The sequence below is a fragment of the Sus scrofa genome, chromosome 4, assembly GCF_000003025.6.
Source record: "Sus scrofa isolate TJ Tabasco breed Duroc chromosome 4, Sscrofa11.1, whole genome shotgun sequence".
Lineage (NCBI taxonomy): Eukaryota > Metazoa > Chordata > Mammalia > Artiodactyla > Suidae > Sus > Sus scrofa.
Window position 1 is genome coordinate 40838082 of NC_010446.5, and position 568645 is coordinate 41406726.

The 568645-nt window shown below is 40.5% G+C and overlaps 1 protein-coding gene, 1 long non-coding RNA gene, 1 other non-coding gene and 1 pseudogene across 5 annotated transcripts; 3 read left to right on the plus strand and 1 right to left on the minus strand.

Moving 5' to 3' along the window:
* Positions 83275-255945, plus strand: LOC100623346 (annotated as a pseudogene).
* On the minus strand, positions 256139-451100 carry LOC102164357. Of its 3 annotated transcripts, none has more exons than XR_002343200.1 (5): positions 450929-451100; positions 449880-450040; positions 375666-375783; positions 373226-373326; positions 256139-256444 (listed from the first exon to the last, which is right to left on the minus strand). It is a non-coding gene; the product is annotated as an uncharacterized LOC102164357 (long non-coding RNA). The 3 variants fall into 3 exon arrangements; XR_002343198.1 differs by lacking the exon at positions 256139-256444 and adding an exon at positions 368524-371359; XR_002343199.1 differs by lacking the exon at positions 256139-256444 and having other exon boundaries at positions 371857-373326.
* On the plus strand, positions 535125-535206 carry TRNAS-AGA. The gene has a single exon. It is a non-coding gene; the product is annotated as a tRNA-Ser (tRNA).
* C4H8orf37 (chromosome 4 C8orf37 homolog) lies at positions 535644-556607 on the plus strand. The gene is made up of 6 exons (XM_001924281.4): positions 535644-535841; positions 540393-540480; positions 542095-542159; positions 542690-542755; positions 551558-551653; positions 554213-556607. The coding sequence occupies exons 1-6, from the start codon at positions 535687-535689 to the stop codon at positions 554364-554366; spliced, it is 624 nt and encodes a 207-aa protein (XP_001924316.1). The 5' UTR covers positions 535644-535686; the 3' UTR covers positions 554367-556607.

Genomic DNA, 568645 nt, shown 5'->3' on the forward strand with positions numbered 1-568645 from the left:
TGTAGCACCCAGTCTTAGACCAACGTGGCAGCAACTACTCTGTGTATATGTCATTAACCTTATCTAGCCTTGTTCCTCTCCACTCTGCAAGTCTATATCTAACTTGGTTCCTCCTCAGTACAGTTTTTGGCATTTCCCTCCTACTGAATATCATGTTTAGGGGATAATTTTCATCACTGATATATTATTTCACTTTTCCCAAGATATGCCCTTATTGGGTATGTCTATCCCACATTTTCTAGCTCTGTGAGTGTGTCAACTTACAGTGACACTGCGTTGAATTTGAATTCCCTCACAGCTGAGCTACTTTATTTTATTTTATTTATTTTTATTTTCTTTTTAAAAAAATTTTTTATTGTTATTTCCCCAATACAATTTTTTTTTCTACTGTACAGCATGGTGACCCAGTTACACATCATGTATACATTGTTTTTTCTCCCATTATCATGCTCCATCATAAATTACTAGATAGTTCTCAGTGCTACACAGCCGGATCTCATTGCTAATCCATTCCAAAAGCAACAGTTTGCATCTATTAACTCCAAGCTCCCAATCCATCCCACTCCCTCCCCCTCCCCCTTGGCAACCACAAGTCTATTCTCCAAGTCCATGATTTTCTTTTCTGTGGGAAGGTTAATTTATGACGTATATTAGATTCCAGAGAGATGACTGGATCAGGAAGATGTGGTGTGTATACACACACACACACACACACACACACACACACACACACAATGGAATACTACTCAGCCATAAAAAGAACAAAATAATGCCATTTGCAGAAACATGGATGGAACATCTGAGCCATTTTAAATGAATGTGCCAAATAAAAATCCACGAAGCCCTACCATTACTGATAGTGCAGTAACACTGCATATCTGCTCCTTCCTTGCTCTCAGTTTCTTGCTGTGAGCTCATTTCTGGTTTCAGCAGCATCCCCTATTTTTGCTGTCTCTGTCCTATTCAGTTTTAGACATGCATTTCTAAGCAACCCAATTGTTTAAAAGGGGCTTAAGGAACACACTATGAAATGCAAACTTTGTCTTCTATTTCCTGGCAAAGGTTATAAAGAATCATGGTGGTTAAATGGGAATGAAAAAGTTAGCACTCTTACACATTGGTGGGGAATAATTAATACAGTGTTTCCAGAAGGCAATGTGGAAAAATATAGCAAAAACCTTAAAAAAAAAGTTTCTGTATGCCATTCTATCTCTATGAATTTATCCAGGGAAAATAATGCAATAAGTACTCAAAGATTAATGTAAGAGTATGTTTAGTGCAAAATTATTTATAAGCAAAAATGGAAACAAATAGAATGTTTGGTAATAGGATACCGTTGAAATAAAATATGGATATGCATATGGGTATTCATATGCATATGGAAATATATGCAGCTATTAAAAAGAAAGACCAATGATCCCATCTCAGTAATAAAGACACTGGCATATATTTGCCTAACCAGAGTTGAAAAGCTGAATCCCAATTTCATTGGTATGCTGTTAAGCATAGCAGAAAAGAACACGTAGAAGTGTTAAGAACACTTGTGCTCAGGGAATAAAGAGAGAAAACAGGAGAAGGCCTTGGTCAGCCTATGTATACGTTTGATCCCTAAAGAGATGGGGGCATTCTCTTCAGTTTCAACCAAGAGTAACATACAGCTCTGAATCCGTGAGTGTGGTGGGAGTGGAGGTCCTAGTTCATACATACCTAACGACATTTCTGGGAGCAGTAGGAGACAGCAACTTAGGCAGAACAGCTCGGCCACAAAGAACAGTGAAAATAGGCAGTGGCTTGCAGAAATATAAAGGTCTCTTAAGAACTAGTGGAGTTCCTTCCCATTGTGGCTCAGTGGTTAACGAACCAGACTAGTATCCCTGAAGACACGGGTTTGATCCCTGGCCTTGCTCGGTGGGTTAAGGATCCGGCCTTGCTATGAGCTGTGGTGTAGGTTGCAGACAAGGCTTGGACCCCGAGTTGCTGTGGCTGTGATGTAGGCCAGTAGCTACAGCTCTGATTCAACCCCTAGCCTGGGAACCTCCATATGCTGTGGGTGCAGCCCTAGAAAGACAAAAAGAAAAGAAAAAAGAAACTGGCAAAATGGCCTTTCTTCCTTCTGTTGGCTTAAGCAAGTTACCTGACCATAACAAAGGAGGAAGAGGAAAACACTCTTCCTGTTTGGGAGGGTGGTGTCAAGTCATATGGCAGGAGCCATGGACTTGGGGAAGGACAAAGAGTTGATATCATTATTGCAATCTACCACACCTGTATTTTCCTCAGATTTTGGACAACAGTCACAAAATACTTGTGTAATTATGTTCATAAAAGTAGATAGTATGCTAGATTGCTACAATAGAGGACCCCAAAGAACCATGTCTTCTGGTGTTCATGCCTGCATTAATTTCCTAGGGCTGCTGTCTCACTATCTGCCTGGCTTAAAATAAAAATTTATCCTCTCACAGTTCTTAAGGCCAGAAGTCTGAAATCAAGACCGTTGCCTCCGTAGCTCTAGGAGAAAATCCCTCTGTGCCTCTCCAGCCTCTGGTCGTCTCAGGTATTCCTTGGCTTGTGGCAGCACTGCTGCAAGCTCTCTCTCTTCACATGTCCATCTGGCCTCTGTGTCTTTGGGGACCCTCTTTATTCTTGTAAGGACACCAATCATATTGGTTTAGCGGTCCAAACTACTCCAGGAGAACTCATCTTAACTTGACTGTATCTGCAAAGACTCTATTTCCAAATAAGGCCACGTACTGTGGTCTGTGGGGTTAGGACTTCAAGTCATCCTTTGGGGGGCCATTATTTGGCTGGTAACAATGTCCTTGGGTTGTCTCTTCTTCATTGATTCTGGGCCATGTGACTTTCTTTGAGCCACAGTATAGTATTGACCCCGGCATGGAACAGGTATGATGAGCAGCTAAGCCCTCTTGAAGGGCTGGCACCCCTGGGTGAGAAGCCTCGTGGAGCCTCTATGGGGATGAAAGGACTGCAAGGCAAGGGAGGCCCAGAGATTACAGATGTCCCAGCTGAGTCCAGCCAACCTCAAGCTGAATTTGGTCACATAAATGAACCATGAGAAGCCACAGAAAAGCCCAGGCAAGTCACAGAATGGTGAACAATCACAAATTACAGTATTATAGGAGCAACTGTTTCAGGGTGGCAGTCATAGAAAACTGATGTGGATAGTTATTGGTTTTCCTGAAGTCTAAGCCCTGGTTAGAGCTGATGTTTCTCATCCACCAGCTCCAGAATCACTGATTTTATTGAAATCTAAAAGAACTTTAGGAGTTCCCCTCGTGGCTCAGCAGAAAATCCGACTAGTATCCATGAGGATGCTGGTTGGATCCCTGGTCCCCAATCAGTGGGTTAAGGATCCAGCATTGCTGGGGGTCTGGCATGGCTGTGACTGTGCCATAGGCTGGTAGCTGTAGCTCTGATTCGACCCCTAGACTAGGAACATCCATATGCTACACCTGCAGGCCTTAGAAAGAAAAGAACTTTAGCGATAATCGAGTCTGATTTCTTTATTTCACAGATATGAGAAGTGAGCCTTGGGAGCTGAAATAATATACCTAGAATCATGCTGCTGGAAGGGCAGGCATCAGTCTCCTGCCTCTTGGCTCCGTGTCCTTCCAACATTATCACACAGTCACGTGCTCAAATATGAAACTACTGCTCCAAGGGTGGGGTTGGCTCATGGTCACACAGCTATTTAGTGTCAATATCAGGGCTAGAAATCAGATTTCCTAACTCCTCACCTAGCATTCTCTACCTTTGGGACAATGGTAAACATAGAGTGTGAATCTATAACTCAGACATTTAAGCGAGTATTGTCCTGTGAAATGTTATATTTGTGCCAGAGTGGGATTCAGGGGGGAAAACACCATGCCTTATCCTTCCTAGCTCTGAAATGTCTTTCTCTTCCTTTTCCACTCTCCCCTCCTCAATCCCCCAGCCCTGGAAATATGAGTAAGATTTCCTACCCCTCCCCATCAAGCCTCCACTTCGTGCAGGATGGATTAATGAGGTTATGTCTCCAAAGAACTTTGAGTTCCTTGGAAGAAAGGCATCAACATGCAAAGTGGTGGTTGTTATTGCGATTACTTCACTGAGTAGGGTTTCACAGCTGTCCTGATGGAAAAGGGGCCAACAAAACAGAATGCCAGTTTCCCCCAGCAGAGGAGCAGCTGGAATGGATTATAAATGAGACCTGTGTGCCCAGTTCTCTTTTTCATCAAAGCCCATCAGCCTTTCTCAATGCCCAGCTCTCCCCTTGACAGCCCAACAAGCTCCCTGAGCCAGACAGGTGCGGGCAAAGGCACTGTCTAAGCTTCACGTGGATAAGCCTGCTTGGCAGGGGCAGCAAAACCCTATATTCTGAAATGGGGCCAACCCATTACAAGTGCTCAGTAATGCAATGGATTTCTCCAGTGGTGATTTGGGGTAAGTAAAACATTCTCATTGCTCAGACTTCCCTTCACTTTATAGGACTGGAGGGACGGGAGAGGGAGGGGGAAGGGGGTGTGCGGACTCAGGCAAATGTCACATTGCCAGGACCAGAGCACCTCTACCCACTCTTCTTCTTTCTTTCCTTTCCCCTGAGCCTCCCTGGGCCTCCCTCCCTCCTTCCCTTCCTTCCTTCCTTCCTCTCTTATTTCTTCTCCCCCCCCCCTTAACGTATATATTCAATATTATGTCAGGCACCATGTTAGGTCCTGGAGGTACAATGGAAAACAAGATGCAGTGCTTTCCTTCAAGGAACTGCCCCTCCTGGTGCAGGAGTGAGTGAAGCAGAGACAGGCAAATGAACAGAAAATCACATCCCGTAACACATCCCCCAAACCACATTGCTATGGCAAGACTAAGTCAATGGGGCCATGGGGATACACAAAATAGCCACTTGCCCTGGTTTTGCAAGGATCTTGGAAAACTCTGAAAGGACCAAGCAGAGATTGTCAGGCTATGTGGAGGGTAAGCGGAGGCAGTATTCTAAGAAGCTACAGTTCTGTGGGTTCTGCGATAGTAAAAAAATATATATATTAATTTTTGTGTGTGTGTATAAAAGACAAAGGATAAGCATTCTAAGACCATTGTATTGCAATCATAATATTATTCATACATTTATTGAACCATTGCTATACACTAGGCACTACTAAAAGCCTTAAATGCTTTATTTAATCCTCAAAACAATTTTATAAAGCAGCTTCTCTTACTGTGCTTATTTTACTGAAGACAAAACTGAGGCCCAGAGAAGTTAAGTGACTGGTTCAAGGTCACAGATTTAGTGAGTAGGAGCATCAGGTTTACACATAGACAGCCACCTCCCAGTGCTGATGCTTACAGCCAACACACAGTGGTTTCCTTTTGCGTCGAGACGGTCTGCCTCTACATGTAGGTTAGCTCTGTCCTAATCTGACATTTTTATTAATAGTAGGTCTACAATAGCACTTATAGTGGGTATTCAGTAAATATTGCTAACCAAAAAACATTTTCCCAAGTCCAGAACATACAGGTTCTCTGTGCTTTTGATCTTTTTATTTTTTACTTACTTATTTTTTTTTTAGGGCCACACTCATGGCATATGGAGGTTCCCAGGCTAGGGATCTAATCAGAGCTACAGCTGTCAGCCTACACCACAGCCACAGCCACACGAGATCCGAGCCGCCTCTGTGACCTACACCACAGATCAAGGAAACACTGGTCCTTAACCCACTGAGCAAGGCCAGGGATTAGAACCCACAACCCTCACGGCTCCTCGTTGGATTCATTCATGCCACACCAGGAACTCCTGGATCTTTTCAGCTTTAACGTGCCTTTAAGTTGTTGAACTTTTTCTAACCCTTTTGCCTTGTCTGTCTAGCCAGACTGTAAGCCCCTAGAGAACTACAGTCTTGTCTGCTATTTTTTCTGTCCTTGTCAGGACTCAACCCCACTCTCTGAATTGTGTTCCAGCGCTATCTGGCTATGTCTTTATCAAAGGATTTATCACAGCATCCCTTAGGATTGAATTAGTTGTATGCAAATTTTATGTGAACTCTCAGGGGGATGTTTCAGAGGCACAAGTGATAGATTTCCCGTCGTTGCTCTTTGACCTGAAAATAGAAGATACTTGGTACAAGTTCAGGACTGGCTGGTAAACCCAAGCCAAGTCAAAGGCTTTCAACCAGCTCACGTACATTCTCCTACACCCTGCGCACTTCAGGTCATTCAGTTCTTGACATCTCTTCCTTCACTCCCTGTCCCTGTGCAGCATTCTTCAGCCACATATCAAAACCATGGCCTGTTCTGCTCGCTTATAGATTTCCTATGAAGGATCACCCCATTTGGGGATTTTTTTTTTTCTTAAAATGATGGCCATTTTGAAAGCCAATAAAAATACTTTGTTTTCAAGTTTGTGTGTGTGTTTTACTAATGCCAAGTGTTCTGTTTAATGTATTCTGATAATCTGACCTGTAAATTTTCCTTATTGCTTCCTACTATAGAAAGAATAAAGAATAAAAGTTCTTTGCAGATAAGTAGAATAAAGATGACTTATTCGCTGTAAAAAGAGAATAGTACAACCCTTTAATCTAGCACAGAATTGTGCTCAGGCTTTTTTTTTTTTAATACATTAGCTTAGTATACATCTTTTGTACATTTGAACTTGACTACACCCCTGTGAGTGGATGCTTTAATCACGTCCACATTACAGATGAGAAATCAGAGACTTAAGGGTTATAAGCAATCTGTGGGTTTTGTTGTTGTTTTTGTTTAGGCTGTGCCTGTGGCATGTGGAAGTTCCCAGACCAGGTATCGAACCTGAGCCACCACAGTGACAGCCCCAGATCCTTAACCTCTAAGCCACCAGGGAACTCTTATAAACCATTTGTAAATGGAATGCTGAGATTCAAAAAGTCTGATTTCCTTTTGTTCTTAAACATTTAACTCTTATCGAGCTAGCATCTTCAAGGTTGATCTCATTACTTTCCATGTACAGAAGGAGAAACTTCTGGGCGTGTAGGCGATATGCCTAAGATCTGAGACCCATTTGGGAACTGACTCTGTTGGCGATACCCTACAATTCGTGTCTGGGATTTTTTGTTTGTTTTTTTAGGGCCACACACATGGCACATGGAGGTTCCCAGACTAGGGGTTGAATCAGAGCTACTGCTGCCGGCCTAAGCCACAGCTACAGCAACTCCAGATTTGGGCCACACCACAGCTCACAGCAACGCCAGATCCTTAACCCACTGAGTGAAGCCAAGGATTGAACTTGTGTCCTCGTGGATGCTAGTCAGATTTGTTTCCACTGAGCCACAACAGGAACTCTTATTCGTATCTGTTTTGAATAATGAGGTCAAAGAGGGTAAGGACCAAGTCATTCCCACTGGCTTTGCACAGAACTGGGACACAAGCAAATAGGCATTTAAGTATGCCTGGGAGTTCCCATTGTGGCTCAGCCGAAACGAATCTAACTAGCATCCATGAGGACACAGGTTCGATCCCTGGCCTCACTCAGTGGGTTAAGCATCCAGTGTTGCCGTGAGCTGTGAGTGGTATAGGTCACAGACACAGCTCGGATCCCAGGTTGCTGTGGCTGTGGCCAACAACTACAGCTTCAATTTGACCCCTAGCCTGGGAGCATCCATATGCTGAGAGTGCAGCCTAAGAAGACCAAAAAAAAAAAAAGAAAGAATAAGAAAAATTATGCTTGAGCTCTATAACAATTAGTTCCAAAACAGCTTCTGCCTTTCTCAGCTCAGTAGGATGGTCATAATTGGAGTGAGGCAGGTGAGAAGTTGGCCAACCCAAGGCCCAGAGTTCCACATCTTTCCATGGTTACTTTATGCTGTTCCTCAGGCCTATGTAACCAAATTGCCATTTCCCTGCCCTCCTCAAATCTTTCCTCTAAGTGTGGCATTTCCTCTGTGCCAAGTTGAGCTTGAAAGAGAACAGGGACCTCACAAAAATAAAAACATGCAGTTAGGGCTTGGTGTCTGGTTGGACCTCATCCATTATAAACAAAAACTATTTCAGAGGGAATCTGCCTTTTTTTCATTCTTGCTTCCCCTATTCACCTAAAATCTGATAGGGACTCTGCAGAACCACTGGCCTCTCTCTGAATCTCACACATAGTGAGCAGGTAGAAGGCAGGGGTGGGAGTGGGGTTTGCTGTGGAGTGAGGACACCTGATGTAGACCCTGCATCACCACTCCCAGCACATGGCCTTGGCCAGTGGCCTCACCTCTTCGTGCAGATTCAGGCTGTTGAGAGCATCCCGTGTGACAGCTTCTTAAACCATCCAGCACAGGGGTCCGTTCATGGAAGGTGCTTAACCAAGGTTCATTGCAATTCCCTATTCACTATATTGTTGATGATTCTCAGAAATCATTTTGTCCCAGATCTAATAAATGCGTTAACTTTGTGTTTTCCTGCCCTGTCACTGCCTCTTTGCTCATGGACATTTCACTTGCCTAAGAGGAAGTCATCAGTAAGAGTTTAGACCCTGGAGCAGGCTGCCAACATCTGAATGCCTACTCTGTCACTACCTGGGTATGTGGCTTTGGAAGAGTCATTTAAACTTGCTGTGATTCAGTCCTCATCTTTATAATAAGTGTAGTAATAACAATTTCAAAATTGTCATAAGGTTTTGAAGCACTAATCTACATAGCTTCTGAGAATATTGTCTGTATATACAATGGCTCAATAACTAGCTTATTTTTTCTTTATTTTTATTTATTTATTTTTTTTAGGGCCTCACCCGCAGCATATGTACCCAGGCTAGGGGTCAAATTGGAGCAAAACCTTCTGGTCTACACCACAGCTACAGCAATGCAGGACCCAAGCCACGCCTTCCAACTACACCACAGCTCTCGGCAACTCCAGATACTTAGCCCACTGAGCAAGGCCAGGGATCAAACCCTCATCCTCATGGATACTAGTCAAGTTCGTTACCACTGAGCCATGATGGGAACTCCAGTTTCTTCATCTATATAATAGGTATAATAATACTGGTACCTGCCTTACAAAATTGTTATAAGGTTTTGAAGCACTAATCTACATACCTGCTGATCATACTATCTGTGTATACAAGGGCTCGATAACTAGCTATTACTCTTTCTTAACTAGACTTTGTCTCTGCTTTCTCATGTTCTATCTGTAAAAACATGAAAATTGGCATTTGCTACATCTTTCTTGTTCAACTATCCTGAAAGAAGTAGGTAGTTAGGAAGGACCTACTATGTGTAGACACTAGCAGCTTATGAGAATCAAATATAAACAGACTTAAAGTGAAGAGCAAAATTAAGTGAATAGTATAAAAGTCACTCTGATTCAAATGGATATTAGAAATGATTGGGAGTTCCTTTTGTGATGCAGCGGAAACGAATCCAGCTAGGAACCATAGGTTGTAGGTTCGATCCCTGGCCTTGCTCAGTGGGTTGGGGATCCGGCATTGCTATGAGCTGTGGTGTAGGTCACAGATGCAGCTCAGATCTGGCATTGCTGTGGCTGTGGTATAGGCCAGCAGCTGTGGCTCCGATTCGACCCCTAGCCTGGGAACCTCCATATGCCCTGGGTGCGGCCTAAAAAGACACACACACACACAAAAAAGATTGAAGGAATTTTCATAGTACTGAAAATTTCTTCCTCTCTAGGGAGATGGTTTTGTTGGGGTTTCTAGGGGCTGAGAATACAGAATAAATGTCATGGCAAAAGCAGCAGATGTCACACTCAGATTTTTTGAAATTGCCTGAGGCTTGATTGTTCACTATGGAACTACCAGTTCTTGCTTCTCTCTGGCCCTTGCCCATGGCCTCTTTTTGAAGCCTTGGTTATGACTGGCTTTATGAGCTGATGGGGTGCGATGTGAAAAGACCCAGGAAATGGCCTCCCCTCCCACTGGCTGGCATCTGCCCAAGGAGCCAGCCTCAGCCTCCTTCTGCTCCACAGGCTCCTTCCACTCTCAGTCCATCTGGAACCTTCGTACCGCTCCTGGAACCTTCGTACTGCTGATCCCCTTCAGGTCTTGCGCTTGCAAAAACTTCTGCTTAGCAACCTGTCCTCGCTTACAAGAAAACAAGCAGACCAACAAATAAACTGAATAACGGAGGTCTCAATTAGGCCATGACCTTCTTCACTTCTCCTTCCTGATTACCTTCTCCCTCAATTGAAGATCAACTTGACCATGCCTCTCCTGGCACTTACTGCAGATGGTGTAATAGATGCTGTATAAAGTTCATAAACAAGGGGTGGTAGGAAGAGCTATAACACTGCATTACTCTTGCCATTGAAATGTCTATATTCATAATGATCTAGAAAGCTTTGCAGAAGATAATACATCTTCATCACCTCAGTGTCCCCAGAACTTAGCACTGTGTCTAGCGTGTAATGGATAATTGATAAATGTTTGTTGAAGGGATGAATGAATGAATAAGGTTTAAACACCTCTTGGTCCTCAGAAGGCAGGTAGAGGAAACTAAAAGAAATTCATTTCACTGATTTGAGCTTCTTTGGATAAAAGATATTGGGAGAGAGGCGCAAATTCTTAGCGACAATGTTTTCTTGCAGATTTATTTTATTCTATCTTTTCCTTCTTGCTTGCTTGCTTGCTTGCCTGCTTTTTAGGGCCGCACCTGCAGCATATGGAAGTTCCCAAGCCAAGGGTCAAATTGGAGCTACAGCTACCAGCCTATACCACAGCCACAGCAACGCGAGATCAGAGCTGCATCTACAACCTACACCACAGCTCACGGCAAGGCAGGATCCTCAACATACCAAGTGACGACAGGGATACAACCTGTTCTCATCAATACCAGTCAGATTCATTTCCGCTGCACCACAGTGGGAACTCCTATCTTATTTCTGTGTCTTACAGCATTTTGACCAGTATATGTCCCATCGTAGACACTTTATAAATGTCTGATGAATGAATGGAAGAACCCAAAGATTTCATTTTCAGCCCCAAGATTTGGTGGCATCCCAGGGGAAGGTGGCTGGTCGGGACAGATCATTTCTAGGGGATGGAATGGGAGATGCTACCCTGCTAACCCAATACCAGTCAGAAGCATTAGCCATTCTGAGGCCCAAGCAGTGGAGGAGGGAGCCCCGGAAGGACATCGCTTCTCCCTCAAGCTAACCTGCTCCCAGCAATTCAGTCTCTTCCTCAGAACACACAGAGTGAGCATGATATTTTGAATGATATTAATACTCTTTCTGTTTTATTTTTCAGTATTTGTGATCAGCTTCTTTGTCAATAGAGGAAGGTTATTGGAAAGTAAAAATAAAGGGAAATTGGTTATTGGACTTTTGATGTTCAACATAGGATTCGAAGCAAGGTAACAGCCTTTAAAGCAGGCATTAGGAAGCTAGAATTTTCTAAATTTCTCTAGTAATTAGTCCTGGTGCAACACATTCATAATTGGTAAAAACACATTCTACAATGTAATGGAGAGAAGAAGGGGACCTCAAAGAAAAGTGTGCCCATCCTGGCCTAAGGATCATGGAGAGAAGATCCTGGGGCCATGAGTTCAGAGAAGTAAGGAAGAATATCGCTATCTGCATCTCTCCTGTCTAGGTCATCAGAGCTCCATGGAGTGAGGAGGGGTGGTGGATAGGCTGGGAGCACAGTGAGAGCTCAAGGATTTTTGACCCACCCTTTGTTGGGAATGGAGACAACTAACCCTAAAACTATAGAGAGGGCCCTACATATTCAGAGCGTGGAGTGGGATATTCAGGTTGAAAAAAGGACCTGCTTGTAGGGTTCAGCTTTTCCTGTTTTCATCTGGAGTGGATGCTCGTTTGGGAATCCACAGATCTGCAGGAGGCTGCTGGGCTGACTGAGATGACCCCCCCTTCCCCCCAGCATCAGTGCTAGAGCTGATGGCTAGGGCCAGACATTGCAGCTATGGCAAAGACCCAGTAGGGTCTTTACCCGCAAGAGTGGAGTGGGCAGTGGGGGTAAGTCTTCAGGGAGGGCACCTAGACTCTGAACAAGCCAAGCAGAAATAGACCACAAGTACTTCAGCCACAGATGCCAGCTGTGGACACCAGCCATCGGGGTGGGGCTGAGCATTCCTCAGCAGACACCAGGCACCTCACACCCAGGCACAAGTGCAAAGCCAGGAGTTCCCTTCCCCCAGTGCCATGGGTCCCAGGATCTGGAGAGAGGAGCAGGAGAGGGAGACAAGAGCTATGAAGAACTTAGTAGAAAAACAAGTGAATCTAAAGATTCTGTGTAGGAATTCCCATCGATTGTGGCTCAGCGGAAATGAATCTGACTAGTATCCATGAGGACGCAGGTTCGATCCCTGGCCTCACTCAGTGGGTTAAGGATCTGGCATTGCCGTGAGCTGTGGTGTAGGTCACAGACGCAGCTCAGATCCCGCGTTGCTGTGGCTGTGGTGTAGGCCAGTGGCTACAGCTCTGATTGGACCCCTAGCCTGGGAACCTCCATATGCTTTGTGTGCAGCCCTAAAAATACAAAAAAATGAAAAAATAAAAATAAAGATTCTGTGCAGATGATTGGGCAGAACTAACCTTAAGACTAAATTGGGGACCTATTCTATAGCACAGGGAACTATATTGAATAACTATATTCAATATTCTATAACAACCTATATGGAAAAATCATCTTAAAAAGTATATACATATACTTCTCCATCATATATACATATACTTCTCGTATAACTGAATCACTATGCTATATACCTGAAACTGACATGATATTATAAATCAATTATACTTCAATTTAAAAAAAAGACTAAATTGCACTAAATGTAGTTATTTTCCTGCTACTTAAATAGGTAAAGGGCTCATGAAGAAAGCCATGAGCATTCATATATGGGAAGGAAATCTCTTTATTCCTGATCTGACTTTCTTTATGAGCTCTTTCCCTGCTGGCTAGGGACTCCGCTATTCACAGGCAACTCTGCTCCTTAGCAACTGACTCATGGGCTCAGGAAGAAACTGGTTTTCCAGGTAAAGTGAGAACAGATTCATTCAGCATCACACCGGCAGGGTTTCCAGGGGCTTGGGATCCCATCACTGTTGGGCTGTCAGGTCTCTATGGCCTCCTTTCTTGTCTCTGAGCCTGTTCTGCCCTCTCTCAACTCCCTCCGCCATCCTCCATTTGCTCATCTCTTCACCATTTCCTCTCTGAAGAGAGAAAATGCACAGAGACTGGCCAAATAAGAATGATGCTTTTCGAGCTTTTCAGACCTTGAGGAGCAGAAGTGAAGCTGAATGACACGAGCCCTTGAGAAACATTATAGATGCTTCAAAGAACCTTACGATGTATTATTACTCGTGCATATATTTCCATTTCAGAGCTCAGGGAGAAATAAGATAGGGAACGAGAAAACCTCTTTGGAGGACTTCATGTTTAGCTGAATATGTTACTGAAGGAAGAAGCCCTCAAAAAGTTTAGCAAGTGGAACATTCCTGACGCAGTACGTTAAGAAACCTAATATCATCACGGCCATAAGGAAAAAACAAATCATGCCCCCCGGAGCCTATCTGTAGTCACAGAAAGAAGTGGTGGGACTTCAAATAAATAACTAATTGGAATGATCCCAAGTGTTGTTTTGAGTAATAGTGGGTTCTCTATATGGAAAGGTGAACTATCTTTGCTTTGAGGGTTTTCACACGAAAAAAGCCTCCTGCTCCAGCACAACCTCTGAGTGTTGAGGAAGCGACAAAGTCTTGGAAAATAGGAAAGGGGATTGAAACCAAGCAATTTCAGAGCCCATCTGCACAACAGAGGCAAGGAGATCCTGTTCGCTTACCTCTCTGGCCTCTTTTTATCTGTGCCAACTTTTAACTCACAAATATTAAGTTGAAAATCAAATTCAGTTTGGCACAATTTTGAGACATGCAAGCATAAGTTAAACAGATCTCTCCCCTTAGAGATGACTTCTTCTTCTTCTTTTTTTTTTCTTTTTCTTTCTGTGGCATATGGAAGTTCCCAGGCTAGGGGGTCAAATCTGAGCTGCAGTTGCAGGCCTATGCCACAGCCATTGCAACACTGGATCTGAGGTGCATCCTACACTGCAGCTCATGGATCCTTAACCCACTGAGCAAGGACAGGGATTGGATCTGCATCCTCACAGAGACAGTGTCAGATCCATAACCTGCTGAGCCACAACAGGAACTCCATTTTTGTTCTCGTTTGTTCATTTTTATGACCACACCTGTGGCAAATGGAAGTTCTGGGGCCAGGGATTGAATTTGAGCTGCAGCTGCTGGATCCTTTAGCCCACTACACCAACCAGGGATTGAACCTGTGCCTCTGCAGTGACCCAAGCTGCTGTAGTCAGATTTTTAACCCACTGAGCCACAGTGGGAACTCCTGGCTTCTTGTACTTCATAAACCATTGGTCAACAATAGGACAGAGGTAGCATTAATTGGGCTCATCCTACATGCCAGGCACTACAGTAATTATTCTTTACATCTTATTTTATTTAATCCTCACCACAATTCTAGAGCTGGGATGTTGTTTCCATTTTACAGGTAAAGGATCATTTGGTCCAGTGCTCATGTGAATTCCTGAGTTACCAGCAGAGATGCTTCTCCTTTCTTCTAAAGCCTCCAGGTAGAGAAGCCCTATGACCTCTTGGTGTGGTCTGATTCAGCAATAGTTCTCTGAAGATTTAGAACACAAATTCCCATTTGCAATGTCAGTCTTCTTTAGGCCCCTAGGCTCCTTCATACATAAACCGTCCGTCCTGTGCACAGCAGCGTGTGGCCCTTCCTGAACCCAGGTCAGACAGGGGGCAGTCAGAATTCCTATTGTGACTCAGCAGGCTGAAAACCAGACAGCATCCATGGGCATGTGGGTTTGATCCCTGGCCTCACTCAGTGGGGTAAGGATCCGCCATTGCCACAAGCTGTGGTGTATGTCACAGATGAGGCTTGAATCCTGGGTTGCCATGGCTGTGGTGTAGTCCTCAGTTGCAGCTCCAATTCAGCCCCTAGCCAGGAACTTCCATATGCCACAGGTGCCATAAAAAGAATAAAAAAGAAAGGAAGGAAAGAAGGAAGGAAGAAAGAAAGGAAGGAAGGAAGGAAGGAAGGAAGGAAGGAAGAGAGAGAGAAAGAAGGAAAGAAAGAAAAAGAAAGAAAGAAAGAAAAAGAGAAAGAAAGAAAGAAAGAAAGAAAAGAAAGAAAGAAAGAAAGAAAGAAAGAAAGAAAGAAAGAAAAAGAGAAAGAGAGAAAGAAAGAAAGAAAAAGAGAAAGAGAGAAAGAAAGAAAGAAAGAGAGAAGGAAAGAAAGAAAGAAAGAAAAGAAAGAAAGAAAGAAAGAAAGAAAGGAAGGAAGGAAGGAAGGAAGGAAGGAAGGAAGGAAGGAAGGAAGGAAGGAAGAAAGAAAGAAAGAAAGAAAGAAAGAAAGAAAGAAAGAAAGAAAGAAAGAAAGAAAGAAAAAGGGGGCAATCAACAGGGAAGAGAGACACTGAATACATTTCAGGGTATTGTGCTTTGTTGTAGAACTCTGAAGTGCAAGTTACCTTCTTCTTCTTATAAAAGTATTATATGGCCCTTATTTTAAAAAGAAAAATAATGCATAGTGTATGATGTCAAAAATGAGATTGCCCTGGAATTCCGCCTTCAAGGGATTGCCAATAGCCCTTGGCCTTCAATGAAGAGCTGGCTAGAGAGGGAGGTATGGCTTGGTTCTTGGTCTCTGCCATGGCGAGATAGAAATAGGACTTTGGTCAGTTTGAAATAGTGAAAAGAACACATCAGTTGGGAGCCAGACAAACCTGGGCTGGAATCTCAGGTTTGATCTTAGGCAAGTTATTTAACTTCTCTGATTCTCAGCTTCCTAGATGTCAAATGGGTGATGATAGCACTGAGTCATAAAGCTTGGAGAGGCTTAAATAGTATGTAGGTAAAGCTCTCAGCAAGGCGCATGGGATACAGCAGGCATTGAATAATTGCATCCAATAGAATATCACAGGTATGGCAGATACTAGAGTTTTTCTAGCTGCAAAAAATTACCAGCTGCTGAGACAATTCCCCAACATCTACTTTTTTTTTTTCTCTCACTGAGTTAATGGTTAGACTTCAGGCATATAATTTATAGAATAAGCTCTTCGTTAGAGTGTGTTATTTGTTTGTTTGTTTTTGTCTTTTTAGGGCCTCACCCTCAGCATATGGAAGTTCCCCAGGCTAAGGCTGAATCAGAGCTGCAGCTGCTGGCCTGTGCCACAGCCACAGCAACGCCAGATCCGAGCCGCATCTGCAACCTACCCTGCAGCTTGTGGCAATGCCTGATCCTTAACCCACTGGGTGAGGCCAGGGATAAAACCTGAATCCCCGTGGATTGAGCCACAACCAGAACTCCCAAGAGTTTGTTTGTTTGTTTTGCCCTTTTAGGGCCACATCCAGGGCATATGGAGGTTCCCAGGCTAGGGGCTGAATTGGAGCTGTACCCACTGGCCTATGCCACAGCCGCAGTAATGCCAGATCTGAGCCACATCTGCTCCTGCACCACAGCTCACAGCAACGCCAGATCCTTAACCCACTGAGCAAGGCCAGGGATCTAACCCGCACCTCATGGATGCTAGTCAGATTTACTTCCACTGAGCTACATTGGGAACCTCAAGAGTTTGCTGATTTTTAACACAAGGTGTCTATGGGAATTTTCTTCTGCATATATGTTCCTTATGGTACAACTGAAACTACTTGTAATAAAGTGAACACTCTAGAATTATTAATACTTGATATCATTTTAAGACTCTTTAAATAAATTCTGCTCCTGCAGGGACAGCCGCCCAATCCCACGTTTGATACATTGATAAACTGGAACCTTGAAGCTGCACTCTTCAGTCCCTGGGGGGAGGGGTGACGCAATGTGAGCGCCACGGTGTGAGGAAGGCGTTCCTTCCTAATGAATGCCCAGCCACCCCACTTGGTTTGGTTGAAAAGCGAGACTCCAAGTCTCAGCTTCTGTGACTGCCAAGATCCTGTCACTCTTAATGTGCTCGTTTCCAGCTGTGGCCCCATGATGCCTCTTCAAACAAATTATTCTGCAAGCGATTGATCATGTCCCACTCCCATAACTACATCGGAGAGTTGGACAGAAATACCGTCTGACAGATGCTCCACACTGGGGCCAGAAGGCTGAAAGTGCAACATCCCCCACAACCCACTTGCCAGCGTGGGATGTGCACGGGCCCAACCTAACAACTGTGTCGGTGGTAACGAGGCCGGGAAGTGCTGAAAGACTCACTGCTTCCTGCCTGTGAATGACCTCAGGACTTCAGAGCAGTTGTGAGTCTGGACTGGACTATTCTTCCTATGATCCCTCATGCCCCCATCAAACAAGCAAACAAGTTTGTTAATCATCTGTCTTCATCTGGCTGGGACGGAAACTGCAAAAGGGCCAGGCATTTGGTCTATTTTGTTTATAGCTCTAGGTCTGACTCATAGACGTGTGCCTGGTATAGAACAGGGACTCAGCTCATATTTGTTAAATGGATGAATGAAAGAAGAAGCCAACAGTGATGTCTTTCCTTAATTTTTCTCAAGGGAAGAGAATTCCTGATAGAAATAAGCAGATAATAACTATGCTGAATACAGGTATTTGAATTAAAACTTGAGATGCTTCAGGGTACCTGCTCAACACTGTAACAGGTGTTCCTCCTGAGGCGTAGATGCAATGTGCTAAATGTGATGTCCCTTTTCAGCTTATGATATAGGAAGAAAAATGTGCTCGTATTTTATTGACGTCTACTCTTCCTATGCGCTTAAGGTTTTAGAATGACCACATGGATCGTTTTTACAAGAATTAAATTCTAGCCGTGAACCTGTCAAAAGAAACATGGTTTTTATGTCATAGAATTCAATGTGAGTTTATTGTTTGCATTGTGAAACAGAGGAATGATTTGGAGAGGTTCTAGAAATATTTTACCCTCTGATGAAGTCTGAGGATCAAAACTGAAAATATAATCTTTCTTCATGTCTTAAAAAAGGCTTACTTCCTGTTCAGTCTAGCTGTGGTTGACCCTGACCGTGCCAAACACCTGTTGCTTTTCCCCTCGGCCCTTGTGCCTCACCTGGTGTATGTTCCAATTGTTGCTATTTGACCTGAGTTTACGTGTTTAATTGTTTAACATCATCTCTCCTGGTTATGTTGTAGACAGGGATTGTCATCAGTTTTGTTCATGCTGCTTCCCTAGTGTCTAGGATAATGCCTGGAATATAGTAAGTGCTTAATAAATACTGCCAAATAAACACATTAATTAAAATGTACATGACAGATCCCAATATCTGCGCAAACATATCTTGGAAAGGAAGCGATGGCAATAACAGGGCTGGGTACCCAGGACATTCATTGTAGAAGGAGACCTTGACTTAGGAGTGGGATCAAATGCAGATTCACTCTTTTCTAGGTGTTTTGCTACCAGGCAACACATCTCCCTCAGCTGAGTTTTGAGATGTGCAAAATGGGAATAACAATAGTCACTTAATGAAAGAGTTGTACAGATTACATGAGAAGAAGATATAAACGTGCTTTGCAAAAGCTGCTAAGCTTTAGAGAAGCATCAGATTTCAGTAAGTGTTGGGTCCACGTATCTGTTGAGGGAATGAATGATTGGGTGGCACTAATCTGTTACTTAGTTCAACCACTCTGTCGAAGAGGCTACTAATGGATGCTCAGTTGTCATGGCAGGTGCATAAAGGGAGGTGCCTTTCCCATGAAATACCAGGGATCGGAGGCTCATCAGAACTGCCTGAGAAGGAGCTTTTAAAAACTGTATATTCTTAGATGTGGGAAGCTGTATTGCTTGTTCACATTTATTTGTCCCCCTCGCCACCCTCAGCTGCTTTCCTGTAGGTGATGTTTAGTTTTCATCCCACAGATTCTGGGCACGGCCATAGATTTGCCTTAGTCAATGAGTTATAAGTAAGCATGATGCATGCCACACCAAAGTAGAAACCTGAGAGGCGTTGGCATGGTCTGGTTTGGCACCCCCTTGAGCTTCTGCCCTCAGTTATGAGAACGGCACGCCCTAGTTAGCGGATACTCCTTCTGCCTGGTTTCTGGAATGAGAATACACAAGCTGCTTGATCAAGCCCAGGCATGCCCAGCAGAGCTGCCCCTACTCACAGCCCTCATGAAACAAGAACACAGATGCTGTGGGAGCCACTGAGATGTCGAAGGGGGTTGTTACCTTTGTGAAAGCTGCCTGGTAAACCAGGATCCACACCAAGCCCCCCGAAGTCCACCCTCTGAGGTTCAGGAATCTGTGTTTTTAAAAACCTGATAATCAATCAGGTTTGGAAACAACTCTCTTCAATTATCTACACCGCATCCTTCCTTCCTCGCACCTGCCCATAGGAACAGGGTTTGACTAATGCTTCTACCCTTCCTATAACTCACCTAACAGCATTCTTGGTTGTCAGGCCAATAGGAAAAGAAAAGAATGCCCCTCTACTTTGGGGATTGGGATAGACTATGAAGCTGCAGAGACTGAATCTCAAATTAAATCAGAGATTTCAGGGTCACCTGGCCTCCTCCTCTCCAGCTCTTTGCTGGGAATGTGATAGAATAATTTATTACTGCCAAAGCAAGATATAACCTATGGAAGGACATACTCTATTATGGGTCAGATGGTTTGGATTTTTGTGTGGTCATCACTCTAGTTTCTGACAATTCCTAATAAGTGTGCCTATGTTAGCTACTAAATTATTATGAGCTAATCAATGTCTAACATTGCTGACTGTCACCAAGTCTTGAAGCACCTATAAGAGGCCAGAGGATGCTGTCACTGATAGAGACCAAGCCTGTGGTTCCAAGGAAGACTTTTCATTTTATTTACTAACATCTCAGCCTTAGAACTACAGCCTGCATGTCTGGATTAGGAAAAATAATGACTCTTTATTTTCTGACCATTGTAATTGGGCCATATGAAAAGTCATGGGAGAGATTAAAATCACTTTGTTCTACCTGAGTAAAATAACATTCCTTAAAAATAGTTGAACAATCTCATAATCAAGGTTATCTCTTCATAAATTTAGACAAGATTCCATGGAGAACCAAGTCTTTAACCAATAGTCCTCTTTTCAATGTCAAGGATAGTCCAGGAAGGATGCCACCCTTGGGTTTTCTGTTGTTTTTTTCCCTTGGGAATAAGGGGGCAGGGAGATGTTTGAATGATCACATTTATGACATTGAAATTGAACTTGACTTTTGTTCTTTCTTTGGCCTTGTATAAGCTGTAACTGTTCTCTTCATGTTGTAAAACTCAAATTCCCACAGCCTCCAGATTAGCGTCAATAGGATAGAAAAGGCTATTTTATGTACTCAGCTATGCTCAAGAGGACTTTTTGAAATGCATATTATTACAGAGCTTGGGACTAATCACTTGGAATCCCCTGGGTCTTTCTTTCACTACACAGGTATCTAGTAGATCCAAAGATGCAATCACTCATGACAAGCAATGAATATACAACAGGATTCTAGTACATTTATTTCATCAGGACCAGAAACTTGGGAATATTCCATATTCAAATGAATTGAAACAGAGATGTGTAGAGCCAAAAGCTATGTAAATCCCATTTTCCCTTGAAAATGAAGGTCTGCATTCCTTTGAGTGTAGCTTTCCTCAGCTCCTGTCCCTAGCGGCTCCCAGAAGTATGAAATTGATAAATATCCAGTTACTCCTTGCAGAGGAGTAACAACAGCATTCATAGTGGCTTTACATATTCTTTTGAAAAAGGAGTGTGATTATCTCAAATATTACTTAGATAGTAAGACATCGATTACCTGAAACCCTCCAGGAGGAAGTTTAGGAGGGTCCAGCCGAACGATGGAGTATGTTTTGTTATGGTCCCTGTTGTTGATGTTGGCACACAAGGTGCAGGGGGCAGAGTTGACTGTGTCACTTTTTGGAATAAAACCCCGGTATGAGTTTATTTGACTGGTATTTGCCATTTCTTCTAAAATCGAGTACCAAAAATTCTTGGTAATTAAAATTTCTGAATATTTGATTCTGAATACTCTCTTTTACAAAGGCATGTGTTTTGTTTTGTTTTTTTTGTTAGAGAGACATTTGAAAATCTGTTGAAAGCTGTAGACCTCTTCCTCCCCAGAAATCCAAATTTCAGGGAGTTCACCTGGGGTTAATGGGGTCCTGGGTAGGACCTCATAGGATAATGAAAACAGCATGGATCTCGAGGTCTAATATCTTCCTCATTTCTAGCTGTGTGGTCCTAGGCAAATCACCTAACTTCTCTGAGGGTTAGTTTCTATTTAGATATGTAAACCATAAAGCGATTTTTCTTATAATTGTAGGAAATGTAAATTTTACTGAGCCCTCCCCGCCTCCAAATCTGTTCTCTTTTTCTTTTAATTCATTAAGACCTCTTAAATGAGCCCAAAGAAAATCTCTTTCTTTCTATCAATTGTGTATCACCATAATGTCCGTAACTGGTGCCCTTCCTAGGCCTTTGCTTTGTAACATCAGAATTTAAATTAGTTGTAAAACATTAAAATAGCGCAAAAGATTGAGACAAAGCAACATGTGTATATTTACCAATAAATATCTGAAAACCTTTTTGCCTGGATAATTGCACTGCAATCCAGGGAGATGTGCTCAGCCTAATATTAACAGCCAACAGTTTTTGAACACTTTATGTATTGCTAAGGCCTTTGCATATATATTTTCCATAATTTCGAACAACCCTAAAGTAGGTTCTTTTTTGGGTGTTTCCTTTTACCACCTCCGTGTGTTTTGTGTGTGTGTGTGTGTGTGTGTGTGTGTTTTGAGATATTACATACACTAAAATGCATAGATCTTAAGTGTACAGTTTATTGGATAAATGAATATCCGTGAAATTAGTACAATCAAAATAGAGAGCATTTCCATCTCCTTTCTGTCCCTGCCAGCCTATTCCCCGCCTCCTGCCAGAGACAGCCTTTTTTTTTTTTTTTTTTTTTTTTCTTCTCCTTAGTTTGGCCTATTTTTGAACTTCATAAAAGTGGAACTATACAGTATGTGCTCTTTTGTGTCTGGCTTCTTTCACTCAGTCTTTGAGATCCATGTTGTTGCTTGTATAAGTAATTCATCCCTTTTTATTGCTGAATAATATGCCTTTGTGTGGATATAACACAATTTGTTAGCACGTTGATAAACATTTGGGTTGGTTCCAGTGTGGGACTATCATGTATCAAGTTGGTATGAATTTTCTTATACAAATTTTTTTGTAGACATATTTTATTTTCATTCCCTCTTTGAGCAAATACCTAGGAAGGGAAATGTAGCTTTAACTGTTTCCTGTTCTCTAAATCTTCCCCAGTGTCTCAGATGGGCATTTGCCAAAGGACTTTCTTTTTATCCTTTTTATCCAAATTCAAGATCATTAAGATTTACTCCTATTATTTTCTCCTAAGAGTTCCGTGGTTTTAGCTATTTATGTTGTTAATCCATTTTGAATTAATTTTTGCATATGATATGAGGTAGGAGGTCCAGCTTTATTCTTTTGCGTGTGGCAATCTAGAGGAAATTCAACCCTTTGTTGACAAGGCTATTCTTTACTCACTGAATGGGCTTGGCACTCTTGTCAAAAATCAAGTGGCCATAGATATATGCCTTTAATTCTGGACTCTGAATTCTGTGCAATTGGTCTATTTATCTGTCCTTGTATCAGTACCACAGTTTTTTTTTTTTAAAAAAACTCTAAATTTGTCATAAGTTTTGACATTGAAAAGTATATATATCTTCTACCATTGTTCTTTTTAAAAAAGACTGTTTTGGCTATTCAGAGCCTTTTACAATTCCACATGAATTTGGATTGTGTTGACTCTATAGAGTACTTTGGATAATATTGCCATCTTAATAATATTAAATCTTTTTATCCATGAAAATAGGATGTCTTTGCATCTACCTAAGTCTTATTTACTTTCTTTTGTCAATATTTTATACTTTTGAATGTACAAATCTTTGACTCCTTTGGTTAAATTTATTCCCAGATATTTTATTTTTTTCAGTGCTACTGTAAATGGAGCTGTTTTCTTTATGCTCCTTTCACATTGTTTATTATTGCTGTATAGAAACACTTTTGATTTTTTAAGGGTTAATTTTGTACCCTGAAATTGTGCTAAACGATTTATTAGCTCTAGAAGCTTTCTTATGCTTTCTTTGGGCTTTTAATATATAGGGTCATGTCATCTGCAAATAAAGATAATTTTACTTCTTTCCAATTTAGATGCTTCTTATTTCTTTTTCTTATCTAATTGCTCTGGCTAGAACTTCCTGTACCATGTTGAATAATAGTAATGAAAGCAGGCATCCTGATTTTAAAATAAAAGCTTTCAGTCTGTTACTATTGAGTATGATGTTAGCTGTGGCTTTTTCATAAATGCCCTGTCTAATGCTTAGGAAGTTCCCATCTATTCCCAGGTTTCTGATAATTTTTATCATGGAAGAGTGTTGAATTTTTGTCAAACGCTTTTCAGCATTAATTGAGATAATCATAAGAGGGGTTTTTTTTTTTGTCCCTTTGTTCTACCAATGTGATGTATTTCACTGATTTTTTTTTTTTTTTTATGTTGAAACACCCTTGCTTTCCTCGAATAAATCCTACTTGGTCGTGCTGCATAATCTTTTTCTTGTGCTCTTAGATTTGGTTTGCTAGTGTTTTGCAGAGGAGAGAGTTTCAAATTCAATTTATTTTTTGGTTTGTTTTCTTTAGAATTGAGAATAAGGAATTATGGACTTTAGTTTAGTAAGGCAACTAAACAGTTAACACTAAGGAAGCTGATCAATGGAGCTATGTCAATACGAAGGAGATCCCCAACAGTGAGGGATCCCCAACCTGTGTCCCAAAGTTCAGATTGATTCTCTTCAACAACCTTTCAGTGGCATGAAGATACAGAAGACTTTTGGCAAATGAGAGAGCTGAGAGGGAGAGCTAGTATTTGAGAGGGTAAGATAAAGATTCCAAAAAAGTCTGACAGCCTGGAATATTCAGGCCAAACTAACAGATGCATTTAAAATATGGGATCAATATTTGGGCTCAATAAAATGGTTGGGGACCATAAGATGGGAGGTTGCTGGATTAACAGCCCTTCCCATAAAGAGAGCTGGGATTTAGCTGACTGCAAACCTGACGTGAACTGAGCATCTTGAGGCTCAAGAAGAGGAGTGCAAGCTGGGGCTATGATGAAAGTGTTCTGTCCACAGTGTACATGTGCACGTGTGTGTGTGGTGTGTGGGGCTTGCCTAGTCCTGCTCTTGGCTCTGCAGGCCTGTCCACATCTGGAACATTTATTACTTTCAGTTCTGGGTGCCAATTTTTAAGTGACAAACTGGAGCCCATCCAGAGGAGAGTGACCAGGACAAAGAAAGGACTCAAAATCATGTCAAGCCAGAGAGAGTTGAAGGAACCAGGGCTTTTTAGCCTGGAGGAGAGATGATTAAGTGGAGGATTTGAGAGCTGTTTTCAAATCATATCATTTGGAAGGAAAAATAGACTTGGTCTGCATATTTCCAAAGAGGAGGAAAAGACCTAGTGATGGAATCAGAAGAAGAGAGAAGTCAGCCTTCTACAGGGACACATTTCCAATAGTCAATAAATTCTGAAAACTCTGTGAGTTGGACACAGTATGGGTGGTAGAAAGAGTGTTTTAGCATCTTAGCTCCCCTACCCTGACCTCTGGGGAATTGCTTTCCATTCCCTCAAGGTTATCACTGAAACACACTGAAAGTTGCCTCTGACCTAATTCAGATGAATGAGTCCTTTCCCTGGGATTTTGGCACTTAGGAGTGTGGAGGATTCAGGCTAGCTCTGACAGAGGTAAAACTAGGAAGGCGTTTCCCACCAAGAGGAGGAGATATATGGCAAGTGTAAGAAAGAAGAGGAAAGAAGAGGAAAGGATGTGAGACAGAGGGAAAACCAAAAGAAGTGTCTGAGTCTTGAATTCCAGGTATTGCTGAGTTTCACTATGCTTTCATCCTCCCACAACTTGGTCACTCAACTCTTTCTTGGATTTTGTGAAATACTCTACTGTCTTTCCAAAGGGATGATTTCTTAACCTAAATTAGAATTGGGTTTTTGTCACTTTCAGTTCAAAGGATTCTAATTACCACTAGCAGTTTGAGGAGGTAGTGACACCTCTATCTGTGGAGGGGCTTAAAGGGAAGAATGCTGTGAAGTGCATGGGAATACAACTGAAATAGGATTGGAACAGAGTGGATAATTTTGGAAGCCGGGTGATGGGTTTATTATCTTATTCTCTCTGCTTATTTCTCACTTAACATTTTTCATAATAAAGAGAAGAAAAAGTGATAGGGAGAGAACTCCAGCCCTGAGGGAAAATGAACTAAACCAGTGGTTCTCAGGACATAGCAGGCTTCTTTGGGGTTGATTTATTTTTTTTTTTTTTTTTTTTTTTTTTTTTTGTGGCTTAACTTTCATTTTTTTTTTTTTTTTTTTTTTTTTTTTTTTTTTTTTTTTTATTAAATTTTATTTTATTTTCCCACTGTACAGCAAGGGGGTCAGGTTATCCTTACATGTATACATTACAATTACAGTTTTTCCCCCCACCATTTCTTCTGTTGCAACATGAGTATCTAGACATAGTTCTCAATGCTATTCAGCGGGATCTCCTTGTAAATCTATTCTACGTTGTGACTGATAAGCCCAAGCTCCCGATCCCTCCCACTCCCTCCCCCTCCCATCAGGCAACCACAAGTCTCTTCTCCAAGTCCATGATTGATTTTCTTTTCTGAGGAGATGTTCATTTGTGCTGGATATTAGATTCCAGTTATAAGTGATGTCATATGGTATTTGTCTTTGTCTTTCTGGCTCATTTCACTCAGTATGAGATTCTCTAGTTCCATCCATGTTGCTGCAAATGGCATGATGTCATCTTTTTTAATGGCTGAGTAGTATTCCATCGTGTATATATACCACATCTTCCGAATCCAATCCTCTGTCGATGGACATTTGGATTGTTTCCATGTCCTGGCTATTGTGAATAGTGCTGCAATGAACATGCGGGTGCATGTGTCTCTTTTAAGTAGAGCTTTGTCCGGATAGATGCCCAAGAGTGGGATTGCAGGGTCATATGGAAGTTCTATGTATAGATTTCTAAGGTATCTCCAAACTGTTCTCCATAGTGGCTGTACCAGTTTACATTCCCACCAACAGTGCAGGAGGGTTCCCTTTTCTCCACAGCCCCTCCAGCACTTGTTATTTGTGGATTTATTAATGATGGCCATTCTGACTGGTGTGAGGTGGTATCTCATGGTAGTTTTGATTTGCATTTCTCTTATAATCAGCGATGTTGAGCATTTTTTCATGTGTTTGTTGGCCATCTGTATATCTTCTTTGGAGAAATGTCTATTCAGGTCTTTTGCCCATTTTTCCATTGATTGATTGGTTTTTTTGCTGTTGAGTTGTATAAGTTGCTTGTATATTCTAGAGATTAAGCCCTTGTCAGTTGCATCATTTGAAACTATTTTCTCCCATTCTGTAAGTTGTCTTTTTGTTTTCTTTTGGGTTTCCTTTGCTGTGCAAAAGCTTTTCAGTTTGATGAGGTCCCATGGGTTTATTTTTGCTCTAGTTTCTATTGCTTTGGGAGACTGACCTGAGAAAATATTCATGATGTTGATGTCAGAGAGTGTTTTGCCTATGTTTTCTTCTAGGAGTTTGATGGTGTCCTGTCGTATATTTAAGTCTTTCAGCCATTTGGAGTTTATTTTTGTGCATGGTGTGAGGGTGTGTTCTAGTTTCATTGCTTTGCATACAGCTGTCCAGGTTTCCCAGCAATGCTTGCTGAATAGACTTTCCTTTTCCCATTTGATGTTCTTGCCTCCCTTGTCAAAGATTAATTGACCATAGGTGTCAGGGTTAATTTCCAGATTCTCTATTCTGTTCCATTGGTCTGTCTGTCTGTTTTGATACCAGTACCACACTGTTTTGATGACTGTGGCTTTGTAGTATTTCTTGAAGTCTGGGAGAGTTATGCCTCCTGCTTGGTTTTTGTTTCTCAGGATTGCTTTGGCGATTCTGGGTCTTTTGTTGTTCCATATAAATGTTTGGATTGTTTGTTCTAGTTCTGTGAAAAATGTCATGGGTAATTTGATAGGGATTGCATTGAATCTGTAGATTGCTTTGGGTAGGATGGCCATTTTCACAATATTGATTTTTCCAATCCAGGAACATGGAATATCTTTCCATTTTTTTACATCTTCTTTGATTTCTTTGATTAAGGTTTTATAGTTCTCGGCATATAGGTCCTTTACCTCTTTGGTTAGGTGTATTCCGAGGTATTTGATTTTGTGAGGTACAATTTTAAAAGGTATCGTATTTTTGTATTCCTTTTCTAATGCTTCATTGCTGGTATACAGAAATGCAACTGACTTCTGAATGTTAATCTTATATCCTGCCACTTTGCTGAATTTATTAATCAGTTCAAGGAGTTTTGGGGTTGAGTCCTTAGGGTTTTCTAGGTATAGAATCATGTCATCTGCATACAGTGACAGTTTGATCTCTTCTCTTCCTATATGGATGCCTTTGATTTCTTTTGTTTGTCTAATTGCTGTGGCTAAGACTTCCAAAACTATGTTGAAGAGCAGTGGTGAGAGTGGGCATCCCTGTCTTGTTCCAGATTTGAGTGAGAAGGCTTTCAGTTTTTCCCCATTGAGGATTATATTTGCTGTGGGTTTATCATAAATGGCTTTGATTATATTCAGGAATGTTCCCTCTATACCCACTTTGGCGAGGGTCTTGATCATGAATGGATGTTGAACTTTGTCAAATGCTTTTTCTGCATCTATTGAGATGATCATATGATTTTTGACTTTTTTTTTGTTAATGTGGTGTATGATGTTGATTGATTTGCGTATGTTGAACCATCCTTGTGAACCTGGGATGAACCCAACCTGGTCATGGTGTATAATTTTTTTGATATGTTGTTGGATTCGGTTGGCTAAGATTTTGTTGAGAAGTTTTGCATCTATATTCATCAATGATATTGGGCGATAGTTTTCTTTTTTGGTGGTATCTCTGCCTGGTTTTGGAATGAGGGTGATGGTGGCCTCATAGAATGTCTTTGGGAGTATTCCTTCTTCTTCAACCTTTTGAAAGAGTTTAAGGAGGATGGGCACCAATTCCTCTTTATATGTTTGATAGAATTCACCTGTGAAGCCATCTGGTCCTGGGCTTTTATTTGTAGGGAGTGATTTTATGACCTCTTCAATTTCATTTCTAGTGATTGGTCTGTTCAGTTGGTCTGTTTCTGCTTGATTCAGTTTTGGCAGGCTGTAAGATTCTAGAAAATTGTCCATTTCTTCCAGATTGTCAAACTTATTGCCATATAGTTGTTCATAGTATTCTCTTATGGTTTTTTGTATTTCTGCTGTATCCGTTGTGATTTCTCCTTTTTCATTTATAATTTTGGTGATTTGGGTTCTTTCTCTCCTCTTTTTAGTGAGTCTGGCCAGGGGTTTATCAATTTTGTTCACCTTTTCAAAGAACCAGCTCTTGGTTTTATTAATTTTCTCTATTGTTTTTTGAGTCTCTATTTTATTGATTTCTTCTTTGATCTTTACAATTTCCTTCCTTCTGCTGACTTTAGGACTTCTTTGTTCTTCTTTTTCTAATTCATTTAGGTGGAGGGTTAAGTTGTCAATTTGGGATCTTTCTTCTTTTTTGAGAAAGGCCTGGATTGCTATAAATTTCCCTCTGAGCACTGCTTTCGCAGCATCCCATAGATTTTGAGAGGTTATGTCTTCATTATCATTTGTTTCAAGATAGTTTTTAATTTCCTTCTTGATTTCCTCATTGACCCATTGGTTTTTTAGTAGCATGTTGTTTAGTCTCCATGGAGTAGGTTTTTTCTCTTTCCTTTTCCCATGGTTGATTTCTAATTTCATGGCATTGTGGTCAGAGAAGATACTTGAGATAATTTCTATGCTCCTAAATTTATTGAGATTCGCTTTATGTCCCAATATGTGGTCGATTCTTGAGAATGTTCCATGAGCATTTGAGAAGAATGTGTATTCTGATTTTTTTGGATGTAGTGTCCTGAAGATATCAATTAAGTCTAACTTTTCTATTGTTTCCTTTAGGATCTCTGTTGCTTTATTGGTTTTCTGTCTAGAGGATCTGTCCATTGATGTGAGGGGGGTATTTAGGTCTCCTACTATGATTGTATTCTCATCAATATCTCCCTTTATGTCTGTTAATATTTGTTGTATGTATCTGGGTGCTCCTATGTTTGGGGCATATATGTTGATGATAGTAACATCCTCTCCTTGGATGGATCCCTTAATCATTAAATAGTGTCCTTCTTTGTCTTTCTTTATGTCTTTTGTTTTAAAGTCTATTTTGTCTGATATGAGCGTTGCAACTCCTGCTTTTCTGTCATGTCTATTGGCATGAAATACTTTTCCCCAGCCTTTCACTTTCAATCTATATGTATCTTTTGTCCTAAGGTGAGTTTCTTGTAGGCAGCATATTGAAGGTTTTTGCCGTTTTATCCACTCAGCCATTCTGTGTCTTTTGATTGGGGCATTCAGTCCATTGACATTTAAGGTGATAATTGATAGATGATTATTTATTGCCATTTGATCCTCGTGTTCCAGTTGATTCTATGGTTCTCCATTCTTCTTTTTTTTTTTTTTTTTGGTTGGATGGTCTCCTGTTATTATCTGCTTGAGTGTATTTTTTTTTTTCATTTTTTGCAAATGCAATATTTGGTTTTGGCTTGTGGTTGCCCTGTTTTTTAAGTATGCTAACCCCTTCCCATAATTGTGTGTTTTAGCCTGATGGTCCTGTAAGTTCAAACACTTCATTATTATATTAAAATTAAGAAGAGAGACATACATACAAACAAAAAGGATTATTTACCTCCTAACATCCCTTGCCCACATTTTATGGTTTTGATGACTCTTTTATTTTTTTCTTTTTAATTTTATTTTGTTTGAAGCATGTTCATGATTAAATCTGTATGCTGGCTTATTTGAGTGACTGCTCTCTGATTGTATCTTCCTCAGTCCTAGTTCTTCCTCTTCTTCTTCTTCTTCTTTTTTTTTTTTTTCTTTTCTTTTTTCTTCCCTTTCCTTCCTTTCTTTTTGGTTTAGAGAAGCCCTTTCAATATTTCCTTTAACCTGGGTTTTGTGTTGCTGTATTCTTTAAGTTTTTGTTTGTTGGGAAAAATTTTTATTTCCCCTTCTATTTTAAATGATATTCTTGCTGGATAAAGTATTCTAGGTTGCATATTTTTTCCTTTGAGCACTTTAAATATCTCTTGCCATTCCCTCCTGGCCTGTAGTGTTTCTGTAGAGAAATCAGCTGATATTCTTATGGGGGTTCCCTTGTAGGTAACATTCTGTTTTTCTCTTGCTGCCTTTAGGATCCTCTCTTTATCACTAACTTTTGCCATTTTTATTATGATGTGTCTTGGTGTGGGTCTGTTTGGGTTCAGTTTGTTTGGGGCCCTCTGTGCTTCTTGTATCTTGAATCCAGTATCCTTTAGATTTGGGAAGTTTCCAGCGATAATTTCTTCAAATATATTTTCCATTCCTTTATCTTTTTCTACTCCTTCTGGAATTCCTATTATGCGTAGATTGGCCCGTTTTATATTATCCCATAGGTCTCTTATATTGCTTTCCAGTTTTTTGATTCGGTTTTCTGTCTGTTGACCAGATTGAGTGATTTCCATTATTCTATCTTCCATATCACTGATTCGTTCTTCTGCATTATTCATTCTGGTTTTTACTGCCCCTAGTTCAGTTTGCATCTCTGCAAATGAATGTTCTAGTTTTTCTTGGCTCCTCCTTATATTTTCTAGCTCCTTTCTGAGGGTATCTGCATTGCTGTTCATATCTTCTCTTAATTCCTTCAGTATTTTCACTATTTCTCTTTTGAACTCCAGGTCTGTCAGACTGCAGAGATCAGTTTCATTGTTGACTGTTTTAGGTGAGTTCTCCTGTTGGTTTGACTGGGGGTGGTTTCTCAGCTTCTTCATCTTGCTTGTTGTCTTCTTTCTCCTGAGGGAGTTGTACTCTCTGTTATCGGGTAGTGTTTGCCTTGTCACTGCCCTGGAATATTTCCTGAGGGCTGTCGTTGTTGGTCAATCTTTTTTTGAGGCAGTGTGGCTTTTCTGGAGTGTTGATGGGACTAACAGTGTTTCTTTGAAGCAAAGGAGGACTTCCTGAGGGCAGACAGGACTGGGAGGTCCACCCCACGATGGTAGCAGATTTCACTTGGTTCTCAGCACCCCCTGGGGTCTTGGGCGGGTAGCAGGGCCCTTGGAGACTCAAGAGGTTCCTCCCCAGGGCAGCCCGACTCAGAAAGACCGTCTGAGATCTTTTCCCGATTCCGCCAGGCTTGTTGCAGCTTTTCTGGGCTGCAGGGGGTCCTGCCTGGAGCTGGCAGTCCTATGCAGCTGGTCCACTAGGTCTCAGCACCCCTTGGGGTCTTGGGCGGGTAGCAGGGCCTTTGGAGACTCAAGAGGCTCCTCCCCAGAACAGCCCGACTCAGAAAGACCGTCTGAGATCTTTTCCCAAGTCGGCCAGGCTTGTTGCAGCTTTTCTGGGCTGCAGGGGGTCCTGCCTGGAGCTGGCAGTCCTATGCAGCTGGTCCACTAGGTCTCAGCACCCCTTGGGGTCTTGGGCGGGTAGCAGGGCCTTTGGAGACTCAAGAGGCTCCTCCCCAGAACAGCCCGACTCAGAAAGACCGTCTGAGATCTTTTCCCAAGTCGGCCAGGCTTGTTGCAGCTTTTCTGGGCTGCAGGGGGTCCTGCCTGGAGCTGGCAGTCCTATGCAGCTGGTCCACTAGGTCTCAGCACCCCCTGGGGTCTTGGGCGGGTAGCAGGGCCCTTGGAGGCTCAAGAGGCTCCTCCCCAGGACAGCCCGACTCAGAAAGACCGTCTGAGATCTTTTCCCGATTCGGCCAGGCTTGTTGCAGCTTTTCTGGGCTGCAGGGGGTCCTGCCTGGAGCTGGCAGTCCTATGCAGCTGGTCCACTAGGTCTCAGCACCCCCTGGGGTCTTGGGCGGGTAGCAGGGCCCTTGGAGACTCAAGAGGCTCCTCCCCAGGACAGCCCGACTCAGAAAGACCGTCTGGGATCTTTTCCCAAGTCGGCCAGGCTTGTTGCAGCTTTTCTGGGCTGCAGGGGGTCCTGCCTGGAGCTGGCAGTCCTATGCAGCTGGTCCACTAGGTCTCAGCACCCCCTGGGGTCTTGGGCGGGTAGCAGGGCCCTTGGAGGCTCAAGAGGCTCCTCCCCAGGACAGCCCGACTCAGAAAGACCGTCTGAGATCTTTTCCCGATTCGGCCAGGCTTGTTGCAGCTTTTCTGGGCTGCAGGGGGTCCTGCCTGGAGCTGGCAGTCCTATGCAGCTGGTCCACTAGGTCTCAGCACCCCCTGGGGTCTTGGGCGGGTAGCAGGGCCCTTGGAGGCTCAAGAGGCTCCTCCCCAGGACAGCCCGACTCAGAAAGACCGTCTGAGATCTTTTCCCGATTCGGCCAGGCTTGTTGCAGCTTTTCTGGGCTGCAGGGGGTCCTGCCTGGAGCTGGCAGTCCTATGCAGCTGGTCCACTAGGTCTCAGCACCCCTTGGGGTCTTGGGCGGGTAGCAGGGCCCTTGGAGACTCAAGAGGCTCCTCCCCAGGACAGCCCGACTCCGAAAGACCGTCTGAGATCTTTTCCCGATTCGGCCAGGCTTGTTGCAGCTTTTCTGGGCTGCAGGGGGTCCTGCCTGGAGCTGGCAGTCCTATGCAGCTGGTCCACTAGGTCTTAGCACCCCCTAGGGTCTTGGGCGTGTAGCAAGGCCCTTGGAGACTCAAGAGGCTCCTCCCCGGGGGAGCCCGTCTCAGAAAAACCGTCAGAGAATTAGGTCGATCTATTCACGGCCTGGCTAGGCTTGTTCTAGCTTTTCTGGGCTGCAGGCCTTTTTTAGGGGGCTGGTGGTGTTTGGTGCTGCTCTGTGGAAGTGTAGCCCCTCCAAAGGGCAAGCAGGCCTGTGCAGGGAGAGCCCCTGCGGTGGTAGGCTTCAGGCAATTGTTGAGGCCAGCCCTCCTGGATGGCAGGCAGCCCCAGGTTCGGCGAGAGCGTAGGGGGTGGTGGGGGTGGGGGGAGGGAATGCACTGGGAAGCACAGCTTTCTGCTAGCTAGCGGGCCTGTAAGCTTGTTGTGGCGTGGGGGTATTCTATGGGGACCCACCCCTTCTTCTCTCCCCTCCCCAGCACTGGCGCAGACCAGGCTCTTCTCCCAGGTTCCCTCTGAGGCGGCTTTCCACTTCCCCGCCCCTAGAGTATTGCTCCCTTCCTCTGCGACAGCTTTGTTTTCTAGTCTCCCAGGCAGTCTCTGCCCCGTCAAATGGTTTAGAGACCTCCCAAGCAGTTTCCGCTCTTCCCCGCCCCCCTAGCCCGGGGACTAATCTCTGGAGCCGAGGTCTCGGTGCCCAGCCCCCCCCCCAGGCGTCCCCCGGCCCTTTCTTGGGGACTAACCTTCGGAGGCGAGGTCTCGGTGCCCAGCCCCAACCCAGGCGTCCCCGGCCCCCTCTCGGGGACCAACCTTCAGAGCTGAGGTCTCGGTGCCCAGCCCCCACCCAGGCGTCCCCCGGCCCTTTCCCGGGGACTAACCTCTGGAGCCGAGGATTCGGTGCCCAGCCCCCACCCAGGCGTCTCAATTTTTGGTGACTGTGCCCGTAGTTCAGATGGTCCGTTGGGTTCTTGATCGTTTTTCCGTACTCCAACTTACTGCTACACTCTTCTCTGCATCTGGAGATTCCTCCGGTTCGTTTGATCTTTCGCCCGGTAGGTGACTTTCCAGGGTGCGGGATCCCTTTCCCCTCCGCAGTTCCCTTTCGGGAGCGCCCGTCCCGCTCGGATTCACCTTCTCTCACTCTCCTCTTTTCTCCCGTTCTGCCCAATAATGTCACGAATTTCTTGCCGTTATTGGAGATTAGGTTCCTCTGCCAGCGATTGGTTGTTGTTCTGTGCGAGTCATTTCTTCTGTAGATGTGCTTTTTTTGTTGTGTTTGTGGGAGAGGGCGAGCGTGTCCCCCTACTCCTCCGCCATCTTGTCCTCACTTTCCTGGGGTTGATTTAAACAAGAAGAATTCGAAACCACACTCCTGAAAATTTTGGTTGACTTGATCTGGAGTAAGGCTCAGGATTCTAGAAGTTTTAAAATTCTCCCAAATGGTTTCAACCATCATCCAGGTAAAATTGTTGTTGGATTAGATGACATTTAAGGCATCTTCCAAACCTAAGATCCACAGGCTCAGGGAGAAGAGCTGCAAGGAAGTGACCAATACCTTCTATTTTGATATGTGGAAACTGAAGTCCAAAGAGGTCAAGGGATTTAAGGTTACAGAGTTGTTAAGCAGCCGTGGGAAAAAAGCCGGCCCCCGGGCAATCGCTGTCCTCTGTCTTGCTCTCACCAATTCGATAACATTATGAAAACCTTCTTGATAAAAAAGGAAACACAAAGAAAGCTAACTCTGGATCCAGACAGCTTAGTTTGAATCCTGGCTTTGCCCTCTACTCAGCTGTCTGCATCTCCGTTTCCTCATCTGTATCCACCTCGCAGGGTGGTTGTTGTAAGTTAAAAGAGTCACTATATATCTAGTGCTTAAAATAAGGCTTAGCATATGGTAAACAAGTGTTTGCTACCGTTCCGGTAATTACTTGCATTACCCGAGTGAGGAAATCCTCACTGAAGACCTTCATGAAGACTTTAGATGGTTATTCGCTGTTGACAATTCAGAGCAGGGGTGGAGTATTTCCAGCCCACACCCAGGATCTGGCTTATTGCTTCATGTCATCCTGTTCAGAGAAAGAGCTCAGGCCCCAGAACTTGAGTCATAACTCCAGCCCTGGTGGGCCACCCCGGCCACTCAGCGGGAAGGAGGAAGAGCCAGAGTACTCCACAGGGCAGTTTAACAGCCTCAAAAATATGATTAACTCCTCTCTTCTAAAAGGGCTCTTGCTTTGTCTGTTTGTGTTTTTACTTCCTACATATCCAGTCATCGAAGAAATAAATGCCGATACCTGGCTTTAATGAGAAGCAATCAACAACAACAACAAAACAGCTAAGAGAGACCGGGTGGCTTCTAAGGCAACTGCTAGATATTGTAAAATTAAACACTCCTAAATTCCTAAGAAGTAAAGATGGAAAGCAATTGCCAGCCTCAGAGGGGTGGGCAATGATTTTGCCTGCTTTGTTCCTTCCCACCCAGGCTCCGTCTGGCACGTGGTTGGGGAGGGTCAGTGAATATGTGTTAAAGGGACGGTCTTTCCAGGGAATGGCTCCTACATTTTACAGATGCCTGAGACAATCTCCAGTTCAAAGTGTCAATCAGCTTTCATTATTCCTTCACATTGCAAAACTGGAGAATTTCATGAATATTTAAAAAAGAAAGTTTCACATTAAACATAAAAGAAGACTAGATAGCTCCCGTGTACTCAAGGGCTTTTTTTTTTTTTTTTTTTTTTTTTTTCTTTTCGGTCTTTTTGCCTTTTCTAGGGCCGCTTCCCACAGCATATGGAGGTTCCCAGGTAGGGGTTGAATCGGAGCTATAGCCGCCGGCCTAGGCCAGAGCCACAGCAACACGGGATCTGAGCCGAGTCTGAGACCTATACCACAGCTCATGGCAACGCCAGATCCTTAACCCACTGAGCAAGGCCAGGGATCGAAGCTGCATCCTCATGTTTCCTAGTTGGATTCGTTAACCACTGCGCCATGACGGGAACTCCACAAGGACTATTTTTTAAAGGGCAGCCACAGAGAAAAGGAAAAATGTGAAAAGCTCCCCATTCTTGTTGCTCTTTCCTTCTTTCTTTTTTTTAAGGTTTGCACTCATAGCACATGGAGGTTCCCAGGCTAGGGGTCCAATCAGAGCTACTGCTGCTGGCCACAGCCACAGCCACAGCAACACAGGATCCAAGCCGCATCTGCGACCCACACCACAGCTCATGGCAATGCCAGATCCTTAATCCACTGAGCAAGCCCAGGGATCGAACCTGCAACCTCAGGATTCCTAGTGGGATTCGCTTCTGCTGCGTCACGGGAACTCCTTCCTCTTTCTCTTTAACTTGCTCCATCTTCTCTCTCCTTGTTGCATCCTCTCTGTTTACCCTCTCCCCACCACTTGCCTCCACTCTCTGTTTTAACAAGACTGTTCTCTTTCCTGATTTTTTCTTCTCTTTCTCTTCTTCTTATTCCTCCTCTAACCCAATCCTTTACTTTTGGTGATAAAATGGAACAGAGATATTAATTAATCAAATCCTCAGTGAATGTTTAGGAAGCTCATACTATGTGCTAAACACATCTGGATTACAATTTCTTTGCTGGTGTCAAAGTGTCATTTGTACACATCAAGGTGCACAAATCTTACATGGACAGCTTGAAGAACCTTCACATGTCCACACCCCTGTAATTACCACCAAGTCAAGACAAAGGACCTTTCCAGTCTCTCTGCAGGCTCTTTCCTGCCCCTTCCTGGTCAATACACTTAGCTCTGAACTGAACTTCATGTGATTAGAATCCAGTGTGCTTTCCTTTGTATCTAACCCTAATGTTACAAGAAGGGTTGGTTACAAAAGAAGGGATTAAGGGATTTATTTATGCTGTTGCCTGTAGCAAGTAGCATTTTTTTTTAAAATGAAGTTTTATGGGAGTTCCCGTTGTGGCGCAGTGGTTAACGAATCCGACTAGGAACCATGGGGTTGCGGGTTCGGTCCCTGCCCTTGCTCAGTGGGTTAACGATCCGGCGTTGCCATGAGCTGTGGTGTAGGTTGCAGACGCGGCTCGGATCCCGCGTTGCTGTGGCTGTGGTGTAGGCCAGTGGCTACAGCTCCGATTCAACCCCTAGCCTGGGAACCTCCATATGCCGCAGGAGCGGCCCAAAGAAATAGCAATAAGACAAAAAAAAAAAAAAAAAAAGTTTTATGTCCCCAAGAAAAAGTTTTCTCTTTCTAAAATTGCCAACCAAATTGAGGTCCCTTGTACATAAGGATGGTCCATGATGGATTTTCTCTCCCCATTCACCCCCAACTCCTTCCCCTAGTCTCTTATGGATTAGTGCTACGTGATAAGGGAAAAAAAAAAAAATCCCATCCTTGGGTTATAGCTTCACCTTCTCAGTGGGGCTAGGGATTGTAACATCTTCGATCCCTTTTGGACTGAGGTTTTCACAGGTTATCCACCTGTGTGTTACTAGCTTCCCAAATTAGCTGCCTTGGCAACTGGGCCACTGCAGGCCCTAGGGACAACAGGAACCTCCATGGGTCAGGATTTCACTGACACCACCCCATTCTCCCTCTTGCTAATTCTTTCCTGCCACTAGAGGTCAGGGTTCAGTTAGTACAACAGAGGGTTGAAGGCCTGTGAAGGACCAATTAGCACTCAGGAGGACCTGGTGGGGGTGGGGTGGTGTCTGGGAAGCAATGGGTTGTGTGCTTAGGTCAAGACTAGGCTTGGAAAGGCCAAGCTACGCAGGCAAACAAGCTGTGGCATTACCATGTGGAAAACTGACCTCAAACATCACAAATTCTATTTTTATTTATTTGCATATTTAGTTATTTACGTATTTGTTGGTCACACTGGCATATGGAAGTTCCCAACCCCAGGGACTGAATCTGAGCCACAGCTTCGGGCTGCACCACAGCTGCAGCAACACAAGATCCTTAATCTACCGTGCCAGGCCAGGGATCCAACTCGAGCCTCAGCAGTGACCTGAGCTGCTGCAGAGACAATGCCAGATCCTTAACCTACCACACCACAGTGGGAACTCCTATTTATTTTTAATCGGCAGGGGCATTTTGTCTAACACATGACTGACATTTCCCTTTCTTTCTTTTGGGCAGAAGAAAACTTCAAACTCCAGATCACATTTCAATGTCCCCACTGGAAGTCCCTGAAATGCTTGGTTTCCAGATTCAACAACAATAACAGTACAAGAGTTCACTCAGAAGGTTCTGGGGGACTACTTGAGCAGCTGCAAGATATTTTTTTCTGTCGACTATAAATATTTAGTAGGTAAGCATGACTATTTCATGGCCTAAATTTACTTTACGATTCTAAAGCCCAGTTCTTGAATGCTGCTCGAATCTTCACTCCTTCGCCCCCAGTTCACTGAGATCTCACAGTGCCTACGTCAAAGAGGACTAGGATTTTAATCAAGCTCTTAAAAATTTAGAGTCAGAGGGCAAAATTTAGAGATAAGGTGGGCCAGTGGTTCTCAAAGGAATGGTAAAGCTATGAAGCACTTGGTTTTAGTAAATCTTATCCAGAAGTTCCAGATATGTATAAAACAGATAAAAAGTAGATTTCCTCTGGATGATGGAGGGGGGTGGGGCTGTGACTACTACCTACTCAGCTCCTCAAGTCCACCTACCCCACTCCATGGCCACTGAGGATACTCCCCTGATATCCTGTGACTCTGGAAATACCATTTGAAAACTACTGATGTGGTCCATATCTCTTATGAATGAGAGGAAAGAGATCCACTACTTGCCTAGCTGGTGTCATACATGAACAATGATATCTGGCATTAAATACAACTGGAGATGAACGATCTTTATTAAAATTTCAGTTATTTTTTTTTTCTTTTTCAAAAACATACTATGTACCTCCTATCCCAGTGCATAATATGCTGGTACAAAGAATGCATATTTAAGGCTAAATAACACAAATTTTGCCAGACTCTTGGATTGGTGAAACAGCAACCCTGTCATGTTCCAATTTAATGGGTTAAAATTAGGCTCTGATACATCTGAAATTGCATGAGGGGAGGGGGTCTGATCCCCTCACGAGAAGAGTTTTGTATCTCAAGAGTGCACTAGAATTTGCTGTTATGGAGACCAACTGCTTACACCAGATGTTTTGAGCAAGAGGGAATTTTCCACAGCAAGTGCAGAGGGCGAGAAGGTAACTGGGCCATTGATGCTGCTGCTGGGAGAAGGCACTGAGCATGTGGCATGAAAGGGGGAGCAAGAAAAAAGCTAGGAATGGAGGATCCAGGGAGAACTGTGACATTTTTAATTGCCTCTATTAGTGCTGTGGTGACTTATCCATAAGCCAGTGAAGGAAAGAAAGCAACAGACATCTGAGGGCAGCTTCCAGCAAAGGCTTTTAACAGCAAATTCTTCTCTAGCCTCCCTTGTCTACCTCCATGGCCCAGTGACTATTTATTCCAACTTTCCAGGGTCTAATTGAGATGAACAACATTACGCTTAAGTTTAGGAAAAAATAGGAAAATTAAAATAGTTAAGGATCAACGAGTAAGGAATGTGCTTATACCCGCATGTTTGAATTTCTCTAGTTCTTCTCCTAAATGGTGCTTTAACTAAAAACGAAAGAAATATGTTCAATGCATCTGTAATGATGAGACATTTGTTTTCATCGCTTTAATAGTTGAGCATCTAGACCAAACCCCTTGTCTTACTTCTGACTCTTTGTTTATTGACATTCCAAGCCAAGCCCCTAGTTTAATGTCTCCCATGTGGGAAAGAGGAAGGTCTAACCCACAATGAACTGTGCCTATCTTCTCAATTCCTTAGAGAGGACCCTGCCACCAACCTCTCTTTTTCTGATGAAGAGAAACAGAGAGGGAGATGTGGGATTGAGACCAGAATCAAATAGATGTGGACCAGAGTCTAGGTTGATGAGCTGATTAAGGGTAGGAGCTGTTGACAAGGGATGGGACTAAATGCCTCTTCAAGATGCTTCAGGGAAGCCAAGAATGATTTTGCTTTGGGACTCTCAGGGGGCTCAACTGGTGAACCTTGAGCCCCAGCTGACAGAGCTGGGCCAGCACACCAAAGCTACACGTGATGGAAATGGCAGCTTATGTAGCTAAGGGCAAAGGAGAGGAGACTTCCTGCCCCATCTCTAGGAGTGAAGAATAAGAATGGCTTGGAAAGAGCTTTCACTCCAGTGTGGGTCAGAATCAGATCCTCCTCCATGAGGACAGAGGGGAGGTGAGAGCTCTGTGGAGCCCAGGCTAGGCGAGTGGACTTTGTGGTGGTCAGTACCACTCACTGCCTGTGCATGATGTGACAAAGCTTGAATTGCCGAGTTAGCACCACATTCATGTCTACAGCCAGAGGGAAGTTTATTCTAGAGACCAGATGTGCAGCATGTGTTCAGGGAATATTCTGTCATTCCACAAATTTTATTGAGCTCCTACTCTGGGCTGTGTACTATTCTAGGCATGAGCTGTATAATGATGAACAAAGATTCTTTGCCCCATGGATTTTATAATTTAGTGGAATAACCCAATAGTCATCAAGTAAATACATCAGCATAACTCAACATAACCTTAAAAAACTATATGAAGTGAGTTTTTGTTGTTTGTTGTTTTTTAATGGCTGCACCCGCAGCATATAGACATTCCTGGGACAGGGATTGAATCTGAGCTGCAGTTGCAACCTACCTATGGGCACAGGTGCAGCAATGCCAGATCATTTAACCCACTATGCCAGGGTGGGGATTGAACCCACACCTCCATGGCAAGCCAAGCCAGTGCAGTCAGATTCTTAACCCACTTGTGCCATGTGCAGACTCCTATGTGAGGGTCTCAGTGAGCAGAAGCCTTTCAATTTGTACCCAGAGGGCCTTTTCCAATCAGATCTCCAGCACTTCTCTCTTTCCTGCCCACAGCAACCCCTTGGAACAGCCTTCTGCTATTCTTTCTCTTCTCTTGAGTTATTTTTTTCCCCCTCAGATGCTTACTTAGAGGAGGTTTCTCATCCAACAATGGCTAGGACCCCTTTATCCCCCAAGTCTTTTTCCTCAGAGCATCACGAGCTGGGGGCTTTCCATTTCCCTTTTAACAACAACGCCTTTATCCAAAGGCGCTGAAAAATTACCCTGCTGTCATGGCAGGCACGAATGGGAGAACAACACAGACAGACTTCTAAGACATGGTATGAAGGCTTCAGGGTTAGTCGCTGGTACCAGAAATTCCAGAAAAATTGGACTGGAGCGTTAACCCAGCTGGACCACATGAAGAGTTGGCAAGAGATTTCAAGCTTCTCCAGGGGAGCAAAGATACGTGAACCCGTTTTAGAGACTGGGTTGTCTCCCAAACAGTAATCAGATTCCTGTCCTGCATCCCGTGATCCCACAGGTGTAAACCACATGAACAAATATGTGCTTGGGGGTGAGGGTACGAGTGGTGGGGGAGGTGATGACAGTTCTGAATTCATAATGCATCATCTCGGGTGGCAGCTGTGCATCTGTTCCATATTTTGAAACCCCCTCCCATACCAGTAGAACTATTTCAGCAGATAATATCTAGGATTGACTGAAAGAAAAGTCATATGTTACCCCATGTCCCGAAGTGGCTCAAGAAGATGGATAAGGGGTAGGTGTCGGGGTTGAAACTTGTATTTTTACCTCCTGACTTTTCAAAATCACTTGGCTGGCAGCTTTGATGCTGTCTTGGAAACTGGACTTAATTAGCAGGAACGAGCCCTCTCAGTGGGAGCTCTCGGACAGGCACTTTGGGTCTCTGCTTCCCCAAGCTCCCTCCCAGGGATGGGATTTGAACAGTTGTGGCCCGTGGGGCTCCTACAAAGTACTTCCAGCCCATATGTGGCTACAAGCGATAATCCCAACACGTTTTGCAGGAAGAAAAATTGTGCTGGGAACAGCAAGTCAAGCATTTGCTGAGTTTTAGTAGGAGGTGTGAAAAATATGTAACTCCACTCAGGGTCATTCGCGTTGGCCTCACTGCTAGCCACAGCGTGTGTGAAGGGAGGCAGAGGCAGCGCCAAGCTCACATCCATCTTTCCATGGCTCCATTAATCTCCCCTCTTCCTGAAAACCAACTTATCTTGCAATTGGCTTAAAAACCTCCCAGGGCTGTTCATAGGACTGCTCGCTGGCCCTGAACGGCCTCTGTGCTAATTAGAAAAAGACGTCCCTCCTGGGTGGGAGAATTGCAGAAAGATGCCCCCTCCAGGCAGACCAACAGGGTGAAGGGTGCCTTCTTCCAGGCTGAACCAGGCATGTGCTGGCAGCTGGAGCACAGTCTGGATTGCAGGCCCCTCTGTGTGCTCCCCTCGCCACGGACCCCACGATGCCTGCTGGCCATGGCTGCAAAACCTCTTCTGTGGCTCACAAAACTGGCACTGACTAGTCTCCTTCCTTGGAACACAATTCCTCTAACCCAGTCCTCTTCCTGATATCCACCTTCTTGATCCTCTGCACTTAACCAACACTGAGCATCCAAAATCCCCTCGGAGATACTGATGAACATCAAATAGAACCAATGAACGAACACACTAACACTGATTTTAGTTATACCGTCCTGTTCTGTGATGTAATGACTGGCTCTTTGGTTACACAGTTTCAATACAAATTCTCCTCTGAGCACTCTTTCCCCCAAGGTATTCTTACCAACATTTTCTTGCTACATGAGGAATGGGCTGCAGGTTTAAATTCATGGTTTTCTTGATACTGGGAACAAGTTTCCACCTTGTTTTTCTTCTCCATGAGTTTGGGATTGCTTTTGATTTTCATAAACCATTTCATCAAATCATTTTTTCTTGGCTTTTAAATCTGCCTGCTGTCTTAGGACCTCATCCATCAATAATAATAGTATAATAATAATGATAGCAAAAAATGATTGAGCAGTTGCCGTGTGCCAGATGCAGGTGCTGTGCTGTGTGCTTTCCATGGATTAACTTATTTTAATTATCACAGAAGCCTTATGAGGCTGCTATTATGATTATTCCTGCTTTAAGATGTGCTAACTGAGCCAAGAAAAGTGAAGTAATTTGCCAACGGCACACAGCTAGTGAGCATCGGAGCCAAGATTCAAGCCTGAGCAGTCTGGCTATAGAGTTCACACCCTCCACCACTATGCTACATTGTCTCCATCTATCCACTAATCAGTACTTTCTGCTTCTCTATCCGTCACTCTATCCATTCGCTTGGGACGCACTTAATAAATACCTGGAATATACCAGGTTCATGCTAGGAACTGGGGATGCAACAACAAGCAAGATACAAACTCTAAAAAAAGGACTGTTTTAGAATAGCAAGGGTGGACAAACAAGTATAAAGGCAATAGGCTTTATACAGCTACATAGTTGGATGTCTACCTTGCTAATAATGTCAGGAAATTCCCTTTTCCATTACACTTGTGAAGGAACAAGCCTAGGTGTCCAAATTACAGCACAGGACTACTTGCTGGCCACAGATGACTGGTCCAGCATGAATATAAGACCTTCATCCTACCAGTGCAATGGACATAAACTATCAATTAACTCTTTTATTTATGTATTTATTTTTAGGGCTGTGCCTGCAGCACATGGAGGTTCCTGGGCTAGGGGTGGAATGGGAACTGCAGCTGCCAGTCTACACCACAGCCACAACACCACCAGATCCGAGCTATGTCTGAGACACCACAGCTCACGGCAATGCCGGATCCTTTAGCCCACTGATCAAGGCCAGGGATTGAACCCGTGTCCTCACAGATACTAGTCAGGTTCATTAACACTGAGCCACGATGGGAATTCCACCATTAATTAACTCTTAAAGGGAATTTGAACCAAAGGACACAATAGAGATTGGTCCTTATGAGAAAGGCTGCAGTGGGCACTCTGGCAAACACACAAGTAGCGGAATTGGATAAGCAAAGGCTCTGACATGGGACTGATTATGAGAGCCTGTGAACAGTTAATGACCTGCTCGGCTGTCGGGTGTGATGGCTTTGGGTCTCAGGTCGTGGGAGGCAAGGTGATTAGTTATAGCCCCAAATATAAAAACCAATTCCCATGAACCACAATGGGACATCAGCCTTATTACTGTGTCTAACTGATGACTATGGGAAGAGGTCCTGAGAAGGGAGGGCCTTGGGGGGTCAAAGGCAAATGTCTGGACATGATGCAGGTGATGCGTGGCTTTCAAACTTTTCTTCTTGCTAACTAAATGTCACAGGGAGCCCCAACCCAAAAAGCTGGCAAAAGAATGGTTGCTCTGGTTTAAGTTAGGGTCAAGGCCATGGATCCCTCCTTCCCCTTCCCTTCCAGGTGGTGGTGCCCCTGGAGTTGTATTACTTAGAGCTTCTGCTTTGGGAGGTCATGATCTGAAGAGTTTAGGTTAAGAGGAAGGTTTTCACCAGAGACTCACAAGGTCAGAGCTCCTGGGGGCCCAGACTGGGGGCAGAGAAGTCTCTCAGGCCCCTGCAGTGGCCCAGAGGTGAGGGGTTGAGAGCTTGATCTGGAAGAGAAAAGGGCATAGAGAGGACAAAGTGCCGGCCACTTTGAAGGACAGGCTGGCAGCCAAATTTGTTATCTGCATCCAGTGGCTCTCAGAGGTTTGTAGGAACTTCTGGTCTTTATCACTCAGTTGGATGGCCTTCTTAGCATCTGGATGGTGTAGTTTGGCCTTAATCTTTATTTAGCATGATTTGAGCTATGCAGTCTGAAAGAATAGACTCTCTGGCCATTCTTAGCCTCAGTTTGAGTCACAGAGTTTCCACATTGGAAAGAGATGTCTAATGCTTACTGAAATACCGAACTGAATTAAAGTAATTAGGAAGAATAATTGGTTACCTCAGAAGCATTATAGAATAAGATCAGAACATTGCTAGATAGGGGAAGAGAAACCCATTCTACTACCAAAGAAGGTTTGGGGCATAATATTTATTTAAATAACAGAATGGGAAAAATAATCCAAGTATATTTCTTCTACCTCATATCTGGCAACATAAATAGACCATGCCTTTGGAGTTAGACAGACATGAATTCCATGAATTCTAGAATTCTAGCTTACTATGCTTGAGAGTTGGAAACACCATATAAATATCCTCACGGTCAGTTCCTAAAATAAAGAGTATAAAACCTACCTCATAGGATGGCTCTGAAGATCAAAGGAGACATTGTGGGGTAGACAATGACTTCAGGGCCTGACATAAAATAGGCACAAGATATGGGTCCAATGAAATAAATGAATACACCTCTTATCTCAGTTTCCTCACTGAATAATGTATAATAATTCTATGTGTTTGACAGGTGTTTGAGAGACCACATGCAAGAGCCCTTAGCTCTCATAATATTGATGATATTAAATAGAATGAATGCTTTGGAACAAACAGCCTAAAGGGTAAGAAAAGGTGCAAAACCAAAATCTGAGAAGTAATTCAGAGGAGTGTTTTCTACCTCTTTGCAAGAAATTTGGGGTTAGTAGATGCAAACTATAACATTTGGAATGGATAAGAAATGAGGTCCTGGAATTCCTGTGTAGCTCAGTGGTTAACGAATCAGACAAGGAACCATGAGGTTGCAGGTTCGATCCCTGGCCTTGCTGAGTGGGTTAAGGATATGGTGTTTGCTGTGAGCTGTGGTATAGGTCTCAGACGCAGCTTGGATCTGGGGTTGCTGTGGCTGTGGCTGTGGCTGTGGCTGGCGGCTACAGCTCCGATTAGACCCCTAGCCTTGGAACATCCATATACTGCGAGTGCGGCCCTAGAAAAGACAAAAAAAAAAAAGAAAGAAAGAAAGAAAGAAAGAAGGTCCTACTGTATAGCACAGGAAACTATATATAACCTCTTGTGATAAAACACAATGGAAGAGGAAGTTCCCCTTGTGGCCCAGTAGCAATGGGTCCAACCAGTATCCATGAGGATGCAGGTTTGAGCCCTGGCCTCACTCAGTGGGTTAAAGGATCCAGCACTGCTGCAAGCTGTGGTGTTGCAGATGTGGCTCTGAGCTGACAGCTGTAGGTCCCACTAGTCTGGGAACCTCCATATGCCTCAGTTGTGGTCCTGAAAAGCAAAAAAACAATTAACAACATGATATAAGATAAGATGAGAAAAAGAACGTGTATGTATATGTATGACTGGGTCACTTTGCTGTACAGCAGAAATTGACAAAACATTGTAAATCAACTATACTTTTAATAAAAAAATTTTTTTAAAGGAAACAACAGCACAATCAATGCCCAGGGGACCCCAGCAATTAACGGCAAATAAGCAGTGACCTTTGGGTTTGGGGTCACAGTTTTGTTCTCCTGGCAGACAAGCTTCTGGGGAAACTAGGGTTCTGGCGCTGATCCAGCCAGGTGCTGGGCAGCTGAATCACCCCTCGTGGGTGTGGCTGACTCAGAAATCTCTCTCTGGCTATGTTAGTTCATCTATTGGGATAATTCAGACTTTGTCTGAATAATTTGTTCTCTACTGTAAATATTATTTTAGGACTGCCTACCAAAGCCAGGTCAAGAGGGATCCAGTCCAATATCCCGTCTTAACGTTTCTCCTTTTCTTTAATGAACCTGTTGATCGTTTACTTCTTTTGGTTGGTGTGGTGTGGTTGAGTTTGACTTTTTCCTTAAATATAAGAAGTGATCTATAATAAAAGACACATAAAAGAGGTGTCTCAGCTCAGGCTACTATGACAAAGTACCGTAGACTGGATGCCTTATGAATAACAGAAATTCATTTCTCACAGTTCTGGAGGCTGGGAATTCCAAGACAAAGGCGGGGGCAGTTTCAGTGTCTGGAGAGAGCACACTTCCTAGTTCACAAATGACCATCTTCTCACTTTGTCCTCACGTGGGGGAAGGGGCGCGAGAGCGCTCTGGGGGTCTCTTTATAAGGGCGCTAATGCCATTCAGGAGAGCTCTACCCTCATGACTTAATCACCTCCCAAAGGCCTCACCTCCAAATACCATCACAACTGGGTGTTAGAATTTAACATATGAATTGAGGGTACACAAGCATTCAGTCTCTAGCAAGAAGAGATCATTGAAATAAAAGGCAAAAAAGTACTGGTGGACATGGAAATGGGTAGAGAACGCAATCAATGGTACCAAAAGATTTCAAGTGTCTGCAAGTAACACAGATGTTATGCCAATACTGCTTTTTCTAAAAACCTCCAACTTTCCATTTTGAGTTAGTGTGCCATCCTATCATTTTTCATACCTTGCCTAATGCCATTTTTTTGTAATTTCAGGGACTACTTTTGGCTCTAACACCACAGAGTTTACAGCTGCCTCAAGCAGTTAGCTGTCCTAGGTTACAAATTCAAATAAGACAGGACAGATAAGACGGGATGAGGGAGAGAAAGAGCACAGAGCAGGAGCACCTTATTATTAATGATCTGGTGTGATTGAGTTATTAAAATAACAGATTGGCTGGAGTGAAACTGTCCACAAGTGTATTCAGCAAATTCTAGAAATCAGAACCCAGTGAAGATTCAGCAGTTTGGGTCTAGTCGAGCACTGACCAGGTGCCAGACATGATAATAGGGACATTATCTTGTTTGATCCCTAGGGAAGGTAACCACTGTCCACATGTGGCCATTTAAATTTAACTTTTAATTAATTAACTTTAAATAACATTAAAAATTCTTCACTTACATCAACCATATCAGGTACATACTGAAGAGCAGGCTGGGTGCTAGAGATCATAGCACATCTGGGAGGTATTAGGCTTTGTCACTTATTAGCTATGTGACCTTGACTTGCTCAAGTTATACCCTCTGAGCCTCAGTTTCTTCATCTGTAAAATGGGACTAACAATACCTGTGTTGTCCACTCGCTACGAGGACCACAGTTTGTAAGTCACCTAGCAGACTGTCTGCTGCACAGTGGATGATGATGGTGATGGTGAGGACGAGGAGGGACAGATGGATGAGGAGATTCAAAAACAATGTGGTGTGACTATAAAGCATTTTGGTCACTCCTATGAGGTCCCTGGGTACAGCGACGGTAGGAAACCTTCTCTCTCAACAGGTACGTTTCCACCGTCTCATGACACTCAGCACCCCTCCAGGACACAAGCCTCTTCCATGATTCCATGCTCTCAGGCTATTGCCTTACTTGCCTCTATAAGTTAAAAAATAACTCAATGGATCTGAAGGTACCACAGCCCCAAAGTTAAATTTTGTAATTGCAACCAAATCTAAAAGCAGCTTACCTTTGAGAGGACATCTTTCAGTGAAAGAAGCCAGTCTCTCGCTGCAATTTCAAGAATCAGTGAGCAAATACTGGCAATAATTTGGAGGGGGAAAGAGCAAAGCTGCTCACCCCAAGACTATCTCTGATTGTATCCTTTCTCTTTTTCGGACCTTTTACCCCCAGGACATCGCTCCAAACCCCCTTGCTGTTAGAAGGCAGAAACAGCCACCCCTTTAGAGACTAACACACCTGCAGTTGTTCTGTTTTCTTCTGTCATGTCAGGCATTTTGCAACATCTGGATAAGTAGCTACACCACAGCATCTTTTCCTGTCTCGAGTCTCAGCCTCCCACTGACCACAGGGTCAAGTGTTGTGCTTAATTCCAGGGCCTACCCTGCTGTCTCTTCAATCAGCGCTGTCATTTCCCCAGTTGGAGGGTCGATGACTAGTCTGGACAATAGGTCTGCTATAAGCGAGTCTTTGCCTGGGGTATAGATTACTCATAAATCATATCTTTATAACAGCAATAACATTCCCTGTCGTCTAGCAGGTGTGTTGCCTAGTGGTTTGCGATCTGTCTGGACCATCAGGCTTCTGCCAAATGCATATTTGTGGAATTCTCGTGGTGGGGTTATCACTGCCAATGTTTTTTTCCTTGCTTGCTCAAGTGGACTTTTTTTTTTTTCCCAGCCAAAGCCAGCACATTAAAGATGTGCAAGTGACCACGGAGCGACCCAACTGCTTGCTGAGCATCTCACTATGGTTTCTCAATGTCCTTCTACATCCCTGGACTGGTACCGTGGTAATGCCAAGTTAGAATTTGAAATGAAAGAGGGAAAGGAGCTCACATTTGCTAAGTACCTACCCTGAACCAAGCACTGTGCTTGTTGCCTCACCCATGATATTTTATTTAATCCTCTCAACAAACTCCTGAACTGTGTCCTATCTTTAACCCCATATCATGAAGAAATTGAGGCTATAAGAAGTTTATTTTTATTCACCTATTTATTTTTGTTTTTTTAGGGCTGCACCCACGGCATATGGAAGTTCCCAGGTTAAGTGTCAAATTGGAGCTATAGCCGAGTCTGTGACCTACATCACAGCTTACAGCAATGCCAGATCCTTAACCCATTGAGCGAGGCCAGGGATCGAACCGGTGTCCTCATGAATACTAGTTGGGTTCATTACCACTGAGCCACGACGGGAACTCCAGGAAGTTTAATAGCCATACTAGCTACCAGTTATTCCCTTCATGGTTATACAAGGCATTATCTCATTTAATCCCTAGAGGAGCTGCACTGTCCAATAAGGTAACAGCCAGTCACATGCAGCAGCTGAAATTCAAATGAATTCAAATAAAATTTCAAAATCAATACTTCAAGTCACACTAGCCACATTTCAAGTGCTCAATAGCTGCATGTGACTAGTGGCTACTCTCTTGACAAGGCAGGTGTAGGTCATTACCATGAGTGCTCAAAGTTCTCCTGATCAGCACTGCCCCAGAGCAATGCCATAGGTGGGGCCAAGCACTATGATATACAAAGTATGGATGGGGAAAGGGAGGCTCTGATTGATTAGGTGACTTGCCAAATAAAAGTAACATAGCTTATGCAGTAGGTCCAGGAGCCTCGCTCTTAACTACAGCTCTGAGCTGTACACTCAGTGACTTATCTAAGGATATGCTACTGCTGTGTGAAGGTGAGGGGCTCCTGGTCAGAGACCACCTTGAGAATTCAGGGAAAGCTGTTGTAGCCTCACAGCAGACCCTTCCCTTCAAGCCTTATCTCTGATGCTAGGCATTCGAGCCCCATCGCTGGCACTTTCTTGATCTGGTTTCAATCCTGAGGTTACCAGATACCACCAAAGATGTTCGCCTTCATTTGTTACATGCATGTGTGTCTTTAAAAGTCTCTTGCTTGCCTCTGCAGGCACCCATCTCCCAGTTTCACAGTGTCACTTCTGTCCTTGTGGGGTTTTGCTTGACTTCCCCATCTGCCCCTGTCATCCATCCTGGCTGGAGATTCCCATAAAGTCTTTATCATTCCCTGAAGGACCTTGGAGGCTGACTCAATCCCAAAAAGAAGTCTGGCTTTCTCTGGGAAGCATGAAAAATATGGGGCACAGTGGGTTTTATCTGCTGTCCTGAAAAGCTCTTGCTGGCTCAGGACTCAAAACTTGCTCCATGGCTGGAAGAGGGGAATGGCTGGTGGCCAGGTTGCCACCCTCACTCCAGCCTCGAGCCCCTGCTCTTTTTCTCAGGAACCACTGCACTGAGCCAGAACCTCCACTTACTCCAAGAGCTCAGTACTCACCAGGATACAAGTCTTTTTCTGAGGTTTCTAACATGGCCAAGGATGCACAGCAGGAAAAATACAGTTTGAGGGGCCCTGACCTGTCAAGGGTCTATCCTAGGTAGTTTGGGAAAACTAACTTACCACTTCCTGAGCCCTTACTATGTATTTGGGACTCTGATTCATGCACATGACTTCATTTACTCTTGAAAAAATCCTTAAGTGACTTCTGCTTTATCATTCTCATTTTACAGATTAGAGAATCGAGGCACAGAGAAGTAATTTGCTCAAGGTCACACGGCTATTTGGGAATTCATTGAGATTAATACTTTCAATCACTATGCTGTATTACCTTTTCATTTATCCTGGTTCTTTAAATAAGAAATTATTCATTCCTGATTGACCAATGAAAAAAATGAGCCTTAGAGATTACAGCTCTTTGTCTAGAACGCAGGTCATAAGTAACTAAACTGGAGCTCACCATAACAACACTAGTATATACTTTATTATTAAAAGTCCAATTTTAAACAACTCATCTTGAATGTAAGGCGTTATTTAAAGCAAGAAGAGTGCTTTATGAAATGTAAATCACTCTACAAATTTAAGGTACTCTTTTTCTGTTGCAAACACATCATTAGTTGTGTTAAAAATTACTTCTTGGTCACATTCTTTAAGCTAAAAAATGGCTTTTACTCTAAGTGCCTAAAACCCATTAAAAGAAAACAAGTTCATAAGATCGGATTCAGCTAGGTTGCATTAGTAGGACAAACAATATGGCTTAAACTCAGTAGCAGTTTCTTCCTTTCTTGCATAAGGGAGTTCAGAAGTGAGAAGCACAGGGCTGGGATGGGAACTTCCTCTGTGTTTCTCAGTTTCATGAACCAAGACGGCTACTATCATCAAGGCCGTCATGCCCACAATGAAGACAGCTGGTGGATGGAGAAAGCAAAAAAAAAAAAAAAAAAAAGCATGGATATCTTTTCCATTAAGAAGACTTTCTTTCTATTTATATACCCATCAGATTATCAGGATCCTGGAAAATGGAGTCTTTCGGTTATAAAAGAATATGTCCAACAAAAAAAACAAGCTTCTGTTTTCTAAGGAGGAAGAGGGGAGTAGACTTGGGGTAGGCAACTAACTATCTCTGCCATAAAGACGAAGGTCTAGACTAGTCTACAAATCTTCTAATCCATGAGATAATTTAGGCCATCGTCCCTTTCCTGCCTCATCTCCCAAAAGGAAGGCTTTGGATGATACAGAGCACAATCTCTAACTCTGTGGATCTCAGAAGCAGCATCAGTTACATGTTGTTTTCCCTTTTCGTTGTTCAACATCCCTTCCAGAGGCTTTGCAGGATCATCTTCCACTAAGAATGATCCCGGAAAGGAAATCACAATTCTCCTTGCACTTCCTATTTTATAAGCTATGCTTAATGTTTAGTTTAATAGCGCATTTTTTGGGGCGGGGGGAGGCAAGCCTCATCGCTCCCATTTCTTTCCTGATTTTGGCCTCTTGTGTCCAGAAGACCACCTTTAGATTTGGACTTGGCAAGACTGTAGTCTGACTTAGATCGTAACATTCCAGGACTTTCATTTAAGCCATTATCACCAAATAAATGGAAGCAGTGGCATGGCTGAGTAGAGGTCCTTGAGAAAATACCTTCATTATGTTCAGTTAAAATATCAGTTGATGGAACATCTTGCCTTCTCTGAGGCTCAGTGTCCTCAACGTTCATAGAAGGGAGTTAGCAGTTCAGGTAAAAGATCTACAAAGTCACTGACGGTTCTGAGACAATCCCTTGGCCGTGTACGCATGGGACCTGGGAGAGCAAGCATTTGGGATGCAAAGGACAGAAGGGGAGTGGGACTAAAAGGGAAGCTGGAAGGGGCCTCTTTACAGTTTTTGCCAGAGTGCAGCTCTTCCCAGTCTGACCTTGAATCCATCACACTTAAAGGAAGGAAGAGGGAGCAGATATCTCTTGCTCTGAGAAGGGGCAAGTGCCTGGAGGGCCAGCATGTGTGAGCATCTCATTGCTGTGACTGGGATGAGGAACACCCCTCAGGGCTGCTTTCTGAGCTTTTCCTCTACCTCTCTCCTGCCTCTCTGGATCTCTATCCTGACATTTCTTGTTCCATTTCCCACATTTCAGTGTTCCCCAGGGCTCTATAATCCACATGTTTTACTTCTCATTCAATACAGTCTTCTCGTCCATCTTACCCACACAGATCTGCATCTCCAGCCCAGTTCTTTCTGTTGAGCTTCAGACCCACAAAGAAGCCTTCGCCGGCCTCTTAAAGGAATATATCTACAAATAAACTCATCCCGTCCCCACAAAATGTGCTCTCTTTTTTTTCTTTTTATAGCTGCACCTGCAGCATATGGAAGTTCCCAGGCTAGAGATCTAATCAGAGCTGCAGCTGCCGGCCTACACCATAGCCACAGCGACATGGGATCTGAGCTGTGTCTGTGACCTATGCCACAGCTCATGGCAACGCCAGATCCTTAACCCACTGAGTGAGGACAGGGATTGAACCCATATTCTCATGGAGACTATGTCAGGTCCTTAACCTGATGAGCCATAACAGGAACTCCAGATCATTTTTAACATCCCCAGTTTCAAGAGCTACACCACCACCCTAGATAACTGCCTACTTCAAAAACTAAGAGTAATTTTCGAGTCCTCCCTTCCCAACCCTCCTCTCCTTCCTTGGCCACCAGTTAGCAAATCCTCTCACTTCTGTCGCCACCTCCCCACCACCAAGTGCTCATCATTTTTATCCACATTAATATCATCATTTCTGGCATCCTCTAATTCTTCCACAATAAAATTTTAAAAATTATATGCCTACTAATAACAGCGATAGTAACAACAAAAATAATCACAACCATTTATTTTCCTCCATTGAGTGCAAGTTCATTATACTTATTATCTTCAGTTCTCCTAACATCACTTATTGTTTTACCCACTTAACAGATGTGGAAATTAAGGCTTAGAGAGGTTACCCCATAGCTCCAATGTCACCAAGCTAGTAAGTAGAGAAAGTAGGGCTTGAACTCTGGTTCTCCCTAGATTCAGATCCTATTCTGGTTTAAAACCTTTCTTGCCTTAACATGTGTCCCTCTCCCACTGCCTCGAAGATAGAGATCAATATTCTCAGCAGGGTGTCCATGGGCCGTGATGATCCAGCTACTGCTACTTTCCAGCTTCACCTTCCACCACATTCACTCTCTGCACCCATTCATTCGGAGCTGCTTTCAGCTTCAGGAACATCCCCGGCCCTTTGGTGTCTCTTGCTTTGGTAAATGCTGGTCTTTACCTGGAAAGCTCTTTCTCCATGAATCACACAACTTTGGATCCCAACATTCACACAACTTTGGATCCAAACATTCGATTTGAATATTTTTTTTTAATTTTTAAATTTTAAATTTTTATTTTTAATTTTTTTTTAAATTTTTTTTTTCTTTTTAGGGTCACATCTGCAGCATATGGAAATTCCCAGGCTAGGGGTCAAATCAGAGCTACAGCTGCCGGCCACAGCCACAGCCACAGCCACAACAACTCAGGATCCAAGTCACCTCTACGACCTACACCACAGCTCACGGCAACATTGGATCCTTAACCCACTGGGCGAGGCCAGGGATCAAACCCACATCCTCATGGATACAAGTCAGATTTGTTTCTGCTGTACCACAATGGGAACTCCAATTTTATTTGAATATTTATTTATTTATTTAGTTAGTTATTTTTCGCTTTTTAGGGACACTCCCGTGGCACATGGAGGTTCCCGGGCTGGGGGTTGAGTTGCAGCTGTAGCCGCTGGCCTACACCACAGCTCATGGCAACACTGGATCTTTAACACTCTGAGCAAAACCAGGGATCGAACCCAAAACCTCATAGTTCCTAGTTGGGTTTGTTGGCTGCTGAGCCACGGGAACTCCTGATTTGAAGATATAGATGTCATCTCTTCTTCAAAGACTGTCTGGCCTTCTGAGTCTGTGACTTCCACTGCCCCCTGAGCGAACCAGATCCTTTATTATTCTATTCTCCTCTTTCCTTCTGAAAGTAGAAATTCCTCTTTCTCTTTCCTCTTTTTGCGCCCAGCACAACTGTACCTAAAACATTTTGTGCTCAGTAACTGATGATGGTGATTTTGATGATTTCCATGATGATGGGGGTGAAGACAAAAGCCAATGATGACATAGCCAATAGAGAGCAGTTAGTCCCAGGACTCAATCTGGTCTTCCTTTAAGCTCTTCCTAAGTCATCCTATCCAAGCCCATGGCTCTCAGACTTACTTTTATATTGATGACTCCAAAATTTTTGTCTCACTTGACTTCTCCCTTGAGCTCCAGATGAATATATTCAACTGTTTCCTTAAGGCCTCCAAGTGTAAATCTAATAGGCATCTGGGCTTTAGCAGAGCCAAAACAGAACTCAGGGGTATTTTCTTCCCAAACTGTTACTCTTCCAGTCTTGTCCATTGTATTTAATAGTCCCATCTTTCACTCACTTGCATTGGCCAACAACTGAAACAATAACTACTTTGTCTCTCCTGCCTTGCATCCAATTCATTAGCTAATCCTCGTGGCTCTACTGTCTCCCCAAATAATAATAAACCATGCCGTAGCCTACCATGTCTTCCTTTATCACTGCTACTATCCCAGTGTAAGTCAAAGCCAACTTCCAACAGGCTCCCACCTGGTCTCCCTATTTCCATTCTGGTCTCCCTCTACCTTCTTTTCTCCACACAGCAGCCAGAGTGAACTTTTGTAATGGAATCATAACACATCATTACCCTTATTTAAAACCCCCCAAGGGCATCTCATCACACTTGAAACTAAAATGTGCTATGTCCCCTGCTAAGATCTGCAGGATCCTGCTTCCTCCTTCCCTGATCTGACCGCCACCACCGCCTCTTTCCTTCATCAGGATCTGGCCACACTGACTTCCTTCCTGTCCTTGAACCAGACCAGTCTGTTTCTGTATTGGCCCTGTGAACTTGCTATGCCTGGGCCAAGAACACATTTGCCCCCAGATTTCTGCATAAGCAGCTCCTCCTCCCTATCCTCTGCTCAGATAGCCCCTCCTCAGAGGCAGTCTCCTCTGAGCACCTACCTAAAACAGTCCCAATTCCACCACTCTATGTGCTTAGCACCAATCACTATATGAAATGAATTTTTTTCCCTAATTTACTTACTTGTTTACTTTTGCTTTTTTATTGTCTCCTCCCTTCAGCTAGAAGGTAAGCTCCACGAGAAAGGGACTCTCTCGTTCCTTCTCTCTCTCTCTATTTATATGTATAAAGAGATTTAGATTTGGATTATAGATCTATGCATGCCTCTATGTAAAAGCCTCTCTGAACCTCTTTATGATATTTCCAAAGTAAGACCAATGACTTCAGTAGACCAGAACATCAGAAGAAAAATCTCCTTCATTCTTTAATTGCCTTAAAAACCCCTCTTCCGAAAATCGATGGCATTTCAACTATTATTCTCCAAAATAATAAGATATCTGAAAAGCATTATAATACATGCAACAACATGGATGAAAAAAAAAATCCTAATAAAAAAGCCAGTCAGAAAAAAGCATGTATTATATGATTTCATTGACATAAAATTTAAAAAGGAACAAAAATGATCCATGGTGATAGAAATTAGAATAGTGGTTACCCTTGAGTGCATTGGCTAAGAGAGGACTAAGAAATCCTTTGAGACACTGGAAACGTTCTGATCTCGACAGTGGTTATATGGGGTTATACATATATAAAAAAGCTGTCAACCGATACCTTAAGATTTTTGAAATTTACTCTTTGCAAATTACACCTAATCAATCAATCAGGCCAGTAGTAGTAGCCATTTAGCCACAGAGTAATCACAAGCCTAAAGGGATCTGGTTTAAAGCTTTAGATAAAAAGGTTTTGTTTTTGTTTTTAGCATTCAGTACAGGCTTTGCTTTAGGGGGAAAAAAAAATCTATTGAACATATAAGGAGATGATGGTTCCAGCACATCAAGCTGTGCTCTTCCTGTTAAAAGGAAAAATCTCCTTAAGCCTTTTCATTTATTTGCTCCGTCCCGTTCGCCGTGGCTCCCAAGTACAATAGTGAATGTAAGCTACAATCAAAAGGTCATTTTCTTCTTTCAGCCGCAGTCACACAAGTGGCTACATTTCCTGATTCTGGATTAAGTTCAAGATTTCAAATACAACTGGACTCGTTTCTGATTAGAAAGTTTGATATTTATCATCGACTTCCCTGTCTTCCATAACCAGTATGAGAGAGATTGCGAAAAGGTAAACTGAAAGGGACCATTCTTTTATTCAACAATTAACCCCATCTGGGTAAATAATACGGGGCAGGGCACTTGAGCCATTGCTGTTAGGCTCTGAGTTCAGAACTCAACACGGCTTCAAAGCGGTGTCGATGAAACGATGACAAGATGCTACAGAAATGGCTTTTTATGTGGAATATAATGTGCGTCTCGTGTTACATAGTACAGTAACGAGGAGAAGAGGCTTGTAAAGACAGAGGATAGAGTGTCTGGAAGTGCTTACCTGAGGGAAACACAATCTTGGTTTAGTTCGGGCCCCAAGGCCTAGAAACACAGTATATGGTCTAGAAACTTGAATATTCGAAAACAGTTTCACCCCGGGTTGTAAGGTTTCCCTCCCAGGCAAATAAAAACAAAATTCCCTGGCTGGCAGTCACCAAGGCAGCCAAGAGCTGAGATGCTTCTGAGAACCTGAGCTTCATTCCCTCCTTTATCAGATAATTTCGTTATACAAAGGGGCATATGTCTCTTAAAAGTATCAAACAGCCCATTAGAACCGTGAAAGCCCATCAGTCAACAAATCCTTTTGATAAAGATCGATCAGTCCCTGAATAAGGGGAAAACATAGTCCGGGTCAATCTGTCAGCAAACGCATTCAAAAATCTATACTCCGAATTGAGACAAGGAACACTAATAAACCGAGATTACTTTCCAAGAAAATATTTGGGTATCCTGACAAGCCCAGGCCTCACAGCTGACTGCATTTGGCTTCCCCAGGAAGAATAGGCCGAGTGATCCACGGAGGTGTGCGGGCATCTTTGGTTACTTCCGAGGCAGGCCTCACCCAATTTCCACCCGCCTGTTTCACTTTTAGTAAATGGCACAGGGATGGAAATTAGTGTGGGGGGGCACCTGCTCGAGACTCGGGCGGCTCCGATTTCTCAAGTGGATTTTCTATTGTAACACAGGTAGTCTGAGGCTCGCATGAGAAACCCAGGGCCTGGGATCTGCTTCAACAGTAAACCGTTTGCACAGACCCCCTGGAACAAAAAGGGCTTGTGCATCTAATCTCTGTCCGTAACACACATCTCCGGAGAGACCCGAGAGGAAGACAAAACATGGAGGAAATAGATTTGGATCATCTTTATGACCTAAGAAAAGCAACTATCCTTGTCAGTTAATTGAGCTACGGACTCTGCCTCCCAGGAGCGCAAGAGGGAAAGGAGCCGTCACGGACCCAGTCCCTACTGTGTGCGCTTTGCACTTTGCAACCCTTTGGGTAGCACAGAGTCTCTACCTCCTACCCTTCTCTTCACCCCTGGCTTTTGACCATCCATCCAAATTGTGACCCTGTGATTCATTTAATTTAATTCATTTACTTCCAGGATAGCACTGAGAGGCAGCTATCCTTATGCCCATGTCACAGAGCTCATAGGTGATAGGGAGCCAGTGTTTTACCCAAGACCTTTAGCTGGTGTCAACAATGACATTTGGACCCACAGTGTCCTGGGTATGAGACATATCCACCAAAGTGATGTTGACCTCCAGCTTCCCTCTCAAATTGGTCCAGGGCCACCTCCCCACCATCCCCACTGCCTCCTTCTCAGTGGCTACTAGGCTGACATCTGGGCAGCAGAAGACCCTCTTGATTTTTCACCATTTAGTAAGAGAGATTGGTTCAAGGTGTCAGCTAGGTAAGAAGGACTGAAGGAAGTGGAAGACAATCTGAGCTGTGCAGCTGGGAAAAAAAAAATATGCTAAAGGCCAGACACACAGTTCAGAAAGAGATGAGCATAAATCCTCTGTCTGGGTTATCACAGGGTCCACGACTTGGATAGATGGAAGAAAGTCAGGGGTGAGAAGAAGGGTAGGAGGCTGAGACTCTGTGCTACCCAAACTCTATTTGTCTTTAGCATAAGGGAAAAAGATGACTTAGATTCTGGAGGACTGGCTTCCAATAGAGCACTGCATCAAATGTAACTATGAGACTTGGGACAAAGTAACTTACCCCACTCAGAACCAGTTTCCTCATCTGCATATTCAGGCTAATGGCACCACCTGATGGAAGAAAAGTGAAGATTAGAAGGAATATTGCACAAGAAACACCTAGCCCAGTGCCTGGAATACAGTAAGCTCTTAGAAATCTAAAGACTTTTCATTTCTTTTTCCACTCTCTTTGGGAAGATCCAATTTGACAGTGATCCTGGCCCTATGACATAAAATAAGAAAAGAAGCAATGATTGGTGGGGCTGATGAACAGACCCAAGGTGTGCTGCAACCTACAATTTCCATCACTGCTTGGGAGTATACTTTGGGGCATCCAGGATTGGTCATTCTGCCTCCATGCTACATGTTGTGTAAAAGCAGAGACAAGTACTCTGACCTTTATCTTGGGGAAGAGTCTGATGGTACCTGCATGGGCCCCAACCTTATAAAACAGAGCACTCATACTTCATCAACTGTTGCCATCCTATCCTGAATGACGACCATGGTCCCCACTCTATGTCCCACCAATCCTCATCCTAGAGTTTCAAGCCATCATCCCTTGGTTTCAGGCTAAATTCCCATTTGAACCCAGGGGTGTGGCCTGAGCTCATGAGCCTAAGAGTCATGACTGAAGGGGCAGGGTAGGGAGTATACACATGAAAGTGGAGGAAGACCTTCATCTTTAAATGAGAAAGGAGAGCATTATTTTCCCTTAATAGCTTTTCTGGAAAGTGACTGAACTTGGAGTTCTGGTCTACCCACCTCCTTAAATCTTCTTGGAAGCCACACAGACCTTAGTTTCCTATAAGTAAACTATGGATATATCAGATACTATCTCTGAGCTTCCTGCTAGTCAAGCCTTCCATGGGCATGTTATTCTGTTTCACAGGTTTATCAGCCATCCTTAAAGAGGATAAAGGAGGCAAAATCAAAGGTCAGGAGGCTAGGTAAGTGCTGGCACTTAACTTGGAGTCCTGGGTTCAAGATCAAGGTCTGTCACTAACTTGACACGTACTTAAGTGAAATACTTCCCGTTTTTGAGCCCCTTTCCCTCCCAATGATAGAGGGAGACTTGTTATTAAAAGTTCTAAGTATTTTTAAAGTATTCTCTAATATTCCACGATGGACTTAATAAGCAAATAAATTCTCAGGCATAACTCATATTTCAGACCTTTTGCCAGGTGTGGAAAAACCTTTGTGGGCAAAGAACCAAAAACTCCAATAGGCATGGGTTTCCGGAAGCTCCCTAGTACTCCTGGTAGACAATAGAGGGCGCTCTTGGCATATGTGCATCTAAAGGGTCCCCAGAGACCCTGGCGTGAGCTACCAAGCATATTGTTTTTCTGAAGCTGAAGTTTTTCTAGCATGCTACTGTAAAAGTTCTATCGGCCCCACCTGCCTGCCTTTTATGTCCTGACCCATATTTAATCTCCATTTGGCCCTGGGTTCTCCTTCCATAAATTGACTAAATTTTGATGCTTATCAGGAATTAATCTGGGTCTAGTTCTTCTACATGCAAATTCTTATATAAATATCTACCATAGATCTGATGTCCGTCTCTCCTCCCCTCCCCCCACTCTAAGCACATTTTCACCCACTCTCTTACTTTTACCTGCTTCCCCATTATTATATCAAATTAAAAGGAGAAATTTTAAATCCGCAAAAATAGTATGAAATGCCAAAATTTGTTTTGTTGCAGTTTTTTTTTTAATCATGGATTCTTTGGGGGAATAAAATCAGACAATATGTGTGAAAGTTTTAGGAAGAGACAAGTACATGAGCGTAAAAATGCCACCTCCAGCATCATCATCATGCCCATATTTTAAAGGCAATGCATTCTGCCTTTGCAAAAGCTCAGTTCTTAACTATGAAGTTGCAGAAATTCTCATTGATTCTAAGCTATCAAGTGCATTCATCAAGGACAAATAAATCTCTCTATATATAAAGATTTATATATAAGGCGGTTTAGAAGTTGGGTCGGCAATAATATTCAGAAAAGTATGGTAAGTGAGCACATGTGGGGTTAGCAGGACCAGCTTTTCTTAAAACCAGCTTTGCCCTTAAATGGTACTACCTGCTTAGTCACCATGGCAAGGTCAACTACATCCTGTCTTCCTAAATCGGCTAGCTTAGATGAGTCACTCAAGCCTCAGATTCCTCGGATCTAAAGCCCTAGGCTCTGCTAGATGTTATCAAGGCCTCTTCCTTTGTGGATGTCTTTGGATGCCATGAATGGGGTGGCTGCTGGGTTAGGGGAAGGGATAGAGCTGAATGTAATCCCAGCTCTGCCACCAACAAATGGCCTAGAGAAAGTGGCTTTCTTCCTCTAATCGGGTTTTCACATCTTCCAAAAAAACACCTGTCTTTTGAGGTTTTCCTGATAGTGTAATGAGATAGCCCACAAAAGACCAAACACACATAGAAAATGTGTAATAAAGGTCTATTTTCTTCCTTTCCTCCTCTAGGCTTGGATGTTCTAGCAGGGCTTACCAGTTACCCCGTGCAGGATTTACCTGTGTGTAGTCAGGATGAGGATAAAAATAAGTAGAGAAAAGTAGGTACAGATTTTAATCTGAGTGTCCAAAACAATGTCCTGGGTTTCTCTAGAGCAGAAGCAGGTGGAGAGTTAAAGTTTTAATTCAGAATCGTGAACCTTTGGTGAAACAGCCCAGAGACAGCTGTGGAAGTTAATTGCTCTACAAGCAGTCTTTGGTGTTCTGCTACCCTTTCAGCCACAGCAACTCAGCGCTACCAGCCTGATCCATTTTGCTTGATTAATCCCTTTGGGCTTGAAGGGGAACAGAGATTCTCAGGAGTACAATCTGAGGGTAGATTCTACCAGCATTTTAGAGCATCCTAACTTGATGGCAAACTGCCTTAAAGATCAGTTAACTTGGTCTTTCAAATAATAGTGTGGGCATAAATCCACAAAAGAAAAACCTAAGACAGTAATTTTTGATTTGAGCAGGGGTAAGTGCCTAACCGTTGGGGCCATTTCCTTTGGTCTAGCAAAGAATATAAGGATGTACAGTGGAAAATAACCTACTCTATTTTGAAATATTTGTCTCTGAAACACCAGGCATGCCCCTTAGAAGTACATATAAGGTACATAGATAAGGTACATATCTATGACCATACTTTTGATGGCACCCGTAATTGCTTTCAGGGATTCTATTTTCTACTGAATCTTGACTTTTCCCTAGAACTTAAATCTATGGTCTCTTATGGGTTAGAATATACCTGACAAACCAAATGTAACATTGCCTTTTAGACAAATAATTTCAGCTATGTTTCGGCTAGAGAGTGTTTCACTTTAAGAAAAAAAAAGTCTTGACAAATTCAGCATTACTTTTAGCAAAACAGTGTGGCAGATTCAATCAGGGTTACAATGATGTTAAAACACAGCAGCGTTCAAAGGAAGTGTGGCCATAGCCCCCACCAGGTGCCTTCATATACCAAACAGAAATCCAATGATACTTTTTTTTTCCTGAGGTTGATATGTTCCTTGTATTTTTTTCTCTGTGATTCTAAGAGGAAATGCTTATAATTATTGGCTCTCCATGTAATGATTATCACATTTTTTTTTTTTTATTTCAGAGCAAACCCCCCCTGGAAACACATTCCTTGTGGTAACCTGAAACCCCACCCCCACTCCATGTGGGCAAGATTCTGATTGATTTTAGCAGAACAAAGGGACAATTGCATCTCATTTGAAACCCAGATGAGGCACTCTTTATTTCATTCTAAATTGGGAGCGATAACAGTTGGGTGGCCATTACTTGAAGGGGGAGAAATCAAACAACACCAATATTGAACAGGGCTGGTGTACAGTGGCTATTTTCTGGGATGGAACTGGTTAACCAAGAATTGAAAAGTCATCCTCCGGTAGCCTGAACAGGAATCTGCAGTCTGCAAACACTTATTCCCATCAACACTGCTCTAAGGAGGTGCCGAAATGCAGGGTCCCTCATTCTGATCTTGTGTCTGTCCTGGTATGAATTAACCGAGGGGAACAGGAAATGGATCGACACTGTTCATAAGTGAGGAGGGCAGGCAGGAGGGGAGGTCCTTCTGCTTTCAATCAAGAGAGAGAGTACAATCGGAGGCGTCATCAGCACATCTCGACCATCGGTAAACCCAGGCTTCTTCAGGGAGCTGGACTTCTTTATGGATGAAATTACATACTTTGTAAGTAAGAATTATTTCTGGTAGAGAATACCTGTTAGCTTACAGCAAAAATGTAGGTGGAAGGAAATACACGGACGGGTGAAGCAAGCAAAGCAAAGGCTTAGAGTGTTTCTCCCGTTGACACTGCACCAGACAAAGAAATCAACATCATCATTATCGATATTCTTATCAATATTATTGAATAGCAATACTTTTTCCAGTTCCCAAACTGGAATATTCAGAGAGAGAAAGATCAAAAATCATTTCCTTTCTTGGAGACCTTTAGAAGCCGGGAGCGTAGAGGCAATTTTCTCTATGCCACTGGATTATATGTGTTAGAGTGAGCACTGCTAGCCTTGCTTTAATATTACTGACACTGACCCCTGCTTTGTTGACATCTTGGGTAGCTGCTATTAAGACTTGGGAACTAATTTGCTTAATTTCAACCTTACTAATCCAATCAACTTCCCCGTTTGCTTTGCTTGCTCAGCAAGCCTTTGAAAAACGAGACTTTTAAGTGACTTCCTACTCTGCGAAACATTTGTATATGGGCTCTTGGTCTCAATCAGAGAGAGGGTGGACTTGTCTGGGGTGGATGGCATTGGAGGTATTGCTGGGCAGAGGCAGGAGTTGGAAACTGGAAAGTGGCCAGCCTCTCCCGAGTCATCTTCACAGCATGACTAGAGAATTCCATTTGGAATGAGTTGCCCAAACTAAAAAACACTCATATATAAATGCAAGCACAAAGGCAGAAAATATGATCTTTTTTGTTGTTTTTATTTGACATACTGGCACATCTCAGTTTTTCACCTCTTCTGCAAATCAGTATATTTTGAAGTTCCCTACATTTTGAAGAACATGTGGGAGATGAGATGTCTTGAAAGCTTTTTATTCAGCCATTTGGTATCTGAGCATCAGAGCCCACCAAGCTACTAGCCACCTCTTTGCTGTAAATCAGATGTATTAAATTACTATGGCCATTCATGTAAAAGACCCAATTTTTTCTTTTTCTACAAAGCATAACACAGGAAGTTATTTAAAAGTACCACATAAGTGCCTATCATAGTATAGAGTAGGTTCCTACTCATCAAGAGATTCCACAGAGCTAGCATAATAGCCTTCCATGCATGAGGGTTCAGTAAATATTTGTCGAAGGAACAATGTGTATAGCCTGCTGACAGTATACTCAATTGGCTGTGAGTAAATGCTTCAAGCACTCAGAAAATATCACCAGAACTGTGTCTATAAAAAGCCAAAACCACATTAAAAACGTATTCCAACCAATTCTTTGGCAATATCTTAAGCAAAACTGATGGACTCTTTGTTCCCCAACCAGCTCTCAGACCCAATTTTCAGTCCTTGTCTGTGGGTCCTACAAACACAGGCTGGGGCAGGAGTCACTGTTATTTCCCTACATTTTGTTTTCATTCCCTTTTTTTTTTTTAAAGAGAATGTTTCTCTTGCAGTCCAAATGAAGTGTGGTCCTTTCCATTTCAAACTAATCATAACAGTATGATTGGAGAAGAATAGCCAGGCAAATTTTACTTTACTGGCCAAGATATCAGTTCAACGTAAAGAAGAATTTTCTTGACTCTGGGACCACAAAGCTGTGGGGGGAACTCTTGGATGAAAGTCATAATCCAGCGGAGAAGGATGAAAGGAATTTAAAGGTGAATTTGGGGACTTTGGAAATTTAATACCATGATTTGGTATCAGATTTAAATTCTTTCCAAAGCCACTGTGAAATCAAGGTGGGGAGGGGTGACTTACACAAAGTTGAATGTTATTGAAACTATATATGAAAGTGTTTACCAGTCCCCTTTCCTCCCCCAGTCAACACAATTTTAAAAAAATCTCTTTATAAGAAGCTATTGTATTTTATTGAGCTACATGTTCTGACACATTAAAGGATTGTAGTGTCTGGTGCTATAAATGTGTAAATCACAGGGTTACACAGAGCTATACTGCAATTTTGTTAATCTGCTGATCTAGTACAATTTGAGAAGATAAAACACCAAAACTGGCTAAGAGTTGACTTGATTCTTCCATGGCACAGAAAAGGTAGATTTAGCATGAAATAAATTCCTAAATGAGTGGCTAAGTGGATGGCTTCAGTGTGAGCCTTCTTCCATAGCCTGGAGAGTTCTTTGCTCATGGGAGTTTTAGAGACATTCTCTTGTACCTTCAATGAGTGAACACAGAGACAGAGAAAATGAAGCAGCAGGGCTGCCTTGGATAGCAATACCTTCAACAAAGTTGCAGGTAAAGAGTTTATTTGTCCAAGCATTAAACAATAAGGTAGTGTGTCCCCCTTTCCCCAATTAGCCAGGATAATTTGTTAGTTCATAGCTGGCAGAAGTGGTTGGTTTCAATGAGAAGGGCCCTCAGGATATAACACAGGTCCTGAAGAATGATCACCTTAGTTTGATTATGGTTCATGCCACCGGGGGTCTTCTTAGCTGTAGGGACTCTCCAGTTGGACAGACAGCCTACTGTTACTGGGGTTAAAACTATACACCAGTCAGAATGGCCATCATTAATAAATCTGCAGATAACAAATGCTGGAGAGGATGTGGAGAAAAGGGAACCCTCCTATATTGTTGGTGGGAATGTAAATTGATACAACCTCTATGGAAAACAGTATGGAGATTCCTCAGAGAACTAAATATAGAACTACCACATCCAGACAAAAAATATAATTACAAATGATACCCACACCCCTATGTTTATTGCAGCATTATTTACAATAGCCAAGACATGGAAACAACCCAAATGTCCATCGACAGATGAATGGATTAAGAATATGAGGTACATACACACAATGGAATACTATTCAGCCATAAAAAGAACAAAATAATGCCATTTGCAGCAACATGGATGCAACTAGAGATTCTCATACTAAATGAAGTCAGAAAGAGAAAGATAAACACCATATGGATCACTTATGCATCTAAACTATGGTACAAATGAACCTATCTACAGAACAGAAACAGACTCACAGACCTAGAAAACAGACTTGTGGATGCCAAGGGGGAGTGGGGAGGGAGTGGGATGGACTCGAAGTGTCAGATTAGCAGATGCAAACTGTTACATTTAGAATGCATAAGCAACAAGGTCTTATTGCATAGCACAGGGAACTATATCCAATCTCTTGGGATAGAACATGATGGAAGATAATATGAGAAAAACAAGTACCTAGCCAGCATTAGAATTAACTAGACTTCAACAAAAAAGGTAATCCTTTGTAATTAAAAAAAAAAAAATTTACAGGTTTTGGAATAAAATTGAAGTTTGATTCTTATTCTAACTCTTTCAAAGCCCTCATGTCTTTATCTTAAAATGGAGTTTATAACACTAATTTGACTGGCTAACTGGAAAGGACAATGAGATAAATGTGGGGAGTTGTTAGCTTGCTTAGTATAAGTAAGTATACTTATGGCAGCCCAGTATAATCATTTTATTTTTATATCTTATCATCACTTATATTTATATAAATTCTTAGGAGTGATAGAGATTTTGACCTTAAGAGTTCACTTGATAATACCCCAATCAAGTGGGTATCCAGCTTATGGTAAATTGTCAATGGGAAAGTTAAAAATAAAAAAAGCAAACAAAAAGTTTTCTAAATTACCTTTTTTTTTTTTTTTTTTTTTGTCTTTTTAGGGCCACACCTGTGGCATATGGAGGTTCCCAGGCTAGGGGTCTAATTGGAGCTGTAGCTGCCTGCCTATGTTGCCACAGCTACAGCAACACCAGAACTGAGCCGTGTCTGTGACCTACACCACAGCTCATGGCAACACCAGATCCTTACCCACTGAGCGAGGCCAGGGATTGAACCCAAAAATCTCATGGTTCCTAGTCGAATTCGTTTCTGCTGCACCACGACGACAGGAACTTCTAAATTACTTTTTATTTGACATTTGCAATGAATGCTTTCCTTCTGTAAAGACTGACTGATTAGTCAAGTGCTTTAATAATTCTGCCTTGACTGATTTATTTAATGGGATATTTGCTCTCAGTTCACTGCTCACTCATATGAAAATGTAAAGAAGATCATGATTTTGTACATAGCCAACATTAAAATTAGTATTTTTTCCCAAGGCAATATATTTTGACCTAGAGATTCAAATTTTTTTTTCTTTTCCTTTTCAACTTAAGATGTTTCTCTGTTGTGAAATTTTTGTCTTCTCTCCAATTGTTCCAGTTTCTTCTCTGAAAATACCTGTTAACTCTAAGCTGGGCTCTGTTTCCCTCCACGTCAAGAATGTTCTTTTGAATCGTTTTTGATCTTTTCTTCTTTTCCATTTCAAGATTCTCCCCATTGGATGACCAGTTCACCTTCATCTTTAGATATTTTATTTCAGCTTTGCCACTTCTGTACACGTATCGAACATACTTATAAATGTACTTATATGCCTCTCTGAGTTGAATTAATTTTAGGTTCTATCAGAACACAGATTCCAAAGTATTTTCTATTAAAGGGATAAATCTATGCCCAAACCAAACCAAAATAAAACAAAAACAACAACAAAAAAATCAAGATAATAAGACCTAACCATAGTTTCGGATTAGCAGAGACCTTTGTTTCATCTTAAGCATCACCAAAACTGAAACTGTTCCCAGGTTAGCAAAGTGTACACTAGGAAAGACAACCACAGAACACTCACAACAGCAATCCTTGTGCCTCCGCCCATCCAAGATTTTGCCAGTGGATCACAGCATTCTTTATCATGGATTCTTTATCATGCGCAACCTCAGAGGCTTTCATCACAGCTCTCCCAGCAGCTCCTACCATCAGCTGGAATTGGTACATGTTAAGAAATTCCTTTGCCTTTGCAAATCTGTTAAAGCATTTTTAGCTCAACAGTAACTAAAATGTGGGATGCAAAACTTGTTTTAAGCTTCCGGTGAAAATTTTGAGGACCTTTGTTCTTAAGTGACTTTATTTGCCAAAACATAGGTTTAATGTATGTTGGGCAGTTTTCCTCCCACAGTTAGGCAACGATTGTAGTCTTCCCCAAACTGTTGTTCCTGATCGGGCCCCTGTAATTGAGATTTAATTTGTACTTGGCTGCTAATTCCATATTTAGAGTGGTTCCCCTGGTTTCATCTCATATTTTTCCCTTTAGTTATTATTGTATGAGGCAAGATACAAGATGCTTTGGGCACACAAAATGAGTTTATTGAGCAACTGATATTAAATAAACATGTGGAGAGGTAGAAGATGCAGGAGCACAGGAAAACCCTGCCTTTGTGGATTTGGAGTTTATTAACTCAGATGAGCCATTGATTGAGTGTTACTTATGTACCACACACTTATCTATACCATTCTATTGAATATCTCTGACAACACCATGAGTTAGGTGTAATTATATTTCCATTTCACAGATGAGGATATTGAAGCTAAGAAAAATGTTAAAAGTCCAAAGCCTAGATTCAACCCAGATCTGTCTGGTTTCAGAATCTACTCTCTTCACCACTATGCTTTCCTGCCTAGGACATCAATAAAAATGTCTTCTTCAACAAAAACAAGCTGAAGACTTTCTTCTAAGGCATCAAACAAATAATAATGTCCTTTCATATCATAAGTCTATTTATTCTGCTCTGAAAATGGAGCCTCAGAATAGTATGCATGAGAAGACTTTGAATAAACCTGCAGAGAAGGAAGGCCTATCATTCACTGAACAGAAACATAAAAGAGAACAAAGGAGTTCCCGTCATGGCTCGGTGGTTAGAGCATCCAACTGGGAACCATGAGGTTGTGGGTTCAATCCCCGGCCTTGCTCAGTGGGTTAAGGATCTGGCATTGCCATGAGCTGTGGTGTAGGTTGCAGACATGGCTTGGATCCCGCATTGCTGTGGCTCTGGAGTAGGCTGGCGGCTACCAGCTCCGATTAGACCCCTAGCCTGGGAACCTCCATGTGCCATGGGAGTGGCCCTAGAAAAAGGCAAAAAGACAAAAAAAAAAAGAGAGAGAGAGAGAGAACAAAGAGAGCTTAAAGCAGGGTGGTTACCCATTTTACATTGAAACAGATTCCAAATGTGTGTGTGGTCAGGTAACCTGTGTAGTCCCTGCTGACCACTCTTGCCTGCTCCACTAACCCAGGAGAGAACTGGGGGCATTCCCAATTCTAGAAATGTCAAGCCTATGCTTTTTCTAGGTGTCCTTGGGACCCAGCACCGTGACTGGCACCCAGCAGGATTGAACAAATATTTCCTGAAAGCAGGAGTACTTAATGCAAGGGATGGAAGTTGGGGGGGGTGGGAGGGGGGAGAAGGAAGAGAAGAGTGGGGAAAGAAAGGCAAGAAAGGGAGAGGAGGGAGAAGTGAAGGAGCAAATGAATGTCCTTTAACCTCATGCTCCAGTCCCAACCCCGGATGGAACACTTCCATCTGCAAATTACCTATGTGGGCCTCTACTGTTATGGGCAGCCAAATTCCTGAGTGTTGCCTACTCTGGGCTTTTCTGCCACCCTTTTCCCCACCTACTTTGCTCATTGCCACTCTTCTGAAGGGGGCAATCAGGCATTGTGGGGATAGGGCAGATGGTAGGAGGCAGAGCTTCCAGATCCTGGGGTCAGCCCGGCCTGTCTCACCTCTGATCAAGATGCTGTTAGAACAGCAACTGGAACCCCAGGCACTAAGGACCCTAACCAGAGGTCCACCTCTATCTAGACTCCATAGCCTTTGGGGTCCTGTGTTCACATATGGCTTCCTCCCTATGAAGCCATTTCATCTCTGGCCCACATGAGACCATCCTTAACCCTTTATCCACTATAAATAGGCTTCACCTTAAAAATCAGGCACCCTACTTTTCAGATTAATTCCTGTGAGTCACACCTGAAATACACTTCTGGATTTTCCCATCAGCTCCCAAGATCCCTGATCCTTCCTGTCCTTTTCCCCATGATGCTCTTTCTCTCTAATGGCATCACCGCTCACCTACCACTCAGCTATCATTCCTGGCTTCTCTCTTTTGGGTCCTACACCCAAATCATCATCAGTCCCTTGACCTTCATTTTTGAAATGCATGCCAAATCAGACTGCTTTTCACCACTTTCCATCTTTATCATTCTAATCTACGTCACTGTTCTCATTCACCTGTCCCACTGAATTAGACCCCTAACTAGTCGGTGGCTTCCATTCTTGACCTCTTTAGTGCATTCCCTGGAGAGCACCAGGTGGTTCTTTTTAAGATGAAATCAGATCATAACACTTCACTGATCAAAAAAGTCCCATGGTTTCCCTCATCTCACTCAAAATAAAATCCAAAGGTGTTTTTTATGGCTGAGTAATATTCCACTGTGTATGTGTGTGGACATGCACGTGTGTGTGTGTGTGTGTGTGTAGCACATATCTTTATCCATTCATCTGTCAGTGGACATTTAGGTTGCTTCCATGTCTTGGCTATTGTAAATAGTGATGCTATGAACACTGGAGTGCATGTATTTCTTTCAAATTATGTTTTTCTCCAGATTACATGACTAGGTGTGGGATTACAGGATCATATGATAGTTCCATTTTTAGTTTTTCTGAGGAATCTCCATACTGTTCTCCACAGTGGCTATACAATTTATATCCCCACCAATAGTTTAGGAGGGTTCCTTTTCTCCATACCTTCTTAAACATTAATTATTTGTAGACTTTGATGATGGCCAATGAAATATTTCCATTTGCAGTAACATGAATGGACCTAGAGATTATCATACTGAGTAAGAGAGACAGACAAAAACAAATACTATATGGTATCATTTGTATGTGAAGTCTAAAAATTGGTACAAATGGGAGTTCACTTCACGGATCAGCAGAAACTAATCTGTCTTTTATCCTTTTTTTAATTTATTTTTTTATTTTTTTAGGGCCGCACCCATGTCATATGGAGGTTCCCAGGCTAGGGGTCAAATCAGAGCTACAGCTGCTGGGCTAAGCCACAGCCACAGCAATGCCAGATCCAAGCCACATCTGCGATCTACACCACAACTCACGGCAACGCCAGATCCTTAGCCCACTAAGCGAAGCCAGGGATGGAACCTGAGTCCTCATGGATGCCAGTCAGATTCATTTCTAGATCAGCAGAAATGAATCCGACTAGAAACCATGAGGTCTCAGGTTCCATCCCTTGACTTGCTCAGTGGGTTAAGGATCCTGCATTGCCCTGAGCTGTGGTGTAGGTTGCAGACGCAGCTGGGATCCCAAGTTGCCACAGCTGTGGTGTAGGCCGGCAGCTGTAGCTCTGATTTGATCCCTGGCCTGGGTACCTCCATATGCCGCAGGTGCAGCCCTAAAAAGACAAAAGATAAATAAATAAAAAATAGTACAAATGAACTCATTTACAAAACAGAAACAGACTCATAGGTACAGAAAACAAAGTTATATTTACCAAAGGGGGGAGGGGGAAGACAGATACATTAGGAAATTGGGATTAAAATATACACACTACAGTATATAAAATAGACAGCCAACAAGGACTTACTGGATAGCACAGGGAACTACACTCAAACCTTGCAATAATCTATAATGGAAGAGAATGTATAAAATAATATATATATTATAATATATATAATATTATATATATATCAATAATATTATAATATATATCAATATAAATTATATTAATATTTACATGTATATATTAATATAAAATAATATATATCAATATAAATTATATTAATATTTACATGTATATATTAATATATATAGCTGAATCATATGTATGCATATGAATTATATATAAAAGAATATTAAATATAAAATATTATATATTATATATATAACTAAATTACTTTATGTACACCTGAAATCAACTATATTTCAATAACTTTTTTTTTTTTTTTTTTGGTTTTTAGGGCTGCACCTGAGGCACATGGAGGTTCCCAGGCTAGGGATCCTATTGGAGCTGTAGCTGCCAGCCTACGCCAGAGCCACAACAACACTGGATCCGAACCACGTCTGCAACCTACACCACAGCTGACGGCAACGCCGGATCGTTAACCCACTGAGCAAGGGCAGGGACCAAACCCGCAACCTCATGGTTCCTAGTCGGATTCACTAACCACTGAGCCACGACGGGAACTCCCTCAATAACATTTTTTTAAGAGTCCAAAGTACTTAACTTATCCCATACAATCCTTACCAGCTGGCCCCTGGTTACTTCCCTAAACTCACCCCCACCACTGTCCTTGCTTACTCTGGATTCCACACAGTGACACATTCCACACAATGCACATTGAGAATGAAGGCAGACCCCTCAATGTCTGTGGATGTTCCAAACTTTTCCCACCTCAGGGTCTTTGTGCCTGTTCCTCTCCTAGCCTGGAATGCTTCTCCCAGAGATCTGCATGACTCAACTGTTCACGTATTCCAAGTCTGCTTATTGTCCCCTCATCAAAGTTGATGTACCTTCCCATTTTCTTATCCTGCTAAGCTCTCCTTCACATCATATGTATCCACTTATTGAACATGGATTATCTTCATTGGGGGGAAGGTCCATGAAATACGGTATGGGCCATGAGAGCACCTCAGGGCGATGCCTGGAGCAGAGTTGGTGTCCCACCAGTAACTGTTGAGTAATTAGAGGAACAAGCATCCAGAGAGCTCTGCAGAGGGGTTAGAGGGAAGGCTGGAGTGGTTTCAGAGCATCAAGGCCCAGATTCAACCTAGAAAGAAGCCAGACCAGTGGCTCGTCTTCCTAAATGTGCACCTTGACCTTCAGTTTTGCACCAGCCCTGAGCCCCTGATGGTTACGGTGAAGACTTTTTCTGGGCAAAGCCAAGGTTGAAAGAGTAGAAATCCATGGACCATCTATACTGATGCCCCCTTGCCTCATTATTGGCCCATGATTCCTGCCTAAGAATCGAACAGCTCTCAATAATAGTGAACACAGGAGTTCAATCTCCTAAACAGTGAGGCAAGTAGGCTCTTTTCAAGGTAAAACTGAGTCACTGAGACATAAAGATGAGCCCAAGGCCAGGCAGGCAACTGGACCAGAAATTAGGATTCAAATCTAGACTACTTCCCTTCTTCTTTGGGGTGTTGGCTATCCTAAACATTGTGCTTGGAGCTGGTCCAAGTCTCACGGATGTTTCTTTCAAACAGAAATGAAAGAGAGCCCCTAGAAAATGAACCGGTTTGTTAATTTTCCAAAGCTGTGGTCATCGCGTGCGATACAACAGATGAGTTGAGGTGCTTGGAGCATTAGCAAGCCTCCCTTTGGGTTTCTCCGACTGCTTCCCTCTGTTTGCAGACATAATATTCAGTTTCTCCAAAACATCTCTGGTTACCGAAAGTCAATTTTGTGGGAAAATGGTGACGATGGTCAAACAAAGAGTTAACACAACCCAAACAAAAAATCCAGTTTGAAATATTTTTACAGCGTTCTTTACACTCGAGCACGGTGGAGAAAAAACAGCATTTTAAGTGCTGCTCTTTTTCCCATTAGGTTGTCTGCTTTTACAGGTGGCAAGTTTCAGCGAGATCTAAAGGCAAAAAGCTCATGCAGAGATGGTCTGGAGCAGAAAGCCTTGACCTGCCTGACCTCCTGCCCATGCCTACACCATAATCACTCACAAAATAGATACTAAAATAATGTTAGCAGCCGCCTGGCCTAAACTAATAAAACCTAGCACACTGAGAGACAAGGCAGAAAGCCTGTCCTTAACTCACCCCCTTGGGTCTCCTCGGCATTACTGCTTCCCTGGCCTGAGTTAACGGTGCTCAAACCAAATGGCTTTTTGCACCTCCTTTCTTTTCCTTGTGTCATTCTGACACTCTCTTTTTTTTTCTAACAGGACCTGACTCAGTGAGTTGATATGCCCTTCTTTTTCTCACTCACCACATACAAATTTTAATTAAAGCTGTCTCTACGTAACACAAACATAACTTGCTGAAAAGTGAAACATTTAGTTAAATCACTGAGTTTGAGGCCAGAAGAGGATCGAGAGAGTAGGTCAGAGAGGTCATGAATGACAGCAAAAAATAGCCCAAGCATTTAAACAGGCTCCTTTTTTAAAAAAAATCTGAAGTAAAATTGATTTACAATATCGTGTTAGCTTCAGGTGTACCGCAAAGACATTGTTATATACATATAACTACATGTATGTATATATATATTCTTTTTTGATTCTTTTTCATTATGCCTTATGGCAAAATATGGAATATAGTTCCCTATGCGATATAGTAAATCCTTGTTGTTTATCTGTTTTATACGTGGTAATGTGCCTCTGTTAATCCCATGCTCCAAATTTATCCTCCGCCCCCACCCCCCCAGCTTTCCTTTTTGGTAACCTTAACTTTCTTTGCTCTGTCTGTGAGTCTGTTTCTGTTTTGTAAATAGTTCACATGTACTATTTTTTAGATTCCACATATGTGATATCATGATACTTGTCTTTGACTTATTTCACTTGGTATGATAATATCTAGGTCCATCTATGTTGCTGCAAATGACATTATTTCATTTTTTATGGCTGAATAGTATTCCATTGTATATATGTATCATAACTTGTTTTTCCGTTCATCTGTTGATATTTAGGTTGTTTCCATGTCTTGGCTATTGTAAATAGTGCTGCTGTGAGTAGAAAGCCTCCTTTCACAATACTCTCTCCTTTTGGCTGTAAGCACCCCGCCGTTCCCTTTCATTGTAGGGGACAAGCATTTCCTCACTAAGGTAGATCCATCTTGCTCCAAAACGATTCTCTTCACTTTGTTGCCTGTCAGCTTTCTACACTTTATTACTTCTGTGCTATGCATATTAACAGGAGAAGTGTTGATCTCTCATAAAATGTTCTTTTTCATGAAAGAGAAATCTGAAGCTCAGCAAGTTAATACTAAGTCCACATCCCCCATAAAAGATAAATTTTAAAAAACTAAATTGATTATACATTTTGAAAAATTCTGAAAGATTCATTTTAAAAATTCAAGACCGAAGTTCCCGTCGTGGCGCAGTGGTTAACGAATCCGACTAGGAACCATGAGGTTGCGGGTTCGGTCCCTGCCCTTACTCAGTGGGTTAACGATCCGGCGTTGCCATGAGCTGTGGTGTAGGTTGCAGATGTGGCTCAGATCCTGCGTTGCTGTGGCCCTGGCGTAGGCTAGTGGCTACAGCTCCGATTAGACCCCTAGCCTGGGAACCTCCATATGCTGCAGGAGCGGCCCAAGAAATCACAAAAAAAAAGAAAGAAAGAAAAATTCAAGACCAAGCAGGGAACTTAACTTGCCCTTCTCAAAAGTGTTAAAGGGATGAATATGGATTGAGATGCCTTCCAGGTGTTAATAGTAACTGAGATTATAAGCGTGTTGTAAAAGAACTTCCAGACCCCATTTCTCCTTCTCATGGTTTATGTGGCTTATACAATAGCGATCATGGAATGAATAAACAGGTGGTGGTTCCTTGAGTTTGCAGAATTAAGGGAGGTTTATTAGCTTCATATGGGAAGTTTCACTATTGCTGTCCAACAATTCATTGCAAGTTGGAGTTACAAGTTTCCCTTCAGGTTGCAATAAGAAAAGGACAGAACCCAGAGGCTGTCCATCAGGGAGAATACAAAGAGAGCCAAAAGCATCACATCTTTGGGAAGAGCAAGATAAGCTGCACCCACTTTGATCCACATGTGACCCAACTGTTCTGCTGAATCTATTGGAGCAAGCAACCCTTCTTAGGAATACAATTCATGAATCCTTCTGTTTAAACTGAACTTGTGAAATATTTCAAATAGGAAGATTGACCATGGACAATGGACTGACTCTAACAGTTATAATCCAAACTTACTGAGTTTGGGCTGCAACATGTCCAGTCCCTGGAGTATCATGAATATAATGAGAACAACAGCTCTTGATTTGTTGTGATGATGATGATAGGTAATGTTTATTAAGTGCTTTTGTGCATTAGAGATTTATCTTCTCATTAATCCTGTGAGCAATATGTAGTGCTTAAAATTTAATTAGAAATTTTCAAAAATGGTTATTTGAAAGGGTGTTTTGTCTGTTTGAACTCTTGGGGCTGTTGCTTTGAGAAGGAGGATTTGACAATAGGTATAAAAATTATATATGCTTCTTTAAACTAAAAATTCTAATTCAATTCAAACATTTCAATTCCAGTTCAAGTGAAAAATTCCAGGGTTCCCGCTGTGGCACAAGGGGCTCAGCAGCGTTGTGGGAGCCCTGGGAAGTAGGTTCGGTGCCTGGCTCAGTGGGCTAAAGATCCAGCATTGCTGCAGCTGCGGCTCAGGCTGGTACTGTGGCTTGGATCTGATCCCTGGCCTGGGAACTCCATATGCCACAGGGCAGCCAAAAAAAGGGAAAAAAAAATTCCAATGCAAGTTTACATGACAATTTCTTATACATTCTTATATCTAAATGATGGGAAGTGAGCAGAGAAGTCAGAGGATAGGCTCTGAAGTCAGAAGAGAAGTTTGGATTTTAGTCCCCCCTAATTGTGAGGATTTGATCAAGAGACTTCATTTGCATAAACCTTTTTTTTCACCTGTAAAATAGGGAAAATGCATAACCTGCTTATCAGTGGCTATGAGCAAGGCTTTAGTAAGATAAGCCAAATAAATCACCTAGCACAGTGTCCAGGATTCAGTGAGCACTCAATAAGTGCTATGATTCTTTTTATTATGATTATTATAACCATCCTATGGACGACCATGCAGCTATTAAAAATGATGAACTAACTCAACTTAAGTTGGCACAGAAAGATACCCATTGCGACAAAAACATATCAGCCACCAATGTTAACTTTCTCACTCAAAGGTCTCCATCGCACCTGACTTGACTAGATGGCAAAACTGTAAGGGTATGAACCATGCCTGCTTTGTTCTCACAGCATCCTTGGAACCCAGCAATGCCCAGGCCACAGTAGCCATCCCATAATAATTTACTAAGTAAATAGGTGAACTTAAGGAAAAGCAAAACATTAAGTGTTTACTTGTCTATTAAGAAGTTAGAATCAACACAATAAACTGCTGACAGTGCTTTTCTCTGAGGAGAAGAATGGGAGGAAACTAAATTTTCATCTATTTAAGTATTTCTTTACTTTTTTGGAATTATTTAATAAGGTAATGACAAGTTATGCCCATGTTAGGACTGTAAAAATGTCACTTCTGCTATTATGTATATGCTTACAGACAGGAGCTAGAGAAGAATGTAGGGGACACAGACAATGTTTTAAATTAGTTGGATCATTTTTCCTTTTCTACTTCTTTGTTTTTACTCTTATGCCATTGTTTGAGAATATTTTACATAAATTATATTTCAGTATTCTAAGAAAGAAATTCTCAAAGAGAAATAAAATGCATTTTCTATTATTTCACCATAAGAAAGCTCACTATTGGTTTTTATAATCAGAAAATAACTTTCTTGATAAAGTTTCAGAACTTTCTTGTATGAATTTTGGAACGTACGGAAAAGTAAAATTTTAAAAAAGGAGAAAATGTATTAAATTTAGAAAAAAAATCTTGTCATTTGCAGATAATCTACCTCTTGGTCACAATTCTTTTTCTTTTTCTTTTTTTTTAGGTCTTTTTGCCTTTTCTAGGGCCACTTCCAGCGGCATATGGAGGTTCCCAGGCTAGGGGTCTAATTGGAGCTGTAGCCGCCAGCCTACGCCAGAGCCACAGCAATGTGGGATCCGAGCCGCATCTGCGACCTACACCACAGCTCACGGCAATGCCGGATCCTTAACCCACAGAGCAAGGCCAGGGATCGAACCCGCAACCTCATGGTTCCTAGTCAGGTTCATTAACCACTGCACCATGACGGGAACTCCTGCAATTCTAATTTAATATTATTTAGACAAAATTCAAATTGAAATGCAGAGTATGGAATCATAGAATTTATAGTTAGAAAACTGCAGAAAGCTTTTATAACTAAAATCATTTCAAATAAGCCACAGAGGAGTAAAGAGAATCAAACACCTTTCAAATTGACATTTTTATTAATAATTGGATTGTGACTACCCTGGGCTAAACTGGAAGCTCCCTGAGGGTGAGAACTCTCTCTATTTTGCTCCTTTTGTTCCTTGTTTGTGTTTTGGTTTGTTTGTTTTGTTCTGTTTTGTTTTAACACAATTCTAATGATAGCATTTGGCACATTGCAAGGACTCAACTTATTTTTAAATGAATAAATCATATTTTGAAACATAAGAAAGAAATTTAAAAGGGGGAGTAGAAGAGATTGGAACAAAGGATAAGAAAAGAAAGAGGGAGAAAGGAAGAGAATAAGGAAATAGGGGATATGAGAGGAAGGAAGGAATGAGGGAAGGAGACGTTAATTAGAAATAAAGAGATAGGATGAGTCAGAAATTGTCCTTTCTGTCCTCACTTTATTTATCTTCTCTATGATTACAGTGGTCAAATGAGAAGTCAAGCATACCAGGTCTTTTTTCAGAGACTGACTTCAGCAGCAACTATGGCAATACTTTCAGAATTTATTAGCTTCTGGAAAAAAAGGATGAGACTTGAAGAGGAAGCCTACAACAACATTTATTCTGGACCTCAGTCTAATCTGAAGCTACACATCTGGGAAGGTAGAGAAGTCAAAAGGCCCGGTTTAGCCTTTCAGTTGCGGCAAAGGGCAGATGGCTTTATAAATAGCATGAAGAAAAAATCAATAACTGGTTGAAACTGACACCCTTTTCTTTTCTTTTTTTTTTTTGCTTTTTTTTTTTTTTTTTTTTTTTTGCTTTTTAGCTTCCAGGCTAGGGGTTGAATCAGAACTGCAGCGGCTGGCCTCTGCCACAGCCGCCACAGCAACACCAGATCCAAGCCATGTCTTTGACCTACAGCTCATGGCAACGCCAGATCCTTAACCCATGGAGTGAGGCCAGGGATTGAACCCATCTTCTCATGGTTTCTAGTTGGGTTTGTTACCACTGAGCCACAATGGGAACTCCCTAACACCTTATTTCTTAACAGAAATAAACATTAAATAAAACACAGAGAAAAAATTATGCCTAGCTTAAATAAGCATAAGCCACAGGTTATTTGGCATAAACCTAATCATGCATTCTAAAAGCTTCTTCTCTTTTTCTTTCTGTTTTGAAGATGAGGCAGGAAGGTAAAAGAGAAGGAGAAAGGAAAATAATGAATGATATTTCTCTAAGACTTTCAGTTTTTTAGTTTTTGTCCATTTTGATCTTTCCCTGAGAGCCTTGGAAAATCCATTTGGATGGGCAACAGTAAATTATGAAATATTTTTGATGTAAGCTTCATTCTTAAGTCTAATAGGGCTAAAGGAATACTCTCTTATCAAGTTGTACATTCATCCTAGAGGGAAGGAGGGGATGGTGTGTGTTTGTGTGTGTGTGTGTGTGTGTACGCATTTGAGATAAGAAGTGTAGGTAGGGTTTGGTCAAGGGATTGGGATAAAATAAAGCTGTAGATTATAGATAATTGTAGCACTGTTTCCTTTATGATAAAACTCAAACTCCTTCACTATATGTCTTCTGCTCACAAACATTGCCCCATCCTCTACTTTCTTTTACTTATGCTGTTTTCTCACTGACCTCTTGGAAATCATGCCCATTTCTGCCTTATACCTTTAAACATGCTGTTCCCTCTGTGAAATGCTCTTCCCAACCTTACCTACCTACCTTATTTCTTTTTTTTTTTTTTTTTTGTCTTTTTTGCTATTTCTTGGGCCACTCCCATGGCATATGGAGGGTCCCATACTAGGGGTCGAATCGGAGCTGTAGCCTCCGGCCTATGCCAGAGCCACAGCAACGCAGGATCTGAGCCGCGTCTGCAACCTATTCCACAGCTGACGGCAACGCCGGATCGTTAACCCACTGAACAAGGGCAGGGACCGAACCCGCAACCTCATGGTTCCTAGTCGGATTCGTTAACCACTGCGCCACAACGGGAACTCCCCTACCTTATTTCTATGCGCACCCCAAGACTCAGCTTATAAAACACTTTTGTTGTGGACCCCTCCCCCACCTCCCCAAACAGGATGAGTTTCAGATCTAGTTGCTTCCTTTTCTGTGACAACATGACTCTTTGCTCATGTGTCCACCACAGAATTTTATCATCTGTTCATGTATATTTATATATATTTCTTTCCCTCTAGACCCTAAAATTCTCAGGGGCAACAGCAACCTTATTCTAACCAATATCTAGGTAATGCCTGGCATGGAGGAGATACTTACTAGAGATATATTAGATGAACTTCACTAAGAAGAGGTCAGGTTCTACCCATTCCAAGGAAGAAGATGGATTCATACCACCTCAGCTCTCAAGATGAATGGAATGATCCTGAAGGAAACACTTAGGCATGTCTGAGGTTTGGCAGAATGACCACACAAATACGGAGGAAGAAAGTGTAAAATCAAAGAGGTGTTAGGAATTGGCATAGCCATTTGTACCCTCCACAGATTACACATGGCATACAGGCATTAACAGGATCTGAGTATTAACAGAATGCAGTTGATAAGAAGGAAAACAGAATATGGGTTCAAATCACAGCATGGTCCCTGGATCCTCAATGAAATAACACACTTGGGTGTAATCTTTGAGAAATAAGTGAATCCCTGTGCCCACTTTCCCAACTGTAAAATGCATTTGTTGTGAGAATGAAATACATTAACAGGTGTAAATACTTAAAATAGCTCCTAGCTTGGAGATACACAAATTCATAACTGACTGCACTAATGAAGTTCTAAAAATCTAAACTGACCAAGATGGGAAGCAGAATGAGTCCAGGTGAGGCACAAAGTTCAACAATCTCAGTCCCAAGCTGGATATTCTCTATTTATCCTCTTTGGATGGCATGAACTTAAGCTGTGGGACAACTAAATTTCAAAAGGTAAATTCATTTTTTGGCTTCAAAAAAAGAGCTATGCAGAAAAATGGGATTTTCTGGAAAAGAACAATTAACATAACCTGTTGGTGTTTTGTGGAAAATTTAATGAGTGCTGCAAGTGTACAATAAACTCTGGGCATGTGTGGGTTCCAAAAATGTTTCCATGATCTACATGATATTGCTGAGGAACTTGGTGGTAGAGGCTTCCTAGTCAATGGGAAAACTGCTGTTGTTTCTCTTGATACATAAACTAAACTCTGGGCAGCCAGGACTGACATATTGAATGAGGTTCTGTACTACTTCAAAACAGGTTTGTCTTTACACTTCATTGTGAGATTTTTTTTTTTTATGGTTTGAAATGACTCAGAGGAAGTTATGTAATGTTTATGGAGACATGTGCTAGAAAATAAACCAGGAACCGCAATTGTAGTGTTAGATGTAGCTCCTGAATATGCCTTCTCATTTATTTATTTAGAAAGTGTGACTTAAATAACACTCAGGTAACTAGAGCAATTCTAGTTCTGATAATGGCAGAGTAATTTGCCTTGAACTAGCCTTCTTACCAATGCAAACTATAAATTCTAGACCAAAAAAAAGTCTCTTGGAAAGCACTAGAGATTAAAAAGAAAAAAAAGCAAGCTGACAATGATGGAGATACAATCTTTGAAAGATGGGTTGCAAATCAGGTGAGATTCACATTTATCCAACTTTTCCCCTAAGGGCACTCCCTAGTTTGCGTAGAATAAGGGACAGAAAGAATGGACCTTACCGGGCTGAGGAGTTGGAGGTTGAATTTGAGGCTGCCAGTACAGCTGGAAATTAAGGGGGGGGGGAGGATATCCTGGAAAGGAGGTAGTTATGGAGAAAGGAGCACATTTCTGCATAAATATTCATCTCAAATTCTTGGCTGACACTAAAATTATGAATGAGCTGAGTGTGACTTCAAGCAGAAGTCAGTAGAATGCACAGCTGGAAGCAAAAGGGCTGAGCAGAGGTGTCAACAAGTGAAATGTTGGGGAGAGAGACTTGGAGTTCAAGTCTCACCAAATAAGAGGGTAATAGTAAACACTTTGGGCTTTCCACTAGAGCCCCAGAAGGACCATGCCTTAGAAGTAAGGACCATACCCCAGGACTAAGAGATGTATTTTTGTGACTAAAGATGGAATCAAAATAAGCCCTTCCATACTAAGGCTTGAAAGCTGAGCCTCTATGGACATGAGATCATCTGTCAATAGTTTAGTACTTGCTAAAACTAAATTCAACAGTTTTTTAAAATGACAAAATCCAGAACTCTATGGTGCATCTTCAGCAATAAAACATATTGTCAAATTTAAAATAAGAAATTATTGCATCCAGTTACAAGATAAATAAGTACTAGGGATGTGATATACAACATGATAAATATAATTAATACTGCTGTATATTTTATATGAAAATTTTTAAAAGAGTAAATCTTCAGAGTTCTCATCCAAAGGAAAAATTTTTTTTCTAGTTCCTTAATTTTGTATCTGTATGAGACAGCGGATGTTCACTAAACTTGTGATTGTTATTTCATGATGTATGTAAGTCAAATCATTACACTGTATACCTTAACTTATACAGTGCTGTGCATCATTATATTTCGATAAAACAAAGGAAAAATACAGACATTATTAGACAGGCAAAGAAGATATAAAAAGTGGCCCATAAGTCTAGGGAAAATATAGTCTACAGAAGGATACCTTTAGATGAGACAGCTTCTGAAATTAACAGATAAAAACTTTAAAATAATTATGATAAATATGTTAAGGAATTTACAGGAAAAGATGGCTATAGTGAAGATGAGATAGGCAATTTCAGAAGAGATGTGAAATTTCAGAAAGAAAATAATTAGAAATTTTAGAACTGACAGACAAATTGAATATAAGAAAACAAATCTTTATTAATGGGCTTAGTAACATCATAAACTGCTCTAAAAAAGAGTAGTGAACTTGAAGTCAGGAAAATAAATATTCAAACCAAAGCACAGAGAGGAAAAGTGATGGAAAAATAAAGGAAAAGAGCTTCAATGACTGGTGAGACAAAGCCAAACAAACTGTTGTGTAATTTGAATCTCAGGAGGGCAAAGAGAAAACTGGGCAAAGATATATTTGAAATTCCTCAAATTTGATGAAAAAGAAAAATCCACTGACACAAGTTAAATGAATGCCAGACAAGATAAACACAGAGAAGAACAAAACTAGGCATATTATGATAAACTGGCTAAAAATCCAAGACATAAAGAAAAATCTTAAAAGCAAGCAAAAAGGATTATACAAATAAACAGTGATAGGAATAATAGCCAATTTCTCATCAGAGGTCGCAGAAGTCAGAAGACAAAAGGCAATTTATGAATAATCATTATTAGTCATCAGTAAAATTCAAATTAAACTACAATGAAATTTTATTTTACTAGAACTGATAAAATTTTAAGATAAATAATGCCAAATGTTGGTGAGGCTATGGAACACCTAGGATGCTCATACACTGCTGATGGAAATATAAAGTGGTACAACCATCCTGGAAAACTGTTTGATAAACCTCAAACACATCTACTTATTACACAGAAATTGCACTCCTAGGTAACTTTCCCTGCAATCTCCAATGAAGACATATGTCCACAAAAATATTTCTAGAAGAATGCTCCTTGTAGCTTTAGTCAAGATTGCTTCAAATTTGAAATAACCCAAATATTCACAAATAGGAAAATGGACAAACAAACTGTGGTAGGATACTACTCAATAATATAAAGGAATGAACTGGGATTGAGGTCAGCATCATGGTGGCATAAGTCATTCCTTTTTTTCTATCTCCTTTGATTTATAACCAATGAGACATCCATAACCAAAAACAGTATCTCTGCACAGAGTACCAGGATGCCTGAGAGATTTACTCATTTATGCACATGAAAGTGAGTGGATTGGATAGAAGAGGAGGCTCCAGAGAGAAGGAAGTGGTGGTAGAGCTGGCAGAGGCAAAGCTGGCAGAGGCAGGTCCAACTGTTACTCAGTATGCTCTTTTTGGCAGAGGAGGTAAGGGTGAGGGTAGTGAGTGGGGGTCTTCCCAGCCACACATTCTATAGCTAGAAGGATCCATTGCCCTCTCAGAGGAGAGACCATAGTGGCTGAAAGGAAGGAAAGGAAAGGGAAGTAGGTGGACAAAGAGAACTGAAGGAAAATGTCTCTTGCTGTCTACCTTAGGGTTCTGGTGAAAAGGTCTACCCACTGACCTCTGGGACCCCTTACTCAAGGATTCCCCCTACTGGGCCACAGGAACAACCAGAGCCGAAGTCCTAAGTATGTACTTCCCCCCACTCTGCCATCCCTCCCTTTTCCCCCCTTCATCAAAAATTTTTTTTTTTAAATACACATGCTCCCAATCTTAACTGGCAAATCAACCAAAAACTTGTGCTATAGCTCCACCTTCTGGAAAATAAAAGAAGGGCCCCTAATTACCAACCTATTGAATTGTCAGAATCAACGTAAACAAAACCTTGTCTAAATAAGAAATGTGTTCACTATTTCAAATTCTCTTTTCATCAAAGACCATAAAAATCATACCAATATGTTACTACAAAAAGAAAATGACAATTTTCTAGCAATTGAACCCAAGGACAAGTAATATTGCCATCTGAGACATGATTCAAAATAGAGCTATTATGAAGAAATTCAACAAAGTACAAGAAAAATAAGTCATACAATGATCTCATAAGTAAAATTGAGACATGGGAAGGAGTACTTTTCCAAAGAGATTTAAGTTTTTAAAAAGAGCCAAACAGAAATTCTGGAGCTAAAGAACTCAATAAATGAGTTGAAAACTGCATTAGAATGCATTGGAAATAGAACAGATCAGATGGAAGAGAGAATTAGTGAGTTGGAGGATAGAAATCTAGAAATGATTTAAGTTGATACTGAAAGAGAACTAAGATTTTGAAAAAAATGAAGAAACCTTATGGGAGTTATCAGTCTTCATTAGAAAAACCAACTTGAGAATCATAGGTATTCCAGAAGGTGAAGAGAGGGAGAAGAAAGCAGAAAGTTTATTTATTTATTTAGCCACACTTGTAGAATATGAAGTTCTTAGGCCAGGGATCAAAACCAAGCCACAGCTACAACTTATGTCAGAGGTACAGTAACACTGGATCTTTAACCCAGGGATTGAACCCACACATCAGCAGTGACCCAGACCATGCAGAGACAATGCTGGATCCCTTACCTGCTCACTACACCACAGCAGATACTCCCAAAGAATTTATTTAAAGAAATATTAGTTGATAACTTCCCAAATCTAAGAAAGGAACTAGATATACAAATACACAAAGCTATCAGAACACCTCATTATCTCAGCACAAAAAGACCTTCTCCAAGATACATTATATTAAAACTTTCAAAAGTCAATGATAAAGAATTTTAAAAGCAGTCAGGGAAAAAAAATATACTAACCTACAAAGTAACCCCTATTAGACCAGAGAATTTCTCAGCAGAAACTTTGCAGGCTGGGAGAGAGTGGAATGACATATTCAAAATATTGAAAGACTAAAAAGTACCAGTCAAGAATAGCCTATCTTGCAAAGTTCTCCTTCCAAGATGAAGAATAAATAAAGGTTTTCCCAGACAAACAAAAGCTGAGGGAGTTCATCACTGCTAGATCCATCTCACAAGAAATTTAAAAGGAGTTCTTCAAGCTGAAACAAAAAGACAAAACAACAAAAATCTCTGATTAAGGATATAAATAGTCAAAATTTGAAAACCACAACTCTTCTTTAGAATAGTATGTTAAGCTCTTGATTATAACATAAAGATTATAGGAAAAAAGTTTTTAAAACAACTCTAGCTACAATAATTTAGTAATGAAATCATAGCATAAAAAGATAATTTCTAACATCAAAAATATAAAAGGAGAAGAATAAAAAATGTAACTGTTGCAGGCAAATGAAGATAAATTGCTACCAGCAGAAAATGAACTATTTTTAGCTATGAAAATTTTAATGTAAACCTCATGGTAACCACAAAGCAAAAATCTAGAGATTTTTACATGAAATGTAAAAGAAAAGAAAAGGAGACTGAGAAAACCACTATGAAAAACCTCTAACTTAAAAGGTAGCCAGAAACAGAAGGAAAAAGACACAATGGAGAAACAAAATAACAAGGAGACTAAAGACAAAATGTCAATAAAAAATCTTTGCATATCAATAATCACACTAAATGTAACTGGATTGAACTCAACAATGAAAAGGCACAAAAAGAGTGGGTAGATGAATTTAAAAAAAAGACAAAAACCATAAACAACAACAAAAAACCCAACCAGGACCCAAGAGTATGCTGCCTACAGAAGACTCATTACAGCCTTAAAGATACACATAAACTCAGAGTGAAAGGTCAGAGGACATTACAAGCAAATGGAAACCAAAAGAAGGTGGATGTATCTATACTTTCTATCAGAGAAAAGAGCTGTCAAGCCAAAAAAGAGAACAAGAGATAATGATGGTTATATATAATGATAAAGGGATGGTACACAAGAAAATATATTTTATCACACATATTCTCAACACCTGAGCACCAAATCATATTAAGTAAATAATAACATATCTTAAGAGAGATATAAAGAACAATACAATAATTGTAGGGAAATTTAATACCTCACTATCAGAAATACGTGGATCATACAAGACAGAAATTCAAGAAGGAAATATTGAACCACACTTTAGAACAAATGGACTTAATAGACATATATAGAGCATTCCATCCAACAGCAGCAGAATATACATACTTCTTATATGTACATGGAATATTCACCAGGATAGGTCATATGATAGGCAAAAAGCCAAAAAAACAAACAAAAAGAAAAAACCAAACAAACCAAAAGACCTTGCAAACTTAAGAAGACTGAAATAATACCAACTGCCTCCTCTGATCACTATGGCATGAACCAAGAAATCAAAAAGAGGAAAATGAGATTTACGACTATGTGGAAACAGAACAATACTCTTCTAAGCATTCACTGGGTCAAAGAAGAAATCCAAAAGGAAATAAAAAGTTATATCAAAATGAATACAAATGAATCAAAATAGTTTCAAATGATGCAACTGACAAGGGCTTAATCTCTAGAATATATAAACAACTTATACAACCCAACAGCAAAAAAGCCAATCGATCAATGGAAAAATGGGCAAAAGACCTGAACAGACATTTCTCCAAAGAAGATATACAGATGGCCAGCAAACACATGAAAAAATGCTCAACATCGCTGATTATAAGAGAAATGCACATCAAAACTACCATGAGATACCACCTCACACCAGTCAGAATGGCCATCATTAATAAATCCACAAATAACAAGTGCTGGAGGGGCTGTGGAGAAAAGGGAACCCTCTGGCACTGTTGGTGGGAATGGAAACTGGTACAGCCACTATGGAGAACAGTTTGGAGATACCTTAGAAATCTATACATAGAACTACCATATGACCCCACAATCCCACTCTTGGGCATATATACGGACAAAACTCTACTTAAAAGAGACACGTGCACCCGCATGTTCATTGCAGCACTATTCACAATAGCCAGGACATGGAAACAACCCAAATGTCCATCGACAGATGATTGGATTCGGAAGAGGTGGTATCTATACACAATGGAATACTATTCAGCCATAAAAAAGAATGACATAATGCCATTTGCAGCAACATGGATGGAACTAGAGACTCTCATCCTGAGTGAAATGAGCCAGAAAGACAAAGACAAATACCATATGATATCACTTATAACTGGAATCTAATATCCAGCACAAATGAACATCTCCTTAGAAAAGAAAATCATGGACTTGGAGAAAAGACTTGTGGTTGCCTGATGGGAGGGGGAAGGAGTGGGAGGGATCGGGAGCTTGGGCTTATCAGACACAACTTAGAATAGATGAACAAGGAGATCCTGCTGAATAGCATTGAGAACTTTATCTAGATACTCATGTTGCAACAGAACAAAGGGTGGGGGAAAAAATGTAATTGTAATGTATACATGTAAGGATAACTTGATCCCCTTGCTGTACAGTGGGGAAAAAAAATTGATACAATATATCCAAGTCTGTATTAGCTATCTGTTATGAGCTGAATGTTTGTGTCCCCCCACCCCCGACACTAATCATACATTAAAACTCTAATACCCGATGTGATAGTATTAGGAGGTGGACCTTTGGAGGTAATTATATCATAAAGGTGGATCCCTCATAATGGGGTCAGTGCCCTTAAAAGACGAGACCAGAGTACTCTTTTCTCCTCTCTCTATAATATGAGGAAATAGCAAGAAAATGGCAAATGAGAAAATTTAGCTCTCTCCAGAATCCAACAGCTCATTAGAATTATAACGACTAAATTTCTAAGACATGCTCTACACACTCTATTGCTACATAACAATTTAATACAAACTTAGTGGCTTAAAACAATAAAACATTTTCCACACAGTTTCTGCTCATTTTCTCTCTTGAAATTGCAGGCAAGAGCTCAGGTGGAATTGTTTGTCTGGGGCTGAAGGATCTGCTTCAACCTGGTTCATCCACATGCCTGGTAGTGGGTGAGGAATCCTGTCAAGAGACTTCATTTCCTCATCATGCAGACCTCTCTACGGGGCTGAGTGTTCTCACGACATGGAAGATGGCTCTCTCCAGAAAGAGTGATCTAAGAGTGATCTACAGAGTAAAAGCTGTAATTTTCTCATGCCCTAGCCCTAGGAGCTACTCTTTATCATTCCCACAGTATTTTACTGGTTACCCAAGTCAGTGCTCATCAATGTAAAAGAATGCCAGAAGGCATGAATCATGGGGGGCCGTCTTAGAAGCTGGTCACTGCAGTGTATCACAGCACTTAAGATTACTCCATAAAGTGCAACTGCAGTACTCTAACAGTTTTCTAAAGCAGAATTTCCCCTTTACCTCCATACAGATCATTTGAGATAGAACACTGGCACTTCTGGGATTTTATATTATATTGTCACTAGAAATTTTATTCCACACCACAAGACTCTCAAACCATGGATGTAGTGCTGTAACAGATATACATCCTATTCATTCTTCTCTCTGGAACATAACTACTTAATGTGTTGGTTTTCAAAGTATTATTTTAAAAATTGTTTAAAGTATCATTTAGTTTTTGCAATTGTGAGATCATACACTGCAATGTAATTGTGAAATAATTCATTTCCTTTTGTCATGATTTTTTTAACCAATTTTGTTAGGTGACCTTCATAAAACATCCCAAATTAGCACTTATTATAGATATTTCAAGTTAATATTTTTTCCCCAGTCTATACCTCATATTAAATACATGACAGAGTGCCCTGTAATAGTCTCAGGTCTTCACTATAAGGCCAGTTCTCTGTTTCTGAGTACTAGCTTTGAGAGAAAATTTGCCTCATATCTGGGCATTGTATTATCTTTCTGGGGCTGCCATAGCAAATTCTTCAGACTGGGTGACTCAAACAACAGAAATTTATTTTCTCACACTTTTGGAAGATGGATGCCCAAGCCCAAAGAGTCAATAGGTTTCACTTCTCCTGAGGCCTTTCTCCTCTGCTTGTGGATGACCACTTTCTCACTGTGTCCTCTCACAAGCTGTCCTTCTGCATGTCCTTCTGTGTCCTGATCCATACTTGTTATGAAGGCACCAGTCACACTAGATTAGGGCCCCCCCCCCAACAATCCCATTTAACTTAATTATCTCTTTAAAAGCCTTCTCTCCAAATACAGTTACCTTTTGAGGTCCTGAGGATTAGGACTTCAAAATATGAATTCTGGGGGGACACAATTCATCCCATAATGGCATATATGATATTTATACTCTGTCTTTTCCCAGGAAGGTATTAAGGTGGCTCCCAAGAATCCATCAATGATCACATAAATTAAAAACATAGGAAAGAGAAGATAAAAACGAGGTCACAAGATGAAAATAAAAGTGAGGTCAATAAAGGCATTCTATCACACCTTCTATAGCAATATCAGGTAGCCCTATGAATTATCTAAAAGCTTCTAGATGGTCAACATAAAAAGGGAAATCAGGCCAATGACACAGCTTTGTTTTACTTGGGACATCATCTAGAATATAATGCTGAGAGAGTGGTAAAATGGGTTTACTACAAAATTGTTTGGTATAGTGTGTTGAATTGTGAACTAACAGAAGGTATGTCACTTAGAATCTCCGAATGCAATGATATTTGGGTTAAAAGGTCTTTGTGGGTGTGATTAAGGATCTTGGGATGAGATTATTGTGGATTTGGACACAACCTAAATTCAATGACAATTGCCCCTATAAGAGAAGAGAAAAGAAGAAAACACACAGAGGAAAACTTTATGTGAGGATAGAGGCAGACACTGGAGTGATGCAATTACAGGACACGGAGCACTGAGGATTGCCAGCAGCCACCACAAGCTAGGAGCCAGGAGGCATGGGACAGGTTCTCCCTCAAGGCTTCTAATGTTGACTGATTTTGAGCTTCTGGTCTCCAGATAGATAAGAAAACACATTTCTGTTGTTTTAAGCCTCCTCATTGATGGTAAATCATTACAGCAACCACAAAAACAGATACACGAGGCCACGATATTCTGGGATTTCCCTCATTTTTTCCCTTTCTTTTCTGCTTTCCATATGAATGTGGATGCACAAGATATTAACAGCACATCCCAACATAATCCTAGATCATCGCAAAGAGCTGTCACTAAATTTTGTTTATTGAGGCAGAAAATTGGGCCAAGGTATTTTATCACTCTACATTATTTTAACTGTAAAAGTGACACAGTAATAATGTAGTAAAGTAAGGATATGGGCAATTGAATCTTCTATAATGGCCACTACTTATTATAACCAGGTTACTTTGCATATTTACTTCCAGTTATGCATAAACGTGCACATGAACAGATGATGCATATAAGACTCATAGCTGAATCATGTGGTGATGGATTGCTTGAAAAGAACACTCTGAGGTAAAGGCTTATCTGGGTTTGCTGTATACTTTTTGCATCTTCTGGATTATGACTAGGTAAAGATATCTAATCTTGCATATTTAGTACAAAGAACAAAACCTGGTTTTTGGTCTAGTCTTTTGAAAACTTCAGATCTTCAATGCTCTATCAGTGTAGTATATATTTATGGGATGGTAAAGGCATATAATACACATTAATAAACAGCCCATCTCCAAGCTGTCACTTTTTTCTTTGTTAAATTGCCAATTCAAAATAAAATTAGCAGGCGGAATTGAATTAGGAATTAAATTAGGACTATATGAAAGATTTGAGATCTTCTCAACCTAGAGAGTACCTAGTTAATATTTTACTTCCATTGTTGTCAGCTAATTGTGATATATGTGAAGAAAGTATTTGGCCAAGAAAGTATTTGGCCCATGAATGAATGTAAACATATTTGACCCATGAAATTGGTATTTTGTGATTCTTCTAGTACTACCAAACCCAGATTCATGGACTGCCAATCACCTGTAAGCCTTGCCATTCATTGATTGTGTTTTCTTTGCTACATAGAAAAAGATAAATAAATCCTAAGGGATAGTCTTGCAGTGGGTACAATGAGAGAAGTCAGTTGTCTGGCAGGGATATGCAGTCCCCTCTGGTCTGCTGTGATTATTCTGTGACTCACCCTAGAACTCTCATTTGTGCTGCCCTCGCCACAATCCTGTCCTTCTTGTAGTAGTCATCACCCATAGCAATGAATCAAAGAATCAATATAAACTATTTGGTAAGTCAGTCTCACAGCCTTCACTGTTGGCAGTTCTTGACCTCATAAGCCTTTTCTCCTACTTTCTAGCTGGGAAGTCTGGTGTCTAGATCCTTCTGGCTCTCCTATTAGGCTTGAAGGCATGGATACCAGTTCCTGAGATGACTTGTCAACATTATTAGCAAAGTCAGGTTTCTCTTAATGAACTTAACGAAATGGAAGGTGACCTCTTCCTCTAGTCATTGATTCCATAGTGTAACAATGAAATACTTTGGAATAATGTTTGAATGCCAGAAAACATGCCAAAGATTTAATCGTCATGATCTCATTGAATCCTCACAATGACCCTATGGATTGTCCCATTTTACAGAAGAGGGTAAGGGAAACTAGAGAAGTTAAGAAACCCAAGTAAGGAGTTCCCGTCGTGGCGCAGTGGTTAACGAATCCAACTAGGAACCATGAGGTTGCGGGTTCGGTCCCTGCCCTTGCTCAGTGGGTTAACGATCCGGCATTGCCGTGAGCTGTGGCGTGGTTTGCAGACGTGGCTCAGATCCCGCGTTGCTGTGGCTCTGGCGTAGGCCGGCGGCTACAGCTCTGATTCGACCCCTAGCCTGGGAACCTCCATATGCCGTGGGAGCGGCCCAAGAAATAGCAAAAAAAAAAAAAAAGAAGAAGAAGAAGAAGAAGAAACCCAAGCAAGGCAGAGCTAAGAGAGCAGAAAAAGGCTTGACTCTTTCCTGGTTTAAAGTCTGCCTTAACCATGATTCCATGCTGCTTCCCCAATGAACCCATCAAAGGACCACCTGAAACCAAAATCTGCTTTTTTCTTTCCATTTTTTGTCAGCTACCTATGCTTATGATCATATAGATCTTGCTCTGTGAATGAAAAGCTAATGAAAAGGCTTGCCCTAATATACTGTGCCCTGGAAAAAAACAAAAATGTTTCTCTCTTGAGTCTGACATTGGCAACCATCTTGAAATTATCAATGAATAAATGTTTTCATACAGCTTATCATTAATGTTTACACATTCTAAAGGGCTTCTTTGTGTTCTACTTGGGTAGATGATACATTCTTTCTTCAAATTTCTTGGCCTGGCTTTGTGTATTTATCTGGGATATTTTCCCTTTCATTGTGAAAATCCTTTAGGCAGCTCACACTTTATCATTATAGGCTGGCATTTGACATCATGTAAGACTCTGCCAACAGAACTATTGGTTTCTGGGTTTTTCTCATGTACAGGGGTATCTTAATCCTGAGCATGAGTCTTTGTACATTTGTGAAAGCAGTCTGATAGTGAAAGCAAAAATGAAGCTTTCACTTCCTCTATAAATATTTGTGCAGTGACCTATGACTGTTGGCCAGCCTGCCTGCCAACACTCCATTAGAGGTCATCTCTTTTATAATCATCTACTATCATTTGATAACCTCTTGGGGTTACGAGTACAGATGTAAGATCTTGAAGATTTCTGATGGGAATACTTCATATCCCAAGTATGTTTTCCCTTCAAAATGACATCACCACAAGGAAACATTTTTCAAATAATTTGGCCATCATGTTATGAAAGCTTCCTCAGAAATATAAAGAAAGAAGCACTCTGCATCTCAAACAGAAAATTTCAGAATCTGGGGTTGAAAAATAAAATTGTACCCATTAGTCTTAGAAGATCTTGGTGTAGTGAGGTAATAAAAGCCAGCAAGGAATAGTGCCACCATTAATTACTAAGACCACTATAGGACCCTTCTGTCAAATGCCAGTGTTATGAATGCTCAGGGTTACTTGGTTTTGTTTGAAAGACAGTATTAACACTTCAGATTGGAGCACAGAAATAATTCAGTGCACGTTATATGAAAACTTACTGGTAAGGGGAGCAGTCAAATGGCTGCCCGTGGGTTAAGATTTTCATCTCTAGGAGTTCCTGTTGTGATGCAGCAGAAATGAATCCGACTAGTATCCAGGAGGATACAGGTTCGATCCCTGGCCTTGCTTAGTGGGTTGGGGATCGGCATTGCCGTGAACTGTGGTATAGTTTGCAGATGAGACTCAGATCCCAAGTTGCTATATGTAGCTGTGGTGTAGACTGGCAGCTGTAGCTGCAATTTGACCCCTAGCCTGGAACTTCCATATGCCACTGAGGTGGCCCTAAAAATAGATTTTCATCTCTAAGTTTTCTCCTACCTGCTATTATTTTATGGATAAATGTCAGGAGGGACCTCTGTAACCACCTCTTTAGCTTAAAACACTGCATTTTTCCAGAAATGCTCAGGCAGGGCAATAAGAAAATTGTATTACTCAGATATTAGACTGTGAGGAAAAATTTCCTTTTTGAGGGCCAGGAATGGACCACTGTGATAGAAGGAATACCTGTGATGTGTAAGTTTCTCAGACTCTAATTCTTAGGGGTGTGTGTGTCTGTTTTCCAATGTCGAGTTTTCTTGCAATGTGTAGACCTGGGAAAAATACATTAAATATTTATGAAGGATCTATTATATACTATCTTCTGAGTTACATACCTCCCACACAGAGAAAGTAGTAGTAGTAGTAATAATAATAATAATAATAATAGAGCACATTTACTTAGGAACTATAATGTGCCAGGCTCTGTTCTAAGCACTTTACTGTGAAAATCTCATTTGATTTTTACAACACCCCTATGAGGTAGGTACCCTTATCTCAATTGTGCAGATGAAGAAACTGAAAACTCAAAGGCGAAGACACCAAAAATATGCAGCTAATAAGAAATGGAGCCAGAATTCAAACCCAGGAAGCCTGACTCCCAAGTCCACCACGTTATACAACTTTATTGATGCTCCTCAGGATCTCATAGCCTGACAAGAAGAGAGGCAAATCAAGATTAGCTTAGAGACCTGGAAGAAAAAAACAGATGCACAAAGGAGGAAGATATTCATCTTCCAGTTCTGGGGGTCGGGGAGGTCTGCATGGCATTGATGCTAAAACTGACACATGGAGAGTGTGTAGCATTTCCAGATGGATGAGCTGAGGAAAGGCGTTTTGGATAAAAGGAACGTGGTCAACACAGATGTGGATGTGTGCAAGAGCGTGGAGTGACGGGGTCACTCCAGTGAGTCAGGGACTACTGGAATGTAGGGCACATACAGACGTGAGACTGGTCTGAGATAAGCTGGCTGGAGGCGGGGGCAGCAGCCCCAGAAGAAAGGGGCTCACATCGTCCTGTACCACAGGGTGATGCCTTTTCTACATGACTAGAGTCTATGAAGGCCTTCACACAGGACATCTGCATGACCCAACTTTTATTTCGGAGAATAATCTTAAGGTCTGTGTGATATCAGATTGAAAGAGGCTATGTTGGAGTCAGGAAAACGGTAGGATGTTACAGACAAGGGGTGAGAGAGCCTAAAGTCAGCTGTGTTTAGCTGTTGGAGAGATCTGTTGGAGAAATGTTTAGTACTAGGATTGACAGAATTGAGAGGTTGACTGGGTTGGGGGTGAGGGTGAGGGTTGGGGGTAAGTGGATGTTGGTCCTGTTCACTTTCCTCAAGAATATGGAATGGAGAGCCGGGGGTAAGAAGACTGAATTCTGCTTTGCAACTCACCTCCTTACTTCCGTCTTCTCACCCATCTCTCTCTCCCTCTCTCCTCTGAGCCCCAACATCATCATGAGATACTATGGTTTGGATCTTTTTTCTTAGCTTTCATTATTTTTTTATTGAGATATACTTGCTGAACAATATTATTTAAGTGAAAAGTGTACAATCTAGTGATTCATAATTTTTAAAGGTTATATACTTCACTTATAATTATTACAAAATTTGGCTATACTCCTTATGGCTTTTTTTTTTTTTTTGTCTTTTTAGGGCTGCACCCATGGCATATGGAGGTTCCCAGACTAGGGGTCAAATTGGAGCCACCAGCCTACGACACAGCCACAGCAACACCAGATCCAAACCGCATCTGCGACCTACACTGCAGTTGTAGCAACACCATATACTTTAACCCACTGAGTGAGGCCAGGGATCAAACCTGCATCCTCATGGTCACTAGTCAGGTTCTTAATCCACTGAACCACAGTGGGAACACTTCCTTGCAGCTTATTTTATAGCTAATAGCTTTTACTTCTTAATCACCTGCTTATTTTTGTAACTATTTATTGTTTTTTATTTGAAGCATAGTTGATTTATAATTTCAAATAAAATAGTTAATTTCAAATGTACAGCAAAGTGATTCAGATATAAAAGGTCTTTTCTGATTCTTTTCTTACGTAGATTAGATATATAAGACTACATGAGATATTCAGTATAGTTCCCTATGTTTTGCAGTAGGTCCTAGTTGTTTATCTATTTTATACATGGTCGTTTGTATCTGCTAATCCCAGACCATGGTTTGGATCTTTACTTTGTTTCATAGTTGTATACGCCTGTCTTCAGCTTGTTAGCAGCGGACCTTGTTGGTCCCAGAGCCTGTAATATATTTATTATTCCATAAATGTTTGTTAAATGAGTTAATGAAGAATACAACCATTTTTATACGAATGGATAATTGAGCAGTCAAAGGAAACTTGCTCCCCATAAGAGTCCATGCTTTTATCCCCTTTTGCCTTCAAAATAGAATAAAAATGGGAAGTTCCTCCCTGGGGCAGTGGGTTAAGGATCTGGCATTCCCACAGCTGTGGCACAGGTTCGATTCCCGGCCAAGGAATTTTCACATGCTTGGGTGCAGCCTAAATAAATAAATAAAAATAAAATGGATCCTTTCTCCTCAAAATATGTTATGGGTTTTAATGCAGGGATGGCACTACTCCTTTGACTCAAGTCCATTATTTTTTCAGCTTGAAAATCCCCAATCCCTTCAAATGTTTCACATACAGCATCGTTTCCATACACTTCATCATCCTACTTGCACATGTTCTAGTCTCTCCATGTTCTTCTTTAAATGTGACACTCTGGTAATCTGATCCATGCAGAATGCAATGTGGCCATAACTTCTGAAGAGGGGTGAAATCAAGTCCTTTCATAGCTAATGTCAGAATTTTTTTTAAGGAAGAAACTGCATCTAGGAAATTAAATCAGTAAGCAGCTTGAGGGAGATGGCGAGACCTTGAAGGCATAAGTTAGTGATGGTCAAGTAAGCCGCAGACTAAACTATTCTTTCTTGGAAACTAATAGAAATTGTAGCTTGGGGAAGAGCCGAAAATAGTGAGTTTAAGGACTTAATTTTGGGGCAAGTTTAAGTGAAATAAAACATGTGTAACACTGACGTAATGAATCCCAAGTATACAATTCAAAGACTTTTTAGAAAATGAATACACCAGACTATGAAAGAAAAACATTATCGATAACTAACCCCATTTAGTCCCCTTCTGGTCCTTTACTGTATCAAAGGAGATGCTGACTATGGGCAGTCTTGTTTCTCTGTCCCAAGCAATGACCTATCCAAGTCTGGCTTCTTCCTTCAGGGTGTCCCTGCTGAGCTAGTTCCCTGAGCCTCAGGAGAAAGGGCTGTGCATCATCAATGTCAACAGCCTGAAAATCTAGGGCTTCAGAACCTCCCATTTGCCAGCAGGTTCCTCCCTCAGTGGGACCTTGTCTCCCATGCAATGGCAAACTGCTTGGTCAAGGTTTTGGCTTAGTCTTCAGACTTCTTCCCCATATGGTTTTGAAACTCAGGAAAAAAAAGGCCCCCCAAATCTCCAATTGTGTTTCTTCTGTGCCAAGTGAGCACCAAAATCTCTGCGGCTTTCTTGGCCCTCATCATGGTCCTCTGCCCAGACCGAACCTCTCTGTCTTCCGCCTTCATCAAGAAGCTGCATAGAGGAGTTCCCATTGTGGTGCAGAGGAAACAAATCTGACTAGCATCCATGAGGACACAGGTTCGATCCCTAGCCTTGCTCAGCGGGTTAAGTATCAGCATTGCTTGAGCTGTGGTGTAGGTCACAGATGTGGCTCAGATCCTGAGTTGCTGTGGCTGTGATGTAGGCCATCAGCTATAGCTCTAATTCAACCCCTAGCCTGGGAACCTACATATGATGGGGATGTGGCCCTAAAAAGACCAAAAAAAAAAAAAAAAAAAAAGAAAGAAAAGAAAAGAATCTGAATATATCTCTAGTGACAGCTGAGGTTCCTCAACTTTTCTCTGAATATTTCTCCTCTGTCTGAAATTTTACTCCCTTCTTGTGCTTTTTAAATATATCAGGAGTCAGCAAACTTTCCTGTCAAGACCAGATAGTAAATATTTTTGGCTTTGCAGGCCATATGGCTTTTGTCACAGCTACTTAATTATGCTGTTACAGCATAAATTAATACCCCCCCAAAATAGGCATAGCTGATTTGGCCTATGGCCTATAGTTTTACCAACCCCTTAAACACATAATTATTGTAATTTACTTAATATTCCTAGTTCTTCAATGAGATAAGTGGTCCATACAACATAGCTCATCCTAGCTTGGAGCAGAACCCTACCAGAGGGCTTTTAAGAACAAGCATGGCTGATCTGTAATTTGAAATTCTTAGAGTGCTAACCTTCTCTTTCCCAAACTTTCAACAAACTCTTACTGTACACGCAGAGGCTTCTGTGAGTAGGATTTGTGTGTGTTTGTGTGTGTGTGTGTGTGTGTGCGCGCATGTGTGTGAGTGTGAAAAGAGGATAGAGTTCAGTTTAGGAGGTTGATAACTTTTTAGGAATTTAATAAACAATGCTTCTTGTTTCTCTATCAAGTGTCAGAAATAATTGAGAGAGAAACATGACAGACATGAAACCAGAGCTCAAAATATCACTTTCATTAGTGATGTTTGTTGCATTTTATAATATTTTGTTTTGTTTGGGGTCATATGGTTTTTCTTCTTTTTCTGCCTTCTTTTAGATGAACTGAGGATTCTTTCTATCTCTAATATTGGCTTTCGCATTTTTGTGCATTTTTTCTTTTTTTATTTGGGTTAAGTGGTTGCCTTTGGAGAAAGGAAAAACAGTAAACTATAGCCTGCAGCCCAAATCCTTCCCACTGTCTGTTTTAAACAAAGTTTTATTGGAATACAGACATATTCATTTACTTATGTCAATGGCTAATTTTACACAACAACAGCAGAATTGAATAGTTGTGACAGAAAACAAATAGCCTGCAAAAACAAAAATATTTTTTTTTGCGTCCTTGACAGAAAATTTTTGCCAAACTCTGCTCTAGGGTTGACAATATATACCTGCATTCATCACACCCCCCCCATGATTGCAGATTTGTCTTTGGATCCTTTTATTTCTATCATGGTTATGTATTTGTTTATGTATGTTGAATTTGTATAGTAAGGTGCATGCATTTTTAAAATTGTGATTATTTCATTTTATATTGATTTCCTTATCATTATGAAGTGTCTAAATTTATCTTTAATAAAGACTCTTTCTTTAAGGTCCGTATCTTCTGATAAAAGTGTAGCTTACAATTTCATTTGGTTTTTCTTGCATGATATATCTACTTCCATCTTTTTACTCTTAAGTGTTCTGTTCTTCATATTTAAAATTCATCTCGTGTTAACAACACATTGTGAAGTTCTGTTTTTTATCCAGTCTGACAATCTTATTATTTTGCTTAGAGTATTTTGTCTATTTATATTTAATGTAATTACAGATATAGTAGGGCTTGTATCTACCATCTTACCAACTTTTTTTTTTTCCTATTTAAGCCATCTGTTTTACATTACTTCACTTTTTTCTTATCTCCTTGTTGGTTAATCACATATGTTTTTATTATTCCAGTTTACCTCCTATAATTTGTTAGATATAAACATTTTTGCTTTCCTTCAGTGGTTATCCTAGAGGTTATGGCATAACTTATTAGATTCTAATGCAAATTTATGTTTACCCTTTCCCGGATATACTTAGACATTTTAAATTGCATTTGCTTCTTTCCCACCTTTTTTATTAATCTTGTCATATATTTTAATTGAGTACATATTTGAAACTTCAAAAGACATCATAATAACCATTTCTTATAGACAATATTTATTCATATAGCCACATACATATTTACACATATTATTTACCCATATATATACATCCTTCTGGTACTCTTTTTTTTTTTTTTAACCCCTTCTCTTCTTTTTATCCAACCAGAGTCATTTCATTTTGCTTAAAGAAGTCCCTTGAGTATTTCTTGTAAAGAAGGCCTTATTGGTGATTAACTTCCTTTGTAGTTGTTTTTCTGAAAATATTTTTATTTTACCTTCATCTTTGAAGAATTCACTTTTTTATCCTTTGTGTGGCTCTTTAAATAAATTGTTCCATTTTCATCTTGCTTTATCCATTTCCTCTGAGAAATCAGATGTAAGTCATTTGTTTCTTTGAATTTGTTTTTCTTTATTTTGTAATGCTTCTAGAATTTTCTTTGTGTTTAATTTTAGAAGTTTCACACTCATGTGCCTATAAGTGGTTTATATTTCTTGAGGTTTGATGAGCTGCTTAAGACTGTGGATTGATACCTTGTGTTACTTTTAGGAAATGCTTTAGTTTTAGAAAATGCTTTTTCTGTCTCCTCTCATTCTGGAATACCATTTATACATGCCACTTGAGCATTTCCTGCATGTCTTTTATGCAATATTTTTTTCATTCTTCTTTCTTCCTGTGTTTCAGTTTAGGTATATTTTATTGGGTATATTTTATTTACATATTTTATATTCTAGACCATTTACCTTTTTTATCTGCTATGATCAATCTGTTACTAAACCCATTAATTTCAGATGCTGTAGTTTCCCAGTTCTATAGTGTTCATTTATTTTTTATAGTATAAATTCAATTCTTGATTACATTTTAATTCTTTCATCTTTTTTGTCATTTGAAAATTTTTAGTAAACATATTTACCATAATTATTTTAAAGTCATTGCATGCTAGCTGTAAAATCTGCTTGCTTTGTTCCTCTTATCAGTACATATTTTCTTGTCTCTTCCTCTGACTTGTAATATTTATTTCATTCTAGACACTGAACAATTCTGAAGGATACAGATAATATTGTATCTTACCAGAGATGAGTGGTCCTTTCCTTTTAGACAGATAGGGTAAAGAAAGGGGTGAGCTAATTGCAACCAAGATTGTATTTTGGTAAGATTCTATCTTCCTCTGACTTGCTCCTGTTTTTATGTAGTGACCTTCCAGACTTTCGATTGAGAGCCTAGTATATTTCAATTTCTTCAAATTTCAGTGATTACAGGAGACTCGGCTTTGGCTTTCAGAGGCTCTGTCCTAATTCTTCAACCTCTTACTCTAAACAGACTCAAAATTTTGCAAGTATCTTAAAGTGAAAACCGAAAGTGTATTTAAAGTAGGTGTTATCCTGATGGAAAGTCTTCATTTCCTAAACTCTGAAAGACTGTAAGAAATTTTATTCTGTGTTTTAGAAGTTTTGGTCTAGTTTATAGCCTTTTGCTCAGTCCCAGAGCTCAAGAATGGCGCATGGGAAAAAACCTCCAAAATTCCAACCTGTTAATGACTGACCAAAAAACTTTGTGAGCTTTTATTTCAAGAAGAGGTTCTGATCCTCAGTCTGTGCCCAATATCAACAAATTCCCTCAAGGAAAAAAAAAATGGCTTGTGATTGTCAATTCATCTCTAAGCAGTTCTCCACTCTTCAGAATTTTATTTCATTTAATCTTCATAGTTTTCACAGCTCTGTGATGACTTTAAAATGTAATGTTTGTAATTTATCTGACTTTTTCGGTTGTTACAATGGACCTTTCACAACCTACTTTATCTTACTTGAAAGTAGAAATCTCTTGAAAGGCTATTCTTTATTGGTGAGCAAAGTTGATGCATTGTGTTTAATCCAGTGCTCACTAAATATTTACTGAATACCTTCATATCAATAAAGAATACATTTGGCTGCGAGTAACAGAAAGTCTGACTATGGTAGTTTAAAGAAACAAGTGTTTCTCCTGCTCATTTAATAAGAACTCAAGAGTTAGGCAGTAACTAATATTGTTTCAGCAGCTCAATGATGTCAGTGTTGATGATGTCTCTGAAATTCTCTTGGCATTTCCCAAATGCATCTCATCTCAAAGTCACCAGATGGTTACAGCTTCAAATAATATTTCCACATTCAAGGCAAAAAGAACACAGAAGGAAGGGCCATGACAGTCAACTGTGCTTTTTACTTGGAAAACCATTGCTCTCCAAAACCTCTCAACTCATTCCAGATTTATTTGATTGACCAGATTTTGTCATATAGCCACCACCAGCAGTGAGGGAGGGTAGGAAATTCGATACTTATCTAAGTAGGAGTTGATCAGGTAAGGAATAAATGTGACAGGTAAAGAATGATCTAGGCAAAGAAAAAATAAATGCAAAGGACAATCAATAGATAAGACAAAGTCATATCAAACTTTCGGGAGAAACAGAAAACCAACTACTCTTTGAACAATAAGGTCACATTTATTCTCTCACATAATAAGATATGTGGAGGAAGGATGGAGTAGGTTAAAGAGACCACAAAATCACTAAGGATCTATATAATTTTATCTTTCTGTTCTGCCATTCTCAAAGGCTAGCAGCTCCACTCATGACCATATATTTGCTATAGCACCTCTACGCACCATATCTTTACATATCAAATTTCAGAGGTAAGAATAGGAATTGTTCCTGTCTTGGATCCCAAGAGCCCCCAAAAGACTTTCTTTCAGAATAGTGATTAATGCCAATGAGTGGCCTAAATGAACTATTTTGAAAAGGTAATGAGCCGACCACTATTTCTTAGAACAATTAAGATTTATTCCTAAGAACTCCACCTTCTCAAAAGATATCTCCTCTGTAGGACCATTAAATACATTAAGGGTATTTTTACCAAGGAAGAATGGGAGAATGGCTCCTGTAATCAGTAGTGTTTGCTACTGAAATCATGAGACACTCAGGGAATTCAAATAATTCAGTGTGTTTAGAATACAAAGGACAGGGTCAGGAGTGAGGTGAGTGAAAAAGCAGATGGAGCAGAAATGGACAGAACACTGTAAATCAACTATAATAGAAAAAATAAAATTCTTAAAAAACAAAACAAAAATGGGACAGGCCAGATCATGATAGACTTTTTAAGTCACGTTCTGAATTTAGATTTCCTCTGGAAGGCAATAGGGAGCCACTCAACCATGGAACCACTTTAAGCAGGGAAAAGATACAATTTAAGATTTTTATCTTGGAAATAACAATATGGCTTTGTTATGAAGAATGAACAGATGAGACAAGATTGATGACAGAATCATATAAAGAAACATACAGCATGGCTGTAAAGTAATGCGATATTTTCCAAGTGATTTTAAAATGATAATAGCTAATATTTCCCTGAACTAACACACTAGCCTGGTAAGATCTTTAACACTTGAAGGAATTCAGACTTACCAAATTTAAGTAACCTGCCCAGAGTTATGTAGTTAGTACCACAGCTGGGATTTGAACTCAGATAGTCTGTGCTCAGAGACTAGAGGCTTAACCACAACACTGTATTGCTTATTATGTTAGCCTGGAAGTACATCTCTAATAAGTCTTGCATAGCACCTGACTTTAGGTGCTAAAAAGAATTTGCCCAAGGTGATGAGATACCTGTGAGGGGGAAATGTGACTTGGGAGAGCTCTGGGTTCAAATCCTGATTCTGATGCTCACCAGCAGCATCCTTGGCTGGGCTGCTCTCTAAGGTTCAGTTTCCTCATCTCTATAACCAGGGCAGCCATCTGCCTCTCAGGAAAAGTGAAGATTGAATTCAGAGAGACAGTGTCAGCAAAACTTGCTGCACGCAGAAGATCCTTAAAATTGTTTGACCTTGGAAGTTCCCTTGCAGCCCAGTGGGTTAAGGATCCGGCTTGCTACAGCTATGGCACAGGTTTGATCTTTGGCTCGGGAACTTCCACATGCTGAGAGCATGGCCAGAAAAAGAAAACTGTTTGATCTCTTTCCTGTCTTTTGTCAAATATCAGTGCCTATTTGTGAAGCAGACATTCCAGGCCCTGAGATTGCAGAATTCAGAAAGTGAGTGATCGCTGATTACTAATAGCAACGAGGAGAACCAGCACTAGAGCAGAGATTCCAAACAGGGGCTTCTATGAGCTTGAGGGGAAAAATCGCATTTTGGTCTTTGATGACCTCTAAGTAAGAATTAGCAGGTGGTTTTGTTTGTTTTCCGGCCATCAGCAGCAAACCTACATGACAGAATACTTGTGCCTCTGGCCACCTGTACAAATCAGATATTGTCAGCTCATATTTTAGTTATTACCAATATCTTGAATTTTTTTTTTAACCTTCATCACTACTTTGAAAGGACCCATTATTTAGATACTGGTCATAGAATCGTATTGATTAATGAGTTGATAGAAAATTGTGCACATACATTTCTCATCTCTTAAGTTTTCTCTATGTTTTCCTCTCTCATAAATTTAAAAATATTTTGATGACTCAATTTTCACAAAATTGGTCATCCTATGCATTATATTTGTTGTGTCTAAAAACATGATTATGAGAAGACCCTGGACCTTCTTGACTGCAACAGGGGTGATGGCACAGAGTGAAGCACGGCACTAAAGAACTCGGGCAAAGGCGGGAGTTGGGGGGCGCTGGGCAGCATGAAGCCTATCGGTCCAGTACACAAGGCGTGTGGGGGAAAGAAGCCCAGTGTTCTCTCCTGCCTGTGACCCTCAGCCCAGCCCAGGCAGGAAGCAGATGACCCGAGCCTGGCAGCTTCGAAGACTTTTTCCTGAGCATTCTTGTAAAAAAGCAACCACATTGCCACATGTGCCTGGAATTTGATTTCCAAGCCAAGTGTCAGCTTTTCCAGGCTAAGCCTCCCTCAGGTTTTGGCCCAGGTTCTCCGGCTGTCAAGGCCCAGCCCTTTCAGTACCTCAACCACCTGCCAGAGAGAACAGATTCATGGAATTTTGGCCACCACTTCTGAGTCACGTCGTCAGCCGCAGGCTTCCACCTGCAGCCTCGGGTGGCCACAAGGTGCCTGCGGAGACAACCGTGCTGACCCAGCCCAGCAGGGCAGCGTGTCCTTCCCTGTGGGCCAGGAGCCTTTCCACATCGGGCCAGTTTCCTCCTCTCTGTTCTAAAGAGGCATTTTCGTCTCAGAGAGTGAGTCTGAATTTTTCCAATCTTATCTAGAAATCTTAATTTCTCTCCAGTTATTCTTTCTGGAATCCAGTAACACATTTACCACAGGAAATGGTAGAGTGAAAGGCTTATGAAATGGGAGGATATTGTTATAATAGGAGCCCTTGCTGTGACTTTCTTAAATAAACAGGTTGCTAATGTTTCCAGGCCATGGTGCAGCTACTGTTCAGAGGCTGGTGAGACAGTTTTCCTGCTAAAAAAAAAAAAGAGGTTATCTCCTTCCAAGCTCCAGAAGCTAACCCCATTACAACCTTGGTTTGGGAAAGAGTCCCACTCTCCCCTGCAAGATGAGGAAAGAGGGTTAGGCTTCTAGAGATGATGGCCTAGGTGGCATGTGCTGCAGGGATGGGGAAAGCTTCCTGCTGCAGAAAATTCTCTTCCCTTAGCTACACAGCCAGGACCTGAAATTACATCACTATATATATATATATATGAGCAATATGAGAGTGTATATATACATTATATTTATATAGATATATATACACACATACCTAGTACATGTAATAAGTACATGTAATATTATACACATATACATATTATTTATATACATATATATATACATACACATATATACCTATTACATTGTACTTATCTATTATTAAAACTTCTAATGCTTCCATGAGAAAAATACATAAAATTGTTTCAGGTAGTTACCTCTTAATAACTATCTACCTAAACATTTTCAACTCTGAACTAACAGATTATAGATGGTGAAAGAAGACAGAATCATTAGCTTCAGTACTGAGGCTTAGAGAGTCCATATGTAATGAGCAAAAGAGGAATCAAAGCAGACTCTGGAGGAAATGTGCCATTTTTAAAGGGCTGGATTGAGGAGAAAAAGCTGGAGAAGATGACTTCATGGGTCCTAGAATGGTCTTGGGCACACCCTAGACAGTCAAATAGTTATTAAATGAACTACTGGAAAGCAGAATAACAAAACTATTGCTTTGCTTTGCCACTTTTAATGGCCCTAATCTCATCCAACTCCCAACTAAGGGGTGCTGGGTCTTGGGTAAAACTTGATAGGCTCCCTAGAACTGGTCATTTCAAAGCTTTTCAGATCTTTGGGGAACTAAGGGATTATCTATTAATAGGTAACTGACTTGCAAGGGGTCTATTTTTATAACTGTCAGACCCAGAAGTGTCTAAATGGAAAGTAGGAATGAATAAGAATGACATTTAAAACTGGGGGATGGAATAAAGGGGATGAAATAGCATCGTTGCTCATAAGAACAGGAAGGGTACACACAGACCCGTCCACTGCAGGCAGACAGATCCATACATTGTAAGACAGGAAACTACTTCTCTTCCCATTTGCTTAGACTCTTTTGCCTCTATGAATTAAAATCTGTCCATCAGAAGTGAACTTGAACAAGTTTTCAATATCGCAAATACAAATCTTTCAAATACTATGTGAAATAGATGGATGCATGGAGGAAAAACTAAAGAAGAACATAGATTTAATTGAATTTCTACTGAGAACATGGTACAGTATTAGAGTTGACTGGTTTTTATTCATCCCAGATTAATGCAGAATATAAGTATGAAGAATGATCTTTGTATTTTAATATTGGTCGACATTAATGAAGTTTCATCTCTTCCCCTCTAGACCATTTTTTTCCCCTGGCTGCACTCATGGCACATGGAAGTTCCCGGGCCAGGGATCAAAGTGGAGAAGCAGCCATGACCTATGCCATGGCTATGGCAACGCAGGATCTTTAGCTTGCTGCGTCACAGTGGGAACTCCTCCAGTCCAGGCTTATCTTTAGCTTTTATTATTCCAAAATGCTTTGGTGGAATATATGATTTGTTACCATATCAAGTGGATTCAATAAAACCTGACTTTAGATATGTGTACCAAATGCAAACACTCCCCTGTAAGCAAATAGAGACAAAGTTTTCACATGCTCTCTGTGTTTTAGTCCATAAAGAATGCAAAAAAGAAAAAACATTTAAGTGAACTTCATCACATTTTCTTGAGTCCCACATTCACCCATTTATCAACATCATGTCCCTAAAGCAAAAAAGGAAGTGTAATTTTAGTTCCTATGTGTCAATAAATATACACAATCAAACCAGATAATTTCTGAGAACTGAATGAATTATCCAGTTGATGAGCTAAACTCTGTAATTGATAACTCCAGATTTTTTTGGCACATTAGAATAATTACTAATGCAAATTTAAATAAACAATGCAAAGGTCAAAAGGTCCAAAATGTGTGGTAGAAATGTTCCTTCATTCACAGCTCTTGGACACCTTTACTTGAGCCCTAGCCAGAAGTAGTTTCTGTCAAATTTTGGAGGGTTGCTTAGAGTTAGGAACTTAGGGGTTTCCTTTTCCATGTCCTGATAGTTCTGCAAATTGAAAATACTTTGTAATTTCTCTTTCCATGGGTAAATTCAAATGTCTGCTCTTGAAAAGAAAAAAGCAATACAAAATGGAGAATAAGGGCCTTCTGACTGTGGTGTTCAGTACCCTGCCAATTTTATTGCACATCTTTCTTCGAAATGCATTTCACAGTGATTAATGCTGACTTAAAAGTGATTTCATATGGTGTGTTTCTTGATCTTATGATTTTCCAAGATTTATGGATAATTTAATGCATTATTACTAGATAAAGGGGGAGCTGTTTTTTATAAACTCCTGTAGACCAATAATACTGTTTACAATATTTTATCTCCTCTTTGGGACTTTGGGAACATGGGAGTGTGTACAGGGATATGAACAAGTTTACCTTCTAATACTCTTATCAATTGTACAAAAGTGGCAGCACGCAATTCAATTTAGGGGAATTCAATTTATATGTCCTTAATGGAATTAGAGTTTACTGAACTAAAGAGTGGCTCTCACCTCAATTTATTATAATATTTAGCACGTTACTTTAACGTGGACAGAGGTGTTCAGAACAGTGACTCTGTCATTCATCGTTTCAACATCCAAGTGAGATAAAGTCAAGTCATATCCACCTTACTGATGAGGAAACTTAGTCACATAGTCCTGAATTTTTTTTTTGGCTGCACCCATGGCATGTGGAAGTTTCCAGGCCAGGGATCCAACCCAAGCCACAGCAGTGACCTAAGCCACAGCAATGACAACACCATATTTTTAACCCACTGAGCCACCACCAGGGACCTCCCTGAAATGTTTTGCTCTGAGTCCTATCAGTATCAAATTTAAAAATATATTTCTCAGCTAACTGGAAGTGGTCTCACTGAAAAAAGATGTATTTGATTATGTGTTCTGAGTGTTCCAATAAGAGAATGTTTGCAATTTGATCAAAAAGTATTTGGCTGCAGTATATGTATGAGGCCAGGTTGACCTGTGAGTTTCAGCTATTTAACAGTCACTCCTCATTTCTCCTGCTGGTGGGCTAGATGTAAATTATTATTACCAATCCGGAGAAGAGGGGAAAGAGAAATCAGTGGTTTTATTATAATGACACACTCATTTTCCTCAACCAATTCTTCAGAATTTGAGAGGCCTCAATGAAAATAAAAATTCTACTTTTTGGTTTTGGCATGGGAAGGAAAGAAGGGAAATTCCAGTTATTACTAGCCATTTATAAGAGAACATGTATCCAAATGTTATTAATATCTTTAATACAGAGGTTTCAGGAAAAGCAAGTACAATTTTGTCCTCTACTAGGCCCCCATCTCAGTTATTCAGAGGACTTTTTTTTTTCCTTTTTATGGCTGCACGTGTGGCATATGGAAGTTCCCAGGCTAGGGGTCCAACTGGAGCTGCAGCTGCCAGGCTACACCACAGCCACAGCAACACCAGACCCAAGCTGTGTCTGTGACTTACACCACAGCTCACAGAAAAGCCAGATCCTTAACCCACGGAGTGAGGCCAGGGATCAAACTCACATCCTCATGGATACCAGTTGGGTTCTTAACCTGCTGAGCCACGGTGGGAACTCTCCCCAGGGGACTTTTTTTTGAGTAGAATGTGGAATGTAGTGGAAAACTATGGAGGTACCTATGTACCATAGTTTTATTACATTTTTAGAGGCAGAAAGATAGAAATGGAGTTCCACGATACCATTGACCTTTATGAGCCTTGAATAAGTCATTTCAATTGTTTGGGATCTGATATTTTCATTCATAAAGTGAATGTATTGTGCTAGAATCACGTTAAGGACCACTCTCTCTAAAACACTATTATTATTTGCTTTTTTTAGTGTCTTTGATGTGTTTGGGAGACTTTAAGGACAAAAGACATTTATATAACAGCCCAAACACTAACTCCCATGTATTATTCACAGAGTTTGAAGCAGTCTGTAAGGTAGACTAAAGTAAAAATTGCAGGCCAGGATGAGGAATTTATGATGGTTCAAATCAGGCCCCCAAAGTACTTCTTTGAGAAGAGGCAAATATAAAAAAAATAATAGTATTGCTGTCATTAAAACAAGAGTAACAAAAACCACATGTAGTTATAAAAGTCTTTAACAACATACATTCTGAAAAGCCAAATCTTGGGGCAATTACTCCATGAAAGTGTCTCTTTGGACTTTCATTAATGGGTCTTTTTTGGTGATTTAAAAAAAAATTCTTTAACTTTTCTTCCTTGTATTATTTATTATCTCTCTCTTCCTATCACCTTTTTTCTCCTCAAAAACTAGACCATTTAGGGAGTTCCCTGGTGGTCTAGTGGTTAGGACTCAGTGTTTTCGCCACTGTGGCCTGGGTTTGATCCCTGGTCTGGGAACTAAGATCCTGCATCAAGCTGCTTACTATACCATTTGTTATTATAGTACTTTTAGATTTGCATGTTTCCTCATCTTTTTTTTTTTTTTTTTTTTTTTTTTTGGTCTTTTTGTCTTTACTAGAGCCACTCCCATGGCATATGGAGGTTCCCAGGCCAGGGGTCTAATCGGAGCTGTAGCTGCCGGCCTACGCCAGAGCCACAGCAACGTGGGATCCGAGCCTCATCTGTAACCTACACCACAGCTCACGGCAACACCAGATCCTTAACCCACTGAGCCAGGCCAGGGACCGAACCTGCAACCTCATGGTTCCTAGTCGGATTCATCAACCACTGCGCCGTGACAGGAACTCTGCATGTTTCCTCATCTTGATTAAAACATAGAATAGTCTAAGTTTTCTCTTTTTAAAAATTGAAACTAAGAGTTCTCTTGTGATGCAGTAGGTTAAGGATCCAGCATTGTCACTGCAGCCACTTGGGTCACTGCTGTGGTGTGGGTTCAATCCCTGGCTGGAGGAACTTCCACATGGTGCAGCATGGAAAAAAAACAAACTGAAACCACATTTCTCTTTACATTTGTGGCCCTTGATAGCTCATGGGAGTGTTCTCTGCCCTGGTGTTGGGCTGCTCCAGTTGAGTTCCTTTGCACTGCCACATCTCCTGAAACACATCAGACTTCACTATGGACACAAATGGGTAATAAAGAAGGTTCTTTTTCAGCTCCCAGAGTGCTCCAAACAATCAGACTGTGGCATCTTGTTTCTCTTAGAATTTAAGAAAAATGAATAAAACTACATTACTGTTACACTCAGCGTTTCAGAGCTTTATACATGTTGTGTTTCTGCTATGCCCAACAAAAGGCTAATACCTAACTGATTTCACTGGAAAATTCAGTTTTTTAGCAAAACGGATTCATCTAAATGTGGCCTGAAACTACAAAGGAACTGAAACACCAAGAAACAGCCCCTTTTAGTTGAGAAGTACAGATGCCTTTGCTTTTTCATTGGCAAGGGCAATCGTTTTTGCCGTTAGACATTTTATTTTCAAGAAACAGCTGTCCAGTTTGGACCTGTCATTTCTGTGATTGTGATTAGTAAGAGATGTTAGAAACAGTGAAGTGACTCAAAGGAGTAGAGCCTACCAAGGCAGGAAGCCCATAACCCAACTGTAAGAATGTGGGAGGCAGGGGGGATTACTTAATGGAAACTAAGATAATAATTTTCCTTCTGTGAGTGACTGTCTTTACATTTTTCTTTTCTGAATAAAAGTCTATTATAATTAGTAACTACTTTAAGACATAATTCAATTGCTGTGTGGCCAGGGAGTGCATGTTAACTCTTTGCAGGTTCTGGAATTCTGAACAAGTCTGAAGTAAGCAATGGCCTTCATGGCTTTTCAATAATAATGACAATTCCTTCATATTTGTGTTTTACCTTGTATTTTATAAAACTATTATATACCTGGTATAATCTTTTTTTTTTTTTTACCCTGTCTGGTAGAGAATGAGAGTATCTTTATTCCCACAGCACAGATCATTTCCAGCCCAGGAGTGACCCCAACTATCCTGCCTCCACTGATTGCCCCATTTTTATGACTACTATAATACTTATCCTCTGTAAACACAGATAAATGCAATTAACTAGATCAAATTGTTTTATCTGTTAGTCTTTGTTCCTTGAGGAAAAGAATCATGTATTTTATTTCTTATTTATATCCAGTTCTTAACTGAAAACACCATAAATCCTCAATTAACTTTGCTCTTGTCATTTGATTCAACCGAGTCTAAGAAAAGTTGATGTAGAAGCAATCAGCAGGCTGAGTTCTCCATGAAATAATAACCTGGTTCATAGCATTATCCTTCCTTTCCATGAGCCATTTGCCTTTCTCCACTTCTTGCCTGCATTTGTATCAGAACTCTTATTTTTGGTTTAATTGATAAAGTGCTGCACACTATTTATCAGGAACTCTGTTTCTCAGATAAGAAAACCCAGTCTTCCAAAAAGCAGAAGTATATAGACAGACTTGGTCAAATGCTGGGGTAAAGAAAGAAAATGGGGAATTGGTTATTAGAAATATGCCCAAGATGGTGTTTGTTCCAAAGGTAGCATACCATTAATACACACGCAAGGAGTTTCCATCGTGGCACAGCGGAAATGAATCTGACTAGGAACCATGAGTCTGCAGGTTCAATCCCTGGCCTTGCTCGGTGGGTTAAGGATCTGGCATTGCCATGACCTATGGTGTAGGTTGCAGACGTGGCTCAGATCTGGCATTGCTGTGGCTGTGGCGTAGGCTGGCAGCTACAGCTCCAATTAGCCCTCTAGCCTGGGAACCTCCATATGCCACAGGTGTGGCCCTCAAAAGACCGAAAAAAAAAAAAAAAAAAAACACCCACACACACTCACCCACATACACTTTCACTCAAACTGCTGCTAATTGTCTTTCAATATCCATTCTCCTTTTCTCCCCTTGATAAGAAAATGCCAAGTTTTTAGCTTGGTGTAGAAGCCACTGAGAATAAAAACTACACTTCCAAGTTTTCTTTGCAGCTAGGTGTGGCAATGGAAATAAATTTTAGCCAGTGGGATGTAAGTTATCATGTCACATGCTTCTTGGAAGTATATTCTTAAATGGAACACCTTCTTTTACCTGTTTTTGCTCTATGCTGAGCTGAACACAGGTATGATGGCAGGAGGTTAGCACTGGTTTTGAACCACTGTGTGGATTTCACTTGCAAAAAGTGGAGCAAAAAGTAGCAGGAGTCTGAATCCATGACTCAAGGACACTAGTGCTTCCATGGATGACCTTTTGTTGAAATAGAAATAAACTTCTATCTTGTGTAAGCCACTGTTATTTTGACTTTTGTGTCGCCTGCAGCTGGACCTAAATTCAATGCAATCGCTAAAATCAGATCAAAAAGGAAATTAAAAACCAAAGTGTGTGGAGACTTCTAGTTTAAGCTCAGCTATAGAAAAAGTTTAGAGGTCATGATTCCTATCCTTATAATAAGAAAAGTCTGGACAAATAAAAACCAGCGACTTTTCTTAGACCTTTCAGAGAACTGAGATCACAGAGAAAACCACCTCCACAAATCTGGAGAAGCAGGGAGACAGAGGACCTAAGCATTTGCTTACCTGAAGCAGTGCCTCTGGAATGTTAACTAGAAAATTTGATGAATTGCTGGAAGCCAACGGTGGGATAGCATTAGAGTGAGAAGCTCCTGGGGGCTCCAGACATAAGCGACCTTTCTAGGAAGGCCACCAGGCTCTCATAGGGTGAATAAAGTGAGAATGGAGGAAGTTCCCCTGGGCAATGGCAGGGGGAATGGAAGAATAATCATGGTGAACTCCACCAAGACCCTTCTTCTTCAGGCTTAAGCTCCAGGGAGGACACTTCCAGAGCATAACAGTGAAATCCCTTCTCAGTGGGGATTGGGAACTCTATTCCACACCAGTTCACCTAAAAAAAAAAAAAAAAAAAAAAAAAAAAATCCACAATCCATATGGGAGAAGGCTTCAAGGACATAGACTGGGAAGACTAGCATGACCCACTATAGTCAGAGAAGGGATTAGAGGCTAAAGGAAGAGATTTCTATTCTTTGAGGAGGGACAGAAACACTTGCAAAGGCCATGCCCCTGAGACACAGGTCCACTGTGCAATTCAATGACTGAGACTTAATCAGAAGATTAGAACATGTGTACCTGGCCCCCACCATCTGTACACACTTCCTAATACTACACAGATAAACCTCCAGTTAAAGCACTAGAATACAACCAAGAGAACTGCTAGAGACAGATTCTCTCTAAAGAACGGCATGAAGCAAAGCCCAAAGCCAAGAAAGGAGACTGAATAAGGCTGTTATAGGAATTTGAACCCTCTGGCATCCATAGATTCAATAAACATCAAACATAGCCCAAATCCTGGTCAGCTTGACATAAATCCTCCTTATCTATTGCCATATAAAATAATACATCCAGCTATCAACAAAAACTTAAAAGACATGCCAAAAACAGAGTCTGAAGAGACAAAGCAATCATCAGAACCAGACTCAGATATGACACAGATGTTAGAGTTGTCAGATGGAATTTAAAATAGCTATGTTTAACATGTTAAAAGCTCTAATGGAAGAGATAGACAATATGCAAGACCAGATAGGCAAGTCCGCAGAGATAGGAAAACTGTAACAAAAAAACCAAAGGAAATGCTAGAAATCTAAAAGAAAGTAACAGATATAAGGAGTGCCTTTGATGGCTTCATCAGTATATTCCATACAGCTGGGGAAAAAAAATTCAGGTCTGCAGAAGATAGGTCTATAGAAATCACCTAAAGTGAAATTCCAAGAGAATAAGGAATTAAAATTTAAAAAAATAAAAACACATAATAGAACTTCCAAGAGCTGTGAAGCAATATCAAATGGTGTAACATGTGCATAACAGATATCAGAAGGAGAAGCAAAGGAGAACAGAACTACTTGAAGAAATAATAACCCAAATCTTTCCAAAATTTGTGAGAGATACCAAAAGACAGATCCAAGAAACTCTGAGAAAACCTAGCGAGAGATAAATACCAAACACATATGCACACATATATGCAAACTTCTGAAAACACAGAAAAAAATCATAAAATCTTAAAAGCAAGCCGAAGGGTGGGGCAGGGTGGCAGGGGGACTCCTTAGTTAAAAAGGAAATGCCTAAGTGGAGGGTAGGTTTGTCCGTAAATATCTGAGGTGGCAAATAAAACTATACTTTGGCAATTTTTAAAAGCAAGACATGAAAACACCTCAGTCTTTAGTCATGACTGGTATATTAAATTGAATGGGAGTCCTCAGGTACTGGATTGCTGTTGTAAGATCCTGTATCCATCACTCTTCAAGTTTAAAACGCTCATTTATTCTTTAGAACTTCAACTGACTCTCACCTGTTGATGGCATGATCCATCTGCTTTATTTTCCAACTAAAATATTGTTTTTAAACCATGGGAGTCATCATATAGTTCCTATGTGAAGGTCTAAAGGGAACTCATGGAATGGAGTTATTCGTATGACAATTAAGGAACTTCAAGAGGTCTTCGGAAATTCAATAACAATAGAATGTATACTTCCTTCTAGTATTCAACATAGGATAGAGCTGGGTCTGGCTGTGTTTGTCAGAAAACTGGAATAGTTTCTATTTCTTTAAATTATCTGCATCATCTCAGTTAAATAGGCTAGCTCAGAATACAGCAGTAGCTTAGGACCTGTTTATGTAATTATATTTACAGGTTTTCTTGACCTTGAACTTCACACACAGTTCATTGCATCTCCACTTTGTGATCTGAACATCTCCCCTTTTTTGAAAGTGTTTCTGTAAGTTTTCTGCAGACTGAGTGGGAGCAACATCTGACCCATGAAAAAGGTGCCATCCACAAACACTTCATCTGTCATTTAAGGTACCAATGAGCAAAAAAAGTTAGGGTTTGCAGTCTTACACTTGAAAAGCCTTTTTCATTAATTTAAGAATTGGAAAACAACTTCTTGGAAGAGATAATGGAAAGAGCGATTTGTGAACAATGATTTATGCACTGGTGTTCACATATTTAGACTCATAAGGCATATTAAGCAGTAAAGAAATTCTTCTGGCAGATTGATTTTCATCCTAGAAGTGAAAGCTGTACTTTGTCCCAAACTGAATTTATTCACAGAGAACATTTACCAACCGAGAATGTACAAGTTAGCTCACTTGATGGGCTCCAGAGAGACTTGGAGCAGAATAGAGGAATCTCAATGGAATGGCACAGAAAGCAAGAAATGCCTAAGTACGTACCAGAGACTTTTACCTTTATATATAGAAGAACACTCCTCTTTCAAAGAAATCAGAGGGAAAAGGAGTTAACAAACATGATCCTACAAAATGCAGGTTTACATAACTGAAAGGTCATAAAGATGCGAGTTTTTAAAAAGGTAAGCCAGCATTTAATTACCTACTATGCGGCAGATAGTGTGTTTATGTCTGCTCACTCTTCCAACTCTGTCACCAGCCTTTTTTCCCCTTCTATTGAGCAAAGCCTCATCTGAAAGATATGGGGTTTTAACTAGATCTGTGTGCACACTTGGAGCAAAGGGGCAGAAAGAAGAGCAGCATAAGGGCAAGCTGATTTCTGAGTGAAAAAGAGCATATATCCTGTGAAGTGGAGCAGTGGTCAGGAGGCAGGCCTGATAAAGGACAAGCAAGATAGGGCAATGAACCTTGGAAGGAAGACTCTGGAAAAAACTGGGCTTCCTGTCATCGAATCTGAGAAATTACACTCTCAATAAGGCATTAAGAGATAGTGTGATTCCCTATAGACTGAAAATGCAAAGAAGTTATTTGTCTTAACATCCTCAAGGTGGTCTGTGCACAAGGTCTGGAATATAGTGTGCATATTCATAGTTGTCTTACTAGCAAGCAGAGCATAGATGGAGAAGAGGTGTACCAAGGCCTAGAGCTAGATGTCTGGGTTCAGGTCTAACCTACCTCCTGACTCACTCTGGGATCCCAGACAGCTTCCCCAAGTCTTGATACCTATTTCTTTGACTGTTCAGTGAGGAGACTATTATCTACCCTCAAGGTGTTTTAGTGGGCTTCAACAGAGAGCCTCGGGTGTTCCCGTTGTGGTGCAGTGGAAATGAATCCAACTAGTAACCATGAGGTTGAGAGTTTGATCCTTGGCCTCATTCAGTGGGTTAAGGATCCGGCATTGCTGTGAGCTGTGGTTTAGGTTGTAGACATGGCTTGGATCCCATGTTGCTATGGCTGTGGTGTAGGACAGCAGCTACAGCTCCGATTTGACCCTTAGCTTGGAAAGCTCCATATGCCTCAGGTGTGGCCCAAAAATGCAAAAAAAAAAAAAAAAACCCAAAGAGGCTCAAATGAAGTATGTAACCCAATTTCTGGAAATTAGTAAATGTACAATAAAAATTAACTGCAAGCACACATATACACTGAGTTCTCCTAACAAAAAAAATGTGTGTGTATATAAATATACATACATATATGTGTATGTGTATATACATACATATATATATAATTGTATGTTTGTGTAGAGATAATGATATGCATATATGTCTGAACACTGAGTTCTCCTAACAAAAATTCTCACTTTAAATTACCATATATAATCATAACTATAATCAAAATAATCATACCATTTCACAATTGATTTTACTTACTTATTTTTTGGTCACCTTGCTGTACATTAATTTCCAGGATTAATTTATCTTATTACTGGAAGATTATACCTTTTGATCACCTTCATCCATTTCCCCCACCTCTACCTCTCACCTCTGGCAACCACCAATCTTTTCTCTGTATCACTGAGTTTTTTTTTTTTTTTTTTGATTCCATGTATAAGTGAGATCATACAGTATTTATCTTTATCTAACCGATTTCACTCAGCATAATGCCCTGAAGATCCATCCATGTTGTTGAAAATGGCAGGATTTCCTTCTTTTTAGGGCTGAATAACATTCTATTGTGTATATATACCACATTTTTTATTCAGTCATCTGTCAGTGGACACTTAGGTTGTTTCCATGTCTTGACTATTGTAAATAATTCTGTAATGAAGATAAGGGTATACATATCTTTTTCAAGTTAGTGTTTTTGTTTCCTTCAGATTGATGCTGAAACTTGGCCTCTGTGTACTGGCACTGAATTTAATCTCACACCAACTGAATCTCTGAGACAGAGTTTTGGGTGAAGTAGAAAAGAATAGCTTTATTGCTTTGCCAGGCAAAGGCGGTCACGTGGGAGTTTGTGACAGAGTGCAGGGGGTGGGATTGCCAATAAGATCAGGCCTGTGCAGGACCCTCAATCTAAAGATCATCTGGCCTCAGGTGGTCTTGGGATGGGCTTCTGTGCTTTTCAGGGATATCAAACTGTGACCTCTCTGGAATGAAGAATGCTTCATCAAGTAGTTAATATCTTCCAGTTATGGGGGTTTTAGTTCTACAGAAGAACTCGAAGATATTGTTCTATATATTCCTTGAGGAGGAACTAGGGCCCTGCCCCAAAATTGTTTCTTTACTACTCCTCCCCTTGCCTCTGCCTCCCATCCCTCCCCTGATTAGCAAGTATTTGAACCTGAACCTGCCCTTCAGCATTCAGGAACCTGAAAGATGCCTATTTCCTAAAAACAAGAAGCAGGAGATACAGAAAGGCTTTTGTGCCCAGGGTCCTGCTTGGTTTCAAGGTGAATAATCCAGAAGTGGAACTGCTGAATCAGGTGATAGTTCTATTTTCAATTCTTTGAAGAACCTTCATACTAGTTCCATAGCGGCTGCGCCCAATTTATGTTTCCACACGAGATGCATAAGCGTTCCCTTTTCCCACATTCTCATAGACACTTATCTCTTGTACTTTTTTTTTTTTTTTTTTTTTGTCTTCTTGCCATTTCTTGGGCCACTCCTGCGGCATATGGAGGTTCCCAGACTAGAGGTCTAATCGGAGCTGTAGCTGCCAGCCTACGCCAGAGCCACAGCAACGCTGGATCTGAGCCGTGTCTGCAACCTACAACACAGCTCACGACAACGCCAGATCCTTAACCCACTGAGCAAGAGCAGGGATCGAACCCGCAACCTCGTGGTTCCTAGTCGGATTCGTTAACCACTGCGCCACGATGGGAACTCCGTATCTCTTGTACTTTTTGATCATAATGATTCTCATAGGTGTGAGGTGGCATCTGCTTGTGTTTGTGGGTTTTTTTTTTTTTTTTGCATTTCTCTAATGATTAGTGATGTTGCACACTATTTAATTTATTTCATGCCACACCTGCAGCATGTGGAATTTCCCCAGGTCCAGGGATCACACCAGAGCCACAACAGTGACAATCCTGGATCCTTAACCTGCTAAGCCATGAAGGGACTCCTTAAACACCTTTTAATGGACCTGTTGGCTATTTGTATGTCTTCTTTGGAAACTGTCTTTTCAACTCTTCTGCCTGTTTTTAATCAGACTTTTTGTTTGTTTGTTTGCTATTGAGTTGAGTTGTATATAATATTTCGGATATTAATCTCATCATATATATAATTTGCAAATATTTTCTCTCATTTAGTAGATTGCCTTCTCATTCTGTTGATGGTCTCCTTTGCTTTGCAGAAGCTTTTTAATTTGATGTAGCCCCACTTGTTTGTTTCTGCTTTTGCTTTTGGTGTCAAATCCAAAAAATTGTTGCCAAGAACTTTGTCAAGGAGCTTACCACCATTGTTTTCTTCTAGAAGTTTTAGGGTTTCAGGTCTTAAAATTATGTCTTTAATCCGTTTTCAATTGTATATGGTGTAAGATAGGAGTCCAGTTTTTTTCTTTTTTTTCCAATACCATTTATTGAAGAGACTTTCTTTTCCTTATTTATATACTTGGATTTTCTAATTAATTGACCATATACATGTGGGTTTAATTCTGGGTGCTCTATTCTGTTCTATTAGTCTATGTTTCTGTTCTTATGCCAATATCACACTATTTTTTTTTTTTTGGTCTTTTTTTGCTATTTCTTGGGCCACTCCCACGGCATATGGAGGTTCCCAGACTAGGGGTCCAATCGGAGCTGTAGCCGCTGGCCTACGCCAGAGCCACAGCAACGTGGGATCCGAGCCTCGTCCGCAACCCACACCACAGCTCACGGGAACACCAGATTGTCAACCCACTGAGCAAGGCCAGGGATGGAACCCGCAACCTCATGGTTCCTAGTCGGATTTGTTAACCACTGCGCCACAACGGGAACTCTACACTATTTTGATTACTATAGCTTTGTAATGCAGTTTGAAATCCGGAAGTGTGATGTCTCTAGCTTTGGTCTATTTCCTCAGTATTGCTTTAGCTATTTGAGATATTTTGTGATTCCATATAAATTCTAGAATTGTTTGTTCTACTTCTGTGAAAAATGCCATTGGAATTTTGATAAGGATTGCATTAAATCTGTAGCTTCCTTTGGGTAGTATGGACATTTTAATAATATTACTTCTTCCACCCCATGAGCACAGAGTGTCTTTTCTATTTGTGTCTTGTGTCTTTAATTACTTTCATCAATGCCTTGTAGTTTTTAGTGTACAAGTTTTTTACCTCTTTGGTTAAATTTATTCATGGGTATTTTATTCTTTTTGATGCAATTGTAAATGGGATTATTTTCACAATTTCATTTAGAATTGTATAAATAGGAGTTCCCATCGTGGCTCAGTGGTTAACGAATTTAACTAGGAACCATGAGGTTTCGGGTTTGATCCCTGGCCTTACTCAGTGGGTTAAGGATACAGCGTTGCTGTGAGCTGTGGTGTAGGTTGCAGATGCGGCTCAGATCTGGCTTTGCTGTGGCTGTGGCATAAGCCAGCGGCTACAGCTCTGATTAGACCCCTTGCCTGGGAACCTCCATATGCTGCAGGTGTGGCCCTAGAAAAGGCAAAAAGACAAAAAAAAAAAAAAAAAAAAAAAAAAGAATTGTATAAATAAAAAAATATAACTAACTATACTCTTTCATTTTAAAATTTATTAACAAATCACCTATAGCATGTACCACCCTTGAACTAGGGACATAACAATGTAAAAGACAGATAAGGTCATTGCTCTCATAGAATGTACATTCTTATTCTCATATTGAAGTGTCCATGTTAAAAATAGCAAGGACCAGAGTTCCCATTGTGACACAGCAGAAATGAATCTGACTGGGAACCATGAGGTTGCGAGTTTGATCCCTGGACTTTCTCAGTGGGTTAAGGATCCAGCATTGCTGTGAGCTGTGGTGCAGGTTGCAGATGCAGCTTGGATCCCAAGTTGCTATGGCTGTGGCATAGGCCAACAGCTGTAGCATGGGAACCTCCATATGCCATGGGTACAGCCCTAAAAATCAAAAAAAAAAAAAAGCAAGGTCTGGTCTTGCTTAACATTCCTCAAAATAAAAATTTATTTAAAAATAACATTTTAAAACATGTAAAAGGAAAGAACAGAAAGGAAAATTACACTGTGACCTTTTTTTTCCAGTGGCTTAGTTTTGGTTGTAGAGAGTTAGGCTCCTTGGTTGGTGATTTCCTTTTTTTTTTTTTTTTTTTTTTACAACATCATCTATAACTCTGTGCTTCATAAAGGTTCTTAAAAGTAACAACAGTGATAAAAATCAGCAGTGGTCAGAGAGCATTTTATTCCATGAGACCAATAGAAAGATTTATGCTGACTTCACACAGCGTTTAGCTCAGATTGCCTGGCTGCCCTGCATATGAGGAAGCCAGGACAGGTTAGAAGAAAGCTAAGGAAGGGATGACCCTTGGCACCTTTTCCTTCCAGTGCACAGTCCCGCCACTACTAGCTCATAACAAGCTCAAGGCCAAATTTGGGAACAATGATGACAACAGCTCTCATTATTGAGAAAATACACATATTAATTTATTTAATTCTTAGAATAATCCTAGGAGGTGCTGCTGTCATTATCCTCATTTCACAGCTAAGGAAGCTGAGGCAGAGAACACAACAAATAAGATGCGGAGTTATCCCTAAGAAGTAGGCTGGCCCCAAAGTTTGTGTGATTAACAGCACTGCCTCTCTTACCTCCCTGTCAACTGGTATCTTCCCAGTGAAGTAATTTCTCTCAGCTTCCTACCACTGGGATTTTGACCAGGTACAGAAAATCTCCATATTCTATCTAATATCCCCCTGTCCTGCCAAACCAAGTGGTCTGTGTTGACTATGACCTAGGAGCCCACTTTCTGTTTAGATCACAGAGGATATAACACTTTTTTCTTTTTAATGTAAGATTTCTATGATTACAAAATAATGTTTCTTCATAAAAAAGTCAAAGGAGGGAAGAGATTTTATAGTTCTATACTCTAGGTATTATATACACACACACACATAATACATACATATTTTGAGCCATTTAGTATTATAAAAATGTTACAGCAGCAGCTTGCTTATTAGTGTAGAAAATTAATCTACACGTATAGTTAACTTGTAAACTGGTTACCCCTTCCATGCACTTAAGCATTTAAGTCAATAAGGATATACATAGTTCATTAGGAAAATCCTTGTAAGTTCCATAGGATAGGGATTAGGAAAGAAGTAGAACTGTCAGATAATCTAAAGCTATGACACATAAGTGAGTTCCTTGTCAGTTTAGGGTGGAATTTGAACTTAGTCTCAGCTCTATCTTTGACCCAGTTGAGTTAACCAGTCCCCAAGTTCCTGTGGCTTGTCTGGGAGTATGGTTAGGTATTAATCAAAGTTCAATGAAAGAAGGAAAGCCACTAGAAGAAATATATATATATATGAATTTGTTACAGGTCATTGACCTAATATAATGGGAGCAGTTTTCTTCACATCTAATGCCAGAGCAGGGATGGATACCAGTTCATGATGTTCATTATGGGCATCTCAGGTCACATAATAACATAGTGGCCTATGGTCAGTTTCAGTTTTTACTAATGCCCAATAATAAGCAAAAAACATTTCTTACAAAGAGACTGGTTATCTTCAGAGGATGGCCTGGCTTTGCTCCCAAATCCCAAGAGTATGAATTATGATTCCCCTATAGAGAGGACCCCCCGGAGGCCCTATGCAGCATTCCTATCTGCCACTGACACCTCAAGCATCACTGTATTTATTGGGTCATACAGTTCAGGTGGCAGAGAAGCCTGCATAACAACCTGGATTTTTTCCAAAGCCTTCTCTTATTCTGAGCCCTATTTAAAACAGGCAGCTTTTCAAATCATGCGGAAAATGGGTTGGAATAGTATGCCTAAATAGGTTACGTGTTGCATCCAAAATCAAAAAAAAGAAAAAAGAAAAAAATTTGCTAAACACTGTGTCTCTTTCTTAGTGGCAGGAGGGACTGGGTGCACCAACCGGTCTTTCACCAAGGAAAGGATAACAACATGCTCCAGACTACTGAAGTCCTAGAAATTTCACCAACATGGTAGACCCTTGAATTTCTGCGGCATTTATTTTCTACTTGATGGCATGCAAGTATCTTCACAACATGCCTAGAGTACTTTCTACTTCCTGCTCATCAAATTCAAGCAACTCAATAGCATCAGTGAAATGGACCAGCATCATGTCTCATGGCACAGAAAGGCAATCAAGGTCCCTGTGGACTGTAACATGACATAGAGCTGGAGAGCTGATATACCTCTGAGGTAAGAGAGTAAAGGCCCTGCTAGCTGAAACAAAGTGCTTCCAATGGTCTTTACTAACAGGTATAGAGAAAAAAAGCATTAAACAGATTTAATAACTGCAAATGAATTACCAGGGGATGTTTTAATTTGCAGAAATAAAACCATATCTGGAACACCAGCTATAATTACAGTCACTCTCTGGTTATATTTAGAGCAGTCCACCGTAATTCTCCAAAACCCATTCTTCTTCTGCACAGGCCAAATACGTGACTTGCATGTGGTGGATATAATAACCACTGCATCTCTCAAGTCCTTGATAGTGGCACTAGTTTCTGAAATTGTTCAAAGAATGCACTACTGTTCTTAGTGTGCTATGTTTGCAGGTAGGAAAGTTCTAGTGGCTTCCATTTGGCAGTTCCTTCCACAATAATTCTCACTCCACAGGTCAGATATGGGGATATGCCAATTGCCGAATGTGTCTATTCCAAATATGCATCAGAAACTAAGGAAACAACCACAGGCTAGATTTAGGGAACCAATGGTCCCATTTTGTGATGTGCCTTACCAAAATTCCATTGATTACCTGATCTCCATAAGCCCCTGCTCTGACTGGTAGGTATTAACAGACCATAGTAGTATTTGGGGTAGAAATCAGAGTTAGTTTAAAGCAAGTATTCAATCATCCCTCCAAAATCTAATTATTTCCCCTCTCCCAATGAACAGACACCTTGGTAACTGGAGAAAGAGAGGTTCCTTTTGGGAAAGTTAGAAGAACAAATAATGGGGTACATTTTTGGCAATGTAGCAGGGTCCTTCCTCAAGAAGACACAGATTCCTCTTTACTCATGGAGCTCTGGGGTTACAAACTGGCTCAAATATGAGAATTCATTGAGGAGCTGAGGATTTAAAAAATCCAAACTTCCTTGGTACATTATAGAGGAAGTACCCAAGGGCTTCGAGAGATTGGAAAGTCAGAGTGCACTTGTCATGGAAGATCTCCTCACTACAGCCTTTGAAGGTCCAGAGGGCACTCTTTTTACCAAGGCCTGAATTGTGCCCAGTGATGGAGGCTTCAGTACATATTCTATGGTGAGTGAATCACACGAAGAGCCATGAACTCACATTGATACAGCATCAGACAGCAAAGCAGGAGAGCAAACTAAAGAGCCAGAGATGTGAACATTCTCACTCAACATGGCCATAATAGTGTCTGGAGACTAACTTTTCAGATGTTTTTAGGGGCAAGGCCATCACTTTTGCAGATATTTTTAATGGACAAGCCTAAGAAAAATGAGACCTGTGATACTGAAGCTTCTCTACTGTGTTCAGGGATTCATTTCAGTGCAATGACGATCAGGATCAAAGAAGAAAATATGGTTTTTAACCGGTAATAATGTCTTAATAAGACGCTTCTTTGTGCAGAGTGGATGTCTACTATCTTTGCTTAGTCACAGATATAACTTTTCTATCAGCAAATCTAGCAGACTGAGAAGTGACATTTTGATACAGTGATGAGGAGAGAGATAAACATAACGACATCCGTTAAAGTCCTGTTGACTAAGAGCTGGAGACATGAAAAATTACATAGTCAGAATGGACACTACAAAAGGTTGTGCATGTCTTGCATAGTCTGTATCTTCCCCCCTGCAGGATCTCTGGATTTCTTCCATGAGGCCCACATCCCCCCACATCTCTACTCCCTCTCTCTCTTCTCATTCCACACCTTAGCCCTCTTCTACCATAATCTTCCTCACATACTTGTGATTTCTCGGTTTAATCCCCACTTCCTGATATCTGCTTTGAATTTTCTACTTTGTTTCTGAGTACCTATTTGTCTTATTATCTATATCAGATAAAAATATTACTTGGGGTTCACATTTTTCCCATGAAAAGAATTCATCAGCTGAGGTTCAGTTTTCTCATTATTTCCCCTCAACCCCCTGCCTAATTCAAAATAAAATACGATGCATCCCCTAAAAAATGTTGTGGCCTTAGGGCATCTGAAAGAGTTTGGACTCCAGTGGACTTCAGTGGATCTTGCATGATATTATTTTTAAGGCAAAAACTTGCTCCTCATTATTCAGATATAAATATTCTCTACAGCATGGTTTTTCCTTTTGGGATTAACCTTGGTGTCATTCATTGAATGTTTTCCAATTCAACATTTTTCTCTTGGAGTCTGTGAAATATCACGAGATCTTCTGCAACATTCCAGGCAGGGAGCTGCATGAACTTGAGTCTTATGTCTTATGCAACCATTTAAAAGCATAAAAATCATTCTGTTGTGATTATCACTTCTTTCATGAGTCATTGAACTTTTAACTTCAAATTGCCAATACAGCTAATGTTGGTTTTGCTTGAATTAAAAATATCCCCACTCTTGTTGCTTATCTAGTGATACAAGATTATAATAATGATCAATTAAGCTCATATATATGGGGAACTTTTGAGTTAAATATAAGTTCTTTGCCACATACTGCTTCAGTGTTAAGTTTGGAACTCTCAAGAATAAACCTGAAGTACCTTAAGCACACATCATGATTTGATTAACTCTGAAATAACACTTTTAGTTACTTGTCTGCATAGCCACTGCATTTTTCAAAAGCAATTGAACAGTGCTCTCATTTCTAAAGCTGGTGACTTGACCTCAATACTCTGTGGGAAATATATTCTCGAACGGCCAACTTTTCCATCTTTGTATTCAGATAAGGCATTCTTCTTTCCTGGAGTATCTCTTTAAGATATCATTAATTTTTTCAATTGAGAGCACATGATATTTATCATAATGTTCTTATCAGAGATCCAAGTTTTATGTATCTATAAAGATACTGGAGAACATCCATGAATTGGGTCTTCAGATGTTCACATTTCATTTTCTGTAACTGGATTTAAAATGTGGTTATAATACTATGACAAGTGTAAAAATGTATACTTTCTTAAAGAATTGAAATCCGTTAAGTTATCCTTTCATGCTAGACACAACACATTGTTAGCTGAGAACACACACACACACACACACACACACACACACTAATCTGAAAGCATTTCTGCATGATTGTTATCAACTCAAGGGTCAATATCCCCTTGTCAAGTAACTATATATGCAAAGTGCTGTATATTCTTGAGCTGGGAGATATAAATTGCTTTCCAGGAATGGACTTAAACATGAGCCACAGTAGTTTCTATTATCTACCCCTTTCAATTTCTCCCCACAAGCTCCTCCAAAAATAAAATTTGTTTTCACCTATTTGCCTTAGGACAGAACATCTACTGTCTCCTCCAGCCTTTGCTGCATACTGTAATCATCTGGGGTAACTTTTATTTATTTATTTGTCTTTTTGCCTTTTCTAGGGCCGCTTTCCGTGGCATATGGAGGTTCCCAGGCTAGGGGTGGAATCGGAGCTGTAGTCACCGGCCTACGCCAGAGCCACAGCAACGTGGGATCCGAGGCATATCTGCGACCTACACCACAGCTCACTGCAACGCTGGATCCTCAACCCACTGAGCAAGGCCAGGGATCGAACCACAACCCCATGGCTCCTAGTCAGATTCATTAACCACTGCGCCATGACGGGAACTCCACTTTATTTTTAAGTCCTGTCTTCATTATATTTTTATTTTTCTTTAATTCCATGAGCATATTTATAATAGCTGTCCTAAAGTTCTTATCCATCATTTCTGAGGATGTTTCTATTGACTAATTTTTCTCTTTGTTTTGGGTCACATGTTCATGCTACTTACAGGTCTAGAAATTTTTTATTGGATGTAGCCACTATATATTTTAAATCATTGAGTAAAACATCAGGCTTTGTTTGGAGAGGCAGTTATTTGTGGATAGGCTTGATCCTTTTGAGGCTGCCTATGGAGGTTCTCAGGCTAGGAGTTGAATCAGACCTGTAGCTGCCAGCCTATGCCACAGCACAGTAACACCAGATTCAAGCCACATCTGCAAACTACACCACAGCTTATGGCAACACAGATCCTTAACCCACTGAGCAAGGCCCAGGATCAAACCAGAGTCCTCATGGATGCTAGTCAGATTCGTTTCTGCTGAGCCATTTTGGGAACTCCCTTGAGGCTTGTTTTTCAGACTTGTTAAGATAGACATAGACTATCTCTTACTCTGGGGCTAGTTTGGCACTATTTCTAAAGCATACTCCATCTGGAGTCTCTGCTGAATGTCCGGGGTATTCAATAAGGACTCTTAAATTCTTGCTGGGCAGAAGCGAATGTCTCCCAATCATGCAGGCGCTCTAGGAATTGTCCAGTTTTATTGTTGTTTGACAGGTCATGCTTGGACATACAGAGTTTCTCCCTGCATGTGCATGGCTTCATATCCAGCAGCACTCAAGAGAAACCTTATGCAGATTTCCCTGGATAGCTCCCTCCTCTCTGATACTTTGCCTTACAAATTCTTGTTGCTCCAGATTTCCTGAACTCTGATTTTTATCTCCTTAAATAAGTGTGTGATGCTTCAGATTCCTCCTTCCTGCCAGATTCAAAGGTGTCTTTGGGAAGAAAACTGGGGATAGAGGGCTCATCCCTTCAGTTTCCCTTCTCTCTGGAATCATAGCTCTGTGTTTCATGTTGTCCAATGTCTAAGCACTATTACTTCATATATTTTGTCAGGTTTTCTAATTGTTTACTGCAGAAGGCAAAGTCAAGTTCCAGTTACTACATCAAAGACAGAAACTTGGGATGCTTTTGAAATATATCTATGACCAGGCTACAGCCACAGAAATTCTAACTTACTTGCTGGAGATGGAGCCTGAGCTTTGGTGTTGTATTTAATAGTTCCCCAGATTATCCTAATGTTTATTCTGGACCAAAATCTGGAGGAAGTTCCTGCATCAGTCTTGTAAGAAAGATCAGTTTCATGTGGTGAGAAAAAGTAGAAGAGGCTGAGACCAGAGAGTGCTTAACTTCAGGAGCATATCATCTCTTGGGGATGATGAAATGGGAGAGGCATGAGGACAAGCAGTACTTCTACCTCTTCAAGGATAATCATACATAAGATTTTCTGGACAGCTCCCTCGATTTTCCCTTCTCTTCTCTTCTTTTCCCCTCTCCTTCCTGCTGCTTCTCAGAGTGGCTGGGTGGTAGGAGGCCCAAGTCAGATTTAGATTAGAGACACGCATTGGCTGTGCAGTGGAAAACCTGTGACTAATTCAAATTGTATCTCTGAAAAAGATGCTGAAGTCCTAAACTCCAGTACCTATGAATGTGACCTTATTTGGAAATACAGTCTTTGCAGATGATCAAGTTAGGATGAGATCTTAGACCAAGCCTCAATCCAATATGGCTGGAATTCTCATAAAAAGAAATCTGGACACTGAGACAGACCTGTGCAGAGAAAAAGATGATATAAAGACACAGGAAGGAAGCCACCTACACACCAAGGAACTCTTGAAGCTACCAGAAACAAGGAGAGATGCATGGAATGGAATCTCTTTTATACTTCTCAGGAAGAACCGACCATGTTGACACCTTGATCTTGGACTTCTAGCCTCCAGGGCTGAGACAATAAATTTATGTTGTTTGAACCATTCAGTCTGTGGCACTTTTTAAAGCAGCCCTAATAAACTAATACATATAGCAAGTTTTAATGTACATAAGTCACCAGCCCCAGACATTCTGATTTAATTTGTCTTAGAAGCAGCCTAAGAATAGGCATTTTTCAAGTTTTTGAAGATGATGTGCAGCAGAGTTTGAGCACTGCCATTCAGGAGATCTAGGTTGATGTTGGTAGAGAAAATTCATTAAAGCACATTGTATTCACCTTTCATTCTTCCCCAGTAGTCACTCCTGGATACCTCCTTTGTCTTTAGGATCACCCAAGTTGGAAAATCAAAGTTAATCACTTCCACCTAGAATCCACTATTTCTAGAATTAGATCTGAAGGTAGTCACATTACAGCTGCAAAAACCTCTCTATTAGCTTTATAGAGACTTTTTCTCATAGTTTTATATGGTCAGGAGACAACTGCCAAATCATTTACCTCTGCTTTCACTTGAGTGCTGTATGTACTATTGATGTCCACTGGCTCACACCCAGAGAGGCCCTGGCTCTTGAACAGTTGTTATTTTTGGGAAGCCCTCCTTGACCCTGAGGTCCTGTTTGTGTCTAGGATTCCCAGCCCTTTTTCATTATCTCCCCTGACCCCATGCACCTGTGTGGGAACTGAGACCAACATTAACCTTCTCTAGGCTAGGCAATTGAGATTCTACACCTCATTATGTTCGGATATTACTTCTAGGAAACAGCCTTGCCAAGGATAAAAGGCTAACATGAGTCATTATCATTTTTCTTTGATTAATAACTAACCATGGAGACTGGTCATCCTAAGACAGTTGGAGTAGCATTTCCTGTAGTAAAGACGTCCCAAAAGATTTTGAACTGTAAAGGGGCAACAGGCCAAATGGCTAACAAAGTGTTGTGCTTGTCAGGAAATAATCTGGAACATTTAGCTGCTTGTTTTTATATCTGTGGGATACTCCAAAATGCAATCAAATACATGCCTCTACAGAGACAAATCTTTGGTAGGGTGCAAAAGGAATAATTACAATGAAAACATTTCTACCCTACATCCTCCCTACTTCTGTTCATGGCATTACTATTCCTCCTGAATAGTAATTCCTCCTAGCTTGAATTTCAGTTATCTTTTTCTGCCATCTCCCTCTATTTCTACATCTCAACAAATATTCAATTCAACACACATTTGCTGAGCACCCACTGTGTGCCAGGTATTTCTCAGCACTAAGGAGATGATTTCGTGTACTATAGCTCTTGGGAAGGAAGTAAATAATAAATAAATTTACCATATTCTGGGTGGTTATCTGTGCTATGAAAAAAATACATCAAGAACATAAAATAAGAGAAGGGTACTACTCTATTTAGGGTGAACAAGGAAAAATTCTGATATGGGAACACATGAACAGAGAAGTAAAGGAAGTTAGGAGTGAGCCATGTGGATATTTGGGGAAAGAACATTCTAGGCAGAGGACATATTAATTGCAAAGGCCATACAGAATCTGCTTATTCATTTTTGTTTTCTCAGTGCCAACCCTAGGAACTTGAGTGTAGTCCATGATCAACATTTTTTTCATTTACTTGAAAGGAGAAGGAAAAATACACAAGTAGGCAGGTACTCAACTGTTACACTTACTATGACCAGTAAGACTGTATCAGTGGTTTAAGATCAGGTTCTGATCTGATTGGTCAGAATCCATGATGATCAGTCAGTGCCTGAGCCAAAGCAGTGGGCAAATATCTTAAACACTAGTCTATTAATAAATGAGCAGTTGTTATACTACAGCTGCAGGAACTATCCTCTTAGCTCCAGGTCAAGAATTGCAGATTTTTAAAAACTACTTGTTCTATGAGAATAAAAGATAGAAGTGGCAAAATCCCTTTGAATATTTAAGGGTGAGGATATCATGAAAGTGGACTTCAATTAATTCAGATATGAATTTAAGAGTCACTAGACTGCCTAACACAGTGGTGACATAGAGTCAGCTGTGGATATCGGCTGGTTGAATGAGTGAGAGGAACTAAAGAGATGTTCTTTCAATCGCAGTGTTAATGCCATGTAAGTTAGTCATGTGACTCAACAGCTTTTCATTTACTAAGAGACAGTAGACACTGGACAGACTTAGCTGGCTATTGCGGCAGATATTTTCCAAAGATATCTTCAACAATATTGCCTGCCCACAGGCTCTTCTAGACCCTTACTATCCCCCTCCCCCAACCAAGCTTCCGGATCTCTTTTCCTTGAACCTGGATGAGTTTTGTTGATGGCTTTGACCAATAGAATACAGTAGAAGAGATGCTGTGTAATTCCCAAGGCTAGGTAAAAAATGCCATGCACTTTGTACTTTTTGGAACATGGTCAAAACCAGGACACTATATTGTGAGGAAAACTAAGCAACTTGCTTAAAGGCATATAAGGAGAGGACCTGAGGACATTTAGCATAAGACTTAGCTGGGCTACTAGCAGAGAGTCAGGATCAGTTTGCCAGTCATATGACCGAACTATCTTGAAACAGATCTTCCAGCCCCCAGGTGAGCCCCCATGGAGCAGCGATTAATTTGAAGGAATTGATCCTTGAAATGGAATTTCGGTCCCGTGAAATGGTGTCGAAGCCATTCCAGGGGGTCAGGCTGTTCTCCAAACCATAATTCTGACTCGGCAACTGCAAATGCCTCTGATGAGGAAGAAATGATGAAGCAGCCTAAAAATTAATGGCTACACAGAGAACTTTTCAAGAAGCTTAAAGTTGAAAAGGAATGCTCAAAAAATAGCAATAAAGGCACATAACCAAGGATCAACAAAAGAATGCAGCAGGAATGGTGTCCAGAATATTAATGCTGAGAATGAGCGGAAACTTACAAACCTGGAGAACATGGAAAGGACTTTTTAGTGTTGGGGTAAGAATAATAAGAAAGGGTAGAACTGTGATTTTTATTGATGACAGAAAGAGAGCAAAATTTGTGAGACATCCATCTCCTCTGCCAAGACAACTGATCTTTCAGTTGGAAAGAATGAAAAGATACTGGAAAAGGAGAATGTAACTGAAGCTCAGTGCAGGCCTGGTATTTGTAAGGACAAGCCTAAGTGCATTAATGAGTTCAAGGATCCTAATTAGAAACAACTGCATCCCAGAGACTAAGAGGGATCAGCTAACTTCTGTCAGTCATCACTGAGAGTGGGAGACTACTTAGAGGAATTAAAATCTTTTCAGAATATTGATTCTGCTAAACATAGGTCAGTGAGTTTGATGTTGGCATAAGGCAAGATAATAGAAGATATCATTGAATGAAGTTGGTAAGAGTTTTCTGAGGGAAGACCCTGTTTAAAAAGTCTTATATCAGGAGTTCCCTGGTGGCTTGGTGGTTAAGAATCTGGGGTTGTTGGAGTTCCCGTCATGGCGCAGCGGTTAATGAATCCGACTAGGAACCGTGAGGTTGCAGGTTCGATTCCTGCCCTTGCTCAGTGGGTTGACGATATGGCGTTGCCATCAGCTGTGGTGTAGGTTGCAGACACGGCTCGGATCCTGCATTGCTGTGGCTCTGGCGTAGGCTGGCAGCTACAGCTCCGGTTGGACCCCTAGCCTGGGAACCTCCACATGCCATGGGAGGGGCCTAAAAAATGGCAAAAAGACCAAAAAAAAAAAAAAAAAGAATCAGGGGTTGTCCCTGCTGTGGCTCAGGTCACTGCTGTGGCATAGGTTTGATCCCTGGCCTGGGAACTTTCACGTACTGTGGGTGTGGCCAAAAAATAAAAAGAAAAAGCCTCACATTATTTTTGTCATAGGGTTTCTAGAGTAATAAATCAAAGGAACACATAACAAACACAGTGCATCTGAATTTGAGCAAGCTCCGCAACAGAATCTCAAGGCATCCTTAAAGACAAAATAAGAAATGGTTTAATGATAGTTTTTTCTCTCTTCCTATAGGGAGACTTCTGACAACACACAGTAGGGTTCTTTCTTCAACCACATCCCACTAAGCTTTTTAATCAATGGCATACTGATCATAAGTTTAAATAGTTGGAAGCTAAGATGTATAACACTGCATGGATTTTGTAAGGAACACATAAAACATAATGCAATAAAGGTGGCACAGTTTAAGAATACACATGGGTATGATTCTGCATTCCCAAAAAAGCCCACTGAATGAGAGATGAGATCAGTGCTGATTATAACTCAGCATTTAACACTGAGATTACAATATCAATTATCCTGAGAACCTACAGAAATTATAGCCCAAATTTGAAAGTCAAGAGTTGAGCCTTCTGTCATTTAGACATCATCTACTTTCTGAATTTTTTTTCAGATAGTCGGATGGCGTTCTTAGAGCTTTTTGCTCTTAATAGTTTATTTTAACAACAACAACAAAAAAGATACGTGAATGACAATAAAGCTTCAGACATCAGGATTTGGATTATTTTTTTATTAGTGATTATCTTTTTCATTCCTTTTTAATAAGTGGGTGAATGTTTCAAAACATTAATTAATGGGCTGAAGAGTAGCAATAAATGAAGACCCGGGTCCCAGAAGAACTATCTGCTCCTGATGCTTAAGAATCACAATAATTAAGTTAATTGAATTATCATATTTATTAAAATTCTCACAACTCTTTGATGGCTCATCCAAAGCAGTGCAAGTCATCCTGTCTTTACTAACGAGATGTCTTCCTCTCCGAATTAATCAATTGATTAAAATAATTATTGCAAGGGAATATCCTGTAGGAATTTGAAAATTAAGATCAATAAGAATAATAAAACCACAACACATTTACAATAACACTAAGCACTGTATAGGGCTAAAGACCTTTTTATGCATATTACGTGTAAATGCATAATATGTATGTATGTTAAAATACTTGCATATTTTCAGTTCAAAATCAGAGCACATCACACATGCTATATTGTAATCTACTTTTTCATTTACCAATCTCTATCTTTTCATACCAGTGAATGTTTACATTATCTAATCTCTAATGTAGTTTTGAGTTTGCCCAATTATGCCTTTAGAGGTGAGTGGTTCAGACCAAGGCTAATAATCCAGGACCACTTGTTGCATCTGGCTGTTGTGTCTGTTACCTCTCTCGTTATCTAGCACATCGCCTCATCCAACTATGTTTTATGACACTGACTCACAGAACTGTTTTTCTGCAGCTCAAGGCTTAAAGGATTCAAGTAAAACATTTTTGGCTTGAACAACCATAGGTGATGTATTGCATCATAACAGAGACACACACTATCGGGTCACCTCATAAGAATGTTGGATTTTTATTTTAAATGGAGAAGGTATGTGGATAATAAAATGGTTTTACCATGAAAAAAAAAGATAACACTAATCCAAAAGGAAAAATGTAAAGATGCGAGAACTAAATTTAGTGCCTAAGACAGAAAAGAGAGTAGTTGGAGGATTAGTAACTGTTAAGGGGGGCACGAGAAGAGCTCTTCAGTTGTTCCTATGTCTGTGTTAGCAGTGATATTCCAGACATCAAACAGAAGAAGTTTCTCAGATTTATCACTGGAAGCAGTGCTCCTGGAGATAAAATAAGAACTCTGAGAAGGATTAGTGAGACAATGGCTGTCCAAGCCTGACTACACAATTTATAAAGAGAGATCGCTGATTTTTTAAATATAAATTTTCTTTCATAGTAAGAGTCTAGGATCGGATGTGAATGTGACTGCCTTGCCATGTTAACCTAGGACAGAATGACCTCAGTAACAGAGAACCCAAAGTGAGATCTACCGTTTCACATTCATGCCTTTGTTCTATCAGTCAAAAGCTATGTTCTCCAAAACACCAAGTAAGTTCATAATATATAAAAGATGGTCTCCTAATCCTTTTTCCAACCTGCAAGCTGCAGCAAGCTGCAGAGTTTCAGCAGTTTCCCCTGTGGTCTAGGACAGAAAAATGTGGAAGAAAATGAGCCACACATGGCCTGATGGAGCTGAAGCCATCTCCGCTGAGACTTTTTGCCTTCGTGGACCTCAGCTGCTGATAGGGGTTAATAGGAATAGATCCAGGAAGCGAAAAAGAAAGATAGACTGTTGTTTGATCTAAAAGGAAAAGTAAGGTAACAGCTACAGGGAAGAGGAAGCAACAAATGATAAGGGAGCCGGAGGCTCTGTTGCACTGAGAAGAGCACTGAAAGCCTTGCACAGCTGCATTGCCAGGCAGCCATTTATAATGGGTCCATAATCCACGCACCAGAGTCACCCCACCTCCCATCTGGGAGGACAGAAGGAAAGCAACACCCTGGAGACTCAGAGATGGATGTCTCATGACAGAATCAGAATAAGAAGCTGACTGTACATCAAGTTGGGATAAGCAGACGAAATTGTCATAGCAAAGGAGACTTTTCCCTTCTTATAAGTTGTGAGCTGGGTATCACTCATCTTTATTTCCTGCTGACTTTCCCCATCTGCTTCAATGCTACGGCTGGTCCCAAACTGTTAGATGTCTTTCATGAAAAGAGGAAACAGATCTCCATCCCAGGCAAGGTTCATAGGGCTGTGGACTGAGGCCTAGAGGATCCAGAGACGCTGAAACTGAAAGCACTTGTGACTTGAACCTAGCCAGAACCCACGTGCCAGGACTCAAACCCAGCCTAAACCCAGATTGGGACTTGAGTCCACAGTTTTTAAGTTAGAATCACTCCACTGGTGTCTGGACTCACTGAAGTTCAGGTTCTTTGTGCTTCTGCACAGAAGGAATTCAGCGACAGACAAAGTGATAGGAAAGAAATAGATTTATTAAGATAGGACGCTTGTGAGAGATGCAAGCAGACAGGCAAGAAGGCTCTGCCTTGAGGATTAAGTGGGCTACAGTTTTATAATCCAAGGGGAGTAAGTGTGGCAAAAGACCTCCTCTTCCTCTTTCTTTGAATAGTAGCTCCTCCTTGGTACCCAGTAATAGAATATTTGACCCTATAAGGTCAAACTAGGACTGTCATGGTGCTTATTCAAATCAGAAGAAGGGTGGTCCTTAAACTCCTGCCCTTGGTCTGAAACCGAATGCAGGTATCACCCATCCCCCACACAATGACCTGAGGCATATTTCGCACCTCCACTAGTCAAGCAAGCCTGCCTCTTTCTGACGGCTTTCTTCTCTCTGGTCTCTTCTCTATGGTCTTCTCTATGGTCTCTTACTGGGACTTCTACAAACTACCTGTGTAACTACCCTACTCCATCCCTATCAATACAAGGAAACATTTTTGAGAATTCACATGTGCCAGGTGTTGTCCCAAATTAATGACACAGATGTCACTCCTGCCTTGCAAAGGTCACATCTAGAACCTCACTAGTGTGTACAGGATTTTAGTCAATATAGTCCATCCACATTTAATATATCTGTCGGGAAGGTAATTCATGGGTCTGGGGAACAAGATTCGAAAATCGTTGGCTAATTCTAAAAGAGTTTTTAGAATTGTTTCAAAGTGATAGAATACTGTTTTTTGAAAATTGAATGGATATTTTCCCCCAGCAATATTTATTTTATGTTTTCTGTGCACAAGCAGCTAGGCCATTCTGGGCTCAAGGAGTCAGGAAAAACATGCAATAAGAAAGAAAGCAAACAGATTATTCCTGACACTCTTCACAAAAGCCTCAGCACTTGGAGAAGTATTTCTGGAAATAGATAAATGAGAGAAATATCAGGAGAGAGAGAGAGAGCAGGATAATTTCTGCACATCAGATAGAGTTTCCCCAAGTTAAACAAAGAAGCAGAGGATGAAACAGACAAGGAGATAAGGAGAGCAGAAAGATGGTTGGGTCATTTGACAGGATCAAGAGTTGTTTTAGCAAAGGGCTGTTGTGGAGTGCTGGGTAGAGCCCCCAGGAGCCGTGGGAGCTAAGTTAGCCTCCAGACCAGCCCAGCCTTTATTCCCTCAATTCTGGGGTCAAGACCAGCTAACCTAGACTCATGAGTGCTTGCAGAAGACTGTACTTTGAATATATCTAAAACTTTTCTGGGAATTCCTATTGTGGCTCAACAGGTTAAGACTCTGACTAGTATCCATGAGGATGTGGGCTTGATGCCTGGCCTCACTCAGTGGGTTAAAGGATCTGGTGTTGCCGTGAGCTGTGGTGTAGGTTGGAGGCATGGCTCAGATCTGGTGTTCTTTTGGCTGTGGTGTAAGCTGGCAGCTGTAGCTCTGATTGGAACCCCAGGCTGGGAACTTACACATGCCACAGGTGTGGCCCTAAATAGCAAAATAAAGCAAAACAAAACAAACAAAAACAACAACAAAAAAAAAACCCAACCAAACAAACGAAAACCTCTTCTGGTAATCATCAAATGGAAGCAATGCTAATCCACAACTAAAGAAACTCTTCCCTTGTAACTTCTTAGGACACCTACAAGTCTTTTAAAATTACTGACTTAATGGTATTGGGTAAAACAGTCCTCAGGACCCAAGGAGGAGCTGAGCAGAGCCATCTCAATATCCTCTCTGAGCCAGGAGAGTATGGAACTCAGCTCCATCACAGTTGATGCTCAGGAGGTTAGGACTTGGGCCATTTGGTGCCATGTATGTTACACTATGTCCTTGGTAGTGCCCAGAGCCCAGCACCATGCATTTTTCTCTCATCCTTTTAGCATCACTTAAGATGGGCATTAGATTGCTATAAGAGCAAAACAACAGGACAAAATCCACCCTTTTCTTGAAATGGTAATGGGAATTCCTACTGGCTATGATAAAACTGGAAGAAGGTAGAAGAATTCATTAAAACAAATTAGAAATGTGTAGTTCTGGCCTAGATGTAGCTACAAAGTAGTGAATCAAAGGAAATTTGTTGTGAAGTCTGCCAGTCTACTGATCCTAATGATAAATTGGCCTGTGAATAAAAACATAGGCTTCTTGAAATATTGCCTAGAATATACAACAAGGGTTGAAATTCATAATATTTCATAACTGATATGGCACAGGCATTAATCTGTTATAGCAATGTCCCTTCCACACACCCACCCCACCACTAATGCCTACCACATTGTTTTGAACAGAGGAGGTACTTAATGGACTTACTGTATTTAATTGAAGAAGCTTCCTTTATTCTTGTCAGAGCTATTCCAGAAAATTCTTAAGATACATTTGGTTCATAAAGAATACATTTTACATGCTATATGTGCACACAGGAAACTTGTAAAGATGGCTGAAGAAAATTGTCATTCCTCCTAGTCAAAGAACATTTCTACAGTAAACTCTCTATATATGGTTGAATTAGTGTGATGGAAAATGGCTACATGATTCATTTGCACATTTAATGAATTCAAAAGCTTTCAGATTCCTCTGCCCACATGTAATGGGTATTGTCACTTACCTCCCTAGCAATGATTCCCTTTTCTTCCAACTATGGTTCTGACTTTTGTATAATGGTTAAGCTGAGTTTCCAATGCTCTTCCAGATCCACTCTCCTACCATCCCACTCTGCTATGTATCCTACACTAACCTATAGGAACTCCACCACAGGCTCTCCCTAACTTTGAGAACATAGCTGGGAGAGCTAAGGGAGACATTTGTATTCACATTTCTCCAGCTTCCTTCCTGCAGGGTCATCATAGGCTGGCTATATCTCTCCTCTAAAGGTCTCGGCTGCTGTCAGGTGGCCTCTCTGCCTCCAGGTATTGGTAATCACCACCTCCCATCACACTTTCATGCTCATGGTTCTTAACAATCCCTGTTTCTACTAGCCACAAGACATCTTGCTATTCCTTTTGGTTTTCCTACACTTGTATGCACATCTGTAAATAATTCTGTTTTAAAATTCTCACCAAATTCTTCAATGCTCTCAGATCCAATCAAAAGCCTGGGCCAACCAGTACATCTTTCACTAGCTGCAATGATGGCATGGGCACATTGGTGGACCTAGTCAAAGTAAATGTTAATGTCTTTCCTGAGAATAGTAGATTCGTAAAGATGTTTGTTACATTCTTCTGGACTTGAACCTGGAGAGATGTATTCCTAGAATTGCTGGAAAACATCTTGCCACCATAAGGCTGGTTCTAAAAATAGAACCAACACCTAAAAAGTTAAACCAAAGGTTATGTATAAATGTGATGGGCAGAATAATGACACACGAAGATGTCCATGTCCTAAAACTACAAAACCTGTGAATATGTTAGGTTATGTGGCAACGGGGAATAAAGCTGACCTTGAGATGGGGAGAATAATCTTATCTGGGTGGGCCCAATGTGATCACAAGTGTCCTCTATAAGTGAAAAGGGAGACTTAAGAGAGGAAACCAGAAGATGGCAACATGAGAATGACTCAAACTGCTATTGCTGGCTTTGAAGATAAAAGAATGCAGGGCCATGAGCCAAGATATAGAGACAGCATTTAGAAGCTGGAAAAGGCAAGAAAATCAAATTCTGTCCTAGAACCTACAGAAGGAACACACCCTTGCTGACAGCTTGATTTTAGCCCAGTGAGACTCATTTCAAACTTCTGACCTCCAGAACCATAAGAGAATATATTTGGACTGTTTTAAGCTACTAAAATTTGTTGTCAATTTGTTATAGAAGAAATAGTAAACTATTACCATAAAGAAATTTAAGCAAGTGAAGTCCAGTTTGCTGTCACTACATTAAAAGAATATTAATTGATACGCTGGTAAAATCACATAATTTACAGGTAACAAACTGGTAGGTATACATATTGTCTTTTTACCATTTCTTGGGCTGCTCCTGCGGCATATGGAGGTTCCCAGGCTAGGGGTCCAATCGGAGCTGTAGACACCAGCCTATGCCAGAGCCACAGCAATGCCAGATCTGAGCCGTGTCTGCAACCTACACCACAGCTCATGGCAATGCTGGATCTTTAACCCACTGAGCAAGGCCAGGGATCAAACCCTCAACCTCATGTTGTATTTGTTAACCACTGAGCCATGAAAGGAACTCCCTTTTTTTTTTTTTTTTTAACTTTCATATGGAAGTTCCCAGGTTAGGGGTCAAGCCACAGCCACTGTAGAAGCAACGCCAAGTAGTTATGTTGTGAGCCACACGGGAAGTCCTGATAGGTATATTTTCCCACTGACTTACCTTACTGTGCTTTCAAAGATTCTGGTTAAACAAGGCTTCACTGAATGATGAAGGAGGTGAGAAAGACAACAGTGCCATACTGGGGGAACGGAGGAGGTATTAAGAGAAAGAGAGAGTGGTATATTCAAAGGCAAAGAGGAGAAAGGTAGCTAGAAGGTGGGAGAGAAAGGATATGTGAGGGTGATAACACATCATCCTGAATGACAGGAGTGCTATGTAAGCACTGAGGAATAATTTTTTTTTTTTTTTTTTTTTTTTTGTCTTTTTGCCATTTCTTTGGCTGCTCCCACGGCATATGGAGGTTCCCAGGCTAGGGGTCCAATAGGAGCTGTAGCCACCAGCTGTAGCCACAGGCCTACGCTAGAGCCACAGCAACGCGGGATCTGAGCCGTGTCTGCAACCTATATCACAGCTTATGGCAACACCGGATCCTTAACCCACTCAGCAAGGCCAGGGATCGAACCCACAACCTCATGGTTATTAGTCAGATTCGTTAACCACTGCGCCACAACGGGAACTCCAATGAGGAATAATTTTAATGATCATTATTATTTTCAGCAACTCTTGTTCCTTAGGAATGTCATCATAACACTTTTAAAGAAAGCCATGACTCCACCTCACTAATGAGCACTTTGAGGATCAGAGAGTTTAAGCATCTTGTCCAATAATGTAGAAAGCTTTCTGACCCTAAAGTCTATAGACTTAATCACTTGGTAATACTGCTGGCATAAATACAAACTCCAAAGCCTCAAACTTCCATCAGTTCCTCACATATGCACACAGAGCTCAATAATAATTATATATTATTATATTTCTATATTCTGCTCATAAGGTTATGATTTTGCGGGGGGGGGGGGGGGCTGCACCTGCAGCATATAGAATTTCCCTGGCCAGGGAATGAATCCAAGCTGCAGCTGGGACCTACACCACAGTAGCAGCAATGTGGGATCCTTAACCCAATGTACTGGGCTGGGAATCAAACCCACACTGCCACAGAGATGACACTATATCCTTAACCTGATGCACCACAGCTGAAATTCCTCATTAGGTTGTGATTAAGGAGGCACATGTGCTTTAAGGAAAAGATCCTTTGGCTGGAAATCTGAACTCTTCTCTCCATTACCAAAAATGCTTTTCATTGACAACTGTTTGGTCCTGAGTAACTCTTTTCACCCCTCTGGGTTTCAATCTGTTACCTTTTCAGGGGAATAGACTTGCTGACTGTGAATTTCTTTCAAGTTATTATATCCTTTGTGTTTTCGATATAGCAAAGCTGAGGAATATAATCACTGAGCTGACATTTTAGCATTTCACAAAGTAGGCAGTAAGGGAGCCAGCCTTTGAACAGGGCTATGATAAACTCTCTGAAAAGAATTATGCAACAGTTGAGTATAAACATGAAGAGGCGGTGGCAAGAAGTGGGAAGATAAGAAAGGAAGCTATAGAATTCCATTCATATCTCCTTGATAGGCTAGAATTCTTGGAGGTTATAACTAGGAGTAAAGAAAGCTTTCCATTGTAGTACCTTCTGTATTCCTGGAGGCTCTGCCCCATCCCAGCAACTCAGACTACAAAAGCCTTGACAGGTGCTGAAGTGCTCTGTGTTTCTGGGAAAAGTTTCATGTGGAAACTGGTCTCTAAGCCACTGGGTGAGAAAGAGTGAGCTGGCATTGGTACTACTCATTGGCAGCCAGGACAAGCTCTCAGGTTGAGGCTGTGGGCCACAGGCAGTGTGGAAAAGGAAGGGAAAGCGATGGATACAGAGATAGATTCCTGGGAGCTGTGAACAAAGACGCCCAGGCAGGGAGCCAGGTCTACAACTCCTACCTGTCAGGGAATGGCAGGGACACAGCGACACAGTATGGCAGGCATTTTCCCAACTGCAGTTGCTGAGCCAAGCTCTTCTTCTGTTTCCCTGAGACAACCCTGAAAAGAGTCCAGGGAAATAAAAAGCATGGACAAATAGGATGGTTTGTGGCTGTCTGGATTATGCTGCCTTTGTCTTCATTATAATTAGTTCTTCATGGCCTCTTCATGCCTCTAACTAAATGGATTCACATACAAACACACAAAACCAAGAATATGGGCCAATAAATTTGAAGGGCTTGATACCCCCAACACAACCACCTCCTGTTAACTTAAATACACAATTGTGACAAAACTATTTGAAAGATTTATAGATGTTCTGGGCAGGAAAAATAAAGAGCAAAAAGATGAGAGGAAAATCTGAAATTATGTTCAAATAAGCATAACAGTATCTCAAGGACAAGGGGATAAAAAGCGATTTCAGTCATTAAGGAGTTAGAAGTAGTGAGCATTTGGGGTAAAATGTCACAAAAGGTCAGTTATTGGCTGTTTGTTTTTCAAGGCTTTTGTTAGTCAAGAACTTCCAAGGTGACCAACTGATGGTATCTTGGATGAACTGTTCTTTATAAGTTCACAAAGGTCAGGTAGCAAACCAGCCATTTCCCAGGTCAATGAAATCTCTGAGGAAAATATTCAACAAATATTTATTGGAACCTTATCCAGAGCATAGCACTGTGATGGAAGATGTGGGTCAATACAAAATAGAAAAAAAAAAAAAAAAAAAGACTTGTTCCTAGCACTCAAGAGACTAACAACTATTAGATAGTATTTGCTTTCCCTAAGGAATTTACATGCTTTTTCTTTATGGGCGTCTATGGGAATCAGGCAATTATTTATTTTTGACAGCAGAAACATTTGAATTAACCTTGGATAAATATAACAGATCCTGTGGCATGCAAATTTCCTTTTTAATTCTTCCACTTCACCCCTAGATCTTGATTTCCTATTCTATCCATGATTTTCCTGAACCAATGTTCATCTGCAGTCATGAGAATAGAAAAATAGTTATGAATAAAGACGGCTGAGATGCCGTCTTCTTCTTCTTCTTCTTTTTTTTTTTTTTTTCTTTTTTAGGGCCACACCTTGGCATATGGAAATTCCAGGGCTAGGGGTCGAACTGGAGCTGCAGCTGCCGGCCACCACAGCCATAGGAGTACCAGATCCTTAACCCACTGAGTGAGACCAGGGATTAAACCCATCCTCATGGATACTAGTTGGGTTCTTAACCCGTTAAGCCACAACAGGAACTTCAAGATGTATTCTTAAAGGTAGAAAGTTTTAAGTGCCATAATAGAAGTTCATGTCAGGGGAGGAGTAGGATTTAGATGAAGAAGATACCAATTTCATGTGGATAAATTTGAGATGTCTTATAGAGGAGACCACCTTTAGAATAAGGGTCAAAAACCCATAGAGGCCTAGAAAGCAATGTAAATAAAGTAAGTGGATCAAGCAGAGACAGATGAATGGGGTTCTAAAAGTGATGGTCACTCTATAGCTCCAGCCTTTAAGGTAAGAATTGCCTGTAGATAGAATTATGCTTGAAAATCCCTTAAATCATCCATAAATTAGCAAAACAGTTCTTGAACTCCAAAACAATAATACTTACTTATCAGTACATATGTGTTATGACACCAAGTTAATTGGTATTTACTATGTCTTATCCTTTCTCTAGGTGTGTGCCAGAAGACAGATAGGAGAATCAGAGAAAAAATTACATAGACATTTCTCTTGAGAAAGAAGTTGGATCCATAAGAGTGAAAGTGCATATTATGCTATTCTCCTATATATTCAATGACCAAAGACAACTATGGGAGAGCATCTCAAACAAAAAGACAGCATAGATCACACTGAATTCGTGCCTGTCATTTGCCATTGGTAATTGACCTGGAAGACTTTAGAATTTTTAAAAATCTTTTTGCCTTTCAGGGCTGCACTTGCGGCATATGAGGTTCCCAGGCTAGGGATTGAATGGGAGCTACAGCTGCCAGCCTGCACCACAGCCACAGCAATGCAGGATCCGAGCTGCATCTGTGACCTATACCACAGCTCACCTCGACACTGTATCCTTAACCACTAAGGAAGGCCAGGGACCGAACCCATAACCTCATGGTTCCTAGTCAGATTTGTTTCTGCTGCACCACAACAGGAACTCCAGACTTTAGAATTTTAATCAAGATTGATATGGTAGCGAGCCAGAAAGGTCTCAAGTCATCATCAGGCAACTTCAAAACCAGTACTAACTATAAAAACTGTCCAAAATAGACAGAAAAATGAAGAAAGAACAGAAAGCAAGGGGAGCCTCAAAAGGATATTGTTCGTTTGCAACAATACCCAAGGTTCAACTGAACCAACAACTGTGATATAGAAAATAAATTTCATCTTGGCAGCATGGTCAGGGCCTGAAATCTTGCTTCTAAATATCAAATTAACAGTCAACCTTGGCCTCCATTTTCTTCTGGACTTCACTCTCCAAAGTTTCAGATCTGACTGTTTCACTACACCAAGGCATTTGGGAAAGAGAATCTTCTCGATGGTATTTCAAGTCTAACATTTTACTCCAAGGTGCACTGTGCAATTCAGGCAATTGTTTCATAGAAACCAGGTATAAGGGTCACTAAACCTGGCTCAGCTATGAGGCTACTGAAAGAGCCTGAATTTATAGCTTAAAAAAAAAGTTGAAAATAAACTGTGATTGGATTTCAAGGGTTTAAATGAACACTACAGGGAAGCAATCTGATAAAACCACCTTAAGAAAGAAAAGCAACAGAGGAGTCAGGATTCTCTAGTGATAACAGAAGTCATTTGTGCCATAAAGAATGAGCAGGTGAGGAGTTCCCTTTGCGGCTCAGTGGTTAACAAACCTTACTAGTATCCATTAGGATAAGAGTTCGATCCCTGGCTTTGCTCAGTGGGTTAAGGATCGGGCATTGCCATGAACGGTGGTGTAGGTCACAGATGCAGCTCTGATCCTGCATTGCTGTGGCTGTGGTGTAGGCTAGCAGCTAAAGCTCTGATTGGACCCCTAGTTTGGGAACTTCCATATGCTGCGGGTGTGGCCCTAGAAAGATAAAAGAAAAAAAAAAATCTAGTCAGCACCAACATTTGCATGCTAAAGGGCTCAAATCTACATTTTCTGTTTTTTAAATGGAGCACTGGGTCTCAAGTAGAATAATAATAAAAGAATTGCTTTCTCTTCCCTGCCTTACCCTCAAGGCTCAGCGTCCACATTATTTTCATGAACAGAGTTCTATGCATGACAAGCAAGTGGAAAGGTTGTGAAAAAACATTCCATGGAGAGGAAATTTGCCTAGACCTGGTCACTCAATTTTTGGATTCTCTTCAGCCACTACAAGTGTGTGGTCTGTTTTCAGAAAACGGAGAAGCAAAATACTCTCTAAAGTTAGACTTGTGGTGTTTGAGAGCCTGAGTCAGATTTCTGTGGAATGAGAAGGCAATTTGTTGTCACATGTGTTATTATCAAGTATTATTAACAAGTGAATAAAGATCCTACTGGACCATAAAGTATATTGTCCCAAATCCAGGAAAACAAATCTGTGGGGCTGGTGGGGGGCGGTGGGGATGCTGCTTTATACTACCAAGGAAAATCTGTGGCTTCTCCAAATTGGTTCAGAAGATTAGACTGGCAATGGTATCCTGTAGGAACAGACTGATCTCACAAGAAATCTATTCATTTTAAGAAGAAGATGTTTATTAGTTTCCAACTTCTGCCACTTTACAAGTCACAGCTCTAAGGAAGAGGGAACGACCTACATAACTTCAAACAGGAGGTCAGGCAAAGACTCCCGAAGAACAAGGTGTAGTTGTGGTTTGGCTGCTTTTCTTAAATGATTATTCCCACTTTCCTACTTCCTCTCTGGGCTAAACCAATTAAGAGGGAAATGCACCTCCTAAGTGAAAAAGGGAGGAGGGAGAAATATAAATATCTCATGAAAGTTGAAATATCTCATGAAATTTATGACAGACTAAATGTGGTCAACACAGAGTGGGTTTTGACCATGCAGCCCTTGATCTGGCTTCCTCTTCACCTGCCTGCCCTTGAGCCTGGTCACTGCTTCTTGTGCCACCACTAGAGAGAAGGCTGGAAAGCCTCAGAGTGAAACACAGAACTGAAAGTGTGGTCCTGTGGAGCAAACCTGAAGCCTTGAGCCTTGCATAGCTTTGAAGTGTCTCATAAAATCTTCTCTGATAAAATAGGAAAGGAGAAGAATGCTATTACACATTAGATACAATAGTCAAAAGCAATATTGTACTTTGGACATTGTAAATCAAAGTACAATTTAGGAGTCTTTACCAAAATAAAAATAGGGATAATCCACTAGGGATAAAACACATAGTTGAACATTAATCAAAATCTAGGAAAAAATTTTCAGTTTTTTTAAAAGAAATCAATTACATTGCCATATTTTGGCTCCTGCCCCCTTTTTTAAATCAGAAACAAATGAGAATTATTAATATATATTAAAGTATTTTGTAAAGTCTGAACTACTTCTCATATGAAATCTTTTTTTAAGCCATTTTTGGTCAGGTTGACCGCTCTAAATTTAGTTTCTTGTTTTCAGCTTCATAAAACACGTCTGGAAGTGTTTGTTCTAACCTTCTATGATTCTATGATATTTATTGAGCAGTGACAATATTCCAGCTATTGTTCTGGATATGGTAGGTTCCTACTATGGAGGATAGGAAGAAAAGAAAAATAAGATTATATAGGAGTTTGGGGTGTAGACTGATATCAGTACTGTTGAAGAAAGAGTATTTCTCCCGTAGTTCTGTTGACCACGATCTGGACTGTGTTTCGTAAGAAATTGATTGAGACATAATAGACAAGGGCCAAGGAGTAATATTAAGAGAAGAACTATAAAGGGAGGTATGAGGGGAAGAAGTATAACTTACCATGTCCAGCCCTCAGTACTCGTTGCCCCTAGCCACCTCGAAGTAGCTACAGAAGAGAGAACCATTGCCCCATCCCATACAACAAAAGGCTGGAATGGTAAGTTCCCAGGAGGATGGTGACAGACCCCCCGACCCCCACCCCCCAATGTGGCTGTTCACCTTGGACACTTGCTGTGGACATGGATATGGCCTGGCATCAGATTTACACACTTTGTCGTAATGTGGATGCTCAACTTGGGCAGTAAGAAACAATGGCCTGAGGAGAACAACTGCCTGCATTGATTAACCACCTACAAGCATTAACTGCCCTCTGCCAGGGGATCAACCCCCCACCCCTCCCTTGACCTTCCCCTCCTCCTTCTTCATTGTTCCTGCCACAAGTTCCTGCCATAAACTCCTACCACAGATTCCTGCCACAGATCCTTTATAAATCTAATATCTCCTATCAGCCAGGGTTGCCGCCATTGTCAGTTCAGCCCATCCACCTCAGATGCCTTAATAAATCTCTGTTTTATCAACTTGGCCTTGCGCTACAGCTGCCAGCCTACACCACAGCCACAACAATGCAGGAACAAAGCCACATCTTCGACCTATACCACAGCTCCCGGCAACACTGGATCCTTAGCCCACTGAGAAAGGCCAGGGGTTGAACCCACATCCTCATGGATCCCATTCGGGCTCATTACTGCTAAGCCACAATGGGAACTCCCTGATATGTGCTTTTAAAAGATCACTTTGGCTCTCCATTCAGCCATGACTGACTAGGTTGTTTAGGATCAATCTTCCCACTCAGAACTAGAAAAGAAATAATAAGACAAATAACTGACTTCTCAACAGACACATGAAATCTAGAACATAGTTGAATAAAACCTTTAAAATACCAGTAAAAAAATAACTGCTATCGGAGTTCCCATTGTGGCGCAGCAGAAACAAATCCGACTGGAACCATGAGATTGCGGCTTCAATCCCCGGCCTTGCTCAGTGGGTTAAGGATCTGGCATTGCCATGAGCTGTGGGATAGGTTGCAGATGCGGCTCAGATCCTGTGTTGCTGTGGCTGTGGCATAGGTGGGTAGCTGTAGCTCCGATTTGACCCCTAGCCTGGGAACCTCCATATGCGGTGAGTGTGGCCCTAAAAAGACAAAAAAATAAAATAAAATAACTGCCATCTCAGATGTAGTTACAGATCATCCAGGTACATATACCAATCCAAATGCATATACATGCATGTGAGTGTACATATACACATGCACACTCACACACAGATATCACAGATATTTATAGCAGTATCATTCATAATAAGGTGGACAACCCAATAAAAAACTGGACAAGAGACTCAAACAAGTACTCTACCAAAGAGGATGTCCAAATAGCCAATAAACACTTGAAGAAGTTACTGACCTCTGTAGTAATAAGAGTAAAGCAAATAAAAATTTCACTGTACCAATACGCATCTGCCAGCACAAAGAAAATGAAAATGACAGATAATATAAAGGTTTTTTGTTTTTTCCATTTATTTATTTATTTATTTATTTATTTATTATCACATCTGTAGTTGTATAATGATCATCACAATCCAATTTCACAGAATTTCCATCCCACAACCCAAGCACATCCCCTCACCCCCCAAACAGTCTCCTCTGGAGACCTAAGTTTTCCAATGTCTGTCAGTCAGCATCGGTTCTGCAAAGAAGTTCAGTCTGTTGACAAATATGTGAAGCATATGGGACACTCATACCTTGCTGGTAGAAATATAAGCTGTTATGCACAACCTATGATCAGACATTCCACAATGAGGCCTATATCCAACCAAAATGTGTACATATACACACATCGAAGAATGTACGTATTCATGCACACGTACACACACACACACACACACACAGATATTTATAGAAGCATCTTTCATAAGACCACCAAACTGGAAACAAACCAAAAGTCCCCTATCCATAAATTAGATCAATGAATTGATGTATATTCCTATATCAAAATAATATAGAAAAATAGAACTGGTAAAGCTTCTGCTACGTACAGCAACATGGCTGAATTTTATAAACATAATGTTGAACAAAGGAACTCGGGTACAATGGCATATACATATGAATATATGTACCCTTCCATCCATGTAAATATCAAAGAAAGGAAAAACTGATTTGTGGCACTAGCAGTCAGAATAATATTTTCCTTTGGGGAAGAAGAAAAGGGTAATGATAGGCAGGTATCAAGGTTGAATGGTATCTAGGGGTCTGGTAATGTTTTATCTCTTGACTTAAGTGTTGGTTAGGATTGTGATTTTGTAATTTATATGTTATAATTTAATTAAATGATGTATCAATTAATAAATCATTAATTTATTTAAATGAATCTATAATTTATTCACTTCTGTACCATGTTCTTTCTAATTTTTTAAAAATGTTCATTTTGGAGTTCCCATTGTGGCTCATGGGAAATGGATCTGACTAGTATCCCTGAGGAGGCAGATTCAATCCCTGGCCTCAGTCAGTGGGTTAAGGATCTGGCATTGCCGTGAGCTGTGGTGTAGGTCGCAGATGCTGCTTGGATCCCGAGTTGCTGAGGATGTGGGGGAGGCTGGCAACTGAAGCTCTGATTCAACCCCTAGTCTGGGAACTTCCATATGCCCTAATAAGACCCAGAAAAAAAAAAAAGTTTATTTTGCTTTGAAGAGAATCTTTGGTAGAGGAAATGGAAATACATGAAAAGATCTGTTACAAAGCAACTCCAGAGGTCCAGGTGAAGAATGATGACTGTTTGGACTCAGATATTAATAGTAAAAATGGAGAGATGTGAGCACATAAACTTTTCAGATATTTACTGATAGATCCAATCAGCTCCCTGGTGGATTCAATGCCAAATGAAGGTGCAGAAATGAGAGGAATCGTGGATAATAACTCCTACTAGTGGATGGATGGTAGAACTACTTACGTAACAAGACTGCTGAAGTAAAGCGTTAGGTCTATCTTTGCAGTGAGATGAGGAATTAATAATTCTTCCTTGAACTTTAAAGCTGGAATACTGTGAGACATTTCCATAAGGCAAATAGGTCAGTGGATATGTGTATCTGGAGTGCAGTAGCATGGCCAATGCTGGAAATTTCTACTCGGGAATCAACAAGTTGGCACCTTCGTTAATGACCTTATCGGAAAGAGCTGTGGTATAGGTCACAGACATGGCTCGGATCCCTCATTGCTGTGGCTGTGGTGTAGGCTGACAGCTTCATCTCCCATTCAACTCCTAGCCAGGGAACTTCCACATGCTGTGAGTGTGGCCCTAAAAAGCAAAAAAAAAAAAACAAAAAAATAAAAAAAACAAAAAACCCCCCAAAAAACAATCTTATCTATGTGCCCCTCATCATCCTATCTTGAAAGAATTGGGAAGGGTGGATTAAATGGTATGATAATAATACCCAGTCATAAGGCTATTGTCAACCACTATTGTAGATGCTCCATAGCATAAACTTGTTTGTTACTTTTAATGCTTCCCTTCTGAGATGAAAAATACTGTCTTCATCAGTTCTATTTTACAGATAAGGAAATGGAGATGCTCAGAGGTTAAGCAACTTCCACAGGGTTCCATAGTCAGAAAGCGTAAAAACTGAGACTGAAGTAAAGAAGACTGAATCTGAAATCATCGTATTTAACTGCTATGGATTCTGTCTCCCCAGGAAGAGAAGAGAGAAAAGGAGGAAAGATGTGATCCAGCTATGCACTGTGGCAAAAAACTTAGTGGGTCAAGACAGCAATTATCCTCTCATATCTCATAGCTTCAGGGGGATCAGGAATTTAGGAAAAGTTTGCCTGGGATCCTGGGTCAGCCATTGCAGTCAGATAGTGCCTAAATAACTGGTATTGGGGGTGGGAAATTAATGTAGCTGGGGGCTGGCCAAGCATTCTATTTGCCCACGTAGCCTTGGGTCCTCTCCCTGGGAATCACTGCATGTGAGCCAGATTGGTCTTCCTCATAACATGGAAGCTTCAGGAATGTCAGACTCTGTATGGTAGCTCAAGGTCCCAAGAGAACCAGGTGAAAGCTGTATGGCCTTTTAGGACCTAGCCTCAGAACTTACATCACTGCTGTTGTAGTCATAAGCCCATATGTATTTCAAGGGGAGGGAACACAAGCTCCCAATTCTTGATGAAAAGAGTATAAACATTACATTGTAAGAAAAGCATGTAGGACCAGAGATATTGTTGCAGCCATTTCTGCAAGATAAAATTGCCTGATGAGGAAGAGTTTGAACAGGGAAGAAGGAAGAATAGATGCAGAAGAGGAGGGCAACCTTTGTACAATTAATATAGAAACCCTTCATTCAACAAATAATTGTGAAATACCCTGTGTGTGCTAGACCCCACTAAGAATTATGGTGAGCCAAACATAATCCTTTAATAAAACAAATGTGATCTTTGAACTAAAAGGGCCAAAATTGGCCAGGTGGGAAAGATATATATAAAACACAGGATTTCCTATGCAAGGATACAACAAGATTCAAGGGATATTACAGTATAGAACTGGGGTCAGCTCACAGTCCAAATCCAGCCTACCACCTGTTTTTGCAAATAAATAAGAACACAGCCACATCCATTCATTTATGTATTGTCTAGGGCTTTGCTAGGCTACAAAGGCAAAGAAGAGTCATTAGAGAGCATTATGACCCACAAAGCTTAAAGTGTTTACTCTCTGGCTCTTTGCAGAAAAAAAAATGTTTAACTCTGGTGTAGAATATTGTGCATTCATTCAGATGAGAAAGAACTGAAGCCAAGAAGGAAAGTCCCAGATTTCCAGCATGGCACGGAGGAATGCATAAAGGGCTTCTAATTCAGGAAAATGAACTTATCAGCCAAGCACTTGCTAGCCTCATGACCTTGAGGAATTTACTTCATTTTTCCAAATCTTAGTTTCTTGTCCTGAAGAAAAACCTTAGTTGTCCTTTTACCACCCAAGATTATGCTTTGAATCATGTAAGATGGTTTAGGAGCAAATGCTTCATTCATTCCCTTGTGAAATGCTAAACATGTGTGCTGTCTTCTTGTTTACTCCATTTCCTCTCAAACAAAGCTTTGTTGATAGTCTCTGATCTCGTCTTTATTGTTACACTAAGGACATTGTTTTTTACTTTAAATGGGCACATCTTTTCCTATTTTGATCCCATTTATCATGCTCTGATCTTTGGCCCTTTCTTGCTTTAAGGCATTAGAAATGATTCTTTAAAAAAAATCATGACTTCCCCAGTTACTCTTACTTTTTTGTTACCTCCTTAGATCTCTCTAATAAAGTCCTCAATCTCCTCTCATTTAACTTGAAGTTCCTTTAAAAAAAAAAAAAATCTCATTCCAAACCATATATCCACTTCTGGAAGACTGTGCTGTTGAAAGGAGATACAGAAATTTTCTGATTCTTTTTGACGAAGTTCCTTAATTCTATTCCACAATTACTCAAAAGTATTGGGACACTTTAAGTATTGGTGCATTCTAAGAAGTCCTGAGAAGATACTTCTGGAGAGATGTTTGGGAGTCCCTTTCTTTCTTTTTTTTTTTTTTTTTATGTCTTTTGTCTTTTTAGGGCCACACCTGTGGCATATGGAAGTTCCCAGACTAGCGGTCTGATCAGAGCTACAGGTGCTGGCCTACACCAGAGCCACAGCAACGCCAGATCCGAGCTGTGTCTGCAACCTATACCACAGCTCACGGCAACACCAGATCCTTAACCCACTGAGCAAGGCCACGGATCAAACCCACAACCTCATGGTTCCTAGTCGGATTCATTTCCGCTGCGCCAAGACAAGAACTCCTGGGAGTCCCTTTTAAGCCAATGAGCCCATGACTATAATGACCAGAATAATTTAATTCAACTTCACTATATTCCTATGAGTTTGGACCACATTATCATTTATTGTTGGGCCTTGATCTTCTGCATTCTTCATCATATCATATTAGCTACCAATCCATCTGAGTCTAGGACACATTCTCACCAGCCATCTCCTTTTACCTTCCTCTCACTGAGCATCTTCTACACAATTTAAAATTGCCAAAGGATTGGACTGGTCAGGAAAATCTGACCACATGGAATTTGAGTAGTTACAAACTGTCCATAGTGAAATCTCCCATTCAAAAGGGTAATAATTTCACTACTTGGTTCAGATGAGACTTTGAGCTCTTGCACTTCCGAGCCAGCTGGTCATTTAATACACATTCCATACACAGGAAATGTCCATTACCAGAAACCTCACTAAATAACTATGACAATAAGCTTAAGAATGTTATGGCCAAGGACACAAACAGAGCAAGAGGATTTCAAGAGTTCTTCCAGGGAGAACCACAATATGATTCCTGGTATTTCATGGTGAAGTCTAATTAGGAAAAGTGACTGTGGATGATAGATAATACAACAGAATTCCTGACCAAAATTTAGTTGGCATTAACAACCTAGTTGAGAAAATGAATGACAATAATGAAACTCGTGCAGATGGCATGTAAATGTCGCACTGGTGTACACTGGGAGAAATACTAACGTATTCGTGTTATTAGGGTAAAGAAAAAGCATCTAGAAAGACTTTGAAGGGGAGCTAGATCAGACGTAGTGAGTTTTTAAATATCTCATGTGGGAAAAATTCTGCCTCTATGATAAACACACCGTGTTGCAAATTCCTTATGAAATTTCTTTAGATGAAATTTACTCTGGCTCTGGCCACCCTATGGTCTTGAGCAAAGCTTTTTACTTGAAGCAATTGGTATGAACCAGCACATCTACTGGAACTTGAAAAAGGTCAATTACATGCTTTGTTGAATGAATGAATTTGTGTCCTGGCAAAAAAAATTCCAAAAACCATAGGTTAAGAGCCATGTAGTCTCTTTACATTTTCCATTTTTTTACTTCTTTGTGTCATGTTTAGTCATGTTTTAGTTGGGTATAACTCTCCTGCCTGAGGTAGTCATGACCAGTACTAGAAGGACGGTAGCATTAGGATAACCCAATGGATTGTAGAATCTTAGTTCTCAAGCATCCTTTGAAAAAGCATATGCCTAGGGTTTCAGAACAGCCATGCACTGACTAGAGCTGTCCAAGACTGAATTCTAACAGGCTTGTGGCAAAATGAGAAAAATAAGGATGCTGTTCATGTGTGCATCCATATGTGTGTGCACCTGTGTGGCATGTTTGCCAACTTTTGTTTCTTAGAAATAATTGTCTATTTTATTACATTATAATGCCCTTTATCTTACGAAGTGCTAATTATAGCAGATGTTAGCTCTGTGTGTGTGTGTGTGTGTTCATGCCTTGGCAAACTGAAATTATGGCAATACTCTATTTGCCCTACCCCCAACCACACCAAGTTTGAAATTGTACTGGTACGGTACATATAATCTGAAAATCCTACTTCCCTAGCTCCCAAAATTATCCTGTCTAACTAAAAGCTTTTTGTGCTAATAAATAAATACATCTAGAGAGATGGTTTGGGAAAAACCCTCCTTTAAAAGTTAGCAGGGAAAGAATATGGAAATTCCCCCATTCTTGTTCCTTTCTCTCACAAAGAATGAGAGTCCCTTCCTAAACCTTGAGTCTTCTTCTTTGGAAAAGATTTGGGCACAACCACCCATCCCCACCCCCTTCACATTCCTGGGATCAGCTGCAGTATTTGTGGGTGGGATGGAGTCTCTCGCCTTTCCTGTTGAATCAGCAAAGGGGCAGTTGTTAAATGGTGTCCAGTCTTCTACGAGGAAGGAAAACATGGCATATCCAGAGCTACTCAGATAATCAGGCTCAGCCAGTTTCAAAATTCAATCCTGGCTGCTCCTGTGGCCTAGGACATTGATGTTAGGAACCAGCTCTCCTTTCCCGTCTCTTTCATTACGTATACCAAGCATGTTTTCCAGAAGATAGTATTCAAGAGCCCTCGCTCTATGCACATAAACTACTATGTCATTGCATCAGGAATGATTTGGGGCCAGAGAGCCTGACAAGAAAATTAGAAGATGGTTTGCTTTAGTGCAATGTATACCAAAAACCAGCCTACCAATATGCATATTTTTATTTTCACACATTGAAAACATCTTCAAGAGGACAGAATGCCAAGGACCAAAAGGAACACACTGCAGATAAATGAGTAAAAGTAAATGGGAGTGATCCACTCTCTGGCAGTAGATCATTAATAACTGCCCTTCTTATTCAAAGATGACCTTGTAGACTGGGTGTTTGACATGAGGTATGACTAACCAAGAGTCCTTTCCACACTGTGCTTCCTAAAGGTGGCCCTTGGTTTTATAGGTACTCGCACTGAGCACCCACACTACACAATGTATTATCTTTGTTTCTGAGATACTGGTCTTCAAGACTAGGGTACCATTTGTTTATTTATCAAACATTTATTATTATTATTATTATTATGGTTATCTTAATTTTTTTTTTTTGCTGAGCCTTCAGCATGTGAAAGTTCCTGGGCCAGGGATCGAACCCATGCCACAGCAGCCACCTAAGCCACTGCAGTAACAGTGACGGATTCTTAACTCATTGAGCTGCATGGGAACTCCCTCAAATATTTATTAAATACCTACCATGTGCGTGCCACTGTGTGGTTATGCAAACATGCATGAGAGACAGTCCTCACTCTTGAAGATATTAATCCACTTAAAATATATTGAATATCTACTATAGGTTCAGTGTTCGGGACTGAATTGTGCCCCTCTCCCCCATTTATGTGCCTTATCCCCCAATGTAACTGTATTTGGACACAAGACCAGCAAAGAGAGAATTAAGGTTAAATGAGGTCATCAGGGTGGGGTCCTAATCCGATAGAACTGTCATCCTTATGAGAAAAGGAACACCAGAGGAGATCTCTCCATGCACACACACACACAGTGAAGTCATATGAGCAAAAATAAAGCAAGATCATAACTCCCTTCAAGCAAGGTAAGACTTTTCAACATGAAACCTATCCTGCTAGCAATCATCTAGATCTCCAACTCCCCCACCCCTAGAACTGTGAAAAATCACTTTCTACTGTTTAAGCCACCTAGTCTGTGGCATTTTTTAAGGGTAGCTTGAAGTAGACTAAGACACCAGGCATACTATACACATATTCACATGCCACACGGTGCTATCTTATTAAGAGCTGTGTTTTAACGTGTGTCCTTTGTTATAACCTAGACTGTGAGGAGGAGTGTTGTTTGTTTTGTTTTGTTTTCTCAGGACTTTCCATGTAGCTCTTCTGGCCCCTGGCTTCCCATTATAAAGCCATCCTCAAAAAAATTTAGTGCTCTCAAGGGACTCTCAAGTTCCCTCTGCATTCTCTCTGTATCCTCTCTGAATTCTCTCTGTATCCTCTCTGTATTCTCTCTCTGTTACTTCCATCAAGACCTCATTCTGAGATGGGGAGAGAGATATATATATATGCATGCCCATTTACATAAAGATGTTCATACCTGATAACCCTTATTTTTCATCTGAAAATTGAGTCAACCACATGCTAATTACCTTGCTAATTAAGGTGTGCTCTGCAGACCACCAGCAGCAGCCTCACTTGGTAAACCATTAGACATGCAGAATCTCAGGACCTTCTAGACTGATTTGGATGTGCAGTAGAGTTTGAGAAACTCTGCTTTACCAATAGTTAAAATAATGAATCAGCCATGTGTCAACAACCCAGGCAGCATCTCAATGAGATTCAGCTCTGGCCTCCTTAAAATGGAAAAAAAAATATTCAAATAACCTTCCACTCCATTCTGCCCTTTCCAGTCATCCTGCTCCTGTGAATTTCATTCTCCTTGCCAGATGTTGTTGTGCTTCCATGTAGCACCTTCTGCCTCCTTTCAGGAACATCGAGATACAAATGCAATATCCTAACTCATTTGCTTGAGTCCTACTCTATCTGTTCTGAGACATGGTCTCCTCCCTCTATTTAAAGAAGCTCCTGATTCCTTCCTTACCTGGGTCCTAGACCTGTTGCTATGATGTCCCTTAGATCCTAAGCAACCTTCTGATCACCAGTCTCTCCCCCTTTCCACTTTACTAAGCAACTTTTCTCCAATCAAGCCCAGCAGAAACTCTTCCCAAGGCAAGAGGAACTAAAGCTTGCATGTGTGACTTCAAATCTTTTCACAATTAGTGTTAAAACTTAAACATATTCATGTGTGCACACTTACAACAAACGAAACAAGCAAAATATCAAAACCAAAAAGGAAGATTAAAAAGCAAAGAGATAAACTGTATCAAGAGAGTAATAAGTGTTCTGCATAGCATTAAGCACCTATGTCCTGAGGCAGTATGATCTAATTGTTACTGAGTGTGGACCACTCTGGAGTCAGACTACCAGAGTTCTATTCCTGATACACTTCAGAATAATTATTAAAACATAACTAACTCCTAAGAACTCCTACCTTAAGAGCAGGAGTATCCTGTGAAATAGCTGGTCATTAGAACACTCAAAGAAGCAACACTTTTCTTTCTTTCTTTTCTTTTTTTTTTTTTTTTTTGGTCTTTTTAGGACTATAACTGTGGCATATCAAGGTTCCCAGGCTAGAGGTCGAATCAGAGCTGTAGCCACTGGCCTACGCCTCAGCCACAACAACACGAGATCCAAGCCATGTCTGTGACCTACACCGCAGCTCATGGCAACACCAGATCCTTAACCCACTGAGCAAGGCCAGGGACTGAACCTGCATCCTCATGGATACTAGTCAGATTCGTTTCCCTTGAGCCACAACGGGAACTCCAAAGACGTGACTCTCTTTCTTAACTAATATCGTAGCACCATAAAAACAGATTCTGCTCCAAGAATATGAGAATATGGTTCCGAGACTCTGAGCATATTACAGACACAAATGTTAGAGCAAGTGGCTTACAGTAAGGACCCTAACCTCAGGGTTTGGATCCTAGCTCTGCTGTTTACCAGCTGTGTTGCTTCGAACAAATTTCTTAACCTTCGTGTTAATTTTCCTCACAGGCAAAAAAGAGACAGTACTAACATTTCTGTTATCAGACTGTTTAAATGATGAAATGAGTTGTTCTTTGTAAAAGTACTTAAAATATTGCTAAATACAATAAGGTCCAAAATGTCGGTTTTTCTTTTCACAATATAGGCTATTGGGTATAAGGGCTTTTTCTAGAGTGTCATCTTCCACAGCAATCCCCAAGCCCAATGAAATAAACATGACCTTATATGCAGCCCTTACCTGGAGTAGTTTAGCCTGCCTGTATTGTTCTAGAGGTCCCAGTATGTTAGAGAAATGAAGAAATTGGGGGGTGAGGGGCTCAAACTTTGGGTAAAATTAATAAAATTGATAGATAAACGAATCTATTATTTCAGTTATCCGTTCAGCAAATTCAGACTCTTCACTGGGTGCCTAGTAAGTGCCAGGTTCTGTCTCCATGGAACTAACAGTATAGCAGCAGAGATGGGCCCAAATGAGTAAACCCCAAAACAAATACACAACTTCACAAGGCAGTATGTTATTTAAAGGAAATAAAAAAAAAAAAACCATAAAACCAAAGCCAAACAAACCAAAAAGCATGTTCTTTCTCTGTTATAGAGAATAATAGAGGGAACTACTTGGGGAATTAGGTTATTGCAGCAGTGGAAGAATCCAGAAAAAGAAACTTTTTTTCACACTTAATAATAGTGCATTTCCCAAGGTGTTCTTAAAGAACAAGTCCCATGTGGTCAAATCCTTCCTAGAGGAATTCTTTTAAATTCACCATTCACATTGTCTTATTCATTGTAGGTCCTGGGAGGCCTGTAATAAGGAATGCCTTTTTTTTTTTTTTTTATGGTCTTTTTAGGGCATACCTGCAGCACATGGAGGTTCCCAGGCTAGGTGGCCAATGGGAGCTGTAGCTGCCGGACTACACCACAGCCATAGCAACATGGGATCTGAGCTGCATCTGCGACATACACCACAGCTCATGGCAATGCCAGATCCTTAACCCACTGAGCAAAGCCAGGGATCGAACCTGCATTCTCATGGATACCAGTGGGGTGGGTTAATGGCTGAGCCATGATAAGAACTCCAGGAATGCTGTTTTAATGAAGAAACTCAGTTTGTCTGTGCTGTTCACTCCTTTGTCCTCAGAACCTGGAACAGTGCTAAGTTTATCAGAGGAATTCAGGAAGCATTTGTTGAATGGATGAATGAGAAAATGAATGAAATGAACAAATCATGAAACTATTTTTACATAATACCTATTAAAATCCCTAGAGCTAATGCCCTGGGAAATACTTGGGGGTTTCCAGGGAGGGAAAGCCAAGACTCAGCCTCCACCCTGATTCATGCACTTCCAGCACTCGCTGAGTAAGAGGGAAGCACAAGTGTCATGACGGAGGCTAGGGGAGAGAAGTGAAGCTAACAGCATCTTTCTCCTTCTAGTTTATTCTTGTATGGAGACATTACAGAATTACTGTCCTTGGCATTTCTAAACTTTTTGCATGCACTCCACCTCCACACTATCCGTCCCAATTTTACGTTTCCCGGAACCTATTCTGACGTCTCGATGCTTGGTGTCATTCAAACCATCCTCGATGGCTATTTTTAGGTCTTCAGTCATTGTTGAAGAGGTTCAGAAATTTTTTTTTTACAACATACACATTGTCATATATTAAATATGGGTTACAAGGAGGTTAGTCCTTATCAAATCCAGATCCAATCCATCATGCATTGAATTAGTCACCAAGATATTTTCTTATTGTAAGAGCTTAAAGTGCTAGTGCCATCCTATTGTCAGATAGTTGTGGTTTTGAGAACTTCATCATTCAGCTGTGGAACAAACCATGCTCAGAAGTTTGTTCAAATAAATAGTATGGTTGACATTTCTATCCCCAAATGATGGCCCTTCCATAGAGACAGAAAACAGATTAGTGGTTGCCAGGGGCTGAGGGGAGGGGGAATTGGGAATTGATTGCTTAATGAGTATGAGGATCTACTCTGAGGGTGATGAAAATATTTTGGAACTAGATAGAGGTGATGGTTACACAACACTGTGAATGTACAAAATAAAATTGTGTTATACTCTTTCAAATGCTTAATTTTATGTTATGTGAATTTTGCCTCAATTGAAAAATAGCCCTAGGGAGTTCCCTGGTGGTCTAGTGATTAAAATCTGGCACTTTCACCACTGCAGCACAGGCTCAATCCCTGGTCTAGGAACTGAGATCCTACAGCAAGCTGCTGTATGCTGCAGCCAAAACAGAAAATGACCCTAGGTGACATGAAGAGGAGAATGTCCCCTTAACAGAAAATATGATTTCATGCACCCCAAATTCTCAGGATGCCTGAACTGTGGCACTCATTCTGCTGATATACTTCGGTGACAAAAAGGAAGTTGGAAAGTTGGCATTGCCAAGGCAAAGAAGAGCTGTGATCACTAGGCATTTGTCATCAGGACTTTGTTACTCCCTTGCTATTTAAGCACTTAACTTTTTAAAGCAGCTTCTGGGTCTCAGGGTGGAATCACATTGGGAGGGCACTAGTGGAGCAGGAAGAGAGCTCAGTTACAAGATCCACTTAAAACATGTTTCTGTGGGTCTGGAACTGAAATATGTATGGCTAATAAGTATAGGAAAGGAATTGCTAGGGTGGGAAAAATACAGCTGTGAGGAAGAAAAAAAGAGGGGAGGAATGACTGTTTCTTTAAACACATGTATTAATCACACTTCAGATGCAATTCAAGGTAAGGAAGCCACAGCTGTGAAGGGGAGGGCAGAAAGAGGACATGATTATTATTTTAAATGTATTTACATTAAATCATTTCTGAAAATAGGAAACCAGATCAGGAATTTGCAGCTGGGAGTAGGGCAAAGGGAACTTAGTCCCTATCCCTTGCAATGGATGTGTTAAATGGGTCTCCAAGTAGGTCAAAGAGGGCATCCTCTGCAGCTGGAAGTGGGAGGGCTGCTGGGGAAGGCTAGTTTGTCTACCTGTCACCTTAAAATATGTTCCTTCCCTTTTGGTGTAGGAGTCTCTTGCAAAGTGGAGAACGTATGAAAATGGGAGAAAAGAACAACTAGCTTCCTAGCTGGGTTACTTTGACTCCTCAGCTTTAAAAAACTCCATGGATTTCACAACACGATGTCATTTTTTAATTCCTCTGGAGGAAAAAAAAATATCAACATTCTTGACATTCTCTGGATATTAGGTAGGGAAATTCTTTAGGACAGAAACTTTTAACCTCCCAGATTAATTTCTGTCTTCCGGAACCTAGCATGAGATCTGGCACATTTATGGATGGATGGATGGATGGATGGATGCATAGATGCTCTTATGAAACTAGGACCAAATATGCATTGCAAAAGAGACATGGACAGTACTTAGGAGGAAATTAGATTTTAGTTTAAAACTACAGAGTAACCTTGAAAAGCTTCATAGACAGAATAAGGGTGAGACAATGTGTACATTAACTTGGGCACCCTTTCTTAAAAAAGGGTAATAGAACCAAGGGAAAGGGAAAATGAGTCAGAAGATGAGAGGAAGTACCTTTTGGAACCACTTGGAAAGAAAATCTCCATCATGCCCCCAATTATTCTACCATACAAGGAGATATTAAGTCCACTACATCACTCAGAGAATAAGGCTGGTTTATCAGGAATAGCACTGGCTTTTATAATCTCACAGATTTGGTTTCAAATATGGGTTCTGCCACTTGCTGGCCATGTGACTTTGAGTGAGTATCTTTTCATTTGTTTGTTGTTGTTGTTTTCATTATTTGTTTTTAGTAGCTTTGTATGTCTTTTTTTTTTTTTTTTTTTTTTTTTGTCTTTTTGCCATTTCTTGGGCTGCTCCCGCAGCATATGGAGGTTCCCAGGCTAGGGGTCTAATCAGAGCTGTAGCCACTGGCCTACGCCAGAGCCACAGCAACTCGGGATCCGAGCCGCGTCTGCGACCTACACCACAGCTCATGGCAATGCCCGATCGTTAATCCACTGAGCAAGGGCAGGGACCGAACCCGCAACCTCATGGTTCCTAGTCGGATTCGTTAATCACTGCGCCATGATGGGAACTCCCAGTAGCTTTATCTTTCTAAATCTCAAGTTTCTTATCTTATAAAAACATGATTATGTTATTAACAGCTTTGTAAAGTTGCTGTGAAAATTAAATCAGATGCTATAAGTAGAGTGCATGACATGTAGGAATATTTTTTAAAGTGTTAATTCTCTCTCAAGTAGATACAGTAGTGTGCTGGAGCCAGGTTGTACCGGTACATGAGAACCAATTACGTGTACCTCTTATCAACTCTGTATTCAGTAACATCAAGTTGGTAGCTTGAAATTCATTATAGTAGGAATATTTACACCACAGAGATTGGCAAAGACAATGATGGGGATTTTTTTTTTTTTTTTCTGGAAATTCAATTGTTAAACATTTGCCAGTATACCACTGACTAAGATCCTAAAGGAAAATATAAATGTGGATGGTTGGAAAGATTTCTTGTTTAGGGGTCAAGAGAACTGAATGCTAATCCAAGCTTTGCAAAGTGTAATTTGCATGGTCTTGAATAATTCACATTCTGGGCCTAAGGTTTCCTCATCTATAGAAGAAGAGGATTGAAATAGATCAGGTTCCAATTTCTGATAACGATGGGTTGTTATTTGGATAACCCTCCCACTAGAACCTAAAAACGCTGAATAAAAATATATTTTAAAATATATAGTCTTAAAAACATCGAAGACCTAACAGGAGAATGAGTAATTATTAGGACAAAACTGAAAGAAAACAAGAAACCCATGCAAGCAGGAAAAAGTTGCTTGTACCTTGACGGTATTTGCAATTCCAACAAATTTTGATTTTGCTGGCCTCAATGGGAGATAGAAACTTAAAATCCTAGTCCCACATAATGTAAAGTATTTAATAAACTGAAACTTTAAGAGAAACCCACTCTCCCATGCTCTTGCAATCCACTTTCCACAGTTCAGAAAATCTGAAGTCTTAAACTTGAGTGAAGGTAGCCCTGGACTTTAGTTCATTCATGTGCCTGAGAGAAGTAAGTAAAATCCTTTCAGGAAAAAGTGTCTTTAACCTACACCTGAGTATTCCTAGGAATATATCAAGATCCATGATAACCAACCATTTAAGGAAAAAAGGCACCGTAAGTGACAAATAGCAGAAATAACTGGCATTAGAAACCATATCCACAAAAACTTCAAACACTAAAATTATCAGTTGCATACTATAAAACAACCAAACTTGAAAAATAAGCTTGAATATACATGCAAGGAGGAAAGAAACTATAAGAAAGTTAGCATAGCAGACTTTTAAAAACTCAATATAACTTCTAGATAGGAAAAAAAAAAAAATAGAATAGCCAAACTTAAGAAATAAGTCATAAAGTGGCAGTCTGAGGGCCAAATCTAGCCTGAATACTAATGGGCGATTCTGAAGGTTTGGCCCACAGTGTTTAAATAAAATCTTGAACCAATCTTTTCAAATAGGAAGATTTCACATAAAATTCAAATTTTGAGCTTCTCTTATAAATTGAGACCTGGCAACACTGAGCTAATTTATACACGATAACAGCCTGCTCAGATGGAACCCACACTCTAGTCTGCCACAGTCCCCACCACTTTCTAGCTTTCCATTACCGAAGAAACTGGTTGAGCTGTCATTTATCAGGGGTCGGCAAACTCTTTCAATAGAGACAAGCAGTAAAATATTTCAGGTTTTGCAGGCATTCAATCTGTCATCATAACATGAAAGCAACCACAGACAATACATAAATAAATGTCATGTTCCTATCAAACTTCATTTACAAAAATAGGAAGGAGGCTGAATTTGGCCATCGGGCTATAGTTTACTGACCCCCACCATATATTTTTATCTCTTTTCACCTGGACTACTATTCTTCTCAGAGTAATATTTCTCTCTCCTCATGTCACTATTAACAGTGGGGGAAAAATACATGTACACATACTGAGAGGATCACGTGTTTCAAGAAAAATGGGCAAGATTATAAAATTGGCCTTCTCCTCTTATTTGCATCATCTCTCTGGCCTCTGGAGGCCTTTGCATTTGTGTCACCAAGTCTAAATGATCTCTACAATTCCTTCCCACTCCATAAATTTACAGTCTGATGATGGTTATCAGTGTGGCCAGAAGTCAGGCCCCTGTGCAATGTGCCCTCCTCATTTCTCTTATCAATTACCAAGTTCTCCTTACAGTCTTCTGTTTTGACGTTAGAACTGATATATAAGACAAGCCATTTGGGAGTGGGGCAAAGACAATACTTTCCTATGTGCAGAAGCAACTGATAAGGAGAAACATGCTTGTTTCTTCTATTTTTGTTTTCTGTGCTATAATCTAAACTTTATAAGAGTTTTTGATTACCAAGTACAAAATAAAGGAAAAGATGAATATGAACCCTTCTCAAGTTCTTCGAATGTCAGATAATTTTAAAAACAAAAAGTATTAATACTCAAAGACAAAAATAGATTCATTCCACAGTTTAAAGACAACTTGCAATTTGAAAGTTCACCAACAGGCAGGATTTTGATTCAGTTCAAGTTGTTCTAATGACTTTGCCCTTTTCCTTGATTCAAATCACAGCAAAATTTTTTTTATTGTGTTTTTAACAAAATCATAGTCTCAATAAAAATGAACATGAAGAAACAATAAACAAGATTATCTTTATGACTGTTTTCTGAGCTCATTCTGAAAAATAATCCCATGTATAAAAAGCTTTATAGGTAAAGACCTCTTGTTTTCTTCAGGCTATTTAGCTAGAATAAGATGCAATAAAAATTATCTAATTTTAGATTCTTCTCTAGAGTAAACTGGATTACAATATTAATGTTTATCATCAACTCCAAGAGGTACATTTTTCACATTTTAATATATCCGTAATTGAGGTGACTCTCTAATTATTGTCTTCTGAGAGTTGTGATGTGGTTGTCATTTTAGACATATGAAAAAGCTTAGTTAATCCTGATGGAACAACTGAACAATGGCAACTTCACAGTTTAATTAACAAATTACTTAACTATTTGAAGAAAGAATATGAGCACTGGTTGTTGTCTGACCATCTTTTGTTAAAACCTAATGGTCAGATCAAGCAAGTTCCAGTATCAAATTTATAGAGTAAGCATTAAAGGCTGGAAGATACCATAGCAAGACATTAAAAAATAATGCATCATTAATGCTTCCAGAGTACAAAGGAATATTTTATGGAAGAAAACATAGGCATCAATAACTATTAATCTAAACTTGATTCAGGATGGGGCTTCCAGCTATGGAAGAGTTAAGAGGTTGGCAAATCTTCTCCCCAGAAAACAAATTTAAACAAAATTGTCAAAAATAGTCATTCAAGGGTTCTGGAAAGTCATAATAAATAAACAATATATTAAAATGCATTAACTCATGACAAGCTACTCAAAGTTTGGAAAAGAACATTGGACATCTGTAGGTTCATGCTCTTTTTTTGGAGGTGGTGTCATAAAACTATTCTGTGTAACACTATAATAGTGGATACATGTCATTATATACTAGACTAGTCAAAACCCATAGGCTATACAACAATACCAAGAACAAGCCCTAATGTAAACTATGGACTTTGCATGATAATAATGGGTCAATATAGGTTCATCAGTTAAAACAATGGTACTACTATGGTGTGGAATGTGAATAGTGGAGGAGTTTGTACACATATGGGGACAGGAAATATACTGAATCTCTGTGTTTTCCACTCAATTTTGCTGTGAACCTAAACCTGCTCTAAAAAAGAAATCTTATTAATTAAAAAGACATTTAGAATCTGTAAAGAATTCTTACAGCTTAGTGATAAGAAGACAAACCACAATTAAAAATAGACAAAATATTTGAACATATATTTCATGAAAAAAGATACAAAAGTAGCTATTAAATGTGCAAAAATACTCAACATCATTAGTCATTAGGGAAATACAAATTTCTTGCATGCCAAAGTAATTCCATTCCTAGGCATATACCCAAGAGAAGTAAAAATACGTATTCACAAAAAGCTTTGCATATCACGATAGTAGCCCAAACTGGAAACAATTCAAATACTTTTAAACTGAATGTGACATATCCATACAAAGGAATATTACTCAGTAATACAGAGGAGAAAAGCACTGAAATGTACTGCATTATAGATGAACCTCAAAAACACTGTGCTGAGTGAAAGAAGCCACTCACAGCAAAATACATACTGGATGATTCTATTAATATGACATTTCCAGAAAGGGCAATTCATAGAGACACTGAGTAGATTACTGATTTCCTTATGCTAGGAGTGGGAACACAGATGGAATGAAAACAGGCAGGAGGCAATTTTATGGACTGAAGAAAATGTTCTAAAGCAGGATTGTGATGATGGTTGCACCACTCTATCTTTCCTAAAAATAATTGCACTTTACACTCACAGTGGGTGAATTTTAGGATACATAATCTCTCGATAAATCTGTTGAGACAATAAGGAGGGAAAGCATTTACTTCAGATTTTGGAACTAGCTCCATGAGAGTCAGAACCGGAAATAAGAGGTCCCAGCCAATGGACTTTCACCATGAAGGTTCTAAGGTTCATAGGCCAACTGAAAAAAAAGGAAAAAATAGCTTTAAATAATTTTTGGAGAAAATGTGAGGTATAACTTGGTGATAAATGAATGGAAACGTGACCAGATAAACAGACATGTATTTTAGAATAAATAAAATAAATTCGAGTTGATAATATTCAAACATAAATTTTATTACAGGATCTTTATGTTCTGAAATGTCTACTCTCTTATTCAGTATGGTTCATTCTTATTGCATGTGCAGAAATCCAATCTCTCAGCTCACACTGGAAGATCTCTATGATCTAGGTCTTCATTTCCTACATGGGCTGCCCTCCTCAGCTTATTACTGCTGCTTCAGTGAGCACTTTGGTCCCCAACAGCTTCCCAGAGATAAAGAAACTCCACTACATTCTCCATTCAGCTGTTCCCAGTTTCCTGGAATTCCTAATATGTCACCCAACTTAACAAAAAGCACCTTCTTCATTCTCCTCACTTTTTTGGACTCAATCTTGAGGGGGACCTCAACATTTGTCCAGAAAATCAGAATCTCAACTTCTTATACACTAAAAGGAGCCTGCTTTGATTTTTCTTTTTTAATCTCCGTAAAGGAAATAAAACTGCCCTAGAAACCTGGAAGCAAAATTGTCCCCATATATTTTTAAAACTTGGGGTAGATGAATGGAAACTCACAGATTTGCTTTTAAGTTGCAATATATGGCTTGGGCATGTAAAATAAGAAACTTCCTTAAACATCAAGACTCAATCTCTTTTTCTTGTTTGCTTTCAAGAAAAAATATGGAGCCCTCTGGTGGTAGAAGTACCACACTCACAATTAAGCTCCCTAACGTAAACCTCTCAGTAATCTAATGGCAAAAACTTGCATTTCATAATCAGAGACTTGACAATTCTTAATCTTCAAAAGAGCCTCTTATTAAAAGTGAATGCAGCCTTTTGCTTTATATAGCTCTTTGTGGCATGTGTATGTTTTCCTGGGAAAAGGTTTGAAGCTATTAAATATTTAAATCCATGACTAGCACTTCCTAAATTATGTCAAAGTGAAATTAGAGGTTAGAAATGAGCTCTAGAGTCACTCTGATGATTAGAATGTCACTCCGATAGTCCTGAACACCCTTAAATATAAAATAGTTTCAAATATTAAAACCTCTTGCAACATTGTGGTTTATTTACAAATTTTACTGCATCTTACAGCCAACAATTAAATCTCTTCATTGGTAGATGAAACTGGTCTTTTGTGTAACACCATGTAAAATGTAGCTTCTAGGATTCAATGGGCTTCTTGGGATAAATTATGCCATCATTTTCTTCTTGTGGGAGGAAGAGATTAATTATAAGGAATTTTCACACACAATTCTGGAGATGGACAGGTCCCAAGATTTGTAGGGTGAACTGGCAAGCTGCAGATCCAGGAAAGTCAAGGGGTTAGTTCCAGTCTGAGTGTGAAGGCTTGAACTAGGTAAGTAAATTGAGAAATTCCTGTCTAAAGGCTGGCAGATTTAAGACCCAGGAAAAGCAGACCATTCAGTTTGAGTTGGAAGTTTGGGGGCAAAAAGCCAACGTTCCAGTTCAAAGGCCATCAAGCAGGAAGAATTCTCTCTTATTCAAGGGATGCTCAGCCTTTTTGTGTTCTCTTCAGGCCTTCAGCTAACTGGATGAGACCCACCTGCATTAAAGAGGGCAATCTGCTTTACTTGTTCTACCAATTTATATGTTAATTTCATCCAAAAACATGTTCACAGACACACTCAAATAATGTTTGACCAAATATCTGGGCCAATCAAGTTGACACATAACATTTTTCATCACATATCCAGAGGAGGAAAAAGTATATAATTACACACAGAGGAAAAAGACAAAAATTATAGTAGACTTAACAGAAACCATGCCAACAGAAGACAACAAACTAACATCTCCAAAATGATGAAGAAAATGTCAACCCAGAATTCTATATGCAGCAAAAATATCCCTCAAAAATGAATCCATATATGGCATAAAATTGCATAGAAACACACACACACACACACACACAGATCCTACCAGTTTTATAAGATTCCCTCTAATTCCTAGGAATTGACCTATATCTTTTGGACCATAAATCCAACTGGCTTTGTTAATTGACAGGAAGCCAAAAAAAAACACCCTTTGGTTCCCATATTTCCCTCCCCTCACTACAGAAAAACAAGAAAACACAGATGACAGGAACATAGTCATTAGCACTGAAGCTCCAACTGCCTGGTAGAAACAAGGAATAAAAAAGTCAACAATTGCATAATTTGACCCTTAAAGTTTTTGTTTTATTTTTTGTAATCATCCAGGGCTCAGTTTGAAATATGTTGACTGATCCAGTACCCATTAAAGGGGTATCACTTCCTGACAGAACAGATTTGTTTCAAAGGCTTTACTAGGGTAAAAGGTCAGAAGTAGGTTAGACATGTGCATTTTATATAGCTCACCACATAAGCAAACTTTATCTAATTATTACTTGTGCTATTTCCTTAGAGCAGGCACTGGCTAGTTCTTAGACTCATGCATGATTTTCAGAAAGTCGAATCTCCTCTCCTCTTCAGATTCCGTCACACAAATTGCATCAGTTCTTAAAGAAAGCCATACCTCAAGACCTCACAAAGAGGTATCTATTACCAGGAGCTCTAAGCAAATGTTCTTTTAATTAGCTACATTTATCTTTAATCCCTGTTTTGACAGAAACTCTAACATAAACATACATTACCAATACATGAAACCCAGCTCAAAGTATGGTTAATTTTTATATTTGACAGAGCCAGTTGGAAAAAATAACTTTGACCTTTCTCCGTTTTTGTGTGATGTCACTAAGACCTAGTCTCAGAACCTAAAACAGAGACAGTGGCATCTGCAGCTAAAGTACAATAATGATTCTTAAACTGCTTCTTAAAAGTGGCAATAAAAACTCTAATAAGACCTCTGGGCCTTATGTCGCAGCAGCTGCAAAATCAAGTTAAATAATTTCTGCAAGGACTACAGTAATTATAAAACTGATTAAAGTTTACCTACACTTCATTCCTAGAGGGTTTTCACCAAGGACTTAGAAACCAGATGGTTCAAGACTATGCATGATGGATATATTCCATGAAGCATGTCCGTTGTCATGGAAACAACAGAAATAACATTGTCTTTACTGTCTGTTCCTTCACAAAACCATGCATTTTGAGTTGCCGCCAACTTCAGCACAATTCAAAGGAATACTTAGGTACCAGGTCAAAAAAGGGTGTCTCTACCCACTTTTAATACTAAATCCTGATGATTAAATTAATTAAAATGTCTTTAGTAAATCAGTTTACATTCTGCAGGGGTCTTTAAATAGAGCCTGCATAATTTTTGGAATGTTAATACCCTGTAGGGAATCAATCAGAAGGACTGAATATCTTGGGGAAGAGAAGCTGGGGCTCAGAAAGTACCCCTCTTCTAGAAAAAAACAGTGGTCTGGGGGAGAAGCATCCTATCCTGTGGAATAGTCAGTCTTGCTTCTCCCTAGAGACAACTCCTCTAGCTACAGCCTCAGCTTATCCCTATCCTTCTGCTAAGGAAGAGTCTTGCTCAATTTATTCTCTCTTCAGTGGCTTCAGTCTTAATCATAACAACAGTAATAATAATCAAGCATTACTCAAGCTCTTACTATGTGCCTAACATGCACATGCATCATGCCACTTCCCTCCTCACTGCTGCTCTACAACACCCTTATCCCTCTCTTATAGAAGAGGGAACTATGGCTTAGAGCAGTACTTCTCAAACCATGATATGTGTATGAATCATTCAGAGATCTTTTCAAAATATGAGCCCTGGGCAGGGATGAAGTTTTGCATTTCTAATAACCTCCAAGTGATGCAGATGGATGCTAGTCCATAGACCACATTTTGCGCATCAAAGACTTTGATGGTTAAGAAACATGCCCAACTATTAAGCCTGTATTTCCAGCCCATAATTTCCTAACTCTAGAACTCCAGCTCTTAACCACCATGCTCTCCTATCTCCCAATCCCATCACACACGCATGCGCACGTGCCCACACACACACACACATCACAGCAGTCTCTACTCAAAAGTAAACAAGAGCAACCATAACAAAAGGACAGATTCTTAAGGGCTCTGCCAACTACTACTCCATTCTTTCCCTCAGCCAACTTTTTCTGACAAATAGTTTATACCTGGTTTTGGAGTTTCCATGCTACCCATTCACTGTCACTCTGAAATCTCATTTCCAAATCTATGACTTCTTTCAATATACTCTTTCTTTCTTTTTTAAATTTTATGCCTGTACCTGTGGCATATGCAAGTTCCCGGGCTAGGAATTGAATCTGAGCCTCAGGTGTGACCTATGCCAGCCATAGGAGTGCCAGATCTTTTAAATCACTGTGCCAAGCTGGGATCGAACCCACACTTCTGCAGCAACCACAGCCACTGCAGTTGGATTCTTAACCCACTGTGCCACAGTGGGAACTCCTATGCTGTCTCTTTCTATCATTGATTGATCTTTGAAATACACCCTTGGTCTTATTTGTGTCCAAATTGCATATATGCCTTTTACAGAATACAGTGCGTATTTCTGGAATACAATGAACTGTACTCAGCTGAACAGTTAATGAACTGTATTCTTAAGTAAATGTAAAATAGGTATAAACTGAAGATAAGCTACTTTTTAAGTAGGGGTATGAATTTAAAGGAAGTTTGGAAAATAGAAGAATCCAGAGAAAAATTGGCACAAGAGGACTTCTGTTGGTAAGGGGATTTTGGTAGAACCAGGAACTTCAGGCAGATGGGACACGACTCTATGGACAATACAGGAGGAGGGAGATGAAATGTTCCAGGTCTGTCCTGGAGATCCAAAAGACAAACCAGACTGATTTGGAAAGGTCTGGTTCAGTAAATAAAAATTTCGGGGAATTAGGCCAAGAGGATCAACCACCAAGGCCACCTTCTTCCAATGAGGCTAAGCAGCCCTTTAATTCCAGTGTGTACCTGAGATTTGCACATCTGTATTTAGAGTATGTACATTGAGAATTTTCAGCCAGTGGTAAAATATTCCAGACTAGGTCAGACATACAAGCCATGTAAGGATCTGTCCACAGAATTTAATTTTAGGGAGTTCCAGAAACATTTCCTAAACTAAGCCATTGCCCCACCCCCACCCCAGTCAGAGATCTCTCCCACATATGCCCGTACTCTAAAGATTTCCTACTATTGAAAAAGGCTTTGGAGTCAGGCAAATGAGTCAACTCCCAGCTCTACAACTCATAAAATGCATAACCTTAGGAAAGGCATTTAATCTCTGTAGCCCCAGTTTCACCAACTGTCAAATGGCAGAATTATCTTACACTGCGAGGATACTGTGAGAATAAGCTGGGCTGATCTGTGTTTTAAAATGTCTAACACCACACCTAGGGTTGGGCTCAGAATGCATTAGTTTCTTTCAAGTCCCTCTTTGCTGCATCTGTGTCCCTTTTCCTTTGCTTCTGTAATATTGAACCTCTCTGTTTTGTCACACATTTGATCACTCATTTTCAGTCTCTTTTACTGATCATTTTTTCCTTTTCACTTAAAACTTCTGAGCCTCACTTCCTTATCTATAGGTAGAGTAAACTGAGTCAAATGATCTCAAAGTTCTGATTCTTGTGTGTGTGTGTGTGTGTGTGTGTGTGTGTGTTTTGTCTTTCGTCTTTTTTTAGGGCTGTACCCGCGGCACATTGAGGTTCCCAGGCTGGGGTTGAATCAGAGCTGTTGCTGCCAGCCTACACCAGAGCCACAGTAATGCCAGATCTGAGCCACATCTGCAAACTACGTCACAGCTCACGGCAATGGCAGATCCTTAACCCACTGAGTGAGGCCAGGGATTGAACCCGCAACCTCATGGTTCCTAGTTGGATTCGCTTCTGCTGCGCCACGACGGGAACTCTGAAGTTCTGATTCTTATACTAAGATTGCCATGCATCTACTTTCTTTACTTGTCACTCCCCTGGTTCACACACGCTTTGAGCTTAAGTGAGTCTATTCATCCTGGTGGCACCCAAAGCTAATCTGTAAGCCTTTAACTGAGTGTAGTCCAGTTTCAAATGTCCTAAGGGAAATCTAAAACAAATAAAAAATTTGTCCCTAATAGCAACTTTTTCAAAGTTTCCACTTTAGCACCATCATTCTTTAAGTGGCCCCTAGCCTTCAAATCCAACAGGCATCATGGCTCTCTCCCAAAGTCATTCCCTATGGCAGTCAGTCACCAACCCTGAGACCCCTTCCTTCACAGAGTCCCTCCTATATGACCCTTCTTCTCCGTGTACACTGTCACTATGGGGACCCAGACCCTCACTGCCTCAAGAGTACTTCCATAGCTATCACTCTTGATCCCTGGCTCCATTCTTTCCCCACATGAAGAACTGGACATCACTACCATGCTACTCTGCATCTTTCCTTCTTCCTTCTTTATTCTCTGCTGAAGCTCCTTTGCCTCAATTTTCCCATGGTTTGCACCAGTATATTTTTTTTTCTTACACAAGAAGACTAATAGAATGGTAGTCATCAAACATGTTGGTTTTTAGCTGAGCACAGCTACCAAGAAGCAATCACAAAAAGATCTCCATTTTCTGAGAGAGTACTCTGCCATAGGCTTTATCATCTTTCTTTCTTTCTTTTTCTTTCTTTCTTTCTTTCTTTCTTTCTTTCTTTCTTTCTTTCTTTCTTTCTTTCTTTCTTTCTTTCTTTCTTTCTTTCTTTTTCTTTCTTTCTTTCTTTCTTTCTTTTTCTTTCTTTCTTTCTTTCTTTTTCTTTCTTTCTTTCTTTCTTTCTTTCTTTTTCTTTCTTTCTTTCCTTCTTTCTTCCTTCCTTCCTTCCTTCCTTTCCCTTCCCTTCCCTTCCCTTCCCTTCCCTTCCCTTCCCTTCCCTTCCCTTCCCTTCCCTTCCCTTCCCTTCCCTTCCCTTCCCTTCCCTTCCCTTCCCTTCCCTTCCCTTCCCTTCCCTTCCCTTCCCTTCCCTTCCCTTCCCTTCCCTTTCTTTCTTTCTTTCTTTCTCTCTCTCGCTCTTCCTTTTTAGGGCTGCACCCATGGCATATGGAAGTTCCCAGGCTAGGGTTCAAATCAGAGCTTCAGCTGCCAGCCACAGCAATGACAGATCTGAGTCATGTCTGCAACCTACACCATAGCTCATGACAACACTGGATCTATTAAGTGGGGCCAGGCATCAATGCCCCCATCCTCATGGATACTAATTGGGTTCGTTACCCTTGAACCACAACAAGAATTCCTATCATCATTCTTTCTCATCTAACCTTGATGATGTTATGGAAATGATCCAAGAAAAAGTAGAAAATAGAGGCTCTGCTATCTAATACTTTTGGGGAAATACTAATAGTCTTATAGATTCTTTGCCTTTGGATGGATGGGGTAAGCTACCTGCATCAGAACCCATTTCTCATGTTCTTATGCATCTTAGTGACAACAGAGAACACTTCCCACTAGATAAAGAAAGAAAGAACACTTCCCACTCCTCATACAAATTTTCCTTATCTTCCCATTTGGGGCTTGGACACAGAGCCTAGACTATGCCAATCAATTTAAGGATTCTGTATTAGTTTTCCATAGCTACTGTAATAAATTACCACAAATTTAGTGTCTTCAAACAGTTTGAATGTATTTTCTTGCTGTTCTGTAGATCAGGGGTCCAATGTGGGTTTCACTGGGCTAAAGTCAAGGTGTTAGCAGTGCTGGTTCCTTCTGTAGGCTCTGAGGGGAGAATCTGTTTCCTTGCCTTATGTGGCTCCTACAGGCTGCCTACAATCCTTGGGGCATGGCCCCTACCTCACAGCATTTCACACTCTTGCTTCTGTCATCACATCTCTTACTTAAAAAAAAATGAAGTACAGTTGTTTTACAGAGTTGTGTTAATTTCAGGTGCATAGCAAAATGATTCAGTTATATATGTATGTGTGTGTGATATATCTGTCTGTACACATATACACACTTTTTCAGATTCTTTTCCATTATAGGTTATTATAAGATATTGAATATAGTTCCCTGTGCTATACAGTAGGTCCTCATTGTTTATTTACACACTTCTTACTGTTCAGTGATCTTCATACCTTCCTTTTATGAGAACCTTGATGACTATATTAGGCCCACCCAGAAAATTCAGAATAATTTCCCCATCTCCAAATTCCTAACTTAATCATATCTGAAAAATCTCTTTCAACAGACAAGATAATGTATTCATTCACAGGTTCCAGGGAGCAGGACATGGATATGGGGGGGTCATTTTTCAGTTTACTATAGACCCCAAGACTTAAAATTGGAAGATAATAAACAAAGAACAAGAGCTGTGGAGAATCCATAATAGGAGCAGATGGTGATTCCAGAGGCACCATCTAGTTCATAAGGGTGGCAGCAAGACCCAGTGTCAGCATTCACAGTAGAGCCAGCTGAGCAGGTCCACTAAGCAGAGTGACAAGGGCAATGCGTGTTCCACAGACTGCCTTACTCTGCTGAGGTGGTCTTGATGTCCCTCAACCTTCATTGTTTCTGCTCTTTCTCTAAACCTGGCTCTATGGTATTCATGCCATTTCTATGAGCCACCCAATAGCCTTCTAATAAATTCCTCTTCTACTTATATCAGAATGAGCTTGTATTGCTTGCAACTAAGAACTGCTATCTAGTGTTTCCCTTCCTGTATAATAAAACAGCAAACTAGCATTAACACAGAATTTTGGAGGTAGCAGAATGAAGATATTTATTTAACTGTGCTTTTTCTCTGTGCTTCCCATTTTATTTGCCTATAACACCTCTCTTTTTTGCAATCTTCTCTCCCTAAGCAGTGTGCCATAGAACATTATTGAAAAGATGTTACCCCCAGTTTTACAGATAAGGAAGTAAAGGCTCAGAGGGTTTAAATAAGTTACTCAAAGTTACACAGTTAATATGTGCCAGATCCAGGATTTAAAAACTAATCTAACTCCAAAGCTACTATTGCATTACATTATGTCCATTAAAAAACTTGTGGGAGTTCCCATCGTGGCAAAGTGGAAATGAATCTGACTAGGAACATGAGGTTGTGAGTTCGATCCCTGGACTCGCCCAGTGGGTTAAGGATCTGGCGTTGCCGTGAGCTGTGGTGTAGGTCGCAAATGTGGCTGGGATCCTGCGTTGCTGTGGCTGTGGTATAGGCCAGCAGCTACAGCTCCAATTCAATCCCTAGCCTGGGAACTTCCATATGCCATGGGTGTGGCCCCGAAAAGCAAAACAAAACAAAAAAATAAAAAACTTGTGAAGTGGAGTTCCTGGCGTGGCTCATGGGAGATGAATCCGACTAGGAACCATGAGGTTGCGGGTTCGATGCCCGGCCTCGCTCAGTGGGTTAAGGATCCGGCATTTCCGTGAGCTGTGATGTAGTTTGCAGATGTGGCTCAGATCTGGCATTGCTGTGGCTGTGGTGTAGGCTGGCAGCTGTAGCTCTGATTGGATCCCTGGCCTGGGAACCTCCATGTGCCGTGAGTGTGGCCCTAAAAAGCAAAAACTAAATAAAATAAAATACTTGTGGAGCAATATTGTAATTACAAATGAAATGATATATTGCTAAATATTTGAATGTCATGATTTTTCAGGTTCATTACAATTACTTAGTCTTTTCACATACCTACAAGTCACAGGTTTTCCCAGTATGATAGCACTACCAGAGAAAATGATGGAGGAAAAGAGCTTTATGCAGTGATTATCACATGCTTTATATGAAGAAAGACAAATTTACAAGGGTGCTATTTTAATATTAAACAATTTGGAGGTGTCTCTTCTCCATACCACTCCCCTTAATGCAAGTGTCAGTAAGATCTCTCACTATGCACTTCCCTTAGGGAAGATACTAAAGAGAGAGAATTAAATAGTACACAATTGGCTTTTTAGTTCTGAAATCAATTTATGTAAATCCATGGCAGAAACAACAGTCTTAGAAGCCATGGATTTCAACTATAAGAGTCAGGAAATTGAAACAGAAATTTTTTTTTTCAAATTCAAATTCACAAGGTTGACTTCAGAACCAAGGGCCAAATCCTAGAGGACCCAGAACGTGTAATTTATACCATAAAGTGGGGACAAATGCAGAGTGATTTAATGCCATCCACCCACCTAAAAGGAAGAGAGATTCATCACCTTGTAAGAGAGAAAAGAGAGCAGCTGCATCACCATCCCAGGCTGAACCACAGAAGTAGTGGGATCACAGAAACTTCAGAGAAGTTTGAGGGGTCCCCAACAGAAAATACCATTTCCTAAAGGCTTCCCAGTGAATAAGCTGGAGGACTGAAAAAGACATAAGTAAACTCTGCCTCTCCTATGGTCCCTAAGCAGTAGCTGAGCAATGACCAAAGTAAGTTTCTAGGAAGAAAGACCTCCAAGAAGACTTACAGAATCCTGACCATTCCAAAGTGCTGTGGGGAAAACCTTCAGCCCTCCCCTCTTACCTCCTCCCTCCCTTTATTCAAGCATGCACACAAGTGTGGCTGGAGGGACTTATTTTTCAGAAATAGACCAGAAAAGGCCTTATGGTTGTTATGAGGACAGCACAGAGTCAAGAAAGGACAGAGTGAGAGAAGTCAACACCTGGACCACAGAGGAACTTCTGACATCAGCAGTGAGTGATGCCAACTTAGACAGCAATGCCCAAGGTCTGATAGGATGGTTACATCTGGAAGAGGCCAATAAGAACAGGAGTGATCAGAGATGCACACCAACCTCCTCACACATCCACTGCACACCATCTGTGATATATGCCCCCCTTCAACTCAGGAAGAAGAGAAAAATCTAGATAGAGGGAAGAATCTTGATTTGGATGATTAATTACCACTCCCTCCCCACTATGGGATTAAGTGTTAGACAAGAAATTAGTAAATTTTCTAGAACTGGCAAGATTAAATTCTCGACCAACAATCCAGCATGGATTTTTAAATCTAGTATGAGTTTTTTTATTGACAGAAAAAATCCATTATCTTTTTTTGGTATACTTGAGTTTGTGACTATAAAACTTACAATAAGTTTCCAAGTCTTAAGGAAATGTGAACTTCCTGTTGGTATGGTGTGACTTGTTAGGGAATTCTTTATTATTCCAAGTACTCGGATATGACCCATTTATAGCATTATGAGTCATAAACTTGAAAGAACGTTTATTTCCGTGGTGGAGGGAGAAACTATGGAACAGGTGAGCATGAGCTCTGACAGTGGCTGGGAAGCATAGGCCTTGTTGGTGACAACTTTGCTTGTGAAGGCAGGAGCGAAGAGCTGCCAGGCAGCTTATGGGCCACCTGAAACAGCTTTGTGAGCCACTCATGGCTCGTGAGGGAACAGGTGCTGAACCACTGGTATGGGGGAGGAAGCAATAAAAATGCATGAGTGTAGAAGAGAGTTGGAATGGCAAAAAGACAAAATAAGATATAGTTTCACTGAAAAAGAAAAAGGAAAAAAAAGTAAGGACCAAGAAATAGATTCTGTGCATTCATAGGGGACTCTTCAAAGATGCAAAAGCAAAAAGAATCATTTAAAAAAATTAAATAGAAAAAGGAAGGGGAACTAACTGAGAAAACAGTGGAATGGAGCTTTTAGCAAAGAAGGTTGAAGATTATTCTAAATAAATGAATACTATTCAAATTCTTAAGAGAAATTAAGACTTCCATAAATCCACTTGGAAAAAATAAAAATCATCATAAAATTTAAAAAAATAAAAATAAAGACTTTCAGAAATCAAACAAGGGTGAGAAAAGAAAGACATAAATGACTAGGAATACAAACAACTCAAAAGTTCTTACAAGAGGGAGTGCTTCATGTTAAATAATTTTTCCAAGAAAATACATTCATTAGTTTGTGCAGCAGAAAGAGGTGATGATCTATCATAAGTCAAACACACTAAATTGTTCATTTAAATTGTTTTAATATTTAGAAGAAATAATTTAAATAGAAAAATAAACTATAAGTACCTGTGGATCTGAATAATGTGAAGTCTATTTAATATAAACAGTACCTTCTATAAATTAAAGCTAACTCATCGACCATTTTATCTGCCTATTTATTCCCTCCATTGTAGAGATATGAAACAGACAATAGTTAAACACATTGATCAAGATCCAAGTGAAGCATTTACATACAGGGGTTTATTTCTCAGTTTCTCATTTTAGAAAAGAAATTGTAGTCATTGTGAGTTAGGATATCAAGATGGTAGAGTAGGAGGGCACTGGGTTCATCTCCCCTCGTGAACATATCAGAACCACAAAGACATGTAGAACAAGTCTCACTGGATAGCTCTTTTACAATCCAGGCTGGAAAGAAAGATCCACACAGACTCTGATAGGAAAGGAGACACAATCTAGTCTGGACCTGCACCCCTAGTGGGGGACACAGAAGAGGAGGGGATTTAACAGGCTCAGGAATGCTCCCTAAAGAGCAAGGGATTTAAACTACATGTTAAGCACCCTAGTCCTGGAGTCCAACGCCAGGAAGACAAGCCCCTTTAGCTGATTCGAAAATCACTGGAGCTTACTTACCAGAGGGCTGTAAGAAGGTGACACTCTGTTAAAAAGCATGCACACAGAATAGATAGACACAGTGAGAAATTTAACAAAGAACTAGAAAATATTTAAAAAGAACCAGTCTTAGCTGAATAATACATTAACTTAAATGAAAAAAAAAAAAAAACTACAGGGAATTAGGAGCAGATTAGGTGATACAGAAGAATGTATAAGCAATGTGAAAGATAGAATAATCGAAATCATCCAATCAGAACATCAAAAAGAAAAACAAATTTTAAAAAGTGGGAATAGCTTAAAGGGACTTCTGGGACAAGATCAAGCATATTAGCCCACACCAAGACATATTATAACAAAGTTATAGGTCAACATATATGAATTCCATGATAACCACAACTCAAAAACCTGCAATAGATATACACAAACTAGAGAAAAAAGAACACAAATGTAGCACTAAAGAAAATCATAAAACCTCAAGAGATGAGACTAAAAGAAGAAAAGAACTAAATAAACAACTTGAAAACAAATGGCAATAAGTACATTCCTATCAATAATAATTTTAAATGTCAAGGGACTAAATATTCCAGTCCAAAGACGTAAGGTAGCTGACTGGATTAAAAATAAGGAGGTCCCATCGTGGTGCAGTGGTTAACGAATCCGACTAGGAACCATGAGGTTGCGGGTTCGATCCCTGCCCTTGCTAAGTGGGTTAACGATCCGGCGTTGCCGTGAGCTGTGGTGTAGGTTGCAGACGTGGCTCGGATCCCATGTTGCTGTGGCTCTGGCGTAGGCTGGTGGCTACAGCTCTGATTCGACCCCTAGCCTGGGAACCTCCATATGCCACGGGAGCGGCCCAAGAAATAGCAAAAAGACAAAATAAATAAATAAATAAATAAATAAATAAAAAGCCCATCTATATACAACCTAGAAGAGACTCAATTCAGAGCCAATGACACACATAGACTGAAAGTGAGGGGATAGAAAAAGATATTCCACACAAATAGAAATGAAAAGAAACTTGGAGTAATAGCCATTTTTAAAAAATTTTTGTCAATTTTTTGCTTTTATTTATTTATTTTAATAGTTATTTTCCCAATACATTTTTTTCTACTGTACAGCATGGTGACCCAGTTACACATACATGTACACATTCTACTTTCGCACGTTATCATTTTCTTATAATAATATTTAATGGAGTAAAATCTCTAAAAATACTGAGATACCATGCTGAATACCTGAAATTAATATAATATTGCAAATCAATTATATTTCAAGATTTTTTTAATTAAAAAAGGAAAGCTTGGGTAGCAAAACTCATATCAGACAAAGTACATGTTAAAAAAAAGGTCTATAATAAAACACAAAGAAGGCCATTTTATAATGATAAAGGTATTAATACAAGAAGAGGTTATAACATTTGTAAACATATATGCATTTAATATAGTAGCACCTAAATATTTAAATCAAATGTTAGCACACATAAAAGGAGAAACTGACAATAATGCAATAATAGTAGGGGACTTTAATAGTCTACTTATATCAATGGACAGATCATCTAGATAGAAAATCAATAAGGAAACAGTGATCCACATTAGGTCAGCTGAACTTAATAGATATCTATAGGACATTTCATCTAAAAACAGCAGAACACATATTCTTTTTGAGTGCACATGGAATGTTCTCCAGGATAGAGCACATGCTAGGCCACAAAATAAGTCTCAATGAATTTAAGAGAACAGAAATTATATTAAACACTTCTCTGACCACAATGTTAATGAAACTAGAAATCACAAGAAATAAAATCGGACAAACACAAACAAGTGGAGACTAAACAACATGCTACTAACAAACCAATGAGTCAACAAAGAAACCAAAAAAGAAATCAGAAAATATCTTGACCAACAAAAAATAAAATCACAACTTTCTAAAATCTATGAGACACTGCAAAAGCAACTCTAGGGAAGTTGATAGTCAAACAAGCCTATGTCAAAAAACAAAAAACCAAAAAAAAAAAAAAAACAAGAAAAATGTCAAATAACTTAACCTACTATTTTAAAAATTAGCAAAAGAAGAGCAAGTAAAGCCCAAAGTCAGCAGAAGGAATGAAATGATAAAGATTAAAGTGGAAATAAATAAAATATAGAGGAAAAAAAGATGTAAAACATCAATAAAACCAAGAGCTGATCTTTTGAAAAGATTAAAAAATTGATACACCTTTAGCCAGGCTCATTAAGAAAAAAAGAGAGAGAACTCCAGTAAACAGAGTAAGACATGAAAGAAATTAAAATCAAAATCACAGAAATAAATACAATTACAAGGGAGTACTATGACTAGTTATAGATGAACAAATTGGAAAACACAGAAGAAATGGATAAATTACTTGAAATGCACAACCTTCCAAGAGTGAATAAGGAAGAAATAGATAATCTGAACGTATCAATTACTAGTATTAAAAGTGAGTCAGTAAGTAGAAAACTCTGAATAAATAAAAATCCAGGACCAGAGAGTTTCACAGCAGAATTCCATCAAACATTTAAAGAAGAGTTAATTCCTATCCTTCTCAAACTATTCCCCCCCCGCACTCCCAAAAAAATGAAGAGGAGGGAACATTCCCAAATTCATTCAACAAGATTATCATTACTCAAATATCAAAACCAAAGGTGCTACAAAACAAGCAAAAATTACAAGCCAATATGCTTGATGAGAATAGATGCAAAAATCCTCAACAAAAATACTGGCAAACCCAATTTGACAATACACAAAAAGGATCACATATCATTATCAAGTGGAATTTATTTCAGAGATGCAAAAATGGTTCAATATCTGCAAACTGGTCAACATGGTACACCACATTAACAAAACAAAGGATAAAAAAACACATGATCATCTCAATAGGTGCAGAAGAAGCATTTGACAAAATTCAATAATGTTTATAATAAAAATGCTCAACAAAGTTGATATTCCAACATGATGAAGGTCATTTATGACAAACTTGCAGATAGCATCATAGTTAGTGCTGAAAAACTGAAAGCTTTTCCTCTAAAATCAAGAATAACTCAAGGATGCCTGCTCTCACCATTTCTGTTTACATAGAATTAGAAACCCTAAGCCATACTAATTGGAAAAAAAAAAAAAAGGTATCTAACTGGGATGGAAGTAAAACTGTCACTATTTGCAGATATGATACATATATGGATACAGAAAACCCTAAAGTCTCCACTAAAAACTACTAGAGGTAATAAATGAATGCAGTAAAGTCACAGGATACAAGATTAATATATAGAAGCTTGTTACATTTCCATACACTAATAATGAACTAGTAGAAATAGAAAGCAAGAAAATGATCTACTTACAATTATATCCAAAAGAACAAAATACCTAGGAAAAAACTTAACCAAGGAGGTGAAAGACTAATACTCTGAAAACTATAAGACACTAATGAAGTAACTGAAGATGATACAATAAATGGAAAGATATCCCCTGGTCATGGAAGAATTGATATTATTTAAATGTCCTTGCTACCCAAAACACTCTACAGATTTAATTCAGTCTCAATCAAAATAGCCATGACATTTTTCACAGAACTTAAACAAATAATTTTAAAATTTGTATGAAATGACAAAAGACCACAAATAGCCACAACAATCTTGAGAAAAAGAACAGAACCAAATATATCACACACTCTGATTTTAAACTATAGTACAAAGCTAGAGTAATCAAACAGTATAGTACTGGCACAAAAACAATGCAGGTCAATGGAACAGAATAGAGAACCCAGAAATAAACTGATGCACATTTGGTCAATTAATCTATGACAAAGGAGGCAAAAATTTAAAATGGAGAAAAGAGTCTCATTAATAAGTGGTAAAAAAAAAACTAGACAGCTACATATAAAAGAATAAAATTAGAACATTTTCTCACACCATATATAAAAATAAACCTAAAGGGGATTAAAAACCTAAAGGTAAGACAGGAAACCATAAAACTCCTAGAAGAAAACATAGGCTGTACACTCTGCCATATAAATCTTAGCAATATTTTTTTTGGATATATCTCCTCAGGCAATGGAAACAAAAGGAAAAATAAGCAAATATGGCCTAATTAAACTTAACAGCTTCTGCAAATGGTTAACAGCTTTAACCATCAACATAACGAAAATACAATCTATTGAATGGGAGAAGATATTTGCAAATGACACATCTGATTATAGGTTAATATCCAAAATATATAAAGAGCTCATATAACTCAATATTAAGAAAACAAATGACCCATTTTAAAAATGGGCAAAAGACCTAAATAGACATTTTTCCCGAGAAGACGTACACATGGCGAATAGGCACACGAAAAGATGCTCAACATCACTAATCATTAAGGAAGAGGAAATCAAAACTACAATGAGATATCATCTCACAATTGTCAGAATGGCTATCATCAAAAAGACAACAAATAATAAATGTTGGAAAGGATATAAAGAAAAGAAAACCCTAGTTCACTGTTGGTGGGAATGTAAACAGGTACAGGAAAACAGTACAAAAACAGTACAAAAGTTCCTCAAAAAATTAAAAATAGAACCAACAGATGATCCAGCAATTCCACTCCTTGGTATATATCCAAAGAAAACAAAAACACTAATTTTAAAAGATACATGCACCCTAATGTTTACAGCAGCATTATTTATAATAGCCGAGATATGGAAGCAATATTAGTGTCAACAGATGAATGGATAAAGAAGCTGTGAGGTATGTACATCTCAACCACAATAAAGAATAGAAATTTTGCCATTTGCAGCAACATGGATGGACACAGAGGGTAATATACTTAGTGAAGTCAGAGGTGGAAAGACAAATATTGTATCTTTCATGTGTAATTAAAAAAAATAAAACAATCGAGTATAATCAAATAGAAACAGACTACTGTTTACAGAAAGCAAAGTAATGTTAACCTGTGAGAAGAGGGTAAGGGGAAAGATAAGATAAGCAAAGAGGATTAAGAGGTATAACTAGGTATAAAATAAATAAGATACAAGGATGTAATATATAACACAGGGAATACAACCAATATTTTATAATAAATTTAAATGGAATATAATCTATAAAAATATTGACTGTTGTATAGCTAAAACTAACTTAATAATGTACATCAACTATACATCATTTAAAAAACTATATACAAATTATATATGACTACAATGTGAAGGATGTGGTATTAACACTGTGAGAGACGAACAGTAATAAAACATCTGAATACAGAGCTCCGAAATAGACCCACCCATATATTGACTCTTGACCTAAGTAAATTTCAAAGAGAAGCAAAACTAAATTATATTGTTTGGGTATGCATAAATAGTTTTTAAAAAGCAAGGAAATCATAAAAATAAAAACTCAGGATGGAGTTCCCGTTGTGGTCCAGTGGTAACGAACCCAACTAGTATCCATGAGGACCTGGGTTCAATCCTGGCCTCACTCAGTGTGTTAAGGATCTGGTGTTGAGCTGTGGTGTAGGTCAGATGCAGCTTGGATCTGGCTTCGCTGGCTCAGATTTGACCCCTAACCTATGAACTTTAGTATATCGTGGGTATAGCTCTGAAAAGACCAAAAAAAAAAAAAAAAAAAAAAGAAAGAAAAAAAGATTGCTTCAAGAAGTGGCTGCTATTTTTATTCTATGAGTTGTTATAAAATAACAATTATAAAAATGCTTTTTATTCTATGAGTTGTTAAACAGTATCTGCATATTTCATGTGTTTTCAGCATATTAATTACATTTACATATAATGGAAATTTTAATATATATTATAATCATATATAACTTATTATATATACAACAGAAATATGAAAAAGCCAAAAATGATAGCTGTAAGTGATAATTTATCTAGCAACCAAGTTACATTATGAAAACCCTGGGGAAGAAAGAGTAAAAATCACCACAAAGTGAAGAGAAGAAATTCAATACCAGAGATAAAGAAGACCCACCCTTGAAAATGAAAATATTATAATGTCTTAAATATCATTCAGCAGCAGAGCGATGAGTTTTTAAAATGAGCAATAAATTAACAGCTAACTTTCGGGTTTAGTCATAAGAGACAGTTTTTCTTCAGTTGAACTTCAAAAGTCTAACTCTGACAAATATGTTTTAGAAGCAAAATACACACTACACAAATCAAGTCAAAGGACAAGCAATTCCTAGGAGGAGGAGATATTTAAACTGTGATCTGAAGATAACCAGAATAAGCCTCCGGAAGAGTGTTCCAGGCTGAGGCAGCCAATGGGAAGGTCCAGAGGTACAAAAGGTCCAAACTCATCCCCAAAACTAAAAGGAGGCCATTTTGGCAGAAATGCAATGGCATTTACTGAAACAAGACTGTCTGAAGAGCAAAGGTTGGAGAAAAGAGATTTAAGAAGCTTGGATTTTGCTAAAATGTTATTGGGTGAATCTCTACTGTGTTCCATTAACTGCCCTCCACCCTCCTCCCTACACACACACAGTTTTGAGATGAACAAGAGATTTGCATTCATAGCGGAAAAGTACTGTAATCCCACAGAGATTTTTCATCTCTAATTTTCTCTGTTTCTTTAAACCTCAGAAGTAGTAAGCTAGTACTGAAAATAAGGAAGAGATTGGAACTAGCCAGAGGAAATAACAAATCCTTTGCCTTCACTCTGTGTAATGCTGAACACCTAGATAAACTCTGTGGGCTTGGGTGTTCCCAGAGATACAAATCCTAGGACTACTGAGAGGGTAAGTGGTTTCCATAAGAACCTAAGCTTTCCCTTTCCCACTGCAATGTTTATAGACTTTCAAATAAAATGTTTAGGAATCAAGGCAGTGCTTTTCCAAATGGGAGCAGACAGGTTTTCAAGGTGTGATCTACTTACCCTCTTTATTGCAAGGAAATGCCTGACTCTTTATACTTACCTGAGTGAATAAATTGTATTCCTGTTGACAGGAAGAATAATAACTTTGAAGTAAATAAGCACACTGTGCTTAAAAAGTCCACTTTGTTTCCCTGCTTCGTTTTCATATACAATACGCACATTATTTCAGATGGACATTTAGAAGGACAGATATATACCTGGAGCTTTAAAATAAATTATACATTTTTCTGGTGCCAGAGCACACAGATGGTCCATTTACCACTTCAGGGGTCTTGCCACTGTTTTTGAAGCAGTAAAATTTTCTTTTTCCCACTTTAAAAAAATTTTCCCATTCTCTTTCATGATATTCACTAATACTATGAAATTCTCCAGACATTTGGGAAGTCATTAAAAAGTAGAGAAAATTTCTGTTCTCTATAGACTGTAGATCTAATATTTGTTTTTAAACCAAACAGGTGTGTTGAAAAAGGAGGCCCAGGGATTTACACTTGTATAGTAACATGGCCTTCGGTTCAAAGGCAGGCACTCCAATGTCAACTCACTTCAAATAATCACTTGCACATATGAGAAACTCAAGGCCTGTTGGTGAGCTGATCAATTAATGTACCAAGTTCAGCTTGCTTCCTTTGTCTGGAACCCAAGCATTCTATGGGAACTAGAAATGGATAAAGAATACCAACAACTCTTGGATAGTATGGGACACAATCACCTCAGACACAATTTTGAAAGTCATATTTTGTGAAACTCTTTGCAAAGACGTAGTTTAAGATGTCCTCTGGATATTCTTTCAACTTGACTATATAAAAAATTCTAAATAATGCTTCATTAGAAATTTATATAAAATATAAGGTCCTCAGTATAGCTGAGTATTTCTGAGTAGACAGTCATTCTACTAAACAACAAAATTCTAAAAGATTACAGAAAAATCAGAAAACAATACTTAATAAATATCTATTTAGCAACAACTGTTTAAGGAAACAATACTTAGTAAATATCTAGTTAGCAACAATTGTTTTCCAGTCATAATCTGGTTACTGGGGATATTACACTGTAGAGGCATACATAATACATGTTTTTCATAGAGTAAGAAGATGATAATAAAAAAAAGTATGAAGAGAGTTCCAAATGGGGATTAGGGGGGATAGAACTATACCAGGAACAAGGTGGTGAAGCCAGAGCAACTTGTTTTCAATAACATTCTGTTTCATATATTAACAATAAGGATTATGGTCATAAATTGAAAATTCATTCTTACAGGAATTAAGATTGCATAAGTCATCAGAGCTAAAGAAAATGGGGTGAAATGATTAATTAAACATGCTATCACAATGGAAACCATGACTTTCCTCACTGATTCTCTGCCATAATCCTTCAACCACTCATGCACATTCTTGCTGAAACAAACAAACCAAAAAAACAAAGGAAAAGACACTGAAAAGATGGAGACATGGATGGTTAATTGCTTGAATTGTTAGGTTGGTTGATTTTGTCAAGGTAAAGTGAGTTATACTGATGGTATGGAAAACCTTTCAAGTATCAAGGTATCCACTAAAAATAATTCTCAGTACATAATTGGCTGACTATAGCCACGCGGATGGCAATCTAAGTATTCTCCAAGTCTCATCATGCAAGTTTTTGCCTACAATGCTTAGAGATAATTAACCTTTAGATGTTATTCAATATTTGTACAAACACTTGAGCCCACACATTTCCCTCTTATTCCTCTGATGTCTCTTTCTCTCTATACGTTGTCCCTTTATCATAATGTTGCTTTACCTAGGTATATCAACTTGTAAAGATATTTATTCATGTAGAAACACCATATTTCATTGATTGTCCAGGAACAAAAGAGAAGGCATTCTAAGAACAGCACTAACAAAAATCCATGACTGAAATTCAACCGAAATAACACACTATAATAAATTTTTAATAATCTTGTGCCAAAAAACCCCTATATTTTTTATATTCAACAAATTCTACTCTTTGTGGAATCTGGGTAATTCAGCAGTCATTCAAAGTCCAAAATAGATGGAAACTCTGAGATTCCATCTAATTCAGTTCAAAAAAGCATGCCCTTTAATTCTCTGCTGGAGCACTTCCCTCCCTCTTCCTTTGGCCTGTGCAGACATTCCAGGCAGGTGTGGGGTTTGTCCACCACCAATCCTGAGTATACAATTGGGATGAACAGGGAGGGAACATCTGCCTTAGTACAAATTGAGGGGCTTGGTAGAGTCACAGCTTTAGACAAGAAGCTGTCCTTCCTCAGTTTTGCACACAAAGTTTCTCAAAACTATCTTTTCTGATCTATGACAAAGCCCATCACTAGGTCATGATAAAGAGAAGTCTGAACAGGTGAAGCCTAGCTGTACTGCCTAATACGATAGCCACTAACCATAGATTGCTATTAAAATTAAAATCAATTAGACATAAATAGAATGCATACATGTATGTGTAACTGGGTCACCATGCTGTACAGTAGAAAAAAATTGTATTGGGGAAATAACAATTAAAAAAAATAAATAAAATGAAAATTAATTAAAATTAAATAAAATATTAAAAATTCAAAAAAATAAATAAAATCTAGAATTCAGTTAGTCCCATTAGCCATATTTCAAGTGTGCAGCAGCCACAGTTTTAAGCAGCACAGAAGATCATTTTCCATCATCTCAGAATGTTCTACTGGTCAGTACTATACAACCTTCTTAGGAGGTTCTGCCCCTTACTTGGAGGAGAGAAAACAAGAATTCAGCAGGTGCTACTGGATTAAAAACCAAGTGTATTTATTTCTCAGTAATTCCTGGAAGCTTTCAGCACTCATCCCCAACTTGGAAACATGTCAACTTTCTCCTTCTTCTCCTTTCTCTTTGGTTAGGCTTTGGCTCCCTGTCCTGCTCGATCCCACTTCCTTAAGCTTTGCATCTCAATTCACCACGTCCCCTGGGCCAGGCTCAGTCCTGCCACACAGCATTTCCTACACTTTCTGCCAGATCAGTCCAAATCTTGTTATATTTTCTCACCATAATAATATACATATTTTTTCCCCTTAGGAAGGTTCTTCCCATGAAATCTAGCACATTGCTATCCAGAAGAAAAGGAAGTGGGTACTTAAATAATAGAATTCATTAAACCATTCCAGAGCAAACATTTTGCAGTCTTTTTTTTTTCTCTCTGCCAACCACATCTACCCCTAAATAATAAGTACTTAATTGTACTATCTCAGCCTAATAAGAGATAAATTTATGATTACACAGAAGTCAAACTTTTGACATGAAAATGTTATAATTTAAATTTCAGATTGTGTTCTTATGCACAAGGGTTTCTCTTATCCAAATATACCTTTTGAAGCTGGTAGAAAGGACTTGCTGATAAATGTTTCAACACCACGCTTTATTAAAACAAGTTATTTCTGTTGTTTACTGTGTGGTTAGGCTATGATGAAAAGCAGATCTTCACCAGGGCATTTTTGTGCAAATTCCTTACCTTCGTGTTTACAAAAGCAAGTGAAGACTTTTCAGGACTATTTGTCACCATGCCCTAGTAGCCAACAATGCACCCTGCCCACTGGAGAGGTTTCGCTTCCTAATTCACTTTCCTAGAAAAATAAGGACTGTCTGAAAATGAAACAGCTCTTCCATTCAACCTTCCCTCATTCCACTCAGCCCAGTCCCATTTGGATTATGGGCACAGTGTTGAAGAGTAAAGTCCTTAAGTGTTCAGAACCATTCCGTGCACACAGAAAGTCATCTGCGAAAGCTTTCTGCAAGACAAATTAGTTATCCACTTCACTTAGACCCTTTTTAAAAGGATTACAACATCAAAGCAGTCCTGCTCCAAACGCATGCACAAATGTTGAAGGTATTCTCAAACATACTTATTTCCTTTATTCCCAAAGAGAGATTCATTTTCACTTAATCACTAATGATATTTCCCAGTCCTTGGCTGAGGGATTGCAGATCATACATGCACACAATATCGCAACATATTAGTAACAATGAACTTAAAATTGAGTCATTATTGTTAGAGAAAATAGAATTTTCTTTTAAATTCTTGTTTGATGTAGGGGTTTGAAACAAAATCCACCCCACCCAAGAATTAAATAACTACTCAAATATCCTACAATGATTACACTACTGTCTGTTTTAATTGAGGGAAATCTTTTGGGCAAAGTTTTGGGATGTGTTTGTAAAATGTGCAATACCACAATCATTTTACATACTTTCTTATAGATGCAAGGATTATTTTGTCCATTTTATAAGAAAAGGAAATAAAGAATAGGAAAGTTAAACCACTAAACCTCAAGTTGTACAATCTGTCAACCATGAAACTAAGATCTCTCCTAACTTGTAATGAGGCACATGTGTTTTAAAGGAAATCTCTTATCCCACCAACTTCCAGATACTCTACCCACCCTAGAGAGGAAACGAGGATAGTTTCTCAGGCAGCTAGTTCTTACTCATTTGAGAATAACCCAAAATTTTTGCTATACTTTTATAATAGCAAGAAGTGGTGGGAAAAGAGTAACTATAATACACCTGGCATTCCCTTTTTTTTTTTTTTTAGGGCCGCACCTGGAGCATATGGAAGTTCTCGGGCTAGCTGTCAAATCAGAGCTGCAGCTGCCAGCCTAAGCCACAGCCGCAGCAACGTGGGATCTGAGCCATGTCTGTGACCTACAACACAGCTCATGGCAACACTGGATCCTTAACCCACTGAGTAAGGCCAGAGATCAAACCTGCATCCTCATGGATACTAGTCGAGTTCTTAACTCCCATCTTGAGCCACAATGGGAACGCCGTACCTGGCATTCCTTCAGGACGATGCATGATTCTGACTTTCTGGTAAGACCCGTGATTTCCACAAGTCTCACCTTTCCAGAAAATAGAACCTCAGTCATGAGGAGCTCTGCCCTTTTTTATACATGATATTCAGGAATAATTATTGAGCAGATATGCCAAGATACATTTCTAAGTCTATGATAGTCCCAACTCAATTGGACTACACAGATCATCTGCTTTTCACCACTAAAAATCACTTGCCTAGAACATAAAAACTTCAGTTAGCCTCCCTGGTTCTTTCCTATATACCTGTGCCTATAATACCTGTGAGAGAAAAGTCAAGTGGCTGAGAACAAAGAATTTGGTAGAAGAAGGCCGCTGGAGGAAGAAGGCAATGCAAGTGCAGATCCAAGTAGGAAGTTATATTTACTGGACCTTAGTATCACTTGGTCACAAAGAAAAGTCCAATTGAAACCCAGCAGAAGTTCCATCCCTCCTGCCGCTCACATGTAGGGCAAAAATGCCCATCTTGGTACAGCTCCTGGGGAACAGCAGCTGAATTTGCACACAGAGCCTTTTCTGTGCTAGGTGTTCTTTGGCACTTACTTTTCTATTGACTTGGAAATTTAAGGACAAAAGTAAAGTTAGTCATTCAGAAAACACAGGAGAGGATTCAGATCTTGATGTCAAATGGACATGGTCCTCTACCTTAAAGGATAGTTAGTTGCGTCTAAGTGCTGTCTGGTTGCTGTTTGAAATACAGCAAACTTTTGTACAGTGCAAGAGGCAGTGACATCAACAACTCGTAATCCTTGTAGAAGCAATCTGGTCATTTGCCAGGTCAGCCTAAATTGAATGTGACCAGGGGAATAAAAAGGACTTTCTGAAGAAAGTCCTGAAGAACAAACCCGCCTTGCCACAAGTGAGAATCTGAGCAATTATATATCTAAACATTCTCAGCAGTACAGTGGCATTGCTTTCTCACTTGAAGCCTTGCCTAGCTAAATATATAAGAAAACATCAAATCCCACCTGGGTCAAATTTTATTCTAGCCTGTACATATTGCCAAGATGTAAAGAGATAACTATGTGTGAAATTGTTCTGCAGTACATTTAACCAGGGGGCAAAGGAAAAGGAAGATGAAAGAATTTAGAATCATGTAGCTGATTAAACAACAGCCAAAATAAAGTTTACTTTCCAATGTCAACTAAGTGCAAACTCTACCTTCCTGTATGAAAGGGCACTTTGGACCATAAGTTCCACACTTGGATGTTATTTTCAGCAGATCTCAAGCAGGTGAGGGAAATAAGAGGGAGTGATGTTCACTTATATAAGTCTTGAACACAGTGGGGGAAGCAAGGCAGCAAAAAGGAGGTGCCTCTTTTGGGTTATGGGAGCTGTGATGAAACCAGGTATAACAGAAACCAAAGACAGAATAGGCTGATATGGGGAGCAGATGCCAGGGTGAGGTGAGGTGAGGTGAGGGATGGTGGGCTGACTATTAGTCCCACAACGGACATGCATATGAGGGGATCTTGAGAACCTTCAGAAGAAAGCATGAATCTTAAGTGCAAAGATAAGGTTGAATTTGAAGCCAGTGACTGATATAAAACATAGAAGGAAGCACATACTAGATAACTGTATCTGAATGTTTTGTTCCTGTGTCAGTGAGATCCCATGAACCCAACACAGGATCCACAGCTCTTGCCATAGGGAGCAAACTAATAATTGATTATCTGTTTACCTAATTAAAAAACAACTATTTTAGCTACCATGTGGGAGAAGAAAAAGAATAAAATTACTGTTTTCTGAGGTCAATCAAAAATTTAATAAGCTAATACATAGCTTTTTAAAAGTCTTATTGAAGTATAGTTGATTTACAATGTGATAATTTCTGCTGTACAATAAAGTGACTCAGGGATATGTATACACACAATCATTTTCATATTATTTTCCCATATAGATTATCACAGAATATTGGGTAGAGTTCCCTGTGCTATACAGCAGTTCTGCATTGGCCAATCATTTCATATACCACAGTGTGTATATGCCAATCCCAAACCCTCAATTCATTCCTCCACCCATCCATGCTCTTTGGTAACCATATTTGTTTTCAAAGTCTGTGAGTCTGTTTCTGTTCTGAAAATAAGTTCATTTTTACCTTTTTAAAATAGATTCCACATATAAGTTATATCATATGATGTTTGCCTTTCACTCTCTAACTTCACTCAATATGATAATGTCCGTGTCCATTCACGTTGCTGCCAATGATATTCTTTCATTCTTTTTTATGGCTGAATAATATTCCATTGTATGTATGTACCATATCTTCTTTATCCGTTCCTCTGCCAATGGACATTTAGGTTGCTTCCAGGACTTGACTATTGTAAATACTACTGCAATGAACATGCATATTTTCAAATTATGGTTTTTCTAAGATAGATGCCCAGGAGTGGTATTGTTGGATCATATGATAGTTCTATTTTTAGTTTTTTGAGGAGCCTCCATACTGTTTTCCATAGTGGTTGCACCAGCTTACATTCTTATCAACAGTGCAGGAGGGTTTCCTTTTTGCTGCACCCTCTCCAGCATTTATTGTGTATAGCCATTCTGACTGCCGAAGGTGATAACTCATCATAGTTTTGATTTGCATTTCTCTAATAATTAGACATGTTGAGCATCTTTTCATGTGTTTTTTGGCCATGAGTATGTCTTTGGAGAAATGTCTATTTAAATATTTTGTCCATTTTTTTGATTGGGTTTTTATATTGAGCTGCAGGAGATGTTTGCATATTTTGAAATTAATCCCTTGTCAATCACTTCATTTTCAAATATTTTCTCCCATTCTGTGGGTTGTCTTCTTGGTTTTTTTAATTGACTCCTTCTTTGTGCAAAAACTTTTTTTTTAGATCTTTTATTTATTTTTTTAATTTTTATTTTTTATTACTCAAATGAATTTATTACATCTGTAGTTTGTATAATGATCATAACAATCTGATTTCACAGGATTTCCATCCCACAGCCCAAGTGTGCAAAAACTTTTATGTTTAATTAGGTCTCATGTGGTTTGTTTTTATTTCCATCACTCTAGGAGATGGATCTGAAAGATATTGCTGTGGTTTATGTCAGAGAGTGTTCTGCCTATGTTTTCTTCTAAGAGTTTTATGGTATCTGGACTTATATTTTTGTCTTTAATCCACTTTTTGGTTTATTTTTGTGTATGGTGTTAGTACTCTAATTTCATTCTTTTACATGGAGCTGCCCAAAATTCCCAGCATCACTTATTGAAGACACTGTCCTTTCTTCATTGTATACTCTTGCCTCCTTTGTCAAAGATTAGTTGATCATAGGTGTCTGGGTTTATTTCTAGGCCTTCCTGTCCCACTGATCTATATTTCTGTTTTCATGCCAGTACCATACTGTTTTGATGACTATAACTTTGTAGTATAGTCTGAAATTAGGGAGTATGATCCATTCCTCCAGCTCCATTATTTTCCCCTCATGATTGCTTTGGCTATTCAGGGATTTTTTGTGTTTCCATACAAATTTAAAAATTTGTTTTGGGAGTTCCCATTGTGGTGCAGTGGAAACAAATCTGACTAGGAACCATGAGGTTGTGGGTTCAATCCCTGGCCTTACTCAGTGGCTTAAGGATCTGGCATTGCTGTGGCTGTGCTGTAGGCTGGTGGCAACAGCTCCAATTAGACCCCCTAGCTTGGGAACCTCCATATGACATGGGTACAGCCCTAAAAAGAAAAAAAGACAAAAAAAATTGTTTTGTGCTAGTTCTATGAAAAGTGCCATTGGTCATTTCTTTTTTCCTATTCTTTTATTTTAGTTTTGATTTCCCATATACATTATTATTTTTTTCTACTGTACAGCATGGTGACCCAGTTACACATACATGTATACATTCTTTATTTTTATTTATTTTTTTTTCCCACTGTACAGCAAGGGGGTCAGGTTATCCTTACATGTATACACTACAATTACAGTTTTTCCCCCACCCTTTGTTCTGTTGCAACATGAGTATCTAGACATAGTTCTCAATGCTATTCAGCAGGATCTCCTTGTAAGTCTATTCTAAGTTGTGTCTGATAAGCCCAAGCTCCCGATCCCTCCCAATCCCTCCCCCTCCCATCAGGCAGCCACAAGTCTCTTCTCCAAGTCCATGATTTTCTTTTCTGAGGAGATGTTCATTTGTGCTGGATATTAGATTCCAGTTATAAGTGATATCATATGGTATTTGTCTTTGTCTTTCTGGCTCATTTCACTCAGGATGAGATTCTCTAGTTCCATCCATGTTGCTGCAAATGGCATGATGTCATTCTTTTTTTATGGCTGAGTAGTATTCCATTGTGTATATATACCACTTCTTCCCAATCCAATCATCTGTCGATGGACATTTGGGTTGTTTCCATGTCTTGGCTATTGTGAATAGTGCTGCAATGAACATGCGGGTGCATGTGTCTCTTTTAAGTAGAGTTTTGTCCGGATAGATGCCCAAGAGTGGGATTGCAGGGTCATATGGAAGTTCTATGTATAGATTTCTAAGGTATCTCCAAACTGTTCTCCATAGTGGCTGTACCAGTTTACATTCCCACCAACAGTGCAGGAGGGTTCCCTTTTCTCCCCAGCCCCTCCAGCACTTGTTATTTGTCGATTTATTAATGATGGCCATTCTGACTGGTGTGAGGTGGTATCTCATGGTAGTTTTGATGTGCATTTCTCTTATAATCAGCGATGTTGAGCATTTTTTCATGTGTTTGCTGGCCATCTGTATATCTTCTTTGGAGAAATGTCTATTCAGGTCTTTTGCCCATTTTTCCATTGATTGATTGGTTTTTTTGCTGTTGGGTTGTATAAGTTGTTTATATATTCTAGAGATTAAGCCCTTGTCGGTTGCATCATTTGAAACTATTTTCTCCCATTCTGTAAGTTGTCTTTTTGTTTTCTTTTTGGTTTCCTTTGCTGTGCAAAAGCCTTTCAGTTTGATGAGGTCCCATGGGTTTATTTTTGCTCTAGTTTCTATTGCTTTGGGAGACTGACCTGAGAAAATATTCATGATGTTTATGTCAGAGAGTGTTTTGCCTATGTTTTCTTCTAGGAGTTTGATGGTGTCCTGTCGTATATTTAAGTCTTTCAGCCATTTGGAGTTTATTTTTGTGCATGGTGTGAGGGTGTGTTCTAGTTTCATTGCTTTGCATGTTGCTGTCCAGGTTTCCCAGCAATGCTTGCTGAATAGACTTCCTTTTTCCCATTTTATGTTCTTGCCTCCCTTGTCAAAGATTAATTGACCATAGGTGTCAGGGTTTATTTCCGGGTTCTCTATTCTGTTCCATTGGTCTGTCTGTCTGTTTTGGTACCAGTACCACACTGTTTTGATGACTGTGGCTTTGTAGTATTTCTTGAAGTCTGGGAGAGTTATGCCTCCTGCTTGGTTTTTGTTTCTCAGGATTGCTTTGGCGATTCTGGGTCTTTTGTGGTTCCATATAAATGTTTGGATTTTTTGTTCTAGTTCTGTGAAAAATGTCCTGGGTAATTTGATAGGGATTGCATTGAATCTGTAGATTGCTTTGGGTAGTATGGCCATTTTTACAATATTGATTTTCCCAATCCAGGAACATGGAATATCTTTCCATTTCTTTACATCAAGTCAGTTGCATTTCTGTATACCAGCAATGAAACATTAGAAAAGGAATACAAAAATACGATACCTTTTAAAATTGTACCTCACGAAATCAAATACCTCGGAATACACCTGACCAAGGAGGTAAAGGACCTATATGCCGAGAACTATAAAACTTTAATCATGTATACATTCTTTTTTCTCACATTATCATGCTCCATCAAAAGTGACTGGACATAGTTCCCAGTGCTGTACCACAGGACTTGGAGAATAGACTTGTTGTTGCCAAGGGGGAGAGGGAAGGAGTGGTATTGATTGGGAGCTTGGGGTTAATAGATGCAGGCCACTGGTATTTTGATAGGGATAGCACTGAATCTGTACATTTCCTTGGGTTGTATAGTAATTTTGACAATATCGATTTTTCCAAACCAAGAGCATGGTATACCTTTCCATCTGTTTTTATTCTTTTTGATTTCTTTAATCAGTGTCTTATAGTTTTGGGAGTATAGGTCCTTTACCTCTTCATGTAGGTGTATTCCTAGACATTTTATTTTGTTTTTGTTGAGACAGTGAATGGGATTGTTTCTTTAATTTTTCTTTCTGATCTTACATTGTTAATGTATAGAAATGTAAGAGATTTTCGTGTATTAATTTTGTATCCTGAAATTTAACCCAATTCATTGATGAGCTCTGGTAGTTTTCTGGTAGCATCTTTAGGGTTTTCTATGTACAGTATCCTATCATCTGCAAACAGTGATAGTTTTACTTCTTTTTTTTCCAATTTGGATTCCTTTTATTTCTTTTTCTTTTATGATTGCCATGGCTAGGATTTCTAAAACCATGTCAACTAAGAGAGTGACTCCTTGTTTTGTGAGGATGTCTCACTCTTGTGAGAGTGTACATCCTTGTTTTGTTCCCGATCTTAAGAGTACATTCTTTCAGCTTTTCACCATTGAGAATGATGTCACCTGTGGTTTGTCATATATGGCTATTATTATTTTGAGGTAGGTTCCCTCTATGCCCACTTTCTGGAGGTTTTTATTTTTATTGTAAATAGGTGTTGAATTTTGTAAAACGCTTTTTCTGCATCTATTGAAATGACCATATGGTTCCTATTCTTCAGTGTGTTAATGAGGTGTATCACACTGATTGATTTGAGGATAATGAAAAATGCTTGCATCCCTGGGATAAATCCCACTTGATCATGGTGTATGATCCTATTAATGTATTGTTAGGTTCAGTCCTAATATTTTGTTAAGGATTTTTGCATCTATGTTCATCAGGGATATGGGGCCTGCAACTTTCTTCTTCTCTGGTATTATTACTTTTGGTACCAGGGTGATGGTGGCCCCACAGAATGAGTTTGGGATTTTTCCCTCCTCTGCAATTTTTTGGAAGATTTTCAGAAGAATAAGAGTTAAGTCATCTCTAAATGTCTGACAGAATTTGGTGGTGGGAGTTCCTGTCATGGCGCAGCAGAAACGAATCTGACTAGGAACCATGAGGTTGAGGGTTTGCCCCCTGGACTTACGCAGTGGGTTTGGGATCTGGTGTTGCCATTAGCTGTGGTGTAGGTCACAGACTTGGCTCAGATCTGGCATTGCTGTGGCTGTGGCATAGGCCAGCAGCTACAGCTCCAACTAGACCCCTAGCCTGGAAACCTCCATATTCTGTGGGTGCAGCCCTAAAAAGAAAAACAGAACAAAACAAAACAAACACCAGAATTTGGCGGTGAAGCCATCTTGTCCTGGACATTTGTTTTTTGGAAGTTTTTTAAATCACATTTTCAATTTCAGTACTTGTGACTGGTCCATTCATATTTTTGATTCCTTCCTAATTCAGTCTTAGAAGGTTGTATCTTTGTAAGAATTTGTCCATTCTTCTAGGTTGTCTTTTTTTTTTTTTTTTTTTTTTTTTGGCAGAGTTACTTGTAGTATCTCTTATGGTCCTTTGTATTTCTGTGATGTCCATTGTAACTGCTCCTTTTTCATTTTTAATTTTATTGATTTGAGCCCTCCCCTCTCCCTTTCTTTCTTATTGAGTCTGGCTAAGGGTTTATCAATTCTGCTAATTTTTTTTTCAAAGAATAAGCTTTTAGTTTCATTGACCTATTGTTTTCTTTGTTTCTATTTCATTTATTTCTGCTCTGATATTTACATTTTCTTTTCTTCTTCTAACTTTGGGTTTTGTTTTTTCTTCTTTCTCTAGTTGCTTTAGGTGTAAGCTTAGGTTGTTTGAGACCTTGTTTCCTGAGGTAAGCATGTGTTGTTATAAACTTCCCTCTTAGAACTGCTTTTGCTGCATCCCATAGATATTGGATCATTGTGTGTTCACTGTCATTTGTCTCTAGGTATTGTATGATTTCCTCTTTGATTTCTTCAGTGATCCATTGGTTGTTTAGTAGTATACTGTTTACACTCCATATGTTCATGTTTTTTGTAGTTTTTTTTTTTTTGCAGTTTATTTCTAGTCTTATTTCTAGTTAAGTTGGAAATGATGCTTGATATGATTTCAATTTTCTTAAATTTACTGAGGCTTGATTTGTGGCCCAAAATGTGATCTATGCTAGAGAATGTTCTGTATGTGCTTGAAAAGAATGTGCATTCTGCTGCTTTCTGATGGAATGTTCTATAAGTATCAATTAAGTCAGATGCATAATTTAAAGCCCGTATGTTTCCTTGTTGATTTTCTGTCTGGATGATTTGTCCATTACTGTAATTTGGTGTTAAAGTCCCCCACAATTATTGTGTTATTGTCCATTTCTCTTTTTCTGGCTGTTAGTAGTTGCCTTATATATTGAGGTGCTCCTATGTTGGGTGGATATATATTTACAGTTGTTACATCATTTGATCATTATGTAATGTCCTTCTTTGTGTCTTGTAATTGTCTTTATTTTAAACTCTATTCTGTCTGCTATAAGTATTGCTACTCCAGCTTTCTTTTGATTTCCATTTGCATGGAATATGTTTTTCCGTTCTCTCACTTTTATATGTCTCCCTAGAACTGAAGTGGGTCTCTTGTCAACAGCATATATATGTCTTATTTTTGTCTCCATTCAGCCAGTCTGTGTCTCTTGGTTGGAGCATTTAATCCATTTACATTTAGGATAATTATTGATACTTATGTCTTTATTGCCATTTTGTTAATTGTTTTGTATTTGTTTTGTTGATCTTTTTTCTTCATTTCCTCTTTTGTCCTCGTCTCTTGTGGTTTGATGACTAACTTTAGTGTTGTTTTCTGATTGTATTTTTTATTTGTTTGTGTATCTGTTGTAGATTTTTTATTAATATGTGTCTCAGGGTGTTTCTCCTTGGATTTATTCTATATGGTACTTATTGTGCTTCCTGTATTTGAGTGAGCGATTGTTACTTTCCCATATTAGGAAAGTTTTCAGCTATTATCACTTCAAATATTTTCTCTGGCCTTTTTCTCTCTTTTCCCTCTTGCACCCCCAGAATAGGAATGTTGGTGTGTTTAAAGTTGTCCCAGAAAACTATTCTATTAAACACAGTTTTCTTAAACTGTCCCATTTCTTTTCATTCTTTTTTCTCTATTCTGTTCCTCATCAGTGATTTCCACCAGTCTGCCTTCTACCTTGCTTATTAGTTCTTCTGCTTCCTGTATTCTGCTATGGGTTCCTTTTAGTAATTTTTCATTTCACTTATTCCACTGTTTAATCTTTAAATCTTCTATTTCTTTTTTATTAAAAAAAAATTTTTGCCCTTTTTTTTGGAGGGGGGGGCACCTGCACCATATGGAAGTTCCCACGCTAGGGGTCAAATTGGAGCCACAGATTCTGGCTTAAACCACAGCCACAGCAATGCCAGATCCAACCTACACCACAGCTCACAGAAATGCTGGATCCTTAACCCGCTGATCAAGGCCAGGGATCAAACCCACATCCTCATGGACGCTAGTCAGGTTTGTTACCACTGAGCCATAGCAGGAACTCCCTATTTCTTTTTTAAACATTTCTTGTAATTTTCTTGACCTTTGCCTCCAGTTTCTTCTGAGATCTTGGATCATCATTACTATCATTACCCTAGTCTTTTTCATGTAGGTTTCTTATCTCCACTTCACTTAGCTCTTTATGGAATTTTGCTTGGTTCCTCCACCTGGAGCATATTTCTATGCATTTTCATGAATTTGTGGCTTCCTTTTTGTGGGCTGCAGGGCTGTATCCTCTCTTGCTTCTGGTGTCTAACCCCTTGTGGGTGAAGTTGATACAGGCACTCATGACAGGCTTCCTGATGGGTGGGACTGGTGTCTGCCCACTGGTTGTGGAGCTAAGTCTTTTCCTTCTGGTGGGTGGGGCCATATCACTGGGAGGCAGCTGTGTGGCTGGCAGAACTTTAGGCAGCCTGTCTGCTGATGGGTGGGACTCGTTCCCACCCTGTTTGTTATTTAACCTGGAGCTTCTCATCACTAATGGGTGGGGACAGAATTTTCCAAAATGGTAGGCTCCAAGGGAGCTCACACCAATGATTATTTTCTCGGATCTCCACTTCCATTGTCCTTCTCCCATAGTGAGCCACAGTTAACCCCTGCTTTCCCAGGAGACCCTTGAAGACCCACAGGTTAGACTGGCCCAGATTCTCATGGGTTCCCTGCTTGCCCTGAGACCTAGTGCATGTGAAAGCTTGTGTATACTCTCCAAAAGTTTGGAATTTAAAACAAAAAAAAATGATTAAACAAAGGCTTTAGCCATTTTTAGCTCTTAGTTTCATATAAATGGCATTGCTTTGATTTTTTTCTTTATGAAGTTTGCATTTGTCTGCTTAAAAAAAACAATTGAAAGAGAAGTAGGCTTGGATGATAGAATTACGTTACATGATGTGTGGCCTGAGAAATTAAAATTCCTCAGGCAAGATGGTCCTATGGATATGTGTGTGGGGGGGTCCTCCATGATTACCGTAGATAGAGGGGATATCCAGCAAAGTGAAAACGTAGAATCATGGATTATCTTATTTGATTCTCACAATCCTTTAGAATAGAAATTCTTATTCTCCTTTTAAAAATAAGAAAAAAGAGATTTAGAGAGCACCATGAGATATATTAAAATAGAAAGTGTGAGAAGTAGCCAGTGAGGGTCTAGAAAGGAAACATTAGATCCAGAACCTGAAGGTCCCAGTTTTCCTAGCTTGAGAATTGTCCTCATACTTCTGGGAAGGGAAATAATTGGTACTTTTAACCAGAGGAGTCTTTAGAGCTGTTGGTGGTGGTATGAAGGAAAAGTTGGAATAAGAAGAAAATAAAATGGGAACAACTGCCTTTGGAAGCTTCTGCATGAATCTAGTATATAGTTAGTGAAAACCTTAACTATAGATGCTAACTTGAAGCTTGGACATATGTTATTCACCAAATCTATAGCAACAGCAACGACTGTTTAGAATTTAGCCTAACAAAAGATTTTTTTTCAGAGGGAAGCATTTCATCACGAACATTGTTAGGATTGTCAGTGCATGGGATAATAAAAATGAGATTAACTTTTAGTCAGTTTTATTATTTTTTCAGATTCTTTCCAGGCTACACAGGCCCTTATTGCCTGTACTTTCCAGTGGACCACTCCCACCACTCCTGGGATGCCTCTGGTGGGCAACCAGACTGCTGTTCAAGGGGCTTTGCCAAATACATACATCCATGAAACCACCACCATAATAAAAATATCAAACATTTTCATCAGCAAATGGTTCTCTGAATCCCTTCCCAAGTCTCCAACCCTGGTCACAGATCTGCTTTCCATCACAGATTTGATTTTTCTTGCCTAGAGTTTCATATAAATTGAACCACATACTATATATTCTTTTGTGTCTGGCTTCTTTTGCTCAGCATACTGTGTTCTTGAGATTCATCCACTATGTTACGCAAATCAGTAGTTTGTCAATTTTAAACCCTGAGCAGTATTTCATTGTATAGATATACCACAATTGTTTATCTCTTCACCTGTTGATAAATATTTGGGTTGATTCTATTTTTAGGCTATCATAAATAAAGCTAATTTGAACAAATTTTTGTATAGACATGATTTTTTACTTTTGGGGGGTAAAAATCCAGGGTTGCTAAAATTTATGTGTCATATGGTAAGTGTATATTGAACTTTACAAAAACTGCTAAACTGTTTTCCAAAGTGGTACCATTCTAAATTCCCACTAACAATGTATAAGGGTTCTAGCTGCTTCACATTTTAATAGATACTTGTTACTGTTAGATTTTTCTAATTTTAGTCATTTGTCATTCTAATGGATGTCATGGTACTTTGTTAGGGATCCTTTCCTTTGTCTGTAAATTTTTCATTAAATTAAGGACTTGTACTACATCATCCTAATTCTTTTCTTAACACTCTCAGACCCCAGATGTAACTAAAAGAAGAATTCAGCTGTGAGTATTTATAAAGATGACATATTTCTTCAACAGTAATAGGCAGACTTAGGTTTTAATGATAAGATAAAAATAAAATTTTATATATTTCTTTTTGGTCAATCCTACATTTTACTTAATACTTATCCAAAGAAAAGTAAATATTCCTAAAGTTGTGTTAGCACTTTTTTCCTACTTCACATACACGCACACGCACAGACACACACACACACTTTATATAAAACATTTGCTTTTCTTTCTAGAGCTTGTTTCTTTTCTGTATTTCACATTTTATTTCCCTTGTTTGAACTAAGATTAATAGACAAAAGAAATTTCAGAGAAAAATGAAGAGACACACCTATAATTATTTTACATTGCAAAGAGGCTTTTTAAAGAAAACCCAAGCCTAACTGCTCCAGAGTGAGGTGGAAAGCAGAGCTGCAGTTATGCTGCTGTAAATTGCTTAAGAACATTCCCTTTTACCTGAGAACTAACTTAATACTTTTGAATTGTTAAAGAATCATATCCTTGGTTGAAGATGATGATTCAGTTCCTGTAGGAAAAACACCTGTGCACACACAAAGGCACACTCAGTACATTCCCAGCAGATGTCACTAAGGTCTAGGCATGAGTTTACATAATTCTGCATTTAAACGTCTGGTGAGAGGGGTAGAAATTACTGGCATTGATAGTAAAACAATAAGCATAATGTAAGTAGTGTATATAAGCAATAGCAACACTCGTATTTTACAAAATAAACACAGTAACTCTTTCCTTCTGTTTGCACACACTTGTCCTATCTCTAAGTGGACATATATAATCTTAGAAATTTAAAGCTGATGTCCCAACTGTCTAGTCCAACAACCTCATTTTCCAAACTGAAGAAATTGAAGCCCATCCAGTTATGTGACTTGTCCCAACTCCTCTCTAGTTAGCAGCAGAGTTGGATCTAGAACTAAGATCTCCACTGCTCAAAGCACCATGTCATAGTGTGTCCCACAGTGGTTAAAAGATAGAATTGGAGCGTAAAGATAAGAATTAACATACCTATTTGTAAAACATTTAAATAAATGTGGTTTCCTAATAGCTTAGCAAAACATAAGTAAACTGTTTCTTTTTTTAAAGAAAGAGCTAAAGTTACATCCAGATGGCATCAGTTTATTCCTCTCCTAGTCTCCATGATAGAAAAGTAGGGAGTTTCTGTTGTGGCTCAGTGGATTAAGGACCCGACTAGTACCCATGAGGATGTAAACTTAAGAACATTTTTTTACATCAGGGAACAAGCCTCAATCCTTAGCCTTGCTCACTGGGTTAAGGCTCCAGTGTTGCCCCAAGCTGTAGTGTAGGTCACAGACGTGGCTCACATCTGGTTTTGCTGTGGCTGTGGCACAGGCCAGCAGCTTCTGCTCCAAGTTGATCCCTAGCATGGGAATTTCCATATGCTGTGGGTACAGCCCTAAAAAGACAAAAAAAATTTTTTTTAAAAAGAAAAGTGAGGAAGTCAGAGTCAAGAGTTCCCATTTCTCAAAAAATTACCTAGAAAGGAATTCTACAGCATCTCTAACTTTCTAACGCTATTACTTTAACAAGGACATTAATTTTTCACTGCATTCTGGGTGAACTCATGGATTGGTAACTCTTGCATTCAAGAATATTTGAGGGTACGAATAGAATGATGTCCTGAAAAGCCCTAGACTGACATATAAAGCAGATATCAGGAGGCTCTTATTTGGGAGGGATTCCTATGAATTTGTATTTCCTAGACTGCCCCCCTTTATTGGTTTTGGATCAAACAAACAATTTGGAATTAAATGATTTTCTCATGTCTCCTACCTGACATTCCACGTAGCCCAGGTCTCTCTACAATTGGGCTCAAATTTCCTGGAAATTCAGCTGAAATTCAATCTTGGTTTGTGAATCTTGGCAAAGGATTCTGCTGGCTGCTCCAAGCTCCCCCAGCTGGCAGCATGCACTCTCTTCCCAATTTGGAGGACCCAGGGGACCTATATTTACTGTGTGTTTGTGTTGATTAGCCTTCCTAAGGCCAGGGTGACGTCTCCTTTCCTGAGTTTCAGGTCTACCATTCCCTGATGTTGATCACCACATCCCAGAGGGAAAATAAAAATCCAGGGGCCATACCAATGATGCAAAATTCTATAGCATCCTCCTCTGATGCAGCCAGTTTGGTCTTGAACTCCCTCCTCTGCCAATCCTTGGACAGCACTCTTACACATGATTTCACCATTCCTTGACACGATGGTCCTAAACACACTTTTTAGCTCTTCTTCCCTTTACATGTGCCTTATAACATCATCAGGTGACAGAGTCTATAAAGTGTATCGCTCCCATTTTATCATTTGGGGATTCTTGTAATAAGTTAGAATGATTTTCTCTACAGCATCTCTCCTTGCATGAAGAATTTCAATGAGGGAAACTTCCATGTTAAACCTAATTCTCTTTTCAAAATACAATCTACTATTCCTCAAATTTATAGTTACATTTAGAGAAACTGCCATTGTAATTTTGTGACTATCTTAATCAAAGTATCTTTCTAAATGTAATGATTCTAAATTCCATGACTGCCTTGGGTAATAGAGCCATTTTGACAGTTTTGATTCCTCCAATCCAAGAGCATGGTATATCTTTGCACCTGTTTATGTCATCTTTGATGTCTACCATCAGCATCTTATAGTTTTCAGAATATAGGTCTTTTGTCTCCTTAGGTAGGTTTATTCCTAGGCATTTTATTCTTTTTGATGCAATGGTAAATGGGATTGTTTCCCTAATTTCTCATTCTGATCTTTCATTGTTAGTATATAGAAATGCAACAGATATCTGTGTGTTAATTTTGTATCCTGAAACCTTACCAAATTCATTGATGAGCTCTAACAGTTTTCTGATAATGTCTTTAGGATTTTTCTGTGTATAGTATCATGTCATTTGCAAACAGTGATAGTTGTACTTTTTCTTTTTCAGTTTGGACTCCTTTTATTTCTTTTGCTTTTCTGATTGCCATGGCTAGGACTTCCAAAACCATATTGACGAAAAGTGATGAGAATGGACGTCTTAGTTTTGTTCCTGATCTTAGAGGAAATGCTTTCAGCTTTTCACCATTAAGAAGGATGTTAGCTGTGAGTTTGTCGTATATGGCTTTTATTATGTTGACATAGTTTCCCTTTATGCCCACTTTCTGGAGCATCATTATCAGAAAAGGGTGTTGGATTTTGTCAAAATCTTGTCCTGAATCTATTGAGATGATCATATGGTTCTGATTCTTCATTTTGTTGATGTGGTGTATCACACTGATTGATTTGCAGATACTGAAGAATCCTTGCATCCCTGGGATAAATCCCACTCGATCACGGTATATGATCCTTTTATTATATTGTTGGATTCAGTCTGCTTATATTTCGTTGAGGATTTTTGCATCTATGTTCATCAGTGATTTTTTCTTTTTTTTTTTGTGCTATCTTTGTCTGGTTTCGGTATCAGGGTGATGGTGGCCTCATGGAATGAGGTTGGAAGTATTCCTTCCTCTACAACTTTTTGGAATAGATTCAGAAGAACAGGTGTTGATTCTTTTCTGAAAGTTTGATAGTATTTGGCTGTGAAGCCATCTGGTCCTGGACTTTTGTTCTTTGGAAGTATTTTAATCACAGTTTCAACTCGAGAACTTGTAATTGGTCTATTTATATTTTCTTTCTTCCAAGTTCAGTCTTAGAAGGTAGTACCTTTGTAAGAATTTGTCCATCTCTTATAGGTTGTCAATTTTACTGGCATATAGTTGCTGACAGTAATCTTAAGGACCTAAATATAAGGCCAAATACTATGAAACTTCCAGAAGAAAACAGAGGAAGAACACTCTTTGACATAAATTGCAGCAATATCCTGTTTGATCCACCTCCTAGAATAATGAAAATAAAAACAATAAATAAACCAATAGGACCTAATCAAATGTAAAAACTTTTGCACAGCAAAGGAAACCATCGAAAAAAATGAAAAGAGGAGTTCCCATTGTGGCTCAGTGGGTTAAGAACCAAATACTGTCTCTGTTGAGGATTCAGATTGGATACCTGGCCTCCCACAGTGGGTTAAGAATCTGTTGTTGCTGCAAGCTGTGGTGTAGGTCACAGATTTGGGTCTGATCTGGTGTTTCCATGGCTATGGTGTAGGCCTCAGCGGCAGCTCTGGTTCAACCCCTGGCTTGGGAACTTCAATATACTGCAGGTGCAGTCATAAAAAAAGGGAAAAAAAAAGGAAAATATAACCCCACAGAATGGGAGAAAATCTTTGCAAACAAAGCATCCAATAAGGGATTAATGTCCAAAATATACAAACATCTCTTGGAGTTTTATATAAAAAAAGCAAAAATTCTAGTAAAAAAATGGACAGAAGCTCTAAATAGACAAAAACTACATGAAAAGATGTGGGGTTTTTTCCCATCTATTTAGAAAATAGCTCTAATTATTAAAGAAATGCAAGTCAAAAGTACAATGAGGTATCACCTCATATCAATCAGAATGGCCATCATCAAAAAGTCTACAAACAATAAATGCTGGAAAGGATGTGGAGAAAAAGGAACAATGTTGTTGGTGGGAATATAATTTGGCGCAATCCTTACAGAGGAGAGTAGGGAGGTTCCTTAAAAAAATAAATATAGAACAACCATATGATCCAGCAATCCCACTCCTGGGCATCTGTCCAGAGAAAATCATAATTCGAAAAGACACGTACATCCCAGTGTTCATTGCGGCACCATTTACAATAGCCAAGATGTGGGAGTAACCTAATGTCTATCAACAAAGGAATAAAGAAGATGTGGTACATATATACAATGGAATATTATTCAGCCATAAAAAGTGAAGTAATTTGACCTGCAACAACATGGATGGACCTAGAGATAATCATATTGAGTGAAGTCAGACAGAGAAAGACAAATATCATATGATATCACTTATGTGTTGAATCTAATAAAAATGATACAAAAGAACCTATTTATAAAACAGAAACAAACACTCCTATTTCAAAACCGATCTTATGGTCACCATAGTTGAAACTGTTGGAAGGAGGGAAGAATTGGGAGGGTGAGAATAACATATACACACTACTGTATAAAATAGATTATTAACAAGAACCTACACTATAGCACAGGAGAATCTACTCAGTAGTTTGTAATAACCTATATGGAAAAAAGAGTGGATATATTTATATGTATGACTGATTAACTTTGCTATACACCTGAAACTAACACAACATTGTAAGCCAACTATAATCCAATAAAATTTTAAAAATAAATTTTAAAAATTCTTGAAAATCCATGGTAAATTAAGCAAGTGAAAAAACTCAACAAAATTTGGGGTGGGGAAAGACTGATATAACTTAAAAGCATAAAAGAGCTATAACAAGTAGAAAATTTCTTTCCTAACACAGAACTCAGTCTGAGTTCACTATGATTTTTTTTAAATCCAAGAAGACATAAGAATGTAATAAATTTTAAGAGTTAACATTCAAAATGGAATATTCATTTATTCAGAGAAAATGTTCCCTAACAATAAAAGGGAATTTTTTGCTTAGCTCAGTCTTTATAAGCAAAAGCATACTCAAAATATAAAAATGATGAGGTAGTTATATATGACTTCAGGAGGATGAGAATAAATAAACTTATGATGTAAAAATTACCATAAAGTATACTGACAAGAGACAAACCATTGAAAAGATAGAAGTATCTATAGCATATATAATAGCAATGGGAAATATATATATGTATATATAACAGTAACTAGGCAAATGGTTTTTATTTAATTAAATAGGAAAAATGACCATACCAAATAAAAACAGATTAAGGATACCTATAAGAAATTCAAAAGAAACCATATGAAAATATGTACGACTGAAGAATCGGTGGATATAGTATAAAACCCAGTATTTCAAAGGAAAATTAAGATAAGATGCAATTTTTACCTACCATATTTACAGGGAGTAAAGAAAAACTCAGATGCTGTAGAGGTGACGATGGTGTAGTGATAGGATTCCCCATCTCTTACTACCGATAGTTTACAGTGGTAATTTCTGAAAAGCAATCAGAAACATGCATCCAGACCCTTACAAATACCATATTTTTTGAGCTAGATATCCAAATGCTGGACGCTTGTCCTAGGACAATAATTTTTAAATTATGCAAAAATGCAGACACAAATATGCTTACCATAAGAGCATAATTTATAGGAAAGGCTGTTTTTCTTCCCTTCTTTCCTTCCTTTTTTCGGCACACCTGTGGAATATGGAAGTTTCCAGGCTAGGGGTTGAATTGCAGCTGCAGCTGAGGCCTACTCCTACACTACGGCAACAACAGATCTAAGCTGCATCTGCAAACTACACTGCAGCTTGCAGCAACAGCAGATCCTTAACCCACTGAGCAAAGCCAGGGATCAAACCCACATTCTCACAACAGCATTCTCAAAGCATCAGGCCCTTAACACTGAGCCACATGGGAACTTTGGTTGGATTTCTTAATGGAAACACATAGTGTTGGGATGCAAATTCAGTAGGTAAAGGCTCTTGTTCCATACAATTATTTTCATCCACACATTTCTATAGCAATGCTGGGGCCGAACACTCAGAGTTGTTAAAAATGTCTTATGTGGAGTTCCTGTCATGGCGCAGTGATTAATGAATCCGACTAAGAACCATGAGGTTGTGGCTTCTATCCACTGGCCTTGCTCAGTGGTTTAAGAATCCGGCATTGCAGTGAGCTGTGGTGTAGGTTGCAGACGCGGCTCAGATCTGGCATTGCTGTGGCTCTAGCATAGGCCAGTGGCTACAGCTCGGATTAGACCCCTAGTTTGGGAATCTGCATGTGCCGCGGGAAGCGGCCCTAGAAAAGGTAAACACACACACACACACACACACACGTCTTATGTTGCAAGGACAGCCCTGAAAGAGGTAAGATTGTATGATAGGACAGTAAGGGATTAAGGTTTAAGATCAATGAGAAAAACTTTACATTAAAATCATGTTAGTTCCAGATCTCTGAGACTTCAGCATGTCTGACTGGCTCCTAAGAAACTCGTGACAGCCTGAAAAGACTGGTAGAGGTTCACATCTGGCAAGGCATTCAGAATTTCTGGGTACACTGGAGTCCACTGAAACTAGCGTGAGCCTTTCTCCCATTGTCCCTGAGATAGTCTTTGTTTACTCTTACTGTCTGGATTATAAATGGTTAATGGGTGGCTCCTTCTACTCTCAAAAATTGCCCCATTATTTGGAATGATAAGTTATATGTCACCCTAAAGACCCATTTATTTAAGTTAAATAAGCTATACTCATTTTAATTAAATGGTGTTTTGATGCAACAGAATGTATTGAAGAGCATTAAATGACATGGCTCAATGCGTTTCATTACAGTTTTTGCTAAGGGTGCTGTCCATCATCTTATGTTGTTCTTCTCTGAGAGCTCATAAAAGGCATTTCTCTCTGGTCTCATTTACAGTGTAGCTGTGTTTCTCCTGGGTATCTGGTGTAATTTTGTCTCCTGGACTCAATTGCAGAACAAGTCCCATTTCTCACTTTATATTCAGCCATTGGTAGATGCTTAGAACCAACCATGATATCCATCTTTAGTCCAAATATGGTCCTTGAGTTCTTGGAGATAAATTATAAGGTCTATAATTTCCCATTGTACCTCCCCTTCAAAATGCAAATGCATGTTTTTCATTTCTTTTAGGGGGGAGGCCACACCCATGGCATATGGAGGTTCCCAGGCTAGGGGTCAAATCAGAGCTGCAGCCACTGGCCTACACCATAGCCACAGCAATGCCAGATCCAAGCTGTGTCTGAAACCTACATCATGGCTCACGGCAACGCCGGATCCTTAACCCACTGAGCGAGGCCAGGGATTGAACCTTCATCCTCATGGATACTAGTCAGATTTGTTTCCACTGAGCCATGACGGGAATTTGTTTTTCTTTTTTTTTCCCCCAACAATTTTATTTATTTATTTTTATTTATTTTTTTATTACTCAATGAATTTATTACATTTATAGTTGTACAATGATCATCACAGTCCAATTTTATAGGATTTCCATCCCACAACCCCAGCACATCCTCCCACCCCCCGAACTGTCTCCTTTGGAAACCATAAGTTTTTCAAAGTCTGTGGGTCAGTATCTATTCTGCAAAGAAGGGAACTCCTGTTTTTCATCTTAACGTGTTTAAAAATAGTAGATAGTAGAAGCATCATCCCAATCAATCACCATTAAACAATAAGATTTCTGTTCTCCAAAAGATACATATTGCTGAAATGTAATGTAAACAAACTCTAAAATGTAGAGGTTGTAAGAGCTCTAGCCAGGGGGAGTTGCATTTAATAACTATGATGCCAAACTTAGCTTCTTTATCAACACATTATGTCATTGTTGCAGACCATCCTCAAAATATCATACTAGAATTAATTTCACTTGAGAATTCTTTGTTCATTTATTTTTCCTATGTTTATGGACCACTGTGATTGTGCCATTTTAAAGTGTGATTCTGGGAATATCTGCATTAGTGTCTTTTGGATAACTGTTAAATGTGTGATCCCACATGAGACTTTCTGAAACTGAACTTGTGTGGATTTGCTTGATTTAACAAGCTTCTCAAGCAATTGCTTTGACACAGAATTCAAAATCTTTTAATTTACCTATGGATATGACATGGTGAAAAGCTCTGTGGGGATACAGAGATGAAGAAAATATTGCAAGTAATTCATTTTTTAAAAAGATGCATACTACAAAAAGAATGCTATAGATGTCAGCCAATGTTCCTTGTATCTGTCAAGACACCCTTTAAGCAACTTGTGTCTTACCATTGCTGCATGAGTGACACACTCCCAGAGGACAGTCAAGAAATGAAACTCATGGCTTATGCCATCATGAGGAGTTGGTTGGGGAGTTTATTCCTGTAACTAGTCTCTTCTTCCTGTTCCTTTGTTTATTTATAAAAAAGGTCAGTTTTATTGGTTCTGCAGTCACAGAAAGCTGTCACTTCAAATGGCACATGGCTACTTAGTCTCTGATCAGTGTAAGGATATGATACAATTCTTCCTCCAATTGCTAGAAGGCAATGGAGGCAGTTATTGACAGAGCTCCAAGTCGCAAGACAAGCCCTAGGATTGAGTAATGCCATTTTCAACATGGGTTGGCAGAATGCAGGCACTTAAAATAGAAATCAGAGTTTCAGCGACAACATATTCCAATTTTGTTTTTCATTCTTGGTGTCATTAGAATAAGCATCACCATTTCCTTAGTTATAAAGAAACATTTTAAAAAAGACATGTTTGGGAGTTCCCATCATGGCTCAGCAGTAATGAACCCAACTGGGATCCATGAGGACGTGGGTTCATCAGTGGGTTAAGGATCTGGTGTTGCCTTGAGCTGTGGCGTAGGTTGCAGAAGCAGCTCCAATTTGACCCCTAGCCTAGGAATTTCCTTATGTCCTGGGTGAAGCCCTAAAAAGCAAATAAAATAAAATAAAATAAAATAAAATAAAATAAAATAAAATAAAATAAAATAAAATAAAATAAAATAAAATAAAATAAAATAAAATAAAATGATATGTTCCTACTGCCTTTGCAACTTTTCTGTAAATCTAAAACTATTCTAAAGTAAACGTTTATTTTTTTAAAAAAGACAATGTATATTCTTTTCTTTTTAGAGTCGCACCCCTGCAGCATACGGAGCTTCCCAGGACAGGGGTCAAATCAGAGCTATAGCTGCCAGCCTATGCCATAACCACAGCAATGTCAGATCTGAGCTACTTCTGCGACCTACACCACAGCTCAAGGCAACGCCGGATCCTTAGCCCACTGAGTGAGGCCAGGGATTGAACCTGCAATCTAATGGTTACTAGTCGGATACATTTCCTCTGAGTTATGATGGGAACTCCCCAAAAAGACAAGGTATTTTTAAAAAATTAAAAACACTCTATATGCTAGCTTTAATGCTACCAAACAAATACGTGTAGTTCTTCAAACTCCAGGCACACAGTAGGATTGCCCTTCCTGGGCCCCTGAAGTTTCATAGGGCCCTGTGACCACCTCTTGCCAAAGAATGGGGCTGAAAGTATTTCCTGGCATTATAGTAAGACACTGCTTTTCCTCTGCCACAGGACTTGAGAATGTTCTAGCAAGGGGATGTTCCACCGCATCATCATGACCAAAGATGATGGAGAAGTAAAGTCCCAGCTGTGGCCTGCAGTGGACATGCCTTGTAATCAAGATATGGACCTTTCCCTTTTAAGCCACTGAGTTTTGAGAATTGCTTTCCCCATAGCATAACTGAGCATATACTCATGCAATATGGCAGGACTTTAGATGGAATGTGGGATCCAAGACTGAGTACACTTTTTTGTGCATATGTGTGTGTGCTTGTGCATGTGTGATGTGTGTGAAGTTTATTAAATGGGTCCTCAAGCACTAGTCAGTATAGTTATGTTCCTGTTTTATCCAGAGTTCAGGTTAACCCCTATTGCCCTGAAAATTAATCACAATGTTTCCTTTCATTATAAAAAAGTGTCTCAGTTTACACAACAAACTATACAGTCATGGTAGGACAAATGCATGCTATTAGTAAGTGTATTAGACTTCATAGTTTGCATTTTGCACATAAACCTCCATAAAAGCCTCCATCTTATTTTCCTAACTTTATTTTTACTTTCCCTCATTTTTCTATTTTATTTAAAAATTTCTTGGAGTTCCTGTCGTGGCGCAGCAGAAACAAATCCAACTGGGAACCATGAGGTTGTGGGTTCAATCCCTGGCCTGTCAGTGGGTTAAGGATCTGACGTTGCCATAAACTGTGGTGTAGGTCACAGATGCAGCCTGGATCTGGTGTTGCTGTGGCACAGGCCAGCAGCTGTAGCTTCAATTTGACCCCTAGCCTGGGAATTTCCATATGCCATGGGTGTGGCCCTAAAAAGCAAAAAAAAATTTCTCTATTTTGCTATAATATAGTATCTTTTAATCTTTCCATTAGAAAAAAACCTGATAAATTTTGTGTGTATACAATTTGTTTTTTGTAATTAATACATTTATTAAAAATAATTTTTAAAATTTTAAAATGTGTTTGAAGAATTACAAATGGCTTTCTTCCTTTTAATAGTGTTACATGTCCTCCAGTTAATATAATTTCCCTTCACATTCCAGAAAAGCAGCCCATTCTGGTGACTGATTAGCACTGAGAATAACTACATAATTACATAACGTGCTATGACTGTTCTGTCAGTCAGGGCTTTTAATTGCAAGCAACAAAGGTAGATTGTGGCAGAGGTAAGAAGAAAAAGGAGTTAATTAAGAAACTATCAGGTAACTCACAGAATCACTGGAAGAGCTTGAAGCTAGCCAGCTATGGAAAATCCACCCAAATGTAGAATCTTGTTCAGTGAGGAAACAGCTTCAGCTGATTGGCCCTGCAGCCATGAAGAGAAGGTTCTTATTCTTTACTTCTTGAGTTACAAGCTCCTGAATGAAGTTCTGGTATAGATACCGCTGACTGATGTGCTAGGTGCTTGTATTCTACTGCAAAGAAAGCTGGAAAAGCAAAAAAAAAATCTATCATTTTCAGCAACTATAGTAAAAGACAGTCTTTGTTCCTCACCAAGATACAGAGGATGGGGAATTAAACATTCCCTTGGCCTTTTTACTAAGCGTTTAGATGCTGAACCAGAATAAATGAAGAAAAAAAAAATGGCAACTGTCTATTTTAGGCAATGAAATTTAATACAGAAGTACATGTGATCATTACAATGTACACACATGTAGTTTCGGTCCACTGTTTGGCCCAATATCCACAATCCTATTTATTCCCATGCCCTGAGACCACAGACACTGTATGAGAAGACAGATGCATTCTTCCACTTTACACTAGTTAGAAAGTTTTCTTCATCAATGATTTCATAGAAAAAGACTAAAAGGAAGGCAAATATCTCTCTCTCTTGCCAAAAAAAAAAAAAAAAAAAAAAAAAAAAAAAAAAAAAAAAAAGCACTTCAGTAACATCTTCATCCATATATTTAGGTGAAGTAACAGCAACTCTTAAGAGCAGAGCTTTCCCGGGTGTTGTGGCTCAGTGGGTTAAGGATCCAGCATTGTCACTGCTGCAGCCTGGGTTGCAGTTATGGAATGGGTTTGATACCTGGCCCAGGAACTTCTGCCTGCTACAGGTAAGGCCAAAAAGAAATTATTTATATATATATATAAAGAGCAGGGCTCTCCCTAGAGTTAGGAACAAGCCCACTTGCCCACTGTGAATCCATTTACCCAAGGTCCTAGCTAGATTAAAAAAAAAAAAAAAAAAAAAAAAAAACTACCAGAGTTCTTGTTGTGGCTCAGTGGTTAACAAATCCGACCAGTATCCATGAGGTTTCGGGTTCGATCCCTGGCCTCGCTCAGTGGGTTAAGGATACGGCGTTGCCATGAGCTGTGATGTAGGTCGCAGATGCGGCTCGGATTCCACATTGCTGTGACTGTGGCGTAGGCCAATGGCTACAGCTCCGATTAGACTCCTAGCCTGAGAACCTCCATATGCCACGGGTGTGGCCCTAAAAAGACAAAAAGACAAAAAAACAAAAAAAACCTACCGACATAGTAAATAAAAAACTATTGCTGCTCAAACTGAAGTTAGGAAATCAGCTCTGCTACTCAGTTACAACATGCTTCTAGATATTCACCGAAGTCATTCTTACCACCTATGAAATGAGGCACTTGAGAGCAATAAAATGCCCAAGTGCTTCCAGATCTTAAATTCTATCATTCAGTAAAGACAAATAGGCAGAATTATGCCCAGGTACAGCCTCTGGACTTAAGCCTGATATTAATACATGGCAGATACTTACTGAAGGTTGATTGAATGAATGAATACATTATGAATACATTAATTAAATACATGATTTATGAATGAATAAATGTTCTTTAATTCTTTGTTGAAGACAGTATAACCAGATCAAGGACTACAACTCCACTGAACTCCCTCTGATTATCTTTTGTTTTCAATTGATCATAGATTTTCTCTTTTTCCCGAATGAACATTATCACTGAGTTGCTCAGCGAAAATGCTCTAATCACACCTTTATTTTCGTTTACTTTAAAAAAGTTTGAGTTATATTTTATACATTATAAAAATCATCCATTTAAAGTGTACAGCTCAATGGGCTTTAGTATACTCATATTAGCTGTAAAACCGTTACCAGAATCTCATTTTAGAACTTTTCTTTTTTCTCCCCCCTGCCAACCTTGATACTCAGAGCAATTATTCTCCATCCACCTCCTATCCCAAGCCCTGGGCCAATACTAGTCTACTTTTGGTATCAATAAATTTGTCTCTTCGGGGCATTTCATCTAAATGGAATCATTAAATATAAGCTCTTTATACTTGTTTCTTTCACTTAGCATAATATTTTCAAGGTTTGTCCTTATTGTAGCACTTATTAATGTGTCATTCTTTTCTTTGGCCAAATGATATTTAATTGTATGAGTATATATTTTATTTATTCATTCATTAATTTATGAATATTTGAGTTGTTTCCACTTTCTTGTTAATTATGAATAATGCTGCTATGATCATTTAGGTACTAGGTTTTTTTATGAATGGATGTTTTCATTTATCTTAGCATATACCTAGGAATGAAATTGCTAGGTATATGCTAGGTCTTATGACAACTCTGTGTTTAATCTTTTGCAGAACTGTGAGACTATTTTCCAAAGTGGCCACAGCATTCCACATTCCCACAAGCAATGTTTGGGAATTGCTTCGTCCCCTCACCAACACTCATTAATATGCCTTCTGATCATAGCCTTCCTGGTGGGTGTGCAGTTATATCTCCTTGTGGTTTTGATTTACATTTTTTGATAGTTAAGGATGTTGAGAATCTTTTCATATATTTATTCCTCTTTTGTGCCTCTTCTTTGGAGAAATGTCTATTAAGATCTTTTCACCATTTTTATTAATTTTTTTAATTGTAAAATTATTGTTTTTTAAATTTTATTAGAGTATAGTTGAATTATAATGTGTTAGTTTCATGCGTATAGCAAAGTGAATTGGTTTTACATATATATACACATACCCATTCTTTTATATATTCTTTTCCCATATAGGTTATTACAGAATATTTAGATCTCCCTGTGCTATTCAGTAGGTCCTTCTTAGTTATGTATTTTATGTATAATAGTATGTATATGTTAATCCCAAACTCCTAATTTATCCCTCCCCTCCTTCACTACAGTTTCCCTTTGGTAATCATAAGTTTGATTTTGAAATCTGTGAGTTTGTTTCTGTTTTATAAATAAGTTATTTTGTATCATTTTTATTAGATTCCACATGTTAGTGATATCATGTATTTGTCTTTTTCTGTCTGACTTCACTTAGTATAATAATCTCTAGGTCCATCCATGTTGCTGCAAATGGCATTATTTCATTCTTTCTTATAGCTAAATAATATTCCATTGTATATATTTCCACATGTTTTTATCCATGATTCTGTTAATGGACATTTTGGTTGCTTCCATGTCTTGGCTATTGTAAATAGTCCTGCAATGAACATTAGGAGGCATATATCTTTTTGAATTCCGGTTTTCTCCGGATAGATGCCCAGGAGTGGAATTGCTGAATCATACAGTAGTTCTATTTTTAGTTTTTAAGGAACTTCCATACTGTTAAATTGGGTCCCATGCATTTGTTTTTCTTTATGTTTTCATTACTCTGGGAGGTAGATCCAAAAAGTTATTGCTGTATTTTATGTCAGAGAGTGTTCTACTTAGGTTTTCTTCTAAGAGTTTTATAGTATCTGATCATATATTTAGGTCTTTAATCCATTTTGAGTTTATTTTTGTGTATGGTGTTAGAGAGAGTTCTAATTTCATTCTATTATATGTAGTTGTCCATTTTTCCCAGCACCACTTATTAAAGAGACTGTTTTTTCTCCATTGTATATTTTTGCCTCCTTTGTCATAGATTAGTCGACCATAGGTCCACAGGTCTGTTTCTTGGCTTTCTATTCTGTTCCAAGATCTATATTTCTATTTTCATGCCAGTACCATACTGTTTTGATGACTATAACTCTGTAGTATAGTTGAAGTCAGGGAGTCTGATTCCTCCAGTTCCATTTTTCTTTTCAAGATGGCTTTGCCTATTTGAGATCTTTTGCATTTCCATACAAAACTTAAAATTGTTTGTTCTAGTTCTGTGAAAAATGTCACTGGTAATTTGATAGTTATTGCATTGAATCTATAGATTATCTTGGGTAGTACAGTCTTTTGACAATATTGATTCTTCCAATCTAAGAGCATGGTATATCTTTCCATCTGTGTGTATGTCCTCTTCATTTCTTTCATCAGTGTCTTATAGTTTTCAGAGCACAGGTCTTTTGGTTCTTTAGGTAGATCCTTTCATCATTTTTAATTGGATTGTTTTTTCATTGTTTTGTGCAAGCTCTTTATATTTTGTGTGTATAGGTCACTTAGCTGATACATGATTTGACAACATTTTCTCTCATCCTGTGGATGGTTTTTTGACCTTTTCTATAGTGTCATTTGAAGTACAAATCTTTTTAATTTTGATGAATATCAGTTTATCAATTTTTTTCTTTTGTCAATTATGCTATTTCTTCTTTAGTCATTCCAGAAAATTGTGGGTTTCTAGAAATTTAATTTTTGGCATACAGTTGTTCATAGTATTCCTTTAAATTTGTTTTTACTCCTGCAAGATCAGTAACAGTTTCTCTCTTCCATTCCTGATTTTTTAAATTTGATTCTTTTCTTTTCAGTATTGTTGATTTTCTCCATTGTTTTTGAGTATTTCATGCCACTCCCTTCTGGCCTGCATAGTTTCTGCTAAAAGTGAACTGATAGTCTTATTGGAATTCCCTTGTACATAACTAGTTGCTTCTCTCTTGCTGCTTTTAAGATTCTCTTTATCTTTAATTTTTTTCCATTTTAATTATAACCTGTCTAGGTGTGGACCTCTTTGGGTTCATTGGGTCCAAATAGAAGAAGACTCCCTGTTCTTCCTGGACCTGGGTGTTTCTTTTCCCAGGTCAGGGAAGTTTTCATTTATTATTTCTTCAAATAAGTTCTCTTCCCTTTCTCTCTTTCTTCTCCTTATGGGATTCCTATAATGTGAATATTAGTACACTTGATATTGTATCCAGTATCTTCATTTTTTAATTTTATTTTTATTAGAGTATAGTTGATTTACAGTGTTGTGTTGATTTCTTCTGTACAGCATAGTGACCCAATCATACAAATATACACATTCTTTTTCTCAGATTATCTTCCATTATAGTCTATCCCAAGAGACTGGATATAGTTCCCTGTGCTCATTGCTTATCCATTCTAAATTTAATAGTTTGCATCTACCAACCCCAAACTCCCAGTCCATCCCACTCCCTACCCCCACCCCCTTGGCAACCACTATTCTGTTCTCTCTGTCCATGAGTCTGTTTCTGTTTTGTAGATAGGTTCACTTGTGCCATGTTTTAGATTCCACATATAAATGATATCATGCAGTATTTTTCTCTTTCTGAATGACTTCACTTAGCATGAAAATCTCTATTTCCATTTATGTTGCTGCAAATGGCATTAGTTTGTTCTTTTTATCACTGAGTAGTATTCCATTGTATTCATGTACCACATCTTCTTAATCTATTCATCTGACAATGAACATTTAGGTTGTTTCCACATCTTGACTATTGTGAATAGTGCTGCAATAAACATAGAGGTGCATGTATCTTTTTGAAGGGAAGTTTTGTCCAGACATATGCCCAGGGGTGGGATTTCTGGATCACATGGTAGTTCTATATTTAGTTTTCTGAGGTACCTCCCTAATACTTTCCATAGTGGTTGTACCAATTTACATTCCCACCAACAGTGAAGCAGGGTTCCCTTTTCTCCACACTCTCTCCAGAATTTGTTATTTGTTGACTTGTTTGTGATGGCCATTCTGACTGGCATAAGGTGGTACCTCACTGAAGTTTCGATTTGCATTTCTCCAATAATTAGCGATGTTGAGTATTTTTTCCTGTGGCTACTGGCCATCTGTATGCCTTCTTTGAAGAATTGTCTATTTAGGTCTTCTGCCCATTTCTCAATTGGGTTGTTTGGGTTTTTGTTGTTGAGTTGTATGAGTTGTTTATATATTTTGGAGAGTAGGCCTTGTCATTTGTATTATTTGCAAAAATTTTCTCCTATTCTGTGGGTTGTCTTTTTGTTTTTTTAATGGTTTCCTATCCTTGTTTTTAATGCATTTTTTTTTTGTTTTTCCCCTTCAGCTTTAGTGACTCCACTACACTGTCTTCCAGTTTAGTCATCCATTCCTCTGCATCATCTAAGCTACTGTTACTTTTAGTTTTTCTTTTTAATTTCAGTTATTGTATTCTTCAGTTCTGTTGATTTTTCTTTATACTTTCTAACCCTTTGTTAAACTTCTCACTGTGTTCACCCATTCTTCTCCTGAGTTCCTTGAGCATCTTTATGGTCATTATCTTTATCTTTATCTTTATCTTTATCTTTTATCTTTATCAGGTAGAATGCTTATCTCCATTTTGCTTAGTTCTTTTTCTGGGGTTGTGTCTGTTCCTTTATTTGCACCATATTTATTTGTGTCATCATTTTGCTTAAGTCTCTTTATTTTTATATATTAAATAGGTCTGTTGTACTTCCTGATCTTGGAGAAGTGACTTCATGTAGGAGGCATCCCATTGGGCTCAGCAGCATACTCCTCTCCAGTCACCAGAGCTATGTATTCTAGAGGTGAACCCTGTTTGAACTGTGTGGGCCTTTCTGCTATGGCAAGGCTAACTATTGTAGGCATGCTGGTGGACAGGGATGGGTCCCCACATGGATTGCTGCCTGGGCCTCTACATCCTGGGCCTGTGCTAAGCTGCTAGTAGGAAGGGTTGGCCTCTAGCCCATTGGCTGCCAGGCTGTGCATAATGCAGTGGCTGCTGGCCCACTGGTGAGTTAAGGTTTTGTCTGAGGGATCTTTTTACTTGTCTCTTTCCTTGATTTTCACTAGTGAGCCTCTAACTGGCTTAAAATTTAGCTTGATGCTCTCATAAAGCTACCAAATTTCTCTTAATTGGCTACCATTGTTTATGGCCTCCATTGTTTATAAGAATACACTTAGGCATGAATTTCCCCACATTCTGTGTTAAATAAAGTCACTTCCTTTGGGAAGAGCTCACAGCTCTCTGTTCTATGAACTGTCCTCTCCCCAACTCAACCTCTGTATCACTCTTCTAAATTGGGGTGGGAAGAGTTCCCCACTTCTTTCAAATGACACCAGTGCTTCATGAGCACTATTCCAGTCTAGAGAAGCAACCTAGAATATATATATATACACACATAGATAGATAGGTAGATAGATAGACGGACAGAGAGACAGACTAGAGTATACTCTATCAAAAAATCAAGTTGTTAGAACCTGAGAATTCAATGAAGATTTCGTAAAGAAAGCCAAAATAGGCTTTCTTTACAAAAAAAAAAAAAAAAAAAAAAAGCCATGGCTCAGCAGTCAATGACTGTGACTAGTATCCATGAGGATATGGGTTTGATCCTTGGCCTCACTCAGTGGGTTAAGGATCCGGCTTAGGTGAGCTGTGGTGTAGGTCACAGATGTAGCTCAGATCCCTCATTGCTGTAGCTATGGTGTAGGCCAGTGGCTACAGCTCCGATTGGACCCCTAGCCTGGGAATCTCCTCATGCCTGGGGTGTGGCTCTAAAATAGCAAAAAGAAAGAAAGAAAGAAAGAAAGAGAGAGAGAAGGAAAGAAAGAAAGCCAAAATATATCAGTGAGTAATGATGATGAACAGAAAAGTGTTTCCTGGGGCATAATGTATCTGTACATGCCAATCCTATGCCCAAGTGGTTTTCCATACATATAGCTAAATTCAGAAATAGAGGTGGGGACAGGGAACCACTTCTTATCACTGTAAGTGGTCAACTTGAGGAATTTTCAGATTTTGAAAAGACCTGTGAATTACTGTTTTCCTCTAGACTCTCAAGGCACAAAAACACTCAGACCAAAAAAATGACAGTACATTTTTTTCTTGACTGCACCTGCAGCATGCAGAAGTTATGGGGTCAGGGATGAAACATGTGCCACAACAGTGACAACACTTAATATTTAACCTACTGAACTACTAGGGAACTCCATGACAATACTTTTTTAGTCTTTTTCTGTCAAGCTTATAAATCACCTTTCCACTTTCATTTAGTTTAGTGCTTTAGTGATAAAAGGGTTATGAGGCCAAAATACCAGTTTCCTCTGGTTATCTTGATTTAAAAGCAGCTGAGGAAGCTCCCTTTGTGGCTCAGTGGTTAACAAACCTGACTAGGATCCATGAGGATGTGGGTTCGATCCCTGGTCTCACTCAGTAGGTTAAGGATCCGGCATTGCCATGAGATGAGGTGTAGGTCACAGATGCGGCTCGGATCCTGCATTGCTTTGGCTGTGGCGTAGGCCAGCATCTGCAGCTCCAATTGGATCCCTAGCCTGGGAACCTCTACATGCCACAAGTATGGCCCTAAAAATAAAATAAAATAAAAGCATCTGAGAACACACAAATGGCAAAATTTTCTAGTGAATCTTAAAACGGGCCAGTGTTTTAATCTTGGAAATCTTCAAGTTTAATATGAGCTAAGTCAGTGTTAATCGAAACACAATCTGCAGTCAGCCCTGGCCCATGGACAGTTTGTTACAGATCTATGAAAAGCACAAAAATTGTATATAAATGTTTATAAACATTTATAGTAATTCAACAATGTAGCTTTATTTGAATCTAATAATAGCAAATTTAAGATTGATGTTTTACACCCTTGTGTTTTTGTTTCATTTCTATACTTATTCATCAGCATACCTTGTAAAAGAATCAGTCCATGATAGACTGAAAATAAACAAACCAGCACTTCACCGCAAATAGTTTGAGATGTTGAGCACAAGTCTATGCCCTCTCTTGTCTCCCCACCAATTTGCCTATGAAGAATGATAATGCATAATAAATATAAATTTGTCCACCTACATTTTCCATAAAATATAATTTTATGCTCTGTGTCAGTTTTGCATTTCTGTGTAACAAATTTCTACAAGCTTAGCGGTTTAAAACAATGCCCATTTATTGTCTACAGTTCTAGGTCAGAAGGCTGGTGTGGTGTGGCCGTGTTCTTTACCTAGGGTACTCCATGGCCAAGATCATGGTGTTGGCTGGACTGAGTTCTTGGCTAGAGGCTAAAGGGAAAAGTTTATTCAGAAGTTCATTCTTGTTAGTAGAATTCAACGCTTTGCAATAGCAGGACCAAGGTCCCTGTTTCCTTGCTGGCTGTCAGCCAGAGCCTCCTTTTAGTTCTGAGGCTCTCTCTATAGTTTTTTTTGCCACTTGGCCTCCTTCATCTTTAAGCTAGTAACAATGCATAGAATCCTTCTGATTCAAATCTCAGACTTCCTCTTCTGCGACCTAAGTCATGAGGTTAGGTCGAGCCCAGATGGATAATCTCCCTACAACTATGCCTTGTAATATAACCTAATCACAGAGTAAAATCTATCATATTCAAATACCCAGGTAATACATGGCCATGTCCTCCATAGGAGGTTGAGGAGGAGAGAATCTTTGAGGCTGTCTTAGAATTCTGCCTACTACATGCTGTACTGAATTTCATATCTGAATTTGGCACGTTTCCTTTGAACTCTGGCCAATAAAGGCTCTTGACTATTAAATAACATTCTTTACATAAATCTATCCCCTGTTTGGAGGAGGTCTTTCTTTGCATAAAATCAGTTAAAATTGTTTCATTTCAATGACCCAAGTGATATTCACTAAATACCTCCTCTGTAAAAAAAAGAAAAAACAGCAACTGCACCTGTGTACTATATATTACAATATTTTTAATTTCAATGCCTCCGATTTCACAGAGTAAAATAAAATTACTTTTTTAAAAGTTCATTTTTGTAAAGTTTATTCTTTTTAAAAAACACTTCCCATTAAGAGTTATTTCAAAGGAATTCCCGTGGTTTCTGCTAACTTATAGATCCATCCTTTTATAATATAAACCAGGGACTGTGTAATAGAGCATACCTGTTAGAAATATAAACAGATATATTATAAATAACTTCAGCAATGCTTTTCTCTCCTGTGAATACAATTTATATCACTTGAAAGCTGGAATCAAAGGAAGCCTTTTTTTTTTTAGAGGTATTTAGAGCTAGGAGATTAGCAAGCAATAGCGACACCAGCTAATTAAATCAAATATCATCCATGGTCTCTGTTAGCACTTTAGGGTTCAAGATGAAACAAGATGGAAAACGTGTATGATCCCTTGATAAGTATAACTTGCAACAAGTTGGCAAACTGGTGGGAATCAAAAGCCAAAAATAGCAGTTTTGCTGTGTAATTTTTTTTGCAATGACTTTATAGCTCCACATCCCAGCTTGCATTACTCATTTTGTGAAATAAAGAGAAAACTCTATTTTTTTTAAAAAAAAACTTACTTCAAATAAATTACTCCACCAACTGACCAGTTTAAGGAAACTATTCTGTGGGCTGATGGCATTCAAAGTTCTATACAATAGAGAAGAGAATCAAATTCTTGGACACTGATAACAATCCAGCCAAATATAAAGTAATATTTGAAGTCAATGTAAGTCAAGCTCTGCTTAGTGTTGAGGCTGTTTTTAAGATGAAAACATCTAAACCAGTACCTTGTTTCTGAATTGGTGTTTAATTTAATTAACATTTTCATTGTTTTTCCATGTTGTTATTTCTATGTTAAATTCATCTTAAGCAATGCAATCAAGGGACTTCAAGAACCACAGTTCTCAAATATAAAATAAGAGCTGACTGCAGAACACTGTGATTCTTAAAGACCATGCTTCACTATGTAGAAAGATAGGTGTGTGGAGACAAAGTGAGAAAGTCAGTTTTCACTGGATAAGTTCAGATTCTTGATCTTTGCCCGGTGTCTGGATCATAAAGTTTGCTCCAAGAATCAAAGGATCAGGTCATTTCTGTGCTTACTGACTCCTAATTCTAAATATGTTTTGTCTTCCCACGCATCTGCAGGTGGATGTCCCCAGAAATTTGGAGGAGCCAAGCACTGGCCAATACCAAAGAGTTATGAACATATCTGTTCTGATAACCTTCTATTCACCTTTAAAAAGAGTGTTGTGGAGTTCCCGTCGTGGCGCAGTGGTTAACAAATCCGACTAGGAACCATGAGGTTGCGGGTTCGGTCCCTGCCCTTGCTCAGTGGGTTAACGATGCGGCGTTGCCATGAGCTGTGGTGTAGGTTGCAGACGCGGGGCGGCTCGGATCCCGCGTTGCTGTGGCTCTGGCGTAGGCCAGGGGCTACAGTTCCAATTCGACCCCTAGCCTGGGAACCTCCATATGCTGCAGCCCAAAGAAATAGCAAAAAGACCAAAAAAAAAAAAAAAAAAAAAAAAAGCAAGACGGGTCAAGCTAAGACTAAGACAAAGGTGGGTAAAGAGAGTCCTGGCAGAAGAGCAGATCCAAACAAGTGCGTGGCTGTGGGTCCTCCAGGAAGAAAGGAGGGACTTTCTAAGGGGGAAAACATCAGCCCCAGGGCAGTTTGAGCTTTCCATTAGTGGCTCATTTACCTGAAAGAGACTGAGAAAACTTTCAAAAAAAAAAATGAGTATTGCACCTATTTCAATATTTCAATATGTGTGGGTGGGAGTTTCCCCACCATCAATGAGCAATGCTCCAACACTAGCTGAGTGTCCTACAACTCAGGTGGATTCTGACACTGTTTACCTGAAAGTAGCATCAGATTCCACAGGTTAAGGGCACGGTCCTAAAAAACTGCCCCCTGCATCAGATGCCATCCACAAGTCCAGGTTGTTACCTGTGCTTCTACCCGACTGGCTACATATTTGAGGTTCCCATGAACCCCTCCTTGGACTCCAGAGACCAGTCACAAGTCCAGATTCTACGTGTAATTCTGTCAGACTGACTATAAATCAGAGGTTCCCATGACCTCTTCCTTGGGTTCAATTAACTTGCTAGAGTGGCTCACAGAACTCTGGAAACCCATTTACTTACTAGATTACCAATTTATTACAAAGGATATTAAAGGATACGAATCAATAGAGAGATGAAGTGATGCATAGGGTGAGGTCCTGGGGTGGAGTTTAGAATCCGGCACAGTGACACGTGGGAGCATTCTGGTTCCCCAGCCTGGAAGTTCTTCAAACATTTTGGGTTAGTATGGAGGCTTCATTACATAGGCATTGTTGATTAAATCTTTGGCCACTGGTGAATGATTCAAACTTTAGCCCCTTTCTCCCCACTCTAGAAGTCAGGGAAGGGGGTGGAACTGAAAGTTCTAACTCTCTATCCATGGTTGGATCCCCTGATGACAAGCCTCCATCCTTAGGTGCTTTCTGGGAGTCATCTCATTAACATAAACCCCGTTGTAGTGGAAAGGGGACATTTATTTTACCTTTATGGTTCTGAAGCAACTTTAGGAATTGAAGTAAAGAGACCAAATATTATAATAAGAGATGTTCCCATTGCCAAGTCACACTATTACCACACTGTTAGTAAAGAAGGTGTACCCCACCCTAAATGGTATGAGATGGATGAACACCCAACAATCCCTGACATTGGACAAATGAGATCAACAGCATTTATTAGTCACATATACTCACCGTCTGCGGGAGGAAGACACCGCATGCCAGGCAGGGCCACACAGGAGCTGCACTTGGGAATAGACTAAACAACCTGCAGCAGACAGGCTTTGTAGTATCAAGAGGGTGAGGTGCCCCTGGTTTCCGCAGCCTGTTTGAATAATTTTGCCATCTTGCAAGGACGTGAATCCTGCTAGGTTGAAGATGGAGTGGAGTGCAACTGATATGGCTGATGGAAGAACTCATCAGGTGATGAGTCTTTTCCACTGGGTGGGGGACATATCTGGGGAAAGCAGAAGAATTCACCATGAGGCCTCTGGGGACTTGTCAGTTTTAAATATGTCAAGACGGCACTTTATTGTCTTACAATAAAAGTCAAGCGATGAAACTGTTTGAACAAATCAAGACTCCAACCAACCCTATCAGGACAAGGAGCACACCCTTGCCACTGCAAATTTTCCATGCAAATGATAATAATAACAAGATCAGTAATTTCACAACCTTATCTTAAAGTTCTAGGAGGTAAGAAATTTCTTAACATGGCTCTGCCTAGCTGCTTTATCACCCTTCTGGTGACTACTGATCATGATTCTCATTGTGATGTTTATTCACATATCTGTCTTCCTCACTTTCCCTTGCATGAATAATCCCATTTTTTGCCCATGGGTAAGAGCAGGCTAGTCCAGGAGGTGACCTGGTACGTGTTCAAACTGCTCCCTGCTCACTTCCCTCTTGGCACAGAAACTGTTGTTTCTATGATGGGCTGTTTCTGTTTTTTTCCCAGAAAAGTACTATTGAAGTTTTATTTACATGAAGTGATTCATTTCCACTTTTTTGTCCCCCCACCCCGGTAGCTTAGAAATTGCCAAAAAACCCAAAGTACCTCATGCTGATGCTGAATCATCTTTAGGTGTTCTTGGAGTACGACCCTGAGTTCATGAATGTGCCTATCACAAGAGTAATTGGCCCTGCACCTCAGCAGACCCTAAATGATGCTGCCTTCTCTATGCCTGTCCATCACCACCATGGAAAGATGCAGAGTATGAGTGAGAGGTGGGGAGAAGGGAATAAGAGGGAAAGGGAGAGAAGGAGAGGGAGAAAGAGAGAGAGAAAATTTTGCAAGAATCAAGTAGATTCCAGGAAGCAGTGCCATTAATAACATGTGTCACTCTTGATGACATTAGGAGCCAAATTCTAGACTTCGCAGCCAGCCACCAGGGGAAGTTTTTACCGGTACAGTCACTACATAAACTCCCATTTGGTCTTTTTGGTACCCCCTGCCCCGCAGGCATCCTGTAAATTTTCTTGACTTTATTTCACAAGATTTCTGAACTTGCACGTCCTCCCTGTGCATTAAGTGCCAGCAAGACTGAGGTCACAGCAACACCCACTGTTGGAGTTTGGGGGAAGGTGAAGGGAAGCAGCTGTTCTGTTCTTGGTTCCTCAAATCACCTGCTGTCTCAGAGCGTAAAAGCCACTCCAGAAGAATTCAGCCTCCTTGCTTTTGCGCTACCCTCATTCATTCGGCCATTCATTTATGTATTCAAAACCTACTTATGGATCACCAACTATAGGCCAGGAATTCCTACCGCACTGCTTTTATCCTGTCTGGATCTGCTAAGGCAAAGAGGACAAGAGGACTGGAGGAAACACACGTGCACTAAATCCATCCCACCCTCCTTCTCCAATTCAAGTACTGAAGAAAATGGGACATAAATTTGAGAATATAGGTTAAGCAGAAGTACTTTTTAGAGTGAAAAGTTTTCTGTAGGGTACTATCTCTTTAGTCAACACTAGGTCAAATGATTCTGAGTTGGAATATTAATCTGAAAATTGAGAAGCCAATTTTGTCATCTTACTTTGATCAAATAGTAGCCTTTACCCCTGTGAATGTTATCTTTTAACATATGTAAGTATTTGTTATGGTTTTTCTAAAAACTCTTCCTCTAAGGTGGCCATTGATTTTTCGAGGTACTAGATCAGATTCTAATTTCTAGCAGATTATTCTTCAAATCTTATAAAGGAAAATGATTTGATCCTAAAAAAGCTTAAGGGGAAATTGTTCCTAAAACACTAAAAAATAAATAGGTACTAATTGCAATCCTATATGAAGAAAATATAACTGTCCCCATTAGTTTGAAAGAAAATTGAGAATTATTTTCTTTTTCTGAGCAGCATGTTAATGAATGTCCATTTCCACAGTTGGTCTAATCACATAGCCTATTGAAAAATCCTCAAGTCATTTTCACATGCTAACCTCAGAAATGAACATTACAATTAGCAAACTCCTGAATTTTTTGAGAAAAAGCAGTCAGTAAGAGAGCCTGGGAATTACATTATAAAGCTAAAAGTAGGATATTTATTATTTATTTATTTATTTACTGTCTTTGCCTTTTTAGGGCCGCTTCCCGTGGCATATGGAGGTTCCCAGGCTAGGGGTCTAATCAGAGCTGTAGCCGCCAGCCTACACCAGAACCACAGCAACGAGGAATCTGAGCCACGACTGCAACCTACACCACAGCTCACGGCAACGCTGGATCCCTAACCCACTGAGCAAGGCCAGGGATCGAACCCGCAACTTCATGGTTCCTAGTTGGATTCATTAACCACTTCACCACGACAGGAACTCCGGATAATTTTTTTTTTTTAATTTTTAAAAGCATTCTTGAAAACCAATTAGAAAGTTCCTTGTTGATATAATCATGTATTTAATACACCACATATTTCAGATGACCCTGGGATCAATGAGAAAAGACAGTATGTCTTAGCATTTCAATTTTCAATGGAGTGAGGTCATGAAGTTACAAGAACCTAATGTAAATAAAAACATATGCACACACACTAAACCTTTAAAAGAATTCTGTGTGTGTGTGCGTGTGTGTATGTTCACAAACAGAGCATGGGCTCCTAAGTAAGAAGATTAAACTATTGTTCAAGTTAAGGAAACAGGAACAAAGTTTACATCCATTGTTAGGATCAGAACCACAATGGAGAAAACCATAGGGAAAGAAAAAAGTCCTCCCCATCATTTGAAGATGGTTTTGTTCTATTTGATAGCCTGGGAAATGAACGCTGATTTCCCTAGCCTCCAAATAAGACCCCTGGTGCCAACACCTGGACACTAGCAGAGAACACAGCCAAGCTGCCTGGATTTCTGACGTGTAAAACTCTAAGAAAATCAGAGTTTTGTTTGAAACTGCTGCGATTGTAATAATTTGACACATGGCAATTAAGTAAAGGAGGTAATCAAACTCTGATTTTCTGCTTCTAAACAAAATTCCAAATGGAACAAGACCAATCATGCCTCCCACTTGCCCTATCTCACTCTTAACATTCATGGTCGAAGCTTTCACTCTTAACATTCCTGGTCGCAGCTTTACTTCCTTTGAGCCATTCCCTACTTGCCACGCCCATCACATAGGATGTATGGTACTGTTTCTAAGGCTCCTTTCCCCGTGTATCTCCAGCCTGACATTGATCCTTGGAGCCACCTCATATGAAGCCTATCCCAGCACAACATTGGACTCCAGACCCTCAGAGCTCTGCTAAACTCCCTCTCAGCTTACCCCAACAGCAGGACCATTATAAGTTCTAACACAGTTCAACTATCTTTCCTCATGACAGAAAGATGTCCTCCAGAAGGGGGAAAAAAAAAGATGGATATAGAAAACATTGCAGATTTTTTTTTTTTTTTTTGTCTTTTATGGCTACACCCATGGCATATATAAGTTCCTAGGCTAGGGGTCGAATCGGAACTGCAGCTGCCAGCCTATGCCACAGCCACAGCCGTGTCTCATGGCAGCACTGGATCCCTAACCCACTGAGCGAAGCCAGGCATCACACCTGCATCCTCATGAATACTAGTTGGACTTGTTACCACTGAGCCACAATGGGAACTCCCAAGAAAACACTGCAGAATTAAAGTAGCCAGGTTCGTAACTGACAGGATAAAGAAATTAGTAGTAAGGAGCCTGGGAGGTATGAAGAATAACAAGGTCACCATCAGACTTTGGAAACTTAGACCTCATCTTTTGGAATGAGATTGATTTTAGCATGCTAACTAAATCATCTGAGGAACATCCAAGCTGGCCACATGCGCCCTTGGGACTGTAAGCTCCTTGAGACCAAGGACACTATCTGTCTTATTCACCCTGGTAGTTCCAGAGTCTTTCATAATGGTGAATGCATTTTAATGAGCAAATTAATTGAGATACAAATTATCCATTTAACAATCACAAATACTCAATGGTGGTTTGAAGGGAAAGGTGTTAGAGGCTACCATGAAGAGTCTTAAGCCACAAATTAATATTTAAGAAAAAAATCTTACAGGAAGCCTAGAGGAGATAAAAGCCAAACACAAGTTAAATCTTAAATCATATTATAAACTGATTATTAGTTTGGGAGGGGTGTGAATGTGGCTGTAGATTTTTAAAAGTCATCTTCTGAGACACATACTAAAATAATGGTGGATAGAATTATTGTGGGTGGAATGTCTTAATTTTTATTTAAAATACTCCCCAAAATGTATGACGAAAGGGGGGGTGAGAATAATGAAGCAGAAAATTGGACAGTTATAAAACTGGGTGATATGTGCATGAAAATTCAATAGAAGATTCCCTTGTGTGCTTGAAATGAAAGGAAAGGAAGGAAGAAAGAGACAAAAGAAAGAAAGAAGGGAAGGAAGGAAAGAAGGAAGGGAGGGAGGGGGAGGGAGGGAAGGAAGGAAGGAAATAAGGGAGGGAGGGAGGAAGCCCACTCGGGAAACACATGCAGGGTTGCAACAAGTTGCCAACTATTTTTCACTGCATTGTTCACTGCACCCTCTTAGTCTACTCTAAATCCAGTTCGTTGGACGTAGGAATCTACATCTGTTTCTAAGCCTTTGGAGTTTTCATTCTTCTACACGTCAAATGTTTATTACCTGGTGACCTTGTGTGGGACTCTATGCTAGGGTTGGGTTGATATAAGTAACAGATAAACATGTTGTGTAGGAAACCAACAAAGATGTTATTTTTGCCATAAAATACACTTACTCTGCAATTCACCATGGAACAGCCTCAGTGAAGAGCTGTAAAGTTCCTGGGCACAGTGCTTCCTTCTCCATTTTCCAATGTCCTGAAAATAAAAACCCACTACTATTACTCTATTGTGTCACTACTTAAAGCAGGACCTCTGATCAATTTGACTCTTTTGGAGGAGAGCAGGTTTGGAAGAAGAGATTGCATACTTCAGAGAGGGAGCTGGAGCAGGGGCAATGCCCACCCAGTCAGAAAAGGTACCAGACAGCCCCAAGCAGCCCCCTGACCTAGTCCTATAACAACAATCCCAACAGAGAAGTTAATCTCCTTAATGGAAAACAGATATGTTTCTTACTTATACCTATTACAGTTCTGCTCTTAAACATTTCCTGCCCGCTAAGTACCCTGCTCAGCTAAAAGCAGGAAAAGGCGAGGAGATCCTTGATGTCTCCAAGTGCAGAGAGGATGGAGCACAGCAGACACGATTACCTGGATAATGCCTTTTTTCCCTACGCCTCCCTTCCCACTCAGGCATGCAAGACAAAGAAAGGAGCTGAGGGTAGGAAAATGGGGTGAGTTGACAAAGAATACTTCCTTCTTTGTTTTTGATTAATTCTGTTTCTCTGGTGGCACAGGACTGTGACCCAAAAGGGATGAATTCTACAGGGTTTATTAAATTTCAGTACCATGTTTGGAGGAGACAGGCAGCATTTCAGACATGTGCACAGACTCCTCTTTTCCGTCTAACAGAGGAGAAAAATGACACAACACAAGGCCAAGGGCTCAGAAGAAATGATCTAGAAAGTATAATTTAGTAACCACCTGGCCCTAGCATCTTGAGAGCAAATTGCAGTGTGATGTTTCAAAAGGATTCAGGGCTTTAGACAAATCTAAGACTCAAGACTGAATATTGGCTTTGCCAATTACTAGTGTGGGAAAGCCTATTAATTTCCTGGACCCTTAGCTTCCTGACTTTAAAGTCAGGCTAGTGAGCTGATAACACAGTCTGGGGTGGTTGTGATGGTTAAATGGGGAATTCATTTGCATCAGTGTTATTCATTTGACTGAATGAAGTAGATATGAATTCCTCAGACCAAAGCTCAAGTGTGGGAAAATTAAGTTTACCCTTTTCTACAGTTGAATTTAGACAGTATCTTAAGCCACCTCTTCTTCTAGTGGCAGAAATGAAATCTAGTCCTTTCCAGGTAACACAGGTTGATTCAAAGTATTATCACAGTGCTTAGACACTGTCACAGTCTGAACCTTCATCTTTTGAGTGAGGCAGGGGGTCAGTGATGCCACAGTAAATGGAAGCAGGAACCATGCCCCTCCAGGTCAAAGCCAAAGACAGGTCTGCTCCAGGCAGCTGGAGAGTGAGCACATGGCTGATGCTGGCTAGACCCACTCGGGGCATCAAATCAGCAGTGAATAGGACGTGAGGAATGCCAGGGAATTTGTTCTGGCAACAGCGGCAGCAAGGGCATCAAAGTCCTATTCTGGGAGTAGCAGAGGTTGACAGCAGTGATGTCTTGTGTCCATTTCTGACAGGGGTGATGCAGGGGTGGTGCCACCCACGTCTTACCAGAAACTTCCTGCATTGTGGTTTTGGTGGGAAGTAGTTCATCCTTTTGTCTGAGCCCACTGATTCTGAGAACTCTCTGGTATCCTTTCTATAAATTCCTTTTCTGCTTAAATGAACTAGAGTTGTTTCTTTGTTTCTAACCAGGGAGTCTGACAATTCACTTAAGTATTTCTCCTGGAATCTCCCTGAGAGGGTGGTGGGGTGAGGCACCCAAGCTCCAGAGGGCTTAACAAGGCAGTAGCTCATCCAGTGGGGATTCCTGGACACTGGTCATGATAAGCTTCACAGAGGCATCTGTGGAGACATCCATCATTCTATCTAGTCCTTATTCATCATTGTCTCTCCATACCAGCCACACCCAAGATGTTCCTGTTCCCATTTGGCCGCTGGTCTTATGGTTCACACCACATTCACAATGGGCATCTCCAGCCTGCAAGTCTTCCAGCCTCAGTCTCAGATGCAGGACAGTGCCAGTCCCATGGAGAGAATCTGCTGCCCCTGCCCCACATGAGAGCATAAGGAGGATCTGAGGTGTGTCTTCCTTGGGGCTTCTTTTGTCTACTCCATAGTGGCACAAGGGACTGTGGGATCCTGGCAAGAAGTGGAACATAGCACTCCTCAAAATTCGGATCCCCAAATTTCTGGGACTTCTATGGCCATTCCCCGAGATTCAATCCAGCATAGGAGAGGGGCAGGTTGCAAGGCCAGGTTCTTGAAGACAGTCACCAGATCCTAGTGTTTTCCAACCCTCCTCAACCCCCAGATTTGAGGGTTAAACCCTTTTCAGAGAGCAGCTGACAGAGCAGCCCAGGTATATCACATATTCGGCTACTGTTATTCCATATTTATAGCTCAGACCAGGACCTCGGCATATGTATCACTGTTTATTTTTAAAATGGATAAGCAATGAGATCCTGCTGTATGGCACTGGGAACTATATCGAGTCACTTATGATGGAGCATGATAATGTGAGAAAAAAAAGAATGTATACATGTATGTGTGACTGAATCACCTTGCTGTAAAGTAGAAAATTGACAGAACACTGTAAACCAGCTATAAAGGAAAAAAATAAAAATCATTATAAAATTTAAAAAATGTATGTAATGCAGAACAGCAGCTTTTATCTCACGTTTACCAGTTCCAAAGATACTACTTTTAAATACTCTAGTCATTTCTTTTATAATAAGATTATATTGCTGTTTATTGATTTATCTATTACCCTTCTGTTATGAAATATGTGTATTTAGCTCTACTATATTTCCCTCATCTTCTGTCCCCTCTGCCATTAAAAATGTTATGAAAACACATAAAAGACAAAAATACAGCCCTGAAAGGTAGGACAGTGATTTGACTGCCAAGCAGTCTATTGCTAGAATCTGGAGGAAATAGTTCTCTCCTTACAAAGATGAACTAAGAATTACAGTTGATAAAATCTGAATGTAAATATCAAAAAATATTAAAAGAGGATTAATATTAAACAAATACACTAATAAAATTACACAAACTTAAGAGGAGGGAAAGGAGGTTGTGGGGTGATGACAGGAGGAAAAACATGTCAAAATATTCATTTGACACAGAAAAGAATCAAAATCCACATGCTTTTTACTCTGTTTAACAGAAAATACACTTTTGAATAACTTAAAGATAATCATAAAAAGAATTAAATGGAGATTATTCTTTCCTGAAGGATTAGAGAAAAGCAAAAAGAAATACCAGAAAATAAAGAAGGGCGGTTGACCTGAATACATAAAGACAACATAAGAAAAGGCCTATTTTTACCTATTTTTAAATGTCCTAGAGTTTTTTTCCCCCATCTCTGTTGAGGTATAATTAACAAATAAAAACTGTATCTTTTTAGGTTATACAACATGATTTTTAAGGTGTGCAATGTGGTGATTTAACTTATGTCTACATTGTGAAATTGTTACAATCAAGTTAATTAAAACCTCCATCATCTCCTCACCTGGTAACTGTGTGTGTGTGTGTGTGTGTGTGTGTGTGGTGAGAACACTTATGATCTACTCTCTTAGTAAAATTCAAGTATAGAATGCAGTATTATTAACTATGGTCACCACGATATACATTAGTTCTCCACAACTTATTCACTTTCCAACTGAAAGTTTGTACCCTTTGATCAACATTTCCCCATTTCCCCCAGGCCCCAGCCCCCGGTAACTACCATTCTCTTCTCTGCTTCTAAGAGTTTTGCATTTTTAGATTTCACATATACAAAAAATCACTCAGTATTTGTCTTTCAGTGTCTGGTTAATCTTATTTAGCATAACATCTACCAGGTTCATCCTCGTTTTTCCAAATGGCAATAGTTCTTTCTTCCTATGGCTACATATTTCATTATGTATATATGCCACATTTTCTTTACCCATTCATCCATCCACAGGGACTTAGGTTGCTTCAATATCTCAGCTCTTGTGAATAATGCTTCCGTGAACACGGGAGTGCAGATAACCTCTTCTAAATCCTGATTTCATTTCCTTTGGTTATATACCCAGAAGTGGGATTGCTAGACCACACAGATTGTATAGAGGTTCTGTTTTTAATTTTTGAGGATCCTCCCTCCTGTTTTCTGGAGTGGCTATAACAAGTGCCCAAGAGCTCCCTTTTCCTCACACCCTTGCTAACACTTATTCTCTGTTGTCTTTTTGATATTGGAAACAAGCTTATTTTAAAATCCAGATTCCGGATATCCCACCTGTGTAACTGTCCAACCCACAACTTTGGGGTTGTGGATGCGGTCTCTGAATATCTCTGTAACTCAGTGTTCCCATCTGTAAAATGAAAATAAAATGCCTACTTCATATGATTATCGCAAGATTGAAGGAGATTGGATGAACTTGGACAGCCTCCTATTGCACGGTGGCAATATGTTTTCACATGCAAAGTAGCACAGTGCAGGATTCAAAAGCAATTTTAAAAGAACTTTAATCTTTCTTTGCATCTCTTAAAGAACATAAAAGAAATTCAATTCATAGCTTAAAGCATGACTTCTCAAAATTAGTTTCCTCATAACCCATAGCTTCTCGAGATTCCCCATCCAAGCTCCCCATGAGTACTACAGCTCCCCAAACTCTCCTCATACTCTGGTCCTCCCCTGCTCTTGTCCTCATTGTCTTTCCACTCTTCCTCCTGAACCATTCAGTCTTGTCTCTCCCTACCTCCCTTCCTAATGCTGTATTTAAAAATCACAAGACCATGGCCACAAATTCAGATCTCTTCTTACAGGAGAGAGGACGAGAGGAGTTGCAAAGACTCAGGCAGAGATGAGAGAAGAAGGAAGTAAAATTGGAATTATGCTTTAATAAATTGTGTCCCCATCACATATGTAAAGTGCCTTACACATAATAAATACCTGATACATACTATTTCCTTTCTCAGTGACTCCCAACATTTCATGCATGCTTAGTCTTTGTTTTTGATATATCTTCCATAAATAAAAATAATTATTTAATCCTTGAACACTAAATTTCTCAACACTCTCTTCCCAACTACACCAAATTAGCAATTTGAAAATGGGCACTGCTTCACAGGAGAGGGACTGCTGTTTTAAAGCAAAACTATGATTCAGATAAAATTAGAAACCTATATTACATTATGAATAATCACCTCCTAAAGTCTCTATTCTCTGCTTGACTTTTTTTCATTGCATTTTCTTAAAGCAAGGCACACCTGCACCCCATGCCATCCCCAAGGGGCTGAGAGTGAAACCAGACTCTGTAAAAGACCCCCTTGGTGGCTCCAACTTTTTTAAAAGTAAGGGTTTTTTCTCCTGACATTTTAGAAGTGTTATTAAAACTCACTGGATTCTTGGGATTTGGAGAGGGAAGAAAAGAAACAACTGAAACCTTGATTTTCCTCTCCTGGATATCATGTTTGTTTTGACATGTGGGTGTGGTGTGCTTTTCTGGCAGTGACTGTGCAAATTCAACCCTGGGTGTCTACAGGACACAACACAGCCATGTCTACGTTGCTTGGACAAGGAGTATTGCTTTTCTGTCTGCAGGTCGTTCACACACAGCTGCTGGGCTCAGGTGTCATAGCACCACATTGCTCTGTTCTTTCATTAAGATCTTAAGCTACACACTTATGTGTCTGATAACAAAAAGCAGGGAGGGGGACTGGCTACGAATTTAATGTCGTCGTAGATGGAGATGGGCTTTGGGGTTGTGGATGTGTAGGAAAGGTAAAGGTTGCAAGTTTCTGACCCTTCAGACATGACACCACAGTCTTTTGCTTGACATATTTCTAATTGACTGTCAGGATGTCATCATTTCTGCTCCGTCTTTTTTTCCTTCTGCAGTTCTTCCTGCCTCCTATTTCAGTGGGAGTTCTTCTCAGATGTCTTTGAAAGTTTGAGGTTGCATCTCCCTCTTGTATCTTGGCATTTATAGACAGAATGATATATGTGTTTTGTTGAAGAATTTCTTCTGCTGAAATGAGTTTTAATATTTTCTTTGCCTCACTCTCATCGTTCCCTTCTTCTGGTCATGGATTATTCTGCTTCAGCCACACAGTGAACTATGTGGGGTTCACGCATTCATCACCTATTTCATGTCTCCATATCTTTGCATGTGCTGCTCCCTCTGCTTAGAATTCCTTTTCCTTGGACCCACAGACATAGAAAACAAACCTATGATTACCAAAAAGGAAAGGGGGAGGGATAAATTAGGAGTTTGGGAGTAACAAATACACACTACTATTTATAAAACAGACAACCAACAAGGACCTGCTGTATAGCACAGGGAACTCTACTCAATATTCTGTAATAGCTTACAATGGAAAAGAATCTGAAAAAATAGTATATGTGATTTTATACATGTACATATAAACATATAAATACATATATATAACTGAATCACTTTGCTGTACACCTGAAACTAACACAACATTGTAAATCAACTGTACTTCAATTTAAAAAATTTTTTAACGATTCCTTTCCTTCACTTTATTTAGCTACCACCAGTGCTTATCCCTCAAAACTCAACTTGTGTCACGTCTTCCCAGAAATTTTCCCTGATTCTCCCCTGTGCTCCCATAGCAGCCTATAAATACTACATAAAACCAGTATTTGCCAAGCACTTATTAAGAGTTAAGCACTGGGTTAAGCACATGACTTCTATTCATTTATTTAATCCTCATGACAATCTTTCGTCAAAAGAACTGTTGCTTATAGAGTTCCCATTGTGGTGCAGTGGTAACAAACCCAACTGGTATCCATGAGGACTCAGGTTCGATCCCTGGCCTCGCTCAGTGGGTTAAGGATCCAGCGTTGCCATGCGCTGAGGTGTAGATCACAGATGGGGCGCAGATCCTACCTTGCTGTGGCAGTGACATAGGCCAGCAGCTACAGCTCCAACTGAACCCCCATACCATGGTTCAGCCATAAAAAGACAAAACAAACAAATAAACAAACAAAACCACTGTTGCTTAAAATCCCTTTACAGACAAGAAGAGACATAAAAACATTAAGGAACTTTCCCTTGGCCAGGCTGGTGATGAGGTCTGAATTCAAAATTCTGTTCTGCCTGACATCAAAGCCAGTCCTCTTTAGCACTAAATTATTCTACATTTTCTAATAATTAAAGTATATCTGCTGATATGCTTTAATTATGGGAATGTTTTTCTCTCCTCCATTAATTTGAACATTCCTTGGGATCAGTGCTAAAATATTACTCTAGCGTTAACTAGGCAAGTGCCTGGCTTAGATCAAGTGCTTATCACAAAGCTGTTGGATAAATGAGAGTGGGGTCTCTGTTCCGCCACTTTCCATGTTCAGCTTACATCAGAGTACCTCTTTTCTCAGGGATATTGAAACCTGGCTTCCCCAAGTCAAACCATACCATATGCTAGTAAGGAAAAGCAGAAGGAATCCAAGACAACTGGTACATTGGCAGCTCTGAGTAGAGTGAACAAGAAAAACAATGTGTAAGTGCCCATGAATGCCAAGCTCCAGGGATGAATTAGTTTGTGCAGCTGGGAGTCAGCTACAGCCAGCTCACCAGTTTCACACAGGAAGCAATCATCGATAGGGGAACAAGGACCAAGGACCAAGGGCAGGAGAAAGATACCCTGTGAAAACAAAAACTGATGGAAAGAAATCCAAGTAAGTAAATTGAGGACAAGATGGTGTATACACGATGAAATGCAGTGTCTACTTCAAGAGTAATATTACAGGACACCAGGATGTATCTAAGCATTTGCAGGAATCCAAATCACCTACAGTTAGGACTGAGCAGTGACTCCCAGAGAATCAGAGATTCAGGGTTTGCTTACAGAAATTTACCAAGGAGAAGAAGGATCTACATGAGTGCAAACAACTATGTGAAGATGCTTCTAGGCAGTTGGGATCCTGAGCTCACTTAATTAAAGAATGAATGAAAAACTGTAATTGCAATGTATACATCTAAGGATAACCTGACCCCCTTGCTGTACAGTGGGAAAATAAAATAAAAAAAAAAGAATGAATGAAAGTGAATAAAAGAAAGTGTGTGGCATAATCAAACAGATAGGATGACGTATTAACAGTCGCACAGAGAGTAACAGACTAGGGATCTGCAAGAGAAAAAATATGGCTGTGAGTGAGTTCTGTGATAAGGACAGAAGACAGTTAAGCATTTTCCAGGAACTTTTAATACAGGAATAAAAGGGGGTTATGTGTTGCATGCATAGCTGGAGAAGTCATACAAATGTAACATACTGGGAAGAAGAGTCGTGTAGTTAGCTACGATTGAAAAGTGACAGCAGAATGGGTTTCAGATGAGACAAAAGGAAGCAAATAGATGAATGTGCATTTCAAGTTTTGATATTGAGAAGAAAATACAAAATCATTGGGAATAAATAACACAGAGAAAGAAAGCTACTTCTTTTGTATATCAAAACTGTGGAGATCAAAATCCTGGCTTCAAAAGAAGGAATTTTATTTAAAAAAAAAAAAGAAGAGAGGGCAGGAAAGTTTTGGGGAAATGAATAAAAGGGGGGAAGATAAAAATGATTCAAACAAACAAACAAACAAACAAAACAGCAGCCCACTGTAGGAAACCTAAATTCCAAATCTATGGGGAGAGAGTAGTGATACGGAACTTGAGACACCAAAGGGTAAAAGGAAGGGGGCCACTCACTCAAAGGGAGCCCCCAAATTAAATAAAACCTGAAAAGCACAAATATGGAGAAAATGAGCCATCAAGTTGGACATGGGGTTTATTTTATTTATTTATGGCCACACTGGTGGCATATGGAAGTTCCTGGGCCAGGGACTGAATCTGAGCCACAGCTGCGGTATGCTGGATCCATGCACAAGGCTGGGGATCGAACCCACACCTCTGCAGTGACCTGAACCACTGCAGTCAGCTTCTTAACCCACTGTGCCATAGTAGCAACTCCAGACATGGAGTTTAAACAGTGCACAGATATAGAATCCAAGAAGGGTTCTCTGCATATGGACTGGTCTAGGGAATACAGGTCATAGTGGTCAATGAAAGTTTGAAAATTATGGCACTTCTGGTCAAATTATGGCTTTGAATTGAAAAGCGCTAGTGTGTAAAATATTATCATCCCAAAAGGAATGAGAAAGAGGTCGATTATGGGGGGAAATTATACTTATCCTAATGACCAGTGGTCCTCCACTGCAGTATGTTAGAATCCTATGGGAACTGTTTAAACCATACCAGCCTCTAGACCTCGGCTCCAGATATTCCAAATTAATTTGTTTTGGGTGAGGTCCTAGCATCAGTATTTTTTAAAAGCCTCCTCAGGGGAGTCCACTGTGGGGTCAAGGTTAAAACCACTGCTACACTCTCATGAGTCACTTGGTGGTAAGAAGGAATTGCATAGGTGTTAGCTAGGAAATAAGAAAGGTGACTGAAATGTAAAATTTAGGATCAATCTGTAAGAGAAGTCTAATGGAGTGCTTATTTATATAAAGCTATGTACCATGGAGAATAACCCATCCAAGAGAATCAATAGAGGACATACGTATGTGTAAATAAAAATAAAGCTGAAATTTAAAGTTGAAAACTATATGAAATAAAAACACTGAGAAATTTGTCAGGAATACTTAAAAAGCCAGAAAATCTTCTTAGAATATGAAGATATTTACAATAAAATGAGAGAAATAAGCAAAGAGACGGAAGACTAGGATCTTAGAGAAAGGATCTATGTCTTTGTCTCCCCAGTAGCTAGAGTAGGGCCTGGCATGAATTTGGAATTAATAAATTTTGCTGAATAAAAGAAATCTGGATCAGAGTAAGCATCAGAAAATTAGGTAGGAAATCCAGGAGGCGGTATAATGAATAATGAAAGGCAATGAACTGGCAGTCTGTGCTGGGCTCCACCCACCAGAGTGCTGCCATGTGAGAGGACAAATCAATACATCTCCGTGGTTTATTGTTGGACCAATTGGACTCAAAGCTCATCTAGCCCAGAAAGTCTATGCCATCTCATAGCTTTACAAAATAAGCCCTCAAATAGAAGGAAGTCAAAGACTTTAAAAAGCAAAATGGAGCATGCCAGATGCATGTAATAGAATTCACAGATAGAAAAACTGAAGGTGAAGATATGAAAGCCAAAACAGTAAAAATAGGAGTAAATAGAAAGGATTGAGAGGTGCACTAACATGTAAGCTTCCTGGGGGCAGGAGCTTTGTCTGTCTTGCCTCTCACTATAGCCGCAATACCCAGAACAATGTTTATCTCGTAGTGGGTATTGACTTGACTAGAAAGATGGGGTATGCGTGATTTGTATATAGATCCAAACAGGGCCCTGGTCTGGAAAGTGTCACGGGAAAGATGATCAAAAGAAAAAGATGTCCAGTAAGTGCAAAGTATTCACAAGTCATCAACATCACGTATCTGTATGATTGATGCCATCAACTTATCTTGGTCATACCACTAAGTGCATTACATGTACCAGGATATGGTCCACATGAAACACTGGCTTGAAGCAAAATGTGGTGACATGGAATTAATTCAGATAGTGAAAGGACTTTAAAGCAGTACAGTACCTGCCAAGTTACTTTTTTCCTCTTTAGCCAAAAGCATGTGCTTTTCCACAGTAGAAGGCCAAAAGTCCTCGCTCATGAATCCATTTTTGTATTGCAGGACCATTCCTGAGGGAACACCTCAATTATAGTAAAAACCTTCCCTAAATAACTCCAATGGCTTCAAGGTTTAGCCCCAATTTTTTTCCAGTAAAGCAGGTCCTCTAATTTATAACTCACAGCTTTCCAAAGAGTAGGAATTTTAACAAGGAGTCTACATTTACCTATCTTAAGTTCAAAGACTATATGGACTTCATTAAGCTCCCCTGTCTCCTTTCATCACCCACAAATCATGGGCTTGGATACAATAACAAGGTAAACCAAAACAGAGGTCCACATGCATTGTCAGAGGAGGCTAGCCAATAAGTTGGGCCAAGTTTTCCAGGGTTCAGTATGGCATTCCTTTCATCCATCAGCCAACACACTTGCATTGAACACCTGGGTTGGGCACTGTACTAGGGCTGGAGGCTAGAAAGATTAATAAGTCAAAGTGTCTCCCTAGAGGACTTTATGGTCCGGGGGAAAGATAGGTCTACATTTAAAAAGGAAGGGGAAAAAAAGGAAACGTATTTGTTACATATCTGCTGGAAGCCAGCTTCTGTGCTATAATGCATTATCATTTCTCCTTTCTTTAGTCCTATAGTCTCTTTTACAGATAAGAAAACTGAGGTTCAAAAAGAGTGTTTACTCACCCAAAGTCTCAAACCTGAGTGTAGCATAATAAGATGGGCACCCAGAATTTTTCTTCTTGAAAAATCTATTCTCTTGGTCCTCTACCATATTCAAATGCAATTTTCAAAAAGTTAAAGCAACAGTGATGATAAAAGCTCTCCTAATAGTAGTTTGAACAAAGGGCTATAGGAGCACAAAGGGCACAGTGGAACTGTGACTTGGAGAAGAAGGGGGTCAGGGAAGGCATCACCGAGGATGTGACATTTGCACTGGGCCATGTTAAACAGCTGGAATCAGTCCTGCTGGATTACTAATGTGTTGATTTTTTGACTACACCTCTTGGGCACTTACCAGAGCCACAAAGTGAAGGAAGCAATAATTCTTCTCTGGTCACCAAATCTGCTGAAATGGAGTCACCTGCTATTTCTACACCCACTGGTTTCATACAGAGAGTCTCTCAAGTAAGGTTACAGTTAGAGGATGTTAGCTTAGGGAGTAGCAGGTGTGCAGATGGAGAGGGATGCGGGCCATGTCTGATGGGAAGGGAGCACCATGGTGTTTTTGAGCCCCTCTTGTTTGCAGACTGGGACTAAAGGTACCCAGGTTAGATCAATGGAAGCAAACAGCTCCAAAGAGGATCGGCAAAAATGTTTCCGACAATTTTTGTCTGAGAGTTATTTTAAAAAGAAAGATTTCAAGCATGAATTTTTTTTTAAAAGAAGAGTTTCTATTTACCTATTGATGATAAATCAACAGGGTTGCAAGGCAGCCAAATGGGTCTTTGAATGTGCTGCCTCATTTTTCCCATTAAGTGCAAGGAGTGTCCCAGAAATGGAAAAAATAAGACATTAAACTTCAGTGAAGCAGAATCTGGAAAAATGTGTGATCCACTGAACAAAAGACACTGGTTTGGATATTAATGGAAAGAACCTTAGAGTAAATTATGGAAAGTTTAGTGACTATGTACTCTGAAAATGAAGGAAAATAATGGAATGCCCACAAAAAGCACATAGAGTCACCAAGTGGAAGGAGAAAGGAAAAATGTGGAAAAGGATTTTAAAGCACTATGATATTTCTCTAAGAGCAGGAGGTATACAAAGACAATAGCTGGATAACTACAGGACAAGTGAAAAAGGGAATGACTGAACTGTTCCTAGGTGATCTTCTTGTTTCCAAAGTCCTTTTTATACACGATTCCTCCCACTGTGACCACTGATTACCCTAAAATTCAGATATGATTATATCACTCTTCTGCTTCGATGACTCCAATGACCTAGTGTCAAAAAAAAGTCCAAATTCCTTTGTGTGCCACCAGATCTACCCCTCTTTCTATCCAGTTTTGTCTCTCCTCTTTCCCAACTCCTACTTGATTCTCTAGTTGGGCTGAACCACCTGATGATACCCACAGATCAACCTTTGAAAGGCTAAATGTGATATTTTTCCCACCTAGAATGCTTCACCACTATCTTCTTTTTTCTCCTGACTCCCATTTCTTCTTTCTTTCATGTTGGGCAGGGCAATGGAACAGATATTGCCCTGAGAGCAGTGATGGAGATGGTCTTGACTCTCATGGGCTCCATGGGTCTAGCTTGGTTATTATCACTTCCTTCAGTGAAGGATCCAAGGCTAGAGGGAATGCTCCTCTTACACCAAAGCTCCATGAATAAATGATTAAATTAGTCATTGTTAGTTATTTAATAGTTAATATGTCAATAAACAGTTTAATGAATAACTAATTAAATAGTGAATCAAGGTCATAAAAGACCTTAGAAGATACCATTTCCTGCAGTATAATTTTCCCAACAGTATTTGCCCCTCTTCAGTTCAACAAACATTTATTGGGCATCTACCACCAGATATCTTCTAGGTACTGGCACCTGAAGATAATTAGGGCGGTCTCTGACCTTAAGGAGTTTTCAACCCAGGAAGGGAAATACACATTAATTTTAATATAATTTTAGGAGTTCCCATTATGGCTCAGCAGCTAGTAAACCTGACTAGTATCCATGAGGATGCAGGTTTGATCCCTGGCCTGGATCAGTGGGTTAAGGATCTGGCATTGCCGTGAGCTGCAGTATAGGTCTACAACTCGGATTAGACCCCTAGCTTGGGAACCACCATATGCCACAAGTGCAACCCTAAAAAGACAAAAAGACCAACATAATAATAATAATAATTTAAAAACATATAAATGCATTACTGATTCCAGGGTCAGAGGCTGTTCCAAATGTTTTGTCTGAACAAACCTTTCTATCCTGACAAAAACTCTGATCTAGAGGACAGTTTTTAATCATCATCCCTATTTTATAGTGAGAAGACAGAGATTAAGTCATTTGCCCAAGGTCAAACTCGAACCAAGCCAATCTTGTTCCCCAGTTTATCAGGTTCCCTCATCTTAATAGGGCAAGGTAAGTACTATAGCAGGGTTACATATAAAACGCTCTCTCAAAACAAAAAAAAGAACTGAGCCCAGAATTGAAATTCACGCAAAGTTTCTTGGAGGAGCTGAGTCTTTTCTTTTCTTTTTTCTTTTTTTTTTTTTTTCATTTCCCACTGTACAGCAAGGGGGTCAGGTTATCCTTACATGTATACATTACAATTACATTTTTCCCCCACCCTTTGTTCTGTTGCAACATGAGTATCTAGACATAGTTCTCAACGCTATTCAGCAGGATCTCCTTGTAAGTCTATTCTAAGTTGTGTCTGATAAGCCCAAGCTCCCAATCCCTCCCACTCCCTCCCCCTCCCATCAGGCAGCCACAAGTCTCTTCTCCAAGTCCATGATTTTCTTTTCTGAGGAGATGTTCATTTGTGCTGGATATTAGATTCCAGTTATAAGTGATATCATATGGTATTTGTCTTTGTCTTTCTGGCTCATTTCACTCAGGATGAGATTCTCTAGTTCCATCCATGTTGCTGCAAATGGCATTATGTCATTCTTTTTTTATGGCTGAGTAGTATTCCATTGTGTATATATACCACCTCTTCCGAATCCAATCATCTGTCGATGGACATTTGGGTTGTTTCCATGTCTTGGCTATTGTGAATAGTGCTGCAATGAACATGCGGGTGCATGTGTCTCTTTTAAGTAGAGTTTTGTCCGGATAGATGCCCAAGAGTGGGATTGCAGGGTCGTATGGAAGTTCTATGTATAGATTTCTAAGGTATCTCCAGACTGTTCTCCATAGTGGCTGTACCAGTTTCCATTCTCACCAGCAGTGCAGGAGGGTTCCCTTTTCTCCACAGCCTCTCCAGCACTTGTTATTTGTGGATTTATTAATGATGGCCATTCTGACTGGTGTGAGGTGATATCTCATGGTAGTTTTGATTTGCATTTCTCTTATAGTCAGCGATGTTGAGCATTTTTTCATGTGTTTGTTGGTCATCTGTATATCTTCTTTTTTTTTTTTTTAATTTTTTTTTTTTTTTTTGCTATTTCTTTGGGCCGCTCCCGCGGCATATGGAGGTTCCCAGGCTAGGGGTCAAATCGGAGCTGTAGCCACCAGCCTACACCAGAGCCACAGCAACGTTGGATCCGAGCCGCGTCTGCGACCTACACCACAGCTCACGGCAACGCCGGATCGTTAACCCACTGAGCAAGGGCAGGGACCGAACCCGCAACCTCATGGTTCCTAGTCGGATTCGTTAACCACTGCGCCACCACAGGAACTCCATCTGTATATCTTCTTTGGAGAAATGTCTATTCAGGTCTTTTGCCCATTTTTCCATTGATTGATTGGTTTTTTTGCTGTTGGGTTGTATAAGTTGTTTATATATTCTAGAGATTAAGCCCTTGTCAGTTGCATCATTTGAAACTATTTTCTCCCATTCTGTAAGTTGTCTTTTTGTTTTCTTTTTGGTTTCCTTTGCTGTGCAAAAGCTTTTCAGTTTGATGAGGTCCCATGGGTTTATTTTTGCTCTAGTTTCTATTGCTTTGGGAGACTGACCTGAGAAAATATTCATAATGTTGATGTCAGAGAGTGTTTTGCCTATGTTTTCTTCTAGGAGTTTGATGGTGTCCTGTCGTATATTTAAGTCTTTCAGCCATTTGGAGTTTATTTTTGTGCATGGTGTGAGGGTGTGTTCTAGTTTCATTGCTTTGCATGCAGCTGTCCAGGTTTCCCAGCAATGGTTGCTGAATAGACTTTCTTTTTCCCATTTTATGTTCTTGCCTCCCTTGTCAAAGATTAATTGACCATAGGTGTCAGGGTTTATTTCCGGGTTCTCTATTCTGTTCCATTGGTCTGTCTGTCTGTTGTGGTACCGGTACCACACTGTTTTGATGACTGTGGCTTTGTAGTATTTCTTGAAGTCTGGGAGAGTTATGCCTCCTGCTTGGTTTTTGTTTCTCAGGATTGCTTTGGCGATTCTGGGTCTTTTGTGGTTCCATATAAATGTTTGGATTGTTTGTTCTAGTTCTGTGAAAAATGTCCTGGGTAATTTGATAGGGATTGCATTGAATCTGTAGATTGCTTTGGGTAGTATGGCCATTTTTACAATATTGATTTTCCCAATCCAGGAACATGGAATATCTTTCCATTTCTTTACATCTTCTTTGATTTCTTTGATTAAAGTTTTATAGTTCTCGGCATATAGGTCCTTTACCTCCTTGGTCAGGTGTATTCTGAGGTATTTAATTTTGTGAGGTACAATTTTAAAAGGTATCGTATTTTTGTATTCCTTTTCTAATGTTTCATTGCTGGTATACAGAAATGCAACTGACTTCTGAATGTTAATCTTATAGCCTGCTACTTTGCTGAATTTATTAATCAGTTCAAGCAGTTTTTGGGTTGAGTCCTTTTCTTGTGCTAAACTCGGGATCAATACAATGAATCACTGCCTTAGCCAGATGAATGAGCAGACCCACTTATCCCAAATCAGAGAGGTGAGAATAAAGAAACCAGGGTGGCAGTCAGATGATTCACACGGGTGTGACAAACTCTTTGTTAAATATTAATATCTTTACACCATTTGGAAATATTGCACCTCCAAATCCACAAGTGCCACCCTTGTCATCCTGGCCTTCCTGGCTGCAATGCCGGTTCTGTAAGAATTAAGCTTCCAAATAGGTGTGAATGGGCTGCTAGTCTTGATATCCTATTCTAGCAACCTAATTCTCTATGCCAAAACCACACCCCTGTAGGGTTGTAATAACTAGAGGTTTGTAATAAATCTTGATATCAGCTAGGCTACATCCTACTTCGTTTTTCTTTAGGAATGCCTCAACTATTCATGGCCCTTTGTTTTCCTGTTTCTTTCTTTTTTTAAAATGTTTCTCAATGCACTTTATTTGTTTTAGATATCTATTGTTACAAAACAAATTATTCCCTTAAGGCTGGAAACAAGACATACTTATTATCTCAGTTTTTGTGGGCCAGGAATCCAGGAGTGGTTTAGCTGGGACATCCGGTTCAGGGTCTCTCACAAGACTGCCCTAAAGCCATGGGCAAGAGCTGGATAGTCATCTCAGGCATTTTGGGAGGGGTCACCTTCAGGTTCCCTCATGTGGCTGTTGGCAGGCCTCAAAAGATCCATTTCCAAGTTCAGTCACCCCCAGCTTGAAGACCCAGAAGCTGGCTTCCTCCTTAGTGAGCAAGAGAGTGAGAGAGCACTCAGACAGAAGCCACAGTAGTGACACCCCATCAGGTCTTCCATACTGTATTCATTAGAAAAGAGTTGTTGGAGTTTCTATTGTGGCCCAGCAGTAATGAACCTGACTAGTATCCATGAAGACGTGGGTTCCATCCCTGGCCTCTCTCATTGGGTTAAGGATCCAGCATTGCTATGAGCTGTGGTGTAGGTCACAGATGCAGCTCGGATCCTCCATTGCTGTGGCCATGTAGGTTGGCAGCTGTAGCTCCGATTTGACCCCTCGCCTGGGAACCTCCATATGCTGTGGATGTGGCCCTCAAAAGCCAAAAAAAAAGTCACAAATTAGACATTATTATTGTCATTGTTATTTTAAGAATTGTTTTATACAGTACATACTTATCCAGATTTACCTACATGTTCACTCTTTTTCTTTCTCCTTTCTTTCTTGCTTCTCAGACCTTCCTTCCCTCTGGGATTATTTTCAATCTTCTTGGAGTACATCCTTCAGTAGTTCCTCTACTGATGGTGATAAACACCATATTTGATGGTAAACAGTTTTTGTTTGCCTGACACTGTCTTCATTTTACACACATTCTTTTTGTTTTTTGTTTTTGTTTTTGTTTTTTTGTTTTGCTTTTTAAGGCCACACTGGGCACATGGAGGTTCCCAGGCTAAGGGTCCAATTGGAGCTATAGCCGCCAGCCTACACCACAGCCACAGCAATGCCAGAACTGAGCCGCGTCTTTGACCTATACCACAGCTCATGGCCACAGTGGATCTTTAACCCACTGAGCGAGGCCAGGGATCAAACCCACAATTCTCATGGTTCCTAGTCGGATTCATTTCTGCTGAGCCACAAAGGGAACTCCCCATTGTGCTCACATTCTTAAAAGACAGTTGCTAGAGTTCCTGTCCTGGCACAGCGGAAACGAATCCGACCAGGAACCATGAGGTTGTGAGTTTGACGATCCCCGGCCTTGCTCAATGGATTAAGGATAGCGCATTGAGGTAAGCTGTGGTGTAGGTTGCAGATGCGGCTCAGATCTAGCAATGCTGTGACTGGCATAGGCTGGCAGCAACAGCTCCAAATGGATCCCTAGTCTGGGAACCTCCCTATGTCATGGCTATGGCCCTTAAAAAAAAGGGGGGGGGGACAAAAGACAAAAAAAAAAGAAAGAAAAAGAAAAAGAAAATACAAAGATAAAAGAATTTACTCACAGCATATGGAGGTTCCCCAGCTAGGAGTCAAATCGAGCTACAGCTGCTGGCCTACGCCACAGCTGGATCTGAGATGATTCTGCAACCTACACCACAGCTCACAGCAATGTTGGATCCCTAACCCACTGAGCCAGGCTAGGCATCGAACCCACATCCTCATGTATACTAGACAGGTTCGCTAACTGCTGAGCCACGATGGGAACTCCGTTAGCTCTGTTTCTTATTCTCATATCTGTTTTGTAATGTTTGAACTGCTGAGACCTTTATCTGATACTGTTTTATCTGAAGCAATTCTCAGAGGCATGAAGTGGAGAGTTCTTTCAGCCATGTAAGATTTATAGCTGCTTCTCGAATCCACCTTTACACTTATTATTTTCTAATAATTTTGTTTTTAAGATAGAATAAGCAAGTGTCCCTTGTAAATTAAAATTTACCTCTAGTTCACTGATCACTGAAGGTAGATAGTACATCTTTTTGGTAGGTAGGGTCTTGACTTCACAGGCAGGTCTTTGATCTGACTCCCTACATTATATGGACTAATATTTGTTCCCTGCTCCCTGTGAGGCCATTAAAACGTAATCCCTGGATCACCAGAAACCCACAGGTGCCGAGAGAGCAGTCATAGACTTTTCCCTCAGGATTTATGTTTTTGCTTCATGTTTGACTGCTGGGGATTTCCTTACTCTGTTGCCAGCTCAGCCATGCAATGAAAAGTTTTTCCAAACACTTTATATAGTGTTTAGGATTATTCTGTAATGTAAGGCTTTTCAGAATATCAAGTCTGTAATACTGCCAGAAATGGAAATCTAATTTATTCTTCTTAAATTTTGCTTAAATTAGCATAGTTCCTTTTCAGATGACTAAGTTATTTTCTACTAAAAATTCCTTATAAGAAAAATGTTTCTGTAAAAATAGAAAATTACAAAAACCTCATAGAAAGAGAATATTGCTGAAAATTTTACCACTTCCCAAAGATATTCATGTATTACTATTATGTTGAACCATGTGAAATACTCTTTCAACAGGTCAAAATTATGGTTCAAAGAAATATTTCCTCCCAGTCTTTTTTAATAACTGTATTATACAGTTAAAACAATAGTTTAAATAAAATCTTGTATGTTTTTTCTTTGAAGAAACATTTCCCCATTAAACTTCTCACAAAGCTTGCTTATATAATAATTATATACATAATATTTAGGATAATTGTTTTATTACCCTATTTTCAGACATTTAAATTGTTTCCATGTTTTTATATAACTAATACTATAGTGAACATCTTTGTGCATAGAGCTATTTTACGAATTTTGTATTTTCTCTTAGAATGGATAAATGGAAATGAAATTGCTCGTTCTAAAGATTAAAATTTTGAAGAATCTTATTACCTATCAGCAAATTACACTTCCACTTGTAGATTTAAAATATCAGAAAAGAAGTATTTGGGGTCTCTCTCAATTTCCTGATTTGGTATTTCAATACCTCATCAGAAAATTCATGTGACTGGAGTTCCAGTTGTGGCTCAGGAATAACAAACTCAACTAGTATCCATGAGGTTGTGGGTTCAATCCCTGGCCCTGCTCAGTGGGTTGAGGATCTGGCATTGGTGTGAGCTGTGGTGTAGGCTGCAGATGCGGCTGGGATCTTATGCTGCTGTGGCTGTGGCTTAGAGGGGCAGCTGCAGCTCCAATTCGACCCCTAGCCTGGGAACTTCCATATAACATGGGTGTGGCCATAAAAAGAAAAGAAAAAAGAAAAAAAGAAAAGTCATGTGATACTTTAGCTCTAACCTATATCTCACCTATTGTGATATGTTCTCATTTTCATATTATCTGTTCTTGGTTTAAATAGCTCCTAGATACTCACCATATTTTATGTAATAACTGAAAGAATCTCATCCAACTTCCCTTAAGAAGTTTTCAAAAGTACTACAAAATTAGATTACTTAAATCTATCTAAATTAATGCTTCAAAAAGTTATACCAATTCATCCAATTTCCCTTAGAATATTTTTTCAAAAGTATAATCAAAGTAAAATTACCTAAATCTATCTAAATTAACTCTTGAAAGAAGTATACCAATTCTGGAGATCCCATCGTGGCACAGTGGTTAACGAATCCAACTAGGAACCATGAGGTTGCGGGTTCGGTCCCTGCCCTTGCTCAGTGGGTTAACGATCCGGCTTTGCCGTGAGCTGTGGTGTAGGTCACAGACGTGGCTCGGATCCCGCGTTGCTGTGGCTCTGGCGTAGGCTGGTGGCTACAGCTCCAATTCGACCCCTAGCCTGGGAACCTCCATATGCCGTGGGAGAGGCCCAAGAAATAGCAACAACAACAACAACAACAAAAATTAAAAAAAAAAAAAAAAGAAGTATACCAATTTTTACCAAAGGCCTAAAACTTACTTCCAAGTAAGTGTCCAGATTTCATTTCATTTCCATTTGTGGAAACACCACTTTGTTTCTTTCTCTCAAGTGCCTCTCTACATAGCAAAAAAAGGCAATAACTCATACATTGTTTCTCACTAGATTGTTTCCATAACAATAATAAAAGCTTTTTTATTGAGTTCCTAATTTATGCCAGGAACTATGTTAGGCCCTTCATGCGATCTCTAACTCCCAAAATAAACTTGTAAGATAACATCTTGCCCTTTTCGTAGCTGAAGAAAACAGTTTCAGAGAGGTTAAAGTGTCATGGGAAAGTAAAAAGTGCAATCAGAGTTGAAATGGATTTGGTCAAAGTCAAGTCTTCCTCTACAGAAATATGTATACATGCACAGCTAGTCAAAGTTATGGCTCAAAAGTGGGGGGGGGGTCTCTTTTGTGCAGCGTACCAGGTATCTTGGAGCAATGAAGGACCCAAGGACACAATAGCTCATCCTTTACATCATAGTTAAGGTTTAAAGACCACAAGAAAGAAAGCTACCAAACTTGTGAAATCACTGCTGAGAAATAAACAAACAAAAAAATATGAGAAAATAAATGCATAGCCGAAAGATGGTTTTCTCTGTGGTTTCAGTTTTAATCAGCTAATGACACCCAAGAATAGCATGGCTAAGCTAGTTCTCTCATTCAATGCCATGTTCAAGTGATGTTGTTTCACAGCTTTAATAGCCCTGTCAACATTCATCAGGAAATCAGTGCAGCCCTCCAGAATCCTGCCATAAAAACACAGTGACTTTTTTAATTAGAGCTGTGCAACCTTCAGCACACCCCAACTCCATGTTGAATTGATGTGTCTCATTCTCACTTCAAACTCACCAAGATTCAGATGAATCCAAGGGAAGCAGAGAGGAGTCAAGATGGGCCCAGCTGAACACATTTATTTTCATAGGTTTCATAGTAAGCTTTTAACTCTTGATGCCTTGGCCTTTAAAAAATGAATAAATCATGGTAGGAAAATCTAACTCTCCCCAGGATGAGGGTGTTAGGTAATCTATATGCTGGACAGAAGTAGATGTAAATTCAAGATTCTAGTGACATCAAGTTTTGCTATGTGTGTATGTACCTGCATAGAGAATATTATGCAGGCAGGAAATTAGGAGCCTAATTGAATTTGTCAGCTTTGTCATTTCATTAAAAAATATGATATTCTTTATGATATGATAAATATGATACCAAAAGTCTTGCATCCGTGTTGTTTTAAAAATATAATGAGTCTTTTATGATTATCATCCCTGGTTCTTGAATGGATTTGTGTACTCACTGAAAATCTATAGCTAGAGGTGGTAGGAAATAGTAAGGTATAGACACTTTTCCTAGAAATCTGAGATTGCAGATTCTTACATATTTTGCTATTGAAACCATAATACATTATGGTGACTTATGGTGAATTATGGTTACCTCTGGGTTTGAAGCTTCCATTATCTATGAATTAAATGGAAAGAGTTTGCTCTTTTCATTTTTTCAATTCACTACTCAAGAATTGTATTCCTAACCAAAAATTTAATTTTGTTTTTAAAAATAAATAGCTCTAGGCAACTATAGGAAGAAAATTTCCAGTCGAACTAATATGAAACCCATTTTCTAATTGTGGGGGGAGATAAGGTTTTAAAATTATACAGGATAAAAATAAATAGCTCTTACAATGGCAAGAAAGAAAAAAATGCATATTTTGAATCTCCACCTATTACTGATCTTTTTGCCACAACCTTTAGCTTCTTTAAGATCAAACAATATATTAAACATGATTTGGTCTTTTTTAAAAAATATATTTGCTATAAATCAATTATCTTGAATTTGATCTCAAATTTAATTTTTCTTCAAATAAACATACAGCATCAAGTAGTACAGATACTAAAAAAACTTTCCTCAATTGCTCTGCCAGAGCACGTACCCTGCCAATCATGAATCCAAAATTCTTTTTCAATTTTTTAAATAAACTAAAAACTTTCTATAAAATCTTGCTTCCCCAAAATTCGTGTACAAATTATGACCTCACTTTTGTAATTTTTCTTGGCAAAATTTCTGGAATAAATTAATCAAATGCAACCTTCCATAGGAAAGCACTTCCAAAGAATAACTTCCTCCACTGAAAAGGAGTCTGAAGAATGACAAGTGACTTCTCCACTTTCTAATGTAAAATTTAATGCTTATTTGCCGAAGTATTCCTTTTTTACTGATAAAAGGAAGCTTTGATTGGAAATTCATTACATGTGTGAAATAATTCATTTCCTGTTAAACCTGAAATGTTTAGGTACAAATATATCTGAATATCTAGAATAGATGCACTGAAAAGAGATCACATTTGGGGTCATATTTTTATTCAGGGTAATAATCTAAGAGTATTCCTACATTTTGATAAATTTGGTTTGAGGCCAAAGTGGAATAAAACAGGTAAGGAAATGAAACTTGTTAAATTTTTTGTAATCGTTGCAATGGGAAGTGACATCTCATAAACTTGTCTAGGAAGAAAATCCCGACCTCCTGTAATAAAGTCAGTACGTGCAGAGAAATGGCATGAAGGTCAAATTAAGGGTTGATCTGCCTTCCCTGGAAGAAATACCGGGCCACCTTGGGTGAAGGGCTAATCTTGCAAATGGGCCCAGCAGGTACTACACTATCTGCATATTTAAAACTCTAGCAATGCTATCTTTCTCAAAACAGCTCCCCAGTGTCTATTACTTGGACCTTAAATTCCACCATTAGAAATTTATTCTCTTCCTTTTTATATTTTGTCCCATTCTAAAACATAAATACTACAGAGAATAATAATACATGAAGCTTGTCAGTCAGTTCTGTCTTCATGGTGATGCATTTTTAACAAAAAAGTGAATTAGGTTTGGAATAATCACCTGTAAGGGAAATACTAGTAAAGGGAAAGGCCCTAGAAGATGCAAGAGGGCCCTGGGGAGTGTGGGAAGGCACAGGAAAAGAAGAGAAGGCACTGGAAAGGCAAGTAACCCAATGAAAAGCCTCACAAATTCTATTTAAGTGGAGTTATAATCATTCTGTGGCATAATTGCATGAGGGGGGATGTTGCTGGTTGGGCTCAAACTCTGCTTTTAAGAGCTAGGCACATATATGGAAAATAACACAAGTAAGGTCTTCTTGAACAAAAAATAAAATATAAAATAGCTGAGAAAATTAACCATCTTTTCATCAAAAATATGATCCTTAAAGAGTCAGTATCTAGAGATAGCTCTAACTGCAGCATTTCTTTTTCTATTTCTACAACATGTTTGGAAGGCAAGAAACTCAACAGCAACTCTTTAGGAGAAGGGCCCAACACATTTCTCAAAGTGAGTTCCATAGAATACTTGAATGGATAGACAGTAAAATGATGAGTGGGAGGGAGTCAGGTAAGTAAGTCTGAGAAAAGCTTTACACTACAGGTCTCTCTTAGAGGGTTAAAATATATGTATGGCAGAGACTACTATGTGTCCATTAAAATACACTTGCCTGTTCTCCAGATCACATTTTCTAGCATTCTTTGCAGTTGGGTATGACCATATGACCAAGTTCTGGACAAGGAAGTTTAAGTTCTGGGTAGAAGTCACATGTGCCACTTCCTGGTTTGGCCCATTAAAGATCTTCCACGAACCATCTTCCCTGTTCTTTGCCCCTTCCAACTGTCTCAAATGGAATAAATCACACATAATTTGAGGGGCTCCTCATTGAGGATGATAAAATTGATGGATGTTGAGTGGCTTTATGAATTACCTTTGTGAGGCCTAACCAGAATGCTCCCACTGGCCAATGTCATAAGCCAGAAATACATCTTATTTTGCAAAGCCGCTAAGATTTCAGTATTTTTTTTCTATTACAATACTTTAGGTATTTATCCTAACTAATAAAAGGCTTTTCATTTTATTTATTTATTTATTTAATTTTTTTTGGTCTTTTTGCTATTTCTTGGGCTGCTCCCGCGGCATATGGAGGTTCCCGGGCTAGGTGTCAAATCAGAGCCGTAGCCACCGGCCTATGCCAGAGCCAGAGCAACGCGGGATCCGAGCCGCGTCTACAACCTACAACACAGCTCACGGCAACGCTGGATCGTTAACCCACTGAGCAAGGGCAGGGATCGAACCCGCAACCTCATGGTTCCTAGTCAGATTCGTTAACCACTGCGCCACGACGGGAGCTCCGGCTTTTCATTTTAAATGTCTGAAAAGTATGACAGTTTAAAATCATGTTTACTTTCATTAAACTCAGTTTTTCCTCTTATTTGACCACAGAGCCTTTATGGTTTTGCTTTCACTTTAATAAATATTAGCTAGTAGAACTATTAGTTTTCTAATTTGAGAAAACCCATGTGTTTCTTTAGGGAAGACTATACTCCCCTAGACTTCTAACTAGAAGAAGGGAGGACTAAGAAATAAGCTATGGCAAGTGGTTGACAATGAGTTAGTTAAGGTTAGGGTTAGGGCTAGAGTTAGGGTTAGCAGCAGGGATTTTCATTATAAACTCACCCGTAGAGCTATGTTAGCTATTTCAACACGGAATTAAGTAGATGAGTGCCAAGAACAGAGGCATGTTCTTTGAGGAAGAAGCTCTAAGATAGCCTCTCTCGCAACTGGGAGCTGGGAATGGCCCTGGAGAGTTCTGCCTTCATACCCAAGGACTTTGACATCAAAGAGAATTTCCTCAGTTTATCCAAGAGGGAAATGGATGACCCCCTTTGACCCTGTTTACATCGAGACAAACACTTTCCATCTGGACAAATGCAAGGCAGTCAAGGTGCCCATGATGTATAAAGCATACAAGTTTGCCTCCACAGTTGATGAGAATTTTTTTTTTTTTTTGGCCCCTCCTGTGGCACATTGAAGTTCCCAGGCCAGGGATCGAATGCATAGCACAGCAGTGACCCAAGCCATGGTACTGACAACCCAGATCCTTAACCACTAGGCCAACGGGGAACTCCCAAAAGAATTTTCATTGTCACATCCTCAAATTGCCCTACTGTGGCAATGCCACATACCAGTGGTCTTCATGGGGAAGATGGGTGGCCACCTCACCCTTAATGACTACCTGAACACAGATCTGGTGGACATGTGACTCAGAAACATGAAAATCAGAAACATGGAAGTTTTCTTTCTGAAGTTCAAATCAGATCAGATGTATGAGGTGCACGAACTGCTTAAGTACATGGGAATCAGGAGAATCTTCTCACCCTGAGCTGACCTGAGTGAATTCTCAGTTAGTGTAAGAAATCTTTAAACATCCAAGGTTTTCCAAAGAGCAATGACTGAGGTCAGTGAGAAAGGAACTGAAGCGGTGGCGGGAACCGTGTAGGAAATGACTGCTCATTCCACCCCTCCCATCATCAAAGTGGTCTGGACATTTCATTTCATGAGCTATGAAGAAGTCTCTAGAATGCTGCTATTTCTGAACATGGTGAATCCAACTCTCCTGTGATTTACGGTATGCATGAGTACTTAGAAAGTAACAGCAAATGCTGAATCTGAGGCGTTTGAACTTACACAGGACATTGGCACAGGGTGTCAAAAGAAAAGAGTGTCCCCTCTTGTCCCCAAATGTTAGTTTTTATATAAAGCCACTCATATAAATCTGAGTATTAAATTCAAAGTTATTTTAAGGAGGAAAAAATAAAGTAAAAGGAGGGAAGAAGCTAGAATCATACATAGAAGCTAGGGATTAGTGAGAAGGGATGAGTGTGGTGACAGGGTCTAATTTCTTTCTTTTTTTTTTCCTTTTTTTTTTTTTTTTTTTCTTTTTAGGACCGCACCAGCAGCATATGGAAGTTCCCAGGGTAGGGGCTGAATCAGAGCTGCAGCTGCCTACACCACAGCCGCTGCAACTCGGGATCCGAGCCACGTCTGTGACCTGCACCACAGCTCATGGCAACCCAGATCCTTAACCCACTGAGCAAGACCAGGGATCAATCAAACCTCATGGATCCTAGTCAGTTTTCTTAACTGCTGAGCCACGATGGGGACTCCTAAATTTCTTTTAACGCTGCATTATTTTCTCTTTTCACGTAAAACCATCACACAGGAATAGTAATTACTAATAATGGCCTTGTTCAGCTATTTTAATAAAAATATGTAGCATGACCTTGTAGCAATTAGAACTCTATCAGAAAAAGCAATTCAAATGAAGGGGAATTACTGGTCTCAGAGGTAGGCAAACTTCAGTTCTTGTTTGACCCAACAGTTCCATGATGTCCCCAAGGTCTGGTCTTTTGGTCTCTCTGTTTTTCCTCCTGTGAAATCAGAAGCATCTTCAGTTTGCTTTCTACTGTGGTAGCAAGAACTGCAGCAGTTCTAGGGTTCATACCCATACCTTACAAAAGATCTTATTTTCCCCTCAAAAAACTCCACCCATATTTTGTTGATCTAATGCGAGTCAACACCCCTTATTGTACCCACAGAAAATTCAGTGTTTGGGAAAATGCCATATACTGATTGACTTGTGTCTTGGTTACCCAGACCTGTCACTATGGCAAAAGGGATCATCTCATTAAATTAGACAAGTTGGGTCCCTCGCTTGTAGCTGGTGGTGGGTTAAATCCTTCCCCACACCATATGGCTACCACACAACAAGGGAGCAGTGGAATTGCTGATGGAAGGATGGTCACAGACCAACTTTTGAATAAATTTTATAATAATAAGAGCTAATACTCACACACCAGACATTTATTATATATCAGACACTATGCTAAGTATTTCAGTATATTAATCCATTAAAATATAATTAACTCATTAAATACATTAACTCACAATAACACTATAAAATAGGCACTATTATTATTTTTTTCTTTTTTCCATTTTTATGGCTGCACCTGCAGCATATGGAAGTTCCCAGGCTAGGGGTCAAATCAGAGCAGCAGCTGCAGGCTACACCACAATCACAGCAATGCCAGATCCAAGCTACATCTGTAACCTAAGCTGCTGCTTATGGCAACACTGGATCCTTAACCCACTGAATGAGGCCAGGGATTGAAACCACATCCTCACAGAGACAATGTCAGGTCATTAGCCCACTGAGCCACAATGGGAACTCCCATAAAATCGGCACTATTATTAACTTCACTTTACAAATGAGGCAACTGAGGCATAGATAGGTTTTTTGGGGGGAGGGGCAAAATCAAGGCAAGTAGGTTTTGATTTTTGAGCTTGGTTTTGATTCTGGACAGTCAGATTTACATATACATATGTAACTATACACTTAATAACATGCATAAATACATTTACACAGAGGTACTTATACTCATATTCATACCACATACACACACTCATGCACACACATTTATATACTGGATAAGAAGTCCAGCTCTTCAGATCTTTATGGTTATAACAAAGGTGCCATCTGGCGTTAGAACCCTCTAATTGCAGAAAAAGCACCCAAGTGGAAATGAAGACCCTCAAACAAAATAAACTTAATTTCAAAGTAGTCTAAAATCCTAACATTGGAGCTCTGGCTCACTCTCTGAGGCATCCATATCATGCCTGAAAACACATTTAATATTTCACAGTTCTGCTTCCATTATTTTCTATATGACCTGCAAAAACCACTCTTGAATGGAAATCACTTCATTCTCATGTCAAGGGAGAGAGCATACATGGAATATCTTATTGGGGGAAAATGAGTTGTCCTATACTACACACACCAAGTCCCCCCGTCTTTAGCACCCCGTCCAGCTCTGTTGCATATGTCTGCCTGTCCCAAGTTACCGATTTTGGAGGCATGGTACTTTTCTTCCTCTCTAAATTAATGGATAAATTGACAATTGCAAATCTTGCCCAGGACATGGGAGTACATTGAGGCAGGCTCCCTGTTTAATTCCTCTGGCTGCTCTGTTATACTTGGGTCTTGATATTGGCTAGACATAATGGAGGCACTCTCTTGGGATGAAACCCTGGCTAGAAATCCAACCCTGAGTTTGCTCATCTGTTTCAGAACAAGTAATTCTAGATTTTTGAAACTTTCATAATTAACCTTGAATTGAAACAAGGTCACCAGGAGCAATATCCTCTAGCCCAGACCTTCCTGTCAGCACTTTTACTCCACTGTAGCATACCCTGTCAGAAGTTCCTCCAGTTAATGATTTAATAAGCTTTCTGGTAAACCAAAGGAGAAACTTAACATGTTCATACTGACTCCTCTCCCTAAAAGCTCTCTGTAGGGTGTTTGCACTGTGGCATAGTGGGTTAAGAGTCCACTGCAGCAGCTCAGGTCACCATGGAAGTGTGGGTTTGATCCCAGGCCTGGCATAGTGGGTTAAGGATCCAGCATTGCCACAGCTATGCCATAGGTCACAGCTGTGGCTCAGATTCAATCCCTGGCCCAGGAACTTCCAAAGCCACAGATACGGCCATAAAATTTAAAAAAATAAATAAAATAAAAATAAAAATTTTAGAAAAGCTCTATGTAAATCTAGAGTGACTGCCTCATTCTGAAATGACTACCTCCTTAAAATAAAGATTAGTTACTGTACACACACACAGACATACACACACAAACACACACTCACACACAAAACCCCAACATCATAGGCTTAACCTTTGGGCTACTGAACATCAAATTTCTCACAGCATATAAAGTGTTAATGGTGTAGTGTTATCTCAATGCATTTAAGTGATCTAAAAGTTTTTGGCAAGATAGAACATTCTCCCTTAGTTCAGATTCAAGTAACAAAGGTTACACAAATGTAGATTACACAATTTCACAGCTATATAACATCAAGATTTTTTAAAAAGACATGAAAAGAGAAGGTGCTGAGCAGAAGCGCACTGAGTCATGGCAAGTAATAGGGGTTTCAAAGGCTTTCCTTTGAATCAGTATCTCATTAATTAGTTTGGCACTAGGATTTATCACATCAGTGTGAACTGCAAATGTTCCAAGATCATTAGCTTTTCAGTGGGTAACAAGCATCACCGAAGGAGCCCCAGGTCTGTTCAAAAGCTACTTCTGCTCCTTTGTCCACAGGTAGACCCCAAATCCTTGCTTCTGGGAACTTAGGTCCAGAGTTCTACACCCAAGAGGTAATGATATTTACATACATACGCTTTCTTTACCGAATCTGGAAGACTCAGAGCTCAAACTATCTGTTCTAACAAGAGACTATAGTCACTTACGATAGAGCATGATAATGTGAGAAAAAAGAATATATACATGTATGTGTAACTGGGTCACCTTGCTGTACAGTAGAAAACTGACAGAACACTGTAAACCCACTATAATGGAAAAAATAAAAATCATTATAAAATAAAAAGAAAATACTTCTTCAACGCCAGTGAAAATTCTGCATCTAATTAACATTTTTATTTCTTAAACTTTTCAGTTCAGCAGAGTTTTCTTTTTGGAACAAACGTTCCCTTTTGATTACAAAGGCCATTCATGAATCCACCTGTCAGGAAGTCTTTTGCGTTCTTTTGTAAGTTAAGATACCAAATCACCCAATTGCTCCTCCTGTCAGACCCAGTTCTACTATCTCCCTTCTGCCCTGGACTCCTTGTACAATAGTCAAGGTCTGGAGACCTGGATTCAAATTCTGAATTGAACAAATAATGAGGGAACTTTCCACCATGGTGCAAATATCTGATTTCTTGCTTTGAGCAGTAAAAAGAAGTTTCTAGAATTTTCCAAACTCATTGAAATAAACACTTGATACCTACGCTTTCTTTGCATGTAAAGTATACCTCATTTTTTTAAAAAAAATAAACAGGAGTTCCCGTCATGGCACAGTGGTTAACGAATCCGACTAGGAACCATGAGGTTGCGGGTTCAATCCCTGGCCTTGCTCAGTGGGTTAAGGATCCAGCGTTGCCATGAGCTGTGGTGTAGGTCGCAGAGGAGTTTTGGATCCCGTGTTGCTGTGGCTGTGGTGTAGGCCATCGGCTACAGCTCCGATTCGACCTCTAGCCTGGGAACCTCCATATGCCACCGGAGCGGCCCAAGAAAATAGCAGAAAGACCAAAAAATAAAAAATAAATAAACGAAGAGCCCCTATATCCATTAGGAAATTTTCTTTGGGGCACATGATTTTATTTCCCTTGATGGGGTGCCCACCTGCTGGGACAATACTAAAAGAAACTCAGGCCCTATTTTCAGGTTGGGCTCTGTAACCATGTGTTGATGCTGAAGGATCTGAAGAGAAACCTTAGTGACCCGTGAGCCACCTCCAGAGATGACACCACCTACAGGAGGAAAATGTCCAGTGCAAAGTCTTGCAATGGCTCCCCTCCAAAATGCCTCATGTTCCCACCCAGAATGTTATGACTCCTTAGACATAGTAGAGGAAGTAACTTCTGCTGAAGACTCAGTGTTGTAAACTCAAAAGAGTCCTGAGAGAAGAAGACATAAGGAGGGATCTAACTCTAGTTACGCTGCCATTCAAGGACCTGCCATCGCCAGATGGCCTGCCTCTCATTCTATTTACCTGCAAGTATTGGCAAGCTTATTGATCATGTCTATATACTAGGTGTAGATCTAAATACTTGACTTGTATTAACTCACTTAAGCATCACATCTTCTGTAGCTGGTACAGGGGAGAAGGCAGAAAGGCGGAAGGTGGTATGGTGGGATTGCCTAACCTACTATGACAACTTGACTTTCTTTCTCCTTTCCCACCATTTCCTCAAGGAAATCAAAGTAATGGGAATAAGTGTGATCATGAAGGTTAAGTCAAGAATGGGACCAGGAGGACCAAAGCACCAGGCACACAGGTCTCTCCCACAATTAGAATCATAAGGAATTCCCCACAGTGGGCCGAGGAGGGCAGAAAAGTAAGTAGATGCTACTTTGTGGGCACATTTCCTGAAGAGAATTTAAAAACAATAATAAAGTTGACAAAAAAGCAGATCTGCTTTTTATTATCACCATGTGTTGACAACTCTAAACAATGTGAGAAGCTACTGTTCCCCCCAAAAATCTTTTGCCTCAGTTCTAAACAATTACTATAGTTTCTGTTGAGTTTTGACATTAATGTGTCAGCCTCAAATTAGTACATTTTAGTAGTTATTCTTTAGTAGTTATTGTATTATGCATGAAAGTTAATTCAGAAACCTCGTAATTATATAGTCAGCCCTCAGCACATGTAGACTCAGCTACACACATTTGTTTTGAGAGTAAGTTGGTAATAGTTCAGAATGAATCTTTCGTCCTCACTTTGGGCACAATTCAATTCTCCAACCCCACAGTACTACATATTCCTGTGTTTATACAGTAAATAAAAATAAACAATAGTAGAGTGACTGTTAAGGCAAAGAAAGAGAATTTGAAATACTTCAGTTTGGGATTCTGTATGAGCACTTGAAGTTTTCACTTTTTGCGACTTTTCAGAAAAAAGAAATTCCTTCACTATAGTATTACTTCCTTGGAAAAAATGCTACAAAATGTAGGTGTAACAGTGAAAAGGCTTTCCCAGGGTACACGAAGCTATGACCACAGTAAAGACACACACACAAAAATATGGCACAAGAGAATCAGTTAAAATTTTATTCTCTCTTTGATGTAATTTTCCTTTTCTGCTTTTTTTTTCTGATGTAAAGTTTTAGATGAGGCTAATCAAACACAAAACAATTTGCAAACAACCAGCATCAGCTTTGAACAATATATAGTCAGACATCAAGCTTTAAAATGGGTTCTTTTAGATCAGCTTACACTCATCATGTAAGGCTATTAACTATGCAACAAAAATTATAAGGAAATGGATATTTCTTAGAAAAAAGAATGAAATTTTGAAGACTTCCAGGACAAACCATAAAAAATGCTGCTCTTACAAGAAGCAATTAGACAATAAACATCTGAATCCTGCAATCATTTGCACAAGAACTAGACTCTTACTCTAAAACCATGGGTCAAAAAAATACCAATTTCTTTTGTCGTTTAGCCATTTTTAAATTATTTTCACAGAAGAATTAAAACTTCTGAGGTTCTTATTAGAAATCATAAAGATTTCTGATAAATTTTCTAATGAAGATATTTTAGTGGAAATGTTTCTGCTGAGAAGTATTTGAAAGCCGTCAGAAATGTGCCTGAATTAAAAAAAAAAGATATGAACAGTATTGCAATTTCTGGAATATTGTGATTGTGATTTTAGTGAATTTCTACCAAATTTATCCCTATATGTGAGACTTTTCTATTTGTATATATATTGCTTCACATGGAAAAAAATTAAAATTTAAAAAATATTCTTCCATTAATTATAAGTGAAAATAGGATAGAAAGCTGGCTATATTCTCTATGGAATGGAATATGCAAAGATAAATTTGTCATTGACAAATCTGCAGAAGTTAAAGCTCAAAAATAGAAACTGTAATACTATTATTTGCTAGAGTTTCAGAACAATATAAGGATTTTCCCTTTCCCCCAAAAATACATCAAAACAGTTAAACATATTACTCCATTACTTTTTCCTTTTGGGGACTATAATGTTCATTATATACATATACATCAAGAAAATGGAATTTTCATTGTGTTTCTTTTTTGGCCATTGTTATTTTTCAGTTCATTAATCAGTTCAGCTTAGAAAAGAGAGGTTTTTTTCTTTTTTTTTTTTTTTAATGATTCTCTATGAGGGTTAAATGTACTATAAATGACACTGAAGTTAGGTATAAAAAGAGAGTTGAAGAAAGTGGAAGTGAATTATGGACAGCCCTGTGGTCTGATGTCCCTTTTTATTCTCTAATGTCTAGTACATTATAATAGCTTCCAATGTTTTTAAATATTTCTCTTCACTCCATAGTTATCTTTCACATTCCTGCCAGATCCATCATCCAAACATTCATGGCCAAAGTCAGCAGTGACTCCAAAATTTCTGGGTAAGAGGATCTTTCTTAGAAGCACCCATCTGCTTGGAAAGGATGTCAGAAGCCTTCTCTAAGGCTCAATTTGCTTATCAACGGCAACAGTGTAACTTGTGTGTTTGATTTGGAGGCACTGGAGGTAGAGAAGGGCAGGTGGGGAGAAAGAGGCGTCAAAAGCCGGCCCTCCTGACTACTACTGAGTGATGGCATGGAGGTATACTAACTCCACAAGTCCAGAGATCAGGAATCCCAGGTGATGTCCAGTGTATCGGCTAGCCACGTGATCATGGACAAGGTTTTACTCTCAGTCTCCTCATCTGAAAAATGAGGAGGGTGGGCCTAGATGGTCTCTAAAGCCCCTTCCAACCATAACATTCAATGGTTATGACTCATTGGCTATGGCAGTCTTAAACTATGGATGGCCCTAGATTTATGCCAAATTTACACTGCATCAAAGTGGAGAGACAAACAGCCACTGAGCCAGAGACTATGAGTTAATCGCCAAACCACATTTGGATAAATGAGAAAGTATCGGGTTCCTGTTTAAGGGGGACCAGGTGTTTTACATAGTGTGTGTTGTTCTTCCATAAACTTTGGCTTCTTAGATCATGTCTACGCTTACATGTCCTTCTGTAAACTGTGTCACTATCAACTGAGACAGATACTGAAGTTTTCTCTTTCTGTGTCCCTTAGAACTCCTTTAATCCCATTGGACAAAAATTGAGTATAGGTAATTTTGAAAATTGCTGCGTATCAGTCTAGTTTACACAACAAATATTTCCATATGGGCAGGAGCCAGTTTTCTGGTATTTGGAGGACAGGCCAGATCACAGAGTGGTCTTTTAACTCAAAAACCAAATGTGGGGTGAGCTCATTCACTGGAACTTTGTTAAGGAGAATTCATTTCACTTCCTTGGCATAAATTAAGCTGTAGTGAGCGAGTGAAAGATTCCACCACCTTTCACTGAGATGGTAAATTGAGTTGTGCGGTGGAGGTCAGAAAGAGACGTGGGCTCTCTAGAGAATGTGGAGGAAGCAGGACCCAATGGGGTGTATTGGGTTTCTGGCGGGAAGCCAGGGAGACTCAAACGAGTGGCCAGTGAGGCCACAGGCCCCTTGCCTTCAGTGGGAGAAGAACTGGTGGGAATCTCTGGATCCTACCCAGGCTGCAGTGGGGGAAAGAGGAGAAGGGAGGGAATTGCACTGTCTGCAGGTCGAGGAGGTGTGACTAGCATCACAGCCCTCTTCTTGGACTGGAGACGCCCCCACAAAGGGCAAGGAGTAGACCTGAGGGCGCCTTTGTTCCTATGAGTGCCCATAGGCTTCTGGGGCCTCCAGGCCTCTATTGCCAGCGTCTGTTCTTGGTGAGCCCTTTGCATGTGGATGTCCCATGCGCTTTCTCTACAGACCTCTGGGCTCCTCAGAGCTCCCATCCCTCAGGGTAGCTTCCTCCACACTCTGGTCACTGGTCACTGTGATCAGTCACTATGTGTGTGCCGCCAAAGCTCCCCACCCACTGCTTAGCCCAAGACATTCTCCTGTGCGCTGGCCCCCAAAATCCAACAGCTTACTGCACATCTCCACACCTTTAAACGCCCTCAAGTCCTATCTGAACCCAAACTGGATACCTCCACTCTCACACATGCCCTGTTTCCTCTCAGAATGTGCCACCGGTATCCTTCCAGCCACATGCCTCAGAAACCAGGAAGTCCAACTCACGGCAACCCCATCCAATCAGTCATGGCATCATATAGGTTTCATTTCCTTATAGTCTCTAATTTATTTTTCCCTCTCCACTCCCACCGCACTGAATTACTTCAGTCCCTCACCGCTCATTTCCTGGAGTAAAGCATCACCTCCAAGCTCCCAGCAGTTAATCTCCATCAGTCTTGTTCCCTCCCATCAAGTTCTCTACACCTCACAGAAAGAGCTTTCAGAAATGCAAATCCAATCTGGCCACTCCCCTGTTTAAAACCCTCTGATGAAGTCTAATAAAACAAAGTCAAAGGCGAATGATAAAATGGGAGGAAATCATGCATCATATATGATGAAGAGTTAATCTCCCTCATGAATACAAGGTGCTCATATACTGGTGGGAAGACAAACAGAAAAGGGACAAAGACTACAAGCAGGCCTTTCATCCACTAGGAATGAAATGATCAAGAAACCTATGAAATTTGTGGCCTCTCATTGTCAAGCAAACACAAAGAGAACAATGAGATTCTATTTTCTCACCTGTAAGAGTAGCAAACATTTGGAAGATTGAGAACATTTAGGACTAAGAGAGTGTGAGGACTCAGGCACACTCACACATTGCCACAATCTTTATAAAGAGTAGTCTGCCTGGATATATTAAATTTTAAAAGGAATGGAATGACATATAAATCACATCATGATATTTGTTTCTCTCTGACTGACTTCACTTAGTATGATCATCTATAGCTCCATCCATGCTGCTGCAAATGGCAGTATTTCATTCTTTTTCATGGCTGGGTGATTAATAAAGATATATGTGAACTTATTTATGAGACAGAAATAGACCTACAGATATAGAAAACAAACCTATGGTTACCAAAGGGGAAAAAGAATGGGGAGGGGTAAATTAGGAAGTTGGGATTATAAAATAGATAAACCACCAAGGACCTACTTGTATAGCACAGGTAAACTATACTCAATATTTTGGAATAACCTACAAAGGAAAAGTATCTGAAAAAAGATAGATAGATGATGATAGATAGATAGATAGATAGATAGATAGATAGATAGATAGATAGATAGATAGATAATGTATAACTGAATCACTTTGCTGTACACCTGAGACTAACATGACATTGTAAATCAACTATACTTCAACTAAAAAAAGGGGGGATGGACTGATAGGAGCATCTGCCCTACCTAGGGCTTATTCCAACAAAAAGAAAAGTGCCAATATGTAAGGCATGTATATGAGTGTTTATGACAACATTGTTTGTAACAGCAGAAAAACTAGAAACAACCTGAATGACTATCAATAGAAGAAAAGTTAAATCAAGTACATTCATATTATGGAACAACCTTATGCAGCTATTTAAAAGAATGAATCTGGAGTTCCCGTCGTGGCTCAGTGGTTAACGAATCCTACTAGGAACCATGAGGATTCGGGTTCGATCCCTGGCCTTGCTCAGTGGGTTAAGGATCCGGCGTTGCCATGAGCTGTGGTGTAGGTCACAGACGTGGCTCAGATCTGGCGTTGCTGTGGCTGTGGTGGAGCCCGGCAGCTACAGCTCCGATTCGACCCCTAGCCTGGGAACCTTCATATGCCGTGGGAAGCAGCCCTAGAAAAGGCGGGGAAAAAAAAGAATGAATCTGATCACCATATATTAGCATAGAAAGGTATCCATAAGGTGTTATTAATTTAAAAAATGACAGATTACAGAATAATGTGTAGAGCCTCATCCCATGTTTGTGAACGTTAAACAGTCTTTGCACACATTTCTTTTAGAATAAATATGCGAAAGAACATGTATCACAGGGTGGGGGGAAAGAGGCAGGGGGTAGATGTTTTTTTAATTAATTAATTATTTCACATCACTTGTCTTTATTGGCTGTTACTGCCCTTTGGTCAAGTCCAAACCTCCAAGCATGGCTTACAAGATGATCTGTGATTTGGCCTTGATCTAAGTCTAGTTAAGTAACCTTATCTCATGCTCCACCACCTCCTTCACACATCACACACTCTGACAACGCCGAACCTCTTTCAGATCCCCAAACAAGCCAGGCTGTTGCCTGTTTCTGCACCGGGTTCTCCCTCCGCCTGGTGACTGGCCCATGGCCTCCGGCCCTCCCCTTCCATCCCATATCCATACACAAGCCCACACTTAGAAGCATATTCTGGGTCACTTGACCTCTTCTCTTTTTTCAAAACTCAGTTCAAACGCATCCTCCCTGAAACTTTTTTTGTTCTTTCTTTTTTAAGAAGATATATATATATTTTTAACATACCAGATTGTCTAACACTCATCTCTCCTTATCCCAGGACCCTATTTATTTTCTTCATGCAATGCCATCATTACAACCCTATAACAAATTTCTTCCTTTTTAAAGTGTATTTTTTATTAAAATATAGTTGATTTATAATGTCGTGGCAATTTCTGCTGTCTAGCAAAGTGACCCAGTCATATATATATGGGTCTTGATCTAGGTCTAGTTATGTAACCTTATCTCATGCTCCACCACCTCCTCCACACATTACACACTCTGACAACTCCAAACCTCTTTCAGATCCCTGAGCAAGCCTTCTTTTTCTCATACTATCTTCCATCATGGTCTTTCCCAAGAGATTGGATAGACTTCCCTATGCTGTACGTTAGGACCTCATTGCTTATCCATTCTAAATGTAATAGTTTACGTTTACTAACCCTAAACTTCCAGTCCATCCCACTCTCTCCTCCCTCCCCAATGGCAACCGCAAGTCTGTTCTCCATGTCTGTGCGTCTGTTTCCATTCTATAGACAGGTTATATATTTGTGTAATATTTTAGATTCCACATGTAATTGATATCATACCTCCAAAATATGCAAACAAATCATCCAATTCAACAACAACAACAAAAACCCAACTGAAAAATGGGCAGAAGACCTCAATAAATTTCTCCAAAGAAGACATATGGATAGCCAATAGGCACATAAAAACATCACTAATTATTAGAGAAATGCAAATCAAAACTACAAATTTCTTATGTTTATTTCTAACATGGTCTCTGTCTATCTCTTTCCTTTCCTTTCCTTTCTTTTTTTTCTTTTTACGGTAATACCTGTAGCACATGGAAGTTCCTAGGCTAGGGGTCAAATTGGAGCTGTAGCTGCTGACCTACACCACAATCACAGCAACACAGGATCCAAGCCTTTTCTGCGACCTACACCACAGCTCACAGCAATGCCGGATCCTTAACCAACTGAGCAAGGCCAGGGATTGAACCCACATACTCATGGATACTAGTTGGATTCTTAACCTGCTGAGCCACAATGGGAACGCCATGTCTTTCTAACAGAATATAATTTCCATGAAGACAGAGACCCACTACCCCCTTAGCACTGCACAGGGCCTGACACTTACTTCTTGAATTGGCTTATTAATTAATAATTCAATGATTTCTGTGATTTTAAAAAGAAATTAAAAAGTCAAAATTCCTGAAATGGCTATTTACAGTTCCTGGAATAAAAGCTCAGAGTGCATCCATTCATCATCTGGTTCCTGGCTTCCCTTCAGCCTCATCTCCCAGCGCCACCCCCCCTTCTTCCCCGGGAGTTCTCCCCTTCAAGGCTAAGATTCCTTGAGCGCAGGAACCATGTCTTATTAGATTTTGGATCCCCACGCTTTATACAGTGTCCAATATGTTATAGTTCCTCAGGGAATATTTGTAAAATGATTACTTCAATTGCAGATGGCGGAGGGGGAATGAATGAAATGGCTTAGACCTGGAGGGGAATCCCTCTTGCGAGACGCAGCAAGAAGAGCTGCCTTGCCAGTTACAAGCTCTGGGATCTTGGGAAAATCACTTATAAAATGGATAGAACCACAGTATTAACCCCTTTACGGGGTTATTAGGACCTGGTGAGATAGTAGGTGTGAATATAAAGTGTAAACTTGAAAGAACTATACAGATACTGTTATTTTTATGATGATGATCGATAGATTTAATGTCACATTTATTTCCCAAAATCAAATTTAATCTCTACCAGATGCGACTGAATGGCAAGAAATTCAATTTCCACAGGTCCTCAGGATGAGTCACAGGTGCCAAGAGGCCTTCCCTGGTCGTCCTGTCTGAGGCGGGCCCTCTCATCTTTGGTGCCTACCCCTCCCTGCGAATATGCCTAAGGTCCAAGCTGGGAGGTCCCCATGAAGACTGGAGGCTCTGCACTTCCAGCTGACCTTGGACATGCAGTTTTGTCTCAGCTGGGAGCTCTGTCATCTGAAGGCCCAGCTGCCCAGATGGGCCACGAAGCTTTCCCTGCTGGGGGCCTGGCAGCACTGTGAGGAGCCAGAGTGCTATTCATGGCTCAAGAACCCACAGGCTTGCATCCACTGGCAGCCTTGGAAATGGTTCTCTCTTTCCCCAACTTGACCATCAGCTCCACCTCGCCAGTGTGCTTTCCCCCCATCTCTGAACAAGCATAGCACAGTCTCCTCCCAGGAAGTTCTCCAAGCAACATCTAAGACCCCAAGATAAGGGAACAGAAAGACCTGGGCACCTTCCTAAAGCCAAGAGAAGGACAAAGCAAACATTAACAACCCTGGAAATTGGTCTGCCATGTTATCATTATTAAAACAATAATCAGGATAAAGGAATAATAGGAAACCTACCATAATGCAGTTGACTGCAATTCCTGTGAAAGCTTTCTTTTAAATGACTCCTGAAACTATAGCTTAGGAATTTGAAAAGGACCCTTGAGAGGGTTCATCTAGTTCAAAACATAAAGAAACTCTTTCAATATCCTTGCCACACTTATCACAGTAGAAAAAATCCCCTCATGTGATTCTGGCTGGATGATTCTGTTCTTAAAATAGGCATGAAATTCACTGAAGAAATCTGTAGTCGTGGACTCTCACTGTTCAAAGGAAGGAAACTTTTGCTCCAGGAAAATGCACTTTTCTTTACCCCTCCACTATATTTAAGTGTGCTGTCCTAGCTATTCTCTAGAAGACTCCGTGATACTTCTCTGCTCTCAGTGAGTTGTGGGACCTTCATCAGTACCCCAAGAATTCTCAGTCAAGGTGTGGTATCTTTGACAGTAGAGGCCCCTGCTTGATGAATTAGTTAGCCAGTAGCTCCCTTGCCTTGGGACCTCATGCAAAGCCATGCCACCTGCTTTAGTGCGTAGAATTCCTCTCATCATGATGGATCACCACTTCTCTGACATCCAAGGTTTGCTGTTTGCTCTGGGTTCCAGGTGCTTTTGTTCCCATCTCACATCTCCCCATAGATACAGATAGGAAGTTGTAGAGTTCCCGTCGTGGCTCAGAGGAAACGAATCTGACTAGCATCCATGAGTATGCAGGTTCTATCCCTGGCCTCGCTCAGTGGGTTAAGGATCTAGCGTTGCTGTGAGCTGTGGTGTAGGTCACAGATGCAGCTCAGATCCCACATTGCCGTGGCTGTGGTGTAGGCTGGCGGCTACAGCTCTGCCTGACCCCTAGCCTGGGAACTTCCATATGCCTCCGGTGTGGCCCTAAAAAGACCAAAAAGAAAAAAAAATGAAAAAAGATAGGAAGTTGTGATGCATAAGTGAGTTTGGATGTCCTAGAACCAGCCCTTAACCAAGATATAAAGTAAAAGCTATGGACAGTTCCCTTCCCCACTGTCCAGTGTGTACACTGCTGCCATGGGGTCTCAGTCATGTGATCTTGGCCAAGACACAAACCAATCAGACTTTATATGCCTTATCTCAAAAACAGGAGAGTGGGAGTTCCCATCATGGCAGAGCAGGAACCAAGAGGTTGAAGGTTCAATCCCTGGCCTTGCTCACTGGGTTAAGGATCAGGCGTTGCTGTGAGCTGTGGTGTAGGTCATAGATGCGGCTCTGATCTGGCATTGTTGTGGCTCTGGCACAGGCCAGCAGCTACAGCGCCAATTGGACCCCTAGCCTGGGAACCTCCATTCACTGCAGGTGTGGCCCTAAAAAGACCAAAAAAAAAAAAAGTCAAAAACAGGAGAGTAACTGCACACAACTTAAAGCTAGATAGCTAGACCCAAAGACTGCAGAATCAACTCTGCACATGATAATGCTTGCAGAAATGTTATTGCAAAAGATTCCTTCCAGTTCTATAATCTAATATATCATTTATTAGGGAGTTGTGTTTTGCTCTGTTTGAGTCTCAGTTTTCTCTTGTGTAAAACAAACAGTAATAACCCCTGCTTGAGTCACAAGATTTATTGTAAGGAGGATCAGATAAAGTAAATATATTTTGAAAAGTACAACATTTAAACAATATATATTAGTTTCAGGTGTACAACATAGTAATTCAATATTTTTACAGGTTATACTTGATAGAAAATTATTTTAAAATACACCTTATTCCCTGTGCTATACATTACATCTTTGTAACTTATTTTATACTTGGTAGTTTGTACCTCCTAACCCCCTTCATCTATTTTGCTGTTCCTCCCATCTCCCTCTGCTGGTAACCACTAGTTTGTTACCTGTATCTGTGAGTCTGTATTTTGTTACAATTATCCATTTATTTTATTTTTAAATTCCACAGATAAATGAAAACATATAGTATTTGTCTTTGTCTGACTTATTTCACTGAGCATTATACTCTTCAGTTTCATTCATGTTGTTGCAAATGGCAAAATTTCATTATATTTTATGGCTGAGTAATATTCCTCTGTGTGTGTGAGAGAGAGATATTTTCTTTATCCATTCACCTAGTGATGAACATTCAGGTTGCTTCTATATCTTGGCTATAATGTTGCTATGACCACTGAGGTGCATATATCTTTTCAAATTAGTGTTTTTGTTTTCTTCAGATTAATACCCAGGATTGGAATTGCTGGATCATGTGGTAGTTCTATTAATTTTTTGAGGAGCTCCTATACAGTTTACCATAGTGGCTGTACCAAGGTCCCTTCTGTCCACAGCCTTGCCAATACTCGCTACATCTTGTCTTTTTGATGATAGGCATTCTGACAAGTGTCAGGTGACATTGTAGTTTCAATCTGCATTTCCTCAATGACTAGTAATGCTGAGATCTTTTCACATGCCTCTTGGCTACCTGTATATCTTCTTCGGAAACATACCTACTCAGGTCCACTGCTAGTTTCTTGGTTTTTAAAAAAATATTAAATTGTGTGAATTCTTTATATATATTTTGAATATTAACCCTTTATAAGATTTACAGTTTGTGAATATCTTCTTCTCTTCAGTAGGTTACCTTTTTAAGTTTGGTCTCCTTCACTGTGCAAAAGCTTTTAGTTTGATGTAGTCCCATCTGTTTATTGTTGCTCTTAATCTGATGCAGCCCGATTTGTTTATTTCTGCTTTTGTTGCCCTTGCCTGAGAAGAGAGTTTCAAAATAATATTGCTAAGACCAATGTCAAAGAGCATAGTAGCTATGTTTTATTCTAAGAGTTTTATGGTTTGGGGGGTTTACATTTAGTGGTTAATTCACTTTGAGTTTATTTTTGTAAATGGTGTGAGAAATATTCTAGTTTTATTCTAATACATGTAGCTATCCAACATCATTTATTGAAGAAACTGTCTTTTCCCTATTGTATATTCTTGCTGTTTTGTCACTGATTAATTTGCCATATATGTGTAATTTCATTTCTGAGATCTCTGTTCTGTTCCACTATCTATATGTCTGTTTCTATGCCAGTACCATACCTTTTTTATTACTGTAGATTTTAGTATAATCTAAAATCATGAATCCTGATGTCTCCAACTTTGTTCTTTTTTTCTCAAAACTGCTTTGGCTTTTGGGGTCTTTTGTGGTTCCAAACAAATGTTAAGACTATTCTGTCCTAATTCAGTGAAAAAGTTCATGGGTATTTTGATAAAAATTGCATTGAACTTCTGATTGTTTGGGGTAGTACTGACATTTTAACAACATGATGTATGATCCTTTTTATGTATTGTTGAGTTCTGTTTGCTAATATTTTACAAGGATTTTTGCAATTATGATCATCAGGAATAGTGGCCTATAATTTTCCTTTTTTGGTATCAGAATGATGTTGACCTAATGAAATAATTTTGGAAGTGTTACCTCCGCTTCAGTTTTTTTTTTTTTTGGAATAGTTTGAGAAGGATATATATTAGGTTTTTTAAATGTTTACTAGAATTCCCCTGTTAAACTGTCTGGTCCTGGACTTTCTTTTGGGGAATTCTCTTTTGATTACAGATCCAATTTCATTACTACTAATCAGTCTGCTCAGATTATCTATTTCTTCCTGATTTAATATTGGAAGATTGTGTATTTCAAGGAATTTATCCATTTCTTCTAGGTTATCCAATTTGTTGGCATAGAGCTGTTCAGAGTACTCTCTTAAGATTGCAGGTGAAAAACACAAAGTTTTGTCCAAACATAAGACATCACTTCGAATGACTAGAGGTCATTTTTAAGACCTGGTAAGCAAATGAAAGAGAAGAAACTAATCATAACTATTTTCATATAACTGGACTTCAACCTATTTTGTCTTATTTACAGAAATTATTTCTTGGTCAAAAGACTGTTATCCTGAATTATCAAACAAAATAGTTAAGTAACTTTAGACATCTCCATTAACCTCACATAATTTTAATTAAAACTAGAGAGAGAAGAAATGTCCCTAATTATTTCATTCTTTCCTTGGACCATAGGATGGTCTAAGATTTTCATCTATGAAAAGGAAATATTCATAGTCGATATCTTCTTACATCAATATATACACTCTGCCATAATTACTTCCTTTAACCTAAAATTTGGGTGCAAATTCGGGTGACATTCAAATCTGGACTATATTAAATACCTTTGGGTTTGATTGACTTGGATTTGTAAACAAATGACTTTCCTAAAAACATGAAGTCATATAAAATCTTTTACTATTAATGCCTTGTTCTCTTCTGACACCATAAATAAACCTCATTTCCCCTCAAGGATTAGTGAGAAAAGCACATTTTGAAAAATCCCTCTTTCTGCAAAGATATTAGGTAATTGCTGCCCGCTGCCTTGTGCTTGCTTCCCTTTAGCTCCTAATGGGGAAAGTAAACAATGTTTCAAGTCGAGCGTGTCTTGGAGTTGAGCATTTTAAGCAGACTTCTACTATCTTGGCATTTCTACAAGGTCTGTTACATGATTTACAGTGAAACTGGCTGTGGTGAGCAGCCTAATCTCTACCAATGCCAGGTAAAATCAGCCTTGCAACATTTTAGCATTGTCTACTATTGCTTCTGATCCACTCTCAGGTTTCCTTTCTAGCTTCCTATCATTTTTATTTGGCTACCCCAAGAGCCTCCTTAAACTAGCCTGAGCATTCTAATTTCTTTCCTTTCTTTCCTCTTTCAGTGTGCACTTATGGGATCTGCTGTGGGCAGTGCACTGAACCCATTTCTATGTGAAGTTCTAGAAGGACCAGGACAGATTGGCCCCCAAGTGGCTTGCAGTCACACAAAGCGATCCCAGTGCTCCTCCAAGGTTGAAATCGACAAGAGATACAAACTGTCAGATAGTATTTGCAGCATAGAAGACTTCTTGGAAGAGGCATCCCTTAGACTGAACAGTAAAAGATCAATATAAATTGGACCTACAGGCATAGAGGAAGGAACACCAGACAAAAGGAGTAGCGTGAGCAAAGGCAGTGAAAACTCCCCAGCATGTATGCAGCTTGGAGCAGTTCAAGCTGGCTAAATCATTAGGCACCTGAAGGGAAGTCGTGTAAATTAAGGTTAGAACAGTAGTTACCAGGTCATGAGTATTTGTGGTTAGTGTGGTGATCATTCTGTTTACTAACCAACTTAGAAATCTGTTCTCTCCCCTATTAAACTCTAGATTAAGCCTCTATGATAGGTGGAGGGAAGAAGGGAGAGGGGAAAGGAGTGAAAAAAACAAGTCATGGTCCCTGCCTTCAAGGAATTTAATGGAGAAAAGAGACATGCAGAGATCCTTATGGCACAATGGGTCCCATTATCCACTGTGGGTCTCCGAACTAGGGTGAGAACACAATGTTTGCAAATGTTAAAACCCATCCAATTTTTCTAAAATGAATTCACCCATCCCCAAAGAGGAGTACCACATGACATTTCTCCTGTGCATTTTGTTAGCAAGATCCCTTTCTTTTCTTTCTCTCTTAGGCCTATAGGTGCCAGATAGATAATGAAACCGTGTAAAGCAAATTATCAGATTTGAAATTAAATTGAAAATAGTTGAAATTAGATCGAAGTTGGTGGGGTTAATTTAATTTAATGGATTAAGTTGAAAATAAGGAGGCTCTGATGAATGGAAGATCTTGTCTAAAGGCTTTTCTTATTTTTTTCTTTTGAGATAGTTATAGATTCATACACAATTGTAAAAAATGATACAAGGATCCCATGTACACTTTGCTGAGATTTCCACAAAGGTAGCATGTTGAAAAGCTATAGTATCACATCACAGCCAGGATATTTTCATTGACATAGTCAGAATACAAAATATTTCCATCACCACAAGGACCCTTCATGGCACCCTTTTATAGCCACACCCACTTGCTGCTCCCATCCTTTCCTGAATGCCTGGCAATTCTTCATTTGTTCTCCATTTCCGTATTTTTTGTCATATCACAAATGTTACAGAAATAGAATCATGGCTTATGAACTTTAAGGACTAGATTTTTTCACTCTGGATCACTCTCTGGAGATTCATCCAGGTTATTGCATTTGTCAATGTTTTTGTTTCTTTTTACTGCTAGCTACTATTCCATGATACAGATGAACCATAGTTTGTTTAACCATTCATCCCTTTAAAGTATGAATAAAGCTGATATAAACATTTATGTACAGGTTTCTGTATGATTAAAATTTTCCATTTCTCTGGGAAAAGTTCCCAGGAGTGCAATTGCCAGGTTATACGTTTGTTGCATGGTTAAATTTTTAAGAAACTGCCCAACTATTTTCCGGAAAGTCTGTACCATTTCACACTTCTATCACTGTAGGAGTGATCCAGTTTCTCTGTAATCTTGTCAGCATTTTTTTTTTTAATTTTCCCACTGTACAGCAAGGGGGTCAGGTTATCCTTACATGTATACATTACAATTACAGTTTTTCCCCCACCCTTTCTTCTGTTGCAACATGAGTATCTATGTCACTATTTTTATTTTAGTCACTGTGGGAGGTAGGTAGTGATATCTCATTGTAGTTTTAATTCACATTTCCCTAATGGCAAATGATGTGGAGCATCTTTTAACATGCCCCTGTGCTATCTATATATCCTCTTTGGTAAATAGGTAAATGTCTCTTTATGTCTTTTACCTTTTTTGTCTTTGTTTTGTCTGTTTAGGGCTGCACCCACAGCATATGGAGGGTCCCAGGCAAGGGGTCAAATCGGAGCTGTAGCTGGTGGCCTACACCACAGGGACAGCAACGGGGGATCCAAGCTGTGTCTGTGACTTACACCACAGCTCACAGCAATACCAGATCCTTGACCCACTGAGCAAAGCCAAGGATCGACCTGTGTCCTCACAAATGTTAGACAGATTTGTTTCCACTGAGCCTGATGGACACTCCGTCTTTTGCTCTTTTTCTGATTGAATTATTTGGGTTTTGTTTGTTATTGAGTTTTGAGATTTTTAGAGTATATTCTATATACTAGTTCTTTGTCAGAAATGTGCTTTTAAATTATGTCCAACCAGTTTTAGCTTACCTTTTAGCCTCCTTTTACAGAATCTTTCATAGAGCACAAGTTTTTGTTTTGATGAAGTTCAATTTATCCAATTTAGCTTTTTTAAGGACCATGCTTTTGATGTCAACCCTAAGAACTTTTTGCCTAGATCTATTTCCCAGAGATTTTCTCCTATATTGTTTTCAAGATTATTGGAGGCTTATATTTTACATTTAAGTCTTCTTGAGCTAATACTTGTAAAAAATGTGAGATCTAGGGTGAGGTTTATTTTTTTAAGCCTCAATATCTATTTTCTCTGGCACCATTTGCTTTTGCATCCTTGTCAAAATTACTTGGAAATATCTATATGAGTCTATTCCTGGGTCTAAATTTTACTCTGTGTATTGATGTGTTTATTCCACTGCTAATAGCACACAGTCTTGATTGTTGTAACTATATAAGTCTTGGGACTGGGTAGACTGATTCCCCTCCCCCACTATTATTCTTATTTTCAAAGACTATAAGCTATATTGGTCACTTTTGCTTTCCATAAAATTTTGGAATAATCTTTTCTACAGCTTCAAAATATCATGCTGGCATTTTGAATTGCATTAAAAATGTATGTCAATTTGAAGAAAACTGGCATCTTTAGTATGTTAGGTCTTCCATGAACATACTATATCTCTATTTATTTAGAACTTCTTTTTTTTTAAGGATGACCATTTTTAATGAACAATTTTTTTATGGGAAAATACCACAGTTATCCCCATTGAAGCTAAAAATGAATCCAGATTTCCCCTTTTACAGTTATTACCCATGTTTTCTTATATCAAGTAATAGAATAATATAATAAGGATAAATATGATATAAAATATTTGAAGAAAGAGATTTGAAGGAAAAGTCATTAAGATCATAATCATTATCTATCTAGCAAATCCAAAAATGTTACCTGAAAATCCATCATATTAAAATATAAAGTTCAGTCCAATTCCAATAAAATTAAGTTTAAAAAGATTAAACTTAAAAATATTTTTCAGTATATTTCTTGAATACTAGCCATAATTATTTATAAAATAGAATGCAGAAATAATATTTTCATAAACTCAACTAAATTACTAAATATATGAAAATAAAGGAAAATGTGAAAGATCTATGTGATGAAAACATAGGAATTACTGAAGAATATCAAAGACCTAAATAAATACTGATATTTTCTAGTTCCCTTGGAGAATGAGTCAATGTAGTCAAGAGATCAATTCTTTTCCTAATTATTTAGACATTTCACATGTTGTCAGTCAAAACATTAGGAGCTTCTGTGACTTCTGTAATTATCCTTTTTTTCCCTTTTTTTTAATTTATTTTTTGTTATTTCCCCCAACACACTTTTTTTTTTTTCCCCACTGTGCAGCATGGGGACCCAGTTACACTTCTTTTATTTCTTTCATCAATTTTTTTTAACTTTTCATTCTATAAGTCCTGTTCGTGTTTTACTAAATTTACTCCTAAGTAATTCTAGCAGTTGTAAAAGGTATTTTAATTTCAGTGTCCACAGTTGCTACCATATGTTTATCCTGTATTCTATCACCTTAATAAACGTAGTTAGTTGTAAGAGTTCTTTGGCAGATTTCTCTCGATTTTCTACATAGACAATCACATTATCTGCAAATAGAGAGAGACAGTATCACTTCTTCTACCCAATTTGTATGACTTTTATTTACTTTTCTTGTCTTATTCCACTAGCCAGAACTCCCAGTTCCCTCTTGAATAATAGTGGTAAGAATGGACATCCTTGCCTTTTTCCTCATCTGAGGAGCAAAGCACTCAGTCTTTCATCATTAATATAATGTTAGCTGTAGGTTTTCGTACATGTTCTTTATGTACAAAAACACTTTATGAATGAGTGTATTTATTTTTTAACATTGTATATATCAAATAAAATCCATCTGCAGGATATTTTCAGCCTTCAGGTCTGCATCTTGCAACTCTTACAATGAGTCTGTCCAAATCACGATTTTTTTTTCCAGCCATTTCAAAATAAGAGATAAAGATGGAATGAAAAAAGCTACTAACTGCAGAGGAAACTAATAATATTCATCATCCTTCCTAAATCACCATAGTTTTATCCTTCATGTTTATTGAAGTTTCACACAGTTGACTGTACCGTCTATGTTCAAATAGCAGTATCTTCCTACTTGTCATTTCTTGCCAATCCCAGCAATACCATTCTCTTACATTAAATGAAATCATAGGGAAAAACACAGATTTTGATTCTTTTCCTACTTAGTACCTTTCTCACACTTCCTTGGCCTTGTGCTGTCAAAAGACTGAAAGCTTAGCCAAGACTTCAGTAAGCTGGAGTCACTTTCCAGCTTGGTTGCCACTTTCCACAAGAGCTCCAAGTTGAAATGCTTAAACTCAATTAATAAAGAAATTAAATATAAGAAATCTTAGCTGAGAAGAGACTAAATTGAGAAAGACTTTAAAAAAATGGTGTAAATTAGAAATGAGAAGGAGCTAAACCACTAAGAAAAAGAGAACCACTAAGAAAAGAAAAGATAGTTTATGGAATGATTACTCATTCTTTAAGTATGTTTTCTGAATGAAACCACCTTAAAATAAAGGCATCTGAAAATACAAAAGAACTGTCTCAGAACTGAAATCCTATGAAAACAGAAAATAAGAGGCAAATTCTTAACTTAGGTCATCTTTATCAGTTTGATTAAATATCTATGTTTTATTCTTGAGCTTCAGTTATGGAATCCAGCTAAACAATTGGACAAGACAACAATGTTCCTCTCACTATCACCATATTTTAGGGAATTTGCCATCCATTTAGGGACTCATTTGCTCCAACACTTCCCTTCAAGGACATGGATTTGCCCTTTACTTCTGTAAATAGAAAAGAATGGTTACCCTTGACCACCTCTCAACATTAGATTTAGCCATCACTTAAGTGAGTACTATTATCCAGCCACACAACATTTTAATCTTTCCCATTACAGCATCTAATTATAATAAAGTCATTCTGAACTACATTTTAAACTCTGTATGCTGAGGTAAGTAAGCTCTGTCAATTTATCCTAACGTCTTTCAAAAATTTCTGTCCTAAGTGGTACAGACTGAGTAATTCTTCTGATCTCATAGGGCCATGGGCCTTGGTAATGCCATGTCCATTTCAGTTCGATTAACTTCGAATGAAGGAGAGAGTTCTGCTTTGGATACTTGGCAATGTAACCATAAACAGAAGACTAATCTTTCAATAATAGAAGTTTAAGAAAACAAGAGGTGACTGGAACTCTGTTGTAATGAAATTGCCCGTGCATGGCAGTTTCAGGAAGGTTTTTTTTTTTCTTCTGGGAGAGTCGAGAGAGCCACACTGCCTCTACCCAGTGAAGGTAATTGAGTGAATGATTTCACTTGTTTCTTCTTTGACTGAATTAGGTCGTCGCCATCTGTGGAGTGTGCTAAATACCTTAGGGGAAGAGGGCTGTTTTCTCATGTCATTTATGTAATGGCTGTGTTGTCACTTGCCACCTCTGAGCAAAATCAATGTGCAGCAGAAGTTGGGCCAGGTTTCCCAAAGCCGAAGTAAAGTAGGGAATTGGGGTAATTGTTCAGTTAAATTGAGCACATTTTTAAAAAGCAACACTTTCCTTCAAATTACTCAAATGCTTCAGGGAACATTTGTAATTGCCCTGGCCTAACACTTTTCTTCAGCTGTTGACGTCTGGCCACCAAGCCTCTTGCTGGAGCCACAACCAAATATAAATAGGTGAGGAGTTTTCAGGGGGACATATTCTCTTCAAATACTGGAAAGATGCTCAGGAATGAGAAGGATTTGACTGTTGTGCATGAAACTGAAAAAGAGAACAAGGAAGACACTTGCCAAGATCCACCAACAACGCAGTAAGCTCGACTGAAGGAGGATCTCCAAGTTTTCCAATGATAAAATGGCCTTCCTCAAGAAGCATTAAGTTTTCTGTAGCTGGAAATGTTCAAGGAAAGGAATGAATCAGTATTTCTTAAAATGTGGATTACAACTCACTAAAGAGTTATGAAATCATTTAGAGAGTTGTAACCAGCTGTAATGAAATGAAATGGGATAGGATGGAACAGAAGAGAACAGAATTTTAAAAATAGGGCATTACAATATAAATTAGTATTGTTTTGTGAAACTTTAATCTTAATTATGTGTGTGTGCACCAGGTCACAACGCAAAATGCATTTTTAGAATGGGATACAGTCTAAAAAGTTGAAAAACAGTCTTAGACATCTAGTTGAGTAGATATAATTGGAGAGTGATTGAACTACATGATTATTAAGACCTACCTTAAAACAGAAAAGTCACTTAAAATGGTCACAATATCCATAAGATAAAAAGAAATCAGTTTTCCAAAAATATGTAACTATTTATAATCCCGAACCTAGAAAAAAATTCTCCCATGAATCCTGATAGAGAAGATACTATATAAAGTATATATATTTTCTGATATCTAAATATCTTTTTTATTACACTATAGTTGATTTACAATGTTTCTTCAATTTCTATTGTACAGAAAAGTGACCCAATCATGCAGAGTTCCCTGTGCCATATAGTAGAGCCCCATTGCCCATCCATTCCAAATCTAAGAGTTTACATCCAAAAACCCCAAACTGCCCGTCCATCCCACTCCCGCCCCCCCTCCCTGCTAAGAATCACAAGTCTGCTCTCCTTGGCTGTAATCTGTTTCTGTTTTGTAGATAGGATCATCTGTGCCATATTTTAGATTCCACAAATAAGTGATATCATATGGTATTTGTCTTTTTCTTTCTGGCTTACCTCACTTAACTATGAGAATCTCTAATCCCATCCATGTTGCTGCAAATGGCATTAGTTTACCTTTTTATGGATGAGTAGTATTCCATTGTATATATGTATCACATCTTAATCCATTCATCTGTCAGTGGACATTTAGTTTGTTTCTATACCTTGGCTGCTGTGAATACTGCTGTGATGAACAGAGGGGTTCATGTATCTTTTTCAATGAAAGTTTTATCTAGATATATGCCCAGGAGTGGGACTGCTGGATCATATGGCAGTTCTATATTTAGTTTTCTGAGGTACCTCCATAATATTTTCCATAGAGGTTGTACCAATTTACATTCCCACCAATAGTGAAGGAGAGTACCTTTTATCCACACCCTCTCCAGTATTTGTTATTTGTTGACTTAACGATGGCCATTCTGACTGGTGGGAGGTGGTACCTCATTGAAGTTTTGATTTGCATTTCTCTAATAATTAGTGATGTTGAGCATTTTTTCATTGCCTATTGGCCATCTGTATGTCTTCTTTGGATATTTGTCTATATTTAGGTCTTCTACCTATTTTTTAATTGAGTTGTTTGGTTTTGTCTTTGTTGAATTATATGGGTTGTTTATATATTTTGGAGATTAGTCCCTTATCATTGCACCATTTGAAAAGATTTTCTCCCATTCTGTGGGTTGGCTTTTCATTTTATTAATTGTTTCCTTTGCTGTGCAAGAGCTTTTGAGTTTGATTAGGTCCATTGGTTTATTTGTGTCTTTATTGTCATTATTCTAGGAGGTGGATCAAACAAGATGTTGCTGTGATTTATGTCAAAGAGTGTGCTGCCTGTGTTTTCCTCTAGGAGTTTACAGTATCTGGCCTTATATTTAGGTCTTTAATTCATTTTGAGTTTACTTTTGTGTATGGTGCTACACAGTATTCTATTTTTCATTCTTTTGCATGCAGATTTCCAGTTTTCCCAGCACCATTTATTGAAGAAACTTTCTTTCACTGTATATTCTTGCCTCTTTTATCATAGATAGTTGACCATAGATGTCTGGGTTTATTTCTGGGCTTTCTATCCTGTTCCATTGATCTATTTTTCTGGTTTAGTGCCAGTATCATATTGTTCTGCTAACTGTAGCTTTGTAGTATTGTCTAAAGTCAGAAAGCTTGAGTCCTCCATTTTCATTTTTCTTTTTCAATATTGTTTTGGCTATTTAGGGTTTCTTGTGTTTCCATACAAATTTTAAAATATTCTCCTCTATTTCTGTGAAGATTTCCCTTGTTAATTTGATACAGATTGCACCGAACCTGTAGATTGCCTTGGGCAGTATAGTCATTTTGACAATATTGATTCTTCCAATCCAAGAACATGGTATATCTTTCCGTCTGTTTGTGTTGTCTTTGATTTCTTTCTTTGTCTTTTGGTTTTCAGAGAATAGGTCTTTTGTCTCTTTAGGTAGGTTTATTCCTACATATTTTATTTTTTGATATGATAGTGAATGGGATGGTTTCTCTGATTTCTCCTTATGATCTTTCATTGTTAGTATATAGAAATGCAATTGATTTCTGTGTATTAATTTTGTAGCCTACAACTTTGCCAAATTCACAAAAAACAAAAGTCTAGGGCCTGATGGCTACACAAGCAAATTCTATCAAACCTTCAGAGAAGAGTTAACACCTATTCTTCTGAAATGCTTTCCAAAAATAGCAGAGGAAGGAACACTCCCAAGCTCATTCTATGAGGTTACCATTATCCTAATACCAAAACCAGACAAGGATAATACAAAAAGAGAAAATTACAGACCGAAAAAATCCTCAACAAAATATTAGCAAACTGAATTCAAATATATATTAAAAGGATCATATACCATGATCAAGTGGGATTTATCATAGGGCTGCAAGGATTCTTCAATACCACAAATTAATCAGTGTAACAAACCACATCAACAAACTGAAAAATAAAAACCATATGATTATCTCAATAGACGCAAAAAAGGATTTTGACAAATTCAACACCTATTTCTTTAAAAACTCTCCAGAGAGTGGGCATAGAGGGAACCTATTTGACATAATAAAAAACGCAGATGAAAAACCCACAGCTAACATCATTCTTAATGGTGAAAAGCTGAAAACATTTCCACTAAGATCAGGAACAAGATGAGGATGTCCACTTTCACCACTATTATTCATCATAGTTTTGGAAGTCCTAGCCACAGCAATCAGAGAAGAAAAAGGAATAAAATAAATCCAAATTGGAAAAGAAGAAATAAAACTGTCACTGTTTGTAGATGACATGATACTATACCTAGAAAACCCTAAAGATAGCACCAGAAACCTCTTATAAAGTATATTTTTAAAATACCTTTACTGACAAGTTTCATGGGGACTTTTTAAATGATGTCCCCAAATATGAGCATCACATCAAAGAAAAGATCAGAAATCAGGTCTAAAGAAAGTTGACGCTGATACAGTCCATTAAAAGTGTTTCAGATGATTGGCTTTATTGAAAGGCAGCTTTCATGAGCTTGAATGTGCTCGTCTCCTACATAGTTTAGTTTGTATCATCAGGGCAAATATATTAAATGACCAGAAGACAAAGAACAACTGCTTCTCTGCCTGTTCTAGGAAAGTCTAAATGGCTTTCAGTTTAAAGCTTTGAACACATCAAATTACATTGTTAGTTGTTTGGAAGGGTTTTTCTAATTCTCACCTCCATCGTATACAAAGTGAGTTCTTCAAGGCTACAATAGGGACATGACTTATTTTACTCTTTCCAGCCAGCATGCTACACAGAATATAGTAGGTGTTAAGTAAATACTTAATGAATAAATGGAAAGGCTTACAATAATATCAAAGAGAATGAAATCATGTGACTTGCGGCAATATGGATAGACCTAGAGATTATCATAACTGAGTGAAGTAAATCAGACGAACATCATGTGATATCACTTATACAAGGAATCTAAAATTTGATACAAATGAATTTATTTACAAAATAGAAACAGTCTCACAGATGTAGAAAACAAACCTATGGTTACAAAAAAGGGAAGGGTGGTGGGGAGGGAAGGACTGAGAATGGCATATACACACTATCGTATATGGAATGGATGATCAATGGGGACCTGCTGTACAGCACAGGGAAATCTATTCAATACTCTGTGATACCACACATGGGAATGAACATGTATATATGTATAACTGAATCACTTTGCTGTATAGCATAAATTAATACCGCATTGTACATCAACTATACATTAATATGAATTTAAAAAATAAAATTAAAAATTAAAAAATAAACAAAGAGAACACAACCATCTGGAAGGTTGGATAGAAGGACAGGGGGTGACAAGGAGAGAAAAAGGAATTGAGTTCAGGAAGTTTTAGGTTCAGTAAAGCAAGAGGTTCCTCTGGCAACTCAAGGAGGGCAAGCTCAACTAAGAAAAAAGAAGTATCTTTGGTTCCAGATCCTCTTCTCTGAGATCTCAATAGAGACATCAAGGAGATATAAACTCCAAAGAATCATCTCCTGGTCTAGACTCAGTATCATTCTATGTACTTGTAAACATTTTTGTGCACTTTAGCAATTTCTATTGCTCTTAAACAACTAATATGAGAATATGTTTCCATCTAGAGAATTCAGGAGGGATTTGGGGAGGAAGAGGTATGGGAAGAAAGGACAGGAGAGGAGAGGGAATTTGTCTATTAGGGAAGGGCAAAAGCTCCCTCAAGGTGGTGGCAGGGAAGGTTTTGCTGCCCCAGCAAGAAGAATATTTCTCAGTTTTGTAAACTAGCCAGCTCTCTGTGCCCCTTTAAGGCATTAAAATCAAATCTGTTCCATTGAGAGAGTGGTGCCTATTTATTAGAAAACAGTACTCAGAACCAGACTTTTGACTTTTTCATTTTTGGCCATACCACACAGTCTCACTGTAGCCTTGGCAATTTTTTCCTCTCAACATCTTGAGGACTCTCTTGACACATCTGTGAAATGTATACAAGTGTCAGAGTGTGTGAAGGAAAGATGACATCAAACTGCAAGTGGGAACCATGGTTCCAGTGGAGAAGCGGTCAAAGCATTAATAAGCATTAGATTCCAGTGACGATCCCAGGCTCCATCCCATCAAGGGATGAGTGTTTGAAAATCACAGCAGAGTCCATTAGAATCCAGGTGGTTACAAAATAGAATAGTAGCATACACACCCATGCAGTAGAGCTCCAGGCAAGATACAAAACCAGGTTAACATAAAAATGTAAAACCTATACCAAGTACATAAAGATACCAGAATTTAAGATTCTTGGTGTCCACCTATAGCTGTCATGTTTCTGCCTTTCGGAGCAATAGGATTTTTTAAATTTAGAACTAGAAGGACACTCAAAGATCATGAAGTCCAGTCTTCCTGCCAAAGTAGGAATCCTCCGCCACAACCTCCTTGCAGGTAGGGGTTTCTATTGTGGCTCAGCAGGTTCTTAAAGTCCAACATAGTGTCCGTGAAGATGCAGGTGTGGTCCCTGGACTCGCTCTATGGGTTAAGGATCCAGCATTGCCACAGCTGCAGGGTAGGTAAAAAATGCAGCTTGGATGCAGTGTTGCTGCGGCTGTGGCATAGGCTGGCAGCTGCAGTTGCAATCGGACCCCAGCCTGGGAAATTCCATATGCCACAGGTGCAACCATAAAAAGAAAAAAAAAAAAAAAAGAACAAGTAAAGACGAACTGACCTGAAAGTGCAATAGGATTTCATGTATTTACTCTCCCATCAGACAACAATCTTTCTGGGCAGTGTGTCCTTTTCGTAAGCACAGTCTCTCAGAACAAAGGGTTGGAGGAAATTGTGGTGCTGTTGCTTAACATGATTGGCTCTTCTGGGATTATATTTCTTAATATAATCATTTGTATTTGACTTAGTTTGAGTACCAATGCTTTAGTGCTCTGGGGGAAATACAGAAAAGGATCTCCTGATTTAATCCATGGGAATCGCATATGTTACGGACAACAATGTGCCTCTCGTAGAAAAACACTTGTAACCTGGATTAACAGTAAAAGAGTCAGCCCGGAGAAAGTAAGTAGCCAAAAGACATCTACATGGGCCTTGGTCTGTGTTTGAAAAGACATTCCCAAATCAGAAAATTCCAACTGAGCAATTTCATTTTCAGAACGTACTGAATCTTCCTCCAACAAAGACGGATCTAGTATTCATTAAAGTGCCCCAGAATTTGAGGGAATTCTAACCCTATTCGATTTTCTCAGTGAGATAGATTTGTTCTGTACGGGTCAAAAGCCCCATGGATAGATCCTGAGAATTACAGAGGCAAGCTAGCGGAGCCCAGCCTGGACACTGGTCATTTATGGAATGAATGTTGACAATAGAGAGATTCCATAAAAATGTTTTGATAAGAAATAATAGCAATACTAAAAATAAAAGGAGAATTTTGAAAAACAGGGGAGCTGATGTATGGGCACCTTCAATACCGCAAGTATAAATGTCATAAAACCATATATATAAGCCATCTAGCAATCCATTAACCAGTTATAGAATCAAGGTTCCCAGAGCAAACAATATGTAGTCTCCCCAAGGGTAGTAGGGATCTCAGTTCCTGGTTTCTTGCCTGAAAAACCAATGGGGGAGAAAGGTAAGGAGAGATGATAAAGGTACCTTCAGATTCCAATACAGAGAACGGAAGCTTGCTCTGACTTACAGGAGGTTTTAGCTTGCAGAAACCAGTCCATCAAGGTGCAGCTTCTCCCTTACAACTCATTTTCCTACAGGGTCAGAATAGGAAGGCCACTCAGGATTTTTTTTGTAATCCCAAATTTTATCTACAAATACAAACTGGCCAGCTAGCAGCAAGTGGCTTGCAGGGACTCCTTTTGGAATAATGATGAAGTTCAAAAGGTTAATCAAGTTCTTAACATTTTAAAAGGGAAATTTTCTTTCCCAGATGGCTTAACAGGTGACTCCTATAAATTACACAGTACATTACAGCGGGCATCCGCTAGCTCAGTTATAGTTGAGAGTCTGTCAACATTTCCATTATAAAGCCCTATTTTCAGAGTTTATAACTCAACCATAAAACTCTGCTCCAAGCTGGGCCTTGGCTTTCTAGTCAAATTCTCTGCTCGGCGGCAAACTCGTTTTTTTCTTTCTTTCTTCTCCTTCTCCATCTTCTCCATCTCCAACCTCTCCTGTCTGCTCCCACTGTCACCTCCTCCTCCTTTTCCTCCTCCTCCTCTTTCTTCTTCCTATGGTGAAAATGTTTGTTTTTTAAAGAAAACATTGCTCTAGATTAACTAAATTACAAGTGGACTTGCACATGCAGAATCTTTCAGCCACTTCCCCCAGAAGCATATGTTTTTAAGTGTTCAGGTATTGAGGTTGTTTTCAGAAACTATTTAGAATTCAAGATTTTTCTAATTAAGGCCTGTGTCCTTGGAATCATAAAGAAGATGTGTAAGCCACTAGTATTTTTGAAGTGGGTACATTTCAGGAGAGGGGATTTTATCTTAGAAACATTTCACCTTATTTCTTGAGTTCCCAATGTCCGTATTTAATCCCATCCCCTAAAGGTAACAGCAACCGCACACATCCTGTTACTTCATTGAGGCATTGGCGCTTTGGAGAACACAGAATCCGCACAGCAACTTCCAGATGGTGGGGATGTGTGTGTTTACAGGCCACCAGGGTGGAGAGAGAGACAACACACAAAATACGAAGTGACAAAGAAGGTGCGTAAGTGACGAGCAGAGGCCTGCGTTCCAAGTCTGGTCGGTCACAGCCTGGGGAGTTTTTATGGCCTATTCAAGGCTGCAGTGCAGACTAAACAAAGTTCCCTTTACTTTCACCATGACATCCTCAAAGGCCAGGCCAGAGGGTGGGGAAGATGAGCGCGCACAGCCAGCTCTGCTCAAAAAGTGAGGTTGCTGCTTCCCTGGGAAAGCCCTGCTGCTGACCTTGGAGCCTCATCTCCAGGCCCCTCCAAACCCTATATCAGACGGATGCCAAATGCATGGGAATTTCTCTGCAAATGCAGGGGTGGAGGGAGTCCCCAAGATAGGTTGCAACAAGCAAAGATGCAGCAGGTCACAGTGGTACTTGGCCAATTTTCCCCCTAAGCCCAGGCCAAGAAGGATTCATCTGAAAGCGCTTCAAAGGGAGAGTGGTCTTTCTCATCACACCAGCATCTGTCCTGATGCCAACTCAGTTGCTCTAAGGCTAAGCATCGCCTCCCACCTGAGGGGACATGGCTCTGGGGGTAAAGGGTCATTACCCTCCCTCGTTATCCAGAGAGAGAGACCTATCGGCCTCCTCCTACATCAGGAGACTGCAGCTGTTGGCCTGTCCAGGGAGCAGCATTTTGGCTTGAGAAATGTTCCTACGCAAGGTGCTAAGATTTATCTCCTGAGCTCACCCCAGGCACATCTGTTGAGGAACCTCACTCACATATCCTATTCTCCCAGCCGATGGCCTTCTCATATGTTTTTCATCTATTTTTTGTTAACATACTTGCTCATTAGCAAAGGTATTTGGCTTGGAGGGAAACTGTGCCCCTTTACAGCTCATCTTTTCCTCCTCTTGAGTCCTGGAGTCATGTCATAGTATTTGAATTTGTGATATACCTCACCATCATTTCCATAGCAATGGAAACAGCAGCCGTTGTGAAAACAGGATTCGCGATTCGCTGCGAGAAAAGAACCGAAAAGAACTTCAGAGAAGAGCAAGGCCAGCCTCCTGTCATAGACAGGTACGCCGCTAAGCAGACCAAGGGCTGCTTTCCATCAGCACACTCTGCTTGCTTGAACAGCTCACCTCTCCTGGCTGTTTTGTAACTAGACGTCTGATCACGTCACCCCTGCACAAACTGGCCAAGAGCTTCAGATGGCAGGGACCTGTGTCGTGTCCATCATTTTCCCTCTAGCATTTTACCCAGTGTCTGAGAATCGCAGATCCTGCACTGAGGTTGTTGAATAATGAAGATGCTGTACGTTGCGCTTATAATCGCCTCCACAACCAAGGTTTGTTCCCAATGCATCTAAGTATCTTTTGCTATAATTTAAATCTACTGAAATTCTGACTCTGTGTGAAAGAAATTATTCAAAAGATATCCATGAAGTGATTAATCAGTGTAATGCCTCAGACAAGCCGTTGATTCACCACCTCATTCCTTAATTGTCCTGCTTAAAAGTCTGCAAATTCTTTATCTTCATAACAATCCACTTTCTGCTCGAACAATGTACTCTCTTTCTCTTTGAGGTTTTAAATTCAAATTGGAACTCAAAGCACTGAGGATTCTGAAAGCTTCAGTTCTAGCCTTGCCGTCGCTGGCTAGTGACCCTCTCTGAGACAGGCAACAGCCCTGAGCCTCCGTTTCCTCATCCGTAAAATCCCTGCCTACTTCACAAGGGCCATTGTGAGGAAAATATAATCAATATATGTGAAAGCCTTTGAAATTCTTAGCTGTACACAAGTGGCAATTATGAGTGTTGCTAAAATTATTCAGGTAGAGTGTCCTTATTGCTGCACACAGCAGACTGCTTGCCAACCCTGTGGTTACCAGTTCAGAATGATGATGGTTTTCAGTCATGGTCTTTATTTGTTTAAAAAAAACAAAAAACAAAAAACTAGGGCCAGACAGTAGTTAAAGCGGTGAAAAACAGATTCTACTCAGGAACAACTGCAAGAGAGGAAAAGAGACTGTAGTATAGAACTGGGCTCAACTCCCACTATGACAAGAACAAGTGGGGATTTATAAGCCCAGGAAAGGACAGGAGGGGTGATGGATGGAAAATTCCTGAGAGAAGACATGGAAGGTGAGGGCAACTCTGGCTTCAATGATCTAACCTGATCCTCGCTGAAGGCAGGCTAGGCCAGGGTGATCAGATACCGAAGGTGGGGGTTTCCCTCTGAATGACTTAGCAGGATTGTTGATAAAACTGGCCTATGCAGGCCCAGGAAGGACAGGGATTAGGGCTGGGGACTGGGCCCAAGACTGAGGCCTAGGAGAACAGGGCTCAGAGGAGCCTGAGTCAAATCTGGTCATGGGGAGAGTCACATTACTTGGTAACACTCAGCTTCAGGTCTCCATTTTTGGCCATCCTTCTGCCTCTTCTCACACACACACACACATACCCCTTGTTACTATAACTGTTTCCTGGGCCCTAGTTTAGGCAACACATGTCACCCAGAGAGCCAACCATGAACTGAAATTTCAGAATTTGAATGACATTTGAAGTGCCGTAAGCAAGTTGGAATTCAGCCCTCCATCTCTTTGTAAATGAAACATGTAGATATGTAGTCTTAATTTACAGACTGAGAAGTCGACATTTCAAACTTAATTTTCCTTAAAGCAGAAGCCACCTGGAGCACATTTTTTTTTAATCCCTAAAGGTAATGTGTTGGGGTTTTTTCTTGTAATGAACTTTCTTCTTTTCCACTCTTTTTTTAGGGACGCACCTGCAGCATATGGAAGTTCCCAGGCTAGGGGTCTAATCGGAGCTCTAGATGCCAGCCTACGCCACAGCCATGGCAACACCAGATACAAACCACGTCTGTGACCTACACCACAGCTCACGGCAACACCAGGTCCTTAATCCACTGAGTGAGGCCAGGGATCGAACCCGCAACCTCACGGTTCCTAGTTGGATTAGTTTCCACTGCACCACAACGGCAATTCCCATTTTCCACCCTTTTATTATTATTTCCTCCAACCCAGCAAAACGGCAACTGATGAGATACAAACTGAATTTTTTATTTGCTGACCCCAGTATTTCATTGACAATTCCATGGCACTCTAGAGTCTTTATTATCTGAATAGAGCCTCTGGATTTTCCTGTAGACCTGGGCCCATAGGTATTCCCAGTGTGTGTCTAAGAGCCCTGGAGTTGGCCGTTCATCAGCCTGATTGAGGCAGATACACTGACAATCACTGTTTTGGCCAAATGGCCATGTACTGTCAGCACTACCAATTTCAAACTTTTAGCCTAAGAAGCCCTGTAAGACTTTGCCCATTTTCTTCCTGCACCTCCTCTGCCCCTTCTATCAAAGAAGCATCTGTTTTTCTTCTTTTGCCATCATGTAGGGATTAGGTTGTGAGGAATTTGTTTTCTCAGTCCTCCTCTTTTTACCTTACATATCCTAAATCATCCTTCTGCGTCCTCTAATTTGGTCTCTTTTTATGCTTTAGTTTCCCTGATATTTCCCTTCATAAGTGAACAAGGCCTGCACATTCCTCCCTCAGGTTTTTGTTGAGATCTGGGATTCTGCCTTTTGCTGAACCTCCCTACCCTCTTTCACAATGTCTGATTGAATCAACAGCAGTGATAATAGCTATGAGACCTTGCTGTGGGCTGAAGGTCTGGTGTTGTTTTTAATCCTGACAACCCACAGAATAAGTGTTATTATCTCCATTTTACAAAGAAGGAGCAGGAAGCCCAGAGGCAATAAATGAACTGATCAAGGTCACACCTACAGCTGGAGAGATTAAGGAAACTGCTTTTTGACTCCAATTTCCATGTTCTTTCTACTAATCAAAATCAACTTGCTATTCCATTTGTCTCCCTTTATTCCGCATTTCCATTCTTTGTCCCATATTTCCCTTCTCTTAATTCACTACCAATCTTCAATCAGCCATAGAAATGTTCAACACATTAACTTCCCTTGTCTTTCTTTTTATCCTACTCTCATCTTCACTGCACCACTCCCTAATCCCTTTCTTTATTTCCTTCCATAGGCTCCTCCAGATTTACTCTTCCTTAAGGAAGCAACTGGGCAAACAAAATGAAATCTGGAGCAAATAGAGAGCACATCAAGGTTTTGGGAAGACTGAGGCTTATATATTTTGAGAGATATCTTTAAAGGAAATAGTACAAAATTGTTAATATAAAATTATGCAGACATATAAGTATTTAGAATGAGAAAAGAAATTACAACAAACTATAAAGCTAAGAACAACAAACTGTAAGCCACGAAAAAAATTACAAAATTCAGAAATTCAAAGTATTTTTATAATGAAAATGGACACACTTGTATAATACTTTTGTCCTACATCTTTTGGCTGTTCGTTTGATTGTCTCTTAATATGACAAAAATATTGTAATACTATTTTCTATGCAGAAATTTTTTCAACTCAAAAACTTAAATTCCTCTAGAATAATTGTTCAAGATTTATTTTTCATATTTAATAGCTTAAAATAATTTATTTGGGCTTCATAACTATTGGGTAATGATATGCTAAAATGCTATTCAATATGTTGGAACACATGTTGCATAAAATGCTACATAAACCTATTGTTTATAGTACAGCTTCAGCTTGGGAACTACAAATATAGAAAGTGTGATAAATTCTATTTCATGTGGTTCTCATTCATAAAAAGAAACGACTGTATAGTCTTATAATCGCATGTACTATGTTAAGGAATATAATTTCAAGAGAGAAAACTTCCATATTGTTTAAGCATTAATGAGAATTAAATCTGTTGCTTACAATTTTGCACATCTACACTGTGAAAGAATTTTCAGTTGCTTCTAGCTGTCCACATTCTAAACTGTTCCTCCTCCATAGGCTTCTCACGTTGGGTACTGCTGTGCACTATGTATATATGACTTTCCTCTTGCAATTTCATGTTAAAATACTGGGAGAGTCATTTCAGTGAGTAGTAGATATATTTCTATTGTTATTTCTACATGGGGTGGCTAGAAAAACAGTTCATGAAATAGATTACAAGCTATAAATATATCTTACAAAACCCAAACTAAGTGAACCTTAACTCTCAATTTCCACTTAGGTGGAACCTCAAAATGTCCACAGTCCCTCCGTTACCATCTAGTATGAGAAGAATAATACAGGGAAATTCAGAGTGGAAATAGGGAGTCTCTCAACCAATTGCAGTTAAAATATCTTACTTTTGTGAATTTTACAAAGACTGTGACCATATAAACACACTTATCAGCCTCTTCTCAGAGACTTGGATGTGACCTGTGCAAGCAAGAGAGAATCTGAAACATAGATTTTATTCCCTTCTAGGTGAATCTGCCTCTGATAGTTAGTCACCAAACCAGCTTCCCTAAACTATCTTCCAGACATTGTAGAATGAAAGGCATGCCCAACAAAAACAAAGGCGGGGTTATCTAGGAAAACAAATGTTTTGATAGAATTAAATCTTATTCACGAAATTAGCAAATCCAGTAGATTTTGGAGTCCTTGATTGTAAACCATGTTATTGTGTCTTTTCATCTGTAACTAAATACCCATATAAGAGAGTAAGCGCTCAATACAAGTTTTGTGAATGAATGAATGAGTACATGAGTCAATGAATGCTATTAAAAAGCGATGTTTGTAAATATGTCTTTGGTGTAAAATAGAGTGTCAGTTAGGAAAGATAGAGAGCCACATTTGCAATGGCTGAGGCTGCAATGTCTGCCTCATGCCTGTCAAATAAGTTGTAATTCAAATGATGGTGGTTTCAGCAGAGACTGTTGTCTGACAGTGAACAACAGTCTCTGTCCAAATAAAAATGTTTTTAAGTATTCCTGGATGGGAATCCAATATGGAAATGGATTTGAAATAAACATGAAACATTTTGCCATCTGTTGCCCTGCTGAGTCACTGAAAAATATCCTCCTCAAATGTTCATATTTTCAGATTAATTGGTCCATGGCTGCCAGGCATGAGAAGAAAGAAAATCTGAAACTCAGTAATTCCACTAAGTTGTAAAAGATGCACTACAGAGACACTGCTATTTGGAGATGAAGCTGTGGATTAACACTGGAGTCAAACCAGGCCAAACATTCCTAGTTTGTCGGAACACCATCCAACAATTGATTATAATCAGCACATTCCAATAACTTTGATTAATTTTATGCCGAATTTTTTTTATTTCAAAACTTCTACCAAAATATATTTACTTTACCTTTCTAATCTTTATAGGACCACTTTTTAATCAGCATCAGAAATTTAAGGAAAAATTTGATGTGAGGGATGGAAAAGATAAAGGGGATAGAATAAGAGACAACTAGAGTAAACGATGAATGAGGGAGATTTCCAAAATAGCAGCAAACAAGGAGAGGAGAAGACTTTAAAACAATCAAAGAAATTAGTACTGTTTCTCACATTTCAGTCATGCGTTTCGGCTGAGGGGTGTAACACAAGCCAAAGAAGTTAGCCCAATCTACTCAAGAATCAAAGAAATAACACAAAGTTGGTATGCCTCCTTCACATTCCCACCTCTGGTTGCCTCCAATTAATATTTAACACTTACTTTCCCATATGTAAAGGCAGCCTGAGTCCCAGGACCCAATTCCAACTGTAAGACCACTTTCAGGTTACCTTCATAGGCTGAATGTCATTCTGGGTCAATTGTATAGTAGTCTCAGGGTATAGGGGTAAATGGAAATGGAAAAAAGAGGCAAACACTAGGGGAAAATTGCAGAAATGCCTCTTAAGAGATCCAAGGCAATTTCTATGACTGATAAAAATTTTACCAATCCTAATCCAAATTCCAACAGAATGCTTTAGAAATCAAAAAGGTAATTCAAAAAAATACATATGGAAAAGCAAAAGAATATAGTATGGACAAAGTAATTTTGAAAAGGAAGAACAGAGTTGGAAGATTTGTAGAACCTAATTTCAAGACTTACTATAAAGGTATATTAGCCAAACATCATGATATTGGTGAAAAGACGAACACATACGGCAACGGAACAAAATAGAGGGTCCGGACGTAGATCCGTATACATATATGGACAATTGTTTTTGACAAGGTGCCCATGGGTAAGCAGTCTCTTCAACAAATCCTGCCAGTACAATTGGCTATCCAAGTGCAAAAAAATAAACTTTGACCCACACCTTGCTCCATATACAAAAATTAACTTTAAAAAATCATAGGCTTAAGTGTAAACACAAATCAATACAACTTCTAGGAGATAGCATAGGAAAAATATTTATGACCTTGGTTTATGTAAAGATTACTTACATAGAAACAAAAAATAAAAATAAAACCATGAACCATAAAAGAAGAAAAAAAATGATAAAATGGCTCTCATCAAAGTTAAAAACATCTTCTCTTTGAAAGACAAAGTTAAGAAAATCAAAAAAAATGACATAAACTAGGAGAAAATATTTGCAAAACATATATCTGATAAAGGGCCAAGAACAAAAATTCATAAGGATTTTTTAAATTTAGTAATTTTTAAAAAGTTTTTTTTTTTTAAAGGAGTTACATCATCAAGCTGGCAACATAGGTTGTTCCCACCTTCAGTCCCCCCTCACAAACAGACCAACTAGCAACTGTCCATGGACAAGACACCATTGTGAAAATACCAGACCATGGAGAGTGAGGCTGAAGCACCACAGAGACTAAGAGGGTAGAAGAGCAGCTATACCCTAACTGCATTGCCCCTCCCCCAGGCCAGAACAGCACTGGACTGAGAAGATCCCCAGGCCTATGGTGTCTCCAGTGGGAAAAAGACAGCACAAGGTGGACATTCAGCTCCCCATGTGTTGTGGGTCATTTCCCAGGAGGTATACTTGAATGTCGATTCACAAGGATTACAGGGTATATCTGTGGGGCTTGACCACTGGAGATCAGACTGTGAAAAAGAAGGTGGGCAGGGCTTACAGAAACCAGAGCTTGGATCTTGGTAGACCAAATTCCTTGTCACAGCAGTGCCCAACTAGAAATTACAGCCAGCAGCTTTGCCCATCTACAGAGCCAAGCCAGTGGTCCCATTTGGCCAAGAAAATTGGTGTGCAGTTCTGTCTGATTTAGAATCCAAAACAATGAGCCTACTTGGGCTTGGAGCCTATGCTGCCACACCACCTAGGCAAGGAAGCCAATTCACAGCCCCACACAGACCTCACTCTTCCTGACCAGAGCACCTGTGAAGCAATTTAGCCCAGTGGCACTTCAGCAGAGAGCCCAGCCGTCAGTTGTGCCTCTCTGCAGGGCTCAGTTGGTGGCCCTGTCTGGCCAGGAGGCTCAGTGCACAGTTCTGCATGATTTGAGTTGCTGGCCAGCAAGCCATTCTGCCCATCCAAGCAAGGAAGCGGGTTCATGGTACTGCCAAATGCTGAATATAGCCCTCAGTTTCAAAAAGGCTGTGTGGCCCACACTATAACCCACTTGCAGAGTCATCCAAGTAGAGAGCCCAGGTCAGCAGCTCTGCACATCTGAAGAGCTGAGCTGTTGGTCCTATCTGACCAGGGAGGTCAGTGGACAGATCTACCTGATTCTGCTCCCAGGCAGTGAACCATGCCAGCCAGGGACATGTTATACTTCACTCCAGTTGGGAAGGAAATTCAGAGCCCTGCCCAGAGCTAAATCACATCCTCCAGATCCACCTTAACCCTTACCAGAACACCTGGGAAGATGCAAGGCCCATCTGTAGATTCACCAATAATGCCACCTAAGCAGAGAGCCCAGGCAATGGCCCTGACCATTGGCAGAGCTGAGACCATGGTCCCATCTTGCCAGGAAGCTTGGTGGCAGCCCTGTCAGATTCAGGTTCCCAGCCATTGAGCAATAATGACCATGGAGCCCATTCTACAGCCCTGCTTGGGCAAGGAAGCAAGTTGATAGCCCTGCCAAACTGCCAAGTATGCATCCAGTCCCACCTGACTAGGAAGCCTGAGCAGAGAATCTGGGTAACCATGGAGTCCTTCATATAGTCCAACTAGGGCAAGGAACTAAGTCAGCAGTCCTACTCAACAATTCCCAGCCAACAACATTCCCATGGAGTTCAGTTCTTGGGAAGTAACGTCACCAAATATAAACTCCACAGTAGCAAGCCCCAACAGCCTAAAGACACTGCAAGCTTACTAGTACAGAACCCCAAGCTGAACTGACTGGTGAAGTACTGTCTTGCCAAAGTGAACTTGTAAGGTTTGGAGCAGGGGCCCACTTATCCAAATGTCCAGATATCAATGCAAGGAATCAAGGATTATCAAAGGATCAGGTAAATAGGACACCACCAAAAGAAACTAATAAAGCTCCAATAATAGACCCTAAAGAAATGAAGATCCATAAACTGTCTGACAAAGAATTCAGGAAATCCTCTTAAGAAATTTAGTAAAATACAAGAGCTAAAAACTACAATGACTGCCTTGAAGACTTGAATAGAGAGCTTCTACAACAGACCAATGAAGGAGAAGAAAGAATTAGTAAACTGGAAGAGAGATCATTTTAAATTATCTAGTTAGAGGGGGAAAAAAATGAAGAAGAGTGATGAGAGCCTATGCGACCTGTGGGACACCATTGAGGAAACAATATACACATTACTGGAATTCCCAGAAGGAGAAAAGTAAGAGAAAGGTATAAAAAATAAAGATATTTAAATCAGTAATGGCTGAAAACTTCCCAAACCTGGGGTGAGAAATAAACATCTAGATTCATGATACAGAGAATCCAGATAGATTCATCCTAAAAAGGGCTACACTGAGACACATTATCATTAAATTGTCAAAAGTCAAAGACAAAGAGAGAAATATTAGAGTAATAAAAGAAAAGCAACATGTCATATACAAGAGAACCCCTGCCCCAACAAAACTATGTGTGGATTTTTCAACAGAAGCTTTTCAGGTCAGGAAAGAATGGAAAGATATACTCCAAATATTGAAAGGAAAAAAACTGTCAACTAAGAATAGAATACTTGGTAAATCTATTTTTCAGAAATCAAGGAGAAATAAAGACTTTCCCAAACAGACAAAAACTGACAGAATTTATCACCACTAGATCTGCTTCACAAGAAATGCTAAAAGGAGTTCTTCAAGCAAAAATAAAAGGATGGTAACTAATATCATAAAAACATAGGAATGCAAGTGTAAAACTCATTGTAAATATATACTCAAAGTCAGACTCTCTAATATTGTGACAGTGGTGTGTAATTCACCTTGCAACTCTAGCTTAAAATTAAAACAACAAATGTGATAAAAATAACCATAAGTACAAAAATTTGTCATTGTATATGCGAAATAAAAAATGTGTCAATAACCTAAAATGTGAGTGGGGTAGGGAAATAAAAATGTAAAGTTTAGAAATACTATCAAAGTTAAGTTGTTATTAGCTTAAAATATAATATTACATATTTTATGTGAGCTTCACTGAACCACAAAGGAAAAACCTGTAGTAGTTACTCAAAAGATTATGATAAAGATGTCAAAGCACACACTATAAGAATTCATCAAATCACAGAAGAGGGGGTCAAATGGGGAGTAAGGAATAAAAGACACAACATCTACAAAACATTCAGAAAATAATTAGCAAATGACAATAGTAAGTCCTGGGCTAGCAATAATTACTCTTTTTTTTTTTTTTTTTTGTCTTTTTGCCATTTCTTGGGCCGCTCCCACAGCATATGGAGTTCCCAGGCTAGGGGTCGAATCGGAGCTGTAGTCACCGGCCTACACCAGAGCCACAGCAACGCGGGATCCGAGCCGCGTCTGCAACCTACACCACAGCTCATGGCAACGCCAGATCCTTAACCCACTGATCAAGGGCAGGGACCAAACCCGCAACCACATGGTTCCTAGTCGGATTCGTTAACCACTGCACCACGACAGGAACTCCAATAATTACTTTATATGTAAATGGACTAAATTAGCCCATCAAAAGACATGTATGAATAATTTTAAAAAATTCAGCCATAGGTTCCCTACTAGAGACACAAACACTGAAAGAAAAGGAATGGAAGAGTTACTTCAAGCAAATGGTAACCAAAAAAAAGCAGGAGTAGCTGTATTTATAGTACACAAAATAGACTTTAAGCTAAAAATGATGAAAAGAGCCAAACATAAAGAGCCAATTTATCAAAAATATGTGACAATTGTAACTATTTAAGCCTGCAACATTGAAGCACCTAAATATATAATACAAATATGAATGGAACTAAAAGAAGACATAAATATCAATACAATAATAGTTAGGTACTTTAATATCCCACTCTCAACAACAGACAGATTATCCTGATAGAAAATTAAACAATACTATAGACTGAATGGACCTATCCAGAATACTTTATCTTTTTTTTTTTTTTTTGCATTTTAGGGCCGCACCCATAGCATATGGAGGTTTCCAGGCTAGGGGTCTAATTGGAGCTACAGCTGTCATCCTATGCCACAGCCACAGCAACACAGGATCTGAGCCACATCTGTGACCCACACCACAGCTCAAGGCAACACCAGATCCTTAACCCACGACCTCATGGGAGTGAGGCCAGGGATCAAACCCACAACCTCATGGTTCCTAGTCAGATTCGTTTTGGCTGTGCCATGGTGGGAACTCCCAGAACACTGCATCTTATAACCAGCAGAATACACATTCTTCTCCAGCATACATGGAATATTCTCTAGAATAGATCATGTTAGGCCACAAACAAGTCTTAGCAAATTTATGAGGATTGAGATCATACCAAGTATCTTTTCTAATCACAACGAAATGAAACTAAAAAACAGTAAGAGAAGGAAAACCGGGAAAATCAGATATGGTGATTAACATACTCCTGAACAACCAATACCCCAAAGAAAAAACTAAAAGGAAAAATTTGTAACTATTTTCAGATAAACAGAAGTTAAAGACAATATACCAAAACTTATGGATGAAGCAAAATCAGATATAAGAGGAAAGTTTAGAGTGATAAGCACATACATCAATAAAAAAAAAGAATTCTCAAATAAATAAGCTTGCTTTACACCTCAAGGTACTAGAAAAAGAGCCAGTTAAGCCCGAAGTTAGCAGAAGGGAGGAAATAATTGAGATTAGAGCAGAATTGAAGACACAGAGAATGTGAAAACAATAGAAAAGATAAATAAAACCAAGAGTTAGTTCTTTGAAAAGAGAAATGAAATAAACAAACCTTTAGCTAGACTAACCAAGAAAGAAAGAGAACACAGAACACAATAAGTTTTTAAGTAAAATTATAAATGAAAGAGGAAACATTATACCACAGAAGTACAAAGGATTATGAGAGACGACTGAGAAAAACTATGTGTCAAATCCTGGACAACCCAGAATAAATGGATAAATTCCTGAAAACACACAACATATCAATACTGAATCATGATGGAATAGAAAATCCAAAAAGACTGATAATGAGCTAGGGGAGTGAAATAGTAATCAGAAAGCTCCCAATAGAAAAAGCCCAAGACCAGATGGTTTCACTGGTGAATTCTACCAAATGATTAAAGAAGAATTAATGTCAATTCATCTCAGACTCTTCAAAAAAATTTAAGAGGAGGGAACACTCCCAAAGTCATTTTATGGGGCCACCATCACCCTGATACCAAAGCCATATAAGGACACTGCAGGAAAAGAAAATAACAGCCAATATCCTTGATGACTATAGATGCAAAAACTCTCAACTGAACACCAGTAAACCAAATTTAATAGCACATTAAAAGGATCATACACCATGATCAAGAGGATTAGTCCTTGAGACATAAGAATGGTTCAACATACACAAATCACTAAATGTAATACATCATGTTAATAGAATGAAAGATAAAAGTCATAAGGTCACCTCAACAAATGCAGGAAAAAAGCCTTTGAAAATATTCAACATCCATTCATGATTTTAAAAAAACCTCTCACAAATTGGTATGGAAGAAACAAGTGTACAACTAAATAATCTATGGTGAAGGTCCATAATTAATATAGTCTATGGCCATATATGACATGTCTACAACTAATATACTCCATGGTTGAAAGCTTTTTCTCTAAGATTAGGAAGAAGACAAGGTTGTCTATTCTTACCATTCCTATTCAAGGCAGTACTGGAAGTCCTAGCCAGAAAAATCAGGCACGAAAATAGAATAAATTAAAGGCATTGGAGTTGGAAATAAACATGAAAATTATCTCTATTTTCAGATGAGATGATTTTATATGTAGAAAATCATAAAGATGCCACAAAAAGAAAACAGTTAAAACTAATATATGAATTCAATAAAGTTAGAGGATACAAAAATCAGTTGTGTTTCTGTACACTAACAATGAACTATCTAAAAAAGAAATTTTTAAAAATCTTATTTATAATAGCATCGAAAACAATAAAATACTTAGGAATAAATTTAACTAAAGAGGTGAAATATCTCTACACCTATCTCTAAATATCTCCAATAACTAAAAGACATTAATGGAAGAAATTAAAGAAGACACAAATAAATAAAAAAGATATCTTGTATTCATGTATTGAAAGAATTAACATTGTTAAAATGTCCATGCTACCCAAAGCCTCCTACAGATACAATGCAAGGGCTAACAAGATTCCAATGTCATTTTTCACAGAAATAATTTAAAAATAGAGGCAAGGAGTGGGAGCAGGGGAACTGAATGAAGGTGATCAAAAGGTTCAAACTTCCAGCTATGAAATGTTATGTAGAGTGTGATGACTATAGCTAACAATATGTATTAGATAAGTGAAAGTTGCTGAGTAGATCTTAAAAGTTCTCTTCATATGAAAAGAATTATTAACTGTGTAAGGTGATGAATGTTAAATAAACTTATTGTGGTCATCACTTTGCAATATATACATATATCAAATCATTATGTTATGTACCTTAAACTTATACAATGCTATAAGCAATTATATCTCAATAAAGCTGAAAAAAACAAAACAAAAAATATTTTAAATAAATAAAAAGAAAATAACAGGAAAAGATTTGAATAAGATACTTTACCAAAGAAGATACATAGAGCACATGAAAAAAAATTGCTTAATGTCATTAGTCATTAGGGAGATTAATATTAAAATCATGAGATACCACCACATACTTATTAGACAGGCTTTTAAAAAAAGATAATTACCAAACATTGCTGGTGAGAATGTGGAACAAGGAAAACACAAGTAAAAGAAGCCAAACTCAAAATAACTTAATATGTCATTTACTTTATATGACATACTATAAAAGGCAAAACCAAAAGAACAGAAATTGTTATCAGTTATTTGCAGGGGCTGGGCTGGGGAGAAGGAATTATCTACAAATGGACTTGAAGGAAACTTTTGGGATGAGTGGAAGCAAGTTACATACATGGAATTTTTAATCATAATCTCTCTGCTGAAAGATACCTCAGACTTAGAACCAGGGGCCCTAAGTTCTACTCCCATCTATGCCAATACATTACATTCTCCATACTTCTCATCTTCATGTTTGAAATAATCAAATAACTCAGCAATTTCAATGGGGTCTTGCTGCAAGTATGAACTCACCAAAGCTTCAAGAGTCCCCAAAAGACAAGCAATTCATATAGGGTTGGCTTCGTGAGCAGCCACCTATGCAGTCACACAGGTCCCCACAGTAGAAGGACCAACATTTGATGTGATGCTCTGCTGCTTATGTCTTGAAATTCTTGATCATTTTTGAACAAAGGTCCCACATTTTTAGCATGCACTGGTCCCCACAAATTATGTAAATGGTGCAAATTTATAAACACCAAAACTGATGTAAAAATTCAAAGTTACTGTTCACATATAGTCACTTGGGTCAAGCATTTGACTACAGGTTAACCAAATTTACCTTGAAACCATTTAGATAAACTACAGCTGGAAAACTGGCAAGCTGGATTCACACAATGTCTAGGAACTTCTGGTAAGATAGACATGTGGGATGGACATTTTGTCTGATGGTTTGGAACACCCACTTCCTACTCCGGGTATCACAGGGTATAGAGAAAATGAGATAGACTTAAACTTTCATGTGATCAACAGTCTTTGTGTGGAAGCTCATATTTAGACTTGGTTTCACCTGACTTTTCATTCTAATCTTTGGTCAGTTCTTCCTCTCAAAAGGTTTTATGTATTCATTCACTTATTCATTCACTTAGTAAATATCTGATGAGTGCCTACTATGTGCCAGGCATTGTGTATAACACTAGACAGAAAACGGATAGAATTAAACAAAACAAGAAAGTAGCGTTCTTCCCTCATAAAACTTAAAGTCACCAAATTAGCACTCCCTATCTCCTCATTCATAGTCTTTATAATTCTGCTACATTTTTCTTCCAGGACATCGATTCATTGATCTATGAATCTGGGGGAACAATATGGTACATACCAACTTTTTCAACAGAAAAATAATATAAGCAATTGTGCTTCTTAAAGTGTCAGATTTTACTGTTTCACAATGAGAGAAAGTTGGCTTTTAAAAAAGTGCCTGGGCCATGTGAAAGGTATCCAGCAAATAGCTAGCATTGCTCCTAATATAAACCATGTCGCCATTCTTCCCTTCGAATTAAATGGCATGTGCTATCATGGTCAGCCTCAGAGCTGGCTTCCAGCCCAGTCAGCCCCTGCAGCCGGCAGGACCCAGGGCAGCAGTGTCTTTTATAAGGGGGCTGAAAAGCACTTGGCTTGAATCTCAAACGCAGAGTCTTTCTGCAAGATGGCAACTACGTAACCCAAGTGCTTTGGAGCGGAGCTGATTTTAAAAGCATTAGAGCAAGGGAGCCTTCTCTTAATCAGGGTCCAAACGAAAACCAGTTGGTCCCCTACAGTCTTTCTTCATCCTCAGTAGGGTAGATAGGGCCCTTTGGTTCTAGAAAAGCATCTCTCTTATGCATTAGCCATAACACAAAGCAGCAGAGGCCTAATACCTATTTCCATTTCAGCTCCTGGGCTAAAGAAGTAACAACTGCTTGGAATTAAGCCGAACCTGGAAACATCCTGGGGTTCATTTTTATTCGAGGTTACAAAATCAACAAGTGCCATTTTCTGGGCTTGGCAAAGGGGAGCAACGTAAAGGTATCAAATGGCACTCATATATTTGGATGTGAATGAAGGGTCATATCCCCTGACAACTCAGCAGGGGTGAATTTCATTCCTGCAAAGCATATGGAGGACTTTATTCCTCCTCTCAGTGAAAATGTGTTATTTTATGTGCTCAGACTATCACCTCCTCCTTTGTTTTTTTAGGTAACATCTATTTCTGGTGGGAGCTGCCAGTTTATTATTCCTCAATCTCACTCCACAGATGGACACATGACCAGTATGAGCCAATCAGAATCTTCCTTCCTCCCGATTTCTCACAAAATCTGGAGGGAAAGGCTTTCCTCCCTCTCAGGTCACTAGACTGTGGGAATACAAGGATTTTGGATTCATGGAGTCTCATGAAATCAGTCAGCTGGAGATAACAGGGTTAAAAGCAAAGAGAAGCAGAAATGAGAGATGAAGAGGGAGTGTTGATGTGCCTGATGGACCAAATCACACTGAGGCCAGCCTCTCCTCTGTTCAGCCCATCATTTCGGTGCACAAGCAAGAATATCTCTCTTTTATGTTTTACTGTGTTTATGATAGTTCAGATTGGATTTCTGACACTTTCAAGGAAAAGAGTTTGGTCAACTCCTACCTACTCTAAGGGCTACATTTTTACAGCCTGCTGGACATCAAGCAAATTCATATAATATTCAGAAGGATGAGAGGGAACCAGATTCTCTGACTCAAGGAAGCCTACTTCTAGCCAATTAATTTATTTGTAGCTTTTCAGATTCATGGCACCAAATTTATGGGAGCAATTTACTAGAACCTAATGTGCTTTTCTGTGCTGAGTCGATCTGTCAATCATGATCCACGTGCTGACAGCTGCACAGGAGAGAATGAGGGATGAGGAGAGAGAAGACAAGGCACAACCAAGGGCCCTGCTCACAGCCAGACAGGGTCAATCATACAACTAACAAAATGAAAGTGTGACTAGCTAGGTCCATGAGCTTCCATTTATATCACTAGTTGTTTCCCTTTTCTAACAACTGGCTCTGTGGATTAGGACTCCTGCTTCTGTAAAACATTACTATCTACCCAAAGGTAGAGACCAGATGAATGAATGCCATCTAGCTGAAAGTGTTTCAAAGTCAAATTAGCAATTTCCTCTACCACCTCACCCATTACGTCTTCCCTTCCAACTCTACCCACATTTTCATTTATGTACCTCTGCCCTTCCTTCCTTCCTTTCTTCATTTTATGCACAGTTCCAATCATTTCCATGTGCCTGTGTTCATGATTTAAAAACAGAACTCTCCCCTGATTAAAACCCTCCAATGGGAGTTTCCATCGTGGCTCAGCAGGAAATGAATCTAACTAGTATTCACAAGGATGCAGGTTCGATCCCTGGCCTCACTCAGTGGGTTAAGGATCTGGTGTTGATGTGAGCTGTGGTGTGGGTCGAAGATGTGGCTTGGATCTGGTGTTGCTGTGGTGGTGCAGGCCATTGGCTACAGCTCCGATTCAACCCCTACCTTGGGAATGTCTGTATGCCCAGGGTGCAGCCCTGAGGGTCATTGTTGAAGATAAATATCAACAAAGCAAACAAAGAGGGAAAACCTACTGCCATAATTGTCAAAAACTGAAAGTTGAGAAAACAATATTCTGACACAAAATGTGCCCAAGAGTTCTAGAGATGGTACTGGTAATTTAATAAAATCTTGAAAATGTCTACAGATACTCCTCATGGTAGAATAAAGGCCTGTTGTGGGGAGATAATGGTAAGAAGTGAAGAAAGAGAGCTGGCTCTTTTTGGTAGCGATAAAGACTATAGGACTCTATACTAGACTGAATATTCTAAAGTCCAAGTGCTTTGTGCCAGTGGTTGGTTCTGATTGTTTTAAACCAATCTTGTAAATTCTCCTCCCCTGTATACAGATTTTGATTCAGGTCTGGGCATGGGAACTAAATGGGTCAAATTAGGTAAATTTTAAGGTTGTTGCTTGGACTAATGAAGAAAAATTACTCTATATTACATGAAATATGAACTCTAGAGAGAACTTCTAGAAATATTTGTTACAGTGAAATCTACCATAAATGTGTGTGTGTATATAAATTCTTTTATTTCACTTCACTTTCTCTCCTGATAAATTTAGGATATATTAAATTAAATATTTATATTTCAAAATATTTTTTGCAACTTGCTAGAAATACACCCACTAGGATATGGGAGAAAGTTATTCACACGTAGATGTCACACAGAAGGCACTCCACTATAAGACTTATCAAGGTGTGTGTGCAGGATGGGAGTGTGGGGAATAGCATTCTTTTTTTTGGAAGAGAATATATCTTCTGTAATTAAGGTATTATATCTTCTATAATTAAGGTATTATATTAGTCATGGGTATTCCAAAGTTTCAGTACAATGCACCAATGATTTATTTTTATTTATATTTCATAAAGATTCAGTGTGTGCACTTGTGTGCTGGAGTCAGCTCAGACCAGACCATAAGAGCCAGTTATGCCTATCTCTTCCCAACACTGCATTCAATGAAATAACCTGAATTCAGCTAGTAATTCACCTAAATTCAGCTGGTAATCTTAAATTAGCCACAATGATAGTATTTACAGCACAGCAACCAGCAAATATTATAAAGCAGAGCTAACTTTTTGTCTTGGCAATCTGGTTGTTAAATGTTTATCAGTATACCACTGAGTATATTTTTTTTTAATTAAGAGCTTGTGGTTTTCTCTTTTTTTTTTTAAATCAGTTTGGGAAATTCTAAGTCGTTATATCTTCAAACATTTCCCTTACTCCATTCTCTCTTCTTATTTCTGTCTTTTATATCTTTTAAACCCTTGTCCATCTTCTCTGCCTCTTTCTCTCTCTCTCTCTCTCTCCTGCATTCTGTTTTCCGAGTCACTAATTCTTTCTTCAGCTGCATATAATCTAGTATTTAACTCAACTCATTCATAGAGATATTAACAACATGATGCCATGTCTATATTTCTAGAAGCTTTATTTTTTCTTCATATCTATCCCTTCATAGTGTGGTATTCTCTCCTTATAATTACCAGTTTTTCTTTTATCACTTTAGCCATTTGAAGCATAGTTATTTAGTTTTCTTTCTCAGATTGCTCTATTACATTGAGTTCATGGGAATAGTAGTTTTCCTATTTACAGTGTTTACAGGCTGGTGACAGATTATTTCCCCATTGAATTTATAAGTTTTAATTATTTCCCTACCTTTCTCCTTTTATTGCGATACCTGAGCACTCTGAGGTGTAAAATTCTTGCTACAAAATCATTTTACTTTTGCTTTTGTGTGGGATTAGTTTTGATATTAATTTCTCATCTTGGGCATTCTAGCATTAAACAGTGATGCAATTCCAACTTCACATGATTTTGTTGGCCAAGCCTTTAATTCCTCTCTTATCTTCCCATCCAGAATCCCAAAAAGTAACAAAATTTCCAACTACACTACTTGAACAAGTAGAATTTTTCTCCTTTTACCAAGGATGTAGCCTTCCCTTTCCAAGACCCCAGCTTTAAATAGGGATCTCTGCCTCATTCAGGCCCAATGCCTTTATTTATTTATCTATTTATTTTGCTTTTTAGGGCCACATCTGAGGCACATGGAAGTTCCCAGGCTGGGGGCCAAATTGGAGCTGTAGCCACTGGCCTATGCCACAGCCAGAGCAAAGCACGACTTGAGCCATGTCTGCAACCTACACCACAGCTCACAGCAACACCAGATCCTTAGTCCACTGAGCAAGGCCAGAGATTGAACCACGTCCTCATGGATACTAGTTGGATGCATTTCTGTCATGCCAAAATGGGAACCGGGAACTCCCCAATGCCATATTTTCCACGTTTATATGAACATTAAAAACTGCAGCGTCTAAGCTCCTTACCCAATCTAATATCTTCCAAAAACATCACAGCATCTGATCAAAAGTTTACTGCTCAAATCTAATATTACCTTTATGTCTGACAGGTCATCATGCCAGAAATGATCTTTTTTCAAACCAATTTATAAATTTAGATTTTACTTTTACACATTGTATCTAGCATGTCTCTGGCTTCATAACAGTAGTATTGAAGAGTGGGTGGAGTTTGTAAATTAAAAAGGATTTCTTTCTTTTAATCTATTTGTATGTGTGCATAGAAAGGTCTAGAACAATGTTCACCTAATGATAATGATTGTTATTTCCAGAGATTCAGATTCATTGATTTTTTTTTAACTTTCTCTGTATAAGTTCAAATTGTTTAAATATTTCAATAATTACCTTGTATCATTTTTACATAACTAAAAAAGCAGTTATACAATAAATGTTAGTATCTCTCATGTCTTTTGGACAATGGCTGATTTCCTTAGGCTACCAACTAAAGTATGACATTCATGATCTGACCTCATTCTGCCTGTCTAGACCCATTTCTCAACAGTCTCCCCATATTCCCTACCCTCTGGTTCACTGGACAATCCAGCATTTCCCACACATGTTGCTTTTGTCACATTACTGTAACTTCACTGAGGCTCCTCCCCTAGTAGAAATCTTCTCAGCATGTCCTCAAGTTCTCAGCAGGTCCCAGTATTACTCAGCCTTCAAACCACTTCTTTTTAAAACCTCTTCCTAACCCTTTACTTTTTCTTTTAGTCTTCCTCAGTCCTTAACATGTAATATTTTCCACATTGAATCACATTTATTTATCTGTATGTTAACCTCTTTAGAGAAAGGCAAGGACTATGTCTAATTTTTTATGCCTCATTTTGTAAATTCCTTCATGCATAACTAAATGAAATGAATGTTCACAACTCGCTGAGATAAAAGCAGACTTCTTGGGGATTTCACTCTGGGTGAGCTGGGGTTTCACTTGCGATGCCAGATCAATGTCTGCGATTCCCTATGTCCTTTGAGTGGTAGTCAGATGGGATGTTCTGGTAGCCTGGGATCATTGTTAAGAAATCCATAGGGAAAGAATGGCCAATGGTATTCTGTAATGCCTTACATGAGAATTGCCATTAGTTGTCATAGCACTTTGACAAACATTTCACTTGACCCACTAAGGTAATTGAGAAAATAGTCATATGCCCAGCCTGTAAATGAGAAAACTGATGTTTAGTGCATTGATGACTTACTCAAAGATTCAGGGAAACAACACTGACCTAGGTGTTCTGCTGTCTAGTCCAGTTATCTGTTCTGTCTCTTTTACCATCAGCCTCTACAACTCTACATGTATTCCTGGGCTGCACTGTGGTAGGAGTTATAACACTAGCCAAGACACTGTGATGGTGAGAAAACAAGGCGTGCACCTGCCAGCTTTCTCCCTAAATTACTGGGTGCCTTCATGTCACCCTCCTGACCTCGAGCATTTTCATGTGTAGCCTCTCTGTTCCTTCATCTCCAAAATGAAGAGGAACTCTAAGGTCCTTACTCTTGACTGCTCTAGGAGCCTAAGTCTCTATGAGACCTTGATGAAAGAACCATGCCTAATTCAAGTCCTAGACTGCTTTTTAGCTATGTTTTCTAGACCTCTTCTGATCTACGCTTAGCACCAGTGCCTGGAGTGCTGCCTTCACAGGATCCTGAATCATTAAGCATGTTCTTGGTTTATGCTCTGTTCTTCTTACCATGATTCTTTCTTGATCTTAGACTGTCCTTTTTCTTTCTTTTTATTTATTTATTTATTTATTTATTTTTGGCGGCACCTACAGCATGCGTTAAATTCCTAGACCTGGGATGGAACTCGTGCCACAACAGTGACCTGAGCCAGGTCATTAACCCGACAGGCCAGGAAACTCCTGTCCTTTCCTTTTAGAGGCCACGGGGAGCATTTATGTAACAGAGAACAGCTAGACTTGACCAAAAGTTGCAACAGCAATTTAAGGCAGCCCACATAAAAGGAAAACTAAACACCAAGCATGGTGTATAAACCTAACACAAAGATGGCCCACCTGCTTTCTATTTCCCCTGCCTCCTCACACACTAATTCTTTAGTCAAAGCTTTATTATTTCATTCCTCGGCATATTTTCAACAAAGGCAAAAAGATTCATTCTAATTGTCCAACTGAGAAAGGGTCTTTTTTTCCCTGAGATTTTTTTTTTTCCTCCTTCTTGTTTTGTTTTCATCACACTCTAGCACCTTGTAGATTTTTATAAGCGGTATTAAATGAGCTTTTTTTCTTATGGAATCATGAGATTTTACAAAATAGTCCTAAATGAGGTAGAGGAACTAATATCTATCCCTTACAATTACTTACAATGCTTCCATCAACATGAAATAAATGACCTAAACCAAACTGCTAATAAAACTCAAAAAGCAAAACAAATGAACCTTTCCACAGAAAAGAAAATCATGGACTTGCAGAATAGACTTGTGGTTGCCAAACAGGAGGGGGAGGGAGTGGGGTGGTTGGGGAGCTTGGGGTTAATAGATACAAACTAATGCCTTTGGAATGGATTAGCAATGAGATCCTGCTGTGTAGCATTGGGAACTATGTCTAGTCACTTATGATGGAGCATGACAATGTGCAAAAATAGAATGTGTACATGTATGTGTAACTGGGTCACCATGCTGTACAGTAGAAAAAAAACTGTATTGGGAAAATAACTATTAAAAAATTTTTTTAAAAAAAACATAAAGGGATTTCTTATAAACGGACTGACATGCCTTGAAGTTGACATATCAGGGTTAATGATTAAAATAACCTTTTATTTTTGAAATTTTGTAAGTTAAATTACTCCAAAGCATGTAAAAAGAAGAAATGAGATTAGCCAGGCAGTTGGCCACAATTAAAAAAATAATAATAAATTACAGCAAAAAAAAAAAAAAAAAAAAAGCAAAACAGGGAGATACAAATTTGCATGAGTTTACTTGCCGTCTTCATCCAGGATGAGCTGGTGCTGACTGGCTTTGCATCTTCATAATTGTTTTACAATTTTATCTTTTATGAAAAAGATATTGAAGTACTTTCAAAAAGAAAGAAAATAAACATGTACCTATTATCAGAGCAGAAAGTGAGAACAGAGTGAAGGGCTGCCATAGTTAAAGTTCATACAACTGACAAATAAAAAACTCACCAGGAATGACTAGCTGGAGTTGACCTATAAATATGGCATGGAGCCGAAGAAGGAAAGTTGAGTAAAACCACTCAGTTTGTTTTACTTTTCTGGTGAAATGACCATTTGTTTCCAAATAGTCCCAAAGCTCATGTCTTTAACGGCCATTACTCCACCGTACTGGCATGCTGCTGGGGGCTTTGCTTATTCCCTAATTATCAAAAAGAGCTGCTGGAATTCATTAAGAAATTACAAGTAATATCCCAAGTACCTTCAAAACCAAGTTCGGTAATATCCTTAAATCTTGCATCAGTGGTAGATTCCTTTGGTTTACTCTGAAACAGACTACAAGTTGACAATACTGAAACCATGTAAGCCAAAGATAAGCAGCCAGTTATTCTCCAGAAATTGTTGCTCCCGTGAATTATTCAAAAGTCCTTCAAATGAGTATATAAGAACATATCAAGTCACTTTCAATAATCTACAAGTTATACACAGCTATTTAACTAATACAGTAGAAGTGGGAGCCAATTGGACGTTGCAGAAAAATCATGCCCTCTATTTTGTTTTTTATTTTATTTTTAATTTTATTGGCATATAGTTGATTTACAATATTGTATTAGTTTTAATTGGTATGGAAAAGGAAATGTGTGAAAAGTAGGTTAAAAAGATACTCGGAGATTCCTAATTAATTTTTTCTACCATTAATAAAATGACTTAGTCATCCAAGTGAAATCCTATGTCAATACGTACAATTACAAGAACCATTTCACTCTGGTTAAAAAAAAAAAAAATTCTCAACACTGGCTAAAGCCCAACAAAATTCAATGTCAAATTCCAGTAGAATTTTCATTTAAATGACCTCTAAACTTGGTTATAATGGACTTTGGCCTCATTGTGTCCATTTTGTTTCATTGAAGGTTGGTATTTTTCAGGCAATATTAAGAACTATTTTTCCTGCAGAAACAAAAACCAAGCAGGAGGCATAACTCTCCCATACTTCAAGAAATACTACAAAGCCACAGTCATCAAAACAGTGTGGTACTGGTACCAAAACAGACAGACAGACCAATGGAACAGAATAGAGAACCCGGAAATAAACCCTGACACCTATGGTCAATTAATCTTTGACAAGGGAGGCAAGAACATAAAATGGGAAAAAGAAAGTCTATTCAGCAAGCATTGCTGGGAAACCTGGACAGCAACATGCAAAGCAATGAAACTAGAACACACCCTCACACCATGCACAAAAATAAACTCAAAATGGCTGAAAGACTTAAATATACGACAGGACACCATCAAACTCCTAGAAGAAAACATAGGCAAAACACTCTCTGACATCAACATCATGAATATGTTCTCAGGTCAGTCTCCCAAAGCAATAGAAACTAGAGCAAAAATAAACCCATGGGACCTCATCAAACTGAAAGGCTTTTGCACAGCAAAGGAAACCAAAAAGAAAACAAAAAGACAACTTACAGAATGGGAGAAAATAGTTTCAAATGATGCAACTGACAAGGGCTTAATCTCTAGAATATATAAACAACTTATACAACCCAACAGCAAAAAAACCAATCAATCAATGGAAAAATGGGCAAAAGACCTGAATAGACATTTCTCCAAAGAAGATATACAGATGGCCAACAAACACATGAAAAATGCTCAACATCACTGATTATAAGATAAATGCAAATCAAAACCACCATGAGATATCACCTCACACCATTCAGAATGGCCATCATTAATAAATCGACAAATAACAAGTGCTGGAGGGGCTGTGGAGAAAAGGGAACCCTCCTGCACTGTTGGTGGGAATGTCAACTGCTACAGCCACTATGGAGAACAGTTTGGAGATACCTTAGAAATCTATACATAGAACTTCCATACGACCCTGCAATCCCACTCTTGGGCATCTATCCGGACAAAACTCTACTTAAAAGAGACACGTGCACCCGCATGTTCATTGCAGCACTCTTCACAATAGCCAAGACATGGAAACAACCCAAATGTCCATCGACAGATGATTGGATTCGGAAGATGTGGTATCTATACACAATGGAATACTACTCAGCCATAAAAAAGGATGACATCATGCCATTTGCAGCAACATGGATGGAACTAGAGACTCTCATCCTGAGTGAAATGAGCCAGAAAGACAAAGACAAATACCATATCATATCACTTATAACTGGAATCTAATATCCAGCACAAATGAACATCTCCTCAGAAGAGAAAATCATGGACTTGGAGAAGAGACTTGTGGCTGCCTGATGGGAGGGGGAGGGAGTGGGAGGGATCGGGAGCTTGGGCTTATCAGACGCAACTTAGAATAGATTTACAAGGAGATCCTGCTGAGTAGCATTGAGAACTATGTCTAGATACTCATGTTGCAACAGAACAAAGGGTGGGGGAAAAATGTAATTATAATGTATACATGTAAGGATAACCTGACCCCCTTGCTGTACAGTGGGAAAATAAAAAAAAATAAAATAAAATAAAATGATTAAATGTTTCTGAAATGTGCAAAAAAAAATTTAAAAAAAGAACTATTTTTCTATCACCTGTTGAGTCGCCGATATGCCTCAGGCACTTTACATACATTATCTTATTTAATTGTCACAACAACCCTTTGAACAGAAACTATTATTATCCTTGAGCATACTAAGATACATGCAGAAGGAACTGAGACATGGAGAAATTAAACTTTTGCCCTCAGTCGTGCAGCAGGGAAGTGATGGGAGTCCACATTTGATCTCGGAGAGTCTGACTCAAAGCCTACACTCTTCACACATTTGTTCCCCAGTCCCCCCACTACATACATTGTTTTTCTCTATCTCAGCAGTTGTGATTGTTAATGTTATCTAAGATCAGAATCCGCAATTTACAACCATGGTACCCTTCCCCTCTAATACCATAGTCAGCCTCATCAATACTTGACTGGAAAGCATCACATCTGAAATACACACACACATATCTATACATTGTACCTACTTTATATCTATCTATATTATCTATCTATAAATGCATCTATCTACATATGTGAGGGTAAGGGGGGGGGGCAAGGAGACAGAGATGGGAAAAAAAAAAAAAAGAAAAAGAAAGATTGGAGCTCCAGACCCAATGTACCAAGACAATATTAAACAGAAGCAAAGGCAAGTTCCTCCATTTATGCCAGAAACTCTGCTTGTGTCCCCAGCACATAGCAAATGGTTAATAAATGTTTATAGAATGACCAAAAAAGAAAGTAAATAAGTGGTGAGTAAGTAACACTAAGAGGTAGGGCAGACGTGATATCACATGTACGAAAAAGACTCAGTGGTCTTCATCATTCCTAAGGGTGACATGAGTAAGTGAGCAGACGGGACCACCAACAACTGTGGTTCAGTACAAGCCTCCATCTCATCATGGAAGTATTAGTCCTGACCCCCTCTGCTGCCCCAAAGGCTGTGGGCACCTGAATGCTTAGCAGCTCAGAAAAGGATGTGGACCACGGTTAGAGTTTGAGAGGAGCCTTTCCATAGGAAAGAAGACTCAGGGAAACCTAAGATTTTTTCAAATATTGCAGGGATGTCTAGGAAAGGGGGTTAGACTGGTTATATGATCTGATGGTATTAAGCCAGGAACAACAGGGAGAAGCCACAGGAAAGCAGATTTGGGTTTGAAACTAGAGAGAACAGGCACTCTCCATCTCTCCCACTGGTTGTACCCTTCTCCTTCCTCACCATCTTCCAATCCAGAGCATCTTTCAAAGTCCAGAGAGAGTTCCAGCACCTCAGAGAAGCTTCCTTCTCCAGCAAGACTGACCTTGAATGACTTCTCCCTACTAGGCACCTCTATTCTACTTCAGATCTGCCTCAAATGACAGCACTGCCTTGGCTCCTTCTCTTGTTCACTCTGTGCTCTGATAAGTGATAGGAATACAAAGATGAATAAGACTAAGATATGGGACACTTAGCTGTGAAAGGAAGAGAAAGAAGTAAAAAACAAAAACAAAATAACAACATACTTGGTGCAACAGAACTATGCATTGAGCATTACTGATTCATGGAGGACAGACATCCAAATCAATCTGAGCAGTCTAGAGAAAATATCCCAGGAAGGTGAGGTTTCCTTGTTTTCCCCTGAGCTGTATCTGAACGAAGTTTAGAAACTAACTAGGTGAAGAAGTGGGAGAAGGCGCTCCAAGCACAGGGAATGTGTTCTAGGTGACTAGAGGATGCCAATGCCAACCAGGAACTTCCTCCAGCAAAGATCTTGTTTCCATTATAATTTACACTCTTTCAGTGCACATTTCTCAGCATGTGTGATTTTACCATCCTGAATAATTGCTTATTAGACTAGAAAAAAATATCATAAGCAAGAAGGGACCATGATGTTCTCTGGTCCTCAGACTCAGATTGACAAGAGCAGGGCTGGAAGGATTAGCTATAGTTGGACAAGGACCACGATTTATAAAAATCTGTACTGGAGTTCCCGTTGTGGCGCAGTGGTTAACGAATCCAACTAAGAACCATGAGGTTGCGGGTTTGATCCCTGGCCTTGCTCAGTGGGTTAACGATCCGGCGCTGCCATGAGCTGTGGTGTAGGTTGCAGACGCGGCTCGGATCCAGTGTTGCTGTGGCTCTGGAGTAGGACAAGTGCTACAGCTCCGATTTGACCCCTAGCCTGGGAAACTCCATATGCCATGGGAGCGGCCCAAGAAATGGCAAAAAAAGACGAAAAAAAAATATATCTTAATACATTAAAGATGAAGTACATACATTACCATATTATAAATTTAAAAAAAAAAATCTGTACAGTTCACGTGGCATAACAGAAAGAGTATAGGCTCTGGAGTTACACCAGCCCGGGTTTGAAGCCCAGCCTTTTGACCACAGAAGTAATACATCTTTCAAGGCTCATTTTAAGACAGAGCTAATGGTAAGTACTGCATAGGCCTACTGTGTCATTTAAATGAGATAATAAAAGAAAAGTCCAAGAAGGCTGCCTGTTAAATATTAAGTGACCCATAAATCATTGATCTAATGAAGAGTCAGAAGAAGAGAGTCTCTAAATCGAAGATTAAGAAGTTAGGGGATGGGAATTCCCGTCATGGCTCAGCAGGAATGAATCTGACTAGTATCCATGAGGACGAAGGTTCAACCCCTGGCCTTGTTTGGTGGATTAAGGATCTGGCGTTGCTGTGGCTGTGATGTAGGCCAGCATTTGACCCCTAGCCTGGGAACCTCCATATGCCATAGGTGTGGCCCTAAAAAGACAGAAAAAAAAAAAAAAAAGAAGTTGGGGGATGATTTCATTAACAGTGTCATGGGCCAAACTGATACTGATTTTACATCTAATAAAGAAAAAGGGGCATAGTGATTACTGAACCTTGTTAGCACATGAGGCTCAGATTAGAGCTGACTGGCTCAGTTACCAATGCAAATTTGTCATTCCCCACAACTAGTATTTGTTGCTGGCCCTGCCCTTCTTGGTTGAGTGACCTTACCGTAAAGTGTGCTAAGAAGTCTGGGCTGTCCAAAGGAGCAGCTGTCATCATTCATTATAATCAGACAAGTTAGAAAGTCTTCTTAACCCAAACTGGCCATTTTCTTAAAACTACAAAAGTAGGTAGAATACCAGGAAACATGGAATGTACTGAACATGCCCATTTGGTGATGGTATTTAAGTGTGGGAAAGAACTAATAATAAGAGGAAAAGTCCACCAACAATGGTCATATGATGCTGAATGATGATTGTCAGGCAGGATCCAGTGGGTTCCCTCTAGCACAGGACCTTTATTCAGAAACCTCCTGATGGGGGAGTTCCTGTAGTGGTGTAGCAGAAACGAATCCGACTAGGAACCATGAGGTTGTGGGTTCAATCCCTGGCCTTGCTCAGTGGGTTAAGGATCTGTGTTGCTGTGAGCTGTGCTGCAAATCACAGACTCCGTTCGGATTTGGCATTGCTGTGGCTGTGGCGTAGGCCAGCAGCTGTAGCTCCGATTAGACTCCTAGCCTGGGAATCTCCATATGCCATAGGTGTGGCCCTAAAAAGACAAAAAAGAAAAAGAAAAAAGGAACCTCCAGGTGGCATACAAATTTTTTACTTCTGTGATGACCATCAACTTTGGGTGTGTCTTAAATTGGCAAGATGTGGTAAATGTGGGGAGGAATCCTTCATGACAATCCCCAAACAAAAGCCACTCATTTATGGGCTTTTCTTTTCATGAAGTGCTGCACATGTAACGAAGTTAAAACGGAGCTTGTCATTGTGATATGCAACTCATACCTTGTCCAGTGCCATCCCTGCTCAAACTTTGGTTTCAAATAACTATCCATTATCTGTCTAGGAGGTATGAACACATGCTTGTCTATCTTGCTGCACCTCCAGATAAATTAAAAACACTTCCATTCTCTATTTTGGTCTTTGTCAGAATTACACCATATTCCTTAAGCCAAAGTGCTTTCCTCATCTACCAAGCCACTAACTTACTTTTCTCTCACCCAGATCAAAGCACCTACATCATGTAAGTTTTCCCACACATACCCCATCCCATCACCCACCAGAACAATCCCAGCCCAGCCATTCCTCCTCTGTGCTCTGGGAGTTAAGTCATCTGGTTACATTGCAGCTGATGATATGTGTCTGTTTGTCTCCTCTAATGGCTTGTAAGGCCTTGGGGGTCGAGCTCATGTCTAATCTGTACTGCATACATCTGTACACTACTGAATACCTCATTACTGTACATTACTCTAATCCAGTGGGGACTCAATAAAAACTTGTTGACTGACTGATTTAGCACAGGGATGATTATTACGTAAGCCACTTTGGTAAATAAATTTCAAATAATGACTAGCTCACACAAATGTTTTACTAGCTCACCCTCCCCATGGAATTAATATAAAGAATGAAAATCAGCAGTCATTTCTACTTGCCCAACATTAAATGTTAACTCACCCCTGGAGAGTAGCTATTTTCAAGCCTAATTTCAAGTCAAAATGTCTCAAATGGTTGTCATTCTTGGTGACATGCTGGGAGGATTCAAGAACTAAGGTATCAAATCCAAGCCACTTCCACAGGTTATTAACCCCAACCCTGAAGATCATTATTCCTAGCATATTACTGATAAAAATTCTAGCAGTTTATTTGAATTTATCTTTATTCAATAAAAGGGAATTACTCTCAAAGATATTCTAATAAAAGCAATTTGCTAGGCATTGCATTTCTTTTTCGTTGAAGGATAGCTGATGCACAATATTATTTTAGTTTTAAGTGTACAACACAGTGATTTGACATTTAAATATATTATGAAATGATCACCATGGTCCAATAACCATCTGTCATCATGCAAAGTTATTACAGTATTACTGACTATAATTTATGCTGTATATTATATCCTTGTGACTTATTTTTTTTATAACTAGACGTTTGTACCTCTTAATCCCCTACACCTACTTCACCCAACTCCAGCCCCTCTAGGGAACACCAATTTGTACTCTGTATAAATATACTGTTTTCTTTGTTCCTTTGTCTTGTTTTTTAGGTTCTACATATAAATGAAATCATACAGTATTTATCTTTCTCTGTCTGACTTACTTCATTTAGCATAAAATCCTTTAGGTCCATTCATGTTTTGCAAATACAAAGATTTCATTCTTTTTATGGCTGTGTAGTATTACATTGTGTATATATATTTTATATAGATAGATATATAAAATATATATACACACACAATATAATATTATATATACACACAATTTTTATCCATTCATCCATTGATGGACACAAGTTATTTCCATATCTTGGCTATTGTAAATAATGCTGCAATGAATATATGCGGGTGCATATATCTTTTCACATTGGTGTTTTCATTTTCTTCAGATAACTACCCAGAAGTAGAATTTCTAGATCATACAGTAATTCAATTTTTAATTTTTTGAGGAATCTTTATATTGTTTTCTTTAGCGGCCGCACTGATTGACATTCTCACCATCAGTGCAGAAGGGTTTCCTTTTCTCTACATCATCAATGACACTTGTTATTTCTTGTCTTTTTGATGACAACCATTCTCAAAGGTGTGAGGTGATATTATAGCTTTTATTTGCAATTCCCTGATGGCTAGTGATGCTATCTTTCTCCTGTGTTTGTTAGCCATCTGTATGTCTTAGGAAAATGTTTACTCAAGTCCTCTGCCCACTTTTTTGATTGTGTTGTTTAGATTTTTTGACATTGAGTTATTTATATATTTTGTATATTAACCCTTTATCAGATATCTCATTTACAAATATCTTCTCCCACTCAATAGGCTTCATTTTCATTTTGTCGCTGATTTCCTTCACTGTGCAAACACGTTCAGTTTGATGTAATCCCACTTGTTTATTGCTGCTTTTGCCACCCTTGCCTAAGAAGACAATTTCAAAAAAAAAATTGCTAAGACTGATGTCAAAGAGCATACCATCTATGTTTTCTTTTAGGAGTTTTATGGTTTCAGGTCTCCATTCAAGTCTCTAATTTATTCTGAGTTTATTTTTGTATATTGTATAAGAAAGTGGCCCAATTTCATCCTTCTGCATGTGGGTGTCCAGTTTTCCCAACATCATTTATTGAAGAGAATGTCCTTTCCCCATTGTATATAATTGGCCCTTTTGTCATAAATTAATTGACAACATATGTGTGAGTTTATCTCTGGCCTCTCTGTTCTGTTCCATAGATATATACATGTCTGTTTTTGTGCCAGTACCATACAGTTTTGATTGCTATAACTTTGTAGTATAGTTGGAAATCAGGGCGCATGGTATCTCTAGCTTTGTTTTCCTTTCTTATTCAGAGTCTTTTGCAGTTCCATACTAATTTTAGAATTATTTGCTCCAGTTCTGTGAAAAACGCCATTGGGATTTTGATAGGGATTGCACTGAATTTGTAGATTGCTTTGGGAGTATGGATATTTATTAATCTTTCTAATGCACAACCACAATGTATCTTTCCATTTATGTGTATCCTCTTCAATTTCTCGTATCAGTATCTTATAGTTTCCAGAGAACAGGCCTTTCAAGTCCTTTGTTAAATTTTTAATAAAATTTTATACTTTAATGGAATAAAACTGACTTGAAACCTTAATTTGATTCATAGTATTTTTAATGATTCAGTTAATTCAAGGTACAGGAATGGAACCATGAAAATAACCACCTTCCTGCATACATATCTGAGGAAAAAAAATATTTTTAATAAACTTTCAAAATAAATTTAACACATGTTGTTTCTCTTTTTGTTCTCTTTTGTTTTCCATTCATAGAAGTCTTAGAGGAAGGAGAAGTGAGGAATTTTACGTGTACTCTCTGAGTTATTTTAACTTTCTGGTGTGAGATGGGACAGAGGCTGACTGATGTGGCTCAGAATTAAGGGCAACGGTTAGCAAATGAGTAGAGAGTCAATCCAGTTTTATGATAGACCTGCTTTTCTTACCTAGATTTTGAACAAATATTTTCAGTATTAAATTTCCAGTTGCTATCTATGTGTGATATAAACACGTTTAAATAGTTAAGCTATCAGTTTGGATTATAAAATTTAAATATCAATTTAAAGGAAAATGTTTTAAGAAGTACTGAAATACCTGAGAATTACTATAAAGTACTATAGCACTAATTATATTTACCTTTCAGAATATTTGTAATAAAACTGATTAGCTTATCTTCTGTCATGCTGTGAAAAGATTAACCTGCTTCTGGTGCTCTGATATCTTTTAAGCAAATAAGTTTCAATCACATAAAACACTTGCAACATTTCAGATCCCAGAAGGTTTCTTCAAGTCAGGTTCAGCCTAATTCACTGTGACAGCTTCTCTGAAGTTGCATCCTCTAAGAAGCAATAATTGTCATTTGGGGGCCTTCCGGGTGAAAAGGCACAACAGAACCAAAGGAGCTAGAACATATAATCTGCACAGCAAAAGACATACTGAAGTTCTCAAGGGCAATGAAGTGAATAGTTTAAAGTATATTTTCCTTAAAAGCTTATCTCTTTCTTTTCTGCCCTTTAATGGGTAAATATAAGCAAATACAACAAACTGTCTTCAAAGTTTGAGCCATATAAACTTCACATTCACTTCTCAGACTTGCAAGCTTCCCATACATGTATAAATGGAAATAATTAGACTTTGGATGGAAAAAAAAAAACCTGACAGAACAAAGAAAGACCATGATCCAATATCAGAATAAAGTTAACAAATGTCATTAAGTGAGATGATTGGTGATGAGTGAAGGTCATGCCCAGTTTACTTTCCACAGTTGACAGATCAAAGTTGTTCCTTCATTTGGGATAATGACTAAATGCAGTTAGTTTGGCCTTGGAAAATCCTTTCACATAATATGAAGTCTCTCTGGGGTCTGCTGTTTCTAAGGCACATGAATGGTCATAACAAATGCCAGGGAGCCAAGGCAGAGTGTCAAAAAAATTAAAGGGTGCATATCAGTTTAAATGATGTTTTTTAACCCAGGATTAAATAATGTGGGAAATGCAGTCATAACATATTACGATACAGTAGTACTATGAATATCATATTGCACAGGGATACATAGAAAGATAAATAAGGCTGTCACAGGATGATGGGCCCATTAGGTCAGAAGGCAGTAAGAGGTCATTGTGCCTAATCACCCATCTGATTCATGAATCCTCTTCCCTGCCAGGTAGTCATCCTGTCTGTAGCTGGAAAGTCACCATTAATAGGGACCTCTCCAGTCCTGCTATAGCCACTCCCAGTTCTAACAGAAAACTATTTTCTCTGTGACTGAGAGTCTGGCTTCATCCACCCTGTCCCATTGCTAACCTTGGAGACCAAACAGAACAAATCAAATTCTTCTACCACCTAACATTCCCAAGCTATGGTTATCTCACCTGACCATCATACCTCCAAGTCTTTTCAATCCCTTAAAATATTCCCCATGTCCTATCTGTCCAATAATCTCAATATGCTGATGAGGCTCTCTAGTTGCAAAAGAATTTGTCTATGTCCCTCTAAAAATAAATATCTGAATACAGGATTCCGGGTATAATTGTTCCAGGGCAGAGACAAAGCTGACTATTATTTTCTTATTTTACATGCTATTCTTTCTTTAGCTCGGCCAAGATGTCAATGGCACTTTTGGTAGCTGCTATCATTTTAGCAACAATTCTCCAATATAGAGTAACTGATGTGTAATTACCAACCACTTTATGTTTTAGAAATTGTTTTATCTCTATAGCTCATTTGACCCTGACAGCGATCTGTTAATAGTGGCTATTTTAAATTTTAGATGGAGAAATTAAGATTTACAGAGGGTAGGTAAAAATTTCCTGGACCACATAAGTAAGCTGCAAAGCTAGGACCCAAATCCAGGTCCTCAGACTAGAAATCATTGCCTTTGTGACTATATTACTATGTTTTAGACTATTCGATGATGCTTTGGTGATATAATAATAGATTATTATCCAAGGTAGAACTTCAAAACTTACAGTTTCCTGTTCTGCCAGTATAGGACCCATTTCCTGGGATAGCATGAGGATAGCATGACCTGCTAAGGCACACTCCCTCCTTATGGTGGTTACAAACCAACTTATTAATTATTCACTCTAGATTCTTGCCCATATTTGACTCCAGACTCAGTGGTCTGTTTGCAGTCTGATTCTTTTTGCCTTTTTTTGCCTTTTATTTATTTATTTTTTTTTAGGGCCACATCCATGGCACATAAAGGTTCTGTAGTCTGATTCTTTAATTTCTTTTACGTCAAGACTACATTTTCAACCTTCCAGCATTCAGACATTGAATTGTACTTCAAAATTGTCAGAAGAACACCAACGCTAACTAAGATTCTTTTAGAGCTGATTATGTGATGTATTTGCTATTAGTTAAAGCTTTAAAAGATTCATAAGTGTAATGATTTGCTTTATGGCACCATCAAAAACACTGATTTGGAGTTCCCATCATGGCTCAGCAAAAACGAATTTGACTTGCATCCATGAGGACGCAGGTTCAATCCCTGGCCTTTCTCAGTGGGTTAAGGATCTGGCGTTGCCATGAGCTGTGGTGTAGGTCACAGAGGCAGCTTGGATCCCCTATTGCTATGGCTGTGGTATAGGCCGGCAGCTGTAGCTCCAATTTGACCCCTAGCCTGGGAACCTCCATATGCCGTGGATGTGGCCCTTAAAAGACCAAACAAACATTGATTTAATTTTTTTAATTTTGAAAAAAAACTGTGCTGAGGACAGAATCCCAGGACACTTAAAGACCCTTGTGACTTTCCTCCAACTCAAGAGCAATGTATGACTCTCTAGAAGGTATATCAGATCCACATCTTGGGGGCATGGAGAATGCATAAACATATTACTTATCATAATATAATTTGATATTGAAAAAACATTGACATCCCATAACAAATTATAAGAACTTCAGGGATTTTCAAGTCTACCGATAAGGGCCAAAGATTTTGAAAGTTTAAGACATACTGCCTGAGTTAATAATATTCCATTAATCAGGATCCTTGAATACCACTGGACATCTAACTATAAATCCTGTTTCCTTTTTTTCCACCCAATTTGGTTTTTTCCCATGTTGATGGGATTTCATTAGACTTTGCCACAGGCCTTACTGATGTCCAGTACTCTATGTTTATTGCCTTTCCCTGATCGCCCACTCTTCCTTTAAACACTTTCTTTTTTTATTTGGTTCCCAGGAAACCATACCCACTTTTACATTTCTGACTATGTCTTCTCCAGTTCCTCTTCATGTCCTTGACATTTGAATTTGGAAGTAACCCAGAACTCAGCCCTTGCACTTTGTTTCATTTCTAACCACACCTACTCTGAGATGATCTCATCCAGGGTCACAGCTTGGGCAGCATCAGCTGATGTTTGCAGCCTAGCTCCCCTCTGAACAACAGGCTAAATATCTGAACATCTACTTGGTACCTCCATTTGAGTGTCTAATAAGGTTTCCAAACATAATGCGTTGAATACGGAGCTTCCGATAACTGCCCTACCACTGCCATTGCCATAAACCAGCTCTTCCTGCAGCCTTCCCATCACAAAAAGTGAAAATTCATTCTTCCATCCCCTTAGGCTAAGAACTTTGGTGTTAGAATTTGACTCCTCTCTTTGTCTCACACTCCACACCCAATCAGTCAGCTAATCCTGCAACTCTAACATCAAAATATATTCAGAATCTGATCATATTTTCAGCATCTCCTCTGCCACAATCCAGGTACCAGCCAACAGCATCTTTCACTTACTCCCACCCTGACTCTCAGTCTAACCCAACTCTCAGTCAGGGATCCTGCAAATACATCAGGTCTCATCAATTCTCATTGATCCTCATTACTCAAAACTCACCCCAGTCAGAGCTAAAATCAAACTTCTACAGTGATCAAAGACCCAATATGAACTGGCCCTTAAGTACTCTATTTTCAACTTCGCTTGCTCTGTTCCAGCCCCATCAGCACCCTCACTGTTTCTCTAGTGTTTCTGCCTCAGGGCCTTTGCACTTGCCATTCCCAGATGCACTTGCCATTTGACCTCAAACACTCTTCTCCTGGATGGTCACATCAAGATCATCCACATGACTTTTTGGTCCTTACTTCACAGTCACCTTGTCAGTGAGAACTTGCCTGGCCATACCAGCAAAATTGCAACTTCCTACAAAAACATACCTCAAATCCCTCTACCATACTTAAGTTTTAGAACTTAAAAATTATCTAACATATCACATATCTTACTTTTTTATCTTGTCTGTTGTCTTTATTCACCACTAAAATATAAGTTCTATGAAGACAGGGATTTTGACTCTTTTATTCGCTGCTATATACCTAGTGCTTATAACAGTTCCTGGCACATAATCATGGTTTTGTTGAATAAATGAATGATCTTCCAATCTACCCCTTGTCAAGTAGAGAAATAGGGTCAGTGATGGTGACTTGGTGAAGTCACGGGATATCCCTATGATCATCCTTCATTATTTCCAGTTCAGTCCTTTGATATTTTGTCCTAGAATGCTGTGTGGAACTTCAAACTCTAGTTCTTATGTTTGGAGGGCATGACTGAGTAATGTTCTCACACACCCTATACTTCCTATCTTGAACACTTACCAACCTGTCATTGCTATCCACTGGTCTACGACTCCATTTACCAACTCACTGAATCACCTGTCAATATACAAGTGCATGGTGGGTCCCCAGGTGAGTCACTTCCACCAAGGACCTCTCCAGAGGGTCGGGCAGCACTGGCCATTTGATCGTGGTCTCTCAGATCAGCAGTCTTCAGGGTTTCTCGCTCGTACTTCCTCTAAAATAACTTCAAAAAGCTATGTAGCCTTTCACATCTTTTAAGCTTATATCTAAATTTTCTTCACAATTTGAAAATATATTTGTAATAATAAATATAAAATATTAAAATGTAAGCTGAAATATGACAAAGATTGAATGTTATCAGAGTGAACAGTCATTACTCTATGTGATCAAACAGATTTCTACTACCTCATGCAATAACGTGCCAAACCCAAAAGAAATCACATATACCTTTTATCTGTGGTGTTAGCAAATGTATCTTGAAAAATTTAGTAATTCCAGAAAATACTCCATTGAAAAGATTACACAGACACTTAGAAAATTCAGAATTAATACAGTATTTTGAGAGTCCTGAATGCAGAGCATCCCAATACAGATCCAGTCCCATTCTAAACAGAAATATGCACAAAACAGGGAAAAGACAAAAAGCTCCAACAATGTGAAATACTTTGCTCTTTAAGAGTCTTCTCCTGGAAAAAGGACAAAATGAACTTCTTCGCAGAACAGATACTGACTCACAGACTTTGAAAAACTTAAGGTTTCCAAAGGAGACAGTTTGCAGGGGGTGGGGGGGGAGGATGCACTGGGGGTATGGGATGGAAATACTATAAAACTGGATTGTGATGATCATTGTACAACTATAAATGTAATAAAGTCATTGAGTAATTAAAAAAACACAAATGGAAATAAAATAAAATAGTCTTCTCCAAAATCATTTTTTCTAAATATTACTTTGGGTACAGAGAATTTCACAGTCTGAGACAACCCACCAGAGTGAAATCCTACTGAGGGATAAATGTGAGTATAGGGTGGATTCTCAGGAAGTGTTAGAAAAAATTAAATACAAATGGAAGGACTATCATGATTAGAAATTTACTTCCTTATATGAAAACAAACTCAAAATGGGTTAAAGATCTAAATATAAGACTGGAAACTATAAAACTTCTAGAAGAAAACATTAAAGCTTTAATACAAATCACAGCAATATTTTCTTGGATCTGTCTCCTAAGGCAAAGGAAAAGCAAAGATAAACAAATTGGATCTAATTAAACTTAAAAGCTTTTGCACAGCAAAGAAAACCATTGACAAAATGAAAAGACAATCTACTGGGAGAAAATATTAATAAACGATATGACTGATAATAAGTTACCATCTAAAACATATAAATAGCTCATACTACTCAATACCAAAAAACTCATTTAAAAAAAATGTACAGGAGTTCCCATTGTGGCTCAGTGGTAACCGAACCTGACCAGTATCTATGAGGATGCAGGTTCAATCCCTGGACCTGCTCAATGTGTTGAGCAGCCAGTGTTGATGTGAGCAATGGTGTAGGTCACAGATGTGGCTCAGATCTGGTGTGGCTGTGGCTGTGGCCGGCAGCTGAAGCTCAGATTCCCCTAGCCTGGGAACTTCCATATGCCATGGGTAAGGCAAAAAAAAAAAAAAAAAAAAAAAACCACCAAAAATAGAACTATCATATGATCTAGCAATTCCACTCCTGGGTATATATCTGAAGAAAATGAAAACACTAACTCAAAAAGATATACATGCACCCCAATATTTATAGTGGCATTGTTTATAATAGATACAGAGACAACATTCATCAACAGATGAATGGGTAAAGAAGATGCGGGTGTGTGTGTGTGTGGTGGTATATATATGTATACACATACAACATCGTATTACTCAGCCATAAAAGAAATGAAATTTTGCCACTTGCGATAACATTAATGAACTTGGCGTGTATGATGCTTTGCGAAATAAGTCAGAGAAAGACAAATACTGTATGTTATCACTTATAAGTGGAATCTAAAAAAATAATCAAAAGAATGAATATAACAAAACAGACTCACAGATACAGGGAACCAATTAGTTAGTGGTTTCCAGTGGGGAGAGGAAAGTGGAAAGGGACAAAATAGGGATAGGATATTAAAGAGATACAAACTACTACAAATAAAATAAATAAACTACAAAGATATATTGTACAGGCACAGGGAATATAGCCAATATTTTATAACCTTAAATGGAATATCCTCTATAAAAATATGAAATCACTGTGTTGTATACCTGAAACTAATACAATACTATCATTCAACTATGCTTCAATTTTTATTTTTTTTTTTTTTGTCTTTTTGCTATTTCTTTGGGCCGCTCCCGCGGCATATGGAGGTTCCCAGGCTAGGGGTCTAATCGGAGCTGTAGCCACCGGCCTACGCCAGAGCCACAGCAACGCAGTATCCGAGCCGCGTCTGCAACCTACACCACAGCTCACGGCAACGCCGGATCGTCAACCCACTGAGCAAGGGCAGGGACCGAACCCGCAACCTCATGGTTCCTAGTCGGATTCGTTAACCACTGCGCCACGACGGGAACTCCTGCTTCAATTTTTAAAAGGCACTTGCAAGATTAAAAAAAGAAAATGACTTCCTCCAAACAATCTTCACATAGCTATGCAGTGGGAAGTCAACATACATGCCCAGGCTAGGGGGGTCTAATTGGAGCTATAGCTGCTGGCCTACACCACAGCCACAGCAACACGGGATCCGAGCCGTGAGTGCGACCTATACCACAGCTCATGGCAACACCAGACCCTTAACCCACTGAGTGAGGCCAGAGATCAAACCCACATCCTCCTGTTAACCACTGAGCCAAGAAGGGAATTCCAGGGTTAGTTCTTAAACTGAGGAGGATCCGGGCCCACAGCCTCTCGTCATCCCACCCATATCTACTACTTTAGAGACAGTGTTCCCAGTCTGAAGGATGATGACAGCGCAAGCCTTATATACACAGCCTCTCACACAGCAATATTACGTTTCAAGTTTCCCTTTAAAAGGAAGTCAGTGAAGAAAAGACTAATTTTGAGGGCTAGAGCCCCAGAGTTGGACTGTTCCAAATCATTTACTCAGGTAAAAGGATTTGGTGACCCTCTAACCTAAATGGTTCAGTTTTCAAATATTCTGGCCCTCTGTTCCCATGAAAAATCTTGCATTTTTCATAAAGTTAACCCCATTTTTGATTGAGTGGTCACCTGTTCTCATAGGACAACCTAAAGTTTTGCACTTTGAGATGATAAAGAAGAGCAACTTTTAGAATCTTCTCCTGGAAGTCTGATTATTGTAAGACAACAGATCCCCGTGTAGAAGCTTGCTGATTCTTAAGTGCACGGGTGCATGTGTGTTTGTATTGTGCTGTGTGGTGTGTGTGTTTGTGTGTGTGTGTGTGAGAGAGAGAGAGAGAGAGAGAAGAGATAAGAGAAAATGAGAGTGAGACCAAAGGGAACTGCTGTCGTTATTTCAGTGGTGTCAGTGTGCTAATAAAAAGTTACTGCCTTCCTTTACAATAAAACACAGGGAAAGACAAAGAAAGAATGATCAGGGATGCAGCACTAAAGAGAAATGATACCAACAGGAAGGGTGAAGTGAGGTTTACATTAGGCCATATTTGCCGGTTCTTTTGAAGTTATTGTAAATTGCAAACATCTATAGACAGTGCAAGAATTGTCCTTTCAAACCAAAAGCAGTCTGTAGGGAATCATAAGTCAAACCCCTAGATTACACCCATAAAATAAGTGCAAAGAATCAAAACCAATGCCACATTTTTCAGAAAAACTTGATTACAATGGCTATAAACATATTGGGAGTACCTGGGAAGACTCCCTGGCATCAAGTGCCAAACCCACTTCCTAGAAAATAGTCACACAAACTGGAGGACTGATAGAAAATGGAAGACCACAATCCTTTCTTAAAATCTTCTTCTACAGAAGCCACCATCACCTGGCAAAGCCAGTGAACAGCTAAGACTTTCTGAAACATCACCCCTCACACACCAAACAAGTGGAACTCCACCTATTTCCTCCTAAAATATGAATCCTAAAAGGGACTGGAAAAAAGCTGGGAAAACAAGCTGAAGAGCTGTATGATACTGGTTAGGTTCTCTGAATCTCAGGTTCATTACCTGTAAAATGATATTACTTATTTCATAGGGATGTCATGATGATTAGTTACTCCACACAGAGCGTTCAGTACTGTGTGAATGGCATGGGTTACATATTCAACAAATGGAAGCTACTGTTATTATTGTTGCTGTTGTTGCTATTATTATTAAGGAGATTTACTTTAAAATCCTATCTTTTCTACTGAGCAACTCAAGAGGTGTAACTTTGAGCAACTTGAACTTCGATCAGATACCCGTTAAGAAAAGCATAGCATCCACTTATTATCTGATCAAGCAATTCTATCCTTTGGGAAAAAAAAACTTTTAGTGTAATCATTTAAAGTAGAATCCAGGAGTTCCCATCATGGAACTCAACAAATCCAACTACTATCCATGAGGATGCAGGTTTGATCCCTAGCCTTGCTCAATGGGTTAAGGATCCAACATGGCCATGAGCTGTGGTGTAGGTCGCAGATGCGGCTCCAATCTGGCATTGTTGTGGCTGTGGTGTAGGTCGGCAGCTCTAGTTCCAAATCGACTCCTAGACTGGGAACTTCCCTATGCCTCAGGTGCGGCCCTAAAAAGACACACACACACACACACACACACACACACACACACACAAAATAGAATCCATCAGATCATCAATATCCTTCCTCTTCAAAAAGTCCATATTTCAAGTTCAGAAACATCAAGCAAGGTCCATGTTTTATAAATCTTCCACTTAACAGAGGCATTGGTGAATGAAACTTAGAAAAAGAAATACAGTCTTAGAAAATCTCAAATTTGTATGTCTATACAACAGCTTCAAAATATGACGAAATGTGAGGAAAAAAGAAATTAGGTGATAGGACATTCAGTTTTTGGTAAATTCAGTCAAATCATTAAATCAATTTTCAGTCCCTTTTACAGAACCAGACCAATTTTTTTATAAACTTCCCTTAAACATTTATGTTTTTCATTCCTTGGCCACCCATCTTCCTTACCCCAAACTTTGGGTTTGGGGTGAACTGGATAGTGATTGGAAATGACTGATGTGAGCCCGGCAGCTTAATGGTGCCCACTGAAAAGGGACACCAGCCAGTGCACAGTGCAGCTTGGCACACAACTCCCTGGTGCCCATCCTCCACTTCCCTTTCTTTCTTTCTAGCCTCCTTTCCAGATGGGAGAGCTGTTTCCCAGCAGGAGGGAGCTCTATCCTGTGTCTGCCCCTACGTGAGGCTACTGGGTGCAGAACAGAGAAGTCTCTACCCTTTAGCTGCTATCAAGCCAACCCAAGGTAATTGATCACTTCTTCAACTTGTGGTGGAGGCTAACCTCCAGGAGGCAAAGGGGAAGGTTTAATTAGCTTCTATTAAGAGTTAATCCACAAGTTCTGACTTTTCACTCCAAAATTCACTCAAAGCGATTTTTCAACTATATCTGGCCATACAAAATACACAGCAAATAAAAACAGGACACCATAGTGACCCAGTCATACATACATAAGCATTCTGTTTTCTCACACTATCTTCCATCATGTTCTACCCCAAGAGATAGGATATAGTGCCCTGTGCTGTACAGTAGGACCTCATGGCTTATCCATTCCAAATATAGTAGTTTGCATCTGCCAACACCAAACTCCCAGTCCATCCCACTTCCTCCCCCACAGCAGAAATTGACACAACATTGTAAATCAACTATATTCTAATTTTTAAAAAATGAACTGAATTCTGGAAAACAACAACAGCAGGACACCACTTCCATTCTTTTTAAATTCCAGTCTTTGCCATAACTGACAGAGGCTACTCTTAGGTATTTACCCAAAGGAAAAATTTTTTAATTTTGTACACAAAACTTTTTTTTACCTTTGTGGTATTTTTATTGGGGTTGCATTAGGTTTGTAAATTAAAGAGACTGACATCTGTAAATGTTGAATCATCCTATCCGAGAACAACAAATGACTTTTCATTTGTTCAAGTCTACTTTTGTATCTTTCAGGAGTATTTGAATGTTTCTCTCATGTAGGTTTTGCACACTTTTTGTTAAATTTATTCATGTGTATTTTACCTTCTTTTTGCTATTGTAAATGAAGTTTTCTATATTCTTATACCCTGAAATTTGTTATAATTTTGTATTGACTTTTTAATTTGATTGGAGTATAGTTGATTCACAATGTTGTGGTATTTTCAGGTGTACGGCAAAGTGAATCAGTTATACATACAAATATATCCATTCTTTGTTCCCATATAGGTTATTACACCTATTGAGTAGATTTTCCTGTGCTATACAGTAGGTTCTTGTTAATCATCTATTTTATACAGTAGAGTGTATATGTTATTCCCATCCTCCTAATTCTTCCCTCCCCACAATGGCTTCACTTGTGGTAACCATAAGATTGATTTTGAAACCTGTGAGTTTGTTTCTATTTTATAAATAAGTTCTTTTGTGTCATTTTAATTAGATTCCACATATAAGTAATATCATATGACATCTGTCTTTCTCTGTCTGACTTACTTTACTCAGTATGATCACCTCTAGGTCCATCCATTGCTGCAAATGGCATTATTTTATACTTTTTATGGCTGAATAATATTCCATTGTACATATGTACCACATCTTCTTTATCCATTCTTCTGTTGATGGACATTTAGGCTGCTTCCATGTTTTGGCTATTATAAATAGTGTGGCAGTGAACATTTGGGTGCATGTATCTTTTTGAATTATGGTTTTTTTCCAGATAGATGCCCAGCAGTGGGATTGCTGGATCATATGGTAGTTCTATATTTAGTTTTTTAAGGAACCTCCATACTATTCCAAATGTACCAATTTACATTCCTGCCAACAGTGAAGGAGGGTTCCCTTTTCTCCACACCCTCTCCAGTATTGTTATTTGTAGGCTTGTTAATGATGGCCATTCTGACAGGTGTGAGGCGGTACCTCATTGTAGTTTTGACTTGAATCTCTCTAATAATTGGTAATGTTGAGCATCTTTTCATGTGTTTTTTGGCCATCTGTCTTCTTTGGAAAAATATCTATTCAGATCTTCTGCCCATTTTTGATTGTTTTTTTTGTTTTGTTTTGTTCTGTTTTGTTTAATAGGTGGCCACACCTGTGGCACCTGGAAGCTCCCGAGCCAGGGGTCGAGCCACAGCTGCTATAGAAGCAATGCCGAGTAGTTATATAGTGAGCCACAAGGGAAGTCCTTGATTTTTTTTTTTAATATATAAACCTTCATGAGATGTTTGTATATTTTAGAGAGTAATCACTTGTCAGTTGCTTTGTTTGCAAAGATTTTCCTCCCATTCTGTAGGTTGTCTTTTCATTTTTTTATGGTTTCCTTTGCTGTGCAAAAGCATTTAAGTTTAACTAGGTCCCACTGGTTTATTTTCGTTTTTATTTTCATTATTTTAGGAAGTGAATCAAATAAGATATTGTTGCAATTTATGTCAAAGGGTATTCTGCCTATGTTTTCCTCTAGGAGTTTTATAGTATCTGGCCCTATGTTTAGGTCCTTGGTCCATTTCGACTTTATTTTTGTAAATTTGTACACAAATCTTTATAGAACCTTTATACATAATAGTCCAAACCTTTAACATTGTTTTTATAATGCAAATATCCATTGATAGGTAAGCAGACAAAGAAACTGTGGCAGACCATACAAAGGAATACTATTTAGCAACAGAAAGGAACAAACTATCAACACCTGTGCATACCTGGATGAATCCCCAAACATTAAGCTGACAAAAAGAAGCCAGGCATTAAAGATGTAAATACTGCATTTCACTTACAGAAAATACTAGAAAGAAAAAATCTAGTCTATGGTGACAGAAAACAGGTCAGTTGCCTAGAGCCTGGAATGCGAGAGCAGAAGGAAATTTTGGGGGGGTTGGTGATTGAAATGTTCTGTATCTCAATTTTGAGTGAGTATATTTGTCAAAACTCATCAAAGTATACCTATAAAACGGTCACTTCCTACCAGTATGCACATTACACCTCAACAAAGTTGATTTTTAAAAGTCCATGTGCCCTTACCCAAGACGTCAAAATCCAAAAGCTCTGAAAATCAAAAGGTTTGGTAAGCGTGAAATGCGACCTAGCCAAATATGATATTCATAGTCTATGTTTATCCTATTGAGTGATAATATTTACACATTAAACTGAAAATAATTAGAGTGCTTCCTAATTGGAAGGAGGTATATATACACACTACACAATATATCCACTGAATTACCTTTCTAAAATCTAAAATACTCCGAAATCTTTTTTTTTTTTTTGTCTCTTTGTCTTTTAGGGGCACACCCTCAGCATATGAAGGTTCCCAGGCTAGGGGTTCAACAGAAACTGCAGCCACTGACCTACACCAGAGCCACAGCAATGCAGGATCCCAGCCACGTCTGCAACCTACACCACAGCTCACTGCAACGCCAGATCCTTAACCCACTGAGTGAGACCAGGGATCGAACCCACATCCTCATGGATGCTAGTTGGGTTCGCTAACCACTGAGCCATGACGGGAACTCCTAGAATACTCTGAAATCTTTTTTTTTTTTTTTGATGTGATTTTTTAAATTACTCCAATGAATTTATCACATCTGCAATTGTATAATGATCATAACAATCTGATTTCACAGAATTTCCACCCCAAGCATATCCTCCCTACCCCCCAAACTGTCTCCTCCGGAGACCATAAGTTTTTCAATGTCTGTGAGTCAGCATCTGTTCTGCAAAGTTCAGTCTGTCCGACCCCGAAATCTTAAACAGGCCTTATCTCAAGGTTTTGGATAAAGAATTGTAGATTGCTTTCCTTGTCCTAGGAAAAAGAAGAAAGGAAGAAAGAAAAAGGATGGAAGGAAGTAGGGGAAAAAAGGAGGGAGGGAGGAAGGCAGAGGGAGATGGAAGGAGGAAAGGGTGTTTTCCTGGTACAAACTCTTCCTAAGCAGTCTGCTCACCAAAGTGTTTCTCTTTGCCCTTATGCAGGGGTGTCACCTACTCTGGTCTCTGGTGCCAGCTATCAGATGGTTCCTCTAGCCTTCTCCTCACTGCGTGAGCCACTAAAATTGATCTCACTGATCAAGTGTTTTTAAAAGTTTCTGAGCACTCGCTATTTAGAGTTTGGTTCCAAGAGCAGGCACTTCGAGGCCCCTTTATCATTCCAGTCTATGAATTAAGAACCTGGGAGAGAAGCAAAAAAGATAAAAGAAATACTATTTGAGAATTTGCCAAATAGTGAATTTTTTCACACCCCTCTGCTCCAACAAAGGGTTAGTTTCACTCTAAACCCTTCAAAGGTCTTTTGATATCTGTTTTTCTCTGGTCCATACACCCCCCACCACCAAAGAGAAATGGAGAAAAGATCCATACTTCATTGTGGGGCCTTGGAATTAATTTAAAGCAAGTATTACCCCTAAAATGTTTCAATCCACAAAATCAAATATTTTTCAAGTTTTTATTTTACTTATTCTGTTTCCAACATGGTCTAGTTAGTTGTAGCCTCATGTGTAAACTATTGTGAACACGTTAAATTAGAAACACATTTTTTATTGTTATCTTTACCTCTCTAACTTTGAGTCTTCCCTAAAATATCTTGTGACCTCTGTGGGACCACGGTGCTGTCACATGAATTTTATGTCCCTTCCTCCTTAATTAGCCATGGTTACAGAGCAGCAATTAGGTACCGAATAGGGAATACTAAGTATTTCCTCTAAGAAAGGGTTAAATAGACAAATGTTTGGATCAGGTCCCCCAACACCTTTGGATTAATTGAATTTGAGGCTAAAAATAAATTACCCAATAGGTTAAAATGAGGTAATGTTGAAAGAACTGCTTGGAAAAGAACTGCAGAAATGCAAGAATGTCACCAGGAATAGTTAAAATCACTTTGCAAAGGGAGAAGAAAGCAGGTATGTTTCTCAACTAGATAAGGCCACTTCAAGATGTGGGCCATGTAATCCCTAAGACACAGATTAAAGACATTAGTGCTATTATCCCTTAGTGCTGGAGGGGAAAGTAGAGTTACAAACAGAAAAGAAAATTCTACTCTTGAGGAATTTGCCGTTCTTATTAGCATTCGACCCTAAATCTAGAGTTGCCTCTCTTCCTGGGAGATGTCTTCCACAAATAAAATAAGTGTGTGTTGAGGCTAGGAGGAGATGGATTCTGTGGTCAAATCAGTTTGTTGAAAGGTGCCTGCGGTCTCTTCTTAGAGATTCACTGTGTCTATTTGTGTGTCAAAGGCTCCGAAAAGTCCTGCAATAAAGAAACCTATGTACATCTACTTAAAGTGTAATTTCCCCAATTTACTTGACCATGAAACTCTCTGCACATCCACCAATAGTTTGCAGAACTAGGATTCCTTGGGAAAACCTTTGGAAAAATACTGTTCTAGAATGATTATAGTCCCATGTCAGTGTCACTACTCAACAGATGGAAATAAATCTTCCAAGTTTGGTTCACAAGTTTAAAAATCATAGGGCAGTGTGCATGGTTTTGCTCCTCCAGTTGCTGTAGTTTTTTGGAAGGAGGACTCTCTAAAAATGGGGCCATGTGTCCCCTTAGCACTCTTGAAGCATGTTTGCTGGTAACATATCTTTGGCTGCACCTGAACGCAAGCATCAGTATTGGTCTACAATAAATCTCTTCTCAGAGTTCCCATCATAGCGCAGAGGTAACAAACTCAACTAATATCCATGAGGATGCAGGTTCCATCCCTGGCCTCGCTCAGTGGGTTAAGGATCCTGCATTGCCGTGAGCTGTGGTATAGGTCGCAGACGAGGCCCAGATCTGGTGTTGCTATGGCTCTGGCGTTAGCTGGCAGCTGCAGCTCTAATTCGACCCCTCGCCTGGGAACCTCCATATGCCGTGGGTGCAGCCCTAAAAACCAAAAGAATAAAAAATAAACAAATCTCAAGCTGGCCCCACCATACCTGAGTTGCTGCAGAATATAGAAAAGGGGTTACGTGTCTAGGCTCATGCTACTAAACTGCCTGTTTTCTACTGCCTGTTTTCTACTGCATGTTTTCATCATCCGTGGACCTCGGTTTTCTCATCTATAAATGGGGTGATGACACATGTATCTACCTTTCAGGCTACCATGAGAATAAAATGAGTCAACTAATACAGAATTTGATAGTAGCTGTTGGCACATTATGGATGCAAGGAAAAAAAGGAGGGAGGGAGGGAAGTAAGAAGAGAGAGACAGGGGGAAAGAGAGAAAGAATCACAGGCCATGTTTAGAGTTCTGAACTTCCAGGGAGTACACACTTAAGGACCAATGTCATAGAGGGAAATGGAGCCGTACTTTATTAATAGCAGGGCAAGGAGCTCCCGCTGTAGCACAATGGGATCAGATCAGTGGCATCTCTGGAGCACTGGGACAAAGGTTCAATCCCAGCCCAGCACAGTGGTGAAGGATCCAGCATTGTAGCAACTGTGCTCTAGTTTGCAACTGTGGCTTGGAACTGATCCCTGGCCCAGGAATTCCATATGCCACAGGGCAGCCAAAAAAGAAAAATAATAATAATAGCAGGGCAAGCACAGGACAGGTTCTCTGGTGAACTAGGCTAGAATTTAGGCTTCAATACCTAAGAAGGACTTCCTCCTCCTTTTCTCACAGTCCCCAAATGGCACAGCCTATGAAGTAGATGAGTCTGTGCAAGGACAGACACACAGAGAGAGGAACTTAGCCAGACCTGAGTGGGAGCCATGCTCTAATCAGGCCTACATGACTGTGGAGGAGATAAAACCAGAAAAAATACCTCACGAATACAAAAGAGATGCCACATGGATGCAGAACAGGGTAGACCACATGTGTGCCCTGTCCCCCCCAACTCTAGCTTAGGACTCGCTCAGTGGAACATCTCCTGTAAGGAGAACTTCTGAACATTTCATCTATAATCTCTCTCAATAATCCAGAAAAATAAAATAAACATATAGCCATTTCCCAGGATTTCACGAACAAAAAAGTAATTCTATCGATGACTTTCAAAACCAGAAATGTACCCAAATCCCCATTATTGACAGTGCTTTGCCAATATTCCTCGCTGCTCAGGCAGTGACAGGAGGGGAGCAGAGGGGAGGGAGGAGTTCGCAAAGGATGAGCAGCCCTGGGGCCCCTGCTGGAGCTGCTGCTGGGTCTGCCTCCACCAGGGCAGCAGCCAGCTCACCCCCTTGCCCCTCGGAAACCCACCTCCCTCTTCTTCCCTGAGCCATTTTTTCCCCACCGTCTGGTTACTGCCTTCTTAGGTCTTCCAAGGCACTGTCTTCGGCCTTGATTCCTACAGCTCACAGGAGGGACATGGGGGAGAGGGGAGAAGTGGGGATTAAAGAACAAAGTATACATATCTTTGGCACGTGGGCAGGAGAGTCATTTCTCATGCTGTTGATAAAATCACCACCTTTCTTCTCCCTCCACAGCCACAGCTGGTTTGGGGACTGTTTTGTGCCCACTCATCTGGGCATTAAAGATCACAACTCACAAATGGAAAACTGCTACATCTTTCCAGAGCCAGTGAGCAGATTCTCAGGAAAATTCCCTCTAATGACTAAGGATCCCCTTCAGCCACGTGACACAGTGGGGTTCTAAATGCAATGACTTGACCTTGACTGTTCTTTTCTTGTTCACATGAACAGCTGGCTGAAAGAATCTGGAAATACAGAAACTTTGTGCCTTCATTTCCAAGAGTCACCATGGGGTCCCTGTCCACCTTTTCTGTCCTCAGAGTGTATATTCTCAAGTCTCTGAGTGTCAATGAGAGCCAAGGGTCTACAGTTGAGCCCATGGCCCTCAGATCCCTACCATACACAATCGGTCTTCCAGCCAGTAGCCAGGGTAGCTCAGTTCTGTCTTGAGACAATGACTATACCCTTGGGCTATTTGTGACTAAGTAAAGCTGACCTTAGCAAGTTGGATCTGGATGCTAGAAACTGAAAACAATTCTCAAAGAAATGGTGGTGGCTGTCCAAGTAGGTCATCAAGGTACGAATTCTCAGCCAAGCTGGCTCTTGCCCTTGCTCTTGCCACATCCTCAGTGAAGCGGATTTTCATCAAAACAGGCCTAGGAATCTCAAGTATCATTAGAGTCTTTCAACACAACTCACAGGGATCTAGTTGTGTTGGGCACCCTTCACTGGGTAAAATGCAGCTCCTAAGTACCAGGCAGTGAAGTCTCCAGGACAGAGGGTGTGGGTCTACACAGGGCGACCCATGCTTGAGGTCCTCTTCTGGAAGGCAAGGCATGGAGAGCAGTGAAGGAAGCTAAACTTTCTGGCACTGTGACCACAACAGGAGCTGGAGGACTGCCCTCCCTCATCCAGACACTGAGGCCAGACAATCACCATTGTCACACTCAGCCATCAGGTTCTCACACCCTGCCAAGCCTGGGTTATATTCTGTTTCAGTTCACAAACACAGCTATAAAGGGGCCTCCAGGGGCACTAAACAGAACCAGTTCTGGTATGCACCATCTACTGGATTAGACCCAGTCACCTCCCTGCAAGGGATGCAAAAGCACCTCGCCCTAGCCCTTCTAGATGATTTCAAGGTCATTTGCCTTTCTGCCAGAATGTACCCCCAAGATTCCCTAGTTATACCTCCTCCTATACTGGGAAGCAGCTGGAGTTGCCCTTGCGGATGAAAGGACAAACCCAAATTCATATCTGAGAGGCTTCCTCTCTAGTTACTCTAGTGTAATATCCTGCTATAAAAATCTTTGAGTCCTTCCCCTTTCTAGTTGTGTGACCAAGTAATCTTGATAGGGAAGACCAGCCATATGCACCCCAGATCATCTTGTTGCCTCTTGTGTCATACTCAGAGTTCCAGCTCCTAGCACAGTGACTAGCATGTATTCGGTGCTATACAAATATTTTGCAGATGATTTAATGTTATTTTTTTTTCTTATTAGACCTTTTTTTTAAGTCAGATCCTGTTTAACAATGAGGATAAACTGTTTTGCCTAAATGTGTATGCTCCTTTTGCCAAAGTTCATACAGATTCTCTGCATAGCTAAGTTTGCATTGATCATCTCCTGAATTTTGTTTAATTAATTTAACATGTTATTTGCAGGCTCCTGCCTCTTCCTTAGCCACTGTCTCCAATTAATCAACCTGTCCTACCGTCTCAAATAAGACCTCTCAATAAGTCTCAAATCCGTCACTTCTTTCCATCTTCTGTGCCACTATCACAGTCCAAACCACTTCATTTCTCTCCTGGACCCCTGCAACAACCTTCTAACTGGTCCCCCTGCCTCTAGCACTACAATCCTGTCCAATAGCAAATCTAGTCATGCCACGCCTATGCCTAAAATCCTTCAATAAGAGACACATATTGGGGATCTGGGAACATGCAGCCTGAGTGAAGTGCCCATCTCAGCACCCCCGGAACCAACTACTCGCTTCTCCAGCAGGCAGATGCTGAGACCTGTGACAATCTGGACTCCACACAGTCCCTTCAAACAGAGCGGGTGTAGGATTCCCTCTTCTCTTGGTCTGGGCAGTCAATAGCAGAGCAGAGCCTATATCCAGGGCTTGTGAGTGCAAATGTACAGAGGAAGAGCTTGTCAATCAGGGATTTGTGGATGCCACCTATACCTTCCATTTCCTCATAGTTGACATCAACCCAGAACTCATGTGCAGGTCTTTTAGACCCTTCCAAAGCCAAGAGGAGGAAGAACAGGTGAATAAACCTTCCCTTCTCCGAGCTGAGTGAGGAATGAGAAGCCACAGAGGTTTCTTCCAGGTACCTCAGTGGAATACCAACATCTGCCTTTACACTATATACAGGCCTACAGGGCCATAAATCCATTTGCATTTTCATGTAGGATTCCCACCATTAAGGACACTTCAACAACCAAGCCTGAGACCTACAAAGCAGATGGGGAAAACTAACAACCCATGTAAGAGATCCCAGCAACCAGAGAGAGGAAGATCAAGTAGTCATCAAATTGGATTCTCAGTGAAATGGAACTGCTGGCGAAAATCGACGGAAACCTAAGTAGAAAATAAGGTTAATAAGGAGTTCTAAAAGCGGTTTTAAAAGACTTTACTTGCATAAAAAATAAGATCTCTCAGTGGAAATTTTATGAGTTAAATTAAAGGAGAAGATGTTCATTAAGACCCTAATTAGTGCTCTAGCAGAGAAAATGCAAGATAGACTTCAAAGTACTAAGCAAAAAGATAAAAGAAATTAAAGTATGCAAGAAAAAAGGAGAAACTGGAGGGGTCAGCAGGAGAGTTAATATAAAAATAATAGAAGTTTCTAAAAGAGGAAAAGGAACAGATGAAAGAAAGGCAATTATTCAATAAAGAGTAAGAGAAAATTTCCCTGAACTGAAGAAAGATCTGAATCTTCAGATTGGGACGGTGTGTATGGAGCATCAGACAAGCAGGTTGGAATTCTTCAGCTTTAAGGAGAAAGAAAAAAATCTCATAATCATGCAGACAGTTAAAATCCAACCTACCTGCTATAGTGTGGGGAAAAAAATCTAACTTCTCACGCAGAATCTAGAAAGTTAGGAGTTAGGGAAAACCACTTACAAACAACTGAAAGGAAGGACTATGAACCAAAACTATGCCCAGCCAAGAACTATCTTCTTGTCAGATGAATGAAAAATACTAGAAAACAGGCAAGGACCCCCCAAAAAAGTATATTATTTTGGTAGATGCAGACTATTACATTTAGAATGGATTAGCAGTGAGGTCCTACTACATAGCACAGGGAACTCTATCCAATCTCTGGGGAGAGACCATGATGGACGATAGAATGAGAAAAAGAGTGTTTATATATGTATGGCCGGGTCACCACGCTGTACAGCAGAAATTGGCACAACATTGTAAATCAATTACACTTCAATAAAAAATTTTAAAAGTCTATTATTCAAGTTCCCTATATGAGGAAAATACTTGAGAAAAAAAATTAATACTTTCATGGGGAGTTCCTGTAGTGGCACAGTGGAAAGGAATCCCACTAGGAACCATGAGGTTGTGGGTTCGATCCCTGGCCTTTCTCAGTGGGTTAAGGGTCCGGCATTGCCATGAGCTGTGGTGTAGGTCGCAGATGTGGCTCGAATCTGGCGTTGCTGTGGCTGTGGCGTAGGTTGGTGGCTACAGCTCCGATTGGACCCCTAGCCTGGGAACCTCCATATGCTGTTGGTGTGGCCCTAAAAAAAAAGCAAAATATAAATAAATACATAAGTAAAAATAAAAAATTAATACTTTCATAAATGAATCAAAATAGAGACTTCAAGATGGAGAAGATGAAAAGGAACAAAAATGATTGAGCAATAATATTTGACATGTGTGCATATGTATGTAAACTAAAATTTTAATGAAAACACATGTCTATTTGTATCATATATAGGGTATGATTTGTGATAAATAAGGGCAGTTGAAGGAGAAGGGATGTATTTTAAGAAAAAGTACTATCTCAAAATGTAGGGGTTGGAGGTGGAGGGTGGAGAGAGGAGGAAGGCAAAAGTACTCTCAAGAAGGCAGAGAAAGGAAGAAGGGCAAGCAGAAATTAAAAGCATTCCACAGAAAGGAAGTTGAAAGAACAGCAGCTGTGGCTGCCATGGAAGTGCCACATCTTCCTTCAAGAGAAAACTGCCTTGAAGAATGCAATTTGCCGACAGCCTTCAGAGGCTACGGTGGGGAGGTGATTTAAAAATCTCTTAAGGGTAATTATATGGCCAAATATTTGAAATAGAATTAAAAGACAATTTGGAAAGGGAATGGACATAAGCTAAATATTTTAAAAATCAATGGCTTTCTTCTAGAATAAACTCTTAGGAATGAAATGGGGAAAATAGTTCATTTTAAGAGGAACAAAAATTATGAAATACTTAGGAATAAATTTAACAAGAAGGTAACTAGAAGGAGAAAACTAGAGCTATTAATAAAGACAAACAAGATAACCAGTCTCTTGGATGGGAAGATCTATTATCACTGAATGTCAATTCTCCCAAAATGAATATGCAGGTTATAAGGAACAGAGCACTCTCCTACATGGCTAGTGGAAAGAGGAGGTTCCCTAGCATTGGTGCAAAGCAATCTTACAACACCTGTTAAAATAAATAGTATCCTTCAACTCAGTAACTCCAGTCCTGGGATATAAAGCACTAATGCTTAAGTCTAGGATACTTATTGCAGCACAGCTTGTGGTTGCAAATAGCTTTATAAACAAAGTGAATCTTCATAAATGGGAAACTGGCTAAATATATTCTGATACAACTATATCATAAAATAGTATATGTCTACCTCAAAGAATAAAAAAGCTATGCTAAGTGACTTGGAGGAAGTTCTACGCAGTACTGAGTGAGAAAAGCAAAATGCAGGAAAATGTGTGTAATATGATGCCATCTTGGTAAAAAGGAAAAAAGCGAGCAAACTATTCAAAAATGTCTGTGTGAAATTCTGCTGTGTAGCCCAAGAAACTATAACTGATCACTTGTGATGGAATATGATGGAGGATAATGTGAAAAAAAGAACGTATATGTGTGTGTGTATGTGTGTGTGTGGTGTGTATAGCTGGGTTACTTTACTGTGCAGCAGAAGTTGACAGAACACTGTAGTCAACCATAATAAAATAATTTTTTAAAAATACGTCTGAAGGGGTATACATGTGTATCAAATAAATGACTGTATTTCCTTGATGCTGAAATGTCTATTTTTTTCCACTATAACATCTCTGAAATGAGAATGCATCTTTCAGTCACCAAATGCCATGCGGCAGTGATATAGTGTTGTCCTTTGTGGGTGCGCATCAAAGCATGTGCACCCACAAGAAATGGGTGTCAGAGGCTTCAAGGAACACCCCACAGGCAACAGTGCACACCGTTACAGGCAATGCTGCATCACTAACACTCTTGATAGCACAGAAGACGGCAGTGCACAGAAAAGCACAGACCCAATGTCTGTAACTTGATAAAGGGTTCCAAAGAGTCCAACTTTGAACATGAGAAAATTCTAAGGACAGCTAAGCCACTTTATTTCACTCACTATTTTCCTTTCATGTGTATAAATGAATGCTATCTAAATAGATCTAAAAGAGCTAATTTAGCAAGTTTAAAATACAAATTACAAAGGTGAAGAAAGCATTGTGTCATGGTTTAATTGGCAGCATTTTTTCCTTTCTACATAGAACATAATTGTGTGTCCTACACTAGAGCATTTTAAATCAGGTGAAATACGCAGTGTAGATATATGTGTATTAATACCTGTACAGGATTATATGAGTAAGGAGAAAACTATGGATGAATAAAATCTAGGAGAGTAATACGAACATATTGGTTTGCTAGGGCTGCCACAACACAAATTCCCACAAACTGGGTAGCTTAAACAACAGAAAGTTATTTTCTCTGCAAAACAGAGATCAATGTGTCAGCAGGGCTGGTTTCTCTTGAGGCCTCTCCCCTTGGCTTGTGGATGGCCTCCTTTCCACTGTGTCCCCCCCAGGGCCTCTCCCCTGGTGTCGAGTCTCCCTGTTCTAATAAGGGGCACCAGTGATACTGGATTAGGGCCTTACCATTATGAACTTATTCAGTCTCAATTCTCTCTTTAAAACCTCTAGCTCCACACTATTCACAAGAGCCAAGACATAAAAACAACCTAAATGTCCATCGACAGATGAATGGATTAATAAGATGTGTTATACATACACAATGGAATACTTTTCAACCATAAAAAAGAACAAAATAATGCCATTTGCAGCAACATGGATGGAACTAGAGACTCTCACACTAAGTGAAGTAAGTCAGATAGAGAAAGACAAATACCATATGATGTCACTTATACCTGGAACCTAAAAATGGCACAAATGAACCTTTTCACAGAAAAGAAACTCATGGACCTGGAGAATAGACTTGTGGTTGCCAAGGGAGAGGGGGAGGAAGTGGGATGGACTGGGAATCTGGGGTTAATAGATGCAAACTATTGCATTTGGAATGCATAAGCAATGAGATCCTGCTGTATAGCACAGGGAACTATATCTAGTCACTTGTGATGGAGCATGATGGAGGATAATGTGAGAAAAAGAATGTATATATATGTAAGTATGACTGGGTCACTTAGCTGTACAGTAGAAAATTGACAGAACACTGTAAACCAACTATAATAGAAAAAATAAACATCATTATAAAAGAAAATATATAAACCCCTCTAGCTCCAAATAAACAAACAAACAAATGAATAAATAAATAAGCTCTAGTTCCAAATACAGTCACATTCTGAGGTACTGAAGTTTAAACTTCAACTATAAATTTGAGGGGTGAGGTGACACAGTTCTGTCTACAACAATAGGTTCCTTGGGGAGACTTGGGAAGAGAGAAGGAGACCATGGAATAAAAAAAGAAAAAGGACCGCACTTTTTTAAAAAAAGGCATGTATATAGAGGCACTTATATAAAATCACCCATATGTAACCCCAATGTTCATAGCAGCACTATTTACAACAGCCAAGACACAGAAGCAACCTAAAAGTCCATCAACAGCAGAATGGGTATATTAAAAAAAAGAATGGAATGGTGAGTGCCATTTGCAGCAACATGGATGGACCTGGAGATTATCATACTAAGTAAAGTAACCCAAACAGAGTAAGACAAATATCACGTGATGTTGTTTATATGTGGAATCTAAAACAAAAATGATACAAATGAACTTTCGTACAAAACAGAAATAGACCCATAGACATAGAAAACAAATTTATGGTCACCAATGAGCAAGGGGAGGGGAGGGATAAATCCGCTGTCTGGGGTTAGCATGTTCACACTACTATACACACTGCTAATTTACTACATGTAACTTAGGTAAACAACAAGGATCTACTGTATAGCACAGGGAACTAAACTCAGTATCTTGTAATAACCTCTAAAAGAAAAGAATATAAAAAAGAACACACATATGTGTGTCTGTGTGTATAACTGAATCACTTTGCTGTACATTTGAAATTAACACATATATACTAACTATGCTTCAATAAAAGTATTGTTGAAAATACTTTTTTAATATTTATTTTGTTTAAAATATTTTTTCAAGAAGTAAAATCCAAAAAATAAAATCATATATATGTGTAAATAAATACACAAAGAGGTAAATGTAATTTTTTTAAAAGCATATATTCAATGGTTTTTGATTGTCCTTGGGATCAATTCCAAACTTACAGCTCTGCTGCCTCCTTCCCTAGTTTCCTCTGTCTCTGGTACTGTTCCCTTCACTCTCTCTACTCCAGAAACCCCAACCTTCTTTCACTTCCTCTCAAACTCCTGCCCACTGTCCTTTCTCTTCAGAACACTCTTCTCTGAACTGTCCAGCTTGGCTCCGTTCAGTCTTCAAATTGCAGTTTAGATTTTACCTCCTTTGAGAGCCCTGCCCCACAGCACACCAGCTTTCTCACGGTAAAACACCAAGAGAATCATCCGGATCCTTATTTAAAATGCAGATACCTTGACTAGACTCAGAACAGCTGAATCAGACTCCTGGAGCAGGAGTGGGTGGGGTGAGAATTCTTCTGCCTTCTAAAGTGTAAGAATCTATGCCGTGGATTTGTTCAATCTCCCTAATGCATTGAACTTTCTCTTAACAGTGTCACTGTTTATTTAATGCAGCAGTTGGCAAATGTTTTCTGTATGGAACTAGGTGGAATATATTTTAGGCTGTACACACCAAGAGGCAAAATCAAGGATGTTATGTAGGTACCCAGATAAAAAGAACATAAATTTTCACAAACTTTTATTTATTAATTTATTTATTTTCACTTTTTAGGGCCGCACCTGTGGCATATGGAAGTTCCCAGGCTAGGGGTTGAAATCAGAACTACAGCTGCCGGCTTACGTCACAGCCACAGCAACACGGGATCTGAGCCACATCTGCAATCTAAACCACAGCTCACGGCCACACCAGATCCTTAACCCACTGAGCGAAGCCAGGGATCGAACCCACATCCTCATGGATACTAGTCAGATTCATTTCCCCTGCGCCACAACAGGAACTCCCCACAAACTTTTAAATAAAATGGGTCGACAAAATTCAAAACACAATGGAATACAATTTTTTGGTAATACATGTCTATTAATGCGGAAAACAGCATTTTTTCACCGGGATAACTTTTTGCTTAATTAGAGTCTAAGTTAGTGTTTTCTAATATTATAGTTTCTAATATTATAGCACAGCCTCGTTCTTCTACAAAGCTTTCCTGTGCTTCTCTACCACCCAGTGTGTGAGTGGTCATAAGTCAGTATCACTTTGGGGGAAAGAAAAGGTGCTACAGGGCACCTCTGTGGATCATCACACACGAACACTAAAGATGATCCAAACCACCAATAAATCTACTCAAATCTGCCTCTAGAATTTCACTATCCCTTTACTTGTATGCCTTTCCTGTTTTGGCAACCAGTATACTTCATTATCTTCTACTGAATAAAACAAAGGCAACTGCCTGTAGTCAATATATTTGAAAGCTAACTTTCCAGGTAGAAATGGGCATTTTTTGACTAGAAGCCAAATACAAAAGATGACTGGCTACATATCCATAACAAAATGCACAAAGTCATTCTAGGTCCTGACACGTTAAGGTAAAGAATTAGATCTTGGCCCTTCCGAATTTCATATGATTTTACTTTGATTACCTTCAGTTTCTGGACATAAGAGAGGCATGGCAAAGTCAAAAGGGCATCAAAAGAAAACACAAGGCCATAGAGCAGGGGAAAATGTTCCCAATTGAGTGGTTCAACATCCAAAAACTTCACCAAAGTAAAAATGTAACAATTTGCATAGCAAGGAAAAAAAATACACCACCATAATATGCAAATAAAAAGCCAAATGACAATCTGGAGGCTATTTGAAAACATATATTAATATTTTTTAAAAGACAAATGATATGGAGTTCCCCAGTGGCTCAGGGAGTTTAAGGATCCAGCATTGTCACTGCTGTGGTTCAGGTTGCTGCTGTGGCATGGGTTCACTCCCTGGCTCAGGAATGTCCACATGTCATGGGTACAGCCAAAAATAAAATAAATAAGTAAATATATATATATATATATATATATGTATATGTATATATGACAAATGACGAACTGGGGAAATATTTGCAATTTATAGATAAGAGTGGCTAAAAATGGAGAAGAAAAGGACCAAAACCCTATAGAAATTTTCACTAAAGATATAATCAGACAAGTTATTAAAAAATAAATGCAAATTATTCTTACTCATGTGAAAAAAATGTTCAACCTCTTTCACAGTAAGACAAATGCAAATTAAAACTGTATTTAGATGTAGTTTCTTACCTACCACGTCGGCAAAGCCCCAAAACTTTGACATCATACCGCGTTGGCAAGACTTTGGGGAACAGATACTCTCATAAATTTGATGATGGGAATGCAAAATGGTAAAACCCTATGCAGGGGAATTTGGCAGTATCTAGCAAAAGGTCCTGTGCATTCACCCTTTGACCCAACTGTACCACTTCTAGGAATCTCTCCCACAGAAACAATGGCAAAGACACATGCATAAGGCTATTCATCTCAGCCTTATTTGCAATAACTATAAGCTAGAAACAACCCAAAGATTCACCAATAGGGGGCTGGTGGAATTCACTATAGTATAGCCACCCTAAGGGATACTAGGCACCAGTAAAAAGAAATGAGGACTGACTTTATATATATACATACACGTGCATACATATATAATACATATACATATATATACTACACTGAATCTCAAACTTTCTCTATTTATAATCCCCTTAGTGCTGCAGTAATTTTTCATAGTATCTCTAGGCCAAAAGAAATGCCTAATAGTTCTGTTAATAGACTTAAATCACTCCATTTATTCATGTGTGAATCAGTTTGGTCCTGGAGTAGGGTGCAGATGATAGGAGAGAAATTCAGCTTTTAAAAACATTCCTGTTGTAGCTATCTATATCTTTCAAATTAATTTTATAGAAAATGAAAAGAAAACAAATCAATTCTTGAAAATCAAAAAGCAAAGTAAACAAGTAAATCTAACTGCATGACAAGTTGGTGGCATTAACCATATAGAGAGGAATTATCTCAAGTTGCTTCTTCTTTTTTTTTGGCCTCACCCATGGCACAGCATGTGGAAGTTCCCAGGTCAGGCATCGAACCTGCACCATAGCAGTTACCCAAGATGCTGCACTGACAACTCTAGATCCTTAACCCACTGCACCACAGGAGAACTCCCCCAAGTTGTTTTAAATCAGAACAATTTGACTATACATCTCTAGTAGGATATGCCATGAAAACAAAACAAACAAACAAAACAAAAAACAAAAACTCACCATGCAAATAGCAACAACTTAAACTGATTTAGGTAATTGTGTTGCTGTTGGTTTTATTCTAATTATCTTTTGTTCTGGGACAGCTGTTGGTTTTATTCTAATTATCTTTTGTTCTGGGACAAAGCAATTGAGCAAGCATGTTGTTACAATTGAGAACCATAATTTTCACCATGGAAGAAAGTAGATACAGCTCCAAGACTAATGAGGTTAAGTGAAAATCTGGTAGTCCCAAATTTGAATTGGAAGTAATCACCACAGGCTCATTATGTATTTTATCTTCAAAAAAGTCCTTGTCTCATAACTTTGCTTCTGAAAAAGCCTGGAAACTATGCCCAACTCAAGAAACAAACATCTCTGCACCCCAATTGGGTTGTAAATTATCCACTAAAAGTTCCCAGGAATCCTTGGAGAAATGCATGACAATGGTCTTTTTGCCCTTTCTAGGGCTGCACCCACGGCATATGGAGGTTCCCAGGCTACAGGTCAAATCGGAGCTGTAGCCACCGGCCTACGCCAGAGCCACAGCAACGCCAGATCTGAACCACATCTGTGACCTACACCACAGCTCACGGCAATGCCAGATCCTTACCCCACTGAGCAAGGCCAGGGATCGAACTTGCAACCTCATGGTTCCGAGTCGGATTCGTTAACCACTGAGCCACGACGGGAACTCCAGGAATATTTTTATCAGACTGGAAGGCCAGAAGATGCTATCGAAGATCATGTCAAGGATGAGGAAGGTCATACATGAGAATAGCTCCCAGGTTCTGATTTCTGGATGGGAGAGAGATCCATCCAGACGGGGAAGACATGCTAGGGACACACTGCGTTTGAGGATCCAGCAGAAGAGGCAATATCCAGGAGGAAGTTGTATGTCCCACTCTAAGGTTCACCAGGGAGGTTTAGGGTGCATTTCTTTATTTCAGAATTGCAGGTAAGGAATCATGGCCTTGTAGCACAGAAATGCTACGAGCAGATTGACTACAGGTTCCTGCCGAGCAGATGGTGAAAGGGATGTTCATTAAGAAGGTAAGGACAGAAGATCAAGCGTCCAGGAAGGCCAAATGGAAACAGGTTGGGAAAGGAGACACCTGAATAAGGAAGATGAGGGAGGAAGCCCTGGGCAGAATGAGGAGGACTCTGATTTGAGGGTTGGTACTGGCAGCAAGGGCCAAGGTACCGAGGACATGGACACAGCCGAACTGATTGCAGGACTGAGTAGAATGAGTTCCAAGAAGTATTAGATAATGAGAATAAAAGACTACATCCTGGAGTTCTCAGGTGGCTCAGCGGAAACAAATCTGACTAGTATCCACGAGGACGCAGGTTCGATCTCTGGCCTTGCTCAGTGGGTTGCCGTGAGCTGTGGTGTAGGCCGGTGCCTACAACTCCAATTCAATCCCTAGCCTGGGAACCTCCATATGCCATAGGTGCAGCCCTAAAAAAATAAATAAATAAGAAGAAGACTACATCCTTTCTTAATGGAAAACTGCAAAGAAGCTCCTCTTCTTCTTTGGAAGAGAAGTCTCACCAAAGTGGCTAAGGGGTGAGGAAGGCTTTCCAGATGCACCCTGTCTGTGGAATCACAGCTTCTGAGTTTGGCCGGGGTGCTTGAGGCTTTGCGTTTACAAGGCAGGACACCTCCTCACATGCTCAAGGAAGAGAAGGCCTTGGAGTCTCACACACATTGTCCAGCGCTTGGGGCCCTGAAATCTGCGTGCTTGCAGGCTGCTCTCCCTTTCCTGGGAACCTGTGGGAAAAGGATGACCAGGTTCTTGCCTTCCTCCTTAATGAAGGTCATTCCTCAAAATGAGCAGTTAATGCTTTTTATGTTCTTGGAACGTCAAGGATAAAAGGCATGTCTTGAAGTAAACATGTAATTTCATATGCCTGTGGAATGCCTTTTTTATACCATGCATTCTAAGTTTAACAGTAGGTGTAGAGATTATATTTGGCTTGTTCTAATAATATTTGGAACACTCTCATCGGGCTGGAAAGACTCTTCAGCTACAGCCAAAGTTTTCCCTTAAAGGCTCACGTGCAATGAACCCAGTGAAGGTTAAGGCTCTGCCATGGAGACGTGATCAGAGGGGAGAGGGAGAACCATGCATGCCAGAGAATTCATGCCAGGGTTTGAAGGCAGAACCAGACCCCAAGTACTGTCATTCCTGCACCCTGCACTTGAGCGGAGTGGCAGAGGGGACCAAAACATCACATTAAACTATTCCACTCCCTTGCACAAAAGCAAAGGGAAACACAGGTCGTGGTGCAAGCCTGTGAGGATGCCACTGGCCAGGATCCCCCAGGAAGGCAGCGGGTTTATGAACACCTGAGAGCAGGCATGTGAGTGGGTGTTTAAGCAGTTCCAACATAACATCAAGGGTTTCGGCCAAGTTAATGAGAACCAGAGCTCCAGACCAAAACGCTTATTTTAAAAATACCTATTTTTCAAAGATTTTGCATTTTAAATTAAACCATATGAGTAATTGTATCCTAGCTTCACAGTCTGTTCTGGAAAAGAAAATTCTTGTTCCCTAACTGGGAAAGAACATCATGATTTTGCAAAAGGGAAGCAGCTAGTGGGGAGGGGGGTAGAGAGTAGAATGCTGGGGTATCCACGGCCAAGTCTAAGCCATAGCAGCTGTCAGGCGACTTGACCAACAGGGAGGCGAAGAGTTTCCAGATCACTACCTTTCCCTCCCCCAGAAATCCAAATTCACCTTGCAAGCTGATCCTACCTCTACCTTGAAAATGAGAACTTGTCATAATCCAGTGTGCGAATTTAAGACATTTGAAATTCATGAACTGAAAAGAAATGTGTAAATTCCAGACAGTGCCTGGAATTTTTTTTTGGGGGGTGAACCTGCATCATATGGAGGTTCCCAGGCTATGAGTCAAATCAGAGTAGTAGCTGTCGGCCAATGCTACAGCCACAGCAACGTCAAATCTGAGTGGCATCTGAGACCTACACCACAGCTCATGCTAATGCCGGATCCTTAACCCACTGAGTGAGGCCAGGGATCGAACCTGCGTCCTCATGAATGCTAGTCAGATTTGCTTTCACTGAGCCATGAAGGGAACTCCTCCAGGCATTGTTTGATGGCCTTTATATGAGATGCATTTGTTTTGTTGGGGTAGAGGGATATTTGTTCTATTTTTTACTTTAACTTAATTTTATTTATTTGCTTTGTTTTCTCCTAGAGTTATCTGACCTTTCAAAGTTTTGCTTTGTTTTGTTTTGAATTTCCAGGAGTTGTGTGGTGTTCTAAGCAGCTATTTTCAGGAAAACTGGATAGGGTTTAACTGATGATAGGCCCTCAGACTTACAAGTTCCTAATTAGGTCCTAACAGACCTAATTGTATTGTTCCTTCTTCTTTGACTTGGTGATGTTGTGCCCCCAAAATATTTAGTTCTCACATAAATATTTTACCTTTGGAGTCAATTAAGGAGCCATCAATAAAACTTGCTATTTCTGCAAGAGGCATTCATCACCAACCATCCCCACTTACCCATTAAACTGCTGAGCAAGGAAGGCAATTCTGGGAGGATGCAAAGAGCATATGAAGAAACAGAAAGAGAGAGAAGAGGGCTCTAATGGAGTCAAGCTGAGAGTTGCAAGTTCAAATTCCCCTTCTGTCACTGGATCATGTGTGTAGCCATCTGCCAGCCTCATGAATAGAAATTAATATGCACAGAGATTTATCATGCATCACTCGTGCAAATCTCATTTAATTTTCATACATCAAACCCATTTTCATGATGAGGAAACTGAGGACCAAAGAGGTTAATGTGACTGGACCAATGTCTCAGAACTAGAAAGTGGCAGACACAAGACCCAAACCAAGGTCTGTCAAATTCCAAAGCCCCTTCTTTTAAGACTCAGACTTGCAAAGTGAGAATTATGATGAATTAGGCCTCAGGAACTTGGTATTAATTCATTGATTTCACCCAGCTGTGATATAATGGAAAGAGTCAGGCATCTGCTTCTAAATTCATACTCTTGGGAGTTCCCACTGTAGCTCAGTGGGTTACAAACCCAAATAGTATCCATGAGGATACGGGTTCAATCACTGTCTTGGCTTGGTGGATTAAGGATCCAGCATTGCTGTGAGCTGCTGTGTAGGTCAAAGATGAGGCTCAGATCTGGCCTTACTGTGGATGTGGTGTATGCCAGCAGATGTAGCTCCGATTCAACCCCTAGCCTGGGAACTTTCATATGCTGCACCTGCGGCCCTGAAAAACCAAGTAAACCAGAAAGAAAGAGAGAGAAAGAAGGAAGGAGGGAAGGGAAGGGAAGAGAAGGGAAGGGAAGAGAAGAGAAATAAAGAAATTTATTCAGTCCATGAACATGGAATATCTTTCCATCTTCCTTGATTTCTTTGATTGAAGTTTTATAATTCTCAGCATATAAGTCCTTGACCTCCTTGGTCAGGTGTATTCCGATGTATTTGATTTTGTGTGGTACAATTTTAAAAGGTATCGTATTTTTGTATTCCTTTACTAATGTTTCATTGCTGGCATACAGAAATGCAACTGACTTCTGAATGTCAATCTTATATCCTGCTACTTTGCTGAATTTATTAATCAGTTCAAGGAGTTTTTGGGTTGAGTCCTTAGGGTTTTCTACGTAGAGTATCATGTCGTCTGCATACAGTGACAGTTTTACCTCTTCTCTTCCTATATGGATGCCTTTTATTTCGTTTGTTTGTCTAATTGCTGTGGCTAGGACTTCCAAAACTATGTTGAACAGCAGTGGTGAGAGTGGGCATCCCTGTCTTGTTCCAGATTTGAGTGAGAAGGCTTTCAGTTTTTCCCCATTGAGGATTATATTTGCTGTGGGTTTATCATAAATGGCTTTGATTATATTCAGGAATGTTCCCTCTATACCCACTTTGGCAAGGGTCTTGATCATGAATGGATGTTGGACTTTGTCAAATGCTTTTTCTGCGTCTATTGAGATGATCATATGATTTTTGACTTTTCTTTTGTTAATGTGGTGTATGATGCTGATTGATTTGCGTATGCTGAACCATCCTTGTGAAACTGGGATGAACCCTACCTGGTCATGGTGTATAATTTTTTTGATATGTTGTTGGATTCGGTTGGCTAAGATTTTGTTGAGAATTTTTGCATCTATATTCATCAAAGATATTGGCTGATAGTTTTCTTTTTTGGTGGTATCTTGTCTGGTTTTGGAATGAGGGTGATGGTGGCCTCATAGAATGTCTTTGGGAGTATTCCTTCTTCTTCAACCTTTTGAAAGAGTTTAAGGAGGATGGGCACCAGTTCCTCTTTATATGTATGATAGAATTCGCCTGCGAGGCCATCTGGTCCTGGACTTTTATTTGTAGGGAGTGTTTTTATGACATCTTCAATTTCATTTCTAGTGATCGGTCTGTTCAGTTGGTCTGTTTCTTCTTGATTCAGTTTTGGCAGGCTGTAAGATTCTAGAAAATTGTCCATTTCTTCCAGTTTGTCAAACTTGTTGCCATATAGTTGTTCTTATGGTTTTTTTGTATTTCTGCAGTGTCCGTTGTGATTTCTCCTTCTTCATTTATAATTTTGTTTATTTGAGTTCTTTCTCTCCTCTTTTTAGTGAGTCTGGCCAGGGGGTTGTCAATTTTGTTCACCTTTTCAAAGAACCAGCTCTTAGTTTGATTAATTTTCTCTGTTGTTTTTTGAATCTCTATTTTATTGATTTCTTCTTTGATCTTTAGAATTTCCTTCCTTCTGCTGACTTTTGGTCTCTTTTGTTCTTTTTCTAATTCGTTTAGGTGGAGGGTTAAGTTGTCAATTTGGGATCTTTCTTCTTTTTTGAGAAAGGCCTGTATCGCTATAAATTTCCCTCTGAGCACTGCTTTCACAGCATCCCATAGATTTTGAGAGGTTGTGTCTTCATTATCATTTGTTTCAAGGTATTTTTTAATATCCTTCTTGATTTTCTCATTGACCCATTGGTTTTTTAGTAGCATGTTGTTTAGTCTCCATGTCGCAGGTTTTTTCTCATTTCTTTTCCCATGGTTGATTTCTAATTTCATGGTGTTGTGGTCAGAGAAGATATCTGAGATAATTTCTATGCTCCTAAATTTGTTGAGGTTAGCTTTGTGTCCCAATATGTGGTCGATTCTTGAGAATGTTCCATGTGCATTTGAGAACAATGTGTATTCTGATTTTTTTGGATGTAGTGTCCTGAAGATACCAATTAAGTCTAACTTTTCTATTGTTTCCTTTAGGATCTCTGTTGCTTTATTAGTTTTCTGTCTAGAGGATCTGTCCATTGGTGTGAGTGGGGTACTAAAGTCTCTTACTATGATTGTATTCCCATCAATTTCTCCCTTTATGTCTGTTAATATTTGTTGTATGTATCTGGGTGCTCCTGTATTTGGGGCATATATGTTGACAATAGTAACATCCTCTCCTTGAATGGATCCCTTAATCATTAAATAATGTCCTTCTTTGTCTTTCTTTATGTCTTTTGTTTTAAAGTCTATCTTGTCTGATATGAGTGTTGCGACTCCTGCTTTTCTGTCATGTCTATTGGCGTGAAATATTTTTTCCCATCCCTTCATTTTCAATCTATATGTATCCTTTGTCCTAAGGTGAGTTTCTTGTAGGCAGCATATTGAAGGTTTTTGCCTTTTTATACACTCAGCTGCTCTGTGTCTTTTGATTGGGGCATTCAGTCCATTGACATTTAAGGTGATAATTGATAGATGATTGTTTATTGCCATTTTGAACCTCGTGTTCCAGTTGATTCCATGGTTCTCCATTCTTCCTTTCTTTTTTTGGTTGGATGGTCTCCGGTTATTATCTGCTTGAGTGTTTTTGTGTTTTTTTGTTTTTTCATTTTTTGTGAATGCAATGTTTGGTTTTGGCTTGTGGTTGCCCTGTTTTTTAAGTATGCTAACCCCTTCCTATAATTGTGTGTTTTAGCCTGATGGTCCTGTAGGTTCAAAAACTTCATTACTATATTAAAATTAAGAAGAGAAACAAACAAACAAAAAAAAGGTCTATTGTAAAAATGGCCATACTACCCAAAGCAATCTACAAAGCAATCCCTATCAAATTACCCAGGACATTTTTCACAGAACTAGAACAAACAATCCAAACATTTATATGGAACCACAAAACACCCAGAATCGCCAAAGCAATCCTGAGAAATGAAAACTAAGCAGGAGGCATAACTCTCCCAGACTTCAAAAAATACTACATAGCCACAGTCATCAAAACGGTGTGGTAAAGGTATCAAAACAGACACACAGACCAATAGAACAGAATAGAGAACCCGGAAATAAACCCTGACACCTATGGTCAATTAATCTTTGACAAGGGAGGCAGGAACATAAAATGGGAAAAAGAAAGTCTATTCAGCAAGCATTGCTGGGAAACCTGGACAGCTTCATGCAAAGCAATGAAATTAGAACACACCCTCACACCATGCACAAAAATAAACTCCAAATGGCTGAAAGACTTAAATATACGACAGGACACCATCAAGCTCCTAGAAGAGAACATAGGCAAAACACTCTCTGACATAAACATCATGAATATTTTCTCAGGTCAGTCTCCCAAAGCAATAGAAACTAGAGCAAAAATAAACCCATGGGACCTCATCAAACTGAAAAGCTTTTGCACAGCAAAGGAAACCAAAAAGAAAACAAAAAGACAACTTACAGAATGGGAGAAAATAGTTTCAAATGATGCAACGGACAAGGACTTAATCTCTAGAATATATAAGAAACTTATATAACTTGACAGCAAAAAAGCCAATCAATCAATGGAAAAATGGGCAAAAGACCTGAATAGACATTTCTCCAAGGAAGATATACAGATGGCCAGCAAACACATGAAAAAATGCTCAACATCGCTGATTATAAGAGAAATGCAAATCAAAACTACCATGAGATACCACCTCACACCAGTCAGAATGGCCATCATTAATAAATCCACAAATAACAAGTGCTGGAGGGGCTGTGGAGAAAAGGGAATCCTCCTGCACTGTTGGTGGGAATGGAAACTGGTACAGCCACTATGGAGAACAGTTTGGAGATACCTTAGAAATCTATACATAGACCTTCCATATGACCCCGCAATCCCACTCTTGGGCATATATTCGGACAAAGCTCTGCTTAGAAGAGACACGTGCACCCGCATGTTCATTGCAGCACTATTCACAATAGCCAGGACATGGAAACAACTCAAATGTCCATCGACAGAGGATTGGATTCGGAAGATGTGTTATCTATACACAATGGAATACTACTCAGCCATAAAAAAAAGAATGACATAATGCCATTTGCAGCAACATGGATGGAACTAGAGAATCTCATACTGAGTGAAATGAGCCAGAAAGACAAAGACAAATACCATATGATATCACTTATAACTGGAATCTAATATCCAGCACAAATGAACATCTCCTCAGAAAAGAAAATCATGGACTTGAGAAAAAACTTGTGGCTGCCCAACGGGAGAGGGAAGGAGTAGGAGGGATTGGGAGCTTGGGGTTATCAGATACAATTTAGGATAGATTTACAAGGAGATCCTGCTGAGTAGCATTGAGAACTATGTCTAGATACTCATATTGCAACAGAACAAAGGGTGGGGGAAAATGTATACATGTAAGAATAACTTGATCCCCATGCTGTACAGCGGGAAAAAATTAAAAAAATAAAATAAATAAAAATAAATTAATTCATACTCTTCCCTTTATTAGAGGTATGACCTTGAACTAGCCATTTGACCTGAATTTCAGTTCTGTCAATTGAAAAGTGAAAGTAATAATTACACTCAACTCTTAGTTTTGTTGTTAAGATTATATGAGAAAATGAAGGTGGAAGTACAGGTTAAGTAAGTTACTCAAAAAGAAATAAGGCATGGTGGCTAAGCGATTGGCCTCTGGCTCATTCTATGAGATTCAAATCCCAGCTCTACCACTTGGCAGCATCACCTTAGGCAAATTACTTAAGTTCTTGGAAAAGTAGAGATGATAATGAGGCTGTTGTGATAACCCAGGCAGTGTCTTAGGATGGTACCTGGCATATAGCATTATGTGAATAATTTTTATTAGAATTATTATTAATAGGGGTGAAAGTAGTTAATTTCTTGAGCATGCTACATAGTTTTACTACCACATGTTTAGAGGGGAACAGAGACCTGCTATAGAAGAAAAAAATATATATATATACATATACATATAGTCTTTTTGCCTTTGCTAGGGCCACTCCCGTGGCATATGGAGGTTCCCAGGCTAGGGGTCTAATTGGAGCTGTAGCCCTCGGCCTATGCCAGAGCCACAGCAACACGGGATCTGAGCCACGTCTGCAACCTACACCACAGCTCATGGCAATGCCAAATCCTTAACCCACTGAGCAAGGCCAGGGATTGAACCCGCAACCTCACGGTTCCCAGTCAGATTTGTTAACCACTGAGCCACGACGAGAACTCCAAAAATATATATATATATTTTATTAAATAGTCGACATTATTATTTTTAAAGGAGTGCCTCTCATGTTTCTCCTTTAATTTTACTCAATTTCAATTAACTGCTCTTTGTCATATCATACCATTGTCCCCACACCCTACCTCATCTCTTTTCTCTGCCAATTTAACTCCTAACCCTTCTACCAAGATCATCAGAAATCCCATTCCTCTCATAACATCTCTGTGTATAAAAGCATGTGTAAATACCCAAGTAATCTTAATGTTTTATACAGTCCACAAAAGACTTTCCCATGCAAATGTGATGCTCCTGACAGACTATGGGGTAGATACTGTCAGGACTTCCATTTTACTCATAAAAAAAGTTGTCTTTGTGCAGCTGAGCAACTAGCCCCAAGACATAAAGTTAAATTGACTACAGTTTTGTATTTCAGGGAAAGTATTTTTTTCTCTTACCTTTTGATGCTCTTCACTCATTTCTTCCACCCTAACCCCCTACCCCACCACCCCCGGCAGCCAACAATCTTTTCTCTGCATCTATGAGCTTGGTTTTTATTTTTCGGTTGTTTGTTTAGATTCCATATATGAGAGAGAACATATGGAATTTTCCTTTCTCTGACTTACTTCACTTAGCATAATGCTCTCAAAGTCCATCCATATTATCACAAATGGCAATATTTCATTCTGAAAAATGTCCTATTGTATAAATACACCAAAATCTCTTTATCTATTTATCCATGGATGGACACTTAGGTTGTTTCCATATCTTGACTACTGTAAATAATCCTGCAAAGAAACATGGGAGTGCATATATCTTTTCAAATTGGTGTGTTCATTTTCTTCATATAAATACCTACAAGGAGAATTGCTGAATGATATGGTAGCTCCATTTTTAACTTTTTGAGGAACTTCTGTATTGTTTTCCATAATGGATGCACCAATCTACATTCCCACCAACAGTGTACAAGTGTTCTGTTTTTGCCACATCCTCACCGACACTTGTTTTTTCTTCTTGAAAAAAGCTGTTTTAACAGGTGTGATGTAATATCTCATTGTGGTTTTGATGTGCAGCTCCCCAAAGATTAATGATGTTGAGCATCTTTTCATGTACCTGTTGGCCATCTGTATGTCCTCTTTGGAAAAATACTTACTTAGTTCTTCTACTCATTTTTTAATCAGATTGTCTTTGCTGTTGAGTTTTATGAGTTCTTTATACACTTTTAATATATTTTATTGAAGTATATTTGACTTACAATATTACATTTGTTTCAGGTGTACAACATAATGATTTAGATATTTCTATGTATTATGAAATCATCATTATGAGTCATTATCATCTGACACATACAAAATGTTATGATATTATTCACTATACTCCCTATGCTGTGTATTACATCCCTGGAACTTAGTTATTTTATAACGAGAGTAGCTACCTCTTAATTCTCTTCCCTTATTTCACTTATTTCCACAATCCCTCCACTCTGGTTTATTCAATGTATCTATGAATCTGTTCTGCTTTTGTTTTTTATTTTTTAGATTCTTCTTACAAGTGAAATCTACAGTATTTGTCCTTTTCTGTCTGACTTATTTCACTTATCAAAATACCCTCTAGGTCCATCCACAAATAACAAGACACTTAGGTTGCTTCCATATATATATATATATATGGCTATCAGCCCCTATCAGATATGATTTGCAAATATTTTCCCAATTCAGTAGACTGACTTTTTATTTTGTTGATGGATTTCTTTGCTGCGCATAAGCTTTTTAGTTTAATGTAGTCCTACTTGCTTTATTTTTGCTTTTGTTTCTTTTGTTTTTTGTGTCAGATTCAAAAAATCATGACCAAGACCTACGCAGAGATCACTGTCTATGTTTCTTCTAGGTGTTTTATGGTTTGCAATCTTATTTTCAAGTCTTTAATTGATTTTGAACTAATTTTTGTGTACAGGGTAAGAGAGGAGTCCAATTTCAATCTTTTGTATGTGGCCATCCAGTTTTCCCAATATAATGTGTTAAAGAGACTGCTCTTTCCTCGCTGTAAATTCTTGGCTCCTTTGTTGTAAATTAACTGATCATATATGCACATGCTTATTTCTGAGCTCTCTATTCTGTTCCATTAATCTATGGGTCTGTTTTTATGCCAATACTAAACTGTTCTAATTACCATAGCTTTGCAATATAGTTTGAAATCAGGGAATGTGATACCTCCAGTTTTGTTCTTCTTTCTCAAGATTGTTTTGGCTATTTGGGATCTTTTGTGGTTCCATACAAATTTTAGGATTATTTGTTCTATTTATGTGAAAAATGCCATTGGAATTTTGGGTAGTATAGACTTTTTTAAGGCCCTGTGGCATATTGGAAGTTCCCAGACTAGGAGCCGAGTCATAGCTGTAGTTGTTGGCCTATGCCACAGCCACAGCAACACCAGATTCGAGCCATATCTGTGACCTACACCAAAGCTCATGGCAATGCTGGATCCTTAACCCACTGAGTGAGGTGATGGATCAAACCCATATCCTCATGGATACTGGTCAGGCTCACAATCCACTGAACCACAATGGAAACTCAGTATAGACATTTTAACAATATTGATTCTTCTAACCTAGAAGTACAGAAATATCTTTCCATTTATTTTTATCATCTCCATTTCTTTTGTTAATGCCTTTTTGTTTTCAATATATAATCCTTTTGCTGCCTTGGTTAAATTTATTCCTATATATTTTATTTTTCTTGATTCAGCTATAAGTGGGATCATTTTCTTAATTTCCCTTTTGGATAGTTCATTAGGAGTGCATCAAAATGGAACACATTTGTTGTGTATTGATTTTGTATCCTACAACTTTACCGAATTTCTCTATTAGTTCTGACAGTTTTTTTGATGCAACATCAAAATTTTTCTTTGTATAATATTGTATCATCTGCAGATAGTGACAGTTTTACTTCCTCCATTCCAATTTGGATGCCTTTGATTTGTTTTCCTTGTCTAATTTCTCTGGTTACAATCCCAATGCTATGTTGAGTAGAAGAGGTGAGAGTGGTCATCCTTGTCTTTTTCCTGGTCTTAGAGGAAAGCATTCAGCATTATACAATTGTGTATGGTGTTGGTTATGGGCTCGTCATCTATAGCCTCTATTCTGTTGAGACATCTATCTTCTACTCTATATTTGTTGACTTTTTATGTTAAATGGATGTTGATTTGTCAAGTGCTTTTTCTGTGTCTATCAAGATGATCATATGACTTTTATCCCTCATTTTACTAATGTGGTGCGTAACATGGGATGATTTATGGATACTGAACTGTCCTTGCATCCCTGAAATAAATCTCACTTGATCATGGCATGTGATCTTTTCAATGTATTATTGAATTCAGTTTGCAAATATTTTGCTGAGGATTTCTACAATTATGATCATCGGGGATATTGGCCTAAAATTTTCTTTTCTTGTGATGTCTTCTTCCAGTTTTGATATCAAGGTAATGCTGGTCTCATAAAATTAGTTTGGAAGCATTTCTTCCTCTTCAATTTTTTGAAAGAGTTTGAGAAGGATTGGTATTAATTCTTCTTTAAATATTGAGTATAATTCACCAGTAAGGCTATTTGTTTCTTGGGAAGTTTTTATTATATTTGAATCTCCTTATGAGGTATTGGTCTGTTCAGATTTTCTATTTCATTATATTCAGTCTTGATAGCTTGAATGTTTCTAGGAATATATCCATTTCTTCTAGGTTGTCCAACTTGTTGGCATATAATTGTTCATTTTAATCTATGGTTTCTACTAAGTGGTCCAAGCTTAAAAGCTAATGCTTAGTAGAGGAGACATAAATATACAGTTATGACTCAGTGAGTGATAAGAATGGTTCATTTTGAAACCAATGAAAGACATCAATATGATTTTTTCCATACCATTTATTGAACACATATTTTGTTCCTAGCACCATGCTTAGAAAGGCAAAAATGAATGAGAAAAAGATTTCTGATTGTAATAAACTTATCCATAGGAGAAACAAACATGAAAACAGATAACTCCAACACAGCTACTAAAATCTATACAAAGGTTACAAATAAAGTGCTAAGAAAACATGCCAGCAAATGGTTTTCTATTACTTAGTGATACAATCATACTTGCAAATCATCACCTTTTTACTATAAGACACAAAGCAAGACTATCGAAGATCATTACCAATGAGTGAGACACAAACTTTTATGTAACTTATTTTCCAACTATCCAAACAAACTGTATGCCAACTGGGTTTGGGATGGGGGCTAACTAACTTTAAGGCCCTCAGGAAATAAACAAATGTCCCCTAAATACACATATAAGGCATTGATTGGCCAGGGATCCAGGAGTTTCAAGCTGTGATGACAAAGGCATAGACTCAGAATGGGCAAGTAAAGATGAGGAGAGAACCCAATGAAGGAACTAGAGTTTCCTGCATGGTTAACAAAAGAAAGAGATAATTACATCAGCCAGATAGTAAAGATTCTGGAAAAATTATGGTGGTAGTATGGTGATGACAAAATGTTTAAGAAATTAAAGACACCTCTAATTTCAAATATTATAAATCATTATTCCCAGAAGTATACAAACATGTGCCAAACCTATATATTACAATTTGGAGTTTGTAAAACATAGGAAAAAGATGGCATCTCAGGCTAGAAAATGATGTCCAAGGGGAGGTAGGAGTAAAGGCTAAATCAGGCTAGTGGCTGGGAGAAAGTGCCATGTAGGTACTGGGTTCAATCCAAAATTAGAAAAGACAGCACCCAGCCCAGGCAGCAACAGATGATCCTTCCAAGCTGATGAGAACCCAGCCAAGGAAAGCCAGAGCCAAAGGGGTCTCTGTCTTTAGGCACCTGGTGCAGGACAACTTAGAGTACTTCTTTTCAGCAGTTTGCTTGCCAATGAACTCTGATGTTTACTGGGCATGCTGCATATGGTAGAGATTTTCTAAAAGAAACATGGTCTCCCAAACCCCTAAATACGATGTCAAATGACTAATCCAGGACAACTGCAAGGACCACTCCATTCAAGCAAGAATTTGGGACACAGAGGCCAGCATAAGCAACGTCCGCTGGGTAGGGGGCTGTGGATACCACAGGGTATAAGTCTCCTGGGCCATTCTTCGTGGTGCCTCAGAGCTCCCCCTGACCTCTGCCTTAGTACTTACAGCTTTCTGCCCTGAAAAGTCACCACACCTTACTCTCCCACCCAGATGATAAGCAGAAACAATATCATTTTCCTTCTCAGACTGCGTGGCATAGAAAGGACCCAAGGTAGACAGGAAAGAAGGGTATAGGATTCACCACTGGAAATACCATTTTGTGGGGATGCAGAGTGGCACAGTGGTTGATACTATGGTTTATGAAGCTGGGCTACCTGATTTCAAGTCCTCCTTCTTCTTAGAAGCTGTCTGAGCTTGGGCAAGTTGTTAGTCATCTTGTGCCTCAATTTTCCCATTTGACAATGGATAGTAATAATGCCTACCCCAGTGCTCTGGGAATTCAAGAAATATGAGCACTTACAGCACATACATACTCTGGTAGATCATACTATTATTTTCCGTGGCCTAATGAACAGGGCATGTTCATTGGCTTTGCTAACCTTCAGTTTTTTCATCTGAAAAATGAAGGCATAAGATGCAGTCTCACAGGATTGGGTATGAATTGGCTAATGGAAGTCAAAAAATATGTTGAACAGAAAATCTGACCCAAATGTTTGTGTTTGCTGTTATCATTGCACACAGTAGGCAGTGGAATCAATGACTGCTAAAATATGGAAACAAAACAGCCACAGAGAGGTTAGGCCAGACCCCCTTAAGACTCATCATCCTGAGCTCTTACACAGGAAAGTTATTTGCAAATGTGAACGCCAGACAAGTGTTCCTTGTTAGCCATGCACAGGCCCTGGAGACCAGCACTGCCTTGTGGTGAGATCAAGTGAAGGCACCAACTCTGCCAAGTGAGGCTCTACAGCCACCCCTCACATGTGCCTGGGAAGTTACTCCCCCCAACCCCACAGAGGTCTCCTGTGCTGCACGATGCCCCAATCTCACTTTGGCCACCTCCCCAAAGACCCGGGCCCCCTTCCAACAACCCTCCAGATTTTGCCCGGTCCCCGATGGCATGCAAGTACAGAGCTGGGCACGTTCCGCATTTCCTCCCACTGGATTCACCCCGATGGGGTGGTGCTGCCTGACTATCCCACACAGCATCTCTAGGAGAGTCAGAAAGGAATGTGCTGAACTCACCAGTGCCAGGGGAAGAACCAAAGCCAACATGGCCTGTCCTCCAAAGATGTTTAATACTCCCATCATCACCACAAGACAGACACAGAGCAGGCCCCAGGAAGAGCCTGTACCTTCCCCAGACCCAGGGAGGAGGTAGCCAGAAAACCATGTGGGGATGTGGGTTCTCCTGCAAAAGCAAGGCTACCGAAATCCAAGCCCTAGAAAATGCCTTCCAAATGGACACTTGACAGGTGAAGAGGAAGAGGGTTAGCGTCTGCCTCATTGTGCCTTGGTCACTTTAACCAAATGCTCCCGGACATTGATAAATCTATGGAGGTGAATGGCGTTCACGGTGCTATAGTCTCACTGTTAATCAAAAACATTTATTCACTCCCTTCCAACATGGAGTCCTTTAGCCCTTTTTATTTTTCATAAGAAGTTTATTTAATTCAGGTCCCTCATCATCATTCATCCATTTTTTTCATGCACTCACCAAGTCAACAAATACTTCAGTGCCTACTATGTGCCAGGCACCATGCTGGGAATGGAAGCTAAAGCAGTCATCAAAACCAGAGACAATTCTTGTTCTTGTTGTCCAGAACATGTATTAGCAACAGAGGCAATGTGCACGCCCCCCCTGGGGGGGAGGAGTGGTTCCCTGGTGGTGAAGGAAAATGTACTCATTCTACATATAAATCACAGACCTGCATATGGTACATGCAGTGTATGCAACTGTAGGTATGTGTACATATACCAACATACACACAGAGTTGGATTTGTTGCATTAGTTCTCTGCTGCCGCTGTAGCAAATTATCATAAGCTTAGTAGCTTAAGATAACACAAATTTATTATCTTCCATTCCTGGGAGTCGGAAGTTTGAAATGGGTCTCACTGGACTGAAAACAAGGTGTTGGCCTGGCTGCGTTCCTTCTCATGCTCCAGGGAAGAATCTGTTTCCTTGCCTTTTCCAGCTTCAAGAGGCTGCCCACATTCCCTGGCTCATGGCCGTCTTCCATTCTTGAAGCCAGCAACAGCAGTCAAGTCTTTCCTAACTGCATTTCCCTCACACTGACTCCCCCGCCTCCCTCTTCTACTTATCAAACCCTTGTGATTACACTGGGCTCACCACAATAATCCAAAATAATCTACCCAACTCAAGGTCATGGATGAGTAACGTTAATATCTTCTGCAGCCGTAATTCGCCCTTACCTTGTAATATGATGTATTCACAGGTTCCAGGATGTAGGATGTGGGTGTCTTGAGAGGAGGGGGGTGAAAGCACTATTCTGCTCACAACTGTCTATCTGTAGCATTAAAATTTCATGAGGAGAGGATTAGTAAAAACAGGTGTAAAAGGGCTCTTAAAAGGGCAATCATGAAACAAAGGTGGAGAAACTTCACCTACTGAGAAGACAACTGTGTCTCAACTGAATCTTTATGACTCAGGGCAAATCTGCTGGGGTTCAAATCCCATCTCACAGCAACTCCATGTGACTGTGATTAAGTCGCTTAAGCCCTCAAGAAGTATAGTAATAGGACACACTTTATTTATTTGTCTTTTGTCTTCTTAGGGCTTGCACCTCACCTCCAGCATATGGAGGTTCCCAGGTTAGGGGTTGAATCAGAGCTGTAGCTGCCGGTATATACCACAGTCACAGCAATGCCAGATCCAAACCATGCCTGGGACCTAAACCACAGTACACAGCTAAACACCAGATCCTTAACCCACTGAGCGAGGCCAGGGATTGAAGCTGTGTCCCCATGGATGTTAGATTTGTTTCCACTGAGCCATGACGGGAACTCCGGGTTAAGGATTTTTGCCTGTGTCCCAAGAGCAACAGGGGGCTGCAGACGTATATGGTGCGAGTGAAAGGATCAGGATCCACTGAATAGGAACAACAATGGATACAGAGGGACAGATCAGGAGGTGACAGGTATGGGACCAAGAGAGGGAAGGACGCAAAGAGAAGGGAGATACCTACAAACCAAGAGAATTGGTGGAGCACTGCAGAAAGGACTGGGCTGTGGAGGTAAATGCCTAGGGTCCCACGCCCCATGTAGGCATCCATCAATGTCCAGAGCCAGCCCTCAAGCCTGTGAGTATCCTGTACAGAGAAAAGGCCTGCCAGAGTGCCTGATCAGATGTGCAGCGACTTCTGCAGCACTCTGCACACCATTCTGTATCCTGGGTATAAAAGAACTTTAAATTGGATGCAGCTTTAACAAAAAGTGGTGCTGGCAATAGCTCTTCTTTTAAGACCTCTGTTTACTGTAGAGTGTTTTAGGCATGACGTTTTAATTTCCATTTTTTTAAAATATGTATTTTGTGAGAAATAAACAGAGATGACTTAACTGGAAATTGAACTGGGGTCTCCTGGCCCGTGGCCCACATTTCTACCCAGGGACCAACTGTCTGATGAAGTATAAATCCATCTACCCAAGCTGCTGTGTAACCAGCATGAGCTGTGTTTATGTTCCTCTTAAGAATGCATGCACTTCTTGGCCAGAAAGTCCACAGGCCAAGGCATTGATCTTTTAGACCTTGTGCTCCAAGGATGTCTAATTCAATTCGAGGTATAATCATTCAAGGCCAAATTGTAGCTGCATATATTGCCCCCAAAGTTCTCTGCATTTGCCTATTCTATATCCAGGATAGGACCACAGCTTACAAATCAACAAATTTGGGTTCCTAAAACCATCGGCTGTGGGAATATGGGAAAGGAATCCACTGGGAATGATGAAGTCTGGCAGAACCCAAATCATGGGGGAAATTAATAAGGATCAGAGTGGAACAGAGGAAAAGGAGGAATGTGCCTGTTTCTAGTTCAGAAACACTGAAGTCAAGAGACTTGAGTTTTACTCCCACCTCTGCCACCAATTACCTATGTAATCTTTGGTGACCTGGTTCCATTCAGTTCAAAAGTGAGCAAATGAATGAATGAATGAATGAAGCATGTCCATGAGCCAAATGCTGTGTTAGGCACCAGAAAGCCAGATACCTAAGGCACAGTATCTACGTGGGGGAATTTAAAAGTGACAGATGGTCACAAACACCTATATAGGAACATAATAGAATGTCACAGATGATAAGCATACAGAGCCCCAAAAGGCTGAGGGGGGAACGAATCCCAACCTGGATACAAGAAAGACTTCGTTGAGGCAAAGACAACAATGCAATATATTAATATTGCTTATATTAAATCATGAGCAAAAATTAGCTAGATGACTAGAGGTGGTTCGATCCCTGGCCTCGCTCAGTGAGTTAAGGATCCGGTGTTGCCATGAGCTGTGGTGTAGGTCACAGATGTGGCTCAGATCCCATGTTGCTGTAGCTGTGGCGTAGGCTGGTGGCTATAACTCTGATTAGACCCGTAGCCTGGGAACCTCCCTATGCCGCAGGTGCAGCCCTAGAAAAGGCAAAAAGACAAAAAGACCAAAAAAAAAAAAAAAAAAGGGCAATAGAAGCTGAACTGGGGCAGTGGTTGTGAGAAGAAAGAAGTGGTGAGAGCCTTGAGAGAGAGTCGGGCACCACATCAGGTGATACTTATTTTCACATTGAGATGAGAAGCCCTTTACCATTCTATACTCAATTTTTTTTAAACTATAAATTAGGAGTGACTCTAGGTGTCCCACAAGACAGATAACAGACCATGATTCTAATTACCAGAGATGCAGGTACACTGGCCTAAAGACAATACAAACTCACTAGGGAAAGAAAGAAACATCCTTATGGAAACAGGTCAAAAGAGGTGAGCCACTTCTAGTGAGAAAGACAAGGACTGGGCAGGGTTAAAACCGACGTCTGTAAAGTTGTGAAAAGCACAGCATATGGTAAAGATGGGCTCATTTACTGAAATTTAGGATTCTATGACAGAAAGCCTGAAAGGAGGAGGGGGGTTATTATATAAAAGAAAGCATTGCTTTATGCAACAGGTGCACTGCCAGGGTGCACTAACATTTCAAAATATGATGTCCTGTTAAACACAATCTCCTTTATAAACAGATTTTTGTACCCCTTACCCAGATGTTTTCCCATTACATAGACATGAATTCACTGGTGGATTTGAGTTCTTGAACATTTACAGGGAAATGTTTCTTTCACAAACTAAAACATTGCTGGAGTAACACTATATTCTCTAACAAAAGAAATATCTGAAGGTTTGGCATCAGAATACACAGGGTAGGATCCCCCTTTTAAGTGTGTGTGTAGCTAAAACTGAACAAGAAAATCAAAAAACACCAGAAACATGAAAAAAAATGGACATTTTCACAGAATCTCAGGGTTTCAGCATGCCAGGGGTAAACACACAGTTCTTGCCCAAGGAGAATTTTCCTTTGCATGCAGAAGTTCTTTCATTGTGATTATAGTTTTGTTTGAAAAATTTAAGTGATAGGGAGTTCCTGTTGTGGCTCAATGGATTAAGGATCTGACATTGTCTCCATAAGAATGCAAGTTTGATCCCTGGCCTCACTCAGTGGGTTAAGGATCTGGCATTGCCACAAGCTGCGGCATAGGTGGCAGATGTAGCTTGGATCTGGTGTTGTCATGGCTGTAGTGCAGCTGCAGCTCCAATTCAACCCCTGGCCGAGGAACTTCTACATGCTGCAGATGCGGCCATCAAAAGAAAAAAATTTTTTTTAAATTAAGGGATGAGGAGGTCCTTGTAAAACTATGTATTTGAAAACTAGAGAATGAAAATATGCCTCGTATTATTTTTAAGTTATAAACTCTTCTACATTCCCCCGGTGTATTCATAGGAAATAGATGACACACTTTTGTCTCTTATGCTATCAAACTCTTGATCACCTCACCAAGCAGGGCTATCGAGTTTCCAAAGAAAGACTAGGGATCCAATTTCAGTTTCTCTGAACAAGCATCTCTACATGAAGAGGTAACTTAGCCGATGAGCTATTGTGGGAAAGGATAACGCTCTCATCCTAGCCCCCGCTCCTGACTCCCTGGACCCCTCCCCAATCATACTCAGAGATGATATTAGGGAGACTGGCTCCTAAAAGTCCTTCATTGCCATGATTATTTGGCCCACAGAAAAGTAAACATTAAAACAATTCTTATGATCACTGTCCATTCCAGTGTGCTTTTTCTGTCTTCCACACTGAGGCACATGGTGCAAATTTCTGATAGGTTATGTGCATAATAAAATCCCTCCATAATCTGCACACACATATACACACCATCACGACCCCCATACACATCCATCCAAATTAAGGCACCAGAGAAAAATCGAGTCCTGACTTGAAATGGCAGGGAAACGCATTGGCCTCTTTCATTCAGCTTAGGTATCCCTTGGAGGATTTTCTCATTTTGCCTTTTGAATCCTTTCTGAAAATCAACTAGATTTAGTGAAGAATAGATTTTTTTTAATCTGTTTTAAAGCCACTATGCACTCTTTCCACAGCAAAGCTGAAAGCTTAATAGCTAAAAACATTACCGTCTCCCTCCCTCCCAATAACAAAAAAACAAAAAAACAAAAAAAAGTACTTATTTTTAAACATGTGTTCCTGAAAGTTCCAGATCGGTTCCCCCAAGTCAAAACTTCTGAAGTGCCCAACAGCAGAGGGGGTGCCATCACCCTGGCCGGCGAGGTGCTTTGCTCACATTTCTAATAGTTTCCCTAAAACCCTGAACTTCAGAAAAGTTTGCTAAGCAGACAAATGCTAATACCTCGGAGCATTTTGCTCATGAGAAAAAGTTGGCCCTGGCTGCAGGTAGATGAGGAGAGCAAATCCCAGGGAGAGGGGGTCACAGCTAAAACTACCGGAGGACAGTTTTGTGTTATTAACCAGCTCTCCTTTGCCAGGAATCATCAATTATTCAGAGGAAGAGAAAGTTACTTTTTAAAACATACTTTTTTTTACATCAGTTTGCTTATGATAATATTCTTGCCCCATCTTTCTTTTTTTTGAAGAAACACGTCCCCATTGGCTGCAGGAACAAATTCCACCCCCCATCATAAATCCACCTCCCCTCATCCATCCCCCGCCCAGCCCCCAAACTAGATTCTGCAATAATACATATTGCTGCTGCCTCTGTTGTCTTTATCTCAAACCAGAAAAACAACACAATTTCAAAAACCTGTTTTCTAAACTCCCAGGGACTGAGACAGGAAGGGGTGGAGGGAGAGGGCAGCCTGTTTGTACACCCACTGGCACTGCCTCTTCCTCACCAGCGAAGCTTTCCATGGAAATTCTGGCTGCATTAGCCTTGGCTAAGTTTGGGACTATTTTTGGAAGCCTAAAAACCTCAGGGGAGTAACTTTTACTTTTATTCATGTACAGGGTCCTTACTTTTATTTATTAAAGAAACAAAAACATGTCTCCTGCTTAACTTCAACCAGCTTTCATGTCAAGCAAAACAAAACTTGTTGGCTGGTCCCATCGGCCACTGGCCAGAGTGGAGGGGGAGCCCCTTCCAGCGCGTGTCTGAAGCATATGTGACCTGAGTATTAACCACCGCTCAGAATGGGAGGGGCCATGGACTTTTGAGACGCTTGTCCCAAAGGAACAACGTTGGGAGAGTCTTTGAGAAGAGAAAAAGGCATCTGGGCAAAATTCCAACAAATTTGAAGTGTTACTAAGCATTTCAGGTGCAGAAAAAAAGAGATGGCCTCGGCCCTCTGCTCTCTCCTCCAGCTCTGTGATACTGACATCCCCAAACCTAACAAAATCAGCAGAAAGGATCAGGGGGTGAGAATCATCCCCCAGATTTAGCTGCACCCCACCCCCCAGAGTCTAAGTGTTCATTTTAACAAGTTGTGAAGGGCAGGCAGCCAACCCCTTGGCCTCCACCAGACAAATTGATTCAAGGTTTTCTCCTTGAGCCTGCAGCCAGGAGGCCTGTAACAATAGCAGCTGGAGAGGTGCTATTGTTTTATCTCAGTGGAGATTTCAATCTCCCTCACCCAGGACTAGCAGCCCACAGGGCATCTGCAAATGAGAACAAGAAACAGCAAGAAAGGCAAGCAAAGTGGAAGCTGAAGCGCACAATGGCACTAAACACAGCTTTAGTGAGAAGCCCCAAGGAATCTGCTTGGTGGGGCATCTCCATGCCAGGGTCAGGGTTAGCCCTCCTTCCCTCTGCTGTCTCTTCTTTTCCTTCTAAGCCCTCTTCACTGCCTCCAGCTAGGATTCCAGCCAGGATTCATATCATATCCCAACCTGTTGGACAATGGCTACAAATACCTGCATCACATCAGGCAAGTCACTTCAGCTTCCCTGGACCTCAGTTTTAATCCTGTTAGATGGGTGTGTGGCAGGGACTACCAGCTGTTCACCATAAATCTGTACCATCTTCTTCCTGGGCACACCACTAAAGCTTCATTTCCCTTGTGGTTAGGCAGGACCATGTGATTCTCATTCCTAGTCAACAGAATACGAACATAAGTGATATGTACCATTTTCAGCCCAAGGTTGACATGCCCCCTTTCTCTCTTCCAATAAATTGCATTTGGTTAATGATGGAGACCCAGACAGCCACATACTGAAGACAGCAAAGCCAGAAAATATATCCTAGAATCATCCTTTATCCAAAGAAACCTCTAATTCAAAAAGATCATGCACCCCAATGTTCACAAAAGCACTACTTACAATAACCAAGACATGGAAGACACCTAAATGTCCATCAACAGATGAATGGGTAAAGAAGATGTAGTATGTGTGTGCATGTGTGTGTGTGTGTATACACACATACATATAATGTATATTATACATATAATGGAATATTACTCAGCCATAAAAAAAGAATGGAAGAACGCCACTTGCAGCAACATGAATGGACCTAGAGATTATCATATTAAGTGAAGGAAGACAGAGAAAGAAAACTATCATATGATATCACTTATATGTGGTACCTAAAAAATGATACAAATGAATGTATTTACAAAAGAGAAAAATACTTGCAAACATAGAAAACAAACTTATGGTTACTAAAGGGGAAAGGGAGGAGGAATAAACTTGGAATTGGAGATTAACTTATATACATTACTATATATAAAAGAGACAAACAAGGACCTACTATATAGCACAAGGAACTATAAAGTATCCTGTCATAACCTATAATGGAAAAGAATCTTAAAAAGAATATATACATCCAAATCATTTTGCTGTACACCTGACACATTGTAAATCAACTATAGTTAAATTAAAAAGTATATTAAAAAAAAAAAAAAGAACGAAAGCTGCCCTTTAACCAAAATATCTTCCTTGGAATGTTCCATGATCAAATTATATATATTGATCACATTAAGCCACTACAGTTTTGGGGGCCTGTTTGTTTCTACAGCCCTGTTTGTTTCTACAGCCTACCCTACCCTGACTAATACAGGATGATAATAACATCCGCCCTGCCTTCCTCAAAGGACAGTGGGAAGAATCCAATGAGATATTTTGTGTGAAAAAAACTTGAAAATATATCATATCCTTCAAGTATGGAATAGAAATAATGCCATCTGTGGATGGGGAAGCAGCCACAGTGTTCATTGAGTCCAGGCAGCCTGCTATTTAAATGATTTCTAAGGACTGTTTCATTTAATACACATAACATTATGAAACAGATGCAACTGTCATCCCCACTAACCAGATAAGGAAACAGGGCTTATAAAAGTCAGCAACGCACCCCATATTCAACCTGAGCTAAAGACAGATAGTCTGACACCAGAACCAACAGTCTTAACGATGAACCTCGAAAGGAAAGGCCGCTTCATTTCACTAATTAGGACTTTTAATTGAATCGATGAAAAGCACTTTGTTTCAATTCCCTTTTTCAAAAGAAAGCCATCTTTGCCCTACCAACTGGCATCACACTGACCCAGCTTTTCCACTTTACTTTCCATGTACACACACAGCTCTCATCTACGGCAGCTGGAGTCCTTTCAAACATGATGTTGCAAACTACCACCTAGATTCCTACCATAAGCTTGGATGCAGGATTTGACAGTTACTAGGTACATTTTTAAATCTCAGTCCAGTACATGTTTATTCCCTCCAGAACCTCTTCTGTCCTCTTAAATCCATTAACATAAGCTCAGAGACAAGGAAATGCTGCTTCCTTGGTGAAAAGGGCAACGGCCACCTCCCAGCTATTAACTCATTTAAAAAACTCTTAAAACGATGTGACCTCAGACTTCCCAAAGTACAATTACTGAAGCCCAGTAAGCAGACCACCAAAGGTAAGCCAGGTCATTCTAAAAAACAATTTAAGAGCTATTGTGTGGGATGAGCTTTTACCGTCAGTCAGCTTCATTATTACTCAGCACATGTTTTTTCCATCCTTGCAAGGCGTAGCGAAAGTTCACAGGGTCCAACGTCTCGCAAAACCACATTTCCACCTGTGTGGGGCAAGGGAATTAATAAGCATATAGAACAACCTCAGAAATTTGGATCCCACTCATCTGGAGTTGACGACATTTCAGTTACACATATGTGGGCCTGGCCAGACAAAGAGGCTGGCAGGGGCGGAGGTCACTGCACAAAGCTGGAGTGAAATAAGGGCTGGCAGGGTCAAGGGAAGGAAGAAACTGGGCGGCGGCGTGCAGGAACATTTACACATCCATGTTGTAATGATCAAATAAGAATCGTATCTATAAAGTCACTAACTGTGTGCTGAGATTGGGTTTGACCCTTTGGTATTCACGAGGGTTCTGGAAATACAATGAAACCTTTACATGAAATTGCAGGATGGCAAATAAAACATTTTGCTACTTAAGGCAAATAAAACATTTTCTTGCACTTTTCAGAAATACATTCACAAAAGCTAGTGGCATCGTTTATCTCTTCCCTGAAGGATGTAAACAACACAACTTTTAGAGTCATCCTGACATAAAAGTAATAACATACTGGTCTATAATATACAGTTCAAAGTGAGACTTCCCATAACTCTAATAACCCTCCTGTAATTCCTAACCATCCCCACATAAGTAACCTGTTGCTGAGTCTGTGAAGTTTGGTTAGAAAGAAGGAAGAGTCAAGCTCAAACTTGGCTATGAATTTATGTGCTTGTTTCTGTTGTTTAATCAATAAATAACAACAAACTAGACTTCTAAACTATCCTATCCTGAGCCCTGTTAACCATTGCAGGGCTCAGTCTCTCTCATTTTATCCTCAGTGCCTGCTCCCTCCAGCCTCTCAGCCCTCCTCTAAAATAATGAACACAAGGCAATTTTGTTACCCTTGGGGTCAGTTTTCATTTTGATGCTGTTAGAAAAGATAAAAAGTGTAAACATCCCTACAGAGACAAATAAGGATGCTCCACTACCTCTGTGAGGACATCAGAATACATCATTCCCTCCTAAGGAAAATAAAACATCAGAGAGCAAATATTTTATAATACTATAAATGAAGCCTAACCTTTGCAAACTGCGAATTACTATATTGTAAACTTGTCAACTGATGTAACATTTGACATCGCCGATACTTCAATTCAAAAAATAATAAATTGAAAAAAAAGACAGGGCTCAACAGCGATGACTGAATCAACATATATTTAATGATGACTCATTATCTGCCAGGCAGTTGTGAGGAATTAACACTAGATACGTTTAATTAATTGGTTATTAGTGGATGAGTATCTCAGCTTGCTTCATTTGCAACTAATTTGTAAGTGCTTAAACACTATAACAGTCTGAATAGAACAAAATACCTTGGAAATGAAAAGTTAAGATACAGGAGTTCCTGTCATGGCTCAGTGGAAATGAATCTGACTAGCATCCATGAGGACACAGGTTCCATCCCCGGCATCGTTCAGTGGGTTAAGGATCCAGAATAGCCGTGAGCTGTGGTGTAGGGCACAGACACAGCTCAGATCTGGCAGTGCTGTGGCTGTGGCCTAGGCGGTGGCTACAGCTCCAATTCTACCCCTAGCCTGGGAACATCTATATGCTGCGGGTACGGCCCTAAAAAGACAAAAAATAGAAGTTATGGATACCAATTTTGCAGTTCCAGTTGTATGCAGCTTTAAATAATATTGCGGTTAATAAAATTGTTATGCTAAAAAAAAAAAAAAAACAAAAAAACAAAAAAAAAAAACAGCAAAATGGCCTTTCCTGGTCATTGCGATTAGAAACAAACTCCTCTCTTTTCTGAACACTAACCATTCTCACATAATGTTTTTCGCATTATGCCTAGCATGATAAGTAATTTGTTTACTATTTTTTCCCTCTTAGAAGATAAATATTCTTTAAGGATGCAGACCATGGTCCAATAGAAGAAGAGATAAAAAACTGCAGACCTGCAAATTCACTAGAGATTCAGTTTAAGTATCTTCCAGATGCTTAGCTTTTTCCCCAAGTGAGTTGGAAAAAAAAAAGTAACAGGGTATAAAGGTTTCTAAGATCTTGTCATATTTCAATAATTTTTTCGTCCACTAAAAAATCTTGCCTTTGTGGAGCTAGAAGACTAATCTTGGCTTAATGAACCTAAACAGTTTCAAACTTTTCTAGCTAAGCAGGAATTTTGTAAATGCAAATTATATTGGGAAATGATTGGAAAACGTTGTGAAATAGTGAGCATATCAGAAGTTTCACAGATGTAATTTGACATTTTAGTAAAAATGTATACATTATCAAAAAAGGAAAAGGAAAGAAAACAGTACGGTATGACAAACGGCTTCTTCTAACAGGGTTATACCTCAGGCAGAACAAAAATTAAAAGAAACTCAAACTCTACTTACCTATTTATTGCATCTTCTTTTTTCTTCACCCCAGAAAAAGCATCATCATCTTAGGCTTCCAAGTCTGTCTCAGGACCTTTGCAGTTTCTCTGTCTCCTCTCTTTCAGTCATTTTCCAGCTATTGATCAAAGGAAAAAAAAAAATAGACTGCACTCTCAAGAAGAAAAGCTTTATTTATTTTGATTATTCTCTTTATTAAATATTCAGAAAACAGAGACAAATAGAAGGACAAGACTAAAAATCACCAGTAAACCCAGAGTCCAGAGATAGCATTTTAGTATGCATCCTTTTAGATTTTTTCCTATGCATACACATATATAATTTAATTTTTTTCCCTAAAACGGTGTGACTCTATACATACTGCTTTATAGTCTAATTTTTTCCTACTTAAAGAATATATGGTGGTCACATTTCCTGATCAATAGAGATCAACATTTTTTTAGGGTCTCACCTGCGGCATATGGAAGTTCCCAGGCTAGGGGTCAAATCAGAGCTACGACTGCCAGCCTACACCACAGCCACAGCAATGCAGGCTCTGAGCCGCGTCTGTGACCTACACCAGAGCTCACAGCAACGCTGAATCCTTAACCCACTGAGCAAAGCCACATCCTCATGGATACTAGTCAGATTCATTTCCGCTGCGCCACAAGGGGAACTCCCAAGATCAACCTTATCATGGTGAATGTATACCATAATTTATTCAATCACTCTTTGCTTGATATACATTTTAGATGTTTTCCAATTTTTCCGCATTATAAATAATGCTGAGAATATGCTCCTCTTTTTCGGAATAATTTTCTTAACTTTGACCTGAGGACCTGGGATCCTTAACTACTCTGAATTTGCTCCAAAGCTGTCCTCGCCTTCTGCTACAGACCTGATAGTCTCAAATTAGAGATGCCTTCTGTCGTCTCCATCTGAAATCAGTGCCCCTCCCTCCTAGCAAATGGCTTTCCCACTTCAGCTTTGGACAAAGCGTGTTTCTAACTTGATAAAAGGGCGGAGGGAGGGGGCAGCAAATCAGAATGTTAGATCTAGTAAGGAGCTCTGAAGAACCTGAGCTCTCTTTTTTAAGCTAAGCCTCAGCCATGGGCACTGAGTGAAATTTAAAATTTTTAAATAAATATTTTCCTTGGAGTTGCCAGGATATATTCACTGCCGCAGGCAGAACCACAGCAGGGATGCAAAGAGCAGAATTTCTTAACGTTCGGTTCCTGAACTTCCACATAGACAGTTAAACTCCATAACGGAAACAAGAATGTGAAAAGCCAAAAATTTTGTGTTGTAGGACTCAGCCTTTCTGAGAGATAACAAGATCTTTGAAAATCAAAAGCAACACTGTGAAGGAAGCAAAGCTTAGAGTTTACACCCATAAGCGGGTAATTCTGATCTCTCAGAGATGAGGTACCTCCTTCTCAAGCATGATGGAGGTGGGCAGTGGGGCTGAGATGGAAATATCGGTGAGGGTGTTCCCCAGGGGTTAGGCTCTCGTCTTGTGGCAGAAAGAATTCAGAAATGAGATGGAAAATTGAGCATTTATTCAAGTAAGAAATACATCTCTTAAGGAGGGGCAGGCAGAGAGTCCTGTGCTTTTTGGCACACCTGTTACATGGGGCATCTAATTGTATGGGCAGGATATTCACTGGGAAGGTGGGGTTTGGTGGTCGTATTCCTTAATTTTCATCCCAGCTTCACCTTCCTGAAGGGAAAAGGGATTTTTCTCCTTATTTAGTTTTGTGGAAAGTGTCATGGCGTCAGTATATGAGGGGTACTTCTTATCTGCATAGCTAATTTTATTACAATTTTATTATAATGAGGGCATAATGAGCAACAGGTTACATTCAGACATTAGTGAATCATGCTCTTTTCCACCTTTCTTTGTCTGCACTCAGGGTACTTATCGCCCCAGACGGTGTGGTTTCCTATCAGTCTGGAGGTTCTGGCTTTTCTTTATCCACCCATGGGCCCTGCTGTTTGCATGATGGGTGGTTTCCTGCCATCTGGTCCCATGCACCCCTTCTCTGCTCATGCCTAACTATCTGCCTGCTATGACAAGCGTATTATTTAATTTCCCAGTGCTGATGGCATTCTCATTGAGAAACTGCTCAAATTAACATATTGAAGGGGAAAATGCATGAAGAGTCAGAGAGTGTGTACAGAGACCAGAGGAGAGCTTCCTAGCCTAGAAGGGGGAAGTCTGAGCTAGACAGAGCTCTTTGAATCTATACAGAGGAGGCCAGAGCTGGAGAGACCACCCAAAAGGAGCTGGGGTCAGCTCTGAGAGAAAGGCCAGGCTCTTGCCCAGCTGAGGCCAGTCACTAGCGCCAAGGATCCTTGGGGTTACCGAGCCCAGAGCTGCGGGCCCTCAGCCACCACTCCTATGAGTTCCTGTATCACCTGTGCACAGCATCATCTCAGCTATCCTCCTTCTCACCTGAGGGCCTCCTCCTACAGCTGCACACTGCCCCGAGAATCTGCCTTGTCCATCCAAAGTGTCCCACGTGGACAAGGCCTCTTCAATAGCTCATCAGTTCTATAAACCTCCCCAAACCAAAGATGGGAGTCCTGACGTGGAGCAAGGCAGAGGTTAGGATGGAAAGGTAAGCCCCCCTCTCCTCCCGCCCCCCACCGGCATGTGACTCGCCAGCTCCTCCATTCAGGACAGCTGTGAACTGCAGCCCCATTCCACCTGCTCTCGCCTGGCAGGAGAGTGGGACAGGCCTGCCACGAATCCACATGCCAAGAGTCTTGGGGGAGAAAACCTAAAGATGAAAGAAACAGCTACACAAAGTCTGCTCAGCACCACAGCTCTCTCTTGCTGACAGCAAAGGCTCCATGTGTGAATCACTGTTGTATCATAGGTATGTGGCCCAATGGCTGACACTTAGAAGGGCCAGTGAATGGCTTTCTGAATAAATAATGGAGTACAGGAAGATGTCTAACTTGGATTTATCTGAATTACAAGGAGGTTAGAAGATGTTAGTCAAGAACCTACAGCTGTGTTTACTCTGAACTCTCAGTGAGAGGTTAAGAGACAAAGCAGAGCCACTGTAGTGCCTGTAAAGTGCACAGTAGTCCAAAAAGGACATGGCCATGCCTTCCATTCCTACACTGCACACCCTGTGACTCCTGCACACCCTGTGGCTCTGGCATACATGGTGGGCTCCGGGGAGCACTGAGCAGCCTGGGGGCTTCAGGTGACAGCAGCCCCCAGATAACAGTGGCCTCACAGATGGTAACTGTGCCTGTTCCTAACAGCTATGTCCCTGGGAGGTGACTTGGAGATGCTTCATGAAAAGGCTAGGTCTTGAGATGACCTTTTATCACTTAGGTGGTAAAGAAAATCTTATTAGCTCCAGGGAGCTATGTGTGAACCTCAGAAAACTAGGAAGATTCTGGATGAATGTTGAGAAGTAGAGGGGGCTCCAAATGGAGAGAAAGGAGTAAACAAAGAAATGAAAGTAAGAAAACGAATAACTTAATTGAAAAGAGGCTTACAGCTTGCAAAGTAATTTTACATGTCATCTCATTTAGAAGGGAGACAATAGGTAGCAAGGCTGTGGAAATGATACCCCAGCTGGGGGGTAACTGGAAAGGCAAAGAAAATAGGGAAGTGATATATTCACTCTCCCAATGGCTTTCTGGACGGAAGCAGGCAGCTAGACATTACCTACAATTTCCATATAATGATACTGTTCTTAGACGCACCACACAGGGGATAAGAACTCACCTGCCTTGGACAATAAGTTTCCAGGACTGTTTCCTTAAGGCACATGGACTCCACACCACAGCGCATTTTAAAATAGCAAATTCAGGTGAGGTTTTCAAATATTAAAATTTTAAGTGGTTTCATGACAGCGTCAAAACCTGTCCTGACTCCGTGAATTTATTCTTCAGAAGATCCCGTGCAGTTAGAATTCCAGGTTGCTATTTACCAGACCAGGAACTACTTCCCCTCCTGTATCTTACAGAGTCACCACTGCCATATGCCCATGGAGTAAATGCTGAATGCTGTCTTTTTTTTTTTTTTTTTTTTTTTTTTTGCTATTTCTTGGGCCGCTCCCACAGCATATGGAGGTTCCCAGGCTAGGGGTCAAATCAGAGCTGGAGCCACCAGTCTACACTGGAGCCACAGCAATGCGGGATCCGAGCCGCGTCTGCAACCTACACCACAGCTCACGGCAACGCCGGATCATTAACCCACTGAGCAAGGCCAGGGACTAAACCCGCAACCTCATGGTTCCAAGTCGGATTCGTTAACCACTGCGCCACGACGGGAACTCCTGAATGCTGTCTTCATGATGGAATAAACTAAACATTGTGAAATCAGTGGTAATCTGTGTTTTAATCCCCACCCCAAATTTCAGAAGGTGGCAAGGGCAGACATTCAGAGGCAGATAACATGGAAAATAATGCCCCGTTTCCCTTTTCCCTCTTAGAACTTCTCCAAGCCTATGCCCCAAACTCTTTCACTAACACACTTCTTGAATTAGCGTGTAGAGAGTTTCCCAAGATCAACACTGACATCTTTCATCAAAGCCTTAATACAAGGCTAACTGGTATTTTAAGGTAACAGAACCAGCTGTGCACACATCATGTTTGTCTAAGACACCTCTGCAAGATCCAGGCTTTTAATGTAATCATGCAAGCATGAATAAGCCCAGCAGCTCCCTGGAATCTCTGACCAGATAAAGGTGGGCAGGCGGCACTACCCCTGTGAGTTTTGCATTCCACACTGAGTCCAGCTGCCTTGACCCCCTGGGAATTTCTTTCTCTGTAATTCCAAGTATTTGGACCTAGCAGCTCAGGCTCCAACAATTTGACAGTTCAATTAATATTGTCATACCTAGATAAATGGGACTATAAAACATGCATGTGTCATTAAAATATGGTCTGTTTTTAGGAGCCCCCCCCTGCCAAACTAGGACAGGGTCTTGCAGGTCACTGAGGCCTCTGGATTTACGAAGAGGGAGGTCTCCTCCAATCTCAGATGCCCTCCCTTCTCCGTTCATTCTAGCAGATGATCCATTACCCAGGTCATGGCTCAAAAAAAAAGCCGTTTATCTGCTGCACATCCCCCAGAATGGGGTACCTGATGCTACAACTCTCCAAATGCTTTGGAGCAACAAACTAATTCCTCTAACAGAACTTCTTTCCTCCCGAGACTGCGAGATGAGGGTGGACAAATGACCCTTTGCTTCTACTACCACAGCCCCTCTTGTCCGAAAAAGAGGCTCTTCTTCAGAACAAAGTGAATGAAATCAGAATATCAGGAGAGGGAGTTCCTCTTGTGGCTCAGTAGTAACAAACCCAACCCAACCGAGTATCCATGAGGACTTGCATTCAATTCCTGGCCTTACTGAGTGGGTTAAGGATCCTGCATTGCTGTGGCTGTGATGTAGGCCAGCAGCTGCAGCTCTGATTCAATCCCTAGCTTCCTAGGAACTTCCATATGCTGTAGGTGTGGCCCTAAAAGAAAAAAAAAAAAGAATACCAGGAGAGATTTCTGACATAAGATTACCTGATTCCAAAGACTGTACAATTTAAGGAAATTGACTCTTCTGAGAGACTGAAAATGTGAACTGGATATGAAATGCAAAAGCAGACTTTCTAGCCTTTGGAGGCACCAATCAGATTTTATTTGAGAGGACCGAAAAATCTGAGATGAATTATATCTCAAATAAAATAAAATAACCTCATGTATTTACCTTAGTAATAGGCTCTGAAATAACTGGAGAAATAAATGGACTCCCAAAAACTGGAAGTCTTCTGTCTGAAAATGGGCAGATGATTCTACTGCTATCATAATCCTTTTATGTATAATACACATTTTTAATTGGATTCTACCTCTTTGTCTCTGCTGGTTTACTCCTCAAAAGTATTGAAGAAGTTGCTTTGTTTTGCTCCCATTTCACAGGATGGGTCAGAAATTTCAAGATAAACCTTAGACTCAGTTTGTTGGGTCTAAAAAAATTTGAAAGGGCAACCGAAGTTTTCCAAAGGTTTTTATGCTGTGACATTTCACGGGGTTCAACTTAATTCTGCAAAAGCATGGCAGGAAGGATTTACTTTCCTGTCACATGCCCTTTCTGGGACTGGGAGCAAAATCATCTCGTGTCAGGAACCTGGCCACAAAGCCAGACAGAAGAGGGTCTTTGAAATGCAGGGGAAAGAGGCTGAGACGCTTAACAAAATAACACCAGAGTTATACTCTCAGAACATCTGACAATAGCCAATTTTCTTCATGACCTCCCCTCCCTCTGTAGGACCTGAGGTACACAGAGCATCGCCACCTGCACCAGAGCCTCGCTCCACTGAGAGGAACAAACAGCAGCTGGGAAGAGGAAGAGGGACCTTGGGACACGCAGAGGGGACCACGAAGAAGAAGAAGAAGGGAAGTGACGACCAGGGAAGAGAGACATCTTAGGCTTATTTGAGGGCACCCAACATGGACTGGAATAATCTGGAAGAGAAGAGGACTGATTTCCATCACCTTCTGAACTCCTAATGTGGTTGATCCCCCAATGGTAACATTTTGATTCCCCAAGAGTAAGATCCTCCAATACCAGGAATAGTAAGTGAAGGACCGCACATGCCTGTTTTCCAAAAGTCAAGGGCATGATGAAGAGGCTCCATGCAGCCATAAGTTATGGAGAAGTCCCATTACACTCAATAAGGTCCATGGTTCACAGAATCATCCCACTTAAAAAAATAAGAATAAGGAGTTCCCATTGTGGTGCAGCGGAATCAAATCCAACTAGGAACCATAAGGTGGCAGGTTCGATCCCTGGCCTTGCTCAGTGGGTTAAGGATCCAGTGTTGCTGGGAGCTGTGGTGTAGGTCACAGACGCGTTTCAGATCTGGCGTTGCTGTGGCTGTAGCGTAGGCTGACAGCTGTAGCTCCGATTCAACCCCTAGCCTGGGAACCTCCATGTGCCACAGGTACGCCCCTGAAAAGTAAAAAATAAGTAAAAAATAAAAAACAAGAATAAGATTCCCAGGCAAGATAATTCTATTACTTCATGATCTGACTTCCTCTCTCTTCCAAGTAGTAGATGAAAACAGAAAAAGATGCAATCATAAGACATATCTAGGCTCAAAATATCTTTAAAAATCTAAAGTCAGGGCTGAGGCTATGGGTCTGTTGGGTTCTAGGGTCAGAAGCACTAGCATCCAGGAGCTGCCAGAGGTAAAGCAACTAACAACTAAAGGCAACTAACAACTAAAGGTGCTCTATTTGCATCTAGATATGGAGCCGAGTTCTCTGCGTGAAACCATGAAGCTGGGGTTTTCTTGATTATGGAAGGAGCTAGAAAATATAAGGGTACTTACCTAGTACAGAGGGCTACAGACTCATAAGAATCTGTGAGCCAAGGAAGATGGGAGCAAAGAGACAAAGCTTCCTGGTAAGGAACTGAGTTTATCATCAAAGCTCAGTTTTAAGGCCTGACAGCCCAGAGATAAAGGCAAATATTAAACAGTAACAACAAAAAAGAACTGAACACTGAGGAGGAGAAAAAGCAAAAAAAAACAAAAGCTCCCACTTAAATTAAATTTTCAAGAGTTCTTATCGTGGCTCAGCAGTTAATGAACCCCACTAGGATCCATGAGGAAGAGGGTTCAATTCCTGGCCTCGCTCAGTGGGTTAAGGATCCAGTGTCACCATGAGCTGTGGTGTAGGTCGCAGACGCGGCTCGGATCTGGCATTGCTATGGCTGTGGCATAGGCAGGCAGCTGCAGCTCTGAATCGACCCCTAGCCTGGGAACTTCCATATCCCACAGGTGTGGCCCTAAAAAGCAAAAAAAATAAATAAATAAATAAATAAAAACAAATCTTCAAATCAAATTTCTGAAACACAAGATATCTAATATCAAGAAAGTCAGCCTACAAACCTTAACATAAATTTGCTACAAATGAAGTAAATTGCATAGAAGAATTTCACAAAAAAGTAAAGAAACATGCCTAGGATACTCAGAAAGATAAATGGAAGGTCACATTTAAAACAAACAAAAATTTGGAGTTCCCGTTGTGGCTCAGAGGGTTAGGAACACCACTAGTATCCAAGAGGTTTCGAGTTTGATCCGGGGCCTTGCTCAGTAGGTTAAGGATCTAGCGTTGCCACAAGCTGCAGTGTAGGTTGCAGATTTGGCTCAGATCTAGTATTGCCATGCTGTGGTATAGATCAGTAACTGCAGCTCCGATTTGACTCCTAGTCTGGGAACTTCCATATGCCACAAGTGTGGCCCTAAAAAGGGAAAAAAAAAAAAAGAATGAAACTTTATCAAACTAACGAAATGAAAAAAAGATAAAATAACTGATATACATGGTTTTTAAAAGCTTATTTAAAACCTTGGAAATGAAAAATATAGTCACTGAGATATTTTAAAGACTCAAAATATATGAGGAATTCTAGAAACAAAAAGATAATTAGTGAAATGAAAAACAGTACAGATTAAGTAGAGTAAGAAAAATGTGGGGGCAACTTGACCTGATGAGCAAGAAACAAAATAGGCTGCATGGGGCAACCTGTATATGCATACACATATACACACATATATTATATCTACAGGTATATACATCCATACAGTTCTCAGTTCTGTCCACTGAGAAGGCCTTGGGGCAGGGACACCACAAGCATACCTAGCGCCCAGATCTTGGTTTCTAAGCACCCTTCTCCACTGCAAAATCAGAGTTCCTTAGAAAAACAGATAATTCCAAGACTAGGCTAGGAAAAGTTGAAGATGAGCTTAGAATAGCCTGTCATGCTGGAAAGCAATAAGATGCTCAAAGAATGACAAGGGCATGCCAAAAAAACACAGAAGCCAGCTTGGATGGGCTCCCACTCATCCCAGTGATGCTAAGCAGAATGTGACAGGCCAGAAGCAGCAGCAAAGTCTCTTCAACACTACATGGGTCCAGCCCCAGGTGGCAGAACAGGAGGTCAGACAACCCTCAGGTATTTGACCTAACTGATTTGTTGTTTTCTTACACATTCTGAACTGCCCAGGGCTGGAAAGCAACAGGGTGAAATCAGTAGACTGCAGCCCATCCCTCTTACTGTCCTTCCCTGAATGCCCGAATGGAACTTTAAAACCCTAGATAGGAATATTAACTTTAATTCTCATCTCTGTGGTCAGGCCAGCACTGAAATGTCCTGCTTTTTAGGGGGCCGATGACTAATGTTTTCATTTCACAGAATCATAGAAATTAGAAATGGAAAAGATTTATTAAATCATCTTGAGCCTGCCCCCTGCCAGTCAGATATGGTTCCCCAAGGCGTGTTTGCAAAACTTTGAGCAGTGAGTCTGTGGTCCTCAGCCTTGGGCAAAGACTTCACATTCTCATAGTTTTTTCACTCAGGAAGATTTTCCCCTAGGAGTCAATGCCACTAGTCCTTTTTAAATGTTTTCTTCTTTCATTTACTTTTCCAGTTATAGCTTTTTTACCACTCCCCCATAGAAGGTGAAAATTGCCTTTTGGTTCTGTAACCCTTAAATGGAGCCAAACGTAAAATGCTTAGTGAGAATAGAGTTTTAGTTTAAGTCCATAGGCATTTCTCTTTTTTTCCCAAGTGACTTTTAAATTGAAGCATAGTTGATTTACAATGTTTTAGGCATACAGCAAAATGATTCAGATATATATAAATAATATTATATATATATAATTATATACATATTCTTCTTAAATTCTTTTCCATTATAGGCTATTACAAGATATTGAATATAGTTCCCTGTGCTATATACTAAGTCCCTGTTGGTTATCTATTTTTATATATGGTAGTGCATATCTGTTAGTCTCAAATTCCAAATTTATCCCCCACCACTTTCCCCTTTGGTAACCATAAGTTTATTTTCAATTTGCGAGTCTATTTCATAAATAAGTTCATTTGTATCATTTTTTTAGATTCCACAAATAAGTTATAATATCATACTTGTCTTTCTCCAGAGGCATTGCTATTGTCTGCCCAATGCCAACAGTGAAAATAAACAGAAGTGGGAGGAAGCAGTAGTTAAGTTATAGGAATCCCAGAATATGCAGAACTTTGTGTAGATCTTCCATCAGATTATCAAAAAGTGAGCCCAAAATGTTTAAAAACCCACTGCCCAAGTGCAAGGTCACAGAGGAGAAACAGAATGAGCTCTTGAGTTGGGAGCAGAACAGGTATATGTTCTTGAATCTGCTGCCAACTAACTATGTGGTTTCAACAAGTCTCTACCTCCTCTGGGCTTCAGTTGCTCTCTGAAAAGGAAGAGCAGAGAAGAAAAGATGACAAGGGAGTAAGGAGAAGATGACTTCTATTTCTAAGATCCCTTTCAATCAGTGAATCCTATTTCTTGATGAGCAACACCAACTCTTCAATTCTAGTTCTGAGAGTTTCACCCATGGGCTGATAGCCTTTAGTTCATTCCAACTTGTCCCTCTCTTCCCAAAGAGAATCTGTGACACAGGCTTTCAATGTACAAGTAGCATCAGTAGACTCCAGGGCAGATAAGCATGGGCCCCTGCCCCAACCATACCCAACACCACAGCAGCTTGTGAATAAAGTTTCCTAAGTCTTAACAATCCTTAGTTTCCTCAGTTGCTACAGAATGGAGGGCCAGTGCTTTCCATGGAGATTGCTTTGAAAAAGGCTATTAATTTTTCCTTCATTCAATAAGTATATATTGCCAGGAGCTATATGCCAGGCATTAAGCTAAATCCTAGAACACTACTCTAAATGAGACCAGTCTGCAAGAGGCTAAGCATCCTAACAGCACACAAACGTCCTCTCTGTGGAGCTGTGCATAGCCCCAAGGTAGCTACTGGTTTGGTTAAACTGCAAGGAGAGAGAGGGGTTGGGGCTGGCATTGAAATAGGAGAGCCAGAGCCTCTGAGAGCATCACACGCCCAACTATCCAGGGAAGGGGATATTGGAACCTTCCCTCCCAGAAGTGAGAAAAAAAACCCAGACCAAGAGGCACTCTATATCACTGAGCTTGGTCCGGAAAGATGCTAAGATTTTGTGTTTTTATTTGACTTTTACTGACACTAAAAAGAAACTGACTACCATACAAGATTAACACATGAATATTGCTCTCCCAAGAAGCAGGACTCCATCCAACTTGGACCCAGCTGACTTCATGAGACTACACCTAGTAACACTAATCCTGGTAATATGTTTCCCATGAGGGAAGAGCAGACAGCATCTGTCTTTATCCTCAAATGGCTAGTTTTTCTTGCCTGTGATCTTTTTGCTTCAAGTTTTCATCTTGTGCTGGTAGAAAAGCATTTCTCTCACTTGAGGCACAAGCCTGACAATTGTAAAGCATTCTCTCATGACAATACCAAAGTGTACAGAATTCTGTACTTAAATTGTTTACCATTTCTTGCTGGCGGTGATACTTGCCTGGACCAAAACTGTAAGACAAAATAAAAGCAGGCTCATGGCAGTGCATGAGGGATCACTGAACAGTGATCTAGAACTAAGACTCAGCACTACCATCTGCCCCAGAACCAGGAATATTGTCCCCTTCCACCAGAATTCAGGGAAAAGACCCATCTCAGTAGGGAGAACACACAGCCACAGCCACCAACTTCTTCCCAGCCTTCATGGCTGGATATCAGCGGGGACGTTCCATGCGAAAGCCAGGATGGAAGAAGTGTCATGAAAAAGTAACAAGGAAAGAACAAGTGGTACTCACACACCATCAGTGCATTAAATGACACCGATTCATCCACTGAGGTAAAGAGGGAGGCCCCAAGGGGAATGCTCGAATCACAAAGATGGGCACTAAAGTACCATATAATGGAGAGGGTCCCATTGGCTGAAAGGCCCTTTGTTTCTCTGTCCCATTTGGAGTTAAAAGCTGGGGCAGGGCTGAGCTGCATGATAGAAAAAAAAGAGGTCAGGGGTCTGGAGTTCCTGAAATAAAGGGAAGGTAGGATGTGGAGGAGGCCAAGGTAGTTGAGGGTAGGGAAGGAAAGGAGCAGAGAAAAGAGGGTTCAAGGTGACATAGGAGACCAGGGAGCCAACAAATGCCTACTGAGAGATTTTAAGTTTTTTGAGATGAGAAGGCTACGTGCCCCCAATTTTCCTCTATAAAACCTACATCAAAGCTCATTAATGGTTTTGTGTGAATGGATTACCTGAGGTGCAAAGTGAAATCAGAGAGGAAAACCCAGGCACAGGACTGCAAGATGAAAGCGCCCGCAAGCTCCCATCCCCATCAGACTCCTCCTACCCCTCTGTCCCCAGTGAGGAGGCTCTGGGGCAGGGCAGGGAGGGCAAAGGGCTGTGTGGGACTCACCCAGTCTGTGCTAGGCAGGATCTACTCTCTGGAATTCAGTTCTGTGAAGTGTCTGTCTCACACCCTTCCTGCTGGAGGTGGCTGATCAGCCCACTCAGGAAGAGCCATTCTCAAACTCCACGACCTTCATCTCCTGAAGGGGAGAAAGGACCCCTGTGCTTACCTGGGCCAGCTTCCTGGGTGTGCCACCTGTGCAACCTCACTGACTCCACGCTTAGAAGGGCTGTCTTTGCTTTAATGCTCTGCTAGATGTCCAGTCTTGAAATTTCTAATCATTTTTGAGCAAGGCCTCCCACATTTTCATTGCACTGGGTTCTGCAAATTACATTTTCAGTTCTGGTAATAACCACCCCTCTGCCAGCAAAACACTGACCTCTGAGAAACCAAATTAGAAGGTGTGAATAAGAGGGTCAGGATGAAGTGGAGAGTTAGGGTAAGGGCCTCAGACATTGTAAAAGGAACCCTGAACTTGGAATTGAGATCTGGGCTCAAGGCTGGCTCTGTCATTCTCAGCTGGGTTTTCTTGGACAGATGTCACAATACCCCCGAAGCCTCTGTTTCTTATTCACTGTCTCCCTCAAGAAGGAAAAACAATCACGAAAAGTGATGCTAAAGTAATGTTTATGTTGACCAGAGAAATAAACAATGCTAAAAGTGCACAAAGAAGGGGAAGTTGGGAGGTTCTGCCATGGTGCAGCGGGTTAAGGATCCAACTGCAGCAGCTCAGGTCACTGTGGAGGCACCAGTTTGATCCCCATTGTGGTGGCAGCTGCGGCTTGGATTTGATCCCTGGACTGTAAGCTTCCATATGCCACAGGCACAGCCACAAAAGTTGCAGGGCACTTGATCCTCCCTAAGGAGGGACAGGAGGCACTGGGAGGGGAGTAGGCTTAGAGGAAGGTTTCTGCAAAATGTGGGGATTCTGCCAGTTGCTGAGTATGTCCATTTCAATTATTCCTTCCAGAACTGGGGAAATAACCACAGGATGGGTTTGGGGACCTCTTGAGCCTACTGTGAGATTGACCTGAGTTGAAAATCCATTGATCACCTGCCCTCTAGGCCTTCCACTGGGGGGTCTCCTGGAATCAGCGTCAATTCAGAGCTAGTGGCTAGGAATCTCTGAAAAGTCTGCTAATATCCTTTTTCCCCGACATACTCACCCAGTAAAAGATCCCAGGTCTTTCAGGAGAGGAAAGAGAACCTGCACTGCTGCCAACGGCTCTCTTCCTACCTGGTCTGCCGGCACAGCAGAGCTGTCTCAAGGGCCTTTGGCATTATTGCGTAATTGGCCAATCAGAAACAAAGAGACTCGTGACAAGAAAGGATATCGGTTACAATATGGTGCTTCTTTCATGGACATGAAACCATGGTCATCTTTCCTGCGTTTCTACCTCCAACTATGATCATAATGTACATCTTTCCTAATGAGGCTCTTGAACTACATGTAAGATCACCTCCAGACTTACATGTTTAAGATCTCAGATAAATCCAACTAACATCTTCCTTCATACATAGGACTTTCTCTTAACTTATGATCCTATTTGAGGAGCAATAACAGCATACAGGCAAATGTCAAGATCCATACACAGAAAAGGCAAAAAGACAATAAATAAATAAATAAATAAATAAATAAATAAATAAATAAATAAATAAAAGCATTAATAGGATGTCGGAGAGCCTCCATTTCTGAGCCAAGGCCAGGAAAGTAAATGCTCTAGGGAACCGCCAGACTTTTCTTGCATAAGAATAAACCTTTCCATACTAAGCTACTGAGATTTTGGAGCATGTTCGTCACTGCAGCAGAGCCTGGCCTGACTAATGTGACCAGGCAGCCAGAAGCACCTACTGCTCAATGGGACTCAAAGCTGGGAATGGAACGTCGCAGCCCGACTCTCAGCTAAGGGCCCTCTTACCTTTCCTCAATGTTATCTGGGTCAGGAGCTACAAAAAGAGCAACCAAAAATAGTATAACTGGAAATAAAAGAAAAGTAGAGAAGGGACGTGCCAAAGAAAATAAGGATAGGAAATGTGGGTGAGCAATAGAAGTTTGCCCTCCTTTGCGGATATACTGGTCACCCCAAAGCTGGGAAAGATGTTATCATGAAGGGCTCAGGAGAGGATGGGAATGGAGGCTGTACACTATGGCATGGAACCTTTGATTCACAGCCAGACCCTAGGCTTTTATGTCAAGCCAACCGCATGGTAAATTAGAAAGCTGAAAACTTGGGCAGCCACAGACAAAACTGCAAAGTTTATTTGCAGAGCCTGGTATCTGCCACACAGCTGACACAATCACTATTTCTCAAATTATTTGTTCCCTCCCCTGACCCCTTTCCTCTTTCAGTATCTTGAGCCTCACCCCTCAGCCACCCAGTATCCAGTTCTGCTCAAGTCCCCAAACTCTGAAGCCACCCAACAGCACCCCACCCCCAACCACCTTCTGCCTCCTCTACCCTGTCCGATTATCAGTGCCAAATCCAATGCTCTTTGGGCTTGGACAAGCCAACGCACTGACTTACACAGGCCAAGGTGGGACTACTGGGGACTTTGCAATTAAAGCCTAACGTGCCTGGATAATGACAGTGGAAGAGGTCACCTTGAGACTCTGATTGAAAAATGTGACCTTCTGAATTTCAGCCCTTGATGTAAAGGCAGGGAAGAAATCTTCTGGAGAAAGGTGGCCTGCCAAGGCTTCTCAAGTCACTCTGGGGGTACAGACGTCTGTTTCCTCCACTCACCTACACTGCAGGGTCAGACAGGGTGGCCACAGTGCCGCCACCTTCCCCTTTTCGGCCAGAGCCACAATCCCCCTCCAACCCATCCCTTCACTGACATCCCTCCCATGAACTTCCTCCCACCTCCACCCTCGGATGACACATCTACATCACTCTGTGTGACTTTGGAGGCAGAGAAAGAAGCAGAGAGACACCTGGGTTTCCTGCCACTGAAACTGGAAAACAGTCCTTGAGAAAAAGATGTCAAGGTCCAGCGGGACATATTTTTCCATCAAAACACTGTAATATGAGTCGGGGTTTCACATGACGCTCATGTCTTGGTATGTGTTTGTTGTTTTTAGAACAGCAGGCCGCATATCTGAAGCGATACATGCATATATGATGTGGGCATTACCATGGCAAATGCCAAGCATTTTTTGGGTTGAATAGAAGGGTAAATAAGGGTATAAATATTGCATTTTCTGTTACTATGGAGATGCAACAATTTGGGGCCTGTCATTTTTGGAAATTTTTCAAATTTTATTATTTGGGCTCACACCCTGCTATGAACAGTCCTATCAGAAAGTCTCCAGGCCAGGCTGCTGCTATAATTATGCTGACCCAACTAGCCTTCTTGATTTGTCTTTTCAGATGGGATATCACTGACTTCTGGGAATGAAAATGCATTATGGTTTTTCCTTCCTCCCAGATGGGAAATCTATATTTCCCATCTTAAAAGTATCAATAGTAAAAGCACACTTTAAAGTCAAGATTCTGTGACATACCTGGTGATTTTCTTTAAAAGGGGTAGGTCTCTTCAAATTCTTGCAGGGTTTTTGATCTTTTTGGATCTAGACCAAGTTTAGGTCTAACACCATTTGAACTTTTCCTGAACAAAGTGTCTCAGTGTCTCACCCTGACATGTCAGCACAGAAAATCGGAACATTAACCTCCACATAGTCTTAACATCTCCTTTATGGTCTCTGATTTAGGTGTTTCTGGCAGTGGTTTAGCCTTGCTAAACTCATGTCTACAATGGACAAAAAAATCTAGATTCGGATGCTTACTCAGACTGCTTGTTTTTAAATATTCTGGTTTGCCTCTTACCGACTCATCAACATATTCAACGGCCACTATACCTTGTAAGCAGCACTTACTGTACAAGGCACTGGAAATTCAAAAATAAATAAGACAGTCACTGCCCACAAGGAGCTGTTTTACTGATAAAATGCCAAAGTGTTATTACTGAGGATTTTTGTGTTGGATCAAGTTGAATTAAATTAGTTCTAAGATGTCTTCAAACCCTAAGATTCTGAGCTTATTTAATTCTACGATAACATTTAAGACTAAATGAATAGGAACATTAAAAATTTAGCTTATTTTCCCAAATTATTTACACATATATAATCAACTCTCAATTATAATCAACATTCGAAATTAACTGGAAAAGTTGTCAAGATCTTTTGCAGCCAGAGTGTCAGAAGTCGCCACTGATAATGAGGCAAATCAATTTGACCTTACTTATGCCCATTAAAGGAGGTGGTTAGGCCGTGGAGGTGCAGTCAGATTACTCTTGTCTCTTCTCCCTGACCCCAATTAAACTCTGCTAAAAAATGTGACAAGACAGATGCCCAAGATACTGGGCCTCCCAGGGCAAGGTGGGGACAGGAAGGACCACAGACTTGCAGTGATCACCTTCAGGATGGAAGAGTTAGCTGCACTCCAACTGTGCCAAACAAGCTTCATCCACCACACCCTACTCTCCTTTGTATGTTATCAATGTTTACATTCTCCCAGGCTAGTCATTCACACTTGACCCTTCACAGTCATTTTAGGCCCTTTCTTCTCCCTTGTTCCCAGCATCCAAACACAAAGTACTGTATGTATAGTCTTCATTCATAAGGTCTCATCTTTCCAATTTCTCCTGCAACGGCCTGTCGTCATATAGTGTGTGTTGGGGGAATGGGTGGAAATGTGCACCCTATCATTCAGATATTTTTTAAAAGATATTTTCCTACCTTTTTTTTTTTTTTTTTTTTTTTTTTTTAAGGGCCTCAACCATGGCACATGGAGGTTTCCCGGCTAGGGGTCCAATCGGAGCTGTAGCTGCTGGCCTACACCACAGCCACAGCAACGTCAGATCCGAGCTGTGTCTGCGACCTACACCACAGCTCATGGCAACGCCCCAACCCACTGAGCAAGGCCAGGGATGAAACCCTCATCCTCACGGATACTAGTCAGATTCATTTCCACTATGCTACAACGGGAACTCCAATCTTTTCCTATTTTGCTATAACAACTCTTTTTTTGCCTAAAGTCCTATTGATCCGATAGTGGAAAAACAATATATAAAGCAGCCTCTTAAGAACACTAAAAATTTAAGCTCCATATTAGGACTATTTCTTCCCTCTCAAGAGGTCTTTCTCCCCCTCCACATTCCCAGGAAGGTCCCTGAGGGCAGGCATTTGTCCTGGCAGTGGAGGGGAGCCCCCAGGATGGAGATATAGGTAATGGCATATTATTCAGCCATGAGAAAGAAGGAAATTCCGCCACTATGCTTAGTGAAAAAAGTCGGAGAAAGACAAATATTGTATGATGTCACTTTTATGTAGAATCTAAAAAAGTCCAACTCATAGAGACATCAAGTAGAATGTTGATTACCAAGGATGAAGGGGTGAAGGAAATGGGGAGATGCTGATCAAAAACTTGTAGTTATAAGACAATTAAGTTCTGGGGAGCTAACATACAGCATGGTGATTATAATTAATAATTCCACGTTATAAACTTGAAAGTTGCCAAGGCAATGAATCTGAAATGTTCTCATCGCAAAGAAGAAATAGTAATTATGTGAGCTGATAGAGGTGTTAGCTAATGCTAAGGTGACAATCATTTTGCAACCTGTCAGTATACCAAATTATCACCTTGTATACTTTAAACTTGCCCATGTTACATATTGATAACATCTCAGTAAAGCTGTTAAAAAAAAAATCTCTAAGCCATGGAACCAGTCTCAGAAGGGAAAAGGTACTGGGTGGGTCACCACGATAAGGTCACTGAGTTAGGATGGCAAGACATCAGCCCTGAGGTGGAAAGTGAGACTCAAGAACACGACGGTGGGGTTAATAGATGCAAACTATTGCATCTGGAGTAGATAAGCAATGAGAGCCTGCTGTATAGCACAGGGAACTATATCTAGTCACTTGTGATGGAACATGATGGAGGATAATGTGAGAAAAAGACTATATATATGTATGACTGGGTCACTTGGCTGTATAGAAGAAATTGACACTGTAAAGCAATTATAACGGAAAAAATTCAAATCTTTTTTTAAAAAAAAAAAAAAAAAGACAGAGACCCAGGGATGTTATTTAGGAAACAAGATCAGGCCCAAACTAACAGTCAGACCACCCAACTAACTAACTAGCAGACCACCCCTTTGCTCAAGGCAAGATAGCGGAGGCTACGAGGAGTCCCTGCATTGTAGGGAGTGGGCTGCAGAGGCAGAGAGAAGAAGGATGTCTTCTTCCTGCAGGTGTCGCCTTAGTTCTTTTCTGGAACAGCCCTTACCACAGAGGGTGGCACATACCTGGTGCCCAGTGTACACTGAATGAACCGTGAACTGACGCGCCAGCCTTCTCACTGGCCTTCTTGCCTCCAGATGATTCTTCTATCAAGATACATGGTGTGTCACCCATGTGGTTACTGCCCTATGATGCCACTTTCAATCTGTTACTTCCCAGTCAAGCACCTTTAATGCCTCTAGCAGAGACTGAAAACTGGAAGCCTCTGAGCTGCATCCAGCCCCAGGTGGCTTTTGTTTGGCTCACACTGTGTTTTCCAAAAACTTGATTCAAATACAACATTTTAAAATAGAGATTTCATATGTGTGTCCACACACACACACACACACACACACACACACACACACACGCACGCACACACAAACACATCCAGATTTCTGGCTTCTCTTAAAAACTCAGAAATCTGGCAACTCTGGGCCCATGTTCCCACCTGGCAATAATCAGCTGGTGCTGAGAACAGCTGCCACGTCCCTGGCATCTTCTCTCTGCTGTTCACCACATCCCCACCGGTGCTTTTGTGCCCTTCCTGGCCCTGCACTCACTCTGGCTCCTGCTGGCCTCCAGCAGATTTTAGAACTTGTTAACCCTTGACCCACGGGATGAGTTCTAAACTCCTCGCATTCAAGGCTCTCCTCAGTTTGGTCCTAACACTACCTCTCAACAGCTGAACTTCTCTGATACCCTTTAACAATATTTTCCTTCCCACCTCCCTTCACTAAACAAACAGGACTGACAGTTGCCATGTGCTAAAGAATGAGCAAGGCCCACCCAGTGTCTGCCTCCAGGAGGCCCCGATTCCAGTGGGGCGGCTGGGCTTTAAACCAGAAGGTGCACTAGAGAGTGATAGCTGCTATGGGGCTGCCAGGAGAGGGGAGCGTGGGAGCTCTAACAAGGGCGATAACCCAGTCTGGAGGTTTTCTGGCGGGAGCCACATCTAGTACAAGGGAGGGGATGGGGAATGAGGTGGGAGTGCGCAAGAAAGGGCCCTGACTATAGCGACACCTAGAGGTGAGCAAAGAATGAGAAAGAGTTGGGTCTGGACACAGGGGCCAGTGAGAACAGCGCATGCACCAAGGAGCCTGAGAGTTGAAGTCGGAGAAATAGGTAGGCGAGGTCACATAGTTTATCTCAAGAGAATGGGGGAACATTTGGAAAATTTTAAGAAAGGATTCATTTTTGTGGTTTAGAAAGAGCATCGTGACTACTTGTGGAGAAGAAACTGGAAAAGACAGATAGGGAAGATAGAAGATATGATTAAAAGACCTCTGGGAGGCCAGACCTCTGGGAGGTCACGTGTCATAGAATACCATGTCCATGGATTATCTAGATTAGGTGAATCCAGGGAGATAGGAAGCAGAGCAGTGGTTGCCAAGGGCTGGGAGAAAGAGGGTGGCGAGTGCCTGTTCAATGGGTACGGGGTTTTCCTTGGGGTGATGGGAATGTTTTGGAACTAGACGGAGGTGATGACTGCACAACATTGTGCATACACTGAATGCCTCTAAAGGTCACTTTAAAGTGAACAATTTTATGTTATATGAACATTATGCAATGTGAATTTTACCTTGATTCTAATAGGACTACTACGGAGTCCAGGCAAGAAGCATGTGGAAGAAGAAATGTCATGACGTGAGCCCAGCCTCCATGCCTGGCCCACCTCATCCCCTTCTCCCTCTGGATGTCCTCTTCCCTCCCTCCTCCCTTCCTCCCTCCATGTACTCATCTTCCAGCCTCAATTCACAGGCTACCATCTCCAAGACCAACCCCGCTAAAAGCCCATCACTTCCTCCTCGAATTATGGCCATGCCTCCCATCACACCCTCCTTACCCCTGCCCTTTATCATTTCCTCACACTGTAATCCTAATTTTCTCAACTGTGCGATAATCTTGGGAATAATAGCAACATGTGTTGAATACAGGATGAGAAACATAGAGGCTAGGATCACCGTGTGGCTTATTAACAGGTAAGTGAGGTTTCTGGCCCCCTGAATATGCAGTCGTATCATTCATGTTAGACGAATGTAATTTTCCATCACAATGCAAGAATTTTTTGGACCTCGTTGAAAACATCATAGAACTATTTGAACATGATACACAATTTTCACATCCTGTCAAGGGGCATCCACAGAAGCAGACATTATTCTAGTGTCTTTTTCTACCTTCTCTGTGAGTCCAAATAGCCCTGCTTCCCACGGATGGAGGTTTACGCTATAAGGAGCTGACTCCACCATGTTTCTGAGTTATATCATCCGGCTCTTGAATGGCTGCTCAGAAAACTGGAGTTCACCCCCACGAAGTGGCACTTTCCAAGTGCAAAAGTGGAGGGATACTCAGTGCAGATGGAGCTGGGGTACTGACATGAGGGAGGACCTGCTGGCCTGGGCTCTAAGCTCAGACTCCTGCCCCTTAGGGTGCTGGGCAAGGGCCCCAGAGAGGCAGCAAAGCCCAGAGGCAGGCAGCACTTTTAGAAAAAAGGAGACCATGAAGAAGTTTCATGGTTTGTGGCCAGTGACTCACATCAAACAAGGTGCTCTGAATGATCTGCACTGTCACTGGCATTGTTTTATTCATTCAGCATTCAGTTACTAAAATGCACCCAAGCGGGCGCTGTGCTGAGAAAACGGTGAGGATCAACACAGACAGCTCAGAGTCTAGTGAGGGATACAGACCAGCCGGCAGGAAACTATGAAAGCATGTAGCACTAAGATAAAGTTAGCACTCAGGGAAGCAAAATAGCACAGAGATTGTAAGCCTGAGTTCTCAACTCTCACTGCCTGAGTTCACCCTGATCAACTGTCTGAGTTACTTAGTCTGGTATGTTGAGTGGTGACCCCCTGAAAAGACATTCTAAACCCAGAACCTGTGAACGTGACCTTATTTGGATAAAGGGGTCTTTGTTGATGTAATTAAGGGTCTTGAGATGGGGCCATCCTGGATTACCCAAGTGGGCCCTAAATCCAATGACAAGTGTCCCCATAAAAGACAAAAGGAGACAAGACACAGACACAGAAAGAGAAGGCAGGGATGGAGATTGGTATGGAGCAGCCAAAGAATACATTCAATCTCCAGAGGCTTGAAGATATAAGGAAGTTTCCCTGTTGGAGCCTTGAAGGGGAGCAGAGACTGCCCATTCCTTGATTTTGGACTTCTGGACTCCAGAATGATAAGAGAATAAATTTCTGAGGTTTTAAATCACCAGGTCTGTGGTAATTCATTATGGCAACTATGGGAAACCAATACTCTAAACCTCTCTCATCTTCAGTTTTCTCGTCCATAAAATACAGAGAATCACCATACATACCTTATTGGGCTGTTTAAATGAAATAATGCATAGAAAGCACTTAGCACAGGACGTGGCAGGGGGGTAAGTGCTCAAAAATGATTAACTAGTCACGTGATTTCATTACTAGTAGCAGCAGCACAGCAGTAGTATACAGAGAAAGCAAGTCTATCCCAGGTTTGGGGGGAGCCTCTTGAGAAAGTGGCATTCAACTGAGACATAAAGGATGAGAAAAAGTTAGCTGAGCAAGGGGAAATGAGAGAGGGTTTAGAGGACTGGGATAGGAAGAGAGATACGGGAGTGGATTCAGGAGGAAGAGAGTATGCAGAGGCCAGAAGGGAAGAGGGACCAGGGGACCTATGGGAAGTTGAGAGCAGCTCTAGCAAAGGTTAGACAGCATGAAGGAACAGCTTTATTTCTATGATGTGCCAGCATCCTTTTGAGTTTGTGTGAGAACAACAGGGAAAAATGATTTGGTGGAATTTTATATTTACTCCCAATCTGATCTCCTATCAAATATTCACCCCTCCACCCTGGGTGAGAGGGACAAGGATTTTCAGGAAGCGCACTGACAAATCATTTTCCTTCCTTCTGACCTTGTCCTATAATCTCTAACTCAAAACTATTCAGTTTTTTTGTTTGTTTGTTTTTGTCTTTTTGTCTTTTCTAGCGCCGCACCCATGGCATATGGAGGTTCCCAGGCTAGGGGGTCTAATCGGAGCTGTACCTGCAGACCTAGGCCACAGCCACGGCAACACCAGATCCGAGCCACATCTGTGACCTACACCACAGCTCATGGTGACACTGGATCCTTAACCTACTGAGCGAGGCCAGGAATCGAACCCGCAACCTCAGGACTCCTAGTCGGATTCGTTGATCACTGCACCATGACAGGAACTCCATCTAACTTAGAACTATTCTAATTCTCTGTTTCCTTAAGCCTTCTTACTCAGGCAATTAACCCTCTGGTACACATCCATCCAATAGGGGTTTCATTGAGTTGGGATTTTTCACAGGCTAAGTCCATGGTGACTTCTGGATGATACACCGGCCATTGACCTGTTTGCTCTTAAATTCATTCTCGACTTTTCCCTCCCAATTCCCCACATTCCTTAGGCTTCCTTGCCCTCTCACTTCCTGGTAAGTCTGATCAATGGAAGGCATCTCCTTAAGCCTAGATTTCCTAGGGATATTACATCTACCAGAGTGGATGTAAATATTAAACCAAAAAAAAAATGTATGTTGGGTAACTTTGGCAATAGCTACTGGTTTTCACTCATTATACACTTTTTCCTTCTTCCACTGGAGTAGCATTTATAGCTGGGCATGTGGTCGTTCAGAGTAAAACCTATGCTTTCAATTTCCCTTGCAGCTAGATTATGGTCATGCACTTAAGTTCTGGAATGTGAAAAAATGTGGGTGACTTCTGGGCTTTCCCTCTTGTCCCCCTTCAACTTTGCTGGGGTTAGCAGGTGACAGGATGGGGAACCACACTGGAACACACAGGCAAGGACAACACCCTGGGGATTGTCCAGCCGCAATAGCAAAAAAAATCTTGGGCCCCTGAATGACTATGCAGAACAGAGCCAAGCCAGACAGATTTACAGAAAAAGATAAAGTTTATATCTTTAAGCCACTGTATTGGGGGACTCAGTTCCACAACTAGGTTTCTATCTCACCTAATGTAGTGCCCAACAAAGTGTCTGGTATCCAGCAGGCAGTTAATAAATGATGACGATGTTTGCATTGCAGTGAGGTACCTGTAGAGGTCAACTCTGCTTGCTTGAAAGCTGAAAAAAGAACTTCCTTTTGAAAGTAACAAAAGAGTTTCTGCCTTTTGGATGCAGCCCAGGACTTGCCTTTGAAGCAGTCTATCCCTTTGTTCTCAGAGCAGTAACTTGGTTGAGTCCTTTTAATTATGCAGTAAGGAAGTTATCTTAGAATTAGCTGGGGAACTTTTGAGAGAAACTAATTTCCTGCAATTAGGCCAATGGGTACTCGAGAAAATTAATTGGGATGTTAAAAGAAAGTACTCTCTTACATGCGGGACACAAACTAATAAGGCTGGGGATTTATTGGTTACACTAGCAACGTCTAAACTTTCATCATGGCCAGCCCTGGACAGAATGGATCACAAACATCTTAAGCAGTAGTTGGATGAAATGCCTCTAAGAAGTTTCATTTAATGGCTCTTTCATAAAAAATCCAAAACTCTTGCACAAGGTTCCCTGCCCTCTCCCATCAGCTTCTCAGTCATTTTTTCTCTCCCTGCCCCTCCATGGTATCAGTTTTACGCCAAAAAAGCATCCTGTCACTTCTTTCCTCTCCTTCCTAAGAGCCTCACAAAACATCCTGGACAAACTTGATGGTGGTGTCATCTCACTTTCCTTTCAATAATCCATATTTACCCACCCTCTCCAACTTCCTCTCTTTTTCACTTTGCATCTTAGGCTTTCTCTCAATTGATCCATTGATACACACTTACCTATCTCTGATTGCTATCCATAATGGTCATTGTCGCTCACAGTTATAATCTCTCTTTCAACGGTCACTTTTTTTTATTGACTCAGCACAGTCATGAAACAGTTGACGAGAGTTGGAAACACAAAGCGTAATTGGAAATGCCATAACCCTCTTTAAGTTTCTATTCTCAAAGAAACCGGCCCATATTGTAGATCTCCACCAGGACAGGAATTGTGCTAACAATTTCATAGCCTAGGAAAGGGCTGCCAGTTATGGGTGGGTGTTTTCTTCCTGACTTTAGATTACAATTACTAGAAGATGCAACAGTAGAAAAAAAGGAGTCTCCATGTTGACCCAAAATTCCCATTTGTAGGACCAGGTTGGGAAGATCAATTTTCATCTTTCTCCTTTCCTCCTTCTTCATGCCCTCGCCCCCCCCCTTCCCCCCATGGCCACCACCACTACCTGCATCTTTATCACAATTTGAACCTAGAATTAAGCCCAGCTCTGCAGCCCCTGGCACCTTTGAGTTCTCCTGTTGCCAACAAATGCTCTCCCCCAAGTTGTACTCCCTGAGCTTTCCTTCTGGCACCAGTTTTTAGGGTAGACGGTGGGGTAGAAGAATTAGGAGAGTCACTGCTGAGGGACTCAAAGAGCCCAGAGGCTCTGAAACCCACTCTCCATCACTCTTCCACTCTGGCCACAGGAATACCTCTTCCCTCCTTAGGCAGAGGCTGCTCTTCTGTGGCTCCTTTTCCCTTCCAGCACTTTCTTTGCCTGTTTAACTCAACTTTTCTGTTTGTAAGAAAACATGTCAAAACTAGAGGGATAGAGGCTGCACGCAGGGCACTCTTCTGGCTGAACCTCCTGGAATGAATCCCGTGGAGGAAGGTGTGGGGAGTGTGGAAGCCCCAGGAGCTCTCAGCATTATACCTGTGGGTTTGGGTGGAAGACAAAATTCATAATTCTGCCCCCACCCCCTGAGGAGACAAGGTTTTGTTTTTGTTTCCCAGCCCCACTTCAGGTATTTAAAGAGGGTCATTTCAAGCAGGTTTCAATGGGGTTTGATGGCTGCTGTCTTAAAATAGAGGATTTAAGGAATCTACTGCCACCTGTCTCTCCCAGGAGGCTGACGGCTCCACAGAGGTCCTGGACTTGGCTCCAAGCCTTGGCGCTTTCAAGGGCATCTTCCACTCTGGTTTGTTTGTATTCGGAAAAGGTGGCTACATCAATCCATCACCCCCACAAAAGAAAATACCTATAAAAGGAGAAACTGGCCCCTGAGGAGGACAGTGGAGGTGAGATTCAATTTACACAGGGCAAGAACGGAAGAATCACAGTCAGCAGGAAGTGGACCAGAAATAAAAATGGATTCCCACCTCCCACTCACCCAAGTTAAACTTGAAAGGAGATGGAAGTGGCCACAGCTGGGCTGGCACAGCTCTGCCCTGGCACTGCCCTTGGCCTTGGCCATCTATCCAGGTAGCTCTGAGTCTTGCTCAGGGTTTGGCTGGGCAGGGGGCGTCCCTGTACCACAGTCAATGGCACACAAAATTATGTTTTAGTTCCCATAACATATATTTTGAACCTGACTTCTCTGCTGGGAAAGAAAGATAAAATTAGAGTATGGAATAGGATTAGAGATGATCAAACTGATCCTGAGGCCATCATAGACCATTCTGCCCCAAGCAAGTTGCCTGCTGAGTTGCAGTTGCAACTCAGTGAGCCCCAGGGAAGAGCAGACTATTCATTTGAGTGCCACCTGTGGCATCATGAGATAATTAAACTGCTATTGTCTTAAGTCATTATATTTGGCTGGTGATTTATTGATCAACATAAGCTAACTGACAGACGAGGATTGGCTTTCCATCTCCAATGTATACCCACACACAAATTATGCTTTGGAATGCTCACCTAGAATTCTCGCCACAAAAAAAAGCCACCTTCAATGTGTCCATGTGTTAGGTTGAAATTGTTTATTGAACAATCTGACAAGTGTTCTGTTATCTTGGTTTATTATTTAAGGTCAGCTAAGTGCTAAGATAAATACACCAAATGCAAAGATACCATATGGTGTTGATTTTTCATTTACCTAACAGTCCTGGGTGGTTCTAGATTTGTAAGAGGAAGGTCTGCCCCATGCAGTTATTCAGAGACCCAAGCTGATGGCAGCTCTGTCACCTCTAACATGATGCTTCCAAGATCATCCTGGGCATTGCTCTTCCAAGTGGGCAGAGGAGGGAAAGAATGAAGGAGCAAACACAGAAGGCTATGAGCAGCCAGAAGTGCCCTACATCATATTCGTGCCCATTCCATTGGCTAGAATCCAGTTACCTGGACACATATGACTGTGAATGAGTCTACGAAGTGAAAGAATGACACTTGGTGGACACTTGGTGGACAGCAGCAGCCTCTGCCATGCTTGTGTGGCAGGAAGCATTTAGACATTACAACCTTAGAGTTAGGGCTCTAGGATGGAACAGGGGTTTAGGGTTGATGGAGTTCACCAGAGAGAAAAGTTAGAAAACAAGGCAGCATGGTTATGGGTGGGGGATCACAGTTTCTCACGCTTTACCTTTTCCCAGGTGGAAGTGGGGCCAGGCAGGGGTGTTGAGTCTGTTCCATACTTGGGGTAACTCGAGAGGGAGGTTGGGGAGCAGGCCCTAAGAGTCTACTGACCGGTTTGCAGGAAAGGCCACTGACTGCCATGGGCGCTTCCACTCTAGCTGGGATCCTGACTTGAACAGAGGGAAGAAAGTCTTCTAAGGGCTTATGAGCAGACAATTTCAGTTCTCTTTTCCAGTTACTTAATTTCAAGATGATTGGAAAGAGGAAACAGGCCTGTATATCCAGGATCTCACTCAGTGGAGAGGATAGTTTTTTTGTTTGTTTGTTTTTAGGGCTGCACTTGCGGCATGTAGAAGTTCCCAGACTAGAGGTTGAACAGGAGCTACATTTGCTGGTCTATACCACAGCCACAGCAACTCAGGATCCCAGTTGTGTCTGCAACCTATACCACAGCTCATGGCAACACCGGATCTTTAACCCGCTGAGCGAGGCCAGGGGTCAAACCCGCATTCCCATGGATACTAGTTGAGTTCTTAACCCTCTAAGCCACAAGGAGAGGAATTTTTTTTAATATTGAGAGCCACTACCCAGAGAAAAATAATCAGTTGACATAGTTATGTAGGAAAAAACTTCCTCGTAATTTGGCGTGTTTTAAGAAAGATAATTATATAATGTTGCATTTATTTGATTATTAGATTAAGAGCAAAAAGCACAAGTGGTTTATAATAAATGTCATTAGTAAAATCTACTACAGTTTGATTTTAGCGCTAAATAAAATAAAGAGACAAAAATTATTTAGAAAGACAGAAAATCAAAAAACAGACACAAAAAAACAGGGAGAGGGAAAGGAAAATAGAATAAGAGACACAGAAATATACTCAAAAAGACACCCAGAGTAGCCACAGACACATAAACAAGCTCACATGGATATACCCACTTTCAAAAATGGTGTAACATATTCATTTTGTGACCTTATAAGTTACTGCCACCAAAGACATCTCATGTTCCATTGTGTTTTCCCAACTATAGGCAGAAATGAAATTCTCTCTTCATATCACCCAAATAAGATTGACAGAATTCAACCATGGGGGGGTGGTGAATCCAACAATGAAATTCTATATCCTTTTTCTCGGTAGCAGCAGTAATTACCACTAAGTGAAGGATTAATTTAAGAAGCATAAAGCATCCTAGAAAGGAATTAGAAAGGAAAGACAAACACAGTGCAACTCGAAGAACAAAAAGACATCATGAATCCCAAAGAAACAACCAATTTTTCCTTTCTCTAGAATCCTTCTTGCTGATTCATTCAAACATGCACTCTTTCCTTCAGAGGCTTTGATAAGACAAGCTAGCATTTCATTTGGGGTTTTTTTTTTTTTTTTTTGGTGCTTTTGTTTAAACGAACATATTTTGAGTAACCTCCATGTAGTAAACACTGTGCCAGGCACTACAGCTATAGAATAAACTAATATACGGCTCCTTCTACAAGGAATCTACATTCCATTGGGAGAGGCAGGCATAGAAGCAAATCATATAATACGACTAGGACCAAATAGAAGTATGCACTGGAGTTCCTGCTGTGGCACAGTGGGTTGAGAATCGAACTGCAGCAGCTCAGGTCACTGCAGAGGTGTGGGTTTGATCCCTGGCCCAGCACAGTGGGTTAAAGATCCACATTGCCGCAGCTGTGGTGTAGGTCACAGCTGTGGCTCGGATTCAATCCCTGGCCCAGGAATTTCCATATGCCCTGGGTGTGGCCATAAAATTGAGAAAAAAAAAAGAAGAAGAAGAAGAAATTGCTCAAGAAAAGAGAAATAGCCACAACCCAACTAGAATGTCACCATCTCCAAGCACTCCCATCTGACCTGCCTAAGGGTCATGGATTCAAAGGACACATCTCCCACTATGTTTGCTAAAGTTATCTAGTGTTATGTGACAAATCACCCCAAACTTAGTAGCAATACCACCACCATTGACTGGCTCACAGCTGAGACCTTTAGGCTTAGCTGGGAAGCTTGTCTCTGCTCCGTGAGTCCTCTGAGCTTACTCATGCCTTTCCAACAGGTGCCAGATGGACGGAGGTTGGAGATTCCCAGACAGCTCCACTCACAGGCCTGGTACCACAGCTGAGATGGCTCATGGTCCTTCATCCACCGGAACCTCTCTGTCCACGTGGCCTCTCATCCTCGTGGCCAGCCTGAGCTTCTTTATGTGACAGGGCAACCAGAGAGGAAACACAGTGAACATGAACCCCATCCCAGCATTCATACATTGTTCCATTGATTTGTTTTTGCCCAAGCAAGTCACTGGGCCCAGGTTCAATTTAGGGAGATGTGACTTATTGGGGGCCATTTTCTAACAATTTAAGACAATGTTTTGTATCCAAGAATTGTCATTACATCGTAGGGAACAAAATATTCTAACCCCAACTTCTAAAGTATCAAAACAGGCAGAGCCTCCTCACCTGCCAGCTTGTATCCCTCACAAGCATCCTATCTTAATAAATCTATTTCTTGCCTATCAAAAAAAAAAATAATAAAGTATCAAAATATTCTCTGAAACAGGCAAATACCCATCCCCTTTGATTTCTCACCCTTGGATTGGGCAAGGACTATGATAATGCAGTATTTTAAAAAATGCTAAAAAATTTTAGTGAGCAGCCCTTCTGCATGAAAACACCATTGGTAGGAATTTAAAATAGAAAATGGTTGATCAAGATTTTGAAGATCCCTGTCCTAAGACTCTGTCAGATACCATTAACAGAGCTCTCTGTAGCTCAACACCCAGACACTCATTCTGGGGACAGCAGAGGAAGAAGTATGCATCTCTCAGTGTCTCCTGAAGGCTCTTTCATCTCAGGTAAACTCTGAGATGATTTCTCACAAATCACCTGTCAAGACTTATTAAGTAACAGGAAATATCTATTAGAAAAGCAGATCCCTGCCCTAAACCCATTCGCAGTCACTATGGTTATAGTGAGGCCCAGATATTCAAATATTTAACAAGGACACATGCACACACACATACCAGGTAATTCTGTAAAATGCTTTGCAGGCCACCCTCTGAAAACCTTGCATTACAGCAGCAGGGGTGCTGCACTGGCTTTTAGGAAGCAATTCTCCGGGTTACTCTGTCCCATAAAACTGATCTCAGGACTGAGCGAAGCACAAACCCTAACTTCTTTTTTCACATTAAGTAGAGAACATGGGATACACAACTAGAAAGATTTACAGAGCCAACTGGTATGAATTACCAGTTCTTCCTCAATTCTAACTCTCGGCCATCCAGTATTAAAACTGAAGATGTCTAGAGTTCCCGTCGTGGCGCAGTGGTTAACGAATCCAACTAGGAACCATGAGGTTGCGGGTTCGGTCCCTGGCCTTGCTCAGTGGGTTAACGATCCGGCGTTGCCGTGAGCTGTGGTGTAGGTTGCAGACGCGGCTCGGATCCTGCGTTGCTGTGGCTCTGGCGTAGACCGGTGGCTACAGCTCCGATTCAACCCCCAGCCTGGGAACCTCCATATGCCGTGGGAGCGGCCCAAGAAATAGCAACAACAACAACAAAAGACAAAAAGGCCAAAAAAAAAAATAAAAATAAAAATAAAAATAAAAAAATAAAAAATAAAAATTAAAAAAAAAAACTGAAGATGTCATTCAATAGACCGAAATCACCTCTTAAAAAAGACTTCATAACTTCCCCTCAAAGAAAAATGCCCTCTGGACATAAAATTCACCTGAAGAGTCCAGACCTCTCTGCCATGCGCACTATACACACAGGCAGGCACCAAACTGAACATCAGCATTTGTTTCTGCGGAGCCTGCAGTGTGGGGCCACTCAAGGCAATGCCCCCGTCACAGAGACCTGGCATCTGCAGCCCCTGAGGTGGACCACCACACCCCCCAAGGTGAGGGCTTCTGCTTTGTGGACCATCATAAATACCCCCATGAAAGAAGCAGGAATTCAGTCATCTGTTGGGAAATCCTCCCAAAATGCAGTGGGCCTCATTTATGTTCAATGAGGAAAAAAGTACATTTAAGAAAAAAATGGATTAAAATTCTTTTCTATTCTCAATTAAGGGGAAAACGTTTCTTTTCTCCATTTTCTTGACTACTATCATTGACTCACATGTCACAAAGCTGAAGCGAATGATTTCCTTCCTTCCCTTGAGATTTGCAAGAGAAAAATTAAAGAAGCAATAAAACCAGCTTGGAAAGCCTATGAAATGAAGTGTCATGTCACCCTGGGTCAGGGTGACAAATCCCACATGTTCCCTTTCAATCCTTTGATTCTAGGACTTTTTTTCTGAATGTTCCCAAAAAACATGTCCAAACCTTGAAATCATACTCCTAGAAAAGAAGAGCCTAAAAGTTTCTCCTTATTCCCTGCGTATTCCAAAGGCAGCAAGAATGACATGGTCATTCATTCATTTATTCACTCGACAAGCACCGTAATGGGGATAGGGTGGTGAGTAAGACTCTAACTAAAGGTCTACCAGTTTCTAAAGCATCCAGCTAAAATTACTGCAGACTTGAGTCTGTCTTGCTTTCTCTTGTAAGTGTTCTGGTTATATTTTGCTTAATGACAAGCCACATGAAACTGTAGTGGTGTAAAAGAAAAATAATCATTTATTTTGCTCATGAGTCTGCTGCAGTTGGAGTATAGCTCAGGGGAGATGGCTCACCTCTGTCACAAGCAGCTTCGGCTGGGGATGGTCACCAAGATCTACTTCCAAGATGGTGCGCTCACATGCCTGGCAAGTGGACACTGGCCGTCAGCCAGGGGTATAGGCAGGGCTGTCACCTAGGGGTTCCTCTTCATGGGCATTGCTCCATGGCATAACTGGACCTCTTCACAACATAGTGACTCTATTTCAAGAGTGAATGAACATTCCAAGAGGTCTGGGAGAAAGCTACAGGATTTCTTATATAAGCTAGCCTCAAAAGTTGCAGAACTTAACTTTTGCTAGATTTTGATTTGCTTAACTTCTACATTCATATGCTTTTCTATTCTTTGGGGTGTAGGGAGGTGAGGGGCGCCTATGGCATGCGGAAGTTCCCAGGCCAGGGATCAAACTCAAGCCACAGCAGTGACCCAAGCCACAGCAGGGGCAACGCCGGATCCTTAATATGCTGAGCCACCACAGAACTCTGCTTCTACTACATTTTATTAATTAGGTAAATCCACAAAGAGCAGCGCAACTCCAGGGGTGGGAAAATAGACCCCATCTCTCAAAAGGAGTAGTGGTGACAAATCTGGACTCCTCTTTATTCTACCATAGCAAGATTGGGTCCCACAAATCCTTGCTCAATGTTTTTCCCCACTTTTTTTTTTAATTAAAGTATAGTTGATTTTACAATGTTGTGCCAATTTCTTCTGTACAGCAAAGTGATTCAGTCATATATATATATATATATATATATATATACTCACATTCCCTTTCTTATATCATCTTCTATCATGTTCCATCCAAGAGACTGACTATAGTTCCCTAAGCTATACAATAGGACTTCACTGTCTATCCATTCTAAATGTAATACTTAGCATCCCCCATAGTTTTGATGAGAACGTTTATATGTGTCTGAAGAAAAACTGAATCTCTTTAAGATTCCTTCCGAGGAGAAGTTAGGTATCCAGGACGTCACTGTGGAACTGGCCCAGAGTCTGCCAGGGATGGTAGAAACTCTACCATTAATTAAAGCATAAACCCAATTTGAGATTAAAATTCTTCCCACAGGAGTTCCCATCATGGCTCAGCAGTTTACGAATCCAACTAGGAACCATGAGGTTGCGAGGTCAATCCCTGGCCTTGCTCAGTGGGTTAAGGATCCGGCATTGCCGTGAGCTGTGGTGTAGGTTGCAGACGAGGCTCGGATCCCACGTTGCTGTAGCTCTGGTGTAGACCCCTAGCCTGGAAACCTCCATATGTCGCGGGAGTGGCCCTAGAAAAGGCAAAAAGACAAAAAATAATAAAATAAGATAAAATTCTTCTCACATATTCATGCACACTCTTTCATTAGTAAGTAAGGTAGACACTATTGTCTGATTGTCACAAATTCGTGTCCCTTTCCTCTTCTGGGAGAGCCCAGTTTTGTTCACAATCACCTTCCCTGCAAAGCCATGTGCTTCAGAAGATATGTGCATCCCCAACTCTAGGAGGTGAATTAGGACTGGCTTAAGTTAATTACCAAAGTCTCCTTATCTTCACCATTAGTGGTTAGACATGTGACACACTCCTAGCCAATGAGACATGAGAGGAAGTTCCTGGAATGCTTCAGAGAATTATTCACCAACAGAAGACACACAAGAAAAAGTCTTCTCTTTTGTGTCTGAGTAAGATGCCCAGAACTGCCACGACCACCTGGGAGCCATGCGAAGATCAAGCCAAAGGATAGACCTTTTGGTGTCTTTCCATCATCTTTCTAAATATCTCACCATGTTGCATGTATATAAATAAAAGGTATAGGCATTTGGATGGATTTGGTTTTGACCCCCAGAACAATGATAGAATCTCAGTGTAAGAAGATGTGTTATATAATTAGAATAATCAGCTTTCTACCAATCCAAATCATAGACATCCACAAAAGCTGAATAGGCTAATATGCATGGAGTCCTCATAGTTCATGGGTTTGACATAGCTCATGTTCATTGACCCTCTAAAATTTATTGGATTTTAAAATTTATTTATTCACCCTGCTTTCCCAGTCATTCACAAACACAGAGTGGGGGAAATTTTGAACTGCCTGATATGTGCATTCCTAGCTGAGGTCAAACAGAATGTCACCTGGCTTCTTCTTTCAGCTCTCATACTGTAAACAAGTGTCCTCTGTGTGGTATATTTAGTGCCACATTGTTCACATTGTTGTGCTTTTTCTTGGTGATCTCACTGTTTAAAATGGCCTCAAGCATAGCACTGTGTAGTGATCCTAAGCACAGGAAAGCTGGGGTGTACTTTACAGAGAAAGCATGTGTATTCGATAAGCTTCGTGTTAGATAAGCTTCATATTAGATAAGCATGAATTCCCTGTTAATGAATCAACAGTATATATTAAATAAGGTGCCCTTAAACAGAAACACACATAAAACAAGATTATGTTTTGATCACTGAAAAAAAATATTGTGACCAGAGGTTCAGAGCAACCAAATGTTTCCCTAGAAGCAATGGTTCTGTTTTTGCTCATGCAGTGATTACAGAGATTTACAGAACAGAACTGCCATGAATGATGAGAATCAACTATGTTTTAATTGCTACTATTTGTTTCTATCTTTCATAAAAGGTTTAGGGAGTAAAACTATATATATAGTTGTAGATATAGTCATATATCTACGACTATATAAAACTATATATATATAACTACATATAGATGTGTACGTGCATATATATATATATATATATATATATATATATATAACCACAGAAAATAAGTACCATTAACCTTGGTGAGTCCCTCCCTTACAGGATCCAATGACTGCACAGTTACACATCCAGGCTGCCTGGGCACCCCAGTGTCCAGGCATTATGATCAGATGACCTGAGGTAGTTCATTCCACATTCTAATACTTGTCAGCAACTCGGGGCATGCTACAATGAAAGGTTCACAATTTGCAGACAAAGAGGAAGCTAGAGGAATGTTTTCCCAAAAGCAGAATGTTCCCACAAAACATGTATTTACAACCCAGACCTGATTGTTCTCCCAAGTTTCCTTCCCTGAGGAGATAAAACACACCTCTGTTAAAGTGCTACTTTGATCTGGGGTCTCCGCCAGACCCACAACAGATGGGACAGATGCCTTTGCCAAATACAAACATTTGAGCCCAGACCCAAAATCTTCACAGTCTGGGGAGGACAGTTTCCTTCTGAGTTAGGGGTCCAGCTACTGTCTACAAAGAGCCCGGCTGCATGTTCCCCAGTCCCTGGTGTATTGTCATCTTCCTCGTGTGGTGAGATCTTATTAGCCACTGCTAAACTCAAGACCCCTGAACCCTACAGCAATCCAGCCAACACAGGCCAGGTCCAACAGCGGTGGCCTCAGCCGACGCAGGAGAACTCTGAGGCGAACTCCTCCATCCTTTCGAAGGCCCCGGTCCCTCTCCGGCAATCTCCTGAGCCTCGCCTGCTCACTAACTGCAAGGGAGCTCTTAATCCCTCACAAGAGGACTTTATTCCCCCACCCCAAGCTGTCCCCCTGCCTGGTTTTTACCCTTCACTTACCCATCCCACTCCCCTTAAGCTTACTCCATCTGAATAACTTTTTTTTCTTTTTAGGGCCGCACCTATGGCTTATGGAAGTTCCCAGGCTAGGGGCTGAATGGGAGCTGCAGTACGCCACAGCCACAGCCTGGATCTGAGCTGCACAACCACAACACAGGATCCGAGCTGCATCTGCAACCTATACTGCAGCTTGCAGCAACACTGGATCCTTAACTCACTGAAGGAGACCAGGGAGCGAACCTGCATCATCACAGATACTATAGCAGTTTCTTAACCCACTGAGCCACAACAGGAACTCCTTGATTCGATTAACTTGTGCTTACCCCAGGAACATCTTTCAGAGATCAGCCAGCCTTCCCTGACTTCCCATTCCTATAACACACTTGCCCAAGCACACAACGCTCCTCCTTTGCAGCTCTTTGCACAACGGTCAATAAACTGTTAGTTTTGTCATAAACTCTTTAACATCTGTCCCTCCATTCTCCCTCACTAGAACATAAGATTCATGTTAGCAGAGGTACTTTCTATCATATTTGTCACCATGTCCCCAGAATCCATCATTGTGCAGGAACAAAGCTCTGAAATTCTTTTTCAATGAATAAGTAATCATTTAGAGCCATATCATGAGCAGCTTAAATGCCAGATTGAGAAGTTGGCACTATTCAGTAGGTAGTAAGAAACTATGCAGTGCTTTAAGCAGGGAGATGGGGAGAGTACAGTGTCATGTTGGGAAATTAATCTGACAGCACTTGGGTCAGTGAATTGTGTTATAAAAATGTGTCGTTAGTCCAGTCATGTGTGGCCTGGGTCCTGGACTGGCAGAGTGATGTTGGAAATGGCAACGAAAGAGGGATTAGAATCAAGAGATGCTGCAAAATAAAAATCTGTGGGATGCAATAATTCAAATTATAGACCAGTTGGAAATGGGTCAGTTTTTTTTGTTGTTTTTTTTTTTTTTTTTTTTTGTCTTTTTGTCTTTTTGTTGTTGTTGTTGTTGTTGCTATCTCTTGGGCCGCTTCTGCGGCATATGGAGGTTCCCAGGCTAGGGGTTGAATCGGAGCTGTAGCCACCGGCCTACGCCAGAGCCACAGCAACGCGGGATCCGAGCCGCGTCTGCAACCTACACCACAGCTCATGGCAACGCCGGATCGTTAACCCACTGAGCAAGGGCAGGGACCGAACCCACAACCTCATGGTTCCTAGTCGGATTCGTTAACCACTGCGCCACGACGGGAACTCCCGGAAATGGGTCAGTTTTATTCTGATGGCTAGCAGTAGGTGGCCCTGTATTAGATGCCTCTGATGTAGTCATGTGTCAATGCAAGAGTGGAAGATAGAGCCTTGATAGGAGGAAAGGATTGTAGGAAGGGTGCTCAAAATCCTCCTTGTAACCTGAGAAAAACGCAACTAAATAAGATAATTACATTCTCAATAAGTAAATATGCAGATAAATTAAGACAGGAGCAGATAAGTAAGACAGGACGCTTAGAGTTCCTGTTGTGGCTCAGTGGTTAACGAATCCGACTAGGAACCATGAGGTTTCGGGTTTGATCCCTGGCCTCACTCAGTGCATTAAGGATCCGACATTGCCATGAGCTGTGGTGTAGGCTGCAGACGTGGCAAGGATCCCACGTTGCTGTGGCTCTGGCGTAGGCCAGGGCTATAGCTCCCACTAGACACCTAGCCTGGGAACCTCCATACACTGTGAGTACGGCCCTGGAAAAGACAAAAACAAAAAACAAAAACAGAGGATGCTCAATCTCCCCATCTAGTATCAAAGACTCATCTGCTGCTGCTTAAAGTAAGTCAACCTAGATGGAAGTAACAAAAGCCTTTCTGCTTATCATGCTCTGGTCTCACTAACAGACAACCATTCTTTACATCTGACTCTGAAGTTTTTGGGTTTTTGTTTTTTTTTTTTTTTAATCTTTTAAGTGCCACACCCATGGCATATAGAGGTTCCCAGGCTAGGGGGAAAATGGGGTTGAATCAGAGCTGCATCCACTGGCCTACACCACAGCAATGCAGAATCTGAGCCACATCTGTGACCTACACCACAGCTCACAGCAATGCCGGATCCTTAACCCGCTGATCAAGGCCAGGGATCAAACATGCATCCTCATGGATGCGAGTCAGATTTGTTTCTGCTGAGCTATGATGGGAACTCCTAAAGTTTTATAAACATCATATTTTAAAACATCTACCTCCTCTTATGAAACAAACTTCATAAGACAGGAGAAAAGTCTTCCAAGTATTCCCTGATAATAGTCAGAGGCAGTTGTTATCAAACGATCTGGCTGTAGTTACACATACATAATAATATTTAAACTCACTAATTTGAGTGCTCATCCCTTAAAGGCCATCATTTAAAGAGCTTTCCATTATGCACACATAATACATGAATGCAAAGTCTGAACCGTCCCTCAGATGAGATGCCTCCACACCTCTTAGGCTTTGAGGGTTCCTCCCCACCCCCCAAGGATACTGGGAAAATTTGAACTTTGAGTTTCAGGAGTGCCTCAGCCCTAAGTGAGAGATATGTAAGTACATACAATGTCAGACTACATTTCTCAATCCTGGCCTTTTGTACTGAACTTACAGACCCTGGGAATACAATGGCACTCAACACCACAGTCTGCAAAAGTATTTTGGGCGCATCGTATAATTTCTCAGCCAACAAAAGCTTGTCTGAATCACAATGCATTGAAAATTTCTCTAAAATGTAACACTCCGTGTAAATCTGCAGGAAAACTCTCAGGCCCTCCCCATCCCCAGGAAGGCTGCAAATGGACTGAAAAGGCGAATCGGAACTGTAGACTACAACGTGCCCCCATTAACCAATTGTAGAGCACTTACTTATCCAGGCTTCCATGTGGTGACCAGCTTTCCATGTTTGTGTTAGTGTCCCTCTTATCTTAAAAATCATGATTTATCTGGACGAACTTTTAATAAGGTCAGTGGTTATATCAACAAAAGAATTGTATCTGGTCTTGAACTGGAAGGGGAAGGACTCTAAGCAAAGTGCAATTAACAACAAAGCAATAATCCACTCAAACCAAGAGGAAATGGCTTGAATGAAAACAAATGACTTGAATTTTTAAAAAATAAACCATTTTTAAATTACACAAATGCAATTTCCCACTTTTATTTACTTTGGTCATATTATTTTTCTATTTACATACAAGCCAACCAGAGCCCGATGGCTAGTTTCATCATGGGGAAGAGCAGCAGCAGAGGGCCAAGTTTCTTGGTACCTGCCCCGATAAAACTGCTTCCATCCATGTGCATTGGGTTCAGCCTGAGCAACTATCAGAGATTACTATTTTACATGATATCTTCCCTTGATACAACACTACTCTCACCTTGGCAACAAGCCTGTGAAATCAGCACTACTGTGCCCACTGTATAGATAGGGAAACTGAGACTCAGAAAGATTAGGTGGTAGGAAGGATTAAGTAACAACTAGCAGAGAGATGAGATGTCACATAAACTCAGGTCATTTGACTCGAGGTCCATTCCCCAAGTGATAAGCTGCCATGTGATAAGCACAGATCAAAATGTCTGAAATTCCTGATACTTGGCCAGGGATAAGCTGAGACTCTTCATACCCCATGTGAGTCCAACAGCTAGACCTCTTCCAACAGGATGAATTGAATCAAGCAAAGAAGAAGACTATCGGGCTAAAGCGAGCAGATATAGGAAGGGGTTAACATACTTAAAAAACAGGGCAACCACAAATCAAAACTGAACATTACATTCACAAAAACTAAAAAGTACACAAGCATAAAATAAATGGAAATCATCCAACCAAAAAAAAGAAAGGAACAAAGGAGAAAAATTTTCCTTGAAGAAGACACAGGCACCCATATATTCATTGCAGCACTATTCACAACAGCCAACATGGAGACAACCTAAATGTGCATCGACAGATGAATGGATTAAGAAGATGTTGTATATATACACAATGGAATACTACTCAGCCATAAAAAAGAACAAAATAATGCCATTTGCAGCAACATGAATGGAACTAGAGACTCTAATACTAAGTGAAGTAAGTCAGAAGAGACAAATACCATATGACCTCACTTATGTCTGGAATCTAATATACGGCACAAATGAACCTTTCCACAGAAAAGAAATGCATGGACTTGGAGAACAGATTTGTGGTTGCCAAGGGGGAAGGGTAGAGAGTGGGATGGACTGGGAATCTGGGGTTAATACATGCAAACTACTGCATATGGAACGGATAAGCAATGAGATCCTGCTGTATAGCACTGGGAACTATATCTAGTCACTTGTGATAGAGCATGATAATGTGACAAAAAGAATGTGCATATGTATGTGTAACTGGGTCACTTTGCTGTACAGTAGAAAATTGACAGAACACAGTAAACAAACTATAATGGAAAAAAATGAAACTCACTAAGTAAAAAAAAAAAAGGAAGAAAAAAGCTCAACCTATACACTTCTGAAGAAGACAAAGAAGGCACAAACGAAAGTCTCCAGATTTCCTTCTACCAACCACTGACCAAGTATTTTAAAAGGTGTCACGTCCCCTCTGGACTTTTCTGTCATGGGTGTCCACCCTGACACCTAGCTGTGACAGGAACTAAGGGGAGCAGGGGGTCTGGAGTCAAGCCGACACTCCTGAGCTCCCTCGCCTGGGTGACCATTCCCAGCACCCCACTGTCTGGCAGCACCAAGTCCAATCCACAAAAATCTTCTATCCAGACCTGTCCTGCCACACCACAGAGGTTCTTCCCTTAGTCACCAAAGGGCTGGAACAAATACTATCCACCATTTATTCATTTACTTCATTCATTCGACAAATACTGAGTGGGGGAAAACCACTTATGTGTCAGGCACTGTGATAGGTGTTAGGGAATAAGACAGAGTTTACTAAGAGTGTGGAGTTTAGAAAACAAATGTTTTAAGAGGTGTGTAGGGAAGAAGGAACGGTTTAAAACAAATGTTTTAAACAAGTTATTAAGAGGTATGGTGGGGAGGGAGTCCCCGTCATGGCTCAGCGGTAACAAATCTGACTAGCATCCATGAGGGCTCAGGTTTGATCCCTGGCCTCCCTCAGTGTGTTAAGGATCCAGAGTTGTCATGAGCTGTGGTGTAGGTCGCAGACACGGCTCAGATCTGGCATGGCTGTGGTGTAGGCTGGCAGCTGCAGCCCCGATTTGACGCCTAGTCTGGGAACGTCCATGTGCTCACATGAGGCCATAAAAAGAAAAAATACATATATATTAAGGGTAATTGGGATTTAGTCAAAGGACGAGTCCACTTGTTCTGAGTGTTTTCTGTTATTAAACCTTCCAAGGTTGTTATCTCTACCTAGTATGTAAACTGAGGCTCGAAGGGATATCAGAAGGGCCAGGATTCAAATCCAGCTCTGCAAACCCCAAAGGCCACATTTCATTACACTTTCACTACTCCGCAAGCCAAACTCCTTCCCATGGGTCCTACTGGAGCCCGGGAATATGCCCAGGTATCGGCCCTAGACCCCCAGCAGTGCCTTGTTAGTTTTCCTAGAGGTGTGCAGAAAAGGGCTTGGTACCAGCTGCTGTTGGGGCTGCTATCTGAGGCACCATGGCAGTGGCGCTGGAGCAGAGTTTGGGTAGGGTCTGGGGCGCCTCTGTTCAGAACCACAGGGGAGCGCTAGACTTTGTCATACACTACATTCATGATCCATCTAAGCCTCTCCACGACTTTGTCTTTCAAAGCCAAATATCCCTCTGTGTCAAAATTGATGTCATACAGCTTGGTCAGCTGTCTTCTCCCCCAACCTTGATGCTCAGAGACACTGGAATGTTTTCACTCATGCCATCCACTGTCAGTAGAGGAGGATGTGCTCCATTAGAGACAGTCACAACAAAGTACCACAGACCCTGATGGGTTATGATAAGACTCTGGGGATTACATGGATAAAACTGTGTACAGATTCCTCCATTGGCTACTTTGACTTAATGGGTAAAGGCATCTGTGAGCAAATTCTGATGCATTTGTTCTAAGAACAGTCTCATCATCTGCCAGCTGTACCTTCATTAGGACATCTAGTTTATTTTGGCTGTGCCCAGGGCATGCGGAAGCTCCCAGGCCAGGGATTGAACCCATTGACAATGTCAAATCCTTAACTACCAGGAAACTCCCAGAAAATCTAGCTTCTATGAAGGAAAATATTGTTAAGACTCCAGAGTTCTTATTCTGAAAATCAGTTTTCACTAGCAAGATGTAGGCATTATAGGCAATTTGCTAGACCTAAAATTTGGTCCCTATAATAACCTAGAAGCCATCTTGTTCTCTCTTGCTGCTTTTTCTTATTGAAGATTATACCAAACATATAAGGAGTTTACCTTGTGGCTCAGTAGTAACAAACCCAACTAGTATCCATGAGGATGCAGGTTTGATCCCTGGCTTTGCTCAGTGGGTTAAGGGTCTGTCATTGCCATGAACTGTGGTGCAGGTTTCAGACATGGCTCAGATCTGGCGTTGTTGTGGCTGTGGCACAGGCCATCAGCTGCAGCTATGATTTGACCCCTAGCCTGGGAACTTCCATACGCCACAGTGTGGCCCTAAAAAGACAATATATATATATTATATATAGTAACTGAAATTTCTAGTGATTTATGTGCCAGGTAATTGAAGCATCTTTGAATATAGGTTATTTTATGTTCACTGAGACATGCAAGGTGCCAGGCGCCATTTCCACCCTGCCAAGGACCTTCTCTTCAGGCAACTGCTCCCCATCACGACAAACACAGTCATTGTTCTGACAAGCCTCGCTCTGACCCAGGCATTGGCCCTGGGAGGGAATCCTTCTTGGCAAGATTGTCTTCACCATGAGAGTAATAACACAGTTCTCAGGCTTCCTCTCCCCTCCCTCCCTTTCTATTCTTGCTCCTCACTGCTCCTCAGGACCTCATTACTGCCTCTGGCCAACCCACAGCCTCCTGATCAGGTGCTCATCGTGGGGAGAAGAGGGCTCCCTAAAGCGGTGCCTTCTCTCTAGGATTTCTAAGCGCTTTAGGTCAGTCACCATCGCATTCCCTGTCCTAGTTTCCGCAAAGCGATCACCTGGGATAGGCTGAAAGCAATTTGCAGCTAAGGTTTGAAAATTACTAAAATAGTAATAACTAATACGTGTAAAGTAAACATCACTGAAACATCAGTAGATTGAACCACTCTAGAAGGTGCTTCCATTTGAAGAAAGACCTCCTCAACCTCAAGGAACTGCTTGCTACCTGGGGAGACAGAGCCGGGAGTGTCTGTCGTCACTCCCTCTGCTGAAACTCCAGAAGAACCTCACAACATATCCTGACAGGTCCCAGTGGCCTCTGCCTTAACGCAGACCATAACATCCACCAGACTCCACTTTCTCCTGCGCTCAGGTAAGAATTAGCTGTGTGTCATCCTGAAACACAGAGAGGAGTGATGAGAATTTTGTCTCTACATCATGCATGTATTCAACCTTTATTGAGCACGTCTCATGCCAGGCAAGGAGGCCTTAGTTCTCCATGAAATGCATGACTTTATATTCTAGATAAAGAGGTCAATGTGTGTATAAATAAGGATAGTACAACGTGAAGGATACCTTCCTTACTAGAGTCAAACTTGGGGGCCTATGGGAGCAGATTTACAGAAGACTAATATTCTCCCAGTGACGGGGCAGGGAAGGGATTTCAGGCAGAGGGAAGAGTGTGTGCAGGAGCCCAGAGGGTGGGAGGGCAGGGCCAGGAGTTCCGTCTGAGTGGAGGGCACCCTGCCTTGACCAACAGGCATCCTCCTGATTTTCCTACAGTTGGAAAAGAGGCCCTGGGAATACGGCCAGATGGTCTGCACTGCAGAGGTCAGTGAAGAATTAAGTTAACTGCACAAACACTGACAGAGCTGATGGACTGAATGAGGTACACAGTACAGTAGGGAGCAATGAATTGGCATATTGGCCCTGCCGCTATAACCTATGTTACTTGAAACAATTTACTTAAATGATCAGAACTTCAGTTTCTTTACCTTTAAAATGGTGAGGAAACAGACCTGTCCTGAAGTTGCCTTAAATACGCAATGACAGCAGAAGCATATGAGAGGCACCCAAAGAAGTCATTCATGGCACAGCCTAGTTTCTGACTTCCTCTCCAGGCCCATCTCTTTATCTGGAGCATCTAAGTAGAAAGGACTGTTGTCCCCACCCCACTCCCACCCCCAGTCACAGCAAAAGGAAGCAAGTCTCAGCAAGCAGGTCTGAGGGCTCAGAGAAACACTGGAGAAGTGAGTGCAAGGGGATGTCTTATTGCTGAGAATAGGCCCCTGGGTGCCCTAAATATAGCCAAAGGCCTCCGGCACGTTTTTGGATTAATTTGTAATGATTCTGAATCTGGGCTTTAGCTCACATACCCACCCTTTTGCTGGGTATGTCTTCCAACATTTTTCTGTTAGCCATTCCTTGAGCCTTTATTAGCCAACATTCTGTTTCTCCAGTAACACCTCAAAGGACGGACAGCGATCCTAAGGCCAAATCCGAGGCTACAGACACAGCTGGGGGTAGCAATCAGGAAGCCACGCAAGTGAGAAAGAGGAGGCTGGGTGGAAGGATGTGCACAGCACACCACAAGCTTCACCCCCTCCGCATCCTTGTTGAGGGTCAGCTCTGACGTGTGCCAGGATCCCACAGACGTGGAGGACAGAACTGAAAAGGGGCTTTCAATACCATCAAGCTCATCCTCTGCCCATAGATCCAAGACTACCTAAAAACTATAGCCAGAATGGGACTATATCTAGTTACTGAAAGACCTTGATTTCTTATGAGCCACCAAATGAATTTTTTTTTTTAATTCTCTTTACTGCCTCCCCAAACTCAAGAAACACATGCAAGTTGACCTCAACCAGCTCTGAATGATGAGAAAACAAAGCAGAAAAGAGAAGGGGGGAAAACGTGTCCAATTAAATCAGTAAAATTTAATTGCCCCTATGGAGTGAGGCTGGACAGGGGCGATATCAGAGGACAGTTGGAGGTGGGAATAGCTGTAGGCATTAAGAGTTGAGTCTGGAGGCTGGGAAAACCCTGAGGCTATTTAACGCATTTGTTTAATCCTTGGGCTTTGCTATTTATACCAGTTTAATTCCCATGTTAAATACAGGCTAGATTGCTTTCAGGGGAGATCAGAAACAGAGCAGCAACTGCCATTCATCCATTCGTTCACTGGGCATCTACTATGTGCTGAGGGCGTGTCCAAATCCTCAGCAAATCTTTGGGACATCCGAGGTGTCCTGCCCTTGATAAGAGCAGCCCTCAAGTGACCTGAAACATGAAACACCCTTCAGCTTGACCGTGAACTCAAGCTTCACACTCTGCCCTCTCTTTTTTCACAACTGCCATCAACACAGGGCCGGGCACCTTGGAGGTGCCTGGTAAATTCTCTGTTTGACCCATCATCTAAAAGACAAGTTCCCTGACTTCAGTACAGCGTTGGATCCACTCGAAGGACACTTCTTCAGAAAGGCCTGTTTTATAGAGGAGATTTCCAAAGACTGCCTATGTTCTCAGAATAAGTAATCTGACATGATAAAGGCCACGTTCAGAGTGTCCCTAAAACACGGGCACATGTGGTACAGGACGTGAACAGACTCCAAGCTCGCAATTGCTTTGTTTTAACCTTGGCAGCCCTGCAGCTTGGCTCCCACATTCAAAGGGATGATGTATTTTCCCATATTTATTATTTGCACTGGACTACTGAGGAAAAAAGCAGGGCAGCAGGCCGATGTGTCTCAGTGTTCCTGCCAGGAATAACAGAGAGGCCTTGCACCAGCGCCTCATTAGCTTATGGAAAACAGTTCCCTAAGGAAACTGCAGGGTGTAAATAAATTTAAAACATTTCAGCCTTTTGAGGCCTGCAGATGCCAAATTTGTAAAACAGTGGTGGCTCAAGAACGCTGTAACATTCTGTTGCACGTCTCGTAAATTTAGCAGAAGTTCTAGAGTCTGTTAACAAGCAAAATAATATGATATCACAGACATACTTTTTTTACTGAAATATGCATTACTTTGTTATTTATAAGAAGCAAAAGTGTAGTTTGTAGGGTAAATTCAGTCTAAAAGAACAGGTTAGAATCTAGAGATATTCATGCATATATCTTCCTAACTCAGGGCCCTGCTAAAGGAAATCTCCTTCTATAGACACTACCCCATGCCCAAGTACATGGCCAAAAAAAATGCCTACAGCTTCACAGATTACCCATGCTTCAAACACGGTATTAGAGAATATTACACACAGGGATATAGGTGAGCTTTAGACCTGAACCTCTGATCAAATATTTCTCTGTTAACTAACTGTTAACAAGACATGCAAAGAAACTGGTATCTTCTCTTTTTTTTTCTTTTTCTTTCTTTTTACAGCTGCACCTGTGGCATACGGAAGTTTCCAGGCTAGGGGTTGAACTGGAGCTGCAGCAGCTGGTCCACACCTCAGCCACAGCAACAGTGGATCCGAGCTGCATCTGCAACCTATGCTGCATCTCGCGGCAACGCCAGATCCTTAACCCACTGAGCGGGGCCAGGGATCAAACCTGCATCTTCATGGATACTAGTGGGATTCTTAACCACTAAGCCACAACGGGAACTCCAGAAACTGGTATCTTCAAAGTCAAAGACAACCTTTAGTCTAATCCCCTCATTTCATTAACAAGAACCCTGAGGCCCGGGGAAGCAAAGCAATTTGCTAGAGTCGCCGCACTGAAGGACAGTGGCTGAGCTACGACAGCAGAGGCTTCTCTCTGCCCACTGTTCATAAGACCCTGTTGGATCAGGGTTGCCCAGCACTTAGCACTCTGCCTGGCACATCAGGAACACTTGACAAATGTTGGCTATGACTGTCACTATTACCATTATCATTATTTCTGCTCCCACAACGTGCTAAATTAAACAGCTTATTTTCATCTCTTTGCCCATGGAGATAACTTGAGAGGCTCAAACTAGGATTAGTTTCACATCTACTACAGATTATTTTAAAGTGTTGTATTAACTCTTTCACTAGGTGATTCTCCCCCAACTTTAATTCCTGAGTCCAAGTAACCCCATGCACTGTCTCCCTTAATAATACATGTTGCTGGAGTTCCCGTTGTTGCTCAGCAGTTAACGAAACCTACTAGCATCCAAGAGGACATGGGTTCGAGCCCTGGCCTCGATCAGTGGGTTAAGGATCGGCATTGCCAAAAGCTGTGGTGTAGGTCACAGATGAAGCTCACACCCCTTGTTGCTGTGGCTCTGGCATAGGCCAGCGACTACAGCTCCGATTGGACCCCTAGTCTGGGAATCTCCATATGCCATGGCTTCGGTCCTAAAAAGACCAAAAAATCATAAAAATAATACATATCGTGTCCCACTAAATCATGATCTATTTGTTGAGTACCAACAGACTACATTTTATGAAGACAGGAACCACATCAACTTTTCCATCATTGTAGCACAAATCCTGTATATAGTAGGTGCTCAATAAATATTTGATAGTCATGGTGTGAGATGGTGAGAACACAAAAACAAATAAGGTACAATCCCACTCCTTTAGAGTTTCACAGTCTGGTGAGGCTAATTCTTCGTGACTCTCTTTCAACTTTCAGCCCACATCATCCCTATACATTGTTCAGCCCATGTATTTACCTCTTCACAATATGAAGAGTTCTCAAGCAAGATTTCATCCAAGATTTGTCATAAACAATAGCTAAAATACTAATGCACCACATATACACTAGATAAAAGGGATCCTTAAGAAACCAATGGACAACTGGGCTATAGAATAAAAGAAAGCTATCTAACATAGTCTAAATAATAAAAGGCTACATAATTTTCTAAAGAAGAAATTAACCTGAATTTAATTCAAATCAGAGAAAATAAGCCACTCTTAAAGAAGCAAGTTCTGAGAAACTATCTGATCTATAGAACAAAGCTGCATAGCATGTGACTTAGAAGAGCAAAGGTCTCAGCACAAGTTTACGAATCAGAATATGCAAACTAATGCCAATAACTAACACTTGGTCACAGGCTAAGGTGAGCCCCAGGAAGGGAGCAGCTGGGCAGCCTGAAGGCATGCAATCGAGGACCCAATTTATATGGGACTCTCCAGAGGGTTTTAACAGTGCTTCCCAAATATTAATATAGATCAGAATCCCCTAGATAGCTGGCCACCCTCAGAGTTTCTGGGGTAGAGACCAAGAGATTACATTGCTAACAAGTTTCCAGGTGATGCTAAGGCTGCTGGTCCAGCAACCCCCAGTTTAGAGAAAGCACAATACACATACCCCAAGACACATGGACAGCAAGGAATCAGTGCCAATGACCTGTAGGGTCTGTACTATGTTTGCCTTTTTAAAAATTCCTTGAGCCGGTCTCCACTTATGTGTGCTATCCATCTGAGTGATTCTTGAGCCCAAGGAGATGATAAAAGAATTAAGAAGCCATTTTGGTTAATGGGACAGAACATAGGAAATAGCCTGACATGGAAAACCTAAAAAGAAAAAAGCTCATAAAATAGAGAAGAATCAGAACCAGAGTTGAAGGGGTGGTGAGTGGAAGAAGTTGACAAGGAAAGGGAAAGTCAAGAGGCGAAATTGAGCCCCTGGAGCAGTGCCAAGGCACTGGCACTCCCTGGACCGTGAATCCAGACCTTGTTAACAGCCCTGTTTATTGAGCACTTACTGTTATTCCAACCCCATCCTAGGGGCTATACATGTCTCTCTGAAACACACAACATCCTCTGAGGCAACTGTTGTCTCTCTTTTACAGAAATGAAAACAAAGGCTCAAGGAGATGACGTCATATCACCATGACAACTATTAAGTGCTAGGTTCAGAATTTAAACCCATGACTGACTCCCAGGCTTGACTCTTATCACCCACCCAGTCAGCTTTCCTATTCCCCACTGTAAAGATGAAACCTGCAGAAAGAAGGATTGAGGGAAACCACAAAGAGGAGCATGTGGCTAGAAAGCAGTAAGGCACACAGACCAAGAGGGACTGCAGTAGTGAGGCTCACTCAGGCTTCAGCTTGGAGGCAGGATAGGCCTGCATTCAGATCTGTGCTTCTCCAGTAAGGAGCTATGTGGTCTTGGGAAAATCACATAATCTGATTCCAGTGTACTTATCTGTATAATGAAAATATCAATACCTACCTTCCAGAGTTATTAGAAGGACTATGGATTTTCACATTAAAGCTTCTAATTCTTACACCCAAACTTGAGATATTTTTACATTGGAATGAGCATATTTTTTTGGAGTTCCTGTCATGGCTCAGTGGAAAGGAATCTATCTGGCAAGTATCCATGAGAATGAGGGTTCAACTCCTGGCCTTGCTCAGTGAGTGAAGGATCCACTGTTGCCATGAGCTGTGGTGTAGATCGCAGACGTGGCTCGGATCTGGCGTTGCTGTGGCTCTGGTGTCGGCCAGGGGTGACAGCTCTGATTTGACCCCTAGCCTGGGAACTTCCATATGCTGCAGGTGTGGCCCTAAAAAGACAAAAAAAAAAAAAAAGAGCTAGTATATTTCTTAGCAAACTGTAACTGTTCAAAAATAAAGATGGCGGCACTGATGATGGTAGAGAAAAGATGGAGACCCTAGTAGTTGAGAAGCGAAAAAGAGAATATTTAACAGCTTTAAAAATGTTTCAAGTCTGCAGGTTTGTATTAAGCCCACACCCAATGCAAAGACAATCTGCCACAATCAGTTAACCGACATAGGATGTGGAATAGATGCAAACTATAGCCTTTGGAATGGATAAGCAATGGGACCCTGCTGTATAGCACTGGGAACTATGTCTGGTCACTTGTGTTAGATCATAATATGAGAAAAAAGAGTGTATATATGTATGTGTAACTGGGTCGCCTTGCCATGCAGCAGAAAATTGATAGAACACTGTAAATCAGCTATAGTGGAAAAAATAAAAATCATAATTTTAAAAAAAGAAGAAAAAAGAGAAAATGATGAGATCTGAAGATTGGAAGTGAACAACTTCTGATCCTGATTTTCAAAACTAGAATAAAACATATACTCCAGAAATTATAGATTTTCAAGCTTATGGTTGAACCTGTATGTATCCAGTGCTTGGGCACCGCAAGGGAGCATGCCTCCATAATTTAGAGATAAAATAAATAGGGCTTCCCTTTGAGGGTTATCTAACACAACCAACATACATTGCTGGCGTTGAGACCAGAAATATTCAGTCACCTTGAAGAGACAGAGTAATTCAAAGACTCGAAGAGATTTCACTAGAACCTAATGGAAGATATTGACGGAACTAAAAGAAGAATGTAAATGGGAGTCTGATATGAAATGGGACGACGAAAGGGACAGTAGGTGGTAACTCTTCCTCACAAAGAAGAATTTGCTGTGGTCCCAGCGTCTGAACCAAAAAAAACTCCTTGAGGACAGAACTGCTCTTGCTCTCCTCTGCATCTCCCAGGAACCAGTACAGTGCCTGGAGCACAGCAGCAAGTCAGTACATGAAAGTACAGTGTATGCATCCTGGGAAGCCAGGACTATGACAACAGGCTTCACAAAGGAGCTCCCTATACTCTGCCTTGATGTGTCATTCAAAAATGCTTCCTGGTGAGAATTCCTGTTGTGGCTCAGCGGTAAAGAACCTGATGCATATCCATGATCCCTGGCCTCACTCAGTGGGTGGTTAAGGATCTGGCATTGCCTTAAGCTGTGGTGCCAGTCTCGGATCTGCATTGCTGTGGCTGTGGTGTAGGCCGGCAGCTACAGCTCTGATTTGATCCCTAGCCTGGGAATTTCCATAGATCACACGTGTGGCCCTAAAAAGAAAAAAAGAAAAAAATGTCCCCTGGTTCTCCATGATCCATACTCTGAAGTCCAAGTTCTTGTTATCCTGACATGCCAGCCCCATTCTAGTTTCCTTTGCAGTTTGGTTTTCCATTTCTTTTCCTAAATCAACTCTTTCCTCCCAATAAACTGATGTACCCATGCCCCTCAGCCAAGAAGCCTTACATTCTCTTGATGCTGTATGTTTCCCTGCACATGTTGGACAGCATCATGCAACCCAACCATAAATGCTCCCTCTGCTTTTCTGCACCTTTGGATATCCCATCGCTAGAAACCTCCCCTGACCATCTCAGAACTTCCCATCTCCCACTTTCAAACTCCTTGAGCTCTTGTTTCTCTACCACTCAGTCAGCATCCACCTAATACCACCGATTGTGGTTGCCGATTGTGTTTTTTTCAAACGACTGTGTCTTAACCTCCCCAGATGAAACTACAAACATCACGTCTTATTCATCACAGCATCCTGCCTTGGGCCTTGCACAGAGTTAGCACTTAATAAATGTTTGTTGCTGCTGTCAATGATGAAAAGCAAAAGCTTCGGTAATTCTGAGCCATCTGACCTGCCCAAACCACCCACACTCTGTGTCATGTCTTTCACTGTGGGTAAACAATGTACCTTCCACCAGCAGTTTCCACCTGTCCCTCCCTGTGCCCTGAGTAAGCGGGGACAAAGAGAAACAGTTGTTATTTGCCTCAGACTGGTTGGGACTCTCCAGACTGTCAGAGGCCTGTGGGCTTTCACGTCCCCAGTAGTCATCTCTCTCGACCTGCTTCTGATTGTCAACCAGCTATAGGATCTTCAAGGAAGCATTTAACAGCCCTCTGCCTCTGACCCTAAATGTCTCTGCCCTTTCAACCTAAGGTTGTCATTAAGATAAACAAGATATTAGATCTCAAAAGATTCTGAAAAGTCTAAACATCTATGCCACAGAGAAGTGTTCTGAGAAACCAACTTAGCCCTTTCAGGCTTCAAGGACATCACTTAGCTTGGCACCTTGGTAGCCTAACCCCTTGAAAGAACTGCCCCCTTCCCTTAGAACCTAGTTCCGTGTTTGTTTTAATCATTGAAAGACTAAAGCATTAGAAGGAAACTGGCTCAGAGAGGAATGCTTGGGCAGGAAGGTATTTTAAGAGTTCACTGGATTGTGTTGATTTTTCCTCTGTGGCCTAATTCTGAGTTTAGACATGCTGAAAGGTGTTTCTTTTATTTCCAGTGCTTCAGAGAATAGCTCTGAGAAAACAACAGAGATTGTTTACATATGCAAGACAGCTGAGAACAAAAGGTCAGGCAGGTTGGGGAAACCTCAATCCCTTCAGATTCCTCCAGTTCCCTGGTTAGGTGGGTCGATTACACAGTATCCATCAACTGGCTCAGAGGAGACAAGAGAAAGCCATCTCTCTGGAAGCCCTGGTAGTTGTTTCTTCCACTAAGAGACAAGAATGACCCTAAAGCCATGTTCTTTCTTTCTTTCTTTTTTTTTTTTTTTCTTTTTAGGGTCGAACCCCCAGCATATGGAAGTTCCCAGGCCAGGGGTAGAATGGGAACTGCAGCTGCTGGCCTACGCCACAGCCATGCCAGATCCTTAACCCACTGAGTGAGGGCAGGGATTGAACCCGCATCCTCATGGCAACTATGTCGGGTTCCTAACCTGCTCAGCCACAGTGGGAACCCTAAGAAATGTTCTTCCTCCTCCACAGGATCTGCTAATTAAGGCACTGATGAGTCGTAGGCCCCGACATGCTCAGTTAAGTGACCCTCGAACATCTCTTGAGTACTTATTGTGTGCCCAGCAGGATCATAAGTCTGGCTAAACTTTAGTTTCATATACATGACTGAAAGGAGCCGATGCTTGGCATACCACAGTTAGAAAACACTGGCCAAAATCTTAGTGTCTGCTCCAATCAATTCCTCTTAACAGAGGTGGTTCTTTTTTTTTTTTTCTTTTTTTTCTTTTTTTTTCTTTTTTTTCTTTTTTTCTTTTTTAGGGCCCCACCTGCAGCATATGGAAGCTCACAGGCTAGGGGTCAAGTCAGAGCTGCAGCTGCTGGCCTACGCCACAGCCAGGGATCTGAGCCTCGGGATCTGAGCAGATGGGATCCAAGCTGTGTCTGCAACCTACACCACAGCTCGCAGCAACACCAGATCCTTAACCCACTGAGTGGGACCACGAATGGATCCCACATCCTCATAGATCCTAGTCAGGTTTGTTACCACTGAGCCACGATGGGAACTCTGAGGTGGTTCTTTAATGTTTATCCATCCCCACTATTTTATGGTTGATGGAATCAGGCCTTTCTTGAGAACAGGCATTGACAGGGGAACAGATGATCATAAAAGCCTATGAGAAGTGGACAAGAAAGCACAGAAAACCTAACAAGACCTCTCCCTGACCCATAACAAAATACCACAATGTGGGTAGCTTATACAATATAATTTATGTTCTCATAGTTTTGGAGGCCAGGAGTCCAAGATCAAGGTGGCAGCATAGCTGGTTTCTAGGGAGAGCTCTTCCTGGGACTGGGGAGAAAGAAAAAACAAGCTCTCTAGTGCCTTTTTATAAGTGCACTCATCCCACCATGACAGCCCTATCCTCACGACCTCATTTAAGCTACCAAAGGCCCCATCTCCAAGTACCATGACCCTGAGGTGGGGCTAGGGCTTCAACTTATGGATTTGGAAGAGACACAAGCACTCAGTCTATAACAGAGCCCCAGAGAATGTCCAGAGCAACCCTCTACACTGCTAGAAGAACCAGCAAGACCCACCTCTGGGCCTTCCTCAAAAATAACAGCCTTGGGTCTCCACACAACATGCAATTCCATTGGCTTCCAAACCTTTAAGTGGCCTAAAACTGGGAGATTCCAAATCTGGGTCCTAGACCCCTGCCCTCAGTCTGATTTCTTCATTTATGTTATAGTCTTAGAGATTGAGAGATTATAAAATACTGTAAGCAAACATAAGCATAATATAGAGTTTTGTTTTTACACAAATACCCAGAAGCAAAGTTAAACAAAAAATATAAAACTAAGTGTATAAAAAGCCCAACAGGTGTGTCCCCAATATCTGTTCCTGCCCGAAGAGCACTTTAATCAGAATCTCTCCCCAGAATGTGCTCTGATGTTCGAAACACTTACCAACCAACAGCCAGCCAGACAGCACTCAGCAAAAGACTCAATAGGGTCCTCGAGACCCCGGTGGTGCTCAGACCATTCACCAACCAGGACTGAAGTCTCTCCGCATTTAGCAACCAATTGAGCTGTGCACCTGTGTACTGAGATCTTGCCCTGTGGGTGCACAATCTTACCACTGAAAAGTTCTTCCCTGGGACTCATGCTCAGGTTCAGAGGCTCCCATGAGGTGCTCAGCCCTCTCATCAGCAGCCCACTCTATTTGCTCCCTGGTCTTTTTGCATATTATCTGCTTATCACACTAAATAGTAAACTGCTCTGAGGACACCACTCTACAGTTTTATCCTCTGCCCACAGAGCTCAATCCCAGGCTTTTGCATGCAGTGGGTCCTCAGGCAACACTCAATAAACCTTACGTTGAGTTTCTGGAACCACCCAGATGATCTGGACTCCGTGGCCGGACAGACATGCATTATGAACTGAAGCTCTATGTCCCTCAAAGTCACATGCTGAAGACCTAACCTCCAGTGCAGTTGTATTTGGAGATGGAGCCTCTAAGGAAGTAATTAAGCTTAAAGGAGGCCATAAAAGTGGGGCTAGATGGGACAAGTTCTTCAAGCTTATTGCCTAGAGAGAGCTCGATCTATCTCTCTCTTTCTTTCTCTCTTTCCCTCTCTCTCTCCCCTTCTCTCTGCTGCCCACAGAGGTCGCACGAGCACACAACAAAGTGCAGCCACCTACAAGACAACAGAAGAGGGCTCCAAATGAAACGTACCCTGCCAACACTTTGATCTTGGGCTTCCAGCCTCCAGACCTCTGAGCAATGCCTTCCTGTTGTTGAAGTCCCCCAGTTTACATGGTCCAAGACAAAAATACAACATGGCATGCCTGTTTCTTTCATTCCCACAACAACCCTATGCAGTTGGTACTACTGTCTCCATGGAAAAGGTATGAAAATCAAAGCTCAGAGAGACTGCCTACTATGTCTGCGACCACAGAGGCAGGAAATCCAGCATCAGGCTCGAGTCTCCAATGAATAGACTGCAAAGCCCACATTCTTAACCACTAGAAAGGCCTCACAATAGAAATCGTCATCACAATAGTGCTAGTTAGGGTACAGGGAGTGCTCACTTTCTGAGTTACCACTAAGCACTTCTCATTTGAACTCACTTTATTCTCCCACCAGCCCTTGGAGGCAGAGGCAAACATAGCCCCATTTAAATAGCACCTAATAAAGAAAGCCAAGGACTTCATAACTCCCTTCATCTCTGACTCCCTTCAGTATTCTGCTTTATTCCTTTCTCCCTGCAAGCCACCTTCACCAAACATTTACAGTGAGTCACATGCCATTTTGTTGGGTTCAGTGTGACTTTCCAAGTGGGCTTAAATTATTTCTGGAACAAGGCAGGGTGCACCCTGACTTTTCTTCTTCTAACCCACAAAACAGCAGGATGTTGGCACCCTGCTGGGCTCACAAGGACAGTGTCTGGAAAAGAGCCAGACAAGATGCTTTCTGCTGGTAGTTTCTTACTTTCTGTCTGTTCACACGCAGCCCACAGTCTGGTGCTGAGAGAAGCAAATCACATCCAGGCACACGCCAAGGAACAGGTCCAACCCGGCTCTGCTGGCAGAGCCGCAGCCCCTACCCTGCCTTCTTCCCAGCTCTGAGTGGGCAGCCAGCGCCATGCTTCTTGGGTTCTGCTGAATAGTGAGAGGGGGAGGGCCTTCCTTGCCACAGTGCACGTGGCCAGGGTGCCACCATCCGCCTTTCCCGGCCTCCTCTAGGATGTTAACAGAAGGTGCTAGATTCCCATCCACTAGGGGTCAGAAATGCAAGCCCTGCTTTCACGGCTAACTCTCCCCCAAAGCTCCCAGAACAGACCACCCCTCCCTAGACGCCCAGCTTCCCGGGGTGGCTGCATCCCTCTGCAAGGCTTCAGGGTAGAGTCTGACATCACAGCATGCCCAGAGTGTGCAGTAATGAATGGGCTGTGATCCAAGAAAATGTCTCTCTTCCCCACTGGACCCCCCCAGAGCAGCTTCATACCCTCCGAGGGAGGGTTTATGAAGCTGAGAGCAGCATATCTGCTCTCCACTGGGGAACTCAGCAGGTAAGATGGAAGGGCAGCTCCCAGTGCTGTGGCTGCTGGGGGCAGGGGCGGGGAAAGTGGACAGAATGTTTATAGAGAAGAGGACATGTCCTGTTTCAGTGCTTGTTACACCAACGTTACCCATGGTGATTTTCCTCATGTGTGCAAAACTAAAATAACGGTATCGCTGTGCCCTTCTGACTCGTTACTTCTAAGCCCCTGTGTGACACCCCCAGAGTCCCCAAAGCACCTTCTGCTGTGGATGACCAGCTCTGTCCAGGTCCAGTGCAGTCGGGATTCACCTGGTTTGACAGAAGCATCTGGAAAGGCCCAGCTGACCTAAATCTCTCCTCCTGCAGGAAATGCCCACCATTCAGTCACTCCTTCAGGCAGGGAAGCCAACCAGAATAAATGGAGGAGCCAGAATTTGTCACCGTGATCAAAAGGGGCCTTGATTGTTTTTTCTAACTGGTAACACTTGTAACAGTGTCTGAAGTTCACTACCACTCTCCTGTGTAGAAACCTTCTTTTCCTGTATCTGAACTAAAAGTGCTCCAGAGCACCCAGTCCCAGGCAGAGGAGAAGAATAATACATCTGCTAGGTTAAGTGTCTTCCCACCTAAAGCAGTTTCACTGTGGAGTTTGGAGTAGGTTAAGGAGCTGGCATTGTCACTGCTGTGGCTCTGGTTACTGCTGTGGTATGGGTTCCACCCCGGCCCAGGAACTTCCCTATGCCACCAGTACAGCCAAAAAACAAATAAATAAAATAAATAAATAAATAAATAAATCTGTTTCATTGGGGGTAAATATTCTCTCAAAGTTCAGAGTCACTTTCAGGGCTCCTTCTTCCAAGGGTCTCCCCAGACACTCCCTCCTAACATGGGGAGTGTGAGATGTCATCATAGCCTCAAGGTGCTAAGAGGGGTGCCTTGTTACCCTCTGTTGAGCACTGTGCTCTTGGTTCCTGGGCATCAGGCTCTGTCTACAGAAAACTCTTATGAAGTGCCAGCCACTGGGGACATATGTGGTCTTTCCCTTGTCCAAGACAGGGCCCAGGGTTCCTCAATGGCCCAATCAGCCCCATCTTAGCTCTTGGGTGCCTCAGAGTAACACCCACACCCTTCCTCTGGTCTAGGACTGTCCACCTCAAAGCCTCTGGGGATGCGCACCTCACCCCCTACCATAGTGACCCCCTCTATCAGTTATTTTCTTCATGCCCACTCATGGCACAGAATCCACCCATTTCTCACAAAGCCAAGCCACGTAGTCTATGGCCTGGATTCCCCACAGTGGCCACTCAACAAGTCTCCCGGCCTCCGCCCCTGAGACCTGCAGTCTAGCTTCAACAGAGCAGCAGAGTGATCTTTTGAAAACAAAATCCAGGGCCCATCACTCCTTTGCTCAAAACCTTTCCGCAGTTCTCATTTCATTCAGAATAAAAGCCAAAGTGTGAGGCTGCCCTGAGCTGACACCGCTCCCCTCTGACCACATCCCTCTGCCTGCCACACGCCAGCATCCCTCTCGCTCTGATCCACGCATCATGCAGGCCTCCTTACTGAGCCCAACTTAGGGCGGGGAGGGGGAAGGATGGAGAAGGAAAGGCAAGGTAGCATCAGAAAGGAAAAGGGTGTGGACAGAAAAGGAAGAAGCTGGGGACCAGGCAAGCATATCAGCAGGGAGCCTCATGGCTGCAGGGGCGGGGGAACACGGAGTGGGGAGGACCACTGAGCTGGTCCCTCTGCTTCAGTCACTCTTGCCCACATGCACGTGGCCAAATGCCTGTTTCCATCACACCTTTGTTCACCCTCCCACTCTCCCAGTGCCTCCTCCGCCCACCTGACACTGCAGTCTGCTTCCTGCCACCCCTGACATCCTGAGGCCTCTGAATACCTGGTGCCAGGTACGCTCCTCTACATCTTCTTTTCCTGGGACCAGCCCTGGCAAGCCTGCTTCCATCATGTGTGTCTGGGTGGTTCCTCCAAAGAAGGCTGTTTAGCTTGAAGATAGGCTGGTGGTTCTCCCTTTGCACCAGCCAGATGGGAGCCCTAAGGAGACACAGAGCATGAGCAGTGCCTTCTCTTGGTCTCCATCACTCCATCAGAGCAAGATGAGGCAGAGCTGGGGTGTGGGGGGAGGGCTGGGGGCACCGCTTGGCGGAGGTGATGCTTCTCACTTCCCTCCTCCTCCAAATCCCTCTAAATACAGTTCTGCCCCAACGCGTCTAAGAACCATTTACCAGGAAGCCCCTCAAATAATAATAAAGGGTGTGATTTAAAGTAAATTATTGGCTCTTTGAACTGGAGAGATGTGCTCATCAAACTGAAGAAGACACTCAAAGACAAGAGTGGATGTGTGCTTCCATGTTGCCCACCCACACAGAGCTTGGGAACAGGCCAATAGATAGGTCATTGTCATCAAGATTTACACTTACCCAGCAGGAGGGGAAAGGCTGTGAGAGTTATGTGACTCACTGAAGTTCAAGGTTAACTGATACATCATAAGAACATAAACCAGTGACTTCTGAAGATGACCATTAAACACAGCACTCAATCTTCCTGGGTCTGGAAGCCATTCTTCGGAATGCCCTGCTAAATTCCTTTTTATTATGAGCAACTTGTCTTCCTTAAAACAATACATGCAGCTAGTAGCCTTCTACTGTTAAGACAGACTCAGGGAAAGTGGATTTTTTCCCCTTAAAAAAAAGTTATATTGAAGTCACTTATTTTAATTAAAAAAAAAAAAAAAAGGAAATTCTTGCTTGGAAGCCAGGACTCTGGTACTTTAGCAACATACAATCACAAAACCAAGTTCCTTAAAACTGGCCCATACTGACCACAGACTCCAGCTCACCCAGGGCCCAACTGGTGATCTGTGCTCTGAAACGTGTGCTGTGTCTCTTACAGTTTAGTGATGTATATTCTGAAGGGGGGGGTAGTGAAAATGAGGAATTTATCTCAAGTTCGATCACCCTGCCAGGACATAACTAAATGTCTCCGAAAATTTCAGAGGTGATCCTATAAAGGAAGCAAATGTTGGAAAATGAGGAGACAAAAATCCATTCTTGGATTCCCTGGTGGCTCAGTGGATTAAGGATCTGGCATTGTCACTGCTGTGGCTTGGGTCGCTGCTGTGGCGCCGGTTCAATCCCTGGCCCAGGAACAAGTTGTGGGTGTGGCCCCCAGAAATCCATTCTTATGAAGACTGCAGAGGAAATCTTAAATAGTTACCTCAGCATAACCCTCTCCTCTGAAGACTTACAGGGTTTCCATAGCAGCACAAATAAGTGGCTGCCCAAGTGTCATCCCCACTCATCTGGCTCTCTTGCCCTTTCCCACTAAAGAGGCTGAGAAAAACCAGGCAATTGCTTTCCAAGCCTCCCTTACAGCTAGAGTGGTCATGTGACCTGCTTCTGACTAGTTAAAAGCAGAAGAACACCAGCTAGGCAGCATCTGAGAAAGATTTTTTTTTCCTTCCTAATGAGAAGAAAGGGGCTCAATTCGCTCTCAAGTGAGGGCTTGGTCTTCTTGCAACCGTAAGGGCCAGATCAAAAGAATTTCAGAGATTCTGTGCCAGCACCAGAATAATAGAAGTGTTCAATCAACCCTAAAGCCGCCTGCCTCCAAACTTCTTATTAAATAAACAAGAAAGCATTTTTTTGGTTATGTCAGCAATTGTTGGCTCTCCTGTTACTTGCAGCCAAAAGCATCCTACAGAATACAATGATATCCCGTACTTATTCCAAGCAGGATTTGGCACTTCACAGCAGCTGCTACAAGCAAATGCCATTCTGCCAAGTTTTAGCAATTAATGCAAAGCTTTGCTGAAATCTTAAGGAAATACGAAGGAAGTTTGATCCCACATCACCCAGTGAAATTTAATTAAATCCAGAAATCAATCAATTTGTTTTCCTTCAAAGCCCCAGTTTGCACCCAGTTGCCTTATTTCCTGTGGACATTTGTCCCGTACAGATCTCACAGCCTTGCTATCTTCAGTCTTCCTTCCTCCTAGAAATTCCCAGTTCCCAGCTCTTTCCATCTTTGGCAATTTACCTCTCTCCTGGATTCTCCCATCATAAATTCTCACACCTATAATTTTACTTTGTAAACAAAAGGCATTACTTAGTAGGATCTGTCCTCTTTAGAAGACAGGGTCTACACATAGTAAATAGCAAAAAAATCCTACTTTTTCACAAATACACCCTCTTCCACTGCCAGAGTCATTGGTTAACTGGGAAGGAAGGAGGAAAATAAAAGGAAAGGAAGAGAAAGGGAGAAGGAAAGAGAAATAAGGTAAGGTTTCCCCTCATTGCTTACTTTTCTACCATTAACCTCCTCCTAACCTCCTCCTCCCAAAAAACCACTTCCTTCTATTCCCCCTTCTATCTCTGCCTTTTGGATATCCTTCCATTAGCTGAAAAAACTTTTGAAGGAATAACCCACATTAGCCATCTGCCTTTTCTTGCTTCTCAGTCACATCCTTGCCTGACCTATGACTTCAGCCTCCAGACATGGTATTAGAACTGCCTGCAAAGAGTCCACAGCCCCTCGGTGCCCAGTTGACCCATCCAAATGAAATTAAAGTGCCGTCATGACAGTATGGTGCTCTTTCATTTTGATGCAGTTCCTATTATAAGCCAGCATCATAAGGTGTCTTTGGGCCACAGCTCTAATTAAAAGCCCACAGATTGAAGAACCAAAGAATATTACCTTGTAATCCCCCATCACTACCAAGCACACACACTCTCAAGAGTCGCTGCATTCCCACAAGAAACTCTGGTAAATAGTAACAATATTGGCTCAGTCCCAAAGGCAGGGGTCGCATCAACCACCCACGACTCTTGTAGGTGGAAGCCAACACCACAAATGCTGGAACATGCAAGCTATGACCCAACAGGTGGCAAGCAGTGGTGGTGATGAGCAAACAGGTGAATGGGCTTCCAGCTTGTCTGTGATTCGTTCTGTTTTTTGCCCCACAGGTAAGGCAGGTATGTTAGGCGGAGATGGCTTCCAGCACTTCCTTACCCGACTAGAGTCAGAGATGCCAATGCTATGATCTCCCCTGCAGGATAGAAGGACAAACCCCTGGCTTCAAGAAGCGTTTGCCTTTTTTTTTTTTTTTTTTTTTAACATTCTTTCTAAAAGCATGAAGGCTTTTTTTCAAGTTCAAGAGATTTCCCATCCATTGGGGTTAAAAGTTGAAAACCCAGAGTCTGGTTCCATCCCTTGAAATCACCCCTGACTGCCGGAGGAATGCATGAGGCTTCTAGGTTTCCTCCCCTGGGCTGACAAAGGGTGCTTCAGGATGGGGGCCTGGAATTTGGAACGTTCTTTTGTCTCACGATTGCAAATGGCATGAAATTGAATCATGTGGAAAGAAGGAGGAGAGGGAGCTGCCGGAGCTACAAGGCCCTAGTCTTGCTGCAGCGCCATGGCTGCACTTAGAGCTAAATGCCTTTTCCTTCCCCTGAGGTCTCAGCTTGGTCGGGTGACATATTGCTGGCCTCATCTTAGCCCAGCCATCACTTTTTGTCAGGCATCATGAGGCCAACGAAAAGGCTGGAGGAGTAAATCAGGCATCTGTTTATTCAAGTGTTTTTTGTTCAAGTTATTTTTTTTTTCATTGTGCTATGCTTTTCCCCAGCCCTACTTGTAGAAAGAGCCACTTTGCCAGAAAACCTGGTAGCACCAGCTGCTCCAGAGGAAGCTCTGTCTTAAACAGAGCCCAAAAGAGGCCAACTACCTGGCTGCTTGTCTGAGTTTCATTCATTCAGGATTGGCTGACTGTGAGCTGCCTTGGAGGGCACATAAGGGCTCAGGTGATTTGACTCTCTACACGTGTACAAGATAGGAATTCCTCAGAAGATACATCTTTTTTTTTTTTTGTCTTTTCGTCTTTTCTAGGGCTGCACCCCTGGCATATGGAGATTCCCAGGCTAGGGGTCCAATTGGAGCTACAGCTGCTAGCCAGAGCCATGGCCACAGCAACATTAGATCTGAGCCGCATCTGTAACCTATACCACAGCTCACAGCAACGCCAGATCCTTAACCCACTGAGCAAGGCCAGGGATCGAACCCGCAATTTCATGGTTACTAGTCAGATTCGTTAACCACGGCACCACGATGCGAACTCCAGAAGACACACCTTGAGTCTATTCACTGTGTATGTTCCAGAGCTGTTGGGGGGAGGGGTCAAACCTGCTTTCTTACTAAATTAAAACAGAAAAAAAAAGTGCTAGAGATACATAGCACTTCCTCCTAGAACTAGAATAGAAGACTCAGTTGCCTTGCTTTTATCATTATCCCTCTCATTCTTCTATTGGCATAAAGGAGACCTCCAAAGCTTATCCAGGCCCCTTTTCCTGCGCCAACACTGCCTCCCAGGAAGGTACTAGAAATTATTAGATGGAGTAGGTTCCTGTCTGTATACAGTGGAGTTAGTCCCACTGCCAACACTCTGCCTTACCAGAATCTTCTTTCAGTAAAACAATGAAATCATGTGGGCCTCCCCTGCTGGACCACAAGCTACCTGAGAACAGAGACTAGGTCTTAATCATCTTCTATGCTCAGCCTCTTTCTTGGCACATAAAAGTCACTCTACAAATGTTACCTGAACCAAAATAGTCACTTGCTGGAATCAAATGGGTGAATTCTCCTGTTTTCTATTTACCAAGCCAAGTCCCTGCTATCAGCTTCTCTCATGTCTTCAGGAATCGCAATCAAAGCATTCAGGATATCTCCAAAAATTTTTTGTTTAGGTTTCTCTAAGCCGCCCTGGTTTACTACTGTTATTTTTTTAGCATTTAGCACTTTTTTCTCTCATCTCAAAAGTATCTCAGTTTGAAGTATAAATTACATGGTCATCTGTATTGATCTGGCTCACTGAGAAGCAGGTACCAAGATGGGATTACATGGGTGAAAACTGTATTAGGGGAAATAGGTCTTAAGAGATAATATAGGGAGGGAGCTGGGAAAGTTGAGAGAGTCGCCAGACGGCCAGGCAGGAGTCCTGAGAGAGGGGAGGGTGGAAGCCTCCAAGAGGGCCAGCAGTCCAAAGAAGGTTTGGCAAGGCAATCAGAAACTCTGGAGCTGAGTTCCTGTTGTGGTTCAGTGGGTTAAGAACCTGACCAGTGGAGTTCCTGTCGTGGCTCAGTGGTTAACGAATCCGACTAGGAACTATGAGGTTGTGGGTTTGATCCTTGTCCTTGCTCAGTGGGTTAAGGATCCGGCATTGCCGTGAGCTGTGGTGTAGGTCGAAGATGTGGCTCAGAGCCTGCGTTGCTGTGGCTCTGGCATAGGCCAGTGGCTACAGCTCCGATTGGATCCCTAGCCTGCGAACCTCCATATGCCATGGGAGCGGCCCAAGAAATGGCAAAAAGACAAAAAAAAAAAAAAAAAAAAAAAAAAAAGAACCTGACTAGTATCCATGAGGATGTGGGTTTGATCCCTGGCCTCACAAAGTGGGTTAAGGATCCCATGTTGCCACAAGCTACAGCATAGGTCACAGATGCAACGTAGATCCCAAGTTGCTGTGGCTGTGGCGTAGGCCGGCAGCTGTACCTCCAATTCGATCCCTAGCCTGGGAACTTCCATGTGCTGTAGGTGCGGCCCTAAAAAGAAAAAAAAAGTAGACCATCAGAAAAAACTCTTGTCTCCCAGAAACAGGCCTAGCTCAGTCTCCTAGACATGCTCAGCCATAGGCGAGCAACAGCTGTGAGGATCATGACCTTGACACAAAGGTAAAGACAGGCTTCAGAGCTAAGAAATAGCTCCTCACACCCAGGTCTACTAAAGAATCACTGTTCCCAATCTTTGTCTCTTTAATTATCTTGGGGAAAAAAAAGAATGGGGCTGGCAATGAAAGGGGCTGGGAGTCAGGGTCCCTATGATCTGGCCTTCCTTTATTGCAGGACAGCAAACAGATGAGACTGCCAGACAAGGACATTTCTCCCTGAATTGCCTCCCCCTTTGTCAAATACTATCCCCTCTGCCTGACAGATCATGCAGCCCCTTGGAAGACAAGAAAAGTCCTCAAAGGATTTGTCAGTGAGGCCTAAATTGTTCGTGAGGTCCGGCTGGAAAACTGCCCTCGCCCACCCAAATGTCCACTTTGCTGTTCACGTAGAGTGTGCACATGGAAAGACAACTATTCCACCTTGTCTTCCTGCTCTCCTGGGACAATGACTCACCTGGGCACAAGGTGTGTGTATGTGGCGGGGGGGGGGGGGGGGGTGTTTCCTACCATGTCCTCCCCAAAGGCATCAGTTCTATCTGTAAGTGCAGACCCCATTCACTCTATGAGTCCTCTGACATGCCTATGTACCTTCACATAGCCTCACACATCAAGAGGCCCGTCGACTGAAAAAAAAATGCATAATCCAAAAGTATAGATGGATAGATAGATGGATGGATGGATGGATGGATGGATGGATAGACAGACGGACAGATGGATAGACGGATAGATGGGTAGATGGATACATGGATACATGGATAGATGGACAGATGGATAGATGGATAGATTTGCATTTTAGGGCCACGCTTACAGCATATGGAAATTCCCAGGCTAGGCGGTGAATCAGAGCTGCAGCTACCAGCCTACACCACAGCCACAGTAACGCCGGAACTGAGCCATGTCTGTGACCCACACCACAGCTCACGGCAACGCCATACCCTTAACCCACTGAGTGAGGCCAGGGATGGAAACTGCATCTTCATGGATATAGTCGGATTCGTTTTTGCTGCGCCACAACAGGAACTCCCGGAAAATTTGAGAATTATATTTTCTTCCGCAACTTCCTGAGGACTTAAGCTCAGAAGACAGACTCTCACACAGCTCTGAGGGAATGTTCCAAAGGAGTAAGGAAGGAGCCGAGCTGTATAGGAGTTTTTGAAAACAAAACAAACAGGTAGTTGGAACATCAAAAGTTCCTTCAGTATGAACCTTAACTATCTAGGCCCAATATCCTGCTTTTTTCCATCCTGAATCCTATCAGGGGACATAGTCAGGGCTGCTGCAGTGGTCAGTGGCTTGATGGCCGTGACATCTTTTGTTTACTGATAAGGCAGGTTCATCTACAGGCCTGATAAGTGTTTGCGAAATAACTGCCCATTCCTGCCTCAACCCAGCTGTCCTCCACATCCGGTTTCCTAATGTGCCTTTTTGCACTGAATTGAAATGTCATCTTTGTCCTATACAGTCACCGTTGATTAGCCCAGACTGAACACCTGACCCAAATGCGGCAAAACTGACTGTCCTGGGAACTCGGAATTAGAATTTCAAGACTGGTGGCATTCACGTGTGTGGCTGGGCATGGTAGGGAAGCATATTTCACTGTGTAGACAGAGGAAGAGAGAGAACTGGTCTGCACAGAGTGAAAGGAGCAGACAGACGGGAGCAAGTGCTGCCCCCTCAGTCCCTCATCCCGCTTCTGTGTGCACTAGCCAACTTCCAGGGGCCAGCACTGGACCCAGAGCATCCTTCAAAGACTTATGCAGCAGCTCTGAACCAAGGATGGAGAAATTTGCATGTAGATCCCAGTTCCCTCACCTCACCTGGAGGCGGGATAATTCTGGGTGTATTCTAGAACACTGATTATTAACCAGGCCAATTCTTCCCCTCCAAGGGACTCCAAGGCAGTATCTGGAGCTATTTTTGGTTGCGTGCTATGGACATCTATGGATAGAGACCTGGGATGCTGCTCAACACCCTATAATGCTCAGGACATCCCCCACAACAAAGCATTATCCACCCCTAAATGTCAATAGTGAGAAACTCTGCTCTAGAGGACAAGTTTGAAGACTACGCTCCAGTCACCCAGAGCTAGTAACTAGCTCATAAGATACCTGGCTGCCCTGTCTTCCTTCCCTCCTCCCCTAAAGTGTTTTCCTACAGCCCCCACTTAAACTACTTGCACTTGAATTCTTAACTCAGGATTGGCCTTTGGGTGAACCCAAACTAAGATACTGAATTTCTGATATGTCTTCAGTTCCAGATTCCTATGCTTCCTAAGATGCAAACAATTTATGCCAATAATGAGAGTTAGCCAAGTGTACAGTTTTAGAGTGGACACAGTCAACCTCCAAGACCCCTCTCACTTCTAATGCCAACTGCAGGTTCAAGGGGTTGTCAGAATCACCATCAGTTTTGATGGGGATAAATCAGGCTAGACCTGCTCTCTTTATGCAGCTTTATTCTCTAATCCAAACCTCTATTGAGTTTAGGGTGATCAGCCATCCCAGTTTTCCCAGGACTGTCCTGGTTTTAACAATTCAAGTCCCACTTCAATTCTAGACCAATCAAAGTTGGTCACCCTAATTAAGATTCACCACAGGTCACTTTGCTGTACAGCAGAAATGGATAGAACATTGTAAATCAACTATTAAAAAAAAAAAAAGATTCACCATTTGGAGGGTTTTAGGTTATTGGGAACTTCCCCAGCCAGTGGATACTCCAGTCTCCATTGGAAATCAACATGAACATATTTTATGGGGGGAAACATGGGGAAAGGGGGCAGGGTGGGAACGAGTGGCTGGATCCAGGCACACTCCCCAAGCTCATAACATTACTGAACACCAGATCTGCATCCTGGCTGGACTGAGCAACCTCTGCCAGGGCTATGCGGAGTCCCGTGGCAGTGAGGCATCACAGCTTGGTGGTGAGATCATGCCTACAAAGACTTCTGGAAATGTGAACTGCTGAGAGTCACATTAATTATATATCAGCGAGCACTCAACCAGGAGAGTTGGCATGCACAAGCCAAAGGAAAACCCCAGCGGTCGGCAGCTGGAATTAGAGACTGCCTCATGTTGTGATGACAGTCACTGTCTCCCAAAAGGGGGTGTGGCCCAAGGACTGTCAGCCTCGGGGGCTTCAGGATCACAGGGTCACGATCTTGTGCCTGAGGGACATGGGGATGGCTTGGAGAGAGACTCAGATACCCAGATACAACAAGAGCCATGAAATAAAACCGATAGTCCCTCACTTAACAAGTCCAAGAGAGTCCAGTATTACCCTGCCTTCTGCAGGCACATATGAAGGTCTCACCCTCAAAATCTAGCCATAGACACAGACAGAAAGCACAATGTGTAAACAGTCACCACCATAAGGGCATAGACAAGTTTCCTAGGCGTCTGTGACATTGACTTGCTCTACAAGTGTTTGAGCAACCTCTGGAATCCAGGAGGGGAAAAGTCAGGTATCCCCGACTTCATGAAGCTGTATTCTAGCAGATGTGAAACTTCTGATGATATCATTTGTAATGAATAAATATTTGGTAAACACTGAGATGGAGAATGGGAACAATGATATTTGAGCAAAAAAACCTTCTTGATTTAAAACAATAAGCAAGTCAATGTTGTTATAATGCAGGCGGACACCAGGGAGGAGGATTACAGGGGGGAAGGAAGCTTTGACCAGGAAGTTATGAGGGTGTGAGAAAGCCGCAGGGGGTACGTACAGACCGCCAAGCGTGCTCATCCCCCTGCTGACACATCACACCATTCAAATCCAGACCTACTCAACCAATCATGGTTCCCGCACATTACCTGTTTCGAATGTCTTTTCTTCCCATAATGCTTTGCTCATGCTGTTGCAGATACTCGGCATTTCCTCCTCCTTCCCCTGCATCTGAATGAGTCACACTCACCCTGAAGAGTCCTCCGATCCACATGTCTGGCCGCTCCTTTGCTTTGCAGTGGTGCATACAGCATTCCCCTCCTAAACTATGGCAGCTTAAAAAATAAGCACAACTTAAAAGCTGAGAGTTGGAGTTCCCATCGTGGCTCAGCAGAAACAAATCCAACTAGGAACCATAAGGTGATGGGTTCAATCCTTGGCCGTGCTCGGTGGGTTAAGGATCTGGCACTGTGGTGAGCTGTGGTGTAGGTTGCAGATGAGGCTCAGATCTAACATGGCTGTGGCTGTGGCTGTGGCTGTGGCTGTGGCTGTGGCATAGGCCAGCAGCTATAGATCCTATTTGACCCCTAGCCCAGAAACTTCCGTTTGCCACAGGTGCAGCCCTAAAAAGCAAAAAAAAAAAAAAAGCTGAGAGTTAAGTTTCATTGGGGGCAAAATGAGGACTCTAGCCCAGGAGGCAGCATTTCAGATAGCTCTGAGATACTGCTCCAAACAGACAGGGGAAATGTCAGTACATATGTGATTTTGGTGAAGGGGGAGGTACATGCAACCATTTTTACAGAAGGTGGTTGCTGGTCTCCTGAAGGTTTCTGATAGTCACGAGGAAGACATCAACCTGAAGGATTTTAATGCTTTTCTGGATACAAGGATCTGCAAGAATTGGGCCCATGAAATCTTCTCCTGAGAATATCTAACTACCTGAAGACCTGTTCTGCATTGTTCCCAGAGCATAGCGTGCTCTCCACCCTGAGTTCCCTTCAGGGGGTGTTGAGGGCCAGCAGTGCAGTGCCTCTTGATTCAGTCCACGTAGAGGCAGATAGCACGTGCCAACCCCCAGTTCACAACTACTTAACACACTCCGGGGCCATTCTTGGCGTGTGTATCTTTCTACTAGACATGAGGAAAGGGCCCATCCATGTAGCATTTGTGCTGTTTCCCCATTTATTCATTCAGCACAGTGCTGAAGCTTCTAAATGAATGAACGAAATGGGGTGATCCAAAAATGCAGTTTCTGGGAACTAAACAAAACAAAACCAGAGGAATGAGGCATGAGGTGGATAATTCTGAACAAAGATAACCCAAGATGACTATGCCCTTTGGCAGGACTTTCTTTCTCTGATAGCTTTCACCTTTATTCCAGTTTTTGTAAACAAAGAGCTGCACATATTTAATGTGTTCAAACATCAAACAAGCAGCTGTGACAAGGTAACAGATATATCCAATATCTCCCAGAGAGAAACTTGATCGAGCTGGGCCACTCAGCCCCAGAGTTGGCCTTTTGAGCCACTCAGACATTTAGAGTCAATCTTATTATACCAATTGGTGATATATATAGTTCCCAGGTGCATTTCACCTGATCGAAAATATAAATATCCTTTTGCATGCATAGGTACGCATGACCTGCTGTTTAGCCTTTTAGTCACAAGGAAAAAAAATGCATTCGTTCACTCAAAACTACAGCATATAAGCCCCTGAAGCACTCTAGCTTAACATCTGGAATTCATCACCAAGGTTATGCTATTCAAAGAGCCAGCATCAGGGAGATAGGATAAGCCTGAAAACTTAAACAAACACAAAAATAGACTTTAAAGGGGAGCTATATTCAATATCCTGTGATAAACCATAATGGAAAAAAATATGAAAAAGAATATGTATGTATAACTGAATCACTTTGCTGTACAGCAGAAATTAACACAGCACTGTAAATCAACTGCACTTCAATAATTTTGTTCAATTAAAAAAAATTTTTTTTAACTTATACAAACAAGGAAGTGGATGGAGGCAGGGTAGCTTACAAGCTCATCTTCAACTCAAGTTTGCTCCTAGACAATTAGTTTGCAGGTCTAATGGCATTTCCTAATAGAGCTAAGGTTGACAAAGTCATTAAAAACACATTGAGTTAGATGTCAAAGATTGGGAGAGGCTGAAAGTCTATGAGAAAAATCCAGATATCTCTCAACATATGGCTGTTTTCAGACTTAAAGGTTTTGTTTGGTTTGTTTTTTTGTTTTTTTTTTTTTTTTTTTTTTTGGCCACACCCACAGCATGTGGAATTTCCTAGACCAGGGATTGAATTTGTGCCATAGCACATGGAACACTCAGGGTGGTGGTCTGAGAAGAGCCCAGCTCCTTGCCTTGAGCCATGTGAACTGTGCTCTCTGTAGGAATTCTACAGCCTCAGTGATCTTAAATGTTATGGGTCCTTTGCCAGGCTGGCTGCCCTGGGCTAAGCACTGTACTTAGCGAGGAACGTGTAGCCCAGGTGAGAACTTCAGTCACCTTGACAGCCAGAAGCCTGTTACATCCACTCAGAAAAGAAAGTCTTCCCACTATGTAAGAGCCACCTGGGGACCAGTAGTGCAAAGGAAGCCTGCAAAGAGCCAGGAGAATCAGATAATAAGATAATAACCACATCAGACAATAAGAACAAAGAAGGACTCTAGAGTCAGAGCTGATCTGGAATCCTAGCCCGGTTTGAGGTTTTTTGTTTGATTGGTTTTTTTGTTTGTTTGTTTTGAGCTAGGTTGCTTTATCTCTCTGAGACTTAGCCTCCTTGTTTTTAAAATGGTAAAGGTAATAAAAATATCTACTTAATTAAATTGTTGGGGATATAAATATTCAATTATGTAAAAGGCCTAGAACAGAGCCAGGCACTCATTAGACTTCGAAGTATGATGATGCACTTGAGAGTGTGCCCTGTGCAATAATTGTCCAATTCCTACTGGCCACGAGTCTTCAGTTACAGCCTCCTGAGGACAGGGAAGACAGGAGCTTGTGACCTGGCCTGTCCAAATTTGAGGGCTTTGAATACTGATGACAGATTCCCAAAATGTCAAAACTAGAACAAACTCGAGAGATTGTCTAGGCAGAGGACATTCCCAAAACTTTCTTTTAGACCCAAAACCTGTCATTCAAACAAAAAGTTTCTGTAACACAAAACAGATAGAGCAAAGTTAACTTAGTTGGAGAGGAAGTGACAGGGCAGAAAGCCCTTACTTGATACCCACAGCCATCTGTTCAGTGACACCCTTGAGGAACGTCCACAGGACACTCGAGTCCCCAGATAACAGAGGTAGAAATCCAGTGGTCTGGTATACCCTCCTATTTTATAAGTGGAGAACCCGAAACCCAGAAAGGTTAAGTCACTGCTCCAGGAGTATTCACAGAGGGAGCATAGAGCCAGATCTAGAACCAAGATTCTTTGCCACTGATGGTCAGTCCAATGACACAGTAAAGAAGAGGAGAGCGTAAGTTTGTCTTGGAAGATCCCCCACCTTCCCAGTTCATGCCCTCTTTCCCCCATCATCTCCCAGTTACCCTCATTCAAATCTTCGATTGACAAATACTTCCCCTCCAGCAATAACACAACACTCCCAGTCGGCTCTCCTCAAAGTATCCCATCTTCCAAACCTTTCCAGTCTCTCTCTCCCTCTCAGAATTTATCCGCCCTCTCTCTTGCTCCCCCAAGATCCTGCTCCATACTGACCTACATGCTCACAGGCGATTCAGTAAAGAGATAGCTTGTATATTACCCAAGTAACTTCTAGAAGTATATTGCAACAAGAACCTCCTAGTAACCCTTCAAAAAAAAAATTTTTTTTTTGTCTTTTTGCCTTTTCCAGGGCCGCTCCTGTGGCACATGGAGGTTCCCAGGCTAAGGGTCAAATTGGAGCTGTAGCCACCGGCCTACACCAGGGCCAAAGCAACATGGGATCCCAGCCGCATCTGAGACCCACACCACAGCTCACGGCAATGCCAGATCCTTAACCCACTGAGCAAGGCCAGGGATCGAACCCGCAACCTCATGGTTCCTAGTCGGATTCGTTAATCACTGCGCCACAACGAGAACTCCAAAAAAAATTTTAAGAGAAGATTCATGTTGACCACTGGGAGGTTTTAGATATATGCTCTTTCAAATCACGCCATGCATTCCTCACCTTACAACACTAGGGTCGCTCCACCATCAGCATTGGTTAACTGTGGCTACACCTCAGACCAACACCATGCTCCCATTTCTCACGCACCTCCAAATCCAGCCAATGTGCTATTTTCATAGGTTATCATAAGGAGAGGGCACGTCTGTTAAGTCACAGGGGAAAGACAAGAAGGGGAAAGTGGAGCTGAATTAAATACACCAGACTCAACAACCCCCACTGAACTTTCCACGGAAACGCTCCCCATGCACTGCTCCTAGGCACCTAACATACACCTGAGCAGTGCAAATGTCACAAGCACTCTGATTGCACATAGTACTGCCGAAATAACCAGCAGTGAGAAGACCTGGGTCTAGTCCCAACTCTGCCATCAACTACCTGCATGGACTTGGAAAAGTCCCACTACCAAGTCTAAGTATCCTCAATTGTAAAATGAAGAGAGGAGATATCATGGCTCCAAAGACCTTTCAGACATCACTTTGTATGACTGTCATTCTTCAAGGAGTTTACCTTATGGGAAAGATGGTAGAGACAGCTGGCCTCCAAAAGCTTCCCCTTCTCCACTGAGAAGCAATAGTCTGCCAGGCACTTCCTCCCCCAGAGGCCCTTCATCTAGGTAAAATCACGTGACGGGTCTTCCCAATAGAATACCAATGAAAGTGATACATTCTACTTCCAGGCAAGGTGACAGACACAGATGTCCCTTTTCCATACTTTCTTACCCTATCTCTGGCTGGATGCAGAAAATTCTGAGGGCCTAGAGGAGGCAGAGCCACAAGACATAAGGAGCCTGGATTTCCCACTGTATAGAGGAAGCTGCACTGACCAGGCATATTCATGCTGGACTATTACATGAACAAGAGGTCAACTTTTCTTGGGTAAAATCACTAAAATTTGATGGTTTATTTGTTACAAGAAGCTAGCATTAACCTAACTACCACGCACACAGAGTTCTATTAAGATTTAGATCTTTGAGACAATTTGAAAAATATTTACAGAAAGTGCTATGCTCACAGTTGGGAAGACTGAACAATGAGAAAAATAGTCCCTTCCCAGGCTCAAACCCAGTAGACCACAAAGACATATATTCCTAGTAGAATATAACACATTACTCTATGTTGCAGAATGAGATAAATTCGTAAGAAAAGCAAAAATCTGCAGAGAAGGGAGAAAGGGAGAATGAATAAAGCCCACCCAACTCACTTCACAGGAAGACTGTTCTGGAAAGCATCCAAGTGAACCGTAATTAGTTCCCAGATTGAGTTGAAATTATGTTTCAGTGAAGACCTGTCTCCTGATACTCAGAGTGACCCACACTGCCCTCTGGTGAACACATGTGGTTTGGGGGTAACAGCGGCTCCCCCTGACACAGGAGTCCCAGCATGCCCCATGTTCAGTGCAGGCACAAAGAATGCGATTTGCCCCAAGCTATAGTTCATCCTTTCCTAACTCACTAATTCTCACAGATGAAGGAACGAGATATGTCAGGCCCACGGACCACCCAGAGGGACTGAGGGAAATACAATTACTGTCTTGGGGAACGCAGACCAAAAGGGCTGATCCTGAGGTATTTCAAATTTGCTCACACCTCTGAAAGGAGAACAGTGGGACGGCAGGTGGTCACTAGCGACTGAAAGTTACTCTAAACTGCTCAGGGGTTGAGCATATTGCCATTTATTACTTGGGGACTTGTCAAAGTATTACTTTCATTACACTAATAAATACCATAAATGTCAAAATAGAAAATACTCAAAGTCCTGGAACTTGTCTTATCTAAATCTATATGATCTGGAAATATTTAGCAAGGGAGCCCTGTATCACAAAACAGATACAGAAAGAGTCCTGAGGAAAGCCTTGGGAAATGCCCAACTATTAATTACACACGAAACTGAAACTCTCTTTAATAGAAATTGCCTCGGCTGCAAAGAACAAAGCTCAATGTATTCCAGGAAAGGAGAAGAGTCCAAGTTCTTTGGTTCCATTGAGTACAGGCCCTTTAAAGGTAAAACAATTCATGATGGGTATTTGAATTTTGTTCAGATTGTGGAGAAAGGGGAGGAGAAGCTTGTAGATTTCTATTTCTCAAGTTCAAAAAACAAAATCTGATATTTTTACTGTAATCATGAACTTAAACCTAAATAAAGATTTATTTTTATTATTTTTTAATGGCAGGGAGTTCTCACTGTGGCTCATCAGGTTAAGAACCCAACATAGTCTCCATGAGGATGAAGCTCTAATCCCTGGCCTCGCTCCAGTGAGTCAGGATCCAACATTGCCACAAGGTGTGGTGTAGGTTGCAGATGCGGCTCAGACCCAGTATTGCTATTTCTGTGGCATAGGCCAGCAGCTGCAGCTCTGATTTGACCCCTAGCCTAGGAACTTCCACATGCTGCAGGTTCACCCAAAAAAAAGAAAAAAAGAAAAAGATTTAAAGACAAAAAAAAAAAAAAAAGAAGGAGTTCCCGTCGTGGCGCAGTGGTTAACGAATCCGACTAGGAACCATGAGGTTGCGGGTTCGGTCCCTGGCCTTGCTCAGTGGGTTAACGATCCGGCGTTGCCGTGAGCTGTGGTGTAGGTTGCAGACGCGGCTCGGATCCCGAGTTGCTGTGGCTCTGGTGTAGGCCGGTGGCTACAGCTCCGATTCAACCCCTAGCCTGGGAACCTCCATATGCCGCGGGAGCGGCCCAAGAAATAGCAACAACAACAACAAAAAGACAAAAGACGAAAGACAAAAAAAAAAAAAAAAAAGAAAAAGATTTGTATAACAAAAACTCCAAATGAAAATTTGCCAGAAAGACCCTTATTTCTAGAAGCCCTCTTCTCACATGGGTTCCATGTCATTTTAAAAAATATTTTCATTTTAAATCTAAAGAAGAGAAAAAATACTAGCATTTCAATGTGAATTTCACACACATACACGTGCATGAGTGGATCTCACTTTTGGAAGATAATCCCATTTTGATGTAGAGTGTGTAACTATGTGCTGCGTGTTCTCTGACTTATTTCACAGAAGAGATGCTATGTAATCATTAAGCAGCAACGCTGATGATGCAGGTTGATTCTGTGGAACTCAGAAGGCACACGAATGTGACGAGTTTACAGAGGGCACAATCTTCCAAGTGGATCATGAAAAGAGCTCAACTTCCACACAGAAGTCCAGCAACTTACCTGTACTACCCCAGCTGAGCCCAGCTCAGCCCTGCTTTCTTCCAAGAGCTCTAACCACCCACAGTGACGCATCATTGGGCACCAGTAGAAGCCTCCTAATAGCTAACATGTTACACCGGGCCTATAAAGCCTGTTTTTAAGTTTGTTTATCTTTATTTGTGTGCTGAATTCCCCCACAGCCTCCTTGATGAGGCTATTAAGTGCTCAGTTCTGAAGCTGGTACAGTCCTGTTTTTCCTTTGACTTTTGCCATTCAAATCCGGGTCCCCACCCATGAGTCCCTAGTTGCCAGCTGGCTCTTGGGTACCTGCTTGGCAGAAACCACTTACCCTTTTATTCCATGCTACCTGGCTTCTTCCTGCCACAAGGAGGTTTTCCCAAAGCGGATGGAAGGCATTTCACACAGGATGAGCAATTATTTGTGCTGTGTTTTGCCACCAAGTCTCTTTATTGCTCTCCCAGGCAGATCTGATAGAGTTCCTCCGAACAGCTGGAAAGGATGTGAACCAGGGGAAGTTCCTAGTCAGTTACTTCATTGGCTGTGATCACGGCATTGATAAATTTTATTTTGCACTTCATTTTTTTCACATCTACTCAGTAAAAAAAAACTGTAGTAAAACATCGGCAATAAAATAAAAATTCTTAATGTGTAAAGATATTGTTGAAAATGCTTTTCAGACCCTTCCAACTTGTTACATGTAAGGAGTGAATAAAATTCAAATGATGAATTGCTTCCTTATTAAGATTAGTTATAAACTTCATCTTATCTTGAACTGTATTTAAAATCACAGTAGTAGATTTATAGTAGCAGGAGTATAAAACTTAGTCAGGTGGTGGTGAACTAGAAGAACTAGTCCTCCTCCTAAAACACAAAAACATTCAGGGGAGAAAATGACAGGTTCATAAAAGATAAATTTATATCATGTATTCCAGAAAACTGGACATGGTGAAACTTCCCATTCTGCATTTGACCCTATTGGCAGAGCCTCGTCCTATAAAGGCACCTCTCTAGCAAGCATCAATTGACACTCTTAAGTCAATTTCTGTTTCTCCAATGTTTACAAAGACCAAGGACTAAGAGGTGAATTCTTAGTTGAATGGTCAGTCCACTTTGCTCACTTTAACCCTCTAACCCTAAAATTAGAGAGACATTTTGACAATTCATGAATTGATCTGTATTTCCAAGGGAAAAATACACAGACTGATATCAAAAGGGTGTGAACAGCATACACAGAGTCAAAATGAACGCTAAGTACCAGTCCAGACTCTATACTACATAAAGTATATGAATATAAAGTAAAATAGTAAGTATAAAGTGAAAAAAGAGTATATAAGTGAAGTATTAAGAGCGTAAAAGTATGTAAGTACACATACTTACAAAAGTAAAGTTAAAAGCATAAATACATAAGTAAAGCAATTTAAGTTGGGAGTCCTCATCGTGGCTCAGCGGAAATGAATCCAACTAGGATCCATGGGATGCAGGTTCAATCCTTGGCCTCACTCAGTGGGTTGGGGATCTGGTGTAGCTGTGAGCTGTGGTGTAGGTTGCAGATGTGGCTTGGATCCCGTGTGGCGTAGGCTGGCAGCTGTGGCTCCGATTTGAACTTCCATTTGCCACGAGTGTGGCCCTGAAAAAGCAAAAAATTAAAATTAAAAAAAAAGGTATGAGTATATAAGAAGTATATAAACTATCCAAACAATGAACTCCTCAATATTTAGATACTTTGTGATACTTGCTCCAACCCCTTAAGCGAAGGAGGGGGAGATCTGTTAACAGACATCTACAAATAAACAATAACCTGTCCACTTTACCTGTATAGATACAGCCAGTACAGTCAAAAAACAGGGAAAAGTTAGACCTCAGATAGTTTCTCTTGTAAAAGGTTACTTTTGTTTGCACCATATTTATTTCTCTATGTAGTTATTTCTTTAGTACAATTGGAAATGCTGAGAAACTTGACATGAGATGAAATCTCTGCTTATGACGTGGTTTTATACACTTCACCCAACTTTTATGCAGAAAAAAAAAGTAGTGAAAAATATGCTGAAAGCAAACGATCTGAAAAAGAAAAAGAACCATAACGTTTCTAATTTGCATGCTACATTTCAGGATACATACTAACTTTAGAAAACTAGACAGTTTTCTACTGATAGCCTCAGCTGTCTGCCTGCGAATTTCTAAGAATAAAACATGGGGAAGTCCCTCTCATCTCAGAGTATTCCTGGTGCTCATAGCTCCCGACTTGAACCTTTTGGGGTTCAAGTTTATTTTCTCTCAGTGATACATGGTTTCCTGTTTATAAGAAAAAAGGAAAGTCCTTAAAAAGCTTATAAAAAAAAAAACTCAATAGGTTTTTTGGACCTGGACTCCCTCTTGCAAAACAACATTTTGATGAGTTAAGTGTAAATAAATCTGAACCATACGATTAAATTTCCATTAAAATGCACACAGGGTTAAAAAATTGCATCACTAAGTGAACGCGCCTTCCCAAGTTTCTAATGTAATGCTCATCATTTCAGTGCACCATTCATCGCCCCAGACTTTGCGGCAGAAACAAGTGCCAACATGACCTTCGTCCGGCCATCTGGTATGCTCCCCCCAGCCTGCCCCCTTGGCACCTAGGCCCCCCAGCAACTCCTGCGGGAATGGGTCCAGGTCAGGATGTGCTAATCCCAGGCCCTAGGAGATAGGGGCTCTGGCCAACATCTCGGAAAACAGTCACATGTACGTGGTGGGAAAAGGACGGGGGCTCAGCCCTTCACCCCCAGGAGATAACTTGGGAGACCCCTCTCCACCAGGAAGATAAGAACTGGGTTTCTGATGTGTTAACTGAGGTGAAAGAACTATTTGTGTCATCTGTCCCCCTTTACAGTATGCTAGCCTAACCTCTCCCTGTAGTTTGCTTCAGCAAATACTGGCAGTGAATCAAAGAGGTACTGTAAGACCAGGGACTTCATTTTCAAACTAAATACGGAAAGTAAGCAGAAGAGCTAGGGTAAGGACCTGAAGTAGGATAGATGTGCTCATTTTCCTAAGGCACATGTTCCCTGTGACACCCCGCACTGCCTCCTACATCGTGGAAAGAATCCTCAAAGGAGTCTCCAAAAGCCAAGGTCAGTGACTCCAGGTGCCCTGCAAAATCTGAGAATTGTAAAGCTAGGAGGGGCCTTACAGGACTGTCATCTTTAATCTACCCTGACTCTGTAGATGAGGAAACTGGGGTTCAGAGAAGTTGCAGAGACCCACAGATGTCGTATGGTTAGGTGGCAATATGTCTCATAAGCCTGAGCCCAAAGCTACCCTCACTGCACCAAACTGGCAGTTTGCTTCTAGCCCCTGGAGCTTTGGTGGTTTATCTGTTTGAATCCCAGTGGAATATTACCTCCCACCTGTTAGGATAGCTATTCTTGAAAAGATAAGAGAGTTTGGCAAGGATGTGGAGAAAAGGAACTCCTGTACACTGCTGGTGGGAATGTAAAATGGTACAATCATTATGGAAGTATGGCGGTTCCTCAAGAAATTACAGAACTCCATTCAATTCTCTTAAAGGATAACTAAATGAACATCGTAATGTTGCTAGCCCCTAAATCAGTTCAAACTCAAAGAAGGACTTCCGGTTAAACATGGAGTATTGACAACATGAGCTGATCACCTCTTCCTACTAAAAGCCAAATAAAATACAGCAAAGAATTTTTTCCTGCAAAAAAATCTATTAACCCATAAAGACGATGTGAAGATTTCAGCAAGCGAAACATTTATACTAACTTTGGAAGAATGGAGTTGAAGGAATGATGTGTGACTTAGCAAAGGAGAAATTATAAAAACTGTAATTTGAGAATCTACAGAGGTTGCATCAGTTTGCGGCACAGAACCTATGACAGGTCACATTTGGAGGCACAAAGCTCTCAGGAGCCATAAAATTCTCCCTCCATGGCTCCTGCCAGGGCAGACCCGGAGAGAGGACATAGCTCTCCCCAAGTAGGTCCTTTCTCCTATTCCTCCCAGACAGACACTGGCCTGGTCTGACTCACCACAGCCTTATTCTCTGTAGGAATCAAGCTACAGAGGTTCCAGACTCTGGTACCAAATACAAAGGAAAGCAGAGGTGTGTGATGCTAAAAACAGGGGGAGAAAGTTACAAAGAGAACTACCAGGTGACCCAGCCATCTCACTTCTGGGTATCTATCAAAAGGAAATGAAATAAGTTCCTCAAAGAGCTATCTGTACTCCCATGTTCACTGCAGCATTATTTACAATAGTAAGACATGGAAACAACCTAAGTGTCCACTAGTGGATAAATGGACACAGAAAATGTGATAGACACATACATAACTTACACAGCAATGCCCAGCATGGTTCAGGGCCCTGCATCTCACCCACCACACACACACACACACACACACACACACACAATGGACTAGTATTCAGCTATTAAAAAGAGGAAATCCCAGAGTTCCATTTGGGGCTCAGCAGTTAACGAACCCAATTAGAATCCATGAGGATGCAAGTTCGATCCCTGGCCTCACTCAGGAGGTTAAGGATCCGGCATTGCAGTGTAGGTCACAGACACGGCTCGGATCCCATGTTGCTGTGGCTGTGGTATAGGCAGGCAGCTGTAGCTCCAATTTGAACCCTAGCCCAAGAGCTTCCATATGCTGTGGGTGTGCCCTAAAAAGCAAAAAAAAAAGGAAGACCCATCATTTTTGACAATTCAAATGAAGCTGGGGGCATTATGCTAAGTGAAATTAGCCAAACAGAGAAATAAAAATACTGCATGATATCACTTATATGAAGAATTAAAATAAAAATGTCAAACTCATAGAAAGAGTAGACTGGTAGCTACCAGGGCCTGGGCATTGGGGCATATGGTCAGGAGGTTAATTAAAGAGCACAAACTTTCACTTAGAAAATGAACAAGTGCTGATAATCTAATGTACAGAATTGTGATCATACTTAATATGTATTGTATACTTGAAATTTGCTAAGAGAGCAGATCTTAGGCATTCTCAACACACACACAAAAAGCAACTATGTGAGGTGACGGATGTTACCTCGACTGTGGCAATGTATATCAAATTGTGTGCATGTACATCAAATAATTACCCTGTACACCTTAAATATGTACATTTGTGAATTAGACCTCAATAAACCTGGAGGGAGGAGGGAGTGGCGAGAGAGGAATCTGCAGTAAGATAGGACAATTATCTGAGTTCAACAATGGTCCAGGCAGCTTCCATGTGCAACAAGGAAGAGAGCAGACGTCTGGACATCTCATAGCAGGTGGCAATTCAAAGGGAGATGCCGTTTGTTCTGGGAGGGCAGGGTGTGACTTGTCACCATGTGATTTATCCCTGACAGCAAATTTCTCTCAAAATTAAATTCAATGTCATGGGCAGAGATTGGTATCTATCAACGGATGAATGACATGCAGAGCCCTGAACTATGCTGGGCATCGCTGAAGAATGAAACCAGCAGCAGGGAAAAGCACATATAAGTTTTTAAAATAATAATAAGGACTGTGGGGGGGGTATGTGTTTTCACCCATACACAGGCACATGCATGCCTTAGGAAGGGACAAGAGAAAAGGTAGCCCCTTTTTTCTGCTCTGAGGAGCCCTCTGCAGTGCTCTCTAGAGTCAAGAACAGAGAATGAAGCCCAAGGTGCTGATACGGTAAAGCCTACAGTGGCTAAGATCCCTCTGTGTTTATGCTATTCTCTACTTTGAAGTCGGCACGCTTAATAAACTGTACTTATCTTGTCATAATACTATTTGCAAAGTTGGCTATAAGTTTAGGTAAAATGGGTCTCTACCCTTAAAAAGACTCTAGAAAAACCTACAAATCAAAAATACTTCCCTCCTTCACTCTGATCTAATGCCTAGAATGTCATTCTCAGTGAGTTTCAGCTGCCTATGGCGGCACAGGAAACCATCCCGAATATTAGTGGCTTGAATAAACTAAAACCATTTTATTATCTCTCACAACTCTGCACCAAGCTGGGCAGGTCTTCTCATTCACACGATGCTGTCTGGGCTGCAATCATCCAGAGCCCATTGGATGCTCGTGGCTGGTAGTTGAGGCTACCTTTTGTGGCCTCGCTCTGGGGTCTGGGCTTCTTATCTCATAGCAACTACGTTCTGAGTGAGGATATCACAAGAATAAACATCCAAGAGAGAGGGCATGGGAGCTGCCAATCCTCTGAAAGACTGGACCCAGATCAGGCAATGGGTCACTTCCGCTGTGTTCTACTAATCACAGAGCCACTGGCCCAGCCAAGATTTAAGTGGATGGAGGAATAGACCCTCCTTAGTCAAGAAAATGACAAAGAATTTGTGGCCATCTTGAATGCACCACAGAGCCCCATTCCTTTTCTTCCATATTTTTATCACATGTATAAAGCAGATATCCCTGGAAGTTACAATATGTTAGCTTTGCACAAAACCATGATCACAGCTTGGTGTAAATGTAGCTTGGATCCTTTCCAATTCTTCATCCCTTTCCATATCTGTGCATTTGCCATGTAATTTGACAATGCCCTCCACTATGACTTCAGGCTTCATGTCCAAGTGATTTGCTGTGCCAATGAGATGTTAGCAATGTGATGCAAAAAGATTTGAACAGTGCTTCATAACTGAACTTGCCCTCCCTCTCACACCCTTGCCAACATCATAAGAACATGCCTGGAAGTTCCTGTCATGGCTCAGTGGTTAATGAACCTGACTAGTATCCATGAGGATAGAGGTTCGATCCCCGGACTTGCTCGGTGGGTTAAGGATCAGGCATTGCTTTGAGCTGTGATATAGGTCACAGACACAGCTTGGATCCTGTGTTGCTGTGGCTGTGGCACAGGCCAGCAGCTACAGCTCCAATTCAACCCCTAGCCTGGGAACTTCCATATGCCCTGAGTGTGGCCCTAAAAAGACAAAAGAAAAAGTAACATGCCTGGACTCATCTGCCAGAAGACATCTAGTAAAGCCAATTCCCCAGCCAAGGCCATCTTAGATCACTGAAGAGCTACTGCCTCTGCCTAAGATAAGTGAAGAAGCCTAACCAAGATCAGCAGAACCTCTGGCTAATCCCCAGCTGACTCCAGAATGCACAATAAATGCTAATTATGTCACCGAGATTATAAAGTTGTTTGTTACTCAGCATTACTGTGGCAATAGGTAACTGATACAGAAAGAATCTTGGGACTAAAGATGTCTGAAAGTGGTCAAGGTTATCAAGAAAGAAAAAAGGAGTCCGAAATCAAACTTGACACACTCAATTTTTGCCCTGTTGCCGTATACAATTATTAAATACCTAATAGATTGAACTATAAATATTTCACACAAGTGATTCATTTTCAGCAGGGAATCATCTGGCACCAAGAGAATGGGGCTTACAAACAGCTTGTGATGACAACAGGAAAGTGCAAAGAAAGAGCTCCATTTGCTTTTGCTGGAATCAGTCACATCTATGGGCACTTGGGGCTGGATGCAGCTCAGCAGAGCCCAGAGCAAAATGACAAATGAGGCCACTGGGTGCGTGTACACCAGAGGGAGACCTGGCCTTTGGCTACGGTTCATTAACGAGATTGAGGTTTCTCCTTGAAAATCTGGGCAGCAGCTTTGAGAATCCTTCCAGGGATTTCACTCTAAGTCTAATAGGCAGATGTAAAGGTTCCTTTTGTCTGAGTTTTGGTGTTTTGCAAGGTTTTAGCCATTGAGCTTATTTATTTTCTTTGCCATAAATTACAAGCATAATGTGTGTGCATAATATATGTGTATAAGTATATAACTATATACACATCTGTGTGTCTGAATATATATCTATCTCAATCCATGTGAGTATACTGGGGTAAATCCTATAGGAGCTATAATAAATAATGGGAAATGCATGGAGCCCTTAAAAAAAATGGTAATAATCCATGATTCACATTGTCTGTCACAGCACACAGAAATTATAGCCTCCTTGCAGGTGCAGTTTTACAGATATTGCTATCTTTTCTTTCCAGAAAACAGCCTATGTTATCATGATGATTGTAAATTGTCTTATTATGTAACACACTGCTCTGAGCTTAGGCAATCCAGTTTTAACAAGAAGTTCTCAACAGTGGATGACTTTTTTCCATTGCAGATATACCTCTAAAATGTGTAACCACTATAACGTATAAGCAAAACTAGAGTTAACCATAAATTTAAGGGTAATAAAACAAATTGAATTCTCATGGTAACATTAAATTACTGCATTTTAGTCTTCTCTCTTTCATTTAAAATCTGTAATTAAATAAAATACGTATGCAGTTACACAAACGGACAAATGCTTATGCAACCAATAGCAGAAGAGATTTGCATTCATTTTCCCAGATATGACAGGATGCATATTTATTTGATGCATGCTGCTACAAGGTCACACAAACAAACATGAACACAAAAATGAATGTAAAAGATCTAAGGACACAAACTATTAGTAACAGGACGACAGAGGCTTCTATATTTTTTCAAGTATCTAATTAATACTCATAGAATATCCAGAGTATATACTGAACCATACGACAGTTGTATCCATCTTGATTCAAGCTCTCTATCGAACTAGAAGACAGCAACCAAAACATTTTCAAGGGAAAACATTTTGTGGGCAGATGCCCCCACAAATAGACAAATTTAGTCAGTTATTCGGCCTCCCTGAGCTTTGAGTAAGCCGTGAGGTTGAGCTGGAAGAGGGAGAAGAGTTGGGGAAAACAGAAAGTGGTCCTAGCCAGCTTTATGGCTTTGAGGTGCCATCAGAGAGGGCTGTGCTCTCTAGGCTGACAGGTGGGAAGTGTGGAAGCCTAGATCCAATGAGAGAAAAGAAGAAAATGATAAAAACAGACTGAAAGTTTTTGTGACACTCAATTATCCATTTCTAATAACAGTCTCTTTTGGTAATGAAAAGGCAGAGTCCATGGAAAGACTTTTCTTTTTTTTTTTTTTCTCTTTTTACGGCTGCACCGCAGCATATGGAAGTTCCCAGGCTAGGGGTCAAAGTGGAGCTGTAGCCGCTGGCCTACACCATGGCCACAGCGACGTGGGATCCAAGTCGCATCTGTGATCTATGCCACAGCTGATGGCAACACTGGATCCTTAACCCACTGAGCAAGGCCAGGGATCGAAACCACATCCTCAAAGACATCATGTCGGGTTCATAATCCATTGAGCCGCGACAAGAATTCCCCCGCCCTTTTTTTTTACATATAGCTTCAAAGCTCTTTGAGACAATAGTTCATACAAAAATATATAACATTATTTGAAAACCAGATCATTTCCAAACAAATCACAAGTTTCAAAGACTAATCATATTGTGATCCATGACTGGCATTTATTTTCTAGAGGAAAGAACCTAAAAGCTGTCTGCATCCAAAGGAGGAATTAGCAGATCAGATTCACCCCTCTGTGCATGGGAACATTTGTTCCAACATTTACTTTCAAATTCAATTATAAAATTTATCTTCTTCTTAGATACAAGGAAAACGCTTTGTCCCCACATCGCTGCCTCTCTTCCTTCCTCCTGGCGCACTTTGCATGGTAACTGACTTCTTTTTCCTTAGAAATCTAAGAATGAGAACATTAGGACCATGCCAAAGAATAACAATAATGTAGTCACTGAGCATTCAGAAGGCGTCAAGCACTGTGCTTAAGGGGAGTACGTCTTCCATGTCACCTAAACCTTCCCAACACCATGCCAAGGTTTATGCTATGGCCCATGCAATTCAAATTAGCAAGCCTCCTGAATCATGAAGGGCATTCGTTTGTCTTAGGATAGGGGTGCCCTGAGAAACATCAGCCAGCCAAGAAGTGGAAGAGCTAAGAGTGAAATGCAGGTCTTCTTCCACCCAGCAAGATACCCTTCGTTCATTCTCACATTGCTCCCAGAAGATTTTTCAAGGGTGGGAATGGACCAGCACCCAACAAGGGAAAGAACGCCACTAGCCAGCCTCCCCTGAGAAGGGTGAAAGACTGTCTCCTCCTCCTCCGATCTCTCCTCCTTCTTTCCCATCTCCTCCTGCCATCCTTATCACACCAGCGGGCATCACATTTCCGGGTGAGTTCAGGCCTCGGCTCCACTGTAGGAGAATGAGACTGTTTTCCTGTTTCACCCAAAGATGCCACATATGTGCTCAGCGTCATCCTGCTGTTGTTACAGGATTTCCAACTTTTCCCAAACATTCAGGGTTTGGTTTGGACAAACCTAAAAGACATTGTGCCCCGTGCTTTTTCCTATAATTTTAAACCTAAATGTATTTTATGAGAAATCTAATCCGTATGTTTCTGATTAATTTGTAAGAGCCATTTGATGTCCAAGGGCCTTTTAAGTTTTATAAGTCATTTTAAGACTTTCCCTTAGAGATGTTTTGCCAACAGAAAATGAACTTAGATCCCCACAGTTCAAGTTCAGTCCCAACCTCAACAATTGCAGGACTCTCTGCTGAAACTACATTGCTTGCTGCTCTCAGAGGTGATCATCTGCAGCTATATCGGGGAACTCATCACCTACATCTTTGCTCAAGGTCCCCACTGAGACGTTGCTTCCCTCACATATGGGATGATGGTTAAGTTTCATTACCAAATACTTATCTCACAATGTAGCCTATGTTTCCACCCAGCTACCAGAGAGACTCCTACAGCCCAACTGGATGGATGATTCAGCAGAGCATTATGATCAGTCCCCATGGAAAAGCTAAAGACATTTTCCCTTAACACATAGGATTATATCTCTATTGACAATCTGGCTTCTACTCCCAGCTCTGTGGTCTACCAGCTATGTGACTCTGAACAAGTCACTTATCACAGTTTTCTTAACTCTAAAATAGAAATTATAATTTACAACCATTTTAAGGATTGAAGACACTATGTCGGGTGCTTGACAGACATTTAGTAGACCAGCAATTCCTAAATTTTTGTCTCTACATAGACAGAGAACATGATGAAGACACAGATACACAGACAGATACACAGAATGAATGTGATGTTCTATCTATAAAAATCATCTGAGGAACATGTTTGAAGTGCAAATTCCTGGGACACACTCAGCTTCGTAAATCTTGGATGGGGCCCAAGAATCTGCATTTTAACAAGCTTCTTGGGTACTGCCAGTGACCTGAGGACCACACTTTGAGAAACAATGACTTATGGGAATGTGAGGTCAGAAAAGATAATAAAATGTTAAAAAGATTGTAATAAGATGATGATGCCACCAGCTACACTGCAATTTTAAAAAAAAAAGAGTTAAATTTTTAAAAATTTTAAAGATTATGACACTAATAATGAGATGTTGACAAATCAAACAAAGATTATGAAACACTTATGGAGAAATGACGCACCGCAGTTTCTGAATACCTGATTAATTATTTGCATTTCTCAGAGAAGAAATAACCATGTACATAAAAGCAAATGCATGGATGTATTCTAATTAACATTCCAAATGGGTTCAACCAATTTTACACCAAAGATTTTTTACATTTCAGTTAGAGGAGTTCCCACTGTGGCACAGCTAGTTAAGGATCCAGTGTTGTCTCTGCAGGTGGCTCAGGTTCAATCCTCAACCCAGCGCAGTGGGTTAAGAATTTGGCATTGCCGCAGCTATGGCGTAGGTCACAGCTGAGGCTAAGATTCAATCCCTAGCCTGGGAACTTCCATATGCCACAAGTATAGCCCCCCCCCCAAAAAAAAGTGTTATAATGCAACCTATTGGAGAAAACAATTTTACTATGGATAGAGAATGTTGAATTTTAAGCTATAAATAAAATGTTCAAATTCAGCCTAAATTAAAAGTTAAAATCCGAGGGCACAGAGTTTTAATAACAGGAAAAGCTGAGAGATGGAGAAACTTTCAGTTATTGACTCAGGACGCTGAGAATACCAGCACACTTATAGGCATCAGAGAAAAGACGAATATCTTTACAAGACAAGATTTCTTGAAGACACTACAGAGGGGTGGAGATAAAGCAAGACCAACCAACTGAGAACAAGCAAAGGCTGTTTATTCAGAGGTTGCTATAGCAAGAGTCAGTCACCATAAGTTGCATTTTAGCAAAGACTCATGAAAGGCGGGCAGAGGAGTGGGGAAGCTTCATAGTGGAAAAAAGAAGGCTTCTGGTGTGTCCTGATTGGAGGTTGTTGGTGTGGGGAAGCTATAGTCAGACTGACTGGAAGTGGGGGTCCTCGGTGATTGGTGAAAGGGGACACATTTGGCTTTCTCCCATTGGTCTTAAGTTGGGAGCAGGGGCAAAAAAGTAAGGAAGCTGCCAGTTATTAATCAGGTCCTGGCTATTTTGGGCCAACTGTTATGGGAGTTATTGTTTGGCTTCCTAGATTGTTAATAAAAACATGTGCCTGACTTCCTCCAAGTCTGACAGATAACACACTGGCTCCCTAGGCTGGTTATTTCAAAAAATGGATTAGTTTCCTGAGCAAGCTGCTGCAGGTCATGGGTCAAAGTTCTACTTTTCTATATCATCTGGCCATTATACATTTGTATATTCAGTCCTTCAGATATAAATTTTTGCCAGGGTGGAGGTGAAGATCCTATTTCAAATTTATATTTGTTTTATATCTGGCCATTGTAAAATGGAAAACTTATTAGAAATTCTACCATGAATTTGAGTTAGTTATAATGGTTTATATAACCTTTAACAATTAGACTATTATATTTACTTACCTGTCATAAGAAAATATATTTACTCATTGGTTATAGGAAAATTAGTTGAGGACTGTTTAACCTACTACTCTAACTTAAATTATATTGTTACATTAACCCAGTCCGTACAAAAACTTTTCAGATCTTCCTGAAGATGGAAGAAATAGTCTTTTTTCTTTTATCAATCGGTCTAGGTAAAAACATGTGATGACTTCACCAGAAGCTTTAAAAAACACAATACCATTCAGCTTCTACTTTACAATAGAGAACTACTTCAGAGGCAGATTTAACTTTCTCTAGTTGGAAACATCTAAACAATAGAGCTTTTACTACTTTTGCAAGTCATCTGTAAAAGTTACTATTTGCGGTTGTGATCTACCAATACCTAGTGGTATCAGGAATTAGTAGCTGACTCTAATAAACTCTTCTGGGTAAAGAGGGAGTGCCATGGAGCAGACCCAATGGAAAATCTGTGATAGTGCCTAGGGCATATGGAGCCATAAATCATTCTTGGCCACAGAGAACATACCATAAGAATGGACTCAGCTCGAGACCTGAGTGAGGGGCTGAGAGAACCAAGTGGCCATTAAGGCAGGCAATCAGGAGGTTCAAATGCTATACCAAGTTCAGGACGCCTCAAGCAATGGTTTGCACTGAGCACTCCATTCATCCAGGTGGAGCCCAGCAGGGAGTGCCAGCAGCAGTAAAAGCTGGAGCTCAGTCAGGCTAGCAGCTGCCAATCAGAATACCTGTTCATTGCTGCAGGGCAGGTTGGAATCAAGACCCCAGTCCCAGAAGGCAAGTTTCAAAAGAGGAAGGCACCAGGGTCTGCAGTCACAGGCCTGAGGATATGACCAAGAAAACCTGGACAAAACTAGAGAGTAGGGATCACATCTGGCAGAATTCAGTTGAAGGAAACAAAACCATTCTAGCTATTTTCAGGAAAAAGGGACTCAACAGAGGCAAGCTTCGACTAGAATCTCCTTGGAAAGCTAAAAGGCTTGAGGCTGAAACTCCAGGATTGACTCCAGGTAAAAACAATGCCAATTAGCCTGCCAGAGGAGCAGCTTCCTCTGCCAAACAAATGAGGAAGATGGGGAGCCAAGAATCTACCACCTCCACAAAGCCTCTTGACCCCACGAAGCTAGGAGGAAAGCACTGGAATGCTGCCGCAGTCAGTGCAGTCAGTACAGATCTACTGCTACTGTCACGATAAGTCACCTCTTGACCTTCACACCAAGAGGGTAAGTGATAGGATCCCTGCTACAGAAAATGCCAACACCTCCCCTACCTTGATTTCCAGTAGAAAACAGCCAAGCAGTGGTCCAAATATCACACACATGTGTCTAACTGAGGGAAACCGATTCTCATTTAGAACCCCAGCAGGCTTCGGAGCCTCTGCCAGGCAGAAAGGTGGGCTGGCGTCAGGGAATAAGTTAGTGCTGAGTGCAAAATCTCTAGGCTGAGACCCAGATGCATGGAATGAAGAAAGAAATTGCTCTTCCTCAGAGTTATCAAGCATCTGGTGGTCATTCCTAGAGTATGCCAGGAATGTACCATAACAGGGCAACCCAAGAATCGATGCAGAGTCCAGCAGTAGTCCTTCACCAATCACCGAGGATGCCCCACTTCCAGTCAGTCTGACTATAGCTTCCCCACACCAACAACCTCCAATCAGGACACACCAGAAGCCTTCTTTTTTCCACTATGAAGCTTCCCCACTCCTCTGCCCGCCTTTCATGAGTCTTTGCTAAAATGCAACTTATGGTGACTGACTCTTGCTATAGCAACCTCTGAATAAACAGCCTTTGCTTGTTCTCAGTTGGTTGGTCTTGCTTTATCTCCACCCCTCTGTAGTGTCTTCAAGAAATCTTGTCTTGTAAAGATATTCGTCTTTTCTCTGATGCCTATAAGTGTGCTGGTATTCTCAGCGTCCTGAGTCAATAACTGAAAGTTTCTCCATCTCTCAGCTTTTCCTGTTATTAAAACTCTGTGCCCTCGGATTTTAACTTTTAATTTAGGCTGAATTTGAACCTTTGATTTATAGCTTAAAATTCAACATTCTCTATCCATAGTACTAATTAGAAAGACAGCCACTGTTCCCTGAGCATCTATGGGTCCAATGCCTTAGGTACACTGTATATACCGTTTCTGCAAATTAATCCTATAAGGTTAATGTTATCTCCATTTCACAGGGAAGGAAAATGAGTTTTAATGTCAGCAACTTTTACAGACATACAACTAGTAAGTGATAAAGTAAAAACTGGAGGCTGGACTCTAAACCCAAAGCACCTCCTACTGTACCACACCACCTCTCACTGTTAACTGAGCCATGGGTTCCCAAGTCTTTGAAAGAGAATTTAATTCTAAGTCCTGCCAAGTGCTGTTACAGCTGTTAATGAATCCTGTCCTGAATCAAGACTGACTCTGGAACTGGGGTCTCCATGGCCTTCAGGTAAAGAGGCAACCCAGTGAGACAGGAAGTGTAAGTCAAAAGCTGGTGTTATAAGCTTCAGTGAGTGACCAAAAGAATAATAAATGTGTTTTAAGTAAAAACTTGCAAATATTTCAACTATGCATATAGAATGAAGGGTCCTAGGAGTTCCCATTGTGACTCAGCAGAAACAAATCTGACTAGCATCCATGAGGATGAAGGTTCCATCCCTGGCCTTGCTCAGAGGGCTAAGGATCCAGTGTTGCCATGAGTTGTGGTGTAAGTCGCAGACACAGCTCAGATCCCACACTGCTGTGGCTGTGGTATAGGCCGGCAGCTGTAACTCTGATTTGACCCCTAGCCTGAGAACTTCCATATGCCGCCAGTGCAGGTCTAAAAACACACACAAAAAAAATTTTAACTAAAAATAAAAATTAAAAAAAAAAAACTTTTAAAAAATAAGAATGAAGGGTCCTAGAGAACTTTGATACATGAAAAGGGCCTCACATTTACTATAGTTTATTCCTATAGAATATCGGTTCCATGTTCTGCTATCATCTGCCTTAACCCTTGTCTTTAAACCAAGAGGCCAGTGCCCTTCAAAACTGTGCCATGTTCCACAGCCCCATTTACCCCATTTATGGCAACTGCTTGGAGGGCTCTTTTTCTCACCCTGCATCCTATTTGGCCTCCCTTGTTCTTTTTTTTTTTTTTTTTTTTTTTTTTTTTTGTCTTTTTGCCATTTCTTGGGCTGCTCCCATGGCATATAGAGGTTCCCAGGTTAGGGGTTGAATCGGAGCTGTAGCCACTGGCCTACACCAGAGCCACAGCAACACAGGATCCGAGCTGAGTCTGCGACCTACACCACAGCTTACACAGCAACGCCAGATCCTTAACCCACTGATCAAGGACAGGGATCAAACCCGCAACCTAATGGTTCCTAGTCAGATTCGTTAACCACTGAGCCACAACGGGAACTCTGGCCTCCCTTGTTCTTAAGACAACAATTCCATTTATCCTCCTGTTTTCTTCTTACCAGTAACTTGAGACAATTATCTCTCCTAAATTCCAGCCCCCTGCACTCGAGTCTCCCCTCAGCCAGGAACAGTCAGCAGTGGCCCAAGGAGAAACAAAAATAGTTGAACAAAACCAAAAAATTTGGTCCTGCCCTAATGTAAAACAGCTGGAACATTATTTAAAATTCTGTTACTCAGACACCAAAGATCACATGATAGAACCAGGAAATTTTTGAAAAGCAATGAGAAAGTTGGTAAAAGACGAATACTATCCATGAAGATTTCACTGCTCACAGACTCAAAGAGCACATAACCCAAATATATAAAACTGTGAAACCATACAGATAAGAGATGAACAAATCTTGCTGAGTCCTATGGTTGTTGAGTTTGGGGCTGAACTTAAACTACTGAAAATACCAAATAGTGAAATATAAGAATTCAGGACCACCTTTTAAAATTTGAGAAACTTAATTTAGGAAATAAGAGGAAATACTATTTCACAAAGGAAAGATTAGACTTGTGGAACTCATTACACCAAGAAAGTGGTAGAAATGGGAAATATAAATTAAGCCCCAAAGGATTTGGAAAAATTTATGAATGGACCAAGCCAGAAGTAGCTACTAAGAAAACATAGATTATAACTAAGTTTTAAGATTGCCATCAAGCCTCCCTTCTATGGGGAGGGGATTCTGAACAGGGTGGCATGAGGGATGTCCAAGCAGGCTGATGGCCAGAAAATGAGCCACATGCAGAGAGATTAAGTAAATAAATGTATTAAAGATAATGGGAATCAGATTTCTTACTACTTACTACTGGAGAATGTAGGTACAAATTTGGAAAGGGGAAAGCTAGAATGAACCCTGTGGTGTTTTATTGGAATTGAAAGTAGCAGTGTAAGTTATTTTTACAGAGAGAGAGAGAGAAATAAAAATGTAAATCATGCGTATATGTTTATACACACATATATTTCCTAGTTCAGCTGCATCTCAGTAACAATGAGCATATCTAATGCTCAGACATGTATTTCTAAATATCACTCTCCACTGAAAGAAAATCAGGGATCCCCGAAAAAATGGTTGAATCTAAGACTAGGGCAGGGCAAGAACAAGATGAACCTGGAATATCTGTCTTGTGAGGCAAGGAAGGAAGTGCTCAAAGAATAATGGGGGTCATGTCAAAAGGATACAGAAGCCAGTTTGAAAGGCTTTCCTCTGGTCAAGTCTGGGACAATTTGAGCATCAAAATAAATAATGACAGTAATGGATTATGACCCACTAAATAAACTGGAATGCATAAGTCCACACTAATGAAAAAAATAAGCGGGGGAGTTCCCATTGTGGCTCAGCAGAAACGAACCTGACTGGTATCCATGAGGATGCAGATTTGATCCATGGCCTCACACAGTGGGTTAAGGATCTGGAGCTGCCATGAGCTGTGGTATAGGTTGCAGACGTGTCTGGGATCTGGCATTGCTGTAGCTGTGGTGTAGGCTGGCAGCTGTAGCTCCAATTTGATTCCTCGCCGGGGAACTTCCATATGCCACACCTGTGGCAGAAAGGATGGAAGGAAGGAAGGGAGGGGGAGAGAGAGGGATGGGGAGGGAGGAAGGAAAGAAAAAAAACAAGTGGGGAGAAAAGAAAGATCTTCCTTACTGTAGAATGTCAACTAATAAATGTAGAAAGAATTGGAGTTGCCTCATGACTCAGTGGGTTAAGGACCCAGTGTTGTCACTACTGTAGCCCAAGTTACTTCTGTGGTGTAGGTTCCACACCTAGCTCAGGAACCATCACATGCTGTGGATTTGGCCAAAAAAAATTAAAAAAAAAAAAAGTAGAAATGGTGGAACTGCAAAATCACCATTTCACAACAACAAAAGAAATAATTGGGGCAAGAAACATTCAAAAACCAGTGAGTGAAAGTGAGATGAGGAATGGAGTTATTTACAGTCTTAAAGTATCTGTCCACAAAATCTTTATTAATTGCGGGGGCGGGGGGGATTTACAGTAGAGAAACCTGGCAGACACCATCTTTGCCAAATGATCCAAGTTAATGTCACCAGTAATGGGGCAAGATTTTTAAAATGCCCCCAATGAGGACTACTGATCTAAAACTCTTCACCCAGAAAGAGGCTATCCTTCTGAATTTGAGGGTAAGTCCACTTGACTATCATGGAAGTTGGGAAGATATCTGAGTTTTCTTTTTTGGAGGCAGGCAGGTGGTAAGGTGCTATTATTACTAAGTCTATAAAATAAATACAAACTGAAAAGCTGGTGATTATACATGAGCTACTATATGATCATTCATAAAACCAAAACACTCAGGCAAATAGTATCATTCTTCCACTAAATTTCTCCCCCAAAATTCAAATCTTACACATTCTGCTTCAAATATGCGGGTAGCTTCAAGTCCTTCATATCACTGGACACCTTGCAACTTGAACCTTTTATGCTAAGATTCTGGGAGATTCAAAATCTTAAGAGTCAGAATTCTCATATGGGAGAAATTTTAGAGTGGGAAAAGAAGCAAATATATTGAGCTGCTGTCATTCACCAGCCTCTGAGTAGCTTGCTTTACATATAAGTAAATGGATTACTTTGTTCATTTAATCCTACTACAACCCTATAAAATGGGCAATATCATCACTTCCATCTTACAAATGAACCTGAGGCTTAGAAAGTTAAGTAATTTGTCCAATTCAAACAGCTAGTCTATGTCAGAGCCAGGTTCCAGGGTCCCATCTAGTTCAGATGCCAAAGCTAGTGTGAACACCAACTATTACTCTGATGCCAAGGAATTGAAGAGAAGCCACTATGGAAAACAACATGTCTGATATGAGTATTGCAAATCCTGCTTTCCTGTCTTGTCCACAACAAATACTAACAGACATAAAAGGAGAAACTGATGGGAATACAATCATAGTAGGAGATTTTAACACACCACTCACATCAATGGACAGATCCCCTAGACAGAAAATCAATGAGGAAACAGAGATCCTAAATGGCACAATAGAAAAGTTAGACTTAATCGATATTTTCAGGACATCACATACAAAAAAATCAGAATATACACTATTCTCAAGTGCACATGGATTATTCTCAAGAATTGATCACATACAGGGGCACAAAGCTAACCTCAACAAATTTGAAAGTATAGAAAGTATTTCAGGTATTATCTCGACCACAACAGCATGAAACTAGAAATCAACCACAGGAAAAGAAATGAGAAAAAACTGACTACATGGAGACTAAACAACATGCTACTAAAAAACCAATGGGTCAGTGAAGAAATCAGGAAGGAAAATAAAATATACCTCAAGAGAAATGATAATGAAAACACAACCACTCCAAATATATGGGATGCTGCAAAAGCAGAGCTCAGAGGGAAATTCATAGCAATACAGGCCTTCCTCAAAAAAGAAGAAAAGTCTCAAATCGGCAACTTAACCCACCACCTAAATAAATTAGAAAAAGAAGAACAAACAAAACCTAAAGTCAGCAGCAGGAAGGAATAAAGATCAGGGTGAAAATCAATAAACTAAAGATTCAAAAAACAATAGAAAAAATCAATAAAACCAAAGCTGGCTTTTTGAAAAGGTGAACAAAACTGACAAATCTCTGGTTAGACTCACCAAGAAGAGGAGAGAAAAAACCCAAATAAGCAAAATAAGAAATGAAAAAGAAGTCACAACAGACATTACAGAAATACAAAAAACCATGAGAGAATACTATCAACAATTTTATGCCAACAAATTTGACAATCTGGAAGAAATGGACAGCTTTCTAGAGACTTACAGCCTGCCAAAACTGAATCAAGAAGAAACAGATCAACTGAACAGACCAATCACTAGAAATGAAATTGAATATGTCATAAAAACACTCCCTACTAATAAAAGTCCAGGACCAGATGGCTTCACAGGTGAATTCTACCAAACATACAAAGAGGAACTTACTCCCATCCTCCTTAAACTTTTTTGAAAGGTTAAAAAAGAAGGAACACTCACAAAGACATTCTATGATGCCACCATCACCCTAATTCCAAAACCAGACAAAGATACCACCAAAAAAGAAAACTATAGGCCAATATCTTTGATGAATATAGACAGAAAAATTCTCAACAAATTTTAGCCAACTGAATCCAACAACATGTAAAAAAGATCATACACCATGACCAGGTGGGATTCATCCCATGTGCACAAGGATGGTTTGACATACGCAAATCAATTAACACCATACACCACAATAACAAAAGTCAAAAACCACATGATCATCTCAATAGATGCAGAAAAAGCATTTGACAAAGTACAACATCCATTCATGATAAAAACTCTTACCAAAGTGGGTACAAAGGGAACATTCCTTAACATAGTCAAAGCCATTTATGACAAAACCACAGCAAATATAATACTCAATGGAGAAAAGGTGAAAGCCTTCTCACTCAAATCTGGAACAAGACAAGGATGCCCACTCTCACCACTGCTCTTCAACATAGTTTTGGAAGTCCTAGCCACAGCAATTAGACAAACAAAAGAAATAAAAGGCATCCATATAGGAAGAGAAGAGGTAAAACTGTCACTGTATGCAGATGACATGATACTACATATAGAAAACCCCAAGGACTCAACCCAAAAACTACTTAAACAAATTCAACAAAGTAGCAGGATATAAGATTAATATTTGGGAGTTCCCGTCGTGGCGCAGTGGTTAACGAATCCGACTAGGAACCATGAGGTTGTGGGTTCGGTCCCTGCCCTTGCTCAGTTGACGATCTGGCGTTGCCGTCAGCTGTGGTGTAGGTTGCAGACGCGGCTCGGATCCCGCGTTGCTGTGGCTCTGGCGTAGGCCGGTGGCTACAGCTCCGATTAGACTCCTGGCCTGGGAACCTCCATATGCCGCGGGAGCGGCCCAAGAAATAGCAACAACAACAACAAAAGACAAAAAAAAAAAAAAAAAATTATTTAGGAGTTCCCGTCGTGGCGCAGTGGTTAACGAATCCGACTAGGAACCATGAGGTTGCGGGTTCGATCCCTGCCCTTGCTCAGTGGGTTAACGATCCGGCGTTGCCATGAGCTGTGGTGTAGGTTGCAGACGCGGCTCGGATCCCGCGTTGCTGTGGCTCTGGCGTAGGCCGGTGGCTACAGCTCCGATTCAACCCCTAGCCTGGGAACCTCCATATGCCGCGGGAGCGGCCCAAGAAATAACAACAACAACAAAAAAAAGACAAAAAAAAAAAAAAAAAAAAAAAAAAAAAAAAAAAGTTGACATTAAAAAAAAAAAAAAAAAAAAAAAAAGATTAATATTTGGAAATCAGTTGCATTTCTGCATACTAACAATGAAATATAAAATGTAGAAAAGGAATATAAAAATAAAATACCTTTTAAAATTGCATACCAAAAAACCAAATACCTGGGAATATACCTGACCAAGGAGGTGAAAGACTTATATGTTGAGAACTATAAAACATTAATCGAGGAAATTAAAGAAGACATAACAAAATAGAAAGCTATTCCATCCTCCTGGGTTGGAAAAAATAATATTGTAGAAATGGCCATGCTACCCAAAGTAATCTACAGATTCAGTGCAATCCCTGTCAAATTACCCATGACATTTTTCACAGAATTAGAACAAAAAATCCAAACATTTATATGGAACCATAAAAGACACAGAATTGAAGCAACTCTGAGGAACAAAAATCAAGCAGGAGGCATAACTCTCCCAGACTTCAGGCAATATTACAAAGCCATAGTCATCAAGACAATGTGGTACTGGTACCAAAAGAGACAGACAGACCAACTGAATGGAGGAGAGAACCCAGAAATAAACCCAGACACCTACGGTCAATTAATCTTAGACAAAGGAAGCAAGAACATAAAATGGGAAAAAGACAGTCTTTTCGGCAAGTATTGCTGGGAAACCTGGACAGCAGCATGCAAATCAATAAAACTAGAACAGACCCTCACACCATGCACAAAAATAAACTCAAAATGGCTGAAAGACTTAAATATAAGACAAGACACCATCAAGCTCCTGGAAGAGAACATAGGCAAAACACTCTCTGACATCAACCTTACAAATATTTTCTCAGGTCAGTCTCCCAAGGCAACAGAAATAAAAGCAAAAATAAACCAATGGGGTCTAATCAAACTGAAAAGCTTTTGCACAGCAAAGGAAACCAAAAAGAAAACAAAAAGACAACTTACAGAATGGGAGAAAATAGTTTCAAATGATGCAATGGACTTAATCTCTAAAATATACAAACAACTTACACAGTTCAACAGCAAAAAAAGCCAATAACCCAATTTAAAAATGGGCAAAAGACCTGAATAGACCGTTCTCCAAGGAAGATATACAGATGGCCAATAAGCACATGAAAAAATGCTCAACATCACTGATTATTAGAGAAATGCAAATCAAAACTACCACAAGATACCACCTCACACCTGTCAGAATGGCCATCATTAATAAGTATACAAATAACAAGTGCTGGAGTGGGTATGGAGAAAAAGGAGCTCTCCTGCACTGTTGGTGGGAATGTAAGCTGGTACAACCACTATGGAGAACAGTATGGAGGTACTTTAGAAATCTATACATAGAACTTCCATATGACCCAGCAATCCCACTCTTGGGATATATCCAGAAAAAACTTTCCTTGAAAAAGACACATTCATCCATATGTTCATTGCTGCACTATTCACAATAGCCAAGACATGGAAACAACCCAAATGTCCATCGACAGAGAAGTGGATCAGGAAGATGGGGTGTATATATACACAATGGAATACTACTCAGCCATTAAAAAAAAAAACAAAATAATGTCATTTGCAGCAACATGGATGGAGCTAGAGACTCTCAAACTGAGTGAAGTAGGTCAGAAAAAGACAAATGCCATATGATATCACTTATATCTGGAATCTAATATACAGCACAAATGAACATATCCTCAGAAAAGAAAATCATGGACTTGGAGAATAGACTTGTGGTTGTCAAGGGGAAGGGGGATGGAGTGGGATGGATGGGGTGCTTGGGGTTAATAGATGCAAACTATTGCCTTTGGAATGGATTAGCAATGAGATCCTGCTGTGTAGCACTGGGAACTATGTCTGGTCACTTATGATGGAGCATGATAATGTGAGAAAAAAGAATGTATACATGTATGTGTAACTATGTCACCATGCTGCACAGTAGAAAATTGACAGAACAGTGTAAACCAGCTATAATGGAAAAAAGTAAAAATAACTATATTTCAAAAAAACAAAAACTGTATGGAGAATCCTCAAAAAATTTAAAAGAGAAATATCACTTCATCCAGTGATTCCACTTCTGGGAAATGAAAATGGAATCTCAAATAGCTATCTCCACACCAATAGGCACTACAGCATCATTAACAATATCCAAGGTATGGAAACAACCTAAGTTGTTCATCAATAGATGAATGGATAAAGAAAATGTGTGTACACACACACACACACACACACACACACACTCACACTGGTGTTCTATTCAGCCTTGAGAAAGAAGGAAATCCTGCCATTTGCAACAATATGGATGGACCTGAAGGGTATTATGCTAAGTGAAATAATCCAGACAAAGAGAAACACCATATGATATCACTTATTATGTGGAAACTTAAAAAGCCAAACTCATAGAAACAGAGAGTGTTGGTTATCAGGGGTCTGGGAGATGGAGAGGGGAGGAGTAGAGACAATGGTCAAAGGGTACAGACTTCCAGCTATAAAATGAATATGCGCCAGGGATCTAATGTGCAGCATGGTGATTACAGTTAATAATCTATATGATATACTTGAAAGATGCTAAGAGACTAGATCTTAAATATTCTCACCTTGAGGAAGAAATGGAGATTACATGACATGATGGTGTTAGCTAAGACTACTGGTGGTGATCATCTGCAAAATAATGTGTATCGAATCAATACATCATACACCTTAAATTTACACAATGTTACATGTCAATTTTTTTTCGACAAAGCTGGGAAAAAATTAATTAAAAAAAAAGAAATGAAAGGGAAGAGAAGCCAACATTTTTTAGATCCCATCTGTATGCCATCTCTGGACTTACATTTTCACAGTCATCTTCCTCACAACCCAGAGGGAGATGAACGTTGTCATTGCCAAGATGAGCAAACAAGCCCAGAAAGATGAACCCTTGATCAGGGTCACTTAGCAAGGGTGTATCAAAGGTGAGATTTAAACTCAAATCCTGTGCTTTTTTTAACCACATCATGCTGCTGTCTTCCAAGAAAGGAATGAGTCACATCCATGGTCAACCAACTAGAAGTTATTTTCAGGCCCTCCCTTGAACCCATGAAAGGGTTTAGAACAAAGAGCTACAGTTATTTCTTAGAATATTTGTTAGATCATCTAAGACAACAAAATCATTCTGTTATTTTCAAATAAAAAGACTGCTGTTTGCACAAGACTCTATTATTTAAACAGGCTTTTTGGCTCAGTGAGTTACCAACAGTTGTTTGGTTCACTTTTAAGTAATAGTCCAATATTATACAGTAGGGAATGGGGTAAGATTTTCAAACCATGCATGGAAGGTTTCGGTCATATTCCCTTTCTCAGGATCTGGATGACCTTGATTCTCCTTCAGTTTCTGTTCATCGTTTTGCCATGTGGAGAATCTGAGTCTCAGTGAACTACTACTGCTCATTCATTCCTTTGGTGTTTACCACTGGACCATCCACAGTCTCTCAATGCAGGCTCTACGGCTAATACAAAACATATGAACTTGGGGGCATTCTTTCCTGTCCAAAGTCATGTCATGGAGACAAGACATAAAAGTTAACAGATTAGAACTCTCATACAGAGTTAGTAAGAATGTAAGTGGGTACCACCACCTTGGAAAATGTTTGTTTAGCAGCACCTATCGAAGTCAAGCACATGTACGCCAGCAGCTCCACATGTGAATGTATCTCCAGCAAAAACAAGTGGTCATGAATACCAAAAGACGTGTAGAAGAATGTTGCTAGCCCAATACTGGAAATAACTAAAATAGTCACCAATAGTAGAACTAGTAAATAAGTTATAGTATTTTTACACAATAGGATGTAACATAGCAATGAATGAGGAAAACTAGTAATACTCTCAACAACAGGAGAAATACCACAGACAGAATGTTGAGGGGAAGAAGCTCACAAAAAGACAACATTTTATGTGATTCTATATATCTGAAGTTCAAAAATAGCCTGAAATGGCTCTCTAGAAAATGTTTACAAATGATAAAGTTGAAATAATGGCTACCTTTAGAAAACTATTACCAGCAAAGCACTAGGGAATTTTCTGGAGTGTTGGAAATGATCCAGGTGATCTTCACATGGTTATACATGCACATGAAAATGGATTTAAATTTAATCGATATGAAATTTAAATGATGTGCTTATTACTACAGCTAAGTTATACTGTAATTTTTTTTAAATGAAGCTCGATAGCTGTGTAAGTTTAGCTAAGAGATATCACAAGGCAGAGTAAATGAATGGCCAAGAACATTGTACTAATAAACTCTTTGAATGCAAATGACAGCAACCAAGCTCTGTGGGCTGGATAGACCTGGAGGTCTCCATCTAACAATTATGTCTACAATGATAGGGACTGTTCTGACTGGCAGAAACATTCCCTACAGTTTAGCTCCCACAAACCCCTGAAGACTCGTTAGCCCCCTGCTAGGATTTCCATGATTCCTCCTTGGAAATCTGGGCTCAGGGAAATGCAGAAAGCTTGAAAGTTTTAAAGTTCTGAACCAACTGCCTCACTATTTAGACAGCAATCCAGTTGTGGGGCTGAGGGATGGGGATGGTTTAAATGTTGATTCCCAGGGTCCCAAGTTTGTGATTTGATGAGTCTAACTGGGATGGAATTCAGGACTCCGGACATTTTTAAATGCATATCTCCTACAGGTTAAAAAAAAAAAAAAAAAAAAAAAGCAGCACTAGCCATTGTTGCAAACTGGCCACAAGCCATTTTGACCCAATTCTGAAAACTCCTTATCAGTTCTGATCTATCTTTAGTGAAACCAATGAACTACATGTTATCCATAATCAGAAGAAACACCTCTTCTGACTGACTGTGGTGCCAAGGGGAAAGAAGAGATTAATACTCATGATTGAAAGTGACTGCCAGCTGTTGGTGGGAAGGTAAATTGGTATAACCACTGTGGAAAACAGTATGGAGGTACCTCAGAAAACTAAATATAGAACTCCCATGTGACCCAGCAATCCCACTCCTGGGCATATATCTGGACAAAACTTTCATTGAAAAAGACACAAGCACCACTATGTTCATAGCAACACGATTCACAACAGCCAAGACATGGAAACAACCTAAATGTCCATCGAAAGATGACTGGATTAAGAAGCTGTGGGGGAGAAGACAAGATGGCGGAAGAGTAGGGGGACACGCTCGCCCTCTCCCACAAACACAATAAAAAAAACACACCTACAGGATAAATGACTCGCACAGAACAGCAACCAATCACTGGCAGAAGAACCTAAACTCCAATAACGGCAAGAAGTTCGTGACATTACTAGGTAAAACAAGAGAAAAGAGGAGAGTGAGAGAAGGTGAATCCAAGCTGGATGGGCACTCCCGAAAGGGAACTGCGGAGGAGAAAGGGATCCTGCACCCTGAAAGTCACCTACTCGGGGGAAAGATCAAACGAACCGGAGGAATTTCCAGATGCAGAGAAGAGTGTAGCAGTAAGTTGGAGTTCTGAAAAGCAGATAGAGAACCGAATGGACCATCTGAACTACGGGCACAGTCACCAAAAATTGAGACGCTTGGGTGGGGGCTGGACACCGAGTCCTCCGCTCTGAAGGGTAGTCCCCGGGAAAGGGCGGGGGGGGGGGGCAGGGAGGAGCAGAGACTGCTTGGGAGGTCTAGAAACCGGTCTGTCAAGTTTGAGGGGGTACAGACTGCCTGGGAGACTAGAAAACAAAGCTGTCACAAAGGAAGGGAGCAATAATCTAGGGGCGGAGAAGTGGAAAGCCACATCAGAGGGAACCTGGGAGAAGAGCCTGGTCTGCACCCATGCTGGGGAGGTGAGAGAAGAAGGGGTGGGTCCCCATAGAATACCCCCCACGCCACAGCAAGCTTACCGGCCCACTAGCTAGCAGAAAGCTGTGCTTCCCAGTGCATCCCCTCCCCCCACCCCCACCACCCCCTACGCTCTCGCCGGACCTGGGGCTGCCTGCCGTCCGGAAGGGCTGGCATCAACAATTGCCTGAGGCCTACCACCGCAGGGGCTGTCCCTGCACAGGCCTGCTTGCCCTTTGGAGGGTCTACACCCACGCAGAGCAGCACCAAACACCACCAGCCCCCGAGAAAAGGCCTGCAGCCCAGAAAAGCTAGAACAAGCCTAGCCAGGCCTGAAAAGATCTGCCTAATTCTCATACAGTCTTTTCGAGTCGGCCTGCCCTGGGGAAGGGCCTCTTGGGTTGGCAGTGGCCCAGCTATCCGCCAAAGCCCTCAGGGGGTGCAGAAATCTCACGGATCAGCTGCATAGGACTATCAGCTCCAGGCAGGACCCCCTGCAGCCCAGAAAAGCTGCAACAAGCCTGGCCAGGCCGTGAAAAGATCTTCCTAATTCTCAGACAGTCTTTCTGAGTCGGGCTGCCCTGGAGAAGAGCCTCTTGGGTTTTCAGTGATCAGATAGCTGCTCTAGCCCTCAGAGGTTGCTGCACTCCTGAGGAACAGCTGCCCAACACCGCCAACCCCCTGCAAGAACCCCACAGCCTAAAAACACCAGAGCAAGCTCTGCATGACCAAGTGAAATCTGCTACCATTGTGGTGTGGACCTGCCAGTCCTGTCTGCCCTCAGGAAGTCCTCCTTTGTTTCAAGGAGACCCTGTTAGCCCCATCAACACTCCAGAAAAGCCACACTGCCTCAAAAAAGACTGACCAACAACACCAGCCCTCAGGAAACATTCCATGGCAGTGACAAGGCAAACACTGCCTGGTCATGGAGACTACAACTTCCCCAGGAAAAAGAAAACAACAAGCAAGATGAAGAAGCTGAGAAACCACCCCCGTCAAACCAACAGGAGAACTCACCTAAAACAGTCAACAATGAAACAGATCTCTGCAGTCAGACAGACCTGGAGTTCAAAAGAGAAATAGTGAAAACACTGAAGGAATTAAGAGAAGATTTGAACAGTAATGCAGATACCCTCAGAAAGGAACTAGAAAATATAAGGAGGAGCCAAGAAAAACTAGAACATTCATTTGCAGAGATGCAAACTGAACTAAGGGAAGTAAAAACGAGAATGAATAATGCAGAAGAACGAATCAGTGATATGGAAGATAGAATAATGGAAATCACCCAATCAGGTCAGCAGACAGGAAACCAAATCTAAAAAGAGGAAAGCAATATAAGAGACCTATGGGATAATATAAAGCAGGCCAATCTACACATAATAGGAATTCCAGAAGGAGTAGAAAAAGATAAGGGAATGAAAAATATATTTGAAGAAATTATCGCTGGAAACTTCCCAAATCTAAAGGATACTGGGTTCAAGATAAAGGAAGCACAGAGGGCCCCAAATTGAACCCAAACAGACCCACACCAAGACACATCATAATAAAAATGGCAAAAGTTAGTGATAAAGAGAGGATCCTAAAGGCAGCAAGAGAAAAACAGAATGTTACCTACAAGGGAACCCCCATAAGATTATCAGCTGATTTCTCTACAGAAACACTACAGGACAGGAGCGAATGGCAAGAGATATTTAAACTGCTAAAAGGAAAAAATATGCAACCTAGAATACTCTATCCAGCAAGAATATCATTTAAAATGGAAGGGGAAATAAAAATTTTTTCCAACAAACAAAAACTAAAAGAATACAGCAACACAAATCCCAGGCTAAAAGAAATACTGAAAGGGCCTCTCTAAACCAAAAAGAAAAGAAGGAAAGGGAAGAAAAAAAGAAAAGAAAAAAAAAGAAGAAGATGAAGAGGAAGAACTAGGACTGAGGAAACTGCAATCAGAGAGCAGTCACTCAAATAAGCCAGCATACAGATTTAATCATGAACATGCTTCAAACAAAATAAAATTAAAAAGAAAAAAATAAAAAAGAGTCATCAAAATCATAAAATGTGGGCAAGGGATGTTAGGAAATAAATAACCCTCTTTGTTTGTTTGTTTGTATGTTTCTCTTCTTAATTTTAATGTAGTAATGAAGTGTTTGAACCTACAGGACCATCAGGCTAAAACACACAATTATAGGAAGGGGTTACCATACTTAAAAAACAGGGCAACCACAAGCCAAAGCCAAACATTGCATTCACAAAAAATGAAAAAAAAAAAAAACACTCAAGCAGATAATAACCAGAGACCATCCAACCAAAAAAAGAAAGGAAGAATGGAGAACCACAGAATCAACTGGAACACGAGGTTCAAAATGGCAATAAATAATCATCTATCAATTATCACCTTAAGTGTCAATGGACTGAATGCACCAATCAAAAGACACAGTGTGGCTGAGTGGATAAAAAGGCAAAAACCTTCAATATGCTGCCTACAAGAATCTCACCTTAGGACAAAGGATACATATAGATTGAAAGTGAAAGGGTGGGGAAAAATATTTCACGCCAATAGACATGACAGAAAAGCAGGAGTCGCAACGCTCATATCAGACAAGATAGACTTTAAAACGAAAGACAAAGAAGGACACTATTTAATGATTAAGGGATCCATCCAAGGAGAGGATGTTACTATCGTCAACATGTATGTCCCAAATATAGGAGCACCCAGATACATACAACAAATATTAACAGACATAAAGGGAGTTATTGATGAGAATACAATCATAGTAGGAGACTTTAGTACCCCACTCACACCAATGGACAGATCCTCTAGACAGAAAACCAATAAAGCAACAGAGGTCCTAAAGGAAACAATAGAACAGTTAGACTTAATTGATATCTTCAGGACACTACATCCAAAAAAATCAGAATACACATTCTTCTCAAATCCACATGGCACATTCTCAAGAATCGACCACATATTGGGACACAAAGCTAACCTCAACAAATTTAGGAGCATAGAAATTATCTCAGATATCTTCTCTGACCACAACGCCATGAAATTAGAAATCAACCATGGGAAAAGAAATGAGAAAAAACCTGCGACATGGAGACTAAACAACATGCTACTAAAAAACCAATGGGTCAATGAGAAAATCAAGAAGGATATTAAAAAATACCTTGAAACAAATGATAATGAAGACACAACCTCTCAAAATCTATGGGATGCTGCGAAAGCAGTGCTCAGAGGGAAATTTATAGCGATACAGGCCTTTCTCAAAAAGAAGATCCCAAATTGACAACTTAACCCTCCACCTAAACGAATTAGAAAAAGAACAAAAGAGACCAAAAGTCAGCAGAAGGAAGGAAATTCTAAAGATCAAAGAAGAAATCAATAAAATAGAGATTCAAAAAACAACAGAGAAAATTAATCAAACTAAGAGCTGGTTCTTTGAAAAGGTAAACAAAATTGACAACCCCCTGGCCAGACTCACTAAAAAGAGGAGAGAAAGAACTCAAATAAACAAAATTATAAATGAAGAAGGAGAAATCACAACGGACATACAAAAAACAGAAATACAAAAAACCATAAGAGAATACTATGAACAACTATATGGCAACAAGTTTGACAATCTGGAAGAAATAGACAATTTTCTAGAATCTTACAGCCTGCCAAAACTGAATCAAGAACAAACAGACCAACTGAACAGACCCATCACTAGAAATGAAATTGAAGATGTCCTAAAAACACTCCCTACAAATAAAAGTCCAGGACCAGATGGCCTCACAGGCGAATTCTATCAAACATATAAAGAGGAACTGGTGCCCATCCTCCTTAAACTCTTTCAAAAGGTTGAAGAAGAAGGAATACTCCCAAAGACATTCTATGAGGCCACCATCACCCTCATTCCAAAACCAGACAGAGATAACACGAAAAAAGAAAACTATCAGCCAATATCATTGATGAATATAGATGCAAAAATTCTCAACAAAATCTTAGCCAACCGAATCCAACAACATATCAAAAAAATTATACACCATGACCAGGTAGGGTTCATCCCAGGTTCACAAGGATGGTTCAACATACACAAATCAATCAACATCATACACCACATTAACAAAAAAAAAGTCAGAAATCATATGATCATCTCAATAGACGCAGAAAAAGCATTTGACAAAGTCCAACATCCATTCATGATCAAGACCCTCGCCAAAGTGGGTATAGAGGGAACATTCCTGAATATAATCAAAGCCATTTATGATAAACCCACAGCAAATATAATCCTCAATGGGGAAAAACTGAAAGCCTTCTCACTCAAATCTGGAACAAGACAGGGATGCCCACTCTCATCACTGCTGTTCAACATAGTTTTGGAATTCCTAGCCACAGCAATTAGACAAACAAAAGAAATAAAAGGCATCCATATAGGAAGAGAAGAGGTAAAACTGTCACTGTATGCAGACGACATGATACTATACATAGGAAACCCTAAGGACTCAACCCCAAAACTACTTGAACTGATTAATAAATTCAGCAAAGTAGCAGGCTATAAGATTAACATTCAGAAGTCAGTTGCATTTCTGTATACCAGCAATGAAACATTAGTAAAGGAATACAAAAATACGATACCTTTTAAAATTGTACCTCACAAAATCAAATACCTCGGAATACACCTGACCAAGGAGGTCAAGGACCTATATGCCGAGAACTATAAAACTTTAATCAAAGAAATCAAAGAAGATGTAAAGAAATGGAAAGATATTCCATGTTCCTGGATTGGGAAAATCAATATTGTAAAAATGGCCATACTACCCAAAGCAATCTACAGATTCAATGCAATCCCTATCAAATTACCCATGACATTGTTCACAGAACTAGAACAAACAATCCAAACATTTATATGGAACAACAAAAGACCCAGAATCGCCAAAGCAATCCTGAGAAACAAAAACCAAGCAGGAGGCATAACTCTCCCAGACTTCAAGAAATACTACAAAGCCACAGTCATCAAAACAGTGTGGTACTGGTACCAAAACAGACAGACAGACCAATGGAACAGAATAGAGAACCCGGAAATAAACCCTGACACCTATGGTCAATTAATCTTTGACAAGGGAGGCAGGAATATAAAATGGGAAAAAGGAAGTCTATTCAGCAAGCATTGCTGGGAAACCTGGACAGCTGCATACAAAGCAATGAAATTAGAACACACCCTCACACCATGCACAAAAATAAACTCCAAATGGCTGAAAGACTTAAATATATGACAGGACACCATCAAACTCCTAGAAGAAAACATAGGCAAAACTCTCTCTGACATCAACATCATGAATATTTTCTCAGGTCAGTCTCTCAAAGCAACAGAAATAAGAGCAAAAATAAACCCATGGGACCTCATCAAACTGAAAAGCTTTCGCACAGCAAAGGAAATCAAAAAGAAAACAAAAAGACAACTTACAGAATGGGAGAAAATAGTTTCAAATGATGCAACCGACAAGGGCTTAATCTCTAGAATATATAAGAAACTTATATAACTTGACAGCAAAAAAACCAATCAATCAATGGAAAAAATGGGCAAAAGACCTGAATAGACATTTCTCCAAAGAAGATATACAGATAGCCAACAAACACATGAAAAAATGCTCAACATCACTGATTATAAGAGAAATGCAAATCAAAACTACCATGAGATACCACCTCACACCAGTCAGAATGGCCATCATTAATAAATCTACAAATAACAAGTGCTGGAGGGGCTGGGGAGAAAAGGGAACCCTCCTGCACTGCTGGTGGGAATGGAAACTGGTACAGCCACTATGGAGAACAGTTTGGAGATACCTTAGAAATCTATACATAGAAATTCCATATGACCCCGCAATCCCACTCTTGGGCATATATTCGGACAAAACTCTGCTTAGAAGAGACACATGCACCCGCGTGTTCATTGCAGCACTATTCACAATAGCCAAGACATGGAAACAACCCAAATGTCCATCGACAGATGATTGGATTCGGAAGATGTGGTATCTATACACAATGGAATACTACTCAGCCATAAAAAAGAATGACATAATGCCATTTGCAGCAACATGGATGGAACTAGAGAATCTCATCCTGAGTGAAATGAGCCAGAAAGACAAAGACAAATACCATATGATATCACTTATAACTGGAATCTAATATCCAGCACAAATGAACATCTCCTCAGAAAAGAAAATCATGGACTTGGAGAAGAGACTTGTGGCTGCCTGATGGGAGGGGGAGGGAGTGGGAGGGATTGGGAGCTTGGGCTTATCAGACACAACTTAGAATAGATTTACAAGGAGATCCTGCTGAATAGCATTGAGAACTATGTCTAGACACTCATGTTGCAACAGAACAAAGGGTGGGGAAAAAAATGTAATTGTAATGTATGCATGTAAGGATAACTTGATCCCCTTGCTGTACAGTGGGAAAGTAAAAAAAAAATTTAAAAAAATTAAAAATAAAAAAAATTAAACCTGGCCCCCTTGCTGTACAGTGGGAAAATTAAAAAAATGAAAAAAAATAAAAAAATTAAAAAAAAGATGTGGTACACAATGGAATACTACCCAACCATAAAAAAGAACAAAAGAATGCCATTTGCAGCAACATGGATGAATCTACAAACTCTCATACCAAGTAAGTAAAAAAGAGAAAGACAAATACCCTATGATATCACATATCTGGAATCTAATATATGGCACAAATGAACCCATCTACAGAAGAAAAAAACAAACAAACTCATGGACATGGAAAACAGACTTGTGGTTGCCAAGGGGCAGGGTGAGGGCGTGGGATGGACTGGGAGTTTGGGGTTAGTAGATGCAAACTATTGCATCTGGAGTGGATAAGAACGAGATGCTGCTGTATAGCACAGAGAACTATATCTAATCACTTGTGATGGAACATGATGGAGGATAATGCGAGAAAAAGAATGTGTGTGTATATATATATATGTGTGTGTGTGTATGTATGTGACTGGGTCACTTTGCTGTACAGCAGAAATTTACAGAACATTATAAATCAACTATGATAAAAAGTTTTAATAAAATAAAAATAAAATTTAATTCACTATAAACTGATATTTTTAAAAAAAGAAATAAAGTGATTGCCAGGCTAACTTGAGGACTGTTCCATTACTGCATGTGCAAAAACAGACAAAATCTTGTGCTCCTTTAAGGGTGCTATGCCTCTTAGCTCTTTGTCATCCCCACCTTGGCAGCCCCCATTAAACTGCTTAAAAGGTGTGGCTCATGTAATACTTATATCTAGGACTATTTCCTAATAAGCCAAACATCCCTGTTCAGTATCTCATCCTTCCTCTGGACTCCACCTCCCCGGCTGAAACCTCTCTAGCCATGTTCTTATCAAAACACTTCAGTATGAAACATCTTCTTGGCACTCCTGGCTTTGGCATTGGCCCTCATCCCAGCTACATTTTTCTCACTTCTCTCTGCCTGGGCATATTCACAACACTCAAGGCAGAATTTCTTTACTCTCATGAGCTGCTCCATCTGTTTGGTCCCAATTGGATCTCAAATCTAGACAGCCTTATTTGCAATTATAGAAAAATATTCTTAAAGTTTTATGGACCCAAAGAACATAGCTAAAGTGAAAACACACAAACACAGACACATAAGAGAAACCATCAGTGTCATTCAGTTAGTTTCACTTTTCTTTCTTTGCTGAATATTCTAACTTTACTCTAAGTGTCCTTCTCCTAAGTATTCATCAAGGATCTATATATTCGTGGCTAATGCTAGCTGGTGCATAAGAAGCCAAAATAGATAAAATCTTGAACCTCTTAAGATCTTACTAGATTGTCAACATCTAGGGGAACTAACCTCAAAGAATATCAGACGCAGACATGCATTCATGCAAAACATACAACCCTGTGCTCTTTTTTTTTTTTAATTGAAACACTGTCAGCCAGTTTGATTAGCCAAGTATGAGAAGAGATCACTAAGAAGAGAGCCAAAGAGTTACTGTCCATTTACTTCCTTTAGAGAGATAAAAGAGCTGCCACAAGATCTCAGAAACACAGATATTAATCAATAAAGCATTTGCAGGATGGGTCAGCCACATGGCAAGCTCAGTTAGTGTTCTGGAGAAAGGAATAGAGACCATGATGGAAGCAAGTTCATCTGGAGAAGGGAACCCAGATGAAAAGATCAACTTTCCTCTCACTGAGTTAAGAAAGGATTCCTAGAGAAGACCCCCAGGGCGGCACTTTCCTACCTTTGTTCCCATCACATCCTTCCCCCATTCAAGGATCTATGGGAGCTTCTTTCCCATGAGCTAGAAATGTGTCTCCACAGCCCCACTCCCAAGGTATCAAGCTTCACCTCTTGCTCCATCCTATGGAGGCCCCCCACTTCCAGCCAGGAAATTCTCTCCCAAGTTAGCCTTGCTCATTTTCACTCTTTAAAGTCAAGTGCTATACAGCAGGATCTCACAGAGAAACATATCCAGTCACTTGTGATGGAACATGATGGAGGATAATGTGAGAAAAAGAATGTGTATGTGTGTATGCGTGCGTGACAGAGAGAGACTGGATCGCTTTGCTGTACAGTAGAAATTGAGAGAACACTGTAAATCAACTAAACTGGAAAAAAGAAAAATCATTAACAAAATAAATTGAAAAAAAAATAGAGTCAAGCGGACCTGAATTTTATTATCAATTTCAATATGTACTCTTTGTGTGACTCCCTCAGTCTTAAGTTCCGTCTCTAAATAAAGACATAAAACCTCCTACCACATTGTAAATGAATAGAGAAGATTAAATTTTTAAAGATACGCAGTAAAACAGGAGCTCCCATTGTGGCTGTGGAAACAAATCTGACTAGTACACATGAGGACACAGGTTCGAGCCCTGGCCTCGCTCAGTAGGTTAAGGATCCGGCGTTGCCGTGAGCTGTGGTGCAGGTCCCAGACATGGCTCAGATCTGGCGTTGCTGTGGCTGGTGTAAGCCGGAAGCTACAGCTGTGATTCAACCCCTAGCCTGGGAACCTCCATATGCCATGGGTGCAGCCCTAAAGAAAAAAAAAAAAAAAAAGATACAGAGGAAAGGACTTTACATAGTACCTGGCACATGTGATTGTCCAAAAATGATTACTTTCTTTACCCACTTGGCTTTTCCATTCACAAGTCTTTTCAGCCGCCTTCCAGCCTGGAATGACCACTTTCCACCATCTGCTCTTACAGGCAGCTATACTCTTGTGGAAGAAACTTGCCCTGGCACAGCCTATCCCGTCCCCCTTCTGGTTTCCACATATTTTGTATCATCCACGGTCTGGACCAACTACAAACGTGTGTCCTTTATTTCTCAATACTTTCTTCATCACTCCTTCCCTTCAGCCTTCATCCTGGAACCCAGGAATGTACCCATGGCAAATTCTCAATAACTGTGTGGTTGGTTTTAGTTGGTAGGGGGAGGAAGAACTGGTGACAATGTTGCAGGGTGGTAACAACTACCTGTTAGACTGACTAAAAAGGAAGGATTCAGGCATTTTAATAAATAATCCACACTTGGGTAGTCATTAGTGCTGCTTGCCCAAACAACCCAAGAGTAAGTAAAATATCTCTTTTGCTGAATTACAAGAGTAAAGAACTATTAGGATAATTGTCCCATAACAAATGCCAGAAATAAGTGGCTCTCCTGACTTCTATAGATACTTTGCAAAGTATATATTCTAGCCATGCAAAAAAAAAAAAAAAAAGTATTAATATTGCTCAGAGTTTACTAATCCATGAATCCCTGGGAAGAAAGCCCTAGTTTTATCCTATAATGGCAACTGGCCACTTTTTCTGTAGGCATAAAAGAAATTCAATTTCCCTGGACACTTTCTTCCTCTGCTACCAGTTAGCTCCAGGGACTGGTAAACTCCTAAAGGAAAACCATAAAAAACCATAATCCAGAGAAAACAAAACCCAGCTAGTTAAACTATCACCAATAAGAAGCATAAACAGGAACAATTTTCAATTGCTTGGAATCAAAAACTCAATTTTAAAAGGCTTCAAAACAAGAGTTTACTGTTTCCCGAACATCTGCAGTTGGAAAACACACACACACAAAAAAAAAAAACAGTTCTGGAAAGTGCTGTGGTTTACTTCATAGTGAGTGATTTCCAGGTGTGAAGGAGAAGACTGGGACAGAATTTAAAAAATGAAATGAGCATGAACCAAGGGTTTTTAGGGCCATATTTATACTCACCTTATTGGTTGGTAACATGCGGCAGTATGTGCTACTCGTTTGAGAAAAGCCTCATCCTGGGGACAATTTCAGGCAAATTTCCCTCTGATAAGCTCCTTGCAGACTTCTAGTTCAGTGACCCTTGGGGGAAGGGCTTGGCTTAATATTATTTGCCACTGTCCTATCTGAAGCAACAGCCAGAGTAAGTGTCTTTGATGGTGAGTGCCATAGCTTTAGGAGCAAAACTGCCAGGCAGCTGTGTATGCTCTCCAGACTGTGGAACAAGTAATAAAAAGAAAAAAGAAAGAAGAGAATTGCCAACTCCTTGCAACATGGAGCCATAACGTCAAGAGCCAAGCTAGTCATTTTTCCACCCAGCCAACCCCCAAGCTGGCGTCTGACATCAGTGTGGAGAATGACATCAGGGGGTCTCCAATCACCTGCTGGACTGACAGGCTTGCTCGAGAAATGCCAGAGAAGCCAGAGACCCAAGAAAAGAGGGAGAACTAATATTGTTCAAAAGGTCCTCACTTTTTATTAAATAGACTACTATTTCAATCAAATGAAATAAAGCCAGCTGCAGAACAAGATGCAAAAAAGAAAGAAAGAAAAGAAAAGAAACTCATTTTGGAGTTTGGATTTCAGAAGGGAAAAGTAAGACTGGCAAATTTAGGTTTAGGTGTATCCACTCAACTCTCCAATTTGCAAGCAAAACAAGCTGACTTTGGCTGGTATTACGATCAAAATGTTTGCACCCCTCTAAAATCCACATGGCGAAGTTCTAACCCTCGAAGTGGCTGTATATGACATAAGGAAGTAATTAAGGTCAAGAGGTCATACGAGTAGAACCCTCATCTAAAAGGGTTAGGGTTCTTATAAGAAGAGACACCGGACATCAAGCCCTCTCTCTTCCTGCATGCATGTACATTTTAAAGACCATGTGAGGCCAAAGCAATTCTATGCAAGACAGGAGGAAAATCATCACCAGAAACCAAATGCTGGCCTTGCCCAGTGGGTTAAGGATCCAGCATTGCTGTGAGCTGCAATGTAGGTCACAGACACGGCTCAGATCTGGCATTGCTGTGGCTAAGGCATAGTTCGGCAACTGTAACTCCAATTCGACCCCTACTCTGGGAACCTCCATATGTCATGGATGTGGTCCTAAAAAGCCAAAAAAAAAAAAGAAAGAAAGAAAAGAAAAGAAACCAAACCCTGCCAGAACCTTGATCTTGAACTCACAGCCTCCAGAACTATGAGAAATAAATTTCTGTTGGTTAAGCCATGCAATCTGTGGTACTTTGCTGTGACAGCCCAAGTAGACCAGGACAATGGCTTAACACCAGTCAAAGGAAATGAAAGGCTCACAGAACAGAGTAGAGGTTGAAGAACCAGACTGGAAACAGTCAAGATCCAGGTCAGCTCCAGAGAAAGGAATCAGGAACTGAGCAGTGATCAGGGCACCACTGCTGCAGCAAGGAAATGCCTACTGTTTCTCTCATTTTTCTATCACTTGCTCAAAATTCCAGGAGGAGGTATCTGATTATCTAAGCCTAGGCCATGTGTTATCCTGGCTATGCCAGGACAGGGAGAAAAGGAATCCTCTCCTTTACACTTCTACCACAGTCTGCTAACACGTGGTTTCCCCAAGACATCAACAGTGGGGCAATGCTTCAACTCAAAAGGAAATTGGGATGTTTCTTGGAAGGGAGAACAGACACTGGGTTAAGTAAAAATAAATTAATAAATAAATTTTCTTTTCTTTTTTTTTTTTTTTTTTGTTTTGGTTGCCTCATGGCATATGGAGCTCCCTGGCTAGGGATCAGATCCCAGCCACAGTCTCGACCAAAGCCTCAGCTGTAGCAACACTGGATCCTTAACCCACTGTGCCGGGCCAGGGACCAAACCCATGTCCCAGTGCTTCCAAGACACCACCAATTTTGTGGCACCACAGTAGGAGCCCCTAAGTCAAAAAATTTTAATATCCACTGCATTAAATATTATTACAACTTTCTGGTAGGCTCATTATTCTCCTGGTATGCACACCACAGGTCATGAGGTGGATTTCTATGGCTGTAGATTCAAAAATAGGGAATCCAGACAAGTATCTGCCCACAAGTAGAGCTGCAAGGTGGTACTTCTCTGAGCTCTAGGCCTATACACTCCCTGTCCCTGCAGCTAACTTTGTGAGTCAGGACTGCATGGTACATGGAGGTCCTTGATCAAAATGTTGAAGCTTAGAGAGTTTCCACTGTTGCGCAGCAGAAATGAATCTGACTAGCATCCATGAGGATGTGGGTCCGATCCCTGGCCTCGCTCAATGGGTTAAGGATCCGGCGTTGCCATGAGCTGTAGTGTAGGTCACAGATGCAGCTCAGATCCTGTATTGCTGTGGCTGTGGTGTAGGCCAGCAGCTATAGCTCCAATTCAACCCCTGGCCTGAGAGGTTCCATATGCTGTGGGTGCAGAAATAAAAAGCAAAAAAAAAAAGTTGAAGCTTAAGAGAAATATTATTGGCTATTATATAGTATCATCATGCACTTCGGTTCCATGGTTCTAGTACATCTAAATACTTTTTGGCTGCCTAATTATGTTTATTGAACACCACTATGTATCACAGTATTTGCTGTGCATTTTCTCTATGCTGGCTTATCTTCCCTCCACTTAAAGATAGAGACAGAAAAAGACAGAGACAGGGTACAGAGATAGGGTGAATAAAGAGGTCTGTAGCTGGACAGAGACACCAAGAGAGGCACAAAGAAATGGAAGGTGACATAGAAAAAAGATGGACAAAAGCTTGAGAAAAAAGATGAAGAGAGAATAATTGGGAGGTTTCATGTGGTGGAGCAGGTTAAGGTTCCAGTGTTTTCACTGCTGCCGCTTGGGTCGGTGCTGTGGTGCGGGTTCACGCCCCTGGCCTGTGAATTTCCACATGCCACATGTGTAACCAAAAAAGAAAAAAAGAGATTGGATACCTGGAAGAGAACAAAAGTGGCTGAGATGAATGCCATAAAAAAACTCACCAAAAATGTTATGAAGGCGTAAATGCTTCCAGAAAACAAGGAGGTCTCTAGATGAAATTTCTCAAGCATTCGGTTCTGAGTCTCAGAGTCAGAGAATGACTTGGGCTGCTGCTTCCTCAGGTCTCCTCCACCCTCTCTGCAGCCCCCAAGGCCACTTAGCCAAGGGAATGGTAGAGTGGAGGAGTCAGAGGCCAGGGCTGGAGTTCCCATTGTAGCTCAGCAGGTTAAGGACCCAACATTGTCTCTGTGAGGATGTGGGTTCATCCCTGGCCTGGCTCAGTGGGTTAAGGATCTGGTGTTGCCGTAAACTGCAGTCTACTGTGTGTACAGCTGCAGCTCTGATTCAACCCCTGGCCTGGGAATTTCCATGTGCCACAGGTATGGCCTTAAAAAGAAGAGGGGAAAAAAAAAAAAAAAGCCCAGGGCTTTGCTAAGTAATGCCTCCCATTGGACAGCAAAACTATAATGGCCATAGCTTGATTTTCTGCAGGAATAGCATACGAACAGACCAACCAGACTGGAGTGTCAGGTGTTGATATTCTGCTGAGCGAGCTCCTAAGAAACATTTGTTTCAGGGAATTTCTCCTAGGCTCTTTGGGTTGCTTTTAGGATCTTTCTGCCCAAGATCATAGCGTATTTATTCTCTGAAATAGTCAAAGAAGTCAGAAGGTTAACCGTGGGAAAGAGAGAGGTAATAAAGTAGCAGCTATGCACTTCCTATCCTCTACAGCCTTGGAAAACAAGGTGGTACAAACTACATAAATACAAAACAAACCTGTGCATAAATAAGCAACACAGGGATAAGTGGGAAGTTAGTATGAACTAAGTGAACCAATCCAATGGAGGTGGAAAAGCCCTGGATGAAGATCTGAAATCTCCCACTTGACCTTAGGGAGGGAATGACTCTTCTGGACCTTAATTTCCTCATCTAGTCAAGGATGCCTAGATTAAATGACCTACAAGGTGACTTCCAGCTCACAGAGGATGGCATTCAATGTTCTTGATGTATGTATTTGTGTTTATTTGATATATAAGAGGTACAGGAGTGCATGGCTCACCGGGACAGGAGGCAGCAGAGGCAGAAGTGAACACAGGTTTCACCCACGAGTCTTCTTCCATGAGTCCCCACTGCCTCACGGGTCTTACTTCGCTTCTGGGGAGCACCAAAGACACCCGGCCCAGGGAATTTCAGGGAGATCAAAGAAGCAGAGGCTGAAGTAGGAGGGGAAACAAGACAGGCTCCACATTTGTAAATGACTATGCCTGAGGTTCACAAAAGTCTCTCTCTGAAAAGTTAAAAGAGTGTTATATTGAAAGTATGTTAGTCAAATACTTTACATTTGGGGGAAGGAGAGAAGCTACTCTATCCTTTCCCCTAAGATCTTTAATGAAAATGGTAGTAATTCTCGGAGTTCCCTTTGTGGCTCAGCGGTAACAAACCTGACTAGTATGCATGAGGATGTGGGTTTGATCTCTGGCCTCGCTCAGTGGGTCAAGGATCCGGCATTGCCGTGAGCTGTGGTGTAGGTCGCAGATTCAGTTCGGATCCTGCATTGCTGTGGCTGTGGCATAGGCCGGCAGCTACAGCTCCGATTTGACCCCTAGTCTGGGAACTTCCATATGCCACACATGCAGACCTAAAAAAAACAAAAAAACAAAACAAACAAAAAAACACATTAAAGAAAATAGTAGTAATTCTCAACATTTGTTGAGCAATTACTATGGCCAATCATTGCTCCAAGTTCTGATATGTTAGCTCACTTAATTCTTAAAACAATCCTATATTGTAAACACATTATTCTGCCAGTTTCATAGATGAGGAAACTAAGATACTGAGAGTTTAAGCAACTTTCCCACAATCACATAGCTGAGGGATGGAGAGACAGCAAGATCAAATTGGTCCAGGATCTTCTTTCTAGCATATCCAAGATGCTTTTGCCTCTCCTAAAAATATTCTCAAAGTTCTCCATGTCCTTTCAAAATCCATGTACCTTTATAACACCGTTTCCATCACTATGGCTTCTTTTGAGATCTTTAAGAATGATTTATTTCAAATAGTGAATGCTAGAACATCATTTTGTCAGATACCCTTAATAGTGTTCACTCTGCCCAAAGAACCACCTCTGAGGGAATAAGAAGAAGGGAAAGGGTTGTTTCTTAACTACATATATAATTTATTTATATATATATGTAATGTCAATACTCTTCTAGGTGCTTACAATCCTTTTATCAAAGAACTCCGTTTTAAAAAATAAGATTTGGGGGACCTAATAGTCTTTTCTCCAAAGAAAACATATGGGTAGCCAGTAGGCACATGAAAAGACCTAAATAGACCTTTCTCCAAAGAAAACATTTGGGCAGCCAGTAAGCACATGAAAAGATGCTCAACAATCCCAATTATTAGAGAAATGCAAATCAAAACCACAGTGAGGCACTACTTTACACTGGTCAGAATGGCCATCATTAATAAGTCTACAAATAATATGCTAGAGATGGTGTGGAGAGAAGGGAACCCTCCTACACTGCTGGGAGGAATGTAAATTGGTACAACCGCTATGGAAAACAGTATGGAAGTTCCTTAGAAAACTAAAAATAAAACTACCATAGGATTCAGCAACCCCATTCTTGGGTGTATATCTGGACAAAACTGTAAAAGATGCATACACTACTATGTTCATAGCAGCGCTATTCACAATAGCAAAGACATGGAAACAATCTAAATTTCCATCAACAGATGAATGGATTAAGAAGATATGGTACATGGATACAATGGAATACTACTCAGCCATAAAAAGAATAAAATAATGAAATCTGCAGCAACATGGATGCAACTAGAGATTCTCATACTAAATGAACTAAGTCAAAAAGAGAAAGACAAATACCATATGATATCACTTACATGAGGAATCTAAAATATGACACAAATGAACCTATCTATAAAACAGAAACAGATTCACAGACATAGAAAACAGATTTGTGGTTGCCAAGGGAGAGCAAGAGGGAGTGGAATGGACTGGGAGTTTGGGGTTAGTAGATGCAAACTATTATATTTAGAATGAATAAACAATAAGGTCGTACGGTATAGCATGGGGAACTAAACCATATCCAATCTCCTGGGATAGACCATGATGGAAAATAATACAAAAAAAGAGAATGTGTGTATGTATGTGTGTGTGTGTGTGTGTGTGTGTGTGTGTGTGTGTGTGTGTATGACTGGGTCACTTTGCTGTACAACAGAAATTGGCACAACACTGTAAATCAACTATACTTTAATAAAAAATAAATTTAAATAATAAAAAAAATCAAGATTTTTCACTCTCCTCAGAGAAAGTTACTCTCTTCTCTATTCATAAGGATTTGATGGGGTACGTATGGATTATTATCCTTTATCAGCCACAAATGGATACCAGTCCTGCACTTGCCAAAGGTCAGGATGCATAACTGGATAGGTATCGGGCCAAAACATACTTGATTTGCTTCTTCAAAATTATTGTAACCATTCTAAGACACTTCTCGAATTAGACACAGTTAATCTAATAAGCCATTTGACTAGCTGTGTCTCTTCAACAATAGCATGTTCTCCTTGTTATACAGAGATGACTTCATCAACACAAAATTAGTAACCATTGTGAACCAGATTTTCAATGGGAATGAGGAGATTCTCACTGAGATGAGAATCAGTATCCTCTGCGATGAGTAGCAGTTATCTCTTTCTGGCAATCCATTAATAGCCTCTGAGGAGATCAGGCTATTATCCTTGGCCTTGTCAGTTCCCTGCTTTTAAATGCAGAGGCTGATGGGTCAGTCAATGACCTTTCAGAGCAGATTCATTCTCCTGCTACCTATCTTTTGTCTTTGCAAACTCATTTCAATCAAAAGACTTCAGAAATCCCTGCACTGTGACAAAGCATTCCTTGGATAGGATGGCTTCCAACAGATATCAGACAGTGCAGAAAACAAGCATTTTAATTCCCACTTTGAAAACCCACAAAGTTTCCCAGATATTTGCAGGGGGAAAAAAATGTGTCTAAGCATCTCTTAAAATCCCAAATGGTATTAAAGGCCAGAGAGACAGAATATTTGAACCATCAAGCTTTGTTACTGCTATCTTTATGAACTCAGGAAACCCTGAATAAATTTTGAAGCTATAACTCTGTTTTGCCTGCTACATACATGCACACACACACACCCCTTGCACTTCCTATTCCCTCTTACGACTTATGTTAAATTCAGACACAAACTCTGAGACAGTAAACCTTAGAGGAATAGCAAGGAAGTAGCAATGCTAGCAAAATATTAAAAGTTATGAGCCCACAGAACCCTGGTTTTATTATTATATTTATTCACATTTCAGAAGTATTTTTTAAAAAGAGAAATACTTAGCTCCTCGATGCTGGGAGTCTTTCTTAACTCAGATGTGGGGGACAATCTGCAATGATTAGGAGGAAAGTGAGGCTTTTCAGGAACTTTTAGACATGACTTGCAAATTAAATCTCTTTTGTGATTCCTCTTTATTTTCCCTTTTTTTTTCCTTTTGGCTGCCCCATGGCATATGGAGTTCCCAAGCAAGGGGTCAGATCTAAGCCGTAGTTGCAACCTACACCACAGCTGTGGCAATGATGGATCTCGAACCCACTGTGCTGGGCCAGGGATGGAACCTGCGACCCAGTGCTCCAGAGACAGCATCAATTTCATTGCCCCACAGTAGGAACTCCTGTTTCCTCTTTCATCATTCAATGGGCCAGAGTCACAAGTATTCACCCTGAAGTATTTTTAGGGCTAAATCTCCACTGACTTGGCCACAGCCAAATTTCCCCAGATAACCACAGACCCCCAGGGGACGTTCCTAAGAGGAATATGTTGCCAGATCCCCAGGCTGGCACTGCTGGTTCAGTCTGCCTACAACGGGACAAAGACACACCCCCATCATGATTCCTCCTCCAGAAGATGAGACAAAATTGAAATACGCTTCTACCAGGCGATTTAACCATACATGTTTAGGCCCTTTCCAACCCATCTAAAATCCAGAGATGAAGTTATGTATGTAGCTGAAAAATGTCAACATCCACACATTATATTTTTTCAGTCTTAACTAAATTCTAAGTATCTCAGTCTCTCTGCTTCCTTTCCATCTCAGAGCCTCCCTACATTCAGGAATCGGCGCACAAAAGGTATTTTCTGTTCAGTTCATTCATCTAAAGGTTATGTGAATGTCTTTTCTTCTTTACCTTCCTAGTTCTCATCTTTTCTTTCCTTCGTTCCCACCCACCCAGATCTACTTTTCATGTTCCGTTTCTGGCCTTTTTTCCTTTGGGGCAATCTACATAGTATCATAATTTATATAGCAGCTGGGGATGGCAGACTCTCAACAGATCCTGTATCCCTGTGAATCAAGGTAACCAACCATGATAACAGTGTTGTCACAGGCAGGAACACAAAACCTTTCAAGCTGGTGTTTGTTTCTTATCGTCCAGTCTTCCACGGGTGCCCACAGCTTCTCAGAGCTACTTCAGGGGTTCCACAGAAAACTATTTCCCAAGAAACAATGAAGAAACTTTTAAATCACACCATTCCTTGCTTTTATCTGGAACATTTGTGAGAGGTCCTCCTAAATTTCATCTCGTGGAAAAACATAAAAGTACTGTGGCTTAAGAAAAAGGGTGAGAACATCTTACGGCCCACTTTTCTGATTTTACAGATGAATAAACTGAGGCCCAGAGGAGACAAGAGCATAGGATGAACATCAGAAAGTTCCCCGGGTTCCACACAGGATGACCACGGTATAAGTAACACTTTATAAAAACTATAAAAGGTCTGGGAGTAGGGCTGAGGTCATAGATTCACAGATTTTACAACCTTGGATTGGTGAAAGGAGCTCTGGGGGGGGGGGTCCTTGTTTCCTTCTGTGAATGTGCCCCTCGCTGGCAGCCCCCGCAAAGCAGCCAGATATTGAATTGGCTGCTGCTGTGGAGAACTTTAGTATCCTCCCCAGAGCGCCGGCTTCCTGTTCAAGGATGTGCAGCAAATCCTCATCTGTAGTAGGAAATGATTGAAAATAACCCAGATGTCTATCCACAGACAATGAAATATTTTACAGCCAGAAAACAAGAATGAGAAAACACTTTAGGACTAAAAAAGAATTATCTCCAAGTTACAGTCCTATTAAAAATGAGAACTAGGATGATGCATTCATTTGCATGAAATATCTCTAGAAAGCCACAGAGAGGGGGAAGTGGTGCCTCATAGAAAGAGGTCGGAGACTTCTCATCATCCACCTCTTCATACTTTTGTATTTGAGCCACCTAAAGCTCTGTGATTGAAAAATGATTTCATTTTAAATAAAAAAGCCCTAGTTGCAAAATCACCGTGGATTTTTGTTTGGCATCTGTGACTCTTTTAAAAAATCTACGGTTTGTTTTCTCTTTCCTCTCCACTCTTCTCTCAATTTCCCTTCCTTGACAAAAAGAACTATTTGTCCCTTCATTTGATTTTATGATAAACTTGCTGCTAGCTTTAAATTCAATTGCCCAAGTTCATAGTATCCAATAAAGTCCGGCCTAGAAGATAGCTGCATCCTGAGGTTTTAAAACACTCAGCTTTCACGTCTCTGGCTCCCTCACATCCTCCACTCTAAGGCTGCCAGTTCCATCTCTCAGTGCCCTAGCCAAATGCATCACAGTCCCCCAGTGGCTGCATCTGAGCCATTCTTCCAGGGACAATCACTAGGGCCTGTTGCTTCACCTCCTTCTAACACCCAGTCAGAAGGTGTTATATATCCTTCAAGCCAAAACTCCCTTCTTTAATCACATCCCAAGAGCAACTGAGACCTTAAACTTAGATCTTAATCTTAATCGCTCAGGAAGAATTACTGTAGCTAAAAGAATACTACTGTCACTAAAGTAAGTGGATTCTATTCCATACTTCATGTTCCAGTAACTTAGCAGAGAAGTGGGCGTACTGTGGGAAGCTCACCCTGCAGTGCCCCCTACTGGTCATTTTGCGACGTTGAGGTAATGGCAGTGACTTCCTCAATGGTGCTGAGAGAATGATTACGTGGGGGTTTCTTCCCACACACCCTTCAGATTGGGTATTATTTTGGCATATCAGCCCTCCTGGTTACAAGCCTCAGAGAATACCTATGAGTCACACTGGCGATGACCCACTGTTAATAGAAGGGAGAGGAACTTCAAACTCCAGGTGGGGGAGCAAAAAGCGAACCCTTCCAGGGAAAGAAACAGAGCAGCTCAGATCTTCTCTAGGGCTCCCCACCCTTCACCCCCAACCCAGACAGGGTGGCTACAAGAGGACAGAATGTCAGTTTCATCCGCCAAGAACTCTATGCTGAAATCCTCCTTTGGGTTTTTGTCCCCTCATGAATTCTCCTTTTCTCTGAACTGCACTTACATTTAAAGCAATTTAAATTTGCATTTAAATTTACATTTACATTTAAAGCAATTGCATTTGCTTTAAGTGATTTCCTTGACCAGACTGCCTTTGTCTAACTTGGTCTGGGATTAGTTGGCAAGACTTGTATTAAGGAGGCTGGGGCGTGCACCCAGAGGGAGGTCCTGAGGTCCCAGGGCCTCTAAGTATCCAGGGGCAGTAGTAGGATCCTGAAAAAATTCTATTTACAGCCCCATTTTCATGAACACTTACTCTGACCCTGGTGATACAGTGTTCAGGGGGGCCCTTTCCCATCTCTGAGTGTGGGCCACGTTCCAAAGCTTAGATAATAGATGCCAAGGCCATTCTGCAGGATTTGCAAGGGGGTAACCAAAAATATTGTTCTTCCAAGGGGAGCCCATCATCCACATCCAGACCATATAAAAATCAATGTAGGAATTCATTAGAAGGGAAGAAGCTGGGAGATAGTTGGGATTTTCTTTGAAGAGAGTTGTTGGTGTTGAGTGCTCCTCAGCACAGCCAAAGAGAAGGTGGTGCCATCCCCAACCTCCGCCTTATGCCAAGTGAAGGGTTCTTCAAGAGAAGAACTTGAAGAGTTTGTCATTTGTTCCCTGGAGATGGCAGGATTGACATGTGACCCATCCCTCAAATGTTAAAGGTGAGAGGCTGACTGGAGCATCCTGCCTGGTGGCAAAGAGGCAAGAGACAAAAAGGGAACAGTCTTTCCAGAGTTTGATGGGGCAAAGATTTCAAAGGTTTCTCACTGAGCAGCTATAAACCCCATGGAAGAGAACATGGGATTACCTTTAAATGGATCCCCCAGAAGGTCGAGGTGATCCAATAGAAGGATAATTGCCAGGAACTGAGGAGAGAGTCACAAATGTCCACTGCAGGAGCCACTACCCATTTCAGGGGAGCTACAGGTAGGAAAGTGCCAGGGCCAGAGTCCCTGAAAGACCTCTCCCACCAAGAGTAAGCATCAGCACTGTAGCATCAACCCACTTGGGTACCCCAAGGCCAGATCACCAATGATCTGTCAACTAAGACCTTCCGAGTTCCTCCCTCCCTCCCACTCCCACCCAGGACAGCAGAACAAGTGGTGTGGAAGTCAAAGAACAAGACAGGGAAACAGAGGAGCCAGCCGAGCGCTCTCACTAGCCCCACACAAACTCCCAGCCCAAAGAGCCTAAGGTGGGGGAAAGAAAAGATTTGGCTTTAACTAGATTCTGTAATGACTATGATTGTTCATTTCATTGTTAATAGAGAAGGAAGAGAAACATGGGCTCAGGTCCCAGAGTTTCCATGGCAGCTGGGGAAGGGCACTGGAACACAGCCTGTGTAAGCCTCTCAGACCCTACACGGTGTCTCCATCTTCCACTCTAGGAAAAGAGGACTCGAGAGTAACAACTCGTATTTGAAGAGCACTATACACCACATTCCTCTGCATTATGACCTCACCGAATTCTCCAAAGCATCCCATTTCAAAGATGGGAAAACCAAAGTTCAGAGAAGTAACTTACCCTGGGATCAAGCACACTAGTAAGTGAACCTGAACCCAGACTACCTGACTCCTGGGTACTGACGCACAGTTACCATTTGTCAAACTCAGCTTCTAGAGAAAATTCTGGAAATTTCAACAGATATAAAGAATTTAGTACTTTATTTCCTAGCTACAAATCCATAAATAAAATCTACTACTTAAGCCCACCAGCCAAGAAATGCCCCCTTAAGGCTCCCATAAAAATACTCATTTTCCAGTGCCTTCTTAAATTCCCTAAAATCCTCTACTTGAGACTTGATTAGCTTCAACTCCATAAAGACAATCAGAAGATCCTTTTGACCTTGACAAGCTCTGGACCTCACTTCATCTTTTCTGTCTTTTTTGTTGTTGTTGTTGTTGTTGCTATTTCTTGGGCCGCTCCCGCGGCATATGGAGGTTCCCAGGCTAGGGGTCCAATCGGAGCTGTAGCCACCGGCCTACACCAGAGCCACAGCAACGCAGGATCCGAGCCGCGTCTGCAACCTACACCACAGCTCACGGCAACGCCGGATCTTTAACCCACTGAGCAAGGGCAGGGACCGAACCGGCAACCTCATGGTTCCTAGTCGGATTCGTTAACCACTGCGCCACAACGGGAACTCCACTTCATCTTTTCTGAGAGCCTGCCCATCCACCTCTGACCACCTCACTGTGTGGGCCTATGGGATGTCCATCACCCACAGCAAGCTGGGCTTGTTCCTCAAAGCTGAAATAGGGCTTGTTCACATTAACAAATTCCAGCACATGCTGTTTCCATAACGAGTCCATTTTAGTAATTTAACATTATGATATACGATTTTTAATTATTTAGGTCACATTTTCTCAAACAGCATGGCAGATTTCATTAAATCAGATTATTGGCCAGATCCCCCTGCTCTTTGATCAAAAGGAAGGAAGGATGGAAGGGGAGGAAGGACAGGACAAAGGAGGAGGGAAGTGGAAACGGTCCAGGGTAGTAAAGACAGAAAAATAAAGATGGTTAAAAGGCAGGAAGAAGGTTTAGCTCTCATTCATTCTCCAAGGGTACAAGGCTCCCATGGACAAAACAGCAGTTTTTTCCTTATACCTCACACATTCCAGGAGAGACCAGCCATCACTTCCTGGCAGTCCCTTGCCTCATGGCAAGAGGCCTTACCCCATCTAGACCCATATCATGGCAACCACTCCAAACATAGTTATGTCTACCTTAGTTACACAAACCTCGAGTTCTCAGCACAAAACTAAAGACTCATGATGTGCTTACCGACGAGGTACATTTTTGGTTCACGGGGGGAGCCCAGAAATATGTTTGGAACTTTAAAAATGCCCGGGTGGGAGTTCCCGTCATGGCTCAGTGGTTAACGAATCCGACTAGGAAACATGAGGTTGTAGGTTCGATCCCTGGCCTTGCTCAGTGGGTTGAGGATCAGGCGTAGCTGCAGACACGGCTCAGATCCAGTGTTAACTGTGGCTGTGGTGTAGACCAGCAGCTACAGCTCCAATGCAACCCCTAGCCCGGGAACCTCCATATGCCATGGGAGCGGCCCAAAGAAATAGCAAAAAAAAAAAAAAAAAAAAAAAAGAAAGAAAGAAAGAGAAACCTTGCTCCTACCCCTGTCTTTCACTCCCTCCAGAAGGAATGCATGGAGCCACTAGAAGCCAAAAGAGACGAGAAGAATTGTCCTCTAGGAGTTCCCGTCGTGGCGCAGTGGTTGACGAATCCAACTAGGAACCATGAGGTTGCGGGTTCGGTCCCTGCCCTTGCTCAGTAGGTTAATGATCCAGTGTTGCCGTGAGCTGTGGTGTAGGTTGCAGACGCGGCTCGGATCCCGCCTTGCTGTGGCTCTGGCATAGGCCAGTGGCTACAGCCTGGGAACCTCCATATGCCATGGGAGCGGCCCAAAGAAATAGCAAAAAGACAAAAAAAAAAAAAAAAAAAAAAAAAGAATTATCTTCTAAACCTCTGGAAGGAGCAAGATGCTGTGGACACCTTGATTTCAGACATCCAGCCTCCAGGATGTGAGAGAATAAGTTTCTACTGTTTAAGCCGCCAAGTCTAGGCCATCCCAAAAAATTAGTATGATGTGTTTTACCACCACCTCTTGCCACTTCCTTGCTGTATATATCAACAGGAGCTAGATGTTGTGTGAAGAAGACCATCAAAGGAGCCTACAAGGGAGTTCCTATTATGACTCAGTGGGTTAAGAACCTGACGTAGTGTCCATGAGGATTCGTGTTCAATCCCTGGCCTCACTCAGTGGGTTAGGATCCAGTGTTGCCACAAGCTGCAGTACACCTGTAGGCTGCAGATGCAACTCAGATCTGGTGTTACTGTGATTGTGTGTAGGCCTGCAGCTGCAGCTCCGATTCTACCCCTGGCCCTGAAACTTCTATATGCCAAAGGTGGCAGTGAAGAGAAAAAAAAAAAAAAGAAAGAAAAGAAAAGGAGCATACAGACCCAAAGGACAGAGGGTGGGGAGTTAGGTGAAAGAGCAGAACTATGAATGAGGAATTTTTACTTGATCCAATGGGCAGCCATAGGCTCTTGATTAAAGCAAGATTTTTGGCTTATTTTCTAGGGACGTACCCACGGCATATGGAAGTTCCCAGGCTAGACATCAAATCAGAGCTACAGCTGCCAGCGTACACCACAGCCACAACAACTCGGGATCTGAGCCACGTATGTGACCTGCACCACAGCCCACAGTAATGCCAGATCCTTAACCCACTGAGTGGGACAAGGGATCGAACCCATGTCCTCATGGATCCTAGTCAGATTCGTTTCCACTGAGCCACAACAAGAACTCCCTAAAGCAGGGGTTTTTAAGGTTCCACTGGAAACAGGGGGGTGGTACAGATAGAGGTGTAAGCCGGGAGAGGTGGCTCCTGAAGTCAGGATTGCATTTAGACATTTAGTTTTAAGAATACAGACACTAGATGAAGGCTGTGTCAGAAGAAGAACAACGGGAATTAACATACTAAAAATAGGGCATTTCAACCAGATATCAAATATCAGCACAGGAAAAAAGGCAATGCCTCTGCCCAAACTGAGAATTCAGAAAGAAAAGTAGCTTGAATGGCAGTTCAGCCAATGTCCATCTGAGGCCTGTACTTTGTTGGCACAGAAACAAACTGCCTGGATTTTTCGGCATCAGTGAGAGGAGCCAGGTATCTGTCTCAGTAGTTGAAGGAAATCTCTTCCTCATTTTCCTAGTGAAGTTCCATCCTGACCTTCCTTCCACCCCTCTTCATTCCCACCACCCTTCAACTGCAAGTTTCCCTCTGAAACTAGCAGTGATTCTCACCAGGACACTCAATGGCGGTGAAACCACTCCAGTTTGGTCACGAAAACGAGCTCTGATCCATGTGGCCAGTGACTAGACGTGCATCAACCTAACAAAGGCCAAAGGCCAAGCTGCAGATATAATGAAACTCAAATGGGTGGGACTCGGGGGGGAGGGGAATGTAATTTACTCCACCTCCATGCTAATGAGATTTTCATGAGCACTTATGTTTGAGGGCAAGGGCTGATGTGAATGTCATTCAGTTGGTAGATGTTTTAGCCCAGGGAAATGAAGAGCTTTAAGAAGAAACAGGCCAGCCGGATGGATGAGGAGGGAGGGGCAGGCATAAACTGTATCTGTATATATTTGTCAAACACATTCACTTGAAGCTAGACAATTTTTAACTGTGATTTTGTTTAAAAACTGTCTTAAATTTTTAGCTTTGTTCAAAAGTGCATGGTAGTCCATTAATAACAATAATCCATGAAAATAACAATGAAATACAAGTTCTTGAATTGAGTCAGAGCTTCGCAAAAGTTAAGGTCAATCGAGGAACCAATTCACGAGGGGTTGGAGAGGCCCCCTTGTTGACAGCATTCACAGTAAGAATCAAGACAGAATGAGTTCATTCATTTCAGAAATGTTTGTTGCATGTCTTCTGTGTGCTGGACCTGGTTCTGGGTGCTGGATAGACGGTGATACACAAGTAGACCCATCTCCCACCTCCTTAAGTGGCTTACCTAAGGGTATGCAGAAAATGGGAGCAGCTTAACTTCCTAATCCGGTCAAAAAGACTCAAAAGAGGTGTTAGGTCCTTAGAGGTGAATGGAATGTAGTCACATAGAAATATTAATGACATGTGTGGAGTTCCCGTCATGACTCAGCAGTTAACGAATCTGACTAGCATCCACGAGGATGCAGGTTCGATCCCTGGCTTCACTCAATGGGTTAAGGATCTGGTGTTGCCATGAGCTGTGGTGTAGGTCACAGACACAGCTTGGATCATGCATTGCTGTGAGTTGTGGTGTACGCCAGCAGCTACAGCTCTGATTCAACCCCTAGCCTGGGAACCTCCATATGCCGCAGGTGCAGCCTTTAAAAAAAAAAAAAAGAAAGAAAGAAATATTAAAGAAATGTAAAGGATATAAAGGAAACTCTAACCTGCTCAATTGACTTGCAGCAGCATGAACTTTCAGGAGTAGATTTTTCCTCTTTAAAATGAATTCAAGGACCTCTGTGGTGATGGAAGAGTTCTCTATCTTGATTACGGTGGTGTTTACACCAATCCACACATATGATAAAACTACACAGAATTATTCACATACACAAAAAAATAAGTGTACATAAACTGGTGAACTCTGGAAAAGGTCGAATGGATTGTACCAATGTCAATTTCCTGGCTTGACACTATACCCTAGTTAGGTAAGAGTACCACCAGGGGAAGCTGGGTGAAGGATTTCTCGGTACTACTTTTACAATTTCCTATGAATCTGTAACTATTTCAAAATAGAAAGTTTTTTTTTTTTTTTAAATGAGAGTAAAGAATGTGATTGTGACTCCAATCTACCCAAGAGAGAAGGCGGTCTGATTCTGGAACCACTGTGAGAGTTCTGAGCACATCCCTAGAAGGAGGAAGGGTGATGATCCATGCAGCTTCCCAGTCCTAGAAATCAAGCCTCCTCTTTGGCAGCTCTTTTAACTCTTCCCAGGATGCCCACACCAGAGGCACATATAAAAAACCATGGCAAACACTGGACTCCAGCTCAGGAAATCCTTCCAGAATGCCTCCCCAGAGCCCGCTTGGAGCCTTCTCACACATCACACATGGTTCTCGGCTCTCTTGGCTTCTCACCTTGGCTCCTTCTCTGCCTGTTTCCCAAGGTGGAGCTGGTAAATGTGTCCCAGACTCTTGGCACTGACCTAAGACTTCATGGAGTGAGATTTAAGCATCACCTCTCGACTCCAAACATGGATGTGTCTCTGAAAAAGACGGCTGAGGCCGTGTGACCTGGAGCCCAGAGGCACCAACAACACTCCCTATTCCCTACTCATGCAATCGGATTTTTTTAAAAACTTCTTGGTTCTGGTTTTATGCTCATCTAGCAACAGTTGATTAGGATTTGGACTTTTCAAGTGGATCTGCTCACTGGGAAGGAGTGACCAGAGAAAAAAGTCAGTATTTTTTATCAGAGTTATTCTATCTCGTGTAAATAAATTGATTTCCATTTGGGTTTCATCAAAAGTTAAGTCAGTCCCTCAGCAGAGTATAATAATTCTGACTCTAGAACCAGGCAGCTTGAGTTTAAATCCTCTGCCCTCACCAGCTCTGGGACCTGGGCTATTACCCCTCACTTGCTATGGGACCTCAGGCAAGATCATCATCTCTCTGGAGCAATTTTTGTTTCCTCATCTGTAAAGTGGGTGTAATAACAGAACTTACATCACAGGGCTACTGAAAGCATTAAATGTAATATATCTAAAGTACTTAGAGCTGTGCCTGCATGCAGTAAGAGGCATGTACTAGTTATTATTACTGCCTGAAAATCAATAAAATAAATGTTGAGGACTTGTAAATCCTGGAGGCACACCCTGTAACTATAAGAAATGAGTCACCCCCAAGAACCACCACACCGGCAGACCCAAGCTGAGAAATAAACCCGGCTCTAAGACCCCAAGTCCCTGTAGAATTGGTAGCTGGTCCGCTTGATAATAAAGGACAGAAACCAATGCTAAGTTTTGCCCTTCAGGGTCAAAACCACTTGGCGATTGATTCAAGGCAGAGAAACAATCCAATAGTTCGGACAAATCTGTTATTCTGCTGAGCTGACTCACACATGCAACAAGAAGAGCTCCACAATGGAGTTCCCGTTGTGGCTCAGTGGTTAGCGAACCCGACTAGCATCCATGAGGACGCAGGTTCGATCCCTGGTCTCAATCAGTGGGTGAAGGATCCAGCGTTGCCATGAGCTGTGGTGTAGGTCGCAGACATGGCTTGGATCCCGTGTTGCTGTGGCTGTGGTGTAGGCCAGAGGCTACAGCTCTGGACCCCTAGCTGGGAACCTCCATATGCTGCTGGTGTGGCCCTAAAAAGACAAAAAAAAAAAGGTGCAAAGACAGTCCACGTAAGGGTACCTGAAAATATCCCCTGTGGCAGGGTTTTAAGAACAAGGACTGCTTGACAAAGAACCTCAGCAAATGAATACTTGTGTTTTACAAGGTTGGGGAAGTAAAACTATTGCAGGCTCTATATAACGGACCAACTATTCAAGAAAGCTGACTCAAGGAATAAATAAATTAATCAATCAATGAACTTGCCCATTTAGTAAAAGATTCAGTTAACCTGGTGTCCAGTTCAGTCACAGTGTTTAAAACAAGTTTCGCTATAACCCCAGCCTTTATCTGTTGCTCACTTGCCAAAAAAATTAAAATGGAAGTCCACCCAAGAAAAGATGCACGAGTTAGAAAGTGATTATCCCACTTCATAAAATTACCAATACAAACTAAAAATTAGGTATGGAAAGAGCTTAGAAAGCCAAGCAATAGCACCCAGTATGACTATAATAAGTGTTACACCAAAATGTGATTTTGGTTAAGCTGCATAAGCAAAAGACACACCTGGAAAGTCAGTCACAGCATAATTTAAAAATACCAAAGTAACAGCTGAATCAGATCGGTAAACAGGCAATTAGGAAGGGACAACTGGATGGAGCTGGTTTCTACCTATTCCCTTAAGGCCGCTGGGGAAGTGATCTAGCTTTTGCCCTGGAGAGACACAGACATGGCTGAAAATCTCTTTTGTTTTCTCTGCTGGGAGTCATCAGAACACGACACAGTATCCATGAGAATGAAGGTTTGACTCCTGGCCTCATTCAGTGGGTTAAGGATCCAGAGTTGCTATGGCCATGGCGTAGGCTGCAGCTGCAGCTCTGATTTGACCCCTAGCCCAGGAACTTCCATATGCCACAAGTATGACCCTAAAAAAGGGAAAAAAAAATTTTTTTAAGAAAAAAAGAAAAATACTACAGTTGCAAGGACCAATGTCTCCTAACTGTCCATTTGTAGAAGCGCTCCTAGGTTGGGGGAGTTTAGAGAATGGAGCCAGAACATGACTGTGCCAGATAATCACAGTCAATATATTCTGGTGCTTACAATGTGCCAGGCACTCTTAAGCACTCTCATGCATTAACTCATTTTATTCTCAGGAGAGTAGTATTATCAGCTCCATTTTACAGATGAGCTGTAAAGCACAGAAAGATTAAGTAACTTCCCCCAAGATCCACAGTGAATAGGTAGCAGAGCTAGAATATTTTATCAAGGCAGTGTTATCAGAGTTTATTTACTTGAATACTATATGATGGAGCCAAACAAAGAACCCACTTAAATAATGCACTCCAGGGTCACATCAGAGACAAAGGAATCTCTCAAGTCTCCTTTGGTTTAGAAATACCTCCATCAGCGGGTATCAGTGCACATAAGGCCAGTGTTTTTGCAAAAGAGGTAGTCGTTTGGACCTGTGGAACAAACCCAATGAAATCTTTAAAAGACTGAAAAAGAGAGGGAAGGAAGAAATTGGTACTGTGAAAAAATACTCACGATGCCTCACTCTTCCTTTCATGGACCTTGGCACGGCCTCTACAGGCTGACCACATCCATGGGGTTCCATGCCTTTGAGGCATGGCAAACACTCTAAAGCAGCTTCCTGGCAGCTTACCTTTGCAAGAAAGGTCCAGACTTACAAATCAACACGGATGAAATACAACTCCCCACCTGCAGCCCTGCCAGGCCCTGTGAACTATCTGCAGGTCCCAGCACCTGGGCAGGGGCGGAGGGGGGCCTGACCCCAGGGCAAAGCAGGCAAAGCCCACTCCCCTGTTTCATAGATATGCGGGGGAAAGGGGATAAAGCCTATTGGTGCATGGAAAAGATCTCACCACAAAGAAAAACTATACCCACCTGAAAAGTGTAAAAATATTAATAAACAGAAACCACAATTAAATAGAATTGAGAGATCAGAAGACGGAGCTCCCATACCCCAAAACGATAGCAGAGCCCAACAGGAAGTCTTCTTTCCTAGCCAGGACTCAATGAAAAGAGCCATGGACTTTTCAGTTTTCTCTAGCCTTCCAGACTTCCTTTTCCGCTCTTTAAAAGGGTTCTCCTTCTCTCACTATGTATGCTGGGACCTGTTAGGGGTCTAATTGGAGGTGTAGCCGCCGGCCTATACCACAGCCACAGCAATGCCAGATCCTTCACCCACTGAGCGGGGCGGGATCGAACCTGTGTCCTCATGGATACTAGTCAGATTCGTTTCCACTGAGCCACGACAGGAACTCCAAGGTGGAAGCCTTTTTTGTCCTTTATCCCTGGAAGGTTAGTGTCCCGAGCAGGAAGGGCAGCACCACCCAAGCCATGCAGGACTTTCAAGGGAAGGAGGACGGAGAAGGCAGAGCAACTCTTTCTCACTGGGTTAAAACTCCCACAAAACCTCTGAAACAATGGAACACATGGAACACACCAAAGAGAAGGGCCCCACTGGTGTGGGATTGGAGAGTATTTTCTCCTTTTACTTGTAATGATTCAAACACTGAGGGATGCCATATAAAAATGAGGAAGCAGCGGGGAGAGGGAGGGTCCTGATGGAGCTCGTGTATGCAACATATGGAATAAGTTATTGAAGAAAGTGGCTCTATAACAGAATTTGCACAAGCTGAGGAGGGGCAGTTATGCTTTTTTTGGAGACAGAGAAGATTGAGGGTGTGGTGAAAAAAATAGCAAAACGGGATTAAGATAAACCAAAAACAGAGGAGAAATATTGGGCCAGATGAACTTTCACCTTCCCTAAAATGATTTATGTATTTACGGATAGCTAGACTGGACTTGATTTCTGGGGGTGAAAGTTGCTGGTGAACCTGCACGAACTCGGCATTTCTGCAGGGATTCTGGGCAGAGCTACAGGTCTACAGGCAGAGCTAACGTCAAACATTTGTGATGGTGAGGTTTAGTATTTAAGCAGGACAACCCGCTACGAAGTCATACACTTGAGCAACTCACTCTGAGCAGAAGAAAAGATGAAAGGGATGGAGGGAGGGAGAGAGAAGGGCGAGGCAAAATGAGAAGAGGGAATCTCAAAAAGGAAGTCACTCGCTTTTTAAAATTCTCGAGTCTTTTATCTCTGTTCTAGAAAAGGACAGTCAAGGATTGATAGCTGGGTCAAGAGGGACCCAGCTGTAGCTCAAGGCCCGATGAGGATCTAACCAGATCTAACCAGCAGATTTTCATAATCTCTTGGGCCAAAGAAAGTTGGGCAGAATAAAGGATATTAGCTCATGGCTGAGCTAAATGTCAGCGTCTCTAAGTGACAATTGTCACAGGGCAAAGCCAGGATCCCAAGGAGATGAGACATAAGACTGAGAAATTTTACTAGGAGTCACAGTACATGGGGAGATTGGGAGAATGAAGACTTGCCAAGCCAAGGCCCAAAGAATCAGTCAAAGGTTGACCCTGACAGCTTTACTAGGGATTGAGATCCATGGAAGGGTTATGAAATCAATGTAGTCCTTTTTCTCAGAATTTTATAAAATAAAATAGGAGGAGTTCCCGTCGTGGCTCAGTGGTTAACAAATCCGACTAGGAACCATGAGGTTGCGGGTTCGATCCCTGGCCTTGCTCAGTGGGTTAAGGATCCAGCGTTGCTGTGGCTGTGGTGTAGGTTGCAGACGTGGCTCGGATCCCGAGTTACTTCGGCTCTGGCGTAGGCCGGTGGCTACAGCTCTGATTAGACCCCTAGCCTGGGAACCTCCGTATGCCGTAGGAGTGGCCCTAGAAAAGGCAAAAAGACAAAAAAAATAAAATAAAATAAAATAGGATAGGATAGGTTGAGATAAGACATAGACTACAGGAAATCATGCTAGAAGAGTACAGCAGGTTCTGGACGATGGATAAATATTGTTCAATGAAACAATTCAGGGTGTGGTTCATGCACATGTGTGCACATCTTACCATGTGTATTTTCCAAGAAAGTTTGAAACCACTGGGAAGCAGAGGCTCCAGTGGAAACAGGAAAAGAGGGAGAAACGAGCTATAAAATTTGTGAAAATTAAAGTTCTTAGCACATGCCACTTACAGTTCGAATGCCTTCCTTCCCTGAAGAAGAGAAGCCCCAGGTTCTAGGGTTCAGGACAGTGCAGCACGGTATCTTCATTACTGCAGTCTACGTGCCTGACGTGAAGCTCTTGATTGCCAAGACATCTATTTCAAAGAAGTGCACCTTTGATAACATACTATCAGCTGTCTGACCCAGCTACTAGCAAAAAATCATAGGAGGAATTGGCCTGCCCTCACCCATGCAAGTCCCTCTTTCAGAAGACAGCCCTGGGTAACTTAGACAATTGACCACTTGAGATAACGGACCACTTGAGTGACTTTATTTCCTCCTTGCAGTGCCCTAATCCTCCATGCTATGCTTTAAATTAGCCAATAGTGAGCCTACAAAAAACCCTAGACATTCCACCCTTGGGCCTTATTAACAAAGGCAGAGCCTCGAGTCTTCTCCTTCTCTCTCTCTCTCTCTCTCTCTCTCTCTCTCTCTCTCTCTCTCTCTCTCTCTCTCCTCTATTTCCCTCTCTCTCCCTCTCTCTCTCCTCCCCTCACCCTGCAACCTACCCTCTCTCTCTTCCCTCCTCTCAGCTGTGCAGCCTTCAAGTGTGCCTCATACCCTCCACGACTCATAAGTAATAAATCTTGCTGAACAAAGCTCCCTAATGGCTTGGCTGAAGTGCGTCCTGTGATTATAATAAGCAGCACAGGGCTGGATCAGCCACAACACTGGCCCAGGTTGGGGGGAAGGTCGGTGGGGACTCCTGCTCCCTACAAGTAATGCTGGGCAAGCCTGCTCAGTGCCGAGAGCATCACTCTCAGTAGTCCCGGACCCCATGGCCATGCCAGGGAGTACTTTTTCTCTAAATGGTAAGGGAGAGAGGATGAGAGAGGAGGAGTCGGAGGGGGCGGGGGGAGGGGTCACTACAGACAAACCTCTGCTTTAACTGTTGTCTTGGATTGGTTCTGCTGCTAGGTGGACAACAGATTTATAATCAGAAGTGTCCGTTCTGCCACCCACTTAACTGTGAGATCTTGGGCAGTTATTCAACTTCCATGACCCTCAGGATTTTCCTCTGTAAATTAGCACCAAATCCTTGCAGTAAACCTACCAGCATCCATTCCCCTCTGCTTATTTCCTAACAAAGATCTGGCTTTGGTCATTCACCCACCCCCCTCCACATAACCCAGGGGAAACTGACTCCACACCCAGCTCCAGGAGGGGGTCCTGACCAGTCTGTTCCAATCAGAGTAACCCCACCCTTCCTTGCCAGTAATTGGTCCAAGGACTCAAGCCAGTCACTGCAGGTCACCACCCCATCCGCTGGCCGCCCCCCCACCCCCAACCTGGGGATGGACTCATTACCTAACCTGACTAACAGGGAGAAGGGAAGAATTTCTCTTCCAGGCTTGGACAAGAGATTTTTCTTCTTTTGAGCAAGACATGAATAATTAGCTGGGTAGCTCCCATTGCTAACGACAGAGTTCTTACTACCATGAGGAAAAGTGTCTTGGCTTGAGCTGATATCCTATCTGACAGAGTGGAAAGAGAACCTGCTGGATTCACCATCCCAAGACCATGACACCCCTGGATTCAGAGTTAAGACAATCACAACTTTTCTTATTCTTTGATACAGTTTGAGTCAGGTTTTCAATTGCCTGCTACTGAGTATATCACAATGCAACAAGGCTAAAGTAAAGATTCATCTACATAAAAAACATTGTATAAACTGTAGAAAATGTATAGAAATAACAGCTTTTTCCAAAATTATGAAGTTTCAACTAACCTACACCGATGGGGTTTTAGGAAAAATCTTTAACTATTTTAAGCCTCACATTCTTTTTTGGAGGGGACACACTTGCCCTCTCTTGACCTCTAAAAAGGGACTGAACACCTATTGCATTATTAACACTTAATAAATGCAAAATAATGTTGTGTTAACTACAAATTGCCACCAGATGTTCTTAAGGCTTTGGAGCCTTCAACTGAAACTGATTGCACAGAATAGTAGTTTAATTATTACATCATCCATCTCAGTAATGGCGAGCGTCTGTCTGTCTTAGGGCTGAAACCTCAAGTTAGACCACTGCTGCAGGGCTGAAGATCAAATGTTCAATATGTGGTCCCTAAAGGCAGATTTTGGAAAGAGCCAACAATCAGCTTCTCTATACATCGTCATCTTGAATTATTTTGTTCAAAGACAAAGCTCAGCATCCAAAACAAGATGTCAAAAAAAAAAAAAAAAAAAAAAAAAAACCCAAAAAGTTTCTGGCTGAACTGAAGTTTAGGAAGACAAGTACTCCCAGCAGTGCAGACAAGCAACCAGAAGCATATCCATAAGTGGTTAATAAATAAGAAGACAGGATGACAAGGCTGTTTAGAAGAGCCAGAAGGAACTGTCTCCTTGGCTGAAGGGCACCAGGAAAGGATTCCTGCATCCTCAGAAAATGTTCCTCCCATGCAGTGGGTCTTAACCTTATTCATAGATCGAAATCATCTGGGTAAAGTTATTGTTTGGGTTTGTTTTTCTTTTATCAGTTGTTGCAGAACCTCACTGCAACCAATTAAATCAGAATTCCTGGAGGAGGGACCTAACTATAGATCCTAAACCAATACCATTAATAACACTCAGGAATTTGTTAGAAATGCAGAATCTGAAGTCCCCCTCAAGCCCCCATTCAAGGCCTACTGAATCAAGATTTACATTTTAATAAGATATTAAAGATGTTTGAGAAACACAAGCTCAGATGACAAAGAAGCTTATTTCTCCTCACCTAACAGTTCCAGGGCTAACAGTCCAGGGTAACAGTGAAGTCCTACTCCACACAGTCATTTGGGATCCAGGTTCCTTTCTCTATGTTGCTCTGTCATCCCTTAGGACATTGCTAACATCCGCCCCGTCAAAGCTGGACCACTCTGGGTTCCAGCCAGCAGCAGAGAAGGAGAGCATTGGCGGTAAACCTTCTATGGTCCTGAGACCTAAGACCACAAGCACTGCACAGTGTTTCTTTCCTGAATTTAGTCACAGGGCCACATCTAACTCAAAGGATGCTAGGACAGCTAGTCTAGTCAAATCGAGGAAGAAGGAGAGGATAAAATTTGGTGAACAAAGATCAGTCTTCATGCCAGACACATAGTAAGTGCCCAATAAATGACAGCTATTATTACAGCTATTATTATTACTAACCAATGGCATGCTTCTCAAGCTTAGGATACAAATACGGTTTCATTTACTCTATTCTTCCGGTAAATTGCTTGAGGCCCAAAGACCTTGCCAGCAGGAGTCTGGAATTCCTTCCTTGAGGCCTTTCCCATTCTTTCATCCCTATAGAGCACAACATCCTAGGGTCTTTCTCAGTTCTAAAGAGTCAACCATATTTCCAATCCAAATTTCCAAAGAGTCACCTTTCCAGCTAGGTGAGAGAAATAATTAGAAAGTTCCACTAGCTCACCTATCCCACTGTTTTGGCAGCTACGTCATGAGCATACCAAACGCTGGTCCCACTCATTCCAACACCTGATTATCCCCGTCATAGAGAAGCTTTTGCTTCTCACAGCCGCAGTCAAGTCTCCACCCATCCTTTCAAATCAAATGCATCTACTGAGTCATCATCTCTAAACATGAAACTATGCCAGCTGGCTGGGTGTAGAAACGTCCTGCCTCACCCAAGTGCTGGAGAACCACCCCTTCTCACCACCCCAGAGTCCCATGAAACCCTGACCCAACCCTATATCTGGACCAGACACAACCATGGTGAATTCCATTTGAGGACCCTTGGTGTTCTGAATTTCCAAAATTTTCAGCGCAATACTTCAATATCTAATAACATTAACCTTCAAAAGCAAAGGGCCAAGGACTTTATCCCTTTCCTTGGCCACTTGTAAAAACTACCAACTCCCTAATTTTTCCTATTATAATAAAAATCTTCTCCAAAGCTGTTGCTAGATATTAAAGAGGCTAGCACCATTTTTTTAAAAAAATCTCATTCTCAACAGGTTTTTTGTTTTTTGGGTTTGTTTGTTTGTTTGTTTGTTTGTTTGCTTTTAGGGCCACATTTGTGGCACGTGGATATTCCCAGGCTACGGGTCAAATCAGAGCTGCAGCTGCCGACCAACGCCACAGCCACAGCAATTCAGGATTCGAGTGGCATCTGTGACCTACAGCACAGCTCACAGAAATGCTGAATAATTAACCCACTGAGCAGGGCCAAGGATTGAACCCACATCTTCATGGATACTAGTCCCATTCATAGCAGCTGAGCTTCAACGGGAACGCCTCATCTCAGTTTTCAATAACATTTGACATCTCTGCAAGACACGTATCATTATTTCTGCTTATTGCGTTAGAAACGGAAAGTTTAAGAAATTCCTTATTCTCAATGACCACAGAGCCAAGATTCAAAACTTGGCCTTTCTGGCTAATAATAAAATAATAACAATATCTAGCCTTTATTAAGCACTTTTTATTCACTGTGTGCTTAAAAATGTTAATAAACAAAAATCTCAATTCAATAGAATTGAAAGACCAAAAAGGGGAAGTTCCCACACCCTGCCACCATAACAGAGCCCAACAGGAACAAGAACAACTTGTCGTCTTTCCTGGCCAGGACTCAGAAAATGAAAAGCCATGGACTCTTTGCCTCCTCTAGTCCTCCCAACTTCCCTTTCCCTCCATAAAAAGTGTTCTGCTTCCTCAGCCACACAGGGACTTGTTCACGGCTTTCCATGTTGACAGACTTTGAATTGCAATTCTTTGCTGATCCTGAATCAACCCATCTTTGCTCGAGAAATACCTGGCAGTCTATTTCAGGTCAACATTTTAGTGGCCCATACAGGGACCAGAGACGACCCCTGACAGCTCTGGGTCTGGTGGGCAAACAGGTGCAATATCTACAATTGAGCCCACTGTCCCTCCCTACTTTTCTCATCAGCTCTGAAGTGTGCAGGTACATCTTTCTCCTCAACCCAAGCTCACTCCCTCTTTGCACTTGAAGACTTCCAGATTTCACTTGGGGTCTATGTTAAGGTTTCACCTTTCTGATAAGGCCTTGTTTTGTATATGAGTACTCATTTAGCACTTTGGTGTGATCTTGAGGCCAAACTATTTCAAGAAAAACTGGCTGAAAATGCCTCATCCTTCAGGGAGAAGCTGCTTCAAAGGAAATGACGGCCATTCAACCTTCAGCCTATTCCTTAGGAAACTGGCTAGAAAAGCCTGCACCTAGCTCCTCCTCCAGGACCAAGCTGTTTCCTTCGAAACAGCCGGTATCCAGGGTTCAAGCTGTTTGAAACGCGCTGTAAGCTGTTTGAAAACTGTTCTTTTTCACCAGAGAAAACCCTCTGAGAAATGGGACCCCGTTATCTAAATATTTTAAGGGTATCCCCACACACAATGACTCCAGCCACATTATGTTTAAAAATCAAGGTCATTCCTCATACACATTCCTATCTAACCAAAAAGACCAACCTGAATAAAGGCAATCTAGAATATCAACAGCAATTATGGGGATCTTTCTAAAGTCCTCAAACTGAATTTCCTTAAAACCAGACTGGACTATAATAGTTCAAAAATGTCCAGAACTGGAGTTCCTGTCATGGTTAACGAATCCGACTAGGAACCACAAGGTTGCAGGTTCCATCCCTGGCCTTGCTCAGTGGGTTAAGGATCCGGCGTTGCCATGAGCTGTGGTGTAGGTTGCAGATGCGGCTCGGATCCCGCGTTGCTGTGGCTCTGGCGTAGGCCGGTGGCTACAGCTCTGATTGAACCCCTAGCCTGGGAACCTCAATATGCCGCGGGAGCGGCCCAAGAAACAGCAAAAAGACAAAAAAAAAAAAAAAAAAAAAAAGTCCAGAATTGAATGGAATGCTTATCTCAATTGGTATTTTGAGGCTTCCCAATGAGTCTAAATTTGCTCTACTGCAAAATAAGATTTTAAGATTAACTGGGGCAAACAACTGATTAAATAAAAATAAAGTGGTTCCCAAAGGCTCTAGGCTTCTCTGACTCAGGCTGCACCTCCGGAGCCATCTCATTTCTTTCTCTGCACCTCACTCCACACTCTGCCTCCAACACCAGCTTCCTTCTTCCTTTCCATACCTTTCTATACCAGCCTACACCACAGCCACAGCCACCCGGGATCCGAGCTGCATCTGTGACCTACACCACAGCTCACAGCAATGCCAGATCCCCGACCCCAATTGAGGTCAGGGATCGAACCCGCATTCTCTTGGATACTGGTCAGATTCATTTCCGTGGCACCACAATAGGAACTCCTAAGCCCTTAATTTCTCATACTCCCTGGACTAAAGCTGAACTGCAAGCCACAGTCAAAGATTTTCCCAAAGTAACCAAAGATTCTCACAGATTTGCTCAGAAATTTATTTATAGTCATTCAAACTTATCAACCTGGTTTCTCTGACTTTCATCACCTAGTTCATATGCCTGTTGGCAAAAGCCTGGCTCAACATTGGATGGAAATCCCTAACTGAGAAAATCCTGAATGGTTTCTAGAATTACAGCTGAGAGACCAGCCTGCTTATGCATGGTCAGGCTTGGGCAACTGCTAGATGACTTAATCGAGCAATCCCTACAGCGTTTACAAAGCCTGCTGATTGGAATAAAATTCAGGATTGCACACAAAAATCTCATGTACCTGTTCATAATTATTACAACCAACTTCAGATTATTTTTAAGGAAAATTCTGCTTTTACTCTTTGTTTATTAATGGGTTGAACTAGGACCTTTCCTTTCTAGTAAAAAAGACCAGGATGGAATGGGAAACTATCTCCATTCCAGATTTAGTTAATCTCATAAAACAGCTCTCGTGTACCCCAGATGAGTCTCAAAGGAAGATTGTCAAAATTCGTAATCTTCGACTCTCACAAATGAAGGCTCCTAAATGAAACCAAAATCTTCCTACTTTCTGCCATTATTGCAAAGATCCAGAGTATTGGAAAAGAGATCTTACACATTTAAGCACGTTAGGCATCTTCAGCCCTCTAACTAGCCTTTCCAATGACCTTCCAGTTCTCAATGATGGGTGTCCAAAGAACTATGGGGGCCCTTCCTGATTCTCCCTCCTAATCAGCTTGGGGAAACATTTCTCCAGATTGGAGATTCTCCTCCAGTCCTAACTCAACCCTACTCCTTTTTTTTTTTTTTTTTTTTTTTTTGGCTTTTTAGAGCCACATCTGTGGCATATGAAAGTTCCCAGGCTAGGGTCATAACGAGCTGCAGCTTCCAGCCTATACCATAGCCACCAGCCACAGCAACTAGGGATCTGTGCCTTGTCTGTGACCTAGCCACAGCGTGAAGCAATCCCAGATCCTTACCACTGAGCAAGGCCAGGGATAGAATCTGCATCCTCATGGATACTAGTCAGGTTTGTAACCTCCTGAGTCACAAGGGAACTCCCTCAACCCTACTACTTTAAAACAGCCCTTATCTCGGAGTACTGAAATAGTTCAAATAGTGAGGATCTCTAATGAATTTCAAAATGGTCCTCTTAATCTATTCCCTTTTGTTTAGGCCCTTTAAAACATACACACCCTTTTCTCCTTAGTCCTATTCCTATGCATTTATTAGGTAGAGACTTCTTAGAGAAGTATCATACTGGAATGTCTTTTTCCCAAAGGGGGAAATAAACCTAAAATTTTACAGTAGTCATCAAAGTAACCAACCAGGTGAACAAAATTACCCTTTGACATCTTCTAGTTCTTCAATCACTAATGTTATTAGAGCCAATTCTGGAAACACTGATCATCTGTCCTACCAAATCAGCTATCACTTTTGGGGGTGGGGGTGTCTAATCAGAGTTGCAGCTGCCAGCCTACACCACAGCCACAGCAACGCTATGGTATTCGAGCTGTGTCTGTGACCTACACTACAGCTCACGGCAATAGCTGATCCTTTACCCACAGCGCAAGGCCAGGGATCAAATCTACATCCTCACGAAGACTAGTTGGTTTGCTACCACTACGCCATGACGGAAACTCCAGCTCTCACTTCTCTTATGGGAAAAATCTCCAACTAATGTTGGAAAATTCACAGTGTACCTCCCATCAGAATTCAAACAGATCCCTCAAAATCTCTCCCCAGAATTAATCAAAACTTTGTAAGAAAAAGAAATTCACACAAATAGATGGAAAGACATACCATGTTCTTGCATTGGAAGAGTCAATATTATCAAAATGACTATACTACCCAAGGCAATCTACAGATTCAATGAATCCCTATCAAATTACCAAGGACATTTTTCACAGAACTTAAACAAAATATTTTAAAGTTTGTTTGGAAGCACAAAAGACCCAGAATAGCCAGACAACCTGAAAAAGAAAAATAGAACTGGAGGAATCAGGCTCCCGGACTTCAGACTACACCACAAAGCAACAATCATCAAAACTATACGGTACTGGCACAAAGACAGAAAGATAGATCAGTTCAACAGGATAGAAAGCCCAGAATTAAACCCATACACCTACAGCCAACTAATCTATGACAAAGGAAGCGAGAAGATACAATGGAGAAAAGACAGGCCTTTCAATAAGTGGTGCTGAGAAAACTGGACAGCCACACGGAAAAGAATGAAATCAGAACATTCCCTAACACCACACACAAAAATAAACTCAAAATGGATTAAAGACCTAGATATAAGGCCAGACACTATAAAACTCTTAGAGGAAAACATAGGCCAAACACTCTCCGACATAAACCAAATGACAGCAACATCTTCTCAGATTCACCTCCTAGAGTAATGATGGTAGAGACAAAAATAAACAAATGGAACCTAATTAAACTTAAAAGTTTCTGCACAGCAAAGGAAACCCTAAACAAAATGAAAAGACAACCTACAGAATGGGAGAAAATCTTTGCAAGTGAATCAAATGACAAGGGATTAATCTCCAAAATTTATAAACACCTTCTGCAGCTCAATACCAAAAAACAAACTACCCCATCAAAAAATGGGCAGAAGATCTAGACAGACAATTCTCCAAAGAAGACACAGAGATGGTTAAAAAAACACATGAAAAGATGTTCAACATCACTCATGATTAGAGAAATGCAAATCAAAACCACTATGAAGTACCATCTTATACTGGCCAGAATGGCTATCATCGAAAAGTCTAGAAACAATAAGGGATGGAGATGGTGTGGAGAAAAAGGAACCCTCTTACACTGTTGATGGGAATGTAAATTGGTACAACCACTGTGGAAAACAGTATGGAGATGCCTCAGAAAACTAAACATAGAACTCCCATTTGATCCAGCAATCCCACTCCTGGGCATCTATCCAGAGAAAACCATGACTCACAAAGACACATGGACTCCGATGTTCACTGCAGCACTATTTTCGATAGCCAAGACATGGAAACAACCTAAATGTCCATCGACAGAGGAGTGGATCAAGAAGATATGGTACATATACACAATGGAATATTACTCAGCCATTAAAAGGAACGAAATACTGGCATTTTTAGCAACATGGATGGACCTAGAAACTATCATGCTAAGTGAAGTCAGCCATACAATGAGACACCAACATCAAATGCTTTCACTGACATGTGGAACCTGAAAAAAAAGGACAGAATGAACTTCTTTGCAGAACAGACACTGACTCACAGACTTTGAAAAACTTATGGTCTCCAAAGGAGACAGTTTGGGGGGTGGAGTGATATGCTGGGGTTGTGGGTTGGAACTCCTATGAAATTGGATTGTGATGATCATTGTACAACTATAAATGTAATAAATTCATTGAGTAATATGAGTAATAAAAAAAAAATGAAAGGAGTTCCCATCGTGGTGCAGTAGGTTAACGAATCTGACTAGGAACCATGAGGTTGCCGGTTTGGTCCCTGGTCTTGCTCAGTGGGTTAAGGATCTGGCATTGCCGTGAGCTGTGGTGTAGGTTGCAGAGGTGACTCGGATCCCGCATTGCTGTGGCTCTGGTGTAGGCCAGTGGCTACAGCTCCAATTCAACCCCTAGCCTGGGAACCTCCATATGCCGCGGGAGCGGCCCTAGAAAAGGCAAAAAGACCAAAAAAAGAAAAAAGAAAAGAAAAGAAATTCAAGGCATAAAATCCATAATAGAAGATTATAAGGCTCAAGGTCTCGTAATCTCTTAAACCAATCCCTGTAATATTTCCCTTTTACTGGTCAGTAAACCTAAGCACAAAAGATGGAGGTTTATCGGGGACCTCCAAGCAATAAACAACCTCGTTACCCCTAGACACTCCTGTTCCTAACCCTCATATACTACTAACATCCCACCAGAGGTAATTTCTTCACTGAAACTGACTTATGCAGTTCATTCTTTAGTACTCCAGGGATGATGCTAGCCCATACCTTTTCACCTTCATTTACGAAGAAAAACAATTCACCTGGGCAGTAAGGCCTCAGGGTTTTACTGAGTCCTTATTTCTCACAAATCCTGAAAGTTGATCTGGATGAGTAAAGGTCTCTACTTTGTTGCAATATGTAGATGATTTGCTTCTTCAGTATTCTTCTCAAGCCTCTTGAAAGGAGGGCAGCATCCACTTGCTAAAGCTTTTCACCTTAAAGGGACACAGAGTTGCCAAGGAAAAACGGCAGTTTTGCCGAAACCCAGGTTCAACATTTAGGGTATCTTATATCAGAACAAAGGCTACTCCTGGATCCAGACAGACTTCATGGTGTCCTGAGTTTCCAAACACCCAAAACTAAGTGCCAGCTTCAAGGTTTTCTTGGGCCAGTTATTACTGAAATTAGATTTCAAATCTCTCTCTTATGGCCAAACCGTGATATATTTAACCAAAAATAACCCTGACCCAGTTCTATAGGAAGAACCAAAGACATAGCTTTCAGGGTCTTAAAAGAGAGTCTGATGAACCTACATGCCCTTGGGCACCCCAATTATCAAATCCCATTTTTCATTGTTGTGTATGAAAAAGGAGGAGATGCCCTTGGAGTTCTCACCTAAAAACAGTACCACCACTGACCCATAGGGGATTATAACCAGCCACTGAACCCTGTGACATGGGGATACCCCTTTTGCCTTAGAGCCATTACCTCCGCTATCCTTTTGGTTAAGGCCACCGAGAAAATCACTGTAGGACCCCTACCACCATTTGTATATATCACACAGTAGAAGCCCTCCTGGATTCTCATCACAGTCAATATATTTCTCAGCCAGTTGTCTCCTATGAAGTCCTTTTGTTAACTGCTCCTCACATAACTCTTTTACAATAACCTTAACCCTGCTACTCTTCTCTCCTCTGTCACTGGCAAAGTCTCTCACGACTGCTTAACACCAACGGACCACTTCCTGACTCCTCGTGAAAATCTGCAGGAAATTCTTTTGGCTAATGCTGATTTCTAATGGTTCACTGATGGCACTTATTTGAAAGGTGAAAACAGGAGTTCCCATTGTGGCTCAGAGGTAATGAACCCAACTAGTATCCATAAGGATGCAGGTTTGATCCCTGGCCTCGCTCAGTGGGTTAAGGATCCAGAGTTGCCACGACCTGTGGTGCCGGTCCCAGATGAGGCTCGGATCCTGTTGGTGGAGGCCGGCAGCTGTAGCTCTGATTAGGCCCCTAGCCTGGGAAGCTCCGTATGCCGGGGGTGCAGCCCTTAAATAAAAAAAGGGAAAAAAAAAAAGGTGAAAATAGAAAATATTCTGCTTAGTATACTATTACAACTCCTTTTGAGGTTTTGAGACAATATCTTTACCTATGGCTACCCAGCCTAATGGGCTGAATTATCTGCTCTTACACAGCTTATACTTTAGCCAAGGACAAAACTTCCAAGATTTATACTGACAGTAGATACGCTTTTGGAGTCGCTCATGATTTAGGAATGTTGTGGAAGCAATGTAACTGTCTTACTTCCAGGAGAAATAAAATTTAAAATGGCACCTACTTTCAGGAATTACTAAATACAAGACCTTTATCTACCACTTTAGTGATTGTTAAGATTCCAAGACATTCTAGGGAGTTCCCTGATGGACTAGTGGTTAAGGATCCCGCATTGTCACTGTTGCACATGGGTTCAATCTCTGGCCCAAGAACTTCCACATGCCCCAGATGCGGCAAAAAACAAAACAAAATAAGGCTTTCTAAACTTGACTCTCTGGACGCTAAAGGAAACCTCCTTGCTAATATTTCCTCAACAAATGTTTCCTTAAAGGGACCAACAAGAGCTAAGCTTCTGTCAGGATCCAAAAGGATATTTCCCCAAATGATAATTTAGAAAAACTGGCTTAGAGAAGCCCAACTATTAGCCTCAAGGGGAAAAAAAGATTGGAAATTCAACAACTGTTGATTTGATAAAAAGGAAAAACTCTGTCATTGTACCAAATGACAACCCAGTCTTACGGGAGATTAAATTCCTGCTCTTCACCACTGTATATGCATTAAACCATTAGTCTACTGACAAAATGCTAGCCTTCTTGAGCCAATATTGGTGGGGAAATATTAACAAGCCCACAAAAAGTGCCTACCTTACTTGTCCCACCTATCTGAAACCCAACCCAGAGAAGTCTGTTTGTACTATTCCCACATTTTAAACAGTCTATCCCATTCAAGGTCTGGCAAATGTATTTCATACAACTTCCTCTGTCTAATGGATATAAATATAGTTTAGTGGGAGTTCCCGTTGTGGCTCAGTGGCAACAAACCTGACTAAAAACCATGAGGACATGGGTTCGACCCCTGGCCTTGCTCAGTGGTTTAAGAATCTAGCGTTGCTGTGAGCTGCAGTGTAGGCTGCAGACAAGGCTCATATCTGGCGTTGCTGTGGCCTGTGGCATAGGCTGGCAGCTGCAGCTCCCATCGGACCCCTAGCCTGGGAACTTCCATATGCCAGGGATGCGGCCCTCAAAAGACAAATATATATATATGGTTCAGTCACAGTATGTATGTTTTCATACTAGACTAAAGCCTTCCCTTTCAGACTACTGCCTCCCCTGTGGCTAAAGTCCCTTCTGGAAAAGATTATCCTTACATGGGGAATTCCTCTGAAACTTCATAGTGACTGAAGAACCCATTTTACTGGCCAGGTACTTCAACAAGTCTGCACTGTTTTCTGGTTTTATAACTCATCATGTTTCTCACCCTCAATTTTCTGGTTTTTCAAACACACTAGTGGCATTATTAAGGTTCAATTGGTGGGGCTTTCTTGTGGCAAGGTGGTTTAAGAATCCAGCACTGTCACTACAGTGGCTTGTGTTTTGGTGCAGGTTCGATCCCTGGCCCAGGAACTTCCACATGCCATGGGCATGGCCAAAAAGACTTTTTAAAATACTCAATTGGCAAAATATCTAGAAGCCCTCCAAATACCTTGGCCCAAAACACTGCCATTGGTGATTCTAAATCTCAGATCCTCACACCTTTGGAATTCATAAACTCTCACTTTTTGAGAGAGTCACAGGATGCTCAATGAACTTGGCAACTGCTTCTTTTGATGCTCAATGATAAAAGTAGAGATAGTTTAATATTGCAAAGCCCTAACTGCTTCTATTAAAAATAACCAAGCTTTGGTAAAAACAATCTATCTATTCACCAAGTGCTGTTGGGAGATAAAGACCTTAAGCATCACACCTTGCAATCTGGAGATTTTGTCTATTGGAAAAGATCTCCGATGTCTCTTTTTCAACCTTGCTGGAAAGGCCCCTATCAGGTACTGCTAACCAACCCTCACACAGCCATGTTCCAGGGAACAGACTCTTGGATTCACAAAACACACCTAAAGAAAGCAAAGAAACTTGACTGGACCTGTACATCATCTGGTGATCTGAAAGTAAAGAGTTCCTGGAACCGAAGTAGATGACATCTGATGACACAGCTTTCCCAAGTGTCCAGATCAGGCCTGTTGAAAGTTTGTTGCCAAACCTTTGATGATTACATAATACTTCAGACGTTCTCTAGTGTCTTTGATCTTGATAACATATGGACTTCAGATTAAAAGTACCTGAGAGTACTCCCTCCTACCCCTCCTTGTTACTCAAATGTGACCTTAGTAAGTCTCTAATCTGTGCACTTTCCCTCTGACATGAGACACTACACCCAAGGAAAGGTCCTTCTTAACACTGAGGGACAAAAAGCCACTGAAGCTTGAAAATATGACTCTTGATCAGAGATGCTTTCAGAGAAAGATCTTGATCCAAAGGGGGCAATGTAAAAAAATTAATAAACAGAAACCTCAGTTATACATATTTGAGAGACCAGAAGAGGGAGCTCCCATGCCCTGCAACAAGAGCAGAGCCCAAAAGGAACAAGAATGACTCCTCTTCTTCCCTGGCAAGGACTCAGTCCATGAAAAGCCATGGACTTTGTTTACAACAGCCCTCCCAAATTCCTTTTTCTCTATATAGAGGTATTCTCCTTCCCTTGCCATGTGGGGGCTTGCACATGGTTGGCATCATTGCAGAACCAAACCTGCAATTCTCTGACAATCCCAAATATTGTTGGAGAAATATCTGGAAGTCTATTCACTTCAGGTCAACATTGTTTTTTAAAACTTTAAAATAATGAACATACAGAAAAGTACAGAAATCTCAAGTACTTAGCTTGGTGAATTTTCACAAACTGAGCACACCCACATAGTCAGTACCCACAATAAAACACTCAACATATCCATGAAGCTCCCCTCATGGCTCAGGGGTTAACGAACCCAACTAGGATTGATGAGGATGCAGGTTCAATCCCTAGCCTCGCTTAGTTGGTTAATGATCCAGCGTTGCCATGAGCTATGGTGTAGGACGTAGATGTGGCCTGGACCCTGTGTTGCTGTGGCTGTGGCCTAGGCCAGCAGCTATAGCTCCAATTCAACCCCTAGCCTGGGAACCTCCATATGCCAAGGGTGTGGCCCTAAAAAGCAAAAAAACCCCACAAAACTTCAACATATTCAGGACCCCGAGATACTCTCCTCATTCTACTTTCTAGCCAATCTCCCCAACTGGGCATTCATTAATTCTATTTTCTAGTTTTGCCTATTTTTGATCTTTATATGAAAATGATCATGCAGTATTTACTTTTTCATATCTGGCTACTTTCCCTCTACATTATGCTTGTGAGATTCATCCATGTTTTATATGTACATGACAATGAAATTTATTCATTTTCAATGCTATATATATAATATCCTATTAAATATACAGTTTCTATGAATATTCTATTAAATATTCTAGTAAATATACCAGACTTTATTTACCCATTCTACTGTTGATGAGAATTTGGGTAGCTTCCAGTTTGGGGCTACTATAAATCATGCTACTGTAAACATTCTAGTAAATGTCTCTTGGTAAATATATGTATTCATATTTACTGGGTGTATGCCTGAAAACGGAATTGCTAGAACACAGGGTATGCACGGTGTTCCACTGGTACATGCTGACTAGATACAATAAGTACTTCATATGTATTAACTCTTTTAATCCTCATGGTAGTCCTAAAAATGCAGGTACTATTATTAGCCCCCATTTTTAAAGATGAGGAAATAGAGACATAGAAAGGTTAAATAGATTAAATAGCACAACCAGTAAATAGATTAATTCTATTTAAATAGGGCTTAAATTCAGGAGGTTTAGGTCCAGAGCCTGTACCTGTAACTACCACTCTGCACTCTTAAGCCAGGATTTCTTCTAGAAGTCTGTTATCTTGCTAACTAATTTTCCCCTAGCATGCACTGTTACAAGAACTAAAGCATACACATACATATGTACACAAGATTGTTCTGGGAATGATCATTAACCATATTGATACCATTAATACAAAACCAGCCACAAGCTGGTCACTTACATGGGCAGTCTGCGTATATATGAAGGGTTCCGATCAACCAAGAATTATTTTTATTTTTGATGGAATTAAAAATGTAAGATAGGCAATACATCCTTAGTTGCATAGTTATCAAACATTCTAGTTTAACTGGAAAACTTAGAGCTGTACTCATCCCGGCTTCCTACAGCAAGCGGCAAGCAAGTTTACATACTGAATCATTCAACATATTATTTGTGCTAAGCGTTTTGAGGAGATGCACGTTGGGAGAGTATACATGGGGTGAACACATTCCCCACCCTCATGAATCTCAAATGCTTGTAAGGGACATTAGAAATAACTATGACAGACAGTAAGTGCCACACATGGTTATAGGACCACAGATACTCAAGGGAGGAGTGAACCACTTCTCATTCATTCATCAGGGGAGATGAAAATGGTGACGTTTTGGATGAGTCAAAAAAGACTGATTAGGTTTCTCCCCCTAAAAAGGCGGCAGGGTCAGGAAAGGAGTAACGGACTGAGCAAATGTACAGATACAGGAAGGCACCAAATTCTTCTGGAAAACAGCTGACAGTGGAGTGTGTCAGGAACCAGAGCACATACTGAGCAGAAAACCTCCCCAGCAATGTATTCTGAGTGCTTACTATGTGCACTCCATCTGACCCTCCCAACAGCCCAATGTGGTAAGCATCATTATCTCCTTTTACAAGTGATGGTGCAGGGACATAAAAAATTAAGTTAACTTGTCCAAGGCCACAGCTCTTGTAAGTGCCATGGACTAGCCTTCAGTTCTGGCCCATCTCACTGCAAAGGCCCCATTCTGCTGCCTCCTGTGGGGAGTAATGGGAAATGGCTCTGGGGCGAACTAGGAACCTTCCAGGTTAAGGAATTTGGACTTACTATGGAAGGCAATGTAAGACCATCAGAGATGTAGTAAGAAACTAAGGACATAATTAGAGTGATGCTCTTAAAACGGAATACTTCAAACTGTGGGTCACTACTTATTTGTGGGTCATGGAATCTATTTAAGTATGTTTTGACTACCACTTTTTTCCCCCAATGAAAACCATAGAACAGAACAGAATAAAACAGAAAATACTGGCATGCATCTCACATAAATTAAATACAATTACAGGAGTTCCTGTTGTGGCTCAGTGGTTAACGAATCCGACTAGGAACCATGAGGTTGTGGCTTTGATCCCTGGCCTCACTCGGTAGGTTAAGGATCTGGCGTTGCTGTGAGCTGTGGTGTAGGTCGCAGACGCAGCTTGGATCCCGCGTTGCTGTGGCTCTGGCGTAGGCCGGTGGCTACAGCTCCTATTAGGCCCCTAGCCTGAAAACCGCCACATATAAAACTTTTTTCTCACTTTAGATAGACAATATACAGGTAAGTAGGTAGATGATGATAACAGATAGGCAGAGAGAGAGAGAAATAGCAGAAAGATATATGTGTATACTGTGCTGTCATCTAAAATGTATTTCTTAGTGTTAGCTGTAGTCTAAGGGTACAAAAGCCTCAGCACTAAAAAGATTCCCAGGAGTGCAAGTATATAAGTGTGATTGGAGAAAGAGCATCGGGGAGGGGGGGGCAGAGAAACCCCCAGGATATTTGAGGATTTTGGCAATGAACAAAAACTGGCGTAGCGGCAGCAGGACTCAAAGGAAAGTATTTTGTGCAACAGAGACCTGTTTTCTCTGCCTTAATCTACACTAGGACATCATTTACCTGTTCTTTGTGCCCTCAACAGGCCCCTCTGACTTGCCCCACTATCGGAGGCATACCTTCCATCAAGCAAAGGAGTCTTTGATGTGTGGGTTTGTTTTAAAGTAATGAAAAGAACTCTCTTCTCTGTTACAAAGTAGTGCCCTGGCTTTGGAGAGGGAATGTTAAGCAGGCCCAGAGAGGTGCTAGGCTGTGCGGATGGTCTCTTCCTCTTGGGTCCACTGCTAGAGGCCATCCTGTTTCTTTGAGCAGCTCTGCAGTTCTGCTCCACCTTGGGCTCCCATTTGACCCTCTCACCAGGCAATTGCTGTATTACTAACCCCATTTTTAACAGATGAAGAAACTGACAGAGAAGATAAACATTGGTGCAACCACTGTGGAAAACAGTATGGAGATGCCTCAGAAAACTAAACATAGAACTCCCATTTGATCCAGCAATCCCACTCCTGGGCATCTATCCAGAGAAAACCATGACTCACAAAGACACATGGACTCCGATGTTCACTGCAGCACTATTTTCGATAGCCAAGACATGGAAACAACCTAAATGTCCATCGACAGAGGAGTGGATCAAGAAGATATGGTACATATACACAATGGAATATTACTCAGCCATTAAAAGGAACGAAATACTGGCATTTTTAGCAACATGGATGGACCTAGAAACTATCATGCTAAGTGAAGTCAGCCATACAATGAGACACCAACATCAAATGCTTTCACTGACATGTGGAATCTGAAAAAAGGACAGAATGAACTTCTTTGCAGAAAAGATGCTGACTCACAGACTTTGAAAAACTTATGGTCTCCAAAGGAGACAGCTTGGGGGGTGGGGGGATGTGCTTGGGCTATGGGATGGAACTCCTATGAAATTGGATTGTTATGATCATTATACAACTACAGATGTGATAAATTCATTTGAGTAATAAAAAACACAAATAAACCATTTATACATTAAAAAAACACAAATAAACCATTTACATGTGAAAAAAAAAAAGATAAACAATTGCCTTCAAGTACTCCCATTCTCAGGTAGTAAATTGAGAAAGTGGGACCATATAGAGTATGATAGATATATAGATATAGATATATGGTATAAACCCAAGCCCATGTGACTTCTAAAGCCAAAAGTTCACCATCATCAGTGCACTGCCTTTCATTAAATTTAGAAGAAATTTTCCTTTAGATAAAAAAGTTATCTTTTTAAAATTTTATTTAGTTTATTATACCATGGAAAGCTAAAGATACCAAGTATTTCCTAGCCATGAATTACAGCTAAGGAGACATGAAAGTTCTATGTCTCATCCAAGATCCTAATATAATAACAGAGCCTAGAACTAAAACCAAGGCTAGCAAGGCCAAGTGACAAATAGCTGTTGGCTCTAAGAATTTTTTTTTTCCTTGTCTTTTTCTAGGGCCACACTCGAGGCATATGGAGGTTCCCCAGGCTAGGGGTCTAATTGGAGCTGTAGATGCCAGAGTCACAGCAACGTAGTATCCAAGCCACATCTTCGACCTACACCACAGGTCACAGCAACACCGGATCCGTAATCCACTGAGCGAGGCCAGGGATCAAACCTGCAACCTCATGGTTCCTAGACAGATTCGTTAACCACTGAGCCGCGATGGGAACTCCGGTTTTAAGAATCTTCGTTGAACTGTACTCTGAGCATCAATACTGGTCTGGATTTCAGTCAAAGGCCAGTGTGTAAATTCATTACATGACTTCCTCCTTGGAATGTGGACTCTTTTCCAGCTGATTGAACTTGTTGGTGTTTTCCTTCACACTCAGGTCTCATCTCTGTGTACACAAGACGGTCTCTGGAAAGCATTAACAGTGTACAGACAGAATCCACGCACAGTGGGAAATCGCAATAACTGTTGAATAACACAAACTGGCAAGCGTAGTTACGTACATTCAACAATCCTCAACTAGAAAGATCCCCCACAGATAAGAAGTAAAGATTTAAGATTTAAGTTGTTTGAGTAAGTTTGTCTGCAAAGGCCTTATAAGTAATTAGAAAATGAAGTTAGAGTTCCTTTGTTGTTTTGTTTTTTAATGAGGAGCAGGAGGGAAGATAACCTTAAGATAAATAATGAAAATTTATATATATATACACAAATATAAAACATACATAGTATATGTTTATATGTAGTATAAATATATGTAATTTATGTTTATATATAATATTTATACATATATATATAAAAAACAAAATACAGTATGTCACAAAAAATGAGCATAGACCCAATTTGAGAACCCAGGGTGTTTGACCCTTGGGCAAGTAATTTTACCTCTCTGTCCCTATTTCTTTACAAAGAGCTCAGAATATGGCAGGTGTGCAATAAATTATACTACAGACACGCAAATACTCTACCCGACACAGGCCTTGCTATGAGGCATGCTGAGACCTCAAGGCCAGGCTGATGAGAGAACGGACCTGACCTCGGGCTTATTTGTGGGAAAGGAGTCCACCAGGCAAAATCAAAGTATATAAAGGCAAGCTTGGATCTGATCCAACCTGACACTTACACCCAAGGAGCTAGAACTGGAGGCCTGGAAAGGCAGTAAGAATGTGTGAGCTGTGGAGATGCTCATAGTCAAGTGGGTGACAGAATTCCAGAGAGACTTATTCATGTTCAAGCATAACCTTAGCCAGAAACAAGAAAGACAAGCGGCCCTGGAAGAGGGGCCAACATGGGCCAGGAGATATCAGGACCCTCGTGGTAATCTAAGTAATGATTTCCCCACCACCACCAAAAAAGATATCCATATCAAATCCCTGGAATCTATGAATGTTACCTTATTTGGAAATGGGATCTTTACAGATGTGATTGACTTAAGAATCCTGAAAGGAGGAGCTTATCCTGGATAATGTGGATGAGTCCTAAAGGCATTTAGATGAATCATCATAAAATAGACACACAAAAGAGAAGACACACAGAGAAGGCAGTGTGAAGATGGAGGCAGAGATTGGAGTGAGGAGGCTACAGGTCAAGGAAGCAAACAATGAGGTTCTCTAGCCCCCAAAAATACTGTAATAAGATTTCAGAGTTCCTAATGTGGCTCAATAGGTTAAGAACCCAACGTAGTGTCTATGAGGATGTGGGTTCTATCCCTGGCTTTGCTCAGTGGGTTAAGAATCCAGCATTGCCGGAGTTCCCGCCGTGGCTCAGTGATTAACGAATCTGACTAGGAACTATGAGGTTGCAGGTTCGATCCCTGGCCTTGTTCAGCAGGTTAAGGATCCAGTATTGCCATGAGCTGTGGTGTAGGTTGCAGAGGCGGCTTGGATCCCATGTTGCTGTGGCTGTGGCACAGGCCAGCAGCTACAGCTCTGATCCGACCCCTAGCCTGGGAACCTCCATATGCCGAGGGAGCGGCCCAAGAAATGACAAAAAGACAAAAAGACAAAAAAAAAAAAAAAAAAAAAAGAATCCAGCATTGCCATGACCTGCAGAGTAGGTCACAGCTGTGGCTTGGATCCAGTGCAGCTGTGGTGTAAGCCTGCAGCAGCAGCTCTAATTCTACCCCCAGCGTGGGAATTTCATATGCCACAGTTGTAGCCATAAAAAAAAAAAAAAAATTCCATTTAGATGCTCTCAAAAGCCATACTTCTCCCCTGCCCTCCCTAGCACTACAGGAGAAACAGAGACGCATCAGTTCCAGCCCCTGTCCTTCAGGAGCTTGTGTCCTCGTAGGTAATATGAGGTCTTGACAAAATCACTAAAACTATAGAGCAGTGGGTACCTTAGAATGACAGAGACAACCAGAGGTAAAAGAACTTGAGGGCATAAGATGGCTTTTATTAGTATGTCAATCCAAGCATGAAAGGATTCCAAGATGTGGTAATTTGATATTATATTTACATCATTAATCTTATAGTTGCTAGAAATAGCCTTATCCAGAATAACCAGCATGATAATGAAATAAGACTATATAATAAAATCTCTTAATAATCAAAGAATTTCTAAATTGTTTCACTTCTTTGGCCTTGATTGCTTCATTTGTAAAATGAAACAGTTTCATACATAATCACTAAAGTCCTTTCCAGCCCCCTCATATTCTTTGGGCAGCTCATTATAAGGGAGACAACTCTGCCGACTTTGTCCTCAGGGACTTCCGTGAGCTTTTCATGTAGGTGGAGAGCTTTCGGATTTTCAGAAACCTACAGGCATCTTTTTTTAAAGCTATAAAGATGGGGTGATATGTGAAAGTGTGACTGAGGAGACAAAGTTAACCCGTTGGCTTAAAACTCTGGGTTCCTTCCTAAGGGGCCCTCTGGCTAGCTGGGGACACGGAAAACTGCAAAGCACTAAACCTAAGGCTCATCTGATGGTCTCCATCAATTTGGTTCTCACTTTGCTTTCATTATAATACCTGGCTGCAATTCCTCCTCCCCCACAGAGTTCCCCAATGATCCTATCTTCTTTTTCTTCAACCAGGTGTAACTTTCTCAAGGCTGAAAAGCATAAAGCAAAAAAAAAAAAAAAAAAAAAAAAATACACCACAAGGAGGAAGGAAGAGGGTGCTGAACTCATAGAACTGTAGAAGGGAAAACAATACTTTAATGTCAAAGCCTCAAACAAAGGCTGGACCACTGACTCCTTAGAGAGTTGACGGGTTTGAGCCACATACGTTAGCACTTGTCTGCTCAGGCTGATCTGTTTAGTGGCTGCTATGTGGATGGTGATAAAAGATCCATTTAGGTGGGATCAAAAATTGTATTTGCCTCTTCGAGCATATCTGTGAGTCCTGGCCTTTTGAACAAATGACTATAGTTCACTAGGCCTCGGGGTTGTCAGAGGCTACTTCCCAAATACCAACTTTGAGCCTCACCCTACCATATGGACACATGGGGGTCCATGAAAAATAGTGTCTGAGGGGCCCGAAAGCATGAGCAGGGCTGGCAAAAAGTGGCAGGTTTTGTCTGGACTGCTGAAGAGAAATGGACTGAAAGTAGAACGAGTAAAGAGGTGCACGCCTTCGGAAGGTGTCTGTGGCTCAAAAGACACCCTAACAGATTCTTGCAAGACCCCCAGCAGCGGCCCTGTGAACCTCGGCACTGGTATCATTAAACGGCTATCCTCATTTCTGGCACCTAACGTTGGACACATTGACAGCAACAGCGTTGATGGAAGAGGAAAGAATCTGTTTTGCAGTGAGAAAATAAAGAAAAAAAGAAAAAAAAAAACAGTTCTCAGATTTCTCAGGCCATTTGAAATCATGCCAGAGAAATACTTGATTTCAGCATTCCTCAGCTCTCTGTGATGATGCCGTGAGTGGTGTCCCCCACGTGTGATGATGTATGTCAGGGCCAGAGTTTTCTCAAGATGTTCCAAGCCTGCAGGCTCCTGATCCTTTTTCAAATTACAAAGATGATAGTATCCCAGGGAGAGTTGTGATTAGTCTAAACTCTCCACAGCTGTGAGAGACGAATGCACAAATTCCAATAAAGATACTGCGTGTTCTGGACTGAATTTACCTACACAGCACTGAGGCCTAACTCGGGGACCACTTAAAAGAACTGGAGCTGCCCCAACACTAGTCCATCTCTTCCTATAGCATGAGGGGCCGGGAGGCTGGCAACTGCTCTGGGAGGATGCCTCTCCTCACACCAGTGGGTATCTATTTGGAAGGTCTGGGGTGTGTGGGGAGAAAAGCAGGGCCAGGAAAATTAAACCTAAGTACACGGGAATCCAAAGAAGCCTTCCAATTCATCATGTGAAGAGCCAAGAGGATTATAAAACACCTTGTAACTGAAAAGGTTGGCCTGGAGCTGTGTGTGACAACAGAACCAGCTGTACCACCACCTCGAGCTCATTTAGAACAGCGCTAGCAAGAGGGCAGGTTCAGTGCATTCTTCAGTTATCTGGGAAAGCCTACGGGGCTTTGTTTTCTTACTCTGGACACCTTTTCCCTCCCATACTTCCTAGGAAGACGAAGTCAACACACAGCATGCCACTTGCACCACGTTTACTAATTCTATCGTCCGAAGACCCTCAGCTCCACGATTTTAGGAAACATCAGACGCTCAGCATGTGCTCCAAGACTGCGAAAGACTTCGGGGACACGAATTCACATCACTGTCTATACATATGAACAGGTATAGAGATAATAAATAAGATCCTTCGCTTGGGAAAAGAAAAAGAAAAGACCAAAGGAATACATAATATAGTTTGTTTGGGTTTGCTTTTTAGGGCTGTACCCAAGGCATATGGAGGTTCCCAGGCTAGGGGCTGAATCAGAGCTACAGCTGCCAGCCTATGCCACAGTCACAGCCATGCCAGATCGGAGCCACATCTGCAACCTCCACCACAGCTCATGGCAACGTCGCATCCGCCCCCCACCCCCCCCCGCCCCTGAATGAAGCCAGGGATCAAACCCACATCCTCATGGATACTAGTCAGATTCGTTTCTGCTGCGCCACTCCCTATAATGTGTGGGTTTTTTTTTTTTAATTATCTTGTAATATGATGAATGAATGAACGCGGAATCTTCCAAAGCCATGTGTACACTCAACATGTACATCCACCTGCCCTGGTTAGAGTCCACTGAAGTGCACCTGGACCTGGTGTCACTCCTGATATGCGAAGATTTTTAATAGTGCACTATCATTTTCCAGTTTATCACACAGCCATACCCATATACGATATGTGGCATCTCTCATAGTAGGCACTGAACTGGACTTGACTTTCTCTATGACAAACCAGAAGGACAACACAACTGCAGTTGGAAGACCCAATGGGGAGTTGAACGAACTGTAAGTGAAATTCTCAAAACACCAACCTCTGGATGGTATACAAATGATAGCTGATTAAAATGTGGATGGGAATGGAGCAAACAGAAAACAACCTCCAATTTTCTTCTAATATTTATGTAAACAAAACAAAACACACAGCTAGAAACATTTTCCCTTTTATCTTTTCATGGACCTTCGCGCAAATCTTCTACATGCTAATAGAGCCTTTCAACGACTAGCGTGGTATACCTCAGATTTCATATTTTCTAGAGAAAAATCAAATTATTAATTTAAGCCTGTTAAACTGTATGGCAATCATGTGTTACTCCCTCTGGAACCATATTCCAAGGGCAATTTCAAAACCAAGTGACTTGTTCCTGTCTTTCTGCTGGAGGCCAGTTCTAAGTAGAAACACCAAGCAAGACAAGTTGGCAAAAATCAAAGTAAAACTTAAGCTACTGAGTGGGAAATCAGTGCGATTCTGTGAGCTAAAACAAGTTGCAGGGAGAAAAACCAGGGCAGCCCTGCAAGTAAGGGGTATGTTGCCTTGCTGGAAACATTCAAGGTTGGTATGATGGTAACATTAGTGGTGTGCTGGGTAAGTGTTTGAAAACCAGCTCTAGGAAAAAAAAAAAAAAAAACCATGTTTGTAGCTTCTGCAATTTCCCTGGTGTAAATATATCCAGAAAGGCTGATTTCAAGCTGACATCACTGAATGCCAAGTTAAGAAGAAATTCACAATAGTAAGCCATTATACAGTATTTCAGATACAACAGATATAAATAATCTCAACAGCAGAAAATATAGTAAAATGTAGGAAAATAACTAGACTGTGGTGAATTCTGAGTATTGCTTTTTTTAATATGGTTAATTTAATTGTGGGGTTTATATAGTTTGATTTATTTTTTAATTTAATTTTAGTAATGGTTGCATTTAACAACTGGCTCCCAAAACACCCAAAACTTCAGAGGTGGGCTCTAGTGAGCAGGCACATTCACTCCATCACACCACTTCAGGGACATTAAAGTTATTCTGAACAAACAGCAAACCAAATAAATGAGGCTATTAATTCATTCGGATCAAACTATAGCCAGTTTCCAAGGTTGTCAACCTCTGTATTATCCCACATTAGAAACACTCAAAGTTCAAGTTTCAGTGCGCATAATATTGTAGGAGTAGGATTAACTGACAATATCTTGCATTTGTATCATGAATTACACTTTTCAAAGTACTGCTTTTAAGGCAGGGACAGTCTGGGAGCTCTTTGGCTAAGAGAGAGCGGGAGGGGTGGAGCCAGCAGCCAGGAGCCAGGCAAGGAAACCTGAAGGCTGGGCGTTGGGGGGCACTGAGGTTCCCGGTTCCCTCCTGGAAACGGTTCCATCACTCTGCCGGCAGGTGTACCAGGCTTTTCGCCCTCTGTCCTGTTTTCTGACTCTAACTTTAGCGATTTTACTAGAATTCAGTTTTTTTTCTGATGGGGAATCAAAGGGTTGGAAGGGACACGCTCAAAGAGCCTTTCAAAAAACTACAATTATTAGTCCCAAAACATTCAAACATGCTGTTATCTGACAGAACAGCATTGTTATGTCTTACTCGCGAACCAAACATACCTGTTACTGCAGCAGACACTTGCGTGTAGATTCTACATAGATCACTGCTGAAATTAACACCAGCAGTAGTCGTGGCCGAGTGGTTAAGGCGATGGACTAGAAATCCATTGGGGTCTCCCCGCGCAGGTTCGAATCCTGCCGACTACGGGCAGGTACACTTTTGCTATGAACATGGCCTTCCTTTTGCAGGCTTCTCCACAGACTATTTGAACTATTTATGAACGTTTAGGATAGGAGGGGGACCCCCAATGGGGCCAGAAGAAGAGCAGATGAAAGAGTCAGGGAGTCGTGTGACTGTTGTTACAACCTGAGTCCAGGAGAGGGAGATGGAACAAAACACTCCAGACATCCTGGAACAAAGACAAGCGAGGCAGCGCCAGGTTACGCAGAAAGGAACAGCTCCGACCACCAGCTCCACCAGAAAGCCTGCGCCACGGGGCCTCCGGAACCCAACTAGACCTTCCACGACAGCGCTCTTGCGCTGCGGCCTCGCCGGGACCCGGGCGGCCCTGGGACAGCGCACGCATGCGCGAGGACGGCGAGCGCGCGCAGCGTGTCCTCGCGTTGCCCCTGGAAACCACGCAGTACTATAGCAACTGCAGAGGCGGAGGGCTGTGACAATTCAAGATGGCGAAGGACCTGGACGAGCTCTTGGATGAGGTCGAGTCCAAGTTCTGCGGATCAGACCCCCTGAGACTGGGCATTGTCGAGCGGCCCAGAGGCTGCGGCGGCGGTGTCCTCAGCAACGACCGGAGCCGAGCCGAGGAGAAAGAGACTCTCAGGTTAACGGGCGGGAGGGGTGGGCTGCTCTGGTAAAGCCTGCTCCAGGCCCTAAAGCCACCCCTCCGCCGCCGGACCCTAAGGAACGCACCCCCTCGCCCGAGACTGCCGGCTCCTCTCCCTGTTAGGGACCAGACCCTTGATTGCCCGCTCCCAGGGCCGCACACACTCTAACTTCTTGTCCTCGAGGATCCTGTCATCTCTTCCCAAGGCCCGACTCCGCCCCTGAGCAAACCCCGACACCTGGCCCCGGCCATGCCTCGTCTCTGAGAGCCCAAGGCTTCACCCGGTTTCTGTCACCCAGATAAATCCCAGGGGGTTCCGATGGGGTACAGGTGGTGCAGCCTAGGCGCCCTTTCTTGAGCGCCGAGGGGTCACGGTGACCCGGCCTCCGTTTGCCTGAGCTGTTGTCATCCTCTTTTGAGGCGCCACCTCAAAGGAGAACCTCATCATCTTGCCTCTGACCCTGTACCTCAGGCAAGCAATCATTGGGCTGATTGTTGGGGAAAAAAAAAAATGCTTCCATTCTGTTCCATCATCAGTTGATTTCTTTTAACTCAGAGAATTAGATGAGATTAGATATATGATAAAAGGGTTTAATTATTGGTAATTGGTACTGTCTTTATTAATCCTAACCACCTTCCTTCTACCCACGGCCCCAGCTCAGAGTACCAGAGGATCTGAGGCATCCAAATTGAAATTTGGAGAATTTCCTTAAGTCTTCGGTTTTGATAAAAAAAAAAAAATCTTTCGGATTTGTCAGTCATTTTTCTTTAGTGTAATTATAAAATAATAGGACTGTCTTCTTTATCTCATTTCCCCCTCAACCCCAAAAAACCAAAAGTTTTGCCAGAACAAGTATTGTCCTTCAAAGTGATGGCTTGGGAGCAGTACCTCTTGCTTGAATCTCTTGGAAACACTTGTGGAATTACACAGAGACAGCTTTGGAACAGCCCAAGAAAGTCATTCTTTTTCATTTATGGCTGTATTCCTGGGTTTGGTTTTGTTTTTGTGTGCCTGTGTGTAATTTCCCAGATGTATTACCCAACACCATTGGCTGCACAGTTTACCAGATTTACTTCTCATGACATTTGTTTGTTTATAAAAATTCACCCTCAGAAGATAAAAACATTGGAAAGAGTCTAAAGTTCAGAAACAGAAGTTCTGAAAATTAGTCAAGTACTGGGCAGCACTCTAAAAAATAAATGTAGAACCAGCTAAAAGCTAGACTGCTTTGAATGGGCCCATTTGACTTTGTGTACAAAGATGACTCGTTAATTTGAATATCATTATCTTGAGCGCTAGACATCCTTATGGGCTCATTCCCAGCACATCTGCCATCCTGATCCCGCATTACCTACCAATTTCTTTGTACTTTTTATTCATTGCTTTGGGGAAATGGAGAGACTTTCTCAAACAGCCTTCCGGAGCCTATTCATCGGAGGAGAACTGGCGCAGAGGGGTAGAATATCTTGGAGCAGCCTGCTCAGAATGGGAAGGGTTACTAAAGTGCACATATTCTCCGTTTACATGTTGTTTTATGCCTCTCTGTAGCCTGTTGTTATACTGTGAAAATACATCCATAAAGCTTCTAGCACCCCATCCCACCTTACTACATCAGATTTTTTTCATAATAAATTTATAAAAGCTAGCACACCAGTGCTGTTGTCATGTGTTAAAACTTTTCTTTTGGCAATGGAGTTGTAAAGGTAAGTTTTTGCAAAAAAACAAAAAAGCAACAAAGACACTAAACCTAATAATAAATACAGTTCCTACCTGGCATACAGTGTGAAATATTAAAATTTTCACCTGAACCAAAATTGATACCTGAAACTTAGGAACTGATTTATATTGTGAATTTATTAATAGGAGACACTCTGCCAGTTATACAGAGGTAGAGCCTGTGTCTCTTTTTCTTCTGAGGGTTAAAATACTGAAATTGTCTCTTAAAATGATAGCTCTACAAATAATAAATGGCCATGCCACATCCGGGTACCAGGAACAACTGCTAATATAAATGATCAGAACATTTGCAATTTGGTGAAGAGTTCAAAATGATAAAGGGAACTATGCAATAATTTTTTTTAAAAAGAGGCTAATGTGGGTTGAACTGCAATAAGAATAAAGTGGTTCAAGATCATACGAATGGAAGTATTTACAGATAATATCATAACCTCCTAGATAATAGCTATAATAATAGCCAACATTTATTCAGTCTATATGCTGAGAGCCTTATATGTGTTAATTTCATTTAATCTCTGCCACCCTGTGAGGTGAATCCTATTATCCTTGTATCACTGACCAAACCAAAACTTAGAAAAATAGTTACTTGCTCAAGTTTCTATTTCCAAGTCTACCAGGACATTGTACATCCAGATTTAGGCTTTTATATATACCTTTCACATTCAATTAGGGGTTTCAAGTGTGTATTTTATTTAGAATGCATATTTTATTTTTGAATATCTATATCTTAAATCAAGATTCAATATAAGAAGCAAAGTTAGGTTGGGAACCAATAAATGTTTACTAACCTTTGATTAAGATTTCTGGTATTATAGCATCAAAAGACAAAAAAAAATATTATACTGTCCTTTAAAATTTATGTGCTTCCTCAATGAAATGATGGCATTTTTCCTCCCATTTCTATAGCAAAGCACAGGCAAGCATAGGCATCATGAAATTGCACAATCTAATAGCAGACCAGAATCTTGTGTAAGCTGACAGTTTGGATCCCTAACAGTGCTGAGTAGCTTGGTGAAGTTTGAATGCATCCAATTCTTGAAATTATGGAGTTGCATGAAAGAGGAGAATCTAGAGAGTAACTGAAAACCAGAGGAGAAAATTTCTAGAGGACATTTTAGCAACTTGCTGTCATGAGAGAAATTGAAGGAACGGGTACCCAAGTGTCAGGTGCTGCTGAAAAATTAAAGAGGATTAGAACTGAGACAAGCCAGTGAATGCAGTGATTTGGGCAGTAGTGACTTTGAAGAGAAAAAAAAAAAAAAAAAAGAGTTTCACTATTGTTGAGGGATGTAGAGGCCAGAGATAGACTATTACACCTGAAAGAAGTTATAAATGGTTGTCTAACTCTCCTTTTTACATGTGAAATGTCTGAGGCTCCGTGAGGTTAAATAATTTAAACTAGGTTGCATGTTTTCAACCAGTGATGATTTTACCACTCAAGGGCATTTGGCAGTGTTTGCTGTTTTCTGATTGTCATAACTGGGAAAGGGTATGCTACTGGCATCTAGTGGGTGGAAGTGAGGGATGCCGTAAAACATCCTGCAACACATCAGCCTGCCACCTCTCCCTGCAACACACACACACACACACACCCAAGAATTATCTGGCCCCGATTGTCAGTATTGTCAATGTTGAGAAACCCTCGTCCAGGTCATGCGCTAATGCTAAATCCAATATAGTTGTAAAGAAGTAGAAATAATGAATAATTGACTGGTCGTCAGTAGTAAGCAAGAGTGACAGCCTCTGGAGTGTCTCTTTGAGGAGGAAAGCATACTTTATATAGAGGAGAAAATATTAGGGGTAAAAGTTAGAAAAGGAAGAATTGAAGAGGGGAAACCTGGTCATAGATGGAATTAGACATTCAGTAGCAGGCAGTAGCCTCTGAATGTTCTTACATCAGGTTAATTATCTCACTCGAAGCCATTTTAAAGAAGGGCTATTGTCCTGATGTTAAGAATTTCAGTACAAATATGTTTTTAAAAATAGAGTTAGACTACAGAGCCTGTCTTCTAAAATAATTTAGTGATCCAATGAAGTTATGAAGTTGACGTACAGTATCTATAACATGCAAACTTTAGAGTTCAGCTCGTTTATGTTAGGTGTCTGGACTGCCCTAGATTCAATTCCAAGCCTCCCCTCCCACTATTTGTATGACCTTGGGCACGTTTCTGAGTCTCTAAATCCTTATTTCTTCATCTGTGTAGCAAATATTCAGTAAATGTTAGCTGTTAAATGGAAGTTCCATGCAGTAAACAGTTTGTATTAGTAATCTTGTGATGGCTTTACCTACAGACGGTAAAGAGGTTGTTGAGATGCTCTGTCAAAGCTAATATCAACTGTGTGTATGTGTGTGTAATTAATTGATCATTTGATTATATAACCTTTGGCTCCTGTAGTAAAGAGATATGGTTATTTGACTTACAGTGGAACCCTTAGAGAAAAATTTAGACATATTTAAATTATATTTGTTTACAATGCTCATATTCTACTTATAATTGAACATATTTTGTATTCTTTAAAAGAGTGGCTGATGTAATTTAGAAAAATACATATCCAGCTTTCTCTTAAATGTAACATACAGCTTTAAATGTTTTAAGTATGTAAAAGTACATATGTGAATGTGTACCTGATAAACTACATCTTTTTCTCAACAAATTTAGGCTGTGTCCATAGTAAGGGGGAAAAGTCACATTTGTCTTTCTGTTAGCAACTCTATCAACAGGCTTTATTTAAACAGAATTCTTCTGATACTGGTTGATTTTACCTGCACTTAAGCTTCAACTGTTTGTTGTTGTTGTTTGTTTTTTCAGACCAACAGAAACATTTAAAAAAGAAGATGATCTTGACAGTCTTATTAATGAAATATTTGAAAAGCCCAACTTTGACAAAAAACACTTTGTAAGTCAAGTGTAAATGTAGAGCAATTCTTTCATTATTTCAATGAAATGCTGTTTAGAATAGTCCAAAAACTTGTAGACTGCACAGTTATAGTCCTTTGAATTCTGAAAAATACAAATTATTTAAAGAAATTATTCCACTTAGATTTATAGAAGAAAATTAGGAACTCTGTGTTTTGCTGTTTATTTCTCGGCAAGAAATTAGGAAAACTGTTGAACAAAAGGCAACTTGCAGATCAAGTGGATAACTTGTATTTATTCGTTGACTCTAAGAACACTTTTCTAAGAGACCCAAAACATTGTTCATTATGGGAGTGTGCTTAGCATCTCAAATGCTTTTCCACTTATAATATAGTATAATATCAAAGAGAAGCTTATTTATCTTTAAGCCTGCAGAAGAGAAAGCAACCCTAGCAAACTTCTAAGGAAAGCAGATCAATGTACAACATGGGTTGGATTAGGAAAAGTGGCTGTGAGTGGCCAGTCCATGCCCACCTTGTCCTCAGAGGCCAGATCATCCTCCTGAGAGTACTGCTCCCTCCCCCATTCCTGGCCCATCCTGTTGTGTTTATTTTTTATTTTTAGTTGAAGTGTAGTTGCTTTGCAATATTATATACATTTCAGGTTGTTGTTTTTGCTAATTGCTCTCAGACTCACACAGGAAAGCCCAGAAACAACAGCAGATGTCCCAGTGTGTCAGCTCTTGAGCTGTAAGCATGCGCCCGGATGGTCCCTGGAACGAGCTCCTGAAGGCAAAAGGATCTACACGCAGTGTTGTTTTTCAGATATGCACCAAAAATGTTTCCAGTTTTGTTTAACATCACTTTTATTTAACAAATAAAAGAGTTAAGAGAAAGGTTTTTGCCTCCATTAAATTTCCGCACCTACTAGGTAAACGAAAGCATGTCTCCGCATAGTTTAAATTGCCTTTTCTCCATCCCACTTCCTTTCTTTGGCGGTGGTCCTCGTATGTGGTTGGCTTCTGCTGTTTGGTACTATATACCAGTTAACACTTAATAAATGCTTGCTAATGATGATGTTATGTAACCATATAGGCACTACTGTATGGTTGTGACTAGGTAGCTCTACATTTTCCCTGAATTCCTAATGGTTGATACCGTTCCATTTGATCAAAATTAATATTCCTGAAGTTATCCAGGACTTTGGTTAGTTTATTTTTAGTTCAGGTGAGTACCATTCACAGCCTTTAAAATGAGTCTGAGGTTTTTTTCCCCCCCTCCATTGAATTTTTCCAGGATGAAGTTTTAAATAGCAGGTCTTTCATATTAAATCATTGAACTCTAGTATTAACTGAAGAATTATAAAGTGACTCTAAATCTTAGCAAGCTAATAATGGCAGTATATCAATTTTCTAGGCGAAAAGTTAGCAGAGTAATTTGTAAATTCCTCAGGGAGGTCTACTTCCCTTTTGCCTTTAAAAGGTTTTGATCACTGCTTTTATTTCAGAAACTTTAAAATGATACCGAATTTTTATTTAAGCCCTTTTAAAAATATTCTCACTATAAAATAAAGAAGATTAGTTTTCATGTCGCAATTCTCTAAGTTACCCTTGGCCTTTTATTGTTTTGGTTGTTGTTTTTTTTTTTTTTAACAGAAATTAAAGTCTACATCTTCAGGTAACGCATCTGTCAGAGCTCCCACTCAAGGCCTTGGTAAAAGGTAAGTTGGAATTGCTTTGGTGAATTATACACATTAGTAAGCGTGGTCTCATAGATTTTGTTACCATTTAACAACATTGAGCAACAAAGCACTGGTTGGCTTTCATGAGAAAGACCAATAGCAGTATTTTTAGTGTTATTATGTCCTGCGACCCCTTAGTGTAAAGGAACTTGAATGGGAGGTTATTGCTATTGTAAATAATTTTCTGCCATGTAAAAAAAAAAAAGTGTGAACACTTTCTCAAAATTAATGTTCTGTTATATTCTTCAGTATTTACTTTATCCCTTACATTATTTGGCAAACACTTTCTTCTGTGACTCATTTTAACTCCTTGAGTGTTCCTAAATATACAGGTTATAGCCAAAAAAGCACTGATCCTAGTATAAATACCTCTTCTTTGAAATAATTGGCTTGCTCAGGAAAATACACAGTTTGATTACAAGAATATGGCGACAACACAGCCAGACTAACTTCTCATCTTTCTTTTACATCTCAATTTTGTTTTTCTCCTGTCTGTTAAACATGTCTAGTTGCAGCCCAGTGTACCTTGGTGGAAGTGCTGTTCCTTGTGGGATTGGGACAAATACTTCACAGAGGTAAGACGTTGGAAATACATTATACTTTCTTCTTAGGTTTTTCCAAATTGATAACCCTGTGAAAACATAGTTCTTATCATCTTGGCATCAGTCCATTTCATAATAAGCAGTATATTTTTGGGAGTTCCCTTTGTGGCTCAGCCCTAATAAACCCGACTAGTATCCATGAGGACACTGGTGTGATCCCTGGCCTTGCTCAGTGGGTTATGGATCCGGCGCTGCTGTGAGCTGTGGTGTAGGTCGCAGGCGCAGCTTGGATCTGGTTTCTAAGGCCGGCAGCTGCAGCTCCATTTCACCCTGTGGTCTGGGAACTTCCATATGCCATGGGTGCAGACAAAAAAAAAAAAAGGTATATTTTATTAGCCAGTCTAAGAACACTTTACTGAAATGTTTATTCTTCTTGAATGATAGCTGTTGGAAGCAATGATGTTGACACCCGTGTGTTGTTCCTTGTGTTGACACCCGTTTCTAAGCTCCACTTGAAATGCCTGGATCACTTCCGTCCCAGCTCAGTCTTCACAAGACAGCAGGAGAATGAGCTTTTGCTTTGCTACTTTTCCTTCCAGGCAGGGGAAGCCAGTGAGTAAGATGGGTGAACAGTGCAGCCGTGGACTGAAAGGTGTGTTAGCCACTCTGCCTTGGCCAGTCAGCATGAGAAGCTGCTCGTCTGTAAGACCCAGAGTTCTTAAGCATAGTTGCTTGATTTTACATGTTTTAAAAGCAGAAACCCTCCTTTTTTTTTTTTTTTTTTTTTTTTTTTTTTTTTTTTTTGTCACTTCTTCAACCCTCCTTTCACCTAGTATCTCACTCAGACTTCTTCCAGGGCATTCTCATGGTCTTGATGCCACCAACCCCCAGCCCCATAGCAGCCTCAGACTCCTAGCCTATACCATTGTCACCGATTCCATTGTCATCATCATAAAGTGAACATAAAGATTGGTTTTTTTCAACAAATCTTTTTACTCTCCTGATCCTTTAGGTTCCATTTATTTACTATTTATTTATTTATTTATCTGTCTTTTTAGGGCTGCACCCACAGCATATAGATGTTCCCAGGCTAGGGGTCAAATCGGAGCTGTAGCAGCCAGCCTACACCACAGCTATACCAATGCCAGATCTGAGCCACATCTGCAACCTGCACCACAGCTCACAGCAATGCCGGATCCTTAAGCTACTGAGTGAGGCCAAGGATCGAACCCACATCCTCAAGGATACTAGTTGGGTTCCTTAACTGCTGAGCCATGACAGGAGCTCCTAGGTTCCATTTTTAAAGAGTCCTACCTAACTATGCTATTATATTTGGTCTAGTTATTTTTAAAACACTTTTTCTGATAATTTCTTAAGAAAGAACAGACTGAGCTCTGTGATTGCATGTTGACCCCATTTCAAGAGAGATAACTATTGCACTGAGTAATAGAAGTAGAATCTAAAAACAGGTTGTTGGAAGGTTATGGTGGTGCTGGCCTAGATCTTAGAGGCCTGGAAAAAGGGGTCATGGGACTAGAGGGAAATAGGAAATCTGGGGAAGCCTGGACCAGGAACACCAGGCAGCAGACAGGCTATAATGGTCCATAGGACTGCTGCCTGCTGTGAGGGTTGTAAATAAGAGTTGACAGCACCCCAGTCATCATGCATCGAGATTGTCTGTGCAAAGGATCAGAGACACAAACTGCCCCTAAAGAAGAATATAGTCAGATTGTTGTTGATCCTGACTTTCCCAGTTGGACTTGTCTCAGCCATTGCCAGATCCCTCTCTCTCTCTCTCTCTCTCTCTCTCTCTCTCATCCAGGCTTCTTTCAGGTCACCCTTAAATTACAGCAAAGATTTCCCAGTTACCATCCACTTACATCTTCTGTAGTCTCACCTGCAGAGAGCATTAAAGATAACATCCATAACTATTATTTTGAGCACCTCTCCCCATTCAGAAGGAAAATGAGAGTCACTATCTGTCTCCTAGTAACTCTATTGTTAAACTCATTGTTTGTTTTACCAAATTGTTTTTCTTGTTCTTTCTCTTGTTCTTTCACCTCCAGTTGAAGCCTGGGTCAGATACTCGACTTCCACCAAAATACTTGTTATTCTCCTACTTTCCACTTACATTTTCCTCTCTCTGAGTATTTTTACACTTATTCCCTGTCTAGAATGATGCTCCTTTCTAAGGCAGGTCCCCACTGTCTTACCTGCTCAGTTCACTTGCTACAGACTTACTTTCTCATTCTATTTGAATTTCCTTTTTCTTTCCTTTTTTTAATATTCATTGAATGCCCACTATGTCCTAGATACTAGATATCAAGAAAAAGATAAACACTGTCCAATAGAGAAGCTGATAAAGAAGCAAATGATTATACCCAGGGCCTGAAGAAAACAGGCTCTGATGACACGATACCTAAGCTCAGATATTCACTGCCTCTTACAAGCTGTGAAGCCTTTGAGAAGGGAATAGCATTATAAAACCTCAGCCTCTCACCCATAAACACTAAACATACTTTATGGAAGTAAAGGATCCAATGAAATAATACATTAAAATTTGTGCCTATGTTACAAAAGACAGCTAGTTGCTATAGGTCCACTAGTTTGTAATTATTTGGTGGTCTTTCTCCTCTGTTAGTGCTGCCTTCTCATTGTGTTACACCTCAGCTGCAAGAATACTATATTCTCCTTTTTCGTTTTATCTCAGGAAATGTCTACATATGTTTACTTACAGGTGCCTTCTGATTTTAACAATGGTCTTTAAGATATTATGTTCTGGTTTACTTCCAAAGAGTAAATATTAAGATCTTCTTCTATATAGTATTTTTTACATGTACTTTGACTTAGTTCTAGCATAGAACAGTCTCATCCCCTGATGGAATTTCAATATATGTCTGTCATAAAATACTGATCCATAAGAATGCCAAAACTTATCAAACCCCATTCCTGCCTTCTGCACAGTGACAAGAAAACACTTGCAATTTGCATTTATATTCACAGTTAAATGTTTATATTCACAGATCTTTGCCCATCACAGAGATATTAGTCATTGACCACCCTCTGCATGAGACAGATCAGCACCCACAGAAAGATAAGCACTTATATATTCAGGTATATATAAAATATTGTATGTATAAAGTACTTTACACTATTCAAGCACTTTTATTTTTGCTTTTTTTTAGGGCCGCACTCATGGCATGTGAAGGTTCCCGGACTAGGGGTTGAATCAGAGCTGTAGCTGCCAGCCTACACCACAACTCACAGCAACGCCAGATCCTTAACCCATTGAGCAAGGCCAGGGATCAAATCCGAAACCTCAAGGTTCCTAGTGGGATTTTCCACTGCACCACAATGGGAACTCCTTCCAAGCACTTTTTATATGTGTATCAGTTTACCTGCTTCACAGGAAAAAAACAAGACGCAGATAGAGCAAGAATTTTGAATCCCCATTTTTTATAAATGAGGAAATTGAGGCAGTGGTGTTAATTTCATGAAATATATGTTCATTATAATGTGCTTGCTAAGGCCTAGATGTTGAGTACATAAATCGTGCTGAACAAATACATGGACATTTCCATGCCCCCAGTGAATTTTCAGTCTATATGAGGAGAGAGACTTCAGTTCCACAAATAACTTTAATTTCCACATAACACATAATGTGAATAGTAAGTACGGGATACTGCAAGCATGGATAATTGGCATCTTAACTAATATGAAAGGTTAGGGATTGTTTTCCTAAGCAAATAACATTTAATCAGACTCTGATATGATGAATAAGTAGGAATTAAGCAAAGAGAGGGGACCACTGGAGCCAGGAGTGTTAGAGGAGCAGAGAGCAGCCAGGTGAGCTGGAGTGTAGTGAGTGAGGGTGAGGGATAGGTCCTGATTGGCTGGAGAGGTAGTCAAAGGATGTTTAGTTTGTGGTCCCCTGGAGGATGTTGGAAAAATAATTCCTACATGCAGTGGATGCCATTGGGTTGGTTTTCTGGGTTTTTTGGTTTTTTTGTTTTTTGTTTTTTTTTTAAGCAAATAGAGATGACATAATCATATTTGTGCGTCGAAAGAAATTTTGTTTCCACAATGGAAAATGGACTAGATGCTGGAGGGGCAAGACAGGAGAAAACACAGGAAGACCAGTCAATAGGCAGTAGTTACCAGTGACCTAGGAAAGAGAGAAGGATGGCACATGTGACCTGAGTGGTGGCAGCAGCTGTAGGGAAACGCTCGAGATATTCAGAATATAGAATTGACGAATTCAGAGATTAAGTGGTTATTGGAGGTATGAGAGAGAGTTTCCAGGAATGACTCCCAAGTGCTGTGCCCTGCCCAACGCAAGGGTTCAGATGTGTAACTTGATTCCCGGGCCCATTCTGCCTTCTAGTATGCCAATTTGCAAAAGGCCATAGATTTATGTAAGAGGGAGGCTGCTTTTGCTGTTGCAGCTGTTGTTATTTTCCAACTTCCCAAAGAGCAAGACTCCCTGGCCCACTGGATTTAACTGAGGACCACAAAGTCTGTGCAGGAGACTATTTTGGACTATTATTGGGGGCATTCCTATCACAAACATCTTTAAAGTGATGAAGGTTTTACCTATTAGCCAGATAAAAGGACAAAGCCGTTGGTGACATCTTCATGTTTGTATTTCCTCACATTTTAAAGGCAAGACCTAACAATTTATCTTTCATTAGAACCAGGACTTTCTAATATTTTTTATATACAGTTACGGAAGAAAGATATACTTAAGCCCTGAAAATAATGCTGAGGCCATAAGGGAAATGGAGTCTATTCTGCCTGGGGTTTTTTTTTGTGTTATATTTGTTTGATACTCGGATAAAGCTCTGGTTTGAGAGTAATCCCAAATGATTGTAAAGATTTGAGTCTTTTACCCAGTTGGTGGAAAGGAGAAAGTGGTGGCGTTAATAAGGCACAGATAAAACCAAGCATGATTTTCAAGCCAAGTTGAATTTTACTCTCCTAATTATTTTTTAAACTACTTGCAAGACTGGATTATTCCATAGGCTGGTACTAATTATGATCTAATAGAGTGAATCTTAGCAACAGAATGATTTCTTAGCTGCAAGTTAGTTTTATTTTTCTCAAAGGACAGTGTTTGTAGGAAAATGTGGTAGTGTGAATAGATTTGAATAAACTACTAAATTTTAAATTAAATTAAAACGTTGTATTTAACATTATGGTTGAAATTTTACACATACAAAATGTCAGGAAATTCTGAATTATGGTTCCCACAGCAGCAGTAATTCAGCCAAATTGCACATATGTATTAAGGCATTAAAGTTAACACTCTGTGCAATCATGTAATAAACCACATATGCATAAGAAAGCAAGTTATAGCAGCTTTGGGAACCATCATTTTGCATTTCCTGACTTGTACACTCAAAATCCAAGTTCCAATGTGTACAAATGTAATTGTGTTGAATTTCCACACATACGAATACAACTTCATGAATTGCTAACAGTTTGAAAGAAAATATGGAATTGTTTATGAAATTCGTATAGATTTTAAATGTTTAGTTCTTACTGTGAATAATATTTCTAGAAATGCAAAGCATTTATTCTCAAAGAAACTCTCAGGCTGAAATACATTTGCAATTTTGAAGTTCACCTCTGAATTTTAGAGGGAAGTAAGTGAAAAAAACCTAATGATGATTTTATTTTTTAATTACAGAAGTACTGTGTGCTTATTGAAAAAAATTTTTAAAAAAAGTTAAAATGTATAAGGAGAAAATAACCTCCTTCCTTTCTCTCCATTCCCTTCCCTCCTGAGGCAACCAGTGATGGCTGCATGGTATATTACCTTCCAGGTTTTTCTCTATGGTCTTACAAACTTGTAAATACATATACAGAAAAAGTTGAGGCTATTTTTAAATAGTTTTTACAAAGATAAGATCATGCTGTAGATGTTATTGTGCAACTTGCTTTGTTCCCCTCTAGGTCAGTAGGGAAATCTAATTAAATCTCTTTATCAACTGCCTAATATTCCAGAGTATAAATGTTACTCCGTCTTTCCCCTCTTTGATAGCTATCCAGGAGGTGTCCGGTTTTTGCCACTTCAGCCATACTGCAGTAGAAATTCTTGAGCTATATGCCTATATTCTGGTGCTTTTATTTGTGTGTAATAGACTCCCAAAGATGGGATTGCTAGTGCAGAAGCTAGGGTATCATTTTAATTTTCAAATAATGCCAAAATTTTCCCCTAAAGGTTACAGCAGCTCACGCCCCCACTGAAAATGTCCGAGAGTGCTAGTTTTTGCTAGCTTAGTTGGTTTTCAATATTTATTTCATGTTTGCTTTAAATGTTAATTCTTTATGTAGTATTTTAACTTTTTTTAACAAATACCGTATGCCAGGCACTGCTATAAGCATTTTATCAATATTAACTTGGTTAGCTCCTCATAATTCTTTCATGAGGTGTGTAAGTATTATTATCCCCTCTTTACAGGTAAGGAGACTGAGTCACAGAGAAGTTAAGTTACTTGGCTATGATTAGACAGCTTGTGATTACTGGAGTTAGCATTTGAACCTAGGCAGTCTTGTCTTCATGCTTGACTGCTTATCTAATACTACCTTTATTAGTGAGATTGAATATATTTTTAGGATTTTTTTTCTTTGTTGTCATTTGTAAGCACTCTTTTTTTTTTTTTTTTTTTTTTTTATTTTCCCACTGTACAGCAAGGGGGTCAGGTTATCCTTACATGTATACATTACAATTACATTTTTTCCCCCACCCTTTCTTCTGTTGCAACATGAGTATCTAGACAAAGTTCTCAATGCTATTCAGCAGGATCTCCTTGTAAATCTATTCTAAGTTGTGTCTGATAACCCCAAGCTCCCGATCCCTCCCACTCCCTCCCCCTCCCATCAGGCAGCCACAAGTCTCTTCTCCAAGTCCATGATTTTCTTTTCTGAGGAGATGTTCATTTGTGCTGGATATTAGATTCCAGTTATAAGTGATATCATATGGTATTTGCCTTTGTCTTTCTGGCTCATTTCACTCAGTATGAGATTCTCTAGTTCCATCCACGTTGCTGCAAATGGCATTATGTCATTCTTTTTTTATGGCTGAGTAGTATTCCATTGTGTATATATACCACACCTTCCTAATACAATCATCTTCGATGGACATTTGGGTTGTTTCCATGTCCTGGCTATTGTGAATAGTGCTGCAATGAACATGCGGGTGCATGTGTCTCTTTTAAGTAGAGTTTTGTCCGGATAGATGCCCAAGAGTGGGATTGTGAGGTCATATGGAAGTTCTATGTATAGATTTCTAAGGTATCTCCAAACTGTTCTCCATAGTGGCTGTACCAGTTTACATTCCCACCAGCAGTGCAGGAGGGCTCCCTTTTCTCCACAGCCCCTCCAGCACTTGTTATTTGTGGATTTATTAATGATGGCCATTCTGACTGGTGTGAGGTGGTATCTCATAGTAGTTTTGATTTGCATTTCTCTTATAATCAGCGATGTTGAGCATTTTTTCATGTGTTTGTTGGCCATCTGTATGTCTTCTTTGGAGAAATGTCTATTCAGGTCTTTTGCCCATTTTTCCATTGATTGATTGGTTTTTTTGCTGTTAGTGTAAGCACTCTTTTTGATTGTGAATTGAAAATGTTTTCTCTCACTCTGTTACTGTCTTTTCATTTTGTTTTTGCTAGCTTAACTCTTCTTATTTCCTTGTAATTTTTAGATGATCCAATGTATCTATATTGATTGTAGTTTTTAAATACTTCAAATAATGGAGAAGGTTTCTTTTAAGTTAACCCACAATTATTATACAAATCAAATTATTTTAATAGCAATTCATAATTCGTACCATTATATATATTATCATTTTACTCCTAAAGTTACTGTGTAGTATATAAATTTTGAGATTTGCTTGGCATTTCAGTTCCTTAAGTAGTCACTGAGTACCTGTTACAGGCTAAGTATTGTTCTGGAAGTTCTGCCCTTCACATAGCATTTTGCTCTTCCCTGCACCTTTGCCATCAACATACAAACTTGCCCTTTTTCCTTCCTTCTTAAGTTCACTCACTTCCTTTACCAGCCCCTTAAAGAAACTGCTTAGCTATACCTACTCCATGAAGCCTATGCGGACCACTGTTTTAAAATTACAACCCACTTCCTCCAAGTACTTCCAATTTTATTGACCCTACTCTACTTTTTATTTTATTTGAAGCATTTCTTACCTCCTAACAGACTATATATAATTTAGTTATCAGTATTGTTTATTCCTTTTCTCATTAGAATCTAAGCTCTATGTGGACAGAATCTCACCAGCACATAGTAGGCTTTCAGTAAATATTTTTTAAGTGAGTAAATGAATACATTCATGCCAAGTAGTGTGGAAACAGAAACAAATAAGATCCTGCCCCAGCCCTGAATTAGCTTGTGGGAGAAACAGATTCATTTCAATACAGTGCGGCAAACTGTGAGATAGAAGCATCCTAAAAATTTCATTAGGCAGGGAAACACTTCAGGAAGTGAAGATCTCCCTCAGACACAATTTGAAAACCATTGAAATAAGAGATCTACACATCCATTTTGTTTCTTTAAATATCTGCCAATATGCATTATATATCAGTATGCATGATCTTAGTAAGATAGGTTTGTGAAGACGTTTAACCTGAAAGTTCAAATGGATAATCATTCCTTTAGTATAAAAAGTTATAATTGGATTATATAAATTTATAATCATCTTTACTTTTCTGTTGTTTGCTCCGTAATCTATGTGATATATTCCATGAATAAATCATCCTATTTTCATATTTAAACATACCAAGAATTTCTAATGTATAGTTCTTTCTCTCTGAACAGAGCGTGTGACCATCTGCGTTGTATAGCATGTGATTTCTGGATAGTAAGCTACGATGACCATAGGTGGGACACATCATGCGATTACCTGTTTTTCAGGTATGTTTCTGAAGAACTTCACTCTGTGAAGAATGTACTTGATACAATTTTATGTTTCTTATGGTGCTGTAATGCCTCTTGCTGGCATTTCTCTCATCATCTCCTCCTTTCCATCTGTCCGCCATCAGCCTAGGTAAGGACAAAGGTACAGAAGTAGCCTCCTCACTGATTTTCCTGCCTAAGCTCTCTTCTTTCAGACCTTCCTTCTCTTGCCGAGAGTTAAAGCATACCTCTGAGTATGTCCTGCCCAAAACCATTCTGCTGACAGAATAGCGTCCAAATTCATTACCATGGCGTTCAAGACCCTCCACAGTCCAGCCCCCAGCCATCTGTCACCCAGCTCTGCCTGCCTTTCCACAGTAGACTTTTCACCTTTGCAAGATTCTAGCAACATCATAGCACTCAAAGCTCCCATTCCCCATGACTGTGTAAACTGGCCACCTCCTGGAGTACCCTCCCGCCGTCTTATCCTACCCAGACCCTACCTGGCCCTCAGGGTACACGTCACTGCTCATCCTCCGTGATTCCCTTAGCACTCTCTCAGCTTGGAAACAAACTCACCCTTTCCTGTGTGTCCACAGCCCAGCTGAACGTGGGGAGCCATTTGTTTTTAGTGGTATCAGTCTGCACACTGGTTATACAGTGAAACCCTGTTTAGTTGCTTGTTTCCTTGTCTGTATCTTGCAGATAAGGGCGCTAAGTGTATCCTAGCTTTGACAAGTTCTAGAACTTTCTGAAAGAAGTGTCAGTTATACTTGACCATCCTGCCATAATAGCTAAAGAAAACACTCTTACTTTCCTATGAAATCATATTTCCTATATGGGAAATAATGAAATTTTCTTTCTAAGCTTTTAAGATATGCACTACTTGGAATGTATTAAGTAGTTCTGTGGCAATCCATGATTCCTTCCCTAAAATCTCTTAAGGATTCAGTCAAGTGTCACATGTTAAATTTGTCAAAATATATTGCAGATTGACTAAAGGACCATCTTTCATTTAGCCATTTAGATAAAACTTAGATATTCGGTTCTTCCCCTATCTCACAGCAAAGTCACTTAGCTGGTCTATGTCTCAGTTTTCTGAAGTCAGAGAATTAGCCTGGAAAATCTCTCAGGTTTTGTTAGGTTCTAACCTTCTAAATTGTGCCTGAATTCTGTACAGGACCGACCATGGTGCCCACTGGCCACCAGAGGGCACTTTGTATCCTGCTTTCCACTGCAGTGAATTCAGCAAATAACAGCATGTACCCTTTTTTTTCTTTAATATTTATACTGTAGTTTATTGTTTTACTGTGTTTGTTTTCATCATTTTACTTTGAATTTTTTCATTTTTCTTTTGCCATGAAATATACATAAATTCAGTACATAGATTATCATGAAAGTCATAATTGATTTTCTATCAATTAAGTTCCATAGTCTTTTTTATACCATCAAGTCAGATGGTTATCTTTTTTTATGACAGTCCTGACCATTGATTTAATCATGATAACATTGATGTTTATTTCAGGATAGGCATTTATTTTATTTCTGTTAGTATAAGTAAATAAGCAGATCACAGACACAAATGAGCTACAAATGAGTTCAACACATAGAAATAACAGGTACTTTCTCTGTTAATGAAAATCTTCTGTACTTAACCCACTAGAAGCCTGTTTTGTTTCTGCCTCTTATATGCCCTCCACTTGTCACTTGAAGGCTTTTAAAATTTGGCACAGGTGAGTCTTTGAGGTAGGAGATGAACCACCATCCTGTCCCCTCTATTCTCATATCATGTCATCTCTGATAAGACAGATCAAAAACCCTTCACCTCTTTAGGTCATTTTGTTCTTCAGGAGACTTAATAAAAAGACCTAGAGGAATGCCATTTAAAAATATTGAAATCCGGGAGTTCCCATTGTGACACAGCAGAAACGAATCCGACTAGCATCCATAAGGATGCAGGTCGATGCCTGGCCTCACTCAGTTGGACAGGATCCGGCATTGCCATGAGCTGTGATGTAGGTCGCAGACGTGGCTTGGATCTGGCGATGCTACACCTGTGGTGTAGGCCAGTAACTGTAGCTCATATTCGACCCCTAGCCTGGGAACGTCCATGTGCCCCAGTGTAGCCAAAAAAATAAATAAATAAAATAAAAATATTGAAATCTGGAGTTCCCATTGTGGCTCAGTGGTCACGAACCCAGCTGGTATCCATGAGGACACAGGTTTGATCCCTAGCCTCCTTCAGTGGGTTAAGAATCCGGCGTTCCTGTGAGCTGCAGTGTAGGTCACAGACACAGGTCAGATCCCAAGTTGCTGTGACTGTGGTGTAGGCCGACAGCTGCTACAGCTCCGATTTGACCCCTAGTCCCAACTTCCATATGCCATGGGTGCAGCCCTAAAAAGAAAAAAAAAAAAAATGAAATCCTCAGAGAGCACCAGTTTTTTGAATAAGTGGCACTAGGCAATTTAGTGTCTGGATGTTATAAAGATAGGAAAATAAAGCCAGTGGAATTTTTTTTTTTTAAGTCAAGTACTGAACAAAGCCACTGTGCTAAATCCTTCTTGTTTTACTAATAGGAACAATATGCCAGAATTCCACAAATTGAAAACAAAGTTGGTAAAGAAGAAAGGAACACGGGCCTATGCCTGCCAGTGCAGCTGGAGAACCATTGAAGCACTGACTGACCTTCAGAATGACCATCAGCTTCGCTGGGTTTGCGGTAAACACTAAGGATGCAGGCTTTCCACATTCAGACAGATGCCTCCATGAGAGCAGTCTCAGGTCATGGTCACAACATTTAGGTAAAGGGACAGAACAATATCATGGAAAAGAGAGGAAATTTCCTTTCGTGGCTGCGCACATTTTTGAAGACGAAATGGACTTGAGAAGATAATGTGCTTTAACAGTTTAGAATTATTCCTTTTTGCTAGATGGACATTTCACTTAATAAGTAAAGTGTTGAGTTATCCAAATACTTCTTTGCTAGCCTCTCTCCTGTTAAATAGCAGTTTAATTGTGTAGTTTCATATAAATATGAACTATATCCATTCAGTTGCAACTGCGGTATTCCTGACGCTACTACACTTAGCGTAAGCACTCCTTGTTTATAGCAGTTCAAGGATAAAGCTGGTGGGTTCAGAGAGGTCATTGAGGGGTGCATACATTACCTCCTCCCGCCAGATCTGTTGTCACCAAAGGTCATAATTTAGATTTGTCAGAAACCATGTGATGAGAGACTGATTGAAGGGTTTTCAAGAGTATAGGTATATTGTAGGTGAAAACACTGCCTGTGTCTGACCTTACTTCACCAACTCAAAGCAATATTATGTACAGTAATAAGTATGCATTACCAGTCTTAGCTTATTTCTCCTCCTTTTCATTTAGCTATCAAAAGTTATTTAGTTTGCTGCTTTACCAAATATTTATTTCTATTTTTAAAAAGTTGTTTTTGATGCACCTAAAACCACAAGGAAAAATCCTAATACAGACAGGGCATTGTTGGATTTTTTCAAGGACCTTCTTGCCTTTAATGCCCTAAAACTCAATCAAGTAAAATAAACAGCAAGTTAAGATATTTTCTCAGGCAGCCTGTTGATTTTTCTGGTAGGATGAGGTTGACATACTGTTTATTAGATGAGTACATGAAAAGACAAATAAAGCATAGCTGAACCAACAGGTAACTATTAGGCTCCTTCTTGACACCGTGAACATTTGAGAAAGCCCACAGTGGCAGCACATTCAGAAAATCAGTTACTTCGGGAGTTCCCGTTGTGGCGCAGGGGAAATGAATCTGAGTAGTATGCAGGAGGATGCTTGTTTGGTCCCTGCTGTGCTGTGGCATAGGCTGGCCTCTGTAACTCCCCATTCAACCCCTAGCCTGGGAACTTCCATATGCCGCAAATGCGGCCCTAAAAAGCAAAAAAAAAAAAAAAGAAGAAGAAGAAGAAGGGAAACCGGTTACTTCAAAGTGCCAGCTGCCAGCCCCATGCCGAGATTCTGGGGGCTTTCCAATCTGCCGAAAGCTTCTTACTGCATGTTCTAATGTATAGTTCAAATGTGTGACACAAGGCTTGCAGAAAAGGAGTAATTGAAGCAAAGTTATGATCTGCTTAGTCTCATGCTGAATCTGTTCCAGCCACTTTTACTTGAAGATCTGTCATTAAAATCCTTTTCCTAACTGTGACACATTTGCATGTGTGTAAAACTTACTCTAATAAGTCTAGTATTCCAACAGAACAAGTCTCATTGTAGCAGATGCTCATATTTTTGTATGAAGGATATATTTACAGATTTTATCTTTCAATAAAAAATTTCTACCCCCTCAAATTCGATCTCAGTGTAATGGAATCAGAAACAGAGGGATTGAAGTCGCCTCTTTCCAAAAAGTAACAGAACAACAAGATCCACACATTTAGAACCTCATGGAATGTGGCACATTTCATCAGAATGGTGGGTTTTTTTAATTTAAATGAGAAAATTTACTAAATTATGGATTTGAAATTTTCTCTATTATTATTTCATTCTATGGCCCATGTTTGGCATTTCATAACATAATAATTATAACTTCCCAAAGTCAGAAATGTATAAATGAGTTCACATTTTTGTTGGCAATTTACTTTACAAGCTTTTTAATATTGTACAATTTTTAATCTAAAGCGTAGAAAAAATATTACATTTATATACAAATGTATAGATTATTACCAGATGTAATTCAAGGCAAAATGCAACTATTTTAGTAAGAGTTTTAGAAGAAAAATAATTTCTAATCAACTATAATTTTAAAAATGCCAGGTCTATGAAATGTTCAAGATGTTTTGCATATTTGTTTTCCTAATATTTATAATTTTCTACCTTTAGCAAGTATCTATTTTTTATCAAGCCAGATAGCTACTTTATTTGAATTGTATTGAAGGATACCCTAAGACCCTTATCTTGCCTAGAAATGAAAAAATAATAAATAGCTTTACTCTATATTTAGTTTTATTGTTTGTTTGTTTTATATATAAAATATTCATATGGACCACAGAGGAGGGTATTGCAACTGAACACCACCTGCTGTTGCTCTCAATTCCCTGGGAACACACCTGCCCTGCTTGCTGCCACTGCCAAATGCTCTGGGCAATGCCCACACACTCAATCACTGTCACTTCCTAGGACCCTGCAACTAGGAGCAGACTGTGCAGCACCTCCTGTGTGGGCTGAGCAGGATGGGGTGCTTCTTGCATGATCTACAGGTGACAGGGGCAAATCACCACAGTTATCTCTGACTCCAGAGGTGGGCATGGCTCACCACCACTAGGGGTCTGTGATCAGGCACCACTTGTGGCCTCAATCACCTCAGAGGGCACCACAGAGAAGGGCATTGTGACTGAATACCACCTGTTGTTGATCTCACTCCCCTGGGACACACACAATGCCACTGCCACTGCCAAATATCCTGGGCACCTTGTAAATCTGCCTAAGGCTCACTACTACTTTCCAGAGCTCTGCAACTAGGAGTAGCCTGTGCTACCTTCCTGCAGGTCCTTACTATTCTCGAGAGCCCAGCAACCAGGCACTGACTACTAGCCCTACCTATTGCCTTCTTCTCCCTGGAAGTACATTCAGCACCCTGAGGATAACATCCTGCTCACACTGAAGAAAGAGACAGCAAATATCCAAACTCCCATGCCAAAAAAGTAACTCCCCCACAAAATATAAAGGGGTGCTCTTGCATAGAAATACTCCTCCAAGACTACAGTTTGGCTTCCCTAAACTCACAGAAAAAGAAAAATACAAGCAAGATGAAGAATCTCAGGAACCATTCCCAGTTAAAAGAACAGGAGAATTCACCTGAAGCAGCAAACAATGAAACAGACCTCTGCAGTCAAATAGACACTGGGTTCAAAAGGGAGATAGTGAAATTACTGAAGGAATTAAGGGTGAATATGAAGGAATTAAGAGCAGATATAAACAGTAATGCTGATTACTTTAGAAAGGAAGTAGAAAATATACGGAGGAACTGAGAAAAATTAGAAAATTCACTTGCAGAGATGCAAACTGAGCTAAAGGCACTAAAGAGCAGAATGAATAGTGCAGAAGAATGAATTAGTGACTTGGAAGATAGGCTAATGGAAATCACCCAATCAGGACAGCAGACAGAAAACCAAATGAAAAAAAAAAAAAAAAAAAACATGAAAGCAATATAAGAGATCTATGGGACAATGTAAAGCAGGCCAATCTATGCATAATAGGAATTCGAGAAGGAGAAGAAAAAGAAAAGTGGATTGGAAATGTATTTGAAGAAATTATGTCTGAAAACTTTCCAAATCTAAAGAAAACTGATATCAAGATACAGGGGGCCCCAAACAAGTTGAACCCAAATAGGACCACACCAAGACATTATAATAAAAATGGCAAAAGGTAAAAGAGGATTCTAAAGGCAGCAAGAGAAACAAAGCATTAACTGTAATGGAACCCCCATAAGACTATCAGCTGATTTCTCTATAGAAACACTACAGGCCAGAAGAGAGTGGCTAGATATATTCAAAGTTCTAAAAGGGAAAAAGATGCAACCTAGAATACTCTACCCAGCAACAATATCATTTAAAATAGTAGGAGAAATAAAGAATTTCTCCAACAAACAAAAGATAAACAAGTACAGCAGTACCAAATCCATGCTAAAGGAAATACTGAAAGGGCTTCTCTAAATAAAAAATAAGAAATAGGATGAAGGAAATCACAATTGGAAAGCAATTACTTAAATAAGCCAGTATACAGATCTAAAAGGGGGGAAAAACTACTGTAAAAGTGATGATAAACATAAGGAACAGTGAAAGGACAAACATGAAGATGTTAAAAAAAGGACTTCAAAACCGTAGAATGTGGGGAAAGAAAGAAAAACCTAGACTTTTTTTTTTAATAATGTGTATGAGCCTATATGACTGCTAAGGCAAGCAGATATAGGAAGGGGTTAACATACTTAAAAAACAGGGCAACCACAAATCAAAACCAAATATTACATTCACAAAACCTAAAAAAGTACACAAGCATAAAATAAATGGAAATCATCCAACCAAAAAAAAAAAAAAAAGAACAAAGGATAAATATAGAATCAAATGGAAAACAAGGTTTAAAATGGCAATAAATACATATTTATCAATAATTACCTTAAATGTCAATGGACTGAATGCTCCAATCAAAAGACACAGAGTAGCAGATTGAATAAAAAAGCAAAAGCCTATATATAATATGCTGTCTCCAAGAGACTCACTTAGGGCAAAGGACACATATAGATTCAGAGCGAGGGGATGGGAAAAGATATTTCCTCCCAATGAACAAGACAGGAAAGCAGGAGTTGCAATACTCAAATAAGACAAAATAGACTTTAAAATTAAGGCCATATAAAGAAAGACAGGAGTTCCCGTTGTGGTGCAGTGGTTAACGAATCCGACTAGGAATCATGAGATTGCGGGTTTGATCCCTGGCCTTGCTCAGTCGGTTAAGGTTCCGGCGTTGCCATGAGCTGTGGTGTAGGTCACAGATGTGGCTCGGATCCCACATTGGTGTGGCTGTGGTTGTAGGCTGGTGGCTACAGCTCTGATTAGACCCCTAGCCTGGGAACCTCCATATGCCACTGGAGTGGCCCTAGAAAAGACAAAAAAAAAAATTTAAAAAAAAGACAAAGAAGGACACTATTTAATAATAAAAAGGATCCATTCAAGAAGAGGATATTACAATCATTAGTATATATGCCCCTAATATAGGAGCACCCAGATACATACTAACAAATACTAACATAAAGGGATGAACTGATGAGAATACAACAATAGTAGGCAACTTTAACACCCCACTCACATCAAAGAACAGGTCTTCTAGACAGAAAATCAATAAGGCAACAGAGATCCTGAATAACACAGTAGAAAAGTTAGACTTAATGACATTTTCAGGACATTACATCAAAAAAATCAGAATAAAAGAAGAAATCAATAAAATAGAGACTCAAAAAACAATAGAGAAAATTAATAAAACCAAGAGCTGGTTCTTTGAAAAGGTGAACAAAATTGATAAACCCCTGGCCAGACTCACTAAAAAGAGGAGAGAAAGAACCCAAATCACCAAAATTATAAATGAAAAAGGAGAAATCACAACGGATACAGCAGAAATACAAAAAACCATAAGAGAATACTATGAACAACTATATGGCAATAAGTTTGACAATCTGGAAGAAATGGACAATTTTCTAGAATCTTACAGCCTGCCAAAACTGAATCAAGCAGAAACAGACCAACTGAACAGACCAATCACTAGAAATGAAATTGAAGAGGTCATAAAATCACTCCCTACAAATAAAAGCCCAGGACCAGATGGCTTCACAGGTGAATTCTATCAAACATATAAAGAGGAATTAGTGCCCATCCTCCTTAAACTCTTTCAAAAGGTTGAAGAAGAAGGAATACTCCCAAAGACATTCTATGAGGCCACCATCACCCTCATTCCAAAACCAGGCAGAGATACCACCAAAAAAGAAAACTATCGCCCAATATCATTGATGAATATAGATGCAAAAATTCTCAACAAAATCTTAGCCAACCGAATCCAACAACATATCAAAAAAATTATACACCATGACCAGGTTGGGTTCATCCCAGGTTCACAAGGATGGTTCAACATACGCAAATCAATCAACATCATACACCACATTAACAAAAAAAAAGTCAAAAATCATATGATCATCTCAATAGATGCAGAAAAAGCATTTGACAAAGTTCAACATCCATTCATGATCAAGACCCTCGCCAAAGTGGGTATAGAGGGAACATTCCTGAATATAATCAAAGCCATTTATGATAAACCCACAGCAAATATAATCCTCAATGGGGAAAAACTGAAAGCCTTCTCACTCAAATCTGGAACAAGACAGGGATGCCCACTCTCACCACTGCTCTTCAACATAGTTTTGGAAGTCTTAGCCACAGCAATTAGACAAACAAAAGAAATCAAAGGCATCCATATAGGAAGAGAAGAGATCAAACTGTCACTGTATGCAGATGACATGATTCTATACCTAGAAAACCCTAAGGACTCAACCCCAAAACTCCTTGAACTGATTAATAAATTCAGCAAAGTGGCAGGATATAAGATTAACATTCAGAAGTCAGTTGCATTTCTGTATACCAGCAATGAAACATTAGAAAAGGAATACAAAAATACAATACCTTTTAAAATTGTACCTCACAAAATCAAATACCTCGGAATACACCTAACCAAAGAGGTAAAGGACCTATATGCCGAGAACTATAAAACCTTAATCAAAGAAATCAAAGAAGATGTAAAAAAATGGAAAGATATTCCATGTTCCTGGATTGGGAAAATCAATATTGTGAAAATGGCCATCCTACCCAAAGCAATCTACAAATTCAGTGCAATCCCTATCAAATTACCCAGGACATTTTTCACAGAACTAGAACAAACAATCCAAACATTTATATGGAACCACAAAAGACCCAGAATCGCCAAAGCAATCCTGAGAAACAAAAACCAAGCAGGAGGCATCACTCTCCCAGACTTCAAGAAATACTACAAAGCCACAGTCATCAAAACAGTGTGGTACTGGTATCAAAACAGACAGACAGACCAATGGAACAGAATAGAGAATCCGGAAATAAACCCTGACACCTATGGTCAATTAATCTTTGACAAGGGAGGCAAGAACATAAAATGGGAAAAGGAAAGTCTATTCAGCAAGCATTGCTGGGAAACCTGGACAGCTGCATGCAAAGCAATGAAACTAGAACACACCCTCACACCATGCACAAAAATAAACTCCAAATGGCTGAAAGACTTAAATATACGACAGGACACCATCAAACTCCTAGAAGAAAACATAGGCAAAACACTCTCTGACATCAACATCGTGAATATTTTCTCAGGTCAGTCTCCCAAAGCAATAGAAATTAGAGCAAAAATAAACCCATGGGACCTCATCAAACTGAAAAGCTTTTGCACAGCAAAGGAAACCCAAAAGAAAACAAAAAGACAACTTACAGAATGGGAGAAAATAGTTTCAAATGATGCAACTGACAAGGGCTTAATCTCTAGAATATATAAACAACTTATACAACTCAACAGCAAAAAAACCAATCAATCAATGGAAAAATGGGCAAAAGACCTGAATAGACATTTCCCCAAAGAAGATATACAGATGGCCAACAAACACATGAAAAAATGCTCAACATCGCTGATTATAAGAGAAATGCAAATCAAAACTACCATGAGATACCACCTCACACCAGTCAGAATGGCCATCATTAATAAATCCACAAATAACAAGTGCTGGAGGGGGTGTGGAGAAAAGGGAACCCTCCTGCACTGTTGGTGGGAATGTAAACTGGTACAGCCACTATGGAGAACAGTTTGGAGATACCTTAGAAATCTATACATAGAACTTCCATATGACCCTGCAATCCCACTCTTGGGCATCTATCCGGACAAAGCTCTACTTAAAAGAGACACATGCAGCCGCATGTTCATTGCAGCACTATTCACAATAGCCAGGACATGGAAACAATCCAAATGTCCATCGACAGAGGATTGGATTCGGAAGATGTGGTATATATACACGATGGAATACTACTCAGCCATAAAAAAGGATGACATCATGCCATTTGCAGCAACATGGATGGAACTAGAGAATCTCATACTGAGTGAAATGAGCCAGAAAGACAAAGACAAATACCATATGACATCACTTATAACTGGAATCTAATATCCAGCACAAATGAACATCTCCTCAGAAAAGAAAATCAATCATGGACTTGGAGAAGAGACTTGTGGTTGCCTGATGGGAGGGGGAGGGAGTGGGAGGGATCGGGAGCTTGGGCTTATCAGTCACAATGTAGAATAGATTTACAAGGAGATCCCGCTGAATAGCATTGAGAACTATGTCTAGATACTCATGTTGCAACAGAAGAAATGGTGGGGGAAAAACTGTAATTGTAATGTATACATGTAAGGATAACCTGACCCCCTTGCTGTACAGTGGGAAAGTAAAATTAAAAAAAAAAAAAAAAAAAAAAAAAAAATCAGAATATACATTCTTTTCAAGTGCACATGGAACATTCTTAAGGATTGATCATATGCTGGGGCACAAAACTAACCTCAACAAGTTTAAGAATGTAGAAATTATTTCAAAAAAAAAAGAGTATAGCAGTTATTTCAAGTATCTTCTCTGACCACAATGGCATAAAACTAGAAATCAATCACAGGAAAATAAATGAGAAAAAACTAACTATATGGAGACTAAACAACATGCTACTAAAAAAAACAATGGGTCAATGAGGAAATCGATAGGAAATTAAAAAATACCTTGAGGCAAATGATAATGAAGACACAATCATTCAAAATCTATGGGATGCCACAAAAGAAGTGCTTAGAGGGAAACTCATAGCGATATAGGCCTTTCTCAAAAAAGAAGAAAAATCTCAAATCGAACTTAACCCACCACCTAAATGAATTAGAAAAAAGAGAACAAACAAAACCTAAAGTCAGCAGAAGGAAGGAAATCATATAGATCAGAGAGGAAATCAATAAACCAGAGATTCAAAAAACAATAGACAAAATCAATAAAACCAAGGGCTGATTCTATGAAAAGATAAACAAAATTGACACACCTCTGGCCAGACTCACCAAGAAGAGGAGAGGAAAAAAACCCCAAATAAACCAAATAAATGAAAAAGGAGAAATCTCAACAGATACTTCAGAAATACAAAAAAAAAAAAAAAAAATAAGGGAATACTATCAACAATTATATGCCAACAAATTTGACAACCCAGAAGAAATAGACAACTTTCTGGAGACTTACAGCCTGCCAAAACTGAATCAAGAAGAACTAGATCAACTGAACAGACTGATCACTAGAAATGAAATTGAATATGTCATAAAAACACTCCCTACAAACAAAAGTCCAGGACCAAATGGCTTCACAGGCGAATTCTACCAAACATACCAAGAGGAACTTATACCCATCCTTCTTAAACTTTTCTAAAAGATCGAAGAAGAAGGAACACTCCCAAAGACATTCTAAGATGCCACCATCACCCTAATACCAAAACCAGATACTACGAAAAAAAGAAAATTATAGGCCAATATCTTTGATGAATATAGATGCAAAAACTCTCAACAAAATTCTAGCCAACCAAATCAAACAACCTATAAAAAAATATCATACACCACAACCAAGTGGGATTCATCCCAGGTTCACAAGGATTGTTTAACATACACAAATCAATCAATGTCCTACACCACATTAACAAAAGAAAAGTCAAAAAAATACATGATCATCTTAATATATGCAGAAAAGCCATATGACAAAGTCCAATATCCATTCATGATAAAAGCTCTCACCAAAGTGGGTATAGAGGGAACATAGCTTATCATAATAAAAGCCGTTTATGACAAACCCACAGCAAATATAATACTCAATGGAGAAAAGCTGAAAGCCTTCTGGCTAAAATTTGGAACAAGGCAAGCATGCCTACTCTCACCAACTTTATTCAACATAATATTGGGAGTCCTAGTCACAGCAACCAGACAAACAAAAGAAATAAAATGTATCCAAATTGTAAGAGAAGAGGTAAAACTGCCACTGTATGCAGATGACATGATACTATATATGGAAAACCCTAAGGACGCAACCCAAAAACTATTTGAACTAATCAACAAATTCAGCAAAGTAGCAAGATATAAGATTAACATTCAGAAATCAGTCACATATCTGTATACTAAAAATGAAATATTAGAAAAGGAATACAAAAATACAATACCTTTTAAAATTGCACCTCAAAATATTAAATACCTGGGAATAAACCTGAAAGACATATGCTGAGAAATATAAAACATTAATTGAGGAAATTAAAGAGGATTCAAAGAAATGGAAAGATATTCCATCCTCCTGGGTTAGAAAAATTAATATTGTAAAAATGACCATACTACCCAAAGCAATCTTCAGAGTCAGTGCAGTCCCTGTCAAATTACCCATGACATTTTTCACAGAACTAGAACAAACAATCCAAAAATTTATATGGAACCATAAAAGACCCAGAATTGCCAAAGCAATTTTTCTGAGGAACAAAAACCAAGCAGGAGGCATAACTCTCCCAGACCTCAAGCAATATTACAAAGACACAGTCATCAAGACAGTGTGGTACTGGTACCAAAACAGACACACAGATCGATGGAACAGAAGAGAGAACCCAGAAATAAACCCAGATACCTATGGTCAATTAATCCTTGACAAAGGAGGCAAGAACATAAAATGGGAAAAAGACAGTCTCTTCAGTAAGTGGTGCTGGGAAAACTGCACAGCCACATGTAAATCAACGAAATCAGAACACACCCTCACATCATGCACAAAAATAAACTCAAAATGGCTGAAAGACTTAAACATAAGACAAGACACCATCAAACTCCTGGAAGAGAACATAGGCAAAACATTCTCTGACATCAACCTTACAAATGTTTTCTCAGATCAATCTCCCCAGGCAACAGAAATAAAAGCAAAAATAAACCAGTGGGGTCTAATCAAACTGACAAGCTTTTGCACGTCAGAGGAAACCATAAAAAAAAAAAAAGACAACCTACAGAATGGGAGGAAATAGTTTTAAATGATGCAACTGACAAAGGCTTAATCTCTAAAATATACAAACAACTTATACAATGTCGCAGCAAAAAAAACAAAAACAAAAACAAAAAACCCAATTGAAAAATGGGCAAAAGACTTGAAAAGACATTTCTCCAAAGAAGATATACAGATGGGCAACAAGCACATGAAAAAATGCTCAACATCACTGATTATTAGAGAAATGCAAATCAAAACTACTATGAGGTACCACCTCACACCAGTCAGAATGGCCATCATTAATAAGTCCACAAATAACATGTGCTGGAGGGGATGTGGAGAAAAGGGAGCCCTCCTGCACTGTTGGTGGGAATGTAAGCTGGTACAACCACTACGGAGAACAGTATGGAAATACTTTAGAAATCTATACATAGAACTACCATATGACCCTGCAATCCCACTCTTGAGCATATATACCCAGACGAAACTTTCCTTGAAAAAGACACATGCGCCCGCATGTTCATTGCAGCACTATTCACAATAGCCAAGACATGGAAATAACCTAAATGTCCATTGAGAGATGAATGGATTAAGGTGTGGTATATATACGCAATGGAATATTACTCAATCATTAAAAAGAACAAAATAATGTCATTTGTAGCAACGTGGATGGAACTAGAGACTCTCACACTAAGTGAAGTAGGTCAGAAAGAGAAAGACAAATACCATATGATATCACTTATATCTGGAGTCTAATATTCACACAAATGAACCTTTCCACAGAAAAGAAACTCATGGACTTGGAGAACAGACTTGTGGTTACAAGAGGGAGGGAGAGGGAGTGGGGTGGACTGGGTATCTGAGAGGCAAACTATTGCTTTTGGAATGGATAAGCAATGAGATCCTGATATATAGCACAGGGAACTATATCCAGTCACTTGTGATGGAGCATGATGGAGGATAATGTGAGAAAAAGAATGTAAACATGCATGGGTGACTGGGTCACTTTGCTGTACAGCAGAAAATTGACAGAACACTGTAAACCAACTATAATGGAAAAAATAAAAATCATTTAAGAAAAAAACAAAAAAATATTCATATGGGGATTGATTTGAAATAATTTAAGTAATTTCCTTTAATATGTCAACAAAAAGCTTCCAACAATACAGCTGAACAGCGAATTTATTCATTCGCTTGGGGGTGGAGAAGCATGCCTTAAGTATAAGTGTGTGTGTGTGTCTGTGTGTGTGTGTCTGTCTGTCTGGGTAAGAGAGTACGGTAGCTAAAGGAACAAGTCCGAGTACAGAAAGGAACCATGTTGACCCAGTGCTGTGCACCCAGACCCTGATGATGGTGTCAGGACATGTAGCACTCTCCTTTTCTTGGGCCAAAGGAGATAGCATCAAACTACGACATTTTTTTTTTTCTTTGTCTTTTGTCTTTTTAGGGCCGCATCCGAGGCATATGGAGGTTCCCAGATTAGGGGTCCAATCAGAGCTGCAGCTGCCGGCCTCCACCACAGCCACAGCCACATGGAATCCACAGATGCAGCAACTCGTCTGTAACCTACACCTCAGTTCGTGGCAATGCCAGATCCTTAACCCACTGAGCGAGGCCAGGGATCGAACCCATGTCCTCACGGATATTGGTCAGGTTCGTTAACCACTGAACTACGACGGGAACTCCCAAACTATAATTTTGAACTCTTTTCCCTCCTCTTCTTACTCTTTTGAAATTTTTAAATGTGGGGAGAAGATGACTTGAATCCGACAAGTATTGTGATGAGATTAGCAATAACTCAGATGGTTTTTTTTTCCAGTTATTATGTTTTAAAAATCTCCCTCAGCCTTCCTACCAGCTAGGGATCAGCTTTACATATTATTTTAAACAATTCTGGAAGGAAAGAGAAAATTCAAAATTTCTCTTTAGAGACTTCACATTTTATCACATTTATTTGGGTTTGTGACACCATAATGTGCCCTATTTCAAAATACTACATGGAATGTATAATATAATGTACATATGGTTGATCGTTAAATTTGTTTTCAGACTTTCCCCAAATGCCTTAAGATAATGGGTCACCATATGAAGTGTTACAAAATCAGAATTTAAAGTCACGTCCCTCGGAAAGTTACTTAACTTCCGGGACTTCATTTGCCTCATCTGTACTGGGAGTGATAATCTCTTTTGTAAGCTTGTGGTAAGGATTAAATTCATAACATGTGAAAATTATATAACATAGTGTTTAGTTCAGAATAAGTGCTTAATAAATGCTCTCATTCTTCCTCCTTATAAAAGTAATACTATGTAGGAGTTCCCTGGAGGCTCAGTGGGTTAAGGATCCAATGTTGTCACTGCTGTGTCTCAGGTCACTGCTGTGGTGCAGGTTCAGTCTCTCGTCTGGGAACTTCCACATGCCATGGGTGCAGCCAAAAGAAAAAAATAAACAAATAAAAGTAATACTATCTAAATTAATTGGTGTAACATGTTTCTTACCGTCAAGCACTTGACCACATATTCATTCCCTAAACACTCCATTTGAGAGAAGCAGCTCTGCTCTCATTTTGATTTTATAACTAGTGAATGTAAACATGTCTAGTTTTATTTTTATGTAAGTTGAAACAACTTTCAAAAACAAACAACAAACAAAAATGCTCACCCCAGCCTACTCTTCCGGTCTGGTTTAAATCTATTTGATCACCGTGAAGGCCTTCCAGGCTTTTCACACTATCTTTTTGGCTCCACCTGCCTCAGCTACCCCTCCTCTTCCAAACCAGACCTACAGCCCACGCACTGTTCCTCAGATACACTTCACGTTGTACTGTCTTAACATTCCTGCCGTCCCTCATCGTATTATGTCAAAACCAACTCATTTTTCAAAGCCTGTATCTTGCACACCAGTGTTTCTCAGAGTGTTGCCTACTCTCAGAGGAGTGCCCAGTACTCTTTCAGAGGTTCACATGATCAAACCTATTTTCATAATACTAAGATATTAGTGCTGGAGTTCCGTCGTGGCGCAGTGGTTAACGAATCTGACTAGGAACCATGAGGTTGCAGGTTCAATCCCTGGCCTTGCCCAGTGGGTTAAGGATCCGGCTTTGCCGCGAGCTGTGGTGTAGGTCACAGATGTGGCTTGGATCCCGCATTGCTGTGGCTCTGGCTTAGGCTGGCGGCTGCAACTCCGATTCGACCCCTAGCCTAGGAACCTCCGTATGCCATGGGAGCAGCCCAAGAAAAAGGCAAAAAGACAAAAAAAAAAAAAAAAGATATTCGTGTTTTTTCTCCTTTTCACTTTGTTAACATTTGCACCAATGGTACAAATATAGGTAAAACTGCTAGCACCTTACAATTCAAAGCAGTGGCACCATGCACTTGCAATAGAGAAGGCCAGTTTGGGGAGTTCTCGTTGTGG

Excerpts from the sequence above, each read along its gene's own strand:
- C4H8orf37 (XM_001924281.4), top strand. The coding sequence starts at position 535,687 with ATGGCGAAGGACCTGGACGAGCTCTTGGATGAGGTCGAGTCCAAGTTC. Across the intron at positions 542,756-551,557 it reads GGGACAAATACTTCACAGAG|AGCGTGTGACCATCTGCGTT; the intron begins GTAAGACGTTGG and ends CTCTCTGAACAG. Across the intron at positions 551,654-554,212 it reads TGCGATTACCTGTTTTTCAG|GAACAATATGCCAGAATTCC; the intron begins GTATGTTTCTGA and ends TTTTACTAATAG.